The sequence below is a fragment of the Schistocerca americana genome, chromosome 9, assembly GCF_021461395.2.
Source record: "Schistocerca americana isolate TAMUIC-IGC-003095 chromosome 9, iqSchAmer2.1, whole genome shotgun sequence".
In the NCBI taxonomy this organism is placed as follows: domain Eukaryota; kingdom Metazoa; phylum Arthropoda; class Insecta; order Orthoptera; family Acrididae; genus Schistocerca; species Schistocerca americana.
The window spans coordinates 147,317,671-147,894,386 of NC_060127.1; the positions used below are offsets into that span (position 1 = coordinate 147,317,671).

Sequence of the window (576,716 nt, forward strand, 5' to 3'; positions counted from 1 at the left end):
TATGTGGATACTGTCTGCTAAATTTGTTGTGAATAGAGTTAATGCTACAGAAGTAATAAATTTAAACATCATGGGTGGTGCAGCAGGTTTTAATGATTCTCGTTGTTTATGTCGTATCTTCTGATCTATGATAGATATGTGGTTCTTACCCCCCACAGTGATTGTTGCCTGACTGTAAGTGATATGAGTACCTAGTTCCATTAAAATCAGTCAACTGGTTGAGGAGGACACGAACAGATGCACATACGTACATCCTCGTTTATATATGCATAGATATCGTGTGGCACATTACAGGTGGAGTCACAAACGATGTCAGTCAAGTTTAGGCTTTGCTGCGCACCTACAAAACTCATTCTCTGGCAGCCCGTGAGCATTTAACAGCCGTTTGAGTGCTCTGATGTGAATTTCACAGCCCTTGCAAGGATTGAATGCGATTGTAGCCAGTTATTTGGTAAATTTTTATTCAATTTCTCGTGTGTTGTCATTGCCGATGGTGCGGTAAGTGACAAATTTTATGTATGAAAGTAAGAGACATAATTTGCCAGATACAGGCTTTGTTCAACTGCAGAGCATGCATTTACAAGTACCACAACTGTCAGTTGTAACTGGCAATACTGCAAATCCCATCTGTTCCTCGACCTGCACAAACCACCAATGTTTGTGAATCACACAATAGTGCTGCTGATGCGATCGGATGGATGAAATAAACAAACAAACTTCAAACTGCTGGTGCTATCATCAAATGGTTTGAGCTGTGGGAAGTATAGTCCAGTGCTCTCAACAAAAGTCACATCACACACTTACAACTGAATTGCACGTGCTGGAACTGAGGCCTCAAAACACGTCTTGTCGAGTTATCCAGTTTCAGCTTGACACACATTGGGTAATGATGAGCCAGCTGTTTAGCTACACAAGGTAGATCTCTATACTTGGAATGATATGAATCTACAAGTTACAACTGATTTCAAGGCAAACTATGAGTTTCAATATGTAGATTAAAATTCATTTCAAGATTCCATCTTCATTCATATAAAAGATGCAGACTTGTCAAATAAAATTGATCTTTTTCAAACACCCTGTATTATAGTATATCAGCTCCACTGCTTCATAGGAGTGCTTCAAACTGTGGCTCTTTGTTGCAAATACCCTGCCTGACAACAACAGTGAATACGATATTGCAGTGCCTGTGTTATTTATTTATTTATTTATTTATTTACATGTCAAGTTCCGTAGGACCAAATTGAGGAGCAAATCTCCAAGGTCATGGAACGTGTCAGTACAAGAACTTGCAACATAAAAGTAATAACAGATAAAAATAAATGTTCATGAACCTAAAAGAAAATCAGTCCATAAGTTGAAGCAAACGCTATCAGCAATACAATGAGAATCAGCTTAATTTTACAAGGAACTCCTCGACAGAATAGAAGGAGTGACCCATGAGGAAACTCTTCAGTTCGGATTTTAAAGCGCGTGGATTACTGCTAAGATTTTTGAATTTGAGTGGCAGCTTATTGAAAATGGATGCAGCAGCATACTGCATACCTTTTTGCACAAGAGTTAAGGAAGTCCGATCCAAATGGAGGTTTGATTTCTGCCAAGTATTAACCAAGTGAAAGCTGCTTATTGTTAAAAATAAACTAATATTGGTAACAAGAAACGACAATACGGAATATACATATTGAGAGGCCAATGTCAAAATACCCGGACTCGTGAACAGAGGTCGACAAGAGGTTCGTGAACTCACACTACTTATTGCCTGAACCGCCCATTTCTGAGCCAAAAATATCCTTCTAGAATGGGAAGAGTTACCCCAAAACATAATACCATATGACATAAGTGAATGAAAATAAGCAAAGTAGACTAATTTACATGTCGAAGTATCACTCACTTTCGATACCGTTCGAATAGTGAAAATGGCAGTATTAAGTCTTTGAACAAGATCCTGAACGTGGGCTTTCCACGACAGCTTACTATCTATCTGAACACCTAGGAATTTGAACTGTTCAGTTTCACTAATCATATGCCCATTGTGTGAGATTAAAACGTCAGGTTTTGTTGAATTGTGTGTTAGAAACTGTAAAAGCTGAGTCTTACTGTGATTTAACGTTAGTTTATTTTCCACAAGCCATGAACTGAGGTCATGTACTGCACTACTTGAAACCGAGTCAATGTTGCACACAACATCCTTTACTACCAAGCTAGTGTCATCAGCAAACAGAAATATTTTAGAGTTACCCATAATACTAGAGGGCATATAATTTATATAAATAAGGAATTATAATGTAAAGTTCCTATCGACAGTAGGCACTGTGGTGACCATAGCCATTATGAAATACAATAAGGTGTTTGTGATTGTGAATATGGATAACCATCAGCTGTAGAATGGAATGACAAATATGAAAATTTGTGCCGGACCGGGACTCGAATCCGCATTTCCTGCTTAGCATTTCACTGTGTGTGCACGACTTGTCACCAGACCAAAACTTCCATATGCATGCATGTCCAAAGGACACAGGCACTGCAATATCATATTTATCCACAGACACCGGCAAGTGACTTTTACATAAAACGTCTCACCTCTACGGGAATGTATATAACGGACATACGAGTACAGGTCATAGATGCATGGTTGACAACGTATGGAAGTTTGTATCTTGCTGTGAGTCACGCATGGATAGCCACACCCAACTTAAGGTGACCACTCTTGATAAGCAGGAAATCCGGTTTGAATCCCGGTCCGGCACAAATTTTCATTGTTGTCATTCCATTCTACTGCTGAAGGTTAGCCATATTCACAATCGTGGATATATTTAATGTAAAAACAGTGAAGCACTCAGAAGGCATGTTTGGATTTTGACATAACTTTGACATGTACACATCATCAGTGGGCATGTAAATGATTAGAGTTGCTCTGCGCCAGCAGAGCACATTAGTGTTGTTACCAGGCCTGGTACAGCATGAAAGAAGCATGAACAAAGTCAGATGTTGAGTGGTCGCTGTGAAGGACACGGAGATGCCGTGTACTGGAATGCTGTCAATAGAGAAGGGCAAACTCATTCATCCTTGGGAACTAGTTCACTAGTGATCACTCTTTTTTGGGAACCATTCATTTTTACTCATTCACCATTCAGTTGTGCTTGGTATACGGTTCTTATGAAAAATTGAAAATTAGTAGCACAGGTGACTACAGATGGAAGGCGCCAAGAGGGAACATTTGCCTTTGCCCTGGAGTGCAGAGTTTTTATTCATAACAGAATTCTCACACACTTGTAATTTTCATGATTCTGCAAAACCTTCTGTTTAGCCAATTGTAGCATTATGTGGCTGATCACAGTGAAATAATATGAAGTGGCACACGAAAAACCAGCCCCGAGTACAGACTGCTCGCCAATTATGCAGAATTTGTTGACTGCTACAAGCAGAATAGATAAACATGTAATAAATTAGGCAGTGAATAAATAACAAATAAGCTAATGCAAACAACAACTTCGAAACAATACATGACAATTGGTAGGCGATTATGAGCAGTCTAGTACTCGGGATCGATTTTTCGTGCAGCACCTTCTACCACTGAAATAATATTGTAGAAGTTATTATACTCTCTTTATAAAATGTGACACCAGACACTCAATTATGGAACACAGAGTTCATCTGGTTGTAAGTCGGTCTGTCTTCCATAACAATGAACATGCTCTTTTACCTTGGATCAAAAAAATACGAAAAATGGTCACTTGTGTGTGCTGTGCCAACTTCCCTTGCATTTGTAATAACAAACACATATTGCCTTTTTACAAGTATTTCTTCTGCCTTTCATTGAAATAGTGAAGTAAGCTGATTTCTGTTTTGTTACCTGAAAAGATGTATGTATTACATATCACGTAATTTTATGTAATTTACATAATTATAAAATACATTTTAATCACGTACACTGAATGGAATACGAAAAGAACCAGAATTTCCAAGTTCAAAAAAGGTTTGAAACAGATCTAGAATGGACGTGTGCAGCAGATATAACGAACAGCTCTATACTGAACTAACTATGAGCAGTCGGCAGTGGAACTGCAACGTGTGGCCACGCGAAGGAGGACGAGTCCGGCCGAGCAAGACCAAGACAAATGGGAACGGGACCGAGGCAGAAACGAGACAGACCAACATGCCGTTGCGGGAATGAGAGTGACTGTTTCCCTTTCCCAGGAACTATAAGTAGAAAGCCGCAACCGAGACCGACAGGAACGGGACCGAGGCTGGAATGAGACCAGCCGATGTACCATTGTAGTAACAAAACTGACCATTTCCTGTTCCTGGTAACTATAAGTAGAAAGCCGCGACCGAGAGAAACGGGAACAGGACAGAGGCTGGACAATGGAACGAGACTGGCCGACGTGCCATTGCGGGAAAGAGACCAACCGTTTCCCATTCTTGAGAACTATAAGTAGAAAGCCGTGACCGAAGTGAACTGTGAAAGACTGTTCCTTAGAATTTATTCATTGCTGGTTCTGTTCATCTTTATGAACTGTTCCTTTGAACTCGTTAGTTCGCAGACGACCCATCTCTATTTGTCAACATCTGACAGTGTCTGAAAGGGGCCTTATTGCCATCTGCATTTGATCACATCTGACCACCACAAGGCCAGTTGACCATACTGTGCACCAGGCACATCCTATCCAAAATTAAGCAGTGGACTCCAGAGCCGGGTCCAGTGATTTTGTCATCCAATACAAAAATATCGAGTGCCCCCACAGTCTACTTCTTTGCATTTTGAGATGTAGTCAAATGTTTGCAGGATGACATTAATCCTTGACATCTCATTTTCATATACCACACTTAATATGTCCTTCTGATGGGAATATGTCTTTAAAAGCAGATCGAGGTATGGATTGCCAGTCAGCGAAGCAGAACTGGACCATTTACAGTGTAATACATTTTGTGTTATGACTCCAGAATTAATTATGTCAACCAGAATAAAGTTATGTCACACTTGCAGAACACATGATCTGTTCAATTTTTGTCAAGTGCAGAGCAGAGGGGAGTATGCAGTGAAGGGGAAGGGACACGGTGACCAACGCAGGTAGGGTATGTAATGAGGAGCAGAGCCCTTGCAGTACAAAGTGGTTCTAATTGAACTTTCACCATTTGAAAGGTCTCCATGAAAAATAACTTGTCATAGGACAATGAAACTTTGTGGAAATGTTTGTGAGGACGCGTGGAAGAGAAATAATGAATAAACCACTGAAAGCAATACTTTTTAATTTGCACACAACAGGGTAAACTGAAGAAACTGCAAAAAGGTGGGAATTTAAGGAGATGGGACCTGGATAAACTGACTAAACCAGAGGTTGTACTGAGTTTCAGGGAGAGCATAAGGGAACAAATGTCAGGAATGGGGGAAAGAAATACAGTAGAAGAAGAATGGGTAGCTTTGAGGGATGAAGTAGTGAAGGCAGCAGAGGATCAAGTAGGTAAAAAGACGAGGACTAGTAGAAATCCTTGGGTAACAGAAGAAATATTGAATTTAATTGATGAAAGGAGAAAATATAAAAATGCAGTAAATGAAGCAGGCAAAAAGGAATACAAACGTCTCAAAAATGAGATCGACAGGAAGTGCAAAATGGCTAAGCAGGGATGGCTCGAGGATAAATGTAAGGATGTAGAGGCTTATCTCACTAGGGGTAAGATAGATACTGCCTACAGGAAAATTAAAGAGACCTTTGGAGAAAAGAGAACCACTTGTATGAATATCAAAAGCTCAGATGGAAACCCAGTTCTAAGCAAAGAAGGGAAAGCTGAAAGGTGAAAGGAGTATATAGAGGGTCTATACAAGGGCGATGTACTTGAGGACAATATTATGGAAATGGAAGAGGATGTAGATGAAGATGAAATGGGAGATATGATACTGCGTGAAGAGTTTGACAGAGCACTGAAAGACCTGAGTCGAAACAAGGCCCCGGGAGTAGACAACACTCTATTAGAACTATTGACGGCCTTGGAAGAGTCAGTCCTGACAAAACTCTACCATCTGGTGAGCAAGATGTATGAAACAGGCTAAATACCCTCAGACTTCAAGAAGAATATAATAATCCCAATCCCAAAGAAAGCAGGTGCTGATAGATGTGAAAATTACCGAACTATCAGTTTAATAAGTCATGGCTGCAAAATACTAACACAAATTCTTTACAGACGAATGGAAAAACTAGTAGAAGCCGACCTTGGGTAAGATCAGTTTGAATTCTGTAGAAATATTGAAACACGTGAGGCAATAGTGACCCTACGACTTATCTTAGAAGCTAGATTAAGGAAAGGCAAACCTACGTTTCTAGCATTTGTAGACTTAGAGAAAGCTTTTGACAATGTTGACTAGAATACTCTTTCAAATTCTGAAGGTAGCAGGGGTAAAATATAGGGAGCGAAAGGCTATTTACAATTTGTATAGAAACCAAATGGCAGTTATAAGAGTTGAGGGGCATAAAAGGGAAGCAGTGGTTGGGAAGGGAGTGAGACAGGGTTGTAGCCTCTCCCCGATGTTATTCAATCTGTATATTGAGCAAGCAGTGAAGGAAACAAAAGAAAAATTCGGAGTAGGTATTAAAATCCATGGAGAAGAAATAAAAACTTCGAGGTTCGCCGATGACGTTGTAATAGTTTAGGCAAGAAGAGAATAGAAGCTTTCGAAATGTGGTGCTACAGAAGAATGCTGAAGATTAGATGGGTAGATCACATAACAAATGAGGTGGTGTTGAATAGGATTGGGGAGAAGAGAAGTTTGTGGCACAACTTGACTAGAAGAAGGGATCAGTTGGTAGGACATGTTCTTAGGCATCAAGGGATCACCAATTTAGTATTGGAGGGCAGCGTGGAGGGTAAAAATCGTACAGGGAGACCAAGAGATGAATACACCAAGCAGATTCAGAAGGATGCAGGTTGCAGTAGGTACTGGGAGATGAAGAAGCATGCACAGGATAGAGTAGCATGGAGAGCTGCATCAAACCAGTCTCGAAGACCACAACAACAACAACAACAACAACAGGGTAACGTTGGCAACTGCATACCATGTTTGCATTCCATATTACAAATGTTACTCAATGTGATGACCATGTGCACCTATAACAGCCTGGTGGCTGCTCTTCTGCTGCCCGAAACATTAGAGGTGGGATGCTGGCTACCTCCCTCGCTGTGCTCACCTTCCACCTCCACACTGCAACAGTAACTTCAACAGTTTGTGGTGCAATTAGTCATCGGCCTCTCTTGGGAGCAGTTGCCAAATCATCAGTTAATTTAAACTTCCGAATCATGTTCTTCGACCCCAGTGTGGAAGAAGGACCTCGTCTGTATTTCTTCAATGCCTCAATATTCACGAATAGTAGCAGCACTGTTGCTGTTGTTCTGATAAAATGAATAGCTTTATGAGTGAAGCCCTGCTCACTTCATCCAGAACCATGTTGGCTGTCTGCAATGGTAATATCCTCTGACACTTGGGTTTGAACCCTGTGCTGCCATACCAATTCTGGCACCTAATGGCAATTTGTGCCACTAACATTACGAACAATGTTAATCCTGCAGTGCACAGTCTGGACATTGTTGCTATAAAGTTGCAAACAATTCTGTCTGTGCTTGCTGGTAGCACACTGCATTCTGTACTCGTCCACCGTGGTGCTCGAGGTCATAGCAAGAAGTTATAACACCTGAAGATGGGTGTATAAGAGCCAAAAATCAGTCATCTTCGAAACGAAAGAACCCTAGAGCTTTAGTGGTCTTTTCAGCCTCTGCCATAAAGTTGGATACCCATACAGTAAATAGTTTTCCATCAGCTCTGGCTCAAGAAACGAAAATAATAACCACTCTGAGCTTTCAACATTCATGGATTGCATTTCATAACGATTGCTTGCTGTGGTGTAAAAGACACATGGGAGAGACAGGTTTCGTGAAAGCTTGTATCTAGATAGACATTTAGCTTCACATGTGGTACATGTTCACAATGCAACACAAAGACAAAGAAACAAATGCGCACCAGTTCACTATGCATTGAATGTGTGTTCACTGCACTGCTGAACAGTGATAAATCACATATGTTGGCAGAAGTTGCAAAATGCACAAAACATTCTGAATTATGTCAATGAATTCCAAGCAGAACTACAGGTCTCAGGCAACAAGGGAAATTAAACAGAATATATCATGTGAAGTATTACCTACAACAATGGGTTTACACACGTGGGTGCCATTTTCAGCCTGTTTCATTTTAGACAATACTCTATTAAGTAAATGAAAAAAATGGTTCAAATGGCTCTGAGCACTATGGGACTTAACATCTATGGTCATCAGTCCCCTAGAACTTAGAATTACTTAAACGTAACTAACCGAACGACAGCACACAACACCCAGTCATCACGAGGCAGAGAAAATCCCTGACCCCGCCGGGAATCGAACCCGGGGGCGGGAAGCGAGAACGCTACCGCGCGACCACGAGCTGCGGACAAGTAAATGAATGAAAATTCATGACATACATATGTTTCCACACTTACCTTATACTATACACATTTTTCTTACATTAGCATCACCGAACTCCTGTACGACTTCATTGAAATCCAAACATCCACCTACCTCATGTTCAGTCAACACCATTTCCATCACACACGGGCATGCCTGGTTGGCCTCTGATACCTTTTAATCAGTCTGTACTCTGAGGAACTTTCTTCTCTACTGGCCACTGTCACTGTTTGTATTAGCAAAATTTATAATGCTATACCTACATTGTGCACAAAGCTGTGCTCTTTGTGCAACTTCCAAAATTTCACCTGATGTGCTACCAGGCATTACCAGTGTTGAGTCCAGTTTAAGCTCATCTTTAAGACTGATATTCTTAGCTGGTCCATGACAAACTGTCTCACAGTGTTTTGGAGAGGCACAGTGATGTTACTCTTGGTGTCTCTGTAGGCTATCAAGTACTATTTCATGCCATGGTTGGAAGTGGTTGAGGGAATTCTGATGCTACAACAGTATGTCACAGAGATCCTTCAGCCTCATGAATTACCTCTCACACGTAAGTATCACAGTACCATTTTTCAATAGGGTAATGCTCCACAAGCTACAACGTGGTTGCTGATCAAAACGGTGTTCCACGAAGTGTAGAATAAATTTCTTTCATTTCTGTCAATCATCTCATCACAAAGTGTTTGGTCCTTAGACTACCCATTTTTCTCAACAATGATCATCATCAGATCTGCAGTAAAATATGGGGACATGAAATACAAGTAGTGAACAGATTACAGCATAAAACAATGAAATATGCCATAGTAAAATCAATTATTTAGTCTTTTGTTTTCATCATTTTTTTCCCTAGTTACTCTATCAACTTTATATTATTTTATTAAGTGCATAGCTTGTTCTTGTGAATGTCACTATTTTTCTCTAAAATAACCACAAGAGCATCTCAGAATCACATATTGTCATTTGACTATTTTCCTTTTAACAACCAGCCATCCTGATTTAGGTTTTCTGTAATTGCCCTTCACAGCTGACTTCCTCCCCATGCTTCCCTACTCTGACATGACTGATGATCTTGCTGCTTGGTCCCCCGCCCCCAAAACCAACCAACATTTTAACAATTTTAAATTTAACTTTATTCGTGTTTGAATTATCGTGTTTTATCACTGTAAGAACTTATACATTTGGGAAGCCCACTATTGACTTTACCTGTTGTACTCCTCATTTATTGCATTCTGTACAATTGTATAATTGACAAATGTGTGCAGACTTACAGTAGCAAGATCTAACAAGCTTACAGCACATACATGTGTTGTCGCTACTGTCCTGGAGTGTGTTACAAACAGTAAACAGTAGTGCCATTGACAGTATGACTCCACCAGCATTGTGGCCTGTTTACAGCTCATTTTAAGTATGTGCAATGATGCTAATCTGAGTTTGAGTTTGCATATATTTTGTGATGATGCCACTAGATCTTTATTATATTAGGACGCTTCATGAAACACGTATACCTCATCACATTTTAACTGCATGTTTCCATATCCATGATCATAATAATTTTTAGTTATGGCATGTTTTATTGTTTTAAGTTGTAATTTCGACCAATACTTGTATTTCATGTCCCATATTTTGTTGCACATCTGAAGATAGTCACTGCTGACCAAAACTGGTAGTCTAAGGACCAAACAGTTTGTGATCATTGACACAAATAAAAGAAATTAATTAAAGGATCGTACAATTCTGCAGTTAACCCATGTCCCTATTAACCATCTGTGTGATGCTGGAGATGCTGTTGTAGCCAGTGAGGTCCCCAGATTTGTCCCCAACAGAACTCTAGTGGAAATCTGTCCCAGCACCAGTATCCAGGACATAAGGGACCAGTTACAACAGTTTCTGTATGTCCATCTTTCTGACCAGAGGTCTGAGGGACTTTGGTCATTCACTTATGTAATAAAAAGGAATGCCTACAGCTGTCCTCACAATGTTATTTTCTATATGGCTACCAGTTTCCGCACTTCAGTGAACATCTTCAGAACTCAACTGAGGTTGAGGGGGTTAACTCCAGTCGCATACAAGATTGATTGATGGCCATCATCTATGAACTGGTTTTCACAGACTATCTGTAACAATGGTCATGTGTCTCCAATAACACGTAGTTGATTGTTGGAGAGACAACATCTCTGTTATAGGTAGTCTGCAAAGACCAGTTCATAGATTTTGGCCACTAATGAGTCATGTATGATTGAAGCTAACCCCCTCAGCATCAGTTAAGGCCTGAAGGTGGTGTACTGAAACACCAAAACTGGTAGCCATATACACTGACGTACAAACAATTCAACGAAACATCATCGATATGGGCTTTCAGAGCTGAAGGCCCACTCATGTACCCTTGTTGACTCCATGACACAAAGTTTTACTCCTTGCAGTGGGCCCATCAACACTGACATTGGACTGTTGATGACTGGAAACATGTTGTCTGATCGGACAAGTCTTGTTTCAAATCGTATCGAGCGGATGGACATGTACGGGTATGTAGACAACTTCATGAATCCGTGGACCCTGCATGTCAGCAGGGGACTGTTCAAGCTGGTGGAGGCTCTGTAATGGTGTGGGGCGTGTGCAGTTGGAGTGATATGGAACCCTTGATACGTCGAGATATGACTCAGGCAGGTGACACATATGTGAGCATCCTGTCTGATCACCTGCATCCATTCATGTCTATTGTGCACTCTGACGATTTAGGCAATTGCAACAGGACAATGCAACACCCCACACATCTAGGATTGCTACAGAGTGGCTCCAGGAACACTCTTCTGAGTTTAAACACTTCCACTGGCCATTAAACTCCCTTGACATCAACATTATTGAGCATATCTGGGATGCCTTGCTTCAGTGTAATAAATAACATTGTTAGTATGGCTTTTATTACATTAGTTACAACAGTTGTGAAGCAATTCACATCAGAAGAGGATATAATGGCAACCTTCACAACCAAGTAAGTGCACGCATGTAGGCCAGAGACGGTGCTGTGTCATATTGATAAGTGACTCCATTTTGTAATCACTGAACACATACTTTCTCAACACATGATGTGGTATTTTGTTTCCTCCTCCCGTTTTGATGTTTTACTCTATTTTTGTCAGGCTGTTTACTTCAGCAGTTGATGACTAGGATTTCAATACATTCATCTTGGGTGAGGGGGGAGGGAGGGGGGGGGGCATTTCTTTCAGTCTTATACTAATACTCAGGGTCTCATATAGCAACCATTATCTGTAATGGCTGAGGAGATACCTGATATAATGACGGTCACATGATCCATTCAATGTGGATTTGTTTCCAATCACACTAGCTGCATTATTTGGCAATAAAATGAAATTGCATAGATAAAAATATACAATCACCAAGCAGCAGCAGGAGCAGGAGAAAAATGCTTGCTCGCTCCCTCGCTCCCTCCCTCGCTCGCTCCCTCGCTCCCTCCCTCGCTACACACACACACACACACACACACACACACTCACTCACTCTCTCTCTCTCTCTCTCTCTCTCTCTCTCTCTCTCTCTTGTGGCAGAAGAGTTGATGGGAAAGAAGAGGGGTTGAAGGAAAAGAACTGTAGAGGCTTAGGAACAAGGGTACAGTTTGGAAAAAGTCATCCAGAACCCCAGGTCAGGGGAGACATGCAGGACAGGATGAGAAGGAAAAACTGATTGGTGTGGACTGCACCGGATGAGATTCAAAAACCTAAGAGGTTAAAGGTGGGAAACAGGGTAATATGCAAGACAGAGATTACTGGTAAAAGATCGTGCATGAGTTAATATGAATGTAAAGCTAATAGCATTGTATGTAACAGATGTGGGAGGGGGGACAGCAAAAAAGACAGGTCAGAAAATGAAAGATGTAGAAAACAAAAATGGAGTGAAGAAAGGAGTAGTTACTGTGAAGAAATGCCAAGATGGAAGGAACTAACACAAATTAAGGCCAGGTGATTAATTTATGTTAATTTTATACATCTCAGTGTATTTTCACAATAACTACTCCTTTCTTCACTCTCTTTTAGTTTTCTACATCTTTCATTTTATGACCTGTCTACTTTTTGCCATTCCCCCTCATATCTCTGATACACACAATGCACTTAGGTTTTCACTCTTATTACCTTGTGCATGATCTCTTAGCAGTAATCACTGTCTTGCATATTACCCTGTCTGCCACCTTTAAGCTCTCAGGTTTTCAAATCTCATCTGGTGCAGCCCACAACAATCAGACTTTCCTTCTCATCCCATCTGGTAAGTCTCCCCTGACCTGAGGTTCTGGGTGACTTTTCAGAACTGTATCCGTTTTCCTAAACCTCTTCATTCCTTTTCCTTCACCTTCTTTCTTCTCCTTCTACTCCTCTGGCAGAAGAATGAGCCACTGGCTCCAAAAGCTTGCATAAGTTTAGTGTTTGCATGTTCTCCTGTTGCTGCTTGGTGAGTAGATACTTTTCTCTATCCAATTACATTACTTTGTCAAAAATTGATTATTTTCATTGTTATAACTACATTATTGTTTTATGTTCCTGCTTTTCTACAGTCTGGAAAGCATTTTATTATTTTATGTTCCTGCTTTTCTACAGTCTGGAAAGCATTTAAATCTGATCATCCTTTGTTATTCCATTCCTGTTGACTCATATTAACACAAAAGCAGTAAACAAATGAGGAATAAAAGGCATCTGAAAAGAATCTCAATTTTGTGTGAGAGTGAAATCTGTAGAAAACAAAATAAGAAAAGTGAAGAAATAACATTTTTGTCTTGTGGATACCCACTGTCACTCCCTATCTATTTCTTACATTCATGAGTCCCTTCAGATCTAGTATCTGGAGTGATGGGTCCTTTCCTTGAGCAGCTGTGGCTGTCTATTTTGCGTAGTACAAGAAAATTATGGAAGGCCACATACTTGTCAGTTTACAACCATTTGTTTATGTTTTGTATGTGTGTATTCGGTACAGTACTGCATTTTTGTTCCAATGTATTTTATCAGTATTTATTTCTTTAGTCACAAACTTTTACATTCGTAATGACAAGCTACAAAAACTTTGTTCCAATAGTGCATGTTTCAGTCACTAGTAAGCATTACAGTTACAATTAGGGTTACTTGAAATTTTGTCGATAGCATAGAATATGCAATGTACAAATTTTTCTTGTAGATGATTGCACTTCCTTTTTTTCAAAATATAGAAGTAAATTAATTTTGATTACTTGCTCCGCAACTAAGATCCTGATAGCAGAATAGGGAACTGGGTAACACAGGAACATCATGTTAGCATAAATGCAGCAGCTTTTTTTCTTTTTAATTTTATAATCGATATGAGCTTGTGCACAATTTATTCAATTTCATACAATAAGGCTCCTTAGATGTTATGGAACAGTGAATAAAATCACATTTGTCAGTGAAATTATTACAAATTATTAGACTGTAAATATTCTCCAAAACAGTCCTTAGAAAGTGTCCAATTCCAAACACATACAAGAAGTTACAAACTTACAAAACATGGCTAGGAAAATTGCACATATGAAAGTCCTCTCGCCATTCACCTACAAAAAAAGAGATTTGTACCTCATTTATTGACAAGTACTACATACCTACTGCATAAACATATTATGCCATCTACAACCATAAATTCTGAGATCAGCAACAGAAAATTTGCTTTTTTCCCCAAATCTTTGCCTAGTCAGTGACAGAAAAAACTTATCACATTGGAGAGTTACAGAAATTGTTTTTATAGAAATTATATACAATTTACAAACTCATTTTGCATTTTGCTGATTTAAAAAGAATAAACTGAGGACTCACAACAGTGAAACAGTTGCTGATCAAAGATATACACAATTACAAATCTTGCCCAAGCAAGCATTTTGCCGCTAAAGATGAGTTAAAAACTACCAGCAGTGATTCTTCACTTTCAAACTACAAAATAGTTTAGCTATGAATAACAATAGTTACAATAAACTGCACAATACACATAGCTTATCCCAACAAAACTCAAAGAGGTCCAAACTGCAGAAGACTACTGCAAGAGCCAAACAGCTGTAACATGGCATGTTAAATACCATTTCTCTTTTCTTTTACATGGAAAAATGATTTACCCCCATGTTTCAAAATACTACATGCTTCTCACTCTTTCACAGTGGGCATACTAAATACTCATTCATACCCACACAGTTTTTAAACATATTAAGAGGCTTCATGTCCCTATAAGCTACTCTAAAATGAGTGTCTTGGATGGAGGAGAATAAAACAAATATAAGAAAATAGCACTGATGTGTCCAGTATGCAATTTTACACACTGGTGTTGAACTGGAAAACGAACTTTACACTTGATATTGATGGAGCACAGCTGTAAGTGAAGTAGTAATGGATTTCTATTCTTGTTTTATACATTTCTGGTTTTAGTAACATATTATTAAATAAGAGAATTTAAATTAGTGCTCATCATTCAGATATTCCAAGCAAGCATTTTTGAGAAAAAGTTGCAAGATATCATCCTTTCATATACCTGAGATGACCTATAGTGCACTGCTTAATGATCCTCGCAGATGTGTATGTGAGTGCAGTTGCTTGAGTTCATGTGTTGGACAGTTGTGAAATTCATGCTATTTTCTTGTTTATTATGCTGATGTTTGGAAGACACTTGAGAATTATTTGCTTTCTCCTGTACAAGATGGCAAGTGTTGCTATATTCTTCTGCAGTTTGGTCCACAGCAGCTCCCAGTATAATTCTTGATACAGTCACTACAACATGAGGATATTCCTTACAATTCCAGTTCCTGCAGACAGCACACACCCATGTACCTTTATGTATAGCATATATAAATAATAAAAAAACTGCTTTAGTAACAAAACAGTGCACAATCGTGCTCCGACCAGCAGAGCACGTACGTTCTTCCTCAGCTTGGAAAAGTCCAAACCAAAACTGATTTTCTTGTATGCAAAAAACTGCACTTTTGAAAATACATCATTAAAATATGGAATAGTGATGCATTACAGTGTTATTGACTGGAATATCCTGACATTCACTTACTGAAGCAGTAATGTAGTACGCTATCTGTACATTTAAAAATAGTTATTGCTAATATTGAAAATTTTACACACACACAGACACACACACACACAGAGTGATATATGTACATATTCATACAGCATTCACTGCTATTCTAATCATTCATACTCTCTCATACAAGTGCATAAAATATACTGTCATTCTGCAACTACAGGAGATCAAAACATAAACACTGACTGATGAAAACGATCCAGCCATCATGTGAGGGGAGTGTTATAGAGTGTAGAATAGCAGAGAGCACCTGCTGTCCAAACAACAGCGACAGCACCTGTTGTCACATCCAAACAGCACAACCACGCAGACTGGACCATTCCATGCAGGTTGCTGTCTTTATGTGTTGTATTCTTATAGAATTTGCTGCAAAGCTGCAGTCTGCTATTCCAACATGTTAGCAGCCAATCTGACTTCCACGTCTGCCTCTGTAGCTGAGTAATCACTATAGTTGTCTGCCGTACAGAGGACCCAGGTTCAGTTCCTGGTAGTGGGAGGATTTTTCATCTGTCAGAGGACTGGCTACTCAAATGGGAAGTAGCAGTTCTAAAGCTGATGACTTGCTTTCAAAGACAGAATGCAATGCCAAACCCTGTGGTCTGTACTTTTTACTCTGAACAAGATGGCAGGGACAGGTTTCAGAAGCTTGAGAATTTTATTCAAAATGATGCACCGCAAATACTGAGAGAATTTTATTCGGATGTACCACTGAAGAAACAGTTACCAGTGTCATAGAAAAGTAGGTGCCTGAGACCTCCACAACCTTAAAGCTACTACCAGACTGTTCTCATATTTTAATATGCTGTTTGATTTATCCATGACGGACAAGAAGTCGTCGTTACTAAAATCATTAAAAAACTACAAAGAAGGGCAGCTTATTTTGTATTATCACAAACTAGGGGAGATAGTGCCACAGACATGATACATGAATTGGAGTGGCAATCATTAAAACAAAGGTGTTTTTTGTTGCAACGAGATCTTCTCATGAAATTTCAATCACCAGTTTTCTCCTCTGATTGCAAAAACATTCTGTTGGCACACACCTACATAGGGAGAAATGATCATCATGATAAAATAAGAGAAATCAGGGCTTGCACAGAAAAATTTAAGTGCTCATTTTTCCCGTGCACTGTTTGAGAGTGGAACAGTAGCGAGACAGCTTGAAGGTGTTTCATTGAACCCTCTGCCAGGCACTTTATTATGTATAGCACAGTAATCATGTAGATGTAGATTGTTAAAGTACATGCTCAACAATTTTTGACAGAGCAAAACCACTAAAACTGATGCACTGAATTTCAACATGATGAGATTTGAATTTGTGGGCATCTCTGCAGGGGTGTGTATTATCCTTGATCATTAGTGAGAGTGTCTGATTTCTTGATCATGCACTCAAAGTGCTCAGTTATACTGCATATGTGTTTATATCCAGGTGTGTCTTTCCTAGAGGTGTATGGACTACACGTGCAAACAGCTGTTGCTGTAACACTGCCTATATTCACAGACTAAATGTACCAATTCATTTTAGTTTATTTTCCCAACTAGATGGATGATTCTTAAACACATTTTTTGAAGACAAAGAGAAATGACAACAAAATTTTAATATTTTTATATATGTATGGTGTCTAATCTTTCAGACATTCTCAAAACAACAGACACCACTTATATAATTAAGGCAAGGATGGGCAATGATCACTTCAGTGTGGGTGCACACCATGCTCAGACTCTTATGGGAATCAGTGAAATGCCGCAATGATGGGAGAGGGGCACTGTATCTGTGGTGTGTGGATAAGTTGAGAATTTGGGTCTAATGAGAGGCATGCCAGGATAGCCCAGGCAGTTGCGATGACCACTGTGCCCGGAAGGGCAGCGGTCAGTGCGTCTGCCTAGTAAGCAGAAGACCTGGGTTTAAATCCCGGTCCGGTACAAATCAATACCCACTCGCAGATAATGTCATTAATTCCTTTGTGTTTTAATGCTTTCATTTATATTTTTATCTCTATCACTTTTATAAGATTCTTGTAGAATAATCCTGACAATAAATACTTGATCCTATGAAATGCATCAATTTTAGTGCTTTAGCACCGTGAAAGATCAGTGAACCTACTTTTTGACATTAATGTACTGTTAATGGATAATGACTTCAGCTATTTTATTGATAGTATTTAATTCACACTGATTGTTTTCAGAATCATACAATTTCATCTTCATATTTGCTTGTGGCAATCCAACTCTACCAATACAATGAAGTAAATAAAGTGATCCAAAATTTAACCACATTGAAATCAGTAGTGCTACTGTAAGCATAAAATAGGTTAATTCGTGGCCACACTCCTGCAATCTGGAGAACAGAGTTTACGTCTATGTTAGATTTTATCATATAAGGATGTAATTTCAGATCATGTCCATAATCATTTTAATAACACAAAACGTTATACTTTGAAGATAATTGTGGAAAAAAACTTCCCTTTTAAGTATGAAAATAATCTGTGTCAAGTATTGAGTAGCTAACCATCATTTCTCTGGGCTATAATTTTTTTTTTTTTTTTTTTTTTGTGTCACCTATAAAATTTAGTTCTTTTGATATAACACATCTCGAAACTGGTCAACTCATGTATATCAAAAATTGGAACTTTAGAGTTTGTCACCCCATCCTCCTGGATAAATTTCTATGGACACTATAGGGTATGATGCTACATTATGAAAAGTAGCCCAATGCTGGAAGCAAGTCTATTGAGAAGTAGTATGTATGTGTATGTACCTTCTGTGCATAATATATACAGGGTGATTCCATGACCATGTTACATACATTCAAAATGATGGGGAGGGGTAGATGTATCAATATGAGGAAGGTACCCTCGCCCAGAAACAAACAAGTCAAAAATTTTTCTGAGACCTCTGACAGTGGAGCTCTTCTGTGGCAAGATCTTTGCTTTCCATATTTTATGAGGTTGTAGTAGGGACCAAAATGAGAAAAAGATGTCCAGTTGACATGGGCTCTAATGTGCATACTGTAAGAGGTATGAGTATTTATTCATCTTTTCTACTGTGAAACCCATCTCTTCCACTGAACAAAGCTCTACATAATGCACGAGTGTAAACACATCTCCCAAAAGTTGTGGTATGGAGGTGAGTCCACTGAATTATTACTTGAAATAATTTATATTTGTACAGTGCATACATAGTGTGAGCTCGTAATCTATTTTTGACTACTCATTTTGCTATAACCACTAATAAAGCTTATATTTTACCACTGATCAATATGCTGTGGACATTTTGTATATTACTCTTACTCCATCTTTTTCTCAATTGCAAGTTTAGCAAAACAGATGGATGTACAACACATTGTGCCAAAGATAAACTATTATTTTACAGCCTGGCAATTTAATAAAAGCACTGAGGAGAAATGACAAGTCATAAATTAATAAAGGACATGCTGGAATTAGATACATGTATTACAGAAAGATAAGTGGCTTCTTGTGAGCAGTTTTACTATCTGTCTATAAATTTTTTCCCTCAGGTATTCAATTCTCCTTTCACTTTTTCCTATAGCTGCTCATCGCTATCTCAGATTCCCTTATACTTTCAAACTATTTTGTCAATTGATCTCTCTCTCTCTCTCTCTCTCTCTCTCTCTCTCTCTCTCTCTCTCTCTCTATCCCAATATGACATCCACTCTTGTGGACTCCTCCCACATTTTGCTTGATGATATCTAATGACATTGGATCCTCTGAGACTCTCCTGTTTGTCCCAAATATTTCTCTTTCTTGTAGAACTTTTGCTGTCAGAACCCATGGTTTTGTCACTTTTTGTATGTGAGTTCACTATATGAGGTAAATTGTATGATTCTCCCTTTGACTGTGATGGGTTATTCATAGAATCCTTTCCACTCAGTCTCACTTAAGTTGACATTATTTACACATTTTGGATGATTAGCACTGTTTCTCTATTCTCCAACTTTTACACACATTCAGTAATAAACTTCTGATGTATCACACTCTAAGCCCACTGTTTTCCTCAAAATATTTATTTTCATCAACACAGTGCCACCATTTGCATGTTGGTAAGTGCTGCTATGAGGTGCAATATGTGCTTTACATGTATACTGTATTCAACTATTTACTTGATTGTAAGTGATTATGAATGACTACCAGTTTTTAGACTCTCGTTTATTTGTTAAAAGCAGTTGACGGTGTTGCAAGGGTGTCAAGAACGATTCCCAGATTCTTACTTTTGCTTAAAATCTTTATATGTTGTAATTTTTCAAAATTCTTTTCATTCATTTTGGTGTACCTGTGTACTGTCCATGAAAGCAAGACTGCTATTCATAGATGCCATCTTGATACTTGATGGACTACAAAAACAAGTTCATGATTAATTCCAGTACATCCAGCAATGTCAAATTTACTGTGCATCACTGATAATTTTACATGTAACAGGTCTGAAGAACCAAGTTCAATAATTTGTCTGCTTCGAAAGTGATTTTTCACTGTGCAGTGCAGTGTGGACAGATTTTAAACTTCCTAGTAGATTAAAACTGTGTGCCAGACGGGGACTTGAACCTGGGATCTTTGCCTTTCACAGGCGTGCGCTTTACTGAGTGAGCTATCCAAGCAGTAGTCTAGTGTAATAAGCCTCTGATTTGTTTGATATCTCCAGTCTTAACATATGCTTCTGTGCCTTCACCACTGCATTCCCGAAGTTTATGGTGGCCTGATTTCATAATAATTGCAAATTTTACTGTGATGCCTTTCCACTGATTTGCCAGTCATAAATAACTGATGAGCTCACACTCTGAGCACTCTGTACATATCTGAACAACTTAAATGGAACAATGGCTATAATAAATATATTGTCCATTTAGACTGCTGCTTTATATTTCTCTCTGGCCAATTTTGGCTCTGAACAATTATCTTTACCTTCAGATAAATCCAGAAATCAAACTAACCATAATGAATTCTAAAATTGCAACCTTTGTGGACAAAGAATGTACTGTATAAGCACAATAAATGATCATTAGCAGGCATTATGTTAATACTTATGAACAATTTATGTGACACATTATAGCCCTATATTACCATTTTGAAGACGATGAGAAAAGAAAAATGTTAAAGATGGCTGTGCACAAGCCATAATATAAAATTATTAAAAAAAATTGGCATGACATTGGACCAGTATGTCAGAAAAAGAACTGTCAGATTGTCCTGGTATTCTATACATGTAGGATGTTCCAGTGTCAGTTGTGCACAGAAATAATTGTTAGAAAGAAGTTAAATACATTGAGCTACTTCTGAGTCAATTAGCATTGAAGCTACCCCAAAAAGCCCATTAATTTAAGTCACCCACTGGATACAAGCAGTGTCAGCTGCTTTCATAATGCAGATTACAGTGCACAAGACTGCTCAGCCTTCAATCTTTACTACCATCCCAAGTCCAATTGTTTAATCATTCCATTACTCGGTTTTAAGAAACCAAATAAAGAATATGTTTGGCAACACCATCTCTGGTGGGCTGCTCAAATTTGTGTGAACAATGGCCTGATTGGCTAACTTCAATGTTAATTAAGTTGGAAATGCTGCAACATATTGAATTTTTTCTTAACAATTAACCCTGCACCACCCTTACAAGCTTTTCACATGGTTTCTAATCACTCTCTATAATGAAAGACATTTAGGTTCAGAATTAAGGCTAAGATCTAAATGTATTTTATGTTTGTAACTGTACTTGACATTTGCAAAAGCCATCATATTGATGACTCCATGCAAAAAAAATCTAAATTAATAAATGTAGTTGACTTTTGTACAGTTTTTGCAGTTATCATACGAGCAACTCAGACATTGTCTCTTTATTCCAGACACTGGCATTCTATATCTTCAGTTGGTAAGAAAGTGTTACTAACATTAAAAAGCCTGAGCAGGTAAAAGACACAAATGTCAAATGTGCTACATTCTGTTATGAAAGTCACAACTCTTCGATACAAATAGTCCTCTGGCACCAGATCAGTGAGAAGGACAGGTGTCACAATTTATTGAACCAGAAACTGCCAGTGGAATAAAAGCAGCTAACAGAAGTGTTATCTACTTTACATCAATGAAGAAAGGTTTTGTCTTTTAAGACTTAACAGATCTGCTGTTACTGAACAGTTCAACAATGTCCTGGTCACCACAGCGTTTTGAGATTCTGTTTTCAGGGAAGCTGTTAAAACGAAGCTAACTATTGATGAAATGAATTGTGATGGTAAGTCCACGATAACATCAAGTTAATTCTCCATTGGTGCTTGGTGGAACATGACAATATTTAAAACGAAACCCTTTCCTGAAGATCAAGTAAATGTAATGCTACCTTTCAGTAAACAGAAAAAAATGCTAGATAGTGTGATGCAAAATACTTTTGATAACTATAAGTACTGGTTCCATCAAAATGGCATAGGATGTGTACCAAAATGCCACAGATGTTGCAGTTTAGCACTAAATAACCATAAATAACCAACTTATCCAATATAAGCATAAAAACAGCGGTCAAGGAAGAGAACATTTCAGATTTTCAACAACCTGTTTTAAACTTCATGTTGAGACAGTACTCCATATGAGGGTAAAAATTTGTAATAAACTAAAATGCTGAAGGATATTTAACAGCCAGCTCGGTTCTCTAAAACGAGATTGCTCTGCAACCTTTTGATGGAGAAGTGCTACTGTACCATCATTGATAGAGAACAGAATTTCAGTTTGAACAAGAAAATTTTAGATTTAATTGTGGACTGTTATAAATATAAATGATGCTGCATTGATACTTATAATAATGTAAGATTTTTAATTCTATTTAAACAATGGAAAATCTCAGGTGGAATATTTTCATTCTGATCTTTGTTTAAAAAGTAATTATGTCTCATTATAAATTTGACTTGTGTCCTGTGTAATAAATTATTATAACTATAAATGATATGCAATCATTTGGTTACAGTAATGCATATAAAATTATTCAAAATGTTTCATTTTTCAAAGGAAAGTCAACTTGATTTTGTTATAAATTTCTCTCTCTTGCATGACAAATCAAAGTTTGAGAACTGTTCTCTCTGAGACAAATATATTACATTTCAGACAGAATTTAGGGTGGGGTCAACTGTGTAAGCTATTTGTGTGAAGCAGCAGGACCTTCATAACAAAATATTACACTTTTAACATTTCTAACTTTGGTTGTAATAAATTCTGGGTTTTTACTATACACTATGCCTACTTGCTATATGGAACGATTAAAGGACATCATCCAGACTGTGACGGTTGAGCCTCATGCTCTCTCAAAAAATGAATGAAAGGTATGAAGTTGAAATATTAGAGCAATGAAGGAATTGGATCTCACCTCAGGGCTGAAAATAAATTGATCAGTTCAGTAAAAGTTTTGAAATAAATTCTCAAACTTGCTGTATTTTTCTCATAGTCGGCCATAAAGAAATGTGTGTAAAATGGCAAAAACTGTTTTTTTTTTTTTTTTTTTTTTTTTTTTTTTTTTTTTTTTAAAATATCTCTCATTCACGCTTTACCGCAGATACACTTCGTAAAAGAGAGAAACTTACATTTCATCTCTGCACCACTATTTTTTAATATCCAAAATGTGGAAGCACTACGAAGCCAGTGTGCAGAGGTGCCAGCACCAGAAAGCTGCCACTGGCCACTTGCCATACAAATTTAAAAACACTGTTGCAATGTCCGCAGGCTAGGAAAGACAGTATGGATTACTTCATACAAATTTGACGCAACAACATTGCCTTCAATTGTGAAAAATGTTTGTAATGTTCCACACATGTTGCCTGAAGATGATCAAACTGATGAAACTGAATTTTTTATTTACAGTTTGTAAATGTCCTGCTTTAACACAAACCATGCACAGTTATCATAGCACAAAACAACAATTCCTTCAGATTTTTGCAGCATTATTTACACTTGTTTCATCAGAGCACACATGTATATATGAACAAATTACAGTCAAAATAATGAAAAATCATCACTCCAGATATCATAATAATGTTATGTTACAGACTAGAATTCTAGAGGCATTATCAAAACTTAGGAACTCTCAACCTAGGCAATTCACATTGTTGATTAACTTTGGAGGCCGTACATTTTGTGTGGCTTTGTTGCCATTTCATGTTCCTTTTTCTTTGAAGAATAAAAAGAGACTAACTACAAATGATGAAATATAAACTGATTGCAATTTGAATACTTTAAAACGTTAAACTGAAATATGCACCACAAAATTAAGTACATCCCTTCACATGAATCATGAAAGTGAAACAGTCTTGTCTTGGAGCACAAGTGCCACAGAAATCTGGAGCCATTGCATCTACTTTCACTAACAACAACACCAACAATGACACACATATGACTAGTATTCAAATTCTGCTCACTACAATAGTTGCAGTTACACATTTCACAAGTACCACTTCATCTCCTACATTATGTTGAGCAATCATGAAGCCCTATAAATTTTTCACACCATCTCACATAAAATGGCTTTCTCCTATTGTAATCAACTTCTTCAATCAAGTCTAGTTTATCTCCAACACAACCCTACATGTCTTTGGACAAAAAAAGCACATATTTGCAGTTCAGTCACATCCATCAATTCTCAGAATTTTGAGACCTTTACTCATTACCTTTCCCACATCCCAAGAATGGTACAAAATTTTAGCCAGTAGCTGTATGATTTGCGTACAAACATTTTTTGTCTCTTCTAAATTTCTGTGGAGTATTTTGGATTATTTAAAACTAAAAAGGTAGTGATCACAATTTATATGTTCCAGTTTTACACAAAAGAAAAGGTCACATACCTTTGCAAAACTGTAAATTTTTAAAATTATATTACACCAAAATATGTTACATGCCTACAGGCCGAATTTTGGTCTGTCAGTACCTGTGACTCGATGTAGATTATAAGTAGTGTACCACGTTTCCAAAGAAAAAAATTGGATTCCTGATTGAGCTGAAGTTTAACAGGCCAACATGTAGTGCAAAATGAGCATCATATTCAGGTTCAAGGACTGCTGACAGGTACACCTTACTCTTAAAATTTAATCTGTTTCGAAGTATAAATCATTCTCAAGCAATCAAATACTGGGCCCGTAATGGCAGAAGCCCACAGGGGGCTGAAGTAAAATGTAGCCTTCGAACATTCTGCACCACTGCCTTCAGACAGATTCCATGTGCTCCGTGAGTTCAAGGATGGGACTGTCACAGACCGATGGTCCCAGTGGTTGCCAAGGCAGGCCTCCCGGCAGGTAGGAGCCAGGTGCAGGACTCAGTGACAGCGGAGGAGGCTGTAAATGACAAAAACAAACCACTGACATCATTGTGATGAGAAGCTGAAAGAACTGATGTTTAAACTGAGGGCAAAAAACTTTTGAGTGTGACCAAAACCAGCCTCAGTTAATTCTAGAAAATCTTTATTTGATTGACATAACTGGTTTTTGACCACTGTGATTGTTTTAATGAAGCCAATCAATGGTGCACTCTTGCTATATAGTAAAAAACAAATACACTTGCTTAACACATCGTGATCCAATAAAACATCATATACAGTTTATTTTTACATGTTTGTTTAAAAATTTAAATGAAATCTAAACCAAGTATACACATGTATCAAAGTGAAATATTTGTTTAGATCACACCTGAACTTGTATTTGGTGAAATATGTCTGTTTTTAAATAGTTAATTTATCCAAAAATTTTCAGTTATCACCATTTTATCATCATCATCATCATCATAAGCATTACCGATTATTGAAATGTTTACAAAATAACAAAAAGAATCTATACGTATAATAAAATTGTAACTGGCTGATGTCTGTGCGTAGGAGGTATTTAAGCAAACTTAATATAAGGGGTCTTTATAGCAGCAACAGAAGCCAACACAAATTATTTTTATAACATTTTTTGTCTGTCTGTCCATATATTTGAACATGCGTCATGCAAAGATTTGCAAGAATTTAGAAGCATATACCACTAGGAGAAAGACAGACAGTGCCTGCAGGAAAATTAAAGAAACCGTTGGAGAAAAGAGAACCACCTGCACGAATATCAAGAGCTGATGGAAAACCAGTCCTAAGCAAAAAAGGGAAAGCTGAAAGGTGGAAGGAGTATATTGAGGGTCTGTCCAAGGGAGATGAACTTGAGAGTAGTATTACAGAAATGGACGAGGACATAGATGAAGATGAGAAGTTGAGCATTTGAATGGAATGGACAGTGTATTGGAGATAGGATGTAAGATGAGAATCAACAAAAGCAAAACGAAGGTAATCAAATGTAGTTGAATTAAATCAAATTATGCTGAGGGAATTAGATTAGGAAATGAGACACTGAAAGTAATATATGAGTTTTCCTAATTGGACAGAAAAATAATTGATGATGGCTGAAGTAGAGAGGATATAAAATCTAGACTGGCAATGGAAAGAAAAGCTTTTCTGAAGAAGAGAAATTTGTTAACATTGAGTAAAGATTTAAGTGTCATAAAGTCTTTTCTCAAAGTATTTGTATGGAGTGTAGCCACATACCGAAATGAAGTGTGGATGATAAATAGTGTAGAGAAAAGAGAATAGGAGCTTTTGAAATACAATTCTACAGAAGAATGCTGAAGATTAGATGCACAGATCATGCAACAAGGACGTGATGAATAAAATTGAGGAGATAAGGACTTTGTGGCACAACTTGACTAGAAGAAGGGATTGGTTGATAGGACACATTCCGAAACATGAAGGGATCACCAGTTTAGCGCTGTTGGGGAACATGGGGGGTAAAAATCATAGAGGGAGACCAAGAGATGAATACAGTACGCTGATTCAGAAGGATGTAGGTTGCAGTCGTTACTAAGAGGCGAAAACGCTTGCACAGGATAGAGCAGCTACATCAAACCAGTCTACATGCAAAAGTTACTACATGAAACTGCATGTGGTTTTCATAGTTGTATTTCCAGATGTCTAACTTAAAATCTGGTACATGTTAATCTTGATACACCACCTAAAATATGAGTTATATACGCATAGAGAGAGTTTCCTTTATCTGGCTCAATCCAGGGGAACAGAAATCCTTACGAGATACAGGGGAACTGTCTTAGGAATCTTTAGATGCTTTTCTGTGAAAATTTTGCCATAATCAAATTTATTTCTTGATGTGGATGACCTCAGTTTCATGTAAGGATCATTTCATTACGTGGGAAGAAAAAAATTGGGACAGAAGAAGTTTTATAAAACTAAACTAAATAAATCAAGATAGAAATGACAGAGTCAATAAAAGAAGTATTTTGGAACTTTTTATCATAATAATAATAATAATATTAACAGTTTAATGTCGTTATCCAGAGACATTCTTGAGTTCATTCTTGAATTGATGTAACTACTATCGTTGATAAGGTTGTCGAGTTGGCAGTAAAAATCACTTTCACCCTTTTGACAGCTTAATCTTCAATTTTTAATATCCATTTTTCTCACTGATAATAAGCTTCAGGATTTTTCAAAATTCTTGTGGGTTCAAGGCCCACGCAGATGAGGTTGCAAGCAAAAGCTATGATGCAATAAGAAAGTGCTGCTTTTTTTGCAACATGATTTATATCTTTGGCATGTACCATAGTTTAGAGTAAGTTGTTGTTGTCCTGTTGGAGGAAGTGCATTTTGTGTCAGACACATTATTAAAGCATTGGTGTTGTGTAGAGCATGGTGATGTATGGTGTTGTATTATGGAACTTGTGTTAATTTTATGTGCTTATCAGGCAAGATCACTAATAAAATGGGGAAAAGTATCAGCAATGTCCAGTTACATTTCATTTATTGTACTCTGTAGAGAGAGGGAAAAAAAGTCTTATAATATTGGCTTGAAATTACAAACAGTTGTAATCTCTATCTCACATTTTCCTCACAATGCATTGAGAAGTATTCACACAAACTAGATCACTGGTAGTCAGTGAATTTTGCAAAGTATTATCATTATCATTATTATTATTATTATTACTATTATTCTTTCTTTCTTTCTTTTCTCAGACGTTATCTCTGGTCAAAAATGGAAAGTGACGCGGACCTTGATCAAGCGTGACTTCATTATAACTGTACGGTATATGTTATACTGCATTTAGGAACTTTCGGGTTATTGAACATGTGTCAATAATTACGGGTTTCTGTAGTTGTATATATAAGTTTGGATGTAGCTGTATTGCATTGATGTACTGGTGGATATTGTGTGGTATGACTCCTGTAGTTGATAGTATATTGGTATAATGTCAACTTTATCCTGATGCCACATGTCCTTGACTTCCTCAGCCAGTTGGATGTATTTTTCAATTTTTTCTCCTGTTTTCTTTTGTATATTTGTTGTATTGTGTATGGATATTTCAATTAGTTGTGTTAATTTCGTCTTTTTATTGGTGAGTATTATGTCAGGTTTGTTATGTGGTGGTGTTTTATCTGTTATAATGGTTCTGTTCCAGTATAATTTGTATTCATCATTCTCCAGTACATTTTGTGGTGCATACTTGTATGTGGGAACGTGTTGTTTTAAATATGTCTTTAAATATGTCTGCTTGTGTCTGTATATGTGTGGATGGATATGTGTGTGTGTGCGAGTGTATACCCGTCCTTTTTTCCCCCTAAGGTAAGTCTTTCCGCTCCCGGGATTGGAATGACTCCTTACCCTCTCCCTTAAAACCCACATCCTTTCGTCTTTCCCTTTCCTTCCCTCTTTCCTGACGAGGCAACAGTTTGTTGCGAAAGCTTGAATTTTGTGTGTATGTTTGTGTTTGTTTGTGTGTCTGTCGACCTGCCAGCACTTTCATTTGGTAAGTCACATCATCTTTGTTTTTAGATATATATTTCCTACGTGGAATGTTTCCCTCTATTATAACCATGTTAAATAATTTAGTTAGATGTGAATGTGTTGAGGTGAACTTCTTTAGCCAGAAATTTGCTATTTTATCTTTTCCAGGGGCTTTCCAATTGTGAGTAGAATTAATTGCTAGGGTGACTTCATGTTGCAAAATTATCACTTCAGGCATCTGCGATATCATCTTGTATGTGTCTGTTTCTGCTTGTATCCACCGTGCATGCCTGTTATGTTGTACCGGGTTTGACCATATGTTGCTCCAGAAGTGTTCCATGTCTGTTATGCTTGGTGGATTGTCTATTTTAATGTGTGTGTTATCTATTGTCTGGTAAAATTTCTTTTGGTTTGTGCTGAATGTTGGTTTTGTTTCCTTCTATTTTCACTTTTTTTGTATCTTCTAAGTCATTTGGCCAATGCTTGTAATTTCTGCTTCTTTTCATCTAATTGCTCTATCGCTTCTTGTTGTGAGATTTTACCTAACCTTTTTCGTTTTTTTTTTTTTTCTGACACTTCATTTCTTATAAATTGTGTTAGCTGTCCAATGTCTTTACTCAGTTTTTCTATTCTGATCTGTAGCCTGTGTTGCCATGCTGGTTTTGTGGGTTTCTTCTGTGTGTTGGTTGGTTCTGATCTCTGCCTAGTGTGTATATTTAGCGTAGTGAGTGCTCCTATATAAACCAGTAGTTGTAACTCTTTCATAGTTGTGTTTTCATTTATTTTGTTGTGTAGGATTGTGTTGATAGTTTTTATTGTTGTTTCGACTTGGTGGTTATTTGGCAGTCTATGCAAGAATGGTCTAATGTCTGTATTTGTGTCTTTGTATTCTATATATGTCAGCTGAAATTTCTCTTCTATATCTAACATGTGTGTCACTTCGTGTTCTATTTGTACTTGTTCTGGTGGCTGTCTTAAGACTTAGTTTTCTTCTGATTGTTTAATTGATGCGTGTTGTTCTTTGTTTGTTTGCTCTGGGATGTTTGAGTCCATTACTGTATTTTCTTCTTCTTCTGATTGCACGTTATTTTGTTCCAGTATTTGTTGTACTTGTTGTTTGATATTTTCTAATTCTGACTGGGGTATCCTGTTATTTTTGATTATTACACAGATCTGATCAGCTAGTTGTTGTTCTGTTAAAAATTTTAATTCTGGGTATCTGGTAATAAATGTTGTGTATACTTGTGATCTGTATCCAGTTGTGTTGGTTCCTAGGTTTGTTGCTTGGTAGTAACAGAACATGAGGTGTCGATTAACTTCATCTGACCATCTCATCCATTGTCTTTGTTTTCCTTCTAGGGTGGTTGCTGAAAGCATATCCTGCAAAACACCTCTATTTGGATTTAAATCATTTTCCAGTTGGCTAGCAGTGTCGTTACCATTGTGGGCGGGAATAGGGTTCAAGCGTCGTCCCCGACCATGACGGCACTTGTCCGAGGCTTCTTTAGTTCTGTCCTGAACGAAGTAATTACACTAAAAGAGGAGTTAGCCCTATAACTGGTTTGTTCTTTTCGTCGCCTTTTACAACTGGCAGAACATACCGGAGGCCTATTCTTTTCCCGGGCCTCCACGGGGTCTTTACCCGGGCCTCCACGGGGTTTATTATTATTATTATTACTACTACTACTGTTATTTTAATTGTATTAGTATAGTTCTAATAGATTAGATTAGGCTGTCTTAAGACAGCTTTTTTTAAAACATTCTCCTTGTCATCAGCAGGCTAACAGCTTGTCACAGTGGTAACTCCATTTCCTGTCAGATTACCAAAGTTAAGTGCTGTTGGGCTTGGCTAGCACTTGGACAGGTGACTGTCCAGTCTGCCAAGCACTGTTGGCAAGTGGTGTGCATTCAGCCCTTGTGAGGCCAATTGAGGAGCTGCAAGATTGGGAAATAGTGGTTCTGGTTACAAAAACTGACAATGGTTGGGAGAGTGGTGTGCTGGCCACATGCCCCTCCATATTTGCAATGGGTGTCGCCTGTGGGCTGAGGATGACATGGTGGCAGGTTGGTACCATTGGGCCTTCAACGCCTGTTTGGACAGAATTTAGTTCTTTTTATCGTGTCTTCACCAACATATCACCTAATCCTTCACTGTGCAAGAATCTTTACACAGTCAGCACACCTATGTATAGCAAAAGTCATGAAAAGGGTCATTGCACATGTTGCATATAATGCCTAAATTCCTGAATGTTGCAGCAAGATGCACTTTATGGCATCATGCACAATCTGAGCTCTCTGCTGCAGACCAGTGTGTAGTGGCACATTGCAAATTTACTAACTTCAAATGTATGACAATAATCTTTGCAATACTCATAGACAGCATATTGAAGAGCAGACAGTAATTTGGGTTTTCAAGAACAAGTGTCTAGTATGAATCTTCAACATCATAGACAATGTTTCCATACATGTAAATTGGCACACAGGGTGAGGATGAGTATGTGACAAATGGCAGACACGAACCTACTGCAGTGACATACTGCACAGTCGACAGTCATCTGTGGGCCAGACCTCTGCCTATTTGAACGTGAGATATCAGCGACCCATTTCTACCAGGACCGAGTGGAGGCAAATTCATTGTTTAGGCTTTGGCAGCCAACGGCTGACTCATGTCCCGTTGCTGACACCTCAACATACAGATCAGCCGCTGGCTCTGACCCACAAACATAATCACTAGACGATATAAATGTGGCAGCATGTAGCTATCTGATGAATCTATATCAATATTAGTGCACTTTTGATTCCACCTGTCTGCTTTGACCTGTGATGTCATACTTGGAATAAACAGTGCAGCTCACATAAGTTACTAAGAAAACCATTTAGCTCCTCAAAGGTGGCAACCACAAGATAAACTATTACTGCCACAAGCAAACATAAGAAAAGTGCAAAGTATTTCAGTCACATAATGAAATGAAATTAAAGGGTCAACCATAAGAATTAGGCTGTTTTGGGTGGTAACAAACTAAAAATATGACATAACACTAATATCAATTCAAGACAACCACATAATCAAAAAGAACACTAACAAATTACTCCAAATAAAAAAAAATACAAAAAACACACAATTGTAATCAACTATTCACTTAATCAATATAGCTCAAATAAAGATAATGATACCACCACAGCCCACCCTTCCACCCAGAAAAATAGAATAATAATTATTATCTCAAATTTCACTTGACCTACCTAGCCTAAATGAAGAGAGCAACACCAGACCATCCCACCTAATAAAACCAAAAAATCAGTACTGCAAATTTCACTTGAGCTATTAAAGCATACTTATCCTAATGGAAACCTCCCTCAAATGAATCAAGGCTGCCCCCCCCCCCCCCCTTTACACGCATGCACGAGCAAAAAGCATACTGCAAGCAATAAGATATTCAAATACAACTCCAAAGCAAAACTCCATAAAACACTCAACATGCAGCATATAAAACAACAAACTAAAACTGAGAACTAAGAGTTCAGAAACCAAAACCAAACCAGAGACTCAATCCCATTCAACTGAACCACTACTACAAACCAAACAACATGCACAAACATTTACCAAAAAAATCTGCCACTGCTAACAACAATGTACCCCCTACAGAAACAATGCGTTTCAAATACACTGCACCTCCACCATGTCACATTCAGGAAAAAACAGGCAAATATTTATAAGAACCAAAATTATAAATATGATTGCTACTCATTTCTCTAGCAACATTTTAAACTGTACTCTCAGGTTCCTGCCTAAGCACACCCTTGTAAATGATGACATATTTGGAATAAACAGATTATTTTACCCCATTTACTAAGACAAACATAGATGATATTTAATAACAGGCCACTTACATCCTTTGCACAGGACATCACCTGTCAAAGCTGATGAATGGAATCAGACCATGTACTTGACCCTTGGTATCAGTTGTATCAAGCTGACAGCCACATGGAAATATCTCATACCCCCTACAAATCTTTCGATCATTTGTTGGGTTGGGTTGGGTTGTTTGGGGAAGGAGACCAGACAGCGAGGTCATCAGTCTCATTGGATTAGGGAAGGACGGGGAAGTAAGTCGGCCGTGCCCTTTCAAAGGAACCATCCCAGCATTTGCCTGGAACAATTTAGGGAAATCACAGAAAACCTAAATCAGGATGGCCGGACGCGGGATTGAACTGTCGTCCTCCCGAATGCGAGTCCAGTGTCTAACCACTGCAGATCATTTGTGTCAGCAAGGTTGTGTGCAGGTAGAAGTTGCTTCTACTACGGTCTGGGCTCTGTTCAATTTAGGCCCCAGTGTCTGGCTGCAGGAAAGAATGACAGATGCACAATATGTGGACATTATTGCTAACCCTCTGCATCCCTTTCTGGCATTAAGAGCACAGCAATGGAGATATGGCATTTCAACAGAACAATGGAACAAATCACTGCTGTTCAATTGCACAGAGGTGATTTGATTAATTCTCCAGTTAATTCTTGACCACAGTTTGGTCTCGCAGATCACACTATCTTAACTCAGTTGAGAATTTATGGGATGCTGTCAAAATGTGTGTACACTTGGTGAACCCAGCGCCGACTACAAAAGAACAGTTGTGAATAGTAATGGATGATGTGGGGATCAGTGATTCCTAAACCTCGTAGCGTTCTTGCTTCAACTACTACTTCCAGGACTGATTTCCGATTAACATCACATCCAGTGCCTTCCCATGACTTTTATGCAATCACTGCATAAAAACATGCATATTTGTTACATATGTGTCATTCATATAACATATAAAGTGGAGCTAACTACATAAATACTCTCATAAAATGTAATTGGATCAGATGATATGTTGCTGATGACTAACAATGTAAATAAACAAGTGCATCCATACAAATATGGGCATAGTGATCCTAAACTGCTTATGGTTAGGCACCCTCACATCATCCATTGTCTTCAAATGTTCCTATAATTTCAATCCTTTTTCCTCAATCTTGTTTGCATTAACACTTTAATCTCTCATCTTCTCCATTTCTGTTACATGTATCCAGTTTCTCAAAAACTGTATTTCTTTTACTTGCACCTTGCTTTTCTCCCTTTGCTTCATGACACAGGTTCCCCTCCACAGTCAATGCTAAAAAAAGCCATATACCTCAATGAACTAAGTGTTGATAAGACATTGCAAAAAAAAAACAGTGATGCAGATTTTAATGCAACCTGAGTTACAAGTAATTGCTCCATTTGCAAATATCACAATATTCCAATCAAATCTGTTATTATTGACTTACAGTATGCCCAGAAGCAGAATCTGCAGTACCAAATTATGAATCTGTCACATTGCTTTCGAACTGTCTTGCAAGTTGACCAGAAGCTAAGAAACAAAACGTTCTCTTAATGAAAAATGCATCACTGCACAAGAAATGTAAGTCATCATTTAAGGACCTAGGCATGTGTCTAGTTGTAGATAAATAATTTGTCCATTCAGTGAAATTTGAATTGGTCACAGTAAATACTGTAAAACCAATACTGGAATAAACTGCAGTGTTTAAATGCGGGGTGTAACACCGTACAGTAGTACTGCAGAAAACATCTGTGTGAGGCAGTAAGTATCAGTTGAAAATTCAAGAGGGTAGAAATCAGTGTCGTCACCATAAAATTGTGTCACATGAATTTGTAGACAGCCTTTAGTTTTCTACATTTTTCCCCTTCTGACTTCAAAATGTCTACATCAAAAAATGCTGTAACTGTAGATTTATCTTTCTTCAAACTATCTTCTAAGAGTAGTTGAAGGGGCAGTGTTTCTTTGTGTGTTCTCTCCTTTCTACATCATAATGATGACAGCACTACTACATTGTATTACATTTGACCTTTCATTAATTTACGCTGAGCACAAACTTGGTTTTGGTTCAGGGCATCATGATACAAATGGGAGTTGCTCGCATATGGAACAGTCCTGAACAAACCAAATCATGTTTACAATATAAAGGGCAGTCAATGAAAAATGAACACCCACCACAGTGTGACCATGGATGGTTCCATTCAAAAGTAATCATCATACATGTTATTTAACCCCTTGCGGGAAGACGCAATCAATTTCTGTTTTATGCAATGTGATCAGTTGCTGAAGGATCCACAACTGCACCCACTCTTGAACTTCCTCATCAGACTGAAACCGACATCCACATGTTTTTTTTCCCGGTTAATAAAGATGTGAAAATTGCATGGTGAACCATCTGGGCTGTATGGAGGATGTTGAAGTATTTCCCAACCAAATTGCTGAAGTGTAGCCTTCATTCAATTGGCAGTCTGGGGACAAGAATTGTCATGCAACAGGACGATTCCATCTGACAGCATTCCTTTGGGTTTTGACTTTATAGTGCATCACAGTTTCTGCAGCATTTCTTCATTGATTATGGTTCATACTCATGGAATTTGACAAACAGAGGGCCCCTGCAGTCAAAGTAGAAGGTCATTGTGATCTTACGTGGTGCCATCATTTTGAGTCCGAAATGGCAAATGCAACAGTGGAAACAACCCACATCTGATCCATCAAAGAAATCCAAAGCTGTTAACACAAGCTCCAGCAAGGTCTTGATGACCTTCTCCTTTGACTTCAGGGGACTTCTGCTCATCAAGTTCCTCAGTTTGATTGAGGAACGCTGCAACATCCTCCATACAGCCTAGATCTTTCAATTATGTGATTTCCACATCTCTGGCAATCTGAAAAAAAGACAAGTAGATGCCACAATACCAGAGAAGGAAAGTTGCTACTCAGGATATAGCGGAGATGCTGAGCCACGATAGGCACAATAAAAAGATTCACACACACATACACACACACATACACACACACACACACACTCTCTCTCTCTCTCTCTCTGCAGTCTCAGAGAGCTGAGACCCCAGCAGCACCAGTGCATGATGGGAGTGGTGACTGGGTGGGGGTAAGGAGGAGGCTGGGGCAGGGAGGGGTAGGGATAATATGGTAGGAGTGGCAGACAGTGAAGTGTTGCAGTTTAGGCGGAGGGCAGGAGAGAAGGTGCGGAGGGGGGAGGGGGTAAGTAGTGGAAAGGAGAGAAATAAAAGAAATTAAAAGAGTCGGTGTGGCGGTGAAATGACAGCTGTGTAGTGCTGGAATGGGAACAGGGAGGGGGCTGGATGGGTGTGGACAGTGACTGACAAAGGTCGAGGCCAGGAGGGTTATGGGAACGTTGGATGTATTGCAGGGAAAGTTCCCACCTGCACAATTCAGGGGGAAGGATCCATATGGCACAGGCTGTGAAGCAGTCATTAAGATGAGGGATATCATGTTTGGCAGTGTGTTCAGCTACAAGGTGGTCCACTTGTTTCTTGGCCACAGTTTGTCAGTGGCCGTTCATGCGGACAAACAGCTTGTTGGTTGTCATGCCTACATAGAATGCAGCACAGAGGTTTCAGCTTAGCTTGTAAATCACACGACTGGTTTCACAGGTAGCCCTGCCTTTGATGGGATAGGTGATGTTAGTGACTGGACTGGAGTAGGTGATGGTAGGAGGATGTATGGGACAGCTCTTGCATCTAGGTCTATTACAGGGGTATGAGCCATGAGGTAAGGGATTGGGAGCACAGGTTGTGTAAGGATGGACGAGTATATTGTGGACGGCGGAATACCACTGTAGGAGGGGTGGGAAGGATGGCGAGCAGGACATTTCTCATCTCAGGGCATGCGCCGAGAGGTAATCGAAACCATGGTGGAGAATGTAATTCAGTTGCTCCAGTCACAGATGATACTGAGTTATGTGGGGAATGCTCCTCTGTGGCCGGACTGTGGGACTTTGGGAGGTGGTGGGAGACTGGAAAGATAAGGCGCAGGAGATTTGTTTTTGCACAAGGATGGGAGGATAATTACAGTTAGTGAAGGCTTCAGTGAGACCCTCAGTATATTTTGAGAAGGACTGCTTGTCACTGCAGATGCGACAACCACAGGTGGCTAGGCTGTACGGATGGGACTTCTTGGTATGGAATGGGTGGCAGCTGTTGAAGTGGAGATATTGCTGGTGGTTAGTAGGTTTGATATGGATGGAGGTACTGATGTAGCCATCTCTGAGGTGGAGGTCAACATCTAGGAAGGTGGCTTGTTGAGTTGAGTAGGACCAGGCAATGGGGGAGAAGTTGAGGTTCTGGAGGAATGTGAATAAAGTGTCTTCACCTTCAATCCAGATAACAAAGATGTCATCAATGAATCCGGACCAGTTGAGGGGTTTAGGATTCTGGGTTTTTAGGAAGGATTCCTCTAGATGCCCCATGAATAGGTTAGCATAGGATGGTGCCATGCGGGTGGCATAGCCGTACCGTGGATTTGTTTTAATGCCTTCAAAGGAGAAATAATTTTGGGTGAGGATATAGTTGGTCATGGAGACTAGGAAGGAGGTTGTTGGTTTGGAATCCATAGGGCATCTGGAAAGGTAGTGTTCGTTAGCAGTAAGGCCATGGGCATTAGGAATGTTAGTGTACAGGGAGGTGGCATCAATAGTGACGGCAGGGCACCGTGTGGTAAAGGGACAGGAACTGTGGAGAGTCAGTCGAGGAAATGGTTGTTGGTATCTTTTATATAGGAGGATAGGTTCTGGGTAATAGGTTGAAGGTGTTGGTCTACAAGAGCAGAGATTCTCTCAGTGGGGGCACAGTAACTGGCCACAATGGGGCATCCTGGGTAGTTGGGTAGATGTCACTTTTAGTCAGACAAAGAGGTGCAAGAGTGGGGGCAGTTGGTGACCCATCAGTGGCCGACTCCCATCAAGAAGGAGAACCATCAGGGATAGGGATGTAGATGTAGATGTAGAGTCATGAGACAAGGACATCATAGAAACTTGAATTATGTATACTGTATTAATAATAAACTATGCTATACTGCTTAATGCTATACACATTTATGTCACCTAAATTCAATCAAGTAAATTAGTAAGGAAGCTTTTGCTTTGGAAAAAAAAGAAAACTGTTGCCTGTCATTTCTACCACATACAAGCTGTTCACCTGCTATTACTAGCTTAACATTTATCTCATTACAGTGGAAATTTTATAGAAAATATTTTTCATGTTGAATACAAGGGTACAACAAACACTGGTACTTTTCAATTCCTGACTTCACATCTACATTTACATCTACCCGATTGCTCTGAAATTCAAATAAGTGCCTGGAATAGGATTCATCGAACTACCTTCAAGCTATTTCTCTACCATTCCACTCTTGAACAATGTGTGGTAAAGATGGATTCTTAAATCCTTCTGTGTGTGCTTTAGTTTCTCCAATTTTACTACAATGGTCAATTCTTCCTAAGTGATTGGGCACCAACAAAATATTTTCAAACTCTGAGGTTCCGACTGAAATTTCATGAGAAGATTCTGCTGAAAAATGCCATTGTTTTAGTGACTGCCAACCAGTTTGCATATCATATCTGTGGCCCTTTCTCCACTGCTTCACAATAACACAATCTGATGTGACACGGATCCCACACTGCACAGCAGTACTCCATAAGAGGGTGGACAAGCAGAGTGGAAGCAGTCTATTTAGCAGACCTATTGCATTGTCTAAGTGTTCTGTGATTAAATCACAGAATATGGTTTGCTTCCCCAACAACATTGTCTATCTGATCGAGCCAATTTAAGTTATTCATAATTGTAATATGTACTTGAATTTACAGCCCTTACATTTTTGTGATTTATTGTGTAACCAAAATTTAGTAGATTCCTTTTAGAACTCAATGTGGATAGCTTCACACTTTTTATTATTTAGAGTCGTTTGCCACTTTTTGCATCATACAGGTATCTTTTCTAAATCATTTCCCAATTTGATTTGATCATTTGATGACTTTAAAAGATGGTAAATGACAGCATGATCTGCAAAAAATCTAAGAGGGCTGTACAAATTGGCATCTAAATATTTATGCAGAGCAAGAGCAGCAGAGGGCCTATAATACTTCCTTGGAAAATGCCACATATTACTTCTGTTTTACTCAATGACTTTCTGTCAGTTAGTGTTCATATAATTTGTGGGAAGACTGGCTAATGAGGTATATTTTTAATTTTTTTGAACTGGTAGGATATCCATTTGCTTTCTCTGTGTTAGAGATGGGAACTTATTGAACATCTTACTATGGAAGCTTATACCTTCATTCTGAACCCTGGACTATGAGGCATAATCCACATGAAAATTATTTTTGTGTCTTGTATTGTGACTATGTATATTGCAGTTGAGGTGAAAAAATCAGTATGAAGTAACTGTGCTCAGAGATCCTTAAAAAGGTTTATGAAAGATGTACAGTTATCTGCTTTACACAATATTCTTACTGCTCCTTTCTATCTGCTTCTATGGCTGCAATGACAAATGCGTACTTGAGTGGTGGTACTCAACCCCAGGGTGTATGGCAGTTCAAATCCTGGTGGTGGAAAAAATTCTTACCACCAGTATTTGGCTAGCAAAGGGAGGAGAGGTGGTGGCCATAAGGTTTGTGATCACCAGACTTTGTGCCGATGTCCTGTTTTCAATACTGAACTTCTGCATTGTGTTTCATGGAGAGAGGGCATGTGACACTATTGATGGTGATCTATCTGTTGGATGAGGACATTAAGACTGGCAGCCCCCTTGGTGCTATTTGTGAAGAGTTGGCTGTGTGCCGGCACTCTCCCTTGCCTCTTCATCACTCACTCACTCACTCTCCATGTATGTACAGTATTATTACAGGAAGTTGTAATGGAGAATGTTGCAAAGAAAACAAATAGACTGCTCACTTGTACTGAACAAAGATTTTATTTACTAAAGATGCACTGCCCCAAGAGACATTTCCTTAAGACAACAAGGCAAAATAAACCAACACTCTTGTCTTTGCGTCAATACAGTGAGAGCTGCTTCCAAGAGCATAACACACTGAACTGAGCTTTTCAGTCATTTCATCCATGTGTTGACTCCACTTAACTTCATCTACATTTACATACTTACTCTGCAAGCTACTGTACAGTTCATGGCAGAGGGAACCTTGTACCACCAATTCATTCCCTTTCCCATTCCACTTGCAAACACCCTGAGGGGAAAAAAACTGTATATATACTTCTGTACAAGCACTAATTTCTCTCGTCTTTGTGATAAAATGTACATCAGTGGCGACAGAATCAATCTATGGTTAGCTTCAAATGCCAGTTCTTTAAATTTTCTCAATAATGTTTCATGAAAAGAATGTTATCTTCCCTCCAGGAATTACCATCTGAGTTCACGAAGCGTCTCTCTAATACATGTTGATCAAACCTACTGATAAGAAATTTAGTGCCTCACCTCTGAATTGCTTTGAAGTCTTCTTCCTTTCATACAATCTGTTTAACATAAATACCAGTGACCAGCAAATGCATCCCAATGCCAGGCAGTTTATATATGATAATGACATGGCCATGGCTGTCCAAGGGAGCACCTTCAAGGAAATGGAGGAGAAATTAAGTAGCAGCAAATGAAATACTGGGGGATTGCCATCACCAAAACCACCTGAAACCAAATCCAGCTTCTTTAATGGAAAACCACTATGTGACTGGGAATGTCCAAACAGATAACCACCTACTGACATGCCCAAACTTCAGCACTAGCTGTATGCTGCTAGATTTACAACTAGCTAATGATAAGGCCATCTGTGTAGCTGATTGTTGCCCGAAAATATTTAAGCTTTAATTGTATGGTGTTCTGGGAACAGAAATACCTGGTGTGTGTGTGTGTGTGTGTGTGTGTGTGTGTGTGTGTGTGTGTGTGTGCGCGCGCGCGTGCGTGCGTGTGTGTGTGCACTCCAGTTATATTCACTGACGTGTCACATGAGTGTTCTATTTGTTCCTTTATAGATGAGCTACACTTTCCTAAAATTCTCCCAAGAAAGGAAATTGATCATTTGTTTCCCCTACTATAACGCTTTCATGCTCATTAATCTCAAATCACTTTACAATAATATGCCTAGATATTTAATAGGGTAACTTTGTCAAGCAGCACACTGCCAATGCTGTATTTGAACATTATGGGATTGTTTTTCCTACTGATCTGCATTAGCTTACATTTTCCTAAATTTAGAGCAAGCTGCAATTCATTGCACTACATAGACATTTTGTCCAAGCCATCTTGTATCCTTCTAAAGTCACAATGATGACACCAACCCATACCCCATAACACAGCAGCAAACAGCTGCAGGTTGCTGCTCGTCCTGTCCACGAGGTCATTTATGTATGAGGGTTGACTGAAAAATAATGCCTCCACCTTTGTAACTCTTCAACAGTTGGCAGCATTGGTATGCAGCAGCTACTGGCTTGTTCTGTAGCCTCTTCTCTACAGCTCCAGTTGGCAGAAAGCCTTAGCATTGAATGGTTGTGTTGCTACAGTGTAAAGTATGGAACCCTGCGCAGACGATCGGTCAATGTGATTTAAGCAACGTGCAGCCATTGAATTCTCGACAGCAGAAGGTGTCACCCCAAAAGGAGATTCATCATAGAATGAAAGCAATTTATGGTGATTGTCTTGATGTGAGTACTATGTGTCTCAAACAAAGAGTTGGACACACTGTGAGAGCAACCACCAAGTTTCACAAGCAAAACGTTGACAGATTGATTCAGGATGACCATTGTATCACATAGAGAGAAACTGCAAGCACAATCAGCATTTCACAAGAACGTGTGGGTCACATTATTGCTTTGCTTGGCTGTCGGAAGGTACTCTGGATGGTGACTCCTGAAGTGAAAGAGCACAGACTTTAAATTTGCCTGGAACTCCTCTGGCGTTACGAGAATGAAGGTGACGCCTTTCTCCATTCAATTGTGACACGGGACAAAATGTGGGTACGTCATTACGACTGCGAGACTGTGGTCGTGGATGTACTACTTCTGTGACAGCTTCAGAAAACTTATTCATCGTTTGCAGAAATGTATAAAATTGGCTGGTGATTAGGTGGAAAAGTGAATATTGGTAATTGAAGATTACATTCTAAGGATTATTTCTGCATTTGATTTATTGAAATATTCCCATCCAACCCAATTAACAAAGGTGGAGGCATTACTTTTCATTCAGTCCTTGTATATGGAGAATGAGAACGGCCCTCTCACATCTATCTGGGCCACTCCTGATGATACCCTTATCTCTGATGAACATTCACCATTGAGAACAATTACTGTGTTCTACTATGTAAGAAGTCACTGAGTCATTCAGTGTACTTTTGGTGCTACAAGTCATTATTGCTTGTTTGAAAACACATGCTGTGAGTATATGTGAAATTAATACTTCAACCATTAGTGGTGAACCATTTGTAGGTATGTTCAAGTATGATCTGGACTGTGCCTGCTTGGGCTGAGTTTGGACCCTTGATTAGCATGCTTGTGGCATCACCAAACATTACAGTTTTTGAACTGCCCTTTAATTTCACTGGAAGATCATTTATTTACATTAGAAATAAGACTGCACCCAGTACTGATCCTTGTGGAACTCCATGCTATGTTCCCCTATTCTGAGTTTATTTTCATTCCCAAGATGCAGTCTGTTATGGAGGCTCTCTGCTTTCTGCGTGCAAGTAAGATTCCACCCATGCAGGAGAGATGCTATTTATGCCATAATTCTTTAGCTTGCTTCATAGGATTTATTGTTTCATGTAGTAAACAATAACATTCAATTGGGAGTGTGCGAATCTGGAATCAATTTTGTCACACAATGCACTCAGGAAATTATCAATGTAGCCCTACGGATTTTCAATTAATTCTTATTAATGAACATTCTGCCTCATGTGAGAAACTGAGTATCTGGATTGAGGTATTGTACCTCATGCTTTGAATCAAGTGCCTCAGTTGTTCCAAAAGATTGTTTAAAGAAAGTGTCTAAAAGAAACAAGAAAACGGGACATTTAGACCAAAGGACAAAAGAGAATGTGCAAAATGGTTTCATCATAAATACAAAGATTTCAGAACTAATAACAAAGAAACAAACAAACAAATAAATAATGCATAAGTTACATACTTGTATAGTATCTCTGAATTTATTCCATCCAGACAGTCCTGTAGAATTTTTCATACGGGAGTCATTCTACCAGTCACAGCTGTAATGAATTTTGTTTTGACTCGCACTCGAGCATATCTGTTTACAGTTTTTGTTACTTCTCACAACATGTATGTCAAACACAAGTTATTATGATTTGTTAGTTGATAGTGCATACCGGCACAGTTGTCATTTGCACCTGTACTTTTCCAAGCGAAGTCGCCACACAGTTTCGTGTGTATATGTGTTGTAGACCCATAATATAAGCAGTGCTTTGCTTCGCCACTTGTTAGTATCTTTAAATTTTTCATCAAACTGAAGCAAAACTGCAGATTTGGAATTTTTGAGAGCTATAGTTAATGATGTTTTATGCTGATAAGAGATTTCCATGAAAGAAAAGTGGCTATTTGACATATACTCAAAACAAGGGACTATCCTGGCTAATACATGATGTCTGGTCACCTTACATCTACAATCAACTGGAGCAAGGCTTTTATGTCAGGCTTTATGATGTAATCTCATGAAAGGTACCCATGTTAATCAGAGTCTATAGACCCGAGTCTTAGTATCCTGCCAAATTACAGGAGGATTGGCTAATATGGTACTATTTTATTTTCGTTTTGAATATTTGGGTGTCTCCAGTTGCACATACCATCTATAATTTAAACTCTATTCTGAAAACTAGAACAGGTTACATGGTCTATAAAGAGATAATTTCTACTTTTGGCACTGCATCTGTGAATTCCATTGTTGTTGTTGTTGTCGTCTTCAGTCCTGAGACTGGCTTGATGCAGCTCTCCATGCTACTCTATCCTGTGCAAGCTTCATCATCTCCCAGTACTTAGTGCAACCTACATCCTTCTGAATCTGCTTAATGTATTCATCTCTTGGTCTCCCTCTGCGATTTTTACCCTCCACGCTGCCCTCCAATGCTTAATTTGAGATCCCCTCATGCCTCAGAACATGTCCTACCAACTGGTCCCTTCTTCTTGTCAAGTTGTGCCACAAACTCCTCTTCTCCCCAATTCTGTTCAATACCTCCTCATTAGTTATGTGATCTACCCATCTAATCTTCAGCATTCTTATGTAGCACCACACATCGAAAGCATCTATTCTCTTCTTGTCCAAACTATTTATCGTCCATGTTTCACTTCCATACATGGCTACACTCCATACAAATACTTTCAGAAACGACTTCCTTACACTTAAATCTATACTCGATGTTAACAAATTTCTCTTCTTCAGAAACGCTTTCCTTTCCATTGCGGGCCTACATTTTATAAACTCTCTACTTTGACCATCATCAGTTATTTTGCTCCCCAAATAGCAAAACTCCTTTACTACTTTAAGTGTCTCATTTCCTAATCTAATTCCCGCAGCATTACCCGACTTAATTCCACTACATTCCATTATCCTCATTTTGCTTTTGTTGACGTTCATCTTATATCCTCCTTTCAAGACAATGTCCATTCCGTTCAACTGCTCTTCCAAGTCCTTTGCTGTCCCTGACAGAATTACAATGTCATCAGCGAACCTCAAAGTTCTTATTTCTTCTCCATGGATTTTAATACCTACTCTGATCTTTTCTTTTGTTTCCTTTACTGCTTGCTCAATATACAGATTGAATAACATTGGGGACAGGCTACAACCCTGTCTCACTCCCTTCCCAACCACTGCTTCCCTTTCATGCCCCTCGATTCTTATAACTGCCATCTGGTTTCTGTACAAATTGTAAATAGCCTTTCGCTCCCTGTATTTTACCCCTGCCATCTTTAGAATTTGAAAGAGAGTATTCCAGTCAACATTGTCAAAAGCTTTCTCTAAGTCTACAAATGCTAGAAACGTAGGTTTGCCTTTCCTTAATCTATTTTCCAAGATAACTCATAGGGTCAGTATTGCCTCACGTGCTCCAACATTTCTACGGAATCCAAACTGATCTTCCCCGAGGTCGGCTTCTACCAGTTTTTCCATTCGTCTGTAAAGAATTCTCATTAGTATTTTGCAGCAGTGAATTATTAAACTGATAGTTCGGTAATTTTCACATCTGTCAACATCTACTTTCTTTGGGATTGGAATTATTATATTCTTCTTGAAGTCTGAGGGTATTTCACCTGTCTCATACATAATGCTCACCAAATGGTAGAGTTTTGTCAGGACTGGCTCTCCCAAGGGCGACAGTAGTTCTAATGGAATGTTGTCTGCTCCGGGGGCCTTGTTTTGACTCAGGTCTTTCAGTGCTCTGTCAAACTCTTCACGCAGTATCGTATCTCCCATTTCATCTTCATCTACATCCTCTTCCATTTCCATAATATTGTACTCAAGTACATCGCCCTTGTATAGACCCTCTATATACTCCTTTCACCTTTCTGCTTTCCCTTCTTTGCTTAGAACTGGGTTCCCATCTGAGCTCTTGATATTCATACAAGTGGCTCTCTTTTCTCCAAAGGTCTCTTTAATTTTCCTGTAGGCAGTATCTATCTTACCCCTAGTGAGATAAGCCTCTACATCCTTACATTTGTCCTCTAGCCATGCCTGCTTAGCCATTTTGCACTTCCTGTCGATCTCATTTTTGAGACGTTTGTATTCCTTTTTGCCTGGTTCATTTACTGCGTTTTTATATTTTCTCCTTTCATCAATTAAATTCAATATTTATTCTGTTACCCAAGGATTTCTACTAGCCCTTGTCTTTTTACCTACTTGATCCTCTGCCGCCTTCATTACTTCATCCCTCAGAGCTACCCATTCTTCTTCTACTGTATTTCTTTCCCTCATTCATGTCAATTGTTCCCTTATGCTCTCCCTGAAACTCTGTGCAACCTCTGGTTTAGTCGGTTTATCCAGGTCCCATCTCCTTAAATTCCCACCTTTTTGCAGTTTCTTCAGTTTTAATCTACAGTTCATAACCAATAGATTGTGGTCAGTGTCCACATCTGCCCCTGGAAATATCTTACAATTTAAAACCTGGTTCCCAAATCTCTGTCTTACCATTATATAATCTATCTGATACCTTCTAGTATCTTCAGGATTCTTCCATGTATACAACCTTCTTTTATGATTCTTGAAGCAAGTGTTAGCTACGATTAAGTTATGCTCTGTGCAAAATTCTACCAGGCAGTTTCCTCTTTCATTTCTCTCCCCCAATCCATATTCACCCACTATGTTTCCTTCTCTCCCTTTTCCTACTCTCGAATTCTAGTCGCCCATGACTATTAAATTTTCGTCTCCCTTCACTACCTGAATAATTTCTTTTATCTCATCATACATTTCTTCAATTTCTTCATCATCTGCAGAGCCAGTTGGCATATTAACTTGTACTACTGTAGTAGGCATGGGCTTCGTGTCTATCTTGGCCACAATAATGCGTTCACTATGCTGTTTGTAGTAGCTTACCTGCACTCCTATTTTTTTATTCATTATTAAATCTACTCCTGCATTACCCCTATTTGATTTTGTATTTATAACCCTGTAGTCACCTGACCAGAAGTCTTGTTCCTCCTGCCACCAAACTTCACTAATTCCCACTATATCTAACTTCAACCTATCCATTTCCCTTTTTAAATTTTCTAACCTACCTGCCCGATTAAGGGATATGACATTCCACACTCCGATCCGTAGAACGCCAGTTTTCTTTCTCCTGATAACGACGTCCTCTTGAGTAGTCCCTGCCTGAAGATCCGAATGGGGGACTATTTTACCTCCGGAATATTTTATCCAAGAGGACGCCATCATCATTTAATCATACAGTAAATCTGCATGCCCTCGGGAAAAATTACGGCTGTAGTTTCCCCTTGCTTTCAGCCGTTCGCAGTACCACAACAGCAAGGCCGTTTTGGTTAGTGTTACAAGGCCAGATCAGTCAATCATCCAGACTGTTGCCCCTGCAACTACTGAAAAGGCTGCTGCCCCTCTTCAGGAACCTCACATTTGTCTGGCCTCTCAACAGATACCCCTCCGTTGTGGTTCCACCTACGGTACAGCCATCTGTATCGCTGAGGCACGCAAGCCTCCCCACCAACGGCAAGGTTCACGGTTCATGGGGGTAGGGTGAATTCCATACTTAGTCCTAAATTCACTATCATTTATTATGACAAATACATAGATCAGTCGTATTAATATGATCACTGCCTATGTAACTTTTTTCGCAGGAGAGCTTTTGTGAAGTTTTGAAGGTAGGAGACGAGGTACTGGCTGTAATGAACCTACGAGGATGGGTCTTGACTCAAGCTTGCATAGCTCATTCGGTAGAGCACTTGCCCATGAAAGACAAAGGGCTGAGTTCAAGTCTTCGTCCAGCACACATTTTAAATTTGACAGGAAGTTTCATATCAGCACACACTCCACTGCAGAGCGAAAATTTCATTCTGGAATGAATCACAACTTGTTGTAATCTATTCATACTGATAGCTACAGGAATTATTCTAGATAACTTCATATATGCTGATCAGCCAGAACATTATGACCACTGACCTACCATCGATATAAACCTGTCAAGGCGATAGCAGTGTCACCTGGTGAGGAACGACTACTATTTGGACACATGCATGGTGCATGTAGTATCAGTGAGCGTGCTGTCTGTGTGTAGAATGGGAAAGCTGCACAATCTATCCGATTTTGAATGAAGGCAGATTGTGATGGCCCAGAGGCTCAGCACTAGCATTTCAAAAACCGCACAACTTGTCAGGTGTTCAAGGAGTGCTGTGGCGAGTGCCTTCAACACATGTTGAAACCAAGGTGAAACCATGTCCAGATGTAATGGGGTTGGTGACCACCCATCATTATAGATGTCAGACATCGTATGCTGGGCAGACTGGAAAAACGGACAGGTGGTGAACTATGGTGGAACTAACATCAGAATTTAATGCTGGGCAGATTACAAGTGTGTCTGAAGACACAATGCCCTGAACACTCCTAACGATGGGCCTCCACAGTTGACAACCCACGCATGTGCCGCAGTAACAACCACAATATCATCAACTACAAATGAAATAGGCATGTGACCATCGGGACTGAACATTGGCACAGTGGTAGAGCATTGCAAGGTCTGATGAATCCCGATACCTTCTTCATCACGCCGATGGGAGGGTGCGAATCTGTTGTCTTTGAAGGGAACAGCTCCTCGACACCTGAATAGCAGGACAGCAGCGGCTCCATTACGCTCGGGGAACATTTGCATAGAGATCCATGTGTCCAGTTGAGCTTGTGCAAGGCACCATGACAGATAAGGAACATCATATACTGGTTGCAGACCATGCACACCCCAACATGATGATCATCTTTCCCGATGGCAAAGGGATTTTTCAACAAGATAATGCACCGTGTCACAAGGAAAACTGTGGTGAGTTCCAATTGATATGCTGGCCTTCCAACTCACCAGATTTGAACACAATCAAGCACATCTGGAATGTGTAGCCTCAGAGCATAGCCTCGGAAGCCATCGCCGCCGACCAGAGTTGCCGAGCGGTTCTAGGCGCTACAGTCTGGAACCTCACGACCGCTACAGTCGCAGGTTCGAATCCTGCCTCGGGCATGGATGTGTGTGATGTCCTTAGGTTAGTTAGGTTTAAGTAGTTCTAAGTTCTAGGGAACTGATACCACAGCAGTTAAGTCCCATAGTGCTTAGAGCCATTTTTGAGTCCATTGCCCCCGGCCCTGGAATTTACAAGAATTAAGCAACTTTTGTAATCAGATTCAGTACCAACTCGCTCCAGCAACCTACCAAGGCCTCATTGCTTCCATGTCATGATATGTTGCCCCTGTTATCTGTGCCAATGGTGGGCATACCAACTAGTAGGTAGGTAGTCATAATGTTCTGACTGATCAGTGTTATGTGTATTAGTAGAAATACAGCTATTTCAAATTTTTCACTCTTCTTATACTACTCAGCTGATTTTTTAATACCTTGTAAAAATCATTATGTAGATATTCCACCATATTTGTGTGTGTATTCAGGATATAATTATTTCTTGTTCCAATATTTCGATGGGCAACCTTTCAGCCGATCTCAAGGTAAATTGCTTGCAAGATTTTTAAATCACTTTACACAGTGATGTGGAGTAAATGTTCATGCATCAGAGATAACTTTGTTGGTAAGAAGACCATTTGTCATAGATAAACATTTATCCATCTAAGAGTAAAACAAAGTGAGCACAGAGTCAGCAGACCTACACTGCTTATAAAGTATGCGGTTGATTATTATGGATGGAATATGTTGGAATGCCAGGCAGTGAAGACTTAGAACAGTATTTCCTTTGAGAGTGCACATGTGAAATGAGGGGTTTCTACAATTTGTTGAGCTGGAAATTCTCATCTCAGTTGAGCAGCTTGTGTGCCAATTGTATCCCCACAGCTTTGTTGACCACTAACTCCAGTAGGATGAGGCTGTGGCTAGTATCTTAACTTTCCCATAATTCACGGTATGGCCAATGGAAATATAAGTGTTCAGCCACTGAAGATTTATTGGGCTGTACAAGGCAAGTGTATCGCTGGTGTTCAAAGCAATGTTCCTGTACAGTGTGTACAGCTTGTCCTGTGTACCTTTTACCACAGTCACACGAAATTTCATAAACACCCACCTTTCATAAAAGCAGATCACCCTTCAAAGATCACCAAAGAGATGCCAACTTGGCTGATTTCTGTTTGCATTCTGTACAACTGCAAAGTCAAAATCAGTTTAATATGAACACTGAAATTAACTGGATGTAAATCTCCAAATCCATTTATTCCAATAAATTACAGAAGCAATGACTAATGATGCATTGTTTTACTTTTTTTTAATTCCTGGGTGTTATAAATTTCCTGATTTGTGTCTACTGGGAACCAGTATTATGCACCAGAATTTAAAATTAAATTCAGAAACTTAGACAGGGATGGATAGTCTATATGAAAATTACTTCAATACCTAGTACTGCGGTTGTGACTTTCACAGTTCATCTTGATCATTATTATATTAGCTAAAAAATACCATTATGGAGTAAATACATATGGACTTGTAAGTTTAGGCATCCCTAACAACATTAAGAGGGTTCAGTATGTTGGTTAACTTATCTATGTGTTGGTGCCACTGCAATTTATTACCAATCTGGTTGGTATACGAACTTCACACACAAGAGTTTTTAATTTTTGCTCATTGATCTCCTCTTCCGGTATCTGTTGGTCATTTTTAATAGTTTTTATATAACATGAGCATTTGTAGGATTATGGGTTATACTGTTTCCTGTGAATCGGTCGTAAGACTGTCCAATTATTTTCGTGGTTGTGTCTAACATGGACGTATTAGGGGCACCTGTCAGGAAAACTATATCAGCAGCAAACATCAGAGTTTTCAAAGAGTCCCCTATGTCCATGGCAAATCATGTACTTTGATCAAAAACAGGTGCTGACCATTCACCAAACCTTGTGAAACACAACATTCTTAATGTTTCTCCAACCTGAATTCAGCCTTATCCTGTGGTATTATTTGTTAAAGTGACCTTCTGTTTTTAGAGTTCAAATATGTCTCTGCCCACTCAACAGCATGCATTTAATAACTTTCCATACAGTTTACCTCATAGAATTTTATTAAAATGAGTAGAACTCTGCTCTCAAACAACATGAACTAGAAAGCAAAATAGTGAACAGTGCCTGCTATGAACCACAGGGACCCTTAAAACCATCTGCCCTTAACAGGAAGCTTCTGTCACAAGTTTTAAATTCCATGTTTACAAAATTGTTCACACAGGAGGATCAATCTAATATACCGTCATTTGACCATTGCACAGGGTCCCATATGGATGACATAGTAATAAGCATCCCTGGCATAGAAAAACAACTGAAAGAGTTGAAAACAAATAGGTCATCTGGTCTGGATGACATTCCGGTTGCATTTTACAAAGAGGTCTCTATCTCACTGAGCCCTTACTTAGTCCGCATTTATTGTGAATCTCTTGACCAGCACTAAGTGCCAAGCTGCTGAAAAAAGTGCAGGTGACACCTGTATATAAGAAGTGTAAATGAATGGAACCACAAAATAACACTCCAATATCCTTACCACCAGTTGCTTCCGAATTCTAGAGCATATTCTGAGTGTGAATAAATTAAATTTCCTAGATACCAAAAGCTGAAGTCTATGAATCAGTACAGCTTTAGAAAGCATTGCTAGTGTGAAACCAACCTTGCTCTAGTCTCACATGACATACTGTGAACTATGGATGAAGGGCAACAGGCTGATTCCTTATTTCTAGATTTCCGAAAAGCATTTAACAGATAACCCCACTGGAGACTGTTAACACAGGTATGTGCATATGGAATAGGCTCCCAGATATGTGACTGGCTAGAAGAATTCTTAAGTAACAGAACCCAGTATGTTGTGCTCAATGGCGAGTGTTCATTGGAGATGGGTAACGTCAGGAGTGCCACAGTGAAATGTGATAGGACTGTAGCGGTTTTCTATATACATAAATGATCTGCCAGACAGGGTGGGCAGCAATATGCACTTGTTTGCTGATGATGCTGTGGTGTACAGGAAGGCATTGCAGATAATGACAGTAGGTTGATACTTGTTGGTGTGATAAGTGGCAACTGGCCCTTAATGTAGAAAAACGTTATGTTAATGCGGATGAGTGGGAAAAAACAATCCCATAATGTTCAGATACAGCATTAGTAGTGTCCTGTCTGACACAGTCACATCATTTAAATATCTGGGCGTAGCACTGCAAAGGGATATGAAATGGAATGAGCAAGTGAAGATTGTGGTAGGAAAGGTGAATGGTCGACTTTGGTGTATTGGTAGAATTTTGGGAAAGTGTGAGTCATCTGTAAAGGAGACCACATATAGAATGCTAGTCCAACATATTCTGAGTACTGCTCCAGAGTTTGTAATCCACAAAGACATCAAAGCATTGCAGAGACGAGCTGCCAGATTTGTCACTGGTGGGTCCGATCAGCATGCATGTGTTATGGATAGACGTCACTAGCTCAAGTGGGAATCCCTGGATGGAAGAAGACACTCATTCCAAAGAACACTACTGAGAAAGTTTAGAGAGCTGGCATTTTAAACTGACTGCAGAACAATCCTACTGCTGCCAACATACATTTCACATAGGTACCACAAAGATAAGATACGAGAAATGAGGGCTCATATGGAGGCATATAGATAGTCATTTTTCCCTTGCTCTATGTGCAAATGGAATGAGAAAGAAAAAAGGTAGTCATGGTAAGGGGTACCCTCTGCCACCCACTGTACAGTGTCTTGCAGAGTAAGTGTGTAGATGTAAATGTAGCTGTAGAATAGTCTAGCAAATAGTTCAGAAAGTTATACTGAGAGGTTTCAGAGATACCAAAGACTAAGGAAATACTTCAAGAGCAGTGGAAATATGGTGAGGATAACTTTCACGTGAGTGCTGTGTAAAATACCTTCATACTGCTTGCGATAACAACAGGTTATTGAGAACATTCCTTGCTTCAGGTCTCCAGAAATGATGAGACAGTCACTAGTTATTTGGACATAAATAAACCAAACCCATATGTTCGTTGCACACAAAAGCCTTTTTATAGTCATAACGTGTTAGTAAGATGACTTTTTAGAAGCTTTTAGACAGAACATTTAGTGCTCAGGCAGCTAATAGTTGTGAGTTCTCTGAGGTTTTTGTGGTGGTGCAACTGAATAAAACCTGGTTTTCATGTCATCTCACTTTGAATCAAACACTTGGTCTTTCATCAGATGTCTCTACCATTGATGTCAAAGCTTGTCCGAAGTGACTTGCACTGAAAGCTGAGGACATTTTATCCAACTCAAACCTCTCTCTCCCTCTTCCCTATTTCCCAAATACATCCCTACCACTTCATAGATACAGCAAAATTCCACATTTTTCTGTACATTTCTCAATATATCACTGTCAATAATGCTCCCTTTGCTGGTTCTACTCCTGTTTGGTTACTTTTGGATCACACAATGCAGACAATGCCTCCACACAATGTATTTACCAGCAACCTAAAGGTGAAAGTCTTGACACGATTTCAGTATAATAGCGCCAATGCAGCATAAGAAACCTACAATGCATTATAATTTACAGCATTATTTTATGACTATTTACATGGTCTATAAATTTATTCTAGGTCATAGGTGTTCACAAATGATGGACAAGAAGAACTGCTGGTATCTGGGATATTGACGTCTATATTCACTACTTTTTTAGATATTAACATTCAGGTGCTGCCATGTGATGCTTTTAACCTCTTAACATGTTGCCACAATGGCAATAATTGTCTGATGACACTTGCATCTGATGAGCAAAACTGGTGATGGCGAGTCAAATTGTGCGCACACTATGGCTATTTTATCTGAATATTAGTTACCAAGATTGTGTGTCCCAGACAGATGATACCTGCATTTGATAAATTTCGAGATATAATTGTATGTGATTGTATTAAACCACATACCTACAAGGGCAATCAAATGAAAACAAGGCAGATGGGCAAAAAGTAAGTAAATACTTTACTATTTCAGAAGTAATAACCATAAATGTCAACAAATTTATTCCGCTGTGAGACAAGACTGTAAATGCCTTCTTGGAAGAATTTTTGCAGTTGCTTACGGAACAATGATTGTACCCAGGCCCGCACCTCTTTGTCTGAAGCAAATCAACGGTTATGAATGTCTTTCTTCAGAGCTCCAAAAATATGTAAGTCACATGGAGAGCGAGGATGTGCAAGAGCCTCCCAATAAGCATCATGATCAAAACAATCTTGGCAACATATGGTTGGGCATTATTCTCCAACAGAATTATGCTGTCTGTCAACATTTCTGGGCGTTTGGACTTGATGGCAGGCTTAAATTTTTGAAAAATGTCCACACATTGCTCTGGATTATTCGTGGTGCCATGAACCAGAAATTCAATGAGCAGCAGGCCCTTGCAGTCAAAAAAAAAGGTCATTGCGATTTTCCCAAAGCTGGTATCCCTGTCGTTTTGACTACACTATCGTAGTTTTGCTGGGGAGCCCTTACACGTTCCATATAGTCCCAATCTCTCCCCAGGCCAAACAGTGCTATGAAACAAAATGTCATATACTAAGTGCTGTGTAAACACTGTTCATCCTTTTACATCAGCATGACTACAACCCAGTTATCAGTTGGGATGAATGGGCATAGGCAGCAGGTGCATACTGGCAACACACAATATCCTGTTGCACAGCATCCTCTACCAACATGACAATCATGGTCTCTGTGCCTGTTTCAACCACACGCAACACCTGGATTCTTCCCCCAGACACCAGTTTCTTAGAACTCTGCAGGTGGGAACTAGCTTGACAACATTTCCTTGGTTCTCACCACCACCTGGCCTTAATAAAAGTTGATTTCTTCAGTCTCAGCATTTCTTCAAAGTAACTAGTACTTTCTTCACTCTGTTTTAGTTTTCTACATCTTTCATTTTCTTACCTATCTATTTTTTGCTGTCCCCCTCCACCTTCGTTATATACATATAATACACTTAGCCTTTCACCCTTATTAAGCCATGCACGATGTTTTAGCAGTAATCTCTGTCTTGCATATTACCCTGTCTTCCACCTTTAAGCTCTCAGGTTTTCAAATCCTGTCTGGTGCAGTCCACGACAATCAGTCTTCCCTTCTCATCCCATCCAGTAAGTATCCCCCGACCTGCAGTTCTGGATGACTTTTACAAAATCTACTGCTTTTCTTAGACTTCTGCAGTCCTTTTCCTTCACCCCTCTTCCTTCCCCTCCAACCTTTCTGTCTGAAGAAGGATCCACTGGCTCCAAAAGCTTGCCTAATTATAACCTTCTTTTATGTGCGTGTTTGAGCTGCCTGGTAAGCAGATTTTTTATCTATCTAATTACATTAAACTAATCTATAACTTTTTTTTAAAAAATGTGTTTATTTATGTTCCACATCTTCTCCTAAACCAGTGGACACATTTCAACCAGACTTCATACACATGTTACTTACTGTCTCAATAGAATTGCTGTGGGGGTAAGAACCACCGACGAATCAAAGGAGGTGAAGGGTGGGCAATGAAACAGCAGTGTAGCCCATGACATGCAAATACCCTTGCTTTAGTCCTGCACTATTTGAGAATGAGAGTACTTAGTGACTTGCAACAAACTTTACAAAACTTTGTCTTGCTGACAACCTCCACAAAATGATAAAAGTAACGATGTTTATCACTTACTACATTTTCGCTGTTCGTAGAGTAAAGCTACCACATGAAGCATGATGTTTTAATTTATTAGTTCTTTACTTCTAACTGTATCTGTGACACATTTTGCAGGCGGTAATCATACGTACCACTGAACGTAAATTATGTCATTTTACAACACATAGGTCAGAAGATGCAAGGTCATAAACATGTAGCTGCATGAAAATGAAATTGTAGGGCATATTAGCTACAGGTACAGGTGAGGTATGTATACAAATGTGTGTGAAATATGTTAAATATGTGTGACATATACTTCACATCAAGAGAGAGAGGCAGTAGGAGATGGACTAATAGAAGACTGGAATAAATACACACCTGAGCAACGGATATTCAGCTAGTTTTGCAATAGACATATTTTTCTAAAGAAGACTGTTACACAACCACTACTTATCTTGATTATGGCATCAGTGTCCTAAGTTCACTTCCATTTCAAAGCCTTGATGAAACTGCAATAATTTCACATTGTTTCCTATGATAAAACTGAAAACTAATGCTGTACGCTTGGTATTAACACTTTTTATTTTTAGTTCAATAACTGTAAGTTTCACAATTAATATTTTAACATAACACAGAAACTTTTCATATTCACTTTGCTGTACTGATCAAACAAAGACTAACTGTGCAGTATCTCATCAGTCTAAGAGCTTAAATAGAAAGACTGCCCTGAAGTGATTTACTGAAATGTCTGAATACAAAGGGCGAACAGAAATGATGCCTTTGGCATGAGTTTCATCGTGTACATAAAACACAATTCCTTCTGATACATCTCAAATATTGTGTGTGTCAAATTAAATAACAGTATTGCTTCCGCTTTTAATAATAAAGATAGATTCAAATAAAATTATATTTTATACAAATGAAAAACTTTTAGAAATGTTTACCTACTTATGAAAATAAAATAAATAATTTTCCAAAATATGCATCACAATGTCCACGTAAGTTAATTTTGCAGATTAATCATAGACAGGTGGCATTTATTACAAACAATAAAATAAGAAAAGATTGTGTTTTGTACTTTATCATTAAATTAATGGAATGGCTAATTTTTGTAGCACAACACAGAAACATGTAAAATTATTACAGAACTTTGGCAGTGTACTAATGGAATGTGTAATTATTGAAAAACATGAATTGGATACTTCATATCTGCAAACTGGCATAAATCTCAATCTCAAGAAGTTACTGTAAACCTTGGTTTGTTGTTGTAGGCAACTGCACACATCTTCCCATGAAGGCATTGACAATGTATTAACAGTTGGTAATTATTTTTGAAATAATAAATGGTTTACTTACTTTTTTCCATTCTGTCTCATTTTCATCTGACTATCCCCTATAGCAGTGCTGAGTCTGACTAGAAATATTTTGACTTTAGCAGTTTCTACAGAACTAAGATTTGTTTGATTGCCAGGCTGTTCACAGGAAACTACCTTTCCCTCGGCACAGTGATGGTTTTGGTGCTGTCCTGCAGTCGAGGTAAATGTTATGATTTACAGAACATTGCCAGAGTAAGTCTACAAACTACTCTCTTTTCCTTCCTCACACTGCCATTATTGAACTATAACAAGAAAGCATTCCATTATTGGCTGTGCAGATTTCAGTGCCATTGCCACCATAAAATAGGTATGGCTGCAGTATATCTACACAACATTTGTCCCCAATTCCCACAAAGACACCTCCTCCTCCTGCACGTCTCGATCACAACAGCAGTTCACCATTTGCCTGTGGTTAATCAAGACTTTGTGAAACCGTATTCAGTTTTACAATCACAGGGTCTTCCTACACTATAGGTGTGCTCATCTCTATTTCATCTACGGACACAACACATCAACTGAAAAGAAAATACACCCTTTTTTCACTGGATGGGGAGGCTGAAATGTCAAGGGCATAAAATCGCCGCTCCAGGAATTGGAACCTTCTAAATTCCACACAGTGCAATACACACCAACATACAGTTGTAAACTCATGAATTGAGAAGTCCAATTGCCATTAGCACGTAGTAATATGTCAATCTGAGGTGGCATGGCTCATGTTGGTTCAGTTCTAGGAATGTGTTTTACAGCCAAATTGAGGTTATTTCGGCAGGTTTCCCCATAATATTGCTGAATGCTGGACCAGATTACTCTTCCTCAAACAGCCAAACAAATGTAGATTTCAAAATTTTCATCTTGTTATTGCCAGCCTACATTTTACAACCTCTAACCCTGGCTGACTTAATTATTTGGGGATGTAATTTCAGATTGTTAAAGCAAAGAGGTCGTATCCATACTCATACTGACAAAAAAGATGCACTTTGCATATACTAGTGAAGTGGAATGTCAAAAGTTTGAATGTTATAGGGAAGCTAGTAAATCTCGAAAAGGAAATGCTAAGGCTCAGTCTAGATACAGTGGGAGTCAGTGAAATGAAACTGAAAGCAGACAAGGATTTCTGGTCAGTTGAGTGCAGTGTAATATCAACAGCAACAGAAAATGTTATAACAGCAGTAGGATTCATTATCAATAGGGAGGTAGGGCAGAGAGTGAGCTACTGTGAACACTTCACTTCAATGATTGCAGTTTTCTAGTAAGAATATACAGCAAACCAGCACTGACATCAAACTTCAGGTATACATGTCAACATCATAAGCAGAAGATGAAAAGGCATACAAAGTATATGAATAGGTAATTCAGTGCATAAAGGAAGATGAGAATCTAATAGTCACAGGGGATTGGACAGCATTTGTAGGGGATGGAGTAAAAGAAAGGAGTTTGGGAAAATATGGGCTTCGTAGTAGGTACAAAAGAGAAGAAAAACTTATAGACTTCTGCAATTAATTTCAGGTAGTAATGTTGAATACTCTGTTCAAGAAAGAAAAAGGCTGGCAGATATGGGAAGATTCCAGTTACACTGCACACTGGTAAGGCAGAGATTTTGAAATCAGATATTGGATTGTAAGGTGTATACAGCGGCAGATATAGACTCAGATCTCAATTTTGTGATTGTGAAGAGCAGGCTGTAGTTTAAGAGTCAGGTCAGGAAGAACTAATGCACAAAGAAGTATGATACAGGAATGCTAAGAAATGAAGAGACACACTTGAAGTTCTCTGAGACTATAGATACTGCAATAATAAATACCTCAGTATAAAGTTCAGTTGAAGAGGAACGTATGCTTCTAAAAATGACAATCATGTAAACTGGAAAGAAAACAGAGGTACAATGAAGGTAACTGCGAGGAAAGCACGGGTAACAGAACAAACACTGAAGTTGATAAATGAAAGGAGGTACGTTCAGGAAAATATGGGAATACAGAAATAAAAGTCACTTAGGAATGAAATAAATATGAAATGCAGGGAAGCTAATGCAAAATGGCTGCAAGAGAAATGTTAAAAAATGATTGTCGGAAGGACTGACTCAGCACACAGAAAATTCAAAACAACCTTTGGTGAAATTAAAAGCACGGGAGTACAGAATGTGGACTAACAGTACATCAAAAACAAATAAAGTAATGAGCAGGAGCAGGAATGCAACTTAATGTCAGAATTAGAGAGTACGCAGCGCAATAACCTGTGATGGATGGAACAAGGACGACACAAAATGCAGACTGACACTGGCAAAATAGGCATTCATGGCCAAGAAAAGTCTACTAGTATCTAACATGGGCCTTAATGTGAGGAAGAAATTTCTGAGAATGTACATTTGGAGCACAGCTCTGTATGGTAGTACAACTTGGACTGTGGGGAAACGTGAACAGAAGAGAATCAAAGCATTTGAGATGTGATGCTACAGACGAATGATGAAAATTAGGTGGACTGATATGGTAAGGAATGAGGAGGTTCTGCGCTGAATCAGAGATGAAAGCAAAATGTGGAAAACACTGACGAGGAGGGACATGATGATAGGACATCTGTTAAGACATATGGGAATGACTTACCTGTAGAGGGTAAAATCTGTAGACAAAGACAGAGAATGGAATACATCCAGCAAATAACTGCGGATGTAGGTTGCAGTTACTACTCTGCAATGAAAAGATTGGCACAGGAGAGGAATTTGTGGTGGACTGTATCAAATCAGTCAGAAGACTGACGACTCAAAAAAAGGTGACATACACTTACAATGCAATTATCAAAGTAATCTACCTTCACAAAGCATTGATCTGACTACCAATCATTTCACATACAAAATGTCAAACTTTGTTATGTGTGTCAATGTATTCTCAAATTCTTTGAGTCATTTACCAAGTTAACACCAAAAATGACACTGGGAAGACAAAAATCAAGTCTCAAGAACTGTTTTGTGCTATCTTGTTCATATTTTAGAACACAAATGGATTCTGATAACCAGGTCAAAGATCAGTTCTCTGATCATCAGTCCTTTTATACGGTTGACGACTAGAAATCAGCAGTTCCTTTCAAACATAAGTCAGAACGTAAGTCAGTACATAAGATGTTTCCTGTAAATCCAACTAGAAGATTCCTTCTTCCTCAGTCTAATATTTCATACTCTCCTTTGCTGCACAAAATGTCACTCCATCGATATTAGTTAATATTTTTAAATACTAGAAGAATGTGACAATCTGAGCATATTTCATAGAGTGTTGAACATTCCCATGAAAGTGAACATCACTTGTGGAAGAGGAAATCCAGCAATTAGAACCATTTTTCCAGAATCAATAATTGAGCGTTTACATGACCAAACAGAAGCAGTAATATGAAACTGGTTTATAATTTAGGTGTTGCATGTAAATATAGTAATTTATACCACACATGGGAGCTTTTGAATCTTGTCCCTCTTGTATAAATTTCTGTGAACAGTTAAGTTCCAGGTTTAAATCGTGGGTGATTAGAAATTCTGTCCATGAATTGTGAAGTTACTCCTTGGTATTGGGCAGCTGGTGAGCTATCAGAATATCAACTCCCATCTATTTACTGTCTTTGACCTGTTAAACAGTTACAGACCCTATGGGTTTCTTAAAGATTTCAGTGATTTCTGGAAATGTTCTGTAGTAGTAATAATAATAATAATAATAATAATAATAATAATAATAATAAAATGCCTGGAAAATTATTATCAGTGGACTGCAAATGTTCTTATGGCAACGTCTGAATAGTTCCTAGCATGACAAAGAATACACAAGATTTCAAAGATACCACAATAAGGTATTTTCTTTCACTGTAAAGCTGCTTAACATGTAGTAATGTATTGTAAACAAGGCTCTGTTGCTACAGATGTAGATAATTGTTTGCTTTGAATAATACCATTATATTCATGTGTATATTAAGCTTCAAATGTAAGATAAACAGCAGCTATTTAATGTAACTTACGAAACAACAGGTTATTCTCCTGTGAATTTTAACTTCTATTTTGTATCATTTAGTGTTTGAACACTCACTGTAGTGGTTTGGAGGTCCTGACTTCATTCTTTGAGAACTTTGAATAGAGTCTTAAGCTCCACCAAGTCAAAAACTACACACACACACACACACACACACACACACACACACACACACACACTCACTCACTCACTCACTCACTCCCCCTCTCCTGGATGTCTTTCACCTGAATCTGGCACAGAAACAGCAGGTCTCATTAGTATCTTGAAAACTAAAGACAAATAGTATCAGTCCATGGAGCAACCTCCCAAGAGCAAAAATTGGAGCATTGTGTACCCCAGGGATCCATCACAGGACCTCTCCTGTTCCTTATCTATGTCAATAATATAACTTGTATCTATGACATTCTACAGTTTGCTGATGATACCACACTCTGTGCCAAGACGAAAATGGCTGAACAAGCTGTGTTGACAGCAGACGTACTCTTTGAAAGCATTAAAGAGTGGTTCATCGAAAATAAAATGAAAATGGTCAAGAAAAAAACACAACACATGATATGCAGTCCCAGCAAAGTCGGCTGCCAGGATAACATGGAGGCTGTCAAACTACTAGGCTTCATGATAGACAGCAAACTAACAACGAAAGAGCGCACAGAGTATTTGTGTTACAAGCTCTCTTGTGTTATATATTGGCTAAGAAAACTAAAAGTTACTATTAACAATACATTATGCACTCTTTCATAACCATATTAATTATGGTCTGCTGTTATGGGGACACTCGGCAGGTTTTAAGGTGGTGTTAATGCTCCAAAAAAAAAGCTGTCAGAATCATTACGTTAAGTAAAAAACAGGAGCACTGCAAACCTATATTTACCAGGTTAGGGACAATGACAGTATTCAGCTAATAGGTGTTTCTATGCTTCAGCAATGTAAAGGAAAACCAAGGTGTTTGCAGCATGAAGTAAGACATTCATAATCACGACACCTGCAACAAGAACATTGAAGTACCAAGTTGTCAACTGACTGGAACGCAAGACAGTTTTTCAGTGGTAGCCCTAAAAATGTTCAATACACTGAACCAAGAAGTGCAGTCTCTGCCGTTAGGACTGTTCAAATGGACAATTGCACAGGACTTTAAGGAACACCAATTATATTCTATTGGAGAGTTTTTCAGTGTTGACCAAAGCGAATGGACAAAATAATACTGTCTTAATATGTTATATCTGCTCTTATTGTGGATACTTTTCTGTATGTTGCATAAAATTGTAACCAAATCTTATGTACACCATGTAATCAAAGGTATACGGACACCCCCAAAAATATACGTTTTTCATATAAGGTGCATTGTGCTCCGACCTATTGCCAGCAACCTCAGTAATCATTAGACATTGTGGGAGAGGAGAATGGGGTGCTCCGCGGACTTCGAACAGGGTCAGTTGATTGGGTGTCAATTGTGTCAAATGTCTGTCTGTGAGACTTCCACACTCCTAAACATCCCTAGGTCCACTGTTTCCGATGTGATAGCCAAGTGGAAACGTGAAGGGACACGTACAGCACAAAAGCTTACAGGCCTCTTCATCCATTGACTGACAGAGACCGGCGATAATTGAAGAGGGTCGTAATGGGACATAGGCAGGCATCTATCCAGACCATCACACAGGAATTACAAACTGCATCAGGATCCACTGCAAGTGCTATGACAGTTAGGCGGGAGGTGAGAAAACTTGGATTTCATGGTTGAGTGGCTGCTCGTAAGCCACACATCATGCCAGTAAATGCCAAACGACGCCTCGTTTGGTGTAAGAAGCGTAAACATTGGACAACAGAACAGTGGAAAAACGTTGTGTGGAGTGACGAACCACAGTACACAATGTGGTGACCCGATTGGCAGGGTGTGGGTATGGCGAAAGCCTGGTGAACTTCATCTACCGGCAAGCGTAGTGCCAACAATAAAATTGGGAGGTGGTGGTTTTATGCTGTGGTCGTGCTTTTCATGGAGGGGCCTTGCACCCCTTGTTGTTTTGCATGTCACTACCACAGCACAGGCCTATAGTGATGTTCTAAGCATCTTCTTGCTTCCCACTGTTGAAGAGCAATTCGGGGATGGTGACTGCACCTTTCAAAACAATCAAGTACCTGTTCATAATGTTCGGCCAGTGGCGGAGTGGTTACACAACAATATTATCCCTGTAATGGACTGGCCTGCACAGAGTCCTGACCTGAATCATATGGAACACCTTCACCTTCAGGATGTTTTGGAATGCCGTCTTCGTGCCAGGCCTCACTGACCGACATCGATACCTCTCCTCAGTGCAGCACTCCATAAAGAATGGGCTGCCATTCCCCAAGAAACCTTCCATCACCTGACTGAACATATGCCTGTGAGAGTCGAAGCTGTCATCAAGCCGAAAGGTGGGCTGACACCATATTCAATTCCAGCATTACCTATGGAGAGCACCATGAACTTTTAAGTCATTTTCAGCCAGGTGTCCAGATACTTTTGATCACATAGTGTATGTAATCCTGACGCAGTCTGTCCAGTCACAACTGGTAATTGATGCAGATCTAGTAATGAAGTAATAAAGTATAGCCTCCTAGCTCCAGTAGGAGCAGAGATAGGGCGAAAATGTGTTTTTTTTCCCAGCCCCTAGCATATAGGCTGCCCTGGACAACAATTATGTTGTATGGGGACAGTAAGAGCCTGTCAAAGCAACCTTCTTTTTTGGGGGGGGGGGGGGGGGGGGGGGGGACAGCCTATATGTCAGGGGCTCTAATATGAAGGCTGCCCTGCACAACAGGCGTGTCGTGTTGTTGTACTGGCCTGCTATATAGACCTGATTTGCATGGCAAGCTATATGTCAGGAGCAAATAAAACATTTTCAAGCCTCTGATGTGTACCCTGACCTGCACGACAGTCATGTTGTGGGACCAGTATCAGCTTGCTTTATTGAATTGTATTGCAGAGGCAACATGTGAAAATGAGCACTGCTGGGGACAGTTTGAGATGGATAGAGGAGGGGATGGACAGAGCAAGGAGAAAGGAGAAAATGGATAGATAGAAGGGAGGAGGGGGAGAAGCATGGGGCAGGTGGAAGGTGTAGACAGGTGGAAATGGAAGAGGGGGAGGAGGATATGGTCAGAAGGAGGGGTAAAGGAAATGGACAAAGTGAAGAGGAGATAGATAGATAGATAGATAGATAGATAGATAGATAGATAGGTAGACAGACAGACAGACAGAAAGAAAGACAGACAGAATATTAAATTATATAAGCACCCTCCACAACATGTAAGACATATCTGTAACAAAACTGTCTCCTATAAACACCTCAAATGACATTGTAATTACTGTTTCAGGTTCCTTAAATAACATAGAGATATTTCAGCACAGTTACTCGGTGTAGTAACACCAAAACATTGTCTTCAGTACATGTCAATGTGCTACTGAAAGGATTGGAAAATATGTCTATAATGCACTAAGCAATGTAGTTTGGTTGTTGTTTTAAAGGCTTGGAGTTGATTCTGATGGACCATAACAAACAGAAAAAAGGGGTAAGAAGAGAACTGCTATCTCAGAGAGTACAGCTGATCTGGCTGAAGGGTATATAGCATGGCAGCAAGAACATGGAACCAATGAGTGTACCAAAGGCCATGTTATGATAAGAAAGAAATTTTATACCAGTAAAGACAAAGATGATGACTGTTTCTTGCAATAGCTCTGTGCATAATAATATTTCGATATGTGCTCAAACACCTAGCTAACAGTGCAGTACACTTCACTTCAGGTATTCTGCCAACAGCACCTGCACAGGCCAGCCACACAACTTGTGCACCTGTGATGGGCCACATGAATTGTGCACATGGTACAACATCCTCCGTGCCATGTGCTGGAACCCTCTTCCTTATAAGCCCAATGCACAGGCTCTTGCCCTCATATTGCATTCATACTTACTGTCAGCAACTGCTTGTATAAGTACCTGGATGGTTTCTATGTTTGTGTCCATATTTTCACCTATTGTTCACTTGAATGTGGAGGAAGAATAAACTTCAGGTCATTGTGGCCATGCTGTTGTTTACATCTTAGAGTAGCATACGAGGTGCTATCCAAAATTTTTGGGACTGGTGCTGCCATCTTTTGATAACCTTACCTTTGGACTAACAGTCACCATCACCCTCGAAGGAGTTCCCATATGCACGTACACACCAGTCCCAGCACTTCTGCCACTGGTCAAACATTTCCTGGAAGTCCTGTTCTTTGAGGGTGTTTATCATTGCCAGCGATGTTCTTGAATCCTCTCTAGAGTTTTGAACCAATGGCCTTTCAACTTTAGTTTCAGTTTTGGGAATAGCGCAAATTCACACGATGCCAAATCTGGCAAATACGGCGGGTGAGATACAACGGCCATGTTGTTTTTGCCAAAGAGGTCCTGGTGAGCAACGACGTGTGACAGGGCATGTTGTCGTGATGCAGCAGCCACTTCCCTTGATGCCAAAATTCGGGCCATCAGCACCGCACATTTTCACGGAGCCGTCACAAAACGTCACAGTAGTACGTGGAATTCACTGTTTAGTTGGGTGGGATGAATTCTTTGTGCACAATTCCCTTGGTATGTTCTTCACTTTGCTCTGCACCTGTTTCCCTTTTTTGGGTCTTGGAGAGCACGGGTCCTTCCACTGGGATGATTGTTGCTTTGTCTCTGGTTAATAACTGTAAGTCCAGTTGAATCATTGCAAGGGTCTCCGTAGCACTTTTCCCGAGATTTGCACGGAGTTTGATCATTCGTAAAATTCCCACACACCAAACACAGAGTATTACGGAAATCACTGTGGACATGCAACACTTCCTCCCAGCTGAATGCCATGCCACACACTGACTCATCAGATACGCAGCTCTCGCCACCTAGCGATGCAAAGATCTACTACTCCTACTTTCCAAATGGCAGCAGCAGTCCCAAAAATTTTGGATTCCACCTTGTACAGTTCTCACTGATAACGTAATGTAATATATTGCAGTCTGGATGGGTTTGTCAAACTATGAAGATTTCAATGGCATGGATGATGATATTGTGGATTTAAAGCTAGTAAATGTTTTATGTCTAAAGAGAGCTGTTTAAATAGAAATTATTTTCTGAGTTTGGTGATTTACTTGATTGTTTGTAGAAGTCCAACATACCATCAATTAAAAAAACTATGACTTTACAGTCGATTTTAAGTTGGTTTCTAGACAGTATAGTTGCTAAAGTTTCTAATTTTAGAAAGCTCTATTATCAGAATCTACACAAATTTATCAAAGAAAAATTATGAGTCAGGACATGACATGCTTTTTGTTAATTTTTTTGACAGTTTGTTTTTAATATGCAGTGCATACTTTGCAAACCATTGAAGTGCACGGCAAAGCGTACTTCACATGGTGGCAATTATTAGGGCATATACCCAATCCAGATGTGCAGAGCATGGGAGGAATGACTGCTTGAACATCTTTATGCGCATTTTTATTAGTACAATCTTGTGTTCACAACCCCTACTGGAACAATACAAAGGGAGTAAGTGTCAACAAGATTCTACAGCAGAGTGAAACTTTGTAATAATGCTTTCATGGGATAGACTGCATGTATCTTCAAGTGTCTACCAGTTTAGCTTTTTCAGCATCTCTGCAGTGTTCTTCCAAGAGTCAAACAACATGTGATCCCTGGTGCTGTCCTTCATTGTATACATTCTGTATCCCATCAGTCATATGTGGTGTGGCCCCACACATTTTAGAAATATTCTGTGCTTTATTGTATGAGTGCTTTACAAGCAACAATATGTAAAGGAGAGACTGTTATTAACCATATAGAGGAGGTGCTCAGTCCCAGTTAGGCAAAATGAAAAAGACTGCTAAAATATTAAAATTTCAGTTGAAGTCTTTCTTCTGCACTTTGGAAACACACACAAGCACAACTCAAACATGTGGCACTGCGTCAGTGTGCTACAGCTTTAATATTTTAACAGTCTCTTTCATTGTGTCTGTCTGTGAGCTCAACGCCTCCTGTACTGAGTGGCAATCTCTCCTTTCCATACTGTTGTTATTCCACCCTAGACTTTCCATTGCTTGTTTCCAAAGCAATGTATTTTGTAGACTTATAGTATTCTGCAGTATCTTACCAATGAAGTGAAGTCTACTATCTTATGAGAAGGAAAGTTGCCACTCACCATATAGCAGAGATGCTGAGTCACCGATAGGCACAACGAAAAGATTTTTGTTGTGCCTATGGGCGACTCAGCATCTCCACTATATGGTGAGTGGCAACTTTCCTTCTCATATTATTGTTACATTCCATCCTGGATTTTCCATTGTTTGAAGTGTACTATCTGCTTTACTTACTATTATGGCTATGTACATTACCTGTGAAACGTTTTCAGTCATCTGACACAACAATGGATATGTGGCTAAAACAAGGATTTCATTTTGAATATTCTTCCATATCCCCATTCTGATAATAAAACAATTATAAACTTGCAAAGACTAAGAATCTGTTGTGTGTTTGTCTGGTTGTTCACGTAGAGAGGCACTGGTGATACCCACAACGATGCTGATGTGCCTTCACTTAAGATGGTGCCATTCGAATAGGCCTTATTCCTTCTGCTGTTTGTGTAGCTATCAATTCACTTTAGTTTACAGTGCACTGCATCCATGTAGCAATGTGTTTGTACTCCTGGTCAGGTCCATACCATATTTCCTCCTAATTGGGCAGAAGGAGGTGACTGGAATTGAAAAACATGCTGTAATTGTAGCTCTGCATCAGGAAGGATATTCTAGTAGGACTATAGCAACAAAAGTTGGCAAAGTCCAATTTACAGTGGTGTATACATTGCATTGGTTCACACAAACTTGTGCCAAAGCAAGTGCTTCACGATCTGAAAGACCCTGAGTACCTTCATACAAGGAAGATCAACTCATATCTGTACAGAGTAAATGTCAGAGGACTCACACAGAACCTGAAATTCGTGAATAAGCAAATAGTATGCAAACAGCTTCAATCTCTGTTTCAACAGTGCAATGCTGTCTGTATGAACAAGGTTTAAAGGGGTGCATTATGGCCAATAAACATTTATCACACAAACGAAATAAGGTTGAACAATCACAGTGAGCACAGCAACATCGAAACTGCAATATGCAGCAATGATCTGAGATGTTATTCAGAGACTAATCTAAGTTTGAAGTATCTGGAAGCCTTTGGTGTATGTTTGTATGCTGACACTTTTCATTGCTGTTGACGGATTCAGTAAGTTCATATACGGATAATATCACAAAATGATCACTCCAAAGGATAGACATGATTCAAGCATTGTTTACATGTGTGACTGTGTTGTTATTATTTGCATGTTTTACTGATGTTACATGTGGACAGCTATGTAAGTGACATAATGAAAGACATCTTGCACAGTTGCCTATTAATCTGTCCCTCTTCCATCTCCATAGATACTACAATAGTGAGTTATGAAGAAAAGCGGTATGATCTACTCTGATTAAGGCAATTATTAGCATTTTCATAAAAAAATTGTATGCAGTCTGTTATGTGGAACCAATTCTCTTTTCTCTCCTTTCTGTCAACTAGCCGACTGATAGCATAAAATACCAAGTAATCTAAGATAATTGTCATTTCAATATCATTGAACACCACAACTCAAAATAACAACAAGAACATTAATGAAACAAATTTTTACTGGTTCTTCTTGATACAGTCATGTTTATCTAGCAAAAGGACATCTTCACTGCATGAGAGCAGTTTTCCCATAATTTTGGAAATCTCCATGAAAATATCTCCTCATAAATTACCAATAAAACAGGGGATTGGTAAAGAAAGCTGAGTAAATAAAACACTAATCTGTATCCATATCTCACATTCTTGAATTTTCATAAATTAAAATAAGGGTGCAGCCTTATAAAAACGAGTTACACTCATGAAAGTAAAAATGCTTTGAACATTTTATTTTGCTTCAAATCTAGGAAACATCTTACACAAGTATCCTTTGGTAACATAACAAGCAGATAATTATACAAATCATAATCTATTCCACTTGACATACATTACTCTTTGCAAAGAGACTCACAACTATAAATTTAAATAAATATTTCTGAATAACTTAAGTATTATAAAAGTAAATAAATTACCAAACAAAGTCTACATGCATTAAGAAACCACTAGCAGTCCATTTTGTTCTAAATTTTCCAGTGTGATTCTTGCTTATAGGAACAATTAGCTACAGTAAGATTACATGCAGATTCAAAAACAACGGATTCACAGAATCCATTAGCCACACATAGGAACCACTATACCTTAAGAAGCACCTTTTATCACATCTCTAGGAAAAAATACTAAACAACCAATCACTCACATGCTTAGAATCTGATATAAGTATCAGCACCAGACCATTAAAAAAATAAAAAATAAAATTTGAAGCCATGCTAATTCTCAAAACTCAGAACATAAGACAAATATAGAGTTCACATGTCTAATGATTCAGATATGAGCACCAAATTTTTGAAACAGTTAAAAAATTGCTTTGGTGACCTCAAGTTATGCAGAAGAGAATTACATAGTTAAGAATGCAAGTCAAATCAAATTTGGAAAGTAAAGTGTAATACGGAAAATAATACTTTACTGTCCATCAAATATCAAATCTATGTACCCATGCAGACAAAAAAATATCACAAATTAAAAACCTGTAAAAGAGGGCTCCCAATAACTTGTATTATCCCTTAAGGTTTTAGGCATAACTTTCTAACTGAAAGCCATTAGCTGAGTGGATTTTTAAAATGTTCAAGAATTACAAGGACAAAGAACAAAACAGTTTTTCTTCTCGACTTCTGCACAATCTCTCTTAACACTGGTGCTTCTATCCTGAATCATTACACCACTTTTATCCCTTTTTTTAATAGGATTCACTGTAGTATGACAATCCAGTCTTTCCACAAGCAGAAATACATGTGTTTCTTTTATACTATGACTTCTTTCTACCAAGTTCCCTTGCTTCTTTGGTATAAACATTTCATACTGAGTAACAATTTCCACAACAAAAATTACTAATGATGATACTAGCCATTACTTACTATTAGTGCTTTTTAATATTTTTTACAGGATACACACATAAATCAACTAGCAAATGTTTTTCACTGTATACTTAAATTTCCACATGAAGCAGTTACAGATGTCTAACAAATCCGTCTGAACCCATTGAACACAAATTACTCACACTCACTATAAAAACTAATAAAATGGGCACTTAACTTTTTAACTGTAAATTACTGTCCTTTAAATTCATGTCTACATGCACCTATCCCTGCAAATATTTCTATTGTTTTCCGAGAATATCATGTCAATTTAGAATTCATTCTTCCTCCTTTGTGCTGTTTCTTTTGCCAATAAAACTACCCAACTCTCTTCTATATTTTTAGTTTATGTATTGTATTGACTGGGAAACTTTTCTGTCCAGTTCATTATCATGTGTGTGCCTTTAATGATCTTTATTGGTGCAGCGTAACATTAAGTAAATAATAGTAAGTGTATTCATTAAAAAATTGTAAGTTCGCATTTATTTCGTGTATTTAATGTTAAATCAGGTCTTCACTCTCTAAGTAAATACAAAACAGCAACAAACTATGTTAGAGCATTACTTTAAGAAACACTTACCTAATATTGAAAATTAACAATTTATATTGAAGCATATATTACAAAACTATCAATCAGCAAACTGTATTATTGTACATCATAATAGTCTTGCGATATCAAAAAGTAGGTTTCTCACATCTCATGCTCGCACAGGTAACAAAAAAAAAAAATCACTCATGAAGTAGAATGTGCCAACTTTTAAAAAGTCCACTTGTTCTCAAAATCAAGGAAACTTTTGTGGTGGTACTTAAATCACATGATACAATATCTAAAAAAGTATATATTTCAAAATAATTATGTATTTTTTGGGAGGACCAAAAAATGATGTCTACAAGTGAACTTGTCCGAATCCAATTTCTCCCATTCTTCATTTATTCTTTTCTTTTCTAATGAATGATTACAAATTTCATCCTAGCAATGTTTCACTACCTCACACTTCAACAGGTAATGCAAGTTTACAACTGTAAGTTAGTCCAAAATTACACAAAATGGATGACTGAGTAAAAAAATATACATGATATACTTTTCATCACAGGATGCTGATGGTAGCAGAATAGCTGTGTACATTAGAGGGAAGTTTTAAAATGAAGTTAAACTTTTAACTAGGCCATGACTTTGGTACTATCACCTCGAGAGAAAATAACATGTTGCTGAAAATGTAACATTATATGAAATACTGTCCACTCATAACAAATGGGAAAAAGAAGTGCCAAAAATCAAAGACAGGCTACATGTTCTGGAGGTGCTACTTGACAGTGTTGCTGGAGATGTAAAGAGAACACCACTTGAGAGAAAATGCATGAAATAACACTAAAGCAAAAGGTTGTTACAAGGGCAACATCTGAACACAAAAAAGTCTCTGAAAAGCTCTGAAAACAGAATATGACCTGCGACAGGAAGAAAGGAACAAGTTTGTTTATTATACATGTCCAGGACTTAGATACGCAAAGTAAGTAAAATGCAGAATGATAAATAAAAGTACAGTACAGCAATATAAGATACTGAAAGTAATAACATAATGCAGAAGATACCTATAGCATTCTATTAAATGGACCACGAGCCCCAAAATTCCATGGTTTTGATGACTTTATCACTTGCTGCATAAAGACCTGTGGTGCAAGGATTGGGAGGTTTCTACAGACCAGCAGATGTGTGTCCTGTAGATTGCCACACACACATAATTCCTCCTCAATGGCGTAGCCAGACTTCCTGAGGTTTGCCATGCATTTTGACACTCCTTTCCTCAGTTGGTTTAGGGCCTCCGTGTCACATATGGCAGGGACAAGTAAGTCAGTGAGGTGGAGAGAATATGGGATCCACATTCCCAAGGCATGTATGTCCACAACAAAAATCAAACACCTGTATTGACGTCAATGATGAAGATGGTGACACTTTTTCAATATACTTTTGCAAAATTGACAAAGAATCTGTCAATGAGTATATTGTTAAATTACAGTGTAAAGAGGATATCTGGGAAATGATTTCTATGAATACAAATCTACCACTAGAAAAGAAATAACTAAAAGATATTAAAAAAAAGAAAATTAATTTTCTCCGAAGACAAATTCTCCAAAGTAGTAATTATAAATTTAACTTCACCTTAACACTTCCCACTAATGTACAAAAATATCCTTCTATGACGTGAGAATTTTGCCCTAAACTGGGATTTCAGTACAGATAAGAGACCATAGCTCTACTAGTGTGACTTGAGGCACTTGCCATTTGTTCAAAAGTCCTACACCTCTGGATTATTATCTTGAGACAGACGGCAATCTTCATTTTGCCACAAAGATTTCAGAATAGCAAATGCATGTACCAAGGGAGGTGAAACCTCCCAGCTGGTTAAAGCAGGCAATTCTCTTTGTTCAGCGTATGACTCGCAGATATGCCATGAAATTTAAACAGGTCAGAAATTGTATCAAGAAACAGTCCCATCCAAATAGGAAAGCATTTCTTCTGCCATCTGCTGGATGGAGCAGCAGTCTTAGGAGTGTTGCCTCCAGCACATGAAAGTTTGTTTACTACTAATTTAGTGAGCAATCAAAACTATTAACTTAACCTTTAACTACCCCATCTCCTATGAAGGCTGCTTTTAATAGAAATTAATTACATTTCCATTGTTCTGGGTATAATTTTGACATGCATAGTCTGTGTACATGCATGTGCACGCTAACCTTTCCTCTCACTGCTGTTTTCATTTTTCAGATCCTCATTTCAGTCGTTTTCCCACTGTTTATGTTGTTGTTAACTCTTCTTCGCTTGCAAATTGTATTTTAAAAAATAATTTCAACCACTATGGTTGTCTTACAATTTTGCAATGACGTCCCTGCAGTCACACATTAAAACACGTTTTGTAAAATTTTTAACATGAATTTCTTCCCTAGTAGTTTTTATTTCATATAATGAATTATGAACTCTTTATTGTTAGGTATTAGACGAGGGTAACTTTATTTTTCTGTTACATGTATGTTAGAATAGCTGCAGCCAACTTTTCAAAGTAAGCCTTGTTGGAAAAACTATGAAATCTGGTGCTAACAGATAGTAAGGAAATAACATTCCAGAATTAAAGACTGTGAATAACTAACATCCAATACAGATGCTCTGTAGTGCTCTTCATTACACTACCTTGTGCTATGCTTCTAAAAATTTTCAGCTCTTATGAATTTTATGTGTGTGCACTTGTTATATCACTTGAAAGAGTCCCAATGACTGCTTGACTGTACGACATTAAATGAACACTGTTACAGTTCCACAAATTCTTCTTACTGTACTTGTTTGTGATAGTTGTGTTCTGTATTTCTGCGGAGCTACCTTTCAAGGCACAGAGTCTCTCGTGGTAGACACACTATTGGGGGCACTCTCCTGCGTGTAGTGGTGGTGATATTGTAAGTACTGAATCGAGCAAGTTATTTGTTATAGCTACTGTCTATGTGAGCCACTAGGAAAACATTATGCTCACCACTTCACTCTGCAGGCTACACAAGAGTCAACGCTACTACTACAACTAGCAAACTGCGAGCACGGGAGCCCGTCACCAGAGCAGTACGGCACAGTACGTTGCAGTACTATGGGCCGGCTGTCGGCCTGGCCGCTGCCGGTACCTGGGAGTCTGCGAGTGAGCAGGCAGCAGCTAGTGAGCCGGGCAGTGAACGCCAGTCGTCGGCCAGTGGCAGTGGGGGCGGCTCCAGCGGGGGCAGCAACGGTGCCTGCTGGACGGCCATCTTGTACGACGCCTGCCTCAGCACCGGACCGTGGGCACGCGGTGTCCTCGGGATGAGTGGCTCCTATATGCACACGATGTTTTTGTTACTACATTTCTTCTTAGAAGCACTGTGGCACCTGGGACTACCACAGGGTAGTCCATAAGTGTGGGAGCACACTTCTAAAACATAACAAGTGAATCAAAATAAATCTTATGTGAAATAGTAAGAGCTTGGAGAGGGGTAAAATGTGAGGCTATGTTACCAACATGGTGGCCATTTTGTGTGGTATTGGCTATTATCTGGTCAGCCACACAGCCAGTTACGCCACCGTGTTTCCTACAGCCAATACTGCAGCATGAGGGCGTTGCCACGAACAATTAAGCTGCTCCCAATGAGATGCGAGCATAGTTTGAACTTTCATATACTAACCCCATTTTTATGCGTTTGTGAGATGAATAAAACTTACAGACTTTCATGGTGGCCAGGGCTTGACATTATCTAAATAGACATTGTATTGAAGAGTGACTGATTCATAAATCTTTTGTGTACATATATACCTCTACAATCAAAACTACAGTTTGCAAGTGATGCTGCCACTACAGCAACAAAGTTTGTTTTTTACTATTGATGTTAGATGTACAATACATTAAAATCTGAATTCTCTGATCATGAACAGCATCGATAACTCCCTCCTGTGTCCACTAAAGAGCCACACAGTGTGAGAGGAAGACATAAAATTTTGGAAGCCACCACCTTGGATACAATTAATAATTATCAAATCGATAGATTATTATGTGACATATCAAACTCATAAGAGAATGCACAAAAAACAATGATGCCTTTCATTGGAGCATTCTCGTGTCACGACTACTGTTTTTTCATTACAGATCATGCGAAAGCTGATCACGTTAACAAAAGTACTGGATCTTCTTGATAACAGGAGACAGAACCACCCATGTTATCACAGAGAATTTCAGCTGTTGCCACCCAGACATATCACCTATTACCCTCAGCACGACTGTGAAACTTCTGACAATATTCCATGAAACTTGCTCTGTCAAACTGGAAGCTGATTGACTTAAAACAAGTAAGGATGAAGCAACATCAACCACCATTTTGCATCATTCTATAACAATCAATAATAGGAAACTGGGGTCAGCTGTATACGGCTGACAGTTGATGCTAGTGTTCACATTCCAGTAAATGTACTGATATAAGGTGCTGAACACCTCACAGCCTTTATGTGTTATCACCAGCACTTGCCTCATTGTGTAAAAAAATGAGACATAACTTGACAGTCAATGAAGCTATTATCAAATGAAAAACACTGCTGTTCCTCTCATGTAATCCTCTACCTGTCTGATATGTCGCACGACTCCTTTCCATTTAAAACTACGAACTGAATCCAAGATAGTGGCTTCCAAAATGCCTGCCATTTGGTAACATATCCTCATAGGTTTTTCCCATTTTCCGTATCATGTTACTTGACTTTAATTTCTGTTTATCCACCTGTTTTTGTTTTACATGTGCAATTAGACACCTATGAACTCTACTACTACTACTACTACTACTACTACTACTACTACTGAGTGTATGGCAGAAAATAACTATGAGACATTTTTCTAATTTATTACCATGACTGTTTTCATCATCGGCATCATCATTATCATACCCCCCCCCCCCCTCCTCTCTCTTTTCAAGTACTCGGTTCATTGATACACAAGTTTTCCGATACCATCAGAAAAGGCCATATTCAGATCCTATAAATTTGAATTACAGGCCTATGAACAAGCATTTAATGTTGTTGTTGAAGTCTAAAATTTTATTATACAATTAACAATTTCACGAAATTTGAAAAAAAAAGAAACGAATTTTCATCTGCCACTTCTTATTTTAAATTATTGTTTCTTTTTATAGCACATAGTTTGAAAGTTTGTATTTTATGGCAATCCATGATATTAGATTATGCAGAAAAATTAAACAAAAATTCTTATTCGAATAATAGCTCTATTTTGCTGTTAATTTATATCGCCTACAATGATGGGTACAGTCCTGAACAGCTAAGTTACATAATGTATTAGTATCTTCAAAGAAAACAAAAGTTATGGCATTTAGGGCCAGCAGGCAATTACCACAAAATATGAAGAAATGATCATAAAATAAATAGAGTAATCGGTTCAACTTCTTGGGTAATACTATACTATTTATGATCGAAATTGACATACAAAAGCAATTAGAACGATTTAATAATGCTAAAAGAGCAATCTGTATAGAGTTCAGAACTAACGGAAGAAATAAAATAACTTCAGTTCTATAAAATTATGTCAGTACCACCCATTGCATATGGAAGTGAGCTGTGGATGGTAATAAAAAGAAATGAGCGAAGAATACAAGCATCAGAGATGTGATTCCTAAGAAGAGTAGCTGGCTGCACACTGTCCAACAGGACAACGAATGCTGACATTAGATAAGAACTGGGAGTGAGAAGATTAAATGAGAACATTAAGGAATACAGGAACAACTGGAAGGACTATGTAACAAGAATGGAGGACGGGAGAGTACCAAAATTAATGATGAGTTACCATCCAGTGGGCAAAAAACGTTTAGAAAGGCCAAGGAACAGGTGGAAAAATGAAAATAATTTCAACCAATGGGGCATAACAGGCAAATGGCTAAGACATGCACGAAGAAGAAAAAGAATTTCCCACTGAAACGTTCACTATGACAGTGCGACATAGCTGTGACATTGTTACTGATGTATGGAGAAACACGCTGCCTGCAACATAAAACTCACTTCAAACTGCCAATATCCTGCTAACGAGCCATATAAAAGTCTTGATGGTTCTGTCAAATTAAGTTCCATGAGTCTAAACAGGCACTACTGGGATTTGGATAGCTGTCCGCTGACTTAATTCGTATCAGCTGTCCACTGAAATAGACAGAAAAACAAAATCCATACAAAGTAACTGCATGCACAGTTTTCAAAATTACAATCGAGATCGCACTATACAATGAACACAAAGATATTTTTTATTTTGTATTTGTGTTGCGCAGCTACCTACGCTAAAGGCTTCTCCTCTGAATCGAGGCTGAACACACAGCCTTCAAACAGTCTTTTAAGTGGTCAAAACAATTGGAAATCTGACAGTCGAGATCAAGACTAAATGGAAAATGCTCCAACACCTTGAAATGCATATTCTGTTAGCACAGAACAAAGACTGAACACGTCACTGAGCTCTGGGATCAAGGGATGGATGAATGGATGGATTAATGAATGGACGGATGAAGAAATGAATCAAGAAAAATGCATAACTGAATGAATGATTTAAGCAGTTAATTAACTGCAATACGAATGAATGAAGTAATGAATCAATTACTCGCAGAAAAAATGAACAAATCAATCAATCATCTGCAAAATGAACAGGTAAACAAATGAATAAACGAATCGATCAATCACTTGCAAAATGAATGAATGAGTCAGTCGGTCAATAGTAACCTAATGAATGAATAAATAAATTAACTACGGAAAAAGGCTGCGGGACCGAAAAGGCCTGCGGGACCGAAAAGACCGCGGGACGGAATGAATGAATTGAAAGGAGAACTGAGCGACGTCAAGGAAATGAGGCTGGAGTGAAGAAGGGATGAACAGACGAGGGCGGAAGATAGGAAAGAAATGGCACCACAAGAGTTTGGTGACATCATTACCCACTAGTGACTAGTAACACTACGTCGGATGAACGGGTGCCGAGTACTGCGTACTGGGTAGTGACTGACCTGGTGCTTGGCGTGCATGGTCTGCAGCAGGAGCCTGCGGGAGTGCAGGAGGCGCGAGGCGAGCAACTGGTGCTGCAGCCCCTGGCCCTGGCCCTGGCCCTGGGAGGCGGCGGCCAGCCCCAGGCGCTCCCTGGCGGCGCGGTCGCGGTCCGCCCTGGGCAGCGGCTCTCGGTAGCGGCAGCGCAGCGCGCCGTGCAGCTCCGGCACGCCCCCGGCGCGCGCCGCCAGCCCCAGCGCCGCCCCCAGCGGGCCGCCGCCGCCCGCCACCAGCCCGCCGTCCGACGCGCGCCGCCCGTCGCGGAAATCCCCGGGGCCGCCCCCGCCGCCTCCGGAGCCGCCGACCGCCGCCGCAGCTGCCGCCGCGGCCGCCGCCCCCTCGCAGCTGCCCGCCCCCGCCAGCTGCGGCAGACGGGGGCGTATCGCGAGGGCGGCTGCCGCCGGCACCAGGCCCGGGGGCGGAGTCGGCGACGCGGTGGGCCGCGGGGGTGGAGTCGACACGCCCCCGCACGCGACACCTGCCGCCGCTGCCGGCAGCCACACCTGAGGCCAAGCGGGCCGCAGCTATTAGCTACAACACCTACAACACGCCACACCCACTCATAGCCCGCCGACGCCTCTGCTACGACACAGGTTACAACCCACCACCGCGCAGCCGGCTGTAACAGCTACACCCGAACACGATGTACAGGGCGGTATCCAAAAGTTCCAAAAATTCGAAGTTTGCGCGCAAATGGTTAAAGAGTACATTTAAATACCGCCAGAAGACTCGCCATACAATGAGGTGCCAAAAGTAACGGAATACTTCCCAATATCATGTTGGAACTCGTTTTGCCGGGTGTAATACAAGAACTCGATTTGGAAGTCTCCTGCAGCCATGTCGCCTCTATGGCCGTCCGTAACTGCGAAAGTGCTGCTGGGGCAGGATTTTATGCAAAAACTGACCTCTCGATTACATTCCACACATGTTCCGTGGGATTCATGTCAGGCGATCAGAACGACCAAATCATTCGCTCGCATTGTCCAAAATGTTCTTCAGTTGTGAACAATTGTGACCCAGTCACATGGCGCATCGTTAATTGAGCACGTGAAGTGCACGAGTCGCTGCAATGATATCGCACTCAGGGACTTAGGGTTTGTGGAGCGCGAAACCCACGAAATAGCACGCCACATGCGTAGAGCTGCGCCGCCAAGGGCGCCTTGCCACGGTTCCGGTTCGCGTCGGGAAATCTACTCGAAATATTTTCCAAATTTTCCTTCAGTTGCTCTGCCACAACAGCTGCTGAGCCAGGGCGCCTATAGACATATCCAATTACCATGTTTGAGCCTGCTTTAACCGTGACCTTCACCCAAATTATTTCACATTTCGGATCTCCGTCAATTTCCTTCGATACTATTGAACTTTTTATCGCTATAAACACGCCTCCCCCTTCACTGCCCAGCCTGTCTCTGTGGTATACATTCCAATCTGAGTTTAGAGTTTCATTACTGTTTACATCTGGTTTCAGCCAACTTACCGTCCCTAGTACTATGTGGGCATTGTGACCGTTTATTAATGGGAGCAGTTCTGGCACCTTTCTATAGACGCTCCTGCAGTTTACTATTACCACATTAATATTGTTATTCCCTGTTGCGTTTTGCCTACTACTACCTTGTCGCGTCTCAGGAGGCGTCTTGTCGGGCCTAGGGAGGGAATTCTCTAACCTAAAAAACCCACATGTGCACTCCGCACCTACTCCGCTACCCTTGTAGCCGCTTCTTGGGTGTAGTGCACGCCTGACCTATTCAGGGGGACCCTACATTTCTCCACCCGATAGCGGAGATTTGTACGCCGGATCTCCGCAGAATCGTCTGAGTCTTTGGTTTAAGCCTTCCACTCGGAGCCAAACAAGAGGACCGCGATCGGTTCTGGGAACGATACTACAAATAGTTAGCTCAGACTCCACCCTGCGAGCGAGGCTTTCCGCCTTCACCAACTCCGCCAACCGCCTGTATGAACTGAGGATGACCTCTTAACCCAGACGGCAGGAGTCATTGGTGCCGACAAGAGCAACAATTTGCAGTCGGGTGCACCCAGTGTTCTCTATCGCCGCCGGCAGGGCCTCCTCCCCATCTCGGATGAGACCCCCCGGCAAGCAGACAGAGTGAACACTGGCCTTCTTCCCCGACCTTTCCGCTATTTCCCTAAGGGGCTCCATCACCCGCCTAACGTTGGAGATCCGAATCACTAATAAACCCCTCCCCCCGTGTGCCTGCTCGGACCTTGCTGAAGGCAAGTACACGCGTTTGAATTGTCGTCCTCCCGAAAGCGAGTGCAGTGTGCTAACCACAGCGCGACCTCGCTCCGTAGTTACTGGACGGATGACGGAAAGTTCCAGTCGGCTGTCAACTAGCATCACAGTTGAAAATGTTCGGAAAGGGACGGATCTGAATCTGCAAGATCACTGACAAATTATAAAAGACCTCTGCAACACCTACGCAATAAATTACGATACATGTGAACGTATTGTAGCAGGAAGTGTGAGAAGTATTGCCATGAAGTGTGCGCTGCATCACTGGGGATGAAAGTTATATTTATGGCCATGTTTTCAGAAAGTGACCAACAATGAAAGACTACTCTTTCACCTCGGCCAAAAAGAGCTCACTAATCATGGTTTTTTAAAAAAAAATTATAATAATACTGATGCGATTGTTCACGAAGTGTTCTCTCCAGGCCAACCGGTTATTAGAGTTGCATAGCGATTTTCTAAGACGTTTCGGACAGAACACGAGGAGCAAAGGTACTCGCCACACTTAGCCCCAGCCGATGTCTTCATATTCCCCAGGATGAACAACAGTTGGAGGGGTAAAGATCTGATACCGTGAAGAGTAGTCAAGTGGAATCGAGGAGTGTGTGAAACACACTAAAGAAAATCCAGGACTTAGTTTTGAAACTGGCATAAACGTAAAGGATCTGAGTGATTACTCCCGAAGGGTTTAACTTGAAGGAGATGCTACAGTAGAAGATATAGATAAGACATAACTGGTGCAGTTATGTTTCGAGAACTTTTGGATACCACACTCTGCACGAGGACACTCACAGTAAGCACGGAACAAGGCAAATGCACTCAAAAGCGTCGTATCCAGAGTCGGTGATGCTTCCACTGGAAACTGCGGTGAGAGACACTCAGATTCTGGAATTGTTCACCTTGCGTTAAATCGGCTCCTCGACCAAATAATATCGGGCAACATTTTGTTCTGGGCAATACTGTCAGTTCAGTCCCGTATGCCAAAATACACTCCTGGAAATGGAAAAAAGAACACATTGACACCGGTGTGTCAGACCCACCATACTTGCTCCGGACACTGCGAGAGGGCTGTACAAGCAATGATCACACGCACGGCACAGCGGACACACCAGGAACCGCGGTATTGGCCGTCGAATGGCGCTAGCTGCGCAGCATTTGTGCACCGCCGCCGTCAGTGTCAGCCAGTTTGCCGTGGCATACGGAGCTCCATCGCAGTCTTTAACACTGGTAGCATGCCGCGACAGCATGGACGTGAACCGTATGTGCAGTTGACGGACTTTGAGCGAGGGCGTATAGTGGGCATGCGGGAGGCCGGGTGGACGTACCGCCGAATTGCTCAACACGTGGGGCGTGAGGTCTCCACAGTACATCGATGTTGTCGCCAGTGGTCGGCGGAAGGTGCACGTGCCCGTCGACCTGGGACCGGACCGCAGCGACGCACGGATGCACGCCAAGACCGTAGGATCCTACGCAGTGCCGTAGGGGACCGCACCGCCACTTCCCAGCAAATTAAGGACACTGTTGCTCCTGGGGTATCGGCGAGGACCATTCGCAACCGTCTCCATGAAGCTGGGCTACGGTCCCGCACACCGTTAGGCCGTCTTCCGCTCACGCCCCAACATCGTGCAGCCCGCCTCCAGTGGTGTCGCGACAGGCGTGAATGGAGGGACGAATGGAGACGTGTCGTCTTCAGCGATGAGAGTCGCTTCTGCCTTGGTGCCAATGATGGTCGTATGCGTGTTTGGCGCCGTGCAGGTGAGCGCCACAATCAGGACTGCATACGACCGTGGCACACAGGGCCAACACCCGGCATCATGGTGTGGGGAGCGATCTCCTACACTGGCCGTACACCACTGGTGATCGTCGAGGGCACACTGAATAGTGCACGGTACATCCAAACCGTCATCGAACCCATCGTTCTACCATTCCTAGACCGGCAAGGGAACTTGCTGTTCCAACAGGACAATGCACGTCCACATGTATCCCGTGCCACCCAACGTGCTCTAGAAGGTGTAAGTCAACTACCCTGGCCAGCAAGATCTCCGGATCTGTCCGCCATTGCGCATGTTTGGGACTGGATGAAGCGTCGTCTCACGCGGTCTGCACGTCCAGCACGAACGCTGGTCCAACTGAGGCGCCAGGTGGAAATGGCATGGCAAGCCGTTCCACAGGACTACATCCAGCATCTCTTCGATCGTCTCCATGGGAGAATAGCAGGCTGCATTGCTGCGAAAGGTGGATATACACTGTACTAGTGCCGACACTGTGCATGCTCTGTTGCCTGTGTCTATGTGCCTGTGGTTCTGTCAGTGTGATCATGTGATGTATCTGACCCCAGGAATGTGTCAATAAAGTTTCCCCTTCCTGGGACAATGAATTCACGGTGTTCTTATTTCAATTTCCACGAGTGTATTTATTTGGGCGATTTGCTGTCTTGTGTCAATCGAATTGTGAAAATGTCTTTAAAAAATCTGCAGAACGCTCTTTCATTTTAAAATTATTGGAAATCTATAGAGGTTTGCCAAACTTAAGATATGTATAATCAAATCACTGGTGTGCAAAACTTAAGGGCGAAAGTACCTTTCCCATGTTGTCATTGCCAAGTAGCATACTGTAGCTCGACTACACTTGGACCTTACGTAGAAGAAACTGCTACACTGTAGTACACAAGGCAACTGGGAGAAATACCCCATGAGATGAATAAACATGAACATAGCGCCCACCCTCCGAAAATTTCCGATAGTCTCGTCTCGTTTAGCCGTAAGTCACGCAGTAAAGATCCATATGTCAGTGCTCCCACTCTTCCGCTCGCGTGTAGCCAGTTAACATATAGCGATGTTGGTTAAGGGGGTAAACCACTTTAGGAGGTTCGAAAAATCCCATGTTTTATTGCATAAATCGTTAGCTTCAATATCCAAGAATACACTGTCAAAACTTCAAAGCGAAATTCGCATTCGTTTACGTTTTATGAGCGTAGAAGCGAGTGCACATCGGGTAAAGGCTGGAAAAAGAAATTATGGCGGCATACTATCATATGATTTCCACGGATGAAAATCCTCGACACGAGTATTGCCCAGAGGGAGAAGACAGCTGGTACGAATGGCTGAAGCGAACTGCCCTTGGAACGGAACATGAAACGCACCCTACTCCATTGCACCCCGACGTACAGAAGGAAATTCTTCCAATATATGAAGATTTATCAAGGGATGAATTACTGGAGAGATGTTTAGGTGGCCACACACAAAATGCCAATGAAAGTTTCCACCATTTGACGATTAGCTCCTAAGCACTTGCTCTCCGGACTGAAAGTCATTGAATTGGCATCGTATTTAGCAGCGTGCTTATTCAATGAAGGAAATTCATCCCTTCTGATGGTCATGATCGAGGCAGAAATTGTAGTAGGCACGCACAGCTTCAATTATGCCGAACAAATGGATAACCATCGTGTGAGCCGGCAGAATCGACGTAGTTCACTGGAATCGAAGGAAGGTCGGAAAGCACCGCTGCCAGCGCAAAACGAAGCCTATGAGGAAGGATTACCATATGGTGCTGGAATCGCAGATTAATCGGTAAGCATTTTACATTAATGTTAACTTCCTTGAATTTCTAGTTTCCGAGAACTTATTTTTCAAACGCGATATCTCGAAATGACTTTTTCACATTTGCGTGCAGTCAGAAAGTATAGAACCGATCATTACGAAAAATGATAGTACGATTCTTAATAAAATTACGAATTATATGAACAGCCTTCTGAGATGATATCGTGATTTTAAGGGTATTTTTCATTGCATAATTAGAGAAAAAGATCGTGAAAATCGAAGCAAATTGTTCCAACGCGAGCAAAATTTTTAATTTTCATTATTTTCACCTGTATTGAGGTTCATATTCTTAGAAAATAAGTTATGTAAAAAAAAACTTTTTGATCACAGATGAAAATATGAATGTGTAATGGTTCTCTATTTACGTACCATTACGGCACTCCAACCCCAGTTCTCGATACCAGTAATATCGTACTACTTTTCTGCGAAGTAGCAGACATATTTTTGTGACAATATTCACATTTGGTTTTAATAATGTATAGGTACTCCGACGTATCGATATATTACAGTGATATGGTGGTTCTGTGTATTCATTTCTGTGAGACTGTCATAATCTTTGGCTTACTTGTAACCGTTTTGGCGCGAATGGGCACAGAGCAGTCTTTGTTCCACTTTGCAGAAGTTAAGTTGTTATTTCGCTTTGTAAAAGAACAGTCAAATCTTGTGTTTGGTTAAAGTGAAAATTAAGTGTACGAAGATTGATACAAAACTGTTTTCTTGATGATGTGACAATTAAGAAGTAGTTTATGCGAATTTACAACAAGTTTAATAAAAATGTGGATCGTGAGCACCAAGTCAAAAATAATTTCTACCATACCATTGTTCTGATCTGGGATTGTCTAATTATTAAAAATTTCCTGAAAAACGCATTTGTTAGGTCTTCAAATATTGCTAAAATACAGATCTGGACCTTCTAGCAGTCAAAGTGGAATCACCCTAGAATCAACAAGATGAGCCATAACAACTTCGACGAAATCTACGTGGGAATCCATTCAAGATAAGTGCCAAAATTAATGACTGTTTTACAGTGACTTCATTATTTCCATTCTGACGATACCATCCACAGTCAGTAACTTCGTTGTTGCCCGATAAAACGAACATATGTTGCGTGAGTAACATTATTAATCTGATTTCTAACCTACTTTGCAAGTGGTGGTATTGTTAGAAATGGCTGCACTGCACGCAATTGGGGAATTATACTCACAACCTTCAGCGGACATCACAGCGCAACTTTGTTATATTTGCCTGAAACTATTCAAAAACTTTCACAAAAACTGTTCGGAATATGAATGAAATAATGTCAAATTTTATTAAATTCTAACTTTGGAGGAAGGAGAACCACTTGCATGAATATCAAGAGCTCAGATGGGAACCCAGTTCTAAGCAAAGAAGGGAAAGCAGAAAAGTGGAAGGAGTATATAGAGGGTCTATACAAGGGCGATGTACTTGAGGACAATATTATGGAAATGGAAGAGGATGTAGATGAAGATGAAATGGGAGATATAATACTGCGTGAAGAGTTTGACAGAGCACTGCAAGACCTGAGTCGAAACAAGGGCCCAGGAGTAGACAATATTCCATTGCAACTACTGACGGCCGTGGGAGAGCCAGTCCTGACAAAACTCTACCATCTGGTGAGCAAGATGTATGAGACAGGCGAAATACCCTCAGACTTCAAGAAGAATATAATAATCCCAATCGCAAAGAAAGCAGGTGTTGACAGATGTGAAAATTACTGAACTATCAGTTTAATAAGTCACAGCTGCAAAATACTAACGCGAACTTTTTACATACGAATGGAAAAACTGATAGAAGGCGACCCCGGGAAATATCAGTTTGAATTCCGTAGAAATATTGCAACAAGTGAGTCAATACTGACCCTACGACTTATCTTAGAAGAAAGATTAAGGAAAGGCAAACCAACGTTTCTAGCATTTGTAGACTTAGAGAAAGCTTTTGACAATGTTGATTGGAATACTCTCTTTCAAATTCTGAAGGTGGCAGGCGTAAAATACAGAGAGCGAAAGGCTATTTACAATTTGTACAGAAAGCAGATGGCAGTTATAAGAGTCGAGGGACATGAAAGGGAAGCAGTGGTTGGGAAGGGAGTGAGGCAGGGTTGTAGCCTCTCCCTGATGTTATTCAATCTGTAAATTGAGCAAGCAGTAAAGGAAACAAAAGAAAAATTCGGAGTAGGTATTAAAATCCATGGAGAAGAAATAAAAACTTTGGATTCGCCGATGACATTGTAATTCTGTCAGAGACAGCAAAGGACTTGGAAGAGCAGTTGAACGGAATGGACAGTGTCTTGAAAGGAGGATATAAACATCAACGAAACTAAAACGAGGCTAATGGAATGTAGTCGCATTAAGTCGGGTGATGCTGAGGGAATTAGATTAGGAAACGAGAAACTTACAATAGTAAGGAGTTTTGCTATTTGGGGAACAAAATAACTGCTGATGGTCGAAGTAGAGAGGATATCAAATGTAGACTGGCAATGATTTAAGTGTCAGGAAGTCGTTTGTGAAAGTATTGGTATGGAGTGTAGCCATGTATGGAAGTGAAACATGGACGATAAATAGTTTGGACAAGAAGAGAATAGAAGCTTTCGGAATGTGGTGCCACAGAAGAATGCTGAAGATTAGATGGGTCGATCACATAACTAATGAGGAGGTATTGAATAGAATTGGGGAGAAGAGGAGTTTGTGGCACAACTTGACAAGAAGAAGGGACCGGTTGGTAGGACATGTTCTGAGTCATCAGGGGATCACAAATTTAACATTGGAGGGCAGCGTGGAGGGTAAAAGTCGTAGAGGGAGACCAAGAGATGAATACACTAAGCAGATTCAGAAGGATGTAGGTTGCAGTAAGTAGTGGGAGATGAAGAAGCTTGCACAGGATAGAGTAGCATGGTGAGCTGCATCAAACCAGTCTGAGGACTGAAGACCACAACAACAACAACAACAACAACAACTACTACTACTACTACTAACTAATGCATCCCACCCAAAAAAATCCCAAAAAATCAGTGTCAACGAGCCTCCTAATGTGGTTTCTCCCCTTAAGGAACACACTTCACCAACACTAGGATGCCTAAGGCACGGCTGTACACCACCACTCGCCAGCCTCAGCGACCCACTATTCTTCTGCGCTTGGCCTCGCTGTTAGTGAGCGCCGGCACTCACCTCGAGCGCGGATCCGTCGCGGCTGTAGCTGCAGGAGGGCAGGCTGGAGGCGAGGTCGAGCCCGGAGCCCTCGAAGACGGCGGAGCAGCCCGAGTCGCAGCTGAGGTGCTGGCTAAGGCTCTTGTTGCAGCTGGAGGACGACGCGCTGCCGTAGCCGCCCTCCGCCTCCACCTCCACCCCCTCGTCCGCCGACACGCTCGACAGGTGCCGCGTCGGGAGGCGCCTGCAACGGGTCAAGGTGAGGGATCCAGAAGCAAGGAAGGAAGGAAGAGAGAAGAAAAAAGAAACGGATACAAAGAAAGGGCAAGCAAAGGAAGGAAAGACAGGAAAGGAAACGTACACTATGTGATCAAAAGTATCCGGACACCTGGCTGAAAATGACTTACAAGTTCGTGGCGCCCACCATCGGCAATGCTGGAGTAATGGGTTGGCCCACTCTTAGCCTTGGTGACAGCTTCCGCTCTCCCAGGCACACGTACAATCAGATACTGGGGAATGGCAGCCCATTCTTCACAGAGTGCTGCACTTAGGAGAGGTATCTACGTCGGGCGGTGAGGCCTTGCACGAAGTCGGCGTTCCAAAACATCCCGAAGGTGTTCATAGGACTCAGGTCAGGACTCTGCGCAGGCCAGTCCATTATCGGGATATTATTGTTGTGTAACCACTCCGCCACTGGCCGTGCATTATGAGCAGGTGCTCAGTCGTGTTGAAAGATGCACTCGCCATCCCCGAATTGCTCTTCAACAGTGGGAAGCAAGAAGGTGCTTAAAACATCAATGTAGGCCTGTGCTGTGATAGTGCCACGCAATACAACAAGGCGTGCAAGCACCCTCCATGAAAAACACCACCACACCATAACACCACCGCATTTTACTGTTGGCACTACACCCGCAGGCGGATGACGTTCACTGGGCATTCACCATTCCCGTACCATTCCATCGCATCGTCACATTCTGTACCGTAATTCATCACTCCACACAACGTTTTTCCACTGTTCAATCGTCCACTGTTTACGCTCCTTACACCAAGCGAGGCGTCGTTTGGCATTTACCGGCGTGATGTGTGGCTTATGAGCAGCCGCTCGACCATGAAATCCAAGTTTTCTCACCTCTCGCCTAACTGTCATAGTACTCGTATTTACAGTGGATCCTGATGCAGTTTTTAATTCCTGTGTGATGGTCTCGACAGATGTCTGCCTATTACAGATTACGACCCTCTTCAACTGTTGGCGGTGTCTGTCAATGAACAGACGAAGTCGGCCTGTACGCTTTTGTTCTGTACGTCTCCCTTCACCTTTCCACTTTACTATCGCATCGGAAACAGTGGACCTAGGTACGTTTAGGAGTGTGGAAACCTTGCGTACAGACGTATGACGCAATTGACACCCAATCACCTGACCACGTTCGAAGCCCGTGAGCTCCGCGGAGTGCCCCATTCTGCTCTCTCACAATGTCTAATGACTGCTGAGGTCGCTAATTTGGAGTACCTGGCAGTAGGTGACAGTGCAATGCACCGTATATGAAAAACGTACTTTTTTGCGTGTGTTCGGATACTTTTGATCACCTACTGTATATGGAATGAAAACAGCCACCAGCTATGGAAGGTAGCAGTCAAAAGCTCTTGAACTACGTTTCAACCCATATAAATTGGCCATCTGAAGAAGTCTTATTACCTATAAATCAGTATAACAGATAAATGCAATGTTCAAAAAATCAGGATTTTATAAAAACAGAACATACGTAGAGGAGGAGGTTGTTACAGAACGCAATAAAAATACAAGTGGACGTATTTGAAAACCAATTTCTGTTCGATTAATTAATTTAAACGTAGTTGGACAAACACCGAAGACGAACTCCGAACTGGCCGTTCAGTTGAGGTCACCACAAAGGAAACCACTGACAGAATCCATCACATGGTAATGCAAAACCGCCGAATTAAAATTCGTGAGATTGTTGAGACTGTAGGAATCTCAACTCAGGGAGTACGTAATATCCTGCCCGGAGAACTGGCTATCAAGAAGCTGTGAACGATTGCTCTAAGTCGACCAAAAGTGCATCCGGCACAATATTTCAACACGTCTGGCAATGTTTAATCTCAACCAGTAAGGCTTTTCCGCCTATTTGTGACTTTTGATGAATCATGAAGCCATCATTACTCACCAGAGTCAAACCAGTAGTCAAAACAACGGACAACCGGTGAAAGTGCGCCGCAGAAGACAAAGATAATTTTTCCAGCTGGTAACGTGATGGTCACTGTTTTTGGGATTCCCAAGGAACAATTGTCATACATTCCTTGGAAAAAGGCAGTGCAGTAACTAAACCATATTATGCTACATCGCTGGATCATTTGATACGTGCGTTGGCTGGAAAAAGGCCAACGCAAAAAAGTGCCCTTTCACCGGGATGATGGACTATCCCATACATAGCGATAACAATGGCGAAACGGCGTGGACTGGACTTGGAGGTGATTCCTCATCCGCCCTATTCACCAGACGTAGCTCCCAGTGACTTGTTCTTGTTCCCTAACTTGAAACTATGGTTTGCTGGGAAGAAATTTTCGGCAAATGAAGAAATGACAGTTGCTGTCAACGAGTATTTTTCAGTTTGACATAAATTATTTTTCCGTTGGATTGAAAAGCCGGAGGTTCGCTGGACCAAATGCATATTCCTCAATGGAAACTATGTCGAGAAGTAAGATGAATTGACTACGAAGTCTTTCGCGACGGAGACCTTGCATAAAAAGTTCTCGGTTTACTTGCCGCGTCAAATTTAGATAAAATCCCAAGCTTTCGATGACTACCTCCATCGTCATCGTCAGGGGTAAAACAGTTTTACCTCGGACGAAGACGACGGAGGTAGTCATCGAAAGCTTGGGATTTTATCCAAATTTGACGCGGCAAGTAAACCGAGGATTTTTTATGCAAGCAAGATGAGTTTTGCTGTTTTTTAGCAGACTACCACTGCTTACGGTGTACATGCCGATAGGATGCAATTGGCACGAGAAATGAACAGATAAACACCACTTGTTTATCTGTTTTGGACTGCCTTAACAGACACGACGTGTTAATAGCCTAAGAACTTTTATCACTGTACGTATAACAGCATAAAAGCCGAAATCTAGAATGTACAGAAGACAATTAGAGTAATACACAGTTAAGGGACGGCTTAGTCTTTCAAAAAATGTTGCATAACTCTGGCTCGACACGGCCAAAAACTTCGTGGTGGAGAGCACCAAACCAGTGAATAAGGGGTCCCACACTGACGATCATTACTCAAGAATCGGTGCAGCGAGAGTACTTCCGCGTGACCTTCGTGGGTGAATTTCCCTTTCTTATGCTTCTTCCAGCCAATCTCGGCCTGGCAACCATCTTTCCCACGGCTACATATAGCAGACACCAGCCTGCTGGCAGGGGAAACTTCCCATCGCCCCCCCTCCCCCCTCAAGATTTAGTGGTAGAATGGCCCAGTGGACAGCCCGTGAAAACTGAACGCAGATCAAGGATGAAAACTGGGAGAAGGTGTACCGGACTGTGGAAAAATAAGAAAAATAGAAACAATAAAGGGTCCAAGCACGAGAAGTGCGACATGGCGCCAATATGAGTACGACCTATTCTTGAGTACTGCTCGAGCGTTTGGGATCCCTATCAGGTCGGATTGAGGGAGGACATAGAAGCAGTTCAGAGGCGGGCTGCTAGAATTATTACTGATAGGTTTGATCATCACGCGTGTGTTACGGAAATGCTTCAGGAACTCGGGTGAGAGTCTCTGGAGGAAAGGAGGCGTTCTTTTCGTGAATCGCTACTGAGGAAACCAGCATTTGAGGCTGACTGCAGTACAATTTTACTGTCGCCAACTTACATTTCGCGGAAATACCACAAAGATAAGAGAGATTAGCGCTCGTACAGAGGCATATAGGCAGTCATTTTTCCCTCGTTCTGTTTGGGAGTGAAACAGGGAGTGAAGATGCTAGTAATTGTACGAGGTACCCTCCGCCTCGCAGCGTATGGTGGATTGCGGAGTATGTATGTAGATGTAGATGTATGAGTAACCAATGCATCGTGGTTGTGTGATCACTGCGTTGGACTATAAAATGGCAAATCCATCTTCAAATCTTCCTCGTACCCCTATTACTTTTCAAAAAATTATGTGCTACAGACGATTGTTGAAATTTACGTGGTGGTACAGACGAATGTTGAATATTAGGTGGACTGATAAAATAAAGAATGAGGAGGTTCTGTGCACAATCGGAGAGGAAAGGAATATGTGGAATAAACTAACAAGAAGAAGGGACAGCCGGCCGGAGTGGCCGAGCGGTTCTAGGCGCTATAGTCTGGAATCGCGCAACCGCTACGGTCGCAGGTTCGAATCCTGCCTGGGGCATGGATGTGTGTGATGTCCTTAACCAGTTAGGTTTAAGTAGTTCTAAGTTCCAGGGGACTGATGACCTCTGAAGTTAAGTCCCATAGTGCTCAGAGCCATTTGAACCAACAAGGGACAGGATGACGGGACATCTCTTAAGGCGTCAGAGAATGACTTCCATGGTACTAGGCGGAACTGTAGTGGGTAAAAACTGTAGAGGAAGACAGAGACTGGAATACATCCGGTAAATAATTAACCACGTATGTTCCAAGCGCTACTCTGAGATAAAGCGTTTAGCGCAGAATATGAATTCGTCGCTGGCCGCATCAAACCAGTCAAGAGATTGATGACACAAAAAAATCAGTTTGGTCATTGACGTGTCTGTTCCCATTCGGTAGCCTTGGTAGCGTTTATGGAAAATGAGTAATGTGGCAAGACTATATTACCGTCTCAAGGAAATGTGATGAATAGCGAATGCATGTGAAATGCCACGTATACATGTCACTACAATGAAAACAACACATAAACGGGTGTGAACTACAAAGGAATTCAAGAGTCAAAACTTTCAAAACGGAACGCAACAGTCCTTACATTGGAAGAACAAATAGGAGGTCGTACACCTGGAGGTCCCTTCGTTACACCTGGCTGTTGCAAACGGAGTTACACCACGACACAGGTACAAATCTGAATACAGCGAAGTATCCGGCCGACACGAGGGAGATTTGAAAACGGTTCTCCCACTTCACAGTCCAAGACCGTGACCACACAATCATGACGCGATGGCTGTTCATATTCTCTCGATGTTGCACATTTGAACTTGGACCGTTCACGGTTTCTATTTTTCTTCTTTTTTCACAGTTCACTGGAACACCTTCCCGTTTTCGTGCTTGATTTGTGTTCAGTTTTTGACGGGCTATCCATTGGGCTGTCTTACCGCTAAATACGAGCATTGGAACTTAAATAGTGCAACTATTTATTCACAACCGTACACTCAGACTTCAAGAAGAATATAATAATTCCAATCCCAAAGAAAGCAGGTGTTGACAGATGTGAAAATTACCGAACTATCAGTTTAATAAGTCACGGCTACAAAATACTAACGCGAATTCTTTACAGACGAATGGAAAAACTAGTAAAAGTCGACCTTGGGGAAGATCAGTTTGGATTCTGTAGAAATATTGGAATACGTGAGGCAATACTGACCCTACGGCTTATCTTAGAAGCTAGATTAAGAAAAAGGCAAACCTACGTTTCTAGCATTTGTAGACTTAGAGAAAGCTTTTGATAATGTTGACTGGGATACTTTCTTTCAAATTCTGAAGGTGGCAGGGGTAAAATACAGGGAGCGAAAGGCTATTTACAACTTGTACAGAAACCAGATGGCAGCTATAAGAGTCGAAGGACATGAAAGGGAAGCAGTGGTTGGGAAGGGAGTGCGACAGGGTTGTAGCCTCTCCCCGATGTTATTCAATCTGTATATTGAGCAAGCAGTGAAGGATACAAAAGAAAAATTCGGAGTAGGTATTAAAATCCATGGAGAAGAAATAAAAACTTTGAGGTTCGCCGATGACATTGTAATTCTGTCAGAGACAGCAAAGGACTTGGAAGAGCAGTTGAACGGAAAGGATAGTGTCTTGAAAGGAGGATATAAGATGAACACCAACAAAAGCAAAACGAGGATAATGGAATGTAGTCGAATTAAGTCTGGTGATGCTGAGGGTATTAGATTAGGAAATGAGACACTTAAAGTAGTAAAGTAGTTTTGCTATTTGGGGAGCAAAATAACTGATGATGGTCGAAGTAGAGAGGATATAAAATGTAGACTGGCAGTGGCAAGGAAAGCGTTTCTGAAGAAGAGAAATTTGTTAACATCGAGTATAGATTTAAGTGTCAGGAAGTCGTTTCTGAAAGTATTTGTATGGAGTGTAGCCATGTATGGAAGTGAAACATGGACGATAAATAGTTTACACAAGAAGAGAATAGAAGCTTTTGAAATGTGGTGCTACAGAAGAATGCTGAAGATTAGATAGGTAGATCACGTAACTAATGAGGAGGTGTTAAATAGAATTGGGGAGAAGAGAAGTTTATGGCACAACTTGACTAGAAGAAGGGATCGGTTGGTAGGACATGTTCTGAGGCATCAAGGGATCACCAGTTTAGTATTGGAGGGTAAAAATCGTAGAGGGAGACCAAGAGATGAATACACTAAGCAGATTCAGAAGGATGTGGTTGCAGTAGGTACTGGAAGATGAAGAAACTTGCGCAGGATAGAGTAGCATGGAGAGCTGCATCAAACCAGTCTCAGGACTTAATACCACAACAACAACAACAACAACAACAACAATAAAAGAGTTACATATTTTCACCTGTTACTGTCCTTCAAAGTAGTCACCAGCGTTGTGTAGAATCCGTTGCTAGCGATGTGGAAGGTGTACTATTCCGTTAGCAGAGCCTGTTCTGTTGATGGTACGAATGGAGTGGTCTACTGCCTGTCGAATCTCTGCAACAGTTCTGAAGTGAATGCCACTAAGTGGATCCTTCACCTTCGGAATCAAATCAAAGTCACGAGGACTTAAGTCCGGGGAGTATGGTTGATGATACAGTACTTCCAGTCCCATAGACTGAACAGAGCAGCCACAGCTTGCGCCTGTGCATTGTCATGCAAAATGATGGGTGGGTTGCGCAGAATGTGTCGCCGCTTCCTTCGCAAAGCTGGTCGCAGGTGATGCTCCACAAAACGAACAGTAATACCGTGCAGTGACGGTCTGCCGTGGAGGAGCGTAATGCGTTAGTATAACGCCATCAGAGTCGTACACGAGAATTACCATAACTTCAGACCGTTCCATTTGCACCATCAACAGAACAGGCTCTGCTGAAGGTATACTACGCCTTCCACGTCGCTGGCAACGGGTTCTACAAAAGCCTGGTGACGGACAGTAACATGTGCAAACACGTAACACTTTTGTATCGGTTGTGAATAAACAGGGTGTTACAAAAAGGTACGGACAAACTTTCAGGAAACATTCGTCACACACAAATAAAGAAGGTATGTTACGTGGACATGCGTCCAGAAACGCTTACTTTCCTTGTTAGAGCTCATTTTATTACTTCTCTTCAAATCTCATTAATCATGGAATGGAAACACACAGCAACAGACTGGGGAAGACCTAGAACGACGAGGACACCTGCAATGGACGAGGCAATTCTTCGTGCAGTTGACGATAACCCTAATGTCAGCGTCAGAGAAGTTGCTGCTGTACAAGGTAACGTTGACCACGTCACTGTATGGAGAGTGCTACGGGAGAACCAGTTGTTTCCGTACAGTGTACAGCGTGTGCAGGCACTATCAGCAGCTGATTGGCCTCCACGAGTACACTTCTGCGAATGGTTCATCCAACAATGTGTCAATCCTCATTTCAGTGCAAATGTTCTTCTTACGGATGAGGCTTCATTCCAACGTGATCAAATTGTAAATTTTCACAATCGACATGTGTGGGCTGACGAGAATCCGCACGCAATTGTTCAATCACGTCATCAACACAGATTTTCTGTGAACGTTTGGGCAGGCATTGTTGGTGATGTCTTGATTGGGCCCCATGTTCTTCCACCTACGCTCAATGGAGCACGTTATCATGATTTCATACGGGATACTCTACCTGTGCTGCTAGAACATGTGCCGTTACAAGTACGACACAACATGTGGTTCATGCAAGATGGAGCTCCTGCACATTTCAGTCGAAATGTTCGTACGCTTCTCAACAACAGATTCGGTGACCGATGCATTGGTAGAAGCGGAACAATTCCATGGCCTCCACGCTCTCCTTACCTCAACCCTCTTGACTTTCATTTATGGAGGCATTTGAAAGCTCTTGTCTACGCAATGCCGGTACCAAATGTAGACACTCTTCGTGCTCGTATTGTGGACGGCTGATACAATACGCCATTCTCCAGGGCCGCATCAGCGCATCAGGGATTCCATGCGACGGAGGGTGGATGCATGTATCCTCGCTAACTGAGGACGTTTTGAACATTTCCTGTAACAAAGTGTTTGAAGGCACGCTGGTACGTTTGTTGCTGTGTGTTTCCATTCCATGATTAATGTGATTTGAAGAGAAGTAATAAAATGAGCTCTAACATGGAAAGTAAGCGTTTCCGGACACATGTCCACATAACATATTTTCTTTCTTTGTGTGTGAGGCATGTTTCCTGAAAGTTTGGCCGTACCTTTTTGTAACACCCTGAATAGTTACCACCCGCTATGAGAGGGGTGCGATGGGGATTTTCCCTTATGAGTTTCCCCCAGGGAGAGCAACCAGCTTGACGAGAGTGGTCTTTGGAATCTTGAGCCGTCGGTCATTGTAGAGGAGGCTTTCAGCCGATCGTTCGACTGGTCACTGGTCAGACGGCGCCGAACGGGGCCAATCAGGCGTGCGCCTCGCCGGCGGTCCAGATTGGGGTCAACAGCTGCATCCGATTCCGTGGCCCCTGCCGCCACGCGTCAAACGCCCGCCGCCTTCCCGGGATGCTCTGCGCAAGAGAGTCTCCTCAAACTGAGAAGGCGCTCTCTTGCAAACGATAACTGGAGCTGAACAGGTGCTGTGTGGTGTTGCAACAACAGCGCTAGGTCTGCATTAGGGTGTCACGATTCGATAGGTCTGTAATTGGTACAGGTCGACAGAAGACAGAGATGAGTTAGTAAATACAAAAAGCTACACGATACAATCAAGCATCCTTATAATCTAAATCCTCTGTAACACTAAATCGCTATCCCAGAACGAGTTGCAAAAAAAAAAAAATGGTTCAAATGGCTCTGAGCACTATCGGACTTAACTGCTAAGGTCATCAGTACGCTAGAACTTAGAACTACTTAAACCTAACTAACCTAAGGACATCACACAACACCCAGTCATCACGAGGCAGAGAAAATCCCTGACCCCGCCGGGAATCCATCCCGGGAACCCGGGCGTGGGAAGCGAGAACGCTCACCCAAGAAAAAAATTCAAAACCACACCTTCTGCTGGAAAAGTAATGGCTACGGTGTTTTTCGATTCCGAAGGACTCTTGCTTGTGGACATCATGCCAAGTGGAACCACCATAAATTCTGATGCATATGTGACGACACTGAAGAAACTTCAAGCTGGACTGAGTTGTGTTCGACCACGTCGGCAAAAGCAGGATGTTTTGCTGTTGTGCGACAATGCACGGCGACATGTAATTAAAAAAACCGTGGAAGCGATCACGAAACTCGGATCGACAACACTGAACCATCGCCTTACAGTCCTGACCTGACTCCATGTGACTATCATCTCTTTCGGAAACTGAAAGACTCTTCGTGGAACAAGGTTTGAAGATGATGACTCCCTTGTGCACGCTGCCAAACAGTGGCTCCAACAGGTTGGTCCTGAATTTTACCGTGTGGGTATACAGGCGCTGGTTCCAAGATGGTGTAAGGTAGTTGAGAGGGATGGAAATTATGTGGAGAAATGAAAGTATTGTTCCTAAAGGATTTATCTATACACTGTAAAACTTTCAAACACGTAGAATAAAAGATGGATTAAAAAAAATAGTGTGCATTTCTTCTGGAGTGGCCCTCGTAATTTGTTCAGAACATACTGACGTACATGGTTTGATGAAGATTGCAGGTCAGCAATAGAGGAAAAGAACAGGGCAAGAACAAAAGTGCTACAGAGAGAAACCAGAAATAATGTGGGACAATATAGAGAATTAAGGAGAAGAGCTAACAGACTGTGCAAGAGAAAGAAAAGAGTGGAAAAAGAAGAAATTTCAACAACTAGAAGAAGTAAAGGAACAGAGTGAAATAAGAAAGTTCTATCATGCCCTAGGCAAAATGAAGAATAGATTCCAACCAGAAACAATGGCCTGTTCCAGTAAAGATGGGAAAATGATAAGGGAGGAAGAACAAATAGTGGGAAGATGGGCAGAGTATTTCAAAGATACACTAAGCACCAGCCTAGAAGATGAAGAAACAGCTGCACAAGAGGGAAGATTGGAGCTGGAAGTAGACAATGAAACCAATGCGACAAGAAAGCCAACACTGCAAGAGGCTGTGCACAAGTCAAAAAACAATCGAGCCCCTTGGGAAGACAGCATAATTGCTGAATTAATAAAAACTGGTGGTGAGGCTGTAATAAAGGAACTGCACACATTAATATCAGATATATTGGAAACAGAAACTATGCAAGATAATTGGAAAATTGGAATAATAGTCCCCATTAATAAGAAAGGGGACAGAACAGCATGTGAAAAGTATAGAGGTGTAACACTGCTAAGTACAGCTTATAGGATCTTCACAAGTATATTAAATGAAAGGATACAGAACTGTGCAGAAGGCATTCTGGGGGAATATCAGTGTGGCTTTCGACCTGGCAGAGGAACAACTGATCAAATATTTGTGATGACAAATGATGGAAAAGTTCTATGAATATGATATAGATTTGCATTTCCTACTCATCGATTTCAAACAAGCCTTTGACAGCATAAATCGGCAAGAACTATACAGAGTACTGAAAGAAGTTGGTATATGTGCTAAATTAATAAGACTAATCAGAATTACAATGACGGAGACAAGAGCAAAAGTAAAGGTACTTAGCAGAACAAGTCAAAGCTTTGATTTTAATAAAGGTGTAAAGCAAGGGGATAGTCTCTCCATTGTACCATTCAATATAGCCCTGCATAGTGTCGTAAATAAAAACAAAAGAGGCACCATATTTATGAAAACTAGCCAGATATGTGCATACGCCGATGACATTGCTATAGTAGGAAGAAATACCAATACATTCCTAGAAACATACCGGGTAATGGAAACAGAAGCCTTAAAAATTGGCCTCATAGTAAATGAAAATCAAACAAAATATACGGTAATGTTACAATCCGAGGTCAGAAGAACCCCTAAAAACCTAATCATCATTGGAAAATGCTTCAGTCGAGCGTCCTCTTTTAACTACATGGGAGCCCTAATAACAAAAGATAACAGTATTGGAAAGGATATAAGGGAAAGACTACAAGCAGGAAACAGAGCTTACTTTGCAAATACGCAGCTTCTCAAAAATAGCCTTGTTACAAGAAAAACTAAACTGCTAACACACACGGTGTTACAAAAAGGTACGGCCAAACTTTCAGGAAACATTCCTCACACTCAAATAAAGAAAATATATTACGTGGACATGTGTCCGGAAACGCTTATTTTCCATATTAGAGCTCATTTTAGTTTTGTCAGTATGTACTGTACTTCCTCGATTCACCGCCAGATGGCCCAATTGAAGGAAGGTAATGTTGACTTCGGTGCTTGTGTTGACATGCGACTCATTGCTCTACAGTACTAGCATCAAGCGCATCAGTACGTAGCATCAACAGGTTAGTGTACATCACGAACGTGGTTTTGCAGTCAGTACAATGTTTACAAATGCGGAGTTGGCAGATGCCCATTTGATGTACGGATTAGCACGGGGCAATAGCCGTGGCGCGGTACGTTTGTATCGAGACAGATTTCCAGAACGAAGGTGTCCCGACAGGAAGACGTTCGAAGTAATTGATCGGCGTCTTAGGGAGCACGGAACATTCCAGCCTATGACTCGCGACTGGGGAAGACCTAGAACGACGAGGACACCTGCAATGGACGAGGCAATTCTTCGTGCAGTTGACGATAACCCTAATATCAGCGTCAGAGAAGTTGCTGCTGTACAAGGTAACGTTGATCACGTCACTGTATGGAGAGTGCTACGGGAGAACTATGTACAGCGTGTGCAGACACTATCAGCAGCTGATTGGCCTCCACGGGTACACTTCGGCGAATGGTTCATCCAACAATGTGTCAATCCTCATTTCAGTGCAAATGTTCTCTTTACGGATGAGACTTCATTCCAACGTGATCAAATTGTAAATTTTCACAATCAACATGTGTGGGCTGACGAGAATCCGCACGCAATTGTGCAATCACGTCATCAACACAGATTTTCTGTGTGAACGTTTGGGCAGGCATTGTTGGTGATGTCTTGATTGGGCCCCATGTTCTTCCACCTACGCTCAATGGAGCACGTTATGATTTCATACGGGATACTCTACCTGTGCTGCTAGAACATATGCCTTTACGACACAACATGTGGTTCATGCACGATGGAGCTCCTGCACATTTCAGTCGATGTGTTCGTACGTTTCTCAACAACAGAATCGGTGATCGATGGATTGGTAGAGGCGGACCAATTCCATGGCCTCCACGCTCTCCTGACCACAACCCTCTTGACTTTCATTTATGGGGGCATTTGAAAGCTCTTGTCTACGCAACCCCGGTACCAAATGTAGAGACTCTTCGTGCTCGTATTGTGGACGGCTGTGATACAACACGCCATTCTCCAGGGCTGCATCAGCGCATCAGGGATTCCATGCGACGGTGAGTGGATGCATGTATCCTCGCTAACGGAGGACATTTTAAACATTTCCTGTAACAAAGTATTTGAAGTCACGCTGGTACGTTCTGTTGCTGTGTGTTTCCATTCCATGATTAATGTGATTTGAAGAGAAGTAATAAAATGAGCTCTAACATGGAAAGTAAGCGTTTCCGGACACATGTCCTAATAACGTACCTTCTTTCTTTGTGTGTGAGGAATGTTTCCTGAAAGTTCGTCCGTAGCTTTTTGTAACACCCTGTATAATTCCCTAGTCCGCTCAGTTATCACAGACGGCTCAGAGGTATGGAAGTTGACAGAACACGATAAAAATGCACTAAGAAGCATCGAGCGAAAAATTCTACGCAAAATCTATGGGCCAATAAGGGAGGAAGAAGGCTGGAGAATATGCTACAATGCCGAATCGCAAGAGTTAATACAAGGCAGGGACATAGTAAAATTTGTGAAATCACAGCGAATACGATGGCTAGGACACTTGGAGAGAATGGCAGAGGATAGAATTCCAAAGAAAATGATGAAAGGTATGATCCATTCAGTTAGGCGAAAAGGGAGACCTAGAAGAAGATGGATCGACGAGATAATAATGGATATCACCAATACGGGAGTCCGGGGGTGGAAAAGAGCAGCAAATAACCGAGAAGTGTGGAGGAAGATTGTTGAAGAAGCCAAGGCTCACCTAGGGCTGTAGCGCTACTGAAGAAGATACTGACGTACAGGCCCTGTGAATATGAACGTCCTATCTGTAGTCGCTCAAAGCGTTCTGTGTGTGTGTGTGTGTTTTTTTTTCTGAACACAAGTGTAGCATTTGTAAAAACAGACATAAAGTCTGACTGGGATAGCAGCAATCAGTGATTTTATAATGTTGCTTATAATCAGTCTTGACTGCAAAATTTTTTATTCATATGACCGGTTTCGGTTCTTTCAGAACCATCTTCAGATCTGGTATTTCAATTACTCCTGTAATTGTTACTCCTGTAATTGAAACATCAGATCTGAAGATGGTTCTGAATGAACCGAAACCGGTCATATGAATAAAAAATTCTGCAAGCAAGACTGATTATAAGTAACATGACAAGTGAAGCACGCGCTCAGCACTTACACACGCACGCACACGCACGCACACGCATGCAGCACGCACCTGGCGGCGGCGAGGTCGTGCAGGATGTCGTGCCGGTGGTCGAGGCTGGCGCGGCGCGCGGCGTCCACGCCCACGCCGGCGCCCGCGGCCGCGGCGGCCGACGCGAGCTTGCGCACCGCCTGCTCCGCCACGCCGGACGGCCGGCGGCGCTCGGGGGCGGCCACGGGGGCGGCGGCGGGGGCGGCCGTGACGGGCGGCAGCGCGCCCGGCTCCGGCTGCTGCGCGGCCAGCGGCGGCAGCGACGACCGGTGCTGGCGCAGGCGCTCCAGCAGCAGCAGGTAGATGGCCGCGTGGTGGTCGTAGCTGCCGCTGCGCAGAGACTGCACACACCACACACAGCGCGTCTCAGAACACACCACCCGGACACAGAGCCACAGCCGCAGTGGTCAGCACACTTGACTCGCATTCGAGAGGGTCACGGTTCGAACCCCCGCCCATCCATCCTGATTCTTGGTAAGGCGGGTGCCAGGTTGAGATTCATTGCGAGAGTCCTTACAAGGGAACCTCCCCATCGCACCCCCCTCAGATTTAGTTATAACTTGGCACAGTGGATAGGCCTTGAAAAACTGAACACAGATCAATCGAGAAAACAGGAAGAAGTTGTGTGGAACTATGGAAAAAATAAGCAAAATATACAAACTGAGTAGTCCATGCGCAAGATAGGCAACATCAAGGATAGTGTGAGCTCAGGAGCGCCGTGGTCCCGTGGTTAGCGTGAGTAGCTCCGAAACGAGAGGTCCTTGGTTCGAATCTTCCCTCGAGTGAAAAGATTGATTTTTTATTTTCAGCCTATTATCAAAGTTCAGGCACTCACACATAATCAACTTCGCTTTCCAAAATTCCAAGAGATGCTCAGATTTGCTTGGACATATGCAGGATTTGACGGTCTACACACTGAAAATTTTGAAAACGTTAAAAGTGAAAACTGTGCGACTGTGAAACTACTGCATTCATTTGTTGCAGTTTATGTGACAAACTCTTATGTTTTCACCACTTTGTTCGGAGTGATTATCACATCCGCAACAAAACCTAAATCGGGGAAGGTAGAAGAATCTTTTTACTCATTCGCCACGGGTAGAAGTTAGTTGGGTCGACAACATATTCCTGTCATGTGACGCACATGCCGTCGCCAGTGTCGTATAGAATATATCAGACGTGTTTTCCTGTGGAGGAATCGGTTGACCTATGACCTTGCGATCGAATGTTTTCGGTTCCCATTGTAGAGGCACGTCCTTTCGCCTATTAATCGCACGGTTTTGCGGTGCGGTCGCAAAATACAGACACTAAACTTATTACAGTGAACAGAGACGTCAATGAACGAACGGACAGATCATAACTTTGCGAAAATAGAGAAAGTAAAGTTTTCATTCGAGGAAAGACTTGAACCGAGGACCTCTCGTTTCGCAGCTGCTCACGCTAACCGCGGGACCACGGCGCTCCTGAGCTCACATTATCCTTGATGTTGCCCATATTGCGCAAGGACTACTCAGTTTGTATATTTTGCTTATTTTTTTCCATAGGCCCACACAACTTCTTCCTGTTTTCTCGATTGATCTGTGTTCAGTTTTTCAAGGCCTATCCAATGTGCCAACTTATAATTAAATCTGAGGGGGGTGCGATGGGGAGGTTCTCTTGTAAGAAAATGTAGTCCATCAACAAACGAGGTGGCTTACAAAACACTCTTTCGACCTATACTTAAGTATTGCTCATCAGTGTGGAATCCGTACCAGGTCGGGTTGACGGAGGAGATAGAGAAGATCCAAAGAAGAGCGGCGCGTTTAGTCACAGGGTTATTTGGTAAGCGTGACAGCGTTACGGAGATGTTTAGCAAACTCAAGTGGCTGACTCTGCAAGAGAGGCGCTCGGCCTCGCAGTGTAGCTTGCTGTCCAGGTTTCGAGAGGATGCGTTTCTGGATGAGGTATCGATTATATTGCTTCTGTGGTGTCACCGCCAGACACCACACTTGCTACGTGGTAGCCTTTAAATCGGCAGCGGTCCGTTAGTATACGTAGGACCCGCGTGTCGCCACTATCAGTGATTGCAGACCGAGCGCCGCCACACGGCAGGTCTACAGAGACTTCCTAGCACTCGCCCCAGTTGTACAGCCGACTTTTCTAGCGGTGGTTCACTGTCTACATACGCTCTCATTTGCCGAGACGAAAGTTTAGCATAGCCTTCAGCTATGTCATTTGCTACGACCTAGCAAGGCGCCATATTCAGTTACTACGAATGTATTCTGAACAGATAATATTGTGAATCATGTACCGTCAAGAGCGGCGTTCATCATTAATGGATTAAAGTTAAGTGTGAAACTAATTACGTCCGCTTTCTGAATTCTCATTCCTTGTCATGTTCCGGACCTCACGTCAGTATAGTTCTTCCCTCTTCACGCCAGCCTGCGTCAGCTAAGACGCGTGCATTTCGGCCCCCACTCGTAACACGGTGTTGGCTTTTCTGCTAACACAAAAGCTTCTTCCTACTTATACCTCTTGATGGGATCACGAATGTAAAATTAGAGAGATTCGAGCGCGCACGGAGGCTTTCCGGCAGTCGTTCTTCCCGCGAACCGTACGCGACTGGAACAGGAAAGGGAGGTAATGACAGTGGCACGTAAAGTGCCCTCTGCCACACACCGTTGCGTGGCTTGCGGAGTAGAAATGTAGATGTATACCAGTCGCAAAAGACTTCAAAAAGGACCTCAGGACAGATGCACATAATATAGACGTATATAATTGGTGATTTTTCCACTGTGTACAAATTCTAGAGATTGATCGTTGAGAGGATACAGAACAGAAAAGGTCTCATGAAGTTATGTCCGGAAATGCATGGTTTCCACGCTAGAGACCATTTATTCAACCGTACATTGTTATAGAGACTGCAGCCTAGTACGCGCATGCAGCCAAAGTTACTGCACGTGTTGCAAATGGTTTCCATGTGCCTCAATGCATGTGTGTTCAGGCCACTGTGAGTTCTGTCTCACTCGTTCACATCGGCCAAGCTACATCCGAACATTGTCAAAGGCGGCATGAATACGCTGCTCCAGTGTCTACACATCGAAATGGGCTCTGCATACACAATACTTTTGAGATGGCGCGGGTTGAGATCCGGTGAACGAGCAACTGGACGCCCTCGTCCGATCCATGGACCAGACGAGACACGATTGAGACGCATCCGGATGTTAACGGCGAAATGGGCTAGAGCACCGTCATTTAGCAGCCACAGAACCGTTCGAATCATCAATCGGACTTCTTCCAGCAGGGGAGGCAAAGTCGCGGATAGTTCCGTCCTGTTAGGCATGTGGAAGGAAGACTGGTCTCAATATATGGTCGCCAACTATCCAGGCTCACACATTTCGGCTGCACCGATGCTGATGATTCGCTGTCACCATACCACTGAGATCTGCATACTATCCTACACATATAAATGTAGATGTAGATTTAGGTTTTACGTGATTTCCCTAAATCGCTTTGGGCAAACGCTGGGATGGTTGCTTTCAAAGGGCACGGTCGACTTCCATTCCCCATCCTTCCCTAATCTGATGGGACCGATAACCTCGTCGTTTGGCCTCCTATCCCAAATCAACCAAACAAACCCACAGCCAAATCTGAATCCACAGCACAAACTCAACCCAGAGTTATTTATTTACTTATTGCCATAGACCTGTTACCTGAAGTTATAAAACAGGTCGTACATCTTACAGTTTTTATTTTTCATCTTTTTTGTAGTTTTCATTCCTTTTGTTTTTATCCACAACATTTTATAAGAGTAATACTGTTGTTACGTTGCATATACGCATGTCTGTCATGTCGTGTCCTCAGGCACTCATGCGTTGCTTTTGAATGCGTTTAGTTGTCTCCATTGTTCTTCATCTCTTACTGCTGTGTATATATGAATATCTGTTTCTGTGTATACGGGGACAAGGAAAAAAAATTGCCGTATTTCTCCCGGATATCCCGTTTCAAAATTATTCTTTTTCCCGGGCGAAAACACACTTTTTCTCTGCTAAGTGACAGTAGGTTTTCCGTAGATTTTCCCTCGGAACTGTAAAACTTATCAATCCTTTGAATGGTTAACGTTTTATACAATCGCGTAGAACTTCCCGGAAAAAAAGGAAAAGCTGGGGCAAAGAAGTTTTGGAGAGACTTTTAATTTTAAAAAAAAGGAGAGAAGTTTTGGAAAGACCTTTGATTTGCAGCAACATACACGCTGCATATTTTCGTATTACGAAAGTATAAATTCGAATTGCACCAAACACAGCGCCTTAATTTCCGGAGCGTTGAAACAGAGGTTGCGATGTCCTTTTGTAAGCGAGTCACATCTCAAGCCACGAGATCTCGCCAGCTGATGACAGCAGCTATTCAGAGAATAGGACACGTGTTATAGTCAGCCAATAGCAAGATCACTTGTTACATAGCGCGAACACACAAGAGGAAAAGTTAACGGTTTACATTAATGTACACACTACCGTATATCTACAAGAAAAGCTAAGCATTCACATGTAATATTGATCTTTTTTGCGTGTGTTGTACTTTAAGATACATCACACAAATGTGGCAGTGAATTTAAAATTATGACATAAATGTCTCGGCTCGAAATTCTTGTAAGTGGCTGGTCCTCAAACTGTTCAGTTTCGAACGCTCTGTGATTTAGATATCCATCCCACTTTCTCACACGTAACATAATTCATGTTGCGTAAAAAGAAATTTACTTTGAAAGTAACGCTTTTCTAACCACCGTTCGCAATACTATCCGGAGACTGTTAGAAATAGGTTCGATTTACCAGTTGCCAGAGTGCGCCAGAAAACAGGCATTATTGTGCGTGTGCAACTGCAGTGGTGTAGGAAGCCCGCATGTTCGTGTGTATGAAGCACTAAGAGAGCTTAAATTACACCACAAAAGAAACAGGGGATCAGAGGATACTCCAAAGAGCATCGGAATTTCGTAAACCATACTAAAATGCATAATTCGGCTTGAAGCGCAAATTGGCTTTTTCCAGATTCACAATGAAGTAGGTCCGATCTGATATTAAGCCTTTCAGTGTGGTTTTTGGGATGTAAATTTTCTTGGAGTACCAGTACTCTACGATCTCATTTTTGGTTCTTTATAATGGCATAATGCCATACATGGCAGAAGATGGTAACGTGCACTTGAAATTCAGCGAACAGTTGAAACTAGCCAATACTGTAGAATGAAACACTTCGTTTCAAATAAAATGACTGCCTCAGCGGAAAGATTAATAAATCCAAATTTCTTTAGCAAACTTGCAAAAATAACTTCATTGTTCTGCAAGGCAATTAATGCTTCACTGCTACTGAATTGGAAATAAAATCAAATCAGAAAACTGAAATTAATAATATATTTTTGCCCTCCGTAATTATGTGAATGTATTTTAATTCACTTAATAGCTCCCGGCCACAGAAATCCGTTTTTGTTTTTTTTTCATTTGACGTCGGAGCTGTACACGAAGAGAAGCAGCGAAATCACTTAACGTAAACACGGTCACGTGGAGGTTAGCCCCCTCCCCACTAAAATTCTGTGCAAGAGTGAATCTGGCAGCTAGGGCGCGCGAGAAAAATTTTTCGCGTTTGCATCTGGCTGCTTGCTGCTACTGCCGATACAGCTAACAGCTAAACTACAAGTAGCGGGAAGCGGGAGAAGGTAGTGCTTATACGCGAGTCAAATGCGCATGCGCAACAGACCGCTGGCAATTGGTCAAACGAACCTAAAGTGAACAGTTGTGACGTCATGCTCATAGCAAGCAGTATATTGTTGCTAAGAATTACAGTCTGCGCCCTACGGCCTTTGACATATTTTTACTATTTGCAGACGCTTGTGCGTGCACGGTGTTTTGTTGTTGTAAATTGCACATTTCCTTTGCCACTAAAGTTTTATTTTTTTCCCTCTCGTTTATATTTTATTGCTGCAGTATCATTCTCCAGTAGCAATATTGCAAAAATTTAACTGAAAGCTAAAACAATGAAAAATTCCCGGAATTCCGAAAAATTCCCGGGTTTTTCCCGGTTTTCTCCCGGATGAAAAAATTCCCGGGTTTTTCTCGAATTTCCCGGTTGTCGGGTCGTATACACCCTGTGTGTAGTTTCGCGTATTGCCCGCTAAAAGACACAGTGTGTTCTGGGGAACCTTCTTTGCAGTATGTCGATGTAGGCGTCTGTCTCTCACTCACAAAGAGTGCCACTGAACCCACACCGCCGGCCGCGGTGGCCGTGCGGTTCTGGCCCTGCAATCCGGAACCGCGGGACTGCTACGGTCGCAGGTTCGAATCCTGCCTCGGGCATGGGTGTATGTGATGTCCTTAGGTTAGTTTGGTTTAAGTAGTTCTAAGTTCTAGGGGACTTATGACCTAAGATGTTGAGTACCATAGTGCTCAGAGCCATTTTTTGAACCCAAACCCCACTGAAACCAGAGTGCAACCTAAATACAAATCCAGGGCCCAACCAGGACATACAGACCCAAAGCCCAATCCAAACATAGAGTCAAACTAGGTTTGATAAAAAAAAAAAAAAAAAAAAAAAAATGCCTCTGAGCACTATGGGACTTAACATCTGTGGTCATCAGTCCCCTAGAACTTAGAACTACTTAAACCTAACTAACCTAAGGACATCACACACATCCATGCCCGAGGCAGGATTCGAACCTGCGACCGTAGCTGTCGCGCGGTTCCTGTCTGAAGCGCCTAGAACCGCTCGGCCACAACGGCCGGTAGTCCAGTGAGGCGGGAGGCGGCCGCTCACCTCTCGGGTCTTGTTGCCGTCGATGCCGAGGCTCTGCATGAGGCGCAGGATCTGCTCGTTGGGCTCGGAGGAGGTGCCGCCCGCGCCGCTGGGCAGCAGCCGCGGCGCCTCGGCGCTCATCCAGCGGTGGCGCTTGATCTGCTCCACCGTGTAGCGCCGGCACGGGTCCAGCACCAGCATCTTGCGGATCAGCGACTCGCAGTCTGCAACAGCGCCCCCCACCACACTACATCACGCCGACCGCACCTGCTGCTGTCCCTGTTTAATCCTCTAGACTAGCGGCGGGAGAGTGTTTAGACTCGTCAGGGGAGGTTGATTACTATCAGTTGGGGAGAATATCTCTCTCTCTCTCTCTCTCTCTCTCTCTCTCTCTCTCTCTCTCTCTCTCTCTCTCTCTCTCTCTCTCTCTCTCTCTCTCTCTCTCTCCCTCTTACACTCACGAGGGGAGTGTGGTCTACAAGGGGAGAGTGTCTAGTCTGACGATAGGAGTGTACTTGATAGACACACTAGGGGAGAGTGTTTATAATCGCCAGGGCAGGGTGCTTGTAACAGGGAGGGAACGGCATTTACTATTGGGACGGCGCCCTGTCCAATCGAGAGGGTTTCACTTAGGGGTGGGAGGTAGGACGTCAAACGGGACGACTTGGAGCAGGAGAGTCACCACAGGACATTTTAATTTCTACTGTCTATACTTTTATAGATAAATTCATAAAACTTTGTCACCATGACCAGGAAGGATTGAGGACTCACACTCATCGCAGTGGAAGTTCAAAAACGTAGCAAAATACCTTTTCTATATGTGAAATTTCATCATTTTTTTTTTACTTATTACTGGCTGCATTTGTTGCTACAGGTACACTTTTCTTCCTAAGTAACAGAGATTATTCGATGAGTTTTTAATATCATACAAACAGTAGTTATGGGCGTATGACACTCTAGAATTTTCCAAATCTATTAAAAACTGTGGAAAAATTGAGATAATTAACTATAAAACTTGAGTTTTTTCTAAATATGAAGTTCAAAATCTAACGGTTCACTCATTTTTTCATAAATTAAATAACTTCTAGAGTTTCATACACCTGTAACTATGGTTTGTATGCTGCGCACAAGTCATCGAAGAATCTCTCTTACTTAGGAAGAAAAGTGTACCTATAGCAACGAATGCAGCCGGTAGTAAGTGAAAAAATTATGAAATTCCACATGTAAAAAAAATGTGTTTTGTTACGTTTTTGAGCTTCCACGGCTATGAGTGTGAATCCTGAATCCTTTCTGGTCATGCTGTTAAAGTTTTATGAATTTATTCGTAAAATCATAGACAGTGAAAATTAAAATGTCCTGTGGTGCCTCTGCTGTTCCAAGTCGGCCCGTTTGACGTCCTACCCCCCCCCCCCCCCCCCTTAAAATCAAGAGGAAGGCACTTAGAAAGTGTGGTACCGATAGCTGCGATGCCACGGCGTAGGTAAAAGTTCTTAGGTTGGCACTACGACACCGACGACAGTGCCCTCTAGCCGGCGCTGTCTAGCTCTACGAGCGCCGCTCTAGATTCAGCTCATTTGACTCCGAGTCGACGACCAAGCAACTTACCTATTACTTCATAGGGGGCTAGTCATTACAGACTTTGTTACTTCAATGATACGTGCTCATCTCAGCCAAAGTAATACCACTTTCAATTGCAGTACCAAGTGTTCTACCCAGTGCTTTTTTTCTAAAAAAAGTTTGAGGGTACTTCGACATGGGTTATAATGCAGCGAAAATTAGTTATAACTGAAGCATGGGATACCATCCGTATGCTTTTAGCCATGATGTCATCAACATGTCGAACTAGGGAAAAAAAAAAAAAAAAAAAAAAAAAAAAAAAAAAAAAAAAGATATCGGACTCTTCAGTTGACCTTGCTGAAATAAAGAAGGCGATACCGAAAAACCGTACGCATATCCGTTTAGCACTACCATCGCCCACCATTAGCGGGGCATGCTTGTCGAACTGGCTGCCAGCGATTCAGTTGTCGAGAACGGTTGCCGCAGCTTCGAAATGCTTCAATCAGTCAATGACATCGCTTTTCCCACCAAAAATTGCACTGGTATCATTCGTATTGCAATTACCAACACGAAAAAATGAAATAAAAATTACCTCCGTGAAATAAATGTTTGGCACTCTTCCAAGTTCTCAACATCGTAAAAAAATTACTTTGTCGACGAAAAAGTTTAGGAGTACGCGTCCCCCAGCGTTCCCCCAGGAAAACAGCACTGGTTCTGCACCTGCTCCTCCTAGCTTCCTACATTCGGCCTACCCTTCAGTTTTCAGGAGCAGACTCACGCTCCGCCTTCCAGGCGGGATACAAAAGAAAGGAGAGGGCGGCGGCTAAAATCGAGAGGGTGGCGGTTAAGATCGAGAGGTGGCACGTAATTTCGAGACTTGGGTGCTCACCTACCAACTGGAGTCTTGCAAAGAATTTATTTCACAGTACATGAAACTACAAGTTTACTATTACCAGTCACTGTTCTAAATAGTGACTGGTAATAGTAAGCTTCTTGTATCGTGTAATGTCAATAACAGTCATGGTACAGCGTAACCTAAAATTTTACAGGCCGGTCTTGATCACACAGACTTTTACACCTTATACAATGAAAGCTGTCACGACCGGGTTTCAGCTACCGAGAATTCTTCCGTGTTGTATGGCCGTGGTCCAAGGAAACCTTCTATCCCTGACGTTTCGTCCAAAGCTTCATTGGACATCTTCGGAGGTGCTCCTGGTTGTGCTGAATCTTGCCGACTGACGAGTCGACAGTCGAAGAACGGCCTAAATACCGTGGAAAGTGGGCGTGGTCTGGATTTCACGTGATAGCAGAGATAAACCTTGTCAAGGATAAAATATAACTATCGATCATAGTACGTCAAAGACAAAAACTTCTCATCGATTCTGTAGCGCCTTTGTCCATATATATCTGAGTTTCATAGTTTATTCTTTTCTGTTAAAATTATCCCCATGTTTATATATTTCGATGGCTTCTCTATTCAGCCGTGGATAATAGTTCGTCATAGTACATAAAACTTCAGTTTCCGAAAATTTCACTACGGGATCACCCGACTGAAGAGCATGTTCCGCCACGGCTGACTTGTCTGTTTTCCCTAGTCGAGAAAGACTTTTATGTTCCTTCAACCGTGTACTCACACTTGTCTTTGAAGTTCAAATGTAGATCTTACCACATGTGCACGGAATGATGTATACACCACTTGTAGACAGAGAGGTACGTTTAACCTTAACGGAAAAAAAGAGCTTGGTCTATTTTCTTAGTTGGTTATGTTTCCTTAAAATCTTGCCGATTTGATACGTAGAGAAACCGTGTTCTTCCATCGCTGTGTCCTATCCTTGTCCTTAGGCCTCCTGTTATTCGGTCGCCAAACTCTATTTGTTTTCTTACTGGAGTATCCATTCTTCCCAAAAGCCTGCTTTAGATGTTTTAACTCGGCGTCCAGATCCTTTTAGCTCTGTCCTCTAGACTTCTAATTACACCTCTTTTCTGTTATGGTTGATGATTGGAAACCTTATGCAAGTATCTGTCGGTATGTGTAATCTTCCGAAAGACTTTATGTTTCAAGATGCCATCAGTCTGTCTCATAACGAAGACATCCAAAACGGATATTGCATTGTCTTTCTCCATTCCCATGGTAAAATGGATTTTAGGATTTAATCTATTTAAATAACAAAATAATTCCTCTAAAGCTTTTTTGCCATGTGACCAAACCACAAATGTATCATCCACGTATCGATGCCATCGACATTGCTTCTTATTCACCTTTTCCAGAGCTAATTGTTCGAATTTTTCCATGTAAAAATTGGCAATCGTAGGACTCAATGGGTTACCCACGGCCACACCATCAACCTGGTCATATAGTGTGTTTCTTGTTTGCGCCGAAATAAAAGGTTTGTAAATTGAGATTTCCGTTTAGCTAAATATTTCTCGATTATCCGGGTTTTCGGTAACCTCAATAACATCAGGTACATTTGTCTTTACTCAGTTTGCCTTAAATCCATATTCTGTACTTACTAGACTGTTCATCCCATTCAACAGTTGCTGCAATTCATATCCATTTTCACTGAGAATAGCAGTGCCACCAGCGAACCTTGTCATTGGTATCCTTTAACCATAGAGTAAATATCTCTGGAGTGAGCATTGCGTTCTGCGCATGTTGTCAACATTAAACCAGGATTGTTACGTGATCTCGGGACTTTGCTGTGCCTGTGTGCTTTCTGCAGCGTTTGAAGTTTATAATACCAAGAGTTTTTGTTGTGTTTCACCGTTTGTTGATAGTGTAACAGCGATGGTGAATTACTGTTGTTGCTACGGATGCAAAGAAAAATATGTGGAAAGAGGGATAGTAACTTTTCATGGGTACATTCCATATAGCTCTAATTACAGTTTTCATTTTAGTAAGAAACACTGTATACGTTTAAAAATTTCGAGACACATTATAATTAAGATTTGATTCCGTAGACCTATTTTTCTACGATTTTATGACTATATAATAGATATTACGGCTCGTACAAAAGCTTACAAACAATCGCTTCCTCTCGCAAATTTGCTAGTGGAACAGGAAAGTGAAAGGTTAGTTGTTTCAGCAAATACTACCCTCCATGCATTTATCAGTGACTTGTCAATTATGTATATAGATTACTCCGTCTACTATTTATTTAATGAACTGGGAGCAAGTACTTCAAATGCGTTAAATAAATACCTCAAAGTGCCACCAGTAAGAAGAATTGTGCTTTAGGTCGCAAAAACGAGAAAATAAATAACCAGAAATAACAGAAAAAAGGATGAATTCGCAGGGATATAACAACTAATGTGTGGCAAATTCGGTGTTTTTCGGACACTTGCAGAAGTACTAGCGTACTGTCAAGTCGTTTTGCAGGACTATCACTGCAAAAATGTACTTCAGGCTCTGTAATACTATAAAGTGCGGTATCATACCAAAAACTACCAAAAATCGAGTGCATCTGAACAATGACACCTATCGCAAAGAAGCTGAATGTAATATCACTTGCCCTTAAAAGTTACGTAGCTGGTTTATTCCCGGTATCAAATGGATACTGTTAAAATGTCTTCGCAACATATATAAATAATCCACGACACGTACAAAAAGAATCCGTCTGTAGTAGGGATGTAGTGACATTCTAAATATACAGGGCGCTATACGAACACACACACACGACGTCCCGAGATCACGTGACCAGGCCGGCAATGTATGTTGACAACACAAAATCTGTTCTGCGCATGTGAGTGCTCACTCCAGAGATATTTACTCTATGCATTTAACCCAGAATTTTAATCCCAATACTGAATCTTCCTTTGATTTGGTTCATTGTTTCTGTGGTGTATGAACTGAACTCCAGGAATGGGTGGCTGCTTCTCTGTCTTAGACCGCTTTTAATCCGACCACATCGTTCTCGGTCTTCCATACTTGCCGTTCCTTCTTGGTTCCTATAAATATTGTACAGTAGATGACTTATCTTTTCCTAGAGTTTACCAATTTGCTTGAGAATTTCTAACTGTACACTTCGAACACTTTTCCTGTGTTGGCAAAACCTGCTTGTTAGTTAAAGGAATCAGAGGATAGCAACAGACAGAAATTATCGTGACATGTGGAATAATCGGGTCTATTGCCGGATGTTTGTTTCGCTCTGGCACAATATTTCGGCCACGTAACTCGTTGCCTTCTTCAGGTGCTACCTGAGACTGCCGTGTTGGAGGATCTTGTCCAGTATTTATGCCCAGGGGGTGCTGGCTGCTCTCTTTGCCGTCCGCGCCCGCACGATTGTGCATTGTGCACGCTTACCCACTGTGCACAATTATCCAAGTGTCACATGAAAAATGAAGCTCATACTGGACGCAGCAGTTAGCGTCACGGAGCGGTACTCACCGGAGCTCATGAAGTAAGGGATGCGGAACCTGCCGGACAGCACGCGGTCCCTGAGCGACTGCAGGCTCGATCCGTCGAAAGGCAGAGCGCCGCACACCAGCACATACAGCACCACGCCCAGGCTCTGCAACAGGCGGGTCGCCACCGTCTCTCCACACTCCACCCAACCAACTCGACAGCAGCACACACACTCACGACATTTTTTTCAAAAGTGGATACAAAAACAGAATGAGAAATTGGTGTCCCTAGCGACTAAATTCTGAAGGTGGCAGGGATAAAATACAGGGAGCGAAAGGCTATTAACAATTTGTACAGAAACGAGATGGTAGTTATAAGAGACGAGGAGCATGAAAGGGAAGCAGTGGTTGGGAAGGCAGTGAGACAGGGTTGTAGCCTCTCCCCGATGTTATTCAATCTGTATATTGAGCAAGCAGTAAAGGAAACAAAAGAAAAATTCGGAGTAGGAATTAAAATCCATGGAGAAGAAATAAAAACTTTGAGGTTGGCCGATGACACTGTAATTCTGTCAGAGACAGCAAAGGACTTGGAAGAGCAGTTGAATGGAATGGATAGCGTCTTGAAAGGAGGATGCAAGATGAACATCAACAAAAGCAAAACGAGGATAATGGAATGTAGTCGAATTAAGTCAGGTGATGCTGAGGGAATTATATTAGGAAATGAAACACTTAAGGTAGTAAAGGAGTTTTTCTGTTTGGGGAGCAAAATAACTGATGATGGTCGACGTAGAGAGGATATAAAATGCAGACTGGCAACGGCAAGGAAAGTGTTTTTGAAGAAGAGAAATGTGTTAACATCAAGGATAGATCTTAGTCTCAGGAAGTCGTTTCTGAAAGTATTTGAATGGAGTGTAGCCATGTATGGAAGAGAATAGAAGCTTTCGAAATGTGGTGCTACAGAAGAATGCTGAAGATTAGATGGGTAGATCACATAACTAATGAGGAGGTATTGAATAGAATTGGGGAGAAGAGGAACTTGTAGCACAACTTGACTAGAAGAAGTGATCGGTTGGTAGGGCATGTTCTGAGGCATCAAGGGATCACCAATTTAGTATTGGAGGGCAGCTCGGAGGGTAAAAATCGTAGAGGGAGACCAGGAGATGAATACACCAAGCACATTCAGAAGGATGTAGGTCGCAGTAGGTACTGGGAGATGAAGAGGCTTGCACAGGATAGAGTAGCATGGAGAGCTGCATCAAACCAATCTCAGGACTGAAGACCACAACAACAACAACAACAACAACAACAACATCGATTAAAAGTATTTCGCAGGCAGGATAAGTAAACATTTGTCACTTATTGTTTTGAGTACAACGAAAAAGCAGTCTTGCAAGTTTAACTTTTTTTATTTACTCGATGAGTAGTTTCAGGCCGGGACCCATTCTCAAACCATCGTAACATAGTCAAAACTGGTATACCCGAAAATGCAAAAACATTAAAAAAAGGGCAAACGAACAGTTTAGCGCATTTTTGACACTTCTTTGCATTTTCGGAAATACCATTTTTGACTGTGTCGCAATGATTTGAAAATGGGAGGCGGCCTGAAACCAGTCACCGAGTGAATAAAAAAAAAATGAAATTTGCAGCTCTGGACTGGTTTTTCATAGTACAGTGTCAGTGTTGAGGCAGGGATTAGTGATGATGATGTTGTCATTACGACTATGGTTACGGAAGTTAAAAAGTCGGTCAAGAAGGCTAGGAGAGTATTCTTACTAGAAAGAGCAGGTAAGCAGTTGTTAGCATCCCACTTAGTAAATGAATCGATTTCATTTACTTCCGGTACGATGGACGTCGAAGAATTATGAGCAAATTATAAACACATTGTAAATCACGCATTGGACAAGTATGTCCCGAAAAAGTGGGTTACGGTCGGAAAAGACCCACCGTGGTTTAACAGCGCAATTCGGAGAACTTTCAGGAAGCAAAGGCAGTTGCACTCGCGTTACAAGAAAGATCGGGAGAACGAGGACAGGCAAAAGTTAGTAGAGATTCGTGCTGCTGTAAAAAGAGCTATGCACGAAGCATTCAACCACTACCACCGTCATACCTTAGCAAAAGATCTTGCTGAAAACCCAGGGAAATTCTGGTCTTACGTAAAATCGGTAAGTGGGTCGAAGGCTTCCATCCAGTCACTCACTGGCAACGGAAGACAGCAAAACTAAAGCTGACATTTTAAATTCAGCATTTGAGAAATCTTTCACGCAGGAGGATCGTACACACATACCGCCGTTTGAGTCTCGTACAGATTCCCGTATGGAGGACATAGTGATAGCCATCTCCGGGGTTGTGAATCAGCTGAATGGGTTGAAAATAAATAAATCGCAGGTCCTGATGAGATTACAATTCGGTTTTAAAGAGCGTACTCTACTGCATTGGCTGTTTGCTTAGCTTGCATTTATCGCGAATCTCTTGCCCAACGTCAAGTCCCGAGCGACTGGAAAAAAGCGCAGGTGACGCCTGTATACAAGAAGGGTAGAAGGACGGATCCTCAAAATTATAGACCAATATCCTTAACATCGGTTTGTTGCCGGATTCCCGAACATATTCTCAGTTCGAATATAATGAATTTCCTTGAGACAGAGAAGTTGCTGTCCATGCATCAACACGGCTTTAGAAAGCACCGCTCCTGCGAAACGCAACTCGCCCTTTTTTCACATGATATCTTGCGAACCATGGATGAAGGATATCAGACGGATGCCATATTCCTTGACTTCCGGGAAGCGTTTGACTCGGTGCGCCACTGGACACTCCTAACTAAGGTACGAGAATATGGGATTGGTTCCCAAGTATGTGAGTGGATCGAAGACTTCTTAAGTAATAGAACCCAGTACGTTGTCCTCGATGGCGAGTGTTCATCGGAGGTGAGGGTATGATCTGGAGTGTGATAGGTCCGCTGTTGTTTTCTATCTATGTAAATGATCTTTTGGATAGGGTGGATAGCAATGTGCGGCTGTTTACTGATGATGCTGTGGTGTACGGGAAGGTGTCGTCGTTGAGTGACTGTAGGAGGATACAAGAGGACTTCGACAGGATTTGTGATTGATGTAAAGAATGGCAGCTAACTCGAAATAAAGATAAGAGTAAATTAATGAATAGGAAAAAGAATCCCGTACTGTTTGAATACTCCATTAGTAGTGTAGCGCTTGACACAGTCACGTCGATTAAATATTTGAGCGTGACACTGCAGAGCGATATGAAGTGCACTGGTATAATTTTGGGAAAATGAGGGGTTCATCTGTAAAGGAGACCGCTTATAAGACACTAATACGACCTATACTTGAGTACTGCTCGAGCGTTTGCGATCCCTATCAGGTCGGATTGAGGGAGGACATAGAAACAATTCAGAGGCTGGCCGCTAGATTTGTTACTGGTATGTTTGATCATCACGTGCGTGTTGCGGAAATGCTTCAGGAACTCGGGTGGGAGTCTCTGGAGGAAAGGAGGCGTTCTTTTCGTGAATCGCTACTGAGGAAACCAGCATTTGAGGCTGATTGCAGTACAATTTTACTGTCGCCAACTTACATTTCGCGGAAAGACGACAAAGATAAGATAAGAGAGATTAGGGCTTGTATAGAGGCATATAGGCACTTATTTCTCCCTCTTTCTGTTTGGGAGTGGAACAGGGGAGAAGATGCTAGTTGTGGTACGAGGTACCCTCCTCCACGCACCGTATAGTGGATTGCGGAGTATGTTTGTGGATGTATTAGTTGCTGACCCGCAGCTATTCCAGCATGCTGGAAGTTCGTACTTATTATTTCGTAAGACAGGAAAAGAAAGCTTCATCTGCATCACTTTGCACTGCTGTGAACAAACAAGGAATTGGCAACCCAGCCCGGCTGGGACACTCACTCACCCAGATGTCTATCTCGGGCCCCACGTAGCGCTTGCCCTCGAACACCTCTGGAGCGGCGTAGGGCGGAGAGCCGCACCACGTACTCAGCGTCTCGCCCGGGGTGAAGTAGTTGCTGAAGCCGAAGTCCGCGATCTTTATGTTCATGTTCGCGTCCAGCAGCAGATTCTCCGCCTGGAAACACACCACACACATATATCTTACCACAAACGTACCATCAAGGTTTCTTAGAAGTAGATACCCTCGGGGTTGCGAAGCAACTCAAATCGCTTGATACGGGCAAGTCTTCAGGTCCAGATTGTATACCGATTAGGTTCCTTTCAGATTACGCTGATACAATAGCTCCCTACTTAGCAATCATATACAACAGCTCGCTCACCGATAGATCTGTACCTACAGATTGGAAAATTGCGCAAGTCGCACCAGTGTTTAAGAAGGGTAGTAGGAGTAATCCATCGAACTACAGACCTGTATCATTGACGTCGGTTTGCAGTAGAGTTCTGGGGCATATACTGTATTCAAACATTATGAATCACCTCGAAGGGAACGATCTATTGATAAGTAATCAGCGTGGTTTCAGAAAACATCGTTCTTGTGCACCGCAGCTAGCTCTTTATTCGGACGAAGTAATGGCCGCTATCGACAGGGGATCTCAAATTGATTCCGTATTTCTAGATTTCCGGAAAGCTTTTGACACCGTTCCTCACAAGCGACTTCTAATCAAGCTGCGGGCCTATGGGGTATCGTCTCAGTTGTGCGACTGGATTCGTGATTTCCTGTCAGGAAGGTCGCAGTTCGTAGTAATAGACGGCAAATCATCGAGTAAAACTGAAGTGATATCAGGTGTTCCACAGGGAAGCGTCCTGGGACCTCTGCTGTTCCTGATCTATATAAATGACCTGGGTGACAATCTGAGCAGTTCTCTTAGGTTGTTCGCAGATGATGCTGTAATTTAGCGTCTAGTAAGGTCATCCGCAGACCAGTATCAGTTGCAAAGCGATTTAGAAAAGATTGCTGTATGGTGTGGCAGGTGGCAGTTGACGCTAAATAACGAAAAGTGTGAGGTGATCCACATGAGTTCCAAAAGAAATCCGTTGGAATTCGATTACTCGATAAATAGTACAATTCTCAAGGCTGTCAATTCAACTAAGTACCTGGGTGTAAAAATTACGAACAACTTCAGTCGGAAAGACCACACAATATTGTGGGGAAGGCGAGCCAAAGGTTGCGTTTCATTGGCAGGACACTTAGAAGATGCAACAAGTCCACTAAAGAGACAGCTTACACTACACTCGTTCGTCCTCTGTTAGAATATTGCTGCGCGGTGTGGGATCCTTACCAGGTGGGATTGACGGAGGACATCGAAAGGGTGCAAAAAAGGGCAGCTCGTTTTTTATTATCACGTAATAGGGGAGAGAGTGTGGCAGATATGATACGCGAGTTGGGATGGAAGTCATTAAAGCAAAGACGTTTTTAGTCGCGGCGAGATCTATTTACGAAATTTCAGTCACCAACTTTCTCTTCCGAATGCGAAAATATTTTGTTGACCCCAACCTACATAGGTAGGAATGATCATCAAAATAAGAGAAATCAGAGCTCGAACAGAAAGGTTTAGGTGTTCGTTTTCCCGCGCGCTGTTCGGGAGTGGAATGGTAGAGGGATAGTATGATTGTAGTTCGATGAGCCCTCTGCCAAGCACTTAAATGTGAACTGCAGAGTAATCATGTAGATGTAGATACACACACACACACACACACACACACACACACACACACACACACACACAGACGCACGCACGAGGGGGACTCGAATCTCTGACGGGGGCATAGAGCCCATTTTTACTAGACTGTTTTGCTTCTAATGGTGGTCCCCATCATATTCTGATCCTTCCGTCTGGGACAGTCTGTACACTGAGGAGCCAGCTGGCAGTTATGACTGCCGCGCGCTGTGGCTGCGGCGAGCAGGCTACCCACCTTGAGGTCCCGATGCACCACCCTCTTGTTATGGCAGTACTCCACGGCAGACAGGATCTGCCAGAACTTGCGCCGCGCTGCCGACTCCGACATCCGGCCGAACCTCGCGATGTAGTCTGCAAAACAAGCATTACCCCTATCTGTGAGTCCAGCCGCCGAAACCCACCAATGTATTACTTTATTTATACATAATATAACAACACATGTCTGACAAGGCGTGTGTGTGTGTGTGTGTGTGTGTGTGTGTGTGTGTGTGTGTGTGTGTGTGTGTGTGTGTGTGTGTGTGCGTGCATACACTATGTGATCAAAAGTATCCGGACACCTGGCTGAGACTGACAAGTTCGTGGCGTCCTCCATCAGTAAAGCTGAAATTCAATATGGTGTTGGCCCAAAATTTGCCTTGTGGACAGCTTCCACTCTCGCAGGCGTACGTTCAGTCAGGTGCTGGAAGGTTTCTTGGGGAATGGCAGCCCATTCCTCATGGAGTGCTGCACTGAGGAGAGGTATCGATGTCGGTCGGGGAGGCCTGGCACGAAGCCGGCGTTCCAAAACATCCCAAAGATGTTCTATAGGATTCGGGTCAGGACTCTGTGCAGGCCAGTCCATTGGAGGGATGTTACTGTCGTGTAACCACTCCGCCACAGGCCGTGTATTATCAACAGGAGCTCGATCGTGTTGGATGATGCAATCGCCATCCCCGAATTGCTCTTCCACATTAGGAAGCAACAAGGTATTTAAAACATCAATGTATGCTTGTGCTGTGACAGCGCCACGCAAAACAACAAGGGGTGCAAGCCCCTCCATTAAAAATACGACCGCACCACAACACCACCGCCTCCGAATTTTACTGTTGGCACTATACACGTTGACAGATGACGTTCACCAGGCATTCGCCATACCCACACCCTGCCATCGGATCGCCACATTGTGTACCGTGATTCATCACACCCCACAACGTGTTTCCACTGTTCAATCGTCCATTGTTTACGCTCCTTACACCAAACGATGCGTCGTTTGGTATTTACCGGCGTGGTGTGTGGCTTACGAGCAGCCGCTCGACCTTGATATTCAAGTTTTCTCACGTCCCGCCAAACCTTGTACTCGCAGTGGATCCTGATGCAGTTTGGAATTCCTGTGTGGTGGTATGGATAGATGTCTGCCTATTACACATTGCAACCCTCTTCAACTGCCGGCAGTCTCTGTTAGTCAGCGGACGAGATTGGCTTGTACGCTTTTGTGCTGTACGTGTCCCTTCACGTTTCCACTTCACTATCACATCGGAAACAGTGGACCTAGGGATGTTTAGAAGTGTGGAAATCTCGCGTACACACGTATAACCCAAGTGCCACCCAATCACCTGATCACGTTCGATGTCCGTGAGTTCCACGGAGCGCCCCCTTCTGCTCTCTCACGATGTCTAATGAGTACTGAGGTCGCTGATGTGGAGTTCCTGGCATTAACTGGCAGCACGATGCACCTAATATGAGAAACGTATGTTTTCGGGGGTGTCAGGAAACTTTTGATCACATAGTATATATATAATGCAGCAACAAAAGATATCAAAATTAGTGCTGAACAAGTAGATGAACATTGCCGAAAAATTTGTCTGATGCTTTGGATAACCACAAACTGAAAATAAACACAAAAGACACTACAATGGTACTTATAGGTTAAACGAACAGGAAACATAAAGATACTAAGTAAAATGCTACTCTAAATAAATGAATTTTGCTATTTGGGATGGACAATAACAAAACGTAACAGAAGTGTAACGGGTATTGAAAGAAGGCTTGCAATGACTAAAGAAGCACTCAGAAATAGGAGTAACTGATTAACAAACAACCATCTCAATACAGATATGACATTTTAAATTACAGTTAAATTTTAAATTATGGTTTTGATGGGAGGACTTTGGTGTAATACGAAAAGACCTCTTATGCTGAAGTCAGCGTGGAAGGAAAATGTTTCACAATAAAAGATTTTAAGATCTGAAGATAACAGCATAGTCTGCTGAATCCAATTTTCTTAAATAAAAAAATATTTTATGCTATCTTGGCAGTTGAATGGTTTTGAAGAATTAAACAGATCGCCCTTCAGCTCTCTCAAAATAGAAAATTCGAATTCCAACACTGAATTATGAGGCACACCTTTTCGCATTCTGTTTCGCCGTCTATCACGGAGAAGTGCTGGGAATATCACCTCTATGACCACGGAACAGTGGAGCGAAGCAGGTCGTGGAAATACGTGAATTCATCAGCACCGAAAAAAGCGAAGGCCCAACCATCATCTGGCTAAGTGATGCTGAGTGTTTTTCTGCAAATTCCATGGTGCTCAAATGGCTCTAAGCACTATGGGACTCAACATGTGAGGTCATCAGTCCCCTAGACTTAGCACTACTAAAACCTAACTAAACTAAGAACATCACACACATCCATGCCCGAGGTAGGACTCGAACCTGCGACCGTAGCAGCAGAGAGGTTCCGGACTGAAGCGCCTAGAACCGCTCGGCCACAGCGGCCGGTTTGCCATGGTGCGGTGGTAACTACCACCACCAACAAGTTTCATACTTTCAGATTTTTCAAGGTGATCATTAAAACTCTGAGTACCCCACGTGATTCAGTGTTGACAAGTGAAACAAGGAACTGCACAGATAGATATGGAATTCACTCATACTGACGTTGTACGTTTTGCCTCTCGAGTAGATGAACAGCAAGGAATGAACTGCCAAGATCGGCATAAAAATGAAGTATGACAAAAAGCAGGAAAACTGTCTTATTAATAAACTGAAAAAAGAATAGTAGACATTAACAATAATGGCTTAGAACCACCAGGTGAGGGTTTCGCATTTACGGCAGGAGTGGTTGGGTGTTGACATACTCACCAAATATCTCACCCTGACTGGCGTACTCCGATACGATGTAGATCATGTTCTTCGTCTCCATCACCTGGAAGAAACAAAAATATTACTCAACAAAAGCACTCGAAAAATATATGGAGTTGTAAGGGGTAATAAGACAAGTACCACATGAGCTGTAGGAAGTGTTAACCTGTCCACAGAGTTCCACAAGGTTTACAAATGATCATTTCCCTACATACTTATAGTACCCAGAGCCAACTTTAGAAGTTCCACCTACCTCTGGAGATAATATGTAATGCTAGAGCATGAAATTCAGAAGGTAGTGAGGATAAAATACAGGCAGCAGAGGGTTATCTACAACTTGTACAGGAACCTGACTGCAGTTGTAAGAATGGAGCTACGTAACAGAGAGATAGCATCAAACGAAACCATATGGTTCCAGTGATCTTTTCAATTCTCAAACCTCCATGACGTATATAGGCAAATTCAAGCGACGAAAGGAAATTTGTTTCAACGCTAGGATTCGAATCCGGGCCTCATGCTAACTAGGCGGATTAGCTAACCACTACTGCTTTGCTCAAACAGCACGGATGACCTTAGCACGCCCCCTCTCTCAATCTAAAATTCCATTCACGCCTTAACCCGCTTGGTATTCTCCCTAAATTCAAACTGCATTGCATAGGCTGACTGGATTGACGAGGGTGCCGAGCCAGGGTAGTTCGTGCAGTTCTGCAAATCCACTGTGCCAGGGTGGCGTAGTGGTTAGCGCATCTGTCTAGCAAGCGGGAGACCCAGATTCGAATCCTGGGTCCGCAGCTCGTGGTCTCGCGGTCGCGATCTCGCTTCCCAAGCACGGGGTCCCAGGTTCGATTCCCAGCGGGGTCAGGGATTTTTACCTGCCTCGAGATGACTAGGTGTTAGTGTTGTCGGCATCATTTTATCATCATTACTGAAAGTGGCGAGGTTGGACTGAGCAATGGTTGGGAATTTGTACCCGCGCTGATAACCGCGCAGTTGAGCGCCCCACAAACCAATCATCATCATCATCATCATCATCATCATCATCATCATCATCATCATCATCATCATCATCATCATCATCGAATCCTGGTCTTGGTACAAATTTTCACTCGGCACTTCAGTGTGCATACATACAACATAGAGGCAGCAGTTGAGAAGACAGGCAGGCTTGTTGACTTATGAAATTTCTAAAGGCATTTAAAATTCGGGAAGAAGTAATAAAAAAAGTGTGGTCTGATTGTTATTCTGTCACAGAAAACAAAGGACTTGGGGAATCAGACTCAGTTCAGTTATTCACCGCTTTTAGATAGTGTTGCAAACTTGTACGTAGGAGTGGAATGTGAGTGCCTTCATTCATAACTAGGTAATCACACAAATATCCATTCCTCTGCACGTAGCTCTAATCCGATGTATGCTTAGCTTCAGTTAGTATACTAAACTGCCTGACAAACTCAACATTACCCTCGTATACATTTTACCGATTTTCTATTACAAACGAAAACAAAAACATGAGCATTGTTTGTAGTGTAGCATCGAAAAAAATGTGTTCCATGCATATGTCGGCACATCTTTCAAATTATGAAACAGTCTTACAAAGAAATATGCATGATGTAAAAATGTATAGGTACAGCCACACTCTACAATCTCCACGTCTCGTGGCAACGCCTCTTCATAGCTGTAGAGGCAGTTATTGTTTTCGTCGACTACTGTTTGCGCTTCGCAGCTTGAAAGCTGTCAAAAGCGCTGTTTTTGCGCGATGCGGTAGTTTTTCCACCGAATATCAGTGTTTACGACATCGTATTTCTTGAACCGTGTGTCGTACAGTGATATATTCGTGCACGTACATTCAGCGGCATATATGAATAGCGTCTGGAAAATGTGTTGCGAATGGAGACGGTAGAAGTTATTTTATGACGTAGCTTTCATAAGCTATATTTGTTGGTAGTTATAGCCTGAATTGTATTTGTTGTGTGTGACAATTTTTTGTTTGACATTTAACCAACGTCATAAAATAACTTTAAAAGACGTAAGAAAAACGCGTAAGTGACTAACCAGCGATGTTATACGTAAGTTAAGAATTACATAAATGTAAGGTTGTCAATCTCATACAGGGTGAAAAGTATTTAAACCGACAAACTCTGGGAGGTTGTAGAGGACATCAACACAAATATTTTTCCCTAATGTCATTTTTTCCTATGAGGAGTATTTAAACCGGAAGAGGAAGATTTCTCTGGCGGCAAATTAATTAAACCAACCAACACTTTTCCATTTTTTTTTATGACCAAGCACAACAACTAGGTAGCAGATGCGGCCCAATTAAACATTCTCCAACAACATCGATCCACACATTAACGAAGAACCGCAATTGATGAGCGTTAGTAACTGTGGAATGTGGGTTATCCTCACTCCAAACATGCGAATTGTGCATGTTGAAGACTCCATCACGCCCGAACGTTGCTTCATCGGTAAACAACACAGAGGATGGAAATGTAGAGCGCATTTCACACTGTTCCATGTACCACTGCGAAAACTGTGCTCTGGGTGGATAATCAACTGGTTCCAGGTTGTGGACACGCTGTGAGTGAAATGGACGTAACAACTGCTCTCGAAGGACTGTTCTTAGATTCGTCTGATTCGTCCCATGTGACGTAACATTGCACGAGTGCTGACTGAAGGATCCTGCTCCACATGCTGCAAGACAGCTTCCTAAAATTGCAGCTTTCTTACCGTGCAACGGCATCCCTGTCCAGGCAATCTGCTAAATGACCCGGTTCACGCAGTCGTTGGTACACAGCAGCAAAGGTCGTATGATGCGGGATACGGCTATTAGGTTATTGTTGTTGATAAACCCGCTGTGCAGCTCGTCCGTTGTGGTGCGTTACGTAGTACGCACAAAGCATGTCAGTGTATTCACTCCAGGTGTATCGCTCCATTAGTAAACAGAGACAATGCACTACACTGGTGGATAGCAGTTGCCTACAACTGAAGAGCGTAATACGCCCTCTAACAACTGAAGAGCGTAATACGGCCTCCAACGGTTTAAATAACCCTCGAAGGGAAAAATATTTATTTTGATGTCCCCTAAAACCTCCCACAGTTTGCAGTTTAAATACTTTTCACCCTGTATATGACAAATAGGCTACAGTCTGCCCTAGAAAATAGTATATAATAAAACTATTACTTTCAGATCGCGTGATGATGGCAATAGTGCTGAAAAAGGCCTGTCGTGATTAAACAAACATCTCAAAAAAAGAAGCAGCTTTTTGGACTTAATTGATAATGTCTATACACGACTTATATCGAGCTGCGGGCCCACTGGAAACAAAAAGGAAGTAATAAATTAAAACGTGATGCATGATGTGGTGGTATTTCACGCATCTTACAGCGAGGCCCATGATGAAGACAGGAAGTGGCGCGTACGTCACGCCACGTGACACAGCGATCTTTCGGGTCCCGGCATATGTCTCCCGGGGGTGGGGGGTGGGGGGGAGAAGCGAGTTTATGAAAGCGGTCTTTGGTTGCAATAATCACACGTCTGTTATCTGAAACTGATAAACAATATTTTATTCAAAAGTATCGCCATTGCTATTTGTACCTTTCTCCCACATCTCCGGCAAGATATGGACGCCACGCCAAAAAAACAGTTCTTCGTTCGAAGCGCACCAGTAAGCGAGCAATTTTCGTTCATCTTCATACGTACTGAACCGTTTTTCAGCGAGAGCGTGTCCTAGTTGAGGCGTAGCGCCGTATACCGATCCTGCCTTGGAGGCGGTTAAGTGGGAGATGTGTCTCAGAGCTGGATAGTAACAGATGGTGACGCGAAACTGGACGCGCACGTAGTTTATGTATCAGCCGATAGAGGACAATATTGGATAGGAGGACTGTGATTTTCGTTTCGATTGTGCCCACGAGAGTGCACTAAAGTAATAGAATGTTTTTCGTAAACTGTTCTAGTATTTTCATAAGGTTTTATTGTATCTTTTCGTGTATGTAAAATGTTATAAATGTGTTTTAGCAGTATGAATGATGCGTGAGTGTGGTTTAAGGTTAATATGTAGGTAATTGTTTAACGAGTTATGTAGTAGGATTTAGTGTGGGAACATTTCGAAGAAGTATGGATATGGACAAAGGGGATTTTTGTAGAATAGATTTGTAAAGTAAGTTTATGGTAAAGGGAAAGTTAATTCAGGTATAAATAACAATAGTAAATAACTTTATGCGTAAGTAAAACTTCAGCATATTAGATAATTACGTCGGTAAAAAGTGCAGTCGTTAGGTTTAGTATTTTGCGATTGGTTATTGATGAAAAGCGCGTACTGACGCGGGAGTGTGTTGTTTTGCTATTGGCTGTTGAGTGAACTTACCAATGGTAAAGCATTATTCTTCGCGCGCCTTTCTCTACTAAAAAAGAAGAAGTATTCTAGAAGGAGTGGGAGTCTAGCCATGAAACAGTTCGGACGTGTGTAGTAGTAGTTTCAATGGAAACGATAAGTTGCCGGATCTAGCAGTGTTTCATACATCAAAAGTGCGGTAAAGTGACGGCATAATTATTCCGATGGGCGTGTAGAAATTTCGGAATTTTTAAGTGAATTTTGTGACGAGAAAAGAGAGATATTCCGCGTGGCGTATTGGGCAGGTCGGTAGCTAAAAACTGACTAATATTTGGCGAGCATTCTCAATCAAAAACAAACAGTATGTTTGTAGCTATTACGTTTTCGGGAAATGCAACACCATAAACTTGCTAACGTGAGTGAAAGGGATTGTGAGTGACTGTGTTAAGGCTAGCACGGGCTTGGCAGAGATACTTGTTCACCTAAGTTTCAGAATATATTAATTGAGGACAAAATTTCCAACCTTTCATTTCGTGTGAAGACTTTCTCCCGAAACGTAGATTAGTGACTTAAATTGCAGCCTGGTTCATGTCGAAGTACAGTACGTTTCGCTCGGCTTCCCTACTGATTATCTGCTGAGACAGTGTTCACGGGTAGGTGCAGGTCCGTCGTAAAGGGGCGGAAGGAACCGCGCCGCCGCATAGTGACGCAAAAATATGACAATCGGACGGAGCCAAGTCTGGCGAATAAACCGCATGCACTAGTATTTCCCAACGGAACGCCTCGATCGTTTCCCTGACTCGTTTTGCTTTGCGTGATGGGACGTTATCATGGAGCGATTTGACTTCGTGTTGCCTTTTTCCGTATTCCGGACGTTTTTCACGTAACGCTCGATTTAATTCGATTATTTGCTGTTGGTAGCGACCAGCGTTAATGGTTTCACAAGTGGTCTTTCAATTTGCTTGCTGTCTTTCATTCAGGTCATGCGGAACTCATTTTCCCCACTTTCTGCACCTTTCCCATACCTTTCAACCGAAGAGAAACGGCTTTCTGCGTCACATTCAATTGTTCCGTGAGTTTAGGTTGAGTTTGATTATCATCGTCATCCAATAAGGCCTGCAATTCGTTGTCTTCGAACTTTTTCGGTGGGTTCCCGTGCTCGTAGTTTCACACGTCAGAATCACCACTTTTGAATTTTTTGAACCGCACGAAAGACAGTGTTTTCCCAAGAGCATGGCTCTGAGAACTATGGGACTTAACTGCTGAGGTCATCAGTCCCCTAGAACTTAGAACTACTTAAACCTAACTAACCTAAGGACATCACACACATGCATGCCCGAGGCAGGATTCGAACCTGCGACCGTAGCGACTGCGCGGTTCCAGACTGTAGCGCCTAGAACCACTTGGCCACTCGGGCCGGCATGTTCGCTGAAATTTTCGACAAGCATTCGGTGCGATTCTGCGGCAGTTTTCTTCAAATTATAACAGAGAACCGATGTCGTCCGTAAGTCGTAGTTCGTAGGCACAAAACTCGACATGTTTATGGATTTGAAAAGCTACCGATGTAAGGAACTTGTGTTACTGTGTGTTTACATTCACCGGCAGCCGTTAAAGGACGCAGATGGAGCTGCAGACACGGTCCCACTGGTCCTATACTGACAGCTAGCACCATCTATAGGGAAATCCCGGTTTCATACTTTTTATTAACTGCGAGTAAAGTTAAGACCGTTAAACGCGTACCTTTTCATTGATGTTTTGACTTCCTGTGGACCCTGCACGGAGAAGAATGTTGGCGAAGTGTGGACAAGACGACTAGTGTGACGTCACAGATTCGTTGCAACGCCACATCTCAGTGTTCATGACGTCATTTCTCCTGAACTATGCGTGGTACCAAGATGATATTTTGTAAGGGCATTTAGCGGAATATCTGCATACTGTCAGCGACATTTACTGCAGATAGAGTAATACAACAGAAGGAATAAACTTAAACGTCATGCACAATGGGGCAGCTTTTCATGCATTTCAGTGTTAATGACACATCTCTCTAACTACGATAGGTAGATGACTCTTGCCCCACAGTGACTGTTGCCTGATAGGAGGAAATATGTGTACCAAATCTGGCTGAAATCGGGATACTGGTTTAGTAGCAGATGTGGAACATACACAAAAACATACTTACATTCATTTTGTAATATGTATGGATGTTATCGTAATGAATGTCGTAAGAATGTAGAGCACAAATGTAACTGCGTCAAAATAGTCAACACAAACAACTTTTATACTTGATGTCGACAATCTATAGATTAAGAAGAGTAGTAGCCGCACGGTCTTAGGCATCTTGTCACTGTCCGCGCGGCTCCTCGTCAGAGGTTCGAGTCCTCCCTCGGGCATGGGGAGTGTGTGTGTCGTCCTTAGCGTAAGTTAGTTTAAGTAGTGTGTAAGCTTATGGACCGATGACCTCAGCAATTTGGTCCCGTAAGACCTTCACACAAATTTCCAAACATTTCCAAGAAGAGTTGTGTAGCGGAGAATGCGCTTACAACCGCCGAAGCCTAGGACGTACGAAAATAACTAAATTTTGTGAAACATGGCAAACGTGTTTAGTTTGACTAATAAAAAAATACAGTGCTTCGCCAAGAACGCGCAGATGAATAATTTAAAATGTTAGCTTTAGAGATTATTCCTTTTTAAAGTACTATTTAAAATGGATCTTGTCTTCATCTATTAGAAAATTTTGTCCCCTCTCGATCGGTCTAGACGTGCGTTCAAAACACCGGATGTAGCTACCGTGGTCCTTCATTCTCACTCTCAGAAACAGTCGACACGGAAAATCTGTTCCACACAGGATGTTTCTTTGCTCGAGGCTGCGTCGTATTCACCCAACTATTTGGAGATACACAACGTTCGCTCCGTTACAAGAAGCTCTGCCACGTAATTTTCAGTTCCCGACACACGGGCGCCCTCCAGAGAAACGCTTTACATCACGCATGAAGCTCACGTTACGTAAAACTCTCTCAGTGGTAGCTGCTCCCATAGGGCACCTGCCTGTTCGCCTTTACGTAACGGAACGCCGATGACGCATCGCCGCAAACAGTGGCGTCAACAAGGGACACACACACACACACACACACACACACACACACACACACCACACACACACACACACACACACACATCTATCTTCGATAAATTCTGCAAGTCACCCAAATACGACACAGAGCGCACTACATCCGCTTACAAACATAGTAAAATTCCATCCAGTCCCTTGCATGCACAAACTGAGCCCACAGTCGGCCTCTGAGAGTAGCTTCACTTTATAACCACCTGGTAAAATCACGGTAAATCACACCGGAGTATCTATTTCAGTTAGCAAGTGCGACGCTGCTTATTAATATTTCAGTTAATTAGCGCGATTCCTTGTTCTACCGCTACTTACTGATGGTAGAGTGCTTTTTGCAAATCACGTCTCTTTACCTTTGAACCTTTCGTGTGTGTGTGTGTGTGTGTGTGTGTGTGTGTGTGTGTGTGTGTGTGTGTCAGACTTCTTTCTCCGTGTTTTAATTTCGAATCATGAGTTTGGTGTTTTTTTATGTTGCGTAGCTAAAGTACACCACAGGCCTCAACGCCACGACGAGAGCCTTTAGCACAACACTTCTATTCATTCAAACTGAATTTCGAATTAAATGAGATTTTGAATTCATCCTAAACTACTAGCCATTAAAGTTGTTACACGAAGATGCAGATGATAAACGGGTATTCATTAGACAAATATATTATACTAGAACTGACATGTGATTACATTTGCACGCAATTTGGGTGCATAGATCCTCAGAAATCAATATCCAGAACAACCACCTCTGGCTGTAGTAACGGCCTTGATACGCCTGGGTATTGAGTCGAACAGATCTTGGATGGCGTGTACAGGTACAGCTGTCTATGCGGCTTCAACACCATACCACAGTTCATCAAGATTAGTGCCTGGCGTCTTGTGACGAGCCACTTGCTCGGCCATCATTGACCAGACGTTTTCAATTGGTGAGAGATCTGGAGAATGTGCTGGCCAGGGCAGCAGTCGAACATTTTCTGTATGCAGAAAGGCCCGTACAGGACCTACAACATGCGGTCGTGCATTATCCTGCTGAAATGTAGGGTTTCGCAGGGATCGAATGAAGGGTAGAGCAACGGGTCGTAACACATCTGAAATATAACGTCCACTGTTCAAAGTGCCATCAATGCGAACAAGAGGTGACAGAGACGTGTAACCCCATACCATCATGCCGGGTAATACGCCAGTATGGCGATGACGAATACACGCTTCCACGTGCTTTCACCGCGATGTCGCCAAACACGGATGCGACCATCACGATGCTGTAAACAGAACCTGGATTCATCCGAAAAAATGACGTTTTGCCATTCGTGCACCCAGATTCGTCGTTGCGTACACCATCCTAGGCGCTCCTGTCTGTGATGCAGCGACAAGGGTAACCGCAGCCATGGTCTCTAAGCTGATAGTCCATGCTGGTGCAAACGTTGTCGAACTGTTCCTGCAGATGCTTGTCGTCTTGCAAACGTTGGATCTCGACCAACGCGAGCAGCAATGCCGCGATACCATAAACCGCAATCGCGACCTTTATCAAAGTCGCATTCGTGATGGTACGCATTTCTTCTCCTTACACGAGCCATCACAACAACGTTTCGCCAGGCAACGCTGGTCAAATGCTGTTTGTATATGAGAAATCGGTTGGGAACTTTCCTCATGTCAGGACGTTGTAGGTGTCGCCACCGGCGCCAATCTTGTGTGAATGCTCTGAAAAGCTAATCATTTGCATATCACAGCATCTCCTTCCTTGTGGACTCTTACAGCAGCGGTTCACATAAGTGAAACTACAGTAACTTCTGTTGTAAGTGATCTTTAGCGCTTGAGATTCAGTTTTTAGTGTTGTTTAGAAAGGGAGCCGCCACAGAATACACAGAAAAATTGCAAAATGCCGCTCGCAACCCCGAGTCCGTCAACAGTCTAAACCACAAGCGGCTCCACCGGTGCTAGGGAGCGCGTCCCGGGGCCCTGTTCCCTTGGTCAGGGTTTATCACCCCGGGAGCGCTTGTCTTAGTCAGCGGTAGGGACTCCCAAATCCGATCGACGAGATGGAAAGAAAACACTGCCTTTCTTCCGGGGAGCGGAGACGAGCGGGCAAAGAATTCAAAGAGGACGCCGCTGCAGCCCTGGGGCCAGGCTATCTCGACAACACACCACACTTCCCAGGCTGCCTCGCGTCCCCTCCGCTGGTTTCAGTGGCTCCCTTGGGCGCGTTCAGCGTATCGTATGTCTCACTCGTTCCATGCCTTCAGTGACCAGATACGGGGCGGATCAAAAGGTTGTGCATAAACTAACGGAGCTGATAGACGAGACAAAATACAACAACTTTGGAACAGAAACTTGCGGTCTTGGAAACAATCTTGAACCAACAAAGGCTCTGAAATGTCTGCAACAACGAGGACGATCAGAGCACAGGCACCGTAAGTTCAACAAAGATAACGCTTTATGTGTCTGTAAGCACGACTGGATGCAGCTAAATGGAGCACCTACACACTCTACTGTGGGACTTCGGCGAAGTAACGTCACATACCCCTGGCGTTGGACCGGTAGCGGAGGTCCAACTGCACGCCCACGTCGCTCTCCTGATCTCAAGCCTATATTATTCTTATGCGATGTATTTGCAGAAAGACTGTTCGACACAGTGATGTGTGTATGTATTAAGGTACCAAATATAGCTGCACAAAAGAGATTTTACACGGAAGTACCAAAGAAACTGGTATACGCATGCGTATTCAAATACAGTGATATGTAAACAGGCAGAATACGGCGCTGCGGTCGGCAACGCCTTTGTAAGACAACAAGCGTCTGGCGCAGTTGTTACATCGTTTACTGCTGCTACAATGGCACGTTATCAAGATTTAAGTGAGTCTGAACGTGGTGTTATAGTTGGCGGACGAGCGATGGGACACAGCATCTCCGAGGCAGCGATGAAAATGGCTCTGAGCTCTATGGGACTTAACATCTGAGGTCATCAGTCCTCTAGAACTTAGAACTACTTAAACCTAACTAACCTAAGGACATCACACACATCCATGCCCGAGGCAGGATTCGAACCCGCGACCGTAGCGGTCGCGGGCAGCGATGAAGTGGTGATTTTCCCGTACGACCATTTCACGAGATTTGATGTTTTACCGGATTCCTGATATTCACGGTACATCTACATCTACGAGGGCTGTCCAGAAAGTAAGTTACGATTGATCGCGAAATGAAAATCACAGTGAAAATCAGAAATGTTTCATTTGTAACAGTTAGCTACACCTTTCAGCTACTTCTCTACGTAGTCGCCGTTCTGACTCAGACATTCGTCGTAGCGTTGTACCAACATTCCAATACCCTCATCATAGAAGGCAGCCGCCAGTGCTTTCCGCCAATTCTCTACGCCGGCCTAAAGCTCGTTGTCTTTGCCAAAACGTTGTCTTCATAGCCAGCGGTTCGTTTGAGCAGAGATGAAACTCAGTGGGAGACAATTACGGGCTGTATTGTGGGTAACCAAACACTTCCAATTGAAACGGTGCAGGAACATCTTCATTGCCCCTGCAGAATGAGGCTGAGAATTGTCTTGAAAAAGAAACCCCAAGACAGTTGTGTAATGTTGGTTGCATAGCTTCAGGGGAAAATTCTCACCAGGCCCTCGTACTTGGCGGGAGACACTATTTTTTATAACATCTTTACGCGCTCACTAAGAGCTCAGGAATGAAAAGAGCGACATAATTCTACCTAGAGTCATACGAGAGACACTGCCCAACACATCTTTGCAAAGTTTTATGCCCAACACATCTTTGCAAAGCTTTATCGGATTTTGATAGTATTTTCCATTTCGCGACCTATCGTAACTTACTTTCTGGACAGCCCTCGTACATCCATACTCCGCAAGCCACCTGACGGTGTGTGGCGAAGGGTGCCTTGAGTACCTCTATCGGTTCTCTCTTCTATTCCAGTCTCGTATTGTTCGTGGAAAGAAGGATTGTCGGTATGCCTCTGTGTGGGCTCTAATCTCTGATTTTATCCTCATGCTCTCTTCGCGAGATATACGTAGGAGGGAGCAATATACTGCTTGACTCCTCGGTGAAGGTATCTTCTCGAAACTTCAACAAAAGCCCGTACCGAGCTACTGAGCGTCTCTCCTGCAGAGTCTCCCATTGGAGCTTATCTATCATCCCCGTAACGCTTTCGCGATTACTAAATGATCCTGTAACGAAGCGCGCTGCTCTCCGTTGGATCTTCTCTATCTCTTCTATCAACCCTATCTGGTACGGATCCCACACTGCTGAGCAGTATTAAAGCAGTGGGCGAACAAGTGTACTGTAACCTACTTCCTTTGTTTCCGGATTTCATTTCCTTAGGATACTTTCAATGAATCTCAGTCTGACATCTGCTTTACCGACAATTAATTTTATATGGTCATTCCATTTTAAATCACTCCTAATGCCTACTCCCAGATAATTTATGGGCTTAACTGCTTCCAGTTGCTGACCTGCTATATTGTAGGAATCTTTCTTTCTATGTATTCGCAGCACATTATAGTTGTCTGCACTGAGATTCAATTGCCATTCCCTGCACCATGCGTCAATTTGTTGCAGATCCTCCTGCATTTCGATACAATTTTCCATTGTTACAACCTCTCGATATACCACAGCATCATCCGCAAGAAGTCTCATTGAACTTCCGATGTTACCCACAAGGTCATTTATATATATTGTGAATAGCAACGGTCCTACGACACTCCCCTGCGGCACACCTGGAATCACTCTTACTTTGGAAGACTTCTCTCTATCTCTCTCACTGACATAACGCAGTAGCACATAATGTCTAATTCTGGACCTTCGTTGCGCCTAGTTATATCCCTCCATGTATTAGAAATTGACTGTAGAGGACTGTACGTGTAGATACCTAAAAGGAAATAGAAAGTTTTACAGCAAGCAACAATTCGAATAGCACTGATCGGACGTGTATGTTCCAAGTGAAGTGCGGTTCTGGAAGAGCGATGGCCTGCTAACTTACCTGGTAGAGGTTGATGATGTGCGGGTGGTCGAGCGTCTTCATGATGTCCACCTCGCGGTACACCTTGCGCAGGTTCGCCGCGTCCAACTGCGACTTGTCGATGATCTTGATGGCCACCTGCAACAGACAAACAGGCGGCAGCGTGAGATCCCAGCAGTTCTGGCGAGCAACTGGCGTGCCGCTTCTAGAGGACGTACGAGCAGCACACGGAGACTCCACGTTAACCTATACAGTAAATCCACAAATGATGGAAGAAAGAGTATCACATCTCCAAGCACGATGTAAATAAATCATCATCATCATCATCATCATCATCATCACCACCATCACCATCATCATCATCAAAACCAGAGTGACGGTATTTGGTCATGCTTCCCTGCTCTTCATCTCACCCCCAAGGAACAGTCTACAAACAAAATCTATATTTGTACATATAACACTCGAAGTGTTACTCTGCAGACCTGAGCTCACAAGGGAACCTCCCCATCGCACCCCCCTCAGATTTAGTTGTAAGTTGGCACAGTGGGTAGGCCTTGAAGAACTGAACACAGATCAATCGATAAAACAGGAAGAAGTTGTGTGGAACTACGAAAAAATTAAGCAAAATATACAAACTGAGTAGTCCATACGCAAGATAGGCAACATCAAGGAGAGTGTGAGCTCAGGAGCGCCGTGGTCCCGTGGTTAGCGTGAGCAGCTGCGAAACGAGAGGTCCTTGGTTCAAGTCTTCTCTCGAGTGAAAAGTTTACTTTCCTTATTTTCGCAAAGTTATGATCTATCCGTTCGTTGATTGACGTCTCTGTTCACCGTAATAAGTTTAGTGTCTGTGTTTTGCGACCGCACCGCAAAACCGTGCGATTAGTAGTCGACAGGACGTGTCTCTCCAATGGGAACCGAAAACATTTGGTCGCAAGGTCATATGTCAACCGAATCCTCCACAGGAAAACACGTCTGATAAATTAGATACGACACTGATGACTGCATGTGCGTCACATGACAGGAATATGTTGTCGATCCACCTAACTTGTACACTTGGCGAATGGGTAAAAATATTCTTCTACCTTGCCCGATTTAGGTTTTCTTGTGGATGTGATAATCACTCCCAAAAAGGTGATGAAAACATAAGAGTTTGTCACATAAACTGCAACAAATGAATGCAACAGTTTCACAGTCGCACAGTTTTCCCTGTGCTCTGTCAAAACATATGTTTTTAACGTTTTCAAATTTTTCCGTTTAGGTGTAGCGTCCCCATACTACAGCGCAGTTACCTCCCATCGGACGGACGGACAGATAATAATTGTCTGAAAATAGAAAAACTTTTCACTCGAGGGAAAACTTGAACCAAGGACCTCTCATTCCGCAGCTGCTCACGCTAACCACGGGACGACGGCGCTCCTGAGCTCACATTATCCTTGATGTTGCATATGTTGCGCATTGGACTACTCAGTTTGTATATCTTGCTTATTTTTTTCGTAGTTCCACACAACTTTTTCCTGTTTTCCTGTTTTGTTCAGTTTTTCACGGCCTATCCACTGTGCCAACTTATAACTAAATCTGAGGGGGGTGCGATGAGGAAACGATGTTACATTGTGTACGTTGTGGTGCTGGAGAGATGAGCGAGTGTTGGCAGTATGATACTGAAATGAGTAGCACGACAGATGCACTTCTGAAATTTTAGAACGAATGCTTTTCGAACCTTGTACTCTTTCAAACTGTAATTACTAGCACGTCATGTGAAAATTATGTACAAAGCACTGATTTTTTAAAAAAATCTTGACATCGTCATTCTGTTGTTGAAGGTAGTGAGCCGTGTTGTGCTAATGTTATGCGTTGGTTTAAACCTTGGTTCCTATTCTGTGTTTGGTTTCCCGCAATTATTGCGATTAAGCTGTTGTTCGCTCTCTCCGTGAAAGGCAGCAGCGGTGTGTATCGATATTCGCACTTTGTACTATGTCCGGTCTGGTGCTTATAGTTTCCGGCTGTGCTGTGTGCGAAGAGTCGGTCGGTTGGCGTGGAGCAGCGAGGAAATCTCCGCAGGGCGTTGTTTGGCCGGGGCCGCTGGCGGTCTCTACACAGTGTCGGAGTGTGTGGGGCTGTTCCCATTGCTACGAGGTCCGTGGCTCACCGACCCTGGACACGAAAGTTGAGTTTGGATTTAATTTATCAGCAAGCAAAGACTGTCCACATTGTGCCGTCTGGTTCCCGTTGTTGGCTGTTGGGACATTCCCGCGAGCAACAACGTGTGTGTTCGAGTTGGCGAAGGTGTAGCCACTGTCCGTTGGAGTCTAAACGTATTTGGTTATTTGGAATCGAAGTGCACCAGCGGAATTTTCTGCCTTGTGGCCGTTAACTTTCCAGTTACCTGTCCTGGCCATTTACGTAAATTCAGGCAGTGTCCTTTCCTCACCGTGTTGTAGCTGTCCAGCACGGTGTGTAGTTTGACACCTTAATGTATGCTTGGTTGTGGGCGTCCATGCCTTTTTACGTTTTGCATTGAACTCCCAATTGTATGCTGGGCGAGTGGAGCGCAAGTTACCTTGTCGGTGGGTCCGTTGACTGTCTGTTGGTTGGGTTGTCGTCGCATTGTGAATGGTTGGGTCGACTGCCTGTCTCACCTAAGTGATCGTTAGTATTTAAAGTGCTTCTGAGCGCCGTTAGCTGCACTGCCTTTTCTTATTTTGTATTGTGTGTATTTGTAAGGCTCATAGCCGATGGTTCTGAATTAAAGTTGAATTGTTTTTAGTGGTGTTTTAAGTCATGGGCCTTCAGCCATTTTAAAACTGAAGTTCCTTGCCTGTCAAGTGTTAAATTGTTTGAGCCCTTCAGCCTAATTTAAGAAGAGGCTTTGCAGTTTAAATTTATTTTACCTTGAGTTTTAAGTCATGGGGCCGTCATCCGTTTAAACTTAAGGATCTTGGTCTTTCGAGCATCAGCCTGTTTAGGGCCTTCATCCCAATTGAAGATAAGGCCTCCTGCCTTCTGTTTTTTTATTTAATTTTACCTTGAGTCTTAAACCATCGGCCTTCAGCCGTCTTTAAATTTGGGTTGTTGCTTTTCAGGTGTTAGATTTTTGGGCCTTCAGCCAAATTATTACGTGAGGCCTTCTGCCTTCTAAATATTCTTCTGGCGTCAGAATTTTTAGCCTTTTTTTTTTAGATTAAAGTGGTTGTGCCCTTAAGGCATAAGACAGAGTGGCGTATTCAGCCGATAACTAAGTTCAAGAATTTGTACTGTAATGTTTGGTCAAATAAATAAAGTTATGTGTGTTCGAGTGTAGCTGAGAGGCGCTCATTTTGGCCCCTTTCCACAATTCCAACTACCTGTCCTATCCAGCGGGTTTAGCAGGGCGTTTCAGGTAGGATCGAGCGGTGATGTTACTCTAGGATTCGGTTCAATAGGCTACGGTAGTTGCACGCTACATGGGACTATTTTGACAGTCAACATACTAGTGCCTGGGACCACCCTACTGCTTTCAACGTATATGTCAACATCTACATCTACATGATTACTCTGCAATTCACCATTAAATGCCAGGCAGAGCGTTCATCAAACCATCTTCAAGCTATTTCTCTATCGTTACGCATTCGAACAGAGCGTGGTGGTTTTAATGGCCGGCCGATGTAGCCGAGCGGTTCTAGGCGCTACAGTCTGGAACCGTGCGACTGCTACGGCCGCAGGTTCGAATCCTGCCTCGGGCATGGATGTGTGTGATGTCCTTAGTTAGGTTTAAGTAGTTCTAAGTTCTGATGACCTCATAAGTTAAGTCCCATAGTGCTCAGAGCAATTTTTTTGTTTTAATGATTGCCATCCAAATTCGCGTAACTCTCCTTTTTCGCAGTGATACAAAACGCACTGCCCTTCTTTGAACTTTTTCGTTTTTCTTAGTCAGTCGTACCTGAGGCGGATCCCACACCGCTCAGCAATATTCCAGAAAAGGAAGGACAAGCGTAGTATAGGTAGCGTCTTTAATACCCGTATTATCCGTTCATTGCTGTGGCATCAATCAAGGATAGGTCTCCGCCGTGTTGCATATATGCTGTCTCCTACAGTTACGGCAAGGGAGTATCCAGCCTCCTGGAGTGCTAGAAATTTGGCAAATTTCAACATAAAAAAATACCTGCAGTGTGTCTGAGCAGCTAAAATTTTGACATTATGTTCCTTTCGGTGTATTCATCCTGAATAAAATCATTCAGGGCAGGTTTCGACATGTCGGACTGGACATATCCCTTGTTAGTCAAACTATTGCCATTCTGAAAATATTCTCAGTATTTAAAACACTAGATAAACGAAGGGTAATTGAGGAGGTTCTCCGTGTAATATTCTCCAGCAAAGTTGTCAGGTAGATCGAATCAATATACTGACCATTCATTGCATGTGTAAGAGAAGGAAACAGCACTGAAGGCTAAAACTGATTTCTAAGATACAGTTCATAACATACTCAACGGCGGAAACAGCGTAAAGCCGTAGGTACAAAGTAGAACAAACTAGCCACGCCCCTTTCTTACTGTCTCAAACCAGACACAGAACGCACAGCTTGCGAGAGTAGTCCTGCCTTCACCGGCTGCAAGGAAATACTGACTGCCCAGGTGAATACTGTCTACCACGTGTGCGCTGTCTCATGATGTACACGTGACCAAGAGCGCTGGATCGCTTCCTTACAATCCAGTGAACCGCACAAGCAATCGAAGTTTACCAAAAGATATGATGCCTTAAATCCAACTGACTAACGTGTTCTGTACACTGTCTTTGTTGTATCTAAAAATTTCCACTTACTCCAGTAGATTCAAAACCTGATCTCTCTCTTTTCTATGGAGTATTAAAAGAGTTTCAGCAAGACTTGTGATACTATGCCCCCCTTGCCGTAGGTGTGAGGTTAATGAGATTTGGAATTTGTTAAATTGAGATGTCCCTGAAGCCTTTTACTGAAGGACCTGTAAGTTTTCTCCACGTATTTTTTCGGGCAATCGTAAACAGTGAATACCGGCTGCGTTATATTTATTACAAGAAACACCTTCTTTATACCTAAGTTTTCCACTCACGTTACAAGAAACAAAATATGGTGTTTTCGGATCTCACACAAAGGCCAATTTTCTCCAAGATGGAACCTAAATATGGCAGCGTACTACAGAAATACCGAGTCACTGGCCTGATCAGTTGGTTGAAGCGTTATGCCATCCCAACTACTTCCCATTATGGCGAGACCATTTTTCTTTCTTTAGTATAGGACTAAAGTCAGCTTCATATCAATTTTGGTAAGCAATATATTGTTTCATTAATAAATTCTGCTTCATGTCAATTTTGATAAGCTATTTATTGTATTAGTCCGTATTCTTTACTCTGAACGTCTTTTGAAAATATATTAAACAACAATGTCATTGGCTGAACAGCTAGGCAGATAGGGGCTAAATAAATTCTATTTAAAAAAATCTCTCTCATTGTCTGTCTCAACCCGTCTCATCCACGTCGATGATGGCAAAGTCATATAGAACACCTTGCCGGCCGGAGTGACCGTGCGGTTCTAGGCGCTACAGTCTGGAGCTGAGCGATCGCTAGGGTCGCAGGTTCGAATCCTGCCTCGGGCATGGATGTGTGTGATCTCCTTAGGTTAGTTAGGTTTAATTAGTTCTAAGTTCTAGGCGACTGATGACCTCAGACGTTAAGTCGCATAGTGCTCAGAGCCATTTGAACCATTTGAACACCTCGCACAAGCCTGGCATTTATACAGGCTGTTACAAAAAGGTACGGCCAAACTTTCAGGAAACATTCCTCACACACAAATAAAGATAAGATGTTATGTGGACATGTGTCCGGAAACGCTTAATTTCCATGTTAGAGCTCATTTTAGTGTCGTCGGTATGTACTGTACTTCCTCGATTCACCGCCAGTTGGCCCAATTGAACGAAGGTAATGTTGACTTCGGTGCTTGTGTTGACATGCGACTCATTGCTCTACAGTACTAGCATCAAGCACATCAGTACGTAGCATCAACAGGTTAGTGTTCATCACGAACGTGGTTTTGCAGTCAGTGCAATGTTTACAAATGCGGAGTTGGCAGATGACCATTTGAGGTATGGATTAGCACGGGGCAATAGCCGTGGCGCGGTATGTTTGTATCGAGACAGATTTCCAGAACGAAGGTGTCCCGACAGGAAGATGTTCGAAGCAATTGATCGGCGTCTTAGGGAGCACGGAACATTCCAGCTTATGACTCGCGACTGGGGAAGACCTAGAACGACGAGGACACCTGCAATGGACGAGGCAATTCTTCGTGCAGTTGATCATAAGCCTAATATCAGTGTCAGAGAAGTTGCTGCTGTACAAGGTAACGTTGATCACGTCACTGTATGGAGAGTGCTACGGGAGAACTATGTACAGCGTGTGCAGACACTATCAGCAGCTGATTGGCCTCCACGGGTACACTTCTGCGAATGGTTCATCCAACAATTTGTCAATCCTCATTTCAGTGCAAATGTTCTCTTTACGGATGAGGCTTCATTCCAACGTGATCAAATTGTAAATTTTCACAGTCAACATGTGTGGGCTGACGAGAATCCGCACGCAGGTGTGCAATCACGTCATCAACACAGATTTTCTGTGAACGTTTGGGCAGGCATTGTTGTCTTGATTGGGCCCCATGTTCTTCCACCTACGCTCAATGGAGCACGTTATCATGATTTCATACGGGATACTCTACCTGTGCTGCTAGAACATGTGCCGTTACAAGTACGACACAACATGTGGTTCATGCACGATGGAGCTCCTGCACATTTCAGTCGAAGTGTTCGTACGTTTCTCAACAACAGATTCGGTGACTGATGCATTGGTAGAGGCGGACCAATTCCATGGCCTCCACGTTCTCCTGACCTCAACCCTCTTGACTTTCATTTATGGAGGCATTTGAAAGCTCTTGTCTACGCAACCCCGGTACCAAATGTAGAGACTCTTCGTGCTCGTATTGTGGACGGCTGTGATACAATACGCCATTCTCCAGGGCTGCATCAGTGCATCAGGGATTCCATGCGACGGAGGGTGGATGCATGTATCCTCGCTAACGGAGGACGTTTTGAACATTTCCTGTAACAAAGTGTTTGCAGTCACGCTGGTACGTTCTGTTGCTGTGTGTTTCCATTCCATGATTGAAGAGAAGTAATAAAATGAGCTCTAACATGGAAAGTAAGCGTTTCCGGACACATCTCCACATAACATATTTTCTTTCTTTGTGTGTGAGGCATGTTTCCTGAAAGTTTGGCCGTACATTTTTGTAACACCCTGTATAAGTGGAATTTTGTTTCCTTTTGTACACCACATCACGCATTTTCCACACAGTTTTCGTGGTCGTCTGCATGTATAAAGGTAACAGAGATTTTTTTAAGTATTTGTAATAACACGTAAAAATTAATCAGGGAAAGCTATCGGGTATTCAGCGGGTGGCAGCGGTAAGATATCGCGACGTTTCGGTCAGTGTCAAACTCATCATCGTCTGGCGCGAAGTGTCGAGATATTGCGGATGTGCCAATATTTACCTATCGGTGTCCCCCTCCACACGGCTACGTCCTGTGCTGGGGGAGGACGGGGAGGGCGTTGGGGGTGTAGTGGTGGGGGAGGCGTGTGGCCGGAGGTTGCTCTCCACTCCCCCTCTCTGTATTCCGGATGCGCTTTGCGTACTACGCAGAACTGGGCGCGCTCACCGTCGTATTTGCGCTAATGCGGGATTCCAGGCCGAGATTAACTGGTAACCTTCGCCCCTATAGGCGAGTATTTCTATGGATTCATTTGCAGAAATTCGCAACAGCGTATCGCTACAGGTCTTGTGAAGACCTGTAAGTACGAATGAAAATGGAAGAGGCCACCCAGTCGGCAATGCTAGCGCCACTGCAGGAGGCAGCCCCGCCACACGCTCGTGATTTGCGGGTTGCCGACGTGGAAGGCGAACAGGAAGGAGAGTCTCGCAGGCGTCAAGGGGAATACACTACGGGGCAATGACACCAACGAGACAGCGGTGAAGGAATATACAGTATATTATACTGTATAACTTCTAAATTGTCTGGCCTGCCGATCTGGTGGTAAAGAGCGTGTCTTGAAATCGAAATATCGTGGGGTCGCATCCTACACGGACCGCGGAATATTAAACCCTAGCTTAAAGCTAGAATTGCTAAGAATGATCCTTTATTCAGATTCCAGGTTAAACTGTAAGCAGGTAGAAGAGCCAGGTGTTAATTACTGATGAACGGCTCGTGCGAGAACTTCTGCAATCGGAAGTAATCATCATATATTTTCTGTCTGATACGTTCAGTAACTACTATAGAAAAAAAAACCATATTAAAAACAAGTAATTTCAAAACTGTATCTTGTTCTCGATAAAGTAAACTTACATTTAACATAAAATAAAATATGATCTGTACCTGTAGCACATCTTACATGTAACCTCTGTTAGTGACCTTTTAACGCAGCACACAGTACCAGCTGCACCACACTGGACTCGCATTCGGGAGGACGACGGTTCAATCCCGTCTCCGGCCATCCTGATTTAGGTTTTCCATGATTTCCCTAAATCGTTTCAGGCAAATGCCGGGATGGTTCCTTTGAAAGGGCACGGCCGATTTCCTTCCCAATCCTTCCCTAACCCGAGCTTGCGCTCCGTCTCTAATGACCTCGTTGTCGACGGGACGTTAAACACTAACCACCACCACCACCACCACCACCACCACCACCACCACCACCAGTTGCACGTTGCCTCACTAACGGAATCGAGGGGGCAAAAACATTTGAGTTTGTGTGTTTTATATAACTGATGATCGAATTTAAAACTTTAAAATGCTGTCATACTGTGCTCATTAACGTAACTGAGTGACAGCTCATACAGTATAACGGCTGTTTACATACAGGTGTTATATCTATAAAAATTTAAAAATGAATGAAAAGTCTAACAGTCCGTATTACATATATTTACTGAAGTCACGCAACCGGGTTCTCAACTCAGTTGCATCTTCTAGTTTATTTAATGCTATATGATATCGTATAGGGAGTTATTACAGAGTGCCGTAGAGTAGCACTTGGCGCAGCTAGGCAAAGTTCTCAACCTTTTACATTTAGTAAAACCATCATCAGTGATTAATGTCCACTACGTGTTAAAATCGCGATTAACTGTCAACACTTGACTGATTAAGGTATGTTCCGGCAGGCTGTATCATCGTCCGCTACTTGACATAGGCTCACAGGAAGATTTTTAATCGGTAAAGCGATGGCTGTGATTTCAACACAGATATATTAAATACGATGTACTTAAAAAGAGCATGTGTCATAAAATAAGTTACATACAACAAACAAAAAAATGTTATAAGTTAACAGTGAGTGACGACTTCTGATACTGGGAGAGAGTATGCATCATAAAAGATGATTAAAAGCTAACACAAGTAGAAGCATTGGGATATGCGTGCACTGGTTCAAATCAAATGGCTCTGTGCACTATGGGACTTAACTTCTGAAGTCATCAGTCCCCTAGAACTTAAAGCTACTTAAGCCTAACTAAGGACATCACACATATCCATGCCCGAGGGGCAGGATTCGAACCTGCGACCGTAGCGGTCCCGCGGTTCCAGACTGTAGCGCCTATAACCGCTCGGCCACCCCGGCCGAGCGCGTGCACTGGTAGTTAGAGCTCTGGAAGTCGGATGTGCACGTTCCATACCGGCGTCGACGTGTTTAGAGCAGCACAGCACAGCACCACAATGAGGGCATACGCAGCGATTTTGGTGGACGAAGACTCACAGTGTGCAGATAGGCCGTGAGTCAGTGAGCTTTGGCTTCCAGAAATACTGGCAGCAAATCAGAAAGATTTTTATATGGGCTGCAATATCACTCTGAGGTGACGAAAGCCGTGGGACAGGCATATGCATATAATAGATGGCGGTAGTATCGCGCACAAAAGATCTAAAAGGGCAGTCCACTGGCTGAGCTGTCTTTTGTAATCACGTGATTCATATGAAAAGGTTCCGACGTGATTATGGCCGCACGACGGGAATTGAAAGACTTTGAATGCGGGATGGTAGTTGCAGCTAGACGCACGGAACATTCCATTTCGGAAATCGTCATGGAATTCAATAAGCCGAGAACACCAAATTTCAAGCATTCTGGGAAACGCAGTGGCCGACGGCCTTCACTTAACGACCGAGAGCAGCGGCGTTTACATAACGTTGTCAGTGATAACAGACAAGCAGCACTGCGCGAAATAACCGCAGAAATCAATGTGCGACGTACGACGAACGTATCTGTCGGGACAGCGCGCCGAGATTTGGTGTTGATGAGCTATGACAGCAGATGATGAGAGCGAGTATGAAATGGCCTGCAGCGCCTCTCTTGGGCTTGTAATCGTATCGGTTGTGCCCTAGACGACTTGGAAACTGTGACCTCCTAACAATACCACCACTTGCAAAGTAGGTTTGAAATCAGATTAATAGTCTTGCTCATGCAGCATATGTTCGCTTTATGGGGTAACAACAAAGTTATTGACATAGTGGGACGCGAAATTGAAGCGTCACCCATCCACCAGTGTCAGCCCAGTTTGCAGGTGAATATAAGTTTAATTTAGTGTTTTGTTTGTGTATTTTGTAATATTTGTAATGTTTGTGAATTATTTTTATGTTTTAAGTACGGCGAGGGCGGCGCAACGAACGGAGACAGCATCTTCACTGCCGGGACCAGAGAGAAAATTGCTGGCCACTATTAACCGCGGGTCGACAGCCAAAGAGCAACAGAAGATCCTGAAACCGAGTTGTTGCGTCGTGCTTCTAAAAAACTGAAAAAAAATAAGAATTTGTAATGTTTCTACAACAATGACGTCATAGAAAGTTTAATCATGTTGTAAATGTTCAGTCCTACCTTGTCAAGGCTCATGTTCACGTCTATATGTAGTATATATGAAGATAATAAACTAGCGTATACTACAAAAGTACGTGTTCCGAGAATTTATTTATGAAGAATTATATTAAGGAAGAAGGATTACTGATTTATTTGACAAGATTATTAATTTTTGACAACATTCATCGCGAGTTTGAGTCTTAAAAGCTTATTCCATGTGGCTTTAATATTTATTAAAGCAGATAACTTGCATTAATATAATTTCTGAGAAGAAACAAACGATATCTAAATCATAAAAAGTTTGCGAAAACCAATTGGACTGAGTGACGTAATTCTACGCATACGACTCAAATGATGATGTTTTAATTATAGTTTCGTTCAAGAACCATTCAGAGACAACTTTAAGAGTTTAAATAATTTTGATGTGTTTTGTAACTGACGTTGGTGACGAAGTCTGAACAGGGTCATACGTCAAAAGAAACTCATTTATACAAAACTTAATAATGTTGCTCACGCAGCATATGTTCGCTTTATCGGGCAACAACAAAGTTATTGACTGTGGATGGTATCGTCAGAATGGAAATAATGAAGTCACTGCAAAAATGTCATTAATTTTGTGGATTCCCACGTAGATTTCGTCGAAGTTGTTATGGCTCATCTTGTTGATTCTAGGGTGTTTCACTTTGACTGCTAGAAGGTCCAGATCTGTATTTTAGCAATATTTTAAGACCTAACAAATGCGTTTTTCAGGAAATTCTTAATGATCAAACAATCCCAGATCAGAACAATGGTATGGTAGAAATAATTTTTGAGTTGGTGTTCACGATGCACATTTTTATTAAACTTCTTGTAAATTCGCATATACTTCGTCGTAATAGTCACATCATCATGAAAACAGTTTTGTATCAATCTTCATATATTTAATTTCCACTTTAACCACACACAAGACTTGACTGTTCTTTTACAAAGCGAAATAACAACTTAACTTCTGCAAAGTGGAACAAAGACTGCTCTGTGCCCATTCGCGCCAGAACGGTTACAAGTAAGTCGAAGATTATGACAGTCTCACAGAAATGGATACACAGAAGAACCATATCACTGTAATATATCGATACATCGGAGTACCTATACATTATTAAAACCAAATGTGAATATTGCCACAAAAATATGTCTGTTACTTCGCAGAAAAGTAGTACGATATTACTGGTATCGAGAACTGGGGTTGGAGTGGACAAGAAGAGAATAGAAGCTTTCGAAATGTGGTGCTACAGAAGAATGCTGAAGATTAGATGGGTAGATCACATAACTAATGAGGAGGTATATAATAGAATTGGGGAGAAGAGGAGTTTGTGGCACAACTTTACTAGAAGAAGGGATCGGTTGGTAGGAAATGTTCTGAGGCATCAAGGAATGACCAATTTAGTACTGGAGGGCAGCGTGGGGGGTAAAAATCGTAGTGGGAGACCAAGAGATGAATACACTAAGCAGATTCAGAAGGATGTAGGCTGCAGTAGGTACTGGGAGATGAAGCAGCTTGCACAGGATAGAGTAGCATGAAGAGCTGCGTCAAACCAGTCTGAGGACTGAAGACCACAAGGACAACAACAACAACAACAACAACAACAAGGTGTACAGTGACTGTAACGGGTTCGCACAGAGGAAGCGGCTGCCCTTGAGCGGTGGCCTTGCCTTCTGGAGAGACCCCCTGTTACGACGCTGCCGGCCGCCGCCTTTTATCGTTTTCCGATGCTCGGCGCAGCGCGGCGTGTCTGACGTCAGACAGTGGGATTGGGCGACCTTTGGGGGCGCTGTATACGCTTAGGGTCCGTGCCCAGGGGCCGGGGCCGTCACACGGCGGCCCGCAAGTCTCGCCGACACAACGGCAAACGGAAGTCCCCACCTCTGGCAGTAACGAAGTGCATCACAGTCACCGTCACACTCTCCTACCTTTCTTAGACCATTACCCCTAGGCGCAATTAGACATTACGTAGTACCTCCCTCCCTCCCCCCTACTGTTGCCTCCACTCCTCCCCAATCACCACCAACTTTACCACCTAACTGAACTGTAGAATGAAAGACATTTCTTGCAACACTTTTATTTTTAAAATGATGAAAGATAAATGATATTTAGTTCGTGTGTGTGTGTGTGTGTGTGTGTGTGTGTGTGTGTGAGAGAGAGAGAGAGAGAGAGAGAGAGAGAGAGAGAGAGAGAGATGGTTCAAATGTCTCTGAGCACTATGCGACTTAACTTCGAGGTCATCAGTCGCCTAGAACTTAGAACTAATTAAACCTAAGGACATCACACACATCCATGCCCGAGGCAGGATTCGAACCTGTGACCGTAGCGGTCACGCGGCTCGAGACTGAAGCGCCTTTAACCGCACGGCCACACCGGCCGGCAGAGAGAGAGAGAGAGAGAGAGAGAGAGAGAGAGAGAGAGAGAGAGAGAATATGAATCTAGCCGCCTGTTACAAGGCATACTTACCCTGCTATATTAGAACAAATAAGCCCTCGGTTACAAATATTAAGTCAAAATTGCCCAGGTTTCGACGCTACTATGAGCGTCGTCTTCAGAATTAAACTAACTGTTCTAAAACATAATAGGTGTATAAGACATTAATAAACGGAAGTGTGTACTGACTGAAAAGAGATGCAGTACTTACAAGTCACATTCTAAAAAAATCTAAGCCGGAAAGGCGACGTCATGAAAAGTTGCAACCCGTGTTCACTCAGGTACGAGCAGCCCTTAGCGGCTCACCATCTTATATTATTCACAACTTTTCATGACATCGCCTTTCCGGCTTAGATTTTTTTTTTAGAATGTGACTTGTAAGTACTGCATCTCTTTTCAGTCAGTACACACTTTAGTTTATTAATGTCTTATATACCTATTATGTTTTAGAACAGTTAGTTTAATTCTGAAGACGCCGCTCATAGTAGCGTCGAAACCTGGTCAATTTTGATTTAATATTTGTGACCGAGGGCTTATTTGTTCTAATATAATTCTGACACGGTCAATCAACCTTAGCAGCTATGATCAAAGTTTTATACTTACCCTGCATTACTCCTCTCCAATACGGCATTTGCTTGACCTGTACCCTGCAACCCCATTTCAAATCAATCAGTTAAAATGTGAGCACTATATTTACTTTAGAAATCACTTTGATGCACTCCTTACTTCTGAACTGGCAGAAACTGAAGACTTCAGGCTGTTAATGCTTTGTGTCTGACCACAACCACTAATAATAATAATAATATAATAATAATAATAATAATAATAATACTGTACTGTAGTAGACCTTGTGTAGTAATTGCTGCATCTTGCTCTCAATTCATTCATTTATCTGTTTCGAAGCGAGTAATGAAGCAATTTCTGGACAACTGCAGATACTGTCTACAACTTGGAGAAGACATTTTCTTGAGATATTTAGCATTCGTTACGTATATGTCTCACTTTTATCATCATCGATGGATGGGACAAAGCACAACAGATGTGTGTATGTGTGTAGTGGGTGGACTATGTGACGAACCTATGGTCTCCACCGCATTAGTCTACTAATTGAGAAAAAATAATTATCGATAAGTTATCAATATTAGTGTATTACAAAATTATGATAAAAGTAATGATCTTTTGACAATAATTTAGTTAGATGACAAACAGGATCGAGTTGTTTAGTTTTTACCCCACAAAAAATATCATTTTATCCCTCAGGGGTTTTTCACCCCCAGGTAGGGAAACAATGTTCTACGACGAAGAGTCGTGAAACTCTGTAAGGTGAAAAAACGCAACCTTTCAATAGATGCAGCGATGATACTCCTCCACGCAGATAGAATGTAGTACCAGAATGCCTTTTCTTCGTCTTCTGCCTGCTTGGATACGACCTTCGACGAATTCCTCTTCTGCGCCAGTCACAACCTCAATTATTTGCTGGCTGTATTCCTCTACAGTTTTTCCCCTCTACAGCTCCCTCTAGTACCATGGAAGTCATTCCCTGATGCCTTAACAGATGTCCTATCACCCTGCCCCTTCTTCTTATCAATGTTTTCCACATATTGCCTTCCACTCCGATTCTGTGCAGAACCTCCTCATTCCTTACCTTATGAGTTCACGTAATTTTCAGCATTCGTCTGTAGCATAATGTCTCAAACGCTTTGACTTTCTTTTCCTCCGGCTTTCCCACAGTCCGTGATTCACTACCCCACAACGCACATACATTCTCAGAAATTTCTTCCTCAAATTAAGGGCTATGTTTGATACTAGTAGACTTCTCTTGACCAGGTATACCCTTTCTGCCATTACTAGTCTGCTTCTTTATATCCTCCCTCCGCCATTTGTTATTTTGCTGCCTAAGTACTAGAATTCCTTAACTTCATCTACTTCGTGCTTCCCAATTCTGATGCTAAATTCCTCGGGTATTATCATCTCTGTTACTTCTCATTTGCTGGCCGCTGTGCCCGAGCGGTTCTAGGCGCTTCAGTCCGGAACCGCGTAGCTGCTACGGTCGCAGGTTCGAATCCTGCCTCAGGCAGGGATGTGTGTGATGTCCTTAGGTTAGTTAGGTTTAAGTAGTTCTAGGTCTAGGGGACTGATGACCTCAGATGTTAAGTCCCATAGTGCTCAGAGCCATTTCCACTTCTCATTTGTTACGTCTTTCTTCGATTTACTCTCAAACCATACTCTGTACTCATTATTCACTCCAATCGACAGGTCCTGAAATTCTTCATTTTCATTGGGGATAGCAATGTCATCAGCAAATCGTATCACTCATATCTTTTCACCCTGAATTTTAATCCCGCTCTTGAACATTTCTTTTATTTACGTCATTGCTTCTTTCACGTATAGACTGAACAGAGGGGTATGAAGAGGCTCTGAAGAAACTGAAAAACCCGTTTCCGAAGTGTTGCATCTGACGAAAATCTAGAAGATGGTAACTGAAGAAAACTTCACAAGCGAAGATCACTAAAAAAGCATTTTATTGGATGACCGGCCATATCGGAGCTATGCTGCTATCATCGGATCCTACATTTTAAAGATTACAACATATTGCCCATCACAGTTGCAATCTGATATTCATGATAGTGCAAAGTGTATATGCAATGTGAAACGACCTTCAATACTAATGGAAAATATGTTGTAAAATTTTAGAACATAAGATCAGATATGACAACGTAGTTACGTCGAAACTGGTCATTCAATAAAATGCTTTTTTAGCGATCTTGACCTGTGAAGTTTTCTTCCGTTGCCTAACATTTCAGATCGCCCCCAGCCAGACACCGTCAAGAATATACACTGAAAGACAAATGTTGCTCCAACACTACAATGCACACCACATACACATCACCAAATTGAGTTGGACTTCATTGCCTCATCCACGCTGCAGCCCAGACGTGGCGTCCTAGGGCTTACATGTGTTTTGACCACTTGAGTAGTTTGTACGTGTGGCTGGTCCCGGCAGAGGTTCGAGTCCTCCCTCGAGCATGGCTGTGTGTGTTTGTCCTTAGGATAATTTAGGTTAAGTAGTGTGTAAGCTTAGGGACTGATGACCTTAGCAGTTAAGTCCCATAAGATTTCACATACATTTGAACATTTTTTTGTTTGTACGTGGGTCACACTTTGAAGACGAAAAGTACGTAAGTCTTGCACTGAAAACATGCCAAGCAACACGGGACAGCAGCTTTCACCAATCACAGCTCTGGCTTAAGGCAACAGAATGATGGAGACTACGTAGAACAATAATATAGATAGTAAAAAAATGGTTCAAATGGCTCTAAGCACTATGGGACTAAACATCTGAGGTCATCAGTCCGCTAGACTTAGAACTACTTAAACCTAACTAACCTAAGGACATCACACTCATCCATGCCCGAGACAGGATTCGAACCAGCGACCGTAGCAGCAGCGCAATTCCGGACTGAAGTGCCTAGAACCGCTCGGTCACAGCGGTCGGCATAGATAGTAAAAGAAATGTTGATTTATACGGCCAAAAATGTTGATTTATACGGCCACCAAATTGCAATTCTTAAAAATAAATACGTGATGGGAAAAACTGTGGAGCGTTATTTATTGATCGAGCCTCATAATGTCTCTCCAATGCTGACATCAATATAAACTCTGGTAGACTAGAGAGGTCCTGTGACATCGTGAAGTCTCCATCACACAATTCGGCCAACTATACATGAAAGCACCATATTACAACCAGACATATCTCCCGACGAGATGTGTGACACCAATTATTGGAATTAGGTTGGGACAGGCATTTTTCATTGCACTCCTCTGTCGGATTGTTCAAATGGTTCAAATGGCTCTGAGCACTATGGGACTCAACTGCTGAGGTCATTAGTCCCCTAGAACTTAGAACTAGTTAAACCTAACTAACCTAAGGACATCACAAACATCCATGCCCGAGGCAGGATTCGAACCTGCGACCGTAGCGGTCTTGCGGTTCCAGACTGCAGCGCCTTTAACCGCACGGCCACTTCGGCCGGCTTGTCGGATTGTAGTGATAGACACTTCCACATGCTACGAACATCCACAAGGCGACGCAGATCTTAGCCGTGTTATTTTCAAACGTTCTAAATATTCTCTACATCAGAATAAATTGCGAGGAAATATTGCAAAAATGAAGACCGCCCTATCAACAGAAATTGAAACATTAGTGAGTGAGAACAACCTCAAAATGAACGATTTAATAGCATGTTACCTGAAAGAAGCGAGTAGAAAGTTCTGATACATCAAATAATGAATCTGTAACTTTATAAATTTACTGTCTGAGGAACCCATGGTTCCCCAGGTATTAATTTCTAGCTGCGCCCGAGATTTTCAAAGTGTATTTTTTTACTATAAAGCTTCTTTATATACAACATATGAAGTAGTATGATTAGGGATATGAACTAAGAGCCCGTTTGCTTCACTAACACGGGAGAAAACCATGTGTAGCTGGCCACGCAAAGAGCAGCTGACATCAAGGTCTGTGTCAGCTGCGCGCAACGTCTGGCCTTGTGCTTTGTTTATGGTCACGGCTTAACGTAAGCTCACGAGGAATTGTACACATGTAAAGTGAAATGGTAAATTGTTAGGAATAAGCGGGAGCCGTGGTATACAAACTCGCTCGCCTGCGACACTTCCCGTCATAATTTGCGCTCCTGTGATGTTACGTTGGAGAGACGTAGCTTCAAGCTTCTGCGTGTGGCCCTCGCTTTCGGAAGGAGTTTCCAGAGAGCGGGTTAAGGCCTCGTGTCTCGAGCTGCACCAAGTCTCGGCATCACCGATTTCTTCAGTCCGCACAGCCCTCACTCTTTTAGTCATTCCGTTGAATTCAGAAAGACTCGACCGTTTTCTAGACAATTTTATTCGTTGACAAAACGAAATCAAAATGTAATGAGTAGGCATCCAAATCAGAAAGCAAACTTATTGCATTCGTTTTTCCTAGTGAAGAATATAAATAAAATGTATCGAAACAGGCAAAGCCGGCCGCTGTGGCCGAGCGGTTCTAGGCGCTACGTCGCAGGTTCGAATCCTGCCTCGGTCATGGATGTGTGTGATGTCCTCAGGTTAGTTAGGTTTAAGTAGTTCTAAGTGCTAGGGGACTGATGACCTCAGCAGTTAAGTCCCACAGCCCAGGCAAAGCAATTTAGTTTTTGATATATAAAGCGAAATCAGTAACTCCAGATGTCCTAGCCAACTGAGTTCGCTGTTGGTTTGTATTCGTAAAGATAATCGTGCGGCGCTTAATTATGTCAACTGTCGTAAAATTCCGAAACTCCATCTGTCCCCGAGTTACAAAGGTAACAGCGCCGCCTATTTGTCCTTTCGTGTACTACGCCGTGATGATTAAACATCCGACCTGCTTAGTTGAGTAGATGATTTTAGATGAAACTTTGGTATTGCGATTCTGATTAAATAAAGTCTATATGTTGCCGCAAGCCACCTCTGAAATTCTTCTAGTAGTTTTGTAGATCAGCGTGCTCAAATATTATATATATATATATATATATATATATATATATATATATATATATATATTTCGTATGGCTAATAGAATACAGCAGTAAGTAAGTAGTAACACAAACAACGTATAAAAACAATGAATGGTCAATGTTACAGGCAACAAACAATTATTAGATCTAAAAAAGGAAGTAAAACACAAAATACACAAAAATACATAGAAATTATAGTAATAGTGTCTAGTAATAGGTTTTTCAGAAGGATAAGAGTAGACCAGACTCATGGTTGTATGTCCAAGTCCCTCAGCCAGCCAGAAGCATCTCCCTCCAGGAGGTGCAGCTTCTGCATTGTGCCAGGGAATCTCCTCGTAGGGCAGTCCATTGCGATATGATGTAGAGTTTGTGGATTCCCACAGTCGCAGTTGGGTGAGCCAGTCTGTCCCCATTTGTGCTTCCAGTAATTACATCTACCATAGCCTGTTCGGATACGATTTAAAGTTGTCCAAGATTTTCTGAGAAGACCGAAGCCCTCGGGCCGTACGGTTGGGTCCGAGACTAAGTTAAGGTGATCAGGGTTAGACATATCCCATTCCCGACGCCAGGCTTCGTCGATATCATAATTGTCCTCGATCAGCTGTTGTCCTAATCTCCATGATGGCTTACGGGACTTGAACCTGTGGCTGGGATTCTCGCAGTCTTCGTGTAAGGGTAGGTCACGGTTGTTAGCGCACTTTTGCCATTCCCTTTTCAGTGCAGATCTTCGCCTTAGATGAGGTGGGGCTATGTTAGCCAGTACCGGGAGCCATTGGTGGGGCGTCGGTTTAATAGTGCCTGGTGTCGTTTAGCTGGGTGTCCACCGTTGCTGTACGAGTGCTGTTTAACCAGACTGGAGCGCAGTATTCAGCCACCGAATATACTAGTGCGAGAGCAGATGTTCAGGGAACTGTGGCGCTTGCTCCTCAGCTACTTCCAGTGAGTTTGTGTAGGACATTATTTCTGGTTTTGATTTTTGCTGCGCATTTGTGTAAGTGCTCCTTGTACGTCAGAGATCGGTCCTATGTAATTCCCAGATACTTGGGGAGGGGATTGTAGTTAAGCAGCTGGCCTCTGAACTCTACGTGGGGTGCATAGTTTGCCTGTCTGTTGATGAGGTGGAAACAGGAGACTTGGGTTTTAGAAGTATTAGGTCTGAGCCTCCATGTTTCGAAATATTCATCCATTTTGATAAGGTCTTCCTCAATGATTCTTCCGGAATTGTGGAAGTCTTTGTGTTGATATGTGAGAACAGTATCGTCTGCATAGATAAACTTCTTAGAAGATGTCTCTGGTAGGTTTGATGTATATATATTAAAAAGTAATGGAGCTAGCACGGATCCTTGGGGGGCAGGCCATCATTAACCTATATTTCTTGCTTATCTCTCCATCTAGGAGACAGAGAGAGACGACGGTTCCACACTTTTATTCTTAGTGGAGATAAAAAAGATGAGTACTCGAAATTTATTTGTAGCCACTCATCTGAGCAAGTGTAATGACCTGTGATCTAATCATAAATAGTGTCCGTTTCAACGCATCCTTTCTTTCTAATCGCCTCTCTTTCGTTACCGCCAACACCACCATCACTATTATCTTCCGTCCCACTGCAGGTGTGCCCTTAGCTTTCGTCCTTTCTCCTCTTCTGTGTGTTCGATATGCCAAAGCACCTCCTCCTGTTCATCTCCTCTGGTATGCCGATGACACCACGTTCCCCGCCCTCCGCCATTCCCATCGAAACACACACACACACACACACACACACACACACACACACACACACACACACACACACACACCGACGTCTCAAATCAGGCCACCTCCTGGTGCAGCCAGTGGCTCCTCAGAATCAACTCTACCAAAACGCAGACAACAATTATGGGCCAAATCACCCGCAGCTTCCGACCCCGGGACTTTTACCTTGCTATTTACGCCCGTCCTATCCATTAACTAACACACTAAAATACCTCGGACTAACATGGAACCCTTATTTGCTAACCATTCCACGGAGAGCCTACAAAAGACTAAAATTACCAAAATACTAACGGGCCGAACTTGGAGATTGCACCATTCCACAATACTCCACACCCTGATCAGACCAATCGTCTGCTATACCAATGTGGCATCGACTTCCACTCCTCCCTCCTTTTATCACGCGCTACATGTCTTTGAACGCCATGCACGCCTTTCAACCCTCCCCCAGCCGCGTCCTCTACCAACTTATAAAATTCCCCTCCCTCCTCTTCCATCTCGAACAATTCCGACTATCTTGTGTTACCCCTAAACTTGACACTACCCATCCCCTGATTTCCCGCCTGCTCACTGCTTCTCATACTCTGCCACGTCTCTACCGCTACGTACCCCAAAGCTACACTTCCATACCCTCCACATCCTCTCCCAGCGTTCCCTTACCCCACCATGAAATCTGCCCTTGTCCTGCCAGATAACAGAATCCACCCCACCTCCTCCGGACACAACTCCCTTCCTGTTCACCCACATCCTACGGCTTGATCCGTAAAGGCATCCCTCTTCACTTTCCCACATTCCTCCTCCAAACACCATCTTACGCTTTACCCCAACTACTATGGTCCCATGACACCCCCCTTTCTGGCAGTCTAAACCCACTCATCACTTCACTGATCTATGTCTACGATAATTAGTCAACGTACCTGCTTTTTACTTTTTCAAAAAATGGTTCAAATGGCTCTGAGCACTATGGGACTCAACTGCTGAGGTCATTAGTCCCCTAGAACTTAGAACTAGTTAAACCTAACTAACCTAAGGACATCACAAACATCCATGCCCGAGGCAGGATTCGAACCTGCGACCGTAGCGGTCTTGCGGTTCCAGACTGCAGCGCCTTTAACCGAACGGACACTTCGGCCGGCTTACTTTTTCAACTTACGCAACTGTCCCTCTGGCTTTTTATCTTTTATGAAACACTCATTTGCCGTTTCATCTTTATCAGACTTTCACGTAATGAACAAATCTGCCTTTTACATATTTTAAATTATGCATCTGAATCTATGTCTTTTTATCATGTAAAACATTCAGTTTGTCAGCCACCGCGTCCAGTTTCATAATATTTTTTAATCTTTATCCTCATATCACTCACAGCCCTTCCCCCGCCCATGTTGGGCGTGGGGAATATGTACTCGTATGTGAATTCCTAAGGGACCAAACTGCTGGGGTCATCGGTCCCTAGACTTACACACTACTTAAAGTAACTTATGCTAAGATCAAAACACACACACACACACACACACACACACACACACACACACACAGCCCATAAAATTTGTATCATTCCATCTTTGCGCCTTTGTGATCCATTTATCACACCTGCTACACGAGATTTAAACTGTTCATATCGTTATTTCATCAGCTGTCTGACTTGTACGGTGCATGGGATAGCAGATAAATTCACACCACCACATGCAACTGCTCTGACACAGCATATCACAGCTTTATATTATTGAACGGGCTACAACATCCCACGTAAGTAGCTTAGAAATTTTCAACGTACGTCAATTTCAAATTTACGTGTGTTATATTTGACGACAGACTGCTTTCAAAAGGCTTAAAAATCACCACGTGTCGAAACTGAAGTCGCAATAAATGTTTTAACAGCCTAAAGTGGAATGATTTCATGCAAAAGTTTCACGAAGGCTGCGAACCCAGTCATCATCAAATTTCTGGACTGTTACTGTTTCCTGCAAAAAGCCAACAAAAGAGTTGAAGTACCACACAACACGGGAAGCTCGAGTTCCGTACACAAACAAATACGAGTGGTACCAAATCCGAGACATACACTTGTCGAATCTTACAGGCAGTTGTTCACGGAGGAAGCGATTCGAGCAGATTGATGAAGAACCCCCCACCCTCCAAAACCGAGCAGATCCAACAGGTTGCCTGTTCTGGGCTGAACACACCCCTTCCGCCCAGACAGTCGGAATTTTCTGCAATTAAACTGCCAGTACCCCACGTATCGTCTATTCAGCGAGGCCGGGTTATTTAACCCGTCCCCGCGGAGTCCTTTCCAGAAAACTGCGACCATCTTAGCGTAAGACATATCCGCGACTGCTCCGTCCTTAGGCAATGGCTTCATTGTGCTGGCAATTCCCTGCGCTAGTGAGAACAACCACCTGACGATCGCGACAAAATTAACGACGCATTTGAAAGAGGCGCAGGGAGGACGACATTCTGTCGCCAGTTGCTGAATTGCTTTCGAACCCAATGGCCACTACTGTTAATGAGACTCCAGAAACTCTCCGGCGACCGCACTGCCAGTAAACGATTTTATTCAGAGACAGAGCTCGTCAAAATTAATTACAACTGCGGTTAGCGTCTTACCCAGACGACAACTGCCCTCTCGTGTTATTTAAGCCCGGTGTTCATGTTTCTTCCAGCGGTTCGTAACCACATTTGACCGCACGTACAACAGATTATACAGCGTGTTTCCGTAAGAACGTGCAAAAATTTCACAGGGGATATACGATGCTCCACTTGACAATTTGAGGTAGATAACCTGGGGTCGGTGGCGTCAGCTTAAGGAGACAAATGGCTCTAAGCACTATGGGACTTAACATCTGAGGTCATCAGTCCCCTAGACTTAGAACCACTTAAACCTAACTAACCTAAGGACATCACTCACATCCATGCCCTAGGCAGGATTCGAACCTGCGACCGTAGCAGCAGCGCGGTTCCGAACTGAAGCGCCTAGAACCGCTCGGCCACAACGGCCGGCAGCCAGCTTAAAGGAGAAATGGATAGAAACTTGTCTACCGCTTTGTCTAGCATTGCTATTTTCCAGCTTACAATTACAGGTAAGCTGAGTACAGGTTTACATGTACTGTGCTGTTTATTTACACGCACATTCTTTATTTCTTGCAAGGAAACAAGTAGGACGAGTCTGATTACTAAATAGAAAGTCATGCCACGTCGTGTGGCGGCACTTCTGGGTGCTCGCAGGGTCCTACACGATTTTAGGCAGGTGCACCAGTTTCTTTGGCTCTCCAGTGTAATTATCTCATGTCCAAATGGGCATGACCATGTAGTGAACTTGCGTTCTTAAGGTACATCGTCTCAGTTATGTGACTGGATTCGTCATTTCCAGTCAGACAGGTCACAGTTTGCAGTAATTGACGGAAAGTCATCGAGTAAAACAAAAAGTGATTTCTAGCGTACTCCAAGTAGTGTTATAGGCCCTCTGCATTTCCCCAACTATGTAAATTATTTAGGAGACAGTCTGAGTAGCCGTCTTAGGTTGTTCGCAGATGATGCTGTCGTTTATGGACTAGTAAAGTCATGAGAAGATCAAAACAAATTGCTAAACGACTTAGAAAAGTTATCTATATGGTGCAAAAATTGGCAATTGAACCTAAATAACGGAAAGTGTGAGGCATCCACATGAGTGCTAAAAGGCATCCGTTGAACTTCGGTTACACGATAGATCAGTCAAATCTAAAGGCCGTAAATTCAACTAAATACCTATGAATTATAATTACTGACAACTTAAATTGGAAGGAACACACACAAAATGAAGGGCAGCACGTTTTGTATTATCGCGAAATAGGCACGAGAGTGCAACAAGTATGATACATGATTTGGGACGGACATAGTTAAAACAAACGCGTTTTTCGTTGCGGTGGAATCTTCTCACGAAATTTCAGTCACCAACTTTTTCCACCGAATGCGAAAATATTTTTTTTGACACCGACCTACATACGGAGAAACGATAATCATAATAAAATAAGAGAAAACAGAGCTCGCACGGAAAGATATACGTGTTCGTTTTTCCCGCGCACTGTACGAGATTGGAATAATAGAGAATTATTGTGAAGGTGGTTCGATGAAACCTCTGTCAGGCACTTAAATGTGATTTACAGAGTATCCATGCAGATGTGGATACGTCACCAAAAATTAATTTATGTGCTGAATCGTCGTCATCCAGTAGCAGCTGTATGTTATAGCAAATGCCATTACAAAGCTAACTGTACAGAATAATTAGTGCATTTAAAAACTGCAGCCGATACGGTTCTACACGCAGACGTTTGCGTATAATGCGTCACACAGTCAACTGGGTACCGGCATTTCTGTAGCCACACGTGCCGTCCTTTTCTTTTAGTTTCTGGCAAGCAGTTCCCATCCACAGTTGACCACTTCTGCCGCCTCCTATTTTCTTCGTACAATATAAGCAGCCAGTCCCGCGGGATGTGCTGTACCGCCCATCGATTGTTTTACCTGTTGGAGCTTTCAAGTGATATCTGACACAAAAACGTCGCAAAACCGCAACGACTGGTTAACATTTAACGAGTTCAGGGACACGAAACGCACGCATCACTCGGTTATATGCCATGTTCTGACACGCCTGCCGCCTGCTGGTTTTTCTGCAACTACGCCACAGATCTGTGTGTGTCGCTTTTCTATGAATAATGTGCTTTTCGCGCAGTGGTCTTCTGAAACCCCACAGGTTGTTATTGAATAACCCTGTGCATGTAGAAACGAGTAGTTTGTGGGGTACGTACGGTATTTGATCAAAAGTATCCGGACAAAACGAGGATAATGGAATGTAGTCTAAGTAAGTCGGGTGATGCTGAGGGAATTGCAGCATTAGAATATTGTAGCGAAATGCAGGAAGATCTGCAGCGGATAGGCACTTGGTGCAGGGAGTGGCAACTGTCCCTTAACATAGACAAATGTAATGTATTGCGAATACATAGAAAGAAGGATCCTTTATTGTATGATTATATGATAGCGGAACAAACACTGGTAGCAGTTACTTCTGTAAAATATCTGGGAGTATGCGTGCGGAACGATTTGAAGTGGAATGATCATATAAAATTAATTGTTGGTAAGGCGGGTACCAGGTTGAGATTCATTGGGAGAGTGCTTAGAAAATGTAGTCCATCAACAAAGGAGGTGGCTTACAAAACACTCGTTCGACCTATACTTGAGTATTGCTCATCAGTGTGGGATCCGTACCAGATCGGTTTGACGGAGGAGATAGAGAAGATCCAAAGAAGATCGGCGCGTTTCGTCACAGGGTTTTTTGGTAACCGTGATAGCGTTACGGAGATGTTTAATAAACTCAAGTGGCAGACTTCGCAAGAGAGGCGCTCTGCATCGCGGTGTAGCTTGTTGTCCAGGGTTCGAGAGGGTGCGTTTCTGGATGAGGTATCGAATAGATTGCTTCCCCCTACTTATACCTCCCGAGGAGATCACGAATGTAAAATTAGAGAGATTAGAGCGCGCACGGAGGCTTTCAGACAGTCGTTCTTCCCGCGAACCATACGCGACTGGAACAGGAAAGGGAGGTAATGACAGTGGCACGTAAAGTGCCCTCCGCCACACACCGTTGGGTGGCTTGCGGAGTATAAATGTAGATGTAGATGTAGAATTAGATTAGGAAATGAGACACTTAAAGTAGTAAAGGAGTTTTGCTATTTGGGGAGCAAAATAACTGATGATGGACGAAGTAGAGAGGATATAAAATGAAGACTGGCAATGGCAAGGAAAGCGTTTCTGAAGAAGAGAAATTTGTTAACATCGAGTATAGATTTAAGTGTCAGGAAGTCGTTTCTGAAAGTATTTGTATGGAGTGTAGCCATGTATGGAAGTGAAACATGGACGATAAATAGTTTAGACAAGAAGAGAATAGAGGCTTTCGAAATGTGGTGCTACAGAAGAATGCTGAAGATTAGATGGGTAGATCACTTAACTAATGAGGAGGTATATAATAGAACTGGGGAGAGGAGCAGCTTGTGACACAAGTTGATAAGAGGAAGGGACCGGTTGGTAGGACATGTTCTGAGGCATGAAGGGATCACCAATTTATTATTGGGGGGCAGCGTGGAGGGTAAAAATCGTAGAGGGAGACCAAGAGAGGAATACAGTAAACAGATTCAGAAGGATGTAGGCTGCAGTAGGTACTGGGAGATGAAGAAACTTGCACAGGAAATTTTAGCATGGAGAGCTGCACCAAACCAGTCTCAGGACTGAAGACAAAAACGAAAAAAACAACAACAGCAAATCCGGACACCACTATGTAATGCGATACTGACCACCAAATGTCACGAGAAGAGGGTCCACCAGTGTAACACAAGGCGGTGAGTGTTGTGTTGTCACTAGAGAAGCAGAACGGGTCGGTGACTTCGAACATGGACCAGGCATTGGATATCACCTCAGTAATTCACTGAAGCGCCAAAGAAACTGGTATAGGCATGCGTATTCAAATACAGAGATATGTAAACAGGCTGAATATGTCGCTGCGGTCGGCAACGTCTATATAAGACAAGTGCCTGGCACAGCTGTTGGATCGGTTACTGCTGCTAAAATGGCAGGTTGTCAAGATTTAAGTAAGTTTGAACGTGGTGTTATAGTCCACGCACGAGCGATGGGACAGCATCTCCGAGGTAGCGATGAAGTTGCCATTTTCTCCGTACGACCATTTCACGAGTTTGCCGTGAATATCAGGAGTCAGGCAAAACATCAAATCTCCGACATCGCTGCGGCCGGAAAAAAGATCCTCCTTGAACGGAATCGACGACGACAGGAGAGAATCGTTCAACGTGACTGAAGTGAAACCCTTTCGCAGATTTCAATGCTGGGCCATCAACAAGAGTCAGCGTGCAAACCATTCAACGAAACGTCATCGAAATGGACTTTCGGAGCCGAAGGCGCACTCGTGTACCTTTGATGGCTACACGACAGAAAGCTGTACGCCTCACCTGGGTTCGTCAACTGTTGATGACTGGTCGGACGAGTCTCGTTTCAAACTGTATCGAGCGGATGGACGTGTACGGGTATGGAGACAACCTCGTTAATGTCAGTAGGGGACGTTCAAGCTGGTGGAGGCTCTGTAATGGTGTGGGGCGTGTACAGTTGGAATGGTATGGGATCCCTGATACGTCTAGATACGACTCAGAGGTGATAGTTTCGCAAGAGCGGAAACGTTTATAATGCTCCAAAATCAGGCAGGTCATCCACATCCGAAGAGAAGGTGGCGGAGGCGCACGCCACGGTGCTGCATTGTCCAAAGAAATCGGTTAGACGATTAGCTCAGCAGTGCCACGTGTCCGTGTGTTCCGCTCACGAGATTATCGGTAAGTCACTGTCCATGTATCCGTACTAAATGTCGGTCGTGCATGAACTGAGACACACCAATCGCCCGGCGCGTGTAAACTTTTGCAAGTGGTTTTTGCCCTTCCCGCAGGACAATGGTGAGAGGGGGGGGGGGGGGGAGGGGGGCACTCCTCCTTAACTTCCACCAATAGGTGTATGGATAACTGCGATGAGGTAGTGCACGTATATATGGAATCAAACTTGGTGTAAATGTATTGGCGTTGTAGCTGCCGTCTGCTGAGTTTGGTGAACGGCAATGAACGTGGGATTATAGCGGGGAAGAGCCATACACCCGCCACCGCCCCACTAACGTAGGGATTCGCAACCTGGGGGAATTGCCCGCTGATGCGCAAAATGACATTTTCTGAGGGGGGACTCGATGCTGTTTCAGTCACAGAACTGAATTATTTTCTAAGGATCATTAATATTATCACAATTTTGTGCGACTCTAATGCTCATTATATAACAATTAACTTTTCTCGATTAATATCATCAAATGCGGTGTAGGTTACAGGTGTCTCACACAGTCCACCCACTACAGACCTATGTTGTGCTCCGTCCCGTACGTCGCTGATGATAAAAGTGAGAGACATATACATAACAAATGCTAAATATCTGAAGAAAATGTTTTCTCCACGTTGTAGATACTATCTGCAATAGTCCACAAATTGCTTCATTATTCGAAGTGAAACAGATAAATGAATTATTCCGCAGCTCGATGCAGCAGTAACTACGTAAGGGCTACTATAGTGGTGTACACTGTTTTATTATTATTATTATTATTATTATTATTATTTCCTTTCTCAGACGTTATGTCTGGTTGAAAATGGAAAGTGACGCGGACCTTGATCAAGCGTGACTTCCTTTTAACTGTACGGTATATGTTACATTGCATTTAGGAACTTTCGGGTAATTGAACATGTATCAATAATTACAGATTTCTGTAGTTGTATCTATACGTTTGGATGTAGCTCTATTGCGTTGACGTACTGGTGGATATTGTGTGGTATGACTCCTGTAGTTGATAGTATAATTGGTATGATGTCAACCTTATCCTGATGCCACGTGTCTTTGACTTCCTCAGCCAGTTGGATGTATTTTTCCTTTTTTTCTCCTGTTTTCTTCTGTATATTTGTTGTATTGGGTATGGACATTTCGATTAGTTGTGTTAATTTCTTCTTTTTATTGGTGAGTATGATGTCAGGTTTGTTATGTGGTGGTGTTTTATCTGTTATAATGGTTCTGTTCCAGTATAATTTGTATTCATCATTCTCCAGTACATTTTGTGGTGCATACTTATTATTATTATCTTTCCTTTCTCAGACCTTAGGTCTGGTTCGGAATGAAAGTGACGCGGACCTTGATCAAGCGTCACTTCCTTTTAACTGTACGGTATATGTTACATTGCGTTTAGGACCTTTCGGGTAATTGAACATGTATCAATAATTACGGATTTCTGAAGTTGTATATATAAGTTTGGATGTAGCTGTATTGCATTGATGTACTGGTGGATATTGCGTGGTATGACTCCTGTAGTTGAAAGTATAATTGGTATAATGTCAACTTTATCCTGATGCCACATGTCCTTGACTTCCTCAGCCAGTTGGATGTATTTTTCAATTTTTTCTCCTGTTTTCTTCTGTATATTTGCTGTATTGGGTATGGATATTTCAATTAGTTGTGTTAATTTCTTCTTTTTATTGGTGAGTATGATGTCAGGTTTGTTATGTGGTGTTGTTTTATCTGTTGTAATGGTTCTGTTCCAGTATAATTTGTATTCATCATTCTCCAGTACATTTTGTGGTGCACACTTGTATGTGGGAACGTGTTGTTTTATAAGTTTATGTTGTAAGGCAAGCTGTTGATGTATTATTTTTGCTACATTGTCATGTCTTCTGGGGTATTCTGTATTTGCTAGTATTGTACATCCACTTGTGATGTGATCTACTGTTTCTATTTGTTGTTTGCAAAGTCTGCATTTATCTGTTGTGGTATTGGGATCTTTAATAATATGCTTGCTGTAATATCTGGTGTTTATTGTTTGATCCTGTATTGCAATCATGAATCCTTCTGTCTCACTGTATATATTGCCTCTTCTTAGCCATGTGTTGGATGCGTCTTGATCGATGTGTGGCTGTGTTAGATGATACGGGTGCTTGCCATGTAGTGTTTTCTTTTTCCAATTTACTTTCTTTGTGTCTGTTGATGTTATGTGATCTAAAGGGTTGTAGAGGTGGTTATGAAATTGTAGTGGTGTAGCCGATGTATTTATGTGGGTGATTGCTTTGTGTATTTTGCTAGTTTCTGCTCGTTCTAGAAAGAATTTTCTTAAATTGTCTACCTGTCCATAATGTAGGTTTTTTATGTCGATAAATCCCCTTCCTCCTTCCTTTCTGCTTAATGTGAATCTTTCTGTTGCTGAATGTATGTGATGTATTCTATATTTGTGGCATTGTGATCGTGTAAGTGTATTGAGTGCTTCTAGGTCTGTGTTACTCCATTTCACTACTCCAAATGAGTAGGTCAATATTGGTACAGCATAGGTATTTATAGCTTTTGTCTTGTTTCTTGCTGTCAATTCTGTTTTCAGTATTTTTGTTAGTCTTTGTCTATATTTTTCTTTTAGCTCTTCCTTAATATTTCTATCATCTATTCCTATTTTTTGTCTGTATCCTAGATATTTATAGGCATCTGTTTTTTCCATCGCTTCTATGCAGTCGCTGTGGTTATCCAATATGTAATCTTCTTGTTTAGTGTTATTATGTTGTTATTATTATTATTATTATTATTATTATTAGAGAGATAAGATACAAAGCATCAACAGCCTTAAGTCTTCCAATGTCTGCCAGTTCAGAAATAAGGAGTGCAGCAATTAAGTGATTTACGAACAGTAAGTATATTACATACATTTTATCTTGGTTGATTTTATATGGGGTTGCAACGTGCAGGTCAAGCACGTGACGCAATGCATAGGAGTAATTGCAGGGAAAGCATGTCTTGTAGCAGGTGTCTACCCTCACTCTGGCTGGTTACTGTAGCTTTGTTACTTGAGAAGTAGTTGTCATTGGCACTTGCGAGGTACCTCGAATTCCTTTACCTCGAATTCCTTCATCATTTGCTCTGACACACACCATGCGCATTATTTCAGGAACCGTTAGGGCCACCCCTAACGTATGGCTACCTGTCCCGAGTCATATACTACCTCCAAAAATACGACGAGAAGCAGCTTTGGTCAGGGAATACAACAAGATCGAAGCAAACCCTGAACTAGCAGTACACATTGATATACCTGATCTGAGTACCAAGAGGCTTCGTTTAAGACATCATCCTTTTGCTCTCGACAGCCTCAATGGGTCTGACATCATCAACTCTTGGAGAAGAGAATGGCTCCAGAATGCCCCAACAACTTGCCACCTAATGCCTTGTATTACCGAGGCAGTATCTGGGTTTGATCAGCCCCGCAAAAGATCTGGTCAACTCTGTACCGATTAAGAACTCGGCATGGAAGATATGGGGACTGCTGCTTTGGCCAGCATGTGACTGCGGCGCGCCTAAGCAGAATTTCTCATGGCATCCCAAAGACCCATCGAATATATACAAGGACTAGATGTTTGTCTGTGAATATATGTAATTTTATGTAATATAGAATAACGTGATCCAATACTGAAATGTAAACTATTGGCCATTAAAATTGTTACACCAAGAAGAAATGCAGATGATAAACGGATATCCATTTGACAAATATATTATACTACAACTGACATGTGATTACATTTTCACACAATTTGGGTGCATAGATCCTGAGAAATAAGTACCCAGAACAACCACCTCTGGCTGTAATAACGGCCTTGATACGCCTGGGCATTGAGTCAAACAGAGCTTGGATGGCGTGTACAGGTACAGCTGCCCATGCAGCTTCAACACGACACCACAGTTCATCAAGAGTAGTGACTGGCGTATTGTGACGAGCCAGTTGCTCGGCCACCATTGACCAGACGTTTTCAATTGGTGAGAGATCTGGAGAATGTGCTGGCGAGGGCAGCAGTCGAACATTTTCTGTATAGATTAGATTAGATTAGATTAGATTAATACTAGTTCCATGGATCATGAATACGATATTTCGTAATGATGTGGAACGAGTCGAATTTTCCAATACATGACATAATTAGGTTAATTTAACAACATACTTAAGTTAATATAACAACTTTATTTTTTGTTTCTCTATTTTTTTATTTTTATTTTTTTTATTTTTTTAATATTTTTTTTCTTTTGTTTCTTAATTTATATCTAAAAATTCCTCTATGGAGTAGAAGGAGTTGTCATTCAGAAATTCTTTTAATTTCTTCTTAAATACTTGTTGGTTATCTGTCAGACTTTTGATACTATTTGGTAAGTGACCAAAGACTTTAGTGCCAGTATAATTCACCCCTTTCTGTGCCAAAGTTAGATTTAATCTTGAATAGTGAAGATCATCCTTTCTCCTAGTATTGTAGTTATGCACACTGCTATTACTTTTGAATTGGGTTTGGTTGTTAATAACAAATTTCATAAGAGAGTATATATACTGAGAAACTACTGTGAATATCCCTAGATCCTTAAATAAATGTCTGCAGGATGATCTTGGGTGGACTCCAGTTATTATTCTGATTACACGCTTTTGTGCAATAAATACTTTATTCTTCAGTGATGAATTACCCCAAAATATGATGCCATATGAAAGCAATGAGTGAAAATAGGCGTAGTAAGCTAATTTACTAAGATGTTTATCACCAAAATTTGCAATGACCCTTATTGCATAAGTAGCTGACCTCAAACGTTTCAGCAGATCATCAATGTGTTTCTTCCAATTTAATCTCTCATCAATGGACACACCTAAAAATTTGGAATATTCTACCTTAGCTATATGCTTCTGATTAAGGTCTATATTTATTAATGGCATCATACCATTCACTGTACGGAACTGTATGTACTGTGTCTTATCAAAATTCAGTGAGAGTCCGTTTACAAGGAACCACTTGGTAATTTTCTGAAAGACAGTATTGACAATTTCATCAGTTAATTCTTGTTTGTCAGGTGCGATTACTATACTTGTATCATCAGCAAAGAGAACTAACTTTGCCTCTTCATGAATATAGAATGGCAAGTCATTAATATATATTAAGAACAACAAAGGACCCAAGACTGACCCTTGTGGAACCCCATTCTTGATAGTTCCCCAGTTTGAGGAATGTGCTGATCTTTGCACGTTACGAGAACTACTTATGTATGCAGAAAGGCCCGTACAGGACCTGCAACATGCGGTCGTGCATTATCCTGCTGAAATGTAGGGTTTCGCAAGGATCAAATGAAGGGTAGAGCCACGGGTCGTAACACATCTGAAATGTAACGTCCACTATTCAAAGTGCCGTCAATGCGAACAAGAGGTGACCGAGACGAGTAACCAATGGCACCCCATACCCTCACGCCGCGTGATACCGCAGTATGGCGATGACGAATACACGCTTCCAACGTGCGTTCACCGCGATATCGCCTAACACGGATGCGACCATCATGATGCTGTAAACAGAACCTGGATTCATCCGAAAAATTGACATTTTCCATTCGTGCACCCAGGTTCGTCGCAGGCGCTCCTGTTTGTGATGCAGTGTCAAGTGTAACCGCAGCCGTGGTGTCCGAGCTGATAGTCCATGCTGCTGCAAACGTCGTCGATCTGTTCGTGCAGATGGTTGTTGTCTTGCAAACGTTCCCATCTGGTGACTCAGGGATCGAGAAGTGGCTGCACGATCCGTTACAGCCATGCGGATAAGATGCCTGTCATCTCGACTGCTAGTGATACGAGGCCGTTGGGATCCAGCACGGCGTTCCGTATTACCCTCCTGAACCCACCGATTCCATATTCTGCTAACAGTCGTTGGATCTCGACCAACGCGAGCAGCAATGTCGCGATATGATAAACCGCAATCGCGATCGGCTACAATCCGACCTTTATCAAAGTCGGAAACGTGATGGTACGCATCCCTCCTCCTTACACGAGGCATCACAACAACGTATCACCAGGCAACGCCGGTCAACTGCTGTTGGTGTATGAGAAATCGGTCTGAAACTTTCCTCATGTCAGCACGTTGTAGGTGTCGCCACCGGCGCCAACCTTGTGTGAATGCTCTGAAAAACTAATGATTTGCATATCACAGCATCTTCTTCCTGTCGGTTGAATTTCGCGTCTGTGGCACGTGATCTTCGTGGTGTAGCAATTTTAATGGCCAGTAGTGTACTTAAATGCTATACCCTAAGTAAATAAATAAATCTGACACACACACACACACACACACACACACACACACACACACACACACAGACGACGCACAGACACACTAAATATCACTTTAAAAATAAAAGTGTTCCAAGAAAGGTCTTTCATTCTACACGTTAGTTAGGTGCTAAAGTTGGTGATAACGTGGGGGGAGGCGGGTGGTGGGGGGGAGGGTGGCGCAACAGACCAAGGGGAGGGGGGAAGGGAAGACAGGGGTACTAGCTAATGTCTAACCGACACTCAGGAGTAATGGACTAAGAGAAGTTCAGAACCACTGCAGTAACGGCACATCGTCGTGTGCGACGTGGGTGTGTGACTGCACGGGACGAGAAGGAAGTGTCGCCGAGACAGAGGAACGGCGTCGAGGTGTCTGAGGACGTGCACGCACTGTGCGAGCAGCTCGCGCACGCAATGGCTGCGGTGCGATGGCACGCATATCGTGCGTGCGGTGGCTGGCGTCGCGTTAAGCGGTGGACACGCGTGTAGTCGCAGCCGGCATTCATCCGCAGCACACTGCGGTTCGAGGCGCCCCGCATACAGTCAAACGGGGCATCCAGGCACGCCTAACCACACCACCCTGTGCGTCGCCGTTTCCATACCATCAAACGCAGGACCTCCGCGCTAATGCCGTCCTCACACTGGACGAGGCAGCCACCGTTGACGTAGGTGCAGACGAGAAATCCGACCGCACGACAGACTGCCCCGTAGGCACGCGGGAAGAGTTGATATAAAGTGATCTTGCGCTCTCAGCTCTCTCCAGCAGCACCTCTCGGCTTCGTCTCGGCCCCAAACCACACAGTTTGTTTACGAAAGAGGACGCGCGCAAAATGTCTACGTTACGAAAAGTAAAGTTTAATGATATTTCAGAAAGGGCATCACCTTATAATACTTAACACTGGACAAAAACACTTCTGGGAGAGAGCGCACTTCTGCATCGAATATTACAAGAAAATCCAACACCCTTCTTTTTTCTGAACAAAAAAAGAAAAAGGAAATGGGTACAGCGGGACGCGAACCTGCTATACATTGTTTCGTAATTAGGTGTCTCTGCCAACCACGCTACACTGAAGCTCTGCAATCAACGAGCTTGTATTCACGTTCCGATCTTCTGAAGGCTTTTATCGCTGACGAAGCAATAGTTGGCATCAAACCCTATCAACAATGTCGGGTTTTTACTAAATTTTTAGTGTGTCGTTGCCTTAATAACATGGTGTAATGTCATAAAAGGCGAATTACAACATATACCAACATTCTGTAACCACTACTATTATGATGTATATAAATAGTTCAAATGGCTCTGAGCACTATGGGACTTAACTTCTGAGGTCATCAGTCCACTGGAACTTAGAACTACTTAAACCTAAATAACCTAAGGACATCGCACACATCCATGCCCGAGGCAGGATTCAAACCTGCAACCGTAGCAGTCATGCGGTTCCGGACTGTAGCGCCTAGAACCGCTCGGCCACTCCAGGCGATAAGATGTATATAATATTGATGTATATTGTCACCAAATTCAGACGCTTAACAATAAACATTTTGAGAAAAAAATGTGGGCCATTATTTATTGAACGACCCTCGAACATGGGAGATCAGCGCCGAAATGTGCGCTAAGAAGCCAAAGTCGTAACAGGCGCGTCCCGGACATGAATATTGCACAATAATATTATTCTTGGCTGTGCTCTCCAGGGCAATACATAGTACGGTCGCGCAGTAAATATTGAGCGTCCGAAGGCCACTGACAAATCACAGCTCGCTTCCCGGTATAAGATACTGCCGCAGCTCGGCGACCACGCCGTGTCTCGCCTGGTTCGCCGTGGCGTGTAGCTGGTTAGCCGGTACTGGCCTTGCGGCGTCCTTCGCCTTGCCCCTGTCCTGTTTCTCTCCTGTCCCTGGAAAGGCAGGCCAACACGTGGCGCGCTGTTACGTAAGGCAAAAGAAAAGAACAGCTCAGTCCGGCGGGCCTGGATTTTTGCCGCAGACCCCAAAGCTGCGTTGGCACCGGGTTCCCCCAGCTACACCCCGCCAAACAGCTATTATGGTCGGGCGGACTTCCCCAGCTAGAACGTGTCAACGAGCTACGTCTGCCTTATACACACACTCGTCCGGCAGCCGTCTAAACGGTACACCACACGTATCCAGGGTTCACAACTGCGATTTTGTAATACAGTAGAAACTCGATTAACCGTCACTCTTTAAACCGTCAGTTTCTGTTAACCGTCACTGCTGTAGCAGCATAATAATTAACAACAGAATGCTTTAAGGCGCAGTGACGCGTTCGCTTTGTTTATTTACTCTATTTTAGTGGGAAGTGAATGTACCCGCCCGCCGTAGAATGGTACATAAAATATGACCTTCAGTTGACGTGCTAACACATCTCCCCCTTTTCTTGTCTTTGTCTCACTTGTGAGTCAACAATCACCACTGGATCGGTTTCCAGTTGTGGCGGGAAGACTGTAATTGTTGCAGTGTATCTAGCGGGCTGTGCCGTGTTACGTGTTTTCCACTTGAATAAGCTTTATTGACTAATATTTTACACTACCGTATTTAGTGCAGCTGTGTGTGATACAGTGACTTGATAAAATGTCTGAAAAACGTAAACGTGTTGTTTTAGGACTTAATCAAAAACTTGAAATGATAAAACGCTTAAGAAACGGCGAAACTGCGACAAGTGTAGCGCTGATTTATGGTATTGGAAGAACAACAGTTAACGATATAAAACGTGATGCTGATAAAATAGAACAACATGTGTCAACAATGCAGAGCATGGATGGACATGTGCGAACAAGAAAGACAATGAAACCTGCAAAATATGATGAATTGGGCACTTCAATGTACCGATGGTTTATACAAGCAAGAAGTCAGGGGATTCCACTTTCAGGGCCTATAATAATTGCCAAGGCTGTTGAAATGGACAATAAACTTGATGGTGACTCGTCTTCTAAAGCAAGTATCGGATGGCTCGACAAGTTTAAATTTCGTCATGGCATTCGCCAACTTGATATCAGTGGAGAAAAACTCAGCGCGGATAGCTCTGTAATTGCTGAGTTCCGGGAACAATTTAAAGAAAAAATGGCTGAATTGAATCTTGTTAGGGAGCAACTTTACAATTGTGATGAAACTGGGCTTCATTGGAGGCTTTACCACAAAAGACATGAGCATCACTCTCTGAAAAAGCTGATCCAGGTTTCAAAGTACAAAAAGATCACATCACTGCTATGGTTTGCGCAAATGCGACCGGCAATCATAGGCTACCCTTACTTGTGATTGGGAAATCAAGAAAACCTCGTGCATTAAAGAATTTGAATTTGAATGCTCTCCCTGCACAATACTACGCCCAGAAGAGTGCTTGGATGGATCAGTCAGTTTTTTCTGATTGGTTTCACAAACAATTTTTAGCTCAAGTTAGAGCACATTTGGCTGAAAAAAAGTTGCCACAGAAAGCGCTATTGCTATTAGACAATGCCCCAACGCACCCTACTTGTGAAATGAAAAGTGATGACGGCAACATAACATGTCTCTTCCTTCCAGCAAACACAACTTCACTTATACAGCCCATGGATCAGGGAATCATCGAAAACATGAAACGTCGTTATAGAAAAATATTTATCGAAAGTTTGCTCTCATCTGATGAATCAACATCTGTAAAACAGTTTTGGAAGTCTTACAGTATTAAAGATGCCATTTTCAATGTCGCCAGTGCATGGAGTAATTTGTCAGTATCAAATCTCAAGAACGGCTGGAATAAACTTTGGCCTCAACCTAGAGGTGAAGAATCGGAGGAACCTGAGTGTGTGACAGTTGACGAGATGGTCAATTTGTGCAATAATGTACAAATCAGCACAAATATGACGTCAGAAGAAGTATCAGAGTGGTTAGGCTGTGACAAAGTGGACGGGGGTTTTCAAATTTTGAGTGATGACGAAATTGTTGCCAGCGTAAGTGCCACCAAAGAAGAAGAAGAAGAAGGGGCTGATGAAGACGAGTGTTCAAACCGTGAAGAAAAACAAACTATTAGCCATTCAGAGGCCGAAACAATGCTGTCCAAGTGTATAGAATGGTTTGAAAGTCAAGAAGAGGCTACTGCAACGCAGGCACTACTGCTCCGAAAAATACGAAATATTGGCCCGGTGAAACCTCGAACATCAAAAAGGTAGAAGACATTGACTATTTCCAAGCTAGATAAACTATTTCACATGTAAGTTTATAGTACAGTACAGTACTGTACATTACATATTTTGCAACTTTTGTAGCTACTGTACGGATGTTTTTATCATATAATAAATAGTTTTATTTGCTATTACAATCGTGTTTGTTTTCGCTCCGAAATATTATTATATTACTGTGAGACTGATATGTGTCTATACATAAAATAATTGATTGAGGTTATGTTTTGGAAGAATACAATGTTTCTGTTATCCGTCTATTCGCTCAACCGTCACGACCACGGTCCCGAAGATGACGGTTCCTCGAGTTTCCACTGCAGTTTGTTATTCTCTCTCCCCAAAATCTAACTTGTAACTACCTACACTTTTATTCCGCCGAGGTTTATAATATCTACTTACACTGAAACTTCCTGGCAGATTAAAACTGTGTGCCGGACCGAGACTCGAACTCGGGACCTTTGCCTTTCGCGGGCAAGTGCTCAACCAACTGAGAGCACACAGTTTTAATCTGCCAGGAAGTTTCATATCAGCGCACACTCCGCTGCAGAGTGAAAATCTCATTGTATCTACTTACACTGTTCAGCCAGAGCATTATGTACACCTAACTTATAGCCGGTATCTCCACCTTCGGCATGGATAAAAGCGGCGACGTGTCTTGGCATGGAAGCATTGACGCCTGACAGGTCACCGGAGGAAGTTGGCACCACATATGCACACGTAAGTCATTTAATTCGCGTAAATTACAGGGAGTGTGGCGGTAAGCTGGGACGCCACCTTCAATCACATGCCAGATGTATTCGATTGGGTTAAGATCTGGCGAGTTGTGGGACCAGCAAATCAACTGAAGCTCGCCACTGTGTTCCTCGAACCGCTCCATCACATTCCTGGTCTCTTAACACGGTGCATTATCTCGTTGAAAAATGCCACTGTCGTCGGGAAACGTGATCGTCATAAAAGGGTGTACGAGGCGCATTCAAGTTCTAAGGCCTCCGATTTTTTTTCTAATTAACTATTCACCCGAAATCGATGAAACTGGCGTTACTTCTCGACGTAATCGCCCTGCAGACGTACACATTTTTCACAACGCTGACGCCATGATTCCATGGCAGCGGCGAAGGCTTCTTTAGGAGTCTGTTTTGACCACTGGAAAATCGCTGAGGCAATAGCAGCACGGCTGGTGAATGTGCGGCCACGGAGAGTGTCTTTCGTTGTTGGAAAAAGCCAAAAGTCACTAGGAGCTAGGTCAGGTGAGTAGGGAGCATGAGGAATCACTTCAAAGTTGTTATCACGAAGAAACTGTTGCGTAACGTTAGCTCTATGTGCGGGTGCGTTGTCTTGGTGAAACAGCACACGCGCAGCCCTTCCCGGACGTTTTTTGTTGCAGTGCAGGGAGGAATTTGTTCTTCAAAACATTTTCGTAGGATGCACCTGTTACCGTAGTGCCCTTTGGAACACAATGGGTAAGGATTACGCCCTCGCTGTCCCAGAACATGGACACCATTTTTTCAGCACTGGCGGTTACCCGAAATTTTTTTGGTGGCGGTGAATTTGTATGCTTCCATTGAGCTGACTGGCGCTTTGTTTCTGGATTGAAAAATGGCATCCACGTCTCATCCATTGTCACAGCCAACGAAAAGAAAGTCCCATTCATGTTGTCGTTGCACGTCAACATTGCTTGGCAACATGCCACACGGGCAGCCATGTGGTCGTCCGTCAGCATTCGTGGCACCCACCTGGATGACACTTTTCGCATTTTCAGGTCGTCGTGCAGGATTGTGTGCACAGAACCCACAGAAATGCCAACTCTGGAGGCGATCTGTTCAACAGTCATTCGGCGATCCCCCAAAACAATTCTCTCCACTTTCTCGATCACGTCGTCAGACCGGCTTGTGCGAGCCCGAGGTTGTTTCGGTTTGTTGTCACACGATGTTCTGCCTTCATTAAACTGTCGCACCCACGAACGCACTTTCGACACATCCATAACTCCATCACCACATGTCTCCTTCAACTGTCGATGAATTTCAATTGGTTTCACACCACGCAAATTCAGAAAACGAATGATTGCACACTGTTCAAGTAATGAAAACGTCGCCATTTTAAGTATTTAAAACAGTTCTCATTCTCGCCGCTGGCGGTAAAATTCCATCCGCTGTACGGTGCTGCCCTCTCTGGGACGTATTGACAGTGAATGCGGCCTCATTTTAAAACAATGTGCATGTTTCTCTCTCTTTCCAGTCCGGAGAAAAAAAAAATCGGAGGCCTTAGAACTTGAATGCACCTAATGTATAACCGGTATGTCCACCTTCGGCATGGATAAAAGCGGCGACGTGTCTTGGCATGGAAGCACTGACGCCTTGACAGGTCCCCGCGGAAGTTGGCACCACATATGCACACGTAAGTCACTTAATTCGCGTAAATTACAGGGAGGCTGGCGATGAGCTGGGACGCCACCTTCAATCGCATGCCAGATGTATTCGATCGGGTTAAGATCTGGCGAGTTGTGGGACCAGCAAATCAACTGAAGCTCGCCACTGTGTTCCTCGAACCGCTCCATCACATTCCTGGTCTTTTAACACGGTGCATTATCTCGTTGAAAAATGCCACTGCCGTCGGGAAACGTGATCGTCATAAAAGGGTGTACATGAGCTGCAACCAGTGTACGATACTCCTTGGTCGTCATTCTGCTCTGCTGGACCCATGGATGCACACGTGAATGTTCCCCAGCGCGTAATGGAGTCGCCGCCACCTTGTCTCCGCCCCACATTACAGGTGACAAGTCCTTCTAAGATGGTCCATTCGCGCTCTTCCATCGACATGATGAAATAGGTATCGGGATTCATCAGACCGTGCTACGCTCTGCCAGCGTCCTGTGCTGACGGTCACGTGCCCATTTCATCTACATCTATGTCTACATCTACATTGATACTCTGCAAATTACATTTAAGTGTCTGGCAGAGGGTTCATCGAACCACCTCCACAATTTTCTATTATTCCAATCTCGTATTAGCGCACGGAAAGAAAGAACACCTATATCTTGCCGTACGAGCTCTGATTTCCCTTATTTTGTCGTGGTGATCGTTTCTCCCTATGTAGGTCGATGTCAACAAAATATTTTCGCATTTGAAGGAGAAAGTTGGTGATTGGAATTTCGTGAGAAGATTCCGCCGCGAAGAAAAAAGCCTTTCTTTTAATGACGTCCAGCCCAAATCCTGTATTATTTCAGTGCACTCTCTCCCATATTTCGCGATAATACGTGCTGCCCTTTTCTGAACTTTTTCGATGTACTCCGTCAGTCCTATTTGTTAAGGATCCCACACCGCGCAGCAGTATTCTAGTATTCTCCTTAGTAGGTCTGTACCATTTAAGTGTCCTGCCAATAAAACGCAGTCCTTGCTTAGCATTCCCCACAATATTTTCTGTGTGTTCCTCCCAATTTAAGTTGTTCGTAATTCCTTGGTATTTAGTTGAATTTATGGCATTTAGTTTTGACTGATTTACCATGTAACCGAAGTTCAACGATTTCCTTTTAGGACTCATGTGGATGACCTCACACTTCTCGTTATTTAGGGTCAATTGCCAATTTTCGCACCACTCAGATACTTTTTCTAAACCGCACTTTGTTTTGATCTTCTGATGACTTTGTTAGTCGATAAACGGCAGCGTCATATGCAAACAACCTAAGACGTCTGCTCAGATTGTCTCCGAAGTAGTTTATATAGATAAGGAACAGAAAAGGGCCTGTAACACTACCTTGGAGAACGCCAGAAATCACTTTTCTTTTACTCGATGACTTTCCGTAATTAATACTAACTGCGACCTCTCTGAGAGGAAATCACAAATCCAAACTGAGACGATATTCCATAAGCACGTAATTTCACTACAAAAAACACTTGTGCGGTACAGTGTCAAAAGCATTCCGGAAATCCAGAAATACACAAATACGGAATCGATCTGAAATCCCTTGTCAATGGCACTCAACTCTTCATGCGAGTAAAGACCTAGTTGTGTTTGAAAAGAACGATGTTTTTCAAGTCCATGTTGACTGAGTGTCAATAGACCGTTTTCTTCAAGGTAATTCATAATGTTCGATCACAATATATTTTAAAAAATCCTGCTCCATATCGACGTCAACGATATGGGCCTGTAATTAAGTGGATTACTCTTACTACCTTTCTTGAATATTGGTGTGACCTGTGCAACTTTCCAGTCTTTGGGTCCGGATTTTTCGTCGAGCGAACGGTTGTATATGATTGTTAAGTATGGAGCTAATGCACCAGCATACTCTGAAAGGAACCCAACTGGTATACAGTCTGGTCCAGAAGACTTGCTTTTATTAAGTGATTTAAGTTGCTTCACTACTCCGAGTATATTTACTTCTATTTCAGCTGTAGTTGCCGATTTGTTATATGCCTACCAGTTTCAGTGCGTAAGTGCGCCATCGTGAAGCCTTAACTGGCACTCCAATCGTATACACGATTCTTCAGTGGCCAACATCTACGAACTGGTTTGCGAACTACCATTTCCTGCCACCCAACCATGAACTGCCAACTGACACAGTTCGTAGCTGATGGTTGAAGACACAACACCGTTGTGGCGACCGTGCCGCGTTACGAATGCAGCATGTTGCTGAGTTGGGAGACTACACTGAACCCATGTCGTAACTTGTGACATATCGTTATAAACATGCTAGCACCACTGTTATCAAATGTTTGATCGTTCCTCACCTTCTCCTGCAACCACACTGCATTCTGATTGCTTACAGCGCCATATTTTCACCTGTTTTCGACTGGGGGTCCAGTGTTTTTTGTGTGTGTTGCTATTACTGATTTTACATATTGGTTATGTGTCTAACAGCTGACGTGTACGGTGTATCTGAGCCGTGGTAAAAGTTGCTGTTTTGAAGAGCGCGCCGCAGCGCGTAGTGTGAAGCTGTCGCCCTCCGTTCCTGGCGGTGGCGCCGCTGTGGCAATCGCAGCTTTGGTGTCTCCCTCTGGTGGGAAAGGGGAAAAGTTGCCTGTTCACGTGCATTTAAGGGGCGCTATGAGCTCGCCAGCGGGTCAGTATCTCGTCCCCAGCTTGCTAGTCTGTCTCTCGTCCGCATTTGTTAGGCAGTTAGTGTCTGTCTGTCGTTCGGAGTGCTAGTATGTCTGTCTTTCGGATCAACCTTTAAAGCCAGCAGAATGAATTTCCACTCCGCCAGTAAGAGAACTCACCGAGTGGTCGCCCTGTCGGGGCTTAGTTCCTGCATCTGAGTCTGCGCGTTAGGCCGCCAGTCTGCTCGAGTTTGCTCAGGCAATGATCATTGGCGGTTGGATCGATCTGTTGGTCGGTCGCGCACTGAGACACAAGATGACTTGTCCGTCTTGAGCGTCGGCGCACGTGAGGTCGCTACCAGAGTCCAGTGGGCCGCGGCGTATAGCGAGGGGTAGTGACTTCGCGGACGACATCAGAGCAACAGGAGTCAATCCACGACATCGGTCTGGCCGGTGCGAGCTGCGACGCCGTGAGACTGGAGATCGGCGCGCCTTCCTGCGTCCGTTGAAGCGGCTGGCAGCGGACCGTTCGGGAGAGCTATTTGGGGGTGCTGTGCCAGGTCTTCTCGAGAAATCGCAGTTTATTAGAAGTTAAGAGATTGGTGATATGTTGTTTGATTTACTCTTGTTAAATTCTACTTGTTTTCTTGGTGAGGTCACCAACCGTATTGCTTTGGGGTCGTCCCACCATTCTTCTCCGTTTGCCCACCAGCGGGAAGGTGGTTGTTTATAAATTGGGTGGTCCGTTTTTCCCGTGTGGAGTAGGGGAGGGTTAGAGCAACTTGCGGTTCGGGTTGTTCGGTAATCTCCCTATCAATCTACCGAACGTTAGTAGCTGCCTCTGCCATGTTTGTCGGATTTGGTGTGTTAACGAATTTATTGCTTGGAGTGTAACGGCCTAATACCTGAAATATGTTTTGATCTTTGAATACTTTTGATATTATTGGCTATGATCTTGAAAGGCGGTGTCTGTGTACTGTAGAGCACCTCAACTATTGTTTGGCCAACCTTGTAGAATTTTTGTAAGATTGCATTTCATGGGCTTTTATTTAAATGATCATTTTAGTATATAAAGTTGCCACCCTTCCACCGTAAGAATTTTCTTAGAAGTTAAAATCAAGTTGCACCTTCGGTCGCAAGGTTAACATTTTGTTAGTGTTTTGTACCATTTCCATCCCTCCTACGGGGGTGCACAGATTGTGTGCTTGTGTAAATTGTTAAAATTCTTAATTTAAAGTTATTTGGTGTGTTGCAGATTTGCACCAGTGTAGTCTTTCAGGGGCTGTTGTGAGCGCTCGTAACTACGGCCGTGTCAAAAGGGAGCGCCAAGGTTTCCTGCTCGAAAGCTCGTACACTCAAAACTTGATTCTTTATGCCTCTGAATAAATTGTAACTTTGATATTTAGAGGGTGCCTTCTGATTATAATTTTAAATCTGTTTCTTTTAAAAAATGCTTTTAGGCACTATTAAAGTGAATAAAATTCCCATTTGTTAAAAGGAATTTGGTTATGATTTCATCAGTTACTCCCTGGCAACTACTTCCAAGCTTACATGGCGTGATTAAATGTGTTAATGTTGTTCATGAATCGCTAATAAATAAAATAAATTCTTAAGAATATTCTTTGAAAATAAACCACGGTTCAGTATCTAATTCGAAAATTCCTGCAAATTTGTCCTGTGTAGTAGCTTGAGAAGGTTTTACGAGTCATTTTGTATATCAAACAGGCTAAAAACACATGCCAAGACCATCATCCAATAAGAACTGGAGTAAAAACTGACTCCTGAAGTGTGCTGCATAATCAATACTGGGGATACCTTTCGTAAGTCCCTAACATACGATTTTTGGGTCCATGTTCACACCGACTTCTTTTAATGTTTCGATGTTAGCAACACATTTCTAAATTTATCGAGACCAGTTTATGAACACCCTGTATAAGCCAGTAAAATAATCGGAGACAGCGCGGATGTTGCTGAAATGAACGTGGCTGAAGTATAAGTACTTGTCTACAGCATATGGCAGTATTTTCTATTAAAACTCTATAGTTTCATTTTTTCTGAGTCATCAGTCTTCTCAATGGTATGATGCGGCTCGCCACGAATTCCTTCCCTGTGCAAACCCTTTCATCTCAGAGTAGGACTTGCAACCTACATCCTCAATTATTTGCTGGATGTATTCCAATCTCCGTCTGCCTCAACAGTTTTTACCCTCTTTAGTTCCCTCTAGTGCCATGGGAGTTGTTCCCTTACTTCTATTTATCCGCCCTTCTGCTCGTCAGTGTTTTTTATATTTTCCTTCCCTCACCGATTCTCCGGAGAACCCGCTCATTCCTTGCCTTATCAGTCCACCTAATTTTCAACATTGTTCTGTAGCACCACATCTCAAATGTTTGGATTCACTTCTCCGGTTTTCCAAAACACTATGTTTCGCTACCATCCAATGCTATGCTCCAAACGTATATTCTCAGTGTTTCACTACCATCCAATTATGCTCCAAACGTATATTATCAGAAACATTGTCCTCAAACAGCAATATCGTCAGCGACTCTTATCACAGATATCCTTTTACCTTGAATTTTAAACCCATTGTTTATCCTTTCTCTTATTTGCGTCATTGCTTCTTTGATGCAAAGTTTCTTAATAATGTAATAATGATTTCATATCTACAGAAAGTACGTTCGTCTTCGCCTTTGTGTGTCACATATTGTCATCCACTGCCATAACGTGCTTCGGCTGTAACCTTCCGTTTCCACCCACTGGCCATTAATTACATGTTGTGACAACTGCTGATCCACATAAGCAAATCTTTTTCCATCCTCAGGACAAGATTATGCGCGTTAGATGTAAAAAAAAAAAACCTGACATTTTCGTGAGCAGCAAATTGGATGTTACAGGCGGGAATCGTGTTGTTGCACGCAAACTTCGATTTCTATTCCGGGCAGGCAACAGAGAGTCACGTAACGAGCAAGCAGCGAACATTGACCGTCGCCTTAATGGTAGACACGTGCACGAGCTGCGCCGTCCAAACGCAATGCGCTAATTTAAAGACGGAATCTAAGGGTTCAACTTTCTGGGACATCTAGGTAATTAGAGACAGAAAATAACCATCGATTTAGAAACCATCGCTCGTGCGAAACTCAGCTTGCCCTTTCCTCACACGATATCCCATGAACGGTGGATTAATGGCAACAGGAACATTCCTTATTCCTAGATTTCCGAAAGGATCTTTAACCCTAGGACCATCAAACACGGGCAAACAGTTTTCGTGAAGTTTTCTTTTACTACTTAAAAAAAATCCTATGTTCATTAATCTTTTTCTGTTGTTTGCCTTTCCCCTTATAAAGTGTTGCACTATACATTTATATAGTCAAAATTTGAAAAGAAACATGCAATTTTTATGCTCAAGAGCATAGTTTGCTCTGGATTGGTTCTACCTGTGACCATAATTCAGACCGTATCTATATTTCATTTAGCAGCCTTGGCGTGCAGTAACTGCAGTAATTCATTCATAAAACTGCTGTTTCCTGAAGTACTTTTACGGCTACTTCTTTATTACCTTTATGTACTATCTCCGTTTGTTTGTTTATATTCACTAACTAATACGGACGTAAAGTTTGTAGCCATTTGTGTAACAGACACTCAGAATCAATCATTTTGGGTGTAAAGGGTAAATGTCATCTGTAAATGACAATATTTTCTCCAACAGTAGGCGTTTCTTGAAGGTTTTAATATACCGAAAACTATATTTGTGCAGTTGTTCTATATCTGTTTGTGAAACTTTCCGTCTACATCTACATATATACTCCGCTACCCACCAAGCGGTGTGTGGCGGAGGGCACAATTCGCGTTAAAGTAATATTTCTCCCCCCCCCCCCTCCCCCGTTCCACTCGCGGATCGCGCGAGGAAAAAACGACCGTCTGAACGCCTCAGTACCTCTAATTTTCCTTATCTTTGAATGGCGATCATTGCGCGATTTGAAAGTTGGTGGTAGTAACATATGTTCTACATCCTCGGCGAAGATCGGATTTCGGAATTTAGTGAGCAGCCCCTCCCGTTTAGCGCGCCGTCTATCTGCAAGAGTGTCCCACTTCAAACTTTCTATGAGATTTCTAACGCTCTCGCGATGGCTAAATGTACCAGTCACGAATCTTGCCGCTCTTCTTTGGACCTTCTCAGTCTTTTGAATCAGACCCAACTGGTACGGGTCCCATACAGACGAACAATAAGACTGGACGGACTAACGTATTGTAAGCAATTTCCTTTGCTGAAGGACTGCATCGCTTCAGGATTCTACCAATAAACCGCAATCTAGGGTTCGCCTTCCCGTTACTTGTGTAATCTGATCATTCCATTTGAGATCATTTCGAATAGTCACACCCAGGTACTTGACGGATGTTGCCGCTTCCAAAGGCTGGGCATTTATTCTGTACTCGTACATTAATGGGGATTTTGGCCTTGTTATACGCAGTAGGTTACACTTACCAGTATTGAGAGACAACTGCCAGTCATTACACCACGCATTTATTTTCTGCAAATCCTCATTGATATGTTCACAATTTTCGTGTGATGCTACTTTCCTGGAGACTACAGCATCATCGGGAAACAGTCTAATGCCGTTGTCAGTACCATCAACCAGATCGTTTACGTAAATCGTAAAAAGTAGAGGACCTATTACGCTGCCCTGGGGCACACCTGAAGTTACGCTTGTTTCTGTTGAAATCACCCTATTGAGGACGACATACTGCTCTCTGTCTGTTAGAAAACTTTCTATCCAACCGCATATGTCATCGGATAGACTGTAAGCGCGCGCTTTTTGGAGCAAGCGACAAAACTGTATTATTCAGTTATTAGATCAAAGAATGAATAGAAATTTTGGACAGCCTGTATATTCAAGTACGGGGCTTATATTTCTAGTTGCTATGAAGTTCCATTGTCCACGTTTTGACCACAGTTACTTTTTATACTTTTTACCAGAGGAAAACAGCATTTTAACTTACACATTTTTGGACAATGTTCCAAAAATTATGTTTTTTGCTGTAATGTCACTGAGCACATTAAAAGTGCTGATTTCGCAGTGAGAACGTAATTACTTGGAATAAATAGATCCTACAAGATTTATAGCCTATTGTAATACGGGCAGATTTTGCCCTTGGTTGTTGCTCCGGGTGACCTAAAATACTTAGTGCTCCTAGGATTAACGAAGGTCCGAGCATACGGCATGGGTCCTCAAATATGGGAGTAGCTGGAAGACTTTGTTTAAGCAATAGAATCCAGTATGTAGTCTTGGACGGCAACTGTTCATCGGAGACAAGAGTGCCCCAGGGAAGTGTGATAGGATCGCTATGATCTGTAAAAATAAATGTTTTTGAGAAAAGGGTGAGCAGCACTCTGTGACAGCCGGCCAGAGTGGCCGAGCAGTTCTAGGCGCTACACTCTGGAACCGCGCGACCGCTACGGTCGCAGGTTCGAATCCTGCCTCGGGCATGGATGTGTGTGATGTCCTTAGGTTAGTTAGGTTTAAGTAGTTCTAAGTTCTAGGCGACTGATGACCTCAGAAGTTAAGTCCCATAGTGCTCAGAGCCATTTGAACCACTCTGTGACTGCTTGCTGATGCAGTAGGATACAGGATGATGTGCGCGGAATTTCTACTTGGTTCGATGAATGGCAGCTCGATGTAAATGTGGGAAAGTGCAAATTAATGACACAGGTTGTTTTGAAAGAACTGTGACAGACGCCCGAACAACAGGAAGCTGACTTTGACTGATACTATGAAATAGTGCACTGTTTAATGGCTAGGCAATAGCCGAAATCTAGATTTAACAAATAAAACCTGCAAAAAAGAACGACTGGTTGATATGCTCTATCATTCCTAATGGAAAGTAACCTGAGACAATGAAACACTTCTAGCGTGCAAGCCAGATTCAAATTTTCAGAGATTTAGCATTGAAATGCTATCACAATGAAATATTTTCATAAAACATGTCATAGCTTATTTCACCCCCTTAGGGACTGACATTTCCAAAACAAGGAAACGAACACTTATTTTTATTTCTACCGAGAAATCAGATACCAGTTTTCATAGTTGTAGCTTTAAAAATACTGTAATAGTTCTTAAATCATGATTTATTTTCAAAAACGCTTTTGCCCACTATTTCACCCCACAGGAGTCAAATTTATATAAATGCTGAAACACGTATTTTTTATTTGTGACTGAAATACCAAATACCAATTTTCGTAGTTGTAACTTCAAAATTGCCTTAATAGTGACCTATTTTCAAAAATCTTTCATCCCCCATTTCGAAAAATGGTTTCTTAAACGACGCCTACACTAACATCAACATCCTTTCCAAATTTCACGGCTCGCCCCGTCGGAGGTTCGAATCCTCCCTCCTGCATATGTGTGTGTGTGTGTGTGTGTGTGTGTGTGTGTGTGTGTGTGTGTGTGTGTGGTCCTTGGCGTAAGTCTGTAAGTTAGATTAAGTAGTGTGTAAGCCTAGGAACCGACAACCTCAGCACTTTGGTCCCATAGGAACTTACCAAAAATTTCCAAATTTCAATGATCTATCCTTAGCGGTTTGGGCTGGGCGATGATGAGGCAGTCAAGACGTTGGCTTTTCTATATATTATTCCCATACTCATTAAATATTTGCATCAAAACCGGTTCAATATTTAACTTCAAATTATTTGCTACAAATAAGTACAACACGTGTACATGAACAACTGTTTAAAGATTGTAAGAAAATGGAACACCTGTAGCGGCGATTATGATGTCATTTATTGTATGGCTACCAGTTTCGGCGCTTCAGTGAACCAGCCTTAGCTGATGCTGGAGGGGTTAACACCATTCCATACACAATGCATTCCTGGCTGACAATCTGCTGAAGCAGACCACCTATAACTGTGAGGTTCTCTCTCCAACCAGTTGACAATTGATGGTTCGAGAGACATCACAATTACAGATACTCTGCTTAAGCTAATTGTGATCAAAAGCATCCGGACACCTGCAAAAACAGACGTTTTTCGTATTAGGTACATTATGCTGCCACCTACTGCCAGTTACTCCATATCAGCGACCTCAGTCGTCGTTAGACATCCTCAGAGAGCAGAATGGGGTTAGGTGATTGGGTGTCACTGGTGTCATTCGTGTGTACTTCTAAACATACCTAGGTCCACTGTTTCAGATGTGATAGTGAAGTGGAAACGTGAAGGGACAAGTGCAGCACAAAAGTGCACAGGCCGACCACGTCTGTTGACTGACAGAGACCCTAGTAGTTGAAGGGGGTCGTAATGTGTAACAGGCAGACGTCTATCCAGACCACCACACGGGAACCCGAAACTGCATCATCAAGATCCACAGCAAGTGTTATGAGAGTTAGGCGGGTGTTGACCCTTGGATTTTATAGTCGAGCAGCTGCTCATAAGACACACATCACGTCTGCAAATGCCAAACGACGCCTCGTTTGGTGTAAGGAGCGCAAACACTGGACGATTGAACAGTAGAAAAACGTTGTGTGGAGTGATGAATCACGGTACACAGTGTGGCGATCCGATGGCAGGGTGTGGGTAAGGGGAATACCCGGTGAACGTCATCTGCCAGCGAGTGTAGTGCCAACAGTAAAATTCGGAAGCGGTGGTGTTATGGCGTGGTCATGTTTTTCATGGAGGGGGCTTGCACCTCTTGTGGTTTTGCGTGGCACTATCGAAGCATAGCCCAACATTGATGTTTTAACCAGCTTCTTGCTTCCCACTGTTGAAGAGCAATTCGGAGATGGTGATTGCATCTTTTAACACGATCGGGCACCTGTTCATAATGCACGGTCTGTGCCGGAGTGGTTACACGACAGTAATATCCCTGTAACGGACTGGCCTGCACAGAGTATTGACGTGAGTTCTATAGAACACCTTTGGGGTGTGGGGTGTTTTGGAACGCCAACTTAGTGCCAGGCCTGGCCGACCGACATCGATACCTCTCCACAGTGCAGCATTACGTGAAAAATGGGCTGCCATCCCCCAAGAAACCTTCCAGTTCCTGATTGAACGTATACCTGCGAGTGTGGAAGCCTTCGTGAAGGCTAAGGGTGGGCCAACACCATATTGAATTACAGTATTACCGACGGATGGCGCCACTGACTTTTAAGTCTTTTTCAGCCAGGTGTCCGGATACTTTTCATCAGCGTATGTCGGCCAGTGATGCACTGTGTATATGGATGGTGTTGACACCATCTGCATCAGCTAAGGCCTGAAGATTGTGCACCAAAGAGTCGAAACTAGTACCTATACAATAAATGACATCATAATGACGACTGTAGGCGTTTCGTTTTCTTACAATAGTGAATGGTCGTAGCCCCCCAGTCTTCCACAAGGATGGACACACAAAAACTTTCATCGTCGCGAAAAAACACAGTGACCCGTATATGTAACAAGTTTCCTTTAATTTACGTCTATGGTCACAATCTTTTCTGTTTAACAGATTACCAGTTTCGGTCTTTAATGACCGTCATCAGATCCGTCTCATTAAAGACTGAAACCGGTAATCTGTTAAACAGAAAAGATTGTGACCATAGACGTAAATTAAAGGAAACTTAATACAAAAACTCTTTAAAGACGTGCTTCCACGTACATAGTAGTTGAACGGCATGACGCAAAAATAGTATGCATGTAGTCAGGACTAAGCAGGATGGCGAAAATTATTCCACCCCCGCCCTCCCCCCCACCCGGAGCGATCCTCACCCATGCGGCAGCCGTCGCTCAACCTTCCGCACTCCAAACCCCCCTGCCCCCTTCTTCCAAAAGGATTCGATAAAAGTGCATAAGCTATAGCGGTACGCCCGATTTTCTAAAAATGTCGTGTAGTACACCCAGACTGCCAAAAATGTCAAACAGTCCGCAGTGACAAAATGTCTGGGAACCTCTGTTCTACGATGCCGATGTTTTCGCAATGTGTGCCGGCTGTCGTGGGGAGGACATTTATTTCTTTATTTATTTTATTTATTTATTTATTTATTTATTGTTCCGTGGGACCAAATTGAGGAGAAGTCTCCATGGTCATGGAACGAGTCAATACATGAAATTATAACACGATAGTAGAAACAGATAAAATGAAATATAAGTAACATACTCAGGCGACAATTCATAAGTTTAAATAAAGAAAATCAACAACGTAACACTGGAATTTGCTTAATTTTTCAGCTCTTCTAGGAGCTCCTCGACAGAATAGAAGGAGTGAGCCATGAGGAAACTCTTCAGTTTAGACTTAAAAGTGTTTGGGCTACTGCTAAAATTTTTTAGTTCTTGTGGTAGCTTATTGAAAATGGATGCAGCAGAATACTGCACTCCTTTCTCCACAAGAGTCAAGGAATTGCATTCCACATGCAGATTTGACTTCTGCCTAGTATTAACTGAGTGAATTTTGTGGACTGGCAACACAGCCAATCCACGAGGACGGGAGGCCGAAGGGCACGCGTTTAAGCTCACGCAGGCTGGCGTGAGGTCTGGAACAGGTCAAGGTCTTATAGTAGCAAAAATAGTACGTAGCTTCTGGAATACTTAACTTTAATCCATAATTGGTGAACATCGGTCTGACGGTACAGGCGTCACAAGATAAATAGCAAATGATAATGGCGCCTTGCTAGGTCGTAGCAAATGACGTAGCTGAAGGCTTTACTAACTATCGTCTCTGCAAATGAGAGCGTAATTTGTAAGTGAACCATCGCTAGCAAAGTCGGCTGTACAACTGGGCGAGTGCTAGGAAGTCTCTCTAGACCTGCCGTGTGGCGGCGCTCGGTCTGCAATCACTGATAGTGGCGACACGCGGGTCCGACGTATACTAGCGGACCGCGGCCGATTTAAAGGCTAACACCTAGCAAGTGTGGTGTCTGGCGGTGACACCACAGTGAAAGCTGTTAACTCTTGGGAATAAGCTAATATTGCTGACAACAAACGACATTAAAGAAAATATATACTATGAGGGTAATGTCAGAATTGACTAGGGGTCGACAAGAGGTTCTCGAACTTACAACACACATAGCTCGAACAGCCCGTTTTTGAGCCAAAAATACCCTTTTTGAATCAGAAGAATTACCCCAAAAAATAATACCATATGACATAAGCGTATGAAAACATGCGAAGTAGACTACTTTTCGTGTTGAAGTGTCACTTATTTCAGATACTGTTCTAATGGTAAATAAAGCAGCATTTAGTTTCTGAACAAGATCCTGAACATGGGCTTCCCACGACAGCTTACTATATATTCGAACGCCTAGGAACTTGAACTGTTCCGTCTCGCTTATAATATGCCCATTCTGTCTGATCAAAATATAGGTTCTTGTTGAATTGTGAGTTAGAAACTGTAAAGTCTTACTGTGATTTGGCATCAAATTATTTTCCACAAGCCACGAACTTATTTCATGAACTACATTATTTGATACTGTTTCTACATGACACACAAGATCCTTCGCTACCAAGCTGCTGTCATCAGCAAATAGAAATATTTTTGAATCATCTGTAATACTAGAAAGCATATCATTTATATAAATAAGAAACAGCAGTGGCCCCAGCACCGACCCTTGGGGAACGCCCACTTAACAGTGCCCCATTGGGACTGAACATCACTACCACTCTCAATATTGCGGAGAATTAACTTCTGCTTTCTGTTCTTAAAGTAAGAGGCGAACCAATTGTAAGCTACTCCCCTTAATCCATAATGGTCCAACTTCTGCAGTAATAATTTGTGGTTAACACAATCAAAAAGCCTTCGTTAAATCAAAGGAAACACCTAGCGTTCGCAACCTTTTATTTAACCCGTCCAAAACCTCACAGAGAAAAGAGAATATAGCATTTTCAGTTGTTAAACCATTTCTAAAACCAAACTGTACATGTGACAGCAAATTATGTGAATTTAAATGCTCCAGTAACCTTGTATACACAACCCTCTCGATAACTTTAGCAAACACCGATGGCATAGAAATAGGTCTATAATTGTCAACATTATCCCTGTCTCCCTTTTTATAAAGTGGCTTCACTGCCGAGTACTTTAGACGGTCAGGAAACCGACCACTACTAAAGGAAAAGTTACAGATATGGCTACGTACTGGGCTAACATACATAGAACAATACTTCAGTATTCTGCTAGATACATTCGAGATGTTACGTCTGTGCTGACACACACACACACACACACACACACACACACTCACTCACTCGCGGCAGGGTAGAGACGAGAGGGCCCTGAACCTGCCAGTGCGCGGTATTCCCGCGCGACAGCCAGTACTGTTTTTTTTTTTTTTTTTTTTTTTTTTAATACACCGTTAGTCGCTCCTCTCCCCCCCCCCCCCCCTCCCTGCAGCACGCAGTCATTAGCAGTCAGCACCTCGCCGCCCGCCGCGTCCCGGTTCGGCTGGGCCACCGCCGGGCCCGCTGCCGCTGACGTCAGGGTCGCCGCCGCGAGCCGGGGGAATGCGCGCTGCGCTGACTCAGCCCGCCCACGCTGTCCCCCTCCACCCGCGCCGCTGACGTCAGCCGCCGCGTCTTGACGTCACCGCCGCCGCTCAATACGGCCCGTGACGTCACCGCGGGCGCGCTCGATGAACCGGAGGGGGGTGGCGGCATAGTCGGCAGGTGCGGCGCGCGGAGTAGCCCGGCTCGCTCAGTTGAGGGGAGGCGGGGCCTAAGACAACACCGTGGGTGGGGGAGGGGGAGTGAGGAGCAGGCAGGAGGAGGGGAGGGAGTGACTGCCGGACCGGCTACGGTGGCTCATTACCACGGCTTCAGGGGCCGCGAGGTGGAAACTACCTGCGGAAGGGACAGAGAGAGAGAGAGAGAGAGCATAAGGTCCCGATTAATCAGCTCTGATCCATCATCTCCGTGTGTGTCGTAAGTCGTCTGCTACATGTAAAATAGTTCCATCTCTTTGTTCCACAAGCCACCTGGCGCTGTCTGTAAACTGAGGGGGAGTAGCTTCTCCCGTACAGGATGACTACACTGATCAACCAGAGCATAATGACCATTGACAATCTATCGATATAAACCCGCCCAGGCGAAAGCAGCGAAACCTGGTGAGGAATGAATGCTGGTCAGACATATGCACGGCAGTGTGCGATTTGCAGGGGGGGGGGGTTTCCCCCCTCTACATCAGACCATCCCCTCCTCTGGTTTCAGCTTACGCATCCCAACCTGGGATGTTTATTTCCCATGCACTGGAGTAATACTTTACATATAATTTAAATTTGTGGAGCCGAACACAAAGTTTTTAATACAGCCTTATTATTAATGTTTGCTTATTAAATTTGAAAAAGTGTTACGTAGTAGGTAGGCATTTCAAAACGTTTAGAACTAAACGACAAGACTGCGCACGCCACATTTCCGTAGCATGCGACAATGTTGCAAGACGTCGCCCCAGCGGAAACGAGGCTTTAGAGTCAGGTCTGTATTGTGTGGTGGATGTGATGTGTTGCGTACGAAACTAAAACCTGCAATCAGATCCAAACGTCGTGGAAGAGGTGTCATCCTGCAGCAAGATAACGCTCGCACACATTCTGCCAAACGGACAGCCTACGCAATTAAGGAGTTGAGATTCGAGGTGCTGGAACATCCACCATACAGTCCAGACCTGGCTCCAAGCGATTTTCACATGTTTGGACCCTTAACGGAAGCACTACGGGGAAGAAGATTTGAAAGTGATTATTACGTCATTGCTGCGGTGCAAAATTGGTTACAGATGCATCCGATAAACGTATTTTCTGATGAAACAAAAAAACTCGTAAAACGTCGGGAAAAACTGCATTTAAGTCCAGGGAGGTTATGTAGAAAAATAACGCATGTTTCAGTTTTCTTTCATCAGAATAAGTACAGCTTTTCACAAATGTGCCTTTACTTTTTGAATTCCCCTCGTATACCTGAATGTAAATGATTTTGTAAATAAACTTTACCTATAATGTACTTTTAAAGATATAACAAGGGATGGCTTTTCTGGTAGTGCTTACGTGTGAATAGTGAGTTTCGGCATCAACATCTATTTATAAATAACTGTTTAACCATGGGTAACGCCATGGTCCAAGCTAGTAACATATAAAATTGCACTAACCCCCTAAGACGGCACTGTGCATGTAGTATCAGTGCGGTTGCTATCTGTTTGTAGAATGGGGAAGCCGTGCGATCTGTCCCAATTTGGCCGACGGCAGATTGTGATGGTCCCGGAGGCACGGCACGAGCATTTCGGAGGTTAGTAGGTGGTTAGTGTTTAACGTCCCGTCGACAACGAGGTCATTGGAGACGGAGCGTAAACTCGGGCTAGGGAAGGAAATCGGCCGTGCCCTTTCAAAGGAACCATCCCGGCATTTGCCTGAAACGATTTTAGGGAAATCAAGGAAAACCTAAATCAGGATGGTTGCAGACGGGATTGAACCGTCGTCCTCCCGAATGCGAGTCCAGTGTGCTAACCACTGCGCCACCTCGCTCGGTGAGCATTTCGGAATCTGCTCGACTTGTCAGGTGTTTCAGCAGTGCTGTGGTGAGTGTCTTCGACAAGTGGCGAAACCACGTCCAGACGTCGTGGGGTTCACCCCTCATTTCAGATGTCGGGCGTCGTAGGCTGGGCAGACTGGTAAAACAGGACAAGCGGCGAACTGTGATTGAGCTAAAATCAGACTTTAGGGCTGGGCGGAGTACATGTGTGTCTGAACACACAGTGCACCGAACACTACTAAGGATAGGCCTCTGCTGCCGAAGACCCACGCATGTGGCAATGTTCCACGACATCTGCAATGAGCATGTGACCATGGCCACTGGACGTTGGCGCAGTGGCAGAGCGTTGCACGGTCTGATGAATCCCAATACGTTATTCCTCATGCAGATGGGGGGTGGGTGGGTCCCGATTCCGTCGTCTTCCAGGGGAACGGCTCCCTGACACTTGTACTGCAGGACGGAGACAAACTGGCGACACCTCCTTTATGTTCTTGGGAACATTCACAATGGCATCCATCGTTATAGCAGAGCTCGTGCAAGGCACTATGACCGCCAAGGAGCATGACACACTAGCTGCAGACCCTTTCATGACGATCCTGTTCCCCGATGGCAACGATGGTATTTTTCAGCAAGATAATGCTCCATGTCACAAGGCTAGGAGAGAAGTGGTTCGAGGAACCAAGTGGCGAGTTCCAGTTGAGGTGCAGGGCTCCAAACTCGCCAGATCTGAACCCGATCGAGCAGATGTGGGATGTGATTGAACGTGACGTCATACCTAATCAGCCCCTCTCCCGCAGTTTTCGGGTATTACGTGAATTGTTTGTGGAGAAGTGGTGTAAACTCTCTCCAGCAACATACCAAGGCCTCATGCTTCCATGCCACATGTCACAGATGTTATCCGTGCCAAAGGTTGACATACCGGCTATTACGTAGGTGGTCATAGTGTACTGGGTGATTAGTGAGTCAGCGAGTGTGAGAGAAGTCACGTGCTACTTGTGAAATACTTCCGTGTGTTTGCTCCACGAGTCACCTGACTGTGTGGCGGCCGCTGTGTGTGAAAAACAGCGAGCGGCGGGGGAGTGGTTTTTCCAAGAAGAACGCAACCAGTGGCTTTTTTTTTGTCATTAGTCTTCTAACTGGTTTGATGCGGCCCACCACGAAATCCTGTCCTGTGCCAACCTCCTCATCTCAGAGTAGCACTTGCAACCTATGTCCTCAATTATTTGCTTGACGTATTCCAATCTTCGTCTACAGTTTTTGCTCTCTACAGCTCCCTGGAAGTCATTCCCCGACGTCCTATCATGCTGTCCCTTCTCCTTATCAGTGTTTTCCACATATTCCTTTCCTCTCCAATTCTGCGCAGAACCTGTTCATTCCTTACCTTATCAGTCCACAGGATGATTAACAATAAGGTCTCACAGCGAAGCGAACTGCGCTGTTATCTACATAGATTCTTCCGTTTTATTTGGTTCTTTGAGGGCCTATGCAAGGAGGCTAGACTCTGCTTATAAATCAATTAAACAGTGGTTTCGAATCAGACAAATAAAATGCACTGGAGTCCAAAATGGAGGTGGAATACTATTGTACGAGACACAGTAGAAAGGTGGAAGAATATATCGAAAAGCTATATGCAGGAAATAATGAAGATCTGGTAGAAAAGGGAGACTACCTTGCGCGATGAGTTGAACCTTGCAGTTAAGCAACTAAAACCTGGAGAAGCTACTGGAGTAACTGATATACCAGCAGAACTGATCAAGGCTGCTGGAGAACACCTACATCAGGAACTGTTCCGTCTCATAAAAGTTATATACCAAGCTGGGGACCTGCCAACAGACTTCCAAAAATGTATCACAATGCCAATGCCAAAGAAATCATCTTCAAACAGATGTGAACACTCTAGGATCCTCCGTTTGGTAACACAGGCCTCTAAGATCGTGATGTTTAAGGCAGAAAGAAGGCAGGATAGATTTAATGATAATGGACGGCCAGTCTGTGTAGACACACGAGAAACAACACTCGGCTTACGATTAATTCTTGAGAAAAGAGTATACAACGGTCACGACACATGTATTGCCTCCATCGACTTAGAAAAAGCATGTGACAGGGTAGATTGGCGACAGCTTTTTGAGATGCTGAGACGAAGTAGAGGGGCAGAAGAGTAATGAGGAGACTGCATAGAGAAGAGATGGTGGTGCTTAAGTATAGAGAACATCAAGAAGAAGGAATTAAAATTCTTGATTAGAAAATATACATGCTGAGATATGGTGACTGTACCGTAGTGTTAGGTGAAGATGAACAATCAGGAAAGATGGTGCCCCATGTAGAAACCACCCACAGCTCCACCTTTTATATGGAAATTAGGTGAAACAAAAATCTTTGTGGTGAGAAGACAATACACCATAGTCCAACGCTCATTTAACAATGAAAGACGGGAGACCGTCGAAACCTTTGCCTACCTAGGGAGTAACACAATATCAAACGAGTCCAGCAAGGATATTGCAAGCTGAATCCATCAGGCTAAAGCTGGTTTCAACAGGATAAGAAGCCTTTTCAATCAAGCAACATCCTAGAAAAAAAACCTCATGAAGATGTTTGGATTGTGCTGCTGCACGTTCGCGAAACATGGAATCTCGTAGAAGCAAAAAACCATAAAGTAACAGCTTTAGAGATATGGTGCTGCCGCAGAGTGCTCAATATTTCTTGGTTAGACGAGATACCAAACGAAGAGATGCTCCACGTAGTGGAGGAAGAGAAGCCTTGTCTCCTGAGGGTAATCGAACACAGAAGGGACACGGGGATCGGCTATCTGCTCAGAGAGGATGGTACCATTAAAAGTATAACTGAAGGGCCAGCAGAAGGTAAAAATACAAGAGGCAGGCCGACACTAGAATACATCAACCAGGTCAAGGAGGATACCAGCTGCACTATCCATACCGCTCTCAAGAGGATGGCCAAAGACAGAAATTTATCCCGAACTGCCGCTAACCAACCTTATGGTTGAAGACCTAAGAAGAGAATATCTACATCTAAACTGGTGCAAGGTACACGCGTTCAGGTTGCACGTTTGGCTACGTGACAACATCGTACAAACTTTACACATAACTTCAAATCTCTTCGAAACTTTTTCTCGGCGACAGTCCCCCATCCCACACCACCTCCATCTAAATAATGAAAGGGAAAAAGTTTATCGCTGACGACATTTTTCGCTGTGGACGTAGTAAAAGTTCAGCATCAGGAACGTCATTCTAATTTATTACGAGGGTGTGCTGAAAACTAACGCCTACGAAATCTATATTCTGTTCCCAATATCAGTTGAGGTATTAACAGTAATGCACGTTGGAACCTTCTGCCGCTAGAGGGCTACGGATTGTAACGTATAACACGACGATGCGTGACGTAACGACGTCGGTGAGCAACAGCGTGCTGCAAACGAGTTTCATGAAAGCTGTGGACGATGATGATTATTGTATGAACGTCAGTAATATGTGACGCCCAGTTGTTCGTGCTCGTGATGAAAGGAAAGGTGGTGCTATCCACAACGTGTGTGATAGAGCTCACCGACGCCAAAAATGTTCAAGACCACACAATCGGCAGGTAAAGATATGCTCACCGTGCTATGGGATTTTCAAGGTGTGATGCATTTGGAATTCATGCCTAAAAGCGGCACCATTAGATCTGCAAGATACTGCGAGACCCTCAGAGAACTGAAAGCACGAATTAGAAGACAGGAACACTCTCTCCTTTACCAGGCCATACAGGAGCGCTGTGACATCTGCAACAATCCAACGCCTTGGGTTCAATGCCATCGACCGTCCTCCAGACAGTCGCCAGTTGGCACCATCTGATTTTCATTTGTTTCCTAAATTTACAAAACACATTCTAGGACTTGACAGTGACGAAGTGGTGCAAGCAGAGAAGGTTGTGGCTCCGTCAACGAAGTCAAACATTCTACAGTATCGGTGCCAACAAACTGGTCTCTCGTTGGGAAAAATGTGTCAATCGGCAGGGTGACGGTGACGAGAGAGAAATTTGTATACATGAAGAATACAGATGAAGAATGTTAATAGCGTTTGTTTTATTTAAAAACCAGTTCTAGATCTATTTCTACATACAAACTCCGCAAGCCACAGTATGGTGCGTGGCGGAGAGTACCTTGTACTACTACTACTACTACTACTAGTCATTTCCTTTCCTCGCGAACAGAGGTAGGGAAAAACGACTTTCTACATACATCCGTATTAGCCGTAATTTCTGGCATTTTATTCTCATGATTCTTACAGAAAATGTGCGTTGACGGCTTCAAATTCCGGTCATCCGCAGTCTTGTGTGTTTTTCGAACCTACCTACTTCTCTCTCTCTCTCTCTCTCTCTCTCTCTCTCTCTCTCTCTCTCTCTCTATTCGTTTAGTCGGTTCCGACTCTTCGTGACCCCATGAACCAAACCACGCCACTTTTTCCTGTCTTGCACTTTCTCCAGTAGAGCTTCCAGGTTGGAACCCATTGCTTCTGTGATGCCATCGATCCATCTCATCCTCTGACGTCCTCTTCTTCCAGTTCCTTCAATCTTCCCCAGCATTAAGGTTTTTTCCAGCGAGGCATGCCTTCGCATTGTGTGTCCAAAGTAGGTCAGCTTTTGTTTTAACATTAGACCTTCCAGGGAGAAATCTGGTTTTATTTGATCCAATATTGATCTGTTGGTTCTCTTTGCAGTCCATGGAACTCTAGGAATTTTCCTCCAACACCACAATTCGAAGGAGTCAATTCTTCGCCGTTCAGCCTTTCTAATGTTCCAGGTCTCACATCCATACATCACAACTGGAAAGATCACAGCCCTCACAATACGGATCTTTGTTGCTAGTGTTATATCTCTGGACCTTATAACCCTGTCAAGGTTTGACATCGCCTGTCTACCGAGCAACAGGCGTCTCCGGATTTCATGGCTGCAGTCGCCATCAGCAGAGATCTGGGAACCGAGATAACTGAATGTGGTCACTACCTCCACGGTTTCTCCTGCTACATCCCACGATATAGGTGTATATATCCCACGATAGGTGTAGTTGCCATAATTTTCGTTTTCTTCACATTCAGCCTGAGACCGGCCTTTTCACTTTCGTCTTTCACCTTCAGCAAGAGTGTTCTCAATTCTTCTTCACTTTCTGCCAACACAGTCGTATCATCCGCGTACCTGAGGTTGTTTACATTTATTCCAGCTATTTTAATTCCTGTTTCTCCTTCATCTAGCCTCGCATTCCTCATAACATGTTCTGCATACAGATTGAATAAGTACGGTGACAGTATGCAGCCTTGCTGGACCCCTTTCTGAATATTTATCCATTTCGAACCTACCGGTAACAAATTTAGCAGCCCGCCTGTCAAATGCTTCGATGGCTAGCTTTAATCCGAGTTGGTCGTGATCTCGAACACTCGAGCAGTATTCACGAAGCTGCCGCACTAGTGCCTTATACGCGGTCTCATTCACGGATGAACTACACTAACCTAAAATTCTCCCAATAAACTGAAGTCGAGCATTCGCATTCCCTGCTGCAGGAGCAGATTAGTGTTTAACGTCCCGTCGACAACGAGGTCGTTAGAGACGGAGCACAATCTAGGATTGGGGAAGGAAGTCGGTCGTGCCCTGGCAAAGGATTGGCCGGGGATATTGTACGTATGTACAGAGAAGGGCATTACGAATGCTCACAGGCTGGTTTACCCCGCGGGAGGATATCACTGAGACGTTGAAAGAACTGAACCAGCACACTCTTTGAAGACAGAACGGAAACTACGCCGAGAAAGTCTACTGAGAATGTTTCAAGAACTGGCTTTAAATGATGATTCTAGGAATGTACTACAACCCGCTACAGATCGCTCAGATGGGTATCGTGAGGACAAGATTAAATTAATCACAGCACGACAGAGGCATTCATACAACCATTTTTTTTCCGCGCTAAATACTTTAATGCAACGGGAAAAAGCCCTAATAACTGGTACAGTGGCACATACCCTCCGCCATCCACTTCACAGTGGTTCACAGGGTACTGATGTAGATGTACATAACATATTCATTAACACTTCCTACTTGGAAGTCAGTATAGTATTTCCACAGTCAACGAGCCTTCGAACAGATGGTTCTCAATAGCCACCAGAGCCTCAGGATGTGCGACGGCTGATGAATTTCACTGACACTGACTGTGTACGTTAAAAAGTTTTATTGTCTCTCGATGTGTGTAATGTTACTAACACCTCACCGCGCCGTAGCATTTGTAGCGTCTCTCTCAAGAAGCACGTCATTATGTTTTTTATCAAAATTTAAATATTGCTCTCACTTTTATCTGCAAATATGGAAAGATACGTGACAACATTTTTCTCAGTACAGTAACAACAACGACGCTGTAATAGTGTACATATAAGTAATTCTCCGCTTCTGATTTTTCGATAAACTTGTGTAATTGATGGTCTGATTTCATCTCTTTTTTGTTTCATGCCATTGTGTTAAGAAAACTGTAAACAAGTTTCAATGTAAATATTAATGTTTATGTGAAATGTCAAGAAATATTGTGATAGAACTGAAATGTAACAAATTTTGGAACTGTTGTAAGATAGTTAAAATTGTAACTGTGCGTCTGGTCCATAAGTAGGCAATGTGTTAGGACATGTAGAATGCAAAACCTCGGGTGAATACCCGGCCTGTCAGGGAGCGGTAAAAGGTGGATGGCAGGCGAGCGTGGGAAAATGCACGCGGGCACTGCACGGCACAACGGGCTCAGTAGTAGTTGGAGTTTGGCACTGGTTTGAGCAACACCTTCTGGAGCGAGGAGGCTCTCCTGGAAGACGTAGCTTCACTGAGCCTCGGGTATGCCGTTCCAACGCCCACACAGCATGGCAAAATTCGATAGGCACTAAATGGAAAAGTATTGCAACGCTAAGAAAATTTAAAGTGCCGATACGTCAAGAGTCATAGCTGTGGTTGTATGTGTGCTCTGCGCCTCGCCATCTTGCCGCCCGCCACCGCCGCATCGATACTAGCAGGATGAAACTTTTAGTACTGCATTCGTATGTATCAGAGAGTGAACTGTGCAATAATAATTTTACCAGAACTTTCCTATCATTTAATTATCCTCACAACTAACCTAGACAGGGTCCTCTCCAAATGTTGTGCAATCCGAGTGCCCCGAAATGAAAAATTGAATTTTGTGTTAATAATAATTCTTGCAGACCTAGCTATGTTACAATGGTGTTTAAAGAAATGTTTTGTTAATGAACCAGTAAATTAATAACGAAGGTCTAAAGAAGTTGAAAGATAACTTTAATATTGATATAGTAATGAAGTTTATTATTTCGAGACAGATATAAAGGTATTTAAATGAGCAGTAAATAAGATGAAAAGAGTAGTAACTTACATACTGGAAATCTTGAACGCATAATAAATTCAGTAATCATTTTTTTAATACAGCTATCATAACAGTTTCAGGGTCCCCCCCCCCTTTTTTTTATTTGAATTCTGAAGTGTTCTAAATTGGTTTGACCAGCAAAAGTTAAAGTCAATATAAAAGTCAAAATTTATCAGTGTTTTATCTGTATCGAAATTGACATTTTGTGCGTGGCTCGAAAGTGCTATTTCTAGGGTAACCTATGCCCGATTTTAATCATATTAATAGACAGTTTAAGGTTTTGCAGTATACATTATAGTGTAGTGTTATGTATTCATGGTTTTTCCATATCAGTACAGAACGTAAAACTATCAGTTCAATAGATTTTCTGTTTCTAAAATTCTACTACATTATGCAGTGTTACAGCTTGTTGTCTTGCATGAATATATACCAACTTGTACAGGGAAGAAACTCAGTTAATGCCTAATTAGGCTGGCGACCGTATTATCATCACATTGGTAACATCTTCAGGGTTGCTTTTGGTCCATCCTGACGTGTAAGTGCATTTCGAACTTACTTGACGTATCATTGTTATTATAGAGTGGATATAAGTCTGGTCTGCCACCATTCAGGTACACGCGGTCGATATCTACACGAAAATCCTTTCTCATAAGGTGAACCCCGCTTACTTACCATAGCACAGGCTTTAACGAGTATTGTGTTACGCGGAGGTTACAAGTTTCATTAACAGAGGAGAATGAGACTATAAATGAAAGCGAAGAACTAAAACCATGACCCTTTGTAACATTTCCGGCTCTGGAAACGCAAGATTCAGTCCCACGCTTTACTTCTTGTTTGAGGGAAAAACCATTAGCTTACGTATGACGTCAAAGAGAGAGGTGCGGTCACGACGGGGTACAACGTGTACCACCTTCGAGAGGAAGTGCGCCACGTTGCTAGTAGTAGTATCAGCGCAATCTGACTGGCTGGCATGACAGAAGGTCCAGGGATTAGTCTTGAGCTAACGCACCGGAACTATAATTATTTATTAATCTTTGTTAAAGTATGGTTCAGATTTAATTTGATGATCTAAATGATATGCTATCCAGCACTCAGTTCATATGTGATTTTGATATATGTAGTAACAACATATTAAATCCAGTTGGCATATGTTGGGTTTCCCGCCGTAGGTACGCCCAGCAAAGTGGTATTGGCTCCCAACTTCATTGCTAGACTAGAGGCTGTACGTAAGAGTTTCGGCACGCGTAGTACTTCGCGACTCAGAGAAAACCAGAGAGGAGCAAAATTTACGATGTTTACTTTGATTTGTGAACTGCTGTAATGTTTGTAATGTACCAGCACTAAATGTATGAATTATATGACTCATTAGTTATGTTACTTGAAACTTCTGTAGGATAACGTTTGCTGACTGTATGGAGAAACACCACCACGTAGACGAAAATTCTAATTAGTGCCATGAGTGGCAGATAGCTCTAAGTGTGTTAAAATGTAAGTTGAGCGGATGGGTTGCAAGAACAAACCTGTAATCAAATGGTTCAAATGGCTCTGAGCACTATGGGATTTAACTTCCGAGGTCATCAGTCCCCTAGAACTTAGTACTACTTAAACCTAACCAACCTAAGGACATCACACACATCCATGCCCGAGGCAGGATTCGAACCTGCGACCGTAGCGGTCGCGCGGTTCCAGACTGATGCGCCTAGAACCGCTCGGCCACCCCGGCCGGCGTCTACAGAATGAATTAAAAAAGACAAGTAAATTAATGATAAAATTATATGAAATTGTTTTCGGTGAAATTACTGTAGAGCATATTGACCCATAATCATTTCAAAGCGCTAGTTTTCGGTAAAGTGTTCCATTTTGCGTGTTTTGCCGCGAAATTATTACCAAAGCGTGAAATCTTCAGCGACGTTAATGAAGTTTCTTTCCCGAGTAAGGTTCATATGAAGAAATGTCACTGTGGCAAAGCTGCCTTCACGCGATGATCGTGGTGGTTCGAATTTCTCTGTTTCGAATGTTTCTACGATCGGCATTATCCAAGGAAATGCACCAAATCTTCCTGAAGAACAAACATAACTATAAAATATAAAAATTAATATGAGAATGAAATGCCAGTATGTGAGAACTTAAAAAGATTGCAGTACCTCAACATACCATACTCACAGAGGGGTCCAGAAAAACGTAGACACTGCTTTATAGTCAGTATTAATGTAACAAAATGACATACCGTTACAGTTCTTGCACGCAGGGAAGGTTGTATTATGTGTTCAAAGTGGCCCCCCCGCCATGCCTATTAGCAGCCAAACAATGTCGATGCCGCTGAACTGTTGATCGAACTATGGCTGTCGTTGCCGGCGTGGTAGCCGCACAGGACGCCTCGATCGTTCCTCGTACCTCATTCAGTGCAACAAGGGCGATGTACTCGAGGACAATATTATGGAAATGGAAGAGGATGGAGATGAAGATGAAATGGGAGATACGATACTGCGTGAAGAGTTTGACAGAGCACTGAAGGACCTGAGTCGAAACAAGGTCCAGGGAGTAGATAACATTCCATTAGTACTGACAGCCTTGGGAGAGCCAGTCCTGACAGAACTCTACCATCTGGTGAGCAAGATATATGAGACAGGCGAAATATCCTCACACTTTAAGAAGAATATAATAATTCCACTCCCAAAGACAACAGGTGTCGACAGATGTCACAATTACCGAACTATCAGTTTAATAAGTCACAGCTGCAAAATACTAACGCGAATTCTTTACAGACGAATGGAAAAACTGGTAGAAGCCGACCTTGGCGAAGATCAGTTTGGATACCGCAGAAATGTTGGAACACGTGACGCAATACTGACCCTACGACTTATCTTAGAAGAAATATTAAGGAAAGGCAAACCTACGTGTCTAGACTTAAAGAAAGCTTTTGACAACGTTGACTAGAATACTCTCTTTCAAACTCTGAAGGCGGCAGGGATAAAATACAGGAAGCGAAAGGCTATTTACAATTTGTACAGAAACGAGATGGCAGTTATAAGAGACGAGGGGCATGAAAGGGAAGCAGTGGTTGGGAAGGGAGTGAGAGAGGGTTGTAGCCTCTCCCCGATGTTATTCAATCTGTGTACTGAGCAAGCAGTAAAGGAAACAAAAGAAAAATTCCGAATAGGTATTAAAATCCATGGAGAAGAAATAAAAACTTTTGAGGTTCGCCAATGACATTGTAATTCTGTCACACACAGCAAAGTACTTGGAAGAGCAGTTGAACGGAATGGACAGTGTCTTGAAAGGAGGATATAACATGAACATCAACAAAAGCAAAACTAGGATAATGGAATGTAGTCGAATTAATTTGGGTGATACTGTGGGAATTAGATTAGGAAATGAGACACTTAAAGTAGTAAAAGAGTTTTGCTATTTGGGGAGCAAAATAACTGATGATGGTCGAAGTTGAGAAGATATAAAATGTAGACTGGCAATGGCAAGGAAAGCGTTTCTGAAGAAGAGAAATTTGTTAACATCGAGTATAGATTTAAGTGTCAGGAAGTGGTTTCTGAAAGTATTTGTATGGAGTGTAGCCATGTATGGAAGTGAAACATGGACGATAAATAGTTTAGACAAGAAGAGAATGGAAACTTTCGAAATGTGGTGCTACAGAAGAACGCTGAAGATTAGATGGGTAGATCACATAACTAATGAGGAGGTATTGAATAGAATTGGGGAGAAGTGGAGTTTGTGGCACAACTTGACTAGAAGAAGGGATCGGTTGGTAGGACATGTTCCGAGGCATCAAGGGATCACCAATTTAGTACTGGAGGGAAGCGTAGAGGGTAAAAATCGTAGAGAGAGACGAGGAGATGAATACACTAAGAATGCACAGAATACACAGAATGAGATTTTCACTCTGCAGCGGAGTGTGCGCTGATATGAAACTTCCTGGCAGATTAAAACTGTGTGCCGGACAGAGACTCGAACTCGGGACCTTTGCCTTTCGCGGGCAAGTGCTCTACCAACTGAGCATTCTGGAAATATCTCCCAGGCTGTGGCAAAGCCATGTCTCTGCAATATCCTTTCTTTCAGGAGTGCTGCAAGGTTCGGAGGAGAGCTTCTGTAAAGTTTGGAAGGTAGGAGACGAGGTACCGGCGGAAGTGAAGCTGTGAGGACGGGGCGTGAGTCGTGCCTGGGTAGATCAGATGGTAGAGCACTTGCCCGCGAAAGGCGAAGGCCTCGACTTCGAGTCTCGGTCCGGCATACAGTTTTAATCTGCCAGGAAGTTTCATATCAGCGCACACTACGCTGCAGAGTGAAAATCTCATTCTTGATTCATCTTCCACTGAGCGAAGTTTCTGGCAAATCGGATTATGGCACTTGTCGTGTTCTCCTCGTGAGTTGTCCACAATTGTGTGCGACTGTTGAGACAGCCGACAGCGTTCTTGACATGGTAACGGCACTTGTTCTCTTGGTGACGCTGTGCCATTTCCACTGCTCTAAGGAAAGCGCAGTGCCTGTGCTAGGAATACTGTGCGCGCAACAGGTGCCTGCACATAAGCGCAGCTTCCCACACGCGGCGTGGGGTAGGCGAGCATTGCCCCACTAATTAGCAGCGCTAATCAACAATGGATGATGGCGGGCAACGATTCCCGGACACTGAGACCAGCTTAACCGGAAGCACGCACGCTGCAACTGATGAGCACTCGCTTCCGTTCCTGACATACACTACTGGCCATTAAAATTGCTACACCAAAAATGGCTCTGAGCACTATGCGACTTAACTTCTGAGGTCATCAGTCGCCTAGAACTTAGAACTAATTAAACCTAACTAACCGAAGGACATCACACACATCCATGCCCGAGGCAGGATTCGAACCTGCGACCGTAGCGGTCACGCGGTTCCAGACTGAAGCGCCTTTAACCGCACGGCCACACCGGCCGGCTGCTACATCACAAAGATGACGTGCTACAGACGTGAAATTTAACCGACAGGAAGACGATGATGTGATATGCAAATGATTAGCTTTTCAGAGCATTCACACAAGGTTGGCGCCGGAGGTGACACATACAACGTGCTGACATGAGGAAAGTTTCCAACCGACTTCTCATACGCAAACAGCAGTTGACCGGCGTTGCCTGGTGAAACGTTGCTGTGATGCCTCGTGTAATGTGTAACATCACGTTTCCGGCTTTGATAAAGGTCGGATTGTAGCCTATCGCGACTGCGGTTTATCGTATCGCGACATTGCTGCTCGCGTTGGTCGACATCAAATGACTGTTAGCAGAATGTGGAATCGTTGGTTCAGGGGGGTTATACGGAACGCAGTGCTGGATCCCAACGGCCTCATATCACTCGATCGCGGAGTCAACAGATGGGAACGTTTGCAAGACAACAACAATCAGCACAAACAGTTCGACGACGTTTGCAGCAGCATGGACTATCACCTCAGAGACCATGGCTGCGGTTACCCTTGACGCTGCATCACAGACAGGAGCGCCTGGGATGGTGTACGCAACGACGAATCTGGGTGCACAAATGGCAAAACGTCATTTTTCGGATGAATCCAGGTTCTGTATACAGCATCATGATGGTCGCATCCGTGTTTGGCGATATCGCGGAGAACGCACATTGGAAGCGTGTATTCGTCATCGCCATACTGGCGTATCACCTGCCGTGATGGTATGGGGTGCCATTGGTTACACGTCTCTGTCAACTCTTGTTCGCATTGACGGCACTCTGAACAGTGGGAGTTACAGTTCAGATTGTTACGACCCGTGGCTCTACCCTTCATTCGATCCCTGCGAAACCCTACATTTCAGCAGGATAATGCACGACCGCGTGTTGCAGGTCCTGTACGGGGCTTTCTGGAAACAGAAAATGTTCGACTGCTGCCTTGGACAGCACGTTCTCCAGATCTCTCACCAATCGAAAACTTCTGGTCAATAGTGGCCGAGCAACTGGCTCGTCACAATACGCCAGTGACTACTCTTGATGAACTGTGGTATCGTGTTGAAGCTTCATGGGCAGCTGTACCTGGACACGCCATTCAAGCTCTGTTTGACTCAATGCCCAGGCGTATCGATGCCGTTATTACGTCCAGAGGTGGTTGTTCTGGGTACTGATTTCTCAGGATCTATGCACCCAAATTTCGTGAAAATGTAATATGTCAGTTCTAGTATAATATATTTGTCCAATGAATACCCGTTTATCATCTGCATTTCTTCCTGGTGTAGCAATTTTAATGGCCAGTAGTGTACTTCGCGCGATATGATGAAGATAAAGACTGGTGGGTGACAATAGCTTCAACGCGAACACATAATATGTTGTCCGCAGCTCGTGGTCGTGCGGTAGCGTTCTCGCTTCCAACGCTCGGGTTCGCGGGTTCGATTCCCGGCGGGGCCAGGGATTTTCTCTGCCTCGTGATGACTGGGTGTTGTGTGATGTCCTTAGGTTAGTTAGGTTTAAGTAGTTCTAAGTTCTAGGAGACTGATGACCATAGATGTTAAGTCCCATAGTACTCAGAGCCAGCCATAATATGTATTTCACTCCACATCAAGATCTACATTAAATTCACTGAAATGAAATGGATGCACACATCAACGAGGACAAACTCCCTGAAAACGCAATGACACGAACTTATATTAATAAAATACGATACTGCAGTGCCTGTGTTGATCCAAATTACGATGCAGTGTTAGCGACATACGGAAGTATGGATGTGGCCGCAATCCGTGCTCGGATAGTCTAATGGTAAGACACCATTCGCCGGAAGAGGGAAAACCGGGTTCATGTCCTGGTCCGGCACAGATGATGGTTGTCCATATTCTCAAAAGCGAATTAATTTCATGTATATTAATAAAAGGTGGTTATAAATGCTGATCGCGCACTGTTACTAATGAAAAATTCGTGTTGGGCCAAGTCTCTACAGATACGCATGGGAAAGTTTAAACGCTATATCCAGCAATGGGTGTCAAGTGAATCATGATGGTGAACGTCACGATCATCGACGCCGAATACGACGTGGTGCTGTTATTGATGGCATTATTATGGTGACGATATTATTGTTGTTGTTTCTGCGATGGTGGTGGCGGTGGTGCTGGAATGGTGACAATAGTGTTAGTGATGGTGATGGTTGTGGTGGCGGTGTGGTGACAGTAGTGTTAGTGGTGGTAGTAATGACAGTAGTGTTAGTGTTGGTGGTGGTGGTGGTGTCGGGGCAGTCGTGATGGTTATGCAGTGTTCGTGGTGTTGGTGGTATGAGAAGTCATGAAATGTTCATGGTGGTCGTGGTGTTTTCAAGTTTTTGGTCGTGACTTGGTTGCCATTGTGATATTGTCACGATGATGATATGGTGGTCATACAAGAGAAATATGCATATCTCTTCCAGAATGCATCCAGAAACCCATGCTCTAAACAATGAAACTTTGTTCGGAAATGCTTTACTCCAGGTAAGTACTTTACTTTCAGAAAAGATTTGTACACAGTTTGGAACACAGCTGTCTTTCAGCAACTGTATGTAAGTTTCAGCGGAAAAATAACATAGCAAACTGGTTGCAAATTAATTGTTTAATACACTGACCTAGGTTTCGACAATTCTAAGGATGGTTTGTTTAAAAGCCGTAAAGCTACATTGCGAGGAGGCAATAGCCAGAGTTTAAAGCAGATATGCTTAAGTCAAAAAATCTGCTCTAAACTCTATTGCCTTCTTGCAATGTAACTTTACGGCTTTTGAAGTTTCATTCTGAAGAAGACATCCTTAAGGTGTAGAAACCTAGGTCAATATATTAAACAATTATTTGCAACCGATGGCTGAGTTATTTCTCCGTTGAGACTCGTAACAGTTAAGTTTATACTTGATGTTAACAAATTTCTCATTTTTAAGAAATTCTTTTGCTGCTACTGCCCGTCTTCATCTTGTATCCTCTCTACCTTGAGCAACCGTCAGTTATTTGACAAAGTAACAAAAGCCATCCTACTTTTAGTTTCTCATTTCTTTATCTAGATCTCGTAGCGTCTGATATAATTCGACAACATTCCACAAACTTTGCAATACTTTTGTTAGCGTTCACATTATAACCTCTTCTCAAGTCACTAATCATTCCATTGAACTAATCTTCCAACTCCTTTGCCAACATTTACAATTTCATTGCCAAATCTCAAACTTTTTATTTCAATTTCTCGTTGGTTTCCTTAACTCCTTGCTAATCGTAAAGACTGAATACTATCGGGGATAGGCTACAACACTATCTCACTCCATTCTGAACTACTACTTTCCTTTCGTTTCTTTCGACTCTCAATAACCGCGATCCGGTTTCTCTACAAATTATAGATACGAATCAGATCATGTATTGTATCCTAGACAGCTTCAGAATTTCAGAGAGTGTATTTCAAATTAAAGTTGTCAAAAGCTTTTTGTACTCCTATAAATTCTATAGATGTGCGTTTGTGTGACTTCATGTTATCCTTCAAAGTAAGCCTTGCTATCGGTCTTTCCTCTCGTGTTTCTACGTTTCTGAGAAGCTTACCGCTCTGCATCCCACGTTGGCTGCCGTTATCCCATGGGACGGCCACACACTTACTCTCACTTGATATACCTATTCGATCGTTTAACTTCTTGTTTTCATCGAGCACTACTGCGCCACGGGCGTGCTATTCCCAGCGGTGGAGCCCCATGGGTCAGCGGCTGCCCTTCCCCAGCTGCCCCGCACGCTTTGCGCTCTTTACTGTGCCTGAAAGCAAGAGAGGCTGCGAGAGCGTTCAGTGGTCTGGCGACGCGGTTATCAAAGGAAATCAACGCATTACCTGGTACACCGGGAATGCCAGTGTGACTTGGAATATGTTACTGTTGGAACGGCGATAAACGGTAAGGGCGCTGAATAGCAGAGCGAGTAAAGCGTGGCGTGCCTTTGCTCTTTTTATGAGCCGCTCACGTCGGAGCTTTCATAAAAGCGTCGAGCCGAGAGCTGTGCAGCGTGTTTGTTCTGAGGTTCTAACGCAAGCCGAGGTAGTCAGCTTTTCCATTTATTTCGTACTGGAGTTGCTAAAAAACAATGTCATGTGCGATTAACAATACTTTTACTCTTAAACACAATATTCCATAACCATGAACACACAAAATATTAAAAAAAATTACATGCCCTCTACTGTATACCGATGGTTTTTTTTTCCTTCTTCACAGATCTGTGCCGGCCGCTCTGGCCGAGCGGTTCTAGGCGCTTCAGTCCGGAAACGCGGTGCTATGTTAGTTAGGTTTAAGTAGTTCTAAGTCTAGGGGACTGATGACCTCAGATGAAGTCCCACAGTGTTTAGAGCCATTTGAACCAGAGACCTGCCTACTGCTAAATCTTTTATCAGCCTCGCGGCCATTTCCCGTGATGCAGTTGCAACTATTGCAAAAATCACGACACGTAACTAGTGTCATATACATTGAAGCGCCAAACAAACTGGTATAGGCTTGCGTATTCAAATACAGAGAGATGTAAACAGGCAGAATACGGCGCTGCTGTCGGCAAAGTCTATATAAAGATAAGTGCCTGGCGCAGTTGCTACAAACCCAGGTCGTCGATATTTAAATGCGCTTGAACGTTGTACTACAGTCGACGCACGAGCGATAGGACAAAGCTTCTCCGAGGTAGCGATCAAGTGGTGATTTTCCCGTACGATCATTTCGCGAGTGTACCGTGAATATCAGGAATCCGATAAAATACCGAATCTTCGACATTGCTGCGGCCGGAAAAGGATCCTACAAGAAAGGGACCAACGACGACTACAGAGAATCGTTCAACGTGACAGAAGTGCAACCCTTTCGCAAACTGCTGCAGATTTCAATGCTGGGCCATCAACCAGTGTCAGCGTGCGAATCATCCAATGAAACATCATCGATATGGGCTTTTCGTGCACCCTTTATGTCTGCACGACACATAGCTTTACGCCTCGCCTGGACCCGTCAACACCGACATTGGACTGTTGCTGACTAGTAACATGTTGTCTGGTCGAACGAGTCTAGTTTCAAACTGTATCGAGAGGATGGATGTGTACGGGTATGGAGACAACCTCATGAATCCATGGACCTTGCGTGTCACCAGTGTACTGTTTAAGCTTGTGGATGCCTGTGCGCGTTTCAGATAGTATCGAGCGGACGGACGTGTACGAGTATGGAGACAACCTCACGAATCCATGGATCCTGCATGTCAGCAGCGGACTGTTCAAGCTGGTGGAGGCTCTGTAATGATGTGGGTCGTGTGCAGTTGGAGTGACATGGGAGATCTGATACGTCTAGATAGTACTCTGACAGGTGATACAAACGTAAGCATCCTGTCTGATCACCTGCATCCATTCATGTCCATTGTACAGTCCGACAGACTTGGGCAATTGCTACAGAAACACTCTTCTGAGTTTAAACACTTCCACTGGCCACCAAACTCCCCAGACATGAACATATGTGGGACGCCTTGCAACGTGCTGTTCAAGAAGAGATCTCCGCCCCCTCGTACTCTCATGGATTTACGGGCAACCTTGGAGGATTTATGGTGCCAGTTCCCTCCAGCACTACTTCAGACATTAGTCGAGTCCATGCCTCGTCATTTTGCGGCACTTACCGTGCTCGCAGGGGCCCTACACTATATTAGGCAAGCGCACCAGTTTCTTTGGCTCTTCAGTGTATGTTCCCATGTTGACCCAAAGACGTCGTCAGTTACGATTCCATTGGGCACGGGATCACTGAAATTAGGCGGTGGATCGATGGAAACGCATCGCATGTGAATAAAGTTTATTTATTTGTATTTTCGATTATAGTCACTTTTATTTTTTCATGTTTTACGTAATATAATGTAACACGTTTCGAGCATGTTTTGTCTATCTTCAGCCGTTTATGCGTATAGAAAAATGTTACTTAAAAATAAATTGCCCTAAACTAGCTTAAGGTACAAGTTTTTGTTTACTGTTCGCTTCTGGAGTCGTTGTTGAAGTGTTTGGAGGGAAGGAGAGGGGCCAAAAATTGCCGTCTAGTGATGTCTTTTGTTAGTGTGGAACTGTGTCTCGATGTTTAGTATGATCGACAACACAGCCTGTGTGGAATTCTGTCAGCTTTGCATCACTTGTTTTGTTGCAAAAATCATGAGATACACTTTTCTATTTGACATTTGTTCACTTACGATTCTGGCGTCTCGCAGTTTCATTTTTTCCCTAGATCAGTGTCGGAGCTGTTGTGAGCAACATTACACTATTGCACTATTTACTTAGTCACTGTTTTTGACGCGATTCCACTGCACAATTTTTTATATATACATATAAACACTGTACAGTTACTTACGGTATGGCGGCCTCGTAGCGTGAGTGGATATTGATTATCACATTTTACAATATTTACCATTTTGGCAGTCTGGTAGTCGTTTATTTACATTGTGGGACATCTTAAATCTATTGCATTAGAACTGGCTTAAGACTACTGAAGAATTTTTGAAATCGCTTATCTAATTAATAATATTATATTCATATTCCGTCTTCAGATAATTCCTTCGTGGTGCGTCTTTTTTTGTCTTCTCGTATGTATTGTCAATGGACAACACAGGCATTATGCATAGAAGCACATAGAAGTTAGGTGAAAGACGAACAGTCGTTGTGTACATAAAGTAGTAAACTACACTGAAGAGCCAAAGAAACTGGTACACCTGACTAATATCGTGTAGTGTCCCCGCGAGCACGTAGATGTGCGGCAACACGACGGGGCATATACTTGACTAACGTCTGAAGCACTGCTGGAGGGAATTAACACCATGAATCCTGCAGGTCATCAGGTGTAGTTGGAATGTCTTTATAAACAACGTCTTTTAAGAATCGCCACAAGAAAAAAAAAAAATCCAGAGCCCTCAAGTCTGGCAAACGAGCCGGCCACGACACATCTCCGCGTCCAATCCAGCGATTTGGGAATTGTATCTGCAACTAATTTCCAGCCATAAGTGAAAAATGTGCCGGGCACCCATCGTGTTGATACCACATTCTGTTCCTTCCTCCTAAAGGTATTTCTTTCAACAACAGACCTAATGTTTCTTGCAGGAATGTGGTGTACTTCTTACCATTAAAATTTCCTTCGATGAAATAGGGGCCTATAATTCTGTCCTCTAGAATCCCACACCATGCATTCACCGACCACGGCTTTTGGTGTGCAACTTGCCGCAGCCAACATGGATTTTCAGTTGCCCAAAAATGCATGTTTAAGTGAATGAAGCCTCGTCAGTAAATAAAACCAAATTAATAAATGTGCCATCTAAAAAAATGGTTCAAATGGCTCTGAGCACTATGGGGCTTAACATCTATGATCATCAGTCCCCTAGAACTTAGAACTACTTAAACCTAACTAACCCAAGGACAGCACACAACACCCAGTCATCAGGAGGCAGAGAAAATCCCTGACCCCGCCGGGAATCGAATCCGGGAACCCGAGCGTGGGAAGTGAGAACGCTACCGCACGATCACGAGCTGCGGACTATGTGTCATCTATCTGAATCATTATTTCCTTCCACGCATCAAGCTGTAACCGTACATCTACCTCTTTATCGCCCCATATTAATCATCTTTTTGTCTTTTTCTTTTACTATAGCTTTAACTGCCCTATTCATTCCCTCCATTACAACATTAAAAAGTGCAGGAGATAGAATACTTCCTTGCTTACGTTCTTGTCACATTTCGAAGTATTCAGAGTTTCCCAATGATGTTCTAATTCTACAATTGTGCCCTCTGTACATTGTCTTTATTACATTAATGTATCCATCTTGTAGATCTATCTTCATTTCTTCCCACGTCATCAGAAGATTGCGAAACGATTTAGAAAAGGTATCTATCTGCACGGTGCGAAAATTGGTAATTGACTACAAGAAATGGAAAGTGTGAGGTCATCCAGATGAGTGCTAAAAGGAATCCGTTAAACTTCGGTTGATTGCTGAACATCAGCAGATGTAATTTCGTAGTTATTTGACCCATTATCTATATCTAATATCACGCCCATTTGTTTTGACACCTTAAGACATGGCGGAGAGTTGTTCATTTAAGGGGCCGTCACTTGTTCAGTAATAGTGTCAAATCTTCGATACACTGACCGCCTGAGGATGCATATTGACGTATTGTCAATACAACTGTGAAGTCAAGTATTGACGGTTTGGCAATATTCTCCATTCAGATACTGACACAGCTTCGTGAACCAGCCGCACGGCGTTAGTGTACACAGTTTGTTTTACAATTCGCCTTTGTGCCAGATTCAAAGTTTTAAGTGTCTTTTAACACAAGGTAATTGTAGAAGGCCTGTGCAAGGCTAATCATTGTGTGTACCACTTTAGGATGGTCAACGGAGGATTATCTATCACACCGCTTACTTTTTTATCTTGAACATATACGAGTAGTATAGGTTAGCGAATTCCACAGCAGTTTGGAAAAACGCTTGAACTTCGAAAAATACGGCATAGCCTATATCTGCAGTTACTAGTAAGAACTCTGCGAAATACATTATCACAAAACGAAAAAAAAGTTTTACGTTAATTGCTTGAACATTAACTTACCAGACACAATGGCTTCACAGGTTTCCATTATTTCACCGTGTTTGCTGACTTTACCGTACTAATCTCTAGCCGACTGTCATTAACGTACTCACTTTCTTCTCTATTTTACTACGTATCGAAATTAGTAATTTATCGTAAGGTCCAGGACTGATAAGAAAATAGTTTATGAAATCTTTTTGGAACTTGGTTCTGATTTCAGTCAGTAAATTAACATACAAGTCGGGTCTCATTCAGTCATTTTGCAGATCAGTTTCCTCTTTTTCGTTGTTATCTGTTGTTAGAGCTAATATAATTGCGGCACACGCTCTATTTTGAGAGTTCGACGTCTTAACCACATAAAACAGCGAAAGCAACTGAAAATATTGACAATAACGTTGATGGTGTGGGGGTTGCTGCAATATATTGAAGGTTTAACAAGCTAGTATTGTCAACAAGAATTGAACGAGTGTAGGCGCCTCTAGTTTGCTTCAGTGTCGTCGCGGTGTTGTCGCACTTCGGTATTCTCTTTGTCACTTCCTGACCATCGCACAGACACCTATCGTTTCGTTTGGTAGCCTTGAGCTCCCTGCGGATGCTACGCAACACGTCTGAGGTGCACCGTTTAAATGACTTCTGCGAGCTTTGGCTTTGCCGGTGCGTTCCCAAGTACCTGGAACGCAGGAGGAGTTGGACTCGAGGTCGACAGTGCGGTAAACGGCAGAGGGCAAGGTCAGGCTGGAAAGGTTGCGGTGTTGTTTAGTCGCGGCTTGTGGCAGCACTGAGAGGCCGGTTTAGCGCTAACAAAGGGGAACCCCCGCGCGCACAATGGCGGCGCCTGCGGCTGTCGTTGCGTTCCTCTCCTCCCCCCCCCCCCCCCCGCCTCCTTCCCTTCATTCTTTCCTTTCCTTCCCCAAGGCGCCGTCTTCGTCTCTGACGTCACCTCGGCATCAAGCGGTAAACAGTCGCCGCAAAACACCATAAATCATGCGCGCGCTCGCACACACAATACTGTAAGAAAAGAGCTGTTCCAGCTGTTAGGTAAATAATGACGGGCCGACGGAATGGAATACGAGCACCAGCAGAAAAATTTCCCAACCTGACACACAGCATGTGCTCAAAAGTGGCCACGAAATATAAGATAACGACTTAGGATGCTCACATGTTAGCCCAAATGCTTCATGCTATACATTTTAGAAACACATGTGAGACGACGACGACGACGATGATGGAGTATGATGACAACGCCTTGGATGATCATGATGATGATGATGATGTGAATTGCAAAGACATGGATGACTGAATGATGACAACGACGATGATGATGATGATGATGATGATGATGATGATATGGTGAGGGTGATGATGATATGGTAAGGGTGATATTATTATTATGATGGTACTGTGATGTCAATGATATGATGTCGATGACCTGACGACGACGAGATGATGATGATGATGATGATATGATCGTTGTATGCACATAAAGGATTTACATACTTTTTACAGATATAAAAATAAATTTCAACATAGCGGCTTTTTTAATATGTTTTATTTATTGCTGCCGGTTTCGAGCATGGCTCATTTTCAAACGGTGCGCATTAAGATCGTAAATGATCTATGCTCGAAACCGGTAGCAATAAATGAAACAGATATAAACAGGGAGCTGTGGTGGGCTATCATTACAATGCATTTTATACAATTTGTAGTTGTAGAACAGCATACAGAAGATATATCGTTATAAGCTATATTGTTAACAGCTATATTATTTTTTTAAAGTTCTTTTTGGTAATTTCTTACTGTTAGATAAGAAATAACTTCTTATACGACAGTAAGAAGATCAGAATGAAGGGTAAGATAGTAATGAACATAAACATAGTTGTTATAGGTGTATAATAATAATAATAATAATAATAATAATAATAATAATAATAATTTGTACTACGTGTAGTTCATTGTGTAGGAGATTTATTTTTTTTCCGAACGTTTGTCGTTACCTTTCTCAGTTATGAACTTACCAATGTAGCCTCATGAGAGGAAAACGCTTGCTTGACTCAGTCGAGGGTCAGCGGTGTCATAGGACACACCCTCCAAAATCTTACATGTTCATTTTTGGAACAGAACCTACGACCAGCTTAGAGACAGAAGTGATGAAACTTTCTGCAGGACCTGACCATAATTTTGCAGGACATTGCTCAAGCACGTACAGTGTAAGCTGTTACTGGTTTGTTTGGTTCAAATGGCTCTGAGCACCATCTGAGGTCATCAGTCCCCTAGAACTACCTAAGGACATCACGCACATCCATGCCCGAGGCAGGATTCGAACCTGCGACCGTAGCAGTCGCGAGGTTTCGGACTGAAGCGCCTAGAGCCGCTCGGCCACAACGGCCGGCTGATTTGTTTGACTGATGGGGCTGCTGTACCACCTACTGCACTCCCCTGACTTTAGCCCTCGTGAGTTCAACTCGGTTTCTAAACTGAAGGACGTGAGTTAAACTCGGTTTCTAAACAGAAGGAAACACTACACGGCATTCGCTTCAGAACTGCTACAAATTCGTCGGGCAATAGACCGCGCCGCTCGAACTGTCAACACAACTGGCACTTCCAAATCGCTGGCAACGGGTTATATGCAATGCTGGTGACTACTTTTAAGGTCAGTAAAACTTTGAAACATGTATGTATTTTGCACGAGCTGTAAATAAATAGTTGCCACTATTAAACTTCCAACCCTCGTATGTAGACATGAAGAATAGAGATGTAGAATGTTATTGTTTTACTTAGAAAGCTTTTCACATAAAAAAATTGGAGGCGTTTCTTTTCAGCACGCCCTCATTTATAAATGATCTGTGTGTACGTCAGACGTTCCATGAGAATTTTCGAAGATAAAGTTATTGTACATAGAAAAGTCACAACGCTAGAAAATTGTAGCGAAATGCAAGAAGATCTGCCTATGCCCGGCAGCTGGTACAGGGATCGACAGTTGACCGTCACCATAAATAAACATCACGTATTGTGCATAAATAGTCAAAGATCCATTACTGTTTGATTATACGATTGCAGAACAATCAGTGCAAGCAGTCACATCGTTAAAATATCTGGGAGTATGTATAAGGAACGATTTTAAGGGGGACGGCCACATAAAGGTAACAGCCGGTATGGCAGACGCCAGACAGATTCAATGGAATAATCCTCAAGAGAATGAATAGCAACTGACAGTTGTTTGCTCATGACGCTGTGGCGTATTGTGAGGCGTCGCCTGTGACTGTAGGAGGGTAAGAGATGACTTACACAGAATTTCTAGTTGGTATGGTGGATAGCAGCATGCTCTGAATCTAGAAAACTGCGGGTTAATCCGGATGAGTAGGAAAAAACAGTCACGTCATGCTGGAATACAGCATCAGTAATATGCTGCTTGACACAGTCAAATAGCTTAAAAACGTAAGCATAGCGACGCCATGTGAAATGGAATGAACACGCCAGGTCGATAGTCGGGAAGATGAATGTCCGACTATGTTTCGTGGGGAGAATCTTGGGAAACTAGCTCATCTATAAATGAGACGGAATATGGAACGCCACTGCGATCCGATCTTGAGTCCTGCTCAAGTGTTTGGGATCCCCGCCTTGTGTGTGTGTGTGTGTGTGTGTGTGTGTGTGTGTGTGTGTGTGTGTGTTCCTAAGGGGCGAAACTCCTGAGGTCATCGATCCCTAGACACACACACACTACTTAAACTAACTTATGCTAGGAACAACACACACACCCATGCCCGAGGGAGGACTCGAACCTCCGGCGTGAGATACGGCGCAATCCGTGACATGGCACCTCAAACCATGCGGCCACTCCGTGCGGAGGATTGAAGGAAGACACCGAAGCAATTAAGAGGTGGGCTGCTAGATTTGTTACCGGTGGAGCCGAACAACATACAAGTGTTACGGAGAAACAACATGCAAGTGTTACGGAGATGCTTCCTGAACTCAAATTCGAGTCCGTGGAGAAAAGACGACGCTCTTTACGCGAGGCGCTATAGCGGACATTTAGAGAACCGGCATTTGAGGCCGACTGCCCACTAACTCTACTTGCGCCACCGAAAGTTTCGTTTAAAGACCACGAAGATAAAAGACCTCAGGTTTTTTTGAGTCATCAGTCTTCTGACTGGCTTGATGCGCCCCGCCACGAATTCCTCTCCTGTGCCATCCTCTTCACAATAGCATTTGCAACCTACGTCCTCAATTATCTGCTGGATGTATTCCAATCTCCGACTTCCTGTATAGTTTTTGCCCCCTACAGCTTCCTCTAGTACCATGGAAGTCATTCCCTGATGTCGTAACAGCTGTCGTTTTCATCCTTCCCCTTCTTCTTGTCAGTGTTTCCCATATATTCCTTTCTTATACGATCCTGTTGAGAACCACCTCATTCTTTACCTAATTACTCTACCTACACTACTAGCCATTAAGGCTGCTACACCAAGAAGAAATGCAGATGATAAACGGGTATTCATTGGACAAATTTATTATACTAAAACTGACATTACATTTTCACGCAATTTGGGTGCATAGATCCTGAGAAATCAGTACCCAGAACAACCACCTCTGGCCGTGATAACGGCCTTGATACGCCTGGGCATTGAGTCAAACAGAGCTTGGATGGCGTGTACAGGTACAGCTGCCCATGCAGCTTCAACACGATACCACAGTTCATCAAGAGTAGTGACTGGCGTATTTTGACGAGCCAGTTGCTCGGCCACCATTGACCAGAAGTTTTCAATTGGTGAGAGATCTGGAGAATGTGCTGGCCAGGGCAGCAGTCGAACATTTTCTGTATCCAGAAAGGCCCGTACAAGACCTGCAACATGCGTTCGTGCACTATTCTGCTGAAATGTAGGGTTTCGCAGGGATCTAATGAAGGGTAGAGCCACTTTAACGTGCACTGTTCAAAGTGCCGTCAATGCGAACAAGAGGTCACCATACCATCATGTCAGTATGGCGATGACGAATATACGCTTCCAATGCGCGTTCACCGCGATGTCGCCAAACACAGATGCGATCATCGTGATGCTGCAAACAGAACCTGGATTCATCCGAAAAAATGACGTTTTGCCATTCGTGCCCCCAGATTCGTCGTCGAGTGTCCAATCGCAGGTGCTCCTGTCTGTGATGCAGCGTCAAGGATAACCGCAGCCATGGTCTCCGAGCTGATAGTCCATGCTGCTGCAAACGTCGTCGAACTGTCTGTGCAGATGGTTGTTGTCTTGCAACCGCCCCATCTGTTGACTCAGGGATCGAGACGTGGCTGCACGATCCGTTTCAGCCATGCGGATAAGATGCCTGTCATCTTGACTGCTACTGATACGAGGCCGTTGGGATCCAGCACAGCGTTCCGTATTACCCTCCTGAACCCACCAATTCCATATTCTGCTAAACAGTCATTGGATCTCGACCAACGCGAGCAGCAATGTCGCGATACGATAAACCGCAATCACGATAGTCTACAATCCGACCTTTATCAAAGTCGGAAATGTGATGGTACGCATTTCTCCTCCTTACACGAGGCATCACAACAACTTTTCACCAGGCAACGCCAGTCAGTTGGTGTCTGCGTATGAGAAATGGGTTGGAAACTTCCCTCATGTCAGCACGTTGTAGGTGGCGCCACCGGCGCCAACCTTGTGTGAATGCTCTGAAAAGGTAATCATTTGCATATCACATCATCATCTTCCAGTCGGTTAAATTTCACGTCTGTAGCAAGTCATCTTCGTGGTGTAGCAATTTCAATGGCCAGTAATGTATTCCTCGTCCTAGGTATATCTCACGAAAAGATCACGAAGGTAAAAATGAAAGATTCGAGCTGAAAAAAAAAAAAATAAAATAAAATAAAAAAAGGCTCTGAGCACTATGGGACTTAACATCTGAGTTCATCAGTCCCCTACACTTAGAATTACTTAAACCTAACTCACCTAAGGACATCATCACACACATACATGCCCGAGGCAGGATTCGAACCTGCGACCGTAGCAGTGGCGCGGTTCCGGACTGAAGCGCCTAGAACCGTTCGTCCACAACGGCCGGCGATTGGAGCTCACGCGGAGGCTTACCGGCTATTGTTTTCCGCACAGCGCGTTCTCGACTGGAACAGGGAAGTGATGACAGTGTTACACAAGGTATCCTCCGCCACATACCACACCGGGATTTGAAAAGCATAGGTGTCGATGTCTAGGAACCGACACGATCCGGAACGTCACGTCACGGGCATTTGGAGTGCAGTGATTGAACGCCGTGACTCGGCTCACCCTGACCGGGCCAACACCGACTCAAAGGAAGGCCTCAGCGCTTGTGGGTGACGTCACGTCAGCTAGGCTCGGCGAACGCCAGGTCTGTTGCAGGCAGAAACGCTTGGGGTGCTTATCACTATAAATCTCTTATTTTTGGACTAAATGTTTGGTATTGTTTTGGATTCTGCAGTTTTATTTAGATGAAAGATTTTCTTACTATCGTGAAGCTGCAAATGAAGATCATAGTTCTGTATTACTGAATTCTGTCGAAACAAACGTAGATCAATATGAGAAGATGCTCTGCCCCATTGCAAGCTTCGGAAATTTTACATTCAAGTAACTATATTTACTTGATCCATTTTGTTATCGAAACTTACCCCAACTCCCTTACAATGAACTCGTTTCTTTTATTTATTTACGTTCGTTGGACATCGTCACTGGAAATGTGAACTAATTTACATGTGTAAATGTCCAACTGTTGCCAGTCATTAGATTACAGTCGTTATCAACGAAAGGAATTCTAAACAGGAAACAAAATAGCTTCATACATCGAAAATACTGCTGAGCTTAAAGTTTTTTAAACATGCGCATTATAAAAGATAAATATTCCCCTCTTGCAACTGAAAGGAGAAACTTTATAAGATAAAAAATTTTATTTGACAAAACAAGTATCTCTCTTTTGCCTCTTCTTCTGTCCCCCACCCCCTCTCCCAACGTGTACAATCGCAAGATATTTCATTAACATTCAGTGCTCCTCACCCCATAGTCAACTATGATACCTAAAGAAGAGCACCAATATGTTCACAGTTTCTTGTAAAAGCAACCCAGTACAAACGTAACTTCCTCACATTTACAAATAAGGTAAAGAAGCACGAATTCTGTTGCTGCTGGACCATGAAGTTGTTTTTGTATGTCAATCCTTAAAACAGGTGGAAATTTAAGTTCAGGAGTACACTATTTGTTAAGAAGTGTAATGAATTGCATAATTAATTTATTGCAGAAATCTCTCAGAATTATGTGTGTTCCTGTGTCAGAGAGGGAGACACCACCATTATGAGTATGCCTGCAACAGACCTGGCGTTCGCCGTGCCTAGCTGACGTGACGTCACGAAGAAGCGCCGAGGCCTTCCTTTGAGTCGGTGTTGACCGGGCACGGTGAGCCAGGAAGCCGGCTGGAGCCGTTCCGTCGTGCAGCCAGGTAGCGCCGGAGAGCGGCAGGAAGCCGGGAGGTGGGAGGCGCACGCACCGCTCAAAATACGCGGCCCGCGGTGCGTGGGAGAGCCGCGGCGTATTTAGAAGCGAGTGCGTGACGCAGCGGCGGCGAGGCGGCAGCCGGATCCGTCCAGTCGCAGCCGACACCTCCACCCACTCCTGCGACTACACCTACACTATCGCGCCGGCCTACCACTCTGCGAATCAGCCAGTCACGCAGTGGGCGGCGGGGGCTGCTACCTAACTTTACCACACGTTACTCAATATTTACTGCAGTGGTTGTCGAACGTTTTCCGTCAAGAGCCAATACTGGCTGTGTGGTGGCACGTCGGCCGGACGTGTACCGACTTTATTGATGTCCGCAGCTCGTGGTCCAATGTCTAGCGTTGCTGCCTCTGGATCACGGGTTCCCGGGTTAAGATTCGGTTGCGGATTTTCTCTGACCAGGGACTGGGTTTTGTGTTGCCCTCGTCATCATCATTCGTGACGGTGGCTAGATTGGACTGTGTAAAAAAATTGCGACTTTGTACGGGCGCTGATCACCGCACAGCTGAGCGCCCCACAAACCAATCATCATCATCATTTTGTTAGTAATTACCAACCCACACATGGTGTTTCCTTACGGGCGTGCAAAAATGTAACAGGACATAGCGAATGCTCCACTGAACGATCTGAGGTAGGGAACCTGGGGTCGGAGAAGCCATCTTAAGGAGATTTGTCCAACAAATAATACAAGCGTGGTAATAATAACCACCTCAAATGCAAACAAAAATTCATTAGAACATTTACAATGCCAATGTAGCTTCTCGTTTGATAACTTGTGTACAAGCCTATATTTTTTTCTACCCTGATCAGGAGACCTCACTACCCGTGAGGCCATTGTCTAGGATGGTCTTCAGCTGTGCGTCTGAGGTATGACTTTTGAGGTTATTTTATTGAGGTTCTAATAACTGTACCACAATGGCCTATAAGGGCCTTGCCTAAAATCAAAGTACCTATTTGCACACCTCATACCGTTTGGCTTAAATACATATTCTCTATAAGCGTCCCTAAACTGAAGCACCAATTGTTCCAAATTAGGCTTATAATACCACAATTCCTCCAACACTAAAACAGCTGCAGAATAATTAATCTTGTTGCCATAAAAGGTAATAGCAAGTTCATCAATCCTTTGTTGCGAATTAGGAACAAAGAAAGCCAGGCGTAGGTCGTCCGGATAATTACGAATATGGTCCCAGTTGGCATAGAAAAACTCCAACGCAGACGTTAGCTGTAAACAAATACTTTTATTCAGAAAGTTACATTACCTTTCCTCTTACATGTTGGATGCAAACTTGTCTACAGCTTTGTCTTGCGCTACTGTTTTCCAGCTTATCTGTAACTAACACGAGTACAAGTTTACATGTACTGTGCTGTTTACGTAATGTACGTCCTGTTCCTGCAAGGGAGCAAGGAGGACGACCATAATTATCAGGAAGTCATGATGTTTTGTTTACTTTACTCGCCCATAAGGTGGCTCTGTTGTATCGTATTTACATTGTCCCATGACAGAACGTACTATTGACCCATTCATTACTCAGTACTATTCGCAGATGCAAAGTACAATACGACGGAGCAGTACCGATGCCGTATTTCCTGGTCGCTAGATTGGAAGGGAAGGTCCTACTACATGGCATGAGAGGTCATCTGACTTGAATCCCGTTATTTTCTATGGGCATATCTAAAGTCACTTGTGTACGAGACCCCCGTCGCTACGGAGATAGCCGGCCGCTGTGGCCGAGCGGTTCTTGGCGCTTCAATCGGCTGCAACGGTCGCGGGTTCGAATCCTGCCTCGGGCACGGATGTGGGTCATGTCCTTAGGTTTAAGTAGTTCTAAGTCTAGGGGACTGACGATCTTAGATAAGTCCCATAGTACTTAGAGTCTTTGATACGGAGATGGAATTAGTTGCCAGAATTGTAGATGCCAGTGGTGTGATTCGAAACACACCAGGGACATTTCTCAGGGTCCGTCAGAATCTTGTTCGCCGATGTCATACTTGCACTGGGGTTGATGGCCGTCAGTTTCAGCACCTTTTTTAAGATATAGTACTAATGGGACGTTCATTGTACGAGCGGGAACCCAAAAGGCATGGGAATTGAGCTGCGGTTGGCAGGGAGAGTGGGGGAATCCATTATTCGACCACCGTTACGGTCACGCCATGAGTCGGTATGCGAAGTTGTGTCACTGCGAGTGCATCGGTTCGCCCATGAGAGCTGCCCTTTTTTAATTAGAGCAACTTTTTCCATGTCGGCGAATACGTCATGGCGGATTGTCGAGAGCAACGTGCGGCGGTGAAATTTTGTTTTCCCTTGGGAAAATCGGCCGCGGAAACTACGGTAATGCTTAAGACTGCTTATGGGGGTGCTGCCCTAAGTAAAAACAGAGTCTACGAGTGGTTCTCAACGTCAAGAACTGAGGAGAACGTCGACAAAATCAATGCTCTCGTTCGTGAAGATCGTCGCCTAACCAAGTTCAGTCCAGAGGATTTTAACCAAAGATATGCACATGAAAAGGGTTACAACCAAATTTGTCGATCGCCTTCTCGCAGACGAGCAAAGGGTGCGTCCACTTCAGGCATGTTTTGAGTTTCAGCTCAAAGAGGGCCTTGAATTTGTTTATACGATGATTACTGGTGACGAATCGTGGTGCAATGGATACGACCCGAAACAAAGCAGCAATCAAGCCAGTGAAAGACAAATGCCTCTCCTCGTCCCAAAAAAGCTCGCCAAGCGAAGTAAAAAAAAAAAAAAAAAAAAAAAAAAAAAAAAAAAAAAAAAAAAAAAAAAAAAAAAAAAAAATTTCTCTGAGCACTATGGGACTTAACATCTGAGGTCATCAGTCCCCTAGAACTTAGAACTACTTAAACCTAACTAACCTAAAGACATCACACACATCCATGCCCGAGGCAGGATTCGAACCTGCGACCGTAGCAGCAGCGCGGTTCCGAACTGAAGCGCCTAGAACCGCTCGGCCAACGCGGCCGGCAAGCGAAGTCAAACATCAAGATAATGCTCATTTGTTTCTTCGATTGCAGAGGAGTTGTGCACGTGGAGTTCGTTCCCCGGGTCAAATTGTCAACCAGGAGTTCTACTTGGAGGTTTGGAAAAGACTGAGGGACTCTGCCCGGAAGAAAAGGGGACAGAGGCGAGTGGTTCTTCCATCATGACAACGCGTTGGCCTGCATCGCCTTCTCCGTAAAGTAGTTTTTGACCAAAAACGGCATGACATCGATTGTCAACCACCACCACCACCACCACCACCACCCCCCCCCCCCCCCCCACAGGATCTAGACCCCTGTGATTTCTTTTTGTTCCCCATACTCAAAAGGGACATGAAAGGAAAGCGTTTTGGTGCTGTGAAGGCGGTAAAACAAAACTCGCTGGAAGGCATGAAGAACATCCCGATAAGTGAATTTGAAAACCATTTTGAGCAATGCAAGGATCGTTTGAAGGTGTGCGTTGTGGTGAATGGAGAAAATTTGGTGTAAAAATACATGTATTCCGAAATAATGATGTTATGTCGAATTTCCCGTTTCTTTTTTTTTATGGACCCCCCTCGCATCATTTGGAGTTAACTAATGTACATAAATTCACACAGTAATGTGATGTTATTCGTGGATATCCGCAATGCCTGCGTGCTCAACTTTCTAGTTCAACGCAAACTGACTGTTAGCAGCAACGTCCCTATTGCCCAGATCTGGCGCCAGCAGAATTCTTTTTGTTTCACCAAATTAAGTTAGCCGTGGAAGGGTTGCAAGTAGCAACTGTGCTTTGAAAAATTCCACAAGAAACTTTTGCTGACTGTTTTCTGCACCTTTACAATCGATGTGTTGTAGGTAACGGTGATTTCTTAGCCCAGTAAAGGTATCTTGTTTGCAACTCTTGTTTATTTTTCTGAGACTACTCACCAAACTTTTGAGGCGCACCTCGTGTATTATGAACCCCAAATACACTGGCTACAGCAAGGACACTGTAAGTTGGCCACCGGTCGGCAGGTACTGATCCTTCAAAGCAGCCACCATTCGGAAAACCGCGTGTCGGCTATTCTCTGTCTCAGATTTCTGCCATCCTCAGCAATCCCAAAGTTGTAGCACTGTAATTGTATGAGGAAGTGGTGGTGTGTTGTCTGTGTGAGAAGACGATTAACTGATTACTAAAGGTAGTTCTGCTTACATTTGAGTACATTATATAATATCAGGTACGATCACTAATGTTTACTAAATAATTTGAACGCTTTTTTCTTCTGTTCTTTGTGTTGGGTTACAACATTTTTAAATTAATTTCATATACCTTACTAAAAACACAAGGAACACGTTTGAAAGCGACTGTCCCTGTAACGCTCATTCATGAATCTGTGTGTTTCCGTACACAATGGTACCTTAGCAGTTTTTTGCTCGCGTATCATGTCGTTTCTGGAAACCTAGAATCTACTATGTAGGAATCAACTTGGATTCCGGAAACTGCGATCGTGTGAGACCCAACTCGCTTTATTTGTTCATCAGACCCTGAAAATATTAGATACAGGCTCCCAGGTAGATGCTATTTTTCTTGACTTCCGGAAGGCGTTCGATACAGTTCCGCACTGTTGCCTGATAAACAAAGTAAGAGCCTACGGAATATCAGACCAGCTGTGTGGCTGGATTGAAGAGTTTTTAGCAATCAGAACACAGCATGTTGTTATCAATGGAGAGACGTCTACAGACGTTAAAGTAACCTCTGGCGTGCCACAGGCGAGTGTTATGGGACCATTGCTTTTCACAATATATATAAATGACCGAGTAGATAGTGTCGGAAGTCCCATGCGGCTTTTCGCGGATGATGCTGTATACAGAGAAGTTGCAGCATTAGATAATTGTAGCGAAATGCAGGAAGATCTGCAGCGGATAGGCACTTGGTGCAGGGAGTGGCAACTGTCCCTTAACGTAGACAAATGTAATGTATTGCGAATACATAGAAAGAAGGATCCTTTATTGTATGATTATATGATAGCGGAACAAACACTGGTAGCAGTTACTTCTGTAAAATATCTGGGAGTATGCGTGCGGAACGATTTGAAGTGGAATGATCATATAAAATTAATTGTTGGTAAGGCGGGTACCAGGTTGAGATTCATTGGGAGAGTCCTTAGAAAATGTAGTCCATCAACAAAGGAGGTGGCGTACAAAACACTCGTTCGACTTATACTTGAGTATTGCTCATCAGTGTGGGATCCGTACCAGATCGGGTTGACGGAGGAGATAGGGAAGATCCAAAGAAGAGCGGCGCGTTTAGTCACAGGGTTATTTGGTAACCGTGATAGCGTTCCGGAGATGTTTAATAAACTCAAGTGGCAGACTCTGCAAGAGAGGCGCTCTGCATCGCGGTGTAGCTTGCTCGCCAGGTTTCGAGAGGGTGCGTTTCTGGATGAGGTATCGAATATATTGCTTCCCCCTACTTATACCTCCCGAGGAGATCACGAATGTAAAATTAGAGAGATTAGAGCGCGCACGGAGGCTTTCAGACAGTCGTTCTTCCCGCGAACCATACGCGACTGGAACAGGAAAGGGAGGTAATGACAGTGGCACGTAAAGTGCCCTCCGCCACACACCGTTGGGTGGCTTGCGGAGTATAAATGTAGATGTAGATGTAGACTGGTACGAGTCGCTCATGCCCTTGTCATTACTAGAAAACAAATAAAACACTCCCCATTTCACATCCTCTAATAGCACACCAACTGCCCCTCTGCCCGTCAAGCGAGTAGCCAACTCTACTTAGGTCACCGCCGAATTCACCAATGTCAATAAAAATTAAGCATATCTTAAAAACACAGAGTGAGGCAAATGAAAGTGGGCCGGACGTGTGGATACGACTGGACGTGCACGTATCCACTGCGGGATCAAATGAATGTGATGAGTGATGGCCCTCAACTACGTACCCTCTGACTCAGAGTTGAAATATTAAAAGCTTGGCTGGTTTCGTAGTCTAGGGGCTGGGATACGTAGTTGCCGCATTACAAGCCAAATACTGCTGGGTCTACAGCATACAATATGAGCAGACACATGAATCGAATGGTCGAAGGTTCCTATCACTCGGCAATCGCGAATTTTGAACATAACATAGACACTTATAAATGAAAGATTGCAATTAAATAAATTTTGCATATACTATTTTAACGACTTTAAATGGTTCAAATGGCTCTGAGCACTATGGGACTTAACTTCTGAGGTCATCAGTCCCCTAGAACCTAGAACTACTTAAACCTAACTAACCTAAGGACATCATACACTTCCATGCCCGAGGCAGGATTCGAAACTGCGACCGTAACAGTCGCGCGGTTCTGGACTGAAGTGCCTACAACCGCTCGGCCACCGCAACGACTTTAAATGATGAGTACGACAGCAGAAGTACCTTTAAGAACGTCCTTTATTACTGTATAGCACTTATGGGTGCCAATGGTCCAGCAATTAAATAAAATATAAGTTGAATAACGGGGAAACAATAGATTCCTACTTCACGTAATTAGTTATGAACAACAACATAGCTCGTGAGATATTCACTTCTAAACGCATACTACGTCTTCACTGCAGAACCGATGGAAAACTCACAAGTACACAAGTCGGCACTACGAAATATTTCTCTCTCCCGCGACCACTCGCGAACTGCTCCACTCTCCATGTGTCTCCCGCGACTCTGCGTCCGTCACGCCGTACTGCCCAGCACTCTCTCGTGTCCTCCCCCGTACTGCTCAGAACTCCCACAGTCTCTCCACGTGTCCTTTTTGGAACGATCGCTGTGATTGGCTAGAGCGCTTCCACCCTGTCTCCAAGCCAACGCACACTCACAAACATAACGAAACACTTTTGAAATACTGGATTTACATTTAAATAATTTGAAATTAAACGGCCGGCCGAGGTGGACGAGTGGTTCTAGGCGCTACAGTCTGGAGCCGCGCGACCGCTACGGTCGCAGGTTCGAATCCTGCCTCGGGCATGGATGTGTGTGATGTCCTTAGGTTAGTTAGGTTTGAGTAGTTCTAAGTTCTAGGGGACTGATGACCTCAAAAGTTAAGTCCCGTAGTGCTCAGAGCCATTTGAACCATTTTTGAAATTAAATAAATATTCCTACAGCTGGACCATAAACACACTCTATCACACATTATTAAATACATAAACAAATTAAATAAACATACATCACAGCAATAGAACAGAAGTAAGCCAGCAGCCTAATCTCTCTGTGCTTTCTAAAACACAGTAAATAATTGACCAATTTCTCCATGAATAGTATATATCGGATATAAACAGACACAGATGAAGTAATATATTTATAAACATGCGGCAACCGTTTTTTCGTGTAACTGTGTACTTACGGCGTGACGCGATCGATAGTAATCGTAACTTTGACCTCCACTGTACTGTTCAAGTTACATGCCTGTAATTTATACCAATCTAGGTTTACACTAATAGCTTTCTAAAGACACGTTCATCGACAAAATCGGATGAACCGTTTTGATTTATGAAATTCGTTGCTGGGTGTTACTTGTATAATTTATCGTCAGACACAAAACTGTAAATTAATAAGATATTGAAAATCTGATTACACCATCATAATCGCCGTGCAAATAATGGTAATGTACACGTTTCTTTTTGAGGTAGCATCATTTATCTGGCTACTATTAATTCCTATACGAACTGTGAAATGTATGCCATTAAGGTTTCACAAAGTCCGCCATCTTCGGCACTGCCGGCAGGTCTCCTCCTCCGACACAGCGTCATCACGGAATTCCCAGCCACGCGGCTGGACCACGTGGTCGGGCCGTTGTGCGGCATCGCGAGGTTGCTAACGAGCCGCGGCTTTCCGAGTGGCCGCCAACTCTGAATTCTGAATATTTTCTGGGCGCCATAACTCGTCCGTTACCTGACACCATACAAACGCAGCCCGCGACGCGCACACCACGTGTACGTCCGCCAAGTGATCCACACCGGTTCAGAGCGCAGTGCAGCCTGTGTCAGTCGAGGGGAGCAGTGCAAAGGCGGACGATGGAGGTTACTTTGTCCATGACCTCCCGCACCTGCAATTGTGGACGGCTACAGAGGCAGCACTTGTCAATTTTCTGCACAGAACTTCCAACGGCTTGTTCATGCCATGTCCAGTTGTCGGGCAAAAGGAAGTCCGATCGATATTACGTGGTATCCCATGACTTTCGTCACCATAGTATACTCCTGAGCTTGCCTTCTATTAAGATAATGGAATTGGTTAGGTGTGAATCTGAAGAACGCCTTAAACGTGTCCTTATGTCGAGCAAAAATGCACCTCCTTTTTCACGATGTAAGAATTTTTTTGTTGACTGCGACAAAATTCAAGTCGCATGGCGCTGTCGCCAGTGTCAAGTTTGTGGACCCGCTATATGTGAAAGGGACACTAAAGAGCCAAAGAAACTGGTACACCTGCTTATACCCTGTAGGGTCCCTGCAAGCATACAGAAGTACCGCAACACGATGTGCCATGGACTCGACTAATGCTGAAGGAATGCTGGAGGGAACGGATACCACGAACTCTGCAGGGCTGTCCATAAATCCGTAAGAGTACGACGGGGTGGAGATCTCTTCTGAATGCAACGTTGCAAGGCATCCCAGATGTCTACATCTACATGACTACTCTGCAATTCACATTTAAGTGCTTGGCAGAGGGTTCATCGAATCACAACCATACCATCTCTCTACCATTCCACTCCCGATCAGCGCGCGGGAAAAACGAACACCTAAACCTTTCTGTTCGAGCTCTGATTTCTCTTATTTTATTTTGATGATCATTCCTACCTATGTAGGTTGGGCTCAACAAAATATTTTCGCATTCGGAAGAGAAAGTTGGTGACTGAAATTTCGTAAACAGATCTCGCCGCGACGAAAAACGTCTTTGCTTTAATGACTTTCATCCCAACTCGCGTATCATATCTGCCACACTCTCTCCCCTATTACGTGATAATACAAAACGAGCTGCCCTTTTTTGCACCATTTCGATGTCCTCCGTCAATTCCACCTGGTAAGGATCCCACACCGCTCAGCAATGTAGTAACAGAGGACGAACGAGTGTATTGTAAGCTGTCTCTTTAGTGGATTTGTTGCATCTTCTAAGTGTCCTGCCAATGAAACGCAACCTTTGGCTCGCCTTCCCCACAATATTATCTATGTGGTATTTCCAACTGAAGTTCGTAATTTTAAAACCCTTGTACTTAGTTGAATTGACAGCCTTGAGAATTGTACTATTTATTGAGTAATCGAATTCCAACGAATTTCTTTTGGAACTCGTGTGGATCACATCACACTTTTCGTTATTTAGCGTCAACTGCCACCTGCCACACCATACAGCAATCTTTTCTAAATCGCTCTGCAACTGATACTGGTCTTCGGATGACCTTACTAGACGGTAAATTACAGCATCATCTGCGAACAATCTAAGAGAACTGCTCAGATTGTCACCCAGGTCATTTATATAGATCAGGAACAGCAGAGGTCCCAGGACGCTTCCCTGGGGAACAATAAAGTTCCTGTCCGCGTAGTGTGGTGGCCAGAGGGAGTGTTTGAACTCAGAAGAGTGTGTCTGGAGCCACTCTGTACATGTGAGGTGTCGCATTCTCCAGCGTGAATTGCCCAAGCCCGGCGTAATGCTCAATGGACAAATGGATGCAGGTGATCAGACACGATGCTTACGTGTCACCTGTAAGAGTTGTATCTAGAAGCATCAGGTGTCCCATGTCACTCCAACTGCACACGCCGCACACCATTACACGGCCTCACCAGCATGAACAGTCCGCTTCTGACATGCAGGATCCATGGATTCATGAGGTTGTCTCTATACTCGTACACGTCCATCCACTCGATACAATTCGAAACCAGACTCGTTCGACCAGGCAAGATGTTTCCAGGTGTCAACAGTCCAATGTGTTGGCGGGCCCAGGCGAGGCGTAAAGCTTTGTGTCGTGCGGTCATCAAGGATACACGAGTAGGCCTTCGGCTCTGAAAGCCCATATCGATGATGTTTCGTGGATGCTGATGGCCCAGCTTTGAAATCTGCAGCAATTTGCGGAAGAGTTGTTCTGTCACGTTGAAAGATTCTCTTCAGCCGTCGTTGGTCCCATTCTTGCAGGTTCTTTTCCCGTCCGCAGCGATGTCGGGGATAAAACGTTTTACCGGATTCTTCATATTCACGATATCTAGTGAAATGGTCGTATGGTAAAATCCCCACTTCATCGCTAAGTCGGAGATGCTGTGTCCCATAGCTCGTTCGCCGACCATAACACCACGTTCAAACTCATTTAAACCTTGATAAGCTGCCATTGTAGCAGCAGTAACCGATCTGACAACTGCGCCAGACACTTGTTGCCTTTATATAGACGTTGCCGACCGCAGCACCGTATTCTGCCTGTTTACATATCTCTGTATTTGAATACGCATGCCTATACAGTTTCTCTGGCGCTTCACTGTTATGCAGGACATTGATAGTCGCCCTGTGCCGTGAATAGGACTACAGTGCACCATTTCAATAATGTGTTCTTGTTCGTGCAAAGGTTGTTTAACTACTTGTTCAGAAGACGAAATGGGGACTTGGAAGAAACCTGTTTGACGCGTTGTGCTGAAAACTTTGGTAAACGTCTACGATCAGGTGTTCGGCGTATCGGAAAGCGCTGCAGAAGCTGTAAACATGCACCTTATCTGCATATTCTTCATTATTGTAGATGTGTTGCATCTCAGCCAGCGCGTCTACAAACACTGTTAAACGATGCTTCTCTCTGCTACATTCTCAGTGCACACCACGATGAATAGCGCCTTCAACAGTATAGTTTAATTACAGGAAGATATCCCGAGCAAAGACGTCGAAAGTAACGATGTAGTAGGGCTAGAATAAAACGGCAAAGAGGTTAAGTGGAGAAGACACAGACACACATGCACGTGCGCCAGTAGTTCAGTAACAACTGTACATTAGAAGCGTTCTGTCTCGAAAAGTATTCGGAATAGGAAACGTGTCCATGTGAAGTTTATTGCTTCGAGTGAGGATTCCTGTCATATTCCTTTCATTCTGGGACACCCTGCATAATGATTGAAAATTTTGTTCGATTTTCTTCTGTCCCAACTTTTAGGTCCCCGTCCTTCCTATTCCTTACAGCACCAGTTCCCTAATTTTCTGCAAATTTTATCTCACAACAGTAGTGCTAACTGCTCTTCCAGAATAATCGCGCTCCGCCAGGAGCGACTTTTGTTACTCGAAATGAGCCAACGTAACGGAAGTATGAACAATAGTACAGTTTTCGTTTGTTGGTTGATTTGTTTCTCCGTTTCTTTATTTATTTGTTATGACTGCACTTTCATCGGCATCGAAACACGGACGTAGCAGTTTCGTTGCTGTTGCAATCAATGAGACTCTCGACTGTGTGGTATGTCCCGTTTAAACTGTATTATACAAAAATAAATTCTTGAAATGCGTACTTTGTGCTGCATAGTAAAATCGTGTGCTTGGTACAGCGCGGCAAATGCGGAAACAAAAATTAAACAAGTAACCACCGCTTGCAGACATTGTGATGGACTTTTTTGCTCAGAGAGAGAGAGAGAGAGAGAGAGAGAGAGAGATAGAGAGGTGTGTGTGTGTGTGTGTGTGTGTGTGTGTAGTGCGGACGACACTGAAGCATTCTCCGAGAGGTCGATACCGACTGGTCGATAGGCCGCCCAGGTATGGGTGCCCACCGCTTCTTCGCCACCCCCACACCCACGTCCGACAACCCCTCGTCTCCCCCCGCCCCCCCCCCCCCATCCCTACAACGCCGGCCAAAAAGTGGCCCTCGCGCTGTGACGTCAGAGGCCGCTGTGCAGTACACGCCCAGTGCACCAGCGGCTGCGGCTCGCACCACAAGACAAGGGCCGAGCGGACGTTTCAGTGCCGCACTGCAACCAAGTCCAATTTTGCCACGTTTGAGTTACGCATTGATCCTTCTAGCCGTGACAAACCTCATCTGTGTGTATCTACGCATTTACTTTGAACACCAGTGAGAAGTGAGTGGCAGAGGGTACCTCCAAGTGTACAGGGTGTAACACTGGAGACGGACGGTCAATTTTAAAATTAATTTGTCTTTATTGACATCAAATCAATACCCATTAGTTGTCATTTAAGGCACATCAGACTTCTTCGAGAAAAAGTCTCTGCTGGCATGAGAAACTGAGATATAGCTGTTATTGCTTCGCATTTTAATCACTAACGTAAATACGTAAAAGTTTCCAGTTGCTAATAAGCAGAGCGTAAATGCTAGCCTTTCTTCATGTTATGTTGGTCACCGGTAATTACTTCTCTGCTTTTAAATTTTCTCCTGTAGTGAGGAAAGAACGGAAAGTATCGACCGAGATTTGCAGAAAGTTTAACACTAATGCTAATGATAGCTGGAGCGGCAGTTCAGTGCCTAGTGCACTAGGTGCAAGCATTTCACGCTTACGCACAAACAGAGACATCTAAATTGCTCTCTACGCCATTCTGTTTCTTCGTCAAGGAGAGTGCGCTTGCCAAGCAAAATAATCCTCTCCGAATATCAAAGTTCTCCATCGCGTCTGTAACTACTCTTACATAGGGTGGGCCGATTGTCAGCTTGAAAACACAATAATGCAATGTTGTTGTTGTTGTTGTTGTTGTTGTTGTGGTTGTTGTGGTCTTCAGTCCTGAGACTGGTTTGATGCAGCTCTCCATGTTACTCTATCCTGTGCAAGCTTCTTCATCTCCCAGTACGTACTGCAACCTACATCCTTCTGAACCAGCTTGGTCTCCCTCTACGATTTTTACCCTCCACGCTGCCCTCCAATACTAAATTTGTGATCCCTTGATGCCTCAGAACATGTCCTACCAACCTATCCCTTCTTCTAGTCAACTTGTGCCACAAACTTCTCTTCTCCCAAATCCTATTCAATTCAAACTATTTATTGTTCATGTTTCACTTCCATACATGGCTACACTCCATACAAATACTTTCAGAAACGACTTCCTGACACTTAAATCTATACTCGATGTTAACTAATTTCTCTTCTTCAGAAATGCTTTCCTTGCCATTGCCAGTCTACATTTTATATCCTCTCTACTTCGACCATCATCAGTTAATTTGCTCCCCAAATAGCAAAACTCCTTTACTACTTTAAGTGTCTCATTTCCTAATCTAATTCCCTCAGCATCACCTGTTTCAATTCGACTACATTCCATTATCCTCGTTTTGCTTTTCTTGATGTTCATCTTACATCCTCCTTTCAAGAAACTGTCCATTCCATTCAACTGATTTTCCAAGTCCCTTGCTGTCTCTGACAGAATCACAATGTCATCGGCGAACCTCAAAGTTTTTATTTCTTCTCCCTGGATTTTAATACCTACTCCAAATTTTTCTTTTGTTTCCTTCACTGCTTGTTCAATATACAGATTGAATAACATCGGGGAGAGGCTACAACCCTCTCTCACTCCCTTCCCAACCATTGCTTCCCTTTCATGCCCCTCAACTCTTATAGTTGCCGTCTGGTTTCTGTACAAATTGTAAATAGCCTTTCGCTCCCTGTATTTTACCCCTGCCGCCTTCAGAATTTGAAAGAGAGTATTCCAGTCAACATTCTCAAAAGCTTTCTCTAAGTCTACAAATGCTAGAATGTATTGCTGATGGGCGATGGCTATATTGGATATCTCGCTCGTGCTTCCATTGGCTATTGGTTGCATTGTGGAGCGTGCTTGACCGGTTGCCTACGTAACAGGCGCCTGCCACCTGCGTCCCCCACGACCCGGGCGGTCAGAACGGCAGGTGTGTTCAGATAAGAGGCCCGCGGTCGCCTGGGACGTCAGTTTTTTGTGCCTGGACTGAGTTGAGGAGAAACGCACCTTGCCGCTTGCTTACCTGCCCACCACCCTGCACAAAAGCCTCCCAAGCCAGATGGAACATGGTGCTTCGCCCGAGGCGCTGTTTACCTACGCGCGCGCGCGCACACACACACACACACACACACACACACACACACACACACACACAGTTCCTTCTCTAAATCCTCGCACGAACGAAAAAATGGCTGACATCGAAATAAGTGTGCAAGGAATAGAAAAGCAACTGAAATCACTCAACACAGGAAAGTCCACTGGACCTCACGCGATACCAATTCGATTCTACACAGAGTACGCCAAAAAACTCGCAACCTCCTAACAGGCCATGTACCACAAGTCTCTAGAGGAACGGAAGGTTCCAAATGATTGGAAAAGAGCACAGGTAGTCCCAGTCTTCAAGAAGGGTCGTCGAGCAGATGCGCAAAACTATGGACCTATATCTCTGACATCGATCTGTTGTAGAATTTTAGAACATGTTTTTTTTCCTCGCGTATCATGTCATTTCTGGCAATCCAGAATCTACTCTGTAGGAATCAACATGGATTCCGGAAACAGCGATCGTGTGAGACCCAACTCGCTTCATTTGTTCATGAGACCCGGAAAATATTAGATACAGGCTCCCAGGTAGATGCTATTTTACTTGACTTACGGAAGGCGTTCGATACAGTTCCGCACTGTCGCCTGATAAAGTAAGAGCCTACGGAATATCATACCAGCTGTGTGGCTGGATTGAAGAGTTTTTAACAGTCAAAACACAGCATGTTGTTCTCAATGGAGAGACATATACAGACGTTAAAGTAAACTCTGGCGTGCCACAGGCGAGTGTTATGGGACCATTGCTTTTCACAATATATATAAATCACCTAGTAGATAGTGTCGGAAGTCCCATGCGGCTTTTCGCGGATGATGTTTTAGTATACAGAGAAGTTACAGCATTAGAAAACTGCAGTGAAGTGCAGGAAGATCTGCACCGGATAGGCACTTGGTGCAGGGAGTGGCAACTGTCCCTTAACATAGACAAATGTAATGTATTGCGAATACATAGAAAGAAGGATCCTTTATTGTATGATTATATGATAGCGGAACAAACACTGGTAGCAGTTACTTCTGTAAAATATCTGGGAGTATGTGTGCGGAACGATTTGAAGTGGAATGACCATATAAAATTAATTGTTGGTAAGGCGGGTACCAGGTTGAGATTCATTGGGAGAGTGCTTAGAAAATGTAGTCCATCAACAAAGGAGGTGGCTTACAAAATACTCGTTCGACTTATACTTGAGTATTGCTCATCAGTGTGGGATCCGTACCAGATCGGGTTGACGGAGATAGAGAAGATCCAAAGAAGAGCGGCGCTTTTCGTCACAGGGTAATTTGGTAAAAGTGATAGCGTTACAGAGATGTTTAGCAAACTCTAATGGCAGATTCTGCAAGAGAGGCGCTCTGCATCGCGGTGTAGCTAGCTGTCCAGATTTCCAGAGGGTGCGTTTCTGGATGAGGTATCGAATATATTGCTTCCCCCTACTTATACCTCCCGAGGAGAAATTAAGAGAGATTCGAGCGCGCGCTCGGAGGATTTCCGGCGGTCGTTCTTCCCGCGAACCATACGCGACTGGAACAGGAAAGGGAGGTAATGCAGTGGCACGTGAAGTGCCCTCCGCCACACACCGCCGGGTGGCTTGCGGGGTAGAAATGCAGATGTATGTCAGACTCAGGTAAAAGACGAAACCACCACAGCTGTCTTGATACAAATGTGTTGTCACCGCCGGTTTCATTCGAAAGAACAGTATCAGGCTACACCACAAGCAGTCTTTATAAGAATTTTCCACGGAGTTGTGCCTGTAGCATGTACATATCGTACGTACATGCTACGGGCAAATTCTCCATCGGCAACCAGGAAGAAACACGGCGGGTAGTGAGCGCGTAAGCCGCCCCCCTCTATCGACAGGCTGCAGCTGGCCAGGTTAATGCAAAGTGACTTGTTAGCTGTGTGGCAGGAGAGCGGGAGTGAGTGGGGGAGGGTGCTTTCAGGGACGACGCAGGCTGTGAAAGCAGAGCGGACAGCCACCGCCTCTTGCGGACGGCAGCTTTCTGTATAATGTACAGTGTACAGAGAACCCGCGCCCGCTCTCTCTCGAGAGCTGTACTTATTAAAGCGCTGCCTTCTGTGCGGTGCTTCAGGCGGCCACATACTGCGAACGAGGCTCGCCGGGCAGCGCGGGCTGCCACTTCAAAAAGGAAACAGGGTTTCATCTCCTCCGTACCCGCCACCGGACGCAGTCGCCGCAGCTTTTGAAGCTCGAATCTCTCTCGTGCTTAGCACGAAAGGGTGGCCCGTCGAACAAGCGCATCTGAAGGTGTGCCCCGGACGTCAATTTTGTATAGCAGCAAGACGCAATTCCTGAGAAAAGCTCGAGAAGAAAACCACTTTTCAAGATGTGACTTCCAGCCCTCTTAAACTATAAAATATTGGGGGCGTATTCACACGGGTGCTGGCACCTGCGCACTGTGTTTTATTACACAGCAATCATCTGTGAGTGCGTGCCTATTTTGATGTACTAAAAAAGTACGACACACCCTTCGAACTCTAGGGAAAAAAATCTACTTTTAAGATTTCCGAGCGCTGTTAAGTATAAAACGTTTCGAGCAATTGAACAGAGCCACGGACAGATTGATGCGTAGCGTTCTGGTTTTGTAAGTGATAAGATGGTACTTCCTTAATCCATGGTAGCGACTCTTTTTTTACTTTTATTTGAAATCTATATTTAATATCTAACTAAATAATATATATTGTAATTCTGAAATTGTAATTCTGTCAGAGACAGCAAATGACTTGGAAGAGCAGTTGAACGGAATGGACAGTGTCTTGAAAGAAGGATATAAGATAAACAACAAAAGCAAAACGAGGATAACGGAATGTAGTCGAATTAAGTCGGGTGATACTGAGGGAATTAGATTAGGAAAAGAGACACTTATAGTAGTAAAGTAGTTTTGCTATTTGGGGAGCAAAATAACTGATAATGGTAGAAGTAGAGATGATATAAAATGTAGACTGGCAATCGCAAGGAAAGCGTTTCTGAAGAATAAAAATTTGTTAACATCGAGTATAGATTTAAGTGTCACGAAGGCGTATTTGTACGGAGTGTAGCCATTTATGGAAGTGAAACGTGGACGATAAATAGTTTGGACAAGAAGAAAATAGAAGGTTTCGAAATGTGCTGCTACAGAAGAATGCTGAAGATCAGATGGGTAGATCATATAACTAATGAGGAGGTACTGAATAGGATTGGGGAGAAGTCTGTGGCACAACTTGACTAGAAGAAGGGATCGGTTGGTAGGACATGTTCTGAGGCATCAAGGAATCACCAATTTAGCATTGGAGGGCAGCGTGGAGGGTAAAAATCGTAGAGGGAGACCAAGAGATGAATACACTAAGCAGATTCAGAAGGATGTAGGCTGCAGTAGGTACTGGGAGATGAAGAAGCTTGCACAGGATAGAGTAGCATGGAGAGCTGCATCAAACCAGTCTCAGCACCGAAGACCACTCTTGATGAACTGTGTGTCGTGTTGAAGCTGCATGGGCAGCTGCACCTGTACACGCCATACAAGCTCTGACTCAATGCCCAGGCGTATGAAGGCCGTTATTACGGCCAGAGGTGGTTGTTCTTGGTATTGATTTCTCAGGATCTATGCACCCAAATTACGTATGTCAGTTCTAGTATAATATATTTGTCCAATGAATACCCGTTTATCATCTGCATTTCTTCTTGGTGTAGCAATTTTAATGGACAGTAGTGTATAGTCAGAATACATTTTGCAGACAGTATCGACATATGCCGCGGAATGTACGAGTACCTGCACAAATACATCGTTGTGCGATACGGAGTGCAGAAGACATGGCGCTATAAACGCTGAGATGCTTGAAAAAAAAAATTCGAATGATACATGAAGTTTTAATACATTTATACTTTAGTACTAAGACACTAATACAATCAACTTAAGGAAATCCCTGACACCAGGTAACTTTTGACAGCTTCCAACAACGAAGTGCATATGCTGTAGGCGAAAGCAATAGCCATCTATAGGGCTACGAAGACGCGCTGCCACACAGACGATTGTAACGCTGTAGACACGAGAGGCAGCTGCACTTATGCGTTTGCACATTACGCATATTTCTTTGTACGACTGTTTCATAATTTCAAAGGTGCTTCCAAGAATACACTACAAACACAGCTCAAGTTTTGTTTCTGTTTCTAATACAAAATTTAGCAGAATGAATGCCCAAGCAATGTTTGGTCTGTCTGTAACTTACGTATAGTATCAATGCTTACAGATACTAGACTATGTAAATTTGTATTTGATGCTTCACATATTTTTATCAGTTTTTAATTCTTCTTCTTCACCACCACCACCACCACCACCACCAACGTTCATATAATCATCTTCATAACATTAGCATCACCTTCACTGTGATTCCCTCCAGCCTAAGACGCAGAACCAGTGTATGACACACTGGTTCTGCAACACTCACTCACATCTGTGCTGGCTGTACAGCCAGTAATCACCACCACTGTGGTGAAACCGCCAGACACCACACTTGCTAGGTGGTAGCCTTTAAATCGGCCGCGGTCCGTTAGTATACGTCGGACCCGTGTGTCGCCACTATCAGTGATTGCAGACCGAGCGCCGCCACACGGCAGGTCTAGTCTAGAGAGACTCCCTAGCACTCTCCCCAGTTGTACAGCCGACTTTGCTAGCGATTGTTCACTGTCTACATACGCTCTCATTTGCAGAGACGACAGTTTAGCATAGCCTTCAGCTACGTCATTTGCTACGACCTAGCAAGGCGCCATATTCAGTTACTAACAGATAATATTGTGAATCATGTACCGTCAAGAGCGACGTTCATCATTAATGGATTAAAGTTAAGTGTCAAACTAATTACGTCCGCTTTCTGAATTCTCATTCCTTATGTTCCAGACCTCACGTCAGTATAGTTCTTCCCTCCTCACGCCAGCCTGCTTGAGCTAAAACGCGTGCATTTCGGCCTCCACTAGTAACACGGTGTTGGCTCTTCTGCCACCACCACCACCACCACCACCACCACCTTCTTCTTCTTCTTCTTCTTCTTCTTCTTCTTCTTCTTCTTCTTCTTGTTGGTCTCCCTAAAAAACTACATAAAAGGCTCTTTGCTTTCATGCCATCGTTCACTTCCTTTTATTTACGAAGCAGTGTCAGTGGCCTCAAAGTCACGTTTATATGTACAGGCTATCCAATAAAGGAGCCCCTGAAGTCAAAATTAAATGTCTCGATTATTAAGATTGAGGCAACGGCCTTGCCGCAGTGGCTACACCGGTTCCCGTGAGATCACCGAAGTTAAGCGCTGTTGGTCGTGGTCAGCACTTGGTTGGGTGACCATCCAGGCCGCCATGTGCTGTTGCCATTTTTCGGGGTGCACTCAGCCTCGTGATGCCAATTGAGGAGCTACTCGACCGAATAGTAGCGGCTTCGGTCAAGAATACCATCTTATGACCGAGAGAGCGGTGTGATGACCCCACGTCCCTCCTATCCGCATCCTCCACCGAGGATGACACGGGGGTCGGATGGTCCCGGTAGGCCACTTTGGCCTGAAGACTGAGTATATTAAGATTGACAGACGAGCGCGAAAAACGGTATGTTTATAGTGAAAGCTGGAAGAATTTTATACAGAAGTCATACAGAAGTTTCGAAATAGTTCGAAAAGCTGCTAGCAGACGGCGCTGTACGCTGTACAGCTCGTACACTATCAGTGTGCATAATCAAACTCATCCTCCGCAGGCTGCCTTTGCAAGCACATTACAATATGCTCTGTATGTCCACCACTCGCAGTGCGGGGACGGTGCAAACGAACAATGAAAATTTTCCATCACATCCTATAGTGTCACAACGGAACTGGATTCAGATGCCACATTCATTGCCTATTCTAGCTCGTCCAGCGTGGTGGGATGGTTCCGATAGAGGTACACAGTGTCTTTCTATGTGCCCCACTGAAAGTAGTCGCAAGGACTCGGATGGGGCCAGCATGAAGGCCGATCCATTCCCGTGCGAGAACATCTGCAATAATCCAGCGCAATGACTCTATTCCCGAAGTGTTCATCAGGAAAGCGAAACGCCTACTACGTGAGATGAGGCGGGCTAATCTTACTTGAACCACGTGGTGCCTCGTCCTCTTCCAACGCCTGCTGTGTGGCTACAGATTGTTCCAAAATTGCAACGTAACGTTCAGTAGCGATCATTTCTCGCAACCGAACCAGTAACTTTGGGAGGCTACAGTGGTCTCGTTTCACACACATTTACGGAATCCCAAAACCTCTAGTTCTGTTTATTTACGACTCCACTCAAGCGAACCAGATGCAGCCAACACCAAATCGTTCATCATTAACCACTGTGATAATCCGTTTCGTACATGTCGTATAGGTGTGGCATTATGGTTTTGGATTTTGAATGGAAACGTGTGTAGGTTCTGTCTCAGCATTTTCCGCTTATTGGAACGCTTCAAGTCAGTCTTCGGATGGATTTGCTTGAAATGGTTCAAATGGCTCTCAGCACTATGGGAGTTAACATCTGAGGTCATCAGTCCCCTAGAAATTAAAACTACTTAAACCTAACTAACCTAAGGATATCGCACACATCCATGCCCGAGGCACGATTCGAACCAGCGAGCGTAGCAGCAGTGCGGTTCCGAACTGAAGCGCCTAGAACCGCTCGCCCGGCTGATTTGCTTGAAGTTTGCTCAATTATTCCTGAAACTTTGGCGACATTTTCAGGAGTAACTTCTTGCTGGGGGGCCAACATTCCCCACTAGATCATCAGCCACACTGCCAGTTGGAATCTGGCGAAGGGCTTGTGACGAGTTTTCGCATCGAGTCCTTTTGGAACATTAAATCGTGTTTGGAAATCTCTGTTCTCAGCTGAGAATTTATGTCGGACGGCAAACGTGTCCGGATGGCCGAGACGGTTAAGGAAACCGATCGAGAACAGCGGAGCATCCGGTTCGAGTCCCGGTCTAGCGTAGATTTTCAACTTTCACGACTACATTATCACAATGATCTGTGCTGCTAGAAGTCACGAGTTGCCCACCTATCCTTTCCCTTTCGTTTCCCATCCTGTATTTCGTACAAAAATCGTTGCTTTACGATGACTCCCTTCGTCGCTGACTTTTCATATCGGTCTATCTTCGCTCATTTTAAGTCATTGTAGAAGACGAGTGAGTGGTAGTGGTACCTTTCCAGTACGGATGTCCAGCCTCTCACCGCTATTGGAAACTTCCGCTGCCCTCCGCGGTTGCCCGCGTAACGTGACGTGACGTGAAATGGGCGCCGACAAGAGAGAAAGGACTTGGCGGTGGGGCACGACAAGGGACGGGTATGATGTTCAGCCAGGGGGGGGGGGGGGGGGAGGGGGAACCGGGAGGAGAGAAAGGAATGAGGTGGGGGGAGAGACACGGAGGGGAGGAGCCATTGCGCGCAATTACAGCACCCCTGAGCTGCTGCGCAGCTAACTGACCTGTGACAAGGTGTGCCGATAGAGCCCTACTGCTCGCTGGGTCTGCTCAACAGATCCAGTCCACAGTAGTACGCTCCTTCTAATGCTACCGTGCAAGGAATGAGTGTGTGAATTCCTCAGGGATCAAACTGCTGAGGTCATCAGTCCCTAGACTTACACACTACTAAAACTAACTTACGATGAGAACAACACACACACCCATGCCCGAGAGAGGACTCGAACTTCCGGCTGGGGCACAGCGCAATCCGTGACATGGCGCCTCAAACCGGGCGGCCACTCAACGCGGCTACCGTGCAAGGAGTCGATCGAGTCGAAAGCGAAGCAGAGGAAACGGGCCAGCAGTCATTTGATCGGAGCGGAGCTGGAGAATACATGCGGAGTTACCGCCTACTGTGCTCCGAAAGGGTGTCAAATGTAATTACACTATCTAATCGTAAGCTGTAAAAAATATATTTCCAAAACGAAACTTCCTGTAAGATTAAAACTGTATGCCGGATCGAGACTCGAACTCGGGACCTTTGCCTTTCGCTGGCAAGTCCTCTACCAACTGAGTTACCCAAGCACGACTCACGACCCGTCCTCAGATTCACTTCCGCCATTATTTTGTCCCCTTACCTTGAAAACTTCACAGAAGCTCTCCTGCAAACCTTGCAAGACTAGCACTCCTGGAAGAAAGACTTGCAAGATTCTCAGGAGAGCTTCTGTGAGGTTTGGAAGGTAGGAGACGAGGTACTGGCAGAAGTGAAGCTGTAAGGATGGGTCGTGAGTCGTGCTTGGGTAACTCAGTTGGTAGAGCACTTTCCTGCGAAAGGCAAAGGTCCCGAGTTCGGGTCTCGGTCCGGCACACACTTTTAATCTGGCCTGAAGTTTGATATCAGCGCTGACCTAGCTACATTGTGAAAATTTCATTCTCGTATCACATTCCAGGTCCTTATTAAAATGTGAGTGTGCAAAGGAGGCCTAACTAAGGTTAAAATATGTTAGTGCATCCCTGGTATATGACATGAGAGTATCCTCTTAAGTTCTAGGTCTCCCAGAAAGCCTCTCAGGGATGCACTGTTGTAACACACTTTAACCTAGCTGAAACTTTGTTATGCATCTTTTGCGGGCTTATATTTTCATATGCACCCGAAGAATGGACATGGGTCTTGAAACCGCGTAGAGCTTGCCTTTTTAGAAATAAATAACTTTTTGCAAGTGGAATGGATTCTATCACTGATAGAGGATAACAGCTGTGGATGTCCCATGAAGAGAAACTAATCAAAAGCATACGGAAACCGCTATGTAATGCGGAACTGATCACTAGATATAAGGATGGACAGGCCATCCGGTACGAAAGAAGGCACGGAGGACTGCTTTGACAGCAGAGAAGCTGGAACAGAAAATGGGTCGGTGAGGATAGCTCACTGATACCTAAAGTGAACTAGTCCTCGGACGTCACCTGGACACATTTCAACCCTTCTGAAGTTTCCCAAGTCAAGTGTGGTTGATGTGAGTGCCAAGGGGAATCGCGAAGGAAAAAGCACAGCTAAACCAAGGAAGGAAGGAAGGAAGATTGGCGTTCAACGCCTCGTCGACATAGAGGTCATTAGAGCCGAAGCACGAGCTTGGATTGGATGGGGAAGGAAAACAATCATCTAGGCATTTGCCTGGAGCGATTTAGGGAAATCACGGGATACCTAAATCTGGATGGGCGGTTCGTCTTCGCGAATTCGAGTCCGGCGTGTAACCATTGCGCTACCTCGCTCGCTCAAAGCTGAACCAAGACCAGGCAAGACCATGGCAGCAGATGAATAAATAACAAATAACTATCCTATAAATCAGTATCTTCTTCTGCTGAGTTATTGTTTCGACTTTATGCACAATGTTTCCACCATAGATCCAGTTGTCTTCTTCAGGTGCTGCGAGTTTTGCTGCTGCTATGTGTGCTCACTGTCTAGACTCCAACGACTCTATGAACCAGAGTTGTTAATCTATCGTAGGATACCGAAGACTATCGTAAGCAAGCGTTGACTACGGTAGTTATCCCAGTAGCCTTGGTCAGTTAAGACTGTACCGGCGTTACCCGTATGTTACGGGTGCTGCATATCTGTGGGTCTTTCCCTCACATCGATCGCTTTGCGTACGCCATCAGTGGTGTAATAGAGCCCAATAGTAACTGGAAGTGGTGAGCCGGCTGGAAAACGAGTGAGGATATATAAAGGGCCACATAACCAACGGAACATTTTTGTTCTACACAATTATCCTCCTGTCCATTAAGAATAAATACTATTTATAGCAAAATTTGAATTGTCAATGTTTAATACAGGTTTCATCAAAAATTGTTCATTTGTAACGCAAAACAAAAGGATGTTGCAATATGATTTTAAAAAACCACACAGATTTGTCATACAACACCAGGAAACGCTAATTCTCCAAAGAAATAAAGAAAAAGAAAAACAAAGAAACCACGCACAACGAAAATGTGCCAAACATTGCTTCGTTGACCTTATATAAAACACGTTTCCGTAATTCATTAACAACTTCACAGTCATCAATAATAATAACAGGAAACCATTAACTCTGATCATGAAGAAGACTGTTCTACTGACTAAAAAATAACAATTATTACATAGATCTTTTTATGTTTGTGTAGGGAAACAGTACTTGCACCAAAAGCAATTGCTTTGGTTACATGTAAGCGCAGAAGCTACGCGATCAACTAACTTTTATTAATTACAAAACTCAATTTGTATTCTGCAACGATGCAAAAGACGCAATGGACTGACTTTGCTGTGCGGTTTTAATTATGTGTAAAACAAACAGACAAACAAAAAACAAAGGGAAGCCGTCAACTCCGTTAATCTCGCATGCTCTCGTGTGTTTCTCCCCCTAGCAACGCTACCAGTACCACCGGTAAACTTACCATTTACTATGTCATTTATATACTGCAGCAAAACAGAATTTTAGTAATGGTAGAGCGCACTCTACCGTGGACTTGTTGGTGGCGCGCAGGTATTTATTGCTGACTTCGATTCCCGGCCCTCGCTATGCCCTTTGACGCTCTTATTTTCTGGTGTTCCGTGAAACTCAAATTCACTCAGCGTTACCCAGCTCTGGCGAAAGTCATGGCGGCAGAGATCGTAATATTGAGTGCCGGCCCCAGGCGATGTTGAAATTGAGACCTCCGCCCTAGTTTATTAGTTTTCTATCCCGCTGAGATGATGCAGATACAATTAGCTTAACAACAGCTCGCTGGCAGATGTACAAGCAGCAACTCTTCCCACGTTCCATTACATAATGGAACGGGAAAAAAACTTCTGTATACGTGCAATAAAAGGCACCCTCTGCCGCGCACTTCGTAACAGCTGGCGCTGTTGCGATATCTCTCGACGCTGCGTCCTATCCGCGCAAAGTCTTTGCGGTTTTCCTCGTGTCGCAATTTCCTCCGGTCTACGGCTGCATTGTCAGTGTGGGGCATAGCTGGCAATTGAAGTCGGTGCCTTGCACTGAAGAAAAACACACACACACACACACACACACACACACACACACACACACACACAAAAACGCCTGTAACTTTATTTTTGCTTTTATTTCCTTTATTTTTGACCGTTGGTGAAGCTCAGATTTCGTGTTCAGACCATGCACCAATGCCGCAAGTCAAGAATTTAACACAATATGCAACCGCCCAAATAAATACGACGCTCCTCAGATACATACATTCTTGAACGATAATACAAGGTGTACAACTTTGCCTCCGCCGTTTTTTCCTCGACATTTGAGGCTTTAATGAAACAAATTGCTTACACATGTATCATTCAAATTATTTTCCATCGCTGCCCACTACTTTCTCCCATCTTTCGGGCAGTGTACAAGTCCCGCGTCGAAGATATTGTTTATCTTTTGAAGCGATCCACGAATCGATCCAATTTGTGACTGCTTCATGAGATTTGAAGTGTTGGTCAGCGAGGCCATGCACCTTTGACCTAAACAGGTGATAGAGGGAGCAATGTCCGGAGAATACGGCGGGTGGGGTAGGACTTCCCATTTTAACGTTTCCAAGTACGTTTTGACCTCTTTTGCAACGTGGGGTCGAGCGTTGTCGTGCTGCAAAATCACTTTATCGTGCCTTTCGCTGTGTTGCGGCCGTTTGTCTTTTAATGCTCTGCTCAAACGCATTAATTGCGTTCGACAACGAGCACCTGTGATTGTTTCACTTGGTTTCAACACCTAACAGTACACGACGCCGAGCTGGTCCCACCAAATGCAGAGCGTGATCTTGGAGCCGTGAATATTCGGTTTGGCCCACGACGTGGAAGCAAGGCCGAGATATCCCCATGATTTTTTGCGTTTAGGGTTATCGTAACGAACCCATTTTTCGTCCCCGGTCACAATGTGATGCAGAAATCCATTTTTGCCTCTGAAGCAGCTGTTCACAAACACACAAACGCCGTTCAACGTCTCTTGGTTCCAGCTCACACGGTACCCAAGTTCCTTCTTTCTGAATCATGCCCATAGCCTTGAAACGTTTTGAAATGACTTGCGGTGTCACTCCCACTAATCGTGCCAATTCTTCTTCAGTTTGACGCGAGTCTTCACTCAGCAGGTTCTCCAATTCTGCATCTTCGAAAACATTCTCTCTTCCATCAATACGCCGTTCTACGACGTTAAAATCGCCGTTCTTGAAGCGTTGAAACCACTCACGACACGTTCTTTCACTAATAGCCTCCTTACCATACGTACTTGAGAGCATTCGATGAGACTCAGGTTCGAATCCTGCCTCCGGCATGGATGTGTGTGCTGTCCTTAGTTTAGTTAGGTTTAAGTAGTTCTAAGTTCTAGGGGACTGATGACCTCAGAAGTTAAGTCCCATAGTGCTCAGAGCCATTTGAACCATTTGATGAGACTCAGACGCTGTTTTCGTCGTATTGAAACAAAACAGTAACACCTCCTGCAAATGACGAGAATTATGCTCGTAAACTGACATTTTCAATCAAGAACAACTTTACGTTGCAGACACAAATCGACTAATGTTTGAATGAGGTTATATTGACCGAGGTCCAAGCTAACTACCTGACGCCTGCGATCTATTTTTTTCTACCCCTACTGACGGCTGTCGCCACCTATCCGCAATCGGTGGAAGCAAAGTTGTACACCTTGTATAAAAAATATTCAAAACAATTCTTTATATGGGAACATCACATATGAACGTCAACTTCATACATCTATGGATGTTTAGACAACGAATACATACGCTGAAGCGCCAAAGAAACTGGTACACGCATACGTATTCACATAAAGGGATACGTAGGAAGGCAAAATACGGCGCTGCGGTCGGCAGCACCTATATAAGACAAGAAGTGCCTGTCGCAGTTGCCATATCTGTTACTGCTGCTACAATGGAAGGTTATCAAGATAAGTGAGTTTCAACGTCGCGTTATAGTCGGCACACGAGCGATGGGACACAGCACCTCCGAAGTAGCGATGTTGTCGGGATTTTCCCGTACGACCATTTCGCAAGTGTACCGTGAATGTCGAAAAACATCGCTGTGGCAGGAAGAAGATCCTGCAAGAACTGGACCAACAATCACAGAAGAGAACGGTTCAACGTGACATAATTGCAACCCTCCCGCAAATTGCTGCAGATTTCAGAGCTGGGCCATCAACAAGTGCCAGCCTGCGAAACATCATCGATATGGTCTTTCGGAGCCGAATGCCACTCGTGTAGCCTTATTGACTGCACGACACAAAGCTTTACGCCTTGCCTGGGCCCATCAACGCCGACATTGGTCTGTTGATGATTGGAAACATGTTGCCTGGTCGCACGAGTCTCGTTTCATATTGTATCGAGTGGGTGAACGTGTACGAGTATGGAGGCAACCTCATGAATCGATGGACGCTGCATTTCAGCAGGGGAGTGTTCCAGCTGGTGGTGGCCCTGTAATGGTACGGGGCGTGTGCAGATGGAGTGATATGGGACCCCTGATATGTCTAGATACGACTCCGACAGGTGACACGAACGTAAGCATCCGGTGTGATCACCTGTATCCATTGTGCATTCCGACGGACTTGGCAATTCCAGCAGGACAATGTGATAGCCCAGAGTCGTCGCCCCCCCCCTCCCACCCCCTCGCACTCTTACGGATTTATGGACAGCCCTGCAGGATTCATGGTGTCAGTTCCCTCTAGCACTACTTCAGATATTAGTCGAGTCCATGCCATGTTCTGTTGCGGCACTTCTGCTTGTTCGCGGAGGCCCTACACGATATGAGGCAGGCGTACGAGTTTTTTTGGTTCTACAGTGTATATATCCTAAATAAAAATTTGCGCTCACCCAAATATTAAATTATCATGTCGTTTTACACGTGGCATCAGCATTCATCAGCAAGGTAGATGTAGGGATACACACCACTTTAGTAACATGTGTACACACACACACACACACACACACACACACACACACACACACACACAACCACAAACGCGCGCGGAGAACGATCTTGATAAAGGCGACCAGCAGCTCTTCTATTTCCGTGAGCTTCGCCATTCGGGAGGATCATATTCTGCAGACGTGTAGCCAACCATGCTGCTCTAACAAAGGCGTGAATTAGGCTCGAACCGGGTCAGAGAGGCATGACAGACGTCAAATGTCATAGCCAATGCGACACAGGAACCCTTCTCCATGACTATCCTGTTGCAAATCTACCTAGCCAACACGTCATGAAACGGTTGTAGCACGGAAACGGTACGTGAAATAGCTTGCGCGTCACAAGGCTGGTCGTGTCAATTTGTTGTGGAACGTCGTGTCACAGACGATGAAACATGGGGTTCATCACTTCGAACCGGAAAAAAAACGGCGATCCATCGGCTGTCGCCACACCAGCTCTCCTTCGAAGAAAAAGTTCGAAGCCGCACCCACAGCCGGTAAATTCATGGCGGTGGTCTCCTGGCACTCAGAAGCTGTTATTCTGTCTGATGTCTCTTCCGATGGTGCAACGATCAACTCGGAAGCGTACTGTGCTACCCTAAGGAAATTGAAGAAACGACTTCACCGTGTTCGTCGCCACAAAAGTGCAAATCAACTTCTCCTTTCCATGAGAAAGTACCGCCTCAGGCTACGCAACCGAGAGGAGCTCACTAAAGTTCCTCATGCACCCTACAGCCCGGAACTCACACCTTACGACTTCCATCTGTTTGGGCCAATGAAGGATGGCCGGACGCGGGGTAGAATCGTCGACCTTCCGACGGCATACGGGCCGTCACAGTAAGGTGATGTAAGGCCGTCGCACTGAACGGAGATTATATTGAAAAACAGGATTTTGTAGCCAAACCGGTGGGGAACAATAGAACGTCCCTCGTACGGGTATTCCTTGCAGACACATTAGGCAGTCCGCGTTGATGCATCGCCGATTCAAGCAATTTCACCATACGCAATGCTGTGCGTGGATCGATGATGATTGGATTGGATTGGATTGTGAGGCGCTCAACTGCGCGTACAAATTCCCTACCGTTTCTCAGTCCAGTCTTCCACTTGCATGAATGATGATGAAATGATGACAACACAGACACCCAGTCATCTCGAGGCAGGTGAAAATCCCTGACCCCGCCGGGAATCGAACCCGGGACCCCGTGCTCGGGAAGCGAGAACGCAACCGCGAGACCACGAGCTGCGGACACGTGGATCGGGTAGGTTTCAGGGTCGAGCAGTGCTGCCGAAACTTTCCCAGGCTGCCCTCTCAGAGATAGGAGCGACTGACGTCACTGAACGAGTGACTGAGTGCAGATTAATTAGTGTAATGTGTGCTTCCGACGGTGACTCAGGGCAGAGTAAACCACAACAGGGCCCTGGGGAGATAGCAGAACCCGCGCGCGCACATACACTATCTTCAAGGGTGGGTGGAAGGGGGAGGGGCGACCTTCACGCAAGGCTATCGCTTAGCGCAAACAATTCAGGCAACCTTAACACAGCTACATCTCCAAACAGGCCTATCTTTCTGATAGCTAAAGCACTTACTAACCGGCTTTATTCAATACCGTTTCGTACCGAGTCACTTTGTTTCTTGTCTATTAAAGCACCCTTTCTCAGGAACGGGTAGAGATATCACGCTGAAATTTATGTCATTAAAAAAAAAAGCCGAACACGTTGAAAGACTAAGGATAGGACGTTCATATTTACAGGAAATATACATTACTGTGTTCTGCAGAAATGATTAGCATTTCAGTCATCTTGGTTCAGCATGTCTCCTGTTGTCTAGTAGGTACAGGGTCCGTAAAACATTCTCGGTAGTCTTGCCGCGTCAGTTCTGGATAAAATCTCGAGCTTTCGACGATTACCTCCATCGTCATCATCAGGAGCTGACTGTCTTCACTGCTGCTGTGGTAGCCTTATTTATAGCCCGTGGACAGCTTATGATTGGTCGGCGATTACGTACCGCTGTCACAGACGGTGTCACTGTGTGCGCCGGTGGCGCCACCGCTTCCGTTGGAACGTAAACCTTGGAAGGAACGTCTCTGCTGCTTCTCTGCATCGAGCGCTCGTTTCCATGCACAGCTCAGATGGTATCCGCTATCGCGGTTGAAGTTATTTTGGCTCATTCTTATTTCAACAGCCTCCTTAATAACAGAATCCCAGTACGTGGAGGCATGGGACAGAATTTTTGTTTCGTCGAACAAAATTTTATGTTTGTTCGTGAGGCTGTGCTCCGCAATTGCCGATTTCTCCAGTTCTCTATTTTTAATATGGCGTTGGTGTTCTGCACACCGGTCGGAAACGGTGAAGCAGCAGTGAAGACAGTCAACTCCTGACAATGACGTCGAAAGCTCGAGATTTTATCCAGAACTGACGCGGCAAGAATACCGAGAACGTTTTACATAAAAGTGCCGTCGCGAAAAACTTCGTTCCCAGGTACAGGGTACGCCATGGGACATGATAACTTGCTCCATGCGTGACGGCATCGAAGTGCATAAGGCGATGATGGCGTCCTGCGGTATAGCCGTCCATTCTGCGTTCACTTGGTTCCAAATTTCGTCTGTGCTGGTTGCCGTTGGGTCACAGAACTGCACCTGTCGTTTCACCATATCCCATTTCGATTGGCGACTAGTCTGGTAATCTGGCGGGACAGGGAAAGAGGCCACATCCGATGATACCAAGAAGGCAAGTGTTCGTGCAGCGATATGCGGTCGTGCATTGTCTTGCTGGAAAATGGCGTCTGGTGTATTGTTCAGAAAGGGTATGACTACAGGTCACAGGATGCCATTCACGTAGGTCAAACTGGTCACAGTGACCTGCACACGCACCAACTGTGATTTGTGGCTGTACCCAATATCATTCCGCACCATAAAGCCTTGAGTTGGCGCTGTGTGCCTTGTGCGAATGCAGTCACTGTGATGCCGCTCCCCCTGTCTGCGGCGAACCAAAACGTGGCCATCATTTTGAAACAACCGTAATCTGGATTCGTCCCAAAACGCTACCTGATGTCATTCCTGTCACCAGTGACGTCGTTGCATACACAATTGCCGTCTAAAATGTTTCTCTACATTCGTCAAAGATGGAGAAGTGGACGATGCCCTTGTAACCCTTGCAGTAATAAACGGCGACGGACTGCCACCCCTGATAATGAGCGATGTGTTACACTGTTGCAACAGAGCCGAGGAGAACGCACTTCTGTCCTGCAATGCCATTCGGATATGAGACGTCGATCTTCTCGGGGACCGGTCTGGATGGAGCGACCTGATCCACCTAGTCGTGTTCTACGGCCCTCCATGTACCATTCCGCGCACACCCGTTGCACTGCCGAAACACTTCGTCCCACAAGAGCAGTAGTTTCCCGCATGGATGCATCACATTCTCTCATGCCCATAATGTGCCGTCTTTCAAACTCACTGATCTGACGGTACGGTTCGCGGATATCTCTGCGAGGCATACTGCAAATCTGTTCAAGCCACAGTGATCCATTACCTTCGGTTTACAGCGACAAGAGCCGGTAGATGGTGATGTGCCGCGACATCGATGCACATTCGAGGCTAAGCCAATTATTATCCGCAAAGTAGTTGAAAAATTTTATTGTAATCAAATGGTTCAAATGGCTCTGAGCACTATGGGACTTAACATCTGAGGTCATTAGTCCCCTAGAACTTAACTACTTAAGCCTAAGTAACCTAAGGACATCACACACATTCATGCCCGCGGCAGGATTCGAACCTGCAACCGTAGCAGTCGCGCGGTTCGGGACTGAAGCGCCTAGAACCGCTCGGCCACCACGGCCGGCTGTAATCAAATAGGAAACTTAGAAGAACATCATTTTTCGACATAGTCTTCTTGCGTTTCAAGGCACTTGGTCCATAGTTGTACGAGCTCCCTGATGCCCTTAAAAAAGAAGGTTCTCGGTTGAGCTGCGATCCAGGAACGCACCGCTTTTTTCACTGCTTGGTCCAAGGCAAATCGACGGCCTCTTAATGCGTGTTTGAGTGGACCAAAGCCCCCGGTAGCTGAGAGGTCAGCGCGACAGACTGTCAATCCTCAGGGCCCGGGTTAGATTCCCGGCTGGTTCGGAGATCTTCTTCGCTCAGGGACTGGGTGTTGTGTTGTCCTAATCATCATCATTTCATCCCCATAGACGCGCAAGTCGCCGAAGTGGCGTCAAATCGAAAGACTTGCACCAGGCGAGCGGTCTACCCGACGGGAGGCCCTCGTCACACGCCATTATTATAGTGGACCAAACAAGTGATAGCCAGAAGGGGAAAGATCGGGACTATATGGAGGATGATTTAGTAGTTCACATTTGAGTTACTGGAGCGTTTCAGCAGTGTGGGCAGCAGTATGCGGACGGGCATTGTCGTGCAACAACACAATACCTTTTAACAGCAATCCTCGGCGTTTGCTTCTAATTGCAGGCTTTAGCCAGGCAGTAAGCATCTCACTGTAACGCACACTGTCTATCGTTATGCCGCTTTCCGCATAATGTCCCAGTAGTGGACCTTGTGCGTCCCAAAAACCCTTAAGCATTGGTTTTCCTGTGGACGGTTGGGTCTTGAACTTTTCCTTGCACGGCGAATTTGGATGTTTCCATTCCATACTTTGCCGTTTATTCTCCGGCTCGTAATGGTGGATCCATGTTTCGTCACCAGTAATGGTCCTGTCTAAGAAGTTGTCCCCTTCGTTACCATAGCGATCCAAATGTTATTTGCAGATGTCTAAGCGCGTTTGTTTATGCAACTGTGTGAGTTGTTTTGGGACCCTTCTCGCACAAACTTTATGAAACCCAAGTCTGTTGTGGATGGTTTCATAGGCATAAACGTGACTAATTTGCAGACGCTGTGCCACTTCGTCAACAGTTAATAGTCTGTCTAAGAGAATCATTTCACGTGAACGCCTAATGGTTTCTTCATTTGTGGCGGTAAACGCTCGTCCGACTCCTTTATCGTGCGTAACACTTGTGCGACCATTTCGGAATTTTTCAATCCATTCGTAGACACTCCGTTATGGCATAACACTGTTCCCGCACTGTACCGAAAGTCTCCGATGAATTTCGGCCCCTGATACGCCTTCCGACCACAAAAAACGGATCACTGGACGTTGCTCTTCTTTGGTGCAAATAGACAGCGGAGCAGCCATGATTTAGCACGGCAGCGATAACGAAACTAACCTAGCAGCTTGAAAATGCAAAGATATAACAACAAATACATAAAGATGCGTCATCAACGTAAAAAGACAGTACTACCAAAATAAACAAAAATATAACTAAACTGCGGATAACAATTGACTTACCCTCGTATAACTGGTGGGCCGACATGGTTCAAATGCCAATCACTTCATCAGAACATACTAAAGTACGTGTCCTGTGGACATGAACGTCCTATCTTTAGTCGTTCAAGGTGCTATTTTTTTCTGAATATGAGTGTACTAAGGTCTACTGTCTCTTGGCGGTGTAAAAAATTTAAGCTTGTGGGTCAATGCAATCGAAAGATGCAGTCAGGTATATCACATATTTTGATAGAAGCATACCGAGTCATCAGAACCCATAGATTAGTTATCTATGTACATATTTGTGTGCAAATGTTTTTAATTTCTGCCGGCCGCGGTGGTCTCGCGGTTCTAGGCGCGCAGTCCGGAACTGCGCGACAGCTACGGTCGCAGGTTCGAATCCTGCCTCGGGCATGGATGTGTGTGATGTTCTTAGGTTAGTTAGGTTTAAGTAGTTCTAAGTTCTAGGGGACTGATGACCACAGCTGTTAAGTCCCATAGTGCTGAGAGTCATTTGAACCATTTTTTTAAATTTCCAACCATGGTCTGCTTTTATGTTTGAGGCACCTTCTTTCCTTGCAAAGTACAAGCCGTCCATTCGACTTATCTCCCATGATCATAAAACACAAAAACACACACACACACACACACACACACACACACACACACACACACACACACACACACACACACAAAACTGAAGAAGAAGCAAAACTAACTACTCTGGAGACTAAATATATCTTCTTGTCGTAGTGTATTAGCGCGTGACCTTCAGTTGTCTTACACTGGAGCAAATTACACCAAAATCGATTCACTCCGTGGCTGCAGGCGAGCGTTTAACAACTGATGTGTTCCGGTGCTCTCTTGTGTATGGAAGTCTGAGAAAGGTGTTACAGCATAACGTGCATAACATACCGTAAAACGGCTTTTAGCTTATCCGGTATTGTTACTCAGTCTCTACATCGAGCAAGCACTAAAGAGAAATTTAACTTTCTGCTTGGGAAGAAGCTAAGCTAAAGCCATGACTTTCGTTATTTGGGGGCGAGATTGTGAATATATAACTCTTTGCAGTTACACTTAAGGGGATACGGAATCGGATTTTGGGTTAAAAAATCGAATTTTTTTTTATTGGCGTATTATATTCTGCCATCTTTCCTCTTTAAAATGACGTATCATACATAGCTCTACTACAATTATAACTATTTTATTTTTATATATTTGTGAGATCGGGTATTGCGCTTTAGTTATACACGTCTCTCGTGGCTGACCATGAACTTTTTGGCAGTACCTTTAAAGTGACATGAATTCAAATATCCCGGTTTCCAGCGACTATTTATACACTAGTTGCCCGAAAATGTTTCTCTCTGGTTTCCTCAAGTTACTCTTTGACTTTGTGGCGGGACTGTTTTGTAAACAGTGTGATATAAGAAAGTAGTTGTTGTTGAGTTATTTCGTATTTAGTGCTTCATTTTTCGCAGTGAAAATGCCTAGAGCTAAAGCAAAAGTATTTAAAAAGCGTGTGAACTGGCAAAAGAAAAGAAATAATGATTCATTAGCAAAGCAAAGCAATTCATCATCATCACTGTTGGAAAATGTGAATCCACTTATTACTGATTTGCCGAACGAACTTACACCAAATGAAAACAGTGCTTCTCATAAAAAACTAAGAGATTTGGAAGAGAAATATAATTTACTTGATAGAGGGAATGAAGTTTTTGAACTCATTGATACGAATATATTGTGTGAAGCCTTGAAAACAGTTTGTGCTGCAAAAAATGTCATGGAAACGTTTCTCTGAAAGTAGAATCCCATGTTGGCCTGGCTGCCCAGTTTAATTTAATATGCAGCGTTTGTAAATACAGCTGTAAGTTTCCAAGTTCGGTTTCAGTAACTGTAAATAATGGGTACAAGAAAACTGAACTTTATAGTGTAAATATTAGGTTAGTTTATGGATTGCGAGCAATTGGTAAGGGCAAAGCAGCTGGTGATATGCTATGTGGTGTTCTAAATCTTCCAAGTGCACCTTCAAAGTTTGAAGCTTACAATTATGTACTAGGATCTGCAGTTGAAGATGTAGCACAGAAGTCAATGCAGGTTGCTGTGGAAGAAGCAGTGGAAGAAAATGACGGCAGTCGTGACCTCACAGTGGCGTTTGATGGCACGTGGCAGAAAAGGGGCCACACCTCCAACAATGGTGTTGTAACAGCAACTAGTGTTGATACTGGCAAGGTTATTGATGTTGCAATAATGTCTAAATACTGTAGGTGCACAGGCAGGCTGAAAAATGAACACAGTGATGACTGTATTGCTAATTATTATGGTAGTAGTGGTGGCATGGAGGTTGCTGGGGTGAAGAAAATTTTTCATCGCTCTTCACAGTGGTATAATGTTCGCTATGTCAAATATCTGGGAGATGGTGACTCTAAAGCATTCAAAGAAGTTTTGGAAAGCAAACCATATGGGAACAGTGTAAATATAAGCAAACTTGAATGTATAGGACATGTGCAGAAGAGAATGGGTGCCAGGCTGAGAAGGTTAAAATCAGTTATGAAAGGGAAAAAACTAGATGATGGGAAAACCTTGGATGGCAGAGGAAGATTGACTGATTCCATAATAGACCACATTCAGAACTGCTATGGCCTTGCAATCAGGCAAAATACAGGCAATCTTGAAGAAATGAGGAGAGCTATATGGGCTTTATATTTCCACACCGCATCCACGGATGAGCATCCACAACATGGTTTGTGCCCCAAAGGTGAAAACAGCTGGTGTAAATACAATAGGGGACTAACAACAGGAGAGAAATACATTCACCACCACAGTCTACCATCAGCCATCATGGCAGAAATAAAGCCCATTTTCAGAGATCTGGCTGACAGAAGTCTTCTGATGGAATGTCTTCACGGAAAAACGCAGAACCCCAACGAGTGCTTGAATAGTGTGATATGGCATCGTCTCCCAAAAACAGTGTTTGTCGGAATTAATACACTACATTTTGGTGTGTATGATGCTGTGGCAACCTTCAATCTTGGAAATATAACTAAATGCCAGGTCCTTCAAAAGTTGGGTATGTGTGTTGGTTCCCGTACGGTACGTGCTATGTTCTTTTTAGATCAGCACAGACTAAGGCATGCTGATAATATAATCAAGACATTAGTGAAAAAAGCAAGACAGGTGCAGAGGGGTGCCAAAAGAAGACTTGAAGATGATTATGAAGACTGTGAAGGGGGTATTAGCTACGGATCAGGAATGTTTTAATCTTCTTTCTCCGTTTCCCGTAAGTTTACTTTTTACTTCATCTAGGAACATTATCTCAGGTACTGGTCAACCTAGAAGTCTGAAATTTTTATGACGTAGTGACATAGGTCCCTATTACATACTGAAACAACGATTTTTTAATTACTTGATTTACAAAAGACTTAGGGGTGATAGTCTAGTAAAAAGCGATGGAAAAAATTTACTTAAAAATAAATGTACAATATCTCTGTAAGAAAATACTTTGACAATAAACTGTTGTTTCAGTATTGTTGTAACATATGAATGCACATACAGTAAAATTTTTACCTCTCTGTCTCCAGTAGTTTGTGAGAAAATGTTCCCTATAGTAGGCATATATTAACATTGCGGGGATAGGTGATTCCGTATCCCCTTAAAGAATATGTGGCTTTCTGAGAGGCGAGCTACTGTCGGCTACAAGAGCTGATCATCAGCTGAGTGTGGTGATTAGGTTGTTTGGTGGCTGATGTTACAGGCGTAAAATTCTGTTTATTTTAGCCACTGTCCCAAAATATCAACAACATATATTAAAAATTGTTGGAGACAAACTGAATCTTTGTCATAAACCTAGATATTTTAACATGGTGTTTTTCAGCAACAACAATTTCGGATACTTTCGTTAGGTTACTCTAAGCAAATGGTGTGGTGTCCTCCTTCCGCCTACATTATCAAAGGCTTTCACGTAGTCAATAAACATCAAATATTTTTCTCTATCACATTTTAAAATAATTTCAATTATTTACGCTATGTGATCTAAAGTATCCCGACACTCCAAAAAAACATACGTTTTTCATATTAAGTGCACTGTGCTGCCACCTACTGCCTGGTACTCCATGCCAGCGACCTCAGTAGTCATTAGACATCGTGAGAGAACAGAATGGAGCAGCTCTGCGGAACTCACAGACATCGAACGTTGTCAGGTGATAGGGTGTCACTTGTGTCATACATCAGTACGCGAGATTTCCACACTACTGAACATACCTAGGTCCACTAATTCCGATGTGATAGTGAAGTGAAAACATGAAGGGACACGTACAACACAAAAGCGTACAGGCCGACCCCGTCTGTTGACTGACAGAGACCGCCGACAGTTGAAGAGGGTCGTAATGTGTAACAGGCAGACATCCATCCAGACCATCACACAGGAATTCCAAACTGCATCAGGATCCACTGTAAGTACTATGACAGCTAGGCCGGAGGTGAGAAAACTTGGCTTTCATGGTCAAGCGGCTGCTCACGCCAGTAAATGCCAAACGATGCCTCGCTTGGTGAAAGGAGCGTAATCACTGGACGATTCAACAGTGGAAAAATGTTGTGTGACGAATAACAGTACAAATGTGGCGATCCGATGGCAGGGTGTGGTTATGGCGAATGCTCGGTGAACGTCATCTGCGAGCGCGTGTGGGCCAACAGTAAAATTCGGAGGCGGTGGTGTTATGGTGTGGTCGTGTTTTCCATGGAGAGGGCTTGCAACCCTTGTTGTTTTGAGTGGCACTATCACAGCACAGGCCGGTTTTAAGCAACTTCTTGCTTCCCACTGTTTAAGAGCAATTTGGTGATGGCGGTTGCATCTTTCGACATGATCGAGCACCTGTTCATAATGCACGGCCTGCGGCGGAGTGGTTACACGACAATAACGTCCCTATAATGGACTGGCCTGCACAGAGTCCTGACCTGAATCCTATAGCACACCCTTGGGATGTTTTGGAACGCCGTGCCAGGCCTCACCGATCGGCATCGATACCTCTCCTCAGTGAAGCACTCCGTGAAGAATGGGCTGCTATTCCCCAAGAAACCTTCCAGCATCTGACTGAACGTAAGAGTGCGAGAGTGTAATTTTGCATCAAGGCTGAGCATGGGCCAACACCATATTGAATTCCAGCAGCACCGGTGGTGGGCGCCACGAACTTTTAAGTCATTTTCAGCCAGGTGCCCGGACGCTTTTGATCACAAATGTATTGCTTAACCTACTTCGCTCCTGCAACACGAACGGCAAATGTGCAATGTCCTCAATACGTTGCAAGTGTCAATCATGTTCAGAGTAGGGCATTACGTCGGAGCTGAGTGAATTCGAACGTGGGCAAACTGTTGGTGTTCATGTGGTAGCCGGAACGTTTGGTGTCTCAAGAGAAACCGTGTTTAAGATTTATACCGCATGCAGGGAAAGCGGAAAATCATCATTCGCGAAGCCACAATGCAGACGGAAGTGTACGTCGAGGGGCAGTGACAGATGAACAGTACTGTGATGAAAAATAGGAAGATTTCTGCAAAACCCACTGCAGACCTGAGTGGCACGTTCAGGAACCCTGTCAGCATCAAAACAACAGGAAGGGAGCTCCACGAGTAGAGAATTGCAGAGCGAGCTAGAATCCCAAAACCATTCATGATCGGTGCCACAGCCATGAAAACTTGGACTGTGGGGCAATGAAAGAAAAAAATCATTTGGTTGAATGAATGGATTATGTGACCATTTTGGCTGATCGAGTCAATGTTTGCTTTCCAGTGGTGATGTGTGAATCATGGTCACAGAACTAGGATCGTGTAGGTCTGGTTTTGTGAGCACCAGGATGAATTTTCGCGTCTCCCTTTGGCACCACAGTCACCAGATCTCAGTGTTATTGAGCCTTTCGCATCTACTTTCGAGAGAAGTGTGCGTGATCGCTACCCAACTGTAGCACCATTACCTAAATTTGCTAGTATTTTAAAGGAAGGATTGTGTAAGATTGCCTTGAAAATCATACAGGATCTTTACTTATCCAATCCGAAACGACTGGAAACGTGTTTTGAGTGCCGATTGTTCTCCTACACCGTATTGGGCATGGTAATGTGTTTCGTTTTCTGTGTTTTCATGTTTTTGTCCACCGTCTTTGTATGTACGGAAGGTAGTAGGAAACACTGAGAGGACAGGCGAACTTCTTTGCTCAGTGCTAGATATGAAATACACACATGTCAAAAAAAGTTTTGCATCACCTCGGTTCCCAGAACTCCTGAAGATAAACGTTGACTGTGTATAGTCCCTTCGACTGTTCAGAGATGTCACTAAACCCGCCCAAAGATGTAAACAACCATGCGTGCGCAGCACCTATTAGACGGAGGGGGTCCGACAGCCGATCAGTTCCAGTCATTCCACCAGGAAGGAGGTACATGACTCGTATTGTCTGCAGTTCAACCATGCTTAGGCGGTCAATACCGCGGTTCGATCGCGTCCGCATTGTTACTTTGTGCCAGGAAGAGCTCTCAACAAGGGAAGTGTCCAGGCGTCTCGGAATGAACCAAAGAGCTGTTGTTCGGACATGGAGGAGATACAGGAACTGTCGATTACGTGCCTCACTCAGGCCGCTCTAGGGCTACTACTGCAGTGGATGACCGCTACCTACGGATTATGGCTCGGAGGAACCCTGACAGCAACGCCACCATGCTTTTCGTGCAGCCACAGGGCGTCGCGTTACGACTCAAACTGTGCGCAATAGACTGCATGATGCGCCTGACGTCCATGGCGAGGTCCGTCTTTGCAACCACGACACCATGTAGCGCGGTACAGATGGGCTAAACAAAACGCCGAATGGACCGCTCAGGACTGGCATCACGTTCTCTTCAGCGAATGGATGTCGCATATGCCTTCAATCAGACAATCGTCGGAGACGTGGTTGGAGGTAACCCGGTCAGGCTGAACGCCTTAGACACACCGTCCAGCGCGTGCAGCAAGGTGGAGGTTCCCTGCTGTTTTGTGGTGGAATTATGTGGGGGCCGACGTACGCCGCTGGTGGTCATGGAAGGCGCTGAAACGACTGTACGATACGTGAATGCCAACCTCGGACCAACAATGCAACCATACCGGCAGTATATTGGCGAGGCATTCATCTTCATGGACGACAATTCGCGCCCCCATCGTGCACATCTTGTGAATGACTTCCTTCAGGATAACTACATCGCTAGACTACAGTGGCCAGCATGTTCTTCAGAAATGAACCCTAACGAACAAGCCTGAGATAGATTGAAAAGGGCTGTTAATGAACGACGTGACCTTCCATCCACTGTGAGGGATCTACGCAGAAGCGCCATTGAGGAGTGGGACAATCTGGACCAACAGTGCCTTGATAAACTTGTGGATAGAATTCCACGTCGAGTACAGGAATGCATCAATTTAAGAGGACGTGCTAGTGGGTATTAGAGGTACCAGTGTGTATACCAATCTGGACCACCACCACCTCTGAAGGTCTCGACGTATTGTGGTACAACATGCAATGTGTGGTTTTCCTGAGCAATAAAAAGGGCGAAAATGAGGTTTATGTTGATCTCTATTCCAATTTTCCGTACAGTTTCAGGAAGTCAGGGAACCGAAGTGATGCAAAACTTTTTTTTGATGAATGTATTTTGATGACGATAACACCGACACACACGGGAATTTTTGGAAATATCTTGGTGCAGCAGCATACTTAGTTAATTAAGGATAGATCGTTTTCAAATAAACATTTGATAACATATAGCCGGCCGTTGTGGCCGAGCGGTTCTAGGCGCTTCAGTCTGGAACCGCGCGACCACTACGGTCGCAGGTTCGAATCCTGACTCGGGCATGGATGTGTGTGATGTCCTTAGGTTAGTTAGGTTTAAGTAGTTCTAAGTTCTAGGGGACTGATGACCTCAGATGTTAAGTCCCATACTGCTCAGAGCCATTTGAACCATTTGATAACATACAAATAATTGAAAGGTATTTAAAATTAAATTGAAAGGTGTTTAAAATTAAATAGAGAAAAATATCTTCTGTTTATTGACTACGTCAAAGCCTCTGATAATGTAGACAGAAGAAGGTTGTCGGAAAATTACCAAGACTTCTAAACTGCTATTGCCGGCAAACTCAATGTTAAAACAACAACTAATCTAGGCTGCAGGCTTGGTTGGCGCCTGCATTTACTTTCAAGCATGCATTTCTCGCGCTGTTTGCATATTTTTGCCGAACCCCTGTATGTTTACTTTTATTAACTGTTTTCGTATCGTCATTGTAACCCGAAGACGACGTTTATATCTCGAAACAATTCGCTTCATTAAATAATTTAAGATGGTGAAAAAAATTTTGTTACTGGTAGCGGTCATATTTTTGAAACAACTACAGTCGAGTAATAGTCAATATGACTCTAAAATTGATAAAAACAGCTACATTAAAATGATCAATTTGTTCATATTCGCGCCAATTTCTCTTTTTTCCTAGAATGACGATTGTCAATGAGATAATGAAAGTATCTTGAATAGATAGAACAAAACAAAATTTCAGTAGCAATGGCAGCGTAGAAAATAAACGATTCAACTAACATGTTGTCGTATTCGTAACACAGACTGGATTTTGTATTTTTCTTGTAAGTAATTTGTAATATGAAACATACAACACATACGTATTTTTAATTGAGCCTGTGCTGCTCGAAGTCCGGATAGGAGGAGGATGAGAAATATGTAATTTGAAACTTCCTGATAGATTACACTGTGTGCCGGGCCGAGACTCGAACTCGGGACCTTTGCTTTTCGCGGGCACGTGCTCTACCAACTGAGCTACCCAAGCACGACTCACGCCCCGTCCTCACAGCTTAAATTCCGCCAGTAATATGTAATTTACTTATTTCGTCGCGTTCTATCTTGCGTCACGCGACTATTTGCTGACATTTCCCTGTTCAGTACTGCTCACTAGCGCCAATGATTCCTCCAACGTGCCGCCACACGGCACTGCTATCGCCTTTAGAGTAAACACAAGCGAGCAGCAACTGGGCAGATGGTAACAGTGTAGTTCTTGGTACCTGTTAGCTATGATTTTATCGTTTTGTGTTTTGGTAAAGGTCGTGACGATGCACGTGTGTAGTAGTAGTGGTAGTATCAACATTAGTAGTGGTGGTATAAAAGCATTTATTTTTGCTTCTGGATATTAGCAGCTGTGTTAGGTCGTTACCTGTGGATGTCAGCCAATCACTGAAGTTAGCAAGCTGACCACACTGTTCCAGAGACAGTTGGCTGCCAGCCAAAACGTTTATCGCGCTCTGCTGACTCACCTGCAACACAGAAAAGAAATGCACACGTCACAACAACAAGGAGTTATGAGTCAATTAGGTGTAAGTTAAGACACTTTCTCGAATGTTATGCAAAGAAGCATGGAAGTTTCGAGAACCGTTGACTGATCTCCATGGGTCCTGTGAAATGAACCCAGCATATCTCGAGTCCACAGAATGTCGAGGAATGGTCCAGTAATCCCTCCGCCCCAACTCTAGCCGGTTCGTTTCAGTTAGGTTAAGTAGTTTGTAACCCTAGGGACCGATGACCTCAGAAGTTTGGTCCCATAGGAAATAACCACCAAATTATCTCACCCTCAATTTTAAAAAGACACAACATATTCAGTTCTGCGCACCTAGAGGTACTACACCAATGAGGAGTGGAACACGTGGTGAGGATAATAAATAGGGCGGAAATTTCAAAATTCTTTTATATCCATACTGATGATAATTTAAACATAAAAAAGCTCGTTTTGCAACTCCTAAACACTTAGTTCATTCACATTTGCACTTAGAATCATTGCAAATGACACGTACGTAAGGATCCCGTCTGATCACCTGCATCCATGTCCATTGTGCATTCCGACGGACTTTGACAACTCCAGCACGACAATGCGACACCCAACACGTCCAGAATTGCTGCAGCGTGGCTCCAGGAACAGTCTTCTGAGTTTAAAGTTTTCCGCTGTCCACTAAACCCCCTAGACATAGTCTTTACAGACGAATGGAAAAACTGGTAAAAGCCGACCTCGGGGAAGATCAGTTTGGATTCCGTAGAAATGTTGGAACACGGGAGGCAATACTAACCCTACGACTTATCTTAGAAAATAGATTAAGGAAACGCAAATCTACATTTCTAGCATTTGTAGACTTTGAGAAAGCTTTTGACAATGCTGACTGGAATACTCTCTTTCAAATTCTAAAGGTGGCAGGGGTAAAATACAGGGAGCGAGAGGCTATTTACAATTTGTACAGAAACCAGATGGCAGTTACAAGAGTCGAGGGACGAGAAAGGGAAGCAGTGGTTGGGAAGGGAGTGAGACAGGGTTGTAGCCTCTCCCCGCGTTATTCAATCTGTGTATTGAGCAAGCAGTGAAGGAAACAAAAGAAAAATTCGGAGTAGGTATTAAAATCCACGGAGAAGAAATAAAAACGTAGAGGTTCGCCTATGACATTGTAATTCTGTCAGAGACAGCAAAGGACTTGGAACAGCAGTTGAATGGAATGGACAGTGTCTTGAAAGCAGAACATAAGATGAACATCAACAAAAGCAAAACGCGATTAATGGAATGTAGCCGAATTAAATCGGGTGATGCTGCGGGAATTAGATTAGGAAATGAGACACTTAAAGTAGTAAAGGAGTTTTGCTATTTGGGGAGCAAAATAACTGATGATGGACGAAGTAGAGAGGGTATAAAACGTAGACTGGTAATGGCAAGGAAAGCGTTTCTGAAGAAGAGAAATTAGTTAACATCGAGTATAGATTTAAGTGTCAGGAAGTCGTTTCTGAAAGTATTTGTATGGAGTGTAGCCACTTATGGAAGTGAAACATGGACGATAAATAGTTTGGACAAGAAGAGAATAGAAGCTTTCGAAATGTGGTGCTACAGAAGAATGCTGAAGATTAGATGGGCAGATCACATAACTAATGGGGAGGAATTGAATAGAATTTGAGAGAAATTTGTAGCACAACTTGACTAGAAGAAGGGACCAGTTGGTAGGACATGTTCTGAGGCATCAAGGGATCCCAAATTTAGGATTGGAGGGCAGCGTGGAGGGTAAAAATCGTAGAGGGAGACCAAGAGATAAATACACTAAGCAGATTCAGAAGGATGTAGGTTGCAATAAGTACTGGGAGATGATGAAGCTTGCACAGGATGGAGTAGCATGGAGAGCTGCATCAAACCAGTCTCAGGACTGAAGACAATAACAACAACAACTGCTACCAGTGTTTGTTCCGCTATCATATAATCATACAATGAAGGCTCCTTCTTTTCATGTATTCGCAATACATTACATTTGTCTATGTTAATGGTCAGTTGCCACTCCCTGCACCAAGTGCCTATCCGCTGCGGATCTTCCTGCATTCCGCTGTAATTTTCTAATGCTGTAACCCTTCTGTATACGGCAGCATCATCCGCGAAAAGCCGCATTGAACTTCCGACACTATCTACTAGGTCATTTATATATACTGTGAAAAGCAATGGTCCCGTAACACTCCCCTGTGGCACACCAGAGGTTACTTTAACGTCTGTAGACTTGTCTCCATTGAGAACAACATGCTGTGTTCTGTTTGCTAAAAACTCTTCAATCCAGCCACACAGCTGGTCTGATACACCGTAGGCTCTTACTTTGTTTATCAGGCGACAGTGCGGAAGTGTATCGAACGCCTTCCGGAAGTCGAGGAGAATTTGTTGGGTCTGTAATGCCTGGAACAGCGTAAGTTACAGTTGCTTATGAACTATTGGTGTATTTTGTGATACGCTGCCTATTACAGGGTGTATACGCGGACAAGAAAAAAAAATTACCGGATTTTTCCCGGATTTCCCGGTTAAAATTACACTTTCTCCCAGGTGTTAATACACTTTTCTCGTGTTAAGTGACAGTATACTTTTCCTCGGAACTTAAAAACTTATCAATCCTTTGAATGGTTATGGTTTTATAAACCGGCTAGAACTTGCAGGACCTTTAGAAAACCAAACTCAGAAAAAAGAAACCGGTTTGGAAAGATCTTTGATGTGCAGCAACATGTGCGCTGCATGTTTTCGTATTACGAAAGTGTAAATTTAAATTTCACCAAACGCCACATGTTACTTTCCTAAGCATTGAAATCAAGATTGCAGTGCGCTTTTGTAGCCAGTCATAGCTCGTCACGTGATCTCGCCAGCCGATGACAGCGGATCTTCTAGTGTAGGATACGTGATGTAGTCAGCCAATAGCAATATCAGTGTTAAGTAGCGTGAACACACAAATAGGAAAAATTAATGGTTTAAATTAACAAACACAGCGTTACCACAAGGAAAGCAAAGCTTTGGGATACAATATTGGTCTCTAAGATTAATAAGCTGCAAGAGAAGCTAAGCTTTCACATATAATGTTAGTTTTTTTTGCACGTGTTACACTTTAAAGTACATCACACGAACGTGTCAGTAAAATTGTTAATAAAGACATAAATGTCTGGCCTTCTGAGCTCGAAATTTTTCTAGATGTACGTCGTCAAATAGTTGATTTTTAAATGAGAGTCAAACGCTCCGTGATTTAAGAAATTCACCGTTCATTCTCGCACATAATTCATCTTGCATAAAAGGAAATTTACTCTGAAAGTAACGCTTTTCAAATAACCATTCGCAATATTTTCCCGTGGCCTGTTAGAAATAGGTTCGTTTTAGTTGTTGCTAGAGAGCGCCAGAAACAGGCGTCATCGCGCTTGCGCAGCTACGGTGATGCAGGAAGGTTCGTAGGTGTAAAACATTAAAAGATCTTAACTATGTCATAAAAGAAACAAGACATCATAGGATACTCCAAGCACATCCGTATTTCGTGAACCGTATTACAATACGTAATTCGGCTTAAAGTGCACATTCGTTATGTCCAGATTCGGATGTAAATTTTCTTGAGTACCGATACTGTATTATCTCATGTTTGGTTCTTTATTATGGTATAATGCCATACGTGCTAGAAGATGAAAACATGCACTTTTGAAATGCAGCGAACAGTTGAAACCAGCCCATAGTATGGAATTAAGCACTTCGTTTCAAATAAATTGACTGCCCGAGCGGAAAAGATTAATAAAAGCCAAGTTTCTTTAACAAACCGACAAAAATAACTTCATTGTTCTGCAAGACGATTAATGCTTGACTGTCAGAAAGGTGGTGTAAAAACCTGAAACTAATAACATATTATAGCCTTCCGTAATTATGAGAAGGTATTTTAATTCATTTGATAGCTTACGGCCATAGATATCCGTTTCGTTTTATGTGAGAGCAATAAATGAAGAGGAAATAGCAAAATCACTAAACGTAAATACGGGTCACGTGGACACTTCCCACTACAACTCAGACTGCTCTGTGGATCATCCCCAGATCTGCGATATTTCCGAACCGGAGCAATATTAGATAGTGGCGCCCAACCACACGTCTGTAGCCAGAAGCGGGAGAAGGTACTTCTCATACGAGACTCAACTGCACATGCACAAGAGACCGCCCGCAACTGCTCAAACGAACCGAAAGTAAACAGTTGTGAAGTCGCGCTCATCGGAGACAATTTGTTCAAAAAATGGTTCAAATGGCTCTGAGCACTATGGGACTTAACAGCTATGGTCATCAGTCCCCTAGAATTTAGACCTATTTGAACCTAACTAACCTAAGGACAGCACACAACACCCAGTCATCACGAGGCAGAGGAAATCCCTGACCCCGCCGGGAATCGAACCCGGGCGTGGGAAGCGAGAACGCTACCGCACGACCACGAGCTGCGGACAGACAATTTGTTGTTAGGAAGCATTGTGTAATATCTCTTTTATATTCGATGAATTATTCTGATACAATTCTACCCTTGAATGACGTTTACTAATTTTCTATCTTCATACTCGCAGAATCCATGCGCAAAGTAGTTTCATACAATAGCTATGCCATGAGCGCATAATTATTCTTTGTAGTACTCTCCCTAGCCGGCCGAAGTTGCCGTGCGATTAAAGGTGCTGCAGTCTGGAACCGCAATACCGCTACGGTCGCAGGTTCGAATCCTGCCTCGGGCATGGATGTTTGTGATGTCCTTAGGTTAGTTAGGTTTAACTAGTTCTAAGTTCTAGGGGACTAATGACCTCAGCAGTTGAGTCCCATAGTGCTCAGAGCCAGCCAGTACTCTCTCTGGTAGTTGTTAGAAAAAAGCTTCCTAGAGTGTCTTCGTGCCGATTAGCCTGAGCATTGTTTGAAGAATTGTAATCTGATTATTGAGATTTATGACAAAAGATAACTGATACGAAATTGTACGATTAAAAGGGAAATATATATATTGCTCCTTCATACAAAAGGTGTGTAACAATTCACATTATTTGACATTTGAGAATTAATTATATTCATCGATATATTGCGTAGTTGTTAATCAGAAGGGAACTTCCAAAAGACTGGATACGAACCTGCATTTAATAATCCAAGAGCACCATTACTTCTTCGGAAGGTTAAACTTCATCAAAGCCAAATATCCGCTTGATCTGACAAGGGAACCTCCCCATCGCACCCCCCCCTCAGATTTACTTATAAGTTGGCACAGTGGATAGGCCTTGAAAAACTGAACACAGATCAATCGAGAAAACAGGAAGAAGTTGTGTGGAACTATGAAAAAAATAAGCAAAATAAACAAACTGAGTAGTCCATGCGAAGATAGGCAACATCAAGGATGATCTGAGCTCAGGAGCGCCGTGGTCGCGTGGCTAGCGTGAGCAGCTGCGGAACGAGAGGTCCTTGGTACAAGTCTTCCTTCGAGCATAAAATTTAATTTTTTATTTTCAGACAATTATCAAAGTTCAGGCACTTACACATAATCAACTTCCCTCTCCAAAATTCCAGGATATGTTCAGATTTGCTTGGACATATGCAGGATTTGACGGTCTACACACGGAAAAATTTGAAAACGTTAAAAACAAATGTTTTGACAGAGCACAGGGAAAAGTGTGCGACTATTAAACTGTTGCATTCATTTGTTGCAGTTTATGAGACAAACACTTATGTTTTCATCACTTTTTTGGGAGTGATTATCACATCCATAAGAAAACATAAATCGGGCAATGTAGAAGAATCTTTTTACTCATTCGCCAAGTGTACAAATTAGGTGGGTCGACAACATATTCCTGTCATGTGACGCACATGCCCTCACGTGTCGTATAGAATATATCAGACGTGTTCTCCTGTAGAGGAATCGGTTGACCTATGACCTTGCGATCAAATGTTTTCGGTTCCCATTGGAGAGGCACGTCATTTCGTCTACTAATCGCACGGTTTTGCGGTGCCGTCGCAAAACACAGACACTAAACTTATTACAGAGAATAGAGACGTCAATGAACGAATGGACAGATCATAACTCTGCGAAAATAAAGAAAAACTTTTCACTTGAGTGGAGACTTGAACCAAGGACCTCTCGTTCAGCAGCTGCTCACACTAACCACGGGACCACGGCGCTCCTGAGCTCACACTCTCTTTGATGTTGCCTATCTTGCGTATGGACTACTCAGTTTGTATATTGTGCTTATTTTTTTAGTAGTTCCACATAATTTCTTCCTGTTTTCTCGATCGATCTATGTTCAGTTATTCAAGGCCTATCCACTGTGCCAACTTATAACTAAATCTGAGGGGGGTGCGATGGGGAGGTTCCCTTGTGAGGCTTCCCGACTGATTATACAACGCTCCCAAAAATACGAGGCATTTTATTTGTACAGATTAACAGACTGCCGCAAAGCACGAGCCTGCAGAGAAGAAGAATCATCGCCTGATTTCATTCTAACAAGTAAAATTTCTGAATCATTTTGAGTGACTGAGTTATGACTGTGTTTCCTATTATGAATGACTGAGTGCTCGAACGAATTGAGAACTACATAATTACATAGATAGGAGAAAAACTGCAATTGCGTAGTCTTCCCAAAGGTTTGACACTCTTTGCTGTTGGCAAACGCTTGTATGAGCGCTGTGTTTTATTGTTGTATATGGCGTATTTCATTTGCGACTTAAGTTTTATTTTCGTTTTTTTTCTCTCGTTCGTGTTTTGTTGCTGCAGCATTATTCTGCAGAAGCGGGATACAGTAATATTCTTTGTTAGAGTATTGGTTCTCACCCATGAAAACCACAAAAATTTAACTGAAAATCAAAACAATGAAATTTCACGGAATTTCGAAAAATTCCCGGGTTTTTTTCCGGATCTCCCGGGTCGTATACACCCTGCTTTAAGAAACGCCGGCTAGTCCAGCCGCCGCTGCAGCCTGGGCCGACGCGGCGGTGTGGGGGCGGCCGAGCGCGCGACCACGCCCCGCGCAGGGGTGTCCGCCGTCAGCCAGAGGGCCGCCCCCGCGGTGCGGGATGGACGGGCCCGGTGCGCTGCGCCGCGCCGGCCGGGCCGGAGGCAGAGGACGCCCACGCACCGCGGCCGCGCGCTGCACTGCGGCCCGGCGAGCACAGTGGCTGTGGGGGGGGGGGGGGGGGGGGGCGACACCAGCGTCGCACGGCCTACCTAGCGGTCGCGGGCAGGCGCCTTTCTGGCCCCACTGTGTGTCTGCAAGTCTGCACGGCACACATTCTGCGCTCTGCAGCAGTAGTCCGCAAGCCACATCAGCCCCTTGCTGTACTACTCGAAACGAATGCAGACCAAACGTGTACATCTCCTATCACACTCGTTGAAGACAAAGTCAGGCCAAACTTTCTCTCGTATGTCGGATATGACTGTACTCCCTCTCCCAAAAAAAAAAAAAAAACACCCTGTCACAGAAAAGAAGTAAACACTGTGCAGAACGTACTAAAATATCTTTTGAATACGAAAATTAATCAATAAATAAGAACTTCTAGCATTGCAGCGCGTCAGCAATCGTAAGTTTCGAAATACTTATGAAAAATCCGCTTCGATTGAACAAACTACCTGGTGTTTACCTAGGTTTCAGCGTGGGTAACCACGCCTTCTTCAGAACAAAATATAAAACAGCTTGCCTAAATAGGCATAGTGGAAGACTAAAATCAACACCTACAGCGGCAGACCCAATAATTTTTTTTTTTTTTTTTTTTTACAAATACACGGTACATATGTACCAAGTCAATAACATTACTTATCTCACTGTGTGTGCTGCCTCGCCGCAGTCATGGTACGATGTTGCGTGGTCGGGCGAGTCTCGCAAATTGTATACAGCGGATGGACGTGTACGGGTATGGAGACAACCTCTTGAATCTATAGACCTTCCATTTCACCAGGGGACTGTTCAAGCTGGTGGAGGCTTTGTAATGGTGTACGACGCGTGCAGCTGGAGTGATATGGGACCCCTGATACGTCTAGACACGACTCTGACAGGTGACAGGTACATAAGCATCCTGACTTATCACCTGAATTCATTCATGTCCGTTGTGTGCATTCCGACGCACTTGGGCAATTCCAGCAGGACAGTGCGACACCACACACGTCCAGAATTGCTACAGAGTGGTTCCAGGAACACACCTACGAGTTTAAACACTTCCGCTGGGCACCAAACTCCCCAGATGTGAACATTATTGAACATATCTGGGATGCTTTGCAACGTGCTTTTCAGAAGAGATCTCTACTCTCTCTTACGGACTTATGGACAGCCCTGCAGGATTCATGGCATCAGTTCCCTCCAGCACGACTTCAGACATCAATCCAGTAAACGCTACGTTTTATTGCGGCACTCCTGGTGTACCAGTTTCTTTGGCTCTTCAATCATGTTGCGATCGAGGAGAGAGAATGAGATGACCCAACCTCATTCTTTCTTTCGGAACAATTATTGCACCTGATGAGGCAGCTAAAATGCTGGCAAACCGGTTTTACCTACAAATAAAGGACTTAAAGCTAAAGCGGGATGCCTCCACCCCCTCGTACTCTTACGGATCTATGGACAGCCCTGCAGGATTCGTGGTGTCAGTTTCCTCCAGCAGTACTTCAGACATTAGCCGAGTCCATGACACGTCGTGTTGCGGCACTTCTGCATGCTCGCGGGGGCTCCAGCCGATATTAGGCAGGTGTTTCTTTGGTTCTTCAGGCTACAAGTCTTGGAATGTTGGGGGCAAACGACGGTGAGAAAAGATTGTTTAACGCTTGTGCATTTCTCGAGGTCCGGGAAATCCACAAGCGTTAAACAACGCTATGGTTCGCCCAACGCTGGCTGACTTCAGACGCGAATTTCGAGGACAAACTAGCGAGGAAGATCTGCTCCGATTGGACTGTGACTGACGGCATCTGCTAAACGTGGCACTGACACGCTTTTGGCGGAAAAGACTAACATTTTTCCTGATCGGCGTTTGCGGCCAGACTTACGCACACTACTGAATCGGGAGCTGATGGAAGAAAAGTGGACACTTGATTTTATTGTGGATGGAGAGAGGTCGCTGGTTGAAGACGCCGCGGCGCTTGAAGATGTCCGAGTCCTGAGGAGCGAGATTCTGATTCTCCACTACGACTACTGTGCTCCGACTTACCGCCACGGCATACTGGAGGAGGTATACAACAGAGCTCACTAGATTGGGGTTAACGTTCATATAGCAACCCTAGGACTGCCACAGCTCCGCTAAAACCGATTCATGTTTCAACTTTGCCCATATTTTGCAGCAGCAAACGTGACTGCATTCAGTACACTGGAAGTACGAATTAAAAAACGCCTTCAGTCACAAATTTTCGTGTTTTATTCAATAAACGATGCATTTTTGACCCTGTGGGTCTATCCTCAGGTATTAGTTGCCTTGATACATGATTTACTTTTGCTCTTGAATGAGATGAAATGCCGGCCGAAGTGGCCGAGCGGTTCTAGGCGCTACAGTCTGTAACAGCGCGACCGCTACGGTCGCAGTTTCGAATCCTGCCTCGGGCATGGATGTGTGGGATGTCCTTAGGTTAGTTAGGTTTCAGTAGTTCTAAGTTCTAGGGGACTGATGATCTCAGATGTTGAGTCCCATAGTGCTCAGAGCCATTTCAGATGAAATGCACGTTTCTGTCATGAAAAGGTTTGATGTTAGATTACGAATTTCGTAAGTCAAATTCGTAAAATACGTACGAAACAGTGGAAAAAAATGAACATTGTAAACTTAGGACATAATCCAAGTAAAGCGATTTTAACTTTTTAACACCATCACACATTGGTTTCTCCGTCCTGTTCATGCATATTACTTCACTCAAGAGGCACATTTGGATATCATTTTGTATATTTAATTAAACACGATAATTTGTGACAAGGCTTTTTTTTAAAATTCATATTTCCAGTTAATATCTTTTGTTATGGTACCGAATCGACCACTCAAGTTTCTAAATTAATCGTCGGGTTGATTTGGATTAATGATCTAATATGCAGCTAGGACACAGTAGCCATCCCTCCGCTGCCTTATCTTGTGTTGTCGTCAGAAATCAACTTTGTTTCCTCGTAGAATGTTGAGACACTATAATTGGTTAATATAATAAATAATCGGTTATGTTTCGTTTGTATTTTTATTTGATGGAGCACTTAGGTCCCTTCAACCCACTTATTCTATTGAAAGTATTGTTATACAGTAAGATTATTGCAATTTCCCACCTTATGATTTTATGTTAGGGCATTTCAAGATACAGCTTTCGTTGCGTAATTTACAGTTAATATGTAGTCTTAAGAGGAGTGTGAGTCTGCATAGGTCCATTAGTCGGACAGGTCACACGGTCTCACACGCCACGAGATTTTGCATGTTCATCGACAGCAGGATGAAAAATTTGGAAATTGATGTACGTGAAAACATAAAACAATAGATAATCTCATTAGAGAATTTTGTGTTAAATCAAAAATAGCAAATATAATTCGTGAAACACTTACAGGTACAATATCTGAAATCAAATATGTGGGAGAAGTATCTCAGCCATTTGAAATAAAAGTTGGTGTTGGACAAGGTGATGGTTTATCACGTTTGTTGTTTAATTGTGTTCTAGAAAAAATTGAAAGGATCTGGAATTCGAAGCTTAAAAAAAATCGCAAAACTGGACCAATAACTCTCGGAAGGAAAACAAATGGAATTAAGGTATACTGGTTGGCTTTTGAGGATGATTTTGAAATACTTCCAGAAAATCTGACAGAAGCAGTTATTCACATAAACCTTCTGGAAAAAATAGCAAACAGAATTGGTTTCAAAATTTCACCTGAAAAAACCAAATTCATGAGAAACATAAAAAATGTGTCAAAATTCATATAAACACAAACTAGTAAAATAGAGTCACTAAATAAATTTAAATATCTTGGAGAAACTATGGAACAGAATGGACTAGAAAAAACTGCAATAGATGTAAGAATTACCAAAATGGAAAGAGCATATGGTTTGACCAAAAATATTTAAAACAAGAAATGTCTATATAGAAAAACAAAAGTAAAACACTACACCACAGTGGTACGACCAGAATGTTTATATGGATCTGAATGCCTGACGATGAACTATAAGGTGGACAAACCAGAGGTACTGCAAAGAAGGATTATTAGAAAAATAAAGGGTGCGATAATAACTGCAGATGGTTGGAAAATAAGCTGTAATGATGAGATCTACAAAAATATAGAGAAACAATCTTTTTAGAACGCCTCTACCGGATGGATGGAAATAGACTTACAAAAAAAGTACTCCTATATTTCTGGAAGAAGAAATCGATAATAGCATGGATTACAGAATCAAGGAAAGATCTAGAAAGAAACAACATCAAAGAATCAGAAATAGCAGAAGGAAACCTTTTTAAAAATAAACTGCTGAATCTGGAAGGCTTTCAAAGTAGAAGAAATAAAAAATCGGGAACAACATGGGTAGAAGAAAGGAAGAGACTTCATGGGGAGAAAATGAGGTAATACTGAAAAAATAGAAAAAAAACCGCTTTAAGTAACATGTTATGTGGGAGTAGTGGAATGGATGTGGGAAGTGAGGGTGATGACCCCCACGGAGCTCCTCCCGTCGCCCACTCCTTTATATCAACCCCTTGAGGAGGAACTCTTCTTTGCTCCGCGATATTGCGAGAGCCGGGTTGTCGCTTCTCGTTTGAGGGCGAGCGTGTAGCTGGATGGTAAATAACGGCTCTCGCCAAGCTATGCTAAGCCCCAGCTGCGCTGCCGCTTTGCCTCTTGCTGCTCGTCTGATGTCTCGGTCCAGGTGCGCGCGCGCACGCACACACACACACACACACACACACACACACACACACACACACACACACACACACAGAGAGAGAGAGAGAGAGAGAGAGAGAGAGAGAGAGAGAGAGAGAGAGAGAGAGAGAGAGAGAGAGAGAGAGAGAGAGAGAGAGCGCCAAGTCCGCAAAGCCTCAAAGGGATACTACGACAGCCCAGAGCGGCCCACTGCAGCCTCCGTGTACGCGAGAGCGAGAGAGAGATTTAGGAAATGGAGTGACAGGATTTCGCAGTTACATTGTGTGTTATGAAAACTGATATTTCAGTTTGTGTTTATTAATAAATACGTTTACTGACACTCATTACTATATTTGCGCACCATCCAGTCACACCAATGCGACCACGGTGTCAACGTTTAATAACCTCTCGCAGACGGTCCTGGCAACACTGTTGTTCAACCTGTATACAGCACGGTCCACTGATCGTGACCGGGCCAAATATCTCACGAAATAAGCATCAAACGAAAAAACTACAAAGAACGAAACTGGTCTAGCATGAAGGGGCAAACCAGACGGCGCTATGGTTGGCCCGCTAGATGGCGCTGCCATAGGTCAAACGGATTTCAACTGCGTTTTTTTAAAATAGGGATCCCCATTTTTAATTACATATTCGTGTACTATGTAAAGAAATATGAATGTTTTAGTTGGACCACCTTTTTCGCTTTGTGATAGATGGCGCTCTAATAGTCACAAACATATGGCTCACAATTTTAGACGAGCTGTTGGTAACAGGTAGATTTTATAAATTAAAATACAGAACGTAGGTACGTTTGAACATTTTATTTCGGTTGTTCCAATGTGATACATGTACGTTTGTGAACTTATCATTTTTTGACAAAGCATGCTGTTACAGCGTGATTACCTGTAAATACCACATTAATGCAATAAATGCTCAAAATGATGTACGTCAACCTCAAAGCATTTGGCAATATGTGTAACGTCAGTCCTCTCAACAGCGAGTAGTTCGCCTTTCGTAATGTTTGCACATGCATTGACAATCCGCTGACGCATGTTGTCAGGCGTTGTCGGTGGATTACGGTAGCAAATATCCTTCAACTTTCCCCACAGAAAGAAATCCGGGGACGTCAGATCCGGTGAACGTGCGGGCCATGGTGTGGTGCTTCGACGACCAATCCACCTGTCATGAAATATGCTATTCAATACCGCTGCAACCGCTCGCGAGCTATGTGCCGGACATCCATCATGTTGGAAGTACATCGCCATTCTGTCATGCAGTGAAATATCTTGTAGTAATATCGGTAGAACATTACGTAGCAAATCAGCATACACTGCACCCTTTAGATTGCCATCGATAAAATGGGGGCCAATTATCCCTCCTCCCACAATGCCGCATCATACATTAACCCGCCAAGGTCCCTGATGTTCCACTTGTCGCAGCCATCGTGGATTTTCCGTTGCCCAATAGTGCATATTATGCCGGTTTACGTTACGCTGTTGGTGAATGACGCTTCGTCGCTAAATATAATGTGTGCAAAAAACCTGTCATCGTCCCGTTATTTCTCTTGTCCTCAGTGGCAGAAATGTGACGTTCAAAGTCGTCGCCATGCAATTCCTGGTGCATAGAAATATGGTACGGGTGCAATCAATGTTGATGTAGCATTCTCAACACCGACGTTTTTGACACTCCCCATTCCCCATTCTCGCGCAATTTGTCTGCTACTGATGTGCGGATTAGTCGCGACAGCAGCTAAAACACCTATTTGGGCACCATCATTTGCTGCAGGTCGTGGTTGACGTTTCACATGTGGCTGAACACTTCCTGTTTCCTTAAATAACATAACTATCTGGCGAGCGGTCCGCACACTTGGATGATGTCGTCCAGGATACCGAGCAGCATACACAGCACATGCCCGTTGGGCATTTTGATCACAACAGCCAAACATCAACACGATATCGACCTTTTCCGCAATTGGTAAACGGTCCATTTTAACACGGGTAATGTATCACGAAGCAAATACCGTCCGCACTGGCGGAATGTTACGTGATACCACGTACGTATACGTTTGTGACTATTCCAGCGCCATCTATCACAAAGCGAAAAAAGTGGCCTAACTAAAACAATCATTTCTTTACGTACTACACGAATAAAAAATGCAGTTGATATCCGTTTGACCTATGGTAGCGCCATCTAGCGGGCCAACCATAGCGCCATCTGGTTTCCCCCTTCACGCTAGACGAGTTTCGTTCTTTGTAGTTTTTTCGTTTGATGCTTATTTCCTGAGATTTTTGGCCCAGTCACTATCAATGGACTACCATGAATAAGTGACATGCCAGACATCGTACCAAAGCAATTCTGCTACGCAGTTGATACCGTCACTGCCTTTCAAACCAAGCCCCTGCTGGACGGAGAAAACGCGCTCACACAAGATCTGAGAGCTATTCCAGAAATTGGAGATTGTGCCTCAGCCTTACAAAAACTGAAGTGACGGCTTTCCACCTCAACTAACGCTTAGCAAGCCAGCCGGTAAGTCACCTTCTGTAACAAAACGGTTAAGGACGATTCTCATCCTAAATATATCGGAATCACACTGGTTCATTCACTATCATAAGGACATCTCACGTCATCTGCAGAAAAGTAAAGACCAGAAACAACATTATGCGGAAACTAGCCGCAACTTCTTGTGACGGATTCAAGCTGGCACAGTCCGTACAGCATCATTGTCTCTAGAACAGTCTGTGGCTGAATATTGCGCACCAGTATGGGCTAACAGAGTGGATGTCAGTAAGGTGGGTGTCCATCTGAACGATACCATCAGACTAATGTCAAAGATTTAATGTCCACTTGGCTTGCGTTGAAGATGTCTCGTAGAGACATTATGTAATGAAATTCATATTGCTGCTACAGTAGTTTAATGATGTATTTATTGTGATGGATCCATTTCCGCTACATTGCCATCTTCAGATCATCTGCGAAAGTTACATAACATATTTATTTTATTATAATATTTGTTAATCGTATTTTGTGGTATACAAATTTGGTACTTCCGTCATATGTATCAGTAGTCGCTGTCAGTCTTTTGTATCAACACCCACCAATTCATCTCATGCATCCTAATTCATGCCATCCAAAGGCACACAACCACGGATACTTCCAAGCCATGACCAACAGAGTACAGAATCTGCTGCTAAATTTAGCGGCCACGCAAAAAGAACTCGGCGCATTTCGATACACAGCACAAGAAAATAGTTTCAACCGAGACACAGTAATGCAGTTATACAAAAGAGAAATCTACATTCACGCAGCAAAAGAGTCACAGGGACATAAAATTGTTCAGAGAAACACCAAAATATACTAAACAAATTAAACGCACTAAGAACAAGTCTCCAATTCGGGTATAGAATCAACAACAAAATCCGGCGTAGACTTTAGCCAGGAAAAAAAAATTCCAATATACACAAAATCAAATGTCAGGATTGCAATCAATTTTACACACGACAGACAGGAAGGAACTTCGGTTCAAGATATCGACAGCACACGAGAACTGGCGAATGAAAGTAATCCATCAACATTTTTTAACCATTTATGGCACGATCACCGTAACGCAGAACGAACGGAGTTAGCAATTAAATTTTAGACATATTACGTAAAGGTTTAACAATGAATGTACCTGAAGAAACATATCTACATACGCACAACATATCACCCTGATGACATTTTAAATAAACAGACGAATTTAAAACATAAATATTTCATACAAAATTTTATGGAATTCCTAGTCGAAGACAACGTACTAACACAAACAGCCGAAAATGATATAACACACCGTAGCAGCTGTAACCATACAGCACTAGGCCAAATACTGACGATAAAACGTCAAATACTAAAAATTACAAGAAAGGACGATTATTAGCAGCAGCAGCAAACCTAAAAACAGCTTGTACCATGAAAGTTCTATACACAACGTGGTAATGCAATACAGACTGAAAGCAACCAATGATGATATTTGGACGTGTATATCTGAAAATACAAGTAACAAACTTTATTATGAAATTAAAAGAATATATTGCGTAACTTTCGCAGATACCTGAAGATGGCATACAACAAATACGCCATTAAACTACTATAAGAGCAACCTGCATTTTATTATTTCTTCTCTCAGTAACACTGCTCCACCACATTTGAGAGGACAAGAAGCAGTGTACTTGAATGGGAAAAGATTAATAACTTGGTCTTCCCTATGGCTACCTTTCCAGGAAACTGCGCTCGGCTCGCTCAGCATGTGTCTCAAGTCGAGGAAACCATTGTGGACAGCTCGTAATGTCCAAACACTGAAGATGTGTGGACGGAGACATGGAGGAACTAGACCAGCATTCGTCGTCATGGCCTCGAAGACCCCACACGTATATCAGTCTTGCAAATGCCTAGAAGAACCTGGCGTCAACTAGAAAGAATCCGATGAGGACGCGGAAGAAGTACGTCCTTCATGTACAAATGGGGACTCTCGGACTCTCCATTACGTGACTGTGAAGCTTCAGAGCAGACCATTGACCACAGTGCACAGCAGCAGTTCCCAATGTGGAGGTAATTACGCCCTGATCGGTAAAATGAAATCTTCCCAGGAGTAAAATCTAAACGATTCGATTCTGTTTCAGTCACGAAACTGTATTATTTTCAAAAGGTCATTACTATTATCAGAATTTTGTAAGACTGTAATACTGATTATGTACGTTGTAAATAATTATTTTTTCTCAATTGTTGTTGTTGTTGTGGTCTTCAGTTCAGAGACTGGTTTGATGCAGTTCTCCATGTTACTCTATCCTGTGCAAGCTTCTTCATTTCCCAGTACCTATTGCAACCTACATCCTTCTGAATCTGTTTAGTGTATTCATCTCTTTGTCTCCCTCTACGATTTTTACCCTCCACGCTGCTCTTCAATACCAAATTGGTGATCCCTTGATGCCTCAGAACATGTCCTACCAACCGATACCTTCTTCTATTTAAGTTGTGCCACAAAATTCTCTTCTCCCAATTCTATTCAATACTTCCACATTAGTTATGTGATCTACCCATCTAATCTTCAGCATTCTTCTGTACCACCACATTTCGAAAACTTCTATATTTTCTTTTCGAAACTATTTATCGTCCACGTTTTACTTCCATACATGGCTACACTCCATACAAATACTTTCAGAAACGACTTCCTGGCACTTAAATCTGTACTCGATGTTAACAAATTTCTCTTCTTCAGAAACGCTTTCCTTGCCATTGCCAGTCTACATTTTATATCCTCTCTCCTTCAACCATCATCAGTTCTTTTGCTCCCCAAATAGCAAAACTCCTTTACTAATTTAAGTGTCTCATTTCCTAATCTAATTCCCTCAGCATCACCCGACTTAATTCGACTACATTCCATTCTCCTCGTTTTGCTTTTGTTGATGTTCATATTATATCCTCCTTTCAAGACACTGTCCATTCCGTTCAGCTGCTCTTCCAGGTCCTCTGCTGCCTGACAGAATTACAATGTCATCGGTGAACCTCAAGTATTTCTTTCCCCCATTCTTGTCAATCGTTTCCTAATGCTCTCCCTGAAACTCTGTACAACCTCTGGTTTAGTCAGTTTATTCAGGTCGCATCTACTTAAATTCCCACCTTTTTGCAGTTTCTTCCGTTTTAATCCACAGTTCATAACCAATAGATTGTGGTCAGAATCCACATCTGCCCCTGGAAATGTCTTACAATTTAAAACCTAGTTCCTAAATCTCTGTCTTACCATTATATAATCTATCTGAAACCTTCCAGTATCTCGAGGCTTCTTCCATGTATACAACCTTCTTTTTTGATTCTTGAACCACGTGTTAGCAATGATTAAGTTATCCTCTGAGCAAAATTCTATCAGGTGGTTTCCTCTTTCATTCCTTGCCCCCGTTCCATATTCACCTACTGCGTTTCCTTCACTTCCTTTTCCTACTATTGATAGTTCAAATGGCTCTGGGCACTATGGGACTCAAAATCTGAGGTCATCAGTCCCCTAGAACTTAGAACTACTTAAACGTAACTAACCTAAGGACATCACACACATCCATGCGCAAGGCAGGATTCGAACCTGCGACTGTAGCGTTCGCGTTGTTCCAGACTGTAGCGCCTAGAACAGCTAGGCCACTCCGGCCTGCGGACTTTGAGAAAACCGGAACAGAAGAAAATGGAAGCATTTGAGATGTGGTGCTACAGGCGAACGTTGAAAATTAGGTGGACTGATAAGGTAACAAATGAGAAGCTTCTGCGCAGAATCGGGGAGGAATGGAATATGTGGAAAACACTGACGGCAGTATGATAGAATATCTGTTAAGACTTCCATGGTACTAGAGGGAGCTGTAGCGGGCACAAACTGTAGAAGACAACAGAGACTGGAATACATACAGCAATAATTGGGGACGTAGTTTGCGAAGTTCTACTCTGAGATGAAGAAGTTGGCACAGGAGAGGAATTCGTGGCGGGCCGCATCAAACCATTCAGAAGACTGATGACGCAAGAAGTATCAATTCTATCTGAATAAGGATTTCTTTTGTAAATAAAAATCCGACACTTTTTAAACAGCCCTCTTATATCCTCTCTACTTCGGACATTGTCAGTTAGTTTTGCTGCCAAAGAGCAAAACTGATCTAATTTAAAAGACTCTCATTTCCATTGTTCGCAGATGATGCTGTAATTTACCGTCTAGTACGGTCATCCGAAGACCAGTATCAGTTGCAAAGCGATTTGGAAAAGATTGTTATATGGTGTGGCGGGTGGCAGTTGACGCTAAATAGTGAAAAGTGTGAGGTGATCCACATGGGTTCCAAAAGAAATCCTTTGGAATTCGATTACTCGATAAATAGTACAATTCTCAAGGCTGTCAGTTCAACTAAGTACCTGGGTGTTAAAATTACGAACAACTTCAGTTTGAAAGACCACATAAATAATATTGTGGGGAAGGCGAGCCAAAGGTTGCGTTTCATTGGCAGGACACTTAGAAGATGCAACAAGTCCACTAAAGAGACAGCTTACACTACACTCGTTCGTCCTCTGTTAGAATATGGCTGCACGATGTGGGATCCTTACCAGGTGGGATTGACGGAGGACATCGAAAGGGTGCAAAAAAGGGCAGCTCGTTTTGTATTATCACGTAATAGGGGAGAGAGTGTGGCAGATATGATACGCGAGTTGGGATGGAAGTAATTAAAGCAAAGACGTTTTTCGTCGCGGCGAGATCTACACTCCTGGAAATGGAAAAAAGAACACATTGACACCGGTGTGTCAGACCCACCATACTTGCTCCGGACACTGCGAGAGGGCTGTACAAGCAATGATCACACGCACGGCACAGCGGACACACCAGGAACCGCGGTGTTGGCCGTCGAATGGCGCTAGCTGCGCAGCATTTGTGCACCGCCGCCGTCAGTGTCAGCCAGTTTGCCGTGGCATACGGAGCTCCATCGCAGTCTTTAACACTGGTAGCATGCCGCGACAGCGTGGACGTGAACCGTATGCGCAGTTGACGGACTTTGAGCGAGGGCGTATAGTGGGCATGCGGGAGGCCGGGTGGGCGTACCGCCGAATTGCTCAACACGTGGGGCGTGAGGTCTCCACAGTACATCGATGTTGTCGCCAGTGGTCGGCGGAAGGTGCACGTGCCCGTCGACCTGGGACCGGACCGCAGCGACGCACGGATGCACGCCAAGACCGTAGGATCCTACGCAGTGCCGTAGGGGACCGCACCGCCACTTCCCAGCAAATTAGGGACACTGTTGCTCCTGGGGTATCGGCGAGGACCATTCGCAACCGTCTCCATGAAGCTGGGCTACGGTCCCGCACACCGTTAGGCCGTCTTCCGCTCACGCCCCAACATCGTGCAGCCCGCCTCCAGTGGTGTCGCGACAGGCGTGAATGGAGGGACGAATGGAGACGTGTCGTCTTCAGCGATGAGAGTCGCTTCTGTCTTGGTGCCAATGATGGTCGTATGCGTGTTTGGCGCCGTGCAGGTGAGCGCCACAGTCAGGACTGCATACGACCGAGGCACACAGGGCCAACACCCGGCATCATGGTGTGGGGAGCGATCTCCTACACTGGCCGTACACCACTGGTGATCGTCGAGGGGACACTGAATAGTGCACGGTACATCCAAACCGTCATCGAACCCATCGTTCTTCGTTCTACCAGTCCTAGACCGGCAAGGGAACTTGCTGTTCCAACAGGACAATGCACGTCCGCATGTATCCCGTGCCACCCAACGTGCTCTAGAAGGTGTAAGTCAACTACCCTGGCCAGCAAGATCTCCGGATCTGTCCCCCATTGAGCATGTTTGGGACTGGATGAAGTGTCGTCTCACGCGGTCTGCACGTCCAGCACGAACGCTGGTCCAACTGAGGCGCCAGGTGGAAATGGCATGGCAAGCCGTTCCACAGGACTCCATCCAGCATCTCTACGATCGTCTCCATGGGAGAACAGCAGCCTGCATTGCTGCGAAAGGTGGATATACACTGTACTAGTGCCGACATTGTGCATGCTTTGTTGACTGTGTCTATGTGCCTGTGGTTCTGTCAGTGTGATCATGTGATGTATCTGACCCCAGGAATGTGTCAATAAAGTTTCCCCTTCCTGGGACAATGAATTCACGGTGTTCTTATTTCAATTTCCAGGAGTGTATTTACGAAATGTCAGTCACCAACTTTCTCTTGCGAATGCGAAAATATTTTGTTGAGCCCAACCTACATAGGTAGGAATGATCATCAAAATAAAATAAGAGAAATCAGAGCTCGAACAGAAAGGTTGAGGTGTTCGTTTTTCCCGCGCGCTGTTCGGGAGTGGAATGGTAGAGAGATAGTGTGACTGTGGTTCGATGAACCCTCTGCCAAGCACTTAAATGTGAATTGCAGAGTAATCATGTAGATGTAGATGTTACATTCTCGCTCCTGCAACGGAAAAATTCCGCTCTCGGTGCCTTCTCCTGCGCTGGGCCACCAAGGACTCCTCTCGACTGGGCAGCCCTCGCTGAAACTTGTAGGGGGCGGACCCTTATAGAAGACCGCGACGCGCCGGTGGAGGGAAGCAAAGGAAAATGCAGTACGCGAGGGAAAGGTCGACCACGCCGTATCGATTGTTGCTGGTGCGCCCAGAGATACGCCGCTAAGCCTGTTACGTAACGCCGGCTCGCCGTGGAAATACTCACCGGCTTCGTTGGGTGTCGACAAAAGTAGCGGCTGCCTCACTGTGCCTACAGTACAAAGCGCCATGCGAGATAAAGCCGGCTCAGGAGGGGAGTTCATTATGTCGCAGTTCTTGTGCTCCTCAGGGGTTCGTTTCAGGGCCCATATTGCAGGCGTTAATGATCCAAACTCCATTGTCAACAGCTAGTTCACCACCACCACCACCACCACCACCACCACCATCTCCTTCTTCGTACATCCTCCTTTCAACAAGCTTCCCCATCGCACAGTATCTCTTTCGTATCATTAAGTACTTGGCACCTTCCACAACACTGATTTTTGCAGACAGGCTCATACGCTCAAAAGAAATGCACGGATTTTCCAATCTGTTAAACAGGATTCCCAACATATTCAATACGACTGTTCTATTTTCAGTTGCGAGTAACTTTCTCTCTGAATGTCAAATCTTTCATCAAACAGAAGCATTTCACTGTAATAAATGTTAGCCATTAATTTTGATCAGGTAGTCACTACTGTTAGTAATGAGTAATGTTTCCTTCATTCACAGAGTTCTTTTATTTTACCGAAATTGCCTATGTAACCCATATGTCGGTACTTAAAATTTTTGAGTCTTTCTTTTCACTAGCACTTCTCCAATTTGTCTCATTGAGGCTTGTTTTTATTTAATTAGTTCATTTATTTAATGCAAACTGTTACATAAGCACAGTTTTGAGTAAAGTGTTAATGTCTTTCCTATTTGCTCATTTTATATTTGTTTATTGGTTAACTTTTTACTTTTTAAAATGTAGTACCACCACTCTCTCAAAGATGGCATTTCGTAATGTTTCCTCACACTCCTCAATTTCCTTGCATCTATTCATTTCTGTTTATCCTACTGATATTGCCTAAGTTCTCCATACATTCTGTAGTTACAATGATAATTCTTTTTTTTAATTGGTTTATTTGTCACTCTGCATGTTTTATGCCTCCTGAAGTAGCCTTGTCAAGTACTAATTTTATTTCATTTTATTGTTTTGTTTGTTGATATAAACAGTTATGTAGGCTTGTATGAATGCAGAGTCTCGCGGCGATAACATTGAATAAAATGTTCTCGGGTTTCCAACTGCGCCAAGTGCTTAAAACTACACAAGCTTTCGGCCAAGCACTCCTTGGCCATTGTCAAGTGATATGACTTGACAATGGCCAAGGAGTGCTAGGTCGAAAGCTCGTGTAGTTTTAAGCAATTGAGGCGGTTGGAAACCCGAGAACATTTCATTCAGTTATGTAGGCTTGCTGTTCCAGATTTCCGATGAAGTTTTTTATTGTTTACTCACTTTATGTACTGTTCAACTTTATACATTATGTTAGCACCACACTGTCAAAGATGTTATTTAGTGTACGTTTCTGCTTCAATCTAGATGTGTAACTTCATTTTCAATGTCGTTTATAAACACTGTAAGTTCTTTGGTAAAAATAGTAAAGCATGTGAAGATGGCCTTGTAAGCCGAAAACTGGTCAACACAAAAAAATCAGTACTGTAGAACAAAAGCAAAGTAGCGTTTTTGATTTATTCGATACTTTTGTTTAGGTATCCATAGTGATGCTAACATATAATTTCAGACAATCCTAAAGAATATCAGACTATATGTGTCTGATGTACTGAATGCTGTTGGGGAAATAATAAGCTTCCACTATTCATTTAATTACAATTAAAATGTATTAATCGTCTATGTAGTATACATGAAACACAAGTGCAGTTATAGTTATTGCACAATATTGACCGTGTATATATTTTGATTTCTGAAGGTGTATTAGTAAGTATTTTTGATCAATAGGCCGCAAGGGAACTACTGTATGGGCAAAAAAACTTACCAATAAGTGGATCTGATTTATCAGTTTGCGTTCCTAGAGCGTATGTGCGACGCAGGGAGAGTCCGATGCGAGTGTACCAACACCGATACGTAGTAGTAGTGTGGCATTCGTGTTTTTCCGACACGAAACGTGAACTACAGCCTTGTTACCAAATGCAATCTAAACAGGATCAGCGTGCTGTTATTGTTTGGTTGGTTGTCGAAGGACAAGCACCGGCAGACATCCACTGGAGAATAATGGATGAGTATGGGACAGCACGTCTGTCGAAAACCACATTTGTGGAATGGTGCACCAAGTTCCGTACCGCTTCATGACAGCGAATGTCCCCATATCAGAAATGCTGCAACGCAGAAGTTACGCTAACTCAAGCGGGAGACTAACACCAGCCCTGATCTCTCCCCATGTGATCAACCCTTCTGTCCCTTAAAAAAGGCCCTGAAGGGTCAATGATTCCTATCGGACGAGGATGTGCAGTATGCAGTTACGGACTTCTTTCACGCAGCAGGACCCGGTGATTCACAGACGGGTGTCTTCAGCCTGGTGCCTCCGTGGGTAGTGGGAGTGGGAGGGGGGGGGGGGGAATTGTGACTGCCTGAATGACGACAGCGATTTTGCGTGATTGGCGTACTGATTCTGGCTGTATGGCCTTCGAACGGAACTTTTTTTATTGTCCCTTATAGGTTGAGAGGTTCCAAGCCCTCTTTTGCATGTCGCCTCTAATTTTCATCAATTTTATTGATGTTATATCTCATTGCACGGTGGTAACAGACCGAAAAGGTTATTGTAATTAGAGTATTTGTACTGAGAGCTCAAAAATACATCTACATCTACATCTACATCTATACTCCGCGAGCCACCTTACGGTGTGTGGCGGAGGGTACTTATTGTACCACTATCTGATCCCCCCTTCCCTGTTCCATTCACGAATTGTGCGTGGAAAGAACGACTGCTTGTAAGTCTCCGTATTTGCTCTAATTTCTCGGATCTTTTCGTTGTGATCATTACGCGAGATATATGTGGGCGGTAGTAATATGTTGCCCATCTCTTCCCGGAATGTGCTCTCTCGTAATTTCGATAATAAACCTCTCCGTATTGCGTAACGCCTTTCTTGAAGTGTCCGCCACTGGAGCTTGTTCAGCATCTCCGTAACGCTCTCGCGCTGACTAAATGTCCCTATGACGAATCGCGCTGCTTTTCGCTGGATCATGTCTATCTCTTCTATTAATCCAACCTGGTAAGGGTCCCATACTGATGAGCAATACTCAAGAATCGGACGAACAAGCGTTTTGTAAGCTACTTCTTTCGTCGATGAGTCACATTTTCTTAGAATTCTTCCTATGAATCTCAACCTGGCGCCTGCTTTTCCCACTATTTGTTTTATGTGATCATTCCACTTCAGATCGCTCCGGATAGTAACTCCTAAGTATTTTACGGTCGTTACCGCTTCCAATGATTTACCACCTATGGCATAATCGTACTGGAATGGATTTCTGCCCCTATGTATGCGCATTATATTACATTTATCTACGTTTAGGGAAAGCTGCCAGCTGTCGCACCATGCATTAATCCTCTGCAGGTCCTCCTGGAGTACGTACGAGTCTTCTGATGTTGCTACTTTCTTGTAGACAACCGTGTCATCTGCAAATAGCCTCACGGAGCTACCGATGTTGTCAACTAAGTCATTTATGTATATTGTAAACAATAAAGGTCCTATCACGCTTCCCTGCGGTACTCCCGAAATTACCTCTACATCTGCAGATTTTGAACCGTTAAGAATGACATGTTGTGTTCTTTCTTCTAGGAAATCCTGAATCCAGTCACAAACCTGGTCCGATATTCCGTAAGCTCGTATTTTTTTCACTAAACGTAAGTGCGGAACCGTATCAAATGCCTTCCTGAAGTCCAGGAATACGGCATCAATCTGCTCGCCAGTGTCTACGGCACTGTGAATTTCTTGGGCAAATAGGGCGAGCTGAGTTTCACATGATCTCTGTTTGCGGAATCCATGTTGGTTATGATGAAGGAGATTTGTATTATCTAAGAACGTCATAATACGAGAACACAAAACATGTTCCATTATTCTACAACAGATTGACGTAAGCGAAATAGGCCTATAATTATTCGCATCTGATTTATGACCTTTCTTGAAAATGGGAACGACCTGCGCTTTCTTCCAGTCGCTAGGTACTTTACGTTCTTCCAGCGATCTACGATAAATTGCTGATAGAAAGGGGGCAAGTTCTTTAGCATAATCACTGTAGAATCTTAAGGGTATCTCGTCTGGTCCGGATGCTTTTCCGCTACTAAGTGATAGCAGTTGTTTTTCAATTCCGATATCGTTTATTTCAATATTTTCCATTTTGGCGTCCGTGCGACGGCTGAAGTCAGGGACCGTGTTACGATTTTCCGCAGTGAAACAGTTTCGGAACACTGAATTCAGTATTTCTGCCTTTCTTCGGTCGTCCTCTGTTTCGGTGCCATCGTGGTCAACGAGTGACTGAATAGGGGATTTAGATCCGCTTACCGATTTTACATATGACCAAAACTTTTTAGGGTTCTTGTTTAGATTGTTTGCCAATGTTTTATGTTCGAATTCGTTGAATGCTTCTCTCATTGCTCTCTTTACGCTCTTTTTCGCTTCGTTCAGCTTTTCCTTATCAGCTATGATTCGACTACTCTTAAACCTATGATGAAGCTTTCTTTGTTTCCGTAGTACCTTTCGTACATGATTGTTATACCACGGTGGATCTTTCCCCTCGCTTTGGACCTTAGTCGGTACGAACTTATCTAAGGCGTACTGGACGATGTTTCTGAAAATACTTTTCACTTGATTCCTAAGCATGTTGGGTTACTTCCCTGTGTGGCCTGTGCGAGGTGGGCATCAGAGGACGCGGCCACAGAATACCATATACAGAGAGGAAGGCCCCCCCCCCTAAACCACTGTCATAGGTGCGTGCACGTAGTTCCGTTAGACGACAGGAGATGTCATCCGGGTCGCCTGCTTAGTTTCGAGGGATCACACTAGAGGCACTTCGGCAGTGGTCTCCCTGACGTCGGAGGGCAGCGTGGTGGGGGGAGAGACCGAGAGAGCTTAGCCGCACCTGTGTAGGGAGCAACAAGGTTATTACATATCCACATAAAATACATGCCATAACAACCTGTACCTGGCTATATGGTCCGTATATGGCGTCACTTTCTTCATCGTAGCATATGCCAATCATTTGATCAAATGCTCAACACACACAAATTTTCCGCTTCACTTAAACTTGTTTTTGCTTGCTCATGAAGTGCTTTTAGCAAAACTTTTGTGTACTTTAGTCGTCAGCACTGTGTCGATACTGAATGCTTGGCATTACTTCCTCTGCTTGCTTAACGCGTGGAACAGTAATAGCGGATAACAATATCTTTTCTCTCACGCGTGATAATTCTTCATTCAGTTTTTTTTTTCATCCTCGATAAGACCTTTCTCTGATTCTATGCTTTGATCTACTTTTTCTAGCATGTTAAGTGCACGTTTACGAGTTTCACGAGCTTATGAGCTTATAGAATTTGCAGTCGGCTTTAAGACTTATTTTGGTTGAAGCTTATACGACGGCTGTCCAGAAAGTAAGTTACGATCGGTCGCGAAATGAAAACGACTATCAAAATCCGATAAAGCTTTGCAAAGATGTGTTGGGCAGTGTCTCTAGTATGACTCTAGGTAGAATTATGTCGCTCTTTTAATTCCTGAGCTCTTAGTGAGAGCGTAAACATGTTATAGAAAATAGTGTCTCCCTCCAAGTACGAGGGCCTGGTGAGAATTTTCCCCTGAAGCTATGCAACCAACATTACATAACTGTCGTGCGGTTTCTTCAAGACAATTCTCAGCCTCATTCTGCAGGGGCAATGAAGATGTTCCTGCACCGTTTTAATTGGAAATGTTTGGTTACCCACAATACAGCCCGTAATTGTCTGCCACTGAGTTTCATCTCTGCTCAAACGAACCGCTGGCTATGAAGACAACATTTTGGCACAGACAACGAGCTTTAGGCCAGCGTAGAGAATTGGCGGAAAGCACTGGCGGCTGCCTTCTATGATGAGGGTATTGGAAAGTTTGTACAACGCTACGACGAATGTCTGAGTCAGAACGGCGACTACGTAGAGAAGTAGCTGAAAGGTGTAGCTAACTGTTACAAATGAAACATTTCTGATTTTCATTTAGCGATCAATCGTAACTTACTTTCTGGACAGCCCTCGTAGATACCGTAAATAATCGTCCTCTCTAAAGCGTATGCTACAGGCAGTAGCATTTTTAATGTTAATGCTGTCACTACTGCTACAGAGCTGAACCCACCGAGCAAATGTTTCAGGAATTTGAGGGAACTTATGACAGGTAATACTACTGCCTTTTAGTCTTCTGATTACAGTTTCCACACGCAGCCATAGGACAATTCGGCATTATTAATGTCAAACATAACGAATAAACTTGACAGAAGACAAAAATAAACAGCAACAACGTGAAACTTAATCGCTTCAACACGTAACAGTGCGTGCGAACTTGGCGGAGCTTCTCGATGGTGACGTATTGCGGAGAGCGGAGAAAATCTGAGGCAGCAAAGCCTGAAACAAGTTCTCCACAGTACGATGAGAAGACAGACGCGGCACACTGCATTTCCGGTGGGGGGCTGCACTTCCCCGCATTCTGAGGGGTTCATACAGACGTCGGTCGAGTTTCGCCTACTGTATGCAGGGCGAAACGACCTGCGAGACGTCTGAGTGTCGCCGCAGTTTGTGTGTTTACCATTCCAGCGCGTCCGGAACGAGGACTCCTAGCACCGACTGACTGCATTGTGGACAGTGCTCTGCTGGGTGTGACTGACTCGCGCCGGATGACCGGTGGTCTAGGCAGGTTGTTTTCGTAGCCAGTCAAACGGCAAGTTCAGTGCCCTCAGCTGAATAGCAGAGGCATGATTGGTCAACTTAAACTGAGGCTAGTTGACGTCATAAAGCCCAACTCGAAATTGGAAGGAACGGTCGCTATTGGCGCGAATGATCTTCTGAGACGGTATGGGCGAATTTTGGAATCAGAAATAAATGCTGATTCGCGGTTTTGGAGGATGGTAGGGAGTTGAGCAATGTTGGCTTCGCTCTTGCGTTGTGCGGGCGCGGAGATTCGGGATTTGATCTTCGTCAGAGTCAGACGGTCTTGCGACTTGGTCGCTCTTTTTCAGAAGAAGTAGCTTTGTCTTAGCGGCATTAAATCGAAAGCCTATCACGCCTGAACGAATGACGGATGTGGAATATATTTTAATGTTTTACTTTTAATATAAGTCCAACCAAACGACCAAGTAACTCACAAAGATGGCCTTACTAAGAAGACAAATTTCCCAAGAACCAACTCCAGCCGGAAGGGGGTGGGGAACGAATATGTTCATAAATCCAGGACAGGAAGAGAGATGGTAAATGGACAGCGCTCGCATGTTACAGTAGTGAGAACAGCAGCCCGCATCTCGTGGTCGTGCGGTAGCGTTCTCGCTTCCCACGCCCGGGTTCCCGGGTTCGATTCCCGGCGGGGTCAGAGATTTTCTCTGCCTCGTGATGGCTGGGTGTTGTGTGCTGTCCTTAGGTTAGTTAGGTTTAAGTAGTTCTAAGTTCTAGGGGACTTATGACCACAGCAGTTGAGTCCCATAGTGCTCAGAGCCATTTGAACCATTTTTTGAGAACAGCAGATTTCAGTACTGGTACAGTATTTTGCCGCTCCGACATTGCAGGACCTCATCAATTTTATACTGAATCCCTCAGCAGCACGCGCGCTCGCTTTGTTAGAAGTCCACCTTGCTTGTTTCTCCATGTCATCCCATTTGAGCTCTCACTACTAATTGCGATACTGCTATATAGCCGGGAGATTAACATTTGATTCATTAGGACCTCCAGTCATTATCGTCAATCTACTGCATCACAGAGAGAGTAGGAGCCCCTTGTTCTCGAGCCAACTCTTATAATAGTTCAGTATACCCTATCCTTTAACCTACTGTTCGTGTCGATAATCATGTGCATTTATGTTCTGATGTATTATAAATCTCACTGTTATACTGAATCCGCATATCATTTCGTAGATATATGCAGAATCCCATTTCCTGTTGTTTATTATGGTAAAGTTCTCTTTTTTCTGAGTAGATTACGATTTTTATTAAATTATTGTGAGTTTTACAATTATTGTTTTACCAACTAGCAGGGTCCACCATCATTTTCTTCCGTTACCGTTGTCCAGATAATTAATTAGCTGGTAGATAAGGAGGGGGGGGAGTGCATGTCTCGTTCTCATGCAAAATTCGAAAATGGCTCTGAGCACTATGGGACTTAACTGCTGAGGTCATTAGTCCCCTAGAACTTAGAACTACTTAAACCTAACTAACCTAAGGACATCACACACACCCATGCCCGAGGCAGGATTCGAACCTGCGACCGTAGCGGTCTGGCGGTTCCAGACTGCAGCGCCTTTAACCGCACGGCCACTTCGGCCGGCTTGCAAAATTCGTCTGAATTAAAGAGGTACAAACTCTTCTCCACCCTGGCACCTCGCAAGGTTCAGGTAGACGTCTGCCTTCTTCCACAAATACTTTGTAGAGTGATAACGTTAGTAAACCGTCTGCTTTTAACTGCTTTATTTTATCTTTAATGAATATCATTATAGACCCGTGAAAGTAGAAAAGGCGACCAGCAAAATAAGTCTCGTTCCTAACCGCTGAACGAATAATACACGCATATATTTATTGATCCTTTCTTACGAAAAGGACAGAAAAATCTAAATGGGGATTGTGATAGTAGAAGAGAAGGGAGCAGTTACATGCAAACAGCTTCCTTTGGTTGAGCACACAGGTAAGTGCAAAATTGACAAGCACGCATGATCAAGCGTTTTGTCCGACCATGCGAACACATCCTTCGTCTCCACGCAGTACAAACATGCTTGCACAGGCATCAGTTTGTGTTTCAAATTTGTGGAGCTCAGACGGTGATTTGCTACTTTTGGAAAGAGGGTAGATTACCTGTGGAGGAAAGGCTGGTTAGAGAAAAGAAAAACTTACTGTCACATTAAGTTACTGCGAGCTAAAGGTATGTTCACATGACTGATACAATCGTTTTAAGATAAAAAGAAAAGAATATCTGAACTTCCTATTACTCGCAACATCTTGAACTAAAAATGGTTCAAATGGTTCGAAGCACATGGGACTTAAAATCTGAGGTCATCAGTCCCCTAGACTTAGAACTACTTAAATCTAACTAACCTAAGGACATCACACACAGCGGTCGCGCGGTTCCAGACTGAAGCGCCTCGAGCCGCTCGGCTACAGCTGAATTAAAAGGGATACAGTAATGACAGAAGCTACGTAAAACATAACACGAAAGACTGGCAGTCATATAACCATTTCTCGCGTCCAGACTGGGCTATGAAGACTTCAAATACACATGTTCTCACTACTGTAACATGCGAGCGCTGTCCATTTACCATCTCTCTTCCTGTCCTGGATTTATGAACATATTCGTTCCCCACCTCCTTCCGGCTGGAGTTGGTTCTTGGGAAATTTGTCTTCTTAGTAAGGCCATCTTTGTGAGTTACTTGGTCATTTGGTTGGACTCGCTTTATTTGTTCATGAGACCCAGAAAATATTAGATACAGGCTCCCAGGTAGATGGTATTTTCCTTGACTTCCGGAAGGCGTTCGATACAGTTCCGCACTGTCGACTGATAAAGTAAGAGCCTACGGCATATCAGACCAGCTGTGTGGCTGGATTGAAGAGTTTTTAGCAAACAGAACACAGCATGTTGTTATCAATGGAGAGACGTCTACAGACGTTAAAGTAATCTCTGGCGTGCCACAGGGGAGTGTTATGGGACCATTGCTTTTCACAATATATATAAATGACCTAGCAGATAGTGTCGGAAGTTCCATACGGCTTTTCGCGGATGATGCTGTAGTGTACAGAGAAGTTGCAGCATTAGAAAACTGCAGCGAAATGCAGGAAGATCTGCAGCGGATAGGCACTTGGTGCAGGGAGTGGCGACTGACCTTTAACATAGACAAATGTAATGTATTGCGAATACATAGAAAGAAGGATCCTTTATTATATGACTATATGATAGCGGAACAAACACTTGGTAGCAGTTACTTCTGTAAAATATCTGGGAGTATGCGTATGGAACGATTTAAAGTGGAATTATCATATAAAATTAATTGTTGGTAAGGCGGGTGCCAGGTTGAGATTCATTGAAAGAGTCCTTAGAAAATTTAGTCCATCAACAAAGGAGATGGCTTACAAAACACAAGTTCGACCTATACTTGAGTATTGTTCATCAGTGTGGGATCCGTACCAGGTCGGGTTGACAGAGAAGATCCAAAGAAGAGCGGCGCGTTTCGTCACAGGGTTATTTGGTAAGCGTGATAGCGTTACGGAGATGTTTAGCAAACTCAAGTGGCAGACTCTGAAAGAGAGGCGCTCTGCATTGCGGTGTAGCTTGCTGTCCAGGTTTCGAGAGGGTGTGTTTCTGGATGAGGTATCGAATATACAGGGTGTTACAAAAAGGTACGGCCAAACTTTCACGAAACATTCCTCACACACAAATAAAGAAAAGATGTTATGTGGACATGTGTCCGGAAACGCTTACTTTCCATGTTAGAACTCATTTTAGTTTCGTCCACCTACGCTCAATGGAGCACGTTATCATGATTTGATACGGGATACTCTACCTGTGCTGCTAGAACATGTGCCTTTACAAGTACGACACAACATGTGGTTCATGCACGATGAAGCTCCTGCACATTTCAGTCGAAGTGTTCGTACGCTTCTCAACAACAGATTCGGTGACCGATGGATTGGTAGAGGCGGAACAATTCCATGGCCTCCACGCTCTCCTGACCTCAACCCTCTTGACTTTCATTTATGGGGGCATTTGAAAGCTCTTGTCTACGCAACCCCGGTAGCAAATGTAGAGACGGCTGTGATACAACACGCCATTCTCCAGGACTGCATCAGCGCATCAGGGATTCCATGCGACGGAGGGTGGATGCATGTATCCTCGCTAACAGAGGACATTTTGAACATTTCCTGTAACAAAGTGTTTGAAGTCACGCTGGTACGTTCTGTTGCTGTGTGTTTCCATTCCATGATTAATGTGATTTGAAGAGAAGTAATAAAATGAGCTCTAACATGGAAAGTAAGCGTTTCCGGACACATGTCCACATAACATACCTTCTTTGTTTGTGTGTGAGGAATGTTTCCTGAAAGTTTGGCCGTACATTTTTGTAACACCCTATATTGCTTCCCCCTACTTATACCTCCCGAGGAGATCACGAATGTAAAATTAGAGATACTCGAGCGCGCACGGAGGCTTTCCGACAGTCGTTCTTCCCGCGAACCATACGCGACTGGAACAGAAAAGGGAGGTAATGACAGTGGTACGTAAAGTGCCCTCCGCCACACACCCTTGGGTGGCTTGCGGAGTATAAATGTAGATGTTAGTGGTTTTGCATTCCGAACGATGGTTGAGAGTGCATTTTAATATTGACAACCACGGCCTTGTACCCGCCGCGGATAAAATCACTTTTATCCGATTGTAGAGGCTCGATCAGGGGCCGTTCCTTCGCCAGACAGCCGTCCGACGCAGAATCCCACTGCGGCAGTCTCATGTGTCCGGACATGTCGCGTGATCTGCCGGCACGTCAGCGCCAGGCTGTCCCTATCGGACTCTGAAATGCCGAGTCGGTGAAGTCACCTCGCCGATCGTCCGCAACCTGCACGGCGAGGTGGGGGCGGACAGGGCCGCGCTGACGTCAGAGGTGCCTGACGGGGGTGGGGGCGAAGGAGGGTGGCCGTGCGGGGGTGGCGCAAGGGCAACGGCCCGGCCCGGGGGACGCCGGCGCAGCAGCCAGCGAGCTGACAGCCGGGCAGAGGTGCGCCCCGCCAGCAGCACGTAGCAGCAGTAGCAGCTTTATCATCTTCTAGATCTCTTTTGCAAGGGTACATGCCCTACTATTACAGTTCACGAACAACAAAAATTATAGAATGAGATTTTCACTCTGCAGCGGAGTGTGCGCTGATATGAAACTTCCTGGCAGATTAAAACAGTGTCCCGGACCGAGACTCGAACTCGGGACCTTTGCCTTTCGCGGGCAAGTGCTCTACCAACTGAGCTCCCCAAGCACGACTCACTCCCCGTCCTCACAAGTTTCATATCAGCGCACACTCCGCTGCAGAGTGAAAATCTCATTCTGGAAACATCCCCTAGGCTGTGGCTACGCCATGTCTCCGCAATATCCTTTCTTTCGGGAGTGCTAGTCCTGCAAGGTTCGCAGGAGAGCTTCTGTAAAGTTTGGAAGGTAGGAGACGAGATACTGGCAGAAGTAAAGCTGTGAGGACGGGGCGTGAGTCGTGCTTGGGTAGCTCAGTTGGTAGAGCACATGCCCGAGAAAGGCAAAGGTCCCGAGTTCGAGTCTCGGTCCGGCACACAGTTTTAATCTGCCAGGAAGTTTCAACAAAAATTATATCTTTTTTTCCTTGATGATTGGCCTTGCAGTGAAATATACGTCCTGAAGGACATTGTCAGTAACGTTCCAGTATCAGCTGTAATTTGCATGAAATTGCTGTGACAGGACGCGGTTATCTGGATGCACTTTTAATAACTTTTCTCATGTCGTGACCACACTTTATTTTTCATTAACCTTACGCGTTTCGATTTTCCGTCATTTTCAAAGGCATCGCTATGCCAGTCATACAAAAACATTCGATACTTGCATCACATCAACATTCTCGAGTACGAGACCAATGCAACAATGAGTGATAGTCGAAACGACAAGCCTGTTGAAAAATAAGTGTGGTCAAGACGTTAGACAAGTTATTAAGAGTCCCAGAATCACTGGACTGGTTTCTTCGTTCTACTGATTCGCAGATGGTGCTCACCCAAGCCACTCCAGCATGCTGGAAGTTCGTAAAACGTTTTCGTCCACCCACGGTAACTTCTTGTTTCTCGCATCAGTGCAACATGAGCAGGTACCACTGTAAGATTATAGAGTAGACTTCGAAATGCGTTGTGGTTAGCTAACAGAAACAGTATTTTTGTTTGAATTAAAATATGCAAAAGCAGAGTAATTGTAAAAGTAAAGACTTACTATGTGCTACTGACCAAATTGTCGAAAGTTGGCTTTCTGGGTCCTGGTTGTGAGAGTTCATCTTTTCCTGTACATATTGTGCAAAATTACAGACAGTTAGCATTGTCCTGGGCAAAAGGAACCTCTGATGATTTGCGTCTTACGTATATTTGTCTTCGAAGGTATCTGAGCAGATGTATCTCTAGTCCCTTCGATTACTGCGACTGAACGCTAAACGCGTTCTAGGCATATTTAATTTATATTTCGTTAAACAAATTGCAAAGAAAAATTAAACGATTCAGAAAATAAAGCAGTTCACTTTCCACGCATACTAACAACAGACTGGCTCCTCTCAATGTTTTGACCATAGTCAACATGGCGGTCGAGTTAACATTGACTGCCACAAGGACCACTATAACTCCGTAAAGCGGGCATGTCTCTTGATTTTTGTGAGTTATCGATGCGCACATCAGAGAGAGAGAAAGAGAGAGAGAGAGAGAGAGAGAGAGAGAGAGAGAGAGAGCGAGAGCGAGAGCGCAAGACGTGTTACTGTTAAAGGATCTTTGGTCTTGTAGCACAGTCTTTGCCTCTGCGCAGACTCATAAATTCTTAGTTGAATTATCGTAGGTGAAGGACGTGTTCAATAGTGTTATGTGGACTTGGGATTGTATCTATCAGATCAGCAAAAATTATTGTGAAGGACAGCAAAGATGAATAGGACGTATATATTGGAAGGCGAAAAGAATATAAATTTTTAATAATGTTTTTAAATGAAACAACAAGTTCACTGTTACCAGTCACCGTTTTATTTTTTTCCACGACGCGTTTCGAAGGTTTAAACCTCCATCATCGGGTGGATTTACATAAGTAAGTATTGCATTTGTGTGTGTGTTGTGTTACGATTTTTTGGAGGAACTTGTGGCACTGCCTAGTGGAGAAACGAGACACTATTTCAGAATATGGTTTAGGATTACTTTTGACGAAAAATTAAACTGATGTCTAATGGTAAACATTAAATAAGTAAACTACAGTACCTTCAGTGATCACAGGTTCCTTTTGCTATCGTAACACATCACATGTATACTGCCACATTTGTAAACAAATATGGCGTCTGGAATCAGCTGGGTGCAAGGTTCGTATAGCAGAAGTGAAGACATAATCGCAAAGTGCAAAGAATATACATCATAACAATATTATTACAGAATAATTGCTTTAAGCACTTGGCGGTGTTTGTTTTGAGGTGTCAAATATATGTGTGTGTACTTCAGGTGGTATATAAATCCAATTCTGACAAGTTAAAACAGCAATCATTCGTACTCGTTTATACAATCAGGTGAAATGTTAAAATGGCTTAAGCTTCATACTTATTGATAACAATTAGGTGAAATGTTACAGACTGTAATTACAATGATCATATTGGCTACAACAGTAAAATCATACATACATTACACTCTTTGATTGGGGTTAATAAACAGATGTGAAGTGAGGGGCTGGAGGCAGAAGGAGAGGTAGAGAGAGAGAAAGAGAGAGAGAGAGAGAGAGTGTGTGTGTGTGTGTGTGTGTGTGTGTGTGTGTGTGTGTGTGTGTGTGTGAGTGTGTGAGAGAGAGAGAGAGTGAAAGGGAGAGGGAGGGGGAGGGGGAGGGGGAGGGGGAGGGAGAGAGAGAGAGAGAGAGAGAGAGAGAGAGAGAGAGAGGGAGGAAAGAGTGATTATATGAGAGAAAACATTTACATGGCAAGGAGTCTTAAGATTGCATGTTGCATATATTAGCTGCCTAAATGTTGGGGTAATACATTGGTTAATGCTATAAAATATGCAGATAGATATACATTTGTGCCAGTAGTTGATGTACATACAGTTTTAAGCTGACAAGGGGTACAAGCTGTTGGTGTGGTGAATTATCTGTGAATGAGGTCAATCTCTTGTACTCTTGGCAGCTGTCAATAATTATGGTAAATATTAGGGTGTGTGTGTGTGTGTGTGTGTGTGTGTGTGTGTGTGTGTGTGTGTGTGTGCGCGCGTGTGTGCGCGTGTGTGCGCGTGTGTGCGCGTGTGTGCGCGTGTGCGCGCGTGTGTGCGCGTGTGTGCGCGTGTGTGCGCGTGTGTGCGCGTGTGTGCGCGTGTGTGCGCGTGTGTGCGCGTGTGCGCGCGTGTGTGTGCGTGCGCATTTTTATGAGTGTAGGCAGTTGCTGAAAACGGAGATGATACTATTGTAAATATTGTCATTTTTGTCATTTAAGATGGATTCTGGTTGTTTCATTTCATGTTTGTATATTTGGAGTGTTTCAAGGATGTCTAGTTTTCTGCCTTTTGGTTGGATGTGTAAGATGCTAATACTTGTGTTGTTAACATGGTGTTTTGTTTCATTCAGGTGGGTAGCTATTGCTGATGTGTGATATTTTTTGTTTTTTAGTGCTGCCATGTGTTCCTTGAACCTAATCTCAAATGATCTGCCTGTCTGGCCTATGTAGAAGCAGTCACAGTCCAAACATTCAATTTTGTACACACCTGTGTGATGAAGTGGGTTTCGTGTGCCGATGTTGTGGGGTAACTTCTGTCCAATCTTGTTGTCTGTTATAAAGGATATGCTTATGCCTCTCCGTTTGAAGACATTGGCAATCTGGTATGAAATGTTACCCAGAAAGGGGATTGTATGGAAGGTGTTATTTTCTTTTTGTTTTTTGTGTTGTGATTCCTTTGCCATTATTGAGTGTTTCAGGGTGTCTACTATGGAGCTGTTATAACCATTTTCAATAGCTGTTTGTTTTATTATTTCAATTTCTGGTGACTGGTAACAGTGAACTTGTTGTTTCATTTAAAGTCAGTAACAGTCACGGTAAAGCCTAACCTAAAAATGTTCGCATTTAAAAATAATGTTATTATTTTTTGAAGAGAAGAAGACTGCAGCACTGAGCAGCTAGTTTGCCGGAATTTTTACTGTCAGCTAGTTAACTTGCTCAGAGCTGAGGGAAGGACCACCCCAGTTCCCTGAGTTACCCATTAACTTATCAACTAGTTAAACTGTTTGGTTTTCATAGAAATTCGCTGTTAACATAGTACAGTTTTAAAATCTGTATACACTTCCTTAAGCACAGTATTGTTCAGACCAATGTTACGCGTGAAGATCACGAGAAGTTTTGATCTGTTCTTTTGAATACATACTTCATTCTAAAATCGTTGTCTTGGAATATCAGCTCATAGGAATAGTACTCTCCCCATCGCACCGTTTACAGAAGGTTTATCATTGCGCGCTACCACATTGCACCATATGGTACGCAATATTGTTTGAAAATTTCATTTAAAAAATAGGAATCTAACTTAACCGCTGCCTGCTGGCTGTTGTGCTGACGAGAAACCTGCAACAATGCTGTGAAGACGCGAGGTAGGGGGAATTCTGATTAGGGCCAGATTATTGTTTTACTTCAGTTGTGCATTTAATATATAAACATTTTGTATTCAGATCAGTTATAGCTCAATTCAAATTAGGCTTTGTGTGGTCAAAGGTTATCATACGCTTTTCAAATGAACGACAGTTTGTGGGTACATACTCTTGTTAACACGTAGACTTTTTATAGAGTGAGAGGCATATTTGGGCTAATTTCATACAGAAACATATAGTGGGGATCTTACAACTCGTGCAGAAGCCACTCTATGAAATTTAAACGTTGACTAAAAAGCTTGTAAGCGATCACCTTGGGAATGGCTCAAAGGTTGTCAGCTGAAAGATCGGCATACGAGTAAATATAGCCACGAATGCACTCCCGAAAAATGATGGAATTTTCTGTCCGCCGGAAAAACTTCAAGAAACGTACCGACCAGTAACTTACATGAACTGCAGGACTTGTGCTTAGAAATCTGGTGCCACACACGTTCGGAAGCCTACCAAGGACCTGTCAGATCCATGGCACTCATAATAGCTCCCTTATTGCCATCAATAGGAAGGAAGATTGGTTTTAAGGTTAAGTCGACATCGAGGTCATTACAGACGGAGCACAAGCTTGGACTGTGTTAAAGGTGGGGAAGGAAATCGGCCATACCCATAAAAAGCAACTATCCAGGCACTTGCCTGGAGCGATTTAGGGAAATCACGGAAAACCTTAATCTGGAAGGCCGAACGGGGGTTTGAACCGTCGTCCTCCCGAATGCGAGTCCAGTGTTATTGCGTTCCACATATGGACACCACGCTACTGACCAGCTAATCGTAATGTGTTGGCTCTTCACTGTACGTATTGTGTTGCGTCTGTGAGTCAGGGGCGCTCAACTACAAAAATTAATCGGACCAATCTGAGATAAAATTGAACTTTTCTTTGGAATAAACAATCTACGTCATTTCAGGTATCAGTTTGCTTTTTTCCTGGTACTGGACTGCAAGACAGGAGCGCACCTCACGACTCGGGAGCAACATTCAACATGTCTCCTCTTCATTCGACGGTCTCGACGGTTGGCACTTGACGTTTCACTGGGACGCCAATGGCTTGACAAACGTCCGGCAGACGGGTGAGGAATTGCTACAGGCCTGCGTCACGTCTGTCAAGACGGCTCTTAGCGGCCCCAGTGACGTCACACACGCACCGCTGTCGCGTTAGACCAATTCGCGAGTCTCAAGTACAATGACCGCCCCAGATGCTGTGGCGAGCTCAAGTGCCAGCAGATCTGTCGTTCTTGTGGGAAGACGGCGCAAGAGCCGGCCAGCGTGGCCGAGCGTTTTTAGGCGCTTCAGCCTGGAACCGCGGTTCGAATCCTGCCTCGAGCATGGATGTGTGTGATGTCCTTAGGTTAGTTAGGTGTGAGTAGTTCTAAGTTCTAGGGGACTGATGACCACAGATGTTAAGTCCAATAGTGCTCATAGCCATTTGAACCGTTTGATACATTTCCTTTATTGTTCTTCTGGACGCTTTCTCGAATGTTGCATTCCTTTTACATGAACACGTGTCTTCTCAAGGTCCAGAAGCACAATTAGGAAATCCTTACCATATTTGTAATTTCTCTCTTAGAGCTGGCTTACGACGACGTTTCACTTCCATATAAGGCTACCCAACACAGAAGTAGCTTCAGAAAAGATTTCTTGACATTTACATTTATAGTAAACTTCAAAATAGTTTTTCGCATACAATTGTCTTGCTATTGTCAATTTACGTTTTAGATCCTCTCCACGTTGGACATCCCCATTTATTTTGCTGCCAAAATAATAGAACTTTTCTACTACTTTCAGTATCTCATTTACTTAACAAATACTTCAGCATTAACACAATATTTTAGTACCCTCCGTTTCATTTTTTTTTGTTGATGTCCACCTTATAACCTGTCTTCAAATGGCTCTGAGCACTATGGGACTTAACTTCTGAGGTCATCAGTCCCCTAGAAGTTAGAACTACTTAAACCTAACTAACCCAAGGACATCACACACATCCATGCCCGAGCCACGATTAGAACCTGCGACCTTAGCAGCAGCGCAGTTCCGGGCTGAAGGGCCTAAAACCGCTCGGCCACAGCAGCCGGCCCTGTCTTCAAGATACAAGACATTATGATGAACTGATTTTTCATCTCACTATCCGTATCTGATAAAGTTACAACGTCAGAGGCAAATTTCTTATCCCAGAACATTCTATTTCCAGATTTCTCCTTGAATAGTGTGTCTGATACCTTACAAACAAGTCCCATTCCCGTGGAAAGTATTGCATCTCTTTCCTGCCCTTCGACTGTTAAAACTTCAATCTGGTTTGTGATGGTAACATTTGAGTCCCTGTTTCTTCTCCCTACTATCTTCAGAATTTCAATGGCAAGCAAATATACAAGGTGCAAGAGGTATAAGATCAGTTATTGTTGTGTACATAGTTCCGCGTAGTCAGCGCGTACACAACTTTCCCACTAGAGCGCGCCCCGCTAAGCACAGCAGCGCAGGCGCAGCAGCGCTCGTCCGTCTCCACACTACGAGATGGCGCTGCCTTAGAGACGGACCAAATTCTGCTTCCGCCAATCCGCGTATTAATATGTAACGCAGCCAATGAGATTGCTGCTAACATAGAACCTTTTCTCCTCGCGCATCACACTCGTGCAGTGATACATGAACACGCGAGGTATTACAACGAGTGTACAGACCGCCGATTAGTCAGTCTGCATTAGTCTGTACCAGTCTGTACGAGTTCTACGTTTTTTCTGTACCAGTCTATAGTCAAGTTTCAGTCTGCGCCTAATAAGATTACCATACTCCTGTACATAGCCATGAAGATAAATTTGTATAGACACTTTTGTCAAGTATCAGAGATACATGTGAGAATAACATTAACGTACCAATACCAAAGGAACTTGAGATTGTCAAGTGTAAATAGCATCCAGAACCAAGTTAAGTAATTTTTATGCTTGTTATTATTTTAATAAATGTGTGTGAAAATTAATCAAGTTCTGTTTAAAGTTGGTCACCGTCAATCTGCTACTCTAAGTGTGCAAGTAGCATTTCTATCGTCTGACCTAACGGCAGAAGATAAACACGCCACGGTAAGACCACGACACATATTGCCGACACTCGCCTACTTCGTTAGAGCGACAAATCAAATAATCTGATGGTGTGTGTACCGAAGGTCTTACAGTACGCACACCACAGATACTTTTATTGTTAGCATTGAACAACTTTAGGTCACTTTTTACTTCATTTGCAAACTGATAATTATAGCTAATATGAAGCAGTAAGTTTTTAGGTTGGTTATTACCTCCAAGTACATGTGGCGAGGGCAAGCCATTAATGCTTATATTCCTCTGGGTGGTAGGCCATGAGCTGAAGAGCCACAATATTACGACCACTGCCCACTGCTTGGCTGGACGCCACCTCGTGGCGTTGTGGGAACGTGGCACGGTGAGGAAAATAAGAGGACTGTCCAGAAAGTAAATTCTGATCGGTCGCTAAATGGAAATCATAGTGAAAAGCAGAAACCTTTTATTTGCAAGAGTAAGCTACACTTTCCAGATACTTCTCTATACAGTCCCCGCTCCGAATTAGACATTTGTCGGAGCGTTATACCAAATTTCCAACACCATCCTCATAGAAGGCAGCCGCCTGTGCTTTCCGATAATTCTCTATGGTGGTCTATAGCCCGTAGCCTGTGCACAAGTGTTGTCTTCGTATCCAGTGTTTCATGTGAACAGAGGTGATACTCAGGACGGGCCAACTAGGGCTGTGTTGTGGGTGATCCAACACTTCCCATCGAAAAGGTTGCAGGAGCGTCTTCACCAAACACCGACTCAAAGGAAGGCCTCGGCGCTTGTCGGTGACGTCACGTCAGCTAGGCACGGCGAACGCCAGGTCTGTTGCAGGCAGAAACGCCTGGGCGTGCTTATCACTATAAATCTCTTATTTCTGGACAAAATGTTTGGTACTGTCTTGGATTCTGCAGTTTTATTTACATGAAAGATTTTGGTACTATCGTAAAGCTGCAAATGAAGATCATAGTTCTGTATTACTGAATTCTGTCGAAACAAACGTAGATCAATATGAGAAGATGCTCTGCCCCATTGCAAGCTTCGGAAATTTTACATTAGTTAACTATATCTACTTGATCCATTTTGCTATCGAAACTTACCCCAACCCCCTTGCAATTAACTCGTTTCTTTTATTTATTTATTTTCGCTTGACATCGTCACTGGAAATGTGAACTAATTTACATGTGTATATGTCCAACTGTTGCCAGTCATTAGATTACAGTCGTTTTCAACGAAAGGAATTCTAAACAGGAAACAAAATAGCTTAATGCATCGAAAATACTGCTGAGCTTAAAATTTTTTAAACATGCACATTTGAAAAGATAAATATTCCCCTCTTGCAACTGAAAGGATAAACTTTATAAGATAAAAAAAATTTATTTGATAAAACAAGTATCTCTCTTTTGTCTCTTCTTCTGTCCCCCACCCCCGCCGCCAACGTGTACAATCGCAAGATATTTCATTAACATTCACTGCTCCTCACCCCATAGTCAACCAAGTTACCTAAAGAAGAGCACCAATATGTTCACAGTTTCTTGTAAAAGCAACCCAGTACAAACGTAACTTGCTCAGATTTACAAATAAGCTAAAGAAGCACGAATTCTGTTGCTGCTGGACCATGAAGTTGTTTTTGTATGTTAATCCTTAAAACAGGTGGAAATTTAAGTTCAGGTTCAAAATTGTTCAAATGGCTCTGAGCACTATTGGACTTAGCTTCTGAGGTCATCAGTCCCCTAGAACTTAGAACTACTTAAACCTAACTAACTTAAAGACATCACACTCATCCATGCCTGAGGCAGGATTCGAACCTGCGACCGTAGCGGTCGCGCGGTTCCAGACTGTAGCGCCTAGAACCGCTTGGCCACTCCGGCCGGCTTTACGTTCAGGAGTACACTATTTGTTAAGAAGTGTAATGAATTGCACAATTAATTGATTGCAGAAATCTCTCAGAACAATGTGTGTTGGTCAACTACCGCCAATAGTTTCACATTTTCCTGTGTCAGAGAGGGAGACACCACCATTATGAGTATGCGTGCAACAGACCTAGCGTTCGCCGTGCCTAGCTTACGTCACCAACAAGCGCCGAGGCCTTCCTTTGAGTTGGTGTTGCTTCACTACCCCTGCAGAGTGCGGCAGAGAATTGCCATGAAGAAGGAAGTGCGTGGCAGTTGTGTTAGGTGGGCTGCATTCATTAAGGCGAAGCCTCTCAGTGCCCCCTCCTAACTGGCGGGAGACATCGTTGTTCTAGGCACCTTTACTCGCTCACAGTGCGCTCACAACTGAAAAGAGCGTCTTGATGCTCTCGACGCTCATACTAGAGACAGTGCCCAAAATGTCTGCGCAAAGCTTCATCGGGTTTTCACTGTGGTGTCTATTTCGCGACCGATTGGAACTTCCTGGACAACTGTAGTATATGAGTGGACCAAAGATGGATGGGGAATCATTCTAGCGACAACGCGGGCTGCAAATGGCGAAATCTACTAACATAAGCGGCTCCGACAATAGCGATTGCATTATTACCTAGAGACTGTGAGCGAGAATCTCGAAAACGGCGTAGCTGGTTGAATATCACGTGCTACGTAGTGAGCATCCATAGAAAGTGTTAGGACAGTGGAAATACCACTGAGCGGTTATCTGTTGGACATTCAAGACTCTTCACAGAACATGGGGTTCGGAGGCTTGCCTGTCCTGCAAAGTAGATACATAGTGATCAGTGGCATCTCTGGCGAAAGAGCACACTGCTGGTGCGTGCTCGCACAAGTGTTTCGTAGCACACTGTTCATCGTACACTGTCGAACATAGGGCTCCGCAGGAGACCACTCTTACGTTTTCACTTGATGATCCAACGATGTCGTCAATTACGATTGCAGTGGGCACGGGATCATCGAGACTGGACCGTGGATCAATGGAGAGATGTCGGTTCATCGGATGTATCACGTTTGTGCTACATCAGTTGGATGGCAGTCTCCACAAACGCCGTCATCCACGCGAATGGCGGTTCAAAATGTGTAGCACAGGCTGGTGGGAGCAGTATTATGCTGTGGGAGACATTCTACTGCACTTGCATGGGACCTGTGGTAGTAACGAGACTCAGAGGGCATAGACACGGGTTCCCAGGTAGATGCCGTGTTCCTTGACTTCCGCAAGGCGTTCGATACAGTTCCGCACTGTCGTTTAATGAACAAAGTAAGAGCATATGGACTATCAGACCAATCGTGTGATTGGATTGAAGAGTTCCTAGATAACATAATGCAGCATGTCATTCTCAGTGGAGAGAAGTCTTCCGAAGTAAGTGTGATTTCAGATGTGCTGCAGGGGAGTGTCGTAGGACCGCTTCTGTTCACAACATACATACATGACCTTGTGGATAATATCGGAAGTTCACTAATGCTTTTTGCGGATGATGATGTAGTATATCGAGAGGTTGTAACAATGGAAAACTGTACTGAAATGCAGGATTATCTACTATGAATGCATGATGCAGGGAGTGGCAATTGAATCTCAATGTAGACAAGTGTAATGTTCTGCGAGTACATAGAAAGAAAGAGCATTTATCATTTAGCTACAACATAAAAGGTCAGCAACTGGAAGCAGTTAATTTCATAAATTATCTGGGAGTAGGCATTACGAGTGATTTAAAATGGAATGACCATTTAAAATTAATCGTCGGTAAAGCAGAAGCCAGAGTGAGGTTTATTGGAAGAATCCTAAGGAAATGCAATCCGAAAACAAAGGAAGTAGGTTACAGTACACTTGTTCGCCCACTGCTTGAATATTGCTCATCAGTCTGGGATCCGTACCAGATAGGGTTGATAGAAGAGATTGAGAAGAGCCAACGGAGAGCAGCGCGCTTCGTTACAGGATCATTTAGTAATCGCGAAAGCGTTACGGAGATGATATACTCCAGTGGAAGACTCTGCAGGAGAGACGCTCAGCAGCTCGGTACGGGCTTTTGTTCAAGTTTCGAGAACATACCTTCACCGAGGAGTCAAGCACTATATTGCTCCCTCCTACGTACGTCTCGCGAAGAGACCATAAGGATGAAATCAGAGAGATTAGAGCCCACACAGAGGCGTACCGACTATTATTCTTTCCACGAACAATACGAGACTGGAATAGAAAAGAGAACCGATAGAGGTACTCAAGATACCCTCCGCCACACACCGTCAGGTGGCTTGCGGTGTAAAGACGCAGATGTAGATGTAATCGAAGACATGCTGACAGCTGTGGACCACCTGCACCTCTTCACGCTCGATGTCTTCCCTGCCGGCGATGTCATCTTCCAGGAGGAAGAACCGTGATACAGTGGTTGGTGTCTTGGCCGCGAAATTCGCTTGATGTGAATCCAATGGAACCCATTTGGATCACTATAGTGCGCCATCACCGCGTAAACAGATCAGCGGCTCGCTGTTTAAGGAAATTACATTACTTGTGCGTGACCATCTGGCGCGACATACCTCCACAAACCTACAAACAAACTGTCGGATCCACGATACGCAGAAGCCGCGCGGTTTGAGGCGTCCTGTCACAGGCTGGGCGGCAACTCCTGTGTGTGCGTGTGTGTGTGTGTGTGTGTGTGTGTGTGTGTGTGTGTGTGTGTTAGCATAAGTTAGTGTAACTTACTTCATGCAATTCACACATATCTGAACATGATATGCAGAAACGATGACATATTGCGTTCCGGAGATGGACCAACAAGTTATTAATCAGGTGGCAGTAATGTTTTGTCTCGTAAGTGTATATGGTAGTGTGTACGCAAAACAGTTCATCTGTATTGATAGGCAGTAACGGCCGCGCGGAAAACATCAGGTAGTGAACTACGTGGCGTTTTTTGGGGCAGACTGTGAACGCAAGGAAAACACAAGCAACACGCTTGTTCAGAGAAGCTGTAGAAATACAAAAACACGCGAACAGTTTGAACAAGAAAGAGGAAAGCCTTAAGGTAAACGGATCCTGGCTTCCCGTACTGCAGCGAACGACCGTCGCAGGTAGCAAGAGGAGAACCGCACCGGAAATGACCGCGGAGAAGCCCTCAGACGTTGGCGCGCCAGGTACATATAGTCTGCGCCCGCGAGCTCGGCTCCAGTTCACCACCGGCAATGGAGGGTGATGCTTTGACAATGCCAGCCACTCGTGCTGGCGAAACGTCAGAAAAATCATTAGATGAACGTCGGCCGAAGAACCCGAGACAGAAGCCAATAGGCAGTTTGTCAACAAGTGGCCACGAAAGCCTCAACAATTTTGCAATACACTAAAGTTGGTACGTATTAAGTTAGCAACGATTGCAGTATCTGCACTTATACCCACAACGCCATGTACGAGGCATGTTTTTAAAGTAAGGTCCGTTTTGTTGTAGACACTAGTAGTTCGCGCACATACCGCAACGAGCGCGTGCGTCGTGTACCGGCATGCCTTGTGAACAACTTTGCTCAGTTTCAGCTCTGTAGCTAACTTTTACGGTTCTGTTTTCTGTTCTGTGCTCTCAAAATGTTTAAGACTATCAACTCGCCCGCCGCGTGTGAAGTTCGCTCAGTGATACGGTTTTTGTCAGCAAGGAACCTGTCTGCTGCAGAAATTCATCGACAGATTTTCGAAGTGTACGGTGATACTATTATGAGTGAAAGCGAAGTGCGTAAGTGCGTACGAAAATTCAAAGATGGCCGTGACAACGCCCATGATGAGGACCACTCTGGTCGCCCTTCTTTGATTGCAGACGATTTGGTGGCTTCAGTTCAAGCGAGGATTCGTGAGAACAGGCGCTTCATAAATAAAAGGTCTGTCAAAAGAATTTCCTGACGTGTCGAGATCAGTCCTTTACAACGCTGTTTCTAAGCACCTAAAGTTTAAGAAACTGTGCTCCCGTTGGGTCCCGAAACTTTTAACAGAGGACAACAAAAACCACACATTTGAGTGTGCGATGAAGTTCTTCACTCGGTATCACGAAGAAGGTGACGGCTTCCTGAGTCAGATCGTAACTGGAGACGAAACATGGGTTTCGCATATTATGCCCGGCCGGCCGGTGTGGCCGTGGGGTTCTAGGCGCTTCAGTCTGGAGCCACGTGACCGCTATGGTCGCAGGTTCGAATCCTGCCTCGGGCATGGTTGTGTGTGATGTCCTTAGATTAGTTAGGTTTAAGTCGTTCTCAGTTCTAGGGGACTGATGACCTCAGATGTTGAGTCCCATAGTGCTCAGAGCCATTTGAACCATTTATTATGCCCGAATCGAAGCAACAAATCATGGAATGGACACACACACACACACACACACACACACACACACACACACACACTCACACACACTCGCCTGTAAAGGTGAAGGCCAAACAGATTCTGTCCCAGCGCAAAGTCATGGCGTCGGTGTTTTATGATAGGCATGATGTTTTGTTCGTCAACTTAATGCAACGAGGATCACTATGAATGCAGAAGCATACTGCCAAACCCTGAGAAAGCTACACAGAGCGATTCAAAACAAAAGACGCGGCATGCTGCCAAAGCGAATTGTCCTTCTCCATGACAATGGAATACCTCACACTGCAGGTCAGCCGGCCGCGGTGGTCTCGCGGTTCTAGGCGCGCAGTCCGGAACCGTGCGACTGCTACGGTCGCAGGTTCGAATCCTGCCTCGGGCATGGATGTGTGTGATGTCCTTAGGTTAGTTAGGTTTAAGTAGTTCTAAGTTCTAGGGGACTAATGACCACAGCAGTTGAGTCCCATAGTGCTCAGAGCCATTTGAACCACTGCAGGTCAGACCCGCCATTTATTGGACAGTTTTGGCTGGGAAGTTTTAGGCCACCCACCCTACAGTCCCGATCTTGCGCCGAGCGATTACCATCTGTTCCTCCACCTCAAACAACGCCTGAGTGGCAACCGTTACAATGATGACGACGACGTGAAAAGAGCAGTGAACTTTTGGTTATCGGAGCAGGCGGCAAGTTTTTATGAAGAGGGTATTTTAAAATTGGTTGAGAGGTATGACACGCGTTTGAACAAACTTGGCAACTGTGTTGAAAAACAGAGTGACGTATGCACTTTCTGAAAATAAATTTACTTTTTTGAAGTAACCTTTCGTTGTGTACTTATGTTCAAACGGACCTTACTTACAAAACACGTTTCGTATGATTCAAAATTTAATTATTCAGCTCTACTTTTGAGTTCATTGTGACATCGATAAAAAAAGGTTGAGGAAGGAGCTCTGTGCGAGAGAAAATGTAGGCAAGTGAATCGCTGCAGGAGCCAATCCGGTTAGCGGCGGGCGGCAGCTGACGCGACGTTTCCGGCGACTCAGCGCGTTCGCTTTGACTGCTCCGCGGAAGCCTTGCCGAGAAGCCTCTGGCCGACTGACGACTGTTTGCGCATACTAGTCGTGGGGCCCGTGCAGTGTTGCCAAATCCAATTAGCAGTAAATCGGGAACTAGGGACTGGAGGTCTGGACATCCGCCGAAGAAAAAGAAAAAAAGATGACTGCTCTGAACAAAGAGAACATAGTGAGAGCAGAAATCCGATTACATTAGAAAAGAACAAACAAATAGAAAACGGCAGGTTTATAACCGCACAATACGGGGGTCACATTTCCGACGATGTAAGTAATTTGCCTCGAAAAACTATGCTGCAAATTGGCATGACAAGAGGGAACATTACAAGATTATGCTTATACACGGTATAGATAAGAGCCAAATATATAACATTTCGGTGGCGTATAAAGTAACACGTACACTGCTGGCCATTAAAAATGGTACACCACGAAGATGACGTGCTACAAACGCGAAATTTAACCGACAAGAAGAAGATGCTGTGATACGCAAATGATTAGCTTTTCAGAGCATTCACACAAGGTTGGCGCCGATGGCGACACCTACAACGTGGTGAAATCAGGAAAGTTTCCATCCGATTCCTCATACACAAACAGCAGTTGACCGGCGTTGCCTGGTGAAATGTTGTTGTGATGCCTCGTGTAAGGAGGAGGAATGCGTACCATCACGTTTCCGACTTTGATAAAGGTCGGATTGTAGCATATCGCGATTGCGGTTTATCGTGTCGCGACATTGCTGCTCGCGTTGGTCGAGATCCAATGACTGTTAGCAGAATATGGAATCGGTGGGTTCAGGAGGGTAATACGGAACGCCGTGCTGGATCCCAACGGCCTCGTATCACTAGCAGTCGAGATGACAGGCATCTTATCCGCATGACCGTAACGGATCGTGCAGCCACGTCTCGATCCCCGAGGCAACAGATGGGGACGTATGCAAGACAACAACCATCTGCACGAACAGTTCGACGACGTTTGAGCAGCATGGACTATCAGCTCGGAGACCATGGCTGCGGTTACCCTTGACGCTGCATCACAGACAGGAGCGCCTGCGATGGTGTACTCAACGACGAACCTGGGTGCACGAATAGCAAAACGTCATTTTTTCGGATGAATTCGGGTTCTATTTACAGCATGATAATGGTCGCATCCGTGTTTGGCGACATCGCGGTGAACGCACATTGGAAGCGCGTATTCGTCATCGCCATACTGGCGTATCACCCGGCGCGATGGTATGGGGTGCCATTGGTTACAAGTCTCGATCACCTCTCGTTCGCATTGACGGCACTTTGAACAGCGTACGTTACATTTGAGATGTGTTACGACCCGTGGCTCTAGCCTTCATTCGATCCCTGCGAAACCATACATTTCAGCAGGATAATGCACGACCGCATGTTGCAGGTCCTGTACGGGCCTTTCTGGATACAGAAAATGTTCGGCTCCTGCCCTGGCCAGCACATTCTCCAGATCTCTCACCAATTGAAAACCTCTGGTCAACGGTGGCCGAGCAACTGGCTCGTCACAATACGCCAGTCACTCTTTTTGATGAACTGTGGTATCGTGTTGAAGCTGCATGGGCAGCTGTACCTGTACACGTCATCTAAGCTCTGTCTCAATGGACAGGCGTACCAAGGCCGTTATTACGGCTACAGGTGGTTGTTCTGGGTACTGATTTCTTAGGATCTATGCACCCAAATTGCGTGAAAATGTAATCACATGCCAGTTCTAGTATAATATATTTGTCCAATGAATACCCGTTTATTATCTGCATTTCTTCTTGGTGTAGCAATTTTAATGGCCAGTAGTGTACGTATTTTGATAAATTTTATGTTGGGCAAACAGGGAGAAACGTCAAAACGAGATGTAGAGAACATAGTACGAGGGTAATTCCAAAAGTAAGGTCTCCTATTTTTTTATAAGCTCATAGACCTGTTTACTTCTACAATGGTTTACATCAGTTCACAGGTTGAACATATTGCTATCTTTCGACATAATCACCATTTCTGTCAATCCATTTTTGTAGACGCTGTGGCAGTTTTTGTGTGCCCATGTTATACCAGCTCGCTGCCATGTTGTTCAGAAAGTTATGAACCTCTTCTTTCACCTCGTCGTCGTAGCCGAATCGCTTTCCGGCCAAGTGTTCTTTTAACCGGTGCAGAAAGCTGTCCTGTTCGGCTGCAAGGCGGCGAAGAAATGCGCGGGAAGCATCAACTCGTTGCCGCATGTGGTCTTCAATCAGCATGCGTGGCACCCATCTTGCGCACATCTTCCGGTAGTTCAATGTTTCGGTTAAAATTCTGTGAGCGATCCTTCGGGAAACCTCAGGAACCGACGTACAGAGATCATCCAAGGTGGTCCGCCGATCTTCACGCACGCTTTGCTCAACCTTCAACACTGTCTCCTCAGAAATTGACGGTCTCCCGCTCCTTTGGTCGTCGTGAATTTCGATCCGACCAGCTGCAAACTCTCTACACCACTTACGAACATTTTTGACATCCATGCACGACTCACCATACACTTCCGTCAACTGGCGATGGATTTCAATCGGCGCTGTGCCCTTTGCGTTCAAAAACCGAATAACTGCGCGCAATTCGCACTTGGTGGCGGTAACATCCAACGGGAGCTCCATTCTCAACGGCTGCCAAACCAAGACTTTGCGTCTGAGCGCGGCGTGCGCATGTTTACACAGCGCGTGAAGCACTCTTCATAACAGTGTGACCAACTGCCACACAAACAGAGTTCTGTACTTATAAAAAAAAAAGAAATAGGAGACCTTACTTTTGGGATTACCCTCGTATTATTAGCGAAGCCAATCCTTCGGCATTCAGTGCTCATTTAACAGAATATAAGCGTTCTGCTAATGACACTAACGAAGCAAAAAAAGGCCGATTATTAAATAATCTAAGACAAATTGAAATATACACACACATGACAAAAGAACCCGACAACATATTTAATGAACAGAGTTACAGAATGAGATGTATATATAGTGTTTTATCCGAACAATTTTGTGTATATAGATTGAAGTGGCGAGTGAACATTTGTACCAAGGCCGGGGGTCGAACACGGGTCTCCTGCTTCATAGGCATCTTTCCACATCGGTTCACACGACTGCACGGATTACCTGGGCACGCCTTCCTCCTCCACTTCAAAGTAGACTGTTGGGGGAGGGGGGAGGGGGGGGGGGGAGGCAGTGAGAATTTTGGTCGAGTAGGGAAGCATGCCAGGATAATACGTGGAGTTGTGTGAGGCGATGGGCCAAGTTGGCTTAGTGGCTAATTCCATGTCAAACGAACATGGAGCATAATGTGTAACGATCCAGGGTGCATTACAGCAAAACTGTACATTGTCAGACAGAAAGTGTAGAGCCGCCGATAAATATACAAAAAATTAGTTTTAAGCTAAAACACATCAGGGAGTATTATCTTGAACTAAGTCATCTCAGCAAAAAGTGTTTGAACTTAAAAACGTTACAGCAAAGGCGATTTTAGCTGAAAGACGGAAACATGAAAGGAAAACTAACATAGAAACTAAATATGCTGGAATAGCATGGAATGTAGGCTGGAAAAACATGAGTAGTGATATTCTTTCGTCTGACAGCGTGGTACAAGGTAGTCAATGACATCATCAGCACTGATGAGCGTCTCTTTGCCATCGGTTTAAGTGACACTAACCTCTGCAGCAAATGCAACCTCGTTGATAGTGTGCCTCATCGTTACACATGTGGAGATCTGATTATCAACTGGAGGTGGACTAGGGAGAAAATTACTCAAATAACATGAACTTGAGCAAACAATATACCGACTAACATTATCTTCAGACCAGAAGAAAGTTACTACCCTCAAGCAAAAATAACAGTGATTTGGTTAATGGGCAAATATACAAGTTACGTTTTTAACAATATTGGAGGCGATGAACATATTGAATACAAGATGCATATGGAAAATGAATTCGAGAAAATACTTAAATATCAAAATCACAATAAGAAATATGGTAACATGCTTCGAATTGTCTGCAACAGAATGAGTATAGGTTAGGAACACGTGGATTCCTAGTAGAGAGGGCATGGGTTGGATCACGTTCCCGACCCTAACCTCACCTGCAAGTCACACATGAAAAATAGATCAGTAGTACAGCAGATACAAGAATATGATGGCAAACATCTGGTGTCTGATATAAAGGAAGATCTTGAACTCCAGAAGGATGCGTTTAGAAGGCTGGGTCTGACAAAAATAACAAGGCAGTGAAGGATTTTGCGATGTCGCCGTTCGGGACTGCTCTTCTGTCCACGTAGTTTACCCTGGAAGGAACGCACATCAAGGATTTACTGGATGATTAATTTGGGTCTGGGAAATGATGGTGAGGAACCTCAGGCTGCAGAAGAAGAAAATGTGCGTGCTGAACTGCCGCCAGTTGAAGGTGACAGTGAAGGTGCTAAATGTGTGCTACTACTAAAGACTGAATACGATTCCTCATTCTTTGAATGCTGTAATTTATGACTGCAATTATCTGTCACCTTATTTATGTCATTTCATTGTAGCCATTTTTGTTACTGTTTTTGTGGAATTAAAGAAAAACTCACCTGCCTAGTAAGCAGGAGACCCGTGTTCGATCCCCGGCGTTGGTACAAATTTTCACTCGCCGCTTCCATCTATACACACAAAATCATACCCTTATGAGACCAAGGAAGTCTCCGAAATTGTGTCGTTTCTTTCGAGTAATTTTACTTTTGAGTCTATGCCCTGCACGTAAAAAAATTGTGTAATTTGACGTGACACGTTGGACTATTTTGTAATCTTACACCTTTTGCATATGTATCTTCACGTGCCAACCGTCAAAACAATTGCAATTTACGTAATTATATGAATGCACGTCACAGAATGTCAAACATGATCTTAGAAATAACAAAAAGACAAGTAATGTAAATTCCTTGTCCTGTGCTGAGTGAGAACATACACAACTTCAATTCGACTTCCAAAATTGAGGTGATGTGCGAATAACGCAAATGCAGCGCAAGAAAAGTGCAGAAAGATAATAACAGCCAAGTGTATATGTGTAACGAAGTGTCTCCCGACACCAGACTCTGCTAACAAAGAGGGAAGATGCAGTGGTTTGGAGAGTATGTGAACAAGATAAGGAAATGCCAGTGGCCATAAAAGATACTTTACAAATAAAAGCGAAACACGTCTGGTGTAAAATCCTATTTAATTAATTGTAGTTAGCTTGATACGGAGGAACCAATAATAACTGATTTAACGGCTGCCGTGGAAGATGGCTATGCAAACAAACATGTTACTAATATAAGAAATTTTCTTGCGCACAATACGGCCGCTTCCTAATACTGAATTAGATGTGATGCACCACGTTCCCTTATGCTACTATACTGAGTAAATATCTAGCGTAAAGTTGTATCTACCGATATATAGCGCTGTTATGCAGACCTGCTTCACACTAAAGCTACCGTAAAACGCGCTACGCTATCTACGTTCCGCTGCGCGAGGAATAACTGGTTTGCGCTGGTGATGCTTTGGCATGCAGAGGGCACAGCGCGTAACGCCGTTCCGTTAAGGTGATGCGGTGGGTGCTGCTAGTCCCGTATAGTGTGCTGTGTCCTGTGGTGATGGGTGAGGAAAGTTCATTGTTTGTTACATCTGGTGTAAATTGTATTGCGGGAAAATTCTAGAGGACAAAGATAATACATACACTACTGGCCATTAAAATTGCTACACCAAGCAGAAATGCATGCTACACCAAGAAGAAATGCAGATGATTAACGGGTATTCATTGGATAAATATATTATACTAGAACTGAAATGTGATAACATTTTCACGCAATTTGGGTGCATAGATCGTGAGAAATCAGTATCCAGAACAACCACCTGCAGCCGTAATAACGGCCTTGATAGGCCTGGGCATTGAGTCAATCAGAGCTTGGATGGGGTGAAAAGGTAGAGCTGCCCACGCAGCTTCAACACGATACCACAGTTCATCAAGAGTAGTGACTGGCGTATTGTGACGAGCCAGTTACTCGGCCACCATTTTTCAATTGATGAGAGATCTGGAGAATGTGATGGCCAGGGCAGCAGTCGAACGTTTCTGTATCCAGAAAGGCCCGTGCAGGCCCTGCAACATGCGGGCGTGCATTATCCTGCTGAAATGTTGGGTTTCGCAGGGATCGAATGAAGGGCAGAGCCGCGGGTCTTAACACTGAAATGTAGCTCCCACTATTCAGAGTGCCGTCAATGCGAACAAGAGTTGACCGAGACGTGTAACCAATGGCAACCCATACCATCACGCCGGGTGACACGCCAGTATGACGATGACGAATACACGCTTCCAATGTGCGGTCACCGGGATGTCGCCAAACACGGATGCGACCATCATGATGCTGTCAACAGAACCTGGATTCATCCGAAAAAATGACGTTTTGCCATTCGTGCACCCAGGTTCGTCCTTGAGTACACCATCGCAGGCGCTCCTGTCTGTGATGCAGCGTCAACGGTAAGCGCAGCCATGGTCTACGAGCTGGTACCCCATACTGCTGCAAACGTCGTCGAACTGTTCGTGCAGACGGTGTTGTCTTGCAAACGTCCCCATCTGTTGACTCAGGTATCTAGACGTGGCTGCACGATCCGTTACAGCCATGCGGATGAGGTGCCTGCCATCTCCACTGCTAGTGGTACGAGGCCGTTGGGATCCAGCACGGCGTTCCGTATTACCCTCCTGAACCCACCGATTCCATATTCTGCCAACAGTCATTGGATCTCGACCAACGCGAGCAGCAGTGTCGCGATACGGTAAACCTCAATCGCGATAGGCTACAATCCGACCTTCATCAAAGTCGGAAACGTGATGGTACGCATTTCTCCACCATACACGAAGCATCACAACAACGTTTCACCAGGCAACGCCGGTAAACTGCTGTTTGTGTATGAGAAATCGGTTGGAAACTTTCCTCATGACAGCACGTTGTAGGTGTCGCCACCGGCGCCAACCTTGTGTGAATGCTCTGAAAAGCTAATCATTTGCATATCACAGCATCTTCTTGCTGTCGGTTAAATGTCTCGTCTGTAGCACGACATTCGTGGAGTAGCAATTTTAATGGCCAGTAATGTGTATGTGGAAGCCTGTTAAAAGAAAAAGTCAAGCATTTGTATTATTAAATTTGTGCGTGTTATCACACGACGAAAGTGTATCCCTTTGAGAACAGCGCGCGTAAAATGCCATGGCCGCTGGGTGAGCAGTCGTCAGGGAAAGCGTGGGGAGGGTGGCAGTGGTGGGGGGTCGCTCAGAGCGCTGGAGGGGAAGTGCCCTTCTAAACTGAAGCTTACGCTCACATTTTTTGTAAATATTAAGTGGTGGTCCTACAGGCCCTCCCTTGCGTGATGACCATTCAAAAAGTTCTACTGTCACCACTGCTTTCGCTAGTATCCAAAAAGAATTTTCGCCTGGCTTGTTTACCATTTGTGACTTTCGGAGAAGCGTCATGCGTATTTTAAGTGAAACCTACACATTCCTGTGTCTTCCATGTCAAAATTTGCTTCTTTCGCCAAAGTACACCTTCAGACAGGGCAAATGCTACACGTCACAGGTGCTAAAATTAACGCAACACAGAGGATGGGTTCGAGAACAGGAAGATCACCGGGGCTGTCTTCCTAGACCTATCAGCAACCTACGACACAGTCAACCACTGACTGCTCCTGGGGAAATTATACGCAATGAGTAGGGACTACAGACCAACCTTACTGATTGGAAACCTACTCCAGAATCGAAGATTCTTCGTGGATTTTCAGGGACAGAGAAGCCGGTGTAGGATACAGAAAAAGGGCCTCCCCAAGGAAGCGTACTGGCCCCAACATTTTTTAATATACATACTAATGACCAGCCCCTCCCCCAAGGCACCGAAAGCTTCATATATGCAGATGATTGCACCATTACCGCTCAAGCAGACAGCTTTGAAACTGTTTAACAGAATCTGTCAGAAGCCCTCGAACAGCTTGCCAAATACTATAGGGAACCATCTCAAACCCAACCCAGGGAAAACCCAAACCTGCGCCTTCCACCTAAAGAACAGACAATCTGCAAGAAGACTACAACTTAACTGGGAAGGAGTGCCCCTGGAACATTGCGGAACACCAAAATACTTAGGCGTCACCTTGGATAGAGCACTCACCTATAAAAAGCACTGCATGGACACTAAATACAAAGTAGCCGCGAGATACAGCACTGTGGGAAAACTAACGGGCACTACATGGGGGACACAGCCTGGAATAGTGAGAACCACAGCTCTTGCTTTGTGCTATTCAACAGCGGAGTACGCGTGCCCAGTGTGGTAGAATTCTAGCCACGCAAAGCAAGTGGACATACCGCTTAATGAATCCTGCCGCATCATCACAGGCTGCCTGAGACCAACCCCGACTGATAAATTGTACTGCCTGGCAGGCGTGGCCCCACCAGGTATTACAACGAAAGTAGCGGCCAGGAAGGAAAAGACAAAGGCGTTGACCTCACCTGCCCACCCGCTGTACAAACACCAGCCAGCCCGCCGCAGACTAAAATCTAGCTTCCTGCACACAGCAGAAAACATCCTCGGGACACCGCAGCAAGTGAGGCTGGCAATGTGGCGAGAAGAAAACGCGCACCTCAGGGAATGGTTAGTCCCAAACGAAGAACTCCCTCCCGGCCATATGGAAGGATGGACGACATGGAAATCTCTTAACATTCTGCGCTCTGGTGTCACACGATCCAAACAGAATATGCGCAAATGGGGCCTCTCAAATGAACCGGCGCTGTGTGACTGTGGCCACACTCAAACCACCACCCACCTCACCTCACGCAGTGTGTGCTGTGCCCAAGCAGCTACACCATGAAGGATATGATGAATGCCACCCCGGAAGTGCTGGACGTGGCCAGGTTCTGGTCCAAGACTTCAAAAAATAAAAAACTACTTGACCCTGCTTATATATCTGCATACTTTTATACTCTTTTTCTATTTGTTATATACTTGATATGTATGTGTTAATCATTCTGATTTTATGTGCGATGCTTCTGACACGATTAAATAAATAGCAGAGTTTATACTGTCTTACCTCACTAACATGTTGTGCAGACACAAAGCACGTCGACCTTGTGTGGCAGTTCCCCGAAAGGACCATCCCGCCACACCAAAGTCTAAAGAAAAATTCTGTATTTTGGCTAAATGGTTCAAATGAGCACTATGGGACTTAACTTCTGAGATCATCAGTCCCCTAGAACTACTTCAACCTAACTAACCTAAGGACATCACACACATCCATGCCCGAGGCAGGATTCGAACCTGCGACCGTACCGGTCGCGCGGTTCCAGACTATAGCGCCTAGAACCGCTCGGCCACCGCGGCCGGCTATTTTGGCTACCAAGGAGACGGGGCGACGGTGGGGTCGTGGATTTGTCCGAAATTTTGTGTGGTGAAGGAGGACCCCTAACACCTCACGTGGTTGAAATTTTTGGACGCACTACCCGGAAAATCCCGGGAAAAATCGATCCAAAGTTTCTTAGGTGCCGTATGAGTATGAAATGTTAGTGCTTTGCCGAGCCGCCGTCTGGGCTAGATGTTTAGGGCTCGGACGCTAACGCCAGAAGTCTTGGGTTCTATTCCTCCTCCGGCACTTTCTTTTTCTTCTGTTTCCCAAACCTTCATTATCTTTAACAAATTAGCTACATTATTGAATAAAAATTATTTTCTTTTTGTCCAACAACACAATTCATGGAGGTGGGTTTTCCATTTTTCATTGTAAACTATATGAGGAGAAACATTGGGTTTTTAATCAGAATAACGAAGTCGATTGGGAAACATTCAATTTTTAAATATATAATAATTATAAACAAGAACTGCAGTGGTAATTATCGTAAAAACAAACAAAGCAATAGTTTTTGCGACATCTTGCGCAACATATGACAGCGGATTTTTTTTACAATCACAGGGCGTTTGCAATAAATCTGTACAAAAACGTGCCCCATTACCATTTACGAAAATGTTTTGAGTTTCTGATCATTTTGAGGCAAACCAGGAATATTGAATAATGTCTCGGAATATTGGTGACGATATTTGATGGTGAATTATAGAATGAATTTTTATACAATCTTCCCGGGAATTAATTTCACGATTCTCCTGTAACAATGCGCTGCAATTTTGCAAGCAACAGAAGGAAAAAAAATGTGCGGGAGGAGGAATCGAACCCGAGACCTCTGGCATAAAGGTGCGAACGCTAACCATGTAGGCCAAACGGCGGCTCGGCAATAGACTAACATTTTATACTCACACGGCACCTAAGAAACTTTGGATCGATTTTTCTCGGGATTTTCCGAGTAGTGTGTCCTAATATTTTAACCACGTGAGGTGTTAGGGGTCCTCTTTAACCACACAAAATTGCGGACAAATCCCCGACCCCACGGTCGTGCCATCTCCTTGTAAATTTCGTACACAACAACATATTATGTAATATGCACCAAACGCAAAATCATGGCGACCTCTATTTTTCATTGCACACTTTTTCGAATTTCCTGAATGGACTCGCCCGGCGCTTTGGGCGAACGCTGAAGATCACGACTAGGCATTCCGCCTGACGGCGTCAGTCGAACCGGGCACGTGGAAGCTCTGTCGTGAGTGGAAGACTGGCTACAGCTGTGCCTGTCCATACTCCCGCTACTAATAACCGGTTCGCAACAATTCGTGTTGTTTCGGGCTCAAAATTGTGAAATCAGTTTTCATCGCCTGTCACAAATCGGAACAAGAAGGCCTCCCCCTCAGCTTCAAAATGTTGCAACAAATCAAGACAAATGTTTTTTTTTTTTCTGTGCGGTTTGTGATCCACCGTTAGACACCACGGGACCCATCTTGCACACTCTTTTGAATATGCAAGAGAGCGGATAATTGCTTCCACACTTCCTTTGCTGTTTGACAGATGCAGCGTCAACTGAGGAGTCGTAATGCACCTGTCCTCGCGAATGACAACTGCAGCTCGCTGCAACATGTCAGGTGTGACAGCCGTGGATGGTCTCCCCGACCCCTGCAAACTGTGGAGCCCCACCGAACCGCCTTCTGATGACCTCACCCTCCGCGCCCAGCGACTAACTGCACTTCTGCCGAAAGATGATGCTCCATAGACTTTGCACAAGCGTTTGTGAACGAACCACACAGTTTCTTTCTCTGCAGCGAGAAATTCAATGACGGCACGTTGCTTGTAGCGTACATCACCTACAGACGCCGTTTTGAAACTGTCCTGCAGCTACGCTATCTGTCGGAAGAGACGGAAACATGATGCGCTCACTCAGGCGACTTCAAATAATACATATGTAACGTTTCGCGTTCGTAGCATTGTCTTCGGCTGAGAAAAAAAATGCGGTGCATTACTTTCTGGGCAACCCTCGTATGTCACATACTTCGATCCACAGTCCCTTGGCAGTGTAGGAAACTGGAACGTCTAAGTCAATGCAACGAAAAGATACGGCCACTTACGTCACATATTTTGATACACGCAAAATTCACTAGTCAAAACCTACAGGGCACTTTCCGTTGGCCTAGAATCATGAAATTTGTAAGCAGCAACGATTATCGGTGTAAATAAAAGAAAAAATCCGAAAATTGTTAATTCGTAATTATAGCGTACGATAAAATGTTTCTTTTATTTTTTATTCGACGTGAAACTTGAAATTCCAACTGATTGGGTCACTGTGGTGAAAGTCAAACATCAGGCAACGAATGACTAGGTTGGTCATATGACGCGTTTCGGTATTTACCCACCACCAGACATTCGGAGCGATTGCTGGACGTAGGTACGGCGTTACCCATGCAACTTGTAATGCCCTGTCCACGTGCCGCTATCGCTCCTGGATATCTGGCGACGGATGAATTCCGAAACACGTCATATCAGCAATAAAGTCATTCCTTGCCTGATGTTTGACTTTTACCAATGAGACGCATTCGGCCTGAGTGCAGAAATACTGGTTACTATAATAAGGATAGCCTTCCCCCTGGAGGACTTTACGTCACATTTACATTGTTGAAATTAAAACATCCTCGAAAATCTTGCAGTCACTGCGACCGGTATCTTGCCAGTATCAACGTCGATAACACGCAAAAATGGTCGAGACTCTCGATACCAAGAGTGGATGAAATGTCTGTAATACACTATGAAATTTTTACAGAATCCTGGGAGAGCGAGTTCGGCCCTTTCTAACTGAATGCTCATTATATTTCCAATTTTTTAGCAGTGCGGAAAAGTCGGGACATGTGGTGTGACTTACGCGGAACAGGTCTTGGACCCGCGACAATAGAGACATTTGCCAATGCGAGGTCAAAGTGTCATCTTAAGCGGAAGGACCTAGTACTGTTTCATTACACGCCTACTGAACAATCACTGAAAATAGTGTACTAAAGCGACGAAACTAGTAGCCATATTGTGGTGTCACCGCAAGGCACCACACTTGCTAGTTTGTAGGCTTCAAATCGGCCGCGGTCCGTCAGTACACATCGGACCCGCGAGTCGCCACTGTCGACGCTAGCAGACCGAGCGCCGCCACTCGGCTGGTCTTTACGAGACGAAGCTGGCGCAATGGCCAGTTCTACAGCCGACTTGAATAGGAATGGTTCTCTCGTTATAGCTTCAGAGATCTCATTTGCAGAGACGCTAGTTGTCATAGCCTTCAGCCAAGTCAGTAGCTACGACCTAGCCAGGCGCCACATACAGTTTATGCATTGACAATTGATCTATATGTGTGAAGCAATCAGAATTGTAAACAAGTATTCGCAGTTGTAAATATTATTGTACAAAGTCAAGATCGACGTTCATCGCCGATGCTGAATTAAAGATAAGTATTTAATTGTACTCCTGTCTACTAACTTTCTAATCACCTAAGATGTTCCAGACACATCCCGTCAAGTATAGTTCATTGGCTAAATGGTTCAAATGGCTCTGAGCACTATGGGACTTAACATCTATGGTCATCAGTCCTCTACAACTTAGAACTACTTAAACCGAACTAACTTAAGGACAGCACACAACACCGAGTCATCATGAGGCAGAGAAAATCCCTGACCCCGCCGGGAATCGAGAACGCTACTTCACGACCACGAGCTGCGGACTAAAGTTCATTGATCCTCACGTCAGCCTAAGTGATCAACGAGTGCAATAATGGCGACCCCTTTTGATGAGACTAAGAGTCAAATTGGGTGACTCAACCGGGTCACCCTTTTTACATGAGGCCCATAGTTCCGCCTCATACATAACACATATAATAAATAACATCGTAAGGACGGCTGATGTTACATTTTATTACATAAGCGAACCGCCTAAGTCCCTCAAACCTCCCACCAGAAGGATGGGCGTACAAGAAGAAGGGGGGAAAAAAAAAAAAAAAAAAAAAAAAAATCACTGGAAGCGGTCATGTACACTAAGATTTCTGGTAATACGCGTATGGACGGATCTGAAGTGGAACGATCACAAAACTACGGCAGATGCAGAAAGATAGATCGGAAGATTCATGAGGAGCCGTTAAGTCCGTCGACGAAGGAGGTAATAGTTTACAAATCCCTCGCTCGACCGACACTAGAATACTGGTCGCCTACCTGGGACACTTATGAGAAAGGATAGTCAGCTCTTAAAAGCGGCGAAACTCACCGGGGAATGGTGAATAACGTCAGCTGTTTGACATCGACAATCGTCAAAACGCGGTGTCACCAGCTGTAGTCGTAATGTTTGGATCGTGCTTATTGTTCTTTCACATCATCGGAAATGTTTACGTTATTCGTAACAACTCTCATTTAGTACAGAACTGTTGTCACGCTGGAACCTCATACATCACCTAAATGTATACACTCCTACCGACAAAATACGCAACGCGGACGACATGCGTCCGCGCAAAATCGCTGCGTCGGACTGTTGGCCAAGCGTTGTATGTTGTCAGTTGACCGTACTCGGCCGATTACATTGTTAAGCACATCTGGGATACGTTAAAAGTTAGGTCCAATTATTTCAAGTTATATTCAGATAAGGTACTGTTTTATTTTATGCGACCTAGAGAGCATGTATAGGGAAAGAGTGGCAAACCGGACGATACGGCGGCCATTTTTGTGCCAAACTGCGGGCGGGACTCTGGACTGGCCAGTAGTGGAGTAGGGGAGTACACACTCACTGAATCAAAAGCACAATATGGCGAAATCATTCGTTAAATGCCTTTGTTTATAAGAATAATGTGTTATAATAATTTTCACACAGCCAATTTACAGGTCTGTTTCCAAATTTAACAACGTATATTGCAAGTTGTTTTATATGTAGTAAAAAGCAAAAACGACTTACTTCGCATAGATAAGAGTACTTTGTTGGTTTCCACAAGGTCCCCGTTTGATTTATGTCAGCCCTGTTGATTGCGACTGCCCACTGCTTTAGTCTTTCTTCATTGCATGCGAAATCCACCTTCGCCTTTATTAGAACAACCAAATGCAGCACAACCTGGCATCGTTTACGAGCGGCTGCAGAACGAATCACAGATGTCAAAAACAATACTGTACAATTATTAACGTGTTTACTTCAGCCGGCCGAAGTGGCCGTGCGGTTAAAGGCGCTGCAGTCTGGAACCGCAGGACCGCTACGGTCGCAGGTTCGAATCCTGCCTCGGGCATGGATGTTTGTGATGTCCTTAGGTTAGTTAGGTTTAACTAGTTCTAAGTTCTAGGGGACTAATGACCTCAGCAGTTGAGTCCCATAGTGCTCAGAGCCATTTGAACCATTTTTTGTTTACTTCAAACATGTAGGCCTACCAATATCATCACAAAACGCTTAATTATTTCAACTCGTATTTAAGATCGCAAGCGCTAATTACGTACTAAAAACGATATACAACTAAATCGAACATGCATGCACAACGCATAATAAGTCTCTCAATAATTCAAATACTTTTCAATCGTTTCCAAAAGTCCTCTGAACTTCAGTTCAAAAGAACGGCGAACATAGGAAGCACGAAAGACGTTAGGCGCCATTTTTCTGCCAAAACTAATCAACCAATCACGGGCAACTTCACCTATGGCCACTCTCTCTGTATACAGGCTCTAATGCGACCAGGTTGACAGAGCGCCTCAAGAATGATGAACGAAATAACGAAGTTCAAAAGTATTATAGAATAAAAATACGGAAGTTGATAAAAAAAAAAGAAAAAAAGCAACAATGAAAGTGGGGACGGTAGCTGAGGGAAAGTAGGTACATGTGGCAGCGACGGCGCGCGCGCGCGTGTGTGTGTGTGTGTGTGTGTGTGTGTGTGTGTGTGTGTGTGTGTGTGTGTGCACGCGCGCGTATGCATGTGTGCGCGCGCGAGCCCCACCGCAGCGACAACCGTGGGCACAGTTGTCGCAAACGTTGGCAGCTTCCCAGGGTTATCTGCCGTGGTTCAAGGCGCTTACACGCACAGTTCAGAGACTCACACACAGTCACATACACGCAGCGTGCCTCGCGTCCGCGCATTCGGCACTCGACGACCAGCGGAAGTGCCTGCAGTTACAACCACCTCACCTCAATCTCACCCTCACCGAGGATTACATGTTCAAGCTTTCACGTGACAGCTGCTGCACCATTTTTTTATATACGCTGAAGAGCCAAAGAAACTGCTACACCTGCGTAGTATCGTGTAGGGTCCACGAGAGCACGCCCAAGTGCCGCAACACGATGTGGCATTGACTCTAATAGTGTCCCAAGTGGTGCTGGAGGGCACTGACACCTTGAAACCTGTAGGACTGTCCATAATCCGTAGGAGTACAAGACGGTGGAGATCTTTTCTGAACAGCACGTTGCAAGGCATTCCCGACATACACAATAATGTTCATGGCTTGTGAGTTTGGTAGCCAGCGGAAGTGTATAACTCAGAAGAGTGTTCCTGGAGCCACTCTGTAGCAATTGTGGACATGTAGGGTGTGGCATTTTCCTGCTGGAATCACTCAAGGCGTCGGAATGCGCAATGGACATGAATGGATGCAGGTGATCAGACAGGATGCTTATGTACGTGTCACCTGTCAGAGTCGTATCTAGACTTGTCAAGGGTCCCACACTACTCCAACTACACACGCCCCACACCTTTACAGAGCCTCCACGAGCTTGAACAGTCCCATGCTGACATACAAAGTCCATGGATTCATAAGGTTGTCTCCATACCCGTACACGTCCATCCGCCAGATACAATTCCAAACGAGAATTGTCCGACTAGGCATCATCTTTCCAGTCATCAACAGTCAAATGTCAGTGCTGACGGACCCAGGCAGGCATAGAGCTGTGTCGTGCAGTCATCTAGGATACAACAGTGGCTCTTCAGCTTCCAAAGCCTAATCGATGATATTTCGTTCAATGGTTCGGAGGATGAAACTTGTTCATGGCCCAGCATTGACATCTGCAGTAATTTACGGAAGGGTTGCAGTTCTATCACGTCGCACGATTCTCTTCAGTCGTCGTTGGTCCCGTTCTTGCAGGATCTTTTTCTGGCCGCACCGATGTCGGAGATTTGATGTTTGGAAATTTGTGATAAGTTCCTGTAGGACCAAACTGCTGAGGTCATCGGTCCCTAGGTTTTCATACTACCTGATCTAAATTAAACAACTAACGCTACGGACAAGAGACACACCCATGCCCGACGGAGGACTCGAACCTCTGACGGGGAGAGCCGCATGAACCGTGGCAAGGCGCCCAAGACCTCGCGGCTAAGATTCGATTTTTTTATCGGGTTCCTAATATTAACGATACACTCGGGAAATGGTCGTACGGGAAAATCCCCACTCGGAGATGTCGTGTCCCATTCCTCCTGCGTCGACTATAACACCACCTTCAAACTCATTTAAATCTTGACAACCTGCCATTATAGCAGCAGTAAGCGATCTAACAACCGAACCGCACACTTTAAACTTTGGGAGGTTGTAGGGGACATCAAGACAAATATTTTTCTCTATGTCATTTTTACCTATGAGTAATTAAACCGGTAGAGGAAGATTTCTCTGGCGACAAATTAATTAAACCAACAAAAAATTCCAGAGGTGACATATCTGGGGATCGAGCAGGCCATGGTGTAGGACCACCTCTGCCGATCCACATTTCTGGGAACCTTCGGTCCAGATATCAACGCACACGACGACTGAAATGTGCCGGCGCCCCGTCATGTTGGAACCACATGCGTTGTCTTGTAGGGAGCGGGACGTTTTCCAGCAATTCTGGCAATGCTCTGGCGGGAAAAATGTAATAGTGCCTGCCATTTTATGGCCTAGGTAGCAGATACGGCCCAATTAAACAGTCCCCAACAACACCGACCCACACATTAACGACGAACCGCACTTGATGAACGCTAGTAACTGTGGCATGTGGGTTATCCTCACTCCAAACATACAATTGTGCATGTTGAAGACTCCATCACGCCCGAACGTTGCTTCATCGGTAAACAACACAGAGGATGGAAATGTAGGATGCATTTCACACTGTTCCAGGTACCACTGCGAAAACTGTGCTCTGGGTGGATAATCAACTGGTTCCAGGTTGAGGACACGCTATAAGTGAAATGGACGTAACAATTGCTCTCGAAGGACTGTTCTTACATTCGTCTGATTCCTCCCCATGTTACGTCCAATTGCACGAGTGCTGATTGCAGGATCCCGCTCCACATGCTGCAAGACAGCTTCCTCAAATTGCAGCGTTCTTACCGTGCGACGGCGTCCCTGTCCAGGTAATCTGCTAAATGACCCGGTCTCACGCAGACGTTGGTACACAGCAGCAAAGGGCGTATGATGCGGGATACGGCGATTAGGATATTATTGTTGATAAACCCGCTGTGCAGCTCATCCGTTGTCAGTGTACTCACTCCAGGTGTATCGCTCCATTAGTAAACCGAGACAATGCACTACTACACTGGTGGACAGAAGTTGCCTACAACTGAAGAGCGTAATACGCCCCCTAACAACTGAAGATCGTAATACTGCCTCTAACAACTGAAGAGCGTAATACGGCCTCCACCGGTTTAGATAATCCTCACAGGAAAAAATATTTGTTTTGGTGTCCCCTACAACCTCCCAGATTTTGTCGGTTTAAATACTTTCCACCCTGTATAGGCACTGTCGGTCGCAGCGCCGTGTTCTGCCTGTTTACATACCTCTGTATTTGAATACGCATGCCTATACCAGTTTCTTTTGCGCTTCAGTTTAAGTTCCTCTAGACAGAAACCTAGGTAGACAGATGCAAGGGGCGTTCTGTAAGTAATGCAACACATTTTTTTCGGAAAGCAGGTTGTGTTTATTCGGGATTCCTAATTCATGTACGCCACATTAATCCCCACTCTTTTTGCTACAAAACCCTATTTTTCAATATAATATCCCTTCAACGCGACGGCCTTACGCCACTTTACCAGTATGGGCTGTACGGCCACATTGTACCACTGTACTGGTCGACGTTGGGAGCCAGCGACCTCAGCACCAGCACGCTCTGCTTCCCTCGGAGTGCGTCCTTCATTGGGCCAAACAATAGAAGTCGGAAGTTGCGGTATCCGGGCTGTAGTATGGATGAGGAACAGCTCCATGAAGTTTTGTAAGCTCCTCTCGGATGCGCAAGTTAGCGTGCGGAGTTGCCTTGTCATGGAGAAAGATAAGTTCGTACGCATTTTTGTGGCGACCAACACGCTGATCTCGTTCCTTCAGTTTCCTAAGAGTAACACAACATACTTCAGAGTTGATCGTTGCACCATGACTGAGGGCATCAAACAGAATAACCGCTTCAGAGTCTCCAAAGACCGTCGCCATGACTTTACCGGATGAGGGTGCAGCTTTGAACTTTTTCTTGGTGACAATCCATCGATTGCTGTTGTTTCCGGTTCGAAGTGATGCACCCCATGTTTCATCCCTTGTGACCATCTTCCGCAAAAATTGTCGCAATCAGCCTCGTATTGTGCAGCGAGGTGTTTGTTTGCGATCCGTCGGTCACCTCGAATGAGTGTGTCCGTAGGATCCAACATTGCAGGACTAACAGCAATGCGAGGTCGGCCGGCACGCGGGGGTTGGACAGGTTTGTGATGATGACATACGCCTCGCTCAACGATTCGACGTGCTTTTGTTCGTTGACAGGTTTCCGTAGACATTCTGTGATGCCCTCCGTTACTGACACCACTTTGAAGGCTACGTATAGTGCCGCCTATCGGAACTCCATGAAACTATAGCAGCAAAAGCGCGAATATTCCACGGTGTCCCACAAATTCCGTATTTTTTAAATCGAAACTGGTCGAGAGAAAAATGTGTTGCATTACTTACTGAACGCCGCTCGTACAATGGGAAGCACCCCTTGCCACGCACTTCATATCGGTTTGCAAAATACGGATGTATACAGGGTGGTCCATTGATGGTCACCGGGCCAAATATCTCACGAAATAAGCATCAAACGAAAAAAACTACAAAGAACGAAACTCGTCTAGCTTGAAGGGGAACACCAGGTGGCGCTATGGTTGGCCCGCTAGATTGCGCTGCCATAGGTCAAACGGTTATCAAATGCATTTTTTTATAAATAGAAACCTCCATTTTTATTACATATTCGTGTAGTATATGAATGTTTTAGTTGGACCACTTTTTTCGCTTTGTAATAGTCACAAACGTATAAGTACGTGGTATCACGTAACATTCCGCAAGTGCGGACGGTATTTGCTTCGTGATACATTACCCGTGCTAAAATGGACAGTTTACCAACTGCGGAAAAGGTCTATATCGTGTTGATGTATGGCTACTGTGATCAAAATGCCCAACGGGACTGTGCTGTGTATGCTGCTCGGTATCCTGGACGACATCATCCAAGTGTCCGCACCGTTCGCCGGATAGTTACGTTATTTAAGGAAACAGGAAGTGTTCAGCCACATGTGAAACGTCAACCACGACGTGCAACAAATGATGCCCAAGTAGGTGTTTCAGCTGTTGTCGCCACTAATCCGCACATCAGTAGCAGACAAATTGTGCGAGACTCGGGAATCTCAAAAACGTCGGTGTTGAGAATGCTACATCAACATCGATTGCACCCGTACCATATTTCTATGTACCACGAATTGCATGGCGATGACTTTGAACGTACTGTACAGTTCTGCCATTGGGTACAAGAGGAATTACGGGACGATGACGGTTTTTTTGCACGCGTTCTATTTAGCGACGAAGCGTCATTCACTAACAGCGGTAACGTAAACCGGCATAATATGCACTATTGGGCAACGGAAAATCCACGATGGCTGCGACAAGTGGAACATCAGCGACCTTGGCGGGTTTATGTATGATGCGGCGTTAAGAGAGTAAGGATAATTCACCCTCATTTTATCGATGACAACCTAAATGGTGCAATGTATGCTGATTTCCTACGTAATGTTCTACCGCTGTTACTACAAGATGTTTCACTGCATGACAGAATGGCGATATACTTGCAACGTGATGGATGTCCGGCACATAGCTCGCGTGCGGTTGAAGCGGTACTAAATGGTTCAAATGGCTCTGAGCACTATGGGACTCAACATCTGAGGTCATTAGTCCCCTAGAACTTAGAACTAATTAAACCTAACTAACCTAAGGACAGCACAAACATCCATGCCCGAGGCAGGATTCGAATCTGCGACCGTAGCGGTCTTGCGGTTCCAGACTGCAGCGCCTTTAACCGCACGGCCACTTCGGCCGGCTGAAGAGGTACTGAATAGCATATTTCATAACAGGTGGATTGGTCGTCGAAGCACCACACCATGGCCCGCACGTTCACCGGATCTGACGTCCCCGGATTTCTTTCTGTGGGGAAAGTTGAAGGATATTTGCCACCGTGATCCACCGACAACGCCTGACAACATGCGTCAGCGCATTGTCAATGCATGCGCGAACATTACGGAAGGCGAACTACTCGCTGTTGAGAGCAATGTCGTTATACGTATTGCCAAATGCATTGAGGTTGACATCATTTTGAGCATTTATTGCATTAATGTGATATTTACAGGTAATCACGCTGTAACAGCATGCGTTCTCAGAAATGACAAGTTCACAAAGGTACATGTATCACATTGCAACAACCGAAATCAAATGTTCAAACGTACCTACGTTCTGTATTTTAATTTAAAAAACCTACCTGTTACCAACTGTTGTTCTAAAATTGTGAGCCATACGTTTGTGACTATTACAGTGCCGTCTATCGCAACGCGAAAAAAGTGGTCCGACTAAAAAATTCAAATTTCTTTACGTACTACACGAATACGTAATAAAAATGGGGGTTCCTATTTAAAAAGACGCAGTTGATATCCGTTTGACCTATGGCAGTGCCATCTAGCGGGGCCAACCATAGCCCCATCTGGTTTCCCCCTTCAAGCTAGACAAGTTTCGGGATTAGAAGTTTTTTCGTTTGACGCTTATTTCGTGAGATATTTGGCCCGGTGACGATCAATGGACCACCCTCTATACAAGATGATACGAAAGACGAAACAATGCGCCCATTAGGTAGAGGTCTAAAAGCAACACTGGGAAAGCCGAGGTACGTTCCTAAGACACGAAGCGGCCACTTACATACGAGTACATGCTACTTCAGGGTCCGCGACCTCCTTCCGTAAAACGCAACCGGCGCTGTGTTCAGAGAGTCAGAGACCGTTCGGCGCCTGATTTGATCTGCGGTCGGCGTGTCTGCGTGTGCGTGCGTGTCACGTGACTAGTGCGTGAGCTGCGTCACGCACGCGCCAGATAACCGGAGGGACCACTCTGCCTGCGGCGTGGCCGCTACAGCTGCCAGCTCCTGAATTTCTGGCTCAAGACCTCCGCTGCTTCGTCGTGGTCTAAGCAGAAGCCAGAAGCCTCGGTAACGAAGTGATCCTGTGCCATTGGGAGAAATGCGCAGCTATACCCATACTCTCCCCCGTCATAAAACTACATTCTTCCAGTTATTTCCCCCCCCCCCCCCCCCCCCCCATCTCTCCATGGCAACGTAGATTGCAAGTTCTGGAGTGTATTACTACGTAACTATCACGGATAATTATTTTTCTATTTGTTTATTCTACTCACACATTCTTTCATTAAACACCTGATGCTATGGACATTTTATACTAGTTAAATAATTTCCACCAGGTGGTAGTACAAGAAATTAGATAAATAATTTTTAAATAATCTTGTTACGTTACTATTTTAAACATCCTGTTCTGTCCTACAGGATGTACTTTTTTATAATTATTCGCTTCTAGATAAACTGTATGTTCAAATGATACGTAATTTATGTAAATCATTCCTCACAGAGAAACCAACACCCTCACCAGGTCTGTATAACGCAACGCTGCCTACCTAACAACAGGATTTCAGCCACTGAGATCTACCGACTGTTGTGGACATCGTCAACTACAACTGATGGGTAAAGACTCTTCGATTTTAGCAAGGATACATTACTTTAAGTCACTGACTTCTTTATGTTTTCTATTTCTCACAATGCTATGCTGAAGATGACGTAAGACTAGGCCGAAACAGGTCATTTTAATAAAATAATCATGGCGATCTAGACTGTTTTCAATAGTTTTTTTTACATAGCTTACGAGATCGCCATTTTCCATAAATGTTCTTTTTCTTTCTACGCAGATTTCATAATTGTGTAACTAAGTTTAATGAGAGTATGTCATTACTGAAAAACATTACTTAAATCTGTACTGATACATAAGAGGCAGTAAAAAGAAAACGAGACATGTGTAAAAATGTAACTGTTTACCGTCAATAAAATTTTTCTGGTTCGTGACCGCATTGTCAGTATGTAGAACTACCGATGTTTCGGTCATTGTTGCAAGCGGCCTTCTTCACGGTGTCCCTCTTGTAAGTGAGCTCCTTCACGGTGTTTTTGGTTATTGTAAACAAAAACACGCTCAAGTAGGTCACTTGCAACACTGACCAAAACGTCGGTAAAACTGAGTGCCGGACCGAGACTCGAACTCGGGACCTTTGCCTTTCGCGGGCAAGCGCTCTACCGACTCAGCTACCCAAGCACGACTCACGCCCCGTCGTCACAGCTTTAATTCCGCCAGTACCTCGTCTCCTACCTTCCAAACTTTACAGAAGCTCTCCTGCGAACCATGCAGAACTAGCACTCCTGAAAGAAAGGATATTGCGGAGACATGGCTTAGCCACAGCCTGGGGGATGTTTCTAGAATGAAATTTTCACTCTACAGCGGAGTGTGCGCTGATATGAAACTTGTGAGGACGGGGCGTGAGTCGTGCTTGGGTAGCTCAGTTGGTAGAGTACTTGCCCGCGATAGGCAAAGGTCCGAGTTCGAGTCTCGGTCCGGCACACAGTTTTAATCTGCCAGGAAGTTTCATATGAGCGCACACTTCGCTGTAGAGTGAAAATTTCATTCTAAAATCGTCGGTAGTTCTACACATTGACAATGCGGTCAAAAACCAAGAAAAGTATTAATGACGGTGACAATGGCCGCAGAAGCCTACTTTTATATTCACCTGTTCATTATTTCAAACGTAACCGCGATAAGCGTCAGTGCGTGAACCATTCGACGAAACATCATCGATATGTGCTTTGGGAGCCGAAGGCCCATTCGTGTACCCTTGATGACTGCACGACACAAAGCTTTACGCCTTGCCTGGGCCAGTCAACACCGACGAACTGTTGATAACTGGAAACATGTTGCCTGGTCGGACGAGTCTCGTTTCAAATTGCGTCGAGCAGATGGACGTGTACGGGTGTGGAGACAACCTCATGAATCCGTGGACCCTGCATGTCAGCAGGGGACTCTTCAAGCTGGTGGAGGCTCTGCAATGGTGTGGGGAGTGTGCAGTTACAGTGAAATGGAACCCCTCATACGTCTACATACGACTCCGACAGGTGACACGTACGTACGCATGCTGTCTGATCATCTGCATCCATTCGTGTCCATTGTGCATTCCAGCAGGACAATGTGACACCCCGTATGTCCAGAGTTGCTACAGAGTGGCTCCAGGAACACTCTTCTGAGTTTATACACTCCCGCCAGCCACTAGACTCCCCAGACACCAAAATTATTGAGAATATCTGGAATATGTTGCAACGTGCTGTTCAGAAGAGATCTCGACCCCCTCGTACTCTTATGGATTTATGGACAACCTTGCAGGATTCATAGTGTCAATTCCCTCCAGCACTACTTAAGACATCAGTCGAGTCCATGCCACGTCGTGTTGCAAGACTTCTACGTGCTCGCGGGAGTCCTACACGATATTAGGCAGGAGTACCAGTTTCTTTGGCTCTTCAGTTTCAGTGTTTCTCCTGTCACTTGACAGTCGATGGTTGGAGAGGCAACATCACAGTTACATGTAGTCTGCGTAAACCAGTTGTGCTGGCCACTGATGCATCGTGCATGAGAACGGTATTAACCGCTTCTGTATCCACTAAGACCTGAAGATGGTGCACTGACGCACCGAAACTGGTGGGAATATAATAAATAAGGACGGCTGCAGGTTTCATTTCCTAACACAGAGACGGTGGTTCAAATTACGTCAACTAGCAGTTATTCTCTGAACTGTTAGTTCGTCAGCTGTAATAAAGGTACGAGGGCTATGTTATCGTTACCTGTGGGCGCCAGCTAATCGCAGAAACCTGTCAGCTGCGCACACTGTTCCACGAACCACATCAGAACGGCTGCCGGCCGATATGCGTACTCACCTGCAACACACAAACAAAACGCCCGTCACAGCAAGAAACAGTGGTGAGTCACTCAGATATCACAGCCCTGCAGTCTGTTGTCTGGCTACGGGGCGGTGCGGCCTCTGCAAAGGCACGTTTACAAAAGTCTACACGTACCTCACGCGTAACTATTCTTTAAATACCTAGATGTAACACTCTGTGGCAGTATGAAACAGAATTTATACACAATCCCAAGCAGGCGACGAACTTCTGTCCATTGCGGGATACTGGGAAAATACGTGTAGTCTACGATGAAGATTGCTTACAAAATACTCGTGCGGAATATCATAGACTTAATAATTTTACCTTTCTATGGAGCCATAGTCATGCGAAACTTTCTAAAAGATACAACCGCCATTTCACTGTACTACAGGTTTAATTTCACAACCTAGATTTCGGCCTTAGGCCGTTACAACTGCAAGAGATTGAAGCGCAATAGAAGTGCAAGTATCAAAGTACAGTATCAGAAAAATAGCAGGGCAAACAGTTAAATCAATGTATGGGGGCTTCGAGATTTGTTCCCTTACTTAGGAATTATAAACAAACTTGAGTAGAACGTAAATAATCTTCAAAAAATGTACCTTCGTTTATATAAACCAATTTTGTAAAAAGCAAATGCGAGAAGATTTATCTAATATGCTAATTTATTGGCACTTAACACGATTCAGTTGATATGATATGATACTGCCCGTAAATTAGCATATTACACAAATGTTCTCGCATTTACTTTTGACAAAACTGGTTTATATAAACGAAGATACATGTTTTGAGGATGACTTCGGTTGTACTCAAGTCTAATGATTTATAATACGTAAGTAAAAGAACAAAACATACAGCTCATACATTTATTTAACAGTTAGCCCAACTATTTTTCTGATGCTTGTACTTTTACTGTGCTTTAATCTGTTGCTCTTTTAACACTTCATAATGGTCTACACTGTGGAACAAAACCTGTTGCACAGTCAAATGGCGGTTATAGCTTTCAAAAACATCATAGAATGTTGGAGGAAAAAAGGAAAGGACGCACCACGAAGGAATTACCCGAAAGAGACGGAAATCGGTAGATGTGATGTAATTTTACAGACAAACAAATGACTAAAATTTCACAAAAATTAGTTATTTACTCCAGAGAGGAGTTCACAAATTGAGCAAGTCAATAACGCATTGGTCCCCCCGTGGCCTTTATACATGCAGGTAGTCGGCTTGGCTTTGATCGATGTCCGCCGCGTGCTGGTGTTGTCGACGCCGTGGAGCTGTCACTGCTACAGCTCGGTCGGTGGACTCGAGAAGCGATGCGAGATGATGGATGTCTCCATCGGTTAACGAGAGACAAGATCTGAAAAAAGTTCTTAAGAAATCGATCCTCGCTTAATGATTATAGTTTGATTGCGAGTCCGCACAGTTTCTTTGTTACTGCGAACTGCGCAGTCTGATTGTCTCTTATGGTTTGAAGTTGAATTATTATGTGCCCGGTTAATACTTTAGTGCAATAATTGATGAATTCCCTCATGCGCATCGTCCAACATCACCAAAAGCGAGGAAAAAGTTCAATTGCAGATCGCATTCGTCGTTGTTTGTTCGTTGCTAAGTAAAATTGTTCGCTCCATATGACGCGAGACCCACAGATACTCTTTAATAATAACAGTGTCTTAATTAACTTGCGTCGTAATATTATGTATGTCCAAACCTTCCTTGTCACGACTAACAGTCCACGAATTTACTTCCAAGTTAAATAGTCACTGTTCATTAACTTCTGACGAGCAATTACCAAATATTCATAGAATGATGGAGGCGACAAGTTGAATTTCCACTTTTAATGAACAATTTTATTGTTCCTTTTGGCTAAATACTTTATAAACATCACGCCACACGCACACACGGTTAATTAGCACTGGCGGTTCTGTTAGTTTCAAGTATCGTGACAATTACGACAACTTTAACCCTCGGCGTAAAAGTATCTTCTTCATGTATTCGTATTCGTGTCAATGTCTCCTGCCTCGAGACTAAACGCGTGTTATAGTCTTTTGAAACTTTGTCCATCCCTTTCACTAAGTTCGAGTCCAATATTGCCTACTTCCGTTAATAAACTCCAACAACTCGGTATACACAGTCAGCATACTATCTCAGTTCAAGTCTCCAGTCCGAGTATCAGCTCACAAAATCCGTGCGTCTACGTCACGCAACAACGGCTCTTGAAAGTAGAACAATCTCGTCGCGCTCCGTTCGCTCAACTATGGCAAGAGCTGCTCTCGTATGAATTGATAGCACGATAGCTAACAAGCGACTTACTTTTTCCGTGAATGAGTATTGAAGACGCATTGAATTTCTTCGTTGGGTTTACAACTCTCTTCCACATAAAAGTTATCTCTGACTGAAGTGGCCGATCGGTTCTAGGCGCTACAGTCTGGAACCACGCGACCGCTACGGTCGCAGGTTCGAATCCAGCCTCGGGCATGGATGTGAGTGATGTCCTTAGGTTAGTTAGGTTTAAGTAGTTCTAAGTTCTAGGGGACTGATGACCTCATAAGTTAAGTATCATAGTGCTCAGAGCCATTTGAACCATTTGACCGACATTTCTTTGGAGTTAACTTTAATGGTATTAATGTGCAATTATTAGTTAGATGTTTGGCAAATAACTAAAGGTGACTTTTCTTTCTTCTTCCTTTCTACCCAAAACACACTCTGTAATGCTTAATGTTAGTGTTTATCAAGACTTTCTGGTGTTACGAGGTGCATTCAAGTTCTAAGGCCTCCGATTTTTTTTCTCCGGACTGGAAAGAGATAGAAACATGCGCATTGTTTTAAAATGAGGCCGCGTTCATTGTCAATACGTCCCAGAGATGGCAGCACCGTACGGCAGATGGAATTTTACCGCCAGCGGCGAGAATGAGAACTGTTTTAAATACTTAAAATGGCGACGATTTCACTACTCGAACAGCGTACAATCATTCGTTTTCTGAATTTGCGTGGTGTGAAACCAATTGAAATTCATCGACAGTTGAAGGAGACATGTGGTGATGGAGTTATGGATGTGTCGAAAGTGCGTTCATAGGTGCGACAGTTTAATGAAGGCAGAACATCGTGTTACAACAAACCGAAACAACCTCGGGCTCGCACAAGCCGGTCTGACGACATGATCGAGAAAGTGGAGAGAATTGTTTTGGGGGATCGCCGAATGACTGTTGTACAGATCGCCTCCAGAGTTGGCATTTCTGTGGGTTCTGTGCACACAATCCTGCATGACGACCTGAAAATGCGAAAAGTGTCATCCAGGTGGGTGCCACGAATGCTGACGGACGACCACATGGCTGCCCGTGTGGCATGTTGCCAAGCAATGTTGACGTGCAACGACAGCATGAATGGGACTTTCTTTTCGTCGGTTGTGACAATGGATGAGACGTGGATGCCATTTTTCAATCCAGAAACAAAGCGCCAGTCAGCTCAATGTAAGCACACAGATTCACCGCCACCAAAAAAATTTCGGGTAACCGCCAGTGCTGAAAAAATGATGGTGTCCATGTTCTCGGACAGCGAGGGCGTAATCCTTACCCATTGCGTTCCAAAGGGCACTACGGTAACAGGTGCATCGTACGAAAATGTTTCGAAGAACAAATTCCTCCCTGCACTGCAACAAAAACGTCCGGGAAGGGCTGCGCATGTGCTGTTTCACCAAGACAACGCACCCGCACATCGAGGTAACGTTACGCAACAGTTTCTTCGTGATAACAACTTTGAAGTGATTCCTCATGCTCCCTACTCACCTGACCTGGCTCCTAGTGACTTTTGGCTTTTTCCAACAACGAAAGACACTCTCCGTGGCCGCACATTCACCAGCCGTGCTGCTATTGCCTCAGCGATTTTCCAGTGGTCAAAACAGACTCCTAAAGAAGCCTTCGCCGCTGCCATGGAATCATGGCGTCAGCGTTGTGAAAAATGTGTACGTCTGCAGGGCGATTACGTCGAGAAGTAACGCCAGTTTCATCGATTTCGGGGAGGTAGTTAATTAGGAAAAAAAAATCGGGGGCCTTAGAACTTGAATGCATCTCGTATATCATCGGCAAAGTTGTCGTACCTGTCAGGATAACTTTTCCCTACTTTACATCATGATGGTCTTTCCTAATTGGGTTTTGGTGTTCATTAGGGTGTTACATTGTACTACTGAGGAATATCGTGCCAATTTTGCCCAAACGGCGCATTAGATCATCAAAATCAAGAGATGCTGGAGGGCAGTACCCTTAATGTTCCAAACGTTATCAGTTGAGGGGAGATACGGCGACCTTTCTGGCCAACATAGGGCTTGGCAAGCACGAAGACAGGCAGTGGGTATTCGCGCCTTGTGCTGAAATGTAAGCCGAGTTGGCTTGCCATGAAGGTAAACAAAACGGGTCGTAGAATATCGTCGACTTACCGCTGGGCTGTAAGGGTGCCGCCGGCGACAACCAAGGGGATCCTGGTATGGAAAGAAATGGCATCCCAGACCATCATTCCCCGTTGTTGGGCCACATGGTGGGTGACACCCAGGTTGGTATCCCACCGCTGCCCGGCGCGTTCCCATACCCGTCTTCACTTGCCATCGGAGCTCAGTTCGTAGTGGGACTCATCACTGAAGCGTCTACTCCTGTCAATGAGATTCCATTAGACGTGTCTGGAGACGCCCTGGAGGGTGGTGTGATACGAACCTGACTGTTCCCTGCCATGCCGCCTACCAGTCAGGAGTGATGGTCTGGGTACCATTTCATTTCATAGCAGGACCGGTTTGCAGAATGAGACTTTCACTCTGCAACGGAGTGTGCGCTGATATGAAACTTCCTGGCAGATTAAAACTGTGTGCCGGACCGACACTCGAACTCGGGACCTTTGCCTTTCGCGGCCAAGTGCTCTACCAACTGAGCTACCCAAGCACGACTCACGCCCCGTCCTCACAGCTTTACTTCTGCCAGTACCTTGTCTCCTACCTTCCAAACTTTACATTTTCAAGTCCATAAAATCTCGAAACACATTGTGCTGAGCATGAACAAATAAGCAACTGTTGCAGTTTTACGTTATTTAAAAGGTGTCTCTTCTACTGAACAAGAGCTCGTAGCTTTGAAGGTATGCATTTTAGAGTAATTATTTACTAGATTTTTTTTTTACTTCGAATGATCTTTCCTGTATATCCCTGAACACTGACCATTCCTCCTGGAGCACCCTGTATACCTTTTTCCCGCTAACACAGTAGGATTTTTAACCACGTTTACGACCTAACACAGATATTCTATCAAATGCTTGGAATACCGAGTCATGGGTGTAAACTGATCAGCTGGAACATTATGACCTCCTACCTAATAGCCGACAAGTTCACCATTGACACGAATAACAGCGGCGATGCATCATGCCATGGAGAAGGAGGGCATTAGAGTTTAATGTTCCGTCGACAACTAGGTCATTAGAGAAGGACCACAAACTCGTATTAGGGAAGGTTTGGGAAGGAAATCGGCCGTGCCATTTCAGAAGAATCATCCCAGCATTTGCCTGAATAGATTTCGGGAAATCACGGAAAACCTATATCAGGATGACCAGACGAGGATTTGAACAGTCGTCCCCCCGAAAGCGAATCCAGTGTGCTATAACCACTGCTCCACCTCGGCCGTGGCACCACAACTCACCTAATTACCGTAAATTCCAGGGAGAGGGGCGGTGACCTCCGACGCCACGTTAAATAATATCCCAGATGTCTTCGATCCGATTCAGATGTGGAGAGTTGTCTGCAACCAGTGTACGACAGTCCTTGACCATCGTGTTGCCTTGCACGAGCTTCACTGCAGCCTTGGGTGTTAAAGCGAATGTTCCACGGAGCATAATGGAGCCGCCGCCGGTTTGTCTACGTCCCACAGAACAGGTGTCAAGGAGCTGTTCCCCAGGAAGACAACGGATTCGCCCCTCTGATCAGCAGGATGAAGAAGGTATCAGAATTCGTCACACCATGCAACGCTCTGCCACAGCGTCAACGTGCCCAATTCAGTCGTAGTTGCCGATGTCGTGGTGTAAGCATTGGCTCATGCATGAATCACCGGCTGCGGAGGCCCATCGTTAGGAGTGTTCGGTGCACTGTGTGTTCAGACAAACTTGTACACTGTCCAGCATTATATTCTGATGTTAGTTCCGCCACAGTTCGCCGCCTGTCCTGTTTCACCACTCTGCCCAGCCTACAGCGTCCTACATCTGTAATGAGGAGTGGGCGCCCAATCCCATGACGTCTGGACGTAGTTCCACCTCGAGTTCGCCATGTGTTTGAGGCACTCACCACAAAACTCCACGAACACCCGAAAAGTCGTGCAGTTTCTGAAATGTTCCCGCACAGCATCCGAGCCATCACAATCTGCCCCCGGTGAAACTCCGCTAGATGGCGCGCCTTCCCCGCGCAACTCACTGACACTACGTACATGCACCGTGCGTGTCTCGGACTAGCAGCCAGGTGACGCAGCCGCGGTGGCCGAGCGGTTCTAGGAGCTTCAGTCAGGAACTGCGAGACTGCTACGGTCGCAGGTTCGACTCCTGCCTCGGGCATGGATGTGTGTTATGTCCTTAGGTTAGTTAGGTTTAAGTAGTTCTAGGTGACTGATGACCTCAGATGTTGAGTCCCATAGCGCTCAGAGCCATTTTGTCGTCTGGACGGTTTTACACCGATAGCAGGTCGGTGGTCGTAATGTTCCGGCTGATCAATGTATGTGCGTGTGATTGAACTTCTGTTCCATTTTATAAAACAGGTATTATTCAATATAATTTGTAACATGACATGTGTTGAAAGCTGGCTGAGTGAGAGATGTCCGTGGAGGGAGAAAAAAGAAAAAAAAAACTGTTTTTCATGCCTTTAAGAAAGTACATACCAACAACCGTCATTTAACCACCAGTTTCGGTGCCTCACTGGCAGCGTCTTCAGGCCCCTATACACGTAGTTTACGCACTCATGCTCATAAATTAAGTATAATGTTGATACATGGTGAAACAACGCTGTGGTGGGCGGTTTGCGGGTTTATATCACCTCGGGGTATAAACTGCGGTGCATGTACCTGTGGTCGTCACACGGTGGCGCTGGCACCAGTCGACATACGCAGAGGTGTGTTGGTGCATGTCAGAGTACGGTGCAGCGAGTAAGTGTGCAGACGTTTCCAGACGTGCTAATGGTGACTGTGTGTTGAAAATGGCTCAAAGAGCACACAATGATGACGTTATGAGGGGCAGAATACCAAGGTGACTGGAGGCTAGTCAAACACAGCAGGTCGTAGCATGGGCCCTCTGTGTGCCACAAAGTGTGATCTCAAGATCATGGCAACGATCTCAGCAGACATGAAACGTGTCCAGGCGCTACAGTACGGGACGTCCACAGTGTACAACAGCACAAGAAGACCGATATCTCACCATCTGTGCCCGCAGACGGCCACGGATTACTGCAGGTAGTCTTGGTCGGGACCTTACCGCAGCCACTGGGGCAGTTGCCTCTAGACACGCAGTCTACAGACGCTGAACAGAAATAGTTCATTCGCCCGGAGACCTGCAAGGTGCATTCCACTGACTCCTGGTCACAGGAGAGCCCGTAAAGCCTGGTGTCAAGAACACAGTACACGGTGATTGGAACAGTGGTCCCAGGTTATGTTCACAGACGAGTCCAGGTATAGCCTGAACAGTGATTCTCGCCGGGTTTTCATGTGGCGTGAACGAAGAACCAACCCCTTAATGTCCTTGAAAGGGATCTGTATGTTGGTCGTGGTTTGATGGTGTGGGGTGGGATTATGATTGGTGCATGTATACCCATGCATATCTTTGACAGAGGAACTGTAACACGGCATGTGTACCGGGACGTCATTTTGCACCAGTATGTCCGCCTTTTCAGGGGTGCAGTGGGTCGCACCTGATATTCGTACCTCAGGAGAAGTGCGCCTGCACCAAACCTGTCGCATGTGCTCTCTTCAGACAATGCGCCACTTTTGTTGCACGAAGGCCTTAGCGTGAAACAGCACGTATAAAGTCTTCTCCTACTTAAGTACCTAGAAAGCTTTTGACATTGATAATCAAGTGTACCGGACCGACGGAAAACACTTATGACGCATTCTTCACTCGAGAAGAATTGAAGTAAACAAAGGAGATCACTTCACCTCAAGCTGACTTCAGGTAATTTCCACGAGAAGCAAATTATCACCTTCGTATCATACGTACATCCAATTAAATCAATTACTTCATCAAATGATAAAATGTCCCCAGATGATACAGCACCAATCGTTACTGCTTTACAGAAGAACTGCCAAGTGAACACGTGTGACAAATATTACGATGGTTTGATACTCTGTTCCACGTTCCATAGATCAAATTTACAGTAGACATTAAAATGTAGAATTTATCCACGAAGATTGCAGAGCCGACACAATATATTTACAGGCTAGCTATTTACAAGTTTGTGATTGATTAATTCTGCTATCGAGGACAAGGTAAACCGCATTTTTGAAGCCGTCTCCTCTCTGGTTGACATTTTATTTTCATGGTCAGATGTCGAGCAAGATGAAAACTGTGTACCTCACTCCTTTCTGGATGAAATACAGATTCGCTAGAGGGAAGTGCAGATCATTTCTTCTTCTAGTATTGCATTCGTAATATCTCTGTTACACTCTAACTGCAATCGGTTGTTGACAAATTTAATTAGGGAATACATGTACTGTAAGGTCGTCGTTAATATTACCAGCTGCCTGAACACATGCATGCCAGATGTGCGTGTCTGAACTCCACGCACAACTCTAATTACTTTCTTTTCTGTTATGAATACTTCGGATCTGTGTAAGGGGTTGCTTCAGTCTATCAATCCATAGGACATCATAGAATGGAAATACATAAAAATATATTACCTTACAAAGTACTACGTCCCCGAAGTTCAGATCTATTCTTAAGGCAAAAACAACTGACTTGGCTCGTTTCTGCATCACCACCACATGCCTTTTATGGTTTACGTTTTGATCAACAGGCACATCCAACAGCTAAGCTATCAAGAATACCCCACCTCAATGTATTCCAAAGCAGCTAATAATAATAATAATAATAATAATAATAATAGCAATAGACAGGGTCGAAAGTACTAACACCCAAACCTTCAGATCTCTCTCTCTCTCTCTCTCTCTCTCTCTCTCTCTCTCTCTCTCTCTCTCTCACACACACACACACACACACACACACACACACACACACAGGTACCAAACGTTGTGTATCTGGAGAGTATTAACCAAAACTCCGGTTTAGCGTAAATCTCTCGTGGGTGGGTTGGTAGAGTGTGCGGTGCTCGTATCAAAGGTTTCGCATTCAATCAAAACTGGTCTTTTTTTTTTTACCTGTTTACGCGTGAAACTGTTGTATGGCAGAACATTTACCGGGAACGTAAAGGACGTTTCGGAGTTTGTAGAAATTTTTTTTTTTTTTTGACAGTTCTTCTTTTGATTCGTTAGTTGAACGTTATGTACTGTTTATTATTACTGCTACTACTACTATTATTTTTATTACTTCCCCATGAGTAGTACAACTGTTTATTTTTCTCTTCTGATTACATACCACGTGAAACTTCAAATGTCCTCCATAGGTTTTCTACTTTCAAAGAAACGAAACGAAAGCAAATTGCCAAGATGGTTCAAAATGGCTCCGAGCACTGTGGGACAACTTCTCAGGTCATCAGTCCCCTAGAACTTTGAACTACTTAAACCTAACTAACCTAAGGACATCACATACATCCATGCCCGAGGCAGGATTCGAACCTGCGTCAGTAGCGGTCGCACAGTTCAAGACTGTAGCGCCTAGAACCGCTCGGCCACCCAGGCCAAGAGCAAATTGTTGTTAACTCCAAACAGCTCTTTCACATGTCATAAACATGTTTTCGCATGTAACACTTTCCCTCGTAACACTGTAAAAAAAAGTCCTTGCTCGTGTTTGTACGACGATCCACCGCTCTACCAACTTCTCCACAGAAGCTACTCATATTAGTTACAGTTATGCTTTTCCTGTGCTCCGTAAATCTGGTGTTATTTATAATTAACGTTTACGCATGTTCTATTGGACGACAGCACATGGTACGAACTAAATCGATGCTTTGGTTCGTACTCTATCGACACTCAACTTTTGGCACCGATCTGAGTGTCTGACATTTGGAGGTTTTTGTTTTACAACTTCCTATCCTGTTTATTACTATTATTTATTTTTTTTGATATACTGCATTAATAGGAAGTTACGTATTTTTGACAGCACAGAATTCGTTTGAGGCGAATTATTTCAAAGTTTAAAGCAGGTTCGCGCAAAACCTGCTAGTAACACACCAAAAATATCATTTTGTGTGTCCCTTGGTGGTAGCCTCTTGCTCGGTTTGACAATAATGACACGTGACACGTGGCACTGCTGACAGAGATCCGTTCATCGGATGAGGACGTCAAGTTCGGCGGTCCGCTCAGTGCTATTCGGGAGAAGTAGGCTGAGTACGAACAAAAAAAAACTATGAACTGTAGAAGCAGTCAGCAAAGCCAACGGCACGACACAGAAACACACTTTTGACTCCATAACAGGTCGGAGGATGGCAACGGCAAATCACCACCTCCAGAAGCAATGCAGAATTCCTGCATTTGCTCCCCTCCACTCTTTTTCGGGGCAGAGATCTACTTTGCCTTTTGACTTTAATGCTTCCTGCGAAATTCGTTGACAGTTGTGAGGTACGTCAGTATTACAAGCAGGTGCGTCTCAATTTCATACAGTGACCTGGTGCGCCTACGTAACCACTTCATCGAAGTTGGATACTACTTTCTGCCTTGTGTGTGTGTGTGTGTGTGTGTGTGTGTGTGTGTGTGTGTGTGTGTGTGTGTGTGTGTGTGTGTGAGAGAGAGAGAGAGAGAGAGAGAGAGAGAGAGAGAGAGAGAGAGAGAGAGAGAGTAAAGTGGGTTGCTGCACGATATGATAACACTGTATTAGCTGTTTGCAGCTGCACGAAAAAAAAAAAAAACACACACGGAAACCTGGTAAATGGACGTTGTTGGCCATAAAGTAACAGGTAATCAGCAGCCAGTATGGAGAAGTCAATGCCCGCCAAGACCTGTCGCAAGAATTTCTGGAGCCGTGAAAAACCTACGTAATACGCCAGGAGCTTATTATACTGTGGGCTAAACAGTTATTCGAACATGTCAACATTTCAGGGACGTTGGAAGCAGAAATTATCACAAGTTAATGTAAGAAGTTGTGCGTGAAATCTTATGGGACTTAACTGCTGTCATCAGTCCCTAAGCGTACACACTACTTAACCCACATTATCCTAAGGACAAACACACACACACCCATGCCCGAGGGAGGACTCGAACCTCCGCCGGGACCAGCCGCACAGTCCATGACTGCAGCGCACAGTCCATGACTGCAGCGCACAGTCCATGACTGCAGCGCACAGTCCATGACTGCAGCGCACAGTCCATGACTGCAGCGCCCAGACCGCTCGGCTAATTCCGCGCGGCAATGTAAGAAGTGGTACCTGATAAAAACTTATATTTCTTCTTCTTCACTGTCTTAGTTTGCAGACACTGACCTAATTAGAATGAAGATTCATCCATTCTCTCCATACATTAATGAAAATTAAAACGCATGTCCTTTAGATCTACTAAACGTAGAATCACATGCAAGCCTATGTTATCCACCTTACTGTTGCGCTATTTCAGTAGTCCAGGAGGTCTAATGAAATTACGGTACATCAAATGTAGTTAACTGAACCGTCAAGATCGCCCAGTATATACAGGGTTACCGTAAGTACCTCCGGGATTTCAGAAGACAGTGACGCGAAAACAAAGTAATACGGCAATATGACACGTATCAGTGTACAAAGGCATGCACTTAGACACGCTCTTCTACTGGCGTGTGCAAACAAAGGTGTAAATGCAGCTTACGTCCAAAACTACAGGAGTCACGGAGAATCAACTGGAGCGGCGGCAATATTTGTGCTGTGTGCTGTCGTCCTACAGAACGTGAGTGAACGGTGAGTTATAAGTAACACCTGTGGCGAAATAAATAAAAAAATTAAATTCATTGTTTTTTTTAAAAAGAGGAAAAAATTACGGACATGGAACTGTAACTTTAGAACTTTTGAAGGGCTTTTTTTACGGACTGTATTGACCGGCTTGAATGCGGACAAATTCAGTGCTGCGTGAAATATGCCTGTAATATAATTTACCATTCCGATTAATTACAATTTGAATTCTACGTCATTGTTGATTTAATCAGAGTTCTCACCTTAGACGTAGAATTAGTCCTTCTGCCACAATATTAATTCATCACTCGCCATCGAAGCTCTTCTCTTTGTTGACCGTGTGTATCTTCCTAAGTCTGCATCGCTTCACTTCACGAAGACGGTGGAAACCAAGGAATACAATGCTACGTCGCTTTAAATAATTTTCGTAACACTTCGATACTTCTCACTATTTTTTATTCACAACACAATAAGACTTGTTCTGCTCGTCTCACAAACCATAATTACTAACAATATGGCTGCCTTTCCGCAGACACCAAAAATTACGTCCATCCTCCACGAGGCAACAATCGAAAGTGTCCCTTAGCTCCTTCTTGGAGTATGAAACAAAAGAGAATCCAATGTGAACATTACAAAGATTATAACCTACATGCCTCTCAATTTAATCTTTGGCGCAGCCTTTAAGGTATTGTATGTCTCTGCGTCGGAATGTGTCATTACACACCTGACCTAAGGAGCACAGGGAAAGTCTATTTGTGAGGGCGTGTCTTGTAGAGCTCCTATGGAGATGTCAGTACAGCATCAGTTTCTCGTAACAAGGGTACCAGGTTAAAGCCCTAATAATGCATCCGTGTTAAACTGTTATATGGTACATGTTATACTTTCTTTCTTTCTTTCTTTCTTTCGCTGGTGCCTTGTCCCGCGGTGTCGCAGGGTCGGCACGTACCACCCCCCACCCCCCCTCTCCGAGGACGGAATTAGTGTACCTCAGCTGTCTGCGTCTAGTGTAATCCATGGAATAGTGCGAACGTGTTCAGATTTCTGCGAGTCGTGTAACTGAGGCGGAACGTGGGGGCCAGCCCGGTATACACCTAGCGGGATGTGGAAAACCGCCGAAAAACCACATCCAGGCTGGCCAACACACCGGCCGCCGTCGGTAATCCGCCGGGCGGATTCGATCCGCGGCTGGCGCGTCTATCCGAGTCCAGGAAGCGGCGCATTAGCGCTCTCGGCTAACCTGGCGGGTAAATCTATATAATATACTGGAAGGCCCTATTTCAATAGTGGTTCACCTGCAATTTTATTCATTTCGAGATCCTGAGGCTTAAACGTAACTGGGTGATGGCAATATGAAGAAATGGTAGTCCCTTGCAACCGGAGGAGGCCTGCAACATTTCAGGTAACTCAGAGAATTATCAGCGCTGTATGTTTAAGCCTCAGTATATCGAAATGAACAAAACTGGAGGTGTACCACTATTGAAATGAGACTTTCATTTGTAATTTCACAGAATAACGTAAGCAATCTGAACAGAAAAATAAAGAAACAATTGCGTCACACATGCAGAGCTGTTAATAGTAATAATAATTACAATAACAAGAGTAATCATTGTTATTATTACTAGCAATACTTCCGCACGTGTGATATAATTGTGTGTCTGTTAGGATTCTTTCTGGAATGAGATTTTCACTCTGCAGCGGAGTGTGCGCTGATATGAAACTTCCTCGCAGCTTAAAACTGTGTGCCGGACTGAGACTCGAACTCGGGACTTTTGCCTTTCGCGGGCAAGTGCTCTACCATCTGAGCTACCCAAGCACGAATCACGCCCCGTCCCCCCAACTTCACTTCAGCCAGTACCTCGTCTCCTAACTTCCAAACTTTACAGAAGCTCTCCTGAGAACCTTGCAGAACTAGCACTTCTGAAAGAAAGGATATTGCGGAGCCATGGCTTAGCCACAGCCTAGGGGATGTTTCCAGAATGAGATTTTCACTCTGCAGCGGAGTGTGGAAACTTCCTGGCAGTTTAAAACTGTGTGCGCGCCGAGACCCGAACTCGGGAGCTTTGCCTTTCGCGGGCAAGTGCTCTACCAGCTGAGCTACCCAAACACGACTCACGCCCTTCCTCACAGCTTTACTTCTGCCAGTACCTCGTGTCCTACCATCCAAACTTTACAGTAGCTCTCCTGCGAACCTTGCAGAACTAATAGTCCTGAAAGAAAGGATAATGCGGAGACATGGCGCAGCCACAGCCTGGGGGATGTTTCCAGAATGAGATTTTCACCGTGCAGCGGAGTGTGCGCTGATATGAAACTTCCTGGCAGCTTAAAACTGTGTGCCGGACTGAGACTCGAACTCTGGACCTTTGCCTTTCGCGGGCAAGAGCTCTTCCATATGAGCTACCCAAGCCCGACTCACCCCCGTCCCCACAAGTTCACTTCTACCAGTTTTTATCTTCCAGGAAGTTTCAGGATTGTTTCTGTTTGTTCTGTGAGACTACAAATGTAATCTACAGTTTTGCTACTTTCAAATAAACGAAGCGGCTCCACCCGTCGGAGGTTCGAGTTCTCCCTCGGGCATGGGCCTGTGTCTTGTCCTTATCGTAAGTTAGTTTAAGTAGTGCCTAACCTTAGGGACCGATGAACTCAGCAGTTTGTTCCCGTAAGACCTAACCACAAATTAAAAATAAATAAACGAAGCGACGGCGGACTGCCAACAGACTATGGCTACAAATTTGGAACAGTCCTTTTACATGCCAGGAACAAGTTGTCCCACGTTGCTACAGAACAAAAACTGGCATGATCAGGTCTCGAACCCGAGACCCTTCTTTCTTCGCCACTTTGTTCGTTACTGTTCGTTGCATTTGATCGTGGCTACGTCCCATGACACCTGTTGAATTTCATCGTTAATCCCTTCACTCAGTTTTTTATTACAGCGACCAACTAGCTCTATGACCGAGCACGAAGAGCTACGTTGCCGGCGTGACCCTTGGTGCGACCAACTAACGCTCCACCGATTACGCGACAGACGCTCACAGTTATACTTTTTCTGTGCTCCGTATTCGCGCGTCACCTGTTACTTACCGTTTACGCACGTTCTTTTGGGCAACAGCACACAGCACAAACTACAGGGTCATCCTTGTTGACTTTTAAAAACACCCGAAGCGACGTAGACCCCGCTGCGACAAGTAATTTAATGTAAGACATACGGGGCCGCAATGTCGCTAATACCCCAAATGTGGATGACAAATGTTGAACATGTGACGTCACCAAATGACGTACCTCGGCGCACGTACAGCGACTGAGCTTGTCGGCTCTCCATTCATCACTGTAAAACGATTCAAAGTTCGAACACCTTTCGTAAATGTGGCCTGTTGTGGTGTGCGTACTGTAAGACCTTCAGTACACACACCATCAGATTATTTGACTTGTCGCTCTAACGAAGTAGGCGAGTGTCAGCAATATGTGTCGTGGTCTTACCGTGGCGTGTTTATCTTCTGCCGTTAGGTCAGACGATAGAAATGCCACTTGCATGCTTAGAGTAGCAGATTGACGGTGACCAACTTTACACAGAACTTGATTAATTTTCACACACATTTATTAAAATAATAACAAGCATAAAAACTACTTAACTTGGTTCTGGATGCTATTTACACTTGACAATCTGAAGTTCCTTTGGTATTGGTAGGTTAATCTTATTCTCACATATATCTCTGATACTTGACAAAAGTGTCTATACAAATTTATCTTCATGGCTATGTACAGGAGTATGGTAATCTTATTAGGCGCAGACTGAAACTTGACTATAGACTGGTACAGAAAAAACGTAGAACTCGTACAGACTGGTACAGACTAATGCAGACTGACTAATCGGAGGTCTGTACACTCGTTATAATACCTCGCGTGTTCATGTATCACTGCGCGAGTGTGATCAGCGAGGAGAAAAGGTTCTACGTTAGCAGCAATCGCATTGGCTGTGTTAAATATTAATACGCGGATCGGCGGAAGCAGAATTTGGTCACCTCGTAGTGCGGAGACGGACGAGCGCTGCGCCTGCGCTGTTGTGCTTAGCGGGGCGCGCTCTAGTGGGAAAGTTGTGTACACGCTGATTACGCGGAACTGTGTACACAACAGTTGTACAAGTAGAACCTACAAAATTACTGTCTTCGCTGTAATCAGGCAAAAGCTATTCTTATTTTGTGTTTCTTTCCTTTTGTCCCTTTTTTGTTTACTGGCGTTATTTAGGAAAGAAAACGTACGTCATCTACTGGTAACTACGAACGATAATTTTATCTTGAAACTCTTCCATTTGGTCCGTGTGCATACAAAAACAACACGGGAATTGCGAGTCTGCCTTGATGCAAAACATTTTCGACAATTATTAAGCAGAGCGTGCTATATGAACAGCTGAAATATGAAATTTGCTCCCTATACACGCAACTATGAAAAATAATACAAGAACTGAATGTCAGCTTCTACAAATTACACCTAAAATTAGCAAACCAAATCACCAGCTCCTCAATATTGTGCGATATAATGGAAAGAATAAATTACCACACACAGCCAATAATGTGAAATAAATGGCAGATACACGAACAGAAATTAAATAAACTCACGAACAAAAACAGTTCTAACCCGCAATCCACCATACGGTGCGGGGCGGAGGGTACCTCGTACCACAACTAGCATCTTCTCTCCCTGTTCCACTCCCAAACAGAACGAGGGAAAAATGACTGCCTATATGCCTCTGTACGAGCCCTAATCTCTCTTATCTTTGTGGTCTTTCCGCGAAATGTAAGCTGGCGACAGTAAAATTGTACTGCAGTCAGCCTCAAATGCTGGTTTCCTCAGTAGCTATTCACGAAAAGAACGCCTCCTTTCCTCCAGAGACTCCCACCCGCGTTCCTGAAGCATTTCTGTAACACTCGCGTGATGATCAAACCTACCAGTAACAAATCTAGCAGTCCGCCTCTGAATTGCTTGTATGTCCTCTCCCTCAATCCGACCTGATAGGGATCCCAAACGCTCGAGCAGTACTCAAGAATAGGTCGTATTAGTGTTTTATAAGCGGTCTCTCTCTCTCTCTCTCTCTCTCTCTCTCTCTCTATGAATGCTTGATTAATTTTACTGGCAACTCTCACAAAATAAGAGCTACAGCTACTTGAGAAAGGTCCCAAATACAATTTGAACACCCATATAGAACCATACAAAATCTTATTACTGATACTGAGTACATAAAAACGTAAATGTCGTGTGACTAGGGCCTCTCATCGGTAGACCGTTCGCCAGGTGCAAGTCTTTCGATTTGACGACACTTCGGTGACCGGCGCGTCGATGGGGACTGAATGATAATGATGATTAGGACAATACAACACGACACCCAGTACCTGAGCGGAGAAAATTTCCGACCCACCCGGGAATCGAACCCGGAGCCTTAGGATTGACATTCTATCGTGATGACCACTCAACTACCGGGGGCGGTCACTGAGTACATCATAGGGCAACATGAAAAAACTAACACACCAAGACATCATCCCAGACCTGACAAGAGAACTATGACAGAGAAAATTAAATCGTCAGAAAGAACAAACCATGCAAAAACACAAATACAAAAATATCTGATGATAAAATCATAAATAGTATGCACAAAAAACTAAAACAGCATAATTCAGTCATCACCAAAGTGGACAAAGGAACACTTTAGTCTTGGTTGGTTGGTTTAAAAGAGGGGTGAAGGGACCAAACTGCTACATCATCGGTCCGTTCTTCCGAATACAACAATGTCACAAGGGCGAGAATAAAGCAAGCGAAACTCACAACACAGAACGGAGGGAAAGGAAGAACCACAAGAACGACGGAAGGGCAACAAACATATAAATGGACGAAAGGGGAGAAGAAAACCACAGAACGCAAGACACAAGGAGAGATTAAAACGACAAAAAGATTACCATGGCTGACTGACCATAAGATAAAAAGGAGAAGCCAGCCACTCTGTAATACATTAAAACCTCCACCCTAAAAGCATTAGGGTGGATGATACGGAGGGACAAAGGACATGCGCTGAAACTTAGATCAAATGATAAACACCACCTCACGAATAAAACGTAAAATTAAATCAGCCGATGAGGCGTTGTCAGATAAAATTAGCGGCAACGAGTCCGATAACTCAAGATTTAGTCGCAGGGCAGTCAAAGTGGGGCAGAGCACCAGAATATGGGACACTGTCAACCGACACGGCGCAGGTGATAGCCGTGGGTCGCCCAAGCGTAGCCAATGCGGAGCCGGCAGAGAACCACAGGGTCCCTGCGAGAGGCCCGCATGGAGAACTGCCACACATTCGTAGTCTCCTTAATGGCACACAGTTTGTTGAGCGTAATGAGACTATGCCATTCCGTATACCAAAGCCGAAAAACCTGGCGGCGTAAAAACGAACGCAGGTCAGTTAGTGGAATGCCGATCTCCATAAGCGGTTTCCGCCTGGCCTGTTTGGCCAGCCTGTCAGCAAGTTCGTTGCCTGGGATTCCGACGTGTCCTGGGATCCACAGGAACACCACTGAACGACCGGACCGTTCCAGGGCACAGATGGACTCCAGGATGGTCGCTACCATAGGATGACGAGGGTAGCACTGGTCGATAGCTTGCAGGCTGCTCAAGCAGTCAGTACACAGAACGAACGACGGACGTGTTCAAGAGCACGAGATATAGTCTCCAGCTCTACAACACTGCAGTCATGGGGCAATGAATGTTGTTCAATATGTCCTCCATGGACATACGCGAAGGCGAAGTGACCGTCAGACATCGAACCATCGTTATAAACCACTTCATGGCCTCGGTACATGTCAGGAATCGAGATGAAGAGACAGCGGAGAGCCGCTGGGTGAACTGAGTCCTTTGGGCCATGCGGAAAGTCCAGGCGAAGCCGCGGCGTATGTGTACACCATGGAGGGGTAAGCGACTTGACCTCGAGTTTAGGTGGTAAAGGCAAGGACTCCAGTTCAGATAGAAGGGTCGCACGCGAACTGCAATTTTAGGCCGTGACCTGGGGCGCCGATGCGGGAGATGAATCGCCGTGGGTGGGAAAAGGAGACGGTAATTCGGACGCGCAGGGGAACTGCGAATGTGTGCTACGTAACTGGCGAGCAGTTGTGCACTCCTGACCTGCAATGGAGGGACTCGAGCCACCGGCAGGACGCTGGTCAACGAACTCGTCGCAAAAGCTTCCGTCGCTAGGCGAACGCTACAGTGGTCCACTGGATCGAGAAAACGCAACGCCGAGGGCGCCGCCGAACCATAAACCAGACTCCCACAGTCAAGGCGGGATTCAACAAGGGCCCTGCAGAACTGCAGCAGCGTAGGGCGATCCGCACCCCAGTTGGTGTTGCCCAGGCAGCGGAGGGCATTGAGGTGCTGCAAGCACTTCCGCTTAATCCGACGAAGGTGAGGTAGCGAAGTCAATCGGGAGTCGAAAACCAGTCCTAAAAATCGACGTGTCTCCACTGCAGTGAAGGGATGATCAGTAAGGTAAAGTTCTTGTTCCGGATGCATAGTACGACGCCGACGTAAGTGCATAACACACGACTTTGCTGTTGAAAACCGGAAGCCGTGGGCTAGAGCCCACGACTGCGCGTTGTATCAGTAGATGGCTCCCTGTAGGCGCCGCTCAGCAATACCAGTACTGGTGGAGCAGTACGAAAAGCCGACGTCGTCTGCATACACAGAGGGTGAAACGGACGCCCTACAGCTGCTGCTAGACCGTTAATGGCCACTAAAAATAGAGATACGCTCAATACAGAGCCCTCCAGGACCCCATTCTCCTGGATATGGGGGGGAACTATGGGAGGCACCAACTTGGACATGCAACCTAAGGAGTGACAGCAAATTCTAGATAAAAAACGGGAGCAAGCCTAAGAGACCTCACTCGTATAATGTGGCATGGATATGATGTCGCCAGGTCGTGTCGTATGCTTTACGACAGGAACGGGTACACACTGTAAAAGGCATATTGCTATATACATAACTAGGTCTAGACTGTGACTTAGCATCTATTCCACAATGCCAGGTCTTGTAGGCGATGACATCTCGGTCGGCGAATGATTCCAATCCGGGTGAAGAGGCATTCTCACAACGGACGATGGCTAGAGTAAACCATCCACTTCCAGTATTCCCAGTGCCAGCATCCTGACTGAAATTCACTCGACATCCTCGGAAAAATATTGGTCCATTCAAAATAACACTTTGTGCTGCTCCATTTATGCCAAGTTTATTTTCGAGGCTTATTATGTGTTTGTAGACAGGCGTGCGGTGGCGTCTAGAAAAGGTTGTCCGGATGGCAGACTCGAGGGACACAAGATTATCAGTGGTAGAGCGACCCAGGCGGAAACCGCCGTGGCACAGAGCCAGTACGCCACGAGACTCCAGGATCCAACCCAACCGCCGACACACCATACGTTCCAGCAGCTTACAAAGAACGTTGGACCGAAAGCTATGCACATCAAGCGGGTATCTGCCGGGTTTAAGCGTTAGTATGATTGTGCTCTCCAGCCAGTGCGATGGAAAGACGCCATCGCACCAGATCTGGTTGAAGATCATGAGGAGGTACAAGGGCGCTGAGGAGCTCCTACTCTGTAAATGGGGCGTTATAGGGTTCTCTGTGGTGTGTAGTGAACGAGAGGACATTCTGTTCCATCCACCGTTTGAGAGTGCGAAACGCTGGGCGATAATTCTCCGACGCAGAGGCGCGAGCATAGTATTCAGCAAAGGGCACGAATCGCATTTGCGTCGGTAGATAACACGCCATTTATGTTAACACTGGGAACGCCTGCATCTAGACGTATCAGGGGTTCCATACCACTCCGACTGCACACGACCCACACCATTACAGAGGCTCCACCAGCTTGAAGTCTCCTACTGACATGGAGGGCCCACGGATTATAGTATTGGCAGCAGAGCCAACACCGTGTTACGAGAGGAGGCCGAAATGCACGCGTTTTAGCTCACGTAGGCTGGCGTGAGGAAGGAGGAACTATACTGACGTGAGGTCTGGAACATGACAAGGAATTAGAATTCAGAAATCGGACGTAATTAGTTTCATACTTGACTTTAATCCATTAATGATGAACGTCGCTCTCGACGGTACATGATTCACAATATTATCTGTTCGGAATAGTAACTGAATATGGCGCCTTGCTAGGCCGTAGCAAATGACGTAGCTGAAGGCTATGCTAAACTGTCGTCTCGGCAAATGAGAGCGTATGTAGACAGTGAACCATCGCTAGCAAAGTCGGCTGTACAATTGGGGCGAGTGCTAGGAAGTCTCTCTAGACCTGCCGTGTGGCGGCGCTCGGTCTGCAATCACTGATAGTGGCGACACGCGGGTCCGACGTATACTAACGGACCGCGGCCGATTTAAAGGCTACCACCTAGCAAGTGTGGTGTCTGGCTGTGACACCACACGGATTCATGAGGTTGTCTCCATGGCGGATGTCTCCATAGCCGTACATGTCGATCAGCTGGATATAATTTGAAACTAGACTCGACCGACCAGGCAACATGTTTTCAGTCATCAACAGTCCAGTGTCGTTGACTGGCCCAGACGAGGCGTAAAGCTTAGTGACGTGCAGTCGTCAAAGCTACAAGAGTCGTCCATCGACGTAGAGAGCCCATATCGATGATACTTCGTTGAATGGTTGGCACGCTGACAGTTGTTGATGGCCCAGCATTGAAATCTGCAGCAAGCTGCTTCTGTCACTTTGAACGATTCTCTTCAGCCGTCGTTGGTCCCGTTTATGAAGGATCTTTCCCCTGCCGCAGAGATGTCGATCTTATGTTTTACCGGATTCCTGATATTCACGGTACACTCGTGAAATGGTCGTACGGGAAAGTCCCCACTTGATCACTATCTCGGAGATGCTGTGTCCCATTGCTCGTCCACCGGCTTTAACACCATCTTCACTTATATATTGATAACCTGCCATTGTAGCAGCAGTAACCGATGTAACAACGGCGCCAGACACTTTTCGTCTTATATGGGCGTTGCCGATCGCATCGCGGTATTCTGCTGGACCCGTTCGTTCGCAAATGGACCGCCTTTCTCGCCGTCCGCGTCTTCCGTAATTTCTCAGCGGAAATTTGCGCCAAGTACCAGGCGCCGCTGGTAACATTCGCAGACATAAATTGCAGTCCCGGCAACGAGTACAACGAGGTGCTTCGCTTCTGCAATAAAGGTAATTGCGCGGCAGGGGTGCCCGGGGCTCGGTTTTAGGCCCGGCTGAGAGGAGACGAGAACAATAGCCCGTGCGAACGGCCGGAGCGAGCTGCAAGGTAGGAACCAGCGCGCATGCGCAGTGAGCGTGGCGGAGGGACTGCGTCGTGCAGCTGGCGCCACTCACGCTGATTGGCCAGTGGCTCGACGTCACGTCAAGGCGGCCTCTGCGTCCATCCTGTACCACAAGGCACACCAGCTGGACAAGAAAAACAGGTAACTGCAAACACAAGCGACCGCGACTGCCCGTCATCACGCATTTCGTTAAATCTTATTGAACACGCTGGGATTGGCAAAAAAGGAAAGTTTAGAAAAAAAAATAGCAGTTTTGGGGCGGGGCGCGTGATGCATTCGCGGGTGGCCCAGCGGAGGAAGTACGTAACGGTAATCTGCAGGTTACCTACTCAACAACTATCAATTAAATGCCTGGCAGGGGGTTCATCGAGCCCCCTTCAAGCCGCTTCTCTACCGCTTCACTATCGAAGTGATTTCCCTAAATCGCTCCAGGCAAATGCCGGGATGGTTCCTTTGGAAGGGCACGGCCGACTTCCTTTCCCGTCCTTCCCTAATCCGATGAGACCGATGACCTCGCTGTCTGGTCTCATCCCCCAAACAACCCTACCCCCAACCCTAACCCGAGTTTGTGATCCTTCTCTAATGACCTCGTTGTCGATGGGACGTTAAACTCTAATGTCCTCCTCCTCCTCCTCCTCCTCCATGGCATGACGCGTCGCCCAGAAACAATCCACAATCCACTATCGAAGAGCGCGCGGGAGCTCTGATTTATTTTAATGCGATGATCATCAATCTCTTTGTAGGTGGCGCCAACAGAACATTTTCACATTCGGAGGAGAAAGCCGGTGATTGAAATTTCGTGAGAAAGTCCTGCCGCAACGAAAAAAAAAACCCTTTTAATAATTGCCATCCCAATTCGCGAATCATATACTTGGCACTTGGCATTCTCTCTCCTACTTTGCAATAATTCAGTACTCCAGAAGAGGGCGGACAAGCGTAGTGCAGTTGACCTGTTTAGCAGACCTGTCGCATTCTGCCAATAATCGCAGTCATTGGTTTACTTTCCCCACAACATTATTTATGCGATCGTTCCAACTTAAATTATTCGTAACTGTAATCCGTAACTATTTAACTGAGTTTACAGCCATTAAATTTTACTGATTTATCGTGTAGCCAAAATTTGGGGGATTTATTTTAGATTTTAGATGAACATCAAAAAAAGCAAAACGAGGATAATGGAATGTAGTCAAATTAAATCGGGTGATGCTGAGGGGATTAGATTAGGAAATGAGACACTTAAAATAGTAAAGGAGTTTTGCTATTTAGGGAGTAAAATAACTGATCATGGTCGAAGTAGAGAGGATATAAAGTGTAGACTGGCAATGCCAAGGAAAGCGTTTCTGAAGAAGAGAAATTTGTTAACATCGAGTATAGATTTAAGTGTCAGGAAGTCGTTTCTAAAAGTATTTGTATGGAGTGTAGCCACGTATGGATGTGAAACATGGACGATAACCAGTTTGGACAAGAAGAGAATAGAAGCTTTCGAAATGTGGTGCTACAGAAGAATGCTGAAGATAAGGTGGGTAGATCACGTAACTAATGAGGAGGTATTGAATAGGATTGGGGAGAAGAGAAGTTTGTGGCACAACTTGACTAGAAGAAGGGATCGGTTGGTAGGACATGTTTTGAGGCATCAAGGGATCACAAATTTAGCATTGGAGGGCAGCGTGGAGGGTAAAAATCGTAGAGGGAGACCAAGAGATCAATACACTAAGCAGATTCAGAAGGATGTAGGTTGCAGTAGGTACTGGGAGATGAAGAAGCTTGCACAGGATAGAGTAGCATGGAGAGCTGCATCAAACCAGTCTCAGGACTGAAGACCACAACAACAACAACATTTTAGTACGCATGTAGATGACTTCACACTTTTCCTTATTTAGGGTCACACAGACGTCTGAATCATTTTGCAATTCGTTTTGATCATCGAATTACTTTCCAAGACGGTAAATGACAGCATCTGCACGAAACAGTCTAAGTGAAATGCGCAGGTAGCCTCCTAAATCGTTTATGTAGATCAGGAAAACAGAGGGCCTGTAACACTTCATTGGAGAACATCACATATTACTTCTGCTTTACTCGATGGCTTTCCGTTAATTACTACGAGCTGTGACCTTTCTGACAAGAAATCACAAATCCAGTCGCACAACTGAGACGATATTCCATAAGCACGCAATTTCATTATAAGTCTCTTGTGAGGAACGGTGCCAAAAGCCTCCTGGAAATCTAAAAATATGGAATCAATTTGACATCCCCTGTTGATAGCACTCACTTCGTGAGAATAAACAGCTAGCTGTCTTTCACAAGGATGATATTTTCTGAATCCGTGTTGGCTATTAGTCAGTAACTCGTTTTCTGATGTCATTCATAATGTATGAGTACAGTATATGTTCCAAAATCCTACTGGAAATCAACGTTAGTGATATGGGTCTCTAGTTCAGGCGATTATTAGTATTTACGTTCTTGGGTAATGGGTTGACTATTGGTGTGTGACTTGTGCAACTTTCTAATCTTTGGGTACGATATCTTTCGACGGGTGTGTCGTTGTATATACCTTGTAAGTATGGAGCTACCGTATCAGCATACGGAACCTCACTAGTATACAATCTCGACTGATTAAGCGATTTAACGTCCTTCGACACACCAAAGATATCTACTTCTAAGTTAGTCATGTTGGCAGTTCTCGATTCAAATTCTGGAATATTAACTACACCTTCATTTGTGGAGGAATTGTGGGATCGATCTCCTACGCGGACACTTTTTCCTGTTATTCTGAATTTTTAATGACTTACAATGCAAATAAAAGAAAATAATATTAAATGTATTTTATTTTCGACGTGAAGTAGCACTACCATCACCACTATGAAGTGACTCCCACCCAAATGCACTCCGCTAGTGCCATACTGTGATGTCGATTTTTATCTTCAGGCAAAGAATTTCTTCAGAAATATATATATATATATATATATATATATATATATATATATATATATATAGTTATTACAAATGATTGAAGCGATTTCACAGCTCTACAATAACTTTATTATTTGAGATATTTTCACAATGCTTTGCACACACATACAAAAACTCAAAAAGGTTTTTTAGGCATTCACAAATGTTCGATATGTGCCCCTTTAGTGATTCGGCAGACATCAAGCCGATAATCAAGTTCCTCCCACGCTCGGCGCAGCATGTCCCCATCAATTTCGAAAGCATCGTTGATGCGAGCTCGCAGTTCTGGCACGTTTCTTGGTAGAGGATGTTTAAACACTTCACCATTAAGAAAAAATGTTGCTTCATCACTGAAAACAAGTTTCGCACTGAACGCATCCTCTTCCATGAGCTGTTGCAACCGCGCCGAAAATTCAAAGCGTTTGACTTTGTCATCGGGTGTCAGGGCTTGTAGCAATTGTAAACGGTAAGGCTTCCGCTTTAGCCTTTTCCGTAAGATTTTCCAAACCGTCGGCTGTGGTACGTTTAGCTCCCTGCTTGCTTTATTCGTCGACTTCCGCGGGCTACGCGTGAAACTTGCCCGCACGCGTTCAACCGTTTCTTCGCTCACTTCAGGCTGACCCGTTGATTTCCCCTTACAGAGGCATCCAGAAGCTTTAAACTGCGCATACCATCGCCGAATGGAGTTAGCAGTTGGTGGATCTTTGTTGAACTTCGTCCTGAAGTGTCGTTGCACTGTTATGACTGACTGATGTGAGTGCATTTCAAGCACGACATACGCTTTCTCGGCTCCTGTCGCCATTTTGTCTCACTGCGCTCTCGAGCGCTCTGGCGGCAGAAACCTGAAGTGCGGCTTCAGCCGAACAAAACTTTATAAGTTTTTCTACGTATCTGTATATAAACCAAGTTTGTCTTTATAGAAACTTTAAAACAGCCATGAAATTGTAAGAATTAGACGTTTATTATGTATGCAAGACGCTGATATTTTTACGATATATATCACCCTAAACGTGCAAATCATCAGTTGCAAAATAATAAAAGTTCTTAATTTTATATATGAAATTCTCGTGTACCCCGTAAATCCGTTCATATGTAATCCTGAATTTTTCTTGGCCTTCCATTTTCATGCAGTTTGTGAAAATATTAATAAGTACAATACATTGAGCATTACTTCCGTTTACACAACAGTGTAAGTAACATAAGAAATTGAAAATTAAAAAAGTTTCCGGATAGGGGACTCAAGCCAAAGACCGTCGGTTTACCGTCCAGCCAAACGCTGCCTGGGTGGAAACTACGCGCCACGCGACAAAAATGCTATTTTTTTGTAAACGCTTCACAATCCGAAGTCCCACTTCCATCATTTTCACTTCGGGCCGAGACCTGCACGTACCGTAAATTTGGAACAAATCGGTTATGACGAATAGGCGCGATACCCTTACCACACACGTGACTGCAGCGCCGTCGGTGAAAGAAGTAGGAAACAACGGTGAGAAAGTATTTACAGGTAACTAGAGAACCCAGCAATGATAGGCAGTTGCTAAATGCGGGAAATGGATATACGCCCTAATCTACTTCTCACCCCTATCTCTCCGCCCATCTCCTCTTCGCCCGCCCCCCCCCCACCCCATCTCTCTCTCTCTCCCTCTTCCTGCCCTCTTCCTTAGTCCATCTCCTTATTCCCTCTCCCTATGTCCACTTGCTGCCCACTCACTTTCTGTCCACCTATCCCCCCCCCCCCCCCCTCTATCTCACTGAACATGAGCCTTGCTTATTGTTATTGCCAACGAAGCCTTGATGGGAACTGAACTCGCTTAAAGTAAACGGGTAAATTGGTTGGGATCATTGGTATACAAATTGTGAGAGACCTCTGCTGCTGAGTTTGCGAGGGTAGTAGCTCCAATGATATTATTTCTGCATGGTTTTAATCTGCATACAGGTAGGATTACAAACTTCAGGACCGAGCGAGGTGGCACAATGGTTAGCACACTGGACTCGCATTCGCGAGGACGACGGTTTAAACCCGCATTCGGCCATCCTGATTTAGGTATTCCGTGCTTTCCCTAAGTCGCTTCAGGCAAACGCTGGGGTGGTGTCTTTGAAAGGGCACGCCCAACTTCCTTCCCCATCCTTCCCTAATCCGATTGGACCGATGACGTCGCTGTTTGCCCCTTCCCCCGAATCAACCAACCAATATTTCGGACGATATACATGGCGTAGTGATGTTCTAATCATAAGCCAATGAGCCATAAATTCAACCTTCCTGTTTTCAAATTGACTGCAAGGAAGAAAACGAAATCACATATTTTCACAGCACAGCATTTTCTTTCTCGCAGCCGGTTGTAATAGAAAACCTGTACACTGTTGCTTAATAATTTCCACGTTATATGTACTAGTCCGCAGCTCGTGGTCTCGCGGTAGCGTTCTCGCTTCCCGAGCACGTGGTCCCGGGTTCGATTCCCGGCGGGGTCAGGGATTTTCTCTGCCTCGTGATGACTGGGTGTTGTGTGACGTCCTTAGTTAGGTTTAAGTAGTTCTAAGTTCTAGGGGACTGATGACCATAGATGTTAAGTCCCATAGTGCTCAGAGCCCTTTGAACCATTTTATATGTACTAGAGTCCTGCATGACCGAGTAAGCGAGCACAAAATTACGAGGTGGGGCGAGCACACCCTAACTGGATAGGCTGCCCGCACTAGTTCTAGTGGCCGAGCATAGAAGCCGTGACCGAATACGTAGCACATAACTTCAAACACATTTACACGTGTTGTTATCCGTGTGAGACTGCAGCCAGTACGGGCTTCTCATTTGTGGTGCCTCACTCTCTCTGTAATCATGCAGCGCGAGGAAGCCACTGTAGTAACTACTACCATGGAAGTCATTCCCTCATGTCTTAGCAGATGTCCTATCATCCTGTCCCTTCTCCTTATCAGTGTTTTCCACATATTCCTTTCCTCTCCGATTCCACGTAGAACCTCCTCATTCCTTACCGTATCAGTCCACCTAATTTTCGAAATTCGTCTATAGCACCACATCTCAAATGCTTCGATTCTCTTCTGTTCCGGTTTTCCCACAGTCCATGTTTCACTACCATACAATGCTGCACTCCAGACGTACATCCTCAGAAATTTCTTCCTCAAATTAACGCCGGTATTCGATATTAGTAGACTTGTCTTGGCCAGAAATGCCTTTTTCGCCATAGCGAGTCTGCTTTTGATGCCCTCCTTGCTCCATCCGTCATTGGTTATTGTACTGCCTAGGTAGCAGAATTCCTTAACTTCATTGACTTCGTGACCATCAATCCCGATGTTAAGTTTCTCGCTGTTCTCATTTCTACTACTTCTCATTACCTTCGTCTTTCTCCGATTTACTCTCAAACCATACTGTGTACTCATTAGACTGTTCATTCCGTTCAGCAGATCATTTAATTCTTCTTCACTTTCACTCAGGATAGCAATGTCATCAGCGAATCGTATCATTGATATCCTTTCACCTTGTATTTTAATTCCACAACTGAACCTTTCTTTTATTTCCATCATTGCCTCCTCGATGTACAGATTGAAGAGTAGGGGCGAAAGGCTACAGCCTTGTCTTACACCCTTCTTAATACGAGCACTTCGTTCTTGATCGTCCACACTTATTATTCCCTCTTGGTTGTTGTACATATTGTGTATGACCCGTCTCTCCCTATAGCTTACCCCTACTTTTTTCAGAATCTCGAACAGCTTGCACCATTTTATATTGTCGAACGCTTTTTCCAGGTCGACAAATCCTATGAAAGTGTCTTGATTTTTCTTTAGCCTTGCTTCCATTATTAGCCGTAACGTCAGAATTGCCTCTCTCGTCCTTTTACTTTTCCTAAAGCCAAACTGATCGTCACCTAGCGCATTCTCAATTTTCTTTTCCACTCTTCTGTATATTATTCTTGTAAGCAGCTTCGAGGCATGAGCTGTCAAGCTGATTGTGCGATAATTCTCGCACTTGTCAGCTCTTGCCGTCTTCGGAATTGTGTGGATGATGCTTTTCCGAAAGTCAGATGGTATGTCGCCAGATTCATATATTCTACACACCAAGGTGAATAGTCGTTTTGTTGCCACTTCCCCCAATGATTTTAGAAATTCTGATGGAATGTTATCTATCCCTTCTGCCTTATTTGACCGTAAGTCCTCCAAAGCTCTTTTAAATTCCGATTCTAATACTGGGTCCCCTATCTCTTCTAAATCGACTCCTGTTACTTCTTCTGTCACATCAGACGAATCTTCACCTCATCGAGGCTTTCAATGTATTCTTTCCACCTATCTGCTCTCTCCTCTGCATTTAACAGTGGAATTCCCGTTGCACTCTTAATGTTACCACCGTTGCTTTTAATGTCACCAAAGGTTGTTTTGACCTTCCTGTATGGTGAGTCTGTCCTTCCGACAATCATATCTTTTTCGATGTCTTCACATTTTTACTGCAGCCATTTCATCTTTGCTTCCCTGCACTTCCTGTTTATTTTATTCCTCAGCGACTTGTATTTCTGTATTCCTGATTTTCCCGGAACATGTTTGTACTTCCTCCTTTCATCAATCAACTGAAGTATTTCTTCTGTTACCCATGGTTTCTTCGCAGCTACCTTCTTTGTACCTATGTTTTCCTTCCCAACTTCTGTGATGGCCCTTTTTAGATATGTCCATTCCTCTTCAACTGTACTGCCTACTGCGCTATTCCTTATTGCTGTATCTATAGCGTTAGAGAACTTCAAACGTATCTCCTCATGCCTTAGTACTTCCGTATCCCACTTCTTTGTGGATTGATTCTTCCTGACTAACGTCTTGAACTTCAGCCTACTCTTCATCACTACTATATTGTGATCTGAGTCTATATCTGCTCCTGGGTACGCCTCGCAATCCAGTATCTGATTTCGGAATCTCTGTCTGACCATGATGTAATCTAATTGAAATCTTCCCGTATCTCCTGGCCTTTTCCAAGTATACCTCCTACTCTTGTGATTCTTGAACAGAGTATTCGCTATTACTAGCTGAAACTTGTTACAGAACTCAATTAGTCTTTCTCCTCTTTCATTCCTTGTCCCAAGCCCATATTCTCCTGTAACCTTTTCTTTTACTCCTTCCCCTACAACTGCATTCCAGTCGCCCATGACAATAAGATTTTCGTCCCCCTTTACATACTGCATTACCCTTTCAATATCCCCATACACTTTCTCTATGTGTTCATCTTCAGCTTGCGACGTCGGCATGTATACCTGAACTATCGTTGTCGGTGTTGGTCTGCTGTCGATTCTGATTAGAACAACCCGGTCACTGAACTGTTCACAGTAACACACCCTCTGCCCTACCTATTCATAACGAATCCTACACCTGTTATACCATTTTCTGCTGCTGTTGATATTACCCGATACTCATCTGACCAGAAATCCTTGTTTTCTTTCCACTTCACTTCACTGACCCCTACTATATCTAGATTGAGCCTTTTCATTTCCCTTTTCAGATTTTCCAGTTTCCCTACCACGTTCAAGCTTCTGACATTCCACGCCCCGACTCGTAGAACGTTATCCTTTCGTAGATTATTCAATCTTTTTCTCATGGTAACCTCCCCCTTGGCAGTCCCCTCCCGGAGATCTGAATGGGGGACTATTCCGGAATCTTTTGCCAATGGAGAGATCATCATGACACTTCTTCACTTACAGGCCACATGTCCTGTGGATACACGTTACGTGTCTTTAATGCACTGGTTTCCATTGTCTTCTGCATCCTCATGTCGTTGATCATGGCTGATTCTTCCGCCTTTAGGGGCAATTTCTCACCCCTAGGACAAGAGAGTGCCCTGAACCTCTATCCGCTCCTCCGCCCTCTTTGACAAGGCCGTTGGCAGAATGAGGCTGACTTCTTATGCCGGAAGTCTTCGGCCGCCAATGCTGATTATCGAAATTTAGGCAGTGGCGGGGATCGAACCCGGGACCGAAGACCACGGGTACTGAGGTTGCACCAATAGCAGACAAAATGAGGGAGAGCCACCTACGTTGGTACGGCCATGTCTTTAGAGCAGACGAGACAACAGTGAACCTAAATGTAAATGGGAAACGGCCAACAGGACGACCAAGGCAGCGATGGACTGCTCCGCTGCATGAAGACCTCAGGCCTTCGCCCTGATCAGGCACAAGATCGGAAGAATAGGCGACAACGTGCCGAAACAGCGGACCCCGCCAGCACGCGGGACAAACGCTAAGGAAGAAGAAGTAGTACAGATCACAGACACAAATATTGCTCTGCAATAGGAAATACTCTTCACGGGAACACCTCGGCAATACGCCTGCAAGTCTGTAACTTCAGCAGTATTGCCCGGCCATACAGCTAAATTGCCGTCTGCTGCATCCGCATTGCAGCATTGGGGCAAAGCATGATCCATCTAAAGTGCGCGTCATTTACGACGGGCCGAGTTTACGTTCGTTCTGCGCATCTGACGTCACAAAACAGTGTCGGCCAATGAACAGAGAACGACGTTGCCAGAGTTCGACTGCAATGCAGAGCACGGACGAGTGTCTTCAGTTTTAGAAACGTTCAGTCATAAATAAAGTAGTCGAACAAAAGCTATGTCTTGATAGCAGACTTTCTTTTATAGAAAGTTTGGAAAAAGCATTCTTTATACCAACTGCTTCATATTCTATTAATTAACTAAAGCAAACAAGCAATAAGCCGCCTAATTAAGGCGATAGCAAGGAAATTTGTTTGTATCATTCTCACTAACCGCTTTTTCGCAATAAAGAACAGCGGTAACTGTTTATTTCCTATTGTACTTCGACGAAACGTGAGTAATTCATAACCATACCAACAGTGTTTGTCGGTATTTTGCGTGATAGTTTAAACTCCTCCAGGAGTTACATATAGAACGATGAGCTGCGTTAGCGTAATGGTTAAAGTGTATGTGTGGTAAGCGAAAGTTTCTGAGTTCAAACCTTGTTCGGTGCCTAATATTTTCTTTATTTAAAAACAATATCGAAGTGCCTTACTTCATGAATTTTATTCGTTTGAATTTAATTTTTTGAAATTTCTAGTGCTTTGTCTCTCCATTATAATCATAATAAGTTTTCGGTTTTTCTAATTTTGTCCTCCAATATTTCTTTTCACAGCAACTAAAAACAATGAAAAGACACCCATACAATACTCATGTTATCTGTTTTGTTTGTATATCTTCTCTTCCGCAGTCGCTGTTTTACTATTCATATTGAGACATTCTTTTGCGACAGTATTAAAATTATTATTTAGAGCACAATTTTGGCTCGTACGTTGCCGAGCTACTTGACTGACGCAATTCTTTGCTTCGCTGCTTTGGCAACATCATATTCAATGTTTTCGTCGACTGATCTATGTTTTGGCAAGTATTTGCTGTCCGTTCTGACAAACACAAATTGTTTGCGCACTGTGCCTCACTGACAATATCTTTTAGTTTCTCTGTTTTATTACGTCCACAATTCAGTTTTGTGTACTTCGTCAACTTTGTTCAAATCAGAACGTTTTAGAAAAAAAGCGAAATGCCTCTGGTATAAATAAAAGTTTTATTACAGTCGTTAAAGATGGAATATTTCTCAATATTACATACGACACCTATCTGGTACTTAAATTAAATGAGATATTGTTATACAGTAAATTTTATATGGAATTTAGGTATCTTGTCCATATTTCATTCTCAACATTGTGGCAACTAAAATCGACCATACGGAAACTATACGCTATGGACTTTCACCTCTGCAAAATTTCGTGCAATGGTTTACTACATTTAATGCTGCACAATAACTGCGTTGAACATCGAAACAAAATTAAGTCATTTATGGGGGCAAGGTATCAATCAAGAAGATGTGTAAAAATCAAATTTTTGGGCCAAATAGTTTTTTTGAAATCGAATGGTAAGTGTGTCAAATCAGTCGGAACACGATGTGTCTGCACAGGCGAGCAGTGCAGTGATGACAAAATCGCGTACAGCGCGGAATGCGGGGAGCACATCTCTGTAGCAGTGATAGGGTTAATACGACAGTGGTGGCTTTACTTCACAAACTGCGCGCTCCCCCCTAAACGCTAAGTTTGCGAACTATACTATACTATGGCGCTGCTTCTCTTAGCGCATGCGTCGTTTGCAACTGGCAACGCAGCAATCTCCCGCGTCTGGGCTGGCATGCGCGAGCCGCCAAGATAAAAGAATTGAAGTATAGAAACACCTTTAGACGTGCACCGGCATTCAGTAGACGCCCTACCCCTGCACCGACAGAAAAAGTGGCTGACTGCCCATGCGGCCGCGACGTCAGAGCCATCACAGGGGATTCCGCGAGTCTGCAGATAAACATTCCGCGCAGCCTTATCGCAGCCGCAGCGGCAGCGGCCGGGATCGCTCTTCCCGGAAAACGTGCCCGAGGTCGCCGCCGCGCGCTTGTCCACGGCACACACACACACACACACACACACACACACACACACTCCTGCCAGTCACCCAGCACGTGGTTCGGACGGTACTCACAAACAACACAGGAGTAACCCAGCCAAGGTGGGACCGGCGAACAGCACTGAGTCTTCAGAATCCGGTGGTTAGAACATCCAGAAGCAGAAGGAACCACTACGACCAAAGTAGTCCGAAAGAAACAAATATCCGAACCACAATCAAGGAGGCTGTCGAACTACACGCCTTACCGCGCAGCAGCGGCAAGGCGAGAAAAGGTACACTGCCACGAAAATACGCTAACCCCCAGGGCAGGTGACTGGGGCGTTAGCGGCCACTAGGCAGAAAAATACCGCTGGTTGAACTTCATCAATAAACATAAGGAATTCAATGATTAATCATAAAAGTGGAGGACGGCTAATTAATTTCGCCAACTCCAACACTCCAATCATTACTCTTCGTCTCAGCGACCCTACGAGCAGCAACGCGCAAACAAACGGCGTGATCTTAAAATTGTGGAGGTTTCACTACTCGGTTAATGTTCACTCAACTCAAACGTCCTGGGTCTGTTGGAGAACGAGGCTGTGGCCCTCGCACCTACAGCCCCTCGATCCGGCAGTGCCTGCGTGCCGCCAGCAGTCCCAGCATGTCGTCGCACTGCCAGACTTCAACTGCTGCTCTGTCCCAACCGAACCACCCGACACACTCCGACCCGGAAAACACTTGACGCCCTTCCAAAGATAGTACAGGGTTATTACAAATGATTGAAGCGATTTCACAGCTCTACAATAACTTTATTATTTGAGATATTTTCACAATGCTTTGCACACACATACAAAAACTCAAAAAGTTTTTTTAGGCATTCACAAATGTTCGATATGTGCCCCTTTAGTGATTCCGCAGACATCAAGCCGATAATCAAGTTCCTCCCACACTCGGCGCAGCATGTCCCCATCAATGAGTTCGAAAGCATCGTTGATGCGAGCTCGCAGTTCTGGCACGTTTCTTGGTAGAAGAGGTTTAAACACTTCACCATTAAGAAAAAATGTTGCTTCATCACTGAAAACAAGTTTCGCACTGAACGCATCCTCTTCCATGAGCTGTTGCAACCGCGCCGAAAATTCAAAACGTCTGACTTTGTCATCGGGTGTCAGGGCTTGTAGCAATTGTAAACGGTAAGGCTTCTGCTTTAGCCTTTTCCGTAAGATTTTCCAAACAGTCGGCTGTGGTACGTTTAGCTCCCTGCTTGCTTTATTCGTCGACTTCCGCGGGCTACGCGTGAAACTTGCCCGCACGCGTTCAACCGTTTCTTCGCTCACTGCAGGCCGACCCGTTGATTTCCCCTTACAGAGACATCCAGAAGCTTTAAACTGCGCCTACCATCGCCGAATGGAGTTAGCAGTTGGTGGATCTTTGTTGAACTTCATCCTGAAGTGTCGTTGCACTGTTATGACTGACTGATGTGAGTGCATTTCAAGCACGACACACGCTTTCTCGGCTCCTGTCGCCATTTTGTCTCACTGCGCTCTCGAGCGCTCTGGCGGCAGAAACCTGCAGTGCGGCTTCAGCCGAACAAAACTGAGTTTTTCTACGTATCTGTAGTGTGTGGTGACCATATGTCAATCAATGGAGCTACAGTGAACTTATGAAATCGCTTCAATCATTTGTAATAGCCCTGTACTAGGGTACTAGATATTGATAACAGCTGCTGCTGCTGCCACTCGTGGACAGAAACCCTAGCAAATGTAGTGTCGCCAGCAAATATGAGAAGAAAACGAGACGCCACTATCCCTATTACACGATACCAACCTACCAACGGCACCAATGCCAGCCGCAACACGGCTCAGATCAGTTGATAGGACATATCCCGAGTAATCGACAATTTTGTGATGAAGGAAGTGTGGGGGAGGGGAGAAATACATGTTCAGAGAGATCTAGGCTTGATTACACTAAGCAGAGCGGATGTGAGTTGCTGAGAGGTGAAGAGATCTGCAGAGGATGGAGTAGCACGGGGTGAAGACCACAGCAACAACATAATCGGAAAAATCGATAGGTAGACCCCAAGAAAGAGCTGGACAGGTTAAACAGAAACTGCTGTTTGCCATGGTCATCAGTCTAAAGGCTGGTCTGATGCAGCTCTCCACGCTACTCGTTATCCTGCGCAAGCCTCTTCATCTCTGAATAACTACTGTAGTCTACATCCTTTCTACCCGCTTGCTGTATTTCTCTCTGTCTCCATCTACTGTTCTCATCTCCCACTCTTCAGTACTCTTTGTGATCCTTTGACGTCTCAGAATGAGTTGTATCAACTGACCCCATCTTCTAGTCAAGTCGTCTCACAAATTTCTTGTCTTTCCAGTTCTATTGAGTACCTCCTCATTAGTTTCGTGATGTACTCATCTTATGTTCAGCATTCTTCGTAGCACCACATTTCAAAAAAATCTATTCTCTGCTTGTCTAAACTGTTAGTCTTCCATATTTCACTTCCATAGGCTACATTCCAACAAATACGTTCAGAAAAGACTTTCAGACACCTAAATCTATGTTGAATGTTAACAAATCTCTCTTCTTCAGAAACGCTCTTCTTGCTATTGCCAGCCTACATTTTCTATCCCCTCTATTTCGCCCATCAGCAGTTATTTTGCAGCCCAAATAGCAAAACTCATCTACTACTTTGTCTGATTTCCTAATCTAATTCCCTCAGCATCTCCTGATTTAATTCTACTGCATTCCATTACTGTTGTTTTGCTTTTGTTGATGTTCGTCTTATATCCTCCTTTCAAGACACTGCCCGTTCCGTTCAGCTGATCTTCCAAGTCCTTTGCTGTCTATGGTTGAATTACAATGTCATCGGCCAATCTCAAAGATTTTATTTCTTCTCCCTGGACTTTAATTCCTACTCGAAATTTTTCTTTTGTTTCCTTTACTGATTGCTGCATATACAGATTGAATAACATTGGGGATAGGCTACAACCCTATCTCACTCCCTTCTTAACCACTGTTCCCTTTCATGTTCCTCGATTCTTATAAGTGATGTCTGGTTTCTGTACAAGTTGTAAACAGCCTTTCGCTCCCCGTGTGTTACTCCCGCTACCGCCAGAATTTCCAAGAGAGTACTCCAGTCATCAGTGTCAAAAGCTTCCTCTAAGCCTCAAATGCTTTAAACGTGAGTTTACCTCTCCTTAACCTACGGTCAGTATTGCCTGAAGTGTACATACATTTCCCCAGATTCAAAACTGATCTTCCCCGAGGCAGCTTGTATGAATTTTTCCATACTTCTGTAAATAATTCGTGATGGTATTTTGCAACCATGACTTATTAAATTGATAATTGGATGATATTCACAGCTGCCACCATCTGCTTTCTTTGGAATCTGAATTATTCCATTCTTATTCTGAGGGTATTTCGCCAGCCTCTTACATCTTGCGCACCAGGTGGAGTAGAAAATAACCACAGACAATACAGGAACTGCGAAAGAGGATGTAACAGGGAAATGCGTTAACAGTTTAAGATGAAAGAAAATGATTCTAAACTATTGTGTTTGCTACAAGCGGATTATTTTCCAAAACATATTTAGAGGAACTAATTTTTAAAGTACCACGAAGTCATATGAATTGGGTGTGGATGGTCCAGCATCAAGGCTTCCGTAAAAGACCGAACATTTTGTCAAACTTAACAATGCTTGTCAAATATTTGACCGTGTACGGCGCAGTCCGACGTGTTTGTCAAGCATAGATCGTGTTTGACGTGTTTGAGAGAAATTTTGATTGACAGGAAGTTTGACAAGATGGAGGACGTTGTGTGTGTTGACGCTTCGACGCATATGTTAAGTGAAAAATTGTTTTGTTACGATTTATCTCATTGTGTCATGAGTTTCACTACTATGAAAACTACGATCAAGTATGAAATAAAACAGCACTGATAATTGCCAAAATGGAAGAGGTACCACATCTTACCTGCCATGTATTACGCATGGTGGGGTTATGAAAAATATATTACGCACACAGTGACATAAAGGCGGAGTGGAATGATTTAAAAGAAATGGAATTTCTCCGGTTTTTCCACGGACGACGTGGTTTGTATGTTCCCAGGCTGCAGTATTTTAATGACCTGTCATTAGGGAACCAAACAGAAGAGAATAAATTTTCGCATACTCGTGTCTTCTTTTTCAACACAACGCTAAACAAGTTATTAAACTTTAACTGTCAATCCGCAGAAAGTTGATGTACTCATCAGGTTATGAGTGAAACATTTTCATTAACGGGTTTCCAGTTGCACGTTTCTCATTTTAGACCATTCCCTGGGCCAGCGCCTCGTTTTCTTCTTCTTTAAACACAGTACCAGAGACAATGTTAAAAATGCATTATCTAATTTGTAGCCATTCCCACTAGTGCCAAAATACAGCATACACGAAAAGTGTGAGCTTCAAGAGCAGTGTTAAATTGACAAGCTTTATTAGTACATGTACAGGCTTGTTTGACACATTCGTTGCTAGACTAGCGCGAACTTGACAATTTTCCCCTTGTAGAAGGGACTTAGATTTCTATTCGAAGAAAGTTGATGTGACCATCGGATTGTGAGGGTAATGACACCGTGCCGAAGTCAACCCCAGGGCTGCTTTGTCTGCAATTGTGGCCTTAGTCACTACGTTCAAAATACACACGAACACGAATAGCGACTGCTTCGAAGTGAGGCCAAACTGACAAACACTGTTTGAACGTGTACGGGCTTGCTTGACAAATCCGTGGCTAGATAAGAGCGAATTTGTCAAACACGTTTGATGGTTTACTGCGGCCTTCAGAACGCGCTCATAACCCCTCCGCTGGCTGGCTGGCTGGCTGGTCAGATGGGGCAGTTCGGTAGGGCCGCAGGCAGGAATGCAGCAGCTAGCTCGCCCTCCTGGTCCCCCTGCCTCAGCCGCAGCGGACGTCAGCGGCGCGTCGTGCGTCACCGGCTGACGCAAGAGGCTGCGCCGGCCGAGCCGCGGCTCACTGGGGCCGGGATGCTACTGTACTCTCCATCCGTCCCCGTCAGCCTTCTACATCCCAGCTCACCTTGAAAGGGTACAGTACCGCCCGACATTGAAAATAGGTACAACATTCTTCATTATTCTTGTCAGAACAACACATTTTTTGTAATAATAACTCAATTTCACTTAATACACCGAAGCCGGATACCAGTGTAGGAAAGGAGGACTATTTATTTAATTGATCAAATGTGCACTCCCACAAAACAAATCCCTACATCCAATTTGGTGAGATCTGCGAAATGAATAAATGTGTGGTCGTCTGCTAACCACAGACAGTGAATGTGCAATATATGATTATCTTTGAGACGGTCCTTTGGTCACCTTTGGTGGAACCAAAGAGATGAAATTTACCTGAGCTTTGAGCGCCTGAAATGTGGCTGACCAATGGGTAGCATGGTCTTCCCCCACCTCGACAGAGGTGCGAGATGACCTGAAGAACGGCCATGTTTCAGCATGCTGGCGCTGGATCTTGTGTTGGTAAGACCTATCTTAGGTGTACTCCGTAAAGACAAAAGAGTGGATAGAATGGTATGCACGTGGAATATTTAAGAGTAGTTTCGAATAATAATTTCTCTATTTCAGGAACTTTTGTGGGGAGAATTAAATGTCAGGCAGGTAATATTAAGTGGATCGTAGTAATGTTCGGAAGTGACCAACGGTCACTATGAAACCACGTGTAGCTATAAGCTGAAATACTTCCGAGTGCGGAAGTTAAGCTGAATTACTGGAGTGTGTACTATAAGTTGGAAATATTTAAGAAATGGCGTGTGCAGGACTTGAAATTGGAGACGAGTACTTTCACGTGGCGAGTACTGTGTGAGTCTCAATCTGTGTATGAGACAAAGGATAAGGAGAAGTACTCGTCCATGGTATCAGTGAGGATTCGCGTGTGTGATGAATACGTTGTTAATATTACTTTGCGTGTTATGTTTCCGTGTGACGCTTGATTCAAACTATAATACTCTGAGTCAGCCGTCTATCCAGCAACGCCACTTGGCTTGCATTGCACAGGAAGACGTGCATATATCCTCCAGAGTTCGTAGTAGGAAAGAAAAGTTACGAAATGGGGGCAGTGTCGTGTGAAACTGGGATAAATACTAATTGAAGTGGGAAAGCTGAAAGTGATGTGATTATAACGTTGTGACTATTCCTTGTGTTGTATTCCATGTTGCCAGTGTGGTGTATTTCATGTAATTTAAATATGTGTGGTTTGCATGGGAGAGTAGCAAGATAGGTTCAGAGGCAGTGGGTTATGCATGTTCCTTTTTGTACCGCTCGGTCTGGAGGAAAGTTTCGTGATGATGGTTGTGAGAGTCGAAGTGTGAGATATAGCAAAAGATCCACCATCCTATCCAGAAAGTGCACTGTAATGTTAGATAATTACGAGACCATACGATAGAGAATCACCAATGTAAAGCTATGCCCACTGGGCGGAGTTTCTCATGTGCAATTTTTGTAGAAAATGTACTGGTGTGTTTAGGTTAGAGAATTTATCGGAATAAAAATGATAGTGAAAAGAAGAAGATTGGTGGCCTTTTCCTTAGAATAGTATGCTGTCATGATATCCCGAATTTATAATGTGTACGCCATTCATATTCAGTGCGATGGCCACGTGTTGATCAACGCCGTTGGGTAAGAACGAAAATGTGGTATTGCCAGTGCGTAGTGAACAGTCAGAGTTGTGTAAATTACTTATAGTCAGGGGTGCGTTTCCGTTTCCGTTGCGTAATATTGTGACCTCCCCGCAAAAATTTTTAAAAGTCATTAATAGTGAAATTGTAACCCCCCAGCAAGAATATGAAAGTCAATGTTAAGTGAAAAATGAGCCAAGCGTAACCTGCTTGCAAAATAAAAGAATAATAATGACCCAAATGTAAACTCCCCACAGAAGTTATTGAATGAAGATTGCTCATTAAACTCACAATAATGTTAATTAAATAATGAAGCATGAACTGAATGTAATATCTGAACAGAAATAATTAAACCTGACAAATTTTATAAGGGCAGCTGCGCTGACCTTCGGCCCTGTGCAATAATTAAACCTGAACACAAAAACCAAAATTCTTACCTCAGTAAACTGCATCTATATCTGCTCTTATTTTTTTGGCACAGCTCCGTGCAATGCTGGCCCATGTTTAATTTTGATTCTTGGAAGGAATGCATAGGAAGTATTATTTAACTTGAAATGAATCTTTTTGTTTAAAACAGTTGCTTTAAAAGAAAATTATTATTGGGGCAATTCTTGAACAAATTAATTACAATTAACATATCTTATCGGCTGAGCGCAATGCTGCTTCATTACCTTCGATAACAATATACCTCGTCCTGAATCGTGACCAGAGATGCAAGGAGAGCACGCCGCCGACGCATGCCGACGGCCGCTCAGTACAACCGTCCACTCGCTACAACTACTGCCGACTGAGTGCAACTCGCAACTGAACCATTCTCTGCCGACTCCACACACACTACTGAACTCTCGCGCGGTCAAGCGCAGACTAGCAACGATAAATAACTCTCTGGTCAGAGATTCTGTCATGCCTCGCCATCGCTGGTAATGAATACGTACACGTTTCAATATTCAAACAGGAGAATAACTTTTAATTTAATTGTGAGCACTAGAGTTCATGTTACTCGATAAATAAGAATGAGTCCACTCGCTTGGCAGACCACTCATCTTGCAGGCCTGACTGCTTGATGCTACAGTATGATGAGCAAGGCATGTGGGTGCCTCTCAACCTACCCACTTGAACACACACACACACACACACACACACACACACACACACACACACACACACACACACACACGAGAGAGAGAGAGAGAGAGAGAGAGAGAGAGAGAGAGAGAGAGAGACGGACACACACTTGTTGCAGTAGTAGGAAACTAAGCGATAAACTTGTCTCACCATGCGTCTTCATGTATCTCGTTATCTTTTTCTTCGCCCTGTTTCAAAACACAGTAGTGTGTGTGGTTTCTTTTAACACGTCAAACACGATCTTTGCTTGACAAAGGCGTCAAAATGCACCGTACGTAGTCAAATATTTGACAAACATAGATAAGTCTGTACATGTACAGACAAACAAATTATACAATTTCAGGAGAAATTGGATGATTTATTCACGGAAAAACAGTTTTACAAACTGAGCAAGTCAATAACGTGTTGGTCCACCTCTGGTCCCAATGACAACACTAACTCGGATTGGAACTACTTGACCGACTTGTTGGATGTCTTGCTGAGGGATATCGTGCCAAATACCGTCCAATGGGCGCGTTAACGCGTCAAATCTAGAGATGGCTGGAGGGCCCTGCAAATAATGCTCCAGATGGTCTCAATTAGATACAGACTATGTTACCTTACTGCCCAAGGTAGCGCCGGCCGTGGTGGCCAAGCGGTTAATGGCGCTACAGTCTGGAACCGCGCGACCGCTACGGTCGCAGGTTCGAATCCTGCCCCGGACATGGATGTGTGTGATGTCCTTAGGTTGGTTAGGTTTAAGTAGTACTAAGTTCTAGGGGACTGATGACCTCAGAAGTTAAGTCCCGTAGTGCTCAGAGCCATTTGAACCATTTGAACACGATCATGATTTCGGCTTAAAATGCCATTATCAAGTGTTTTAATGTTATACAGTGCCTAAGATGGTATACTGTCGTATAGCAGTAGGATTTTACCAAGAATATTGACCCTTAGACTATGTGTCTAATAGTGTATTTTAAATACGACAGTATGCCATCTTAGGCACTGTGTAACATTAAAACACTTGATAATGCGATTTTAAGCCGAAATCATGATCGTGTAAATGTAACACTGCAAATAAAAAGAAGCACAGTCTAATGGCGGTACTGACTTTAAAGAAATATATTATGACTGTGGCCCCACATTATGAAAAAAATTATTGGAGTACAATTGTCTTCAGTGGTAAGTCCTGCTTCGAACTGAGCCTGGATGACCAGCGAACAGGTGTCTCGACGGTGGAATGGAAGACTGACTGTCGCCCGGAATATGGACGGACAGCCAGGAGTGGATTGGGTGGGGTGCCATTACTTTTCATAGCAGTACGCCTTTGGTTGTCATCTGGGACACCCTTTTAGCACAGCGCTACGTCGACGATATTCCACGTGCCATTTTGTTGCCCTTCATGGCCAGCCATCCTGGGCTTAACATTTCAGCGATATAAAGCCCACTTGCACACAACGAGAGTTTCTACAGCTTGTATCCGTGCTTGCCAAATCCTACCTTGGTCACCAAGGTCTGCGCATGTCTTCCCAATTGACAAATTTCGAGCACTGTGGGCAGGTTACACCAACCAGCTCCGGATTTTGGCGATCTAACGCACTAGTTGGGCAGAATTTGGCACCTGAGGAGGGCATCCAACAGCTATATCAGTGCCAAGGCGAATTAACTCCTTGCATAAGAGTCAGAGGTGGGCTGACACGTTATCGACCTGCTCCACAGCTCGTGGTCTTGCGATAGAGTTCTCGCTTCCCGCGCACGGGGTCCCGGATTTTTCCTATCTCGAGATGACTGGCTGTTGTTGTGTCGCCTGCATCATCATCATTCATCCCCATTACGGCCGGAGGACGGAAATGGAAAACCAACTCCACTAGGAACCTGCCTAGTACGGCGGTGCGGGTCTCCCGCATCGTCCCCTACGCTCCTCGGAGTATGGGACATCATCATCATCATCATCATCATTTGTTTGGTTTTACATGTACATCACATCTACCGATCCGATTTCCCCCCGTTCCGATGATTTCTTCATGGTGCCTTTCTTCTTTTTTTTTGGTCTCAGGAGTATACTTACCATTCGCAATCCAAGACAGGCCGCAGCAGCATCTATATTTTGCTCACAACGTCCTAAAGGAATTCTCGGGGGTGGATGGGGAGGGGGGGAGGAGTCGGAGGGTGGGGGAAGCAAACGCTGATCGCCGACTCCTATCTTCGCTACGGAGGAGGCGGTGGAAACTAACCATGATTTAGTCAAGCATTGCTGTCGCTACATGTATGCCTATTGGTTTGGCACGGCCCGGTACGACGATCACTTCAGATTGGCTACGGTATACACTGGTACTGTGTTGTTTGGTCACCGAAGCCGGCAGCAGCCGGATACAAAACGCTCGTGGCTCGAAGTCGATCGATTTCTACCTGTTTCAGACTATGCAGAAATAGCGAACCCTTATTCAGAAAGTTATGAGCTAATAGGCATGTTAACATGCACCGACGCTAAAGCCATAATTGCCGACATTGGTCTGCTTACCGCACTGAGACAGCTGACACACACACACACACACACACACACACACACACACACACACAGCCTTCCGCTGTCACCGAGCGGTTCTAGGCGCTTCAATCGGAACCGCGCTGATTCTACGGTCGCAGGTTCGAATCCTGCCTCGGGACTGGATGTGTGTGATGTCCTTAGGTTAGTTAGGTTGAAGTAGTTCTAAGTTATAGGGGACTGATGACCTCAGAAGTTAAGTCCCATAGTGCTCAGAGCCATTTGAACTATTTTTGAACACGCACACGCAAACAAAAGAAAAAAAAATGGTTAAAATGGATCTGAGCACTATGGGACTTAACTTCCGAGGTCATCAGTTCCCTAGAACTTAGAACTACTTAAACCTAACTAACCTAAGGACATCACACACATCCATGCCCGAGGCAGAATTCGAACCTGCGACCGTATTTGTCGCGCGGTTCCAGACTGAAGCGCCTAGAACCGCTCGGCCACTTCGGCCGGCACAATAGAAAAGAAAAAACTTATATACAGGGCTATTACAAATGATTGAAGCGATTTCATAAATTCACTGTAGCTCCATTCATTGACATATGGTCACCACACACTACAGATACGTAGAAAAACTCAAGTTTTGTTCGGCTGAAGCCGCACTTCAGGTTTCTGCCGCCAGAGCGCTCGAGAGCGCAGTGAGACAAAATGGCGACAGGAGCCGAGAAAGCGTGTGTCGTGCTTGAAATGCACTCACATCAGTCAGTCATAACAGTGCAACGACACTTCAGGACGAAGTTCAACAAAGATCCACCAACTGCTAACTCCATTCGGCGATGGTATGCCCAGTTTAAAGCTTCTGGATGCCTCTGTAAGGGGAAGCCAACGGGTCGGCCTGCAGTGAGCGAAGAAACGGTTGAACGCGTGCGGGCAAGTTTCACGCGTAGCCCGCGGAAGTCGACGAATAAAGCAAGCAGGGAGCGATTTTCATCTTTCAACAGGATGGTGCTCCACCGCACTTCCATCACGATGTTCGGCATTTCTTAAACAGGAGATTGGAAAACCGATGGATCGGTCGTGGTGGAGATTATGATCAGCAATTCATGTCATGGCCTCCACGCTCCCCCGACTTAACCCCATGCGATTTCTTTCTGTGGGGTTATGTGAAAGATTCAGTGTTTAAACCTCCTCATGGAAGAGGATGCGTTCAGTGCGAAACTTGTTTTCAGTGATGAAGCAACATTTTTTCTTAATGGTGAAGTGTTTAAACCTCTTCTACCAAGAAACGTGCCAGAACTGCGAGCTCGCATCAACGATGCTTTCGAAATTGATGGGGACATGCTGCGCCGAGTGTGGGAGGAACTTGATTATCGGCTTGATGTCTGCGGAATCACTAAAGGGGTACATATCGAACATTTGTGAATGCCTAAAAAAACTTTTGGAGTTTTTGTATGTGTGTGCAAAGCATTGTGAAAATATCTCAAATAATAAAGTTACTGTAGAGCTGTGAAATCGCTTCAATCATTTGTAATAACCCTGTACATGCTGTAACGGGTATAAGTGCAGATATTCCTACTTGTGACTGAGCTGGTGTACTGAACAACATTACTCCCATATTTACGTCATCTGTAAACCAATAATTGTGACAACAACGGTCTTAGGGTTTTAGGTTAAGTAGTGGCACAAGCAAGCTCATCAATGTTCGTATTCCGCTGGTAACAGGTTAGGTACTGAAGAGTGGGCGCGGGGAAGCAAAACGGGCAGACTACACTGCCAGGCGTCGCTCACTTCGCAGTCCAAGTACTGCTCTGTAGAAAACATCAGGGCGTGAAGTTGCTGCCTTGTTTCTAGGAACATTGTTCGACGCAGAGAAAAGCAACCAACACACCGAAGTGGGAACATATTAAGGTACCACATATAAAAGCTTTCTGACGTCGGCGTTTGCCTGCAACATTCAGTATTGTTACACACATCTACTACATCTACATACATACTCCGCAATCCATCATACGGTGCGTGGCGGAGGGTACCTCGTACCACAACTAGCATCTCTCACTGTTCCACTCCCAAACACAACGAGGGAAAAATGACTGCAAAATGCTTTTTTATTCCAGTCTCTGATCACAAATGAATTCTTTAGACGATGACTGGTTTCTGTCTGTTATGACCATCCTCAGATCTTATTTATACCATGTCCTAAAGTGATACGACCACGATGGCATCGTCAAAACATATAAATATAATCAGCGTAGCATCGTCACATAGATTTAAAACACGGTGTAGAATAGGCCACATCGTCCACATAGTGATTATTGCTAACTAGCTACGCGATTATGTCGCAGTTGGTGAAAAATGACTGCCTATATGCCTCTGTACGAGCCCTAATCTCTCTTATGTTATCTTTGTGGTCTGTCCGCAAAATATAAGTTGGCGGCAGTAAAATTGTACTGCAGTGAGCCTCAAATGCTGGTTCTCTAAATTTCCTCAGTAGCGATTCACGAAAAGAACGCCTCCTCTCCTCCAGAGACTCCCACCCGAGTTCCTGAAGCATTTTCGTAACACTCGCGTGATGATCAAACCTACCAGTAACAAATCTAGCAGCCCGCCTCTGAAATGCTTCAATGTCCTCCCTCAATCCGACCTGATACGGATCCCAAACGCTCGAGCAGTACTCAAGAATAGGTCGTATTAATGTTTTATAAGCGGTCTCCTTTACAGATGAACCACATCTTCCCAAAATTCTACCAATGAACCGAAGACTCTGTCGATGGCCCACTGCTGTCCCCCAGAAAGCGCGTTCTGTTACCAGTTCACATGAAATGTGGGGAATGGACTGCACTGGAGTTAGGCGCACTGGTATTCCACGGAAACTGAAGAAGTGTTCCGCGAAAAACCGATAATAATATACGATGTCAAATTAAACATCTTTGAGCGTTCTCGTTTCCAAACGTTTTACTTGGCTACAAGTTTCAGCGCTTTACTACGCCATCTTCACGCTCCTGACCGACGTGTAGGAAGATTCCAGCTAGGTTCTGATCAAAACATCGCTATGGCAAGCAGAAATCCACTAATACCAGTATTGCTGGTCCCTGTTCAAACGACTTTGGCTGTGCTCGCATTAAGGATTGACTTAAACATTAATCACTGTTGCTGGCAAAAGCCTTTTTATTGCCGTCGTTAACCTCCAACATCCGCCAACCGTTTTGACGAATGGTTCATTTCCTGCGTCAGCTTCGATGTCTACGTAACGAGGTACATCTCACAGATGAGCCAAGCTTATCTCTTTCTGTCAATGAAGACGCGGCAGTATCTTAGTGGCTGTCTTCCAGGAAATCTGGGGATTAATTCCACCGATAACGCATTCACACATGGAACTGCTCACGTCAGATGTGCGTGAACTTCATTACTACCTAAAAAGAGAATAACGTTGCGTAATCGATGTTTCTGTTTGTTAACGGGTACATGTCTGCAGTCCTGGTAGACCTTCAAATCCCCCGCCACATCACCGTAGTACACCGCTACGGGGAACCAAAGCGAAATGGTGGATCCACTGATAAAGTGTAGTAGTAACAGTAGCAGTAGTAGTAGCAGCAGCATACTTTGTTCAACATAAGAATAAACCTGCTGTAAACAAACACAAAAACGTGTATGATTGGTCAACAGCCGCAGCATACGTGTATTGGTGTTGTTACGCTCTTGGAATTACGTCCTACGTATGTATTAACATTTCTTTATACAATGTTACGGCAAAAGAAACTTCAAGATTTTCTAATGTACTAACTACCATCAACGTTTTGTTAATCACGTTTAAGCTATGTAATGCTTAATTTCAAAAATCGTATGCAATCGCAGTCTCTGTACTGTTGTGCTTTGACTGTCGCGCTGTTGGTACCTAGTATGAAAATGGTTGACGCTGCTGCTGCTCCGTAGCGAAATATGTATGTGGAACACCGTTAGAAAGTGGCGAAAACACAACTTGTTCTGACAGTTTTTCACAAGTTTACAGAAAAAAAACCAGCTCTGATTACTTAGAAGGGAACCTCCCAATCGCACCCCCCTCAGATTTAGTTATAATTTGGCACAGTGGATAGGCCTTGAAAAACTGAACACAGATCAGTCGAGAAAACAGGAAGAAGTTGTGCGGAACTATGAAAAAATAAGCAAAATATACAAATTGAGTAGTCCATGCGCAACATATGCATCAACAAGGAAGATCATGCTCATGGGTGCCGTGGTCCCGTGGTTAGCGTGAGCAGCTGCGGAACAAGAGGTCGTTGGTTCAAGCCTTCCCTCGGGTGAAAAGTTTAACTTTTTAATTTTCAGTTTATGTGACAAACGCTTATGTTTTCATCATGTGACAAACGCTTATGTTTTCATCACTTTTTTGGGGGTGATTATCACATCCACAACAAACCTAAATCGGGCAAGGTAGAAGAATCTTTTTACCTATTCGCCAAGTGTACAAGTTAGGTGAGTCGACAAGATATTCCTGTCATATGACGCACATGCCGTCGCCAGTGTCGTATAGAATATATCAGACGTGTTTTCCTGTGGAGGAATCGGTTGACCTATGACCTTGCGATCAAATGTTTTCGGTTCTCATTGGAGAGGCACGTCCTTTCGTCTACTAATCGCACGGTTTTGCGGTGCAGTCGCAAAACACAGACACTAAACTTATTACAGTGAACAGAGACGTCAATGAACGAACGGACAGATCATAACTTTGCGAAAATAAAGAAAGTAAAAATTTTCACTCAGGGAAGACTTGAACCAAGGACCTCTCAGTCCGCAGCAGCTCACGCTAACCACGAGACCACGGCGCTCCTGAGTTCGCACTAGCCACGATGTTGCTTATCTTTCACGTGGACTACTCAGTTTGTATATTTTGCTTATTTTTTCATAGTTCCATACAACTTCTTCCTGTTTTCTCGATTGATCTGTGTTTAGTTTTTCAAGGCCTATCCAGTGTGCAACTTATAACTAAATCTGAGGGGGGTGCGATGGGGAGGTTCCCTTGTTAGTAAAGATGACGTTTCAAATAAGCTTCACATCCCGTAATCGGTAGCGTTGTAGAATGGTAACTGGAACAGTTCAGTGGTCGACAGGTCAAGCTTCGGCCACGTCTTTCTTTTTTTCGTTCAAACTGGATTATCAACATCCCTTAAACGTAAAGCTCATCCAATATGTGATAATTAATACATATCTAATCATTTTATTTAAAAATAGACTACTACTAGTTTCTAGTTATACAGCGCACTCACAATTCTTTGCTAATATAGATTATCAATTACCGATATTTTATACTAAATTTTGGGGCAAAAATGAAAAATCAAATTTTATTTGGACAATGTCGACGGATGTGGTTCACCCGAGTCGTGATGACATGCCATATTCTGAGAGATATCTTTATTAGTGCGCCCGCAACTGATTCAATCTGCTTGAAATACATTGAAGCAGGCTAAATGGTATGTGGGAACAATAACGATGTGTCTGAGATTTCACTGAATTAGCTCTCAGGCACGTCCGCGCATATCCACAAGGAATAATTCGGCATTTTTTTATTTTTATTTATTTATTAAGGTATAAAACCACAAGATAAAAATACACCTTTGTTTCAAACGTCCGCTATTTTACTGTTTTGTCAAATTTCAACGAACAGTTCTATTATTCCGTGCGCAATATCCTATGGATTGAGGAAATTGTTTTCTGATTCCAGATAAGATTTGCACACTGCTGGACTTACGTCACGGACACATCATTTTGCACAGAGCAATTTTAACTCCTCTGAAGGGAGCTTAACGATGTATGCAGCTCATTTAAAAAAAAACTTTTAAAATGTTGTCGAATAATAAATAATTAATGCAAAACGATTTACGATGGTTGTTTCATTAGTTTTCAAAAAGAAACGTTAAAATCGCTTATTTTATAGACTGGCTGAACGGAATAGATCCTTAATACTTGACTTATTGTATTAAACTTTTAACATATGATTATACCTCACAATGATTATGACAGCATTTTAAATTTTTAAATTCGGTGATTAATTGTGCGAAATATCGAAGATCAGATTTTTTTGCCCCTGGAAGCCGTTGGACAGGCATCCTGGAACTGTAACAGTTAACCATAAACCATGAACCACGATGCCCTTTTGGGCGACGTAAGTCATTGGAAAGCGATATACACATAGAGATGCCGGTCGTATCGCGTACACGAGGCATAAAAGGGCAGCGCATTAGAGGAGCTGTAATTTGTGCTCAGGCAGTTCATGTTAAAAGGGTTCCGACGTGATTCCGTATTTCGCACGATGGAAATTAACAGGCTTTGAACGCTGATAGTTTGTTGGTGCTACAAGGATGGGGCATTCCAGTTCCGAAATCCTTAGGGAATTCAATATTGCGATATCCAAAGAAACCCAGTTCTAAGCAAAGAAGGGAAAGCAAAAAGGTGGAAGGAGTATATAGAGGATCTATACAAGGGCGATGTACTTGAGGACAATATTATGGAAATGGAAGAGGACGTCGATGAAGATGAAATGGGAGATACGATACTGCGTGAAGAGTTTGACAGAGCACTGAAAGACCTGAGTCGAAACAAGGCCCCGGGAGTAGACAACATTCCATTAGAACTACTGACTGCCTTGCGAGAGCCAGTCCTGACAAAACTCTACCATCTGGTGAGCAAGATGTATGAGACAGGCGAAATACCCTCAGACTCCAAGAAGAATATAATAATTCCAATCCCAAAGAAAGCAGGTGTTGACAGATGTGAAAATTACCGAGCGATCAGTTTAATAAGTCACGGCTGCAAAATACTAACGCGAATTATTTACAGACGAATGGAAAAACTGGTAGAAGCCGACCTCTGGGAAGATCAGTTTGGATTCCGCAGAAATGTTGGAACACGTGAGGCAATACTGACCCTACGACTTATCATAGAAAATCGATTAAGGAAAGGCAAACCAACGTGTCTAGCATTTGTAGACTTGGAGAAGGCTTTTGACAATGTTGACTGGAATACTCTCTTTCAAATTCTAAAGGTGGCAGGGGTAAAATACAGGGAGCGAAAGGCTATTTACAATTTGTACAGAAACCAGATGGCAGTTGTAAGAGTTGAGGGGCATGAAAGGGAAGCAGCGGTTGTAGTCTATCCCCGAAGTTATTCGATCTGTATGTGGAGCAAGCAGTAAAGGAAACAAAAGAAAAATTCGGAGTAGGTATTGAAATAAAAACGTTGAGGTTCGCCGATGGCATTGTAATTCTGTCAGAGACAGCAAAGTACTTGGAAGAGGAGTTGAACGGAATGAACAGTGTCTTGAAAGGAGGATATAAGATGAACATCAACAAAAGCAAAACGAGGATAATGGAATGTAGTCGAATTAAGTCGGGTGATGCTGTGGGAATTAGATTAGGAAATGGGGCACTTAAAGTAGTAAAGGAGTTTTCCTATTTGGGGAGCAAAATAACGGATGATGGTCGAAGTAGAGAGGATATAAAATGTAGACTGGCAATGGCAAGGAAAGCGTTTCTGAAGAAGAGAAATTTGTTAACATCGAGTTTAGATTTAAGTGTCAGGAAGTCGTTTGTGAAAGTATTTGTATGAAGTGTAGCCATGTATGGAAGTGAAACATGGACGATAAATAGTTTGGACAAGAAGAGAATAGAAGCTTTTCAAATGTTGTGCTACAGAAGAATGCTGAAGATTAGATGGGTAGATCACGTAACTAATGAGGAGGTATTGAATAGAATTGGGGAGAAGAGGAGTTTGTGGCACAACTTGACAAGAAGAAGGGACCGGTTGGTAGGACATATTCTGAGGCATCCAGGGATCACAAATTTAGCATTGGAGGGTAAAAATCATAGAGGGAGACCAAGAGATGAATACACTAAGCAGATTCAGAAGGGTGTAGGCTGCAGTAGGTACTGTGAGATGAAGAAGCTTGCACAGGATAGAGTAGCATGGAGAGCTGCATCAAACCAGTCTCAGGACTGAAAAACAACAACAACAACAACAATATCCAAAGTGTCAAGATAGTGCCGAGAAAACCAAATTTCAGGAATCACGCACAACGCAGTGGCCGACGGCCTTCTCTTAACGACCGAGAGCAGCGGCATTTGCGAACAGGTATCTGACAAGCAACATGTGTGAAATAAACGCAGAAATCACTGCGGGACGTACGATGAGCGTATCCGTTAGGAGAGTGCGACGAAAAGTGGCGTCAGTGTGCTACGGCAGCAGACGAACGGGGCGAGTGCCCTTGCTAACATCGCCTCTCCTGGGTTCGTGACCGTATCAGTTGGACCCTAGACTACTGGAAAAGTCTGTGGTACGGTTCGAGTGTGGCGCTGACCCCACGAAGACATGAACGCGGGGTGTCATCAAAGAGGCGTTGGCAAGCCGGTGGTGGCTCTGTAATGGTGTCCGCTGTGTTTGCATGGAATGGACTACGTCTTCTGGTCCAGCTGAGCCAATTACTGACTGCGAACGCTTATGTTTGAATATTTGGAGACCATTTGCAGCCATTCGTGGACTCCACGTTGCTATCAAACGATGGAGTTTTTTTGGATGACAATGCGCCACGTTACCAGGCCACAACTGCTTGTGATTACAATGAAACGAGTACCCGTAGTTACATACAGGCGTTGATGTATGAACGGTGACAGTTGAAAATGTGTGTGCCCCCGACCGGGACCCGAACCCGGGATCTACTGCTTACATGGCAGACGCTGTATCCATCTGAGCCACCGAGAACACACAGGATAGTGCTACCGCAGGGACTTATCTCTGGCACGCCTCCCGTAAGACCCACATTTCCAACTTTATTGTCGCACAGAAGACGATGCTCATGTCTGAAAGAACAGATATATACAGCGTGGTCAGAAAACGTCTGAATCGCTTGTAGGGATGTTGCAGGGCAGGTTTTACTGAGATATGAATTTTACACACACAAAAAAGCGATACGTTGCGCCGTTTCCGAGTTATTTAGCATTGAAGTCAGCCAATCAGTTCGTCGCGCGCGTAAATTCAAGTTTCAGCTAACGAGACACAGTACTCGTTGGGCAACACCGCCCCTGGTTGGCCGCTTGAATGTGAGCGCGCGACGCCCCGATTGGCTGAATTCTGTGCTAAATAACCCGGAAACGGAGCAACGTATAGAATTTCTTTCTTAACATTTATGTCTCAGTACAACCTGCCCTGTAACATCCCTACAAGCATTTCACACATTTTCTGACCACCCTGCATATGGCTCACCGGCCATTTGACCATCTTCTTCTGGGCCAAACAGTGCCCGAACTCTTACGGGAATTCGCAAAAAGCCGCGAGTAATGAGTATAATGGGCAGGGGCACTATGAATACAGTGCGAGACAATAAAGTTGGGAACATGGGTCTCACGGGAGGCGTGCCAGAGATAAGTCCCTGCGGTCGCACTCTCCTGTGTGTTCTCGGTGGCTCAGATGGATAAAGAGTCAGCCATGTAAGCAGGAGATCCCGGGTTCGAATCCCGGTCGGGGCACAAATTTTCAACTGTCACCGTTGACTTATATCAAAGCCTGTATGCAGCTAGGGGTATTCATTTCATTGTCCTTTCATTCTAGCAAGCTGCTTGGTCATCGATGGTATCTGTTCTTTCGGACATGTCCGAAAGAACAGATACCATATTCATATATATTCTGTAGTGTTAGCAGTTAGCCAACACTACGCACACTACTTGGTTGAGGACGCCGATATGCACGCGTCAACTCACGCAGGCTGGCGTGAGGTCTGAAACAGGATACGTAATGAATCCTATAAAGCTGCTGGAATACTTAACTTTAATCCATCCTTGTTGTACATCGCTCTTGACGATACAAGTGAGACTCTGTAGATACATGCAATGTAATGCTAATGGCGCCTTGCTAGGTCGTAGCCATTGACTTAGCTGAAGGCTATTCTAACTATCTGCTCGGCCAAGGAGCGAGGCTTCGTCAGTGTAGTGGCTAGCAAAGTCGTCCGTACAACTGGGGCGAGTGCTAGTCCGTCTCTCGAGACCTGCCGTGTGGTGGCGCTCGGTCTGCGATCACTGACAGTGGCGACACGCGGGTCCGACATGTACTAATGGACCGCGGCCGATTTAAAGCTACCACCTAGCAAGTGTGGTGGCTGGCGGTGACACCACATATTCTTGTGATTAGTTTGAAAAACATTCCGGACAATTCGAGCGAATGATATGGCAACCCACCGAACACTTGTAGGACATAATCTAGAGATCAGTTCGTGCACAAAATCCTGCACACTTTCTCAATTCTCGACGGTCATAGAGGCAAAATGGCTCAGTATTTCTGCAAGGGGCTTCCAACCACTTCTTGAGTCCAAGTCAGGTGCTGAACTGTGGCCGGCAAAAGGAGTTCCGACACGGTATTAGGAGGTATCTCATGGCTGCTCACCTCAGTGTAATGCAAAAAAATGGCTCTGAGCACTATGGGACTTAACTTCTGAGGTCATCAGTCCCCTAGAATTTAGAACTACTTAAACCTAACTAACCTAAGGACATCACACACATCCATGCCCGAGGCAGGATTCGAGCCTGCGGCCGTAGCGGTCGCGCGGTTCCAGACTGTAGCGCCTAGAACCGCTCGGTCACTCCGGCCGGCCCAGTGTAACGCAAATTCCGCAAGTCGCGTTATTACGGGAGTCAGTATCTTGCAATCCACAGTGGTCTAGAGGATGCAGACTGTGATCTGGGACATAAGAAGTTTTAGTCTCACGAGAAATACTGAACTTAATTTTTCGAACATTAATGTACTGTGGACTAGGCGGATGACAACCCGTGTGCTTAGCGGCTCACGCGCAACACCGCAGCGGATGCTGAAACGGGGTCGCTGAGGACGAAACGCCCCTCGCGTCACCGAAGGACGACCCCGGATGTCAGACGTGGCCTTACCGAGAAGAAACGTGGGCGCCGTGTGATGTCAGCGACTGTAGAGAGCTGCAGTACACGGAACAAACACTGGATTGCTCTGTGTCCTTCGAAGTGCACCCTCCAACATTTATACCTCGAAAACAATGCAGCTACTGGGGTCGCCCAATGCTGGGCCGAGTATTTTAGAAGAGATGAAAAGAATCAGTGACTGCGGCTGAAAACTCGACCGGACGCGAAGACTCAAGTATCGGGAAGTAATGATCGCCACGGAGGAAGAACACTGCCAGAGAATGAACGATCATGTTCAGGACATGAGAAAGGTAACTGCCTTACTATCGTGTTAATTTTTTTGCGTAGAGTGACTACTTATTCTCTTTATTTTGAAATTAATTCCGAACAGCTATATTTGATAAAGTTCCCATTACGCTCGATTTCGAAGCACTGGCATCTGCCTGATTTTGTCATCAGAGCTTCGAAATCGATCGCAATAAATGAACGTCATGAAATACAGCTGTCTGGGAATTAAATTCAAAGTAAACAGAATAATGAATAGTTGTTCTACACAACAGCAGCATATCAGCTGACGTCCCTAGCTCTTCAGCAAAATCCGACGTGGAAGATTATCCTTTTACTTCGGTCTTTCAGAAGCGTGAAAGCAGAGAGGTACACACCGATTCTTTAACTTCGAGACCCGTCAGAAGACGTATAAATACGGGAAAAATACGAAATACGCCCAAAATGTGAGATATGGAATTGTGCGCTGAGTTCTGCTTCGAAATTTACAAGAAACAATTTTCTTCTTTAAAAAATATTCTGAATTATCAACTTAAATTTATACATAGTAGCCCTGCAAATCAAAGTTTTAATTCCTTCCTTCTTTTATTTCCTCATATCCTGACAATGTTTTTGTGCGGAGCAACATGAAACACATCAGGATCAATTACAGTCATATTTGAACTAATTATCATCCCGATTCTAGACTGTCTGTTGGTAATTAAATGAAACAATAGTCAGTATATAACGTACAACAACGCGATGATATGTATAACGAACAGTGGTACTCAGACATCCATCAGATAATATGGAAACATTTTTTTTTATTATTGAGCATAGCTTACGCAGAACGGAGATATTGTAATACGTATTCGCCTTTGATAGGCAAATTTAATTCTATACGTCGTATGAAAAGTAATAATACGCAATAGTTTATGGGTTAAAACATAAAAATCGACTGAATTATTTATTTTCAATTTCGCCATTGCTGGTACAGAACCCGGTTTCAAAACGAGGATGCGAAGTACTTGTATTTTGTTTCGCTGCGTCTAATCATGTGTCTTGAGTCGTCTTGCACGCGGAGACTATTCCATACCAACTGAGGTCCGCTTCAAATAAAATTATTAAATGTTTTTAATGGACGTCACACCATTTAATTACATATTATTCCGAGACTTTCAGACGTTTTCGAACAAAAGCGCCGAATTCGTTCCCGAAGCTTGGTGACTGAGTCTGACGGCAAAGAGAACACAATAATGCTGTTGATACATTCCTAGCGAAGATAAGGCTAACATCGGTAGCTCCGTGAGGCTATTTGCAGATGACACGGTTGTCTACAAGAAAGTAGCAACATCAGAAGACTCGTACGTACTCCAGGAGGACCTGCAGAGGATTAATGCATGGTGCGACAGCTGGCAGCTTTCCCTAAACGTAGATAAATGTAATATAATGCGCATACATAGGGGCAGAAATCCATTCCAGTACGATTATGCCATAGGTGGTAAATCATTGGAAGCGGTAACGACCGTAAAATACTTAGGAGTTACTATCCGGAGCGATCTGAAGTGGAATGATCACATAAAACAAATAGTGGGAAAAGCAGGCGCCAGGTTGAGATTCATAGGAAGAATTCTAAGAAAATGTGACTCATCGACGAAAGAAGTGGCTTACAAAACGCTTGTTCGTCCGATTCTTGAGTATTGCTCATCAGTATGGGACCCTTACCAGGTTGGATTAATAGAAGAGATAGACATGATCCAGCGAAAAGCAGCGCGATTCGTCATGGGGACATTTAGTCAGCGCGAGAGCGTTACAGAGATGCTGAACAAGCTCCAGTGGCGGACACTTCAAGAATGGCGTTACGCAATACGGAGAGGTTTATTATCAAAATTACGAGAGAGCACATTCCGGGAAGAGATGGGCAACATATTACTACCGCCCACATATATCTCGCGTAATGATCACAACGAAAAGATCCGAGAAATTAGAGCAAATACGGAGACTTACAAGCAGTCGTTCTTCCCACGCACAATTCGTGAATGGAACAGGGAAGGGGGGATCAGATAGTGGTACAATAAGTACCCTCCGCCACACACCGTAAGGTGGCTCGCGGAGTATAGATGTAGATGTAGATATGACAGGAAACATCATTGGAAGCAAAAAAGTCTACTAAACATGAGCTCTAATACGCGTACCTTCTTAATTTCGTTCATCACCATCGATGTTTCTGGAAAGGCAGCCACTGTGTCAATTATTTAAACAACGAAAAGCTGCACCTGTTACTTTTTTTTCATACTTGGCGCAATAGGTTTCGAGAATTTATTCTCATCCACCTGCACAAATTCTTCAAACGCGTTGTGCTACGCACAAAAATAAATAAATAACTTGTGCAGATTTTCATTAGTTAAATCACGAATGGCACTGTCGCCGGCTTTCCAAAAATATTCATACGAAATTAAGAAGAGATGTGAAACTTCCTGGCAGGTTAAAACTGTGTGCCGGACCGAGACTCGAACTCGGGACCTTTGCCTTTCGCGAGCAAGTGCTCTACCAACTGAGCTACCCAAGCACGACTCACGCCCTGTCCTCACAGCTTTACTTCTGTCAGTACCTCGCCTCCTACCTTCCAAACTTCACAGAAGCTCTCCTGCTGTGGCTAAGCCATGTCTCCGCAATATCCTTTCTTTCAGGAGTGCTAGTTCTGCAGGGTTCGCAGGAGAGCTTCTGTAAAGTTTAGAAGGTAGGAGGCGAGGTACTGGCAGAAGTAAAGCTGTGAGGACGGGGCGTGAGTCGTGCTTGGGTAGCTCAGTTGGTAGAGCACTTGCCCGCGAAAGGCAAAGGTCCCGCGTTCGAGTCTCGGTCCGGCACACAGTTTTAATTTGCCAGGAAGTTTCTTATCAGCGCACAGTCCGCTGCAGAGTGAAAATCTCATTCAAGAAGAGATTTGTTTCACAACTGTGCATATAAAAATTCTTATTTTCAAGCGCGTAAATTATCGAAACGCGTTGTGCTAAGCGTGAAGAAATAAGTAATTGATGCAGTTTTTCATTATTTAAAAGGCATATCTTCTACTAAACAAGTGCTCATAGCTCTGAAGGTATGCATTTTAGAGCCCGTATTTACTAGATTTTTTTGCTTCGAATTGTCTTTCCTATCCCTCAATATTGGCCATTGCTCCTGGGACACAATGCAAAAGGACAAAGTCTTAGTTTCCCCTTCTTTCTAACCATAAGAAACCTGTTGCACTTACAGTGAACCGTCTTGCGAATAATACACGCGCCATCTCTGCGTCGAGAGTATTCTGAGTATCTTGTGCTTTCTAGATACGCCTTTAGACACGAACATTCAGGAAAATGGACCGTTGGCATTTCCGATCTGGTTTTCAGGCCTGCACATGGCGACGCTTTGCAAAGGAGGGGACATACTAATTTTATGGGACTCCTGGTCTGTCTGCCCGACAGGTAAAAACCACCGTTTCTAGAATACGCGGTAGATATAACGCGCAGGTGTGCGGGAAGAAGACGGTGTGATGTTTAAGTCGTGAACATCATGGAATTTTGCATAACGAAATAGCCTACCTCACGTAGCTAACAAGAGTATTACTGGAGGGCAATTGGTCTACCTCATACTGATTCCAAAGCAACAATCAAGAAAGCAGCTTACAGGACTGCAATCGTGAATGGCACGTATCTCTCTATCATAATGGCACATGCCTAGCGACCGCACAACCGGACATCTCTCCCCAACCGCAGTTCGACTACGCAAAGCTTACTAAACGCCGTGTGGCGTACATCATTCGAAAGGAACGGATACTGGTCTTATCCCGCGCATTTACATGACGTGGCCTATCTGAATCATGTAACACTGGCATGCGCTGGGTAGAAGGAAGCATAAGAAGTACTGGGGAGGAAACTGGCTGCAAGTAGATTTCCCCTGCCTACAAGTACAGATTCGTCGTACGTAAATCCAATCTGATTGCGGAATATTTAAAAGAAGCTGATACGCCGATTTGAGCATGGTGCTGTAGGTCCACATAGCTCACGTAATCTGCAGCACTATTACACTAATAAACAGGGTGATTCAAAAAGAATACCACAACTTTAAAAATGTGTATTTAATTAAAGAAATATAATATAACCTTCTGTTATACATCATTACAAAGAGTATTTAAAAAGGTTTTTTTTCACTCAAAAACAAGTTCAGAGATGTTCAATATGGCCCCCTCCAGACACTCGAGCAATATCAACCCGATACTCCAACTCGTTCCACACTCTCTGTAGCATATCAGGCGTAACAGTTTGGATAGCTGCTGTTATTTCTCGTTTCAAATCATCAATGGTGGCTGGGAGAGGTGGCCGAAACACCATATCCTTAACATACCCCCATAAGAAAAAATCGCAGGGGGTAAGATCAGGGCTTCTTGGCCATCCAGTTTTCCCTTTGCACAAACACCCATTCTCTGTAAACTGTTTATACCAACGTTTAATACACCACCTATCAGGAGGTTTAACACCATACTTCGTTTGAAATGCACGCTGAACAACTGTCGTCGATTCACTTCTGCCATACTCAATAACACAAAAAGCTTTCTGTTGAGCGGTCGCCATCTTAGCATCAACTGACGCTGACGCCTAGTCAACAGCGCCTCAAGCGAACAAATGTACAACTAAATGAAACTTTATAGCTCCCTTAATTCGCCGACAGATAGTGCTTAGCTCTGCCTTTTGTCGTTGCAGAGTTTTAAATTCCTAAAGTTGTGGTATTCTTTTTGAATCGCCCGGTATATAACGCATCACTTAGATGAGAGTACTGCACCAAATAAAGTTACTGACTTTGTAGATTGGTTTTATGCATAAAAAAGGATCTTACAATTACTCCCACAGAAAATTACACATTTTTTAAAAATTTTACGAATTGCGCGTAGCAACGTCTTCTCGCATATTTGACATTCTTGGTGAGAGGTTGTACAGGCGAGGTTACAGCGCTACTGCAGCGAATGGCGCCTGAACCGTTGGCTGTTACATACCGCGCCTCGCTCTTACACGGCAGCGGACTGCTCCAGTTGTCGGGGAGCGGACAGTGACCACGCGGCACGCCAATTCTCCAGGCCTTGCCTTCCTGGAAGGCGTTGACGCACGAAATGAACACGGCGGCACATGGACATCTCATCACAGCACGTGGCCCCTGTTTCATCCGGCGCACACTTGTACTACGTCCAGAGGCTGCGAGTGGGAACACCGCGGTTCCACGGACAACTTCGCGAAAACCTTGCTCGGAACAGGGCAAGTGTGACTTGAAACTTCCTGGCAGATTAAAACTGTGTGCCGGACCGAGACTCGAACTCGGGACCTTTGCCTTTCGCGGGCAAGTGCTCTACCATCTGAGCTACCCAAGCATGACTCACGCCTCGTCCTCACAGCTTTACTTCTGCCAGTATCTCGTCTCCTACCTTCCAATCCTTACAGAAGCTCTCCTGAGAACCTTTCAGAACTAGCACTCCTGAAAGAAAGGATATTGCGGAGACATGGCTTAGCCACAGCCTGGGGGATATTTCTAGAATGAAATTTTCACTCTACAGCGGAGTGTGCGCTGATATGACGTACTGGCAGAAGTGAAGCTGTGAGGACGGGGCGTGAGTCGTGCTTGGGTAGCTCAGTTGGTAGAGTACTTGCCCGCGAAAGGCAAAGGTCCGGAGTTCGAGTCTCGGTCCGGCACACAGTTTTAATCTGCCAGGAAGTTTCGTATCAGCGCACACTCCGCTGTAGAGTGAAAATTTCATTCTAGAACCAAGTGTGACTTCTTTACTCTATATCTGGTGAGAAGAAGATTTCTAACCAAAATGACAAACGGCCTTGAAGGGCAATAAAACGTGGCGTAGAATGCAGACGTACCACTGTGGCGTTAGATGCGGCAGATGGCAACCATGGGATCCTAACGAGAAAAGAAATGGCATCCCAGATCATCACTCCTGATTGTCGGGCCAGTGCGGTTGGGTGTTCACTGCTGTGTGGGTGTCTCCAGACACGCCTTTGCTGTCATCGGAGCTCATTTCGAAGCAGGACTCATCACTAAAGGCAACTTTACTCCAGTCAACGAGATCCCATCCAGGTCAAAGCCATCTTGGCCTTACATTTCAGCGAGATCACGCTCTCCGGCACAGGGCGAAGTGTTTATAATGAGTTTCGAAAAAGACGATCGTGTGAAACCCAGCTCGCGCTATTCGTCCACGAGACTCAGAGGGCCGTAGACACGGGTTCCCAGGTAGATGCCGTGTTTCTTGACTTCCGCAAGGTGTTTGATACAGTTACCCACAGTCGTTTAATGAACAAAGTAAGAGCATATGGACTCTTAGACCAATTTTGCTATTGGATTGAAGAGTTCCTAGATAACAGAACGCAGCATGTCATTCTCAATGGAGAGAAGTCTTCCGAAGTAAGAGTGATTTCAGGTGTGCTGCAGGGGATTGTCGTAGGACCGTTGCTATTCACAATATATATAAATGACCTTCTGGATGAGATCGGAAGTTCATTGAAGCTTTTTGCCGATGATGCTGTAGTACATCGAGAGGTTGTAACAATGGAAAATTGTACTGAAATTCAGGTGGATCTGCAACGAATTTACGCATGGTGCAGGGAATGGCAACTGAATCTCAATCTAGACAAGTGTAATGTGCTGCGAATACATAGAAAGATAGATCCCTTATCATTTAGCTACAATATAGCAGGTTAGCAACTGGAAGCAGTTAATTCCATAAATTATCTGGGAGTACGCATTAGGAGTGATTTAAAATGGAATGACCATATAAAATTAATCGTCGGTAAATCAGATGCCAGACAGATTCATTGGAAGAATCCTAAGGAAATGCAGTCCGAAAACCAATTGTTCGCCCACTGCTTGAATACTGCTCACCGGTGTGGAATCCAAATGGCTCTGAGCACTATGGGACTTAACTTCTGAGGTCATCAGTCCCCTAGAACTTAGAACTACTTAAACCTAACTAACCTAAGGAGATCACATACATCCATGCCCGAGGCAGGATTCGAACCTGCGACCATAGCGGTGGTGTGGGATCCGTACCAGATAGGGTTGATAGAAGAGAAGATCGGACGGAGAGTAGCGCGCTTCGTTGCAGGATCATTTAGTAATCGCGAAAGTGTTACGGAGATGACAGAAACTCCAGTGGAAGATTCTGCAGGAGAGACGCTCTGTAGCTCGGTACGGGCTTTTGTTGAAGTTTCGAGAACATACTTTCACTGGTCCGTGAAGCAGTATATTGCTCCCTCCTACGTATATCTCGCGAAGAGACCACGAGGATAAAATCACAGAGATTAGACCCCACACTGAGACATACCAACAATCTTTCTTTCCACGAACAATACGAGACTGGAATTGAAGGGGTACTCAAGGTACCCTCCGCCACACACCGTCAGGAGGCTTGCGGAGTATGGATGTACACGTAGATGTAGAGTATACGGTAGTATAGACCATACAACAAAATATACGTTTTCAAATACTAAAGATGTTTTTGTGGTTCACAAACATGAATCTATGTTATAAGAGTACAAGATAATACAATTGAATGAAAAAACCTTCGAAGTTTTGATTGACTGAACATAACGCTCTGAACTGGTGGACTGCGTTTTCTCTTAAGATTGCTCTAGCTACTTCTCTTAACAGAAATATTCACCCGTAAATTTCTTTTCTCTGTTAAATCTTTAAGGCAGTTTTGAACTTTCTGTCAAAATCCTAAGCCAACTATTGAAAATCTTAGCCAGCGCTATCAGCTTAGATTCTGAATCTCTTGTGTGTGCTCCGACAGGCAGCAACCTTCTCGCTCATTTCGCTTTCAAAATCACGTGAAACTGCTTCACTGCAGTCACGGACAACTGCCCTCGAACCTCAAAGCTAGTTCGCTTGTTGAACTTTGGAATCGTGTTCTAAAAATAAGGTTGTAAGCTCCCAACAGGAAAAATACTTTTAATATTCATATTTAGTATAACCTCCTAACAGATTAATCTCGTTGAAGTTCCTAATAGAGAAATTTCTTTCCAACAATAAAATTTCAAGTTTTAATGTGACCTTCCATTAAACTGACTGCATATCGAGATTAGTAAGTTTTGACGTCAGCAGCGCTGCGTCATGGCCCTGTGAAATATCCTGAATAAACTGAAAAATTCTTACCTCACAATGAAGTCGCCGGATAACGCTATCTATATATCTGCTCCTATAAGAAATTTTTGGCACAGCCCGGTGCAATGCTGGCCACTAGATTTTCATTTGTAGGAAAACAAATGATTTTCTTTTGCTTAATCAACATAAGTATGCACTGGAAAAATCTGTAATATCCTTAAACTCAGATAAATGACTGGGAAAGTTTTCTTCAGAACAGAAGTTATTATTTAAACATTTCTGCGAGGTATTACATGGGACTTAAACATTACAATTGTGGTTAAATCAGTTGTGGCAATTCACCTATGCGCGCGGCAACAAAGAACAATGATTTTTTTTTCTTTTACCTTATACCACATCGCTCAGGCACCTCCATCGTTCTGCACTACCGGCCCAACAAAAGTCAACCGTTGCATTGCCCTGTCCGAACTCCAGAACTTAAGTGCTCTGTGCGAGCTACAAAACACAACTTCTCTCTCGCTAAACTCGACTTATTGCCAACACTGCTCTGACCTGCGATTCTATTGTAGCATAGATATTCCATATCGCAGGCAGCGCGAGAGCAATCCATCGAAATTACATCTGCTCAAGTGCGCTATCGAATATTAATGAACCCCTTACACGGTTGTGGTTAGGTTGGCACATAATAATAATAATAATAATAATAATAATAATAATAATAATAATAATAATAGTAATAATAATGGACAGGTAGACAATTTAAGAAAATTCTTTATAGAACGAGCAGAAACTAGCAAAATACACAAAGCAATCACTCATATAAATACATCGGCTACACCAGTGCAATTTCATAACCACGTCTACAATCCTTTAGATCACATAACATCATCAGATACGAAGAAAGTAAATTGGAAAAAGAAAACACTACATGGCAACACAGCCACACATCGATCAAGACGCATCCAACACATGGCTAAGAAAAGGAAATATATACAGTGAGACGGAAGGATTCATGATTGCAATACATGATCAAACAATAAACACCAGATATTACAGCAAGCATATTATTAAATATCCCAATAGCACAACAGATAAATGCAGACTTTGCAAACAACAAATAGAAACAGTAGATCACATCACAAGCGGATGTACGATACTAGCAAATAAAGAATACCCCAGAAGACATGACAATGTAGGAAAAATAATACATCAACAATTTGACATACAACATAAATTAATAAAACAACACGTTCCCACATACAAGTATGCACCACAAAATGTACTGCAGAATGATGAATACAAATTATACTTGAACAGAACCATTATAACAGATAAAACACCACCACATACCAAACCTGACATCATACTCACCAATAAAAAGAAGAAATTAACACAACTAATCGAAATATCCATACCCAATACAACAAATATACAGAAGAAAACAGGAGAAAAAATTGAAAAATACATCCAACTGGCTGAGGAAGTCAAAGACATGTGGCATCAGGATAAAGTTGACATCATACCAATTGTACTATCAACTACAGGAGTCATACCACACAATATCCACCAGTACATCAACGCAATACAGCTACATCCAAACTTATATGTACAACTACAGAAATCTGTAATTGTTGATACATGTTCAATTACCCGAAAGTTCCTAAATGCAATGTAACATATACCGTACAGTTAAAAGGAAGTCACGCTTGATCAAGGTCCGCGTCACTTTCCATTTTTAACCAGACATAACGTCTGAGAAAGGAAAGAAAGAAATAATTATAATAATATATTTAGTGTGTGACACGTCTGTCAAATGTCCTGTGCTGACTGACAAGTTCAAGTGTTCTGTACTGCGATTGGCTGACAGGTTTATTTCAGTATTTGCGAAGCTAAAACGCCACATTTCGTAGTTTTTCGTAGTTCTAATTGTACATTACTAAACTATGCAGTTTCAGTGCTACACCTCATTAGGGATCTCTCCGGAACGCGTCGTTTTTATTACTGTATGCTGAGTTACAGTGTCTAGAAACGTGACGCCAGCGCATATAAAAGACACGCTGGCTTTTTCTTTCAAATCTAAATTGCGTACCTAGGAATCATTGGATTCGAGGGTGAATCTGGTCAGGGAGCATGTGTCCGGAATTCCCAATTGTGTCACGCGTGTTATTACCCTGCAGTCACGGGGTTACGAGATCACTCCTCGCCAGCGTATCTCATTACGGAGCGGATCGTCTTCCGATCGTGTATCAGGAGAAACACGAGACGGCTTCGCAAGCCACAAGTGCTATCAGCTTTCCGGTACCATCTAGTCTTTCAAGCGTTAAGCCCAGCTGCTTTTTCCAGAAACGACAACATTCAGTCAGTGCTGGCAGCCGGTGAGAATTATTCCACTATATGACAAAAACGTAAATTAGTTACAAACTACGGCGTGCACACACTTTCTTCAACATGTAAACGTCACAACAGATATTTGGATTTAGGTGATGACATGTTCGATGTGCCTGCCAGCATTGGCGATGATGTTGCGCAGACGAATAGCGAAATTCGTCATGACCCCGCTGAAGTGTCGGAACATGGTGACCTCCTAAATGGCTGTTTTCAGTTCAGTAATGGTTTAGGGGTTGTTGCTATACACTTTGTCTTTAATAGAGCCCACAAAAAGGAGTCACATTTGTTCAGATCCGGAGAATATGGCAGCTTATCGAGGCCCATGCCAGTAGCTTCTGTATACAGAGCCAGAATGTGGTCCCCAAAGTGCTCCAAATGGCCCTAAGCACGATGGGAGGTCATCAGTCCCCTAGACTTAGAACTACTTAAACCAAACCTAAGGACATCACACACATTCATGCCCCAGACAGGAATCGAACCTGCGACCGCAGCAGCAGCGCGGTTCCGGACTTAAGCGCCTAGAACCGCTCGGCCACAACGGCCGGCCCAAAGTGCTCCTCCAGTACATCAAACTCTCTCCTGCGTCGGTGGGGTCGAGCACCGTTTTACATGAACCACATCTTGTCGAAGTCAGGGTCACTTTGGATAATGGGGATGAAATAATCTTCCAAAACCTTCATAGAGTCACTGTGCCATCAAGGAATATCGCACCGATTATTCCGCGATTGGACATTGCACTCCACAGTCACCCGTAGAGGGTGAAGAGACCTCTCGATCGCGAAACGCGGATTCTCAGTCCAACATCAATTTTGGTTATTGACAAACCCATCCAAATGAAAGTGGACTTCGTCGCTAAACCAAACAATGTATGTGTTTACTGATTCCCGTCAAGCCACGCTGCCAACCGTGCAGTTTGAACGTCCTACAGCAGAAGTTATGACGATTTCGTTTTATTTATTTCAATAACTGTCACCCAGTACGTTCTCGTCTCACGACCATACTGCCCAGAGGGTAGTGTTCAAGCTGTCACTTCTTTGCCTGGTCATTTACACACACACACACACACACACACACACACACACACACACACACACACACACACACACACACACAAACACACACAAAGATTTCGTTTCCATTACCACAATAAAGTCCTCGGCTCCTGTCACCTGAAAATAATTATGTTTTCCTCACATTATTTTTGATTAGTTACACTAACTCGTCTGAGATTAAGTTAAAACCCTGTGTGTTATATTCATATAAGGATTAACTCCGGGAATTATGGAGTAGTCGGGCAATATGGAATACAGCGATATCTCATGCGTCGACGATGCTGCCGGGCAGAAAACGCTTGAAGAACTTCAACATGTTCTGATTTGATCCATTATAAATGGTTTTTGAAAGCCTGAGACTGTGAAAACAATAGGTTTGTTTATAAATAAAACTTCTGGTACCAGTCACGATTTTTATTTATTTTACTTTTCGCACGACACGTTTCGGAAAACGATTCCGATTTTCAAGTGCATTTCTTGTGTGACAACACTGAGATGTGCGTGGCTCGCGCTCATATTGTTCATAAAGCTTGGGCTTTCTGCCTACTGAAAGGTTATTATAGTTATGTTTTAAATTTATCGGACTTCAGCCGCTTTTAAAAAAAACTTCATCTGTCTGACTAGTATTCGTCTGACTAGTGAAGTCTTACATCGCTTGGCCTTAAATACTATTTAAGGTTAAAGCCTAGAGCCTTCTGTCTATACATATGTTGCATTTAATTCATGAGCCTTCAGCCGTTTTAGAATTAATGACGTTTTCTGTCGATAGTCAAGGTTAGAAGTTGTGCTGTAATGTTTGGACAACAAAATAAAGTGTTATGTTTGGAGTGTAACTGACAGCCGCTCATTCTGGCCCCCTTCTAGAATTCCTACTACTTGTCCTGTCCTGCGGGTTTAGCATGGCGCTCAAACATCAATAGAAATGGCTTAATACACACAAGAAACGAACTTGAAAATGGAAATCATTTCCCGAAACGAGTAGTGCGAAAAGTAAAATAAAGAAAAATCGTGACCGGTAGCAGAAGTTTTATTAATAAACAAACCTATTCAAGATGTTCCCATCATGCTCTGTAGCAATTACCTCACTAACCACCTCCGTCACCATTTCCTGAACTCGCCAACATTTTGCAGGAATAACTGTATAACATGCCTTTGAAAACCACACAGGATCCGAGTTTATCCATTCTGAGACAACTGGAAGGTGCTGTGAACACCAACGATTTTCCTACAATGTATTAGGAATGGCACTGTGTTGCCTTTTTTGGACTTCTGTATTTTTGATCACCCTAGAATATTGCCAGTTCCACACGGATCACTCCCACAGGGGCTGCCAAGAAAATATTAGATGGAGTACAACAAGTATAACATGCACAGAAGCAGTTAACACTTTGCCGTCAGCACGTCTCGTACAAATGTATTCGCTTGGCTCCGGCAGCGATAGTTCGGTTTACTTGGCTTGTCGCCGGCCGCTGGTCATCTTTCCGTTGATGACAAGCTTCAAACACGTTGACTTTTGCGCGCTTTAATTTTCCTGAAATCCTCTATTTTGCCGTATCGTTCCACAAAGTCTAATTTTCTTTTCAATTATCTTCTCTGCAAGTTCTACACCGTTATAATAATCATCCATGCAGAGGTGATGACACTTTCCATCACAAGGTGTCAATAGTTCCATCACTGTTTTTGCTAAAGGCTGTCCAGCGACGGAATATATCTTGAATGAGGAAATGTTTCCCGTACTCGAATCACACAGTATCCGAATGAGTACGCCGTATTTCGTAATTTTCGACGGATTGTAAGCTTTAAAATTTAACCTTCCACGCCACGGTATCATACCTTCAATTTGAGATGTTTTGACTTACATTAAACGTTTCTTTAAACTTTTTGGAAAAATAATGAATTACGAACTGCACTTTAACAAGCCGGTCGTCATTATCCGGTTTATTGTTGTTGTCGGAAAAATGTAAAAATTATATTTGTCTGAATCGGTTGCGGGACATCGTTTTGCGAAATATCGGTGTGTCTATCAACGGATTCGTTGACCAAATCATGAATCCATGCTTTTTTTTTTTTACAATTCCCATAAGGATAGCAAGCCCAAATCATTTTCTAAGATCGGGTACCGTAACGTCGACAAATTTGGATTTTTTTAAAATCCAGTTTCCTTCTATTGCAATTCTGACTGTAGTACTTGTTGGTTTCGTTGCTAATACATTCAGTTAGATGGTTCCCAATATATAATTCAACGATATCCTCGACGCTCTGTGTATCTTTGGGAAATACGTTTGGACCCGGGGATCCTTCAAATTTATTACTGGTCCTCGGTAAATCAAAGTCTGACCACTGTGCACTGTCTTCTTCTTTTTATAATGTTACTTAAAATCCGTCTTGATTGCATGTGGAAGTTGCTGAATTGGACGGGTTACTCCTGTAACTTAAATATCAGATCTGAAGATGGTTCTGAATGAACCGAAACCGGTCATATGAATAATAAAAAAAAAAAAAAAATTGCAATCAAGACGGATTTTAAGTAACATTATAAAATCACTGATTGCGGTTATCCCATAAGACATTATGTCTGTTTTTGCACTGTCTTCTTCGTCTGATTAAGCCGAATCAGTTGGCAACGGTAGCGTTCGCCGAGTTCTTCTTGTTCGTATTTCACTATCTTGCTATGGTTCTGCTTCAGTTTCATTTTTTTGCTCTCCGCCACATTCATCGTAAATAATCCTATTGTCTCTTTCGTCTGCCATGATGAAAGGGCAAAGGGAACCTCCCCATCGCACCCTCCTCAGATTTAGTTATAAGTTGGCACAGTGGATAGCCCTTGAAAAACTGAACACAGATCAATCGAGAAAACAGGAAGAAGTTGTGCGGAACTATGAAAAAAGTTAGCAAAATATACCAACTGAGTAGTCCATGCGGAAGATAGGCAACATCAAGGATAGTGTGGGCTCAGGAGCGCCGTGGTCGCGTGGTTAGCGTGAGCAGTTGCGGAACGAGAGGTCCTTGGTTCAAATCTTCCGTCGAGTGAATAGTTTAATTTTTTATTTTCAAGCAATCATCACCACACGTACTGTTTATCAACAAATGGAGGAAGTAATCATACAAATGTTCGACAATCGTTCGATCCCTTAAGGAACTTTCCGATTCCTTACAGTTCGGAAAATATTCACTGACCTTGTTATTGAAGTCGCGAGCTGTATTTGCTGGATTCATATTGCCCATGGAATACATCTCACGTATTTAATGCACTCTCGTCCAAAGTAGTGAACAGTCAACTGCCAGCCAAGCCAGGAAGCCTCGTTAGCAGGAATACTCTCTCTTCCGTGCGCTGTAGTCGACTGACGTCTTGTGTTTCGATGTTTGTTTAGGTGTAGCGTCACCATACTACGGCGCAGTTACCTCGCATCGGACGGACAGATAACAATTGTCTGAAAATAAAAGATTAAACTTTTCTCTCGAGGGAAGACTTGAACCAAGGACCTCTTGTTCCGCAGCTGCTCACGCTAACCACGGAACCACGGCGCTCCTAGACTGCCAGAGTCCTTGATGTTGCCTATCTTGCACATGGACTACTCAGTTTGTATATTTTACCAATTTTTTTCATAGTTCCATACAACTTCTTCCTGTTTTCTCGATTGACCTGCGTTCAGTTTTTCAAGGCCTATCCACTGTGCCAACTTATGACTAAATCTGAGGGGGATGCGATGGGAAGGTTCGCTTGTAAGCTCACGACACCACTGTGGTGTAGCCGGCCACAGAGCGATACCATGCACACGACGCCACCGTGGTGTCGCCGGACGGCATAGTGTTAATAGGACACACTTCCCACACTCCAGGCGAGGATGGTATGGGACGAAACCTTTATTCGCAGTGCGTCTTACAAAGCGTAATTTATGAATCTTGCAGAGCAGGTACGGCCAGAAATTGGGCTTGCAAGCTGTGCCTTGAGACGACTGCCATGATACTCACTCGGCGGGCTAGCTGCACGTCATGCTGTCTGAGAGTAAGGAGGTGAGGTAGAACTGTGAACCGCTGCATTTAATGACAATGCAGTCGCACTGCATACGACATGTCTCAGCAACACTGATCATATATAGAAAATTTTTTCGGTATTTTTTAATTATTTTTGGTGTGCTCAAGAGACACGGGGACACGCAGGCACAATTTCACAGCTTTTCGCACCGAAGTTGCTACATAACGGTGATTTATTTAGTTTCACTAACCGAAAAAGGTCTCTCGCGCTCATACGTTGGTCGAAATTTTGCATCACTTTTGTAACCTCATTATGGGTACGTGAAAACTCTACCTACAGAAAACAATCTAGACGTGCTGGACACATTAAACGTAAAAGGATTTGATAATCAATCGAAACCCTCAGCTGCCAACGGGTGTTGTTGATATACCTCAATGGGGACAGCTGAAAATGTGTGCCCCGACCGGGACTCGAACCCAGGGGGGATCTCCTGCTTAGGAATGTAGATTGTGGACAGTTGGGAATGTGGGTCTCAAGGGAAGCGTGCATGGGATAAGTCCCTGCAGTTGCGCTATCCTCTGTGCCCTCGGTGGCTCAGATGGATAGAGAGTCTGCCACGTAAGCAGGAGATTTCGGGTTCGAGTCCCGGTCAAGGCACACACTTTCAGCTGTCTCCATTGAGTTATATCAACAACACCTGTTGGCAGCTGAGAGTTTCGATTAATTATCATTTCTTTCTAGTGAAGCTGCATGGTCTTCATTAGTATCTGTTCTTTCGGAATAGTTACTATCTTCATACAGTACAAGGATTTATTTTTAAAAGGGGAATAACACTGTAGATCAATTAGTTTCATCTGCACATTGTAATAGAACATATTAAAGGCTTTACTTCACCGAAGTATGCGATACCCTCCAAATTCAACCAGTTTAACGAGTATTTATGATTATAGAAAAGTTATTGTGTATGTTAACAATGATTGCACAACATGTCTCCATAAACAGTCAACCCATTAAATCATACTGAATAACTGACCCACACAAAAGTTAATATCACTTGATCACTGATACAGCAAATGTCATCATGTAAAAACACTAAGTTTATCTTAAATAATTAATATGAAGTACGAAAAATAGTAGCCAACTTAGGTATTTTGGATCTCCTTAAATAAAAATCACCCAGTGAAACCTATTTGTTCACTAGGAGCGTTTTCACTCAGTATTCACGTAATCAATCCTATTTTAGACGAAAACCAACGTAATTCTTAATAATTCATGTTACTTACTTATTTATGCAAATTAGAGAAGTCAATTGACAAACTTCTAAAAAATGGCCTTTCTGTAACAGAGAATTATTCTGTCAAGTCAACAAATCTGCCTGTCATTTTCATAACATGTTAAATTATGTCACTCGATGCAAATTAATAACTTATCTGCACAAATTATGATAACAGATGTACATGTGACTTATAAGCTATATCTCTTTTTAGTAGTTCTTTGACAATGTTATAAATACAAGCAGCAAGAAGGGTCGAGGAGGCAGTCGGAATGTCACTTTGGTAAAGTGTGTTTGTGTGTTATTGTTTGAGGTGGATAAACAATGCAAAGATCATGTAATGGAAGTACTACTTTGTGTTGTGTCATGGTCTTTGGTAGACAGTGGAATTAAGATGGCCACCAGAGTAATAAATATTTGAAGGTTACATATTTGTTAGTTTCGCTCGTTCTTTATCATCAAAAGCACATAAAAAACACGGGACCTCATGTTTTTAACCCTAGACAACCAGATTTAGAGCCAGCATGAGCATCGAGACACAGCAGCGATCCAGCAAGCAGCAGCGATTACTACAACGCATTTTAATGGTGCCAACCTAACATCAAGTGCTAACAAGCTCCGTAAATGGGAGTGAAATAGTGCGATTACAGCAATTAGCTATATCAACGACTAGGCGACCATTACAACATGCACAAGGGCGATTACAACAAACAGCAAACGGTCTCGAAAACCGGTTTCAAAAACCATTAGAAAACTGTGCTTTTAGTTGTTTAAAGGCTACAATGGATTCTTCAAACATCGCTTTTTCTTTGGCTCCAGTGAGGTGTTTTGTGTCAGAATTTGGCGTTCCACATTGCGATTTTCTTTTAAATGCACCACCATAAAACAAGAAATTAGTTATTTCTCAATTTTCAGCGTCTTACTGTGTAAAATGCGTGGTCTACAATCCATTCCGTATGTTCTAATTTTCGTTCTTACACTCCTCCTTCCTTCATAAATTCAGCAATAAGCGGGGTTTCAATCGAAAAATGGTTCCACGCGTGCCCCTTGACTTAACCAACGAAGCCGGCCGGTGTGGCCGTGCGGTTAAAGGCGCTGCAGTCTGGAACCGCAAGACCGCTACGGTCGCAGGTTCGAATCCTGCCTCGGGCATGGATGTTTGTGATGTCCTTAGGTTAGTTAGGTTTAACTACTTCTAGGGGACTAATGACCTCAGCAGTTGAGGCCCATAGTGCTCAGAGCCATTTGAACCATTTTTGAACTTAACGTACTTTGCAGAAATCTATGAAGTCTTTATATTCTTCGTTCAAAAAATGTTGCAACTGACAGTGGAATTATGCAAGCGAATCAGAAATTGTACTGTTCTATCACAAAAGATGAATCCCGTCTAGCGGTCACTCCAATTTTTTGGTCTTGGATTGCCAACTAATTCTTCAAATTATAACTGCAAGGCATTGTAATATCTTTTCATAGCGAATTTGCAGTACCCCTCGATTAGACGACTGTACGAAAGATATTCAGAATTCTTAGCCCTCGCTTCCGTCATTTCCGTTCATTTTTAAAGACTCAGGACGATACACCGCTAGAGTGCCTTTTTGTGTGCAGACGGCCACTGGACCCGTGGATGGCCGAATCACGAACAAATCGTTACGTGTAAACAGTGCTAACACCACTATTCTGCCGAACTGAAGAGAGTTGTGCCGACTGCAAAACGTCACGCGGTAATACTAAATGAAATATCGCTCTGTATTGTGTGCTTCAGAGGAGGACACAGCGAAACAGGTGGAACCTCGGACCGATCACCTGACTTGGCATGCGCGCAGCGGCCGGCCTTTCCCTAGAGCAGGGGTCTCCAAACGTTTTAGTCTGCGGGTCACATTGATTCCTCCACGAAGTCATAAGGACCAAGATCTACTTAGTGGGATTAAAGAACCATAGCACTCCTTGATCACCGTAATGTAAGGCTAAAGGAAAGATGAAATCCCAAAAATCTAAGGTTGTGGGAATAGCTAGCACTTAAACGAACTACGATTTTTATTTAATTACATAGTTTTGATTGGTGGACGTACCCGACCGAATTTCTGGCATATTTTATTCTGGCGAATTTCACCGACAAAAAAGTATGTCACTGCACGTTCTTCACGAAAGCGTCCTGCAAAGCTAACGAAATCTCAAGATCATTATTAGCAACACTATTACTACAAGACGTAACAGAGGAAGAGTATGTCAACGCATTTTTATTTCAAGAAGCGCAACAATAAGTTTAGTTATGTAGTCTTGTTGCGAGTAGCACAGCCAGAGAATACATTTCATAGTTCTGTTGCGTGATTGTGTCTATGTTGCGAGTGTCTCACGAGTTTTTTAGTGTTTTATGCGCTGTACTAGTAGGTGTGGGACAATTCAAAGTTCGAATTTGAAGAGACAAGGAAAATCGTAATACGTAAAGAAAGTGAAACCTCGCTTAAGAAGCATCTTCCATAATGATTGATTACTAAGGCTAGTCGCCGAAGTGGCGTCTATTTGAAAGGCTTGCACCAGACTCGTGAGTAGAATAAAATGCAAAGAACTTTTTTACTTAAAATGTTTTCGCCAAACTAGTCTGTTAACTGTTTTTTTCTTTTTTTCTTCACTATCGCACGGAGAATGGTCTGTTAGCCACAAGTTTAACCATGACCTTCCGCTTTGTAAAGATAGAGCTACGACAATGTCGCGGTGTATTGGTCACGATAGGCCTCGAAACTCAATTGTTGGCAGTATAGGTACCACCTCAAATATTTGGCGGGCCGGACACCAGGGATGTCCGGCCAGCTAATGCAGGACGGTTTGCCGGCCCTCGCGGGCCAGTTTCGGCTCGCGGGCCGTAGTTTGGAGACCCCTGCCCTAGAGGCATGAAACTTGGAGTCAACAAAGAAAGACAAGCTGGATCAAAATACCATCTGTAGTAGGACAGCAGACAGTTGGATAGATATCATCCCATAATATTGGGTGCTAACGACAACGGGGGGTGGGGGGGGGGGGGGCGACTGGAGGTTTCCAATTGTTGTGAGTGGTGGTGGTTGTTGGGATGTTTAAGGGGGACTAAACAGCGAAGGTCATCAGTCCCCCATTCCAAAAACAGGCGAGACATAAATTCACGAAACAGGTAAAACCCCAAGGGGAAGGAGACTCTCCCCCCCCCCCCCCCCCCCAGGCACTAAAAGAACACAAATGCGGCAACGAACGCTACAGAAACGAAGAGTACAGGTGAACACCAGACAAAAAGAAACAGAAGAAAAGAAGATGGCCGGAGACTGGGTGGCTGACCACGAGAACAAAAAAAAGGGAAAGAGTCAACCATCCGACGACACACCAAAACGGCAACAAATATTAAAAGACGCGAGGACAAAAGACACAGAAAGGGAAAGGTGCAGGACCTCCCTAAATGGAACCATAAAAAGGACTACCACGGATAAAATTTAAAATGTCATCAGCCATGGAGGCATCGTCACATAAAACCAAAGGCAAAGTGCCCGGGAGATTAAAAGACTGCCGGAGGGTGCGCAGTCGGGGACACTCCAGCAAAATGTGGGCGACTGTCAGCCGCAACCCACACCGACACAGGGGGGGGATCCTCCTGACGCAAAAGATGGCCGTGCGTCAGGTAGGTATGGCCGATGCGGAGCCGACACAGGATGACAGAGTCCCTGCGAGAAGCCCGCAGGGAGGAGCGCCACACATCGGTCGTCTCCTTGACAGCCCGCAGTTTATTCGGGGATGTCATGCCACGCCACTCAGCAGTCCACATCCCAAGCACCTTACGGCGCAACACCAGCTGCTGATCCAATTGTGAGTACAGCATATGGCTACGGAGCGGTGTTGAACTGCTTAGTCGACAAGTAATTGACAATAGTGCTACAGCGCTAGAATAATAGTGTTGGGACAAAGCAGAGAAATAGCAACCATAAAAAAGCAAATATTGCATTATATCTACAAAAACAGCTGCCGAAGTTGACATTTCGTCGTAGAGAAACTCAAGGAATTTCGTAGATTGAGAAACAAGTGGCAAATGAAATACTAGCGTTTCTGCGGGATGAGTCAGTGGAATGTGTGGCGTCGTATCAACACCGACTCAAAGGAGGGCCTCCGCGCTTGTCGGTGACGTCATGTCAGCTAGGCACGGCGAACGCCAGGCCTGTAGCAGCAGGAACGCCTGGGCGTGCTTATCACTATAAATCTCTTATTTTTGGACAAAATGTTTGGTACTGTTTTGGATTCTGCAGTTTTATTTAGATGAAAGATTTTCTTACTATCGTAAAGCTACAAATGAAGATCATACTTCTGTATTACTGAATTCTGTCGAAACAAACGTAGATCAATATGAGAAGATGCTTTGCCCCATTGCAAGCTTCGGAAGTTTTACATTCAAGTAACTATATTTACTTGATCCATTTTGCTATCGAAACTTACCCCAACCCCCTTACAATTGACTCGTTTCTTTTATTTATTTATTCATTTATTTTCGTTTGACATCGTCACTGGGAATGTGAACTAATTTACATGTGTAAATGTCCAACTGTTGCCAGTCATTACATTACAGTTGTTTCAACGAAAGGAATTCTAAATAGGAAACAAAGTAGCTTCATACATCGAAAATACTGCTGAGCTTAAACTTTTTTAAACATGCACATTAGAAAAGATAAATATTCCCTCTTTCAACTGAAAGGAGAAACTTTTTTTATTTAATTAGATAAAACAAGTATCTCTCTTTTGCCTCTTCTTCTGTCCCCCAGCCCCTCCCCCAACGTGTACAATCACAAGATATTTCATTAACATTCAGTGCTCCTCACCCAATAGTCAACCAAGATACCTAAAGAAGAGCACCAATATGTTCACAGTTTCTTGTAAAATCAACCCAGTACAAACGTAACTTCCTCAGATTTACAAATAAGCTAAAGAAGCACGAATTCTGTTGCTGCTGGACCGTGAAGTTGTTTTTGTATGTCAATCCTTAAAACAGGTGGAAATTTAAGTTCAGGAGTACACTATTTGTTAAGAAGTGTAATGAATTGCACAATTAATTGGTTGCGGAAATCTCTCAGAACAATGTGTGTTGGTCAACTACGGCCAATAGTTTCACATTTTCCTGTGTCAGAGAGGGAGACACCACCATTATGAGTATGCCTGCGACAGACCTGGCGTTCGCCGTGCCTAGCTGACGTGACGTCACGAACAAGCGCCGAGGCCTTCCTTGGAGTCGGTGTTGGTCGTATACGTTCGAGTGTTTATACAATGTGCATGAAATGTACAATGATGACAATACGTGCTTAACAAGTGAAGATAATACTGAAACAAGAGTCGAGCCATGTAGTTCATCATACTTGTCAGACAGGGAGCCACAAATGCCGTTTCCAGTGAAGCATTGTAAAGGATTATCGTTGTCCAAGGGGCGGGTACTAAACGTAATTATGTACATTGAAGATCATCCGCATCACAGTAAAAAAAATTACGAACAGTTTTCGAATAACTTCGCAGAAATACGACCTTGTAGTGCATGAGATAAACTGTGGACATTCAAGGGAGGGCAAGGCGCACTTGTTACAGAAACTGCTGTTTGCGCGCTTCAAGGACGCTCGGTCACAGTTTACACGATATGCATGATACTGACATAACAGGTTATGCACATCTAACTGCGCGCGACATAGGGTACAGTGACTTCGAGGGAAGTAGTGGATGGTTGCATAACTTCAAACAGTGCTACAGTGTTCGAAGACGCGAGATAACGAAATTTCAAACAAAGCGTCAACTTGGCGATTTACAGCAAACTGCGGAAAATTTGTAGATGAGATAAACACACTTATCCCATCGTTCAGTAAGAGATTTGTTTTCAACTCCTACCAATGGGGATTTGATGAGAAAACGTATACGAGAGGAAACCTGGAAAGTAGAGAAACCAAGAGAGTAGTATCAAGATCAACTACCATCAATGCATTCGTATACATTTATCTCGATGATAAACTCTCTGGGAAGTTATTTATGTACTGCGAGATGTTGGAGGTGCTCTGCCCTCTGCGATTTTTCTCGTGTGCGCGATCTTGCAAGGGTCTTAGAGAGTATATACGTCACAGCAAGCAGGAGTGGGAAGACGGCCAAAAAAAGAATTACTGCTTTTGGCCAATAGCTGGTAAAAATAAATTGCTTTTGCTTGATTGCTGTTCTACATATAAAAATCATTCTCTAACTATCTCTCCAGAAAAATGTGTGATACTGCAGTTCGTACTACCTGGAACCACCGGACCAATTCAACCTCTAAATGCTTGTTTTTCCCGTGCCTATAAAACATATTATCGCCCTATCTGCAAAAACTTTAAAGGATAGCCAGTTTTAAGATTGGATACCTAGCTCAGAGATGAAATAGTGAAGGCAGCAAAGGATCAAGTAGGTAAGAAGACGAGGGCTAGTAGAAATCCTTGGGTATCAGAAGAAATATTGAATTCAACTGATGAGAGGAGAAAATATAAAAATGCAGTGGATGAAGCAAGCGAAAAGGAATATAAACGTTTCAAAAATGAGTTCGACAGGAAGTGCAAAATAGGTAAGAAGGGATGGCTAGAGAACAAATGTAAGGATGTAGAGGCTTACCTCACTAGGGGTAAGATAGATACTGCCTACAGGAAAATTAAAGAGACCTTTGGAGAAAAGTGAACCACTTGTACGAATATCAAGAGTTCAGATGGAAACCCAGTTTTAAGCAAAGAAGGGAAAGCAGAATAGTGGAAGGAGTATATAGAGGGTCAATACAAGGGCGATGTACTTGAGGGCAATATTATGGAAATGAAAGAGGATGTAGATGAAGATGAAATGGGAGACACGATACTCCGTGAAGAATTTGACAGAGCACTGAAAGACCTAAGTCGAAACAAGTACCCAGGAGTAGAAAACATTCCATTAGAACTACTGATAGTATTGGGAGAACGAGCCCTAACAAAACTCAACCATCTGGTGAGTAAGATGTATGAGACACGCGAAATACCTTCACTCTTCAAGAACAATATAATAATTCCAATCGCAAAGATGTAAAAATTACCAAACTATCAGTTTAATAAGTCACGGCTGCAAAATATTACACGAACTCTTTACAGACTAATGGAAAAACTGGTAGAAATGGACCTCGTTTTAGATTGCGTTGAAATGTTGGAACAGGCGAGGCAATACTGACCGTATGACCTATGTTAAATGACAGATTAAGGAAAGGCAAACATACGTATCTAGCATTTATAGACTTAGAGACAGCTTCTGACAATATTGACTGGAATACTCTCTTTCAGGTTCTCAAAGTGGCAGGAGTAAAATAAAGGGAGCGAAAGGATATTTACAAATTGAACAGAAACCAGATGGCACTTACAATAGTGGCGGGGCATGAAAGGAAGGGTTGAGAAGGGAGCAAGACAGGGTTGTAGTCTATCCCTGATGTCATTCAATCAGTATAAAGAGCAAGCAGTAAAGAAAACAAAAGAAAATTCCGGAGTAGGAATTAAAATCCATGTAGAAGAAATAAAAACTTTGAGGTTTGCCGATAACATTGTAACTCTGTCGGAGACAGCAAAGGACCTGGAAGAGCAGTTGAACGGAATGAACAGTGTGAGATTTTCACTCTGCACCGGAGTATGCGCTGATATGAAACTTCCTGGCAGATTAAAACTGTGTGCCGAACGGAGACTGGAACTCGGGACCTTTGTCTTCCGCGGGCAAGTGCTCTAGCAATTGAGCTACCCAATCACGACTCACGCCCCGTCCTCACAGCTTTATTTCTGCCAGTACTTCCCAAGCCATGTCTCCGCAATATCCTTTCTTTCAGGAGTGCTAGTTTTGCAAGGTTCGCAGGAGAGCTTCTGTAAAGTTTCGAAGGTAGGAGAGGAGGCACTACTTAACAGTAGTAAATGTGTTTTGTTATTTGGAAAGCAAAATAACTAATGACGATCGAAGTAGAGAGGATATAATATGTAGACTAGCAATGGCAAGGAAAGCGTTTCTGAAGAAGAGAAATCTGTTAACATCGAGTAGAGATTTAAATGTCAGGAATTCTTTTCTGAAAGTATTTGGATGGAATGTAGCCACGTATGGAAGTGAAAGATGGACGATAAGTAGTTTAGACAAGAAGATAATGGATGCTTTCGTAATGTGGTGGTACAGAAAAAAATGGTTAAAATGGCTCTGAGCACTATGGGACTTAACATCTGACGTCGTAAGTCCCCTAGAACCTAACTAACCTAAGGACATGACACACATCCATGGCAGAGGCAGGATTCGAACCTGCGTCCGTAGCGATCGCGCGGTTCCAGACTGAAGCGCCTAAAACCGCTCGGCCACAGAGGCCGGCGGTGCTACAGAAGAATGCTGAAGATTAGATGGGTAGATCAAATAACTAATGAGGAGGTATTGAATAGGATTGGGGAGAAGAGGAATTTGTGGCACAACTTGACTAGAAGAAGGGATCGGTTGGTAGGACATCATGCCTGAGGCATCAAGGGATCACCACTCTAGTATTCGAGGGCGGCGTGGAGGGTAAAAATCGTAGAGGGAGACCAAGAGATGAATACGCTAAGCAGATTCAGAAGGATGTAGGCTGCAGTAGTTACTCGGAGATGAAGCTTGCAAAAGATAGAATAGCATAGAGTGCAGCATCAAACCAGTCTATGGACAACAAACCTAGCTGAACGTACTCCTAAGGAGTTCGCCTTCGATCTTGTCGGTGGGAACGTTTGTGATCACTTTAACACGTCATTTTTAATTCAGTATTCATGGTTTGTTATGAAGATTTCTTGAATGTCGACAATGTTCTCTTCCTGTAATGGAACACATACATCCCATAGAATATCGATCTCTGCATCTCCAGAACACACACATTCTGTCTCCCTCCTGATGCAAGTGGTGAGTCATTAGCAGCTAATATTTTTTCCTGACATAACACCGCAACTTCGAAACGAAAATTGAACCTGCGATCTCGCACTGGAAGTGTCCCTTGTAGAAAACGAAATAAGTGAACCCAATGATGATCGTGAATCGTCTCTCACCGGAACTTTTATTTAACAAAACGATTTCGCAGAATCCTCCATAAGCAAGTAGTGTAATTTATGTTAAGAATGGCACTGGGTCTGTGCGACGAAAAGATAGGTGGCGATGGTCAAGTGGAACGGAAAGTAAGGAGATATTACTGCTCGAATCTTCACCGAAACGTACACTAGACTTGGAATTGCCTGGCATTGATTTGTCTAAATACGGGCAGCAGCTTAGAAATTATGCAGGAGCGCTACTGCAGTCTGTAGATAATTCAATAGGCGCACGCCCAAAGCGACTGTTTGTGTTCCCTGTCGCGCAGCACAGGGGAAGGGTTTAATTGAATTTTATGTCCCTGTTATTCTTTTGACACTGAACTTCTTTGGTTCCATGACAGTACTGCGGATGACCTCACGTGGCCAAGTGACTAATTTTTTCCACCAGATGACGGAACTTTAAGTGTTGCGAAACCGGTCGTGTACACAATAAAAGATTGTTGGTTAAGCAACTGTTGTGCGGTTCTCCACTCTTGTTTGTAATTAGAATACTATGTCTGATGCGAACGAGACCATTTTATGCTTTCCGTATAGTCACCTAAGAAGCGCGGTAATGGTGGAGTTTTGCCGAATATTATTTAATTCTCTCTAAAAATTAAACGACATTCGAAGCTATATCGTTTCTTTGCCCGTCTCTTTTTACGTCTGAACTGCAGGTTAATTGGACCGCTGGCTGGCCAGTTTCATGCGCCGGCAAAGCTGTTGCCGCACATTATCGCTCACAAGGAGACGGCACGACGGTGGGGTCCGGGATTTGTCCGAAATTTTGTGTGGTGAAAGAGGACCCCTAACACTTCACGTGGTTGAAATATTAGGACGCACTACTCGGAAAATCCCGAGAAAAATCGGTCCAAAGTTTCTTAGGTGCCTGATGAGTATAAAATGTTAGCCCATTGCCGAGCCACCGTGTGGCCTACATGATTAGCGGTCGGACTCTTACGCCAGAGGTCTCGGGTTCGATTCATTCTCCGGCACTTTTTTTTTCTTCTTCTGTTGCTTGCAAAATTGCAGCGCATTGTTACAGGAGAATCGTGAAATTAATTACCAGGAAGATTGTATAAAAATTCACCACCAGTTATCGTCACCAATATTCCGAGACATGATTCAATATGCGTGGTTTGCCCCAAAATTATCAGAAACTCAAAACATTTTCGTAAATGTTAAAGGGGCAGATTTATTGCAAACGCCCTGTGATTGTGAAAAATCCGCTTTTATATGTTGCGCAGGATGTCGCAAAAATTATTGCTTTGTTTGTTTTTACGATAATTACCACTACGGTTCTTGTTTATAATTATTATATGTATAAAAATTGAATGTTTCCCAATCGACTTTGTTATTCTGATTAAAAACCCAATGATTCTCCTTATATACTTTACAATGAAAAATGGGAAACCCACCTCCATGAATAGAAAATAATTTTTATTCAATAATGTAACTAATTTGTTAAAGATAATGTAAGTTTGGGAAACTTTCTGAATAACTGGTGGAATAACAAAAGAAAATGAAACAGAAGAAAAAAAAGTGCCGGAGGAGGAATAAAACCCGAGACCTCTAGCATAAGAGTCCGAGCCCTAAACATCTAGGCCAGACGGCGGCTCAGCAATGGACTAACATTTTATACTCATCAGGCACCTAAGAAACTTTGGACAGATTTTTCCCGGGATTTTCCGGGTAGTGCGTCCAAATATTTTAACCACGTGGGGTGTTAGGGGTCCTCTTTCACCACGCAAAATTTCGGATAAATCGCCGACCCCACGCTCGTGCCGTCTCCTTGTCAGTCTATGCGCGTGTAACACAGCACAGAACGTATCCTTATGACCGTACTTGACTGTACTGGTCACGGCTTGGCTTCTGCTATACGTGAAACTAAATCGGATGAGATTCGAGCAAACGCGGAAGAATACACGGTGTAATGTTTACATCAGGTTTATTAACGATGTTGTGTTGCGAACAGTTAAGAAGGCACCCAACAAGAGAACCTCCCCATCGCACCCCCTCAGATTTAGTTATACGTTGGCACAGTGGATAGGCCTTGAAAAACTGAACACAGATCAATCGAGAAAACAGGAAGAAGTTGTGTGGAACTATAAAAGAAAAAAGCAAAATATACAAACTGAGTAGCCCATGCGCAAAATAGGCAACATCAAGGATGGCGTGAACTCAGGAGCGCCGTGGTCCCGTGGTTAGCGTGAACAGCTTCGGAACGGGAGGTCCTTGGTTCAATTCTTGCCTCGAGTGAAAAGTTTACTTTCTTCATTTTCGCAAAGTTATGATCTGTCCGTTCGTTCATTGACGTCTCTGTTCACCGTAATAAGTTTAGTGTCTGTGTTTTGCGACCGCACCGCAAAACCGTGCGATTAGTAGACGAAAGGACGTGCCTCTCCAATGGGAACCGAAAACATTTGATCGCAAGGTCACAGGTCACCCGATTCCTCTACAGGAGAACACGTCTGTTATATTCTATACGACACTGGAGACGGCATGTGCGTCACATGACAGGCATATGTTGTCGACCCACCTAACTTGTACACTTGGCGAATGAGTATAAAGATTCTTCTGCCTTGCCCGATTTAGGTTTTCTTGTGGATGTGATAATCACTCCCAAAAAAGTGACGAAAACATAAGAGTTTGTCACATAAACTGCAACATATTAATGCAACAATTTCACAGTTGCACAGTTTTCCCTGTGCTCTGTCGCTGTAGTCGACTGACGACGTGTGTTTCGATGTTTGTTTAGGTGTAGCGTCCCCATACTACGGCGCAGTTACCTCGCATCGGACGGACGACGGACAGATAATAATTATCTGAAAATAAAAAATTAAACTTTTCACTCGAGGGAAGACTTGAACCAAGGACGTCTCGTTCCGCAACTGCTCACGCTAACCACGGGACCACGGTGCTCCTGAGTTCCGACTACCCTTGATGTTTCCTATCTTGCGCATGGGCTACTCAGTTTGTGTATTTTGCTTATTTTTTTCATACTTCCACACAACTTCTTCCTGTTTTCTCGACTGATCTGTGTTCAGTTTTTCAAGGGCTATCCACTGTGCCAACTTACAACTAAATCTGAGGGGGGTGCGATGGGGAGGTTCCCTTGTAAGTAGCGGCGAATCTGCAGCCGTGTTTGCCGAAATCGTGGCGGGCTTGTAGTTGTGTGGTGTCGCAACCCCGTCTCCACCCACCACAGCGTCACACGCACGCAGAAGGCGTACAGAGCTGACTCAACACGGCACGCGGTATGCTGCCTGACGTCAAACGGGATCCGCGTTTGCTCAACGCTTCCCAGCTGTTTACAGCTCCCGCTCGCTGCGAAATAAATGTACAAGGTCCGACCAGGACGTGCCGTGTGCCTTGTGAACTGTTGTCACGGGCTATTATGTTGGCGACCTGGCCCAAGCTACACGATGTGGCCACATCAAGCAATTCCAGTACATTAGTCGTGATGAAAGACGTGTTGCAGCTATCAGTCCGATGATCTCTAGAGCTCCTGTAACCTGCATCCGTATAAAACCACTTATTGCACAAGAGGCTTCGCCTATTCTACATCTCCATGATTACTCTGCAATTCACATTTAAGTGCTTGGCAGAGGGTTCATCGAACCACAATCATACTATCTCTCTACCATTCCACTCCCGAGCAGCGCGCGGGAAAAACGAAAACCTAAACCTTTCTGTTCGAGCTCATTCCTACCTATGTAGGTTGGGCTCAACAAAATATTTTCGCATTCGGAAGAGAAAATTGGTGACTGAAATTTCGTAAATAGATCTCGCCGCGACGAAAAACGTCTTTGCTTCAATGACTTTCATCCCAACTCGCCTATCATATCTGCCACACTCTCTCCCCCATTACATGATAATACAAAACGAGCTGCCCTTCTTTTGCACCCTTTCGATGTGCTCCGTCAATCCCACCTGGTAAGGATCCCACACCGCGCAGCAATATTCTAACAGAGTCAATGAAACGCAACCTTTGGTTCGCCTTCCCCACAATATTATCTATGTGGTCTTTCCAACTGAAGTTGTTCGTAATTTTAACACCCAGGTACTTAGTTGAATTGACAGCCTTGATAATTTATCGAGTAATCGAATTCCAACGGATTTATTTTGGAACTCGTGTGGATCACCTCACACTTTTCGTTATTTAGCGTCAACTGCCACCTGCCACACCATACAGCAATCTTTTCTAAATCGCTTTGCAACTGATACTGGTCTTCGGATGACCTTACTAGACGCTAAATTACAGCATCATCTGCGAACAACCTAAGACAACTGTTCAGATTGTCATCCAGGTCATTTATATAGATCAGGAACTGCAGAGGTCCCAGGACGTTTCCCTGGGGAACACCTGATATCACTTCAGTTTTACTTGATGATTTGCCGTCTATTACTACGAACTGCGACCTTCCTGATAGGAAATCACGAATCCAGTCGCACAACTGAGACGATACCCCATAGGCCCGCAGCTTGATTAGAAGTCGCTTGTGAGGAACGGTGTCAAAAGCTTTCCGGAAATCTAGAAATACGGAATCAACTTGAGATCCCCCGTCGATAGCGACCATTACTTCGTGCGAATAAAGAGCTAGCTGCGTTGCACAAGAACGATGTTTTCTGAAACCATGCTGATTACGTATCAATAGATCGTTCCCTTCGAGGTGATTCATAATGTTTGAATACAGTATATGCTCCAAAACCCTACTGCAAACCGACGGCAATGATATACGTCTGTAGTTAGATGGATCACTCCTACTACCCTTCTTAAACACTGGTGCGACCTGCGCAATTTTCCAATCTGTAGGTACAGATCTATCGGTGAGCGAGCGGTTGTATATGATTGCTAAGTAGGGAGCTATTGTATCAGCGTAATCTGAAAGGAACCTCATCGGTATACAATCTGGACCTGAAGACTTGCCCGTATCAAGCGATTTGAGTTACTTCGCAACCCCTAAGGTATCTACTTCTAAGAAACTCATGCTAGCAGCTGTTCGTGTTTCAAATTCTGGAATATTCCATTCGTATTCCCTGGTGAAGGTATTTCGGAAAACTGTGTTCAATAACTCCGCTTTGCGGCACAATCGTCGGTAACCGTACCATCGGCACTGCGCAGAGAAGGTATTGACTGCGTCTTGCCGCTTGTGTACTTTACATACGACCAGAATTTCTTCGGATTTTCTACCAAATTTCGAGACAATGTTTCGTTGTGGAACGTATTAAAGGCATCTCGCACTGAAGTCCGTGCCAAATTTCGCGCGTCTGTAAATTTTAGCCAATCTGCGGGATTTCGCGTTCTTCTGAACTTCGCATGCTTTTTCCGTTGCCACAGTCCACATGTTGGAAGCCCCACGTTTGCCTTCATTCCCGCATCAGTTGTTCCTCGATGACTCTGAATGTCACGGATCAACACGCCTGACACCAAATGCCTCGATGTCTTGAAACCAGATGAAGACAAATCTTTACTAGAAATATTAGGCGTAAATTACAACCTCAAAAAATAAATTGTTGAAGTGAGAAATCGTAAATTACTGTAGTGCATCTTATTGGGGTTGTGGGAAGTGGGCATTAGCTATCTACTTACGCATCTGTCTTTACGCCAGTAAGGTAGTGATTCCGTTATATGAGGTGGTTTGCGAATGTGGTGTATATGCTTTTCAGTGCTTTAGGCGTAAAGAGTATCTCATTCTAAAGTCTGTCACCCCGTTTACGTGGGACTCCCAAAAGTGGATTTCGTAAACCGATTTCCCAATACGGCTTCTGTGTGGACATGTAAAACACGTAAAAATCAATTCTGGAAATCCACTTCTAGTTGCCACTTTTCCAATTCCGCAATCGATTTTCTCTCCCATGTAGACGCAACCGGTTTTGAAACGTGCTTGGGGTGTTAGGTTTCTTGTTTTTCAAAATTTTTTGGATGATTTGGACGGATGATGATGAGGTCCCATACTCCGAGGAGACCCGCACCGCCGACTAGGCAAGGTCGTAGCGGAGGTGGTTTGCCATTGCCTTCCTCCGACCGTAATGGGGACGAATGATGATGATGATGAAGACAACACAACTCCCTGTCAACTCGAGGGAGAGAAAATCGCTGACCCCGCCGGGAATCGAACACGGGACCCAGTGCGCGGGAAGCGAGAACGCTACTGCAAGACCACGAGCTGCGGACAATATGGACGGAATGGCTTTTAGTACAGTGAAGGATAAGCAGAAATATTAGACTGAAACTGTTTACACCTCCTGTAACTGAAGGAAAATAGCGATTTTCCTGACTAAATCAGAAACTGTAACAGCTGTTTTCCAAGCACTATATTTAGCTGGGCTAGCAAATCCGCTGCAGACCATAAAATGTAAACACGACAGCGAAAAACGAGTTCCGAAATTCTGTTTACGACTTTCGGAATATGTGTCGCATGTAAAGGTAGTGTGTTTGTCCTTCAAAAGTAAGCTGAATGACAGTCAGTGAAGGTTAACAGACGTATATCTGTTTTCCTGAATTTATTTGAAGCTGAACAGTTTGTAGTCTTGCTTTCCATTGGTCATCACGAATCATCTCGAGAGTGTATGTACAACAGGACGTTTCTCTGTTCACCTCACATGTTTGTAAAACATGTATGACTATTCCAAGAACTGAGGACAGAGTCTACATTACTCGCCAAGTTCTTTTAGAAACATATATAGCTCGTTCACATGCATTCGGCAGCTTTTTAGTAGCAAAAACCGCAATGCAGCACTTCCAGCCATACAGGATTTGTTGGTTCCAGCCCACCTAGCAGATTAAAATCTAACCTACTTCATACATAGAATAGAGTCTAACCTAACCTCACCCAACCTCCTTGGCCCTGCCAAAGACTGACGAAAAAAATCGAACGCACTGTGAACAAGCTGTCGGTCAATCTCTGGCGATGGCACCTGATGATCGTTGTCTGCACCACTGTGAATGCTGCATTAGGTCATAGTGGCTCCGATATCGGTGGATTCCGCCGACGACCGACGTCGTCCGAAGATGAGCGATCTTTTCAAATGAGTACGTCACTACGTGCGCGGTCGCAATGTAGCAGAGCCCATCGTCTGAACGTTCAGATTTCGGACGACAATCGGTGAAATTGTTGAAAGGAAAGTGCGAGTATTAGTTGAGGACAAACTGGATGTAAATCAGTGTGGGTTTAGGCCTCTTAGAGGTTGTCAGGACCAGATCTTTAGCTTACGGCAAATAATGGAGAAGTGTTACAAGTGGAACAGGGAATTGTATCTATGCTTTATAGATCTAGAAAAAGCATATGACCGGGTTCCTAGGAGGAAGTTATTGTCTGTTCTACGAGATTATGGAATAGGAGGCAAACTTTTGCAAGCAATTAAAGGTCTTTACATAGATAGTCAGGCAGCAGTTAGAGTTGACGGTAAATTGAGTTCATGGTTCAGAGTAGTTTCAGGGGTAAGACAAGGCTGCAACCTGTCTCCACTGTTGTTCATATTATTTATGGATCATATGTTGAAAACAATAGACTGGCTAGGTGAGATTAAGATATGTGAACACAAAATAAGCAGTCTTGCATATGCGGATGACTTAGTTGTGGTGGCAGATTCGATTGAAAGTTTGCAAAGTAATATTTCAGTGCTAGATCAGAAATGTAAGGACTATGGTATGAAGATTAGCATCTCCAAAACGAAAGTAATGTCAGTGGGAAATAGATATAAACGGATTGAGTGGCAAATAGGAGGAACAAAGTTAGAACAGGTGGACGGTTTCAAGTACTTAGGATGCATATTCTCACAGGAGTGCAACGTAGTGAAAGAACTGGAAGCGAGGTGTAGCAAAGCTAATGCAGTGAGCGCTCAGCTACGATCTACTCTCTTCTGCAAGAAGGAAGTCAGTATCAAGACTAAGTTATCTGTGCACCGTTCAATCTTTCGACCAACTTTGTTGTATGGGATCGAAAGCTGGGTAGATCCAGGTTACCTTATCAATAAGGTTGAGGTTACGGATATGAAAGTAGCTACGATGATTGCAGGTACTAGTAGATGGGAACAATGGCAGGAGGGTGACCACACTGAGGAAATAAAAGAAAAACTGGGAATGAACTCTATACAGTAGACGTAGAAGTCAGGGCGAACAGGCTTAGATGGTGGGGTCATGTTACAGACATGGGAGAAGCAAGGTTACCCAAGAGACTCATGGGTTCAGCAGTAGAGGGTAGGAGGAGTCGGGGTAGACCAAGGAGAAGGTACCTGGATTCGGTTAAAAATGATTTTGAAGTAATAGACTTAACAACGCTGAAAGGCATAATCAGTCTTAAATGATGATGATGATGATGATGATGATGATGATGATGATGATCGGTGAAATTCAAAACAGTTTTATTTTTTTCATTCATAATGGCCGACATGACAGGAGACATGGACAGTGACAAACTGTTAAGTTTAGATAAAGGAGTAGTTAGTGGCGCCCTGAAGCTGGTAAATATAATCGGGATATAGTTCGGAATCTATGGACTGAAATCGCAGGTTTACTGGAAACCACAAGCAGACAAAATTTTTATCGCGAACTTTAGTTGTCATTATAATCTTGAAAAATTGCCCAGGTGCCAAGAATGGCGCACGTCATGATTAACGTTCTGTGGTTGGTATTTTTGGGTTGTGGTAGGTGGACATCAGCTGTCTACAAATTACTGTTGCTGCTTACTGGCGTTTTTATGCCAGTAGACTTGTTACTCTATTACGTGAAGTGGCTTGCAAATGTGGTGGACGTATGTTTTTCCACTTTACATTGCTTTACGTGTTCAGAGTATCTTATTCCAGATTTTGTGTTTGTCATTCACATATATGCTGAATAACAATCATTGATGGTTAACTGACGTATGGATGCACAACTTCAAATGAATTCAGCAAGACAGTTTTCGAGTGCTGGTATAGGTATGATTTGAGCTCTACTAAAAAATCCAGTACTCGCGTCAAAGATGAAGTTCTGGCTCAAGTAAAGCTACAAGTGACACTTTGATTTTTGACATTTGGTGATTGCATGTTTCTCATGATTTGGCCTACACCGCGTTCTGAAAAGTACAGTTCCAAAGTTTTTGTACAATATATTGTATGCTATTTAAGATACCCTAAACTCTAATTTCAAAGTAAATATTTTCAACTCCTGCAGCCGAAATACTACGAATTTATTTATTCCATAGCGAATTTTGGGGTTATGCTTCGTGCAAGAGCCCTACAAACAAGACACTGTAATATGGTTGATTTGCTTTATTAAAAGGTACACTGAATCCTAAATAATACTGCCGCCATTTGTTCGTCCTTTCTCAAAACCACTGGGCACGTGTTAAAAGAGCGGTGAAGTTTACAGTACTAGAATCTGATATCAACTGACAGTAGTTCACCAATTAACGTGAGCTGCTGTGAAACCACAAATCTACCTTTCATGAATTAAATAATACTTTCTCACTCTCACACAATCTTTATCCATTCATCATGTAATAGGAACATTTGCTTCCACCACGTAAGTTAACTATTAGTGCTCATAACATCATTGCCAAAACCTTTATACAGCAAAGTCTCCACTGCAGCATAATAAACTATACTCCGAACAAACGCGGTGTATCTTTGAACCTAAATATTTTCGTGATACATGGGTAGTTAGTACAACTTGTCTGGTAATTCAAATAACTGAATACAGAGTGTACAGTACGCGATACGTTCTTTTCGAGACAGATATAATTCATTCTGCAACTTTTCAATGGCAAACCCCGCATTGCAGAACTCTTCCACGCTTGGAGGTTAAGATCTAACCTACTTCATACTTAGAGTAGATTCTAACGTAACCTGTTCAACCCCGCCAAAAACTGAAGAATAAGGTCGCAATCACTGTGACCAGGGCTTCCCAACGTGTGGTCCGCGGACCTCTTAGGGGTCCGCCGGCTCTTTCTAGGGGGTCCGCGGCCACCCATCACCAAATCGTGTAAAATAATGAGTAAAATTATTGAATAAAAATGTGAAAATCAAATTCATCATTATTTTTTTCGTGTGAAAAACGTATACTTTTACTTCAGGTCGTATTCCCAAGCAGCCTTTGCGGTTCCTAAGTGAGAACGAATACACAGTTTAGTGCCGGAGAATGCGGCTTCTCTGATCGACTGTTTCGCAACAACACGGGGGTCGTTTTTTGCGCCGGCTCACGGCGCTAGATGCGCTGAAACCTTTTACGCATGCGCGTAGCGAGCTTTGTCGGATTTATTATGTGAAAACGCTGCAAGTACTCCATTTGTTGCAATATCCTGTGGAAGTGGAATAACCAAGAAGCGTAAATACAACGAAAGCTATTTAGAAATGGGGTTTATGGAGACAGAGGAGGGTAAAGCTCAGTGTGTAATTTGTGCGCGAGTCCTTCCGAACAGTTCAATGGTTCCAGTTAAATTGCACAGTCATTTTGAAGGTAGTCACCCGGATTTCCAGGCTAAAGACATCGATTTTTTTTTTCAAAAGGAAGAGTGCTGAACTAACTGCTTCTCAGCATTGCATGAAAACTCATGCAAAAACAATTAATAAAAATTCATTAAAAGCTTCTATCTTGGTTAGTTATCGAGTGGCAATAACAGGCAAAGCTCATACCATTGCAGAAAATCTCATAAAGCCGTGTGTTAATGATATTGTTTCTTGCATGCTAGACGAATTGGGAAAATGGCACGTGCATTAAGAAGTTTTGGGTTTCGCTCTGAAATTTAAAGTTTCTGTGCTCTTGACTTACGAGGGGTCCGCCATGGATTTTCGACTGAAGAAGGAGTCCGCCAGCTAAAAAGGTTGGGAAGCCCTGACCGTGACCAAGCTTTCGTCCGATGTTATCGCGCGAACGGTGACGATCGTTGCCGGTGCCACTGTTAACGCAGCATTAGCCGAGGCGGTGCGACGAGCGATCGGTGACGGTGAGACATGTGGTCAGTAAACTGCCAATCCCTCCAGCCCTTATTCCCTACAGATGAATCCTGCTTCTTTATTCAAGCATCTCACGAGGCTACGAGAAGCCAGTTTCAAAATCGCTACATAAGAAAATTTTGAGTATGTACCGGTTATCGAACCCAGGTCCCCCACACCAAAGTTTGTCTTTCGGCTACGGGAACACGACATTCCATAAGTTTCTATTCTCTTCATGTCTGTTCCGTTTATCGCCAATCACCTACTTCCGTACAAGGCAACACAGTGGATCGAGTCAAATTAACTTCCTAACAAATTTGTATCAGATATTAAAACATTTCTCTCCTCCAGAAACGCTTTCCCTGCTATTGCGGCTCTGCGTTTTACAACGTTACTTTTGTTATCGTCGTTTGTTTGCTACCCAAATAACAAAACAAATTTCAGTGAATCATTCACTAATCTGATTCCTTCAGCATTACCTGATTTAAAACAATGATGGTCGAAGTTGAGAAGATATAAAATGTAGACTGGCAATGGCAAGGAAAGCGTTCTGAAGAAGAGAAATTTGTTAATATCGAGTATAGATTTACGTGTCAGGAAGTCGTTTCTGAAAGTATTTGTATGGAGTGTAGCCATGTATGGAAGTGAAACATGGACGATAAATAGTTTGGACAAGAAGAGAATAGAAGTTTTCGAAATGTGGTGCTACAGAAGAATGTTGAAGATTAGGTGGATAGGTCACGTAACTAATGAGGAGGTACTGAATAGGATTGGGGAGAAGAGGAATTTGTGGCACAACTTGACTAGAAGAAGGGATCGGTTGGTAGGACATGTTCTGAGTCATCAGGGGATCACAAATTTAGCATTGGAGGGCAGCGTGGAGGGTAAAAATCGTAGAGGGAGACCAAGAGATGAATACACTAAGCAGATTCAGAAGGATGTAGGTTGCGGTAGGTACTGGGAGATAAAGTAGCTTGCACAGGATAGCGTAGCATGGAGAGCTGCATCATACCAGCCTCTGGACTGAAGACCACAACAACACATTTCATTACCGTTTCCTTACTTTTATTGTGTTCATCTTACATCATCTTTTAAAGACACTACCGCTTCCGTCCAACTGCTTTTTCAAGTGCTTTACCGTCCATGACAGAATTACAATGTCGTCGACAACACCTTAATGTTTTTATTTCTTTTCTCTGAATAATTCCCTCTCTAAATTTCTTCTCAATTCCTCTACTGCTTGCTCAGTGTTGATTAACACTGGGCAGAGGCTACAAGTCTGTCTCATTCCCTTCTCAACCACTGCTTCCCTTTTCCCTTTCGTGTCTTTCGATTCTTCGAACTACAGTTTGGCTTCTACTCAAGTTTTAAATAACATTTCGCTACCTACATTTCATCCCTGTTGACTTCAGAATTCTTAGGAGTCTATTCCATTTAATACTGCCACCAACTTATAGAATTGCTCAGTATCAAAAGTAACTTTTCAGCATTTGCAGACGATGTAACGTGTCTGGTGGACAATGTAGAGAAAACAGAAATACTTTAATAAAAGAAAACGCAGGAATGTAAATCATTAACGAGGAACCTGAAGTAGAAACAAACAAGAGTGCACCACCAAAACCAAACACGAAGCATAAAGAGACAGATTTAGATATGTAGCAGACAACTTCCAGCATGCGAAGCGGAGAGCATCAGACAGGATAAACACCCCCATGGGCTCTCCAGAATGCGGAAAGAAAAACTCTGAGAAAGATCTAATGTAACAGAACAAGAGAAGAAAATTTTAAGTACAGAACAATGCATACACATACTTATAAATAATTATCTTTTAATTCACAAAAAGAATATTAGTGTTCTGTGGCTAAAAGCGAAAAAAGAATCCTAGCAAACTGTCAAGAAAATCTGTTTGATACTTTTAAAAATTTTAAAGGCAAGCGCAAATTTCTTAAGAAAGTGCACGAGTACGAAGATCCAGAAGAGATATTCACAAACATGCATTAAATTCTAAACAGAACAGAATACAGAAAGAAAATTAAGACGTGAGTAGTTTTCCAGGACGAAACTGCTGAAACAGTGCACGGAAGAAATGACATCAAAAATTCAGCAGAATGTGTATAGTTAATTTAGCGGCTTAATTGGATTCTTGGCTGCCCTGTGGTAAAAGAAGAAGGGATAGAGAAGGGATATCCAGAAAGTAAAAGTGAAAATGACATGCAGAATTGGTTGCACCAAGTGCTTGATCCTACATGCTTTTCTGTATTGCAGTCATCTTTGTATCCGGCTGTTATGTACGGTAGGAAGAAATTACCCTAGCCGTGTGCTGTTTACAGCAGACATAAAAAAATAACGTAGCGGGACACACTACGAGCCGTTTCGTAGGTGACTTGAGGTTATCTGGCAGAGTCCAGAAACCACGCACTTACGTAACCGCTGTGGACACTGAAGAGCCATTACTCCAGACACGAAGACGGTTGCGTGTGAAGTAAGGTTTGCTATTGCGAACGACTTCTCGTGTGGTTTATTTAGAACGAGTAATGTACTTTGCAACAGCTTTAAAAAAATTATTTAGAAACTGTAGTATTTTTCATACGTAAATAAAGTAAGAAAGTTAAGAATTAGTTGCGTTATCAATTTACTCCAATTCGCAAGCCAATGAGTGCCATACCTAAACAATTGTAGCAAACGTTCGTCTCAAAAATAAATAAATAAATGGTTCAAATGGCTCTAAGCACTATGGGTCTTAACTTCCGAGGTCATCAGTCCCCTAGACTTAGAACTACTTAAATTTAACTAACCTAAGGACATCACACACATCCATGCCCGAGGCAGGATTCGAACCTGCGACCGAAGCGGTCGCGCGGTTCCAGACTGAAGCGCCTAGAACCGCTCGGCCACCCCGGCCGGCAACGTTCGTCTCAGAAATGTGGTATTTGAATTCCCTGATTTCTTCCGTTCTGAGAAGGCTCTCAAAGGGGCTAACATTTTTCTGATTTCATACGAACGTCAGCTATACATGCGGCATGCAAAGTTACAAGTCTCACTTTTTTTTTATTCACTCAATGATTCGTTTCGGACCGCGACCCATTTTCAAATCATCGTAACACAGTCGGCATAGTGTTTCCGAAAATGCAAAAACCATGTCAAAAACGTGCAAACGAACAGTTACAGCGCATAATAATAAGCTGGTTGCAAAACGTTACCTGCGGTGGTGGAATCAACTCGTTAGCAGTACAATTCCATACGAACTTCTTAGCAAATTTCTCTTTTTTTATTCACTCCATGACTAGTTTCGAACTGGGACTTATTTTCACATCATCGTAATGTAGTCGAAATAGTATTTCCGAAAATGCAAAAACCTTGTCAAAAACCATATAAAAAATGTGCAAACGATCAGTTATACAGCGCATAAAGGTAACTATCTCTATCTGTATGCACTGTAACTGATCGACTGCCCATTTTTGACATGGTTTCTGCATTTAAGGAAGTACCATTTGGACTACGTTACGATGATTTGAAAATGGGCCCCGGCCCGTAACTAGTTACCGAGTGAATAAAAAAAGTTAAATTTGCAGCTTGGTCCTGATTAACAGAAGTTGCTGACCCACAGCTATTCCAGTATGCTGCACGCTCCTCTCGAATTACACTCAACGGGCTGATTCCACCACCGCAGCACTTTGATACGCAGTACTTCGTCGAGATAATGATTTTGCAACCAACTTATTTATCAAATGAAACTATATGGTTCCAATTATGAGGTACATATACAGACTTCAGCACCAAATGAAAATTGTGCCAATGCCGCCATTCGAACATGGGTTAACTGTTCGGTAGGCAGATGCGCTAACCAGGAGTCCACAATGGCGCAATGTCTTTGCAAAACTGTACTAACTACCCCGCACCCCTCCGCAATTCAAATTCTCATTCACGCCTCAACCCATTCATTATTAACAAATGGCTCAAATGGCTCTGAGCACTATGGGACTTAACAGCTATGGTCATCAGTCCCCTAGAACTTAGAACTACTTACACCTAACTAACCTAAGGATAGCACACAACACCGAGTCGTCATGAGGCATGAGAAATATTATTAACAGTTGTCGGACTAGAGCAACTTGTATGAGAGAGAATGTTTCTATGCTTCTGTATAGAATTTCACGACTGAACCTGGTTAAAATAGTTTAATCTTTTACATCCTCTAATATTACAGAATTACAGAAGAATGGAAAAGAAAACTGAGGATGTGTTAAATGACGATCAGTTAGGCTTTAGGAAAGGTAAGGCACCAGAGAGGCAATTCTGAGTTGCAATTGATAATGGAAGCAAGACACGATACACGTTCATAAAATATGTTGATCTGGGAAAAGCGTTCGACAGTGTAAAATGATACAAAATGTTCGAAATTTTGAGAAAAATAGGAGTAAGCTATTGGGAGAGACGGGTGATACACAATATGTACAAAAGCCAAGAGGGAAAAATGAGTGGGCGACCAAGAACGAAGTACTCGTCTTAAAAAGGATGTACGACAGGAATGTAGTCTTTCGCCCCACCACTGTTCGATCTCTACATCGAAGAAGCAATGATGGAAATAAAAGGAAGGTTCAAGAGTGAAATTAAAATTCAAGGCGAAAGGACATCAATCAAACGATTCGCTGATGACATTCCTGTCCTGAGTGAAAGTGAAGAAGAATTAAAGTAGTGGGCAGTAGGAGAAATGAGACCCGCAAGAAACTTAACATCAGGACTGATGGTCAACAAAGTTGATGAGTTAAGGAATTCTGCTGCCAAGGCATGAAATAACCAATGGCGGACGGGGCAAGGAGGACATCAAAAGCAGACTAGCACTGGATAAAAGGCCATTCCTAGCCAAGAGAAGTCTACTAGTATCAAATATTGGCCTTAATTTGAGGAAGAAATTTCAGAGTATGTACGTTTGGAGTACAGCATTGTATGGTATTTCAAAAAATGTTCAAATGTGTGTGAAATCTTATGGGACTTAACCGCTAAGGTCATCACTTCCTAAGCTTACACACTACTTAACCAAAATTATCCTAAGGACAAACACACACACCCATGCCCGAGGGAGGACTCGAACCTCCCCCGGGAGCAGCCGCACAGGTATGGTTGTGAAACGTGGATTGTGGGAAAACCGGAACACAAAAAAATTGAAGAATTTGAGATGCGGTGCTATAGACGAAGGTCGAAAACTAGATGGAGTGATAAGGGAACGAATGAGGAGGTTCTGTACAGAATCGGAGAGGAAAGGAATATATGGAGAACACTGACATGGAGAATGTACAGGAGGAGAGGACATACAGGGTGTTACAAAAAGGTACGGCCAAACTTTCAGGAAACATTCCTCACACACAAATAAAGAAAAGATGTTATGTGGACATGTGTCCGGAAACGCTTACTTTCCATGTTAGAGCTCATTTTATTACTTCTCTTCAAATCACATAATCATGGAATGGAAACACACAACAACAGAACGTACCAGCGTGACTTCAAACACTTTGTTACAGGAAATGTTCAAAATGTCCTCCGTTAGCGAGGATACATGCATCCACCCTCCGTCGCATGGAATCCCTGATGCGCTGATGCAGCCCTGGAGAATGGCGTATTGTATCACAGCCGTCCACAATACGAGCACAAAGAGTCTCTACATTTGGTACCGGGGTTGATGGGAATGACTTCCGTGGTACTAGAGGGAGGTGTAGAAGCCAAAATCTGTGGGGGAAGGCAGAGATTGAAATACATCCAGCAAGTAAGTGAGGACTTTTTTTTGGGGGGGGGGGGGGGGGTGGTTTTAGGGCGCACAACTTCGATGGTCATTAGCGCCCAGACTACGTTAGGAATGCACCGTGTGGCACAAGTTTAAAACAGCAACTAAAGGGGAAACACGATAAAAGACAGATTGACAGGCATAGGATTAAAAAAACAGCATACTCAAATGTCCTTAGACAGGTTTGTCAAGTTGATAAAACGAAGAACGCGAGCAGCTGCTCCTGGGTCATCCGCTAAAATGTCATCTAGAGTACATGGCAGGCCAAGATCACGACGCAGTGTATTAAAATCCGGACAGGACGTTAAAATGTGGCGGACCGTCAGCAATTGCCCACATGGGCAGAACGGTTGCCGGCGCAACCGTCAGCAGATGGCGATGGCTGAACCGGCAGTGTCCAATTCGTAACCGGGCCAAAACTACCTCCTCCCGCCGAGAAGGGCGTGAGGAGTACGTCCAAGCCGCGGGAAGAGGTTTCAAGGCCCGAAGCTTGTTGTCCGTAAGTGCAGCCCAATCGGCATGCCACAGCGATAAAATGCACCGACAAATGACCCTGCTACAATCTGACGAAGGGACACAACAAGAAGCTGTCCGAGGCTGGAGGACCGCGGCATCTGCAGCTTCGTTCCCAGGGATACCGACATGGCCAGGAACCCACATAAAGCTAACCGGAGAACCGTCGTCCACCAGCCGCTGAAGAGAGCGTTAGATCCGGTGCACGAAAGGGTGAACCGGATACGGATCACTGAGGCTCTGGATGGCGCTCAGGGAATCAGAGCAGATGACATAAGCAGAATGTCGGTGGCGGCAGATGTAAAGAACAGCCTGGTAGAGGGCAAAGAGCTCAGCTGTGAAGACCGAACAATGGCCATGGAGCCGGTATTTGAAACTTTGTGCCCCGACAATAAAAGAACACCCGACCCCGTCATTGGTCTTACAGCAATCTGTATAAATGAAGGTCATATTAATGAACTTCGAACGAAGTTCGACAAAACGGGAGTGGTATACCAAACCGGGGGTAACCTCCTTTGGGAGCGAGCTGAGGTCAAGGTGAACGCGAACCTGAGCCTGGAGCCAAGGTGGCGTGTGGCTCTCGCCCTCTCTAAAGGTTGCAGGGAGTGAAAAATCAAAGTGTTGAAGGAGGCGACGAAAGCGAACCCCAGGGGGTAGCAGGGCAGAGACGTACAACCCGTATTGACGGTCGAGAGAGTCGTCAAAAAAGGAACGATAAGACGGGTGGTCGGGCATTGACAGTAGGCGACAGGCATACCGACAAAGCAGTATATCGCGCCGGTAGGTCAGTGGCAATTCACCGGCTTCAGCATGAAGACTCTCGACGGGACTAGTATAAAACGCTCCGATCGCAAGACGTAAACCCCGATGTTGTACGGAGTTGAGGCGGCGTAAGATGGACGGCCGTGCAGAGGAGTATACGAAGCTCCCATAATCCAGCTTGGAGCGGACGATCGACCGATATAGGCGAAGTAGGACGGTTCGCTCCGCTCCCCACGACATACCACTGAGAACACGGAGGACATTTAGAGAACGGGTACAACGGGCAGCCAAATATGACATGTGGAGACCAGCTAAGTTTCCTGTCAAATGTAAGACCTAAAAATTTTGTTGTCTCCACGAATGGGAGAGCAACGGGACCGAGTCTTAAGGACGGTGGGAGAAACTCTTTGTAGCGCCAGAAGTTAATACAGACCGTCTTCTCGGCAGAAAAACGGAAGCCACTGACGACACTCCAGGAGTAAAGACGAAGACGGTCAAGAGAACGCTGAAGACAGCGCTCCAGGAAACATGTACGCTGCGCGCTGCAATAGATGGTAAAATCGTCCACGAAAATGGAGCCTGATACATCAGCTGGGAGGCAATCCATTATTGATCGCTATGGTGAAGAGAGCGACGCTCAAAACTGAGCCCTGTGGCACCCCATTCTCCTGGCGAAAGGACAGGATAGGACCCACACGTACCCTGAACTGTCGATCCATTAAAAAGGAACGAATAAAGAGGGAGGCGACCGCAGAGGCCCCATGTATGCATGGTGCGGAGAATGCCCGCCCTCCAACAGGTGTCGTAAGCCTTCTCCAAATCGAAGAACACAGCCGCGGTCGGGCGCTTCCGCAAGAAGTTATTCATAATGAAGGTCGACAAGGTACTAGATGGTCAACAGCAGAGCGGCGCCTACGAAATCCACATTGTACATTGGTAAGTAGGCGTCGAGATTCAAGCAGCCAAACTAAACGGGAGTTAACCATTCGCTCCATCACCTTACAGACACAGCTGGTAAGCGAGATGGGTCCATAGCTGGAAGGCAAGTGCTTGTCCTTCCCCGGCTTAGGAATCGGGACAACAATAGACTCGCGCCAGCATGCGGGAACATGTCCCTCAATCCAGATGCGATTATAAGTACGACGAAGGAAACCTTTACCCGCAGAAGAAAGGTTCATCAGCATCTGAATATGAATAGAATCAGGCCCTGGAGCGGAGGACCGTGACCGGGCAAGTGCGTTTTCGAGTTTCCCCATGGTGAATGGGGCATTATAACTTTCACGATTCGAGGAGCGGAAGTTAGGTGGCCTAGCCTCCTCTGCCTGTTTTCGGGTGAGGAAGGCAGGCTGGTAATGAGCGGAGCTCGAAACCTCTGCGAAAAAGCGGCCGAAGGCATTGGAGACATCCTCAGGGGCCACAAGGGCGTCATTCGCGACCGTCAAGCCAGAAACTGATGAGGGGACCTTAGTGCCAGATAGCCGGCGCAGGCTACCCCAGACAACAGAAGAAGGAGTAAAACTGTTGAAGGTGCTTGTGAAAGCAGCCCAGCCGGCTTTCTTGCTTTCTTTAATAATACGACGACACTGCGCACGTAATCGTTTATAAGTGATACAATTCGCCACTGTAGGGTGGCGTTTAAAGGTGCGTAAAGCACGTCGACGAGCACGTAAAGCGTCTCTACATGCTGCAGTCCACCAGGGGACCGGTACGCGACGTGGAGAAGAAGTAGGGTGAGGGATGGAATATTCAGCAGCAGCGAGAATGACGTCCGTGAGGTGTGCGACCTGACGATCGCAGCTTGTAAAGGTTTGATCCTGAAAGGTCGCCCTGGAAGAGAAGAGCCCCCAGTCTGCCTTGGAGATGGTCCAATTAGAGAAGCACGAAGAGGGGGTATGCTGCAGGAGATGGATAACACACGGGAAGTGGTCGCTCGAATATGTATCAGAAAGTGCATACCACTCAAACCGGCGTGCAAGTTGGGGAGTACATGTAGAGAGGTCTAAATGGGAATAGGTGTGAGATGTGTCCGAAAGAAAAGTAGGGGCGCCAGTATTGAGGCAGACAAGATTGAGCTGGTTGAAAAGGTCTGCTAACAGGGAGCACCTCGGGCAGGATGCTGGAGAGCCCCAAAGGGTATGGTGGGCATTGAAGTCTCCAGTTAACAAAAATGGTGCAGGTAGCTGAGCAATAATTTGCATCATGTCTGCTCTGGTAACGGCAGACGACGATGGAGTGTAAACGGTACAAATGGAAAATGTAAAAGTGGGGAGAGTAATTCGGACGGCAACTGCCTGCAGGCCGGTGTGCAATGTGATGGGATCGTAGTAAATATCATCCCGCACCAGCAACATAACCCCTCCATGAGCCGGAATACCTACCACAGGGGGTAGGTCAAAACGCACAGAGGTGTAGTGTGCCAATGCAATTGGATCGCATGGGCGTAGCTTCGTTTCCTGGTGGGCTACGACGAGCGGATGGTGCAAGCGGAGCAGCAACTTCAAGTCCTCTCGGTTGGAGCGAGTGCTGCGAATAATCCAGTGAATAAGTGCCATCGTGAGAAGGAAGATGAAAGAAGGGGTCACCTCGAAGGCCGCTGAGGGCGTGGCTTCGAGCGAGCACTGCCGCCGCTATCAGTAGGCGGACAGTCATCGTCCATTGGTTCTATAGGTTCATCGGCCATCTTGTTAAGATGGCCGGGAGGGGGAGCTCCTCTGCAGGTGAACGGCCAGATGTTCGGCTACCAGCGGTGCGGCCAGCGAAACGGATGACGGCCTGGGGCGGCAACCGCTGGGTGGCGCAGGAGAAGAAATGCGCCGTGGCGCAGAAGGAGAACTGAGCTTCCTATGAGCCTTCTTGGAAGGTCGTTTGGTGGAAGTACCGGTCGAAGGCTGGGAGGTGGAGGTACGTAGGAAGTCGGCACGGGACGGTTCCTTCTTGAAGGCCCATGCATCTGACTTCCGGGTCTTCGTCTTGGCAGAAGCTGATGAAGGTGCTTGTGTTGGAGGGATGACGGGAGGAAGAGGAGACGTCGACCGCGCGATCTTAGCACTGGCCGAACGGACGACCGTGGTGCCGAAGGTCAGATCGCATGTCTGCGTCGCCACCTCCCTGATAGTCCGAGGAGAGGCGAGGACAGTACTGTACTTTCCCGCTGGGAGCAGCGCGGGCTTCCTACTAGCAAATAGCTTGCGAGCAGCTAAGGTGGACACTTTCTCTTTGACCCGAATTTCTTGGATACAGCGTTCTTCCTTGTAGATGGCAGTCGCGGGAGGACGCTGCATGGTCACCCCGACAGTTCACACAACGAGAAGACGGAGGTGGACAGTCACCCTCATGGGCATCCCTGCCACAAGTGACACATTTAGCCGCAATGTAACAAGACTGGCGAGTGTGATTAAAACGCTGACACTGGTAGCAGCGCGTAGGTGTCGGGACATAGGGGCGAACAGAAATAGCCTCGTAGCCCGCTTTGATGCGCGACGGCAGCTGAACACTATCAAAGGTCAAGAAAAGTGTCCGGGTCGGTACAAGGCCATTGTTGACCTTTTTCATGACCCTATGGACAGCCGTCACGCCCTGCTCAGCGAGGAAAGACTGAATTTCCTCGTCAGTCAATCCGTCGAGTGATCTAGTATATACCACACCACGAGACGAATTCAAAGTGCGGTGAGCCTCCACCCGGACAGGGAACGTGTACATGAGTGTGGCCCGAAGCAGTTTTTGTGCCTGAAAGGCGCTCTCAGTTTCTAGTAACAAGGTACCGTTACACAACCTGGTACAAGACTTGACAGATCCGGCTATGGCAGCTACGCCCTTCTGGATAACGAAAGGGTTGACAGAGGAAAAATCCTTTCCGTCCTCAGATCGAGAAACTACGAGGAACTGTGGTGCAGGCGGTAGTACTTTTGTCACTGGTGGCTGGTCAAGTTTCCGTTTGTGGGCAGAAGTCAGAGAGAAGAAGAAGAGAAATCCATTGCAGAGGAATCCCCCATGATTGCCAGCGTCTCCGATGGCGCGCTCCTTCCTTGTGGGGACCCTCTCAGAGGGCACTCCCGCCTTGGTGAATGTTTACACCTTAGGTCACACCTCCCGAGAAACAGATGGAGGGACCAATTGGCATGGTCAGAAGGTATCAGCTCAGGCAATCACCCCTCCCCGGGCCTGGCCTTTACCAGGGGGTACGTGCGTGCCTTACTTGTCTACCCAGGGCGGGGAATTACGCGTTACCCCGTCACCGGCTACGCGTGTGAACGCGTGGGTCGGCCTTCAGGCGCGCACAGGGAGGAAGGAAGAAGAGGAAAAAGAAGAGAGAAAGGGAGAGAGAGGACAGACTGTCTCAAACGCCGAGGCGGAGACCAGAGAAGGCAAGGAGAAGAAGGCAAGGGGAAGAAGGCAAGGGAAAGAAGGCAAGGGAAAGAAGGCAAGGGAAAGAAGGCAAGGGAAAGAAGGCAAGGGAAAGAAGGCAAGGGAAAGAAGGCAAGGGAAAGAAGGCAAGGGAAAGAAGGCAAGGGAAAGAAGGCAAGGGAAAGAAGGCAAGGGAAAGAAGGCAAGGGAAAGAAGGCAAGGGAAAGAAGGCAAGGGAAAGAAGGCAAGGGAAAGAAGGCAAGGGAAAGAAGGCAAGGGAAAGAAGGCAAGGGAAAGAACGCAAGGGAAAGAGTAAGTAAGACAGTGAGATGGAGAAGAACAATGAAAGGAACCAACCAAAGGAAGTAAGAAACGAGAAGAAGTGAAAAACCAAAATGACCCCAAATATAGGTCGTGGAACCGTCCGTCTCCGGACGCAGGCGCTAACTACCCCCTTGAGGAGGAGGGACTCCTTTTAGTCGCCTCTTACGACAGGCAGGAATACCTCGGGCCTATTCTAACTCCCCGGACCTGCAGGGGGGAGTGAGGACGTTGTTTGCAAGTGCTACTTGTTCCGACACTGACAATGTTGAGTGTTTATGGAAAAAGTTCAAGGCAATCGTAAAATGCGTTTTAGACAGGTACGTGCCGAGTAAAACTGTGAGGGACGGGAAAAACCCACCGTGATACAACAACAAAGTTAGGAAACTACTGCGAAAGCAAAGAGAGCTCCACTCCAAGTTTAAACGCAGCCAAAACCTCTCAGACAAACAGAAGCTAAACGATGTCAAAGTTAGCGTAAGGAGGGCTATGCGTGAAGCGTTCATTGAATTCGAAAGTAAAATTCTATGTACCGACTTGACAGAAAATCCTAGGAAGTTCTGGTCTTACGTTAAATCAGTAAGTGGCTCGAAACAGCATATCCAGACACTACGGGATGATGATGGCATTGAAACAGAGGATGACACGCGTAAAGCTGAAATACTAAACACCTTTTTCCAAAGCTGTTTCACAGAGGAAGACCGCACTGCAGTTCCTTCTCTAAATCCTCGCACAAACGAAAAAATGGCTGACATCGAAATAAGTGTCCAAGGAATAGAAAAGCAACTGGAATCACTCAATAGAGGAAAGTCCACTGGACCTGACGGGATACCAATTCGATTCTACACAGAGTACGCGAAAGAACTTGCCCCCCTTCTAACAGCCGTGTACCGCAAGTCTCTAGAGGAACGGAGGGTTCCAAATGATTGGAAAAGAGCACAGATAGTCCCAGTCTTCAAGAAGGGTCGTCGAGCAGATGCGCAAAACTATAGACCTATATCTCTTACGTCGATCTCTTGTAGAATTTTAGAACATGTTTTTTGCTCGCGTATCATGTCATTTCTGGAAACCCAGGATCTACTATGTAGGAATCAACATGGATTCCGGAAACAGCGATCGTGTGAGACCCAACTCGCCTTATTTGTTCATGAGACCCAGAAAATATTAGATACAGGCTCCCAGGTAGATGCTATTTTTCTTGACTTCCGGAAGGCGTTCGATACAGTTCCGCACTGTCGCCTGATAAACAAAGTAAGAGCCTACGGAACATCAGACCAGCTGTGTGGCTGGATTGAAGAGTTTTTAGCAAACAGAACACAGCATGTTGTTATCCATGGAGAGACGTCTACAGACGTTAAAGTAACCTCTGGCGTGCCACAGGGGAGTGTTATGGGACCATTGCTTTTCACAATATATATAAATGACTTAGTAGATAGTGTCGGAAGTTCCATGCGGCTTTTCGCGGATGATGCTGTAGTATACAGAGAAGTTGCTGCATTAGAAAATTGTAGCGAAATACAGGAAGATCTGCAGCGGATAGGCACTTGGTGCAGTGAGTGGCAACTGACCCTTAACATAGACAAATGTAATGTATTGCGAATACATAGAAAGAAGGATCCTTTATTGTATGATTATATGATAGCGGAACAAACACTGGTAGCAGTTACTTCTGTAAAATATCTGGGAGTATGCGTACGGAACGATTTGAAGTGGAATGATCATATAAAACTAATTGTTGGTAAGGCGGGTACCAGGTTGAGATTCATTGGGAGAGTGCTTAGAAAATGTAGTCCATCAACAAAGGAGGTGGCTTACAAAACACTCGTTCGACCTATACTTGAGTATTGCTCATCAGTGTGGGATCCGTACCAGGTCGGGTTGATGGAGGACATAGAGAAGATCCAAAGAAGAGCGGCGCGTTTCGTCACTGGGTTATTTGGTAACCGTGATAGCGTTACGGAGATGTTTAATAAACTCAAGTGGCAGACTCTGCAAGAGAGGCGCTCTGCATCGCGGTGTAGCTTGCTCGCCAGGTTTCGAGAGGGTGCGTTTCTGGATGAGGTATTGAATATATTGCTTCCCCCTACTTATACTTCCCGAGGAGATCACGAATGTAAAATTAGAGAGATTAGAGCGCGCACGGAGGCTTCCAGACAGTCGTTCTTCCCGCGAACCATACGCGACTGGAACAGGAAAGGGAGGTAATGACAGTGGCACGTAAAGTGCCCTCCGCCACACACCGTTGGGTGGCTTGCGGAGTATCAATGTAGATGTAGATGTACTATGAGATGAAGAGTTGGCACAGGAATACAAGGCTGGCCACATCAAACCAGTCAGAAGACCGAGATCTGGAGGAAAAAAAATTACGTACACCTATGAACCATGGAGTGGCTTGCATGCCTACTTTAGATCTACTTTAAAATCACAACGCAGGGGTATCTGTGATGAGACATCGTTCGGTCCACGACGCAAGAACCTAACAAGATAGATTGTTTATTTCACGCTCCGCATTGTAGCGGAACGTGTTATTCGACACTGTTACGTCACCGGCTCGTCGTACCGTGAGAAGACGGCTTTCGGCTCGGTTAGGACAGAGCAGCCACCTTTTTACGATGCCATCTCTGCCTCGCGCCTGCACGCGCTCCTGCCGAATAGTCAGTCCGAAAGCAGGCCTGATCGGAGTACAGAGTGTTGCGCCTGCTGTCCAGGGTACTGCTCTATGCGCCTGGCTAGGAGGCTGTGTTGTCAGCTGGTAGCAGGTGAGAGGGCTGGGCGGCGCACGTCAGGGCTCGCTATTCCGGGCCCTGTAGCAGCTGCGTGCGTCACAGCAAGCACACCCAAGGCCGCAGCTTAGCTCAGCACGATGGGCGCGTGGACGTGCCGTGAACCGCCCCCTCCCTGGTCCTTCTGTACTCCGTATGACGAAAGAAAAAGCGCCGCCCGTGGCGGTGGATTTGGCATTGCTGTTCCGTGCGCACCTATCACAACCGCGATTTTACAATACATAAACAATCGTCTGCATCACAACTTTTTTTTACAGAATACCGGCTTCATCTGGCGCTGCAGATAAATAAATCTTCAGGATTATATTGGAAAATGAAAAAAATTTGTTGTTGTGGTCTTCAGTCCTGAGACTGGTTTGATGCAACTCTCCATGCTACTCTATCCTGTGCAAGCTGCTTCATCTCCCAGTACCTACTGCAACCTACATCCTTCTGAATCTGCTTAGTGTATTCATCTCTTGGTCTCCCTCTACGATTTTTACCCTCCAGTACTAAATTTGTGGTCCCTTGATGCCTCAGAACATGTCCTACCAACCGATCCCTTCTTCTAGTCAAGTTGTGCCACAAACTCCTCCCCAACCGTGTTCAATACCTCCTCATTAGTTATGTGATCTACCCATCTAATCTTCAGCATTCTTCTGTAGCACCACACTTCAAAAGCTTCTATTCTATTCTTGTCCAAACTATTTATCGTCCATGTTTCACTTCCATACATGGCTACACTTCATACAAATACTTTCAGAAACCACTTCCTGACACTTAAATCAATACTCGATGTTAACAAATTTCTCTTCTTCAGGAACGCTTTCCTTGCCATTGCCAGTCTACATTTTATATCATCTCTACATTTTATATCATCTCTACTTCGACCATCATCAGTTATTTTGCTCCCCAAATAGCAAAACTCCTTTACTACTTTAAGTGTCTCATTCCCCAATCTAATTCCCCAATCTAATTCCCTCAGCATCACCCGACCTAATTCGACTACATTCCGTTAACCTCGTTTTCCTTTTGTTGATGTTCATCTTATACCCTCCTTTCAAGACACTGTCCATTCCGTTCAACTGCTCTTCCAAGACCTTTGCTGTCTCTGACAGAATTACAATGTCATCGGTGAACCTGAAAGTTTTTATTTCTTCTCCATGGATTTTAATACCTACTCGGGAAGAGGCTACAACCCTGTCTCACTCCCTTCCCAACCACTGCTTCCCTTTCATGTCCCTGTGTAGCAACACAAAAAAATAAGAAATTGTAATACACTGAAGCGCCAAAGAACCTGTAGGCACGCGTATTCAAATACAGAGAAATATGTAAACACGCAGGATATGGCACTGCGGTCGATAACGCCTATACAGGGTGGTCCATCGATCGTGACCGGGCCAAATATCTCACGAAATAAGCATCAAACGAAAAAAGTACAAAGAACGAAACTCATCTAGCTTGAAGGGGAAAACCAGATGGCGCTATGGTTGGCCCGCCAGATGGCGCTGCCATAGGTCAAACGGATATCAACTGCGTGTTTTTAAATAGGAACCCCAATTTTTTATTACATATTCGTGTAGTACGTAAAGAAATATGAATGTTTGAATTGGACCACTTTTTTCGCTGGTGCACTGTCGTGATGTGAAAGGACTTTTTTGCGGGCTAATTGCCGGCGTTTTTCTTGCAGCGGTTTTCAAACGGTCCAATAACGATGAATAATATGCATCTGTAACAGCTTTACCCTTTTCCAGTTAGTCGATGAGGATTATCCCTTGCGAATCCCAAAAGACAGTCGCCATAACCTTTCCGGCCGAAGGAATGGTCTTCGCCATTTTTGGAGCTGATACTCCCTTGGTAACCCATTGCTTAGATTGTTGTTTGGTCTCAGGAATATAGTAATGTATCCGTGTTTCATCCACAGCGGCGAAACGACGCTTAAAGTCCTGCGGATTCTTCCTGAACAGCTGCAAACCATCCTTGCAACACTTCACGCGATTTCGTTTTTGGTCAAGCGTGAGCAATAGCGGAACCCATCCAGCGGATAGCTTTCTCATGTCCAAATGTTTATGCAAAATATTATGTAGCCGTTTATTCGAGATGCCCACAGCACTAGCAATCTGACGCACCTCAACTGTTCTGTCATCCATCACCATATCATGCATTTTATTCATAATTTCTGGAGTCGTAACCTCCACAGGGCGTCCAGAACGTTCAGCATCATTTGTGGCCACATGGTCACTCCGAAAATTTTGAAACCAAACTGTTCTAATCGAAGGTGCAGAGTCACCGTAATGTTTATAAAGCTTCTCTTTAGTCTGCTGAGGCGTTTTGCCTTTCATAACGTAATGTTTAATCACCACACGAAATTCTTTTTCGTCCATTTCTTGACAATCTTTCGACTTCCTTGATTCACACGAATGCCAAACACAAAGAAATAGACCAATATGGCTGAAACTTGGTGCGCGTTCTTTATAACGATGCTACTAACTAAACATGACTTCGATACGCGCCAGTAGTGCCGCCTCTCGGACTTTGTACGGACTTTTCAAACGCCCCTCGTATACAGGGTGTTACAAAAAGGTACAGCCAAACTTTCAGGAAACATTCCTTACACACAAAGAAAGAAAATATGTTATGTGGACATGTGTCCGGAAACGCTTACTTCCCATCTTAGAGCTCATTTTATTACTTCTCTTCAAATCACATAATCATGGAATGGAAACACACAGCAACAGAACGTACCAGCGTGACCTCAAACACTTTGTTACAGGAAATGTTCAAAATGTCCTCCGTTAGCGAGGATACATGCATCCACTCTCCGTCGCATGGAATCCCTGATGCGCTGAGGCAGCCCTGGAGAATGGCGTATTGTATCACAGCCGTCCACAATACGAGCACGAAGAGTCTCTACATTTGGTACCGGGGTTGCGTAGACAAGAGCTTTCAAATGCCCCCATAAATGAAAGTCAAGAGGGTTGAGGTCAAGAGAGCGTGGAGGCCATGGAATTGGTCCGCCTCTACCAATCCATCGGTCACCGAATCTGTTGTTGAGAAGCGTACGAACACTTCGACTGAAATGTGCAGGAGCTCCATCGTGCATACACCACATGTTGTGTCGTACTTGTAAAGGCACATGTTCTAGCAGCACAGGTAGAGTATCCCGTATGAAATCGTGATTACGTGCTCCATTGAGCGTAGGTGGAAGAACACGGGGCCCAATCAAGACTTCACCAACAATGCCTGTCCAAACGTTCACAGAAAATCTGTGTTGATGACGTGATTGCACAATTGCGTGCGGATTCTCGTCAGCCCACACATGTTGATTGTGAAAATTTACAATTTAATCACGTTGGAATGAAGCCTCATCCGTAATGAGAACATTTGCACTGAAATTAGGATTGACACATTGTTGGATGAACCATTCGCAGAAGTGTACCCGTGGAGGCCAGTCAGCTGCTGATAGTGCCTGCACATGGCACGGAAACAACTGGTTCTCCCGTAGCACTCTCCATACAGTGACGGGTTCAACGTTACCTTGTACAGCAGCAACTTCTCTGACGCTGACATTAGGGTTATCGTGAACTGCACGAAGAATTGCCTCGTCCATTGCTGGTGTCCTCGTCGTTCTAGGTCTTCTCCAGTCGTGAGTCATAGGCTTGAATGTTCCTTGCTCCCTAAGACGCCGATCAATTGCTTCGAACGTCTTCCTGTCGGGGCACCTTCGTTCTGGAAATCTGTCTCGATACAAGCGTACCGCGCCACGGCTATTGCCCCGCGCTAATCCATAAATCAAATGGGCATCTGCCAACTCGGCATTTGTAAACATTGCACTGACTGCAAAACCACGTTCGTGATGAACACTAACCTGCTGATGCTACATACTGATGTGCTTGATGCTAGTACTGTAGAGCAATGAGTCGCATGTCAACACAAGCACCGAAGTCAACATTACCTTCCTTCAATTGGGCCAACTGGCGGTGAATCGAGGAAGTACAGTTCATACTGACGAAACTAAAATGAGCTCTAACACGGAAAGTAAGCGTTTCCGGACACATGTCCACATAACATCTTTTCTTTATTTGTGTGTGAGGAATGTTTCCTGAAAGTTTGGCCGTACCTTTTTGTAACACCCTGTATATTGTAAACAGTAACGGTCCAGTCACACTTCCTTGGGGTGTAACGGAAATTACTTTTTCATCTGTCGCAAATCTGCTCCGACACTTATTTTTTCACTAAACGGCAGTACGGGACGGTGTCGAATGCTTTCCTGAAGACAAGGAGCACATCACCTGAGCGTCTTTTGGATGTGTCCAAAAGAACATGCAGCACGAATTCATATAATCGATTCGTTTCGATGGGCAATGAATGTGGCACCTTCAGTGCTGATGCACCAATACGTTTGACCTCCTCCGGGAATCTCTAAGTACCGCGCATGGTAGATATGGAGGGCGCTAGGAGGGAGTGGCGGTCGGCCGAGACCGTGCCGCGACAGTCCGCGAATTCTGACCAACACTGTGTCCGGGTGGCGCAGCGGTTAACGCAACAGCTCAGTAAGCAGGAGGCGCCGGGTTCGAAACGCGATCCGTCACACATTTTCACTCGTCGCTGTTGATTGTGCATAAGGTCCCGATGCAGCTGACATCAATACTTCACTCGCTTTCCTTTCCTGCCCCCCCCCCCCCCTCCACCATCAATTTACTGAATAACAAAATGTTATGAACCCACGTAGACCGAAGTGCAGCTCGCCAACAGTAGTGCAAAATTAACGTAACACTTGACTGAAGTGGGGTGGGGGGAATTCGTACTCTAACGTGACATACGTAATTCACAGAGTACATTAAAACAGCGCAAGAGAGCTTCTTCCATCATAAAATGAATGAAAATTAATAATTAAAAGACACGTTAATGTAATACACTGTCCAGCCACGTTAATGTGAACACCGCCTATGTTCGACGTCAACGTGCAATAACCCCTCACAGACGGCAGGTGCACCACTAGCAGTGGAGGGTATTAGGACAGTTGATATTTTTAAAAATGTCGGGAATCCTATACATCAATATTTAAAAAAATATCACTATCGGCCCTCCGTACATCGGGAAAGGTATCGAACTATCGGCGGAGAAAACACGACGTATCTGCCTATAAAAATATCGGCTGCACATTATATACTGCCGGTTTTAAGCAGCATTTTTTGGGAAGATCACATACCTAATGAGGAGGTATTGAATAGGTTTGGGGAGAAGAGGAGTATGTTGCACAACTTGACTAGAAGAAGGGATCGGTTGGTAGGACATGTTCTGAGGCATCAAGGGATCACCAATTTAGTATTGGGCGGCAGCGTGGAGGGTAAAAATCGTAGAGGGAGACCAAGAGATGAATACACTAAACAGATTCAGAAGGATGTAGGTTGCAGTAGGTACTGGGAGATGAATAAGCTTGCACAGGATAGAGTAGAATGGAGAGCTGCATCAAACCAGTCTTCGGACTGAAGACCACAAGGAAGATTTATGTATTGATTTATTACTAGAAATTCTGTACTCTAACAAGCTAGCAGCCTGCCTATGCCCCTTACAGAAAAAACTGAAAGGAAAACAATGCACGTTCACGCTTGGCGGTAACTACTTTGCTAACAGTGTCAATTGCATGTAAGTGGCATGATAAAAGGTGTGCGATGGGTCCGTCGTTAGGTTTCGTCACATATCGGATTCGCCGGAACACTTGGGTAGACTTCCCTATTTTTTTGTATTTCTGCAAACGCCAACGACTTAGCAGCTATAGTGTCAAAATTGTGTGATGAAGTTGAACGTTGCAGTTTCTGCTGGTAGCGCCGAGCGCCAATTAGCTAGCTCGCTCGCTCGCTCCCCCCCCCCCCCTCCATCTCCACCCCCCCCCCCCCACCACCATAGCAAGGATCAGTCTTGTCATTTAGATTTTTTTCATCGTTTTGGTCAACTGTTAACTGTTTTTGAAGAATGACGATGTTTTGCATTTAACATATTTCTTCACACCGGAAATCCTGTTATTCACCTCCCCCCCCCCCCCCCCCCCCCCCGTCACCAGGGCATTCATGCAGCTTCTTTTGTACCATATATACTCGCGTAGCACAGTCAAAAGAGGAAGACTGGATGTGTTAAAAGCTCAAAAAATAGTAAGACTCCTTCACACAGTGAAAGTAAAATTTGTTCAACTACAACTGCAAAAGAAACAACTTCCAATATTTACCAAAAATTGTAAAAAATAAAAATATCGGCACTCGACATAGTTATTTTGATATCGATATATCGGTGGAAAAAGTATTTACTTATGTTATTGGTAATCCTTTCTCTAAGAATAAGTTTAGTTGTGCTCTAACTATAGTGTGATTTAAATTAGTTGGTGTCTGCCGAAGTAGTCGTGCTTGGGTAGCTCAGTTGGTAGAGCACTTGCCCGCCAAAGGCAATGGCCCCGAGTTCGAGTCTCGGTCCGGCATACAGTTTTAATCTGCTACAAGTTTCATATCAGCGCACACTCCGCTGCAGAGCGAAAATCTCATTCTGGAAACACCCCCCACGCTGTGGCTAAGCCATGTCTCCGCAATATCCTTTCTTTCAGGAGTGCTAGTTCTACAAGGTTCGCAGGAGAGCTTCTGTAAACTTTGGAAGGTCGGAGACGAGGTACTGGCAGAAGTGAAGCTGTGTGGACGGGGCGTGAGTCGTGCTTGGGTAGCTCAGTTGGTAGAGCACTTGCCCGCGAAATCCATTGGTCCCGAGTTCGAGTCTCGGTCCGGCACACAATTTTAATCCGTCAGGAAGTTTCACATCAGAGCACACTCCGCTGCAGAGTGAAAATCTCAATCCGGCCGAAAGGACGTTAGGCAACGGCATTGGGAGCTATTTGTCGCCTGAGTGTACAACGCAGTGTAATTTCCAAGTATGCAGTACTCCATATTCTGCGGCTGAGGCAAACTCTTTTGGCAAGAGCGGAAGAACAAGGTCACCCTGCAGCACTTTCCAAAATTACGCACGTTCCCCAGGGACTTGTTTGTGATACGTGAAACGCGGCATACGCACTGGCCGTGTACAAGGGGGCTAGAATGCCCGCGGCGGTGGCCGCCTGGTGTAAACATGTTTGCCGCCACCGCGCCGCCAGCTCCTGCTGCTAACTGCCGCTCCTAATCTCTCGCCGCTGACGTTTACACGCTGTATCCACTGCTTCCCGGCATCGCGTGGCATCCCGCAGTAAACTAAACACTATGCACCGGTCGTTTCCAGCTAGTGGGCTTTTGACAGATTTTTGTAAATTTTTTTTTGTGTCCCAGAACCGTAAAATTCTCTGCGCTGCCCTCGGGAGCAGGCGGTTGAAACGCTCCTTCCGTCCGCGCCTCGGACCAACACCGACTCAAAGGAAGCCCTCGGCGCTTGTTGGTGACGTCACGTCAGCTAGGCACGGCGAACGCCATGTCTGTTGCAGGCAGAAACGCCTGGGCGTGCTTATCACTATAAATATCTTATTTTTGGACAAAATGTTTGGTATTGTTTTGGATTCTGCAGTTTTATTTAGATGAAAGATTTTCTTACTATCGTAAAGCTACAAATGAAGATCATACTCCTGTATTACTGAATCCTGCTCAAACAAACGTAAATCAATATGAGAAGATGCTTTGGCCCATTGCAAGCTCCGGAAATTTTACATTCAAGTAACTATATTTACTTGATCCATTTTGCTATCGAAACTTACCCCAACTCCCTTACAATCAACTCGTTTCTTTTATTTATTTATTTATTTTCGTTTGACATCGTCACTGGAAATGTGAACTAATTTACATGTGTAAATGTCCAACTGTTGCCAGTCATTAGATTACAGTCGTTTTCAACGAAAGGAATTCTAAACAGGAAATAAAATAGCTTCATACATCGAAAATATTGCTGAGCTTAAAACTTTTTTAAACATGCACATTAGAAAAGAAAAATATTCCCCTCATGCAACGGAAAGGAGAAACTTTATAAGATAAAAAAAATTTATTTGATAAAACAAGTATCTCTCTTTTGTCTCTTCTTATGTCCTCCACTCCCTCCCCAACGTGTGCAATCGCAAGATATTTCATTAACATTCAGTGCTCCTCACCCCATAGTCAACCAACATACCTAAAGAAGAGCACCAATATGTTCACAGTTTCTTGTAAAATCAACCCAGTACAAACGTAACTTCCTCAGATTTACAAATAAGGTAAAGAAGCACGAATTCTGTTGCTGCTGGACCGTGAAGTTGTTTTTGTATGTCAATCCTTAAAACAGGTGGAAATTTAAGTTCAGGAGTACACTATTTGTTAAGAAGTGTAATGAATTGCACAATTAATTGATTGCGGAAATCTCTCAGAACAATGTGTGTTGGTCAACTACGGCCAATAGTTTCACATTTTCCTGTGTCAGAGCGGGAGACACCACCATTATGAGTATGCCTGCAACAGACCTGGCGTTCGCCGTGCCTAGCTGACGTGACGTCACGAACAAGCGCCGAGGCCTTCCTTTGAGGCGGTGTTGCTCGGACTCTCCGTGAAGTCGAGTGACGTCACACAGAATTCACAGCACTTCTGACGGTTTCGTGCGCGCGAAACGAATTACCCGACGTACTGCTTCGCGGATTTCATAGGAATCGTTTATTGGCAGACCCGGATTAATTCTCCGCATTGCTACGCACTAAACTACTCTAAACAAGGCTCGCTACCCCAGCTGTTACCCGCGAGACAGCGTTAAAATGCTCTCACCGTTCCAACGTCAAAAATTATTAGGTCTACAACTTTGCTTCCGCCGTTTTGCCATAGACGGCAGTAGCTGCAAGTGGGGTTCAGGTGGTTAGTCATATGTGTGATACAATAAGCTTAGGCACCTGGAACATAATGCCATAAAAATATCAGTCGATTTGTGATTCCATCATAAGGTTATTCTCGATTAAATACGTCAACTTACGTACCCATTTCTCGCCATTTGCGGTAAGTTTTAATTTTCTGCTTTAACATGAAAAAACTGTGGCTGTGGCTCTTAAAATGCTGGGTAAGAACAATGGTGAGGGAACTATTCGTGGAAGACCGTGCAGAGAATATTTTCAACGCCTTAAGAAGGGTGATTTTGATGTCGATGGCGGTGGAAGACAGAACGTTTTCGTAGCTACTGCAACAGACGAAGACAGTCATAGAACATCATTATCGAAAGCAATTTATGCCTTCGAGCCCAGCACTGAAACACAAACGGCCACAATACAGCGATAGACACGTAAAGGTAATTTAGCAGCAGGTCAGTGCTCGACCACATGTCGCAAAACGCGTCAAAATACACATGGAAACGTTGAAATGAGGTCATATCCCTACCGCCGTATTCTCCGTATGTTGCTCTCTCTGACTACCACATTTTTCTATCAGTGGCATATCCGATCAAATGAACAAGTGCAAAATTGAAATCGATTCATCGATCCCCCACAAAAGACGCCCAGTTTTTCCGCCAAGGGATGCGTATGCTATCCGAAAGATGGGAGAATGTGGTGGCCAGCGATGGGCAATACTATAAATCAATTTTTTTTTGTAAGTTTTGCACAGTAAAGCCCCGAACTTCGAGAGAAAACGGCGGAAGCAAAGTTGTATACCTAGTAGACCCGTAGCGACCCCCACTACTTCCATTAAGTTTCCGAGAACCGACTAACATTTCAGTACACTGCCCCCCCCCTCCCCAAGCACCTAACGACTCCCATGGCTAATGTCCATATAGCGCAAGAGAAATATACTTAATTCAACGTCACTCAAGGGAAAGGTCTCACAAAAGCATCACTACTTTTCTGCTGCATTGTGCTTCCATCTCCTGCGATGCACTACTTCGTTTTTAATGTTGATGTATGTGCTGCTGTCAATCACATCAGTCAGAACTGTTTCGTCTTCCACATACCCCTTTACGACTGAATTTCATAAGCCTCCCCTTTCCTAATATATGTGCAGTCCAGTTTCGTCAACTTGTTTTTATCACGAGGAGTGGGGATAGCGCCTTTGACTAGTAATGAAAACGTCTTGGACCCAGGCATAGAACTTCGCCACTGCTCAAATTTTTAATAAAATCATCAGCAATGGAAGACGAAGACTTTAGGTATAAGAAATCACACTCGTTCTGTCAACGGCATAATCAAAGAGGGCAAATGAGCATAGAGAGGTTCAGGGAACACACTTGTGCTTGGGGTCGGAAACTGCCCCTGCCGGTATTACATTACCAAATTTCTTTGTCCAATATCTTTGTCAAAGAAATTTGATGGTGTATTGGGGAACTTTGTCAAATGTCGTCAAATATTTGATCAACTCTAGGGCCTCGCTGTAGATTTCATCAGAGAAGTCGCTTGTCTTCTATTCACTGCAATGTGACATGTTACCACATGGAGCGCTAGCATCGCTGCATTCTGTCGTCTGTAGTGTTTTTATAAACATTGCCAGTAAATACAATTGGTGTGTGCCGACAACTACAAAATTAATAGAGATGTATAAAGCTGATGAGGCGCTTTACAACGTGAGGCACAATGAATACAAAAATAAGATTGAGAAGATTGGAGACCAGACCTGACCTGACCTAACCTAAATCTCTCGTGTAGCAAGGAATCGGAGTGTTACAGTGAGCTTGTCTTCTGAAGATGTAGCAGTTCTTAAGTGAGTATTGTGCTTTGTAATATGAGGATACACTTCACTGAGCACATAACAGAAATGTATGCTCATCCATTCTTAGGTAATTGATGTACGACTTAAGGTCCGCCACTATAAGCTCACGTAACAAGTTTTGTCGAATGCTTTTATCGTGTCGTCGTAAAACCCACGGCTTCACCCAGGTACGTTTCTTTTTTCCCCCGCTTCTCTTCTGCAGATGCACACAGTGCAATTGTGGTACATGCAACTGCTGCGGTTAACAACAAGTAATTTGTCAGCAATCTTGAATTTTGACGAAAAATATGATGGCAGTGTAATACCCATTTTTTAGCGCCAAGTCAAACATCTTTGCCAAATATATTTGACGAATATTTGATCACATCTTTGATCAAATCTTTGGCAAAGAAATTTGATAGTGTAGTACCGGCCTAAAGGCGGAGGAAGAATCAGCAATGGTCAACAGCATGAGGATGCAGAAGGCAATGGAAACCACAATTAAAGACGCATAACGTGTATCTACAGCACATGTGGCCTTTAAGTGAGAAAGTGTCGTGATGCTCTTTCCATTCACATAAGATGCCGGAATGGTCTCCCATTCGGATATCTGAGAGGGCACCACCAAAGAAGTGGCTGTCTTGGGTAACTTATTCGCCCTTAAAATCAGCCTAGTCGGTTGCAAGCACCCTTCAGCTTAGGAGCATTGGGGAAAGCTATGCCAATCATCTTCAGACGAAACAAAAACGCCTTACTCTTCCGAGCGGAAACTAGGCGGTGTGACTACTATAGCGGAAAGCTCTAGCGTACAAGGGCCACCAGGAAAAAGTATGTTATATGTAGGGATACGAAAAAATCGTATTGTTTTATAGCCAGTTGCGGTGTTACTCTCAGCCAGTTTCGGTATTATTTTTGGCCAATCGTTGTTTTTCAGCCACTCTCTGTGTTTATCTAATTTCAGCGCTATTTTTTCCAATTTCGGCTGTATGTTTTCGCAAATTCTGTGCTTGTTTTCGCCCAAACTCTGTTGCCAAACACGGTGTTTCTTCCCAACTTAGGAGATTTTTATGTCATATCATAGGTACGTGAGAAATGGACCGTAATTTTAAAACTGAAGGAATAAGAAATCAAAATGCAATTTCAACGCTGACCAACTATAATCTACGAATATTGGTAAACTGCTGTCCTCAGATTTGTGACTTATTTAATACGGGAAAACGACAAATTTCGCAATATTTCGTAAAAATTGCCGATTTCGGGATACTTTGTGAAAATCGCCGACTCTGTTTTATTTCATTAAAAACCGTTAATTTCACATTTTTTGCGTTATCGTTTTCGCGAAATGTTATTGTTCCTAGTTACAGGGTGACTACTTCTTTCGTACAACTATGAGTCGTGTGAAATGTTCGTTCAAAAATGGTTCAAATGGCTCTAAGCCCTATGGGACTTAACATCTGAGGTCATCAGTCCCCTAGACTTAGAAACTAACTAACCTAAGGACATCACACACATCCATGCCCGAGGCTGGATTCTTCGAACCTGCGACCGTAGCAGGCGCGCGGTTCCAGACTGAAGCGTCTAGAACCGCTCGGCCACCGCGGCCGGCGAAATGTTCCTCCCAAAGGCGAGAATTAAAAGAACCCAAAAGAAAAACTAGTCATCTGTTCAATGCGTGGGTTCTACGAAAAATGTTCGACAGATTACAGTTTCAAATTTCGCAGCATGGGGACTCCAGTTCTCACGCGAACGGAAAATGAGAAATCCCAGCCGCTTCCATTGAAGCCTCTTGAAAATTTCCCGGAAGACGTTACAGTGGGAGCAGGCACCCGCGGTTTGACCTTGAGACTGGCATGCGGAGTGTAGTATGCCCCCGTACTTCCAGAGAACACGGAACATCACTTTCCCAGCAGCTGATGTCACCTCGGCCTTTCTGCTTTTGTTTCCGCACGACATGCCGTATGTTTCCATTGAAGTGGCCCTCGCTCTGTGTGTGTTGGTGAACTCAGCGCTCACCAACCGCGACAGCTGGCGCCAAAACGATGTGTACTTTGACGAATTGACTCACATGCTGTAACGACGGTTCTAGTGTTTGCATTTTACTCTGCGCAATCGAAATGCTAGGCTCTCGTACGGCGTGAAAATTTGTGTCACTGATTTAGAGTTTTGAGAAAATTATGCAGTTTTTGTAGCGTAAATTGGCATATCTCGATGTAGTACACACAAGGACTGTGTATATTGCATTAGGAGACTACATTTCCTTACGATAGAAGAGTCTCGAAATATGATGGAAGAGTCACGCACATTAAAAAGTAATTGTGTACATGCTTTTTTATTTCGTAACCTCACACACATTGTTTATAGCGTATAATTGAAGACGAATGGAATATTCCAGAATTTGAAACACGAACAGCTGCTAGCATGAGTATCTTAGATACCTTAGGGGTTGCGAAGCAACTCAAATCGTTTGATAGTGCAAGTCTTCAGGTCCAGATTGTATACCGATTAGGTTCCTTTCAGACTACGCTGATAACAATAGCTCCCTACTTAGCAATCATATACAACCGCTCGCTCACCGATAGATCTGTACCTACAGATTGGAAAATTGCGCAGGTCGCACCAGTGTTTAAGAAGGGTAGTAGGAGTAATCCATCGAACTACAGACCTATACATTGACGTCGGTTTGCAGTAGGGTTTTGGAGCATATACTGTATTCAAACATTATGAATCACCTCGCAGGGAACGATCTATTGATACGTAATCAGCATGGTTTCAGAAAACATCGTTCTTGTGCAACGCAGATAGCTCTTTATTCGGACGAAGTAAAGGCCGCTATCGACAGGGGATCTCAAATTGATTCCGTATTTCTAGATTTCCGGAAAGCTTTAGACACCGTTCCTCACAAACGACTTCTAATCAAGCTGCGGGCCTATGGGGTATCGTCTCAGTTGTGCGACTGGATTCGTGATTTCCTGTCAGGAAGGTCGCAGTTCGTAGTAATAGACGGCAAATCATCGAGTAAAACTGAAGTGATATCAGGTGTTCCCCAGGGAATCGTCCTGAGACCTCTGCTGTTCCTGATCTACACTCCTGGAAATGGAAAAAAGAACACATTGACACCGGTGTGTCAGACCCACCATACTTGCTCCGGACACTGCGAGAGGGCTGTACAAGCAATGATCACACGCACGGCACAGCGGACACACCAGGAACTGCGGTGTTGGCCGTCGAATGGCGCTAGCTGCGCAGCATTTGTGCACCGCCGCCGTCAGTGTCAGCCAGTTTGCCGTGGCATACGGAGCTCCATCGCAGTCTTTAACACTGGTAGCATGCCGCGACAGCGTGGACGTGAACCGTATGTGCAGTTGACGGACTTTGAGCGAGGGCGTATAGTGGGCATGCGGGAGGCCGGGTGGACGTACCGCCGAATTGCTCAACACGTGGGGCGTGAGGTCTCCACAGTACATCGATGTTGTCGCCAGTGGTCGGCGGAAGGTGCACGTGCCCGTCGACCTGGGACCGGACCGCAGCGACGCACGGATGCACGCCAAGACCGTAGGCTCCTACGCAGTGCCGTAGGGGACCGCACCGCCACTTCCCAGCAAATTAGGGACACTGTTGCTCCTGGGGTATCGGCGAGGACCATTCGCAACCGTCTCCATGAAGCTGGGCTACGGTCCCGCACACCGTTAGGCCGTCTTCCGCTCACACCCCAACATCGTGCAGCCCGCCTCCAGTGGTGTCGCGACAGGCGTGAATGGAGGGACGATTGGAGACGTGTCGTCTTCAGCGATGAGAGTCGCTTCTGCCTTGGTGCCAATGATGGTCGTATGCGTGTTTGGCGCCGTGCAGGTGAGCGCCACAATCAGGACTGCATACGACCGAGGCACACAGGGCCAACACCCGGCATCATGGTGTGGGGAGCGATCTCCTACACTGGCCGTACACCACTGGTGATCGTCGAGGGGACACTGAATAGTGCACGGTACATCCAAACCGTCATCGAACCCATCGTTCTACCATTCCTAGACCGGCAAGGGAACTTGCTGTTCCAACAGGACAATGCACGTCCGCATGTATCCCGTGCCACCCAACGTGCTCTAGAAGGTGTAAGTCAACTACCCTGGCCAGCAAGATCTCCAGATCTGTCCCCCATTGAGCATGTTTGGGACTGGATGAAGCGTCGTCTCACGCGGTCTGCACGTCCAGCACGAACGCTGGTCCAACTGAGGCGCCAGGTGGAAATGGCACGGCAAGCCGTTCCACAGGACTACATCCAGCATCTCTACGATCGTCTCCATGGGAGAATAGCAGCCTGCATTGCTGCAAAAGGTGGATATACACTGTACTAGTGCCGACATTGTGCATGCTCTGTTGCCTGTGTCTATATGCCTGTGGTTCTGTCAGTGTGATCATGTGATGTATCTGACCCCAGGAATGTGTCAATAAAGTTTCCCCTTCCTGGGACAATGAATTCACGGTGTTCTTATTTCAATTTCCAGGAGTGTATATAAATGACCTGGGTGACAATCTGAGCAGTTCTCTTAGGTTGTTCGCAGATGATGCTGTAATTTAGCGTCTAGTAAGGTCATCCGAAGGCCAGTATCAGTTGCAAAGTGATTTAGAAAAGATTGCTGTATGGTGTGGCAAGTGGCAGTTGACGCTAAATAACGAAAAGTGTGAGGTGATCCACACGAGTTCCAAAAGAAATCCGCTGGAATTCGAATACTCGATAAATAGTACAATTCTCAAGGCTGTCAATTCAACTAAGTACCTGGGTGTTAAAATTACGAACTTCAGTTGGAAAGACCACATAGATAACATTGTGGGGAAGGCGAGCCAAAGGTTGCGTTTCATTGGCAGGACACTTAGAAGATGCAACAAGTCCACTAAAGAGACGGCTTACACTACACTCGTTCGTCCTCTTTTAGAATATTGCTGAGCGGTGTGGGATCTTTACCAGGTGGGATTGTGGGATCCTTACCAGGTGGGATTGACGGAGGACATCGAAAGGGTGCAAAAAAGGGCAGCTCGTTTTTTATTATCACGTAATAGGGGAGAGAGTGTGGCAGACATGATACACGAGTTGGGATGGAAGTCATTAAAGCAAAGACGTTTTTCGTCGCGGCGAGATCTATTTACGAAATTTCAGTCACCAACTTTCTCTTCTGAATGCGAAAATATTTTGTTCGGCCAACCTACATAGATAGGAATGATCATCAAAATAAAATAAGAGAAATCAGAGCTCGAACAGTAAGGTTTAGGTGTTCGTTTTTCCCGCGCGCTGTTCGGGAGTGGAATCGTAGAGAGATAGTATGATTGTGGTTCGGTGAACCCTCTGCCAAGCACTTAAATGTGAATTGCAGAGTAATGATGTAGATGGTTTATAACCTATGGTCACAATGGTTGCTCAATGGTGTCTCAAGACGGTCACCCATCCAAGAGCTAACCGGGCCCGACGTTGCGTAACTTCTATCGGACGAGAACTGCCGCAATCAACGAGGTTCAATAACGTAGGCTCGAATTAGTTTTACCATGTTTGAGGTCACTTTGCAGAGCAGCATCACTTAAATCTCAGTTCCTACGGTAATCTCTGGTTCCGTCAGGGCGTGCGGTCTGTTTTTATAGACCCCCTTTAAGGTAGCTCCACAGGAACATCCCACAGGGGTCAGTACTAGGGCCTATGATCTTTTCATTTTGTGTCAATGAGGTGTATCAGTTGCGTCCTACTGCAGATACGACATGTACACTGATGACCTCCAACTGAATCTTAAGTGCGCAGCCAATAACCCTGAAGACAGCTGCCGGGAGTCTCAATACTGACATGTGTACATTATCAAAACGGGCGCAGGATGTACGAAAGCCCAAAGCATGCAAAACCCAAGCGGTACTGATCTGTCATTCTAGGCTCATTAGCCCGAGATACCACGAATCCCTACCATCTTCAACCCTAAATGGGACAAACATCGACTTGTCTCCTTCAGCAAAGAGTCTAGGAGAAAAAAAGCAGATGAAATTCTAAATTGGAAAAAAATGGAAATTTGTGGTAAGTACCATGGGATCAAACTGCTGAGGTTACACACTACTTAATCTAACTTTAACTTACACTAAGTACGACAAACACGCCCATGCTCGAGGCAGGACTCGAACCTCCGATAGGGGAAGCCGCACGAACCATGACAAGACGCCCAAGACCTCGCAGCTACCCCGCGCGGCAATTCTAAATTGGACTGAGTCGTAATTGCAATGTACTAGAAGGCGTCAGCATCTCTCTACTCCTTAGGAACACACAAAAAGGTCTTTCCTTTCAACCTGAAACGAAGCTTGTACAAATACTTCCAGTTATTGATTACAGCAATGGTATCCTACAAAGTATTCCTCATGAAAAGTCACAGCGTCTGGAACTGATTTCGAATGCCAGTGTTGGTTATGTCTCTGACGTTCGACTCTTTGATCGTATTTCACCATCATATTCACAGCTATTCTGGCTGCGTGTTGACGGGTGCAGAGGTTTCCATAGCCTCTGCCTTATCAACGTACACTGTTCCTCGTATCTCTCGTCGACCTTAACGCCCTTGTCTGAACAACATGGCAGAAACACCAGTTCCCAACAGATCAAAATCCTCTGTATCCGACTCCATCGGCTCAGCCACTTCTGCGAAGTCCTTTTCAAGTAGCAGAAACCCGGCTCTGGAATAACCTGCCGCGTTATACCAGAGAACTGAATACGATCTCCAGCTTCAGAAGACAGTTAATGACATATATACGAAAGCAACAATAATGATTAGCATTCTCCCTGTACGCAATGGTTACCCTCGCACATCCTTCTTTCCAACCAGATCTTTCTTATTTCCAGTGTTCTGAACAGATGTATGCCCCCTAAATTTCCTTTCTTCAGAAAAGATATGGGCACTGTATTATTATTATTATCATCGCTATCACTGTCACCGCCGGAGCAACAGCAGCAGTACTGCCAGTATTAACTTTATTATTTCGTAGTATTATTTACTCACACTGCCACTATACATACTCATACCATTTTAATAGTATTTGTCAAATTAAAACTGTTACTTCTCAGGTAACTGTGACGTAATAGACACTGTATGTGTGAAACTCTAGTCCAATGTAAGAGTGTGTCTGATAGCCCTAATCAGATCATGTTACATAAACATACCCATGGGGGCCATAAACTTTCAGAGATGATTCCATCACCAAACAATTTCGTTTAAGAAATGATTTTTTTCACAAGTGACACCGACTTGCCTGCAACCAATAATAACGCTAATCTTCCTCAAGCACCGAAGTAAGCCGCTGAATGATTTCTTGGTACGTAAAATTGTTCTCTGTAGTTTCAAAGAAACTCCAGAGCGACCTTAAGTGGAATTACCATATAAAACAGATAGTGGGAAAAGCAGACGCAAGACTCAGATACATCGGAAGAATCTTAAAGAAAGTAGCTTATAAGGCGCTTGTGCGCCCGATTCTCGAGTATTGTTCATGTATCTGGGATCCCTATCACGTAGGGCTGATAGAGGAGATAGAGAAGGTCCAACGAAGAGCGGCGCGTTTCGTCACGGGATCGTTTAGCTGGCGAGAGAGCGTTACGGAGATGCTAAACAAACTCCACTGGCAGACGTTACAAGAGAGGCGCTGTGCATCACGGAGAGATTTACTACTGAAATTCAGGGGCAGCTCTTTTCAGGAGGAGTCAGGCAACATACTGCTTCCCCCCTTGTACATATCGCGTATTGACCACGAGGAGTAAATTCGAGAAATTAGAGCCAATACAGAGGCTTACCGACAATCATTCTTCCTGTGCACTATTCGCGAGTGGAACAGGGTTGGAGGCATCAGATAGTGATACCGAAAGTACCCTCCGCCACACACCAATAGGTGGCTTGCGGAGTATGGTTCAAATGGCTCTGAGCACTATGGGACTCAACTTCTGAGGTCATTAGTCCCCTAGAACTTAGAACTAGTTAAACCTAAGTAACCGAAGGACATCACAAACATCCATGCCCGAGGCAGGATTCGAACCTGCGACCGTAGCGGTCTTGCGGTTCCAGACTGCAGCGCCTTTAATCGCACGGCCACTCCGGCCGGCTGCGGAGTATGACTTAGATGTAGATGAAAGAAAACAGGGCTCCACTATTCGATGGCGCGATACGGCACACCACACTCCAGTTTTATGGCAGTGCAAAATACACGTGGATTTTCAGTATTCATGTATTTTCAGTATTCTTATATTTTTGCCTGTTCCTGTATCCCTTGAAGAAAACACGGTCCGGTTCTGCTACTCCATGGATGTCAACAAATGACCATAACCATGTGCACACCGTCCGTCCGTGTGTGGACGGAAGCACATTTACCAAAGATCTTCCACATCTTTGACTCAAACTGCACAACCACAGTTCGCTGGTTTAGAAATATCGAAGAAGATTTCCATCTTCTACAAATGAAACCCGAAGATGTCTGTGGCGGCGATCTCTTCCGTAAGAAGAGACAAATGGGCCACACCGAGATGAAAGAGCAAAAAGAGGTCGCCGTATCCCTTGAACGGAGGAGGGGGTAAGCAAACCCATTCACGAAGAATGGAGGAAATCTGGTCTTGAAAGTACACAAAGTTCACTGTGTGGCGTCACTTCAAAGATTTCCGCCATTTATCCGAATCAATGAAACCGTCAATAACGCGTAATAAAACTAATATTTAATTTTCTGAAAATTTCTCGTCTGTGAAAAATAGCTATATGTTAACCTCGTTATTTGTGTGTACTGCAAAAATGAAGACGATAATGTATATAATATCATAAAAGTACTCGCCAACATAAAAAATCTCTCTCATGGATAAGTCTCGTAGACGATTAGGTTTTTCGTGGAGGTGTGTCCCGACTGTGCGATTAATTGAAGGCAGTTTGTTTATTGCCAATACGCGTTTCGGACTTCTTTCATTTGTTAAGTATCTTCAGTGGCCTGTAATACGTTTTTCTCTTTTATACATAAAACAAACGTATTTTGTGGTAGTTACAATATGTTACTATGTAACGTTCTGTCGTATTTTTCTCTTTTTTTAGGTTAGAATCAATTTTGTAGCAAAAATTTCGTAATGCGAATTCATCGTCCGGTGTTACAATTTCCAGCGCTGTTAACCCATGCGTGTGGTCCTGGAGATGTGTTCATTAGTCTCCGTGCACCAGTTGGCAGTTCGGCATTCTTTCACCCACATTTGATGAACTCATCGCATGCATTATTTGCACTTTGCATTTTCTGTTCATGTGAGTGTTTTCGGTATGTGGTGTTACTAACTGTCGGTGTGTGTTTATCTCTTGTCTTTTGTTTGTGTTGCGTGTGTGGTTTGACATTGTCATTTGTGTGTGTGTGTGTGTGTGTGTGTGTGTGTGTGTGTGTGTGTGTGTGTGAGAGAGAGAGAGAGAGAGAGAGAGAGAGAGAGAAAGCAGTCAGTAAAATACCAAACGAACTGTTTCCAAGCAAAACGTGAGCCGTAGCTACTATGCAGTTTTTTTACGTAAATGACAATTAACACTATTACCATCATTCTTGATGTTTACGAGACTGATTGAGTTTAAACCAATGATATACTTCGGCTCTCAGTTTTCTTACAACGTTAAGGCCAAAGACGGAGTCCCAATAGATAGTTTTACATCATTTAATGCTTCTCATTATCAATTTCATAATATAGAGTTAATTTCTCGTAATCACAGGTGATTATGTTATAATTGGCGACCTGACAGGGCAAATTATCCGGAAACCGCCTGTGATTACAAGAAGTTAACTTTATATTCCGAATCATGTCATGTTAGTACGAAAGGCGTTGCTACTTGATTTCGAAGTGTGAAGCTAATATATCGGCCAGATTTAACCTCTTCAAGAAAGAATTGCACTAATGGACGCATACGTGCCTACCCGTTCATTTAAGGTAACGAGTTACATTTTTACAGAGAAGTTTCCTGGTGTTTCCGTACCAGGAAAGAGTAATATACTGGATTTCGTGACAAAGGGGCGTATTACAGGGTTAGTTGCAAACGTAAAAAAAGAAAAAAAAAAAAACGACACCTGTCTGTTCGTACTCCTAGCGTGATCGCGGATATGCGACCACGAATAATACACAGTGCAAAGAAGTCGACACGTAAATTGTAGCAACAAGTGAACGTTTCGCGTAGGTCTTAGCGTGTTTTACACCACATAGGGAGAAAACCCTACAAAATGACACGTGTCCCAAGAACTGGCGGAGCAAGATGAGGCAAAAAGTGTGAGTTACTGTACGTGGAGCCGGCCGCTGTGGTAGAGCGGTTCTAGGCGCTTCAGTCTGGAACCGCGCTGTTGCTACGGTCGCAGGTTCGAATCCTGCCTCGGGCATGGATGTGTGTGATGTCCTTAGGTTAGTTAGGTTTAAGTAGTTCTAAGTCCCATAGTGCTCACAGCCATTTTTGAACTGTACGTGGCTTTGTCAAATAGTTGACAGTGGAATGTTGGCTCTACTGTTGTATTTCATGAGTGATGAAGCCACGTTCCATTTGACAGGACATGTGAACCCCCCCCCCCCCCCCCCCCCCCAACACCAGATACTGGTCAACGAACGATTAATGAGGAACCTCTTAACTGTGAAAAAAAAATTAATAATAATAATAATAATAATCTCGTAGTATGATGTGCCGTGTCAACAAATCGCGTTGTAGGTCCCACATTTTTTGAAACAACAGTAAACACTGCTGCGAATATGCCAATCTTTGAGGAATTTCACGCATAAGAGATGACAAATGGCGCGCGACAAAGTGCGTTCTAGTACTCGGGGTCGGTTTTCGTACGCCACAGTATAGAATGGGCGACGCTGAAAAAAGTCTTTGTGGCAGGACGGGCTTGCTGGAAACGAAAACAGTAACTCATTGTACGGCCCATCTCAATTCGAATCGCGGCGCTCAATCTACTTTGCACGGTGTGATTTTTGATAGATCAAACCTGCTGCTTCAGCGGCCAGAGGTGAGACTTTATTCTGCTCTTACACAGCTCACATCTTTAAAAAAAAAAAACCATGGTTGTACAAAATGTCGAAGTGATGACGTAGGTAGCGCCCAGAGCAAAGGGTAATTAATTTGTCCTCCGTAGCTGAGGAACTATGTTGCAACCGTCTCCGCTCACCTCGATTGCTGCGTATAAACGGATACTGGACCTCATTGAAGGGGCGCTACAGGAAGACGATCCTGGCGCACTTCTCATGCACTGCCAAAAAATGCACCAAATCTCAAGTACCGAAAAGTTAAAAAAAAGAGAAGAAAAAAAAGAAGCTGTTGAATGGAATTACTAGTCCAATGAGTACAGAGTATGGATTGAGAATAAACCGAACATAGGCGGACGTAATTGGCAGAAATGATACTAGCGATGAACTTAGGAAAATTGAAAACTACGAAGAAGGCGAAGCGAAGGGATTCTGCTACTTGGAAGCAAAATAACCCATGATGGATGAAACAAGAAAGAGACAAAAAGCAGATATCACAGGCACTGAAGGCATTCCTTGTCAAGAGAACTACAGTCTCTAACATCGACCTTAATTCGAGGAAGAAATTTCTGGGATGTGTTTTTGGACCACAGAATAGTATGGTAGTTGGCCACAAAATTGTATGATAGTGAAACATGGACTGTGGGAAAACCGGAACAGTAGGCAATCAAAGCATTTGGGATGTGGTGCTACGAAAGAATGTTGAAAATTAGGTGAACTGATAAGGATTGAAGTCGTCTGCAGAATCGGTGAAGAAAGAAATATTTGGAAAACACTGACAAGAAGAAGGGACAGTATGATAGAACATCTGTTACGACATCGGCGAATAACTTCCATGGTACTAGAGGAAGCAGTGGAGTGTAAAAAACTGTAGAGGAAGGCAAAGATTGGAATACAATCAGCAAATAATTGACTAGGTAGTTTGCAAGTGCTACTTTGACATGAATAGGTTGACACAGAGGAATTCGTGTCGGGCCGCATCAAACCAACCAGAATAACGATGGCTCAAAAATAAATAAATAAATGGAAACAGTCTGTGCACATCGGTACTTCACAGCCACCGCACCGTGTGAGAGTACACTCATACGTATATCAGCAATATATGATCCAATCAAATGCCTATCTTTGCTGTTTAAATTACTGTCTAATCAATCAACTATGTAATACAGCCAACAAATCAAAAAGTACACACAGAAAATAAAGGCTTATGTATCTCGGCATCAATACTTCTGTTAGCAAGCTCTCCTTTAACGCACGTGTTCCTACAGACGGTTTCCATAATATATTTTCTCTGAGTACGCTATTTGATTTGCTCGCTATTTTACAAGGCCAGTTCATTGGAAAATCATATGAATGTCTGAAGACTTGAGTTACTATACGCGTTAACGAAGTTGACACACTGCGCAGTGGCTGATGGGAGCAACTATAAAGGCCTTTCCCATCAGCCACTGCGGCGAGTGTCAACTTTTTGTCCGACAATATTACGTAAGTCTCAAATCTCTTACTGTGCACATACAGTCAAAGTAAAGACAACTGACTGTAGGAAGTTTTACATTCGTTTTCACAGTTCGTTCGAATATCGAAACGTGCATACGAGTCCACCAAGCAACAGCATTGGGACAATAAGTAAAATTTCGCCTGTGGCCACAAAAACGTGTGGATTTTGCGTTGTTTTTCGCGCCGCGGACAGTAGAATCCTTAAACCTAACTAACCTAAGGACAGCACACAACACCCAGTCATCACGAGGCAGAGAAAATCCCTGACCCCGCCGGGAATCGAACCCGGGAACCCGGGCGTGGGAAGCTAGAACGCTACCGCACGACCACGAGCTGCGGACGCGGTAGTACGAGTAGTTAATTGTTACTGTAGGGATCAGCTGCGAGCGTTTGGTTGGTTGGTTGGTTGTTTGAGGTTAAAGGGACCAAACAGCAAGGTCATCAGTCCCTTGTTTCAAATAGACTCCATTCTGCTAACGGGACATCTCAGTATAGTCAGAAAAATAAAACGGATAAAGGGGAAACGTAAAAGGGCAGTCACGTTGTCATTAGTAAAAACAAATGAGGGAAGTTGGCAAGAGAACGAACCCAACACTATGCTGAAACAGCATAGGCAAGACCACCTGTGACTTAAAAGGTACAACTGCTATAATGCAGAAAGTACGTATGGGAATAGAAAAACTAACCAAGCCTTAAAAAGAAGGGGTAAAAACAAAGTAAAAGGGAAAGAGAAGAGGATTCCGGTCAGGGAGGTGAATCGGGAATCTCTGAACACTGCCTACAGTGGGAGACACCCAAACACTCACCGCCCTGCCCCAACACCAGAGGGAGATTAAAAACTTTAAAACTGAGAATAAAAACCACTCTCCCGGAGGAAACCTAGAACCAGAGAGACCATCCGGGAATCGTCAGCCAACATCAAAGGTAAAGTGTGGGGGAGTCTGTACTTAGCACGCAGAGCCAAAAGAAGGGGGCATTCAACCAAAATGTGGGCCACTGACTGGAAGGCTCCACAACCACATAGCGGGGGTGGCTCATCACGCAAAAGGAAACCATGGGTCAGCCTGGTATGGCCAATGCGGAGACGACACAGTGTGGTCGAGTCCTTGCGGGAGAGGCTAAAGGAAGAACGCCATGGGCCTGTATTCACCTTAATGGCACGAAGTTTATTAGACAGTGGAGTAGCCTCCCAAGAATTGGCCCATGACTGTGCAAAGTGGGATTTGATGTGAAGCCGTAAATCCGCTGCAGGAGGGGTTACAGAAAACGGGGGGTAAGTAACTGCTCCCCCAGCCAAACGATCAGCGAGCTCATTACCCGGGATACCCACATGGCCCGGGACCCATAGGAAGTCAATGGAACAAGCAGCACGGTGAAGATCAGCGAGATGGTCATGGATGGCAGAGACCAAGGGATGGCGCGAAAAACACCGGTCAATAGCAAGAAGGCCACTCATCGAGTCCGTACATAACAAAACGCGGTTGTGTTGGGATTGTTTAATAAAGGTAAGGGCCCGGGAAATTGCCATCAATTCCGCAGTAAACACCCCACATGAGGGTGGCAGTAGATGATTTTCCGTTCCAACAAAGGACGTGAAGGCATACCCAACATGATCAGCAGATTTAGAGCCATCAGTGTAAAAAACAACAGCATCCCGAAACTCCCATAAAATTTGGCGGAAAAAGGAACGGAACACCACCGGGGGGATGGAATCTTTCGGACCGCGGCGGAGATCCATCCGAATTCGAGGCCGAGGAACTAACCAAGGAGGGGTGGAGGGGAGGGAGCGAGGAAGACAGGACAAAGAAGGAAGCCGAAAATCACGGGTAAGAGACGCAAGGCGCAGCCCAACCGGTAAACCCGCCCGAGGGCGGGAGTCAGGCGGGCGACGTCCATGGTCTGGGAATAGGATAGAATAGGAAGGATGAGCGGGAGAAGAACGGATAGTAAGGGCATAAGACACCAGAAGCTGGGACCGCCGAACAGAAAGAGGGGGGATCCCAGCTTCAACCAGGAGACTATCAACAGGGCTAGTAGGGAAGGCACCGGTGGCCAAACGGATACCACGATGGTGGACTGGATCCAGCACGTGCAGCGTGGAAGGAGCAGCTGAACCATAAACTTGACAACCATAGTCCAAACGTGACAGAACTAGAGCACGATAAAGACGGAGGAGGAGGGAACGGTCCGCACCCCAGGAGGAGTGGGCAAGAAAGCGAAGGACATTGAGTTTACGGAAACATCCTACCTTCAGGAGTCTGATATGGGGCAGCCAAGTGAGCTTGTTGTCGAAAAGAAGACCTAGGAAACGAAACTGTGGAACCACAGGCAATCTTTGTGCAGCGAGATAGAGCTCTGGATCAGGGTGGACCGTAGTACGGCGACAGAAGTGGACCACCCGCGATTTTAAAGGAGAGAATTGAAACCCGTGGGAGAGGGTCCATGCAGAGGCACGCCGTATAGCCACCTGGAGCTGCCGTTCTGCAGATGGCATCGAGGAGGAACTAACCCAAATGCAGAAATCATCCACATACAGGGCAGGGGCGACCAAGGGACCGACAGAGGCCACAAGTCCATCGATAGCAATGAGGAAAAGAAGGACACTCAAGACCGAACCCTGTGGGATGCCCGTCTCCTGGGTCCGTGGAGAACTAAAAGCAGTACCAATTCGAACTCTGAATGACCGATGGATCAGGAACTGGCGGATAAAAATCGGGAGTGGGCCCCGAAGACCCCACTGATGAAGGGTTAGTAAGATGTGATGGCGCCAGGCCGTGTCATAGGCCTTGCGAAGGTCAAAAAACACTGCAACCAAATGGCGGCGCTGGGAAAAAGCCTGCCGAACTGCGGATTCCAAGCGAAGCAAATGATCGATTGGAGATCGTCCCTCTCGAAAGCCACACTGGTAAGGGGACAATAGATCCCGAGATTCGAGGACCCAAGTGAGCCGACGGGCTACCAGCCGTTCAAGTAACTTACAACCAACATTGGTCAAACTAATTGGCCGATAGCTGTCAACAGATAGGGGGTTCTGACCAGGCTTAAGGACAGGAACCACAATGCTATCCCTCCACTGAGAAGGGAAGTCACCCTGGAGCCAGATACGGTTAAACACCCGAAGAAGATGGTGCCGTTGTGGAGCACTGAGATGTTGAAGCAGCTGGTTATGAATGGAATCTGGGCCAGGAGCCGTATCATGAGAAGCAGATAGAGCAGAAAGAAATTCCCATTCAGTGAAAGGTTCGTTGTAAGATTCTGACTCACAAGTGGTGGAACATAAGGTGACAGCTTCGGCCTGCTGTTTTTGATGAAGGAAAGCAGCTGGATAGGAGGCCGACGCTGATGCCACTGCAAAATGGGTCGCAAGATGTTCTGCGAGAACTAATGGGTCCGTACAAATGCCATCTGGGAGGTGAAGGCCTGGGAGGGTGGACTGCCGATGGCAACCTTGGAGAGAGCGAAGTGTAGCCCATACCCGTGACAGAGGGACAGTGGAACCAAGGGAAGAAACGAATCGTTCCCAACATATCCGCTTGCTCTGTTTGATTAAATAACGGGCTTTAGCGCGAAGGCGCTTAAAGGTAGAAAGGCTGGCTACAGATGGGTGCCTCTTAAAGTGTTGCAAAGCTCGACGGCGATCACGGATGGCAATGGCAATGGCCGTACTCCACCACGGGACTTGCCGACGACGAAATTGTCCAGATGAGCGCGGGACAGCAAGGTTAGCAGCGCGAACAATCGCGTCAGACACGTCACGTAGGACGTCATCAATACAAACCGACAAAGAGGGAGAAAACTCGACCTGTGCAGTATATAGAGGCCAATCGGCGCGGTGGAAAGACCAACGAGGTAACCTCTCCATCGGGGAGCGGGAAGGGAGCGTGATAATCAACGGGAAATGGTCACTATCACAAAGGTCGTCGTGTGGCGACCAGTGTAATGAAGGGAGGAGAGAGGGAGAAGAAAGAGAAAGATCAATGGCAGAAAAGGTACCATGACCAGCACTGAAATGAGTAGGGGAGCCATCATTAAGAAGGCACAGGTCGTGGTCTGCAATAAATTGGTCGATAAGAAGACCTCGTCTAGATGGAAAGGCACTGCCCCACAAAGGATGATGAGCATTAAAATCCCCAAGGAGGAGGAAGGGAGGAGGAAGTTGCTGAAGAAGGGTGGTTAAGGCAGCAGGTGTAAGAGTCCTGTCAGGAGGGAGATAAAGATTGCATACTGTGACTGCAGAGTCTAAGTGGACCCTAACAGCAACTGCTTCCAATGTAGTTTGGAGAGGAATCCACGTGCTAGCAATGTCTGTACGGACCAACGTACAAACGCCACCAGAAGCCCGCAAGGGTCCGACCCGATTTCGACAGAAAACACGGAACCCACGGAGGGTCGGTGAGTGAGCATCAGTAAAATGAGATTCCTGGAGAACCACACAAGCTGCTGAGTAGGACGAAAGAAGGGATTTCAATTCCGGAAGGTGACGATAGTAGCCATTACAATTCCATTGGAGAACCACAGAACGATGGTTTAAATGAGGGCTGAACACGCTAAATCCAGTCATACCGCCGGGTCCCCACCCGTCACCGACAGGGAGGGGGCGACATCCATAAACGACAGGTCAGAATCCGGTTGTGAAGCCGGGGAAGGGACCTCTGGTGACACCAGAGGCTCTTTGTCCCGGGACTTATGTGTCTTCTTCTTTTCAGGCTGGGATCGAGGAGGGCTGTGTGGCATAATGGAGCCAGCTGCAGCAAGATCAGGAACAGAAAGAGACCGGGCGACCTGGGGGCCGATAGACCGCGGCTCTCGCGGTCGCCGCGCCGCAGCAGACCTTTGACCTGGAAGGTGCCGGGAAGGGGCATCCCGGGAGAGGCGCCCTTGACCGGCAGACGCCGAAGGAGTGGGACACTTCTCCGGCTGGGGAGGGGGAGCGGCGCCCAGAGGAGAAGGTGTGGGAGCCGCAGGGGAGGGGGGAAGGAGAGGGGTCCGGGACGGGGGTAAGGAAGGGGGAGGAAGGGATGAAGATGTAACCAAGGCGTAACTAGATGTCATGGACACAGGGTGCAATCGTGCATATTTCTTACGGGCCTCCGTGTAGCTTAAACGATCAAGAGACTTATACTCCTGTATCTTTTTTTCTTTCTTATAGACTGGGCAATCTGCTGAACGTGGAGAATGACTACCATGACAATTTACACATACAGGAGGGGGAACACAGGGACTCCCCTCATGGAGTGGACGTCCACAGTCACCACAGAGAGGGTCCTGGGTACAGCGAGAAGACATGTGGCCAAAACGCAAGCACTTAAAACACCGCATAGGAGGTGGGATGTACGGCTTCACATCACAGCGATAGACCATAATCTTAACTTTCTCAGGAAGGGTATCCCCTTCAAAGGCCAGGATAAAGGCACCAGTATCAATACGATTATCTTTAGGACCCTTCTGAACACGCCGAACAAAGTGAACACCCCGCCGTCCGAGATTGTCCCGAAGTTCCTCATCAGTTTGAAGGATGAGGTCTCTGTGAAAAATCACACCTTGTACCATATTTAGAGACTGGTGAGGGGTAATGGACACGGGAATTGTGCCAAGATGGGTACAGGCACGAAGGGCCGCAGATTGGGCAGCCGAAGCAGTTTTTATCAGTAATGAACCCGACCGCATCTTGCTCAGGGAGTCCACTTCGCCGAACTTGTCTTCAATGTGTTCCACAAAGAATAAAGGTTTGACACTGGTGAAAGTATCTCCATCAGTCCTGGTGCAAACTAGATAACGGGGGAAAGGTTTTGCCCCTAGACGACGGGCCTGACCCTCCTCCCAGGGGGTAGCCACGGAAGGGAAGGCCGAAGGGGCAAGAGAAGCAGCACTTGAGGAATCAGTACCACGCAGAGAGACGGCCGCAGAAGAGCGGCCAGAGGTTTGGACCCTTATGCGTTTCATCTGCATAGCGTCCGCCCTGATACCACCCACTCCGATCAGGGGCTCTCCTCACGGGCGCCACCCAGCCACAGCAAGGGCCGTCTGGCACGGCGGCCATTGCCGGGAGTTCCGATGCTCCAGGATGACGAGCAACAACTCCAAGGCATGCATGAGGAGGTCACAGCTCAGGTATCAGAAGTGTGATCCCTGTGTGTTCAGGGGGCTCAACCAAAAGGGTACATAGCGACCCCACCACACGGGCTGGCTACCGTGCTGGCTATGCACCCTAGCATCAGACAACGACGTAGAAGAAAAGGTGGAATATACTAGGAGGGCACACGTCGGAGACACTAGGTAAGGTGCTCTTCCCCAAATGGCTCACACTACGGAAGAGAAATTTTGGAATGGAGGTCAAACCCCAGAGGGGGACCAAGGAATGCCAAAAGGAGGAGATGATTACGCAACAAAGCCAGAGTGTAAAACCAACAGAACCAGGAGGATAGCGGGGGCCAACATAAGCAAGGACACCAATAGAGGGAGAGGAGAGGGCGAGGGGAAAGGGGTATGGAGGGGAAAGGAGGGGAAGGGAAAGGAAATGCAGCCCGGGAGAGAAAGAAGGCTGCAATGGCTCGGGGCCCCGTGCTCGCCACGCACGCATCCACGAAAGAGTTGTGGACCCCCTGGGGGGCTGCGAGCGTTTGAAATGGTTCGCCTGTGGATGATAAAGTTGGTAGCACGAAATGGTTAAAGATAAAAAAAAAACAGTAATCTGTGAACAGTAACAATAAATGATCATTATCAATCTAAAACCTGGCGTAATACAATTACGACGGTTTCTCGATTCTTACCGCATCCCACTTGACAATAGAAAGAAAAAAGGTATAAGACGCCAAGCAACGGGGATAGAACGGAAGTGAAATCATACATTATCAACGGAAAAATGCTCGTATCGGAATATAAAAAAGTCCAGTATTCTCCTGTTTATTAAAAGGCTCTGACTGAAAAGTGGGGTACCCGTTGCCTCATTTTACTTTCCTCAGCACCTTCAAAAATGTTCCCAAAAATTCTGGCATGGGAACATATTCGCGCTCTTTTCAACATGCAACTCACCTCACACTCCCACAAGCTAACTGTAACTCCCTCACACCCACTAATCCATCGTTGTTAGGTCGCTCTTACCCATCCACTCCCTGTGTTTCTCTCTCTCATTCATCCCAACCCACTGTCATTCTCTCTTTGTGTGTGTCTGTCACGGTTCTGTCCTACTACTGCTGACTCCTTGGGTTGGGGTTGTTTAGGGGAGGAGACCAGACAGCGAGATCATCGGTCTCATCGGATTAGGGAAGGATGGGGAAGGAAGTCGGCCGTGTCCTTTCAAAGGAACCATCCCGGCTTTTGTCTGAAGCGATTTAGGGAAATCACGGAAAACCAAAATCAGGATGGCCGGACGCGGAATTGAAGCGACGTCCTCCCGAATACGAGTCCAGTGTGCTAACAACGGCGCCACCTCGCTCGGTACTACTTTCGTTGTCACTGTCTCCCTCTTGCTCTCTCTCAGCGCTAATACCTCATTCCTACTTTCCTGCTGCTACTGTCTATCTAGAAACATGCACGTAATGCCAGAAATCAGTACTTCTGACAACAGAGTTAAGGCAATATGGAATGCAGTGAAGCAAGAGACAGGACAATCAACGAGGATAACATTACTACTGCATAGAATGGAAGGGTTATAAATGGCAAGTCACAGATAGAAAATTATTTAACAATCATTTCTTAAATATAGTTGAAAGCATAAGGAGCAACAGTTCAAGAGAAACATCACAGCAATATGTTGAAGTAATTCTCATAAAATTACATCATATGAATGTACCACCAACTTCTACTTCTGAAATCGAGAGGGTCATACATTCTCTCAAGAATAAAAGGTCTGCCGGCCGCGGTGGTCTCGCGGTTCTAGGCGCGCAGTCCGGAACCGTGCGACTGCTACGGTCGCAGGTTCGAATCCTGCCTCGGGCATGGATGTGTGTGATGTCCTTAGGTTAGTTAGGTTTAAGTAGTTCTAAGTTCTAAGGGACTGATGACCACAGCAGTTGAGTCCCATAGTGCTCAGAGCCATTTGAGCCAATAAAAGGTCTTCTGGTTTTGATGGTGTTTCAACACAGTACTAAAGAGTTGTTCCCATACAGTAAGTCCGGTATTGTCCGAAATATGTAAAGCATCACTAACTCAATGCATTTTTCCAGAGAGCCTGAAATACGCCGTTGTTAAACCACTCTTTAAGAAAGGTGATAAGAGAGATGTCCGTAACTACCGACCTATTTAACTGCTGACATTCTCCAAACGTTTTGGGGAAGCGATGTATTCTAGAATGGTATCTCACCCTGGCAACAATAATATCCTCAGCAAATTACAATTTGGGTTTCAGAAGGGTTGCTCTACTAAGAATGCCATTTACATGTTCACATACCAGATATTACAAGCACTAAATAACAAAATAGCACCGGCAGGTATTTTCTGTGACCTACTCAATCATAGAATACTCCTAGATAAATTTGAAGTTTTATGGTATTGATGGTATAGCCAACAAATGGGTCATGTCATATCTAACCAAAAGAATGCAGGAAGTTGTACTTCCATCGGCACAGTTACCGGTGAGGTGTACCTTCAGAAGCTTCAGACATCCACTTTACCTGCCATCCGAGAATTGTATGGAGACGGAAGAGTTTACTTTCAACAAGATGGTGCCCCAGCCCACTACCAAAATCGTGTTAGGGCGTATCTCGACGAAAATCTACCAGGAAGATGGATAGGCTATGGAGTATCCACCACGTTCCCCAGACCTAACCCCTCTGGACTTTCACCTGTGGGGAACACTAAAGGACGTCGTTTATCGACAAAAGCCGCGCACATTGGATGGACTTCGAGAATCCATCGTACATTCATGTGCAAATATCCAACTGAACACGTTGCAGTCAGTTCGTGCTGCAGTTCGGCGGCATCGTTTGTGTGTGGATTTTAATGGTGACCATTTCGAACATCCACAGTGATACCTTTAACTTGGACTTTAAGCTACACCTTCACCAAAAACGAGACAACTCCGTCAGTTTGCAAGTTATGGACTTTTAAACAGTGAATACTTTTTTTGGACCCCTCTGTATTTTGAAGTAATAAATATATAATACTAGTAGTATCTGAAATTTGGGCTAAACATAAACGAAGCCAAGACAGAGAACCTCGTTATGACGCGTGGTCATTGTCAGACTGCTGATCATCTACAATCACTGCAGGTTGGAGACCATTCCTACAAGAGTGTGCAAGAATTCAAATACCTAGGGGCACTTTTCACTGAGAACTCGTCATGTGAAGCAGAGATCTATGCCAGAATACAAGCAGGAAACCGATCTTACCACAGCCTAGCACAACTGCTTCGGTCCAAATCTCTCTCCAGACAGTTCAAGATTCGACTGTACAAAACCCTGATCCAGCCTGTTGTTCTATATGGCTGTGAGACATGGAGTATCCGGAAACAGGACTTCCATAAGCTCCTTGTCTTTGAGAGAAAAGTGCTTCGGAAGATCTTCGGCCCGGTTCTGGATGCAGATACAGGGGAATGGAGGATCAGATACAACCAAGAGCTTGAGGAACTATACCAGCAGCCCAACATAGCAGGAGCTGTCAAAGCCAAACGAATGCAGTGGGCCGGCCATGTGGCCCGGATGGAGGATCACAGATGGCCTCGGAAGCTCCTGGATTTCACACCTACAGGAAAGAGACCACCAGGGAGACCCAAGAAGCGTTGGAGGGATGGACTCCATGAAGATTTAAAACAAATGTCAATAGATGTGGACGAATGGCGGATAGCAGCAATGGACAGAATACAGTGGAGGAGGAAACTTGTAGATGCGTGCGGTCCACTGGGCCTGATCACGTAGTAGTAGCAGTATCTGAATGTGTCAATAACGGACAATTACAAATTTGTCGGTTAGCTCCCTCTCGCATTCTAGGACAGAATTGCTGTTACCACTGCCATTCTGGTCGGAGTGTGCCCTCCGTCATTTTCCCTGTTATGCTGCAGCTTTGCCATTTCTGTAGCGGGTTCCAGTTACGCCAGACTGTCGACGTACCTTCTTATTTTCTCACATACATTTTTCGCTCCTCCTTTCAGTTCACCATTATAGCCTTTCACAAAGGGCTCCCTCACTTCATAGCTCTTTATCGCGTTTCTCATCTCCTTAAAGAAGGCTCCTATTTTGTTTTCTTGAATCCATCATCCGCTTCCTTTGACTCTTCATTCCACCTGTTTCTCCTGGCATCTTCTATTATTTTAGCGGTTCTTCTTCTCATAAACTCAGATTTTTCACGCCCTTTTCTTTCTCGGTTGTCTGCCAAACCCTCCCCCCTTTTTTCTTCTACAATCAACTGCTTCTCCACACTCGTCCATCCAGCACTCTCGTCTTATTCCCTCATCACTTAGGGAAAGCCATTCCGTTTCCACTTTGATCATATCCCTCACATTTTCTCGGGTGTTTTTCTATTGTAAGGTTCATTCAATCTCATATTAGATCTGTTCAGTGGTACTCTGTATGTTTTCTGAGGTGTCACCGCCAGACACCACACTTGCTAGGTGGTAGCCTTTAAATCGGCCGCGGTCCGCTAGTATACGTCGGACCCGTGTGTCGCCACTATCAGTGATTGCAGACCGAGCGCCGCCACACGGCAGGTCTAGAGAGACGTCCTAACACTCGCCCCAGTTGTACAGCCGACTTTGCTAGCGATGGTTCACTGTCTACATACGCTCTCATTTGCCGAGACGATAGTTAGCATAGCCTTCAGCTACGTCATTTGCTACGACCTAGCAAGGCGCCATTATCATTTGCTATTTATCTTGTGATGCATGTACCATCAGACCGGTGTTTACCCATTATGGATTAAAGTTAAGCATTCCAGAAGCTACGTACTTTTTTTACTAGACTCAACTCCTTTAACTGTTCCAGACCTCACGCCAGTCTGCGTGAGCTTAAACGCGTGCCTTTCGGCTACCTCATAGTGGCTTGGATGTGTTGCCAAGTCAACATTTTCATGCTTTTCTTTTTTGATATCTATTTGGCAGACATTTGCATAATTTGGTGAGGTAGGGCTAACGGTCAGGTTCTATGTTACTGTTTTTCTGACTGATGTTCTTAATTTCCCTGTACGTCACTTCCCAGACCTCTTCATATCGCTCAAGATATCGCACAATGTTAAGGAAATACCTCAGTCGAGATACACATCTGAATATCGGGAGAAGATCAGTAATTAACCTCCGATCAAACTTACGTCATGCTGCCAAACAATTTTTAAGATTTATCTGATGACCTTAATTATCGCTTAGCAGTTCGATAGAAAAACTGTGATAATATTTACACATTACGTCGTAGCGCTGAGAAGCCTGATAAAAAGTTGAAATCAATATGTACATTGACGTCACACACCAGCTGTGAGACGATAATTGGTTTAAAGTTCAGTCGACGATGTTCTTACAGCTGGGAGTAGCAAACCGGCCGTCTCTTTTTCAAAGGAAAAGTTAGGGGGGGGGGGGGGGGGCGTCGAGTGCCTTAAGCACTTCGATAAACAGCACAAATTACTCTGAGGGCAAGACCGGAAAATTTTAATTTTACTTCGAGAATTAAAAGTCGCAGTTTTACTTTAGAGCATTGTTGGTGTCCCATATAGCAACAATTATTAAATGGCAACAAAAGCCACTACGAAGCTAACGTAACATTATTGACTCGAGAACGAAGTAAATACGGTCGACCGTCAGTGTGTTGTTAGACTACTTGAACGGCAAAATTACTCTTTCCATTATTTTATACCCTTTTAAATTCTGGAATCTTAACACAACCTTTTTACCGCGTAGAGTCATCTACATCCGCATGAATGCTCTGCATAACACTTAAGTACCGTTCCTCGCAGAGGGTTTATCAGACTCAGTCTTTGATTTGCTTTCACCACAATATTTTCTGTGTATTCTTTCCAATTTAAATTGTTCGTAATCGTAAATCCTAGGTGTTTAGTTAAATTTTCGGCATTTAGATCACACTATTGTGTAACCGAAATTTAAGGATTCCTTTTAGTACTCATCTGACCTCACACTTTTCATTATTTCGGATGAAATGCCAATTTTCGTACCATTCACAATCTTTTTTAGATCGTTTTGGAATTTGTTTTTATCTTGTAATGAATTTACTAGACGGTAAACGATGGCATCTTCTGCAAACAACCTAAGACGTCGGCTCAGGTTGTACCCTGAATCGTTTATATAAACAAGGAACAGCAAAGGGCCTATAAAACTACTTTGAGGAACGCCAGAAATCACTCTGGCTTTCAGAGAGTTACAACGAACTGTGTCTCTGACACGAAATCGCGTATCTAGTCACGTAAGTGAGATGATATTCCATAAGCACGCAGTTTAGCCGCTTGGTTGGTACAGTGTCAAAAGCCTTTTAGAAATCCAGAAATACGGAATCAATTTGGAATTCCTTGTCAACAGCACTTTCTGTATGTTAAGAGCTAGTTGTGTTTCAGAAGAAGGATGTTTTCTAAATCCGTGTTGACTGTGTCAATAGACCGTTCTCTTCAACATAATTCATAATATTGGAACACAATGTGTGTTCTACAATCCTGCTGCATATCGACGTTAATGATACGGGCTTATAATTTAGTGAATGACTCCCACTTACTTGATTATTGGTGTAACCTGTGCAACTTTCCATTCTTTGAGTACGGATGTTTCGTCGAGCGAGTGGTTTTATATGATTGTTAAGTATAGATTCTATGCATTAAAATTAATAATTTGATGCATGGTTTATATACAGCCGTCGTTTTCTGAAAACGTTCGTCATATGTCTGCACCATTCATTCCATATAAAATAGTTTTGTCTTCTCAGTTTATAACATGATGCTCGTGTTACCATACCATTTACATAGCTTCTGTATAAACACACTTTGCCGTCTACTCGTATTCACTTGCGAAATGTATACATATTGTAGATACATTAAGTAAAGCAACCTTCTTCGTTCGGCTGCAAACGGTATGTGGAGAACACGTAAACAATACGTTTACTTTCCAACGATTGTAACACGCGCACAAAATAACTTTTCTTATTGCAGACAAACACGACAAGAAGATAATTAGGAAACTACCAAGTGATCTTTTTCGCAGAATCTGTGGGTGACAATATAGAAGCATTTCCGTTCCATCTTTTTTTAACCTGTGCTACAAGCATGCGAGTGGAATGCATAAGAAGCCGGCACCGATTTTGAATACCGGCATACCTCTTACCGTTGAGTACACGTTCATAGCTCGGAGAGGTAAAGCATGTCTTTCACGTGCGGCTGAATGCAGTGCTCAAAATATAGCTGTAGACTTTTCTTCCACTACATAGTTTTCATCTTTCTTACTATTACGATGAGGTTTAGCGTTGAGAAATTCCTACTTGGCGTTTAAAGACCTAACAAGATCTATTTGATCTCGATGTTTCCACGCTAGAAAGACAATTGCTATAAATTTTCTAGCCTTGGCCATTCCTATATCCGAATACATTACTTTGAAACATAGCCAGCCAAACATACATAAAAAAGTGCTCAAGTGCCAATTCAGTGAATGCAGAAACAATTACATGTCGGTAACACTTATAATTCATCAGACTAATTCGCCATGTTGAAAACAAAGAGCATGCGCTTTCACCATTTGACAACACCCGGTTTTTTCTGTACGTAAACATTTCTTGTTAAAGTAAGAATGTTTTTGAAGCTGTGAAAGAATGTTAACTGATACTTAAACACACTGTCTGAACGCATTCGTGTTAACAATATTAATCGTACACAAACGTTGACAGTCAACTCCGCCTAAACAAAAAGTTTAGGGACACAGAAGTAATACGTCATGTTACAGAGGTATGTCTATTTCTAAAGCATATCCTAGCTTTTTTTTTTTGTTTGATCTACGGTCTGCAGAGACCTTTCTTGCATTGCATAGGCCGTTATGATATTTACTTAACGTCAACTTTTACATCACATACGTCGGGGAGTAGGTTTCTAAATGTCCTGTGGTTCATTAAACAAAGTAAACAACTGAAATTAAATTACTTCCTTATAGCTGGTAGAGTGTGATGGCGAAATAAAGGTTGTGGTAAGGGACTGAGGTCTACGCTTAACCTTCTGTTTATGTTCGAGTGCCATATTTTACGCATATCAGTCTTTTGTTTACAAGACCTAAAACAACCAGGTGAATCCAGAAAAATTTATATTACATAATAAAATCTCTAGGTAATTATTTCAGGTGGGAAGGGGGTGCAACATCAGACGCTAGCCAACCGATTATGTTTCTTTTTGGTAAATATCCAGCTAACCAAAGTCTCCGACGAATATTATTGTGCATACTTTGTACGTACATTGTACATAATCTATAAAGATTGTAAGAGGGCAGTACTGTGTAAGTTTTTACACATCGAACGTAATTTGTGTGATTGGCATTACGACGGTTTGACGTCTTACCTCCGTCTTGGTGATGCGATGTCTGGCCAGTTTGACGACGGCGAAGTTGCCCTTGCCGATGGTGCGTTCGATGTCGTAGAAGCCCACGCGGATGGGCGTCGCTCCCGAAGAGGAGGCGGCTGTGGCGGCGGAAGTGGGCGGCGGCGACGACGACGCGACCGTAGACGCCGCCATGGGCGCCGAGGCCGGCGGCTGCTGCAGCGGGAGGTGCGCTCGGCCGTCGCACGAGGACATGATGACCATGACGTCGACGCCCTCAGAGCTGCGACTCGCGCGCCGACGCGCGTCTGTTGGGCCGGCTGTGTGCGTGCAGCGGCGTGGGTGGCGGGGGCGGCGTCATCGCAGCCGCGACGCGCCGGTGGGCGGAAGTAATAAACGAGAAACTGCCGTACGTCCGCGACGGCGCACAGCTAGTGACCGCCGGGGTCCTTCACACTGCGGTTCACTTATGCAGAGACGGAGCGATTTTGTCACGCGGCACCAGATCAGAGCCGTTTAAATGCCCTCCATCAATCAACTACGGTATGCGTCACGCGTGTAATTTTTCTGCTACAGCGAAATGCTAGATGCAATAATAACAAAACATAATTGTACTGATAGGAGCGCTATAGTGATGGAGAAAGCCGAGCGAAAGAATGGGTATAAAAAAAAAAAGTTAACGGAAATAAACGCGACCGCGAGGGTACAGGACGAGAGTTGCTAACACCCACCCGATCCTTCCCCGCGGCCGGCCGGCACCAGACTGACGGCAGATGCGCGAGCGTCGCCCGGCGGAGCGTTCGCAGCGCCGCCGGCGGCAGCGCCGCGAGCTAACGCCGGGTAGATGACTGACGCAAACCGTGACGTCAGCGTGCCGTGTTTGCGCCCGGTATCAGCGTATGGCGGCGTGAGCTCGGTACACAGGAGACCGAAAATACGCCGGCCTCGCCACGACCTGCGGGTGGAGACACGCAAATGCGAGCTGCCGCAGCTGCACACCATATAAACAAATGAGGGAAGTCGCACGTTTGGTGTATTTCTGGGCTGCTCTGGCTGGCACATTTTCACGGAAAGTACACTGATTCGGTGTACTGTAAGCAGCACCTGGTGAAATTTGCGCCCGGAAAAGTTGAGGGGGGTCTAACACTCCCCCAGTCCAAACTCACAAGCTCCACAACTTACGTGGCAGGTAGAAGAGTCGAGGCGGTTATGACGAGGATGGGTTAATGACTAGCCAAAAAAAAAGTTTCTTTCGTAAACAACTCACATTTCTTTTCGACATAGTCCCCTTGGAAGGATACACACTAGGCGCACCTATCCTCCACCTATTTCACCTCATCGGAAAAATGGGTTCTGTCCAACTCTGCAAGATACTCGTTGACTGCAATTATCAGTTCCTCATTTGATGAAAGCTTCTTCCAAGCAAGCCAAAGTTTTAAGTTAGGGAGCAGGAAGAAGTAAGCTGGGACTATATCTGGTGAACAGGGTGGATAATCAACCAATTCAAAGCGCAGTTCATATACTTTCGCCATTGTTATCGCTGATGTGTGGGATGGTGCTCTATCCCGGTGAAAGAGCACTTTTTTTGCGTGGCAACCTTGGTATTTTTTCAGCCAACGCAAGTTTCAGACGATCCATCAATGACGCAAAATAGGGTCTAGTTATGGTTCTGCCTTTTTCCAAGTAATCTATGAGGATTATTTCTTCAGGATGCGCCCCCCCCCCCCCCCAAAAAAAGAAAAAAAAACAGCTGACAAAATGATGTTTCCCTTCTTAGTGTAATATTTCTAGCTTAGTCAGCCATCATATATTAGGATCCAAGAAGCTGTTCCCAGAGCAGTGGAGCCGGCCGGGGTGGCCGAGCGGTTCTAGGCGCTACAGGCTCTGAGCACTATGGGACTTAACATCTTAGGTCATCAGTCCCCTAGAACTTAGAATTACTTAAGCCTAACTAACTTAAGGACATCACACACATCCATGCCCGAGGCAGGATTCGAACCTGCGACCGTAGCAGTCCCGCGGTTCCGGACTACAGCGCTAGAACCGACGGCCACCACGGCCGGCCCTAGGCGCTACCAGACTGTAGCAGGTCGCAGGTTCGAATCCTGCTGCGGGCATGGATGTGTGTGATGTCCTTAGGTTAGTTAGGTTTAAGTAGTTCTAAGTTCTAGGGGACTGATGACCTCGAAGTTAAGTCCCATAGTACTCAGAGCCATTTGAACCAGAGCAGTGGAGATGCAAGAAGTATATAGATCACGAAATGTCGTGTGAGGTACCTGTGACAGATGTTAGATTCGGTACCATTCTCGTGAGAAAGACCGCCTGCATAATGTTACTGCTCTGTGATTGGCTGCTGTGTTCGGAGCAAGGGCGGCAAAACGTTAAAGTATAGTTATTATTACTAGTTAAACTACTCATTGGGATGACTTCACTTTTTAATATAAAAATATCTCAACAGCTAACTATCAATCAGTCATTTTAGAATTGTTAAAAACAATTTAAATCAAAAACAAAAGACTGACGAAATTGCAGACGAAGCACTTCGGAAGCGTTTGGGTCACTCCTTTTCTGGTATGGCGCGCGAAGTGTTTCGGGCAGTTCATCACTCTGGATTAGGCAGTCGAGAAGAACAGACATGTTGTCTGTCGTAGGATGTGTTTCCAATTTTTATTTAAGTTACTGTTCGTCACTCTGGATTAGGCAGGCGAGATGTACAGTCATGTTGTCTGTGGCAGGATGTGTTTGCCAGTATTCAGTATTAAAAGATTCACTCCGGTAGTCATGAGGCACAGACACGTGCCACAAATAGTGTAAAGATACATTTTCATTAACATTGTGTTTGCTGTATCAGAAAGGGTTGTATTAAGATCATATAGTCTTCTCGTGTGGCTATATTAAAATACGCGAGTAGCATCCCAAAGAAGTGATGCGTTATTTCAGAACAGAACCTCGCTAAAAGTCAGTTTCAGCCTCAAGATACAGAACCTACGACCTGCGTGCTGTTTTCTGCGCTGGGGACATCAGCTTGAAGAGAGCAGGTTAGTGAAGTATAACAGAACCTTCGAATTCCACACAGTGCAGTGGAAACAACTAGGCGCCTCACGTGTACTGCATACACAGAACAAATGTGCTCAGTGACACGTCATCTGCAGTAATGCAGAGGAGCTAATGGAGGAAGATCGTTATTAATATCAACAATCAGTTCATTCTTCCTTTCTTGCCGTACTAGGTGCATTTTCACCAGCCTTTGTGCTTTGTTCTAACAACCGTTATGACGCTTGGTGTGTAATGATGGATCTAGGTTTCATCAACAGTCACAAATCGGTGCAAAAGATCTTGCGCACTGCGATTAAACATAGCCATACATTGTGGTGCAATGTTGTGCCGGATGCCCTTTCAGTCGACTGTGAGCAATCGCAGCGCCCACCAAGCACCCAGCTCCTTCAATGTCATCTCTGTGAGCAGAATATTATGCACTAGCCCAGATGAGATGGCTACAGTCTCAGCAATCTCACAACTTTTTATTCAGCGGTGTTGTATTACCATACCATGGGTTCTATTATTGGTTAGCTCAACTGAACAGCCAGAGTGCTCTTCGTCTTCGGTACTTGTCCAACCACGCTTAAACTCATTAATCCAAAAATAAATGTTCTCCAGTGACGGTGGAAAGTCCACGCGAACTTCTTTAACTCTCTTTTGGTTTATGCGGCAGTCCAAACCTTCAAGAGAAAATTTTTAATAATAACACGAAACACGGTTTTCTCCGATACACTGACCATCCCAGACGGCCGTCAACAAGAAAAGGCACGCTGCACATTCTCGAAATTCTTTATACGATCGGCCGCGCGGGATTAGCCGAGCGGTGTGCCGGCACGGTAACTCAGCGTGATCGGTCAGAGGATGAGATGGCCCTCTGCAATAAAAAAACTGAGTTAATGGATCAACGACGAACTGAAACGGGTGTCTTGAGACGTCCGCACCGAGCAGATGCAACGAACAAAAACGAACAAAATAAGAAAAAAAAAGCGTGTTCGGTTAGAGGGTTTAGTTACCCTCTGTACGGGTGTCATCGGGCGTCCCCAGCGAACAATATAGAACAAAATGAGATCTTTCTTTTTTTTTTTTTTTTTTTTTTTTTTAAAAAAAAAAGGCGGTCTGCTGCGCTGCAGTCATGGACTGTGCGGCTGGTCCCGGCGGAGGTTCGAGTCCTCCCTCGGCTCCCTCGGGCGTGGGTGTGTGTGTTTGTCCTTAGGATAATTTAGGTTAAGTAGTGTGTAAGCTTAGGGACTGATGACGTTAGCATTTAAGTCCCATAAGATTTCACACACATTTGAACATTTTTGAACTTTATACAATCCTTGGAATAACACAGTTTACCAGCCATGAAGGCGTAACAAAAATGATACGGTTTCTTTTGTCGGTTTATTAGACTTATCAAACCACCCTCGTACTCGGCCAAGAGCTGTAATATTGTGGCCGAGCGGTTCTAGGCGCTACAGTCTGGTACCGCGCGACCGCTACGGTCGCAGGTTCGAATCCTACCTCGGGCATGGGTGTGTGTGATGTCTTTAGATTAGTTAGGTTTAATTAGTTCGAAGTTCTAGGGGACTGATGACCTTAGAAGTTAAGTCCCATAGTGCTCAGAGCCATTTGAACTATTTGTAATGTTGTGCAACACACCTGACTCATCGGAATATACGTGACGTAGACGATAACTGCTTACGACGTAGCGCTGTGGTGTAGGGTAAGTCGAGACAAATAATTTCACATAGGGCATTTGCGGTCTATCAAGCCGGCAATAACCTCAAATTATCCTACATAGCTGAGACGCTTATTTCGTTAACATTATTCATTTAAACTTTACCATGAGGGTAGTTAAAGAAAGTAGACATTTGCAAACGTTATAAAAAAACTAATTAGTTCACATTCCGATCTCAACTTAACCCTTACAAGTTCGGTAGTTTCCTAGTAAGAGGGTCAGACAAATAAAACAATTTTACTTTTAATTTTATGCTGTTAAAATTCACAATATTAGGAGGTAATATTTATAAAAACGTCAATTTTAAATACGTACCTGCAAGAACAAACAGTTTTTAATATTCAAGGACAATTTTAGACAAAATATCGCACGGAGATAGGCGGCTTTTGTAGCTCGATTTGACTTGTTTCCCGGCTCGATAGACCACAAATCTCCTGGATCAATTTCTTCGTCTCGGCTTCACCTACACGACTGTGATACGTTGTCAGCAGTTATCGTTTATACTGGGTACTCCAAAACTCCCCTTACAGATTACTAGCACTTCTAGAGGGGCTCAGTAGGCAATATTTTGAATTGGAGCCCATGTCCGTAAACCTACCATTTACTTGCTACAACCGTTTGCTAGGTGGGAGGTGCTTACGTCGGATCGGCCGATGTCATGTGGCGTCCATCCTGCCCATTATAACTGCCCACGTCGTGTTGTGCCGACTCCACTGTAGCTTGAATGGATTTTTAAGTTTGTTCTACAGGGTGTTACAAAAAGGTACGGCCAAACTTTCAGGTAACATTCCTCACACACAAACAAAGAAAAGATGTTATGTGGACATGTGTCCGGAAATGCTTAATTTCTATGTTACAGCTCATTTTAGTTTCGTCAGTATGTACTGTACTTCCTCGATTCACCGAGTGTTGGCCCAATTGAAGGAAGGTAATGTTGACTTCGGTGCTTGTGTTGACATGCGACTCATTGCTCTAAAGTACTAGCATCAAGCACATCAGTACGTAGCATCAACAGGTTAGTGTTCATCACGGACGTGGTTTTGCAGTCAGTGCAATGTTTACAAATGCGGAGTTGGCAGATGCCCATTTGATGTATGGATTAGCACGGGGCAATAGCCGTGGCGCGGTGCGTTTTTATCGAGACAGATATCCAGAACGAAGGTGTCCCGACAGGAAGACGTTCGAAGCAATTGATCGGCGTCTTAGGGAGCACGGAACATTCCAGCTTATGACTCCTGCAATGGACGAGGCAATTCTTCGTGCAGTTGACGATAACCCTAACGTCAGCGTCAGAGAAGTTGCTGCTGTATAAGGTAACGTTGACCCCGTCACTGTATGGAGAGTGCTACGGGAGAACCAGTTGTTTCCGTACCATGTACAGCATGTGCAGGCACTATCGGCAGCTGATTGGCCTCCACGGGTAGACTTCTGCGAATGGTTCATCTAACAATGTGTCAATCCTCATTTCAGTGCAAATGTTCTCTTTACGGCTTAGGCTTCATTCCAACGTGATCAAATTGTAAATTTTCACAATCAACATGTGTGGGCTGACGAGAATCCGCACGCAATTGTGCAATCACGTCATCAACACAGATTTTCTGTGAACGTTTGGGCAGGCATTGTTGGTGATGTCTTGATTGGGCCCCATGTTCTTCCACCTACGCTCAATGGAGCACGTTATCATGGTTTCATACGGGATACTCTACTTGTGCTTCTAGAACATGTGCCTCTACAAGTATGACACAACATGTGGTTCATGCACGATGGAGCTTCTGCACATTTCAGTCGAAGTGTTCGTACGCTTCAAATGATCACTAATTTCAGTTTACTTCCTATCACAGTTCAGAATTTAACACAAATTATATATCAATGTCATTTCAGAGATATTACGTCGGTTCCACGCTAACGGAATAACACGTAATTGTCATTTAACATCACTTTTATTAATAATCCTTATTCTTATGACGTAAATGTTAATGAATGATCACTAGCTAGGAGGAAAGAAGGATTGATCCTAATCATGAGATAATAGCTTTTAATGAGCCCGAAATTGTTAATTAAATAAAGAGTCACGTTCAAGGGTGATATGCGAACAACTTTCGTTACGTACGTTTTCACGTATCTGTCAAAACTAATCCAGTCGCCCACAATTCAAATTAACACTGATGTTAACCACTTTTGTCGCAACGTCGAATCGTAACTATTATGTGAAAGTTTATTCTAGTCCCCGAATTAATTCCTTTCAGATACGCGCACGACCGAACAGCAGAACGGAACACACACGACTTGTTTTTTACGAGGGCAGTTCAATAAGTAATGCAACACATTTTTTTTCTCGACCAATTTTGCTTGAAAAAACCGGAAATTTCTTGTGGAATATTTTCAATCATTCCCGCTTCGTCTCGTATAGTTTCATTGACTTCCGACAGGTGGCAGCGCTGTACGGAGCTGTTAAATTGGCGTCTGTAACGGATGTGCGTTGCAAACAACGGGCAGTGATCGAGTTTCTTTTGGCGGAAAACCAGGGCATCTCAGATATTCATAGGCGCTTGCAGAATGTCTACAGTGATCTGGCAGTGGACAAAAGCACGGTGAGTCGTTGGGCAAAGCGTGTGTCATCATCGCCGCAAGGTCAAGCAAGACTGTCTGATCTCCCGCGTGCGGGCCGGCCGTGCACAGCTGTGACTCCTGCAATGGCGGAGCGTGCGAACACACTCGTTCGAGATGATCGACGGATCACCATCAAACAACTCAGTGCTCAACTTGACATCTCTGTTGGTAGTGCTGTCACAATTGTTCACCAGTTGGGATATTCAAAGGTTTGTTCCCGCTGGGTCCCTCGTTGTCTAACCGAACACCATAAAGAGCAAAGGAGAACCATCTGTGCGGAATTGCTTGCTCGTCATGTGGCTGAGGGTGACAATTTCTTGTCGAAGATTGTTACAGGCGATGAAACATGGGTTCATCACTTCGAACCTGAAACAAAACGGCAATCAATGAAGTGGCGCCACACCCACTCCCCTACCAAGAAAAAGTTTAAAGCCATACCCTCAGCCGGTAAAGTCATGGTTACAGTATTCTGGGACGCTGAAGGGGTTATTCTGTTCGATGTCCTTCCCCATGGTCAAACGATCAACTCTGAAGTGTATTGTGCTACTCTTCAGAAATTGAAGAAACGACTTCAGCGTGTTCGTAGGCACAAAAATCAGAACGAACTTCTCCTTCTTCATGACAACGCAAGACCTCACACAAGTCTTCGCACCCGAGCGGAGCTCACAAAACTTCAGTGGACTGTTCTTCCTCATGCACCCTACAGCCCCGATCTCGCACCGTCGGATTTCCATATGTTTGGCCCAATGAAGGACGCAATCCGTGGGAGGCACTACGCGGATGATGAAGAAGTTATTGATGCAGTACGACGTTGGCTCCGACATCGACCAGTGGAATGGTACCGTGCAGGCATACAGGCCCTCATTTCAAGGTGGCGTAAGGCCGTAGCATTGAATGGAGATTACGTTGAAAAATAGTGTTGTGTAGCTAAAAGATTGGGGAATAACCTGGTGTATTTCAATGCTGAATAAAACAACCCCTGTTTCAGAAAAAAAATGTGTTGCATTACTTATTGAACTGTGCATGGGGGCTTAATTAAATAAATTTGTTATTGAAAATACTTTTAATTTTAGTAACTGTAGCTGTATGTCCGATTACGCAGTGTCTCGTAATCGGCTGGCCCTGACTAGTATATTTACGCTATCTGACTGCAACAAACAATGTAAGAAAATTTTCGTAAATACAGTTAATTAATTAAGACCCCAGCAACTATAAAACCTACAAAATCCAAGCACAAATGTAACTGTTCTGTATGTGGGAGTGTGACTCAACGTACGCATCTGGCACGGTTATTTTTCAACAAGACAAGAATTTTGATATTAATTATACTGACGTGACAAAAGAAATTTAGAAAAACTATAATTACGCAAGAAAACCAGAATTCACTCTAATTCAAGAACACAAGCCAGATGCTTTGTTGACTGAACCTGTAGTGATGCATTATTTCAGATACACAATTAAATAAACGAACATAGTATATTTTACCTTTATATATATTGACGAATGCCCTCATTACAATATCATCTGCTATCTCTCCCATCAAATAACTGCATAAGACATGAAACAACGCTCTTTACTACATCTCGCTCCAACTTCACGACAACCACGAGCTCTGCCCACGCACACACACACTGTCCTCTCCGATCTCTTAACAACCACTGACTGCCATGAGCTCTTAACACGCACTGTGGAGGCGGCTTAATAGTACTCTTTGGCGCACTCTCTGGCGCAGTGGCACAGTGTAGCCACCTTTCATATGCCCCTCCTCCACAGGCCAGAATTTGATGGTATTTTTGCCAGCATTGGTGGTGAAAATATCACCAAATTCGTCCACAAAAATACAGACAAAAATAAAAGATAATATTAATACCTAAACATCACATAATTAGTTAAAAATTTTGGCTTTGCACTGACCTTTTACTAACCTAATATATGAAATACAGTAAGCAATACAACTTCTTTTCATGCATTTGGCTTTACATAATAGTTTACACAATATACAAAAAAAAATCAGTTTATACAAATGTTCACATAAAATGTTTTCAATGATTAGTTTATACAAAAAAAGACACCAACAGGTTACATGTTTTCCGTAGAAGCAGTCCATCAGTTGCACCCAATAAAGTTTAGCAGGTACACCCGGCAACAAGTCACATTAATTCAGTAGAAGCAGACCATCAGTGGCCCCAGTAAAGTTCAAGAGGTACACACAGCAACAAGTCACATTAATTCAGTAGAAGCAGTTCATCAGTGGCACCCAGTAAAGTTGAGAGCAGGTGCAGACACCAACAAGTGACATCATTTCAGTAGAAGCAGTCCATCAGAGGCACCCAGCAATGTTGAGTAGGTGCAGACAGCAACAAGTGACTTCATTTCAGTAAAAACAGTTCATCAGTTGCACCCAGCAATGTTGAGTAGGTGCAGACACCAACAAGTGACTTCATTTCAATAGAAACAGTTCATCAGTTGCACCCAGCAATGTTGAGTGCAGGTGCAGACACCAACAAGTGACACCATTTCAGTAGGAGTAGTCCATCAGTTGCACCCAGCAATGTTGAGTGCAGGTGCAGACACCAACAAGTGACACCATTTCAGTAGGAGTAGTCCATCAGTTGCACCCAGCAATGTTGAGCAGGTGCAGACAGCAACAAGTGACACCATTTCAGTAGAAGCAGTCCATCAGAGGCACCCAGCAATGTTGAGCAGGTGCAGACAGCAACCAGTGACTTCATTTCAGTAAAAACAGTTCATCAGTTGCATCCAGCAATGTTGAGTAGGTGCAAACACCAACAAGTGACACCATTTCAGTAAAAACAGTCCATTAGTGGCATCAGCAATGTTGATCAGGTGCACACAGCAACAGGGGACATCTTTTCAGTAGAAGCAGTTCCATCAAATTCATTAGCACTGATCACTCTGTTCATCAGCAGAAATTAAACACGACCAAATGTCACACATCATGTTGAAAAGTGCAGGTAACAGTTCAGAATATTTATCTTCACTAATCAGACAGTTCAGGCATGAACAATAGTTTGAATGCACATACAGATGCTTTTACAGTAACATACAAATCACAACAAACACACAAATGATATCAGATAATTATCCTATTAACTATTACAATACACAAATACCAGTAAACCTATAATATTCATGGGTGTCAGTGCAAGCCACTACAAACAAATAAAATAATATTTAGGAGACAGGTGGGTAGGATTAGTAAAGGAAAACACACAGAACACACTCACTCATCTCTCATCCACCTTAAGTACTACTGTGTAATTGAATAGTGTTAACTGTGTAAATGAAATTCTGTCTAAATTTAATGTTCATCATGTGTATCAAGTAGTACTGGCAGCAATGTATAACAGTCAATAATAGTTAGTCAACGTCATAGTCATCATGTCAAGACCAATGTTTGCCAAGCCAGATCAAAATGTACTGTTGTTGAACAACTGTCAGTGAGCCAAGATATGCAATTACTTCCTCTCTCCAAAAAAAAAGTATATACTGCTTAGTGATATAACAAAGTGTGTGTATAGACTATCTTCCTTCTATTTTAGTGTTTTAGTCTGCTCTCTTCATCCTCTTGTTCCATAAGACCAACAAAAAAAAAATATGCTCCTCACTTACTTTACCTCTTATCCACCAAAACTCCAAAAATCAACAGCATCACATAATCTCAATAATACCTCAATAATACCTCTTCAATACGTCTTATCATCAATATCATTTACCTTACCTCTTGTCCACAAAAACTCCAATAATCAACAACTTAATATACTCTCAATACCTCAATAATACGTCGCTACATATAAACCTCAGCACCAATATCATTTCACTTCCAACACAACTCTTTCCTCTAGTCAGTCTCCTCGAACAAGTACAGATAAAATCCTAATGCAACTTCAATTCAGCATCCCATACAATCCGAAGACACAGTGTCCACACACAACCTCTGTGTAATCCATCTGACCCAAATTTTCTACTCATTATAAATTATAAGATACATTTTGGTTCCTTGTCCATCATTAAATAAAAGAAATGCATACCTGACCTCTAACAGACTTAGTTCGAATAACTCTCAGTAATTAAGTACGATTACGGAGTGTGAATGATCATAATATTTCACAGTGTGTACACCACTTCAAGAATCATAGCAGAAGCAAACATGTGGAGCATTTTTTGTGTCAAGTGTCACTTCCTATTTCAATTGCTCATGAAAAATGCAGCGTAACAACTGTCAATGGTCTAAACCTAGTTTTGGTCTGTCATGTCGTTAGCTTCCTTTTTATTAGCATACATTTATACAACTTTCATAAAACCTCAGCTCATGTGACTTCAACGAAGTTCCTTGTACTAATGTTGTTCGTCGAATTATAGCAGTTAATTTTCTTATCTTAAAAATATAAGGCACTGAGCGTAAGCAAAACAAGCAATAGCGAGTAAATATACCAGTAGAGAACAGAATGTCAACAAGTGTATGCAGCATAATTCTTACAACGAGGCTCTGCCAAGCGAACAATCTATAATTAATGCAGTAGTGTAACCTAAACTCTATGTTTATACACAGTATAGCAGCATTTCTATACACCAAATTAAGGAGCAGTTATGGCAACAAAACAGAAATGTATAAATATGCAATACATACGCATAGCAGCAAACAGGCCATTAGCATCATATCAGCAAAGGCAAATAAATGTTCATATGTAATCTTAATAAGTAAACATGGAGGCGCAAGCAGATAAATCACAAAGTATAACTTACATACCTAAACACATCAGCACAATAAATCAGGTTACCATTACAATTTAAATAAATAAGCACAGCAGGCACATAATTAAAAAAAAAATATGACATCAGTGAAAAAGCATAGTAGCCAAGCGATGCATAATATATACAAGTCAACCCAGTTCATTAATCAATAATTGTCAAAATCAGTAAATGTATACAAGCACGTCGCTTCACAAGTAAATCCATAGAACATGAAATTAGCACAAAGTATGAATCACGTAATCGCGAGCAGCAAATTACGTCTAAAGTACGTACCTAAGTGGAAATATGTTACCTGTAAAATGAACTCAATTAATAATTACCCTTTTTAGTTTATTAGTTTCTTCTTCGAAATTACATTCTTCCTGAAAATTTCTCGATAGCAGGTCGTCTTAACGTCGGAGACACACAGAGTTTACCTGAAGTTCTTAAATACTTTATACAACCGTATCCTGCAAAATACTGAATGTTAATAACAGAATTCATCAAGTCACTATAGCTTTATACTGAATTTAGTCGGAGAAATTAGACTGTGTGTTTGTTTACGGCTGTCAGTGCATTCGCACTGGGCGCTCGATCAGCTGTAGGCGCGTGACGTAGGAAGCAATTGTTTGCGGTCAACGACTGCCTTGTGCGGCGCGCAGACTTGACTGTTGCTTTGAGTATGTGCCGCCGCCAAAACACAGCGCGGCATCCTTGTACTCTCTGCGTGTTTACATCTAGCTGTTAGTTTCTCACAAGTATGTCATTCTACAAAAATTTTTCAAAAGTATATCAGTCCACAAAAATTTTTACGTTAGATATATGATGTATTCCTTTAGAGCGTCGAGATTTAAGAGTTTCTACTTCGACAGTGTTATCATGAATAATTTTGCGAATTCTATATGGACCGTTATAAAGCAGAAAAAATTTGCGACACAAGCCTTTTCCTTTGTGAGACAAACGGTGAGATTTAATTAATACCTTCTGACCAACTGACAAGATTTTTGAACGACCAGGACGTTTAGCTGATTTCTCTCTTCTTGCAGCCGCAGACGCAATATTTCGTAGAGCCAGGTTGACAACTTCAGAATGCCGCAGTTTCCGTGAAGGCGGAAAAGGAACGATTTCAGAAATGCGATTTGTTGGTACTTTATTTTTTAATATCAATAGAGGCGGTAAAGAAGTTGAGTCATTAGGAAGTTCATTCAGAATGTTTTGAAAAATATGAAGATACTGATCCCAAGTTCTGTGATTCTGATGACAATAAAGTCGACACAATTTATTGATTTCCTTCATCCATCTCTCTGAAGCATTAGATTGAGGGTGAAAAAGTGAAATGAAGATTGGTTTAATTTTACGACGCCGTAGTGTACGAAGCCAAATTTTAGAGCGAAACTGTGATCCATTATCTGATATAACCTTATCAACATGACCAACTTCTTTAAGAAAATGTTTGATGAAAGCGTTAGATACTGAACGAGCTGTTGCTTTGCGTAAAGGTGTAAAACATACATATTTTGACGTGAACTCTACTGCTACGAAAATGTACGCAAAACCATTAGTAGAACGAACCACTGGACTAAACAAATCGACTGCAGCCATCTCCTTTAATTTCGCTGGAATGATGGGAAACAATGGTGCTCTGTGAGAAATCGTTGGAGGCTTAGCCATTTGACATAATTTGCATTTGGCCAGAACAGATCGAATACGTTTTTCCATATTACTGAAGTAACAATTTTCTCGTAATTTATGAAAGCATTTTCTGGGACCAAAGTGTGCATAACTGAAATGCGTATACCAAATCAATTTATTGACCCACTCATCAGGAATACAAACTAACCAAACGAAGCTGTCGACCGATTTTCGTTTACAAAGAATGTCAATGCGAACTGAATAGCATCTAGTTTCTCTGGATCAGGAAGAATACCTTCAGTCGAAATAATGTGACCGAGAAATTTCGCCTGAGAACGACCAAATTCAGATTTTTCCAAGTTCACTGTCATGCCAACTCGTGCAAAAATACATAATAATGAATCCAAACTTTTGTTATGCTCACTCCAAGAACGTTTAACAATAAGAATGTCGTCAACATAAGAAGTAATATTGTCACGAAGACAAACAGGTAAAATTTCATTTAAGCTACGAATGAATGCTGCTGAAGATACTGTAAGTCCAAACGGTAATTTCCGAAGTCACTTTTAGGTACAATTAGTCATATCAGGTTATTGTTTATCTACTCTCTAGATAGAGTGATAGTAGAAGAGCTGGTTTGACAGATGCAAAGAATAGTAAAAGAGTAGGCAGCGGTACAGAAAACTAAAAGAGAAATAGCACCACTACAGCTCGGGGCCCTATGCTCGCTACGGCACATATTCACTTAGAGTAGTGAACCCCCTGAGGACTTTAATAGCTGCACATAATTTCTAGTTTGTGACCTTGTGGCACATCTGGCGGAAGTGCGTACGTAAATTGATCTAGCCATGAACATGGATGTATGTCATCCTTAGAATTGCGGAAGATCTTAAATTTCCGGACAGTCAAAAAGTGTTTATAGTCAAAGTTTTCGCCTCGTGGCGACAAAGACCTACCGCGTCTGTCCCAGTCCGAATGTCGATTATTGTAAAGTTCGCGCGCCTGGCGCTCTCTTGTTGCTTCTCGTAAATGAAACAAATTATTTTCTTCACACCCTTCTGCTAAACTAACACTTGTCAATTTATCTGAGATCTCCTCAACTCTTTCCGATGAGTCACCTATTTTTTCTTTCTGTTTGTTTACATCTTCCGTAAGTGTCGCGACTCGCGTTTCAGTATTGACACATTTGGTAGTTAACTGTTCATATTGTTGTGTTAGGTTATTTAATCTGTCATTTGGTATGGATTCCTCGATTTTCTCAAATATTTCTTTCTTATCGTTTGCACGTTGTAAATTTAACTCTGAAAATTTTTGTACTATCACGCGATCTCTTTCTTCCTGTTCTCTATCCTGTTCCCTTTGTCTGATTTCTACTGCAATTAATCTATTATTGTGAGAATTCAGAATCGGTTGTACTTCTTCCCTGATTTCTTTCTTTAATTCATCTTTCATATTTTTGAAACATGTCCCTATTCGTGAATCTATCCGTGTTTCCAAAGTTCCCATCTCTGTTTTAAATTCAGATCCTAACCGTGTTTCCATTGTTCCCATATCAGTTTTTAATTCAGATCGTAAAGTTCCCATCTCTGTCTTCATTGTTCCCATCTGTGTTACCATTGTTCCCATTTGTGATCCCAGATTTAATATTGCACCCATCAACTGCTCCAAGGTAGCCGGTTCGCAATTCTTTTCGCGCCTAACATTTCCCGCAAAACCAGTTTCCTCCGTCATAGCTGTAAAGCTATCTGTGTTCGATACAGTTTCAGAATCTTCTATCGTTAATCTCGGATTCTGTGAATTTTCTGATTGAGAAAAATTTTGAAATGGTTCCGGACTATTTTCCCGACTTATTACATTGTTTTCCACTTCATTATCCATCATACTGTTTTCCTCTGTTGGCGAGTTCGCCATGTCAACAATTTCGTCCTCACTATTCATCATTTTTGCCTTTTTCATTGATCGCGTAATCATTTACAAAATATACGAAAGATTCGTCACTGTACGAAAATCACACACAATGACCCCTTATCTCCAACAATACTATTCACACGCAATGTCTCCCTCAAACACGATCAATCGAACAATTGAAATAATTGCACAAAATTGTCAAATGCGTATGCAAGGCAATAAAAATTAAATTTTGAAAAATACCATTATAAGAATGCCAATTACCAAATCTACACACTCAATATAACCTACAATTACTAAACTACAAATTGCTACAACAATACTACAGTCTACAATTTCACAATCAGAACAATTCCAAGGGACGATCCGAAGCAGCGGTCGCCACGTGCATGGGGGCTTAATTAAATAAATTTGTTATTGAAAATACTTTTAATTTTAGTAACTGTAGCTGTATGTCCGATTACGCAGTGTCTCGTAATCGGCTGGCCCTGACTAGTATATTTACGCTATCTGACTGCAACAAACAATGTAAGAAAATTTTCGTAAATACAGTTAATTAATTAAGACCCCAGCAACTATAAAACCTACAAAATCCAAGCACAAATGTAACTGTTCTGTATGTGGGAGTGTGACTCAACGTACGCATCTGGCACGGTTATTTTTCAACAAGACAAGAATTTTGATATTAATTATACTGACGTGACAAAAGAAATTTAGAAAAACTATAATTACGCAAGAAAACCAGAATTCACTCTAATTCAAGAACACAAGCCAGATGCTTTGTTGACTGAACCTGTAGTGATGCATTATTTCAGATACACAATTAAATAAACGAACATAGTATATTTTACCTTTATATATATTGACGAATGCCCTCATTACAATATCATCTGCTATCTCTCCCATCAAATAACTGCATAAGACATGAAACAACGCTCTTTACTACATCTCGCTCCAACTTCACGACAACCACGAGCTCTGCCCACGCACACACACACTGTCCTCTCCGATCTCTTAACAACCACTGACTGCCATGAGCTCTTAACACGCACTGTGGAGGCGGCTTAATAGTACTCTTTGGCGCACTCTCTGGCGCAGTGGCACAGTGTAGCCACCTTTCAACTGCCCTCGTAACAACCGAACAACGCAATGACGTTACATTACGACAATGTCCGCCCAGTGAACATGTCTTTGACTTTATCTTTTCTACTCTGCTTAATTAAATTATTCCTAATTACAATTTATTCAGCTATTTAACGAAAACATCTAACACAAAATAAAATAAATTTATCCCAACGTAAAAGATCCGTTATACCCTCTGACATGGTTCGAGCTAGGACTATTGATAGAATGTCGATACGCCGTATGGGCGCCCACAATTTTCATATACCCATTGATTCACGCCAGCAGTCAACCACGCCTACCGCAGATCAAATCGGGCGCCGAACCGTCCCCATGACAGCCTGCTTACTTTCTCTACACAGCGCGACTGCGTATTACGGGAGAAGGTCGCGGACGCTAAAGTAGCATGTAGGTGCTCGCTTCGTGGCTTAGAAACGTACGCTCTCCCATTTTTGCTTTTAGACCTCTACCTAGTGATTGGTTTGTTTCGTCTTCCATATCTCCCTACACTGGAGCGCCAAAGAAACTGGTATAGGCTTCCGTATTCAAATACAGAGATATGTAAACAGGCAGAATACGGCGCTGCGGTAGGAACGCCTATACAAGACAACTAGTGTCTGGCGCAGTTGTTAGATCGATTACTGGTGCTACAATGGCAGGTTATCAAGATTTACGTGAGTTTGAACATGGTGTTATAGTCGGCGCACGAGCAAGGGACACAACGTGCCCGAGGTAGCGATGAAATGGGGATTTTCCCGTACGACCATTTCACGAGTATACCGTGAATCTCAGGAACGCGGTAAAACATCAAATCTCCGACATCGCTGCGGTCGGAAAAAGATCCTGCAAGAATGGGACCAACGACGACTGAAAATAATCGTTCAACGCGACAGAAGTGCAAGCCTTCCGCAAATTGCTGCAGATTTCAGTGCTGGGCCATCAACAAGAACCAGCGTGCGAACCATTCAACGAAACATCATCGATATCAGGTTTCAGAGCCGAAGGCCCACTCGTGTACCGTTGATGACTGCACGACACAAAGCTTTGCGCCTCGTCTGGGCCCGTCAACATCGACATTGGGCTGTTGATGACTGGAAACATGTCGCCTGGTCGGACGGGTCTCGTTTCAAATTGTATCGAGCGGGTGGACGTTTACGGGTATGGAGACAACCTCATGAATCCGTGGATCCTGCATGTCATCAGAGGACTGTTCAAGCTGGTCGAGGCTCTGTAATGGTGTGAGATATGGGACCCCTCATAGGTCTAGATACGGTTTGACAGGTGACACGTACGTGAGCATCCTGTCTGATCACCTGCATCCACTCATGTCCATTGTGTGCATTCCGACGGACTTGGGAATCTCTGCAGGACAGTGCGACACCCCACACGTCCAGAATTGCTACAGAGTCGCTCAAGGAACACTCTTTTGAGTTTAAATACTTCCGCTGGTCACCAGACTTCCTAGACGTGAAGGCTACTGGGTATATCTGAGATGCCTTTAATGCTCTGTTCAGAAGAGCTCTCTCCATTGTACTGTCAGCGTGTGGGTGCTATTCTGTCATTGTGGGCAACGGATTAATCTGAGATCTACCCTTTACCCTGTGGCTCCTGCAAGATGCAATTTCCACCCCCACACTACTACAGAAGTCAGACGGACGCTCCTAACGTTCTAAAGAGAAATGCCTGAAAAACTTTCAGCAATAAATATCTTCTGGAGTTGTCTGGTGTAAGGAAATGATACAAAAATTCAAAAAATTTCTTACGTAACTAGTGGGATACTTGGGCACTGGAGTAGTGCTAGTTAGTGTAAGAAAAACATGAAACTAACGAAAATTATTATTTATATTGCAAAAATTTCTGAGAAATCACAATGGCACTTTTAGTTATGAACTGAACAAGTTATTTCCGGGTTCTTTTCGGAATGTGAAGTTACCCCTTAAGGATAGGATTCGCTAATGAAATTTCTATACAAAGTTTAAGATTGTTATTGACTTGGCAGAATGGCTGAAAGCCGCACCTACTCAAATTGAATAGTTATCCGTTAGAATGTTGGTAGGTACGGTCAAGGCCGTCGTATGTGAAATGCAGTGAAGTGTACTGTTTGGAGGAAATATGGGGCTCGCAAGAGCTATAGCGCACAATAACATAAGCTGCAATGACTGCTGTCTGCGCCACTCGCTGCTGACAAGTAAGATAACTCTCGTTCCATCTGGACTGACCTTCCCCAATCAAACTCTCCCTACGCCTTGATGAAGTCAAGGACTCCTATTCGCCCCTAGTCTAATTATTGGCGTGGTACATTGGTCAGATAACCAGTCCACCACAATGCCACTCAAAAATTCGCTCGCAGGCGTTTAGCTATAACTCTGTCCGTTCACACCACACAATAAGTGTGGAGGCCAACACAGTGAACAACGCTCAATCGCAAAGACTCAATATAGAGTCGCACTCCGGTTCGCTCTTGACAGAGGTGCTCTCCCAGTGAAGTACTGAGGAGAGACTTGTTCCTTGCTCTTTGAGTACACGTATGAGCGCACACGCTCTCATTACATATTCTCGCTTCAAGAGCAACAACGGAACGGCCCCTCTCCACACCAGACGTGAAGGGGGATATCTTTCAGCCTCTTCCATTACTCCTTCAGCTAAAGGCGTCAGGAATATCGTCTGCCAATCAGCATTGCTCTTCTAAAACGGGAGAATGACGTTTCGTTTAAGGCGACCAATCCGGAAATCTGTAGCATCGGCGTTTGGCGGTTGCTGTCTCCCTGTGAAAACCTCTGAAACTGCGTGCTATGTTTGTAAAGAATGCGTAGGCTGGCCGCTCCCACACAATGTGCTTGCTTTTAAGCCGAAAACAGGGTCATTCTCCCCTTTAACTCGGGCAAATGCTGTCCGCTCCACGGGTGGTCGCCGTCCGATGTTAGATAGGCTGAATCGTCCTCTGAAGGGACCGGCCTCTCAGCGTGCAGACCGCCTCTCCCGAACTAAAAGCTCTTGTGACTGTCATGTCTTGAATGTGTGTGTGTACGCCAGCCTCGAGTCTCTCAACCCTGGTGCACACTTGTTATTTGCGTATCATTTACATGAATTCATACAACATTGACTTTATCTTATCGAGTTTGGGTTCGAATGAAGCGTCTTGATGTGCGGAATATGATTGTGAGGGCGGAATATGTAAGCAATGAAAGTCGGGAGACCACGACGTTTTACAGTACTCTTACCGATTTATGGACAGCGCTGCAGGATTCGTGGTGTCAATACCCTCCAGAACCACTTTAGACATTAGTCGAGTCCACGCCACGTCGTGTTGTGGCACTTCTGCATGCTCGCGGGGCTCTACACGATATTAGGTAGGTGTACCAGTTTCTTTGGCTCTCCAGTGGACATGCACGCCCTACAGTATATTTTTGTTTTCTGTGGAGTGAATTTGGAAGTAAAGGGGTGATGCAAAACTTTGGGTTATGGGTGTATATTGCAGTACTGCTAGTCAGTATCTGAGTAAAGTAATAATTCTTTAGTAAAAGCAATAAGAAGTAATGAGAAACCCAATGTAGAACGTTGGATTAGCAGCCGTGGGACTGCAGGCTTCAGTTTGCCCACATTTGGGTCGCAACTGAACCATGTTAGATGGTTCGAGTTTCTCCTGGGATCGATTGGCTGGTTTTTGTCTTCACAGAATGTGTTTGGTGGTAAGGATGAGGCGTCCGGGGTCAACTAGAAGGAAGGCACGCGTGGGCGGGGGGGAGAAGTCTCTCTGCAGGCACAGGGAGATTTTGCCAGCATAATGAACGGTCAGCGAGTGGATGGTTCTGGTGAGGCTTCTGGGAGCAGAGGAGAGAGCGTGTGTGAAGGTGGGCGCTAGATGGGAAGAAGAAAACGCCACGCTATGGTAGTCATCTTGTGTAGAATGATGGTATGTCGGTTTTGGAACTTTTGGTCATTGAAAACGAGGGGACTGGTTTTGGTTTCACCCGATGAAGTGATCTCGTTCTAGAACCTTGTAGAATTGTGTTGTGAAACTGATCTTCTAAGAGGGGGAGAAATATGGATTGCGCCGGTAACGAATAAGTTGATTTGATTTGGTGGAAATAAGACACGAACTGTAACTTGCTGTATTGTTCCGGTAATCGGGCTTGAGAAGTGTAGTACGAGTGGTACAAAGACACGGCCGGTCCAAGGGGTCGGAAGATGTTAAGTAACTTTAAGTAAGGTTACCAGAATGAGTTTGGAAGGAAGGTAGTTTGGAAGGTAGTTTGGAAGGTAGGAGACGAGGTACTGGCAGAAGTAAAGCTGTGAGTACCGGGCGTGAGTCGTGCATGGGTACCTCAGTTGGTAGAGCACTTGCCCGCGAAAGGCAAAGGTCCCGAGTTCGAGTCTCGGTCGGGCACACAGTTTTAATCTGCCAGGAAGTTTCATATCAGCGCACACTCCGCTGCAGAGTGAAAATCTCATTCTGGAAACATCCCCCAGGCTGTGGCTAAGCCATGTCTCCGCAATATCCTTTCTTTCAGGAGTGCTAGTTCTGCAAGTTTCGCAGGAGAGCTTGTGTAAAGTTTGGAAGGTAGGAGACGAGGTACTGGCAGAAGTAAAGCTGTGAGTACCGGGCGTGAGTCGTGCATGGGTACCTCAGTTGGTAGAGCACTTGCCCGCGAAAGGCAAAGGTCCCGAGTTCGAGTCTCGGTCGGGCACACAGTTTTAATCTGCCAGGAAGTTTCAACTTTAAGTAAGGTTAGTCTGTATATGGTACTTTGACAGAAGGTTGTCTTTTCTGTTATTCTAACATCTCACTGTGTATGATTATACAGTACACTGGAATTTTTCTTGTTTACCTGGGGTAACTTATGACTACTATATAGCCCATAAATTAAAATGACTTTGCTTTATTGCAGTAAAATTGACAAAACAAATGACAGTCAGTGGCAACATTAGTATGAGCATAATAAGGCCTTGGCATATGTGACATGGACGTCACGGAGAAAGATGCTTATAATTGCGCAAGTGAATTAAGTGTAGTCACAACGTGACCAGTCCAGCCGAACCTTGGAGCACATTCACACAGTCTTCACGCCTCACAGAGTTGTTACCAGTCTGGTAGCGGCCCCAGCTGGCCACCCAGGTCACCTGATCTGTCAGTGGGAGATTATTTGTGTGCGCACCCCTCAAGTTTAAGATGTGTAGCAAGAACGCTGATAGTACGACGCTGATAGTCTTCAAGAACTGCAGCAGAACTTTTTGGATGAGACTGCAGCAGTTCCAGCAGTCCAGCTTCGATCCGCATTCAGCCTGACCAGGGCCCAAAAGTGCCAAGAGATGAATAGTGGTCACTTTCAGCGTCTGCTATAGTCAGGTTAGTACTGTATTTCCTTTCCTCTACTGTGTTTCTTAGTACCTTGAAACTCTGTTCTCTGGGCCACTTTTATTGCCCCCACCCTGTATTAATCTACATACCCTGAAGGATTTTGCACTTTAGAGTCATTCTTTCTCGATGTTATAATTTTCGCTACGAAACAAACAAGGAAGAGTGGGAACCAGGCAGTAAGAATTACTCTGATAATAAAGTGAACATCAGCGGGAAGGCGTTAATAAAAGGATCTCTTGTGCGAAAATCAGCTTGCCCTTTTCTCACACGATAGTCTACCATATGAACCATCGATGAAGGGCAGCAGGCAGATCCCATATTCCTAGAATTCAGGAAAGCAGTTGACACAGTGTCACACCGCAGGCTGTCAACGAATTGTCATGGTGTTAACTGAAAACAGATAGTACTACGGAACGGGTCACACTTGTGGTCAGAGTTGCAAGCAGATTGTTCATTGACATTAAAATACAAGTTTTCAGAGCGAAGTTTGAAGTAGCTGAACTGTTATAAAATGACTTCAGCATCCCCAGACATCGTATCACAGCTGTGGCTCGGTATCTCCTTACTGCTGCAGGTGGAGGCTGGCTGCAGAATTTATCATTCACGGAACCAACGAGCCTCACCATAGGCTAAATGCAGAGCAGCCCAAAATTTTTCTAAGTCCCTAATACGTCGGCTCAGGTGATACAGCAGGCCAGCCGAATCGACGGGGGCTCTCGGCTTGGAAGACTCGTCGCGTAGGCTCCCGAATATCAAGTGAGTTCTGATCGAAAGTTCATTAAAAGGAGAGCTCGCATCGCCACATTTTGCATCTCTCCTCCTAAATTCAGATTAGCTGGGTCCCGGATCTTCCAACCTGCAAATCGATGGAAACGCTTGTAAGAGGTCCATGATTAAGGGATATGTTGCTAGCGCACTCGAGCAGATGTAATTTCGATGGACTGCTCACGCGCTGCCTGCGACATGTAAGCTATAAGAGAATCTCAGACCAGAGAGCAGTGTTGTCTGCAGTTGGAACTGTGTGGCAGTAGGAGTAAGTAGTAGCTAACAGTCGTCTGTGTGGAGTTGGGCGGGCCGGTCGTGGGGGAGCGATGGCGGAGCCTGAGCGTTGTAGTATGAGGTAAAAGCAGCCTCGTGCATATGTTGTACTGTTATATCAAGTCCCATATAAATGTGTTTAAAAAAAAATATCTTTGTAATAATCTTTCTTATAAAAATTAACTTTTGACAATAATTCATCTCAATTTAAAGAATTTACTAATTTCTCCAATCCATGGTCATACCGACTATTGTAAAGAAAAAATCAGTTGTTTCTTTTTATGCATGAAAAATCTATCGGCCAGCATTGCACTGGGCTGCGCCAGAAAAATTCCTTATAGGAGCAGAAATATACGCGTTATCCGGCGACCTTGATGAGGTAACAATTTTCAATTTATTCAGAATGCATTCTCAGGGCCATGACGCAGCACTGCTGACGTCCAAAATTTACCAGTTTGAACTCACAGTCAGTTAATTAATGAAAGGTTATGTAAGTGAGCCACAATTTTATTGAGAGATTAGTCACGTTATTATTGTGAGGTTACGGAATTTATCTGTTGGTAGGTTACGCAAAAATGCGAATTATATAATCATATTTTATCTGTTGGGAGGTTACATATATTTTTTTTTGTGGGGAGGTTACACGCTCCTTAGAAAACACTAGTCTCCTTCCTCTTGCTGATTAGCCAACACCGTACGTTATACCATCCTCAACAGACAGAAGTTGAATAAAAATATGGCATTTCAGTTTTTGATCGCTATTTTTTGTTTTCAATGACCGGTTTCAGGCTAGCTGCCCATCTTCAGATCATATATTGCAGTTACAGAGTAACTTGTCAGTACAGAACTATCGGTTCGCTCTCATAACTCTTCTGACAGCGAACCGATAGTTCTGCACTGACAAGTTACTCTGTAACTGCAGTATATGATCTGAAGATGGGCAGCTAGCCTGAAACCCGACATTGAAAATAAAAAATAGCAATCAAAGACTGAAATGCCATATTTTTATATAATGAACGATCGCGGAAATCCCATTAAGACAATCATGTCTAGTTTAATAGAAGTTGCTTCACTCTCTGTCTAATCTGTCTACCTTTGTATATGACCAATGAGGCAGTCTTCGTCATCACCGTCTGTTCCTCCATCTAACCTGTAATCTATTTACAGGGTGTCCAGAAAAGGACTCCCTGATTTCAAAATTAAATATCTCGAAAACAAAGATCGATAGAGGAATGCAGTCCATTCCAGTACGATTATGCCATAGGTGGTAAATCATTGGAAGCGGTAACGACCGTAAAATACTTAGGAGTTACTATCCGGAGCGATCTGAAGTGGAATGATCACATAAAACAAATAGTGGGAAAAGCAGGCGCCAGGTTGAGATTCATAGGAAGAATTCTAAGAAAATGTGACTCATCGACGAAAGAAGTAGCTTACAAAACGCTTGTTCGTCCGATTCTTGAGTATTGCTCATCAGTATGGGACCCTTACCAGGTTGGATTAATAGAAGAGATAGACATGATCCAGCGAAAAGCAGCGCGATTCGTCATGGGGACATTTAGTCAGCGCGAGAGCGTTACGGAGATGCTGAACAAGCTCCAGTGGCGGACACTTCAAGAAAGGCGTTACGCAATACGGAGAGGTTTATTATCGAAATTACGAGAGAGCACATTCCGGGAAGAGATGGGCAACATATTACTACCGCCCACATATATCTCGCGTAATGATCACAACGAAAAGATCCGAGAAATTAGAGCAAATGCGGAGACTTACAAGCAGTCGTTCTTCCCACGCACAATTCGTGAATGGAACAGGGAAGGGGGGATCAGATAGTGGTACAATAAGTACCCTCCGCCACACACCGTAAGGTGGCTCGCGGAGTATAGATGTAGATGTAGATGTATGTTTGTTGTGAAAGCTGGAAGAAGTTTATACAGCAGTTTGAAAAAATAGTTACAAAAGCTGCTAACAGATGGCGCTGTACGCTGTACAGCTCATATCAGCATACATAAGTGTAATAATCTTATGAAAACAATCTTTGCAAACAATCACATCACAATGTTTTCAAAATGTTCACCATTGACACTACAGAGGTGGTGCAAACGAAGAATGAAATTCGCCATCACATTTCGTAGTGTCTCAACCGAAATGGATTCACATGCCACAGAGATCGCTGATTCAAGCTCGTCCAGCATGGCGGAATGCTTCGGGTAGACCATGTCTTTCACTGTGCCCCACAAAAAAAGTCACAGGGAGTCAAATCCGGCGAATATGGAGGCCAATCTATGCCTGCACCAGTAAATTTGGGATACTCCAAAGCAATGACTCGATTCCCGAAGTATTCCTCAAGAAAGCGAAACACTTGTTCGGTCCGATGTGGTCGGGCTCCATCTTGCATAAACCATTCAGTTCCTGTCGTTCCTCAAACGCTTGCTGTGTGGCGACAAATTATTCCAAAATTGCAACGTAACGTGCACCAGTGACCGTTTCTCGAATGAAAAAAGGCCCAATAATGCCTCTGCTGCATACTGCAGCCCATACAGCAACTTTAGGAGAATACAGGGGTTTCGCTTCACACCAATATGGCTTTTCGGAACCCCAAAATCGCCAGTTCTGCTTATTCACGTATCCATTCAGGTGGAAGTGTGCTTCATCTGTAAACCAGATGCAGCCAACATCAAATCCTTCACTATCAATCATTGTGAGCATCTGATTAGCAAAGGCAACCCTTTGTTGCACGGCTCGTACGGGTATGGCCTGGTGCGATTGAATTTTGAATGGAAACATGTGTAGGCTCTTCCGCAGTATTTTCTGCGTGCTGGAACGCTTCAAACCAGTCTCAGATGCAATTCAACGGACGGATGACATTGGATTTCACTGAATAATTCCAGAAACTGTGGCGATAATTTCGGGGGTAACTGCAGTTTGCTTGCGGCCAACATGCCCCACTAGATCATCAGTTACGCTGCCTGTTCGTTGAAATTTTGCGAAGAGCGTACGAATGGTTTTCGCATCGGGTCCTTTTGGAACATTAAATCGTGCTTGAAAACTTGTTGCCGTAGGACTCTCTTCTAACCTGTGGTACTGTAACACCAGAAAAACGCGTTGTTCAATGGAGTACATGGTTTTAATCTCTTCCTTCGGTACGCTAACCTCCTTTCACGTTTCAATAGTGGAACTGATCGCTCTGGGCTTCGGATCACTATTTATACTAGGCATTACGAATGGCGATTACAGCGCCATCTATTAGCAGCATTTGTAACTATTATTTCAAACTGCTGTATAAACTTCTTACAGCTTTCACAATAAACATACCGATTACTGCATTCCTCTATCGATCTTTGTTTTCGAGATATTTAATTTTGAAATCAGGGAGTCCTTTTCTGGACACCCTGTATGTTAGCCAATCCTGGTGGTTCTTACAGTGTCTCAACATTTGTTTTTTGCACAGTCAATACGTTCAGCGGAGTCTCACGTTTCCAAAGGGCAATAGCTGCGAGCCGCATTTAGGCTTCGAGACGTTTATCTTTGGCATCCAGTGCTTTCTGGAGAAACAGTCATCTTTCTACATTTTAGCACAATAGTGTCTCCTGCTGAGAAGCGAAACTTGTCATTCCACTTCCCGGTTGTAAACTGTTTCTGACAGTAGTTTACACCACAGGTAATATTGTCTGTGTTCTTTGAGAAAGGCGCGCGGAGTAGCCGCGTGGTCTAGACGTCTTGTCGGAGTCCGTTCGGCTCCCCCGTCGGAGGTTCGAGTCCTCCATCGGGCATGGGTGTGTGTGTCGTCCTTAGCGCAAGTTAGTTTAAGTTAGATTAAGTAGTGTGTAAAGCTAGGGACCGCAGTTTGGTCCGATAAGACCTTACCAAAAGATTTCCAATTTTTCCTTTGAGAAGAAAGCAGGAGGTCCAGGCGCATTGTCAGTGGACTACCTGTCCTCACTTCGCCTTCCACCATTCGGATCTAGTGATCGCGACTGACTCTTTTGTACCTGGTGATCAGTGTGTTTTTTTCGGTGTTCAGAATGATTTAAACATTCTCTCACTTCTACATGTCACGCAAATTCTAATCAAGAGTGAAGGAAGAGTAGGGTTGCATTATTCAGTAGCCCATGGTGACTAGTATTGTTGTTTATCGCATTCCTCAGTGTCAATTAAATGTTCTGATCAAATGGGTCTTCCATTATGTTTGCATAAGTTCCGTGAGTGTTCCTGAAAAGCGGTCACGTAAACTTTGCAGTCAGGGTATCACAGGATAATTGCTGTCGGTCTCCACCAGTCTGCCAGTTCAGGGTATCCAGCATCATCGAGAGAGGTGGTGCACACTGGACTCTCATTCACGAGGATGTTGCTTCCAGTCCACGTCTAGCCATCCTGATTCAGATTTTCCGTGATTTCCGTAAGTCACTTGCGGTAAATGCCAGGTTGGTTCCTTCCCCATCTTTCCTTAATCCTCGTTTGTGCTCCATCTCTAATTACCGCATTGTCGATAGGACATGAAAGAACTAATCTTCCTTCCTTTCTTTTTCCGTTGTGGCATATTGTTGTGTTGCAAACAAACCTGTGAACATTCATACGACTTTACTCGCACACTTTGAAGGTCCCGCGATTTGGTACGTGTCCCACAGATCGTTCAATACAGCAGGGTGAAAGGCACAAGTGATTTGTAAGCATATGTGTTAGAAAAAGTACCGCCACAGAGAATGTCTATTGTTTCAGACGACTAGTTTCGGCGGTTCATTACCGCTACCCTCAGGCCCCACCACTGCAAAAATTGTATTTGATTTCCTTGGCGCATTTACTGTGGGATCTCTGTCACCAGCACAGGAGGGCTAGCTTTCATCAGGAGTCTATACTCGACGCCACCTCCAATCACACGACAACGCGGTGTCGAGTATAGACTCCTGATGAAAGCTAGCCCACCTGTGTTGGTGACAGAGATCCCACAGTAAATGCGCCAAGGAAATCAAATACAATTTTGGTAGTGGTGGGGCCTAAGGGTAGCGGCAATGTGCCGCCGAAACTTGTCGTGTGATACAGTAGACTTTCCCAAGATACAGCCGTGATGCTACATCTTGTCATACATATCACCAATTGACGTCCCTAATCAATGCAGTAAGATGGACCTCCAGAAATTAATTTGTAAGCAATCTTCTTTGTAGACCAACTGCATTTTCCCAGTATCCCGCCAATGAACGAAGTCTACCGCCTGCCTTACCCTCTTTCACATCCATACAAATTTTTCTTGTTTGAGCACTGCATGTATTGACACAGTGTAGAAATTACCGGAAATATACACATGAAAAAAAGTTTTTTTAGCGCAACGCAATCTGACTTTTAACAATCCCTACAAAAGAATGGCCCTGACTAACATTAACCTATACCTTTCACAAATCACTTACCTCACAAAAATCTTCGTTACTCGAACTACTGCAATACAGCGAGCGCCACTACTGCCAGCTAAATAAAAGATTCAAACTACTGAAGGCACTAACTACTGATAGGCATAGTTAGCAAATGAAAGATTTTGATAGAGAACAAACAATGTATTTAACTTAATAGTGTTCATATGAAACGTCCCCTTAGAAAAATTATACATGACTGCATAAACTGACACACAATATTTTTAGCGCAACGCAATCTGACTTTTAATAATCCCTACAAAAGAATAGCCCTGACTAACATTGGCCTATACCTTTCACAAATCACTTACCTCACAAAAATCTTCGTTACTCGAACTACTGCAATACAGCGAGCGCCATTACTGCCAGCTAAATAAAAGATTCAAACTACTGAAGACACTAACTACTGATAGGCATAGTTAGCAAATGAAAGATTTTGATAGAGAACAAACAATGTATTTACCTTAATAGTATTCAAAAGTCATAATATATATAACAGTTCATGACATCCAGTCTTACAAATGTACTGTTTCTGATGGACACACGTACAGATCATCCACTCTCAAAACTCCGCCATCTCTCTCCCCACATCCACTACTGCTGGCGGCTCACCTCCAACCGCGCAACGCTACGCGCTGTTAACATCCAGCTGCCCAACACTACAATAGCCAACAACAATGCAAACCAGCCACAGACTGCACACAGCACAGCCAGTGATGTTCATACAGAGCGCTACGTGGCGTTACCGATAAAAAAACCTAAACAGCCTACTTACAAATTCTAGTCATTCCATCAGGAAGGAGGTACACAGCTGGGGTGTTGTCTGTAGTTCAGCCATGCCTAGACGGTCAATACCGCGGTTCGGCCGCGTCCGCATTGTTACATTGCACACGCAAGCCACCTAATAGTAATCCATCACAGGCACAAGGGAAGGCACTGAGGGACATCGACGCAGATGAGAACATCATCGTGCTTTCTGTATATAAAGGCAACGCTACTGTCGTTATGAAGAGTAAAGATTATCATGAAAAAATCATGGACATTTTCGATCCCAACAATTACAAACAACTTCAGAAGGATCCGACATCGAGGATTTTAAAAATGACGAATCAATTGGTGAAAGCGTCTTCCCTCTCTTCAGTCGACAAGAAGCATGAACAGAGTGACGGGGTGGCTATGGGAAGTCCTCTTAGTCCAGCTGTGGCTAACGTGTTTATGGAGAACTTTGAACAACGGGCGCTGCAAACAGCTAGAAAAAGACCAGCCAGATGGTATCGTTATGTAGACGATACATTTGTTATATAGACCCATGGGAAAGAGGAACTGGATACCTTCCTGTTACATATGAATAGTATTAATCCAAGAATTCAATTCACTATGGAAAAGGAAATCGATGGTCACCTGAACTTCTTAGATGTGACTGTAATCAAACGGGAGGACGGTTCATTGGGTCATAATGTTTTCAGAAAAGACACACACACTGATCGTTATCTGCAGCAAGATTCTAACCACTACCCAAGACATAAAACAGGGGTTATTAAAACATTAATAGACAGGGCGCACAAAATATGGGAACCAGCTCACTTAGATGATGGGACTGAACACCTTAGAGCGACCTTCAAGAAGAATGGGTATTCCAACAGAGATAGATCGTGCACTACGCCCTAGACTGACATCCAGGACGGACGAGGATCGACACCAGCGCAAGGGGAAAGTGTTCTTACCATTCATCAGTAAGGTCACTGATCGCATTGGAAAATTTTTAAGCAAGTACGATGTGGAAACTGTTTTCAGACCCACCACGAAAATAAAAGAATGTTTAAAATCCGCAAAAGATAAGCGACATCCTCTAGCTACACCAGGTGTCTGTAAAATTCCGTGCAGTTGTGGAAAGGTCTATATAGGCACGACAAAAAGAAGCGTCAACAGCCGTCTGGGTGAAAATAAAAGGAAGTGCCGCCTCGGACATATTGATAAATCGGCCGTAGCGGAACATGTGTTTCAGGGAGGTGGTCATGAAATAAAGTTTGGTGAGACGACCGTCATAGCAAAGACGTCGCATTATTATGCGCGAATGTACAGAGAGGCCGTTGAGATTGCCAAACACTGCAATAATTTTAATAGAGAAGATGAAGGCATTAAGCTGGATAAGATATGGATGTCAACACTGCAGCTACAGCGTCACAATCGATTAATTTCAATTGAGACAGTTGGCAATATCAGAGATCATAGCACAGCCGACGACAGGTGATTGACAGCGGCGCCCTCTGGATGGCCTATATATACGGCGCTCACTCGTGCTCTCGTTGGAGTTCGCCGATTGTCCTCGGAGGATGCCTTCCGCAGTCGATGGCGAAACGTCAGGGGAGAGTCTTATGTATGGACACCGGCGTCTCAGCCCGGAAGTGTTAAGTGATCACTTCTGTTTTACTCGATAACTTTCCGTCAACTGCTACGAACTGTGACCTCTCTGACAGGAAATCACAAATCCAGCCACACAACTAAGACGACATTCCGTAACCACGCAATTTCACTACGAGCCGCTTGTGTGGTACAGTGTCAAAAGACTTCCGAAAATCCAGATATAAGGAATCGATTTGAAATCCCTTGTCAATAGTACTCAACACTTCATGTGAATAAAGAGCTAGTTGTGTTTCACAGGAACAATGTTTTCTAAACCCATGTTGACTGTGTGTCAAAATAGACTTTTCTTCGAGGTAATTCATAATGTTTGAACACAATATATGTTCCAAACTCCTGCTGGATATCGACGTCAACGATATGGGCCTGTAATTTAGTGGAATACTCCTACTACCGTTCTTGAATATTGGTGTGACCTGTGCAACTTTCCAGTCTTTGGGTACGGATCTTTCGTCGAGCGAACGGTTGTATATGATTGTTAAGTATGGAGCTAATGCATCAGCATACTCTGAAAGGAACCTAATTGGTGTACAGTCTATACCAAAACACTTCTTTTATTAAGTTGTTTAAGTTGCTTCACTACTCCGAGGATATTTACTTCTAAGTTTCCAGAATGAGATAATCACTCTGCAGCGGAGTGTGCGCTGATATGAAACTTCCTGGCAGATAAAAACTATGTGCCCGACCGAGACTCGAACTCGGGACCTTTGCCTTTCGCGGGCAAGTGCTCTACCATCTGAGTTACCGAAGCACGACTCACGCCCGGTACTCACAGCTCTAAGTTACTCATCTGGGCAGCTGTTCTCGATTTGAATTCTGGAATATTTACTTCGTCTTTTTTGTGAAGGCATTTCGGAAGGCTGTGTTTAGTAACTCTGCTTTGACAGCACTGTCTTCTTCGATAGTATCTCCATTGCTATCGCGCAGAGAAGGCATTGATTGTTTCTTGCCGCTAAAATACTTCACATACGACGAGAATCTTTGGATTTTCTGCCATGTTTCGAGGCAAAGTTTCGTTGTGGAAACTGTTATAAGCATCTCGCATTGAAGTCCGTGTTAAATTACGTGTTTCTCTAAAAGACCGACAATCTTGGGGATTTTGCGTCTGTTTAAATTTGGCGAGTTTGTTTCGCTGTTTCTGCAACAGTGTTCCAACCCGTTTTGTATACCAAGGAGGATCAGCTCCGTCGTTTGTTTATTTACTTGGTATAAATCTCTCAATTGCTGCCAATACTATTTCTTTGTATTCAAGCCACACCTGGTCTACACTTGTATTATAAATTTGCAATGAGTGGAGATTGTCTCTCAGGAAGGAGTCAAGTGAATTTTTGTCTGCTTTTTTGAATAATTATATTTTTCGCTCATTTTTAGAGGTTTTGGGGATTACAATATTCAATCTCACTACGACAACCCTGTGTTCACTAATCCCTGTATCGGTTTTGATGCTCGTTACTAACTCAGGATTATTTATACACCGGTTCCTGTGAGATCACCGAAGTTAAGCGCTGTCGGGCGTGGTCGGCACTTTGATGGGTGACCATCCAGGCCGCCACGCGCTGTTGCCATTTTTCGGTGTGCAATCACCCTCGTGATGCCAGTTGAGGAGCTACTCGACCGAATAGTAGCGGCGTCGGTCAAGAAAACCATCATAACGACCGGGAGAGCGGTGTGCTGACCACACGCCCCTCCTAATCCGCATCCTCCCTGAGGATGACACGGCGGTCGGATGGTCCCGGTAGGCCACTCGTGGCCTGAAGACGGAGTGCTTTAAGAGGTCAAGTGTGTTTTCACAACCGTTTGCTATTCGCGTGGGTTCATGAACTAACTGCTCGAAATAATTTTCAGAGAATGCGTTTAGCACAATTTCGGATTATGTTTTACGCGTACCTCCGGAATTAAACACGTATTTTCGCCAACATATCGAGGGTAAATTAAAGTCACCACCAACTATTATCGTATGAGTCGGGTACGTGTTTGAAATCAAACACGTTTTCTTTAAACCTTTCAGTAACTGTATCATCTGAAATGGGAGGTAGGTAAAAGGATCCAATTATTATTTTATTCCGATTGCCAACAATGACCTCTGCCCATACTAACTCGCAGGAAGTATCTACTTCAATTTCGCTACGAGTTAAACTACTTCTGACAGCAACAAACACGTCTCCGACAACCGTGTTTAGCTTATCCTTTCGGAACACCGTTAGGTTCTTCTCAAAAATTTCGGCTTCAGTGCCTATGACGATTTGAGCATCAGTGCTTTGTATTAGCGCTTGGAGCTCTGGCACTTTCCCAACATAGCTACGACAATTTACAAATGTTATTCCAATTGTTCCTGTATCTACGTTCTTCCTGTGTTCAGTCTGCACCCTTTGTGACTGAAGCCCTCCTTGTGTTTTCCCGAGACCCTCCGGCCTAAAACCCCGCCCAGTACACGCCACACAGCCCCTGCTACCCATGTAGCTGCCTCCTGCGTACAGTGGACACCTGACCTATTCAGCAGAATCCGAAACCCAACCACCCTCGGGGAAAGTCGAGGAATCTACAGCGTACACGGTCGCAGAACCGTCTGAACCTCTGATTCAGACCCGCCACTCGGCTCTCTACCAGAGGTCCGCAATCGGTCCTGTCGACTATGCTGCAAATGGTCAGCTCTGCTTTCATCTTGCAAGCAAGACTGGCAGCCTTTACCACTTCTGTTAGCCGCTCGAAACCAGAGAGAATGTCTTCTGATCCAAAGCGTCACACATCATTGGTATCGACGTGAGCAACCATCTGCAGATGGCTGCACTCTGTGCTCTTCATGGCATCAAAAATGGCTTTGAGCACTATGGGACTAAACATCTGAGGTCATCAGTCCCCTAGAACTTAGAACTACTTAAACCTAACTAACCTAAGGACATCACACACATCCATGCCCGAGGCAGGATTCGAACCTGCGACCGTAGCGGTCTCGCGGTTCAGACTGAAGCGCCTAGAACCGCACGGCCACACCGGCCGGCTTCATGGCATCCCGGAGGACCCTTCCCACATCTGCGGAGTGCACGTTTGTTTGCCGGCCGCGGTGGTCTAGCGGTTCTCGGCGCGCAGTCCGGAACCGCGCGACTGCTGCGGTCGCAGGTTCGAATCCTGCCTCGGGCATGGATGTGTGTGATGTCCTTAGGTTAGTTAGGTTTAAGTAGTTCTAAGTTCTAGGGGACTGATGACCACAGATGTTAAGTCCCATAGTGCTCAGAGCCATTTTTTGCACGTTTGTTTTCTTACCATTCTTGTCAGCCATGTCCCTAAGAGGACCCATAAAGCGCCTAACGTTGGAGCTCCCAACTACCAGTAATCCCACCCTCTGCGATTGCCCGGATCTTGCAGGCTGAGTGGTTTCCTCTGAAACAGGACAGGCGACAGCATATGGATCAGCGACGTTGTCAGCCACAGACAGCACCTGGATCCAGTTTGTCAGGCTAACCGGTGAGGTCCTACATGCGGCTGCCTGGAAACTCTTTCGCCGCTTGCTTCGTCCTGGGGCGACCTCCCACTGGACCACAGGTGAGGAGCTAACCTCAGTGCGGGCAGTAACTGGGTTGGCCACCGGTGAGGACCGATCGGATCCGTTGGATCCCCACGGCCGGCCCACAACAGTGGTGCCCATCCACTGCAGCCTCAAGCTGTGTAACCGAAGCCATCACAGCCTGAAGCTGAGAGCAAAGTGTCACCAACTCGGCTCGCATCCGCACACAACAATCGTAGTCCCTGTCCATACTAAAGACCGTGGAAAACTAAACTATGCACATAAACGGACAATCGGCTCGTGCTGCGCAACTCTACTGTAGATCCTGACGAAAAAGCAGGAACTGTGTCGAATAACACGCAGATTTTCAAAGACCAAACTACCGAAGCCCTGAGGTGAAATTAAATAATTCGCCCCTGATTAGTAACTTGTAATATGTCGCAAAATCGGTTTACTTTCCGACGCAAAACGAGTACGCGAGAACTGTGGCTATTAGATATTAAATTTACACCCAGAACTCAAGAAACTAAACTATTAAAGCACACAGATGATATAATAAAATTTGCTCCTGATTAGGAACTCGTAAATGTCACAAAAGCTGTTACTTCCCTGTTGCTGCGTCTGTCTCGGTCGGCTACTACTGCCTGACTGAGGACGATTCTCTTCAGTCGTCGTTGGTCCCGTTCTTGCACGATATTTTTCCGGCCGCAACGATGTCGGAGATACACTACTGGCCATTAAAATTGCTACACCAAGAAGAGAAGCAGGTGATAAGCGGGTATTCATTGGACAAATATATTACACTAGAACAGACATGTCATTACATTTTCACGCAATTTGGGTGCATAGATCCTGAGAAATCAGGACCCAGAACAACCACCTCTGGCCGTAATAACGGCCTTGATACGCCTCGGCATTGACTCAAACAGAGCTTGGATGGCGTGTACATGTGCAGCTGCCCATGCAGCTTCAACACGATACCACAGTTCATCAAGAGTAGTGACTGGCGTATTGTGATGAGACAGTTCCTCGGCCACCATTGACCAGACGTTTTCAATTGGTGAGAGATCTGGAGAATGTGCTGGCCAGGGCATCAGTCGAACATTTTCTGTATCTAGAAAGGCCCGTACAGGACCTGCAACATGCGGTCGTGCATCATCCTGCTGAAATGTAGGGTTTCGCAGTGATCAACTGAAGGGTAGAGCCACGGGTCGTAACACATCTGAAATGTAACGTCCACTGTTCAAAGTGCCGTCAATGCGAGCAAGAGGTGACCGAGACTTGTAACCAGTGGCACCCCATACCATCACGCCGGGTGATACGCCAGTATGGCGATGACGAATACACGCTTCCAATGTACGTTCACCACGATGTCGCCAAACTCGGATGCAACCATAATGATGTTGTAAACAGAACCTGGATTCATCCGAAAAAATGACGTTTTGCCATTCGTGTACCCAGGTTCGTCATTGCGTACACCATCGCAGGCGCCCCTGTCTGTGATACATCGTCGAGGGTAACCGCAGCAATGGTCTCCGAGCTGATAGTCCATGCTGCTGCATACGTCGTTGAACTGTTCAAAAAAAGGTTCAAATGGCTCCGAGCACTATGGGACTTAACTGCTGAGGTCATCTGTCCCCTAGAACTCAGAACTGCTTAAACCTAACTAACCTAAGGACATCACACACATCCATGCCCGAGGCAGGATTCGAACCTGCGACCGTAACGGTCACGCGGTTCCAGACTGTAGCGCCTACAACCGCTCGGCCACCCCGGCCGGTTCGAACTGTTCGTGCAGATGGTTGTTGTCTTGCAAACGTCCCCATGTGTTGACTCAGGGATGGAGACGTGGCTGCACGGTCCGTTACAGCCATGCGGATAAGATGCCTGTCATCTCGACTACTAGTGATACAAGGCCGTTGGGATCCAGCACGGCGTTCCGTATTACCCTCCTGAACCCACCGATTCCATATTCTGCTAACAGTCATTGGATCTCGACCATCGCGAGCAGCAGTGTCGCGATACGATAAACCGCAATAGCGATAGACTACAATCCGACCTTTATCAAAGTCGGAAACGTGATGGTACGCATTTCTTCTCCTTACACGAGGCATCACAACAACGTTTCACCAGGCAACGCCGGTCAACTGCTGTTTGTGTATGAGAAATCGATTGGAAACTTTCTTTATGTCAGCACGTTGTAGGTGTCGCCACCGGCGCCAACCTTGTGTGAATGTTCTGAAAAGCTAATCATTTGCATATCACAGCAGCTTCTTCCTGTCAGTTAAATTTCGGGTCTGTAGTACTTCATCTTCGTGGTGTAGCAATTTTAATGGCCAGTAGTGTACTATGTTTTATCGGATTCCTGATACGGTAGACTGGCGAAGTGGTCGTGCGGCAAAATCCCCTGCAGCAGCCATGGGTTCTAGAGCTTCTGCCGCTAGCACTAAGTCGTTCACGGAACTTGGCGTCACAGCCCCGCCGACCTGCCTTTCGCAACAGCTGCCGCCGAGATGCTAGTGGGACTAGGCAGCTCAGAGCCTGCGGCCGTCCGACTCCTGCCAGAGGGCAGCGAGTTGAACGTCACGCACAGCCGCCTCCGTGAGTCGCAGCGGTGACATGTCTGAAGCGAGAGGTCGGCGGGGCTGCACGCCGCTGGGGAAAGTAGTGTGGCGCTGACGTCAACGGCCGTGGCCTGCAAAGGCTGCCGAGGGCCTACAATCGGCATCTGACTCTTCAATATCTACGCTTATACTCTGGTAGCCAACGTACGATGCATGGCGGAGGGTACACTGGCTAGTCATGCCCTTTCCTGTTCCACTATGTAACGGGATAGCATTCTTCTCACGCTAGGTGAGGAGAACCCTACGTCATAGTGACGTAATATTACGTCATCGTGACGTAAATAACCTAAATCGACCACATGAGTGCGTATATCGATCTTTGCGGTTGTACCGATAACGTCAAAGCTAAATGTAAATACATGTGTACAAACGAAGTGACAGGAGTTATCTGTTACGCTCATGCCAGTTGAATTAATTATAAAGCTGTAATCTGTAATTTGTGATGGTATTATGTGTTTCAGGAACATAATGAATGTCTGCATGAAGGAACCATAACGTAAGTAAAAAAAAAAGCTTTTAGTAAATTTTTTGAAAAAAATCCAATGAATCGCGTATAAATCGTGTGGATAGAAACGTGAAATAATTAATTATTAAGCTGCAATCCAAAGAATGTGGGATGTTATTGTGTGTTTCATAAACATTACGAATATCTGAATGAGGGAATCATAACTATAACGAAAGTGTCTAGGCATTTTTCAGTCCGATTAATCGTGCATAAATCATGTAGATAAAAACGTGAAATAGGGAGAAACTGAAGTGTTTCGTATTTTTATAAAAGCCAATGAATTGTACATAATTCATGTGGGCAGAAACGTTAAACTGAGAAACTGAAGTTGGAAGTAATTCCGAATATTGCTGGAAATATAAAACCATCTAGTTCGATTTAATTTTGCCTTCATGTTGTAAATCAACTAAGACCAATGAACAGCGCAGATTCAAGACGCACACAACAGTCGATGTATACAGAATGGACACAACAGTCGATAGGACAACTCGTGAAACTCATGACGACGCGTGCTTACGTCACGTTGACGTAAGGGGCTCCTCACCTAGCGTTCAATGAATGCTACCCCTATGTAACGGGACATCCTCCTCTAGCGTTAATTTCTCCAGCATTAGTTGTCGATACCAGTATTATCTCAGTGAGTGATATCTCAGTTGCTTTTCTGTAAACTTTCATATAATTTTATACGAAGTATGTTATATTTCAAGCTAAAATTTATGAAAGGGGACTACTATATAAAATACACTACTGGCCATTAAAATTGCTACACCACGAAGATGACGTGTTACAGACGCGAAATTTAACCAACAGGAAGAAGATGCTGTGATATGCAAATGATTAGCTTCTCAGAACATTCATACAAGGTTGGCGCCGGTGCCGACACCTACAACGTGCTGTCATGAGGAAAGTTTCCAACCGATTTCTCATACACAAACAGCAGTTGACCGGCGTTGCCTGGTGATACGTTGTTGTGATGCCTCGTGTAAGGAGGAGAAATGTGTACCATCACGTTTCCGACTTTGATAAAGGTCGAATTGTAGCCTATGGCGATTGCGGTTTATCGTATCGCGACATTGCTGGTCGCGTTGGTCGAGATCCAATGACTGTTAGCAGAATATGGAATCGGTGGGTCCAGGAGGGTAATAAAGGAACGCCGTACTGGAGCCCAACGGCCTCGTATCACTAGAGTGGGGTTGACAGGCATCTTATCCGCATGGCTGTAACGGATCGTGCAGCCACGTCTCGATCCCTGAGTCAGCAGATGGGCACATTTGCAAGACAACTACCATCTGCACGAACAGTTCGACGACGTTTGCAGCAGCATGGTCTATCAACTCGGAGACCAAGGCTGCTGTTACCATTGACGCTGCATCACAGACAGGAGAGCCTGCGATGGTGTACTCAACGACGAACCTGGGTGGCAAAACGTCATTTTTTCGAATGAATCCAGGTTCTGTTTACAGCATTATGATGGTCACATCTGTGTTTGACGACATCGCGTTGAACGCACATTGGAAGCGTGTATTCGTCATCGCCATACTGGCGTATCACCCTGCGTGATGGTATGGAGTGCCATTGGTTACACGTCTCGGTCACCTCTTGTTCGCATTGACGGCACTTTGAACAGTGGACATTTCAGATGTGTTACGACCCGTGGCTCTTCCCTTCATTCGGTCCCTGCTAAACCCTACATTTCAGCAGGACAATGCACGACCGCATGTTGCAGGTCCTGTACGGGCCTTTCTGGATACAGAAAATGTTCGACTGCTGCCCTGGCCAGCACATCCTCCAGATCTCTTACCAATTGAAAATGTCTGGTCAATGGTGGCCGAAAAACTGGCTCATCACAATACGCCAGTCACTACTCTTGATGAACTGTGGTATCGTGTTGAAGCTGCATGGGCAGTTGAACCTGTACACGCCATCCAAGCTCAATGCCCAGGCGTATCAAGGCCGTTATTACGGCCAGAGGTGGTTGTTCTAGGTAGTGATTTCTCAGGATCTATGCACCCAAATTGCGTGAAAATGTAGTCACATGTCAGTTCTAGTATAATATATTTGTCCAATGAATACCCGTTTATCATTTGCATTTCTTCTTGCTGTAGCAATTTTAATGGCACGTAGTGTATTTTTGTTTCGATGTTATGATCTGTAAGTACTAGTTCTGAAAGTACAGTTAAAAATTTTGTTTGGAAACATTTTAAATTACGAATTATTTGCGCACTTAACATTTCTATTATTAATTACGCAATACTGTGCTGTTTACTATGTTTATTTCTTGATTCATTTACGAAAAAATATTCGAAATCAATAATGTAACGAAAACTAGTAGGAATTCATTTGTTAAGAAAAATACACCAGTGATACAAGTGAAGCAACAAGAAGATGTAACTGCTGTGATATACATAGTCAACAACAAAGACGAAAACCAGCAGAAGACATCACTGACTTCAATTTGTAGATATACACTAACCCCCTCCTTCCCCCCCCCCCCCCCCCCCCATATGCCACACCAGCAGCTACAGTAAAAAAGGAAGTGTCTAAATTAATCTAGTTTAAAACTGTATATTTTTAAGTAACGTTTCTGGATGTATGTATGTACAAACGCTTGAAAATGAACAAAACATGTTCGAAACGCGTTGCATTATGTTAGATTAAGCATAAAGTAAAAAGTGACTGGTAGCAGAAACTTGAAATAAATAAAATAGTAAACCCTTTGGAATATTGTTATTTCCACAGAGTGTGAGAGTCGTAAGTTTGCTTCTCACGTGATGGGACGTATTTTTGTGTAATAGGTGCGAACAGTGTAATTTCGGCTGTGTTAATGTGAAAAATCGAAATACTGTATGATATACTAAAATGTGAGAAAATCAGTGGAAAATGTTGTTGTTGTTGTTGTGGTCTTCAGTCCTGAAACTGGTTTGATGCAGCTCTCCATGATACTCTATCCTGTGCAAGCTTTTTCATCTCCCAGTACCTACTGCAACCTACATCCTTCTGAATCTGCTTAGTGTATTCATCTCTTGGTCTGTAAAAAATTGTGCAACAACAGTCTTCCAATTTCTTTAGTTCAACTTCATATCTACCGTGAGGACCCGATGTTAGCTTTTCAGATTCAGGAATCAGACCCCTAGACAAGAAGAACTGGAGCCATCTCAACATGACAAACTAAGTAAACTTGAAAGTTTATTGTGATCTTCGCTCCTCTCAAATGTTCAAAAAAGACTTTGCGCGTAAATTACTTGGACTGTGCATTGTTTAATGTCGACAATAGATGGAAGAATGATGGAAGGGGGGAGGGGGAGGGAAACTACAACTAGCAAATGGTGAAACGTCCCCTTAGAAAAATTAATGAATTACTATGCAGATAAACACCAATAAAAAAACCTATACAGCCTACTTACAATGGAATTATGAAAAACGACTACACTGATACTCCGAAACATTACGACCAGCCTCCTTCGCGACGTTCGATGCCGCCTGCTGGCGTTGCTGACACGTGACGCGGTAACAAAAGCATGTAAGGGGAGCAGACACAGACAGGGGTTCACAGCAGCAAAGATACGGGCCGCAACTGGGGAAAGCCATTGAGATAAGCGACTTGCACAAAGGTCAAATTATTTTTACACAGAGCCTGTGAACGAGTATCTCGAAAATGTCAAAGCTGGTCGAATGTTCTCGTGCTACCGTCGTGTGTATCTACGGAAAGAGGTAGAAGGATAGTGAAACTACCACTAGGCGCTAAAAGGTTGCACGTTCACGACAGAAGGTGGGGTTCGGAAGCTTCTCTGCTCTGTAAAGTGGGATGGAGCGTGATCTGTCGCATCTCTGCCGAAAGAGCACAATGCTGGTGCACGCACAAGTGTTTCGGAGCTCATTGTTCATTGTACATTGTTGAACATGGAGCTGCACAGCGCACCATCCCTACGTGTCTACGTGTCACCCAACGACGTCGTCAATTACGATTGCACTGGGCGTGGGACCATCGGGATTCGACCGTCGATGAATGCATATTTTACTGGTTATCTCCACAAACGCCGTCATCGAGGTGAACGGCGGCTCGAACCGTGCGCAGTTCCATGGACGCAATCTGGCGGGAGCTGTTTTTGCTAGGGAGACAACCTCCTGCGCTTGTGTGGGACCTGTGGTAGTAATCGAAGACACGCTGGCAGTTGCGAACCACCTCTATCCCTTTAGTGCTTGATGTCTTGCTCGACGGCGACGTCATCATTAGCAGTATAACTGTCAGTATCTCGAAGCCACAACCGTGCTACAGTGGTTTGAGGAGCATTATAGTCAACTCACGTTGATGTATCGGAGACAAAATTCGCCTGATGTAAATCCTATGGAACCAATCTGGGTTGCTATCGGGCGCCATCACAGCATACGCAAATCAGTGGCCCTCTTGTGAATTGCACTACTGGCCATTAAAATTGCTACACCACGAAGATGACGTGCTACAGGCGCAAAATTTAATCGACAGGAAGAAGATGCGGTGATATGCAAATGATTAGCTTCTCAGAGCATTGACACAAGGTTGGAGCCGGTGGCGACACCCACAACGTGCTGACATGAGGAAAGTTTCCAGCCGATTTCTCATACACAAACAGCAGTTAACCGGCTTTGCCTGGTAAACGTTGATGCCTCGTGTAAGGAGGAGAAATGCGTACCATCACGTTTCCGACTTTGATAAAGGTCGGATTGTAGCCCATCGCCATTGCGGTTTATCGTATCGCGACAATGCTGCTCGCATTGGTCGAGGTCCAATGACTGTTAGCAGAATCGGTGGGTTCAGGATGGTAATACGGAACGCCGTGCTGGATCCCAACGACCTCATATCACTAGCAGTCGAGAAGACAGGCACCTTGTCCGCATGGCTGTAACGGATCATGCAGCCACGTCTCGATACCTGAGTCAACAGATGGGGACGTTTGCAAGACAACAGCCATCTTCACGAACAGTTGGACGACGTTTGCAGCAGCGTGGACTATCAGCTCGGAGACAATGGCTGCGGTTAGCCTTGATGCTGCATCACAGACAGGAGCGCCTGCGATCGTGTACTCAACGACGAACCTGGGTGCACGAATGGCAAAACGTCATTTTTTCGGATGAATCCAGGTTCTGTTTACAGCATCATGATGGTCGCATGCGTGATTGGCGACATCGCGGTGAACGCACTTTGGAAGCGTGTATTCGTCATCGCCATACTGGCGTATCACCCGGCGTGATGGTATGGGGTGCCATTGGTTGCACGTCTCCGTCACCTCTTGTGCGCATTGACGGCACTTTGAACAGTGGACGTTACATTTCAGATGGTTTACGAGCCGTGGCTCTACCCTTCATTTGATCCCCGCGAAACCCTACATTTCAGCAGGATAATGCACGATCGCATGTTGCGGGTCCTGTACGGGCCTTTCTGGATACAGAAAGTGTTCGACTGCTGCCCTTGCCAGCACATTCTCCAGATCTCTCACCAACTAAAAACGTCTGGTCAATGGTGGCCGAGCAACTGGCTCGTCACAATACGCCAGTCACTACGTTTGATGAACTGTGGTATCGTGTTGAAGCTGCATGGGCAGCTGCACGTGTATACGCCATCCAAGTTCTGTTTGACTCAATGCCCAGGCGTATCAAGGCCGTTATTACGGCCAGCCCCCCCATCTGGTTACTGGTTTCTCAGGACCTATGCACCCAAATTGCGTGAAAATGTAATCACATGTCAGTTCTAATATAATATATTTGTTCAATGAATACCCATTTATCATCTGCCTTTCTTCTTGGTGTAGCAATTTTAACGGCCAGTAGTGTACATGACCTGTGCGTAGACATCTAATGCCACGTAGCTCCACACAGCTACCATCAAACTGTCGGATCCCTGATACGCAGAAGCAGTGACGAATTTTGTCCCAAAGACGGACAAAGAAGCTATTAAGTATGTGGTCATACTGTTTTGGCTCATCAGTATGTATATATATATATGCTTCCGTACAAGCCCAGATTTGTCGTCTCTTGTTTCACGGTCCTCCGACAAACTATACGTTGGCTGCAATAGAATGGTCAGCTACATTTTGTGGCGGTGTTCGTAGCGACAAGCAATTCGCTGTTGAAACGGCTTACGAAGTCACCGCCACACTTTTAATAGCGGGCCGACCGGTCCGCTGGAACAGTGAACAGAAAGACGAAAACCCAAACACTGATTAAATAAAAGTCGGTACTTATCTTTACTAACGAAGATACAGAACAGTAGTGAACTCCGTGTCTACAGAAATCTGTCTAGTTCGAGTCGGAGCGGCTAGGTCAGCGTCGGCTGACGACAAACAACAACTCTGCTGCGATGAACACACAACTGACTAGCAAGTACACAATTCGGTGGCGAGTATACAACTGAGCGGCGAATACAGAACTGTCCTAGCGCTCGCGACTCCTGCGCTTAAGAAGCCAGAAGCCAGCGGTGGCGCGCGCAGACTTGCGGCTATTTCCTGTCTCGCTGGCGCTGCTTATGCGGACGGCGTCCGGACTTTGATGCTGCCAACCTTTTTGGCAGCGGGCTCGGGTGGCATTACTGGCTAGGATATAACACTACAAATGCCGATTCCCTAAATTTTCTCGCTAGTGTTTCATAAAAAGAACGTCGTATTCCATCCAGAGATTCTGATGTGAGTTTGCATATCATTTTCGTGATATTTGCATGTTGAACAAACTTACTGGTAATAAATCTAGCAGCACGACTCTGAGCTGTTTCGATGTCTTACTTTCACCTAATCTTGTGTGGATCCCAAATCCTCCAGTAGTACTGAGGAATGGGTCGCACTAGCTTTCTATACATGGTCTCCTTTTCACATGGGCTACACTTCTTTTCCATTCTCCCAATGAACTGAAGTAGACCATTCGCCTTCCCTGTGTTCGTTCTATGCAACGTTACGACTGTATGCTTAATCCATGTGACAGAGTCAAGCTGAATACCACTTCCCAACAAGTCCTCTTTAGGAATCACTCTAGATTCCGCGGTCACCATTCGTGTGGAACAGCATGACATTGTGATTCCAGTTGATGTAACCCAGGCTGGCATACTTCTTACAAGGGAACCTCCCCATCGCATCCCCCTCAGATTTAGTTATAGGTTGGCACAGTGGATAGGCCTTGAAAAACTGAACACAAATCAATCGAGAAAACAGGAAGAAGTTGTATGGAACTATGAAAAAAATAAGCAAAATATACAAACTGTGTAGTCCATGCGCAAGATAAGCAGCATCAAGGAGCCTGGGAGCCCAGGAGCGCTGTTGCCCCGTGGTTAGCGTGACCAGCTGCGGACTGAGAGGTCGTTGGTTCAAATCTTCCCTTGAGTGAAAATTTTAATTTTTTTATTTTTAGACAATTATTATCTGTCCGTCCGATGCGAGGTAACTGCGCCGTAGTATGGGGACGCTACACCTAAACAAACTTCCAAACACACGACGTCAGTCGACTACAGCGCACGGAGGAGAGAGAGTATTCCTGCTAACGAGGCTCCCTGGCTGGCAGTTGACTGTTCGCTACTTTGGACGAGAGTGCATTAAATACATGAGATGTATTCCGTGGGCAATATGAATTCAGCGAATATAGCTCGCGACTTCAATAACAATCGCACGGTTTTGCGGTGCGGTCGCAAAACACAGACACTAACCTTATTACAGTGAACAGAGACTTCAATGAACGAACGGACAGGTCATAACTTTGCGAAAATAAAAAAGTAAACTTTTCACTCGAGGGAAGACTTGAACCAAGGACCTCTCCACCCGCAGCTGCTCACGCTAACCACAGGACCACGGCGCTCCTTAGTTCAGATGCTCCTTGTTGTTGCCTATCTTACACATGGACTACTCAGTTTGTATATTTTGTTTATTTTTTTCATAGTTCCACACAACTTCTTCCTGTTTCCTCGATTGATCTGAGTTCAGTTTTTCAAGGCCTATCCACTGTCCCAACTTATAACTAAATCTGAGGGGGGTGCGATGGGGAGGTTCCCTTGTTAACCTAATATACGCATCTGGCATAACTTTTCAGCGTCGACTAGCAAATGAATTACACTGCCCTGCTAAACGTTAGGGCGAGACTGGTGAAGTGACACAAGATACTAACAACTCTGTGGAAATGAGTGAGAGTTCGGGAGGATGCTGCCCTAGGTCTCCCAGTCGTGCACTTAATGCCGGACGTCACGTAGCGTGACCTTCCCTCTCTTAGCGTACATTTGAATTTGGATTTATTTTATATATAATGTTTAAGCATGAATGATTGTATACACCTTATTTGGTCAGTGGTTACGCGACTGGAATTGTCTGTAGTGATTTACATAACACGCGCGCACCAGCTGTACAGCGCGTGAAAACAACTAAATGAATGCAGCGACAAAGCATAGAAAATTGCCTTGCTTTTGTTGCTCTTAATGATCTGACATTACGTGAGGAAAAGGTTTTGGAATGTTGTTGCGAACCAATACGTCTGATAAAGCTTCGCGTACATGACGTCAATAGTGGTTCAAATGGCTCTGAGCACTATGGGACTCAACTGCTGAGGTCATCAGTTCCCTAGAACTTAGAACTAGTTAAACCTAACTAACCTAAGGACATCACAAACATCCATGCCCGAGGCAGGATTCGAACCTGCGACCGTAGCGGTCTTGCGGTTCCAGACTGCAGCGCCTTTAACCGCACGGCCACTTCGGCCGGCGACGTCAATAGTATGAAATTGTTTAGGTTTGCTCGACATACAACGTACATTGTGGTGAGTGATTGCCGATTCAAACACTACAAACACTCACGTAACGAAAAATTACTGTAATGAAGTAATTCTTATTATAAGAGCGTAGGCTCCCGCGGGCGGTGTCATAGTTATTGTAATTCTTCTGGGTATTATGCCGCGTCATTGCTAAAAACTAACAACAATAATAAACTAAAACCGACGTTTCGGCCAAATTGCAACGGCCTTCCTCAGGACCTTGTCGGTTTTAGTTCATTATTGTTATCAGCTTTTTGCAATGACGTGACATAATACCCAGAAGAATTTTAATCACTATAATTCTTATTATTTGAGCATCTAGAATGAAAAAAAGCTCGACTTCGGTTATCTGTTCAGTATTTGTCTTCAAGTTTATTCTTTTATAAAACATTCACTGTTATCAGATTTCATGAAGCGAAATCGACTAAGTCAGAGCATCTCATTACATAAAGAAAAAAAAATTAATCCTGAGAACTCATATTTTATGGCATCATTAAAAAACTAAATATTCTACTGATTTTTATTCCTGTAATATTATTCAGAAAGACAGGTGAAGCCCGCAAATTATCACCGAAATATAAAGCTATCAGCGGTTTGCGGCCGCTATCCAGCAATGATTTTCAATGGCTTTTGGCCGTTTGAAAACTCACGTATTTAATTAATACGTAATTCAAGAAGAGGAGCTTCTCAGAATGGAAAAAAAAGTAGGTAAGTATTTTGGATTTTAAATTATATTCTGAAATTAAGCACAAAGTAATATATTTACAATGCTTTCGTTTCCACTTTACAAGCAGCAGGCATCAGAGATGCTATTACACAACAGCTTCCTACTTGTACAGCGAAACAAAGAGAGTTTGTCAATTTTCCCTCTGGCGGCGCTTTATATGTTTATACGCCAGAGAGGTTGATGAGTTTATCCAAAGCAAGTATTGTCATCAGCTATTCTTTATACATTTTGCATGTTGTGGACGCAATATATTGGCTTTCATTTCACACTTCAACATATTTTCACGACACAACACTGTTTCCTATTTTATCGCCGTGGCTCACATAAACAAGGATTGCACATGAGGTCACCGTTACTACAGCACCAAATGTGTTGGTGTGTGCTCGAAGTTTCATGGATCTATGTTACTCGACAGTATCACATTATGCAAAAGTTACTTTCGCCATTAATCTTTCGCACCAGAGAATGTGCTCAAACTTCCTGAAAGATTAAAACTGTGTCCCAGTCCGAGGCTTGAACCAGGAACCTTATCTTTCGCGAGCAATTCTCTCACCGACTTCTTTCTCGCGTTAGTTATGGCTGCTGAAAAAATATCGATATATAACATCGACATTTTCCTAGAAAATATCGATATAAAACGGCGACGTTTCCTTTACACTTATATCGATGCATCGATACTAAAATGGCAATGTAGTTGTAGTTTTATTTCATGTTACATTTTCTTCGCAATTTTCGGTAAATATTTGAAGTATTTCTTTTTTAGTTGTAGTATAACACAATTTTACTTTCACTGTATGAAGGAGTCTTACTACTTATTGAGATTTCATCAGGAGTAGTCTTTCTCTTTGACTGTGTGAGGGAAGTATAGGTGGCACAAAGAAGTCCGATTGCAATGTGGGGTGGCGGTGTGAATGCAATAACAAGATGCCCGTTGTCAAGAAATAGCACACCAGTTGCGTTAAAAACAGTTTTTAACGCAACTAGTACGCTATTTCTTCACATTGGCATTCTTCAAAAACAATTGCAGAAACTGTGAATAAAAATGTAAATGACAAGATTGGTCTTTGTGGTGGCTAGAGACATGTGAGGGGAAATGCTGACGCAATCGACGCTCGGCGCTACTAAAAGAAACTGCAACGTTTAGCTTCTCCATGCAATTTTGACACTATTACTGTAGGTCGCTGGCACTGGCAAAAATGAATAAAAACAGGGCAAGCGACATGAAGTGTTCCGGACGTATCCAATATGTGACGAAAACGAACGACGGAACCATCGGGCAACTTTTATTGGGCCACTTACATTCAGTTTCCCTTGTTATCAAAGTGGTTATCGCCAAGCGTTAACATGCATCGTTTTCCTTTCTTTTCTTGCTCTGACGGGAATAAGCAGGCTACTAGCTAGTTGATGTACACAATATCTAATAACAAATCAATACTTATGTATACAGCTCCAAAACTGATAGTATATTTACAATGTGCAGCCGATACTTTTGTAAGCCTGTACATCAACAATATGTGATCAAAAGAATCCGGACACCTGGCTGAAAATGACTTACAGGTTCGTGGCGTCCTCTATCGGTAATCCTGGAATTCAATATGTTGTTGGCCCACACTTAGCCTTGATGACAGCTACAACTCTCGCGGACATCAGATGCTGGAAGGTATCTTGGGGAATGGCAGCCCATTCTTCACGGAGCGCTGCACTGAGGAGAGGTATCGATGTGGGTCGGTGAGGCCTGGCACGAAGTCGGCGTTCCAAAACATCCCAAAGCTGTTCTACAGGATTCAGGTCAGGACTCTGTGCAGGCCAGTCCATTACAGGGATATTACTGTCGTGTAACCACTCCGCCACAGGCCGTGCATTATGGACAGTTGGTCAATCGTGTTGAATGATGCAATCGCCATCCCCGAATTGCTCTTCAACAGTGGGAAGCAAGAAGGTGCTTAAAACATCAATGTACACCTGTGCTGTGATAGTGGCACGCAAAACAACAAGGGGTGCAAGACCCCTCCATGAAAAACCACACCATAACACTACCGCCTCCGAATTTTACTGTTGGCATACACACGCTGGAAGAGACGTTCACCAGGCATTCGCCACACCCACACCCTACCATCGGATCGCCACATTGTTTACCGTGATTCGTCACTCCACACAACGTTTTTCCACTGTTCAATCGTCCACTGTTTACGCTGCTTACACCAAGCGAGGCATCGTTTGGCATTTACCGGCGTGATGTGTGGCTTATAAGCAGCCGCTCGACCATGAAATCCTCACCTCCCGCCAAACTGTCACAGTACTTGCAGAGGATCCTGATGCAGTTCGGCCCACACATTACGACCCTCCTCAACTGTCGGCGGTCTCTGTCGTTCAACAGACGAGGTCGGCTTGTATGTTTTAGTGCTGTAGTGTCCCTTCACGTTTCCACTTCACTATCACACCGGAATCAGTGGACCTAGGGATATTTAGGGTTGTGGAAATTTCGCGTACAGACGTATGACGCAAGTGTTACCGAATCACCTGACCGCGTTCGAAGTCCATGAGTTCTGCTCTCTCACGATGTCTAATGACTGCTGAGGTCGCTGGTATGGAGTACCTGACAGTAGATGGCAGCACAACGCACCTAATACGAAAAAAGTATGTTTTTGGGTGTGTCCTGATACTTTTGATCACATAGTGTAGTCACATACATTGTAGTATCCGCAAAGCGCAACTTACTCTGTATTTTGCTTTAACTCGTGGTTTTATGTAAACTTTGTATAGTTTACTGTTTCTGTCAGCAGGGTCAACGCTGCGTAAGCTAAAATAGTCGGAATTTCTGATGTCATAGTGTAACTTATCTAGTAGTGACACCATTTTAAATATCGATATATCGGATGCCCGATAGTTTTAAAAACATCAACAGCCCTAGTACGAAGTGTACAAGCTACAAACGAAGGGGTTCATATTGGGAAAGCATGAGGCTGCAGTCTAGACACAGTATAGGGCAGAATGGCCTTCTGGATCCTTTTCAGAACGACCCCGGTCACGTCTCTTCTTCCGAAGGTCTCTGTCACGATATCTATCACGTTCTCGAGATCTTGATCTTGAACGTTTGTAGCCAGTAACCGTTTCTCCATCGCGGTCATGACTTCGGCTGTGCGAATAGGATCTTCTGCCCCTCCTCCATCTACTGTACAAATAAGGACGCAACTCTCTCGAAACTCGTTTCATGTGCATGAGATTGCAGGAACTACTGCGAGTGAATTCTGCCATTTCATGCTGACTACAACAAGCTTCACGAAAATGTGTCAGGTATCAGTTACGCACACACAGGCGCCCTGCAAGCCAACCGTTATTAAAATCAACAGCAGCTTTCTCTGAAAAAAAAGGGGCTCAAATGGCTCTGAGCACTATGGGACTTAACATCTGAGGTCATCAGTCCCATAGAACTTAGAACTACTTAAACCTAACTAGCCTAAGGACATCACACACATCCATGCTCGAGGCAGGATTCGAACCTGCGACCGTAGCCGTCGCGTGGTTCCAGACTGAAGCGCCTAGAACCGCTCGGCCACTCCGGCCGGCCTTTCTCTGCATCTTGTTCACTCCTGAACTTAATGTAGGGTAAAGTCTTACTAACTGTACCGTCTTCTAAATTGTACAGTTAACGTACCTAGCAAACTATCTGCATGATGATGACGCATGTTGGACAGATTACGTTGTTTCTATCTGTTGTACGTGACCTGTTCAACAGTTCTGGCGTGGAGTTGTTCAAATTTATTATGTGCTCTAATGAAGTAAATATTTTATTATTTTATTCACAGCTGCTGTTTTTCGGCGACTGTATTGTGTAGCTCAGAATAAAAATCGGTCGTTAGTTGAACAAATATTTTTATTTTTCTACCCCGGTTTTGGCAAACTGTCATTTGAGAAAACTACAAAATTAGGCACGTTATAAACCATTGGACCTTGGCCACACATTTATGTAAAGAATAAGAAATGCATTACAGAAACCTAATTAGTATCGGTGTAACAGATGTCAATATCTTCTTCACATAATCAAAATACCATGACATTTCCAAAAATGTATATATTGTATGTGATTATTGTAAACACAGACTGACTGGTTGATAATTTACAGTAAATTAATCGCATCTATGTACACGTCAATTTGTTGTGCCAGCAGCAAGTAACACATGTAATACCATATAAAAAGTATAGCGAAGGTAGATAAGGAGGTTATACAGGGTGGTCCATTGATAGTGACCGAGCCAAATATCTCACGAAATAAGCATCAAACGAAAAACCTACAAAGAACGAAACTCGTCTAGCTTGAAGGGGGATACCAGATGGCGCTACGGCTGGCCCGATAAATGGCGCTGCCATAGATCAAACGGATATTAACTGCGTTTCTTTTTAAATAGGAACCCCCATTTTTATTACATATTCGTGTCGTACGTAAAGAAATATGAATGTTTTAGTTGGACCTCTTTTTTCGCTTTGTGATAGATGGCGCTGTAATAGACACAAACCTATAAGTACGTGGTACTATGTAACATGCCTCCAGTGCGGACGGTATTTACTTCGTGGTACATTACCCGTGTTAAAATGGACCGTTTACCAATTGCGGAAAACGTCGATATCGAGTTGATGTATGGCTGTTGTGATCAAAATGCCCAACGGGCGTGTGCTATGTATGCTGCTCGGTATCCTGGACGACATCATCCAAGTGTCCGGACCGTTCGCCGGATAGTTACGTTATTTAAGGAAACTGGAAGTGTTCAGCCACATGTGAAACGTCAACCACGACCTGCAATAAATGCTGATGCCCAAGTAGGTGTTTTAGCTGCAGTCGCGGCTAATCCGCACACCAGCAGCAGACAAATTGCGCGAGAATCGGGAATCTCAAAAACGTCGGTGTTGAGAATGCTAGATCAACATCGATTACACCCGTACCATATTTCTATGCACCAGGAATTGCATGGCGACGACTTTGAACGTCGTGTACAGTTCTGCCACAGGGCACAAGAGAAATTACGGGACGATGACAGATTTTTTGCACGCGTTCTATTTAGCGACGAAGCGTCATTCACCAACAGCGGTAAGATGAAACGGCATAATATGCACTATTGGGCAACAGAAAATTCACGATGGCTGCGACAAGTGGAACATCAGCGACATCGGCGGGTTAATGTATGGTGTGGCATTATGGGAGGAAGGATAATTGGCCCCCATTTTACGGCAGTCTAAATGGTGCAATGTATGCTGATTTGCTACGTAATGTTCTACCGATGTTACTACGAGATGTTTCACTGCATGACAGAATGGCGATGTACTTCCAGCATGATGGATATCCGGCACATAGCTCGCGCGCGGTTGAAGCGGTATTGAACAGCATATTTCACGACAGGCATATTGGTCGTCGAAGCATCATACCATGGCCAGCAGGTTCACTGGATCTGACGTCCCCAGATTTGTTTCTGTGGAGAAAGTTCAAGGATATTTGCTATCGCGATCCACCGACAACGTCTGACAACATGCGTCAGCGCATTGTCAATGTATGTGCGAACATTACGGAAGGCGAACTATTCGCTGTTGAGAGGAATGTTGTTAATCGTATTGCCAAATGCATTGAGGTTGACGGATGTCATTTTCAGCATTTATTGCATTAATGTGGTATTTACAGGTAATCACGCCGTAACAGAATGCGTTCTCAGAAATGACAAAGGTATGTGTATTACATTGGAACAACCGAAATAAAATGTTCTGTATTTTAACTTAAAAATTCTACCTGTCACCAACTGTTCGTCTAAAATTGTGAGCCATATGTATGTGACTATTACAGCGCCAAGTATCACAAAGCGAGAAAAGTGGTCCAACTAAAACATTTATATTTCTTTACGTACTACATGAATATGTAATAAAAATGGGGGTTCCTATTTAAAAAAACACAATTGATATGCGTTTGACTATGGCAGCGGCATCTAGCGGGCCAACGATAGCGCCATCCGGTTTCCCCTTCAAGCTAGACAAGTTTAGTTTTTTGTAGTTTTTTCATTTGACGCTTATTTCGTGAGATATTGGGCGCGGTCACGATCAGTGAACCATTCTGTATACACGGTCCAGTTACATTAACGTGACCAGTGCCTATGTTTGACATCGACGTGCAATGACAGAACACACGGTGGGTGGCAGCACTAGCAGTGTAGGGTCTATAAAGTGAGTCTGGGGGAAGCGAACAACAGAGCAGTTGACGTAACGCGGAAACAGAGCGATTTGTCTAACGTCAAAAAGGGTATGAGCATTGGCTTTCAGGCCAAGGGAGGATGCATTTCTGAAACACCAAAGTATGCAATGGTTCCCGTGACGCCGTCGTTAAGGTATACCGTGCAAGGCAAAATTGCGGTATCCAAAACCTTCACCGAGGCAACTGCGTTGCAGCATGCTGAACGACGGCTGCAGGGATGCGTACGGGCGAATAGATGTGCAACTCTTGAGAAATTGACTACCCAGATAAACCAAGGGGCTGTCAGCAGCGTCTCGTCACGCTCGTTCAGCGAACGTCGCTGCATATGGGTCTCCGCAGCAGATGCGTGGGTCGTGGATCAATGCTGACTGCTGTTCATAGGGGACAAAGGCTCGAATTTGACGCCAATACCCATGAACCATGGACCTTGCCGTTGGTGGGGAGGCTTGCGTGCCTAAGCGATACAGATGGCCGTACCGTAGGTGCAACCGCAACGGAGGGGTATCTGTTGAGAGGCCAGACAAACGTGTGGTTCCTGAAGAGGGGCAGCAGCCTTTTCAGTAGTTGCAGGGGCAACAGTCTGGATGATTGACTGATCTCGCCTTGTAACAATAACCAAAACGGCCTTGCTGTGCTGGTACTGCGAACGGATGAAAGCAAGGGGAAACTGCAGCCGTAATGTTTCCCGAGGGCATGCAGCTTTACTGTATGGTTAAATGATGATGGCGTCCTCTTGGGTAAAATATTCCTGAGGTAAAATAGTCCCCTCAAGAGGACGTCGTTATCAAGAGAAAGAAAACTGGCGTTCTACGGATCGGAGCGTGGAATGTCAGATCCCTTAACCGGGAAGGTAGATTAGAAAATTTAAAAAGGGAAATGAATAGGTTAAAGTTAGATATAGTGGGAATTAGTGAAGTTCGGTGGCAGGAGGAACAAGACTTGTGGTCACGTGAATACAGGGTTCTAAACACAAAATCAAATAGGGGTAATGCAGGAGTAAGTTTAATATTGAATAAAAAAATAGGAGTGCGGGTAAGCTACCAGAAACAGCGTAGTGAGCGCATTATTGTGGCCAAGATAGACACGAAGCCTACGCCTACTACAGTAGTACAAGTTTATATGCCAACTAGCTCTGCAGATGATGAAGAAATTGAAGAAATGTATGATGAGATAAAAGAAATTATTCAGGTAGTGAAGGGAGACGAAAATTTAATAGTCATGGGTGACTGGAATTCGAGAGTAGGAAAAGGGAGAGAAGGAAACATAGTAGGTGAATATAGATTGGGGCTAAGAAATGAAAGAGGAAGCCGCCTGGTAGAGTTTTGCACAGAGCATAACTTAATCATAATTTGGCATTGGAGGGCAGCATGGAGGGTAAAAATCGTAGAGGGAGACCAAGAGATGAATACACTAAGCAGATTCAGAAGGATGTAGGCTGCAGTAGGTACTGGGAGATGAAGAAGCTTGCACAGGATAGAGTAGCATGGAGAGCTGCATCAAACCAGTCTCAGGACTGAAGACCACAACAACAACAACAACAACTGGACGATCAGTGAGTGGTGGCAGATGGCCTTTCCAGATTAAATCACGTTTTCTGCTCCATAAGACAGATGGCTGTTGGCTTGTACAGCGTGAAGCGTCTGAAAGAAAACATCCTGCAACAATAGTCGGAAGGCTCCAGGCCGGAGTGAGCATTATGGTCTGGGAATGTTTTTGTGGTATTTCGTGAGTGATAGCGTCATTCTGCAAGCTACATTGGATCAACACAAGTAAGCATCTATTCCTGTTTCTCGAGCAATTGATCAACAAAGACAGAGGTAGATTAGGAGGTTATATACACGGTCCAGTTACATTAATGTGACCAGTGCCTATGTTTGACATCGACGTGCAATGACAGTACACACGGTGGGTGGCAGCACTAGCAGTGTAGGGTCTATAAAGTGAGTCTGGGGGAAGCGAACAACAGAGCAGTTGACGTAACGCGGAAACAGAGCGATTTGTCTAACGTCAAAAAGGGTATGAGCATTGGCTTTCAGGCCAGTCAGCTTTTGCAGAATATCTCAAAATCGAGAAAGACACCTTTCCTCCTCCATCCTTGCTTAACATGAAAATTTTGGATATAGATGACATGGGCTACAAAATGCGCCTCGTAGAAGAATTTTAAATAAATAAACAATTCTACCTACATTCAAAACATTTGTTAAATTGCGAGCTTGCTCTGAAAAATAGACACTGTTGTGATTGTACAGCATTTCAGACAAAATGTGAAATGTAGCTCATTCCTTTCAAGTATTAGAACTATGTGCCACGATTTTTCAGATTTATCTATACAGCTTTTTTATGTACTTTAAATTTGCTTTTAATGTACTTTTGTATACCACAGTTGCCTTGGAGCCGAATAGATATAAATTGCTGGTACCACCTCAAAGCACCACAATATCGATATTTTGTCTAAATCAGCAAAAAATCGACTAATATCATGATGTTCCGGGAAAAAACAAGGTTTTTACCAAAAAGAATGATGAAAGAAGGAAAATCGTCGTTTTTCTAGCATTCTCGCTGTTTCTTTATAAATTTTTAAAATTCTGTTACAGATTTTTTCCTATTAAATTAAGACAATAAAGTGATAATACAATGAATGACCAAGTCCAATGCAATATTTGCAACTAACATTTTCAACCATCCCTATGAGTAGAACAATTGAAAGGTGCATAGATTGCATTACAGCTACATATCGAGACGATATCTATAGGTACACATTTTATTACTTTAATGAAGCTCGTATAGAAAAATGGGAAGAAACATAAAAACTAAAAAAAAAACTTTTTGTCGCCCCTTACATTTGTGGATTGTCATATAAATGACGAAAATCAATTATATCAACTTCATTATGACGATCTGCCAAAAATATTTAAAATGTTGCATCAGTGATTAAACATCATTTTTAAATGTTGCTTCTTCATTAACCAAAAATTACAAAAGATACACAAAACTGAAGAAAAACTCACTTTCTGTCTCTTCAGAATTTATGTCAAGAATTCTGATTATGAAGTTCATCGTTTACTTCATTTCTTTGTACCTCAGTTTAACATGTCCATCTTCCAAATACTGAAAATCAATCCACACATGAGTTTCAAGTATCTGACTGGCAAACTAATTTTATACTCATTATGTCCTGATGGACTGGGCCCACCTTCGGTGTGTATATTGAGTTCTGCACAGATTTTTTCTCCATATCTAGCACTCAAGTAATAACAGCCGGTAAAGATCTGTAAAACGTTTTCTTCTAGTCCACTTAATTTTTTGAAGGATTTAGTATTGTCTTCAATAGAGTCCCTATTTATACAGAAATATTATATAAAAGATTTTTCTGTTAATGTACATGTTTTCTATTAAAAACTATGAAAATGGTAATGTGGGGAAATCAGTCAATCACTTTCACTCACTCAAGTACATGAAAGACAAACATCGGCATATATGCAAAGAATGTGATATAATCAAAAAATACAAAAAATAGGAATCTTAGAAATAATAATCTTTAACGTGTGAATATTACAAGAAACATCTAAACCTAGTCTCAAATGAAGAACACACCAAACTACTGCCATCTATGAAAAATGGTGAAGGTAAAAATTAAACTTATAAACACATGCGTTTACATTTCGATGCTATTTATGAGGTGTCAAATTTTTCTTCCCATGCAAGATTATGTAAGCAAATGCGTCTTTTGGAATTTTATTGTTGAATGTTGCACACAGTTTCATAGTAACTTTTTGAGTTGCCAAGACATTCATCCTTTGAAATATGTTAACGACCTAGATAGGATAATTTTCTATGGAACTGTACGGATTTACGATAACATTGGCCTCCAGTTATGCAACTCTTTTAAAATCGAGAAATGCATCGTAAGCTTTCAGGATGTTAGCGGGTGGATCTAGATTCCACATTTCTTGAGAAGACATTTCTTCAATTTTTCGACGTTCTGCAGTTTGACATGATGAAACAATGAAGAATCAGCTAACTAATTATTCTTAGGATTTGTCCACAAGAAGTGATATGAAATAAGACGAGTCAAACTTCGCAGACTTACAGTTATTTGTAATAGCTAACTCAAAATTCCTCATGTTCGTCAATCTCACAATCTCTATGGTTTGTTCTTCAAAGAAAGATATAGGAATTTTCGGATTTTTAAGCCTTTCTTGCTGTAATTCAAATCTATATTCAGATATATATTTACGAAGAGGTATACGAATTTCCATGCCTTTTACCAGAATTTTACTTTCTTTTGAAAGTGTATCTTTTATCTCAACACCAGCAACATTGTGATCAGCCCATCGAAAAATAGCATCATTTGAACTTGAACTCCAAGTAAAACTTACAGTTAAAACTCCTTCCTGCATCACTTCATTAAAAGTTTTAAAAAATCAACGAAGAATGTTCAGCAAATCAAATACTTCATTTTTCTCACTTTTTATCCTGATACTGTTGAGTACATGACCTTCCATGCTTAATTCACTGGTGAGACGCAAACTCAAATGCAACAAAGTGGATGAAGGAACAAATGGATGCTCCAGTCTAGACAAACTATTATTTATTTATTTGTAGGTCAAAAACTTTGCTAATGAATTATTAATCAAATTTTTATAGGATTTTCCAATATATGTTGAATCATCTGTGCCATTGACTTGAACAGTATCGAAGCTGATATATAATTTGGCATCTTTGTTAGGAATATTTAAGTTATTTTTCAGTTTTCCCATTCACTGGGAATGAGTAAAATCGATAGATCTTGATCTTGTTCACATATGAAGGAGAACAACCTACTTAATCAAAGACTTTACTGAACCATTTCTAAAATAACTGTCGCAGTAGCACTGCCTAAGTCAATCAAATCGTAATCTTCGTCATTTGTGGTTACTTTTAAGTCCTGAATTTTGTCATGGAATGGTACAAACAGTGTATGATGTGGTTTGGCGCTCAAACTCAGCGTTGGGCTTGAATGAACCAATGTTTGTTTTTTGATGAGAATGCTCACTATGCTCCATGTACATTCCATCGACTAGATTAAAATTTACGCTAATTAAGTCGAATGGTACAATTTTTGGAAGTCATTTTTCTAGATTTTTCAAACTATATTGACTGATGGGAACGACAATTTTTCTCTATCACAGTGCAGCTTATTATGTTCTGATGTAGTGTTTGGAGTAAAAAACGTAGTATAAAAACCAACTAGTGCAACATGATTGTATCTGTCCTTCATAGGCACAACCAATCTTTTCTTGCGTACTGATGACTTGCCCATCAATTGAAGTAGGTGATGATCTATGGACTGCACAAGCTTCTCATTTACTACTACAAACCAAAGATAAGAATTCCTGAGATAAAAATTAAGTGTGGTAAACTTTTGACTAATTACATTCGATCTGCAGTAGTAGCATCGATTGGGTGAAGAAAAACAACATTCGTGATTGACAACAATATTTTAGCTCCAGGATGGTTGAACTAGGATAGAAATCAGTCAGTTGTATGTATACTCTAAGAGTTCAGAACCTGTGGAGACGGATGAAGTCACGGAAGAAGAGATAGCCACTGCCTTTATTCCGTACAGTGGCGCACTATCGGGAAAACTCGGCCGTATATTAAAGAAACACCGAGTTAAAACCGTCTTTTGCCCGACCAATAAAACACGGTCATTACTGGTAAGTGTGAAAGATGACCTCTGTTTGAGGAAGGCCGGCATATACCAAATTCCCAGTGAGTGTGGGAAGACTTTTATCGGACAAACAGTGCGCATTATCGAAGATCGTTGCCGAGAACATCAAAGGCACACTCGACTGAGATATCCAAATAAGTCGGCGGTAGCAGAGCACTGTTTGTCCGAGAAACACGAGATGTATTATGAGCGTACCAAGATCCTGTCTCAGACCTCTAAATATTGGGACAGCGCTATAAGGGAGACTATCGAAATTCGCACCAGGGAAGATCTTATCAACCGATATTGCGGCTACAATCTCAGCAAGGCTTGGGACCCGGCACTGAATGTAATTAAGAAGACTCTCAGCACGAAGGACGAACTGGCGACCAGGGCGGACGTAGCAAGCACATCGACGCTACGACAGATTCCGACGCCCGCGTCTTCGCGACCACCGGCGCGCGGGCGCGGACGGCAAAGAAAGCGGCCCGCGGCGGGAGGGGAGTTAAATCGGCCGCCCGCCCTCAGGAGCTCAGTTCGTCAGCGCACCTGTCAATGGCGACATGTCTGATCGCCGAAATATTGTGCCCGTTGGACACTATGAGCCGGCAGTATACCCGTGGACTGTTCGAGAAAATTTCAACAATTTATGAAATGTGCAAAAAATTTGGGAGACAAAAATGACGAAAAACTTGCCACATTTATTGAAAATAACAATTAGATTATACCACTAGACGAGTCTGAAGACAATTCAGTTGTGGTGTTTGAGGACTTCATTCTCGAAAATCAGGATGTTGTTAGAGAATATTTCAATAGAGTCAAACATATTCGAAATTGCCAAAAACGCTAGTGAGATACACCTTTTTGAATATATTGATGAAGGTTATTTTTACCATGCGACTTGAATTTTGATGATTTTAAGGAAATGTGAAATACTGGACTGATGATCAGTTTGGGTTTTGCACGATAGACATGATAAGTAAACACAATGATAGGAAGTGCAGAAGCCAAATTAGAAATTTCTTAAGAACGTGAATGGGACATAAGCATACATTGAATGTAGTCATAAAATATACTAAATATAAAATTTACGTTTTTTATGTAATTAAATGCAGGCAACATATGAATGATCTAATTGGGAGGTATGACTTTGAAATTGTTAAAAAATTTTTTAACAATGAACAGACAGAAAGAATAAGAGTTGAAGGAAGCTTTTCAGTCAAGGAAGAAACATCCAAGAAATGAATATGAGAAATATAAAGAAGATCACCTTGTTGTTGATGCACAAGTAAAACAAGCAATCGAAGGTTTAGGTGATAATATTTTGATAGTTATTAAAGAAAACTGGGAAGCTGAAAAACAAATGGTTCTCTTTAGTCATTCTAAATATTTTGAAGAATTCGATGACATTCCAGCAATAAGTGCGACAAAAGTCCATAGTGTGCCTTTACACTAAGTGAATCAGAGATACAAGATACATTCATAAAAAACCAAGAAAAAATCAAAAACATAAAAAGTTAAAAGATAGCAATGAAGAGACATTAAAAAATAAACATAAGTGAAAATTTTTGGGTTAAGACCTTACTGTATGTTTAAATATGTTAACAAGTTGCGAGTTGAATTTGATGGAGATCTGTTAACAATTGGTGGAAAGACATGTGAAGGAATGGATGAACTGATGAATCTTTTGTCCAAAAAACGCATTACTATAGATGATATGGACACAAGATTTTATGCTTCTCATCCATCTAGCTGTGGAGATATTTTATACAGATCAGGAGCATTATATACTGAAAAGCCCCAGGGAAAATAAAATCGACTGATAGCAAAAAAATATATGAATCTGATAAAAGAAATCATTAAAGTCTGTTCTTCAAACTTGATACAAAGAAGTAGTTGGCAAGAAAATCTTGACAATTCAGTCAAAGGCCTGAGTGAAGAGCACGATTCTTTATAAAATAATGAGTTTTTCTCCTTTTTTTCTTTACTGATATGCTGTATTATTTAAATGATTATTAGTGTTGTTATTAAACAAAACTGTTAATTCAAAATCTAAATCTTCTGGTTAAAAGTTTTGATGTGAAGAATGTTCAAATTTGGTTTAGCCCCCCTTCTTGTGCCAAGTAACCACGAGCTGACATACTAACTTCTTCCTTGTTGCCTGTTACGATAGTAACTGATTCGATGGTGTTAGCATAGAAATCTGAATCCTCTATGTTCGTCCACAATATCTGTATAACGTTTATGTAGCATTTGTTTTACCTCAGTCTTCTTTGCTCTACTCCCTCTGCTGATGGGCATGTTTGTGGTTTTATTTTTCTTGTTTCGGCTTACAGTTTCGGCTTACAGTTTCTTCCTTCATAACCGAAAAAGCACTTCCCATACATACAATACATCAGATAGTTGTCGTTACTGAACATCTAACATTGTCAAGGAAAGTATGCTCGTTGTCAATATAAAGAGCTGAGCACAGTAAGTAACCAGCTTCATGTAGCGTTAATGTTGGACACAATGTGATTTGAAACATACTCTTTAGAGATCTGAATATGATTTGAAACAACGGCTGGTTTTTAGCACCTATTTACACTGCTAGTGAACATGGTTTGTTAGAATGCGACTTCACACCAGGAAAGATCACTTTGGAAACTACAGGAAAATGTGTCAGACTCAGTTGGTGGACTCAATACTATTCCAAACGGTGCTCCCGAAAGATTCTGGTGTTTCGAAACATTGTGTACTTATAAGATATTAACTTGGAATATAAAACACTCCAAATACAAGCTTTAACTAAACATGATGAAATCCACTATGGCGACTCTCATGTTCTTCAACCAAAGTATATCTATGAAAGGAGCAGAGCCGCAGTACCTCTCGTGATACACTGACGGGAAAAAAATCGCAACATCAAAAGAGCAATTAATGTGGAATGATGAGGTTTCGGGAATACATTTGTCTAGGAAACATAATTAAGAGATTAACGTTGCTAGATCAGAGGTTAATGGAAATGTGAAACGCTGGTAATTAATAACCGGTGTAACAACCGGAATGTTGAATACAAGCATGCAAACATGCATGCATTGCGTTGTGTAGGATCAGGATGTCATTTTGTTGGATGGAGTTCCATGCGTGCTGCACTTGGTCGGTAAATGCAGCGACGGTTAGTGCTGGTTATGGACGTCGCTGGGGTTGTCGTCCAACGGTGTCCCACATGTGAGTGACTGCAGACATACCTGGCGATCGAGCAGGCCAGGGAAACATGTCGACACTCTGCATGGCTTGTCGGGTTGTAAGAGCGTATGTGGGCATTGCCCTACTGGAAAACAACCCTTTCAGTGCCGTTCAGAAATGACAGCACAACAAGTCAAATCACCAGAATGACGTACAAATTTGCAGCCAGGGTGCTTTGGATAACCACGGAGTGCTCCTTCTGTCATAGGAAATCACACCCCAGTCGATAATTCCAAGTGTAGGTCCAATCTGCTAGCCCACAGGCAGGATGGTTGCAAGCGGCCACCTGGCTTTCTTATAATCAGCACACGACCATTACCGACACTGAGACAGAACCAGATTTAATCACAACATACTACAGACTTTGTAAGACGTCGTGGTCTCCTGACCTTCATTGCTTACATATTCCGCCCTCACAATCATATTCCGCACATCAAGACGCTTCATTCGAACCCAAACTCGATAAGATAACGTCAATGTTGTATTAATTCATGTAAACGACATGCAAATAACAAGTAAGCGCACCGTGGTTGAGGTACTCAAGGCTGGCGTACACACATACATTACAGACACGACGGTCACACGAGCTTTTAGTTTGAGAGAGGTAGACCACACACCAGGAGGCCGGTCCCTTCAGAGGACGACCCAGCCTATGTCGGCCGGTGACCGCCCGTGGAATGACAGCGTGGGCCCGAGTGAAAAGGGGGAACGACCCCGTGTTCGGCTTAAAAGCAAATTCCGATACATTGTGTGGGAGCGGCCAGCCTACGCATTCTTTACACATAGCACGCAGTTTTAGAGATTTTCACAGGGACACAGCAAACGCCAAGCGCCAATGCTACAGGTTTCCGGATTGGTCACCTTAAACGAAACGTCATTCTCCCATTTTAGAAGAGCAATGCTGGTTGTCAGACGGTATTTCTGACGCCTTGAGCTGAAGGAGTAATGGAAGAGACCGAAAGATATACCCCTTCACGTCTGGCGAGGAAGTGCGCCGTTCCGTTGTCGCTCTCGGAGCGAGTAAGAAGCCTCTCCTTAGTACTTCACTGGGAGAGCACCTCTGTCGAGAGCGAATCCAAGTGCGACTCTCTCTATATTGAGTCCTTGCGATTAAGCGTTGTTCACTGTGTTAGCCGACACACTTATTGTGCGGTGTGAACGGACAGAGATATAGTTAAACGCCTGCGAGCGAATTTTTGAGTGGCATTGCGGTGGACTGGTTATCTGACCGGTGTACCACGGCAATAGTTAGACTAGGGGCGAAAAGGTATCCTTCATCAAAGTGTAGGGAGAGTTTGATTGGCGAAGGTCAGTCCAAATAGAACGAGAGTTATGTTATTTGTCAGCAGCGAGCGGCGCAGACAGCAGTCATCGCAGGTTACGGTATTGTGCGCTACAGCTGTTGTGAGCCCCATATTTCCTTCACAGCAGTACACTTCACTGCATTTCACACGCGACAGCCTCGACCGTACCTAGCAACATTCTGAAGGATAATTATTCAAGTTGAGTAGGCGCGCCTCTCAGCCATTCTGCCAAGTCAACAACCATCTTAAACTTTGCATTAGCGAATCCTATCCTTGAGAGGTAACTTCACATTCCGAAAAGAACCATGATATAACTTTTTGAATTCATAACTAAAAGTACCATTGTCACTTCTCAGAATTTTTACAAAAATAAATAATAAGTTTCGTTAGTTTCATGTTTTTCTTACACTAACTAGCAATACTCCAGTTCCCAAGTATCCCAGTAGTTACGTAAGAGCCGGCCGGAGTGGCGCTACAGTCTGGAACCGAGCGACGGCTACGGTCGCAGATTCGAATCCTGCCTCGGGCATGGATGTGTGTGATGTCCTTAGGTTAGTTAGGTTCAATTAGTTCTACGTTCTAGGCGACTGATGACCTCAGAAGTTAAGTCGCACAGTGCTCAGAGCCATTCGAGCCAGTTACGTAAGAAATTTTGTGAATTTTTGTGTCACTTCCTTACAGCGGATGACTCCAGAAGATACGTATTGCTGAAAATTTTTCAGGCATTTCTCTTTAGAACGTTAGGAGCGTCTGTCTGACTTCTGTAGTAGTGTTGGGGTGGAAATTGCATCTTGCAGGAGCCACAGGGTAAAGGGTACATCTCAGATTAATCCGTTGGACGGAATAACAGAATCTCAGATCAACCCCACACTCACAACTTCCACCCTGCATTCAAGCCATCACTCGAAGCAAATGGAATGCACGCTACAGGGCGTCTGGCTCGGAGCTGTCCTTGAAGAAACTGATTTGTAACAGCTCGTTGTGTCACTGTCGTGCCAACTGCTGCTCATACTGCTGCTGCGCGCATTCGGGAGGACGACGGTTCAATCCCGCGTCCGGCCATCCTGATTTAGGTTTTCCGTGATTTCCCTAAAATCGCTCCAGGCAAATGCCGGGATGGTTCCTTTCAAAGGGCACGGCCGACTTCCTTCCCCGTCCTTGCCTAATCCGATGAGACCGATGACCTCGCTGTTTGGTCTCCTTCCCCAAAACCAACCAACCAACCAACTGCTGCTGCGGATGCAGTACGATGTGCCAGAGCCATGTGGCAAACACGAAGACCTTCCCTCCGGGCAGTGCCACATGGCCGTCCGGAGCAGGATCTTCTTGTGACTGTGCATTGTCGTGACCACCGCTACCAGGAATAACGTACAGTGGCTGCATTCCTGCCAAGTCTTTCTGCAGTGTCGCAGAAGGAACATTCAGATTCTCGTAGCCCTGTTACACGACCTCGCTCAGACTCAGTGACTAACATTGACTCACCACTTCCAATCTCAAAGGTAACTAACACTCACGACTGAGCCTTGGTGCGCCTTTCCTGGCACAACAGCTCTTTGGCCCGACACTATCGATCATCCGGCTGTGCTAGGATCTTTGCCCTGGTTGTGATCTCGCGGGTGTTTGGCGCTCGTGGCAGTTGGTGTTGGACCAATACCGACTCAAAGGAAGGCCTCTGCGCTTGTTGGTGACGTCACGTCAGCTAGGCACGGCGAACGCCAGGTCTGTTGAAGGCATACTCATAACGGTGGTGTCTCCCTCTCTGACACAGGAAAATGTGAAACTATTGGCGGTAGTTGACCACAATGAGAGATTTCTGCGATCAATTAATTGTGCAGTTCATTACACTTCTGAACTTAAATTTCCACCTGTTTTGAGGATTGACATACAAAAACAACTTCATGGTCCAGCAGCAACAGAATTCGTGCTTCTTTACCTTATTTGTAAATCTGAGGAAGTTACGTTTGTACTGGGTTGCTTTTACAAGAAACTGTGAACATATTGGTGCTCTCCTTTATGTATCTTGGTTGACTGTGGGGTGAGGAGCACTGAATGTTAATAAAATATTTTGCGATTGTACACGTTGGGCGAGGGGTTGGGGGACAGAAGAAGAGGCAAAAGAGAAAAAAATGGTTCAAATGGCTCTGAGCACTATGGGACTTAACATCTGAGGTCATCAGTCCCTTAGAACTTAAAACTACTTAAACCTAACTAACGTAGGGACATCACACACATGAAACCTGCGACCGTAGCAGTCTGGCGGTTCCGGACTGAAACGCCTAGAACCTCACGGCCACCGCGGCCGCCCGGCAAAAGAGAGATACTTGTTTTACCAAAAAAAATTTTTTATCTTATAAAGCTTCTCCTTTCAGTTGCGAGAGGGGAATATTTATCTTTTCTAATGTGCATGTTTAAAAAAGTTTAAGCTCAGCAGTATTTTCCATGTATGAAGCGATTTTGTTTCCTGTTTAGAATTCCTTTCGTTGAAAACGACTGTAATCTAATGACTGGCAACAGGTGGACATGTAAATTAGTTCACATTTCCAGTGACGATGCCAAACGAAAATAAATAAATAAAAGAAACGAGTTAATTGTAAGGGGGTTGGGGTAAGTTTCGATAACAAAATGGATCAACTAAATGTAGTTACTTGAATGTAAAATTTCCTAAGCTTGCAATGGAGCAAAGCATCTTCTCATATTGATCTACGTTTGTTTCGACAGGATTCAGTAATACAGAAGTATGATCTTCATTTGTAGCTTTACTATAGTAAGAAAATCTTTCATCTAAATAAAACAGTAGAATCCAAAACAATACCAAACATTTTCTCCAAAAATAAGGGATTTATAGTGATAAGCACGCCCAGGCGTTTCTGCCTGCAACAGAACTGGCGTTCGCCGTGCCTAGCTGACGTGACGTCACCAACAAGCGCCGAGGCATTCCTTTGAGTCGGTGTTGGTTGGACTCGCTACGAGCCGCAAGAACGTGCTTGCTTGGACGAAAGAGGATAACACGCGTGCTCGGCCAGCAGTGGCACGGCGGGTCTACCACGCAAGGCGGTCGTGAGTTTGTGGTGGATTTGCCTGAAATCAACTCCGGGCGCTGTTCGTCGCATTGCTTTGGTGCCTGAGAGACCCATCCCTGGAGACCATCTCGAACAACGCTCTCCATCGAAGGTGTAAGTCATTTTGGTGCCTTCGTTTCATTGAACGATTTGCGTTGCAGCAAGTGTACTTGTTGCTTGGCTGACATAATGTGCGTGTTGTTGAAGTAAGAGCAGCCGGCAGAGTGTGTAACCGCATGGAGACCAGCAGTTACTATTTCCTTTTAAAAATCCGCTAGTTGGATTACTAGTAGGAAGCTGATTAGCTCGAAGGTATGTGTGTTATACCGGAATGAGAAAAAAAACGCAAAGTTCACAAAATGTCCGACAGATGGCGCTGGACGACAAAACGTCAGTGACTGCGCATGAAATTCGTGTATAAAAGGAGCTGTAATGAGAGAGAGAATCAGATGCGCCAGCAGTCGCAGCATGTTGACGTTACCTGAAAAGACGCTTTTAGTGAAGCTGTATTATCAGAATGGGGAATGTGCTAGTTCAGCGTTACGATCCTATCGCCATAGGAAGGGGATTCGAACGGGTAAAGGTCCGTTGACAAACGCAGCTGTGGCGAGAGTGATTTCGAAGTTCGAAGCCACGGGTTGTTTAGACGATAGACCCCGTAGTGGCCGACCGAGCACAAGGTGTCATGCTGCTGAGACAGTTCAGGAAGAAATGAAGACTGTAGCGGGTTCGTCTATGCACGGGGAAGTCAGCGCTCGTGCAGTCGCACGTCGCACCGGCATTCCATACACCACTGTTTGGTTGGCACTTAGGCGTACCCTCCGATGCTATCCGTACAAAATCCATCGGCATCACGAACTGTTACCCGACGATTTAGTGAAGCGGAGGGCATTTGGCGGTGTGGGCGTTTCAAAAGATGGCGGAAGATGACGATTGGTTGAGTAACGTGTTTTGGACCGACGAAGAACATTTCACGCTCAGGGGGTCTGTCAACGCCCACAACTGCAGAATTTGGGCTACCGAAAATCCTAGAACTGTCGTGGAAACTCCACTGCACGACGAGGAAGTTACGGTATGGGTTCGATATAACACATCTACCGTTATCGTGCCTTTTTTCTTCGAGGAAATGCGTGATTCTGGTTTTGTAACTGCTACCGTGACGGGTGAGAGGTACGCCGATATGTTACAGAATCGCATCATCCCCAGCCTGGCTGATAAACACCTGCTGGAACGTACGATGTTTATGCAGGATGGCGCTCCGCCCGATATTGCTGGACGCGTGAAAGATCTCTTGCGCGCATCGTTTGGTGATGATCGTGTGCTCAGCCGCCACTTTCGTCACGCTTGGACCCCCAGGTCCCCAGACCTCAGTCCGTGCGATTGTTGACTTTGTGGTTACCTGAAGTCGCATGTGTATCGTGATCGACCGACATCACTAGGGATGCTGAAAGACAACATCCGACGCCAATGCCTCACCATAACTCCGGACAAGCTTTACAGTGCTGTTCACAACATTATTCCTCGACTACACCTATTGTTGAGGAATGATGGTGGACATATTGAGCGTTTCCTGTAAAGAACATCATCTTTGTTTTGTCTTACTTTGTTGTGCTAATTATTGCTATTCTGATCAGATGAAGCGCCATCTGTCTGACATTTTTTGATCTTTTGTATTTTTTTGGTTCTAATAAAATCCCATTGTGTGTCAATTTGTACCTCTGTAACTACATTATTCCGTGATTTATTCAGTTTTCAAATTTATACTGACTTTTTGATCACCCTGGTTTTTATTTTATTTTTTTTTTTATTTGTTTGGACAGTATCCGGAAGTTTATGTATTGTCTGTATGAGATTTTCAGTGTATTTTGATTGGCATCAAATCGACGTTCCTTGTATATTGCTGTAAAATTTGGGTCACTTCTATTGAAATCACTTACTCGCAAGGAAATCTCCTCATCGCACCCCCTCAGATTTAGTTATAAGTTGGTACAGTGGATAGGCCTTGAAAAACTGAACACAGATCAATCGAGAAAACAGGAAGAAGTTGTGTGGAACTTGGAAAAAATAATCAAAATATACAAACTGAGTAGTTTATGCGCAAGATATGCAACATCAAGGAGACTGCGAGGTCAGGAGCGCCGTGGTGCCGTGGTAAGCGCGAGCAACTGCTGAACGAGAGCTCCTTCGTTCAAGTCATCCCTCGTGTAAAAAGTTTAATTTTTTATTTTCAGTTTATGTGTCAAACTCTTATGTTTTCATCACTTTTTTGGGAGTGATTATCACATCCACAAGAGAACCTAAAGCGGGCAAGGTAGAAGAATCTTTTTACCCATTCGCCAAGTGTAGAAGTTAGGTGGGTCGACAACATATTCCTGTCATGCCGTCACCAGTGACGTATAGAACATATCAGACGTGTTTTCCTGGGGAGGAATCGGTTGACCTATGACCTTGCGATCGAATGTTTTCGGTTCCCATTTGAGAGGCGCGTCCTTTCGTCTACTAATCGCACGGTTTTGCGGTGCGGTCGCAAAACACAGCCACTAAACTCATTACAGTGAACAGAGACGTCAATGAACGAACGTACAGATCATAACTTTGCGAAAATAAAGAAAGTTAACTTTTCACTCGAGGTAATACTTGAACCAAGGACCTCTCGTTCCGCAGCTGCTCACGCTAACCACGGGACCACGGCGTTCTTGATCTCAGATTATCCTTGATGTTGCCTATCTTGCCCATGGACTACTCAGTTTGTATATATTGCCTATTATTTCATAGTTCCACACAACTTCTTCCTGTTTTCTCGATCGATCTGTGTTCAGTTTTTCAAGGCCTATCCATTGTGCCAGCTTATAACTAAATCTGAGGGGGTGCGATGGGGAGGTTCCCTTGTCAGTTATTAGTAAAGACTGGTATTCTGTAAAGCTGGTCATTTGTCCGTAGTTCCTGTATGTACGTGCATTTATTTGAACGCACTCACTCAGAATTAGTAAAAGAGCAATTGATTCTTTATTTATTTGTTGTTTATTGATCTATTCACTTGTATTAATTGATGTTTGGTTGTTGTTTGCCGAGTCTTCTGCGGTCTGGTTGTGTTGTAGTTTTATGCGAGTTGAGGTGTGTGGGAGCGGCGCCACGTTCCGCTTCGGTGCACAGAAGCTGTGACGTGTCGTCTGATGGAAAGTGACTCCCGGTTGGGGCCCGGCGTTTAGGTGTTGTTTTGGACGGCTGGTCTGCTGCTTCAGGCATTTTAAGTTAAGTCACCTTTTGGCAAGGGCAGCCTGGCGTCACTGCCCTTTGGTAAATATTTAACATGTTTCATGTATATTAAAATATATATATATATAGGTTTTTTATTTGCTGGGGAATGAATTGTATTAAATTGTAACGTGTGCTGCTTGTGTTGTTTGGGTTGTTAACGAACTGGTGTCCGGTTCATAAATCATTTTCATATATCAAATTATTGCTCCTTTAAATAACTTAGCTGTGCCACAGTTCTTTAAATCACTTTCTGATTGTAACTTATTGTTCCTTTAAGTATTGAAATCTCTGTGGCTCATCTCTTTAAGTCAGTTTTCGTAATTGTAATTTGCTGCCTTGCTTGAGAAGCAAGCTATCTGTGATATTTTGGTATTGTCTTAAAGATGACCATGTGTTGATTGTCTCTTAGCTGTCTTTGAATAAATCGTTATTTTATTGATTTGGTGGTTGTTGTGTTTAAGGAGTGACATTATAGGGGCCTTGACCTTCCATACTATGTGTACCCGTCATCCCGACTTCCTCAGTCACAACGACCGTTACAGCGTGTATTTAAAGCAAACCTGATTTGCATCCTCATAGTGGTTCAGTAGTGAGAGCCGCTCTAACGCGACTAGCGCGAAATTTTAATAGACAGCATCTTTCAGATCTACAAACATGCCTACCACTTTTCGTTTGTGTCGCACAGCTCCTTCTTGAGACTTTTTCCGTCAATGTCCATGACTGTCGCCTCTGCGTATGGTTACGCCCTCTCCATCCTCCCACAAGCTATTTCCAAGCACGCCACAGTGTTTGCGTCACTACGTGAGTCAAATGAACAAAGTTACGGTTTATGTTTGAACGATCCTCACAGCAAGCGTATCTGAAATTTTTGCACACAAACTTTTTGTTCATTCGGCTTTCAACCTTTAAACACGCGTTTAATTAATTCTACTTCAGTTCCGTTATTACACAATAGTTTTGTATTGTTTGATACAGAGTTTCGTGTTGTTTGCTACAAGTTTGTAGAAATAAAACACTAATTTAACAGGCCACAGTTGGTTTCCGCTTCTGCTGTGAAAATTAGCTTTTGTAATTTACATGCTTTCCCACGTCAGCGCCTCAACTGATCTTCAGGTGTACCTTCAGACTGCGTCATGTGGTAGTTTGTCATCATGCGCAGTAGCTACAACTGTTAGCTTCTGGTCTAAAACATTTTCCCGTTCCCCTCTATCTTCTGTACTTGGCTTGTAAGCTGTGATGTCCAGTTTTTCTGTGTTCGTGTCACGTATGTGTTAATTCCGCCACCCCTGCCCCCTTCCCACATCAATCGAGATTCCTGTCGGGTAACAGGTGCGTTACGGAAGCATCAGGCACTTTGTATGATGCGGTTTCGTTGTTGTTGGTATGCACGCTCCACGAGACACATAGAAGGATCGAGAAAAATGTACAGACTCTTTGATAGCCAATAATAATGGAACACAGCGACATACTGTTACAATTCTTGCATGAAATGAAATGTGTTCAGAGTGACCCCCATCAGCAGTCAAAAATGTCGATGCCACTGGACTGTTGACCGCACTACAGCTGCTAGTGTTGCCACACAGAACGCCTCGATGGTTTCTCGTAGCTCGTTGAGTGTAACTGGCTTCTGTTGGCAAACTTCATTTTTCTGCAAGGTTCGCAGGAGAGCTTCTGTAAAGTTTGGAAGGTAGGAGACGAGATACTGGCAGAAGTAAAGCTGTGGGTACCGGGCGTGAGTCGTGCTTCGGTAACTCAGTTGGTAGAGCACTTGCCCGCGAAAGGCAAAGGTCCCGAGTTCGAGTCTCGGTCGGGCACACAGTTTTAATCTGCCAGGAAGTTTCATATCAGCGCACACTCCGCTGCAGAGTGAAAATCTCATTCATTTTTCAAGGTCACTCATAAGTAGAAGTCAAGGGGTTTATGGTCTGGAGGCCGTGATGGGTACTTAACAGCTCCTCTTCGATATCACCATCGTCCAGGTATCGATGTTTGCAGCATGTGAAGATACACCTCACCAATTACAGTACCTTCAAAGAAGAATGGGCCAATCAAATCGCTCGGTGACAGACAACACAACACGTGAACATCCGGTAGATTAACACGTTTGTCCTCGTGAAACCAAGCGCACGCCGTTGTGGCCGTGCGCAGTACCGTTCAGTTTCAATAGCACATCGTCAGACCAGATAACCACCCCCGCAAAACGGTCCATCCTCGAGAAGCGTGCCTTCAAATCTCTCACAATACTCCATCCTTCGATCCGGGTCGTCCCCGTTCATAGCATGCAGCAATGTTGGAATGTACACTTCCCACTTTGGAGAATTCAGACTCCATCGTACGCTTGATCGGCTTATCCAGCCTTCGCGTGCACCCAGCTTTACAGTTTTTTTTGATGACTTAGTGAAATCTTGCAACACAGTAGCGCTGGAATCTTGTCTTGTTGATGCTTTTGGACGGCCAGATTCTCCTTGTGAGAATCCTGAACAGTACCGTCGGCTTCAAATTTATCCCGAATGCAATAAATAGTTGTACGCGTTGCTGACCGAGTCCCGAACACATTACGGCAGTGTTGTTGTACCTCCATTATGTTTCGCACATCCAATACTACTCCAATGCGGCCATGCGTTGCTCAAACGGCCACCTTTCTTCATACATCGCTGTGCTGTCAGCTGCTTGATAATGCGTGCCAAGATCTGTTGAGAAAACTATGGACTACGCTACCGCGCAGAATTGCAACGATATGTCATTTTGTTGCAAAGATATTAACTATCAAAGAGCATCTACATTTTTCTGGACCTCTCTGTATACTGTAGCAGAGTACATACTAAAACCTACCTTCAAACATGTAATAAGAACTTTCGATGGATACTATGAAAATGTAGAAGGTTTTCGTGTACAAAAACAATACAGTTTGTAATCGTTACAGTGTTTAAAGACTATTCACGAAAGGTTGTAATATTACATGTAAAAAGAGAATAATTTACGCTCTGATTTTAAAATACCTGAGTAAGAGCCAGCTAGTGGCAGTAAGTTTGTAGACGCCTATCTTTGTCTCACTGTCATCCATGTGGATCCCCGATCGACGATGTATGTAACATCTCACAAAATAGACGTACAAACGTGCATTTTACTGCGTGTGGTGCTTTTTAACAGTGAAACAAGCCTACGCGCACATGGTACTTTTTAAGTGTAAATGGTTTTACTGACGACGGGACATGTGCATATGCGCTGTGTTTTACCCATATAATGCCAACATGGCGTGAGGTACTAATTCACAATCTCACAATAGATCACGTTTAATAACAAAATTTTTGTAAGGGTATGTAATTGTACAGTTTCCAGTTCCGTATTTGTAATGTCGGAATTTTTTTCACAAATAATCTTTTCTAAAATATGATCGGAGATATTTTGAATGTACACACATGAAAAAAACAAAAATGTACACACGTGAAAAAACCTTTTTCTTTGACTACAAGGGCCAGCTGCTCATTGACTCCCTGAACACGGCGCCACAACTAAGACGCAGCATTTTTCAAACAACTTGCGGGTATTCACCCAGCTAACATTTTCAGCGACCGCCGATATTTCGCCATTTTCAGGGCAAACTGCAACGGACAGCTGATCTACAGGCAAATTTAAAACCTCGGCGCTCAGACTGATGCAGGAAAGATAACACACACTAAACACTAGTGCCATCAAAGATGACAAAAGTCAGAGATATCGATAGTGAAACTATGAACTAGCAGGTGAGGTAACATTGACTCTGTCCCTCTGTTTTTGACAAGGGAGAAAGCAGGATTCCATACAGAGTTTAAACAAAAACCTCCATCCCTATTTACAAGGTTGCTCGGTAATTTAATGTCAACTGCCTCCTTAATAACACTGCCCCAATAGCTGGACATGCATGCCAATATCTCGGTGTTGATAAATAGCATGGGGTGACCAGTATCCAAGCAATGTTCAGCAATAGCAGATCTATTTGGCTGCTGTAATCGTGTGTGCCGTTCATGCTCAGTACATCGGTCCTCCACGGTCCTAATATTTGACCAATATATGCCATGCCACAGCTACAAGGAATGCGATATACACCCGCCTTACGCAGACCAAGATCATCATTAACAGAACCCAAAAGCACTTTAATTTTAGATGACGCACTCACAGCTACAGAAAACACTGTTCTGACCACTTGGAATGTACTGAGGACGTCGCACAGGTGGCGTTCGTGGTCAAATACAACAGCGCCACCTGCAGGCTTGGCTGCATTTACGTTCAAGCATGCATTTCTCGCGTTGATACCATATTTTGTCCAACCCCTGTAGGTTCACGGTGTGCATGAGCATTAACATTATGTACTGGCGGTCGTCATAGACCAGCACATTCTCCAGATCTCTCACCAACTGAAAACGTCTGGTCAATGGTGGCCGAGCAACTGGCTCGTCACAATACGCCAGTCACTACTCTTGATGAACTGTGGTATCGTGTTGAAGCTGCATGGGCAGCTGTACCTGTACACGCCATCCAAGCTCTGTTTGACTCAATGCCCTGGCGTATCAAGGCCGTTATTGCGGCCAGGGGTGGTTGTCCTGGGTACTGATTTCTTAGGATCCATGCACCCAAATTGCGTGAAAATGTAATCACATGTCAGTTATAGTATAATATATTTGTCCAATGAATACCCGTTTATCATCTGCATTTCTTCTTGGTGTAGCAGTTTTAATGGCCAATAGTGTAATAAAATGATCAGGGACGCCCATTTCTGCTAGCACACTTCTTTCCAGCGAACGCAGTCTAATGCCTTGCTATAACAATTAAATGGGTATTGAATTCTCTGCATTTTTCCATTAGCTGTCTGACATTGAGAATCTGCTGTCGCGTTCCTTTACTGTGCACAGGCCTAGCTTGCTGTGGTGGTATTTCTTTGTATAAGTAGGTTCTCGGACATCCATAGATGACATTTATAAGAATCTTCCCAGCAAGTGAAATCAACGAAATGTTCTGTACTTCTCACAACACAGTGTGTTTCCTTTCTTATGAAATGGAATCATTACGACATAATCCAGTCCTCTATCCATATTCCGTTGTTGCATATGCTGTTTCATATTTCATGCCTGATTTTCAAATCAAGATCTCCAGATGCTTTGATCATTTTTGCAGTAGGTCCCGGTGCTTTGTTATTTATCGCTTTAGCTTTGGCATTTCGGACTTCTTTTAAGAAGATACACTTAGGCGTCAAAGAAAATGATATATCGATCCGTATTCAAATACAGAGAAATGTAAACAGGCAGAATACGGCGCAGTTGAGAGATCGGTTACTGCTGCTACGATGGTAGGTTGTCAAGATTTAATGTTTGGTGTTTGAATGTGGTGTTATAGTCAGCGCGATGGGACACAGCACCTCCGAGGTAGCGATTAAGTGGGGATTTTCCGGTACGACCACTTTGCGAATGTACCATGAATATCAGGAATCCGGTAAAACATGAAATCTGCAGCTGGAAAAAGATCCTGCAAGAACGGGACCAACAACGGCTGAAGAGAATCGTTCAACGTGACAAAGGTGAATCCCATCTGCAAATTGCTGCAGATTTCAATGCTGGGCCATCAACAAGTGTCAGCGTGCGAACCATTCAACGAAACATAATCGATATCAGCTTTCGGAGCCGAAGGCCCACCATGGTACCCTTGATGACTGCGCGACACAATGCTTTACGCCTCGTCTTGGCCGTCAACACCGACATTGGACTGTTGACGACTGGAAACATGTTGCCTGGTCAGACGGGTCCGGTTTCAAATTGTATCGAGCGGGTGGACGTGTACGGGTAAGAAGACAAACTCATGAACCCATAGACCCTCCATGTCAGCGGAGGACTGTTCGAGGTGGTGGAGATTCCGTAATGGTGTGGGATCCCTGATACGTCTAGATATGGCTCACAGATGACACGTACATAAGCATCCTGTCTGATCACCTGTATCCACTCATGTCCATTGTACATTCCGACGGACTTGGGTATCTCAGCAGGGCAATGCGACACCCCACTCGTCCAAAATTGCAACAGAGCTTAAACACTTCCGCTGGCCACCAAACTCTCCAGAGATGAACGTTATTGCTATCTGGGATGTCCAGCAACGTGCTGTTCAGAAGAGATCACCACCCCCGCGTACTCTCATGGATTTATGGATAGTCCTGCAGGCATAATTTATCAATTCCCTCCAGCACTACTTCAGACATTAGTCGAGTCCATGCCACGTCGTGTTGCGGTGCTTCAGCGTGCTCGCGGGGGCCCTACCCGATATTGGGTAGGTGTACGAGTTTCTTTGCCTCTTCAGCATATGTAGGGTGTTAAAAGTGTCGAATACTTTGATAGGTAATGGTGAAAATGACAACAAGAAAGGAAGTCCAGTAAGTATGGGCTACAAAATGAGTACCTCAATAACTATGAGCAGTTGTTCATCTCTCTCTGCTATGAAACACATCTTTTCTATTGAACATAGCTCTTAAGACATGCATATTGGAACCCATTCCTACTAGACATATTTTTCTTCGTTTTGTTCGTACTACACTCCCCCGAAATAGGTGAGCACAGAACTTGCAGTAGAAGAGATATGTTTCACAACGCTCATAGCGTTAAAGTCTATGTTTACTTGACTTGTTTTTGTTGTTTTGTTCTACACTACCTCTTCCCTGAAATTGGAAACTAAGCGCTAACAGTAAAGACATGTGTTCCATAGTATCGATAATGAAGAAGCTCATAGTTCTTAACGTAAGCATTTTAGAGCCTATGTTTTTCGGACGTTTTTTCTTTTATTTTGATTGTTACTACCAGCGCTGAAATATTCACTACTTTTTTTTAACATCTTGTATACCTGGGAGGAAGCAATATACTGGTTCTGCTAAGAATTACTCTGTCGAAATTTTAACAGAAAACGCCAATGACATGCATAAAACCTCTCTTGTTGCGTCTGCGATTGGAGGCTCCAGAGCATCTCTGTGCCACTGTCGCGCTTACTAAATCAACATGTAATGAAACGCCTTGCTTTTCTTTGGATCTTTGCTGTTTTCTCTGTCAATACTTATGTGGTATGGATCGCAGACTGGCCAGAAAAATTCAAGGGTTGGTGGAACGAGGATTTTTTTAAGTTACCTCCTTTGTGGGTTAACTACATGAGCCGTGGCGCTCGTTACTGGCGCGCCAGTCTCTTGGATGTCTATTATCGGTCCTTCGATGGTTCTTATCTTTGCTTGCCTTGTTGTTTTCCGGATTCGCGGGGCGAGTGGCAGTTGAGGTTTGCTCGGACTACCTGCTGAGACGCAGCGAGGTACGAGGTGGAAGCAACCACATATATGTGGAGTTGGTTGTACGCGGTCTGCCAGTTCAGCATGGAGGATATGTGTTGGCTGCCTGCCTGTCTGCTCTCCTGATTTTGCTCGCCGTGCCTCGCGACCGCCTAGCTTGGTTCGGTGCCTGGTGTATCCTACACGAACCATACCGGACGTGCAGCAGAAGCAACCTTGTGTTTCTTTTAAAGAAAAGGAGCAAATGTATAAGACCTTTTGTAACCAATTTTGGTGGCCTCTTAAGTGTGGCCTTCGCGTTTACACTGCCTTTGGGGAGAGCTAATTCTTTTAAATTTAAATAGGTGGGGATCCCTGTCCTTTATAATCTTTTGGGGGTTTTACTTGAATTTTCTCTTTGAGTTTCCTTCCCTGTGCTTGGTTAAATGTTTACTTGTATAGCGGGAAGTGACTCCTGGTTAAAAGTCGAAGAAGGTGTTTGATGTTACTGCCGCCTCCGGCATTCGTCTTTTGAATTAATTGTTGTCCTGCCTTCAAGCGACCTAGTATGACTCCTCGTTAATTAATGGTGGTTTATGTGTACTTAATTTTGAATTGGCCATTTGAAGTAATGTTTTGGAGGGCAGTATAGCACTAAGGCAACCTCATTGCATACCAGCTTGCGCCCCGGTCTAGTACCTTAATTTTCAGTGGCACGAGTTAGCTCCACTACCGGTTTTACTGATGTGCTCCCTTCAAAATCTTGTCTTGTATAAGTTTGCCTCATGTGTGTCTGGGAACACAGAGATGAGCTTTAGTGTGACTTCAGTGCTAGTCAGTTAATGGAATCTTCGTTTTGGCTTGGCTTCCACTGAAGAGTTTGAGTGGAGCGTAGTGTGTTTGATTTGTTATTCATTTAATTACTGTAAGTTTGTTTATTTAATGGGGAGCAAGACATTTAAAGACTGTTGGTATTAACTCCCCTAGTTGCTGGGTGTTGCTGATTCGTTCCAAATGGCCTACTACTTATTCAACGGCAAGGCTGTTGATTAGTTGGTTACTGAGAGTACAAATTCACGCTATTTATTTGTTGCCGAAATTGTTAAAGTGTCTGTGTCGTGATTCAATCACTAGCTACGTGTTTGAGCTAAATTGATATAAACTTTACATTGCCTCCATAAAATTTGTTGCCAGCAGAAACCCTTAAGAGAACTAAGTTTCGTCACTGCTTTACTGGGAGCAATGTTTCATGTAGTTAAATTTTGTCTTAAAATGTGTATTTCTCTGATATAATAAACGAGTGAGAAAAGAAAAAAAAGCAAAGGGGCCTGTTCCTTCCTATTGTGTTCGATTGGTAACACGTATCACTACACTTCAGAAGATTCTTGCAATGAGTCTCAGGCTGTTCTGTTTTACCTACTATTACTTGGATGTGGGCGTTCATATAAATGGCTCGGTATGCGTACTCCTAGATATTTCGTAGATGAGACTATTTCCAGTGATTGTTCCACCATTGTGTAATCAAATAGTAATGAGTGTTTCTGCCTGTTTGTATATAACACGTTGCATTTGTTTGTGTTAAGAGTCACCTCCAGTGAGCGTCGACTTAATGCACTCTTCCTGCATTTCACTGTATTTTCCAAGCGTTTCGACTTCTCCGCGCACAACAGAATCGTGCGTGGAAAGCCTCTTGGAACTTCCGACTGTAAATATTTATTTCGGTATCAAACATAGATACTGCTATATACCGGTGCAGCAATCGCTAATAAGATTTACGACATTCTTTTGTAAGTCAGTGACGCACGATTCGCCTCCCATATTTTGTCATCATTTCTTCTTTGTTAGTCTTCTTCCTCGCAGCCTGAGTAATAACATTTTGTGGGTTTTCATCTTCTCATTATTTAATTAGCAATAACAAAACTCACATCAACAACTAAAACCTCTTTCTCCTGCATCTGTAGCTCGCTCGCGAATATATATATATATATATATATATATATATATATATATATATATATATATATATTAACAATCAAATAAACAGAACAGTAATTATTGAAATAGGCATATGCAGGACGTACAGTTAAAAAGTTCATTACAAAGTTCTTCCTGCTGTAGATTTACATGAATCAAATCGCCAGTTTGGTACAGTTTCGTAATTTTCTGTGCAAAATAATGTTTTATATCTGATCCGATAAGTAAATACAAAAGTCTGGCTTTTGTGGATAACGTTTTTATGGATTCCAAGCATATTGCGTGATATACTCATTAAGCTGGTATTTTATGAAGTGAACAGATTTTGGCGACATACAAAAATATATCTATTTATAATAAATTTCGTAAGCTTGTAATTATAGGGTCAATTACATAAGTTTATGTCACTGTGATTTTATGTGGAATAAGTTACCAAATTAACGTATAATAATGATTATCTTCGATTTCGTGATTTTCTATATAAAGTAGTATTTTATGCCGGATCCCACATTGCAAAACATATAATATCGATTTTCTTATTCATTACAATTCGGATTTTGTAGCTAACATTTCCTAAAGTTCCAAATGTATTGCTTGGTATGATCTTTAAAATGGATTTTTATGAAACGCACACATTATCAAAATACGAAAACAAGCTGTTTGTTTACAATTCGGTTCGAGAAATTCCTTTTAAGGGGGATAGGACGTCAAACAGGCCGACTTCGAGAAGGAGAGGCACCACAGGACATTTTAATTTGCATTGTCTATACTTTTACAAGTAAATTCATAAAACTTTGTCAGCACGACCAGGAAGGATTCAGGATTCACGCTCATAGCAGTGGAAGTTCAAAAACACGAAAAAATAATATTTTTTAAATGTGAAACTTCATGACCTTTTTTCACCTACTGTTGGCTGCATTTGTTGCTATAGGTTCAGTTTTCTTCATAAGTAAGAGAGATTCTTCGATGAATTTTGCACAGCTTACAAACCATACTTACAGGTGTATGAAACTCTAGAATTTATTTAATCTATGGAAAAATGAATGGGCTGTTACATTTTAAACTTCGTGTTTAGAGAAAACTCGAATTTTATAGTTAATTATCTCAATTTTTACCACAGTTTTTAACAGATGTGGGAAATCCTAGAGTTTCATACACCTGTAAGTATGGTCTGTATGCTGTGCAAAATTCATCGCAGAATCTCTCTTACTTGTGAAGAAAAGTGTACCTACAGCAACAAATGCAGCCAATACTAAGTGAAAGAATGATGAAATTTCACACATAAAAAAATTTGTTTTGTTATGTTTTTGAACTTCCTCTGCTATCAGTGTGAATCCTAAATCCTTCCTGGTCATGCTAACAAAGTTTTATGAATTTATTTGTAAATGTATAGACAGTGTAAATTAAAATGTCCTGTGGTGCCTCTCCTGCTCCAAGTCGGTCCGTTTCACGTTCTACCCCCCTTAAACACTACTCTCTTACTTGATTAGCTGCTCAAAGCTTTATAGATGCCATTAACATTGCATTCCGCCATATAGTTTGCGACAATGCACGTATGTAAAATAGTAAAATGTACAGAAATATTCGACGTTTGGTATCGGGTTGTCGTACACTAATCTGTGTTGCTGTTATATTCAGTTGACCTACTCAGTCTATCCCGTTACAGCGTAAAGATCATTGTACACACGTGCCACTATTAGATGCAGAATTATTATCACAGTGAAACGTAATGTTCACCTGAATCATTCTTTTGCTGACACACTGTCTACAAACGCAAATCTTTTCTTCGCCTACCTTTAATTTATAAATATCTGAATGCTTCTAGCACTTTCCCGCAGTAGCGGGTACATTTTAAATATCTCTAGCTTATCCTGTGGAAATTAATGTTAATTGCAGACGTTACAACATATGTGTTTTCAGTACACCTCTTGTATCTCCTGCGTAGTGCACATTCTGCAGGGTTCTGAAAGGTTATTTTCCGCAACTCCATTCGACATTTTCGATCCCAATACTCTGATATTTCTTACGATACTATGAAGTCATCGAATAACTGTATCGATATTGATGCCATAGATATCAAACCAGCAGTAGCGACATTCATATCGGAAATATCCGAACGTACCTAATTTATAGTAGTGTGCTTTGGCGCGCTCGCGGTACTTATACAGCTCTTTGTTGTGCGTCAGGGATGGAAAAATTTTGCGTATTTGGCTCGTGTAGTACTTTTTCAAGGGGTGCCATGTGCTACAGTTTTCGAGAACCGGGATTGCATATTTCGCTGGAGTGTGACGTCAACAAAGGCGCACGTTATTGGAATTTTTTCATTAAATTGGAAATATTCTGTTACGTCGTTCGAGAAACAATTTGTTTTGATTTTACCTTTTTACGGGTTTTTGGTTGAAACTTAATTCATTTTTTAAAATTCTTTAGCTCCTCTAACCAATCTCGAACCCTGTTGCAATAGGGAAAGGGGACGAGATGTATCAGCTCATAAAAAAACAAGGGCTCGTTTGTTTCCAGTTGGTAGGCTACGAAGACCTCATGTGTAAACAGTGCTAAAGGACAAGTTGGTTGTTTTGAGAAACTGCGCAGTAAAAATTCGATAAAATCTCATAAATACTTCAAGTACATGCAATTTGATTTTTTGTTCAGGTAAATCATTTTGTTTCAAATATATTCACGGTTAAGGTGTATTTTTAAAAAGGGTAAACTCCGTCCAAAATTTTATCCTTAAAAATTCGAGAAGTTGGTCAGTGGGTACTGTACATTGTTTACTTGCGAACTGAGTACTATTAACGTGAATTAGCTTCCACTTACCAGTGTTCACTTGCTGGGCAAATTTTCGAAGCTTTACCGTGAAACCCTCAAAAATACAAATTTAAAAGATCGAAAGTTTCTGAATTTTCGAAACTAAGATTTGAGCTAACAATTTTTGCTACAACAAAGTATAATAACAAAAGATTTAAAGATTCAGCACAGTATTAAATTAATTTTAGTAAACTCCTTACTACAGAACACAAACAATGTTCTGATGGCACTTAACGTTTCTACTGTCACCTTGTCATGAAAATTCCAGTAAACTGTAACAAGGGAAACAACTACAGTTGCGCTCTACCAAAACTATGGTGATAAATAGTAGTATTACCGGTAGTATTGGTACCATATAGTTGGGAAACAAACATAAATGAATGTATGAGATACTGGGAGCCGAAGACTTTTCTTTGTTTCTTGTTTGTTTGTTTTGTACATAATTAAAAAAGCACATCGTTCAATGTTAGTCAATTGTGTATTTGGTGTCCTTGCAAAACACAAATTCCATTTTACAAGTATAAAAATTAAATTAGATGATCACACAACATCTGCGGTTTTATCTAACCAAAGCAATTACTTTCGATGCGAGTACAGTTTACATGGAGCTTCATAAAAAAATCAATATAGCTGTTGCCGTTATTTTGTAGTCAATAGAACGGTCTTCATAAAGATCAAAGAGAAGAGTTTCCTGTTATTATTAACAAGAGAAAAGTGGTTTATGAATGACAGAAACATGTTTCATTTAAGATCGACGAAATATAGAACCGATATTGATATGGTTTACGTTTATTTGAGAAAACTGCATTTTATAGCGCTAGATGATAAATCTCTATCTTTTTATTTTTACTTCAACATCCCTCTGTTTCACGTTACGAATCAACAATTTTCTAATACTACCTCAACTAAACATTAACAATTTCAATTTTGTTATAAATACTGTTTACTTTTAAGTAACAAAGAGGAGAATAACTATGTAGGATAAAAATGTTCCATTGGTTACATGGCCCTTTGTATATCGTCGCTCAGTTTCTAGACGGTTCACCACTTCCTGTTTGTCGGGGAGTGTAGTAAGACACATTGGTTACATGGCCCTTTGTATATCATCACTCAGTTTCTAGACGGTTCACCACTTCCGGTTTTTCGGGGAGTGTAGTAAGACACCGATTGCATAATGTAACCAAAGCGAAAGAAATGAGGTAACGCCTGCTATGTATGCAACACACCGAACATACAGGTAATCCAGTTACAACTAAACAAGGCTAATAGGAAAACTATTGTAGTCTAACATTTGTTACGATATTCTACAGTAGCAAACGGTAGTTTTACAAATCTAGACATAATTTAACATTGTTCACCTGTTTAGGAAAAACTTTTGAAGCGCATTTGCTTTCAGGAACACATCAGGATCTTTGCCTGAGTCGTAGTTATCCACACCATCCTCAGACTCTCTGAAAAGCGCTTTCATGGCAAGGACACCACATACGTTACTACTCTACTACTGAGAGCCATGTTTCTGTCATTTACCACTGTTTACATGCACACATACCGACAAAGTTGTTATCGGCGAGAATCCGTAATTTGAGAAAGAGCTGTTATCTCTCGGTTTACCCGGAAACTATGTACTGTTATGAGTGAAGCACATCACTTACCTACTTTTACGTTTAATAGCTCTGTTTCTCTTCGAGAGTGGCTTACCATTCTTTGCAGCCGACATTTTCGTGTGTGAGATGGTCGAAATACGCTCAGACTTCAACAAAGATAAATTCCGATTACAAAGAAGACAGGTGCTGGCCGGCGGGGCGTTACTGAAACATCAGGTTAATAAGTCATGGTTGCAAAATACTGACAGTAATTATGCATAGAAGGCTGGAAAAACTGGTAAAACCCAACTTCAGCCAACAGCAGTCTGGGCTCCAGAGGAATGTAGCGACACGCGACGCAATACTATTTCCATGACCTACGTTAAAAAACACTGTAAAAGGCAAACTCAAATTTATACACTGCTGGCCATTAAAATTGCTATACCACGAAGATGACGTGCTACAGACGCGAAATTTAACCTACAGGAAGAAGATGCTGTGATATGCAAATAATTGGCGTTTCAGAGCAATCACACAAGGTTGGCGCCGGTGGCGACACCTACACCGTGCTGACATGAGGAAAGTTTCCAACCGATTTCTCATACACAAACAGCAGGTGACCGGCGTTCCCTGGTGAAACGTTGTTGTGATGCCTCGTGTAAGGAGGAGAAATGCGTACCATCACGTTTCTGACTTTGATAAAGGTCGGATTGTAGCCTTTTCGCGATTGCGGTTTATCGTATCGCGACATTGCTGCTCGCGTTGGTCGAGATCCAATGGAATCGGTGGGTTCAGGAGGATAATACGGAACGCCGTGCTGGATCCCAACGGCCTCGTATCACTAGCAGTCGAGATGACAGGCATCTTATCCGCATCGCTGTAAAGGATCGTGCAGCGACGTCTCGATCCCTGAGTCAACAGATGGGGACGTTTGCAAGACAACAACCATCTGCACGAACAGTTCGACGACGTTTGCAGCAGCATGGACTATCAGCTCGGAGACCATGGTTGCGGTTACCTTTGACGGGGTGCATCACAGACAGGAACGCCTGCGATGGTGTACTCAACGACGAACCTGGGTGCACGAATGGGAAAACGTTAGTTTTTCGGATGAATCCAGGTTCTGTTTACAGCATCATGATGGCCGCATCCGTGTTTGCGACATCGCGCTGAACGCACGCTGGAAGCATGTATTCGTCATCGCCATACTGGCGTATCACCCGGCGTGATGGTATGGGGTGCCATTGGTTACACGTTTCGGTCACCTCTTGTTCGCACTGACGGCACTTTGAACGGTGGACGTTACATTTCAGATGTGTTACGACCCGTGGCTCTGCCCTTCATTTTATCCCTGCAAAACCCTATATTTCAGCAGGATAATGCACGACCGCATGTTGCAGGGCCTGTACGGGACTTACTGGATACAGAAAATGTTCAACTGCTGCCCTGGCCAGCACATTCTCTAGATCTCTCACCAACTGAAAACGTGTGGTCAATGGTGGCCGAGCAACTGGCTCGTCACAATACGCCAGTCACTACTCGTGATGAACTGTGGTATCGTGTTGAAGCTGCATGGGTAGCTGTACCTGTACACGCCATCCAATCTCTGTTTGACTCAATGCCCAGTAGTGTCAAGGCCGTTATTACGGCCAGAGGTGGTTGTTCCGAGTACTGATTTCTCAGGATCTATGCACGCAAATTGCGTGAAAATGTATTCACATGTCATTTCTAGTATAATGTATTTGTCCAATGAATACCCGTTTATCATCTGCATTTCTTCTTGGTGTAGCAATTTTAATGGCCAGTAGTGCAGTACTTCAGTATTTACAAACGTCCAAATAGTCCAGGAAAATTAGCGCAAAAATGGACAAGCTGATCAATAACTGGAAGGGCTGTTTACGCCAGCAGGCATCCCAAATAAGAATTAAATGAGTGTGCGAAGGTGGCTGGCTTGTGATAAACCGCTGAGGGACGAAAAATCACGAAGTGTTTGGACTTTTTTCCACGTTTTCGCTTATAGATCGAAAACGATACACCCTACAGAAAATTCTCAAAATATCAAAATGACCAAGCGTAAAATATCTCATTGAATGAGCTACTGAAAAGATAGAAATGGTTCAACCGTTTACCCGCAATCGATAGTCAAAGATAGAAAATTTTTACCAGCTTGGCGGAAAATGAGTAATGCTCATGTTCCAACGCCTGTAATTCAAAAACGGCTAGTCGTAATGATGAAGAGCATTAAATTTTGCGTAAAAAGAGCTCACTCCTTTGCAAAGATACAAATAATAACTTGAAAATTTTTGAAGCGCTAAATTCCTCCTTAGACGTTTTTGTGAAGTCAAGTTAGTTTTGAAGGTTACATGATCCACATTCGCCCAAATACTGAATTTTAACGGCAATGTAGTTAGGTGCTTATCCACCAAGTTAGTTTGCTTTATTTATTAATTGAATTATTCAAGTAGGTAATTTATAGTGTTTTGTGTTAATTACATTTGTTTATGGTAATCATACACGCATGATATAATGAATGGGAAAAAAGCGTGAAAAATATTCAAGCGAAAAACATTAAGGGAGAGCACTTCTTGAACGATATGAACGGTGAACCATACCCTGTCACCTTTGATACAATTTTCCGTCAAATCCTTTTCCATACGAAGTCACGACAACAATTCGAGTCGTACTTCGCCTATGAGCTAGCGCCATATCTATTAACTCTTTCTGATGGCGACGGAATAATGCTCAAGACATGATAATCAGCCCTCATAAACTGTTCACACCAGTTAATGTTAAACTGTCCACCTCGTTAACTGAACGCTCAGAGCGTCTGACTACCATACAGCGGGCCCGGATTCGATACCTGGGCGGGTCGGACGTGTTCTCCACTCGGGGAAGACCAGTCGCCCTGTTTGGCGTCACGTGAAAAGACTTGCAACTCGGCGGCCATGTTGTTTCTTCATACTCTCAGTGGATCTGTCCACCACTACCTTTTTTGACATCCAAAATCTAATTTACAACCACATTTTAAAAGAACGTGAACCTCCGACACTTCGGTTCGCACTTCGTGGATCCCAACACAACACCTGATAAGGACGCTGAGGCAGGAGTCAAGTTCACTGTGTATAGGGGTGTCAGCTCCAACTCTTTGAATGAAATTCGTCTGCAACTGTTCCGGAGAGCTTTATCGAAGAATAATAACTTCAGTTTTTATTTTTAGCTTTGCAAAAGAATGAGTCAATTTGGAAATTTGGGAGCACATTTACGCAGAATTTAACGTTCATCAACATTCATAACTGACATGTTTCATTTTGAGTAGCTGATTTTGAGTTACAGGCGTTGGAACGTGAGCATAACTCACTTTTCCGCCAAGTCGATGAAAATTGCCGAGAGTTGACGATCAATTGCAGCTAAACGGTGGAACCGATTCTGACTTTTAAGCGGGCCATTCTGGGAAAATTTTGCGCTCGTACATTTTAGTATCTTGATAATTTTCTGTAGGATGTATCGTTTTCGATTTACAAGCTTTTTTTCGCGGCCCGCCACGAATTCCTCTCCTGTGGCAACCCCTTCATCTGAGAGTAGCACTTGCAACCTACGTCCTCAATTATTTGCTTGACGTATTCCAATCTCTGTCTTCCTCTGCAGTTTTTACCCTCTACAGCTCCCTCTAGTACCATGGAAGTCATTCCCTCATGTCTTAACAGATGTCCTGAGATTGTGCCCCTTCTCCTTGTCAGTGTTCTCCACATATTCTTCATTTTTAACCTTATCAGTTCACCTAATTTTAAACATTCGTCTGTAGCACCACATCTGAAACGCTTCGATTCTCTTCTGTTCCGGTTTTCCCACAGTTCTTATTTCACTACCATACGATGCTGCACTCCAGACGTACATTCCCCGAAACTTCTTCCTCAAACTAAGGCCGATGTTTGATACTAGTAGACTTCTCTTGGCCAGGAATGCCCTTTTCCCCAATGCTAGTCTGCTTTTGATGTCCTCCTTGCTCCGTCCGTCATTGGTTATTTTGCCGCCTAGGTAGAAGAATTCCGTAACTTCATCTACTTCGTGACCATCAATCCTGATGTTAAGTTTATAACTGTTCTCAATTCTGCTACTTCCCATTACCTTCGGCTTCCTTCGATTTTCTCTCCATCCATATTCTGTACTCATTAGACAAGTCCGTTCAGCAGATCACGTAATTCTTCTTCACTTTCACTCAGGATAGCAATTTCATCAGCGAATCGTATCATTGACATCTTTTCACCTTGAATTTTAATTCCACTCCTGAACCTTTTTTTATTTCCACCATTGCTTGTTCGATGTATAGATTGAACAGTAGAGGTGAAAAACTGCATCCCTGTCTTGCACCCAATTAATTCGAGCACTTCGATCTGGGTCATTCAATATTATTATTCCCTCTTGGCTCTTGTACATATTGTATAGAACCCGTTACTCCCTATAGTTTACCACTATTTTTCTCATAATTTCGAACATCTTGCAACGCTTTTTCCAGGTCGACAAATCCTATGAATGTGTCTTGCTTCCATTATCAACCGCAAGGTCAGAATTACTTCTCTCGTACCTTTACTTTTCCAAAAGTCAAACAGATCGTCATCTAACACGTCCTCAATTTTCTTTTACATTCTTTTGTACATTGTTCTTGTAAGCAACTTGGATGCATGAGTGTTAAGTTGATTGTGCGATAATTCTCGCACTTGTCAGCTCTCGCAGTCTTCGGAATTGTGTGGATGATATTCTGCCGAAAGTCAGATGGTATGTCGCCAGACTCTCACATCCTACACTTCAACGTGAATAGTCGTTTTGTTGCCACTTCCCCCAATGGTTTTAGAAATTCTGATAGAATGTTATCGAACCCTTCTGCCTTATTTGATCTCAAGTCCTCCAAAGCTTTTTAAAATTCTGATTCTAATACTGGATCCCCTCTCTCTTCTATCACATCAGAGAAATCTTCCCCCTCATACAGTCCTTCAGGGTACTCTTTCCACCTACCGGCTCTCTCTTCTGCATTTAACAGTGGAATTCCCGTTGCACTCTTAATGTTGTCACCCTTGCTTTTAATGTCACCGAATGTTGTTTTTACTTTCCTGTATCCTGAATCTTTGCTTTCGACAGTCATTTCTTTTTCGATGTCTTCGCCCGGAACACTTTTGTACTTCCTTCTTTCATCGATCAACTGAAGTATTTCTTCTGTTACTCATAGTTTCTTCGCAGTTACCGTCCTTGTACCGACGGTTTGATTTCCAACTTCTGTCATTACCTTTTTGTAGAGATGTCCATTCCTCTTCAACTGTACTGCCTACACAGCTATTCCTTATTGCTGTATCTGTAACCTTCAAACGTATCTCGTCATTCCTTAATACATCCGTATCCCACTTCTTTGGATATTGATTCTTCCTAAATAATCTCCTGAACTTCAGACTACTTATCATCACTGCTACATTGTAATTAGAGTCTGTATCGACTCCTGGGCACGCCTCACAATACAGTATCTGATTTCGGAATCTCTGTCCGACCATGATGTAAACAACTAAAATCTTTCCGAATCATTCGGACTTTTACAAGTATACCTTCTTCTCTTGTGATTCTTGAACAGAGTATTCGCTATTACTAGCTAAAATTCACTACAGAATTAGCCTTTCTCCTCTCTCATTCCTTGTCGGCAGCCCATATTCTCCTGTAGCCTTTTCTTCTACTCCTTCCCCTACAACTGCATTCTAGTCCCCCATGACTATTAGATTTTCATCTCCCTTTAGGTACTGTGTTACCCTTACAATAGCCTCATATACTTTCTCTGTCTCTTCATCTTCTGATTGCCACGTCGGCATGTATACCTGAATCATCGTTGTCGGTGTTGGTCTGCTCTCGATTCTGGAAAGAGCAACCGTGTCACAGAACTCTTCACAGTAACGCCCTCTCTGCCTATTAATAAATAATGCTACTCCTGTTGTACCAGTTTCTGCTACCATTGGTATTCAGAATGAGATTTTCACTCTGCAGTGGAGTGTGCGCTGATATGAAACTTCCTGGCAGATTAAAACTGTGTGCCCGACCGAGACTCGAACTCGGGACCTTCGCCTTTCGCGGGCAAGTGCTCTACCATCTGAGCTACCGAAGCACGACTCACGACCGGTCCTCACAGCTTTACTTCTGCCAGTATCTCGTCTCCTACCTTCCAAACTTTGCAGAAGCTCTCCTGCGAACCTTGCAGAACTAGCACTCCTGAAAGGATATTGCGGAGACATGGCTTAGCCACAGCCTGTGGGATGTTTGCAGAATGAGATTTTCACTCTGCAGCGGAGTGTGCGCTGATATGAACTTCCTGGCAGATTAAAACTTTGTGCCCGACCGAGACTCGAACTTGGGACCTTTGCCTCTCGCGGGCAAGTGCTCTACCATCTGAGCTACCGAAGCACGACCGGTCCTCACAGCTTTACTTCTGCCAGTAACTCGTCTCCTACCTTCCAAACTTTGCAGAAGCTCTCCTGCGAACCTTGCAGAACTAGCACTCCTGAAAGAAAGGATATTGCGGAGACATGGCTTAGCCACAGCCTGGGGGATGTTTGCAGAATGAGATTTTCACTCTGCTGCGGAGTGTGTGCTGATATGAAACTTCCTAGCAGTTTAAAACTGTGTGCCCGACCGAGACTCGAACTCGGGACCTAGGTAGGAGGTAGGAGACGAGATACTGGCAGAAGCTGTGAGGACCGGGCGTGAGTCGTGCTTCGGTAGCTCATATGGTAGATCACTTGCCCGTGAAAGGCAAAGGTCCCGAGTTCGAGTCTCGGTCGGGCACACAGTTTTAACCTGCCAGGAAGTTTCATACCATTGGTATTACTCATCTGACCAGAAATGCTTGTCTTGTTTCCACTTCACTTCACTGATCCCTGATATATCTAGATTCAGCCTTTGCATTTCCCTTTTCAGATTTTCTAGTTTCCCTACCATGTTGAAGCTTCTGACATTCCACGCCCCGACTCGTAGAACGTTATCCTTTCGTTGATTATTCAATATTTTTCTCATGGTCACCTCCCCCTTGGGAGTCTCTACCGGAAATCCGAATCGGGGACTATTCCGTAACCTTTTGCCAATGGAGAGATCATAAGCTAAAATGTTATTCAAATGGTTCAAATTGCTCTAAGCCAGGGATTCCTAGAGTGGTCGATATCGGTTTCCTAGGAGTCGACATAAACGAAAACTGATTTTGGGGGTCGACGAGGTCCAAAAATCGACCCCTATTAAATTAACACAAGTTCTTATTTAAAATTTTCAAGATAGGCCCCCTTATTCATAATAGTCTGCTAACTTAAAGTGTTGCTAATTCTCACTCTGTCTTCTTCTATTGACCTTAGTCAGAATGAAAAATAACACTCTGTAGCAGCTGTTTTAAGTTAGCGGACCATTATGAATAAGAGGGATGATCTTAAAAGTAGGTAATTTGGCCATGGGGGTCTGAGGTAACAGTTCATTTTGGAAAAGGGGTCACTTGTCCAAAACAGTTTGGGGATCCCTGCTCTAAGCAGTATGGGACTTAACAAAATGGTTCAAATGGCTGTGAGCACTATGGGACGTAACTTCTGAGGTCATCAGTCCCTTAGAACTTAGAACTACTTAAATCTAACTAACATAAGGACATCACACACATCCATGCCCGAGGCAGGATTCGAACCTGCGACCGTAGCAGCCGCGTGGTTCCGGACTGAAGTGTTTAGAACCGCTCGGCCACAGCGGCCGGCCACTAAAAACTGAAAAAGTCCAAACATTTTATTGTTCTTCGGCTCTCAAAAGTTTATCGAAGGCAGAAACCGTCACAAATGCATTTAACTCTTATCTGTGCTGCCAGACGTCGATTAAAAGCATTTGTAGGTTGTGAATATTTATTGATCAGCACAGCCAGTTTTCCTGGACTATTTGACTTTTATGAATACTGAAATGTTATAAATTAGATTTTGCCTTTTTACAATCTTTCGTCAAAGGTAAGTCGTAGAATTAATATTGCTTCGTGTTCAAATGGCTCTGAGCACTATGGGACTGAACATCTGAGGTCATCAGTCCCCCTAGAACTTAGAACTACTTAAACCTAACTAACCTAAGGACATCACAGACGTCCATGCCCGAGGCACGATTCGAACCTGCAACCGTAGCGGTCGCGAGGTTCCAGACTGAAGCGCCTAGAACCGCTCGGCCACCCCGGCCGGCTTGCTTCGTGTGATAATACATTTCTCTGGAGCGACTAAAGTAATGACATACTCTTCAACAAGGCATTTACACACATAAGTCAACCGATAAAGTTTGTAGAGTGGAGCTGTCAGTATAGTTGTATTGAACTTTTTTAACTTCCATCAAGTGTTTTTAGGGAAGTTGCCTTCTGGTAACCGATTTTTTGTAGTCCCGTCATCATAAAACAGTATTTACAAGTACGAAAAAGTGACGAAAACGTAATTATTCCATTGAAATTGAATGATAAATTTGCTTCAGTAATGCTATTTGGAACTGAAGCTTATCTTATTTCACTTCATTTATTCTTCCTGGCAGTGCTTCGTATAACAGCAGCTATCGTCTTCTTCAAGGTGGACGTACACTTTGTGGGGACTGCGGCCAGCAAAGTACTCACAACAACTTATAGTGTCGTGTTGCTAGGCAACCGTCGCTCGATATCGATATGCGCGCTCTAGGATGCACTCGTGAGTCTACCGCTAACATTAGTGTCAGGGCGTGGTAGCTGTACGAAAAATTCGGTGATACACCGTTTTCGGATTTCGTTCAAAATACTGTTATTTTATTTGGACCAATCCTTTGCAGCGAAGCAACTGAGATACCTAGTTGACCCTTCCTTAATTGATATAGCGTTTAGTATGTAGCCATCTCGAGTCTTGGCATGTTAGCTGTAACGTCAGACGCACACAAGCAATCGACTCGATATTTTTCCAGTTTCTGGACAGAGTCACACCTTGGCAAATTTGCTGATATTGTATTGTTAATTAGCTTTCAGGAACTGTATCGTGAACTAACTTGAACTTACGTACACACGTCGTGTGTGGCTACACCAATGTAGATTATGTGTATGTGGGGATGGGTTTAGTATGTAGCCATCTCGAGTCTTGGCATGTTAGCTGTAACGTCAGACGCACACAAGCAATCGACTCGATATTTTTCCAGTTTCTGGAGAGTGTCACACCTTGGCAAATTTGCTGATATTGTGTTGTTAATTAGCTTTCAGGAACTGTATCGTGAACTAACTTGAACTTACGTACACACGTCGTGTGTGGCTACACCAATGTAGATTATGTGTATGTGGGGATGGGTGGCAGCGTTCAAGGTATAAGTGGGAGTCAAATGTAAATGAGACAGATGGAAAACAGTAAGTAAACTAGATGGAAAAAAGTGAGTAAACTGTTTATTACAACAAAAGTAATCATCAAATTGTTAATACATCTATCCCACTGTGAGACAAAACCGTAAGTGCCTTCATGGAAAAGTATTTGCGGTTGCCTACGGAAACACGATTCTACCCAGGCGTCCACCTCTCCGTCCGAAGCAATCGGTACATCTACATCTACATTTATACTCCGCAAGCCACCCAACGGTGTGTGGCGGAGGGCACTTTACGCGCCACTGTCATTACCTCCCTTTCCTGTTCCAGTCGCGTATGGTTCGCGGGAAGAACGACTGTCTGAAAGCCTGCGTGCGCGCTCTAATCTCTCTAATTTTACATTCGTGATCTCCTCGGGAGGTATAAGTAGGGGGAAGCAATCTATTCGATACCTCATCCAGAAACGCACCCTCTCGAAACCTGGCGAGCAAGCTACACCGCGATGCAGAGCCCCTCTGTTGCAGAGTCTGCCACTTGAGTTTATTAAACATCTCCGTAACACTATCAGGGTTACCAAATAACCCTGTGACGAAACGCGCCGATCTTCTTTGGATCTTCTCTATCTCCTCCGTCAGACCGATCTGGTACGGATCCCACACTGATGAGCAACACTCAAGTATAGGTCGAATGAGTGTTTTGTAAGCCACCTCCTTTGTTGATGGACTACATTTTCTAAGCACTCTCCCAATGAATCTCAACCTGGTACCCGCCTTACCAACAATTAATTTTATATGATCATTCCACTTCAAATCGCTCCGCACGCATACTCCCAGATATTTTACAGAAGTAACTGCTACCAGTGTTTGTTCCGCTATCATATAATCATACAATAAAGGATCCTTCTTTCTATGTATTCGCAATACATTACATTTGTCTATGTTAAGGGTCAGTTGCCACTCCCTACACCAAGTGCCTATCCGCTGCAGATCTTCCTGCATTTCGCTACAATTTTCTAATGCTGCAACTTCTCTGTATACTACAGCATCATCCGCGAAAAGCCGCATGGAACTTCCGACACTATCTACTAGGTCATTTATATATATTGTGAAAAGCAATGGTCCCATAACACTCCCCTGTGGCACGCCAGAGGTTACTTTAACGTCTGTAGACGTCTCTCCATTGATAACAACATGCTGTGTTCTGTTTGCTAAAAACTCTTCAATCCAGCCACACAGCTGGTCTGATATACCGCAGGCTCTTACTTTGTTTATCAGGCGACAGTGCGGAACTGTATCGAACGCCTTCCGGAAGTCAAGAAAAATAGCATCTACCTGGGAGCCTGTATCTAATATTTTCTGGGTCTCATGAACAAATAAGGCGAGTTGGGTCTCACACGATCGCTGTTTCCGGAATCCATGTTGATTCCTACATAGTAGATTCTGGGTTTCCAAAAACGACATGATACTCGAGCAAAAAACATGTTCTAAAATTCTACAACAGATCGACGTCAGAGATATAGGTCTATAGTTTTGCGCATCTGCTCGACGACCCTTCTTGAAGACTGGGACTACCTGTGCTCTTTTCCAATCATTTGGAACCCTCCGTTCCTCTAGAGACTTGCGGTACACGGCTGTTAGAAGGGGGGCAAGTTCTTTCGCGTACTCTGTGTAGAATCGAATTGGTATCCCGTCAGGTCCAGTGGACTTTCCTCTATTGAGTGATTCCAGTTGCTTTTCTATTCCTTGGACACTTATTTCGATGTCAGCCATTTTTTCGTTTGTGCGAGGATTTAGAGAAGGAACTGCAGTGCGCTCTTCCTCTGTGAAACAGCTTTGGAAAAAGGTGTTTAGTATTTCAGCTTTACGCGTGTCATCCTCTGTTTCAATGCCATCATCATCCCGTAGTGTCTGGATATGCTGTTTCGAGCCACTTACTGATTTAACGTAAGACCAGAACTTCCTAGGATTTTCTGTCAAGTCGGTACATAGAATTTTACTTTCGAATTCACTGAACGCTTCACGCATAGCCCTCCTTACGCTACTAAGCGACGAAGGTCTTTCTTCAGGGCTTCAAGCATATGGAAATCGCATGGGGAGAGATCGGAACTGTATACAGGTTGTGTAGGGACTTTCCAGCGAAACTTCTGCTGCGTAGTCTAAACAATCATGGGAAGATATGGGCGGGAATTATCCTGCAACTGAATGTTGTCGTTTTGACTACACTGCAGAAGTTCCACTTGGGTGCCGTAACACAGCCTCCATACAGTCCTGATCTCCCCCCGTCGCTTTCCATATTTCTAGAGCGATGAAAAAGACATTCGGGGCTGTCGACTTGCTTCCAAGGAAGAGGTGCAAGCCTGGGTACAATGATGGTGCAGTAGGAAATCGCAAACATTTTTCCACGAAGGCACTGACCGGATTGTATTCACAGTGTGATAAATGTGTTAACAGTTGTGGCGATTACTTTTTAAATAATAAATGGTTTATTTAATATTTTTCGGCGGCCGCTGTGGACCGGCGGTTCTAGCCGCTTCAGTCCGGAAGCGCGCTGCTGCTACGGTCGCAGGTTCGAATCCTGCTTCGGGCATGGATGTGTGTGATGTCCTTAGGTTAGTTAGGTTTAAGCAGTTCTAAGTCTAGGGGACTGATGACCTCACACGTTAAGTCCCATAGTGCTTAGAGCCAACTTACTATTTTTCCATGTCTCGTTTTCGTTTGAGTTCTCATTATAATATTGCTATCCATGAGTGCTGTTCGAGTGTTTGGGCTCATGTGCTGCCAGATTTGTTAGCGGAAGGTTCGAACAAAGCACAAGTGTTACGGAGATACTTCGGGAACCCAAATGGGAGCCGCTGGAGGGGAAACAACGTTCTTTTCGAGGAATGCAATTGAGAAAATTTAGAGAACCGCCATTTGAAGCTGACTGTAGAACGATTCTACCACCGCCAGCATACATTTCACATAAGAGCCACGAACATAAGATGCGATAAATAAGGGCTCATATGAATTTATTTTGATAGTCGTTTTCCCCTCACTATTTGGGAGTGGGATGGGACAGGTTCAAATGGTTCTGAGCACTATAGGACTTAACATCTAAAATCATCAGTCCACAAGAACTTAGAACTACCTAAACCTAACTAACCTAAGGACATTATACATATCCGTGCCCGAGGAAGGATTGGATGGGACAGGAAATGACTATATTGGTCGTCACGAAAATAGGCACCTCAAGGTCATCTTATTGTGTTATAGTATTGGTAATTAGTGGTAATTTCAAATGTCAGTAAAAATTCCGAAAAAATGTTAGGCCTCTATTTTCAGTCTATAACTTGTTAGAATACTTTGCAAAATCAAGTTCTTGCCAGCTAGTACAAAAAAAAAAAAAAAAAAACCTAACGTGACAAGAAATTTTGAAGGAAGGAAAACGGAACTACTGGTACATTTGCACTCAAAAAAATATGAACATTCTGAAAGTTTATAGATGGATGTGATACATACTTTATCATGAAAAAGTACTCGGAGATAAAAAATAAAATATTTTAAGAGGTTTGAAACTATTACATCCGTGTAGCGAAAAATGTCGTCGCTGGTGAATTTTCGCACTGCACCTCGCAAAAACTTCCAGCTAGGAAACTGTTAAGAAATCTATATAATTAATTTTGGTCATATCCGAGGCTCATTACTGTATCATGCTGTGTACTCGTTTCATTTGCGAGAGACTCAGTGCGCCACAACTCGTACACCACCGCCGGGAGTTTAGCCCCGACGTCTCGCCTTAATACGACGAGAATATTCGCTGCCTCCCGAAAAGTTTTCTACTTGCGGCTCTTATTGACCATTCGTCACTGCACCCATCATCCAAATCGCCAATACGTGAAATAAAAAAGTAACTGTATATCTTTTCGGACCACTGCTTCCGTTGCGTCGAGCAAAATATATTTGTGCTTATGGTTTTGTGAAACACAAACTTTATCGAAGTATACTAGAAGCCTGTTGTCCTCAAAGCACAGTAGGCACATTATACACAAAATTTCACTCTTGCAGCTGCTGTCTTTGCATTGCTTTAAAAATTTTCGTCCACCATTATACTATCTGAATAAAAACCAAGTGATGGGGGAAGACAAAGAACGGACGTCTATGAACCACAACAATTAATTTGTTACTGAGATCACTCTGTATTTTGCTAGTCGTTGGATACTCTCCTCTGTCGTAGTATCTAACTTCTACGCACTAACTTTTAGTCAAAATTGTGAAATTCTGTAGGTTTCAGTTTTCATTTATATACCGTTTTTGGAGAATCAAAAAACTTGATCACAGCTAGAGATTTTGCCAATGTTACTGCACTGTTAAAATGGAATGCAACTGATTCTGAAATACCACATGGTTTTCTTGTCACTTTATGAACTTGTGCAAAATTTATATTATAACTGGTTTGTTCACTGTTAGTCAGGTAAAAAAACGGCAGTACATTCGATACGACGATTTTAGATTGTATCTGAATGTCCTTTCAACATTTACCACTCTGATTAACACTACACACAGGCCGTGGCTTCTGCATTTCACTCAGTACCAAACACATGTCAATGCACCGTTGCAAGGAAGACGGTAACCACACTTCAACAGATGACATTGCGTGGAAACAGTGAGCATTCACGTGGCGCTGAGCTGCTGCACTGTTCTAACAGTGAAACACACGGAGAGCGGCAACGAAGCTATGAGGCTAGGCTGGCCAATCACAGCGCTTAGTGCCTGTGGACTACAGGCAGTTGGTATGGGCTCGGGGTGTCGTAATTTCTTGATGGCTACTCCAGTAGTGCGACACGGTACCCCCAACCATACAGAACATAGTGGCTTGCAGAGCATTTAAGTAGATGTAGATTTAAGCAAAACGTGAACAAAAGTTTACAAAATGTGAGAAAAATGGATAAAGAATTAGTTATCTACAGGAGAAATTACGCTAATGCCGAGTGACCTGGCCTCCACCTTTGATAATGGTGTCAGTTCAGCGAAAAAGAGAGTCCATAAGTTTCTCCATAAAGAGCATATCCCATTGAGGTGGCTCGTTGATAATTCGGTCCCATACGGCTACCAGACTGTAGGGATCTCGAGGGCTACATTACACCCACTGATTCAGATTTTCCCATACATTTCCTATGGAATGAAGAGCAGGAGATTTATTGGGCTGGTCGAGATGTGGTGGGCACCTGAGTGTTTGTCAAATCGGCAACGTATGCATGTACCCCTATGTACATTGCTATTGCCATTTTGAAAGACGAGAGTGACTAGACGATAATTATGAAGGTGTAGGAGTTGGTCACCAAGAATGTTGGTTCAAACATCTTGGTCCATATCCACCTGGATAAGGCTCCCATGTGTGGTGTGAAAAAAAAATACCAAACACTACAGAATCGTCTTGAGTCTTAAATATACTCTCCGCAGAATGCAGGTTAAATGCCTCATTAGGCCACAGGTGAACTCGGCACCTCACACCATTGGACCACAATATATATCTCTCACATACTGTCTAGTTGTCTTGTTGTTTGGCTCATTGAAGACGGCACCTTTATACAAGCAATGGCTTTTCATGAGTTGCCCGACATCTAAAGTCCACTGCATGAAGTTCCATTCGCATTTCCGTGCAGAACCTGATTGAGCCGGACCTGCATTCACTGACAGCAGCAAATCATATCGTGAACGTCGATTGTCATTGACAAGGCAAGACGCTAGTATCTGGTCTGTGTCATTTACGCCGTGTCCATCTCGATCACACAAACTTTTACACTTCAGTATTACCGGCTTCGGCTACTGCCATCTTGAGATCTGTTACAAACCAAAATGGGGCGTAACCAACAAAGTTCAGTTTGCTGACGCTAAATCTATAGATTTGCCGTCATCAAACTGAACTTAGTTGGTTACACTCTGTTTTTGTTTGTAACAGATATGAAGATGGCAGTAGCCGAATCTGGTCATAGTGGAGTGTAAAAGTTTGTGTAATCAAGGCAGACCTGTAAAATTAAGTGCCAAAATATGATCACATTTTCATTGATGGTATACTGTAGTATGTTATCACCGCTGGTTCCGGCACAGATAACAATCTCGTCACATCTGGTGGGAGGTTACACATCGAGCATCAGACTACAGGAAATTGATCAAGATCACTCAACGGTGTAACCTGAGACTGGATGTGAGACTTGACGCAAGATGTGACAAGATCGTCACCGCACCTGAGTCGGCAGTGATAACCTACTCACCATGCCGTGCAGACACGCTCGACAGTCAGGGGTTACACAG

General features: G+C 43.6%; 1 protein-coding gene, 1 non-coding gene and 1 pseudogene across 2 annotated transcripts; 2 read left to right on the forward strand and 1 right to left on the reverse strand.

Annotated features, from left to right (window-relative positions):
- Positions 1-23,168: 23,168 nt before the first annotated feature.
- Positions 23,169-477,810, reverse strand: LOC124550758 (serine/threonine-protein kinase SIK1-like). Its single transcript, XM_047125480.1, has 13 exons — positions 477,597-477,810; positions 133,320-133,436; positions 120,894-120,957; positions 118,013-118,128; positions 116,043-116,213; positions 112,173-112,296; positions 106,253-106,455; positions 99,500-99,819; positions 85,581-85,803; positions 76,902-77,051; positions 76,512-76,709; positions 72,636-72,818; positions 23,169-24,871 (listed from the first exon to the last, which is right to left on the reverse strand). Exons 1-13 carry the CDS (start codon positions 477,768-477,770, stop codon positions 24,743-24,745), a joined length of 2,172 nt encoding a protein of 723 aa, XP_046981436.1. The 5' UTR covers positions 477,771-477,810; the 3' UTR covers positions 23,169-24,742.
- On the forward strand, positions 237,838-237,955 carry LOC124551660 (annotated as a pseudogene).
- Trnaw-cca lies at positions 446,387-446,461 on the forward strand. The gene has a single exon. It is a non-coding gene; the product is annotated as a tRNA-Trp (tRNA).
- Positions 477,811-576,716: the final 98,906 nt, after the last annotated feature.

Bases quoted from the DNA above. Each gene is read 5' to 3' on its own strand.
- LOC124550758 (XM_047125480.1), bottom strand. From the start codon at position 477,770: ATGGCGGCGTCTACGGTCGCGTCGTCGTCGCCGCCGCCCACTTCCGCC. The intron at 133,437-477,596 runs GTAAGACGTCAA...TGTCTGTTGCAG, and splicing joins ATCGCATCACCAAGACGGAG to GTGGCCATCAAGATCATCGA. The intron at 24,872-72,635 runs GTACCGGCAGCG...TGTCATTTACAG, and splicing joins GCTCACTCGCAGACTCCCAG to CCTCCTCCGCTGTCACTGAG.